This window comes from Schistocerca cancellata, chromosome 2 (assembly GCF_023864275.1).
Source record: "Schistocerca cancellata isolate TAMUIC-IGC-003103 chromosome 2, iqSchCanc2.1, whole genome shotgun sequence".
Taxonomy (NCBI): domain Eukaryota; kingdom Metazoa; phylum Arthropoda; class Insecta; order Orthoptera; family Acrididae; genus Schistocerca; species Schistocerca cancellata.
The window spans coordinates 1,057,600,628-1,058,146,442 of NC_064627.1; the positions used below are offsets into that span (position 1 = coordinate 1,057,600,628).

Consider the following 545,815-nt stretch of genomic DNA (forward strand, 5'->3'; position numbering starts at 1 on the left):
ATGGTATTCCAATGGGAAAAATGGTGAAATAAATTTTATTTGATTGCAGTTTGCTTTGCCAGCTGTACCGAACTGCCCGTGGTTTTTAGGCTGTTTCATAAAACTAAAGTTAATATGAAATTATAGTGCACAAATTAAGTACACTTTATTTTATCATTTAAACAATGTCATAATCCATTCAATATAAAATAAGCCTAAATAATGTAAAGGATATTCAAACAATAGAAAGTGGAGGATCGAATAACAACAGTATTATGAAAAGAGTAGATTTTTTACCCACCGTATAGATGAACCGCCCAGTTGCAGACAACCTCAACAACGAGACTGCTATACACGTAAGCTTTTGGCCAAAACACCTTCTTCCAAAGTAGAAAAAACACACACACAGAATCACTGTAACTGCAGACTGTAACTGCACGTGATGGGAGAAGCAATCTGGCATCTGCAATGGGGTAAGGAGGCAGCATAGAGTGGGGAAGTAAGGATAGCAGGTTAGGGGAGAGGGAAGGTGTAGTGCTGCTTGTGTGGCATGCAGAGACATGGTGGGAACAAGGTAGGGCTGCTAGGTGAAGTAGTGAGCTTGGGGTAGGTGGGAAGGAGAGGTGCAGAGAAGCTGGAACATACTAGTGGGTGCATTGGTGGAATAGAAGGCTGTGTAGGTGGAGCAAGAAAGGGGATAGTTAGTTGGTGCCAAGGCCTGCCGAAGGTTGAGGGTGGGTGGGGGTTATAGGGACATACAATATATGAGGGCTGTTCAATAAAGAATGATCGTAATTTTTTCATGGTCATAATTTCTTGCACTAAAATTTAATCTTATGATATTCTGTTTGCTTAATGTGCAACAAACACACTGTTGTAATTTCAGTGTTGGGACTCCTGGTTCCCACCTGTGAGAGGCAGGCAAGGTCAGACATGTTCAGTATTGCCTACCGCTGCAATGGAGGTAACACACAAGGTACAATATGTGGCTTTGAAATTCTACTTTTATCTCAACAAATCTTCAGCTGAGGCCTATACAATGTTACAGGAGGCCTATGGAGAGTCTGTTCTTCCCTACAGCACAGCTCGAAGATGGTTTGAAATGTTTAAAGAGGGAAGACAATCAATTCCAAAGGAAGATGGACCCGGTGCTCTAGTTACTGCTCTTGCGGAAAAAAACGTCAACACTGCGAGAGAGGATCAACAAATTACCTAAGATCACTTTCTGAAATACTGAACATTTCATTGGGTGCCACCCACATGTTTGTGATAGAAAAATTACACAACACGTGTTTGTGCGTGATGGGTTCCAAGACTGTTGACTCCCGAACGAAAGGACATTCGCGTGCAGGTCTGCATGCAGTTAAAGTTGATTTTAGAGGAAGATCCAGAGTTTCTTTCAAATGTAATCACTGCTGATGAAATTTAGCTACATCATTTTGATCCTGAGAGCAAAAGCAAAGCTCAGTGTGGATATTTCCTTCATCACCAATCCCGAAAAAAGCAAAAGTGGTTGCTTCTGCTGGGAAAGTTATGGTCATCTCATTCTTTGATATTTGTGGATGGTTTATCAGCATGTTGTACCTGCACACACAAAAATCAGTAACTGCACAATACTACAGGGATGTCCTGAAAACATTACAAGTCCATATCAGGTGCAAAAGACAACATTTCCATGAAGCAGGCTGGGTGCTGCACCACAATAATGTGCAGCCACTTATTGGCAATGTTGTTGCCGAATATCTTGCAAAAATCAACATGAAGTGCATCCCTCACCCTCCCTGTAGTCCAGATTTAGCCCCATGTGACTTATTTCTATTCCCTAACATGAAGAAATGCCTTCGTGGGAGGCATTATCAATCAGCCTTCGTGGGAGGCATTATCAATCATCAGAAGCAGTGGTGAAGGCTGTGGAGGCAATTTTGAAGGACCTCTCAAAAAATGGTTTCCAGCATGTATTTGAAGACCAGCAGAAATGCTGGAGCAAGTGCATTGCATTCATGGGAGACTACTTTCAGAAGGACCATCAATAATTATGAGAATGAGTAAAGGTATGTTTAAAAAAATATCATCCTTAATTGAACAGCCTTCGTATATTACAGGGAGACTTCCCACCTGTGCAACACAGAAAAACTGACATTGGTAGGAAGGATCTAGATGGTGCAGGCTATGAAGTAGTCATTGAAGTGAAACACATTGTGTTGAGCAGCATGTTCAGCAACTGGGTGGTCCAGCTGTCTCTTGGCCAGTTTGTCGGTGGACATTCATTCAGATAGGACTTTGTGTTGGACTGCGTGCTCAGCATCTGAATGGTCCAGCTGTTTCTTAGCCACAGTTTGTCGGTGGCAATTCATGTGAACAGATAGCTTGTTGCTTGTCATGTCCACGTAAAAAGCAGCACTGCAGTCGCAGCTTAGTTCATTGATCACTAGACTGTTTTCAAAAATGGCCCTGCCTTGGTGGGATAGGAGACGCCTGTGACCAGACTAGAGTAGGTGGTGATGGGAGGATGTCTGAAACAGGCTTGCCTCTTGGCCTGCTGCAGTGATATGAGGCAAGGGGTTGGGAGCAGGATTTGAGTAGGGATGGACAAGGATATCATATAGCTTCAGTGGATGGCAGAATACCACTGTGGGGGAGGTCGGTAGGCTATGCTCATTTCATGGCAGGATGACAGGTACTCAAAACCCCAGTCGAGAGTGTGATTCAGTTGCTTGAGTACTGGGTGGTACCGAGTGATGAATGGAGTGCTCCTTTGTAGCCAAACAGTCGGTATGTGGGAGATGGTAGCTGTCTGGAGAGACAAGGCATGAGAGATCTGTTCCTATATGTTTTGGAGGTAATTGCAGTCTGTGATGAAGGCCTCAGTGAGACCCTTGGGATGTAAGGGATATTATCTTCTGCATTGTATATAACCTTTAATTTACTTTTTACTTTTATAACACAACAGCAACATACACTGTAGCAGCAAAGAAACTGGTATAGGCACGCGCATACAAATACAGAGATATGTAAACAGGCAAAATGTGGCACTGTGGTCAGCAACACCTATATAAGACAAGAAGTATCTGGTACAGTTGTTAGATCAGTTACTGCTGCTACAGTGGCAGGCTATCAAGATTTAAGTGAGTTTGAATGTGGTGTTATAGTTGGCGCAGGGGCGATGGGACACAGCATCTCTGAGATAGCGATGAAGTGCGGATTTTCCTGCAAGACCATTTCACAACTGCACTGTGAATTGGGCCCATCAACACTGACATTGGACTGTTGATGACTGGAAACATATTGCCTGGTCAGACGAGTCTCGTTTCAAATTGTATCAGGTGGACGGATGCATATGGGTATGGAGACAACATCATGAATCCATGGGCCCTGCATGTCAGCAGGGGCTTTTCAAGCTGGTGGAGACTCTGTAATGGTGTGGGGCGTGTGCAGTTAGAGTGATATTGAACCCGATACATCTAGATACAACAGGTGACACATACGTAAGCATCCTGTCTGATCACCTGCATCCACTCATGTCCACAGTGCATTCCGACGGACTTGGGCAATTCCAGTAGGACAATGAGACACCCCACATGCCCAGAATTGCTACAAACTGGCTCCAGGAACACTCTTCTGAGTTTAAACACTTCCGCTGGCCACCAAACTCTCCAGACATGAACATTATTGAGCATATCTGGGATGCCTTGCAACGTGCTGTTCAAATTTAGGACAGCCCTGCAGGATTCCTAGCATCAATTCCCTCCAGCACTACTTCAGACATTAGTCAAGTCCATGCCATGTCAATTGCAGCACTTCTGCGTGCTCGCAGGGGCCCTAAACGATATTGGGCAGGTGTATATTACCAATGTATTATAATTGATGAAAAATATTCACTTCTGTTGACACAATAATGCATTTCAGTAGAGATGAATAAAATTAGCAAAGCACTGGATTTGGGAAGAGGAGCAGGTTGTTGCCTGCAACACATGATGTGCAAGTCAAGCATGCATGTTGCAACCTGTTTAAAACAGTAGTAGTAACGTTTTACACAGAATGCAATCAGTTTCGTTACAGTCTGAGGACTCCAGCATGAAACATCCCTCTACTGCATTACTAAGTTTGTAAAATGGTATGTTGAAAAAGTATTGCTTTTTTTATTACTCTTCATAATTAATATGTTAATATAATTAATCTAACACATTTTACGTTTTTATATCTCATATGATTCTCATCTTTTTTGAGCTCGTGGTTTATCATTCAGTGACTTCTTGAGAAGTTTGCAAGCTGTGGCTGAAAATGGTCAAAATTCTGTTGCAACCCCTTCAAAAGAAATTTACACTCGGTGAGTTAGGATTGTAGAAATGTTAACAACAATAGAGGTAGCACATATACAGATGCAAAAGAACAAATGAAATTAATATAATACTAGGGCAGAATACATGAAACAGGACAGATCATGGTCATGTCGAAATAACATGGACATACAAGAGCAAGGAGAAGAAAGGTTAGGAAAGTCAAAGATATCACTTGTCCATGTCAGCTACTGTAGGCAGCGGTTAGCAGTTTCTCTGTGGAGGATTGTCCTGAGGCAGCAGGTAGCCAAGCTTTTATTGCTCTAATGTAGTAGATTCCCCATTTAGGAGAATTTTTTTAGTATGCTCAACACGTTGCCAGAACTGGATAATGTCCAGAGTGCAGTGGTTGTACTGGCACTCTAATTGCATCTGTTTGTAACATCACATGGGAACACGTATGCAAGTCTTTGTGAACAAAAATGGTGTCAGTGTGTTGATATGCCATAACTGAACAGTACTTATAAATCCATTATTTCACTTGTTGAAGAAGGAATGACTGTTCCTGTTGAGAAAGCTCTTGATGTTGCATCGTAAACTCCAGTGGAAGTTGCACTAGATCACCGTTAACAAATTTTGACAAAAAGGTGTCAATTTCCAGAGTCTGAGTGGTACAAATGACAGTTCCAATATACAAAAAGTAGTATGGTGCAATAACGCTGCTTCAAGAGTTCTATTCCACTGCTGTACCATCCCATTACTTGCAGGGTGGTAGGCAGTAGTATAGGGATGCTGGAAATTGAACAACTTGACAAATTTGTGGTACACAGTTGATTCCAACTGCTTTGCGCATTTGTTGGTCAACCTTTTCTGACAGACCAAGTTTGTTCTAATGCCAAAACAGCAGTCTTTTCTCACAGATATCTGTTGGCAATCATTCTAATTGTGCAGGTTGCTTCGCGATGTGCGAGGCCATGTATTGAATCTCACACCTCTCTTCGAAAACTAGTAGGCACATACTGACAAGGTAATTTTCTGGAGATGTCACACCACAAGAGAGTTGTTTTAGTATCTTGGAAGGGAAGTTTTTTTTTAGTTTCAAAACTTTTTTCTCAGCTTTTGTGAGATCCCGTAGTTGAATATCTGTGGTTTGTGCTATAAGCTTAAACTGCTGATAATTCCCACATTTTATAATACATTTATCTTCTTCTTAACTGCAGCCAGTTTGTCAGTTGGCAGTTGGCGAGCCTTATAAGTGATGGGAGTGCCAGGTGTAATTTGAATATTGTAACGTGTGTTGTGCATGACAACATTAGTAGATGACAGCTGTCCATTAAGAGGTGCAGCAGGTGTTGCGCAGGCCATCAATCTAATCTGAGGTCGACACTCCTTTTGCAGTTTTTGAAGTCCTGATTGAGCAGCACCTAAGTCATTTGTGGCCAAACACAGTTTAATAACAGCACTTCATTTTCTGCAAAACGTTTTGTATTTTCCCCTCATATGCAAGTTAATTTCTCTATGGTGTCACAACATCTATGCAAGATAATCAAATGTGTATTCAGAGGTGTGAGAAAATGCATCAAGTGAGGCCATCTCAGTTGTCTTACCATGATAGGTAGAATGTGCATCAGAAGGTTCATTTATGCTGAACTACATCTTCCACTTAGAGGCACAAATTTTAGCAGCCCTGACTAGAAATCTTCCAACACTTTCATACCCAGTTTAAATTTGTAACTAACACAAATGTATTTCGACACCATATTGATGCAGAAAGTCAGCACCCAAAATAGGTGAAGTAACTTCTGATGATATAAAAGCCCACTTTACAGATGGTTTGAAATGCAGATCAAAGACTTCTGTCTATTCTCCTTAGTTACAGTTTGAGGAGCTATTAGCTACTGTATGTCTGTCAATATGATAACTTTGGACCTGAATTTAATTAGGTAATTAGAATTATATTAATACCTTCAGCTTCTGATGGGCATTGATGTATACCAATGGGGACAGGTGAAAATGTGTGCCCCGACCGGGACTCGAACCCGGGATCTCCTGCTTACATGGCAGACACTCTGTCAATCTGAGCCACCGAGGGCACAGAGGATAGTACGACTGCAGGGACTATTTCATGCATGTCTCCCGCGAGACCCACATTCTCACCTTGTATGTCCACACACCCCAACACACTCATTACTTGTTGCAGGCATTCTTACCAACTCCGGTAAGAGTTCGGGGAATACGTGTTCATCTGCACAGAAGAAGGAGGTCATGGACGGTGTTGCCAGAACTATATACTTATATGGATATGGTGTCTGTTCTTTCGGACATGTCCGAAAGAACAGACACCATATCCATATAAATTAATTAGGTAAGGACACGGTATGTGAATGTCCATAACATATAACCGTTGTGATCCACGTTACACACCCAAAATATTCTCATGTACTGGTAATTCACTGGCGCTCACATTTCCAATGCATGGCTTGGTGGCAGGTCTATTGTGCGAAGCATTAAGGGATATTTTTGTTGGAAAACAGTGACAGCTATGTAAATATCTTTTTGTCGAAGTTCCAATGCTTACTGCAAAAACTTCAAAAAGAAACCAAGAAAAGAGTCATAATAACTGTTGATTTCAACATAGATTTAGCCAGTGAAGCCAACAATTCAAAAAAATTCATTGACATGATTCAAATATTGTGTTTCAGTGCTAATTTCACTGATTTTACTTGAGTAAACAAAATGTCAGCAACATGTATAGATAATATTTTAACTAATTATAACAAGGTAAATAAGTTTTATGTAGATTAGGACTTTCCAGTCATTGTGCTCCATTTATGGAGTTACCAAAAACAATAGAACCTTGCTGGAAGAAAATCTACACCAAAAGCCAGGTCAGCAAAGAAAATAAGAACTTATTCCATCACAGATTTAATAAGTTCGAGTAGGATATAGATCATAGTACATCATGTTCTGAAAATTTTGCTGCTTTCTTGGAAAACTTCCTACACATTTTAAGGAAACTTTTGCCCCTTACTATACACAAAAAAAGTAGGAAATATAGTAAAGTGGATTACTGAAGGAATAAAAATCTCTAGTGCAAGAAAAGGCAACCACATAGTGAACTAAAACATAAGTCTTGATTTTATTACCTATGTAAAAAATTACAAAAATATTTTTAAAAAGTTGTAAAGGCAGCAAAAGAAATGGCAAATAATAGTTTTTTTTTTTTTTTGATAGTGAAAACAAATTGAAGGCATTATGGTCAGTGGTCAAAGCTAAAACAGGTGCCACAGCTAGAGGCCATAATATTCCTGAAATCAAGATAGAGGACAAAACTACTGTAACTCCTGTTCAAATTTCTGAATTAGGTATTGAATTCTATATAAACATAAACAAACAAATCAAAGATCAATGTGGGAAATTACCCAGATAAGGCAAATTTCTTTAACAGTGAGCAATTTGAAGGTGAACTTTTCAGTACATTTACCAAAATTACTGTGAAAGATGCAGAAAATGTGATAGTATCACTAAAACATCAGCAGGATGGAATGGGATACCAATAAAAGTGTGAAAAACAGTCTCTAAAATAACTGCACAGCCACTGTCTACAGTGATTAACCAGTTCCTTCAAAAAGGTTATTTTCCATACACACTTAAGTACACAGTAGTTAAGCCACTATTCAAGAAAGGACAAAAGAACATATGAGAAACTGTCATCCAATCCCTCTTCTTCCATCACTATCAAAAAACTTTGAAAAGATAGTCACCATACAAATTCAAGATATTGTAGAAAAATTTAAAATAACCACAAAAAATCAGTAAGATTTTCAAAAACTCAAAACCACAGTATTTGCTATAAATCATTTTGTAGATAAAATTAGCTCCATTCTAGACAATTCACTGCATGCCACAGGAATTGTTTGTCACCTTGAAAGGTCTTTGATAGTGTGAACCACTTCTTGCTACACCGTAAACTGGAAGAGTATGGAATTAAGGGCACTGTATTAGAATGGTTAAAATCCTACCTAACCAACTGAAGACAAAGAGTGGTTATGTCACCAAAGAGAAGAACTTACTGTTCAAAGTGGAAAAACCATTTCACAAGGAGTACCCCAAGGTTTTGTCTTAGGTCCCATCCTGTTTCTGTTTTACATAAATGATCTATCATTTAATAATGAGTGTCGCCAAGTTTTATTTACAAATGACACATCTGTAATCATTGAAAGTAACAGTACTGACCAAATTCCCCAAACTGTATGAAATACTTTAGAAAAATTAGATACCTGATTTGATTTAAATAGGTTAAAATTAAATATGGAACAAACTCATTTAATGCAGTTTAAAACAAAAGAAGCAAAATTAAATGATGTTCAATCAGTCACAGAAACCAGGATTTACAGGGAGTTAGCTATGTGAAATTCCTAGGAATTCAATTGGATAAAAATCTATCATGGAGCTCATATATACGGTACCTTGCAAATAAATTAAATACCCTTTGGAATGAGGATATTGTACAATGTACCAGCATGGACATAAGAAAAGAAGTATACCACAGCAACTTTGAGTGAGTAATAAGATTTTGGGGTAACTCAAACCACATGTGTCAAATATTGAAACTTCAGAAATATGCACAATGTAGGGCAAAGAAAATCATGTTGCCCACACCTAAAACATTTTTAAGTGTACTGATTATCTTTGTACACATTAAACCTAATTTATTTGTAGCAAGTCATTCTCAACATGATTACAAAACCAGAAATGAAAATAATTTTATGCTGGCCATCCACCATTTAAAACTTTATGCTCCAACTCTACTGTATACGGGTATGAAAATTTTAACAAAGTGAAAGGAACAGAATTGCTCAGCATAATTTTAGAAACACTGAAAAAAAAAAGAAAACCCTTACGTGAGAAACTAATGCAGAAATGTTACTATTCAGTAAAAGATTTTATTTTATTTATACCTATGGCTCACATGCAATTTAAAATTACAGGTACATAACATTAGTAATACTATATATAACAGGAATGTGAAAATCCAAAACTACCTATAAAACTAACTAAATGTTAATATAATAGAGGGAAACATTCCATGTGGGAAAAATATATATAAAAAATTAAGATGCTTTAACTTACTAAATGAGAAAGCACTGGTATGTTGATAGACACAATAAAATAAAAAACACACACACAAATATTCAAGCTTTCGCAAATGTGCAGATGGATGTGTGTGTGCGCGAGTGAATACCTGTCCTTTTTTCCCCCTAAGGTAAGTCTTTCCGCTCCCGGAATTGGAATGACTCCTTACCCTCTTCCTTAAAACCCACATCCTTTCATCTTTCCCTCTCCTTCCCTTTTTCCTGATGAAGCAACCATGGGTTGCGAAAGCTTGAATATTTGTGTGTGTGTGTTTTTTATTTTATTGTGTCTATAAACATACCAGCGCTTTCTCGTTTGGTAAGTTAAAGCATCTTTGTTTTTTATATATAACTAAATACTAATATCTAGGTTCTTAATCCATATAAGAGCTGCATCATCAGCTTTCATGAGGTCACTCCATTTCCCCTGGTAGGAACACAAGGGGCATTAATTCTAATGTGCTTGATTGTCTGGTTCGGAGACCCACAATCACAAACTGGAGACTCTGTAGCACTCTATTTGTAAGGAGAGTCTGCGCATTGTCCATGCCCAGTGCGAGCTCTGTTCAGTTTTACCCACAGTTTCCTGTCGAGTTCCGTGCCAGCAGTATCACAGTTATAGCTACTAAACAACACGCTCTTCAGGATTTTCGGTAAGTTGACAGCTCTGGTCCTACTACAGGTTTCTCAGCCTGGTATTACTGACATCTAGCTATTCTGCTTGCTGTATTTGTGGGTTTCTTGAATGGAGTCTATTTCATCATAAACTTGGTACGTCTTCCTGTAGAGGTTACATCCAGGTTCTCCTGCAGCTTGCATTTTTTCGTAATCAAGGCCTCACTTCTGCAGATTGCAGGTGGGTGGACATTTTTCGGCAGAGGAAGCCAATAAGTTGGTATTGGTCAGATTACCACATAGTGTGGTTCAAATGGAAGTCAGTCAAGGTGGTGTGGCAACTGTTTAGCTACACCGGGGCACAATACTCGGCTGCGAGAAGATCAGTGCTGTGGATGATGTGCACAAGGTGTATGCTGAAGCTCCCCATGTCATTCCACACAATTTTTGAATAATATTGTTACAATTCTTAACTTGGCAGCAGCATTTTAAAAATATTTTCTATATGAAAGGGTGTGGTCAAGGGCGACACCAAAGAACGTAGGTTACTTGTTATGGCAAAGTGTGTTTCCGTTAAGTTTCATGAGCTCCATGTTTGCTTGCCGTATGGAATGTACATACTTCAGTTTTACTTGTGCTGGGTTTAAGTCACCACTTTCTAAAACAGGTGGGCATAATGGCTAGATCTTTTGTGAGAATTCTCTCTGCTCGTCCAAGATCCTTGGTTCTACAAGCAAGACCAATATTGTCCGCATAGCAAAATTTTGTTGTCATGGTATTGGGGAGATGGGAGATATATAAGGTTGAATAACAGGGGGGTTAAGACAGAGCCCTGTTATAGAACATTACTTAAATTGCTCTCCTTGCTCACATTTTCTCCCAAGTAAACATGGAAATACCTATGGTATGCATGAGAAGTTACACTTTTTCAGGATCGGATTGTTTTTAGTGATTGTATATCATCCCTTCTCTCCAGATGGTGTCATATGCCACAGTTAGGCCTACAAACGTGACAGATGTCTTCATGTTTCCTTGGGAAACATGAGACTAGAAATCTACTCTGTAGGAATCAGCATGGGTTTCGAAAAAGACGGTCATGTGAAACCCAGCTCGCGCTATTCGTCCACGACACTCAGAGGGCCATAGACACGGGTTCACAGGTAGATGCCATGTTTCTTGACTTCCGTAAGGCGTTCGATACAGTTCCCCACAGTCGTTTATTGAACAAAGTAAGAGCATATGGACTATCAGACCAATTGTGTGATTGGATTGAGGAGTTCCTAGATAACAGGACGCAGCATGTTATTCTCAATGGAGAGAAGTCTTCCGAAGTAAGAGTAATTTCAGGTGTGCCGCAGGGGAGTGTCATAGGACCGTTGCTATTCACAATATACATAAATGACCTGGTGGATGACATCGGAAGTTCACTGAGGCTTTTTGCAGATGATGCTGTGGTGTATCGAGAGGTTGTAACAATGGAAAATTGTACTGAAATGCAGGAGGATCTGCAGCGAATTGACGCATGGTGCAGGGAATGGCAACTGAATCTCAATCTAGACAAGTGTAATGTGCTGCGAATACACAGAAAGATAGATCCTTTATCATTTAGCTACAAAATAGCAGGTCAGCAACTGGAAGCAGTTAATACCATAACTTATCTGGGAGTACGCATTAGGAGTGATTTAAAATGGAATGATCATATAATGTTGATTGTCGGTAAAGCAGATGCCAGACTGAGATTCATTGGAAGAATCCTAAGGAAATGCAATCCGAAAACAAAGGAAGTAGGTTACAGTACGCTTGTTTGCCCACTGCTTGAATACTGCTCAGCAGTGTGGGATCCGTACCAGATAGGGTTGATAGAAGATATAGAGAAGATCCAACGGAGAGCAGCACGCTTCATTACAGGATCATTTAGTAATCGCGAAAGCGTTACGGAGATGATAGATAAACTCCAGTGGAAGACTCTGCAGGAGAGACGCTCAGTAGCTCGGTACGGGCTTTTGTCAAAGTTTCGAGAACATACCTTCACCGAAGAGTCAAGCAGTATATTGCTCCCTCCTACGTATATCTCGCGAAGAGACCATGAGGATAAAATCAGAGAGATTAGAGCCCACACAGAGGCATACCGACAATCCTTCTTTCCACGAACAATACGAGACTGGAATAGAAGGGAGAACCGATAGAGGTACTGAAGGTACCCTCCGCCACACACCGTCAGGTGGCTTGCGGAGTATGGATGTAGATGTAGATGGAACCAGCCTGTATGAAAATTGTTAGGGCCAGTACGTCATCGCAGCAACTTCTCTGTGGCCTGAAACCCGCTTGCTCAGTTGGGATATGCTCCATAATGAAGCCACTAATTGTGTTACAGATGAGCCTCTCCAGGAAATTATAAGTACAGCTCAAAAGAGAAATTGGTCTGAAACTTCGAGGGTTGTCAGCTGGTTTACCTGGTTTCAAAAGTGCTAATTAGGCAGTGATCCACTGTCTAGGATGAAGCAGACCAGCCATTTCTTCCTACTATTACCCATGTTTATCAGAAATTACGGGTGCATATTATCCATACCAGGTGCTCTACTATGTTTAGTTTGTTTCAAGGTCTCATCCAATTCAGTCAGTGTAAATGGTGAAGAGAAATTGGATTCCTTTGGGTACTGAGCTTTTGAAGAGGTGAGTTCTTGTTTTATTTTGGAAGTATGTTGTTTATCACAGGATGATCTAGATATTTCAAATGTATGGTTAGCGATTTGGTTACCTGAAAAGTCAGGTTTGCCCACGTCTGTTGGAGGCCCCACCAAGCTTTCAGAGAAGACTCCATTCCTTTCTACTTCAATGTCTAAAGTTTATATTTTCTACCATCTCTCACCAACATACTCTTCTAGCAGCATCAAGAGTTTGGAGGAGGTCGTCTGCAATATTGCTGCCACCAGATTCGTTGTACTGTTCATAAAGTTGTTCACGATGTTCATTCCAGCCTGGTACATATGCCTTTCTGTACCCACAGTAAGAACAGCCCCAACGAATTGAGAGTAGTTCCTAGGTTCTGGCGGAATAAAGCAGTTGTATTTATCTGGTGGTCAGCAAAACTCCCCCAGTCAGCCCTGCTGAAATTCCATCTGGGTTGCGGTACAGTTCTCACTATTGGGACAGAACGTCTCATATTGAGGATTACTGGCCTGTGCTGCCTCTATGGGAAATTAGGTATGACTTATCTGGATATAGGCAGCCAGACCAGATATTGGATTTACTGGCTACAAACATGCAGACAACTCAAAATCAGTAGAATAATTCATAAATGACAACCTGAAAATTTGAGCAGGAGAGAGCAAGTACTTAGGACTGTCAATTTTCAAAAGTTACTTACTTTCTAAGAGAAATGTATTAATTGTGTAATTAATTAATTATCCAGTACTGTATATTATATTAATGATATTATAAGAAAAATTGTAAACCAGTTTTTGTGTTTTGATGAGTCTCATGTACATTGTATGTCACAAGATTATAACCTTCTATTCTGTTCTGTTGTGTGTCACTGTAGTCGGCAGTTTGTTGAGTGTTGGCAGGTAAGCACTTTTTCTTTTTCCTGAAACTGTTTGCACCTACACCGAGTATTTGTCATCTTCTGGGTAAATGTAAATGTTAATGCATTTTTGGCCTGAGGGAGGTGCTGCCATCTGGTAATGGTCGACGAAGTTGCTGTTGTGAAGCCATTACAGGCTTGTAACACCAGTTCCATCTTGTCATATTGAAAACTCTCTCCATTTTATTTGCAGTGTCCAGCTGTGAAGACAAGTCACACCTAACATTGGAAATCACACCACCTTTTACAGGAAATGGCAATTGCTAAACCAAACTTGATGCGAGGTTGTATTAGATACTTCGGATTCAGTAATGAGAGTTTGTAGGCGACACCAAAATTCTGAGGGTAATTTATCAATGATCACTTCACTGTTCAGTACCTGCATTGGTCGTGTGATATGCACACTCAACGCTGACAGTGTTGTATAATATCATTATCTAAAAGCTTTTGAGCGATTTCTGTAACGTGACTTAACGGAGAGTTTTAACTGAACTGTGTTGTTAAGTAGTCAGTCATCACCTAAACAGTGGTAATATCACAAAACCAGGAACATTATGTTCCATAGCTCGCAATGTCACAGTTTTATACAGGGTGCTACAAAAAGGTACAGCCAAACTTTCAGGAAACATTCCTCACACACAAAGAAAGAAAATATGTTATGTGGACATGTGTCCGGAAACGCTTACTTTCCATGTTAGAGCTCATTTTATTGCTTCTCTTCCAATCACATTAATCATGGAATGGAAACACACAGCAACAGAACGTACCACAGTGACTTCAAACACTTTGTTACAGGAAATGTTCAAAATGTACTCTGTTAGCGAGGATACATGCATCCACCCTCCGTCCCATGGAATCCCTGATGCGCTGATGCAGCCCTAGAGAATGGCGTATTGTATCACAGCCGTCCACAATACGAGCACGAAGAGTCTCTACATTTGGTACCGGAGTTGCGTAGACAAGAGCTTTCAAATGCCCCATAAATGAAAGTCATGAGGGTTGAGGTCAGGAGAGCGTGGAGGCCATGGAATTGGTCTGCCTCTACCCATCCATCGGTCACCGAATCTGTTGTTGAGAAGCATATGAACACTTCGACTGAAATGTGCAGGGGCTCCATCATGCATGAACCACATGTTGTGTCGTACTTGCAACGGCACATGTTCTAGCAGCACAGGTAGAGTATCCCGTATGAAATCATGCTAATGTGCTCCATTGAGCGTAGGTGGAAGAACATGGGGCCCAATCAAGACATCACCAACAATGCCTGCCCAAACGTTCACAGAAAATCTGTGTTGACGACGTGATTGCACAATTGCGTGCGGATTCTCGTCAGCCCACACATGTTGATTGTGAAAATTTACAATTTGATCACGTTGGAATGAAGCCTCATCCGTAAAGAGAACATTTGCACTGAAATGAGGATTGACACATTGTTGGTTGAACCATTCGCAGAAGTGTACCCGTGGAGGCCAATCAGCTGCTGATAGTGCCTGCACACGCTGTACATGGTACGGAAACAACTGGCTCTCCCGTAGCATTCTCCATACATTGACGTGGTCAACGTTACCTTGTACAGCAGCAACTTCTCTGACGCTGACATTAGGGTTATCGTCAACTGCACAAAGAATTGCCTTGTCCATTGCAGGTGTCCTCGTTGTTCTAGGTCTTCCCCAGTCGCGAGTCATAGGCTGAAATGTTCCGTGTTCCCTAAGACACCGATCAATTGCTGCGAACGTCTTCCTGTCGGGACACCTTCGTTCTGGAAATCTGTCTCGATACAAACGTACCGCGCCATGGCTATTGCCCCTTGCTAATCCATACATCAAATGGGCATCTGCCAACTCCGCATTTGTAAACATTGCACTGACTGCAAAACCACTTTCGTGATGAACACAAACCTGTTGATGCTACATACTGATGTGCTTGATGCTAGTACTGTAGAGCAATGAGTCGCATGTCAACACAAGCACCGAAGTCAACATTACCTTCCTTCAATTGCGCCAACTGGAGGTGAATCAAGGAAGTACAGTACATACTGACGAAACTAAAATGAGCTCTAACATGGAAATTAAGCGTTTCTGGACACATGTCCACATAACATCTTTTCTTTATTTGTGTGTGAGGAATGTTTCCTGAAAGTTTGGCTGTACCTTTTTGTAACACCTTGTATAACTGTTGCAGTTCGACAAAGTCATGTTACAGATTAAAAGACTTGTGGAACTCAAATCAGTATACATAGCCATTAGTACTTGGTTACAAGACATTTCGCCTTAACTATAGCTGCACAGAGTGATGGCATGGAGTCAATGAAGGCAGCCAAACGATGCAGGAGGATTTGCTGCCATTCTTTAATGAAATACTGCAGTAACTGGTCACAGCTGGAGAATTTTTGTTGCCTTAGACTTCGGTCGAGTGTCTTCTGCCTCCCACAGGTGTTCAATCAGATTGCGATCTGGGATTTGGCAAGGCCATGTAAGCATCCTTACTTGCATCCTTCTCAAAAAGTCTGCAATATGAACAGAAGAGTGCGTGCTTAGGATCATTGTCGTGCAGAAATTCCCTGTTTTGTCCCATTTTCTTTTTGGCATGTGTCAATATGTGCACTTTCAAGATTTCACAATACTTGAAATGATCCATAACGACTTCAGTAGGCACCAGACGGCCAACACCTAAATGAGAGAAGCATTCTCGCGCCACAAAATTCCAACCACCATGGTTAAAGCAGTTGTATTTATCTAGTGGTCAGCAAAACTCCCCCAGTCAGCCCTGCTGAAATTCCATCTGGGTTGCAATGTGTGCAATGTCCTGTCACAGAATAATCGGTGCAATATTCCTGGATGGCACGGTGACTACCAAACTATCCAAAAGTGACCCTGATTTCAACAAGATGATGTTAATGCAGGACTAAGCTCAACCCCATCAAAGCAGGAGAGTGTTTGATGTTGTGGAGGAGCACTTTAGGGACCGCATTCTCACTCTGGAGTACGCATATGCCACTGGCATGGCCCTCGATTAGTCGCCAGATTCTCCAGATCTGAACACATCGACTCCTTTTTGTGGGGCTACATTGAAGCCACGGTGTACAGCAATAACCCTAAAACCATTGCTGCACTGAAAACAGCCATTCCGTAGGTCATCGACAGCATTTATGTTCAGAGTCTTCGGCGGGTTTTGCAAAATTTCGCTATTCGTCTGCACCACATCATCGCCCATGGTGACGGGCATATTGAACATGTCATAATTCTTGAATAAAGTGTGTGCAAGCCATAGTTTTTAACTAATTTACTTCCCCTCCCTCCCTATATAGTTAAATAATTATCATCTAGTATGTTGGAGAGGACAGTTACCTCCTGTGGTGAGAGAAGAGAGTATGTGCAAATAAGCAGAATGGTTTTTAAAGGATCAATCTTTACATGTCTCATTTATTTTGTATATTCCTCATAATACTAAAATATTCATTGTAGAACAATTGTATAATACTTCATATATCACTTCATTTGTATATGCTTATGTTCAAAGTTCTACTACCTGCATTGAAGTTTGTACTTACCACCTGTTGCCTGTCTGTCTCGTGGATTGCCTGGAAGAGTTTTTTTTCCATCCTGTGGGTGTACAGTACTTTTAGGGGGAGTAGTAAAACGTAATGGATTAGCTTAGACAGCGAATTAAATGGTTTGATACCACAACTCTTAGTTCAATTAGGTCATGTAATCACCCAGATTCCAATTTACATATATAATTATAGCATAAATAAAATGTCGGTACCAGTAATCCCTACCTTGTGAATGTTATGTAATGTACAGGGTTATTACAAATGATTGAAGCGATTTCATAGATCTACAATAACTTTATTATTTGAGATATTTTCACAATGCTTTGCACACATATACAAAAACTCAAAAAGTTTTTTTTAGGGATTCACAAATGTTCGATATGTGCCCCCTTTAGTGATTCGGCAGACATCAAGCCGATAATAAAGTTCCTCCCACACTCGGCGCAGCATGTCCCCATCAATGAGTTCGAAAGCATCGTTGATGCGAGCTCGCAGTTCTGGTACGTTTCTTGGTAGAGGAGGTTTAAACACTGAATCTTTCACATAACCCCACAGAAAGAAATCGCATGGGGTTAAGTCAGGAGAGCGTGGAGGCCATGAGATGAATTGCTGATCATGATCTCCACCACGATCGATCCATCGGTTTTCCAATCTCCTGTTTAAGAAATGCCGAACATCATGATGGAAGTGCGGTGGAGCACCATCCTGTTGAAAGATGATGTCGGCGCTGTCGGTCTCCAGTTGTGGCATGAGCCAATTTTCCAGCATGTCCAGATACACGTGTCCTGTAACGTTTTTTTCGCAGAAGATAAAGGGGCCGTAAACTTTAAACCGTGAGATTGCACAAAACACGTTAACTTTTGGTGAATTGCGAATTTGCTGCACGAATGCGTGAGGATTCTCTACCGCCCAGATTCACACATTGTGTCTCTTCACTTCACCATTAAGAAAAAATGTTGCTTCATCACTGAAAACAAGTTTCGCACTGAACGCATCCTCTTCCATGAGCTGTTGCAACTGCGCCGAAAATTCAAAGCGTTAGCCTTTGTCATCGGGTGTCAGGGCTTGTAGCAATTGTAAACGGTAAGGCTTCTGCTTTAGCCTTTTCCGTAAGATTTTCCAAAGTGTCGGCTGGGCCGACCCGTTGATTTCCCCTTACAGAGGCATCCAGAAGCTTTAAACTGCGCATACCATCGCCGAATGGAGTTAGCAGTTGGTGGATCTTTGTTGAACTTCGTCCTGAAGTGTCGTTGCACTGTTATGACTGACTGATGTGAGTGCATTTCTAGCACGACCATACGCTTTCTCGGCTCCTGTCGCCATTTTGTCTCACTGCGCTCTCGAGCGCTCTGGCAGCAGAAACCTGAAGTGCGGCTTCAGCCGAACAAAACTTTATGAGTTTTTCTACGTATCTGTAGTGTGTCGTGACCATATGTCAATGAATGGAGCTACAGTGAATTTATGAAATCGCTTCAATCATTTGTAATAGTCCTGTATATGACCTTGAAACAGTCTATAGAACTCTTAATTGGTAGGAACATCTGGCACATTCAATTTTAATCAGCAGATCATGAAATTGTGTTTTTATGAATTGGGGGGGGGGACCTTCATCACCAGTAATAATGCGGCTCAACAATTCTGGATTGATTTCCGTTTGCTCTAACAGATCGGTTGCCACATTTTTCCGTGTTTCTCGCTGTTGTGGTGTGAGATTTTTGGGGACCATTTTTTGCACAAATCTTTCTCATACAAAGATCTTCAGTTATTAAGATGAACTGTTTCTCGACTGATTGCAGAAGAACTGAACATCATTTTCACGGATAATCTTCGATCAGATTGTACGAGTTCATGCACCCTGGCCAAGACGACATCCGTCCACGAGGTTGATGGTCGTTGACTGTGGTCTTCATCTTCAATATTCATTCTGCCTACACTAAACATTTTATGCCAAAGAAAAACATAACCAACTCTCCAAAAGCCTTCTGAAGCTTACCGTAAGTTGTCATCGGTCGTGTTTTCACCCAATTTAACGCAAAAAGTAATGGCATACCGTTGCGCAATATTATGCGGTTCCATTTCCGTGACTAGACACACAAATACATGTTAACTTATTACAGCACAACTCACAACTGAGACTAGAAGCAGCTTATAGACAAAGGTCGAAGATTGTGCCTATGCAAGCCTGCAGGGTTGCTACATCTTGCAAAGAAAATCAATATCATGTAAACCACATCACTGCTGAAACATAACTCACCCAGAATTAGTAAATTCTAACCTACCAGCTTTACTAACAAATATGTTGTTTCCAAAAGCCAACAATATTCATACGCAAATCTTTATATAAGTCATCTCACCCCCAAAATTCTACAGTCCTGGAGCAAGCTAGCACACAAGGAACAACTATGTAATTAGTCTGCAGCCATCATTGATATGAGCAATATCTTCAGAATTGTAGTATATTTTATAGGTTTCTTTGAGTCATACTTGGAGTAACTTTCATTCCACTTGAATCTTTGTATCAATAACATGGACATTTGTGCATTGTTGTCATGGATCTGGAAACTTAAAGAGTTAACGGGCTGTGTAAGCTACAACTATTGTGGTGATATTCTTTTGTCAGACTTCATATGTGAAGTGCACTGTAATTACCTTGTCCCTATCTTACTGCTTTGTGGGGTCTATCTGTGATATAAACTTTTATGTGAGATCTGAGACTAGTCATCATGTTTATATTAGAGGCAATAAACATAAAAAACATTCAAATATATTTAAAGCTGTGAGGGGTATGTTATTGAAGGATTCACTATAAAACCAGCTTTCAGCAATACGATGATCTTCCACCAATGATACACCTAGAGCAAACTAGAATTTGCAGGTAGGCAACCTTCACACGGCATTGTCACATACTGATGTATTCAAAACATTTTGCAAAGGTAAACCACAGAATAATTGTGACCTTTCAGGCTTTTCCGACAGATTTGTTGCACTCAGGTTGGCCACTGGATAACAGCGTGGATTTCCTGCAATATTTCATTGCTACAGCTGTTCAACATCTTCAATTAGTGGTAATTGCTGTTGAGACAAGACTGATAACAGGACAGGAGCAGGAAATATTCACAGTTGGATGAAAATGGCACTTTTAGTCTCATGCCAGGAGCTGAAGTTACATCTGCCATGAATGCGCAGTGGGCAATGACTGCGCTGTCAGACGCTCCTGTGGTTAAAAGCTGAACTAAATCTCTGAAATGTGCTGTGACTGGTCATGAACTGGAAGTTCACTTCCCACTGCAATGACCTCCTTGCTGTATTTTGGCAGCATGTCTTCAACAATAGAAAGAATCCTCAAGAGACATGAAATCATATGTAAGATGCCAATCCAGGAAACCTTATATAGGGCAGACATGTTGAACGTCCAAGAATGTTTTGTCTAACACTGCTGTCATATACACCTGGGCCAACCTGATAAATCAGCAGTAGCAGAGTACTGCCTGAACACACAGCATTGCACATTTTACGAGAAGACTGAAGTTTTATCCTCAGCGTCATCACCCTGGGTCTGTGTTTTCAAGGAGGTCATACATATCTGTATAGTGAATAATCTTATTAACAGGGATGCAGGTCTTCAATTAAGCATAATCTGGCACCAAATTGAAACAGGAGAAACAAGAATGTCCAATTCATGACTGGACACAACACACTGTAGAAAATAAATTCAGCTTTTAACCACTGGAGCATGCAGCAGCACAGTCACTGCCCACTACACACGTGCGCAAGTCCTCTCTTAGTGCCCCCTGCCAGGCGCCAGAGAGTACTGGTTTCATCCAACTGTGAGTGCCTCCATGCACATGCATATTTCTTGCTTCTGCATAGATAAATTTTGACACCGCCATAATCAGTCCCATTCTGCAGCAGTAATAAGACTAACTACCACCACCTGAAGATATCTAAAAGTTGTATTTACAAAATATTATGGAAACTGTACAATATTATCCAGTGGCAAACTCAAGACATATATTTACAAAAAAATAATTCTAGAAACTCATTTCGGTTTTCTACAGACAGGTTTGCCAAGTGATAACTATAAGAAACAGACACAGGGAAAAAGAATGGGAATAAATTATTATTGTTTAAATATTCATGTAGTACACATTTCATCTGTTTATTTGCATTACAGCACAAATGGCACTACAGCTTACTGTACAATGCACACTGCAGCATACACCATCTTGATGCTTCTTACATTGAGTCAAACCTTGGGAATAATGAGTCACTGATAGTTTCATGTTTACACATTCCACTGCGAGTAAATGTATCCAAATATATACAGAATAGAATCACAGCTTTTCATTTATCTAATGACAAAGACATAATATCCAAAGGCAGCAGCACTTCCTCGATATTTCTTCAAAAGAAATGAACACACAAACTATTGATTTTTTTTAATATCAATGGATATGGGTAAAATTTCATACTGTCTGCAGATAGTAAAACATATTACATATCTTTTTCACTTAGATGTCACTCAATGGCCACATGCTAAACCAAGCACACTGCATTAAATGACAGCTCTTAACTGTAAAAAATCCAATTCAAAATCTTACAGCTACCTGTACAAAATGTAAAGACAAAAACGAGATAAATTTAAATTATGAACAAACAGTTTTTACAGTTGTTGCTCTGATTTACATCAGTGCTCAGTGCTCAAAGAAGCTTTAATGGTCTCTGGAAGTAATTGCATGACAGCCTTTCCTGTATGGATACCAGTGACCACGATATCTAAGCATCAGGTCCAAATTTCTTTCTCGGATTTCATGGAACAAATCTTCAATATCTCTCTCATTTAGTCCAGTCCACATCTGGAGTTCACCTAGGAACCTGAGTTCTGGGCAGGAGTTTATCATCAACTGAACAGCATTGACAGTGAAGCTACACTCTGAATTCATGAGAAACACGCGCAATTTTTCTGGGACAGAATTATCTGCTAATGCCTGTGCAATTACCATGTCATCAAACACATCTGGTGTATCCCCAACAGCATCTTCTTCTAATGTCAGCTTCGATGAATAACAAAATATAAAAGTATCATATTATTTACAGAATCAATAACTTAGTTTTAATAAAAGGAGGAAGTATTTACTTAATATAAAAAAACTACATTAAAACAACTTCTATGTAATATGTTCTGAATTGCATAATTAAGTAAGCAAGTGAAATGCAAATACCTTGAAGAATAAAGAAGATGGTGTGAGGACTAAACTGAATGTTGATATAAACATTCTATGTGAAAAAAATTATGCCAAACTTTTGAGACTAAATTGTCCTTTTTGTTAAATTACAAAGTACAAGTGTGTATGTGTGGTGAACTCAGCAAATGATAATTCTCAGAAACCACAGGATACAGGCATATCTGACAGATGCCAGTGCACCAGATTTTGATAAGAGACATACCATTTAACAGGTCTAGAAAACAGTAAGAATGATGAGCAAATTAAAAGTAAGGTCATATGAAACTGCAAAATAAAAATATGTTTTTTTAAAAAAGTTCTTTTACTGTCTGAAGGCAGAGATGTAAACTGAAGTCATCATTAAGAAATTTGAGCTGTTACTAAACAATTGGCCTTAAGAATACTCCTTAAATTCTCGTGACCTGCAATCTTTCAAACAATGAAGGAAGTTAATGTTCTGCTGAAACTACGGAAAGACCCCTGACTATAGGCATCTGTCTCAGTTTTGACAATTTTTAGGATCCTTTTAAGAGAGAGATGCAACATTCTCAACTTACAGTAGGCATTCAGAAATGGTAACTGCTGTACGCTACTGTTTTCCAACTTGCTTATTTTAGGTGGAAATGAGTAAAATACACTCCTGGAAATTGAAATAAGAACACCGTGAATTCATTGTCCCAGGAAGGGGAAACTTTATTGACACATTCCTGGGGTCAGATACATCACATGATCACACTGACAGAACCACAGGCACATAGACACAGGCAACAGCGCATGCACAATGTCGGCACTAGTACAGTGTATACCCACCTTTCGCAGCAATGCAGGTTGCTATTCTCCCATGGAGACGATCGTAGAGATGCTGGATGTAGTCCTGTGGAACGGCTTGCCATGCCATTTCCACCTGGCGCCTCAGTTGGACCAGCGTTCGTGCTGGACGTGCAGACCGCGTGAGACGACGCTTCATCCAGTCCCAAACATGCTCAATGGGGGACAGATCCGGAGATCGTGCTGGCCAGGGTAGTTGACTTACACCTTCTAGAGCACGTTGGGTGGCACGGGATACATGCGGACGTGCATTGTCCTGTTGGAACAGCAAGTTCCCTCGCCGGTCTAGGAATGGTAGAACGATGGGTTCGATGACGGTTTGGATGTACCGTGCACTATTCAGTGTCCCCTCGACGATCACCAGTGGTGTACGGCCAGTGTAGGAGATCGCTCCCCACACCATGATGCCGGGTGTTGGCCCTGTGTGCCTCGGTCGTATGCAGTCCTGATTGTGGCGCTCACCTGCACGGCACCAAACACGCATACGACCATCATTGGCACCAAGGCAGAAGCGACTCTCATCGCTGAAGACGACACGTCTCCATTCGTCCCTCCATTCACGCCTGTCGCGACACCACTGGAGGCGGGCTGCACGATGTTGGGGCGTGAGCGGAAGACGGCCTAACGGTGTGCGGGACCGTAGCCCAGCTTCATGGAGACGGTTGCGAATGGTCCTCGCCGATACCCCAGGAGCAACAGTGTCCCTAATTTGCTGGGAAGTGGCGGTGCGGTCCCCTACGGCACTGCGTAGGATCCTACGGTCTTGGCGTGCATCCGTGCGTCGCTGCGGTCCGGTCCCAGCTCGACGGGCACGTGCACCTTCCGCCGACCACTGGCGACAACATCGATGTACTGTGGAGACCTCACGCCCCACGTGTTGAGCAATTCGGCGGTACGTCCACCCGGCCTCCCGCATGTGCACTATACGCCCTCGCTCAAAGTCCGTCAACTGCACATACGGTTCACGTCCACGCTGTCGCGGCATGCTACCAGTGTTAAAGACTGCGATGGAGCTCCGTATGCCACGGCAAACTGGCTGACACTGACGGTGGCGGTGCACAAATGCTGCACAGCTAGCGCCATTCGACGGCCAACACCGCGGTTCCTGGTGTGTCCGCTGTGCCGTGCGTGTGATCATTGCTTGTACAGCCCTCTCGCAGTGTCCGGAGCAAGTATGGTGGGTCTGACACACCGGTGTCAATGTGTTCTTTTTTCCATTTCCAGGAGTGTATTTAAGAATGAGTGGGGAAGAAGATAATGCAGGACAATTTTTCCAAGGTAAGCAAATAAGAGGAAACTACATGCTTTAGAAATAAATACAGTACGAGTCAAAAAGGACTTAATAAATTTCGATATCCTTCCAAATTTGTAGAGATAACTTACAGAATCAGTAGATGCATCATTTTGTAGCAGACAACCCCAAGTTTGATTCATATAATGCATCAGTATCCAATTCCACCACCAAGAGTGCCAGCATAGAGCATAGCTAAAATGGTACTTTCACTGGTGCAGAGTGTCCTCACTGTGTGTTTTGTATTGGATATGCTTGAAAACTTTTTAATTTTACAGATCGATGAAGAGGACTGAGATGGGATGGTTTATTACTAGCAAGATGTGGTGCACCACCTCATTTCCTCACAGAGGTTCGAAGTTTCTTCTACAACCACTTCCCAGTTTGTGGATTGGTCATGAAGGGCAAATCACGTGGCCATGTCGCTCCCCAGACTTGACATCACTGTATTTATTTCTCTGGGGTGTCATTAAGACTGTGTGTATGTTCCTCCCCTACCAACAATTTAGTCAACCTGAAAAAATTGAAACTATGTTGCCTTTGCACGAGTTATGCCAGATTTGCTGCAAAGAGTGTGGGAAGAAATTTATTACTGGTGGAATGTTTGTTGCATCGCAAATGGTAGTCACATTGAACCAAAATGACGCTTGGTGCTTTTATGTGAAACTTTAGATTGTTTGCTGCAAAATAGCACATCTACCAATTCTGTAAGTTATCTCAATAAATTCCTATATCATTCCAAATTTGTAAAGTCCTTTTTGACTCGCCCTGTACAGAAAGTCACAAGAGCTTATGTCCTCAAGTTTCCATGTAACAAATCTTAACATACAACTGAACATAGCCAGCTCCTAAAAATTATACTAATGCAAAGAAACTAGGAATTACCATAGTATAACACAGTTCACATTAAAATCTACATCAGTGTATGTCCATGAACAAAAGAGCAGGCACTTCTAGCACAAATATTCACCAATAATTTCACAGATACTCTAAAATCAAAGAAAGCTTATCCAAATGAATGAAATTAAAATTCCTTGTGAAAGTGAGGCAGAAAATGTAATGCTAATGAATATTTAGATACTAATAATCAGAGAACGGCATTTTTCAAACAAATATGACTGTCAGATACAGTACATATGAAGACAAAATGTAGACATTATAAATGTGTTTTACATAACTATGCACCATCTGCAAACCGCCTTACAGTGTGCAACGAAATAGGAAACATAGCAAGATGAGTAACTAAGGTTTTTTTTTCATTTTATATCTAATTCAGATGCATAGTAAAATGTAATACCTATAGGAAAATTTCAAATTGTTATTTAAGCAAAATGTAATTTAAATTTATAGTTCAATTATCTATATTTATTTTGCTGATCATAGCAATGCAACTAGTTTTACTAGTCGCCTGTTCAATGAAAAGTTATTTTAACTACAATTACAACAATGTCATCTAACAGGAAAACGTTTTGAGCTAATGGGCAGCATTAGAAATATTCACATCATTCAGTCGGAAGCAGACATTCTCTTTCCAAGAATGTATTTTAAATTATTTGAAACTAATTAACTTCTCAATAACTGGAACTGAAACTGAAAGTTCAGACACTCATAATTTTGACTTCTTATTTTGTCCCAATGCTTACAAGATTCAGAACTTTAACGCTGTACTTTTGTTGCTATATTTTTCTGTATCAGGTGATACCTCTTACTAATTAATCCATTAATTAAGTGTGAATTATTTAGAATCATAAAAGATTGATTTCAAGAAGGATGCTGTACTCTTGAAGTTGGGGATTTCAGACTATCGAAGCATAACAATGTTCCATACACTCCTACTGTATGATCTACCAACCTTAAACATTTTTCATAAACCAGATAATAGTAAAATCTTACAGCCCATACAAAATAACAAAAATCTATCCTAGCTGATTTTCAAAACATGTAGTAATTTCGAAATCGCATAACATTCTCACACCTATCTTTAGAAGTAGCCGGCCCTCCTCCAAAGTAGTCAGTCTGTGACCTGCAAGTAACTTGGCAACGTCCCTATGCCAAATCATGTTAGAACAAGCAACAGCTATGTGTCAGTCTAGTCTGAGACTGGTTGGCACAGTCTAGTCTGTGACTGGTTGGCATTCAGATAACATAAGTATGTCTATTATAGTGAAAGTCCTGTCTGTGGGAGCTACCAAACACACAAGCTTTCATGTGAAAATCTGTGCTCTGACATCATATGTGTAATATCTAGGTATCATACCTGTAACCTCAAAGTGTTACGGTTCGAGTGCAATTATTTATTGGACAGTGTCATTAACTTCTGTGACTGTACAGCTATTATATCGTGCACACTTTTAATTGCATATTTCAGTCACTGTATATTATGCTACGGTGAAACTTAACAAATATTGTGACTGAGTAGCAGTTGAATTAGTTCTTGTCCAGATAAGATTACAGAGGAAGAGATATGTGACACTTTACCTGCATTAACGAATCTGTAAAACTGGAACACTTCACCAACAGCACTATAGTGCAAATGAAGCGGGAGGAGCCACTTTTAAATTAAGCTATTGTGTGGTCTACATTGTTTGGCACTATCCTTTACTGAATCAGTTTCCAGCATATTTCACAATATCAGAACATAATAAATAATGATAAAAACAATTTGTTATTAAATAGGAACCTTGAGCTCACATAAATATTTTGAACGAATGACATTCCAATATGTCACAGATATGCCCGCTTGAGGTGCTGGTGCATTGGTGTATGGTTTAGGTGCATCATGTAATAGGGGCTTTAATGATAAGTATGACACTACTTTAATCTCACATGATATATGATGAGAGATACATAAATTGGTAAATGCCATATAACTGGTGTCAGTTATTAGTTAAACAATGAAAGGCGCAAGGTTTTTCTTGTAACTGCAAGAGTAGTTATTTTCTGATCTGTCTATTCTCTCCACCCCCATCACCAATCTACAATATATAATGCACTTAGCTTTCTGCTCATATTAACACTCACATGACGTTTCGTCAGTAATCTCATCTTGTATATTATCCTATCTTCCACCTTTTAGCTCACAATTTATTTGAAAACTGTGCAGTTCCAAACAATCAGTCTTTCCTTCTCATCCTTTCCAGAAAGTCTCCTCTGATCTGTAGCTCTGGGCAAGTCTTCCATAACTCTCCCCATTTCCTAAATCTCATCAGTCTTATCCTTTCATCCCTCCTACTTCACCTTCAAACTTTCTGCCAGAAGAAGGCACTAGCTCTAGGAGCTTGCCCATTTCCATAATTTTCAAACTTATTTTCTCCTGCTACCACTGGGTGAGCAGTTTTTTATCTATCCAATTACAAATATTGAATATAATAGAGGAAAACATTCCACGTGGTAAAAATACATCTAAAAACAAAGATGATGTGACTTACCAAACGAAAGCGCTGGCAGGTTGATAGATAAACAAACAAACACAAACATAGACACAAAATTCAAGCTTTCGCAACCAACAGTTGCTTCATCAGGAAAGAGGGAAGGAGCAGGAAAGACGAAAGGATGTGAGTTGTAAGGGAGAGGGTAAGGAGTCATTCCAATTCCGGGAGTGGAAAGACTTACCTTAGGGGGACAAAGGACAGGTATCCATCTGCACATACACAGACACAAGCAGACACTGCGAAAGCTTGAATTTTGTGTGTATGTTTGTGTATCTATCAACCTGCCAGCGCTTTCGTTTGGTAAGTCACATCATCTTTGTTTTTAGATATACAATTACAAATATTTATTTATATATATTACCTCAAGTGCTGTCAAATTTTTGGCGTGAACAAGCAATGATCTTAGTGTAGCTGTTGATCCAATGCGAACGCGGCACGTTTTCAATTCGGGAAGCATACTGCCAAACCGCCCAAACCAGTCACCTTCTAACTTTGCTCCTAATTCTTCCAAAGCTGGACAATTTTCAGCAAGCATAACAAGACTAATTGGATGATTCTGGAAAAGAAAATAGACATATGCGCTATAAATTGCAGATCTTGAAAAGCATGAAATAAAATTTGAAAACTAATCAAACAGTATACTGAAGTGTATTATTTTATTTGTTTTACACGGAAGATACATGAAATAAAAACTTAACAAACGCTTAAACATAACTGCCATGCCTTCACAAATTTAAATTGCCACAACACCAGAAATTTATGCCAGATCTAGAAAAACAGTGGGATCTGTACACAATACCTGATCATACTCATTCGTGCAGTGTGGTGCAGAAAAGAGTGAGGTCTTCAGGAACAAAAAACTTTGATCATTCACCCAGTGAATGAAGAATTTAATGGATAATAAAATAACATCTTGCTCAGCTTTTTAAACATGAGGAAGGTCACTACTTGCTGGATTCTGTGACAGCTCACATCCATTCAAAGAACTCACCACATGTAGCAGCTGTGTCTGGCACCTCCAGATGACTTTTAGACGTCTGATCACCACTGACCAGTGCTGGCTCTATCGCTATGATCACGAGACAATGGAGCAGAGCAAGCAATGGAATCATGTGGCTCTACTACTGCTGAAAAATGAGAAAACCCAACTGCTTTGGGGCAAGGTGATGCTAATGATTTTTTGGGACATGGTGCTGGCAGATTATGCTCAAAAGGGGTAATATGTCCTGAAACCACACTACCAGCACCTCCTGATGGAGTTATGAGAGGCTGCCAATACGAAATGTGGGAATCTGTCGAAGGGAGTATTTTTCCCCCACATACCGCTTCAGCATCTTCTACACATGACACAGTCACAGCTGCAACTTCTTTGGGCTATAAAATTATATCTCATCCACTTGTGTTTTGCAAATGTGGCAGGTAGTGACTTCGTCCTCTTTTCTCGGATGAAGAAACCATTGAGTGGCAAGCATTTCCAGAATGAGGACGAGGCGATTTTTGAGGAGTAACATTTCATGAACAACCAAAATGCACATTTCTACTTCTGAGGTCTCATCACATAAATCCACCATTTGGACAAATGTCTTGCATTAATGGATGAATATGTAGAGAAGGATTTACACTAGCAGCTTGTTCTTTTCAAGGTGGTAACTTAGATTTATACATGTGAACCAAGGGCGGCCATACAACAGTTTGGAGGGGGGAGGCTTGATGTGGGAGTATGGAATATTTTTAATGTTTTAGAAGAAGAATGGCGACATGTAAGTGCCACTGTGGGTGCAGAAATCTCGTTTGTGTTGTCACTTTTTCCCAGCTTCTTGTTGGAGGACAAAGACTATGATTTGTTAATGGAACAGTTAGATGAGTACTTCTGTGGTGTCAGTCGCACATCTTTAATTCACTCTAGCCCTCTCTCATTGTCGGCATCGGCCCTTTTGGCACCAGCCCTGTCAGTCAGGCCTGTCAGAACCGATCCTCCTATTGGCATCTCTTCTGTTGGGGCCAGCCCTGTTGGTGCTGGCCCTGTTAGCAATGGCCCCAGTATCTTTGCCCCACCTTCCTTCGACTACATTGGCCCTTTTGTCAGTCACAGTGTCGCCAGCCCTGTTCTGTCCCGCCCTCCTGTGGTCACCACGCCTGTCTGCGATGATGTCAATCCAGTCTTCAGTCTGACTGCTGCCGGCCTTGCCCCGGCCGGCTGCCCTGACGTTGTCTGCCCTGTGGATGCCGACGTCAGCTGTCTTGTCAGTAAGTTCATTGCCGGCCCTGCTGCAGCTTATCCTCTCACCCTCCCTAATGCAGTTGTAGCCATCCCTGGACCTGGTCCAGTCATTCCCGATGGCGCTGCTGCAACTGCCTGCACATCTGCTCCAGTTGTTGTTGCCGGCCCCGCCACCGATCTCACTTTCCCGGCTGGTGCCACCAATCCTGGTGTGCGCTCTTCTGGGCCCTCAGTTGTCAGAAGTTTTACTCCAAACCCTGCTATTGCCTGGCCCTTCTCCATCACTGCCTGTGACAGAGGCCAGTCACTATTCCCCCATGTGGCCACGGCATGCTTGTTTTGTTGGGATCAAATTTTTGGTCATTTTGTGGCTTGTTTCCGTATATTTATGGGCTTGTTGCTAAGTTATTATGCAATGTTTGTCTTTTTCTGTTCTTGGGTAGCAGATGTCACAAGTCCTACACCTTATGTTCAGCAGTCTTGTTGACTGTATCTTTCATTCTTGTTCACATGTTCATGTCATGTCTGGAGTTCTTTTTCCTTTATAATGTTTTGGTTCTGTTCAATGCTTGTGGACAGCAAGGTTGTGTTAAAATCGTTAGCCACATATTGGTCATTTCTCTGGCACTTTTCAACACTGGCTGACTGTAGTGTTGTTTTGTTACAGTCGTTCCGACAGTCAGCACTCCCTAGTGTGCAGTGCTTCTTTGAGTGGTTACACAATCTCTTTTTAAAGGGAGAGGGATGTGGTGTATCCATGGATAGATATGGCCCCTGCCTCACCTATAAGATTGTTAGTAAATAGACAAGGCAAGACTGTGTGTAAAGTTGAGAACTAGCAGCTGTCACAGTGTCCGGGGGTGCCAGCTTTGCCACTACATGGCGTGTGAGTCACAGCACACAGTGCTGCAATCGGTGTGCACTATTTTATGTCTGTCTGATCACGGTCTTACGTGATACCGCGCCGTACCCTTCCACATCTGGCTATGTGGGTCTACACGCAGAGGAGGCCAGACATGTCCCAGACTCCGACGAATCAAGAACCACTGCAAGTCTCTGCAGCGGATCCTGCCTGCTGTGACTGCTGCCACTCCTGCCACCTCACTGTGCTATCTTTGCTGGACTTCCAACAGCCACTCACAAGGCACTGCTTTTGTCACGGATACCAGTGGCTGCCTACGAGCTCCTTGTCTTGTAGGACCGTGCCGAACTCTCTTCCCTGCTTCTCAAGAGCAGTTATCAAGTTGTGAGGATATTCTCTCTCAGCAGTGCACTTTGTTTCATCACTCCTCAGCAGATTACAGAATGCTAACACACTTTCACGACACAACTGTTCATTACAGTAACTAAACAAACACCTATGGAAGAAGGACGAGTCAACAAAGGTTGGGTCTGCGATGATAGTGGGGAGAAATGATATATTAGAAAATGTGTCCTAATCGCAAGAGTTCAGGAAAAGTGGAACAGGGTGGAAGGGAAGAAGTGGTCCTTATTTTGCAGCAAGCACTCAGGGTGGACGGCTCACACTGTTTCAGTTTCATGGTGGCTATTACTACATTTATTCTATCATTTTACATTATGCTTACATACACCTAGCCTAATCTAATTAGACTTAACAGGTCTGTCATAATTTACATTGTAACTAATATAATCAGTATTATGTTGGTTGCTGTTGCACCAACAATATGTCAAAATATGTATTATATTAATCTTCAAGACTTTTTATAGCTTTTATATAAATTGTTAATCAATAATACAACCAAAATATGATAAACACACATAAGGAATATGACCTGAAGAAAATATTTACTACTTCTGAGAAATAAAATATTACGTGTAAGCAACCAAATTAACTCCTTATACAGAACATGAAAAAAATATACCTGATCTACTAGCACCAGTTTTTTAAGTGTGCTGCCTGCCTGCACAAGATATTCTTCCAAAGAATAAGAAAAGTCCACAAAGTCAAAATCGACTGTGAGTGATGTCAGATTTTTGAATGCTGTCAGGCTGCACAGCCAGGACCCCCTTGTATACAGGCTGCTGAGCTGAGGCACTGAGCGGCAGAGCAAGGCGGCCTTCTCTGGGGGCATGCTGGTATCCCACAGGTCTGTCAGGGACAAGACGAGGGTTCGCTCCAATGCTAGGTTCACTATTGCGTCACCCACATTCCTGAAACGTAACCAACCAATTAAGTGAACTACATAGCTACATAAAAAATAATTTTTACACATTAGCTGGAAAACAATTCTGTCTCATAATTTTACAGCTTTCTCAAGTGAATTTTTCTTCAAGATGTTATTATCTCAACAGAACATTTTGCTGGTGTGTATGGTGATTCTTCAATCACAGAATTAATTCTTTGCAGAGTTCATAGGATAATATTACTGACATTAGTTACTACTATAGAAATACATAAAACTGTTGCATCTCTGGATTTTATATGAACTAAGTCATCCGTATGCAATGCCCACATAAACAACCAACTTCTCTCACCATCTTCATCTTCAGTAGTCTCCTCTCATTATCTCTCTACTTTTTTGATGCTCTTGTCTTTCCCTTACACTTCACTTTATCATTTGTGAATTTATGTGGGTATTAGTTTATTGGTTTGCCCACAGCTGCTTCGCACACTTCCCAGTCATCCTTCTAACATGCTTTCACCTACCACTTTGCTTTCTGTTCCTCTCTATTATAGTAGTCTTCTCCTATTACAACAACGGAAAGAACTAACTTACCAAATCTTCATTTTTTCCCCTCCTACTAAATTGCCAGAATCAGTTACTTATAACAATGGCTACCCAAGAGTTTCAAATCGAGCTTAATCTGAACTGTCCATTTGGAACCTTAAATTTGAAGAAATAAATGCCTGTATTCAATATATATGTTATCAATAGTTACTTCATCTGTAATTGAACAAATGATTTATTATGCAGGGTACAACAACTGACATACGAAATCTTTGCAAGAAATTGTAATAAAATAATTCTTGAAACACCTAGGATACCTTAATGCCTCTTTAAGTCCACCTGCTGATGATTTTCGTGTTGCCTATGACTTTCATGCCAACACACTATTTAAAACTTGGAACACGCATATAGTAACTGCAGCTATCAGCAATATTCAACACATTCACTTTGTCACAGGAAAATATGCTGTTATCATTGTCATTCTGATCACCATCCTTCTCTCAGTCACTTTCTTCGTGCAGAGTACCTACCTCAGCCATGAATTTTTTTAAAGACAGTGTTATGGTTTCACCTCAGCTGTTGTTCCATTACCAAGTATTTATTGCATTTTGAATGACTGGCCAATTTTGGCCCCACAGGCCATTCTTGAATACTATCTACAAAAGAACAGATCACAAATATAGATCATTTATGTTTGGCTTACTTTGCCTAAAAATTCGTACTTCCAGGTACCAACAACACGCTGAAACATATCTGACTATAAGCAATGGACACAGTAGTACCAGAAGTGAGAGCATACCTGTGCACATTTATACAAAATTACGCTTAAAATATACTGTATTTTGTACCATTTGTTATAAATTTTCTTTTTGGAAATAAAGGTTCAATTTGTTTCCCACATTTTCATTAATCTTTTTCTTAATGTCAGTTGCCATTTTCTGGAAAGTCAAAGCGTTTGTACAGTCACACAAATTTTGTCCTGCATACTCTGGTATCAGATATACACATTTTACTGTCTCTCTTCCAGTGGTAAAAGGGACCTCTGTCATATCACCTTCACTGTATATTTACCAAACACACTTGTTCCCTACAATCAAATCGGTTAGCTGCTCAAATCCTGGTTCAGGGTCACTGCTGTTAAACCATTCATGGATATTTTCATCATCATGTTTTCAGAACCAAAAATTTGTATTCTCGATGAAAATGCAGGGCTATTACAAATGATTGAAGCGATTTCATAAATTCACTGTAGCTCCATTCATTGACCTATGGTCACGACACACTACAGATACGTAGAAAAATTCATAAAAGTTTTGTTCAGCTGAAGCCGCACTTCAGGTTTCTGCCGGCAGAGCGCTCGAGAGCGCAGTGAGACAAAATGGCAACAGGAGCCGAGAAAGCGTATGTCGTGCTTGAAATGCACTCACAGTCAGTCAGTCATAACAGTGCAACGACACTTCAGGACGAAGTTCAACAAAGATCCACCAACTGCTAACTCCATTCGGCGATGGTATGCACAGTTTAAAGCTTCTGGATGCCTCTGTAAGGGGAAATCAACGGGTCGGCCTGCAGTGAGCGAAGAAACGGTTGAACGCGTGCGGGCAAGTTTCACGCATAGCACGCAGAAAATTGGCTCATGCCACAACTGGAGACCGACAGTGCCGACTTCATCTTCCAACAGGATGGTGCTCCACCGCACTTCCATCATGATGTTCGGCATTTCTTAAACAGGAGATTGGAAAACTGATGGATCGGTCGTGGTGGAGATCATGATCAGCAATTCATGTCATGGCCTCCACGCTCTCCCGACTTAACCCCATGCGATTTCTTTCTGTGGGGTTATGTGAAAGATTCAGTGTTTAAACCTCCTCTACCAAGAAACGTGCCAGAACTGCGAGCTCGCATCAACGATGCTTTCGAACTCATTGATGGGGACATGCTGCGCCGAGTGTGGGAGGAACTTTATTATCGGCTTGATGTCTGCCGAATCACTAAAAGGGCACATATCGAACATTTGTGAATGCCTAAAAAACTTTGAGTTTTTGTATGTGTGTGCAAAGCATTTTGAAAATATCTCAAATAATAAAGTTATTGTAGAGCTGTGAAATCACTTCAATCATTTGTAATAACCCTGTATTCATTCTAATTATTAAAAGAATACTTCACACTTTTGTTTTCAAAATTGGCTCAACTATGAACAAATAATTCGCAAACCAGATAATCTGTACCAGGATAATGAACAGTTTACTGTAGTGCTCAATTTGTTTAGCAACTACACGAATGCACATGACTATTTATAATTTCAATATATTCGATCTGCTCAATAGCTACGGGACTTGGTAGTATTATAGTTAATTAAGACTCACACAGATAAAAATTAAAATCATCATATCCAGCATCCTAACCATCATACTGCCACTCTCGGCAACATTTAAACATAGTCAATAGCAGGAAGTATCTAAAAAGTTAATTTGTCATCACTTACTATTTTCGATATACCAAGAATTAAGATATCTGAGCAAGACTGTTGATACTGGATACACATTTACCTGTAATAAATAAAACCACCCAATGATTTGAGGTTTGGAATGAACAAGACAAGCATGATAACCCCAACTTCTGAAGTATTTGTATCCTGTATGCGAACTTCATGCAAAGTTCTGCAACACATATTTAGCTCCGATGGCTGGATACGGAAGAAAACATCCACATACGTTTCATTCCCATCAGCGTAGCCATCAGATATGTCACTATATAGTTCTGGTTCCTGGAAACCATCACATACTGGTGTTACGTTACTACCTACAGAAATGAGAATGTGAGCATAAAAAACATTTCTGTTCATTTCATGTACCTTAAAACAGAGCTGCCTTATGCCACCATCATCGACGAGCCAGGAGGACGTAGCATCGAGATAATTGAGAGTTGGGCAGTTACGGCCCAGCAATCTGAGAATCTCATTGTCACACACTGATCTAAGTATGAGCGTGTGCAAATTCTGAGCCAAACCATTGCGAAGTACTCGATGGAATGACTTATTTGCAGCAGAAACTGTTTCCAAGTCACCCCCCTGCCGAGGGTCCAGGCGTACCTGGAATATAGAAGTCTCATTGTTTACATTCTGTGCAAGACATGACAGGGACAGTTTTCTGTGTTACGTCTTTAGTGTTATTCATGATTATAACCCGAAACACTAAAGTTTTTCTTCAATGATGTAAATAATTTAGAAGTACAGATAACAATACACGAAATAGTAGAGGTGCCGAGTTGTCAACAAGTACACAAACAGGACTGAAAACTTTCCAGCATTCAAATGTGCATTCACCCACTCCAATCCACTCTTCTATATCATTTTGCATTGCATAAACTCATCAACGTTGGTGCCTGTATGTCATGTTCCAATCCCACCACCTGCTACCTCTCTCTTCCGCATTCTTGTATCGTGCATCTTCCAATGCTACCTGACACAACCCCTCAAGCCAGTGAAGCTGCATAAATGCAGTCCTGACACTGGGTATTCAATTACCGTATTCAACTGGCACAATGTAGCTGTGTGTGTGTGTGTGTGTGTGTGTGTGTGTGTGTGTGTGTGTGTGTGTGTAAAAAGGAAAAAGGAGGGGGGGGGGGTGAACTTTAGCTTGAAAAGGAAGTGATTGAAGGCTAGCAAGTTTTCAGTCTCTCTCTCTCTCTCTCTCTCTCTCTCTCTCTCTCTCTCTCTCTCTCTTTTTCATTTTTCTTCCAAGTACTATGTGTCTACTATTTGGTGAATAGTTACTTTTGCTCCTAAATTATTTACAGTCTGCAACGAACTTTCCATGACCATATTTTTATTTCAGTGATGAGCATCAGTACTAGGTATGTGATGACAAATTGCAATACCTTGTGTCAATAAAGATTTACATTTTAAATCAAAATTAAATAAGAAGAGCTCTGCAGTATGAATGTGAGCAGACTCAAGGAAATAGGAAGAAATGCTATACAGTGATTGAACTATTTCCACTTTTAAACAGGAACTTGAAGAAGAGCCATCATTTTAAATATTAGTAAGTATAAGGAAACATGTCAGGTCCTCTTTGACAATGTTCTGATACAATAATCTTAATTCCGATTTGCACAGCGATGAAATTTGTATGGCATATTTTGCACTCTTACTTGCGCCACGCTTAAGACAGTTTTCTAATGATTTCTCTGCTATTTATATCACCCTGTCATAAAATGCTAAATATAATATTTTTGCATCAGCTTTACTGGTCACTCTCCATTTAGTCCTTTAATTTTTTCATCTCTCAAAGGCTGTGGCCATTATTTTCAAAGGAAAATTTTATTTGTGGGACCATAGAAATTCCATAGCTATGGTGTTTTTATAGTAACACAAACATACATCTTGATGATCACAGACCCTGAAAATCATGCACTGAGCTTACAATGTTCCTCCATAGATGGCAGTTCTGCACACTTTGGATCCAGTTCTCATGGACACCCAACTGCTGAAGGACCTTCTGCAGTTCACCTTCCCATTGTTTTCTTGGTTCTCCAATTGGACGGGTACTGTCAAAATTATTCGGAGCTTCTCTGGATACTTCTATCATTTCAGTCTTCTCCGCATTAGTCCACAGTCCAATTTTACTGTCATTCTTTCCTAAGTTCCCAACAGTTTCCGATATTTCTTTCTTTGACTCTGTTGTGGCTAGAAAGTTGTCTGAATACCTCAATAACATTGTTCTTCCATTTAATATCATGCCTTTGCTTTCTATTTTCATCTCCCCAAGTAGTTTCTCCAAGACCATATTAAAAAGCAATGGTGAAATGACATAACCTTGTCTTACACCTGTTCTGATGCTGAATTGCTTGGACAGCTCCCCTAGTGTTTCACCAAGGCTTTTGTCTCCCCTGTACATACCTTCACCAAGTTAATTAACTTCCTTGGTATGCCAAGCGTCCTCTGGATGATTTACATACTTAATCTGTGTATATATTCATAAGCCTTTGAGAAATCTACAAACGTTACCAGACACTAATGGCTGAATTCCCAGCACTTCACCTACATTTGTCTGGTGGTGGCCCACAACTGAGCTTATTTACATTTCAGTTGGCTTATTCTTCCTTAATGTGCTGTTTGTGGTACAGGTAGAAGCTGCAGAATAGTGCTACACAGAAAACTTAGAATATTGTCTGTTTGTATAACAAATATATGCTAACACAGTTAAAAAAATTCAGAACAGAAAGTACTAACTGCAATTCTATATCAACACAATGGTATATTGACTAACCTTTACTGTCAACTCATGTAGGCCTGTTGCCCCACACTGATCTAAGCGAGTAAAAAGACCAGCACACTGCTCTGCCCTTAACCACGCATGATCATCACCTCTCGAATGATCGAGTCGTCTCGTAGTATGATCCAAAAATACACTCAGTAAGTCCATAAGAGTGTAAGCATCATTTCTGCATCAAAAAAGAAACAAAGAAAAATCTTAGCATAAAATGCATAATTTATGTTGAATGGACCTTAACTCATTTTAAGAATTTATGGTTGCAAACTCTTCTGCATTTGCTTCCTCTGGCTTTTCACACTTCAAACATGAACAATGAATTATTACAAGATTCTCTTTAACTGTTGATTTGTTACACGTGAGACTTCTTTGTTTTTTCTTTTTTTGTGCCTTCGTGCAAAACTTTTTACTGTTTGCTCAAATGCCTTTTTTCAGTATTTTCTCTTTTGGCCTATCTCAATATAATCTTCATTTTCTGAGATGCTGAACTTTATGTTTAATTTTTTTCATATTCTTAAATAAAGTCTCATAATTTACACTTCAATCCATCAGTTTAATACACTGGAAAGGATCAGTTTGGATTTTGGAGAAATATGGGAACACATGAGGTAATATGAACTCTACGATGGGTCATTCCATGTCAAATCATCCAGAAATTTTAGCAAATGACACCCATCGTCAAGCAAAACCTTGAAATTTTGGGTAGTGGAAGTTTACCTAGATGTATTCACATTTCCAAAATGTAAATGTTGCAAATCAATTACTTTTTCACTTATGATAAAAAGAAGTTGTATAGATTCAGGAATTCAGGCTTTCATAGACGAGCTCCTGTACAATTTAAAATTGCAATAGTTCCTACAGTTTTTGCAGTGGAAGCTTGATTTTTTTTTAAGTTAAAGAGGGAGGTTTATATTTTTATAGTCATGCTTCTTGTAGTGAATATCCACCATCTACATTTCAGTAAAAATTGTAAATAATTTCTTTTAAACAAAATCCATGCGTGGATATTATAATTTTTTTTAAGGTATTGCCCCCTCATAGATACCTTTGAAAAATTTACTATATTATTAGAAATATTCCATTATGTCACACAAAAAGAGTAAGTTTGTACAAATAATGGGAAGTGTGAATAACAATGTTACTGTAAAAGAATTGCTGAAGTTTCTAATTCATGACTACCATGTCACCACTAAATTGCTGAAGTTGGCTACACTGGATTTCCCTAGGAACAAATCATATCTGAGATCACTGTTTTATTGCCACTATGTGTATTGCATCATCCAGTTGCTTTGTTTTGAGTCATGTGTTCAATGAGCATGCAGTTCTGAGCTCTTGTACCGAGTTGTACCCCGAGTCAATTATTAGTTAAAAATTCAATTGTTGCAGTTTTTAACTATTCATTCCAAAACAAAATTAAGTCCCCTAATATTACACTAATAATGTGAAATACTTTTGTAATGAAACAATGGGATGAGAATGATTTTTCCATTATTCAATTACTTTTTAGGTTACACCAATCATCTTTCAAATTATTTATGACAAATATTGGTTTTAAGACGGAAGCAGTATGGAAAGTACAAGTAGGCAGTGTTTTCTTGGAAAGTATCTGCAAGATATATGTGATAATGCCCTGACTTGTGTGAATGAACTGACCAGTGAAGAACAAGAACTTTTATTATGGCGAAGCAATAGTCATCCATACTGTGATTTAAGTGTTTCGTGTGTGTGTGTGTGTGTGTGTGTGTGTGTGTTTTAAAGACACGTACCTGCGCAGATTCTCTCTGCATAAGAAAATTTGCCAAGATCCCTTCAGGCACCATAAATGATCTGTTTCATCTGGATTGCATGAAATTAGTTTAGAAAAGGCAAAGACCTTCAAAATGAGAGGCTTTAGTGTTATTCCTGGGGAGAAAATGTGCCCAACCTGTATCAAACTTATTAATGAAAAACACGCAAGTGACGACTCATCACCAGACTATATAAATGACAGTAAAAATCTGTGCTCAATACCAGCTTAACTAGCTTAGGAGTATCTCTTCAAAGCTGCATTCAGTTGCTTGACATAGTCTGTATGCAGCGCTCAAACGAAAATTGAATCAGCAGCTGGGGCTCTGAAAACTAAAATTTCATATACATATCAAGTTAAGCTGGCTGTTGATGCAAGCACTATCCCTGACAGAGATTTAACAGAACTGGAAGAAAAGGCAAAACATCATGATGAACTCATGGACAAAATCAAACAGAAAATTGAATATGCAAATAATCACGAAAAAATTCAGTTACTTACTCTTGTGCCGCCAACTTGGTCTCGACAGAAAGTCAGTTCCAAATTTCAGGTTTCTAAATATTTGGTATGATGAGCAAGAGCTCCTTAAACGGAGAACGGTATTTTATCAATAGCTGATCAGAAAAGAGGAAAGACATTGCCACATGATACAGAGCAAAAAGCAAAGAGTTTTTATTTAGATGACGAAAACACAAGACAAACGACTGGGAAAAAAGAAAGTGAGCACGAGCAAAAATACCTATGAACAAAAGCATCTTGTTTAAAGCAATTTAACTGAACTGTATTCTCTCTATAAAAAAAGTATCCTGAAGACAAAGTAGGATTCTCGAAATTTGCTTCTCTTCGACCAAAAGAGTGTATACTTGCAGGATCATCAGGAACACATACCGTGTGTGTGAGCATTTACAACCAAAACGTTAAACCGCTTCTACATTCTGTTTCTATTAAAGAAACATACCACTAAAATAATAACTTGTGATATAAATAACCTAGCCTGTATGCTTCGTCTGTGTGAAAAATGCCCCACCAGTTCATTGCTTCAAACCCACTTAGAAAATGAAATAGAAGATATGATCCTGATGAGATGGTTCAGTAAAGTCAATGGGTATCAACTGACAGAATGACTTTCAGTGTTCAAATCACTTCTCCATCAGAATTCTGTGACACCCTAATTAAGAAAATTGAAAAACTTACTCCACACTCATTTCTCAATCACAATCTGATTATCTGAAAATGAAGAAGGAAACACTTGATGAAGGATCAGTGTTAATTTTAATGGATTTCAGTGAAAAATCTCAATTTACTTGTTCAGGATAAAGTACAGGGGTACCATTGGAACAATGGCAGCTGCACCCATATATATTACAAAAAGGACAAACAGTTGCTTGTAAGAAGTATTTGTATTGTTTCTGATGATCTAGAAGATGATGTTGCCTTGGTGTACCAGACTCAGAAGACTGTATTGAATTTTTTAAAGTGTGAATTTCCAGAAATTCATCTTGCTTATGTTGAATATTTCACTGATGGTTGTGCTGCACAATAGACAAATAGTAAGAATTTCAGAAATCTCTGCTACCATGAACACGACTTCAATATAAAGTGCAGCTGGTCCTTTTTTTTGCTACCAGCCATGGCAAATCTCCCCATGATGCTATTAGTGGCACTGTTAAAAGACTTGTCACAAAACAAGTTTGCAAAAAGTTTACTTACAGCTTCACAGGTATTTGAATTCTGTGGCGAGAACCTGCAGGACATTTCAGTTCTCTCTGTCTCAGAAGATGAAATGGTACAATTCAGACATTATATTTCTCAGTGCTTAACAAGTGCAAAAACAATTCCTGGAACACAATCTATGCATCACACTGTACCAATATCACCAATCAAGATTGGAGCAAAAAAGCTGAGCTGTGATATGGATTTTAGTACCGTGCACTATTTCTCAGATGCACTTCTGCCAATAATGCCAGAAAGCACTGTGCAGCCCAACTGCTATGTTGCATGTACAAATGACTCTTTTTGGGAATTGTTGACAAGGTGAATTGTGAAGATGTTACAGTAAGGTTCATGCATCCTCACAGGTCATCCCGTCCTTCTATTGGACTGACAATGATGTTTCTTTCTCTCATATTATGTGTGAAGTTGATATCACCACAGCAATAGGCTGTACTTATTCTCTGAGCAAAGAGTCCTCAAAGTTGGTGGAAGAAAAGTGGTTCTTATACAAAAAAATATTATCTAAGCATTAAAGTGTCTAGTCACGTGTGTAGTTCCGAATCAACTTGAATGCAGATTGCAGCACCAGCATTTTGTGCAATGCTGACAATATTGACTTTTGACAAAATGCTTAAATATTATAAACAAAACGCTATGTATTTTTACATTGAGTTAATTTGGTTATGGCAGAAGTAAGAAATGTTCACAAGTCATGTAAAGTACAAGTTGCCCTATATTTTATAAGTTGTAATTTTGTTTCATATATTGCAATTTTTGTTCAATTTGAATATTGTTATGTGTACTTATGTTGTTAATGTCTCTTGGGTAGTAATAGTATTTCTCTCCAGTGCCATTCATTTCTCAAAACTGATTTTTTGTGTGATGTAACTTTATTATTTGTAGATCACTTTCTAATTTTTCAGTGTTTTCCAGAGGGGGGCCAATTGTCCAAAATATTTTTTCTAATTTAACTATAAAATTAAATAAAATTTAATTGGGCAATTCTAACATTTTTTTTTCAGAAACTACATGTCCAAAAGGATATTCTGGGAAAAAACTGTCAGCATACCACTTCTTGTTTAAAAACTGCAGCCAATTTTCAAATTTTTACAGTTTGCTTTGAAATAACGCATTGCATCAAACTTTCAGCAATTGTATATTAAGCAATAAAAATTGGCAAAAGTTCACAATATTAGATACAAAATCAGTACACAAAATATCAGTTCACAACTACATAATGGGTGGCATGGCCTGGATGACTTGACAAGGAATGACCCCGACTTACAAGTAGATTCAAGAATGGCAGACCTACACTTACAGCATTTGCACATTTACAATGTTGATTGGAACACACTTTTAGGAATCCTGAAGTTATAAAGGATAAAATATAGGAAATAAAGTGTTATCTACAACTTGTACAGATACCAGACTGCAGTTCTAAGAGCTAAAGGACACGGAAGGGAGGCAGTAGTTGAGAATGGAATGAGGCAGGATTGTAGGCAATTGCCTGTTTTACTCAATCCATGCATTGAGCAAACAGTACGGGAAGCCCAGGAGAAATGTGGCATGGGAATTAAAGTTCTGGAAGGAAAAAAAAAATGAAGTTTTCTAGTTGGGGGATCATATGAATGGATTGGAGAGAATACTGAGAAGAAGTTATAACATAAACATTAACAAAAGTAACACAAAATAGGTAATGGAATTTAGTTAAATCAAACCAAATTGAGTGATTCACAAGGGATTAGATCAGGAAATTAAATGCTAAAAGTAGCAGACGAGCTTTGCTGTTTTGGCAGCAGAATAACTGTCGATGGCAGTAGTAAATCAGACTGGCAATACCAAGAGACACTTTTAGGAAGTCTTTCCCGAACTTAAGTCTTGTACAGAAGTGAAACACTTACAATAAACATTACAGATGAGAAGATATAAGAAGTTACTATATCCCCCCTCGAAACTACTCACTAAGCAGCAGCAGCAGCAGCAGAACACACACATAAAAGGTTATAATTAGGCAAGCTTTCGGAGCCAGTGGATCCTTCTTGAGGTAGAATGGTTGGTTGGTTTGTTTAAGGGGACCACACCAAGGTTCAGGTCGAAAAAAAATCTGATTTTCGGTTTTCATCATATTTCGATAGATTAAGGTTTTATTTAAGTACTCTGAAAATGACTTTGCTGAAAGAAATTTTTTCGAGTATTTAAAGAGCATTTTACTACCACATGTGTTTATGTGCCACACCTACTTTTCTGCATACATTTTATATCTTTATATCCCCTACGTTGCAAGTTATGTTTCTTTTTTTCTCTCTCCCGAGTGTGTTGGCTACCCTTGGAATGCAACGGTAGATATTCTTTTGTTTCTGCTGTTTGTAAACAACACACTTTCAAACAGCGTTAGTTTTGTTCAAGTGTGATTGCGAGTAGTTGTTATACTTATGTTTGCAGTGCTTGTTTACATGTGTGTTGCTGTGTTTATTGGAGATGAACAAACGTAAACACATTTTCAAGAAACGACAATTTAGAGGAAACAAGTTTAGAAAGCTTTCTGTACAAGAGGTTATGTCACCTGGCAATGATGTTTCTAATTGTAATTCTTCAACAAGTGCATCATCAAAGAAGCTCTCACTATTTCAAGATAGTTACAATGAATCTACTGTAATTGACAAGGGGTGCAGTAACATTATTAAAAATTAGAGAATATTATCAGATTTAATTTCTAAATTTGTACAATGTAGACAGTGTGGCGAGTCACAGAGTGTGAAAATTTGTGAGAGTGCCAGTGGGAGAAAAGGCCTAGCAATTGCTTTACATTTAATGTGCACTAAATTCTCAGCTGTGATTTCATTTATGAGTTCTTCAAAACCAGATGCAAGTGGCCCTTTTGAAATCAACACTAGATTAGTTTATGCCTTACGATCCATTGGCAAGGGCATGGCTGCAGGGAGAACATTTTGTTCAGTGATGAACTTACATCAACCACCGAATAAATTTGAAAAACTGACTGCAATATTAGAGAAAGCTGTATGTGAGGTCAGTGAGGAAAGCATGACACTGGCTGCTAGGGAAGCAGTGGAAGAAAATGATGAATGTTCGGATATTGCAGTTGCATTTGATGGAATTTGGCAGAAAAGAGGACATACTTCTCTGAATGGAGTAGTGACTGCCATGAGTATAGACACTGGTAAAGGGTTAGACGTGGAGATAATGTCTAAATATTGCAAATGTTGTAAAGTCAATGAACATAAAGAACACAACTGTGTGGCTAATTTTAGAGGAACAAGTGGTGGTATGGAAGTTCATGGAGTACAACAAATATTTCATTGCTCTGTAGAAACAAGAGGCGTACAGTACACCAAATATTTGGGCGATGGTGAAGGCATACAACAATGGGGTGAACTCTAAGCCATATGGAGATGCCATTACTAGCAAAATAGAATGTGTAGGCTATGTTCAAAAACATTTGGGAACAAGGCTGAGAAAATTTAACTGTTGATATGAGAGGAAAAAAAATTAGAAGATGGAAAATTGTTGACCGGACAGGGTCGGTTAACTAAAACTGAAATATAAAACTTGCAGGTATACTATGGGCACGCAATTAGGAGAAAAAGAAAATCTGGAGGCAATGAAGAGAGATGTTTGGGCCATATTCTTCCATAAATCCTCTACTGATGATACGCCATGTCATGGATTGTGTCCATCAGGAGAAAATTCGTGGTGCAAATACAATAGGCCTCATCAGGCAACTGGAGAATCTTATTCTCACCGGCATTCTCTTCCTTCTGCTGTTATTACAGCAATTAAATCTATTTTCAGAGTCTTGGCTCATCCTGACCTTCTAAGGAAATGTCTGCATGGACAGACACAGAACCCAAATGAATGTTTCAGCAGCAATATTTGGAACCGCCTTCCTCAAACTATATATGTAGGCATGCACACAATGAAACTAGGAGTTCATGATGCTGTTATTACCTTCAATTGTGGTAATACTGGAAAGTGTTGGAAACTGAAAAAGCTGGGAATTAATCCTGGTGAAAATATGACCACTGGGGTGCAACATTGGGATAAAATGAGGATAGCCGATGCATCTACTATCGCCATGAAAGCAAGACAAACATATAGGAAAGTGAAAAAGAAGCTGGAAGACCTGCTAGAGGCCAAAGAAGGGCCATCATATGCAGCAGGACAATTTTAACAGGGTGTATACGAGGACAAGGAAAAAAAAAATTCCCGGATTTCCCGGTTAAAAATACACTTTCTCCTGGGTGGAAACATAGTTCTTCCCTGTTAATTGACAGTATATTTTCTCTCGGAACTGTATAACTTAATCAATCCTTTGAATGGTTATGGTTTTATACATGGGCGTAGAATTTCCCAGCGCTTTAGAAAACGAAACACCTGTTGGAAAGATGTTTGATGTGCAGTAACATGTATGCTGGATATTTTCATATTATGAAAGTATAAATTCGAATTCCACCAAACACCGCATGTTATTTTCCGAAGCATTGAAATCGAGATGGCGCTGTTAAGTAGCGCGAACACATGAACAGGAAAAGTTAATGGTTTAAATTAATATATATAATGTTACTACAAGAAAAACAAAGCTTTCACATATAATGCTGGTCTTTTATGCACATATTACATTTTAAGATATAGCACACAAATGTGCCAGTAAATTTTTTTTTAATAACGACATAAAAGTGTGATCTTCTGGGCTATAAATTCTTCTAAGTGACCCATCATCAAAGAGCTGATTTTTAAGTGAGTCCCAGATTCCCAGTGAAGTAGGCATCGACCTGTTATTAAGCTTTTCAATGTGGTTTCAGGATGTAAATTTCCTTGGGTACCAGTACTTTGTTATCTCATGTCTGGCTCTTTGTTATGGCATAATGCCATACGTGCTAGAAGATGAAAACGTACACTTTAAATGCACCGAACAGTTGAAACTAGCCAATAGTTCGAAATTAAACCCTTTGTTTCAAAAATATTGACTGCCTCAGCAGAAAAGATTAATAAAAGAAAATTTCTTCAGCAAACCGATAAAAATAACTTTATTGTTCTGCATGGAAATTAATGCTTGACTGTCAGAAAGGTGGAAATAAAATAAAATCTGAAACTAATAACGTATTTTAGCCTTCCATAATTATGTGAATATATTTTAATTCACATGATAGCTCCCGGCCAAAGAAATCAATTTTGTTTTCATTTGAAGTGAGTACAGTAGACAAACAGGAAACAGCAAAATCACTAAATGTAAACACGGGTCACATGGAAAGTACCGGCTTCCCTATTATAACTCAGATGGCTCTGCACATCAGATCCGTATCTACGATATTTCCGAACCGGGGCAATAGTAGATAGTGGCGTCCCTCAAGCGTTTGAGATAGGACGTCAAAAAAAAAAATCGAATTTTCAAAAATACATTCATTTTGTAGCGCACATCTTTCTGAAGACTCTTATACATAAAACATACATGTCCGAGGAATTGTAAGACATGTTATCTGATCTTAAGTGTGCCAAAGTGCAGCGCCACACCTCTTCACACAGCATTCTTCTATCGCACATCACTGTATTTCAGTCTGTGGAATTGAAACGTGTATAGTTTGTACTGGATGCCATCAAACTATATTCAGGACAGCGGAAATTAAAATGTCCTATGGTGCGCCTCCTGCTTCCAGTCCGCCGGTTTGACACCCTGCCCCTCTTTTTCCTTTTCTTTTTCTTTTTTTTTTTTTTTTTTTTTAACTCTTCAGAAAATTTGCACTCTTTATTCCCTATTAGCTAACAACTTGCTGTTTTGTGTGACAAAATTAAGTATAGGATACATAAAGCCAGTAAAGAGAAGAGACAAGCAAGACAGTACACATTTCTTCAATCCTTAGCTCCTAGAATTTTTTTCTCTCTAATCTTGCTACAGCTTTACATGACGTGCTTTCCTTTCTGCGAAAGGATCTGTTACCTCATCAAAGTTCGTAAAACGTTTTACTACTTGAAAAATCGAAATGTCGTCGTCTAATACTGAAAAAGCTGTAATCACAAATAGGCCCAAGACTGGTGTGGTTTCTCGACCTGATTACCTATATTTTGTCACTGTCTGCGAGATAAAACAAAATAGGCCTTTATAATACTGCAGCAATTGTAACACGCGCCAAATAAACGAGACTATTTTGGCAGAAATGGTCATTTTTATAACACGGTAGAATATAATTCATGAAGTACCAATATCAAATGCCTATTAGGCCTACTTCATGCAAAAAGCTTTACGTTAGGAAATAGTTTTACACTTCATTCATACGCTTTTTTATAGAAATTTGGAAGCGTCTTATTCTTCCATAATTTGTGTGATGTCTCCGTTTCTTCTCCTTCCTCGTTCTAACAAACAATGTTGTCATCACTAATTCTGTATCTATTCCTGCAAATGTCAAAGGTTATTCGCTGGTTAACTTCACTAACACTGCCAGAATCACCAGTTTAGTTATCCCACGATTATTCTCCGGTTAGGCATTCTTACGTGTTCGTACAACGCGTTTTCCGCACTATTTCCAGAATAGACCTAAAAACGGCTGCTAGCCGGAGACTGTACAACTGGCCCTTGCGAGTATAGCGATCTGGCAAAAAATTTTCTGTCAAAATTTCATTTTCTTGGATACACCGAGAAGATAATACGTAATCTTTCTTACCTGTTATTCCTGTTAGTCGTTTATTCGCACACTGGTAGTCTGAATCTATGAATTTCGCTGGTAATCGTAACAACACTCACCATTCGCAAACCCTATCCACATAATCACACAGTGGTTGGCTTTCTTTCGTTCGGCTATACTCTGCTCAGCTCGTATAGCCCCCTTTGTCTGCAGGAAAGTTTATTTCTAGATATGATGAGGATTCCACTGACACAGGCATCACGTACACTATGCACGCATTCACAAATCAACTTATGATTCATTCAGAAATCAACTTAGAACGTGTTCAACAATGTTCAAAAACAACAGGGACACGTTTCATAGTCAAACGAATAATCGATAGACCAACGTGCGCTGGACGCTTTGTGAAATTTCTATGAATTTGTCCCCCACCCCCCGCACTCCTAGATTCAGGGCTGCTGCCCTATCTGGTAGCTTGAGCGCGCATTTTTTTTTTTTTCCTCTCTGTGACTGCTTACACAGCCAACAGCCACGCTTTTGTAGCCAGAAGCAGAAGAAGATACTACTCAACTGTGTATGCGCATGATTCCGCTTGTAACTGCTAAAACAAATCTAATGTTACAGTTGTGAAGTCATGCTCATCGGACGCAATTTGTTGTTACGAAGCATTGCATGCTCTTCCTAAAGCCTTTGACACATTTTGCTGTTGGCAGACGCTTGTATGAGCACTGTGTTTTGTTGCTGTATATGGCGCATTTCCTTTGCAATTTAAGTTTTATTTTAGTTATTTCTCTCTTTCACAGTTATGGCTGCAGTATTATTCTGGAGTAGCAGGAAGTATTGGTTCTTAGCAGTCAAAATTACAAAAATTTAACTGAGAACAAAAACAATGAAAAATTCCCGGAATTCAAAAAAATTTCCGGGTTTTTCCCGGTTTCCTCCCTGATGAAAAAATTCCCGGGTTTTTCCTGAATCTCCCGGGTCGTAGACACCCTGTTTAATTAACTGCAAAAAACAAATTTCAAAATTTTTTTCTTTAAAGTCAATTTCCCTAAACTAAAATTTTCAGTACATATGCCCCATTATATCAGAAACTATCGTAGATAAATGAATGAAATTTTCAGAGACTGCATAACATAAAAAGCCACCTCTGGTACTACATTCATTAATATTCCCCTACTAGGAAGTTCACAAAAAATATTTTCTGCAGAAAAAACTTAATACTTTTTGTTAATAAATTTAAAAAAGTATTTCTTAAAAACTATAAAATGGATAAAGTAGATTTTAGTACAGTTGACTATTAGCATCATGTAACATACAGTAAAAATATTGAGGTCCTCCATCAAATAGTTTTTCAGAAATGGGTCAAATACTTGCCTAAATTAACATGGGTTAGATAGGCCGGGTGTGGTCCCCTTAAAAGAGGGGGTAAGGGACCAAACTGCTTGGTCATTGGTTCCTTGTTCTGAATAAAACAATGCCACAAGCGGGAGAATAAAACAAACGGGAACACAAAACGGAAAGAAAGGAAAGACCACAAGAATGAAGGAAAGGTAACAAACACTAAACGGAACAAAAGAGGACAAGAAAACAACAGAGATGCATGAAACAGAGGAGAGTAAAACAAGAAAGCAGATAACAGTGGCTGGCTGACCACGAGAATAAAAAGGAGAAGCCAGCCACTCTGCAACACATTAAAACCTCAAGCCTAAAAACAGTAGGGTGGAAGACATACAGGGTCAAAGGACATGCGCTAAAACTTAGATCAAATGATAAAACCCATCCTCACGAATAAAATGTAAAACTGAAGCTGCTGTTGAGGCATTGTCACCCGACACCGAAGGTAGGGTGCTGGGAAGCTTTAAACTTTGCCGCAGAGCGTCTCAAAGTAAGCAGTCCAGCAAGAGGTGGATGACTGTCATTTGTGAGCCACAGTGACACTGAGGTGGGTCCTCGCGATGGAGGAGGTAACCACGCGTTAACCACGTACTGCAAATGTGGAGCCAGCACAGGACAACTGATTCCCTGCGAGGGGCCAGCATGGAAGACTTCCACACATTCGTAGTCTCCTTAATGACTCACATTTTGTTGTGTTTACTGTTATGCCTTTCTGTCCCCCAAAGCCAAAAAACCCTGTGGCATAAGACAGAATGCAAGTCAGTTTCAGAGAAGTCGATCTCCATAAGCGGTTTCAGTGGTTTCCGCGTAGCCTATTTGGCCAGCCTGTCGGCAAGTTCATTGCCTGGGATTCTGACGTGGACTGGGGTCCAAACAAACACCACCAAATGACTGGACCATTCCAGAGCATAGATGGACTCCTGGATGGTCCCTACAAAAGGATGACTAGGGGAGCACTGGTCAGCAGCTTGTAGTCTACCCAAAGAGTTAGTACACAGAAGAAACGACTACCCAGGACATGAAAGGATGTGCTCAAAAGCACGAGATATAGCCACCAGCTCTGCAATGAATACACTGCAGCCATCGGGCAAGGAATACTGTTCAATGTGTCCTCCATGGACACATGCGAAGCCAACGTGACCATCAGCCATTGAGCTGTCAGTGTAAACCACTACATGGTCTCTGTACATGTCAAGAATCGACAAGAAGTGGCACTGGAGAGCCGCGAGTTAGCTCAGTCCTTAGGGCTATGCGAAAGGTCCAGAAGAATCTGCGGCCTAGGTGTACACCATGCAGGTGTACGTGAATGGACTTCAAGGAGAGGTGGTAATGGGAAGGACTCCTGTTCAGACAGAAGGGACCGGACACGAACCGCAGTCATAAGCCCTGACCTGGGCCAACAATGCGGGAGATGTACCGCTGTGTTTGGGAAAAGGAGATGGTAATTCAGATGCGCAGGAGAACTATAAACGTGCATGCCTAACCTTCAATGGAGGGACCCCAGCATCTACCAGGACACTGGTCACTAGACTCGTCCTAAAAGTTCCCGTCGCTAGTTGAATGCCACAGTGGTGCACTGGGTCAAGTAAACGCAACGCTGAAGGCACCATCAAAACATTAACCACACTCCCATAGTCAAGGTGGGACTCAACAAAGGCTCTCTAGAGCTGCAGCAGCGTAGAGCGATCTGCACCCCAGTTGGTGTTGCTCAGGCAGCAGAGGGCATTGTGGTGCTGTCGGCACTTCCACTTACGCTAACGAAGGTGTGTAAGCCAAGTCAATCGGGCATTGAAAACCAGTCCTAAGAATGGATACGTCTCCACTACAGTGAGTGGATCATCATTAAGGTAAAGTTCTGGTTCCGGATGAATGATACGACACTGACAGAAGTGCATAACACATGACATTGCGGCCGAAAACTGGAAACCGCAGGCTAGAGCCCATGGCTGTGCCTTGTGGATGGCTCCCTGTAGGTGCCGCTCAGCAACACCAGTACTGATGGAGCAGTACGAAATGCAGAAGTTGTCTGCATATGGAGAAGGTGTGACGGATGGCCATACAGACCATTAATGGCCACTAAACATAGAGATACACTCAATAAAGAGCCCTGCGGGACCCCATTCTCCTGGATATTGGGGGGGGGGGGGGGGGGGGGTGTGAACTATGGAGGCACCACCTTGGACATGGAAAGTACGAAGCGACAGGAAATTTTGGATAAAAATCGGGAGTGGTCCTCGGAGACCCCACTCGTATAATGTGGCAAGGATGTGATGTCGCCAGGTGGTGTCATATGCTTTTTGTAAATCAAAAAAGATGGCAGCAAGGCTGTTCAGATAGCAGACTCTGAAGACACAAGATTATCTTTGGTAGAGCGACACTGGGGGAAACCACCCAGGCATGGAGCCAGTAAGCCACGTGGTTCCAGGACAAAACCTAACAGCCGAAACACTATACGTTCTAGCAGCTTACAAAGACTGTAAGTGAGGGTGATGGGCCAATATCTATCCACATCAAGTGGGCTTTTGCCAGGTTTGACCACTGGTATGATGGTGCTCTTCCGTAATTGCGATGGAAAGATGCCATCACACCAGATCCAGATGAAGATGATGAGGAGGAGATATCGCTTGTAGTCAGATGAGTGATGTGTAAGCAACTGACTGTAGATCCGATCTGGCCCAAGAGCTGTGTAGGAGCAATGTGCAAGGGCATTGAAGAGATCCCATTCTGTCAATGGGGCTTTATAGGGTTCACAGTGGCATGTAGTGAACAAGAGCACTTACCCTTCCATCCGCCGTTTGAGAATGCGAAAGGCTGGGGGTAATTCTCCGATGCAGAGGCTCGAACATAGTGCTCAGCAATCTTATTTGTGTCTGTAGATAACATGCCATCGATGCCAGGGACACCTGTTGTGGTCTGGTACCCAAAACCACGTCTGATCTTCATCCAGACATGGGAAGGTGACATATGGCACCCAATGGTCGAGACATACCTCTCCCAACACTCCTGCTTCCACCTTTTGATAAGCTGGTGAATGCAGGCATGGAGCCGTTTAAAGGCTATAAGGTGCTCTAGGGAAGGGTCCTGCTTATGTCGCTATAGGGCTCACCGACATTCTTCAATTGCCTCAGTGACCTCCAGCGATCACCAAGGTACTGACTTTTGCCAGGGGCACCCCAAAGAACAAGGGATCGCATTTTCCGCCTCAGAAATGATTGTTGTTGTTACCTCCTCATCCACAACATTGATGGCACCAAGTGGGAGAGATTCAATGGTGACAGCAGAGGTGAAGGCTTCCCAGTCTGCCTTGTTTGAAGCCTATCTGGGTAGGTGTCTGTGGGTATGACGCCGTGGAGTGACAGGAAGATGGGGAAGGGGTCTCTATCACACAGGTCATCATGTGCCCTCCAGTAGATAGATGGGCGAAGTCCTGGGCTGCAAATGGATAAATCAATGGCCGAGTAACTACCACGAGCTACACTGAAATGTGTGGGAGCCCCAGTATTTAAGAGGCATAAGTCGAACTGAGGCTGTAAAGTTTTGACATCTCTGCCTCGGGCAGTAAGCACAGTGCCACCCCACAAGGGGTTATGAGCATTAAAATCTCCCAAAAGTATGAAAGGTTTAGGGAGCTGAGCAAACAGAGCAGCTAATGTGTTCAGGGGTACTGTGCCATCTGGAGGAAGATATACGTTGCAGACAGTTATTTCCTGCATTGTGCGTATCTTGACAGTCACAGCTTCAAGTGGGGTTTGAAGGGGCACAGGCTCACTACATACCGAGTTCAGGACATAGATGCAAACTTCACTTGACACACCATTATATTCGCTACGGTTCTTGTAATATCCCCTGTCGCTGCGAAGGGCAGGGATCCGCATTTCCAGGAACCAGGTCTCCTGGAGGGCAAAGCAGAAAGCAGGTGTAAAGCTTAACAACTGCCGTAGATCACCCAGGTGGTGGAAAAAACCGCCGCGATTCCACTGGAGGATAATGTGATCGTGAGGCTGGAAAGGCATGGAACATTCAGTGAGGCAGTTTACGCCTCAGAATCACCTGCCGCCAGCAACTTATGTTCAAAGCAGTCTATATCCATTGTGTCTGAGGTTCTGATGAAATCTAGGTCCTCTGCAGGCGCCAGAATCTCCACCCCACCCTCAGACGCAGAGCTTGTAGGTAACAGTGGTATGGGTGCCACTGCAATTCCCCTGATCTTGGGGGGGTCTTCTTTTTGGGTTTCTCGCGCTGCTCCTTGGTTTCTCTGGCTGGGAGGGCTTCACTGATTCAGTCTCAGGGACTGAGGTTTATTGTGAAGCCCTACAACCAGCTGCTTTTGGGCGCTTCAGCCACTGGTGGGTGTCATCTTTCCCACTAGCAGAAACCTAGAAACCTGGGAAGGGAGTGACCCAAGGGACCCCTTTCTAGCGAGAGGAGCCGAAGAAGACTTACACTTCTCCAGCTGATAAGTGGGGACTGGTGTCCCCGATGATTGGGGTGGGGGTAGGGGGAAGGTGGTGCGAGAACAACCGGGAGGGAAGTGCCTCCTACCATCAAGGGGGCAGGTGCAGTCTTCTGGCTCTGAGAGCCGACTTGAATTTGTGGAACTGATGCGGCTACAACCATTCTCGTAGCGGTAGTGTAAGAGGAGGTCATAACCACAGGATGGATGCGCTCAAATTTCCTCTTAGCTTCAGTGTAGGTCAGTCGGTCCAGGGTCTTATATTCCACGATTTTCCTTTCTTGCTATAAAGTGGCGAGTAAGGGGAATGATGTTCTCTGCAGTTGACACAGATGGGAGGCGGGACACATGGAGTATTGGGATGCAAAGGATGTCTACAATCTTAATATGTGACGCTGGATGTACAGTGGGATGACATATGGCTGAACTTCCAGCACTTTAAGTACCACATCAGGGAAGGGATATATGGCTTGACATCACAGCAGTAGACCATCACCTCTACCTTCTTGGGCAATGTGTCACCCTCCAAGGCCAAGATGAAGGCACTGGTAGCAACCCGATTATCCCTCGGACCCCTATGGATGCGCCAGACGAAATGAACACCTCAGCAGTACATTGGTGCGCAGCTCGTTGTCAGACTGCAAAAGAAGGTCCTTGTGGAATATAATATCCTGGACCATATTTAATCTCTTATGCGGTGTGATGGCAACGGAAACATCCCCTAACATGTCACAAGTGACTAATGCCCATGGCTGGGCACAGGATGCCGTTTTTATCAAGACTGACCCTGACCAAATTTTTGACAAGCCGCCTACCTCCCCAAACTTATCCTCTAAATGCTCAACAAAAAACTAAGGCTTCATTCAAACAAAGGAGTCCCTATCAGTTCTCTTACATACGAGGTACCGGAGTGAATAAGGTTCGCTGCCATCCTTAGTCTGGCATTCCTCCCATGGTGTGGCCATGGAGGGGAATTGTTTAGGGTCGAACTTCCTTGCCTTATACTGAGACTTTGAATGCTTAGAGACTGCTGGTGTGTGATTATCAGCAAGTGATGACCTGGTACACTTCATCACACGTTATCTGCCCTGATGCCACCGACTCCGACAGGGGATCTCCCCACGGGCGCCACCCAGCCACAGCAAAGGCCACCTGGCAGGATGGTCATTGCCGTGAGTTCTGATGGCCCAGAGTGACGGGCATCTACTCCTTGGCATACGTGGGGAGTTAACGGCGCAGGCATCAGTGGAGTGATCTCTGTGTGGTCAGGGGGCAACAACCAACAGGGTCATGGCGGCCCCACCACAACAGACTGCCTACCGTGCTAGATATCAGGTGCAACCAAGCAAACATGTCCATTATCATCGTCAGCACAGAAAGCAATACTGCTCAGTGGATGGAGGAAAATGCACCCAGGAGGGTGACCTCATTCAACAGCTGGAGAATGAATGGAAGGGCAGTTCCACGTTAACATAGGATGCGAGAGGTCTCAGTGCATGATGCACCATGTAAGGCGCCATTCCCCAATTGGCTCGCTCTTTGGGAAAATTTGGAAAAATTGAGGTCAAACTCGGCAGGACCATCACATAAAGGCCGAAAAATGTGTGAAACTCCTTTTAGTCACCTCTTACAACAGGCAGGAATACCTCGGACCTATTCTAACCCCCGGACCTGCAGGGGGAGTAGAACATTTGAAGGGGAAGGATGAGAGGTGAAGGAAAAGGACTGGAGAGCTCTAGGAAAATGGTTAGATTTCAGAAAAGGCCCGCAGAACTGCACGTCAGGGGAGACTTAGCAGATAGGATAAGAAGGAAAGACTGGTTGTTGGTGACTGCACTCTTACATGATGTTTCAGCAGTAATCTCTGTCTTGAATATTACACTGTCTTCGAACCTTTAAGCTCTCCGGTTTTCAAATCTTGTCCAGTAAGTCTCCCTGACCCACAGTACTGGGTGACTTTTCCGAAACCTACCCCCTTTTCCTAGACATCATCAGTCCTTTTCCTTCACCGCTATTCCTTCCCCTTCAACCCTTCTGCTGAAGGAGTCAGTGGCTCCGAAAGATTGCATAATTATAACCTTTTTTTTAGGTGTGTGTTCTCCCGCCACTTGGCGAGTAGCTTTTTTTCCTTTATCTATCCAATTACGTTACATTGTCAAAAATTGATTGTTTTCGTTGTTCTAGAAAGATGTAAGAACTTTTTCAAGAAACTAAAGATCTAAGACCCTATCATGTATCCATGTTTATGAAAGTATGCATTTTCTCATAGCACACTAGGAAAGTGAGTGTGAGAGTGAGAGAGAGAGAGAGAGAGAGAGAGAGAGAGAGAGATGATTTTCATAGAAAAATACACACAAAAGCCATGTATCAAAAAAGTGCTTTAATCTGTCAAAAATCCTGTTTACTGAACTATCAAAGAATATGACAAGAATATTAGAAGTCCACATACAATATTTAAAAAAGAACTAAAAAAAATGCTAACTAGCAAGAGATTTTATAGTGTCACAGAATACCTTTGAAAAAGAAAGAAAAACTGTATTCTCAAAGATATAATAAAAATTATTTTATTAATGTAATTAGCATATTCCGATGGCTGTTGTATGTGTGGTTTCATGTTGCACATAAAATATAAAATATTTTATTAGACAATGGAAAATCCAGGATGGAATGTAACAATATAACGAAAAGGATAACTAACCATACAGCAGAGATGATCACTCAGCGTCTCCGCTATATGGCGAGTAGCAACTACCCTTTCCAAAATATTTTATCAGGCAACATAAAATTTAAAAAGCACCTCCGCTATATGGTGAGTGGCAATTACCTTTTCCAAAATATTTTATTAGGCAACATAAAATAAAAAAAAAAACTTTTACCATGTACAACTGTCTATGTAATAACGTACAACAAGTCCTGTATCGTATATGATGAGATACAAAGATGCTAAATAAACTGAATTGAATATATGTCCCAGCTAAATATGTTTCCTCTTTCTGATTGCTTCCAGTAACTTTCTTTTTTTCCCTAATTTCTTCATTCTAAAGTTTGTCAGTCCACTTCACCTTAAGCATTCTTCTCCCTAGCCACATTTCAAAACTTAACTGACCATGGATCACTGCTGTATAACACTGCACTTCAGACATAGCATTTAGCAAATATTTTTGTCAGTTCGACTGGAGTTCTTCTAGATGTTAGTAACTTTTCCAGTGCTTCAAATTCTCTTTCCCACAGATATCTTACTCCTCATTTCTTCTGTATGAGTTTTGTTTCATGACACTAAATGTCCCAAGAATAGAAAGGATTTTACTTGTTCTACCACTTTTCCACCTAAGAATACATTAACTGGTGCTACCTTCTTACTTATTTTCATCACTTTTATCCTTTCTATATTTATCTTCACTCCTTGCCACATTATTCAACATCTGCTGTAGCTCTTCTGATTCTGCCAGCACTACTTGATCATCTGCGTATTTTTTTTAGTCTTTATTCCGTTTCTTCCACCACAATTCCTCTTGCATCCTCTATGCTATAGGTTGTCTGAGGATGATTTAAGGAAGAGTGATAGAAATGAACAAGGAAGCGCATATTTGCTTAATTGACTGGGAGAAACAATTTGATAGAGACAACTAGAGTATGAGGGCTATCCAGAAAGTAAAATGTTTTGAAATAAAAAATTAACAATATGGATGGCCAAATTTTATTCAATACTATCTGTGTAGAAATCTGCTGCCTGCGATCGTAGCCACTGGTTTATATGGGCCTTCAATTAGGCATCAGTATCAAAGCGTTATCTGGCAAGCCATGCCTTCACTGACAGGAAGAGGTGGCAGTAGCTCATGTATGGCTGTGTGTGTGTGTGTTTGAGGTGGCAGTAGCTCATGTATGGCTGTGTGTGTGTGTGTGTGTGTGTGTGTGTGTGTGTGTGTGTGTGTGTTTTGTGGAAAAACCTTTTACACTAAGTTGACCTCAATGGTTGTTTTGTGTCATCCACCTTAACATTACAAGTAATCAATTATTGAAAATATAATGTAAATGGATAGATACAAAAATCTACACACCACGCGACAGCAGGAGAACACACATACAGAAGGGTTTAACTTTTAAAAGCTTCCAAAGTCAGTGGCTCTTTATCTATCCATTTAAATTACCTTTGCAAGTGTTTGACAGTACCTTTCGAAGTTAACTGCTGTGTCGCATTTAAGGAAATCAACAAGAATCACACCCTTAGAGTAAAAAACACAGTAACCATTATTTTTGCTGACAGCATCTGCAAACACTTCCTTGGTTTCTTTGGAGAACGTGTGTGTCCCTGTTTCACAAACTGTGTTTCTGTTCCACAATTGACATGCTTCAACCAAGTCTCATCCCAGTTACGATATGATGGATAACTTTGTTCTCGTAGGATTTTTCTCATTATCTTCAAGGAAGATCAGTGCTTCAGCCAGTCTCTGTTTATTGTGGTCTTCCATTGTGATTTTGGGAACCTATCTAGCACAAAAAATGTAACCAGGCTTTTCCACCAAAATTTTAAGCACCAAACTCCATGAAAATTGTGGAAAATGTTGCAAAAATTCCATAATCAAGAAATCAAGAGCTTTTGTGACTTCGTCATTGATCTGCCAGGCATTTAAATGTGATTTGCAGACATCCATGTAGATGTGGGTCTTCATCATCAGTTTGCCAGTCACAAGGGTAGGCCGACCACTGCGGCACTCATTGTGAACACTGGTACGGCCTCTTTTAAGGTCAATGCACTACTGCCTCACTCAGCTTCCACTCATTATTCCTTTTCTGTACCAATCTCAAAGTTCATGATAAACTGTACATAGTTTGCAGTTTTTCCACCAACAAAAACCTGATCGCAGAACACACCTTAGAAGTGGCTGGATTTTCTATTGCAATAGATACTAAAACATTACAGAAAGCAAAGCAGCAGACACACGCACCACACGCTACCACCACTGGATGTGTACTGTGTGTAGCAACGTTGCAGTACCAAGAGGGCGGCTTTAGCCCCACCCACCACCACGACAGACCTAAACGCCTGCTACTTTCTGAATAGGCCTAGTTTACTGTTGAGAATTTTAGAAGATCTCAGCATAGACTAGAAAGACGGGTTATTAAAAGAGACGTGCACAAAGCAAAAAGAGCCAGAGTAGGGAATGAGGAGGTGGAAGTGATGAGCATTGGAAGGGATGTATGGCAAGGATGTTCACTGTCACCAAATCAGTTCAACATATATGGCTGTTGGCACTTGGCAGAAGGGGTCTCCTTATCCCTGGATTCCACTGATCATACAGGGCAAGTCAAAAATGACTTTACAACTTTGGAATGATATAGGAATTTATTGAGATAATGTACAGAATCATGAGATGTGCCATTTTGTAGCAAAAAGCCTCAAGTTTGAATCATATAGTGCTTCTGTAGTCCTTCCCCATTCCACCATCAGTAGTGCCACTACTGAGCACAGTTAAAATGGCTACTTTCACTTGTGCAGAGTGTGCCCGCTGTGTGTTTTGGTTTCACGAAATGAAATCTGCAAGAACTATTCAGCGTACTGAGACGAGTTGTTCACTGTGACATAATAAATCACCAGGTCATCCAAATGTTGTTGATTATGTCTAATACATTAGGGAGAGCTTTGCCCGCACTTCACAAAAATCAATGCGATGTACGTCTTGTGAGACTGGCATTCCACAAAAGACTGTTTGGCATTTGCTGTGTAGATGTTTACACTTGAAACTGTACAAATTTACAATGGTGCAGCACATCAGTGATGCAGATAAAGTTGTTCAAGAGGAATTCTGTTTGGAAATGTCGCATTGGATAGAGAACAACGAGACATTCCCGAACACAATAATCTTCACTGATAAGCCAACATTTCATATCAGTGCTATGGTGAACACCCACAACTGCAGAATGTGGGGCAGTGAAAATCCACATGCAACTCTGGAACATACATGACAGGCTCAAAGTTAATGTATTTTGTGCCTTTAGCAAACTGAAAGTGTACAGCCCTTTCTTCTTCTCACTGGTATGTGTATCAGGAGCATTTGAAAACTTTTTAATTCCACAGACCAATGAAGATGACCAAGATGGATGGTTTACTATCAGCAGGATGGCGCACCACCTCATTTCCTCACAAAAGTTTGAGGTTTCCTCCCCACTTCCCAAATCAGTTGACTGGTTGTGAAGGACCAATCGCATGGCCACCTCACTCCTCAGACTTGATGCCACTGGATTTCTTTCTATGGGGTTTCATTAAAGACTGTGTGTAAGTTTCTCCCCAACCAAAAAGGGTAACCGACCTGAATAACTGAGTCTACATTGCTGTTGCACAAATTAAACTCTATTTGCTGCAAGAGTGTGGGAAGAAACTTATTACCGCTGGGAAGTGTGTCACATTACAAGTAGTAGTCACATCAAACAAAAATGACACTTGACTTGAGGTTGTTTGCTACAAAATGACACATCTACTAATTCTGTAAGTTATCTCAATAAATGTCTATATCATTCCAAAGCTGTAAACCACTTTTTGACTCACCTTGTATTTTTTTTTTTACTTCTAAAACAAACCATATTTGTAATATTGTTTCTAATTTTCTTGTTAACAATAAAGTCTACATATCAATTTCCAGCTGGCTCTGTTTCACTGAAGTAAAGCAGATAAGCTAATTATAATCCTAAATTATCTCCATCCCCCCTCCCTCCAGCCCCATGAACCAGACAGACTTTGCCATGCCATTGTTGGAGAGGCTTGCGTGCCTCAAGTGATACAGATAGCCGTACGATTGGTGCAACAACAAAAGAGGGGTATCTGTTGACAGGCCAGACAAACTTGTGGCTCCTGAAGAGGGGCAGCAGCCCTTAACATAAGTTGCAGGGGCAACAGTCGGATGACAATGATCTGACCTTGTAACATCAACCAAAACGGCCTTGTTATATTGATACTTTCAACAGCTGAAAGCAAGGGGAAACTACAGCCATAATTTTTCACCAAGGACATGTAATGGTTCAAATGCCTCTGAGCACTATGGGACTTAACTTCTAAGGTCATCAGTCACCTAGAACTTAGAACTACTTAAACCTAACTAACCTAAGGATATCACACACATCCATGCCTGAGGCAGGATTCGAACCTGTGGTCGCGCGGTTCCAGATTGTAGCGCCTAGAACTGCTCGGCCACCAATGGCATGAAGCTCTACTGTATGGTTAAATGATGATGGTATCCTCTTGGAGGAAATATTCCGGAGGTAAAATAGTCCCCCCATTTGAATCTCTGGGCAGTGCCTACTCCGGAGGATGTCGTCATTGGGAGAAACAAAACCGGCATTCTAGGGATCAGAGCATGGAATGCTAGATGCCTTAATAGATAGATTAGAAAATTTAGGAAGGGTAATGGGTAGTATTATGTTAGATATAGTGAGAATTAGTGAAGTTCTGTGCCAGGAGGAACAAGACTTCTGGTCAGGTGCACACAGGGTCATAAAGACAAAATCAAATAGTTGTAATCCAGGAGTAGATTTAATACTTAATAGGAAAATAGGACTATGGGTAAGCTACTATGAACAGCATAGCAAACACATTAGCTTAGCCAAGGCATACACAAAGCCCACACCCACCACAGTAGTACTAGTTTATATGCCAACTAGCTCCACAGATGATGAAGAGATTAAAGAAATGTATAATGAGATAAAAGAAATTATTCAGATACTTTAGGAAGGTGAAAATTTGATAGTGATAGAGGACTGGAATTTGATAACAGGAAAGGGATGAATAGGAAAAAATAGCAGAATAATATGGACTGAGGGAAAGGAATGAAAGAGGATGAGGAGACAGATTTCGGAACCAGATTTTAAATTGTAAGACATTTCTAGGGGCAGACGCACACTCTGACCACAATTTATTGGTGTAGATTAAAACTGAAGAAATTGTAAAAAGGCAGATAATTAAGGAGATGGGACCTAGATAAATGGGAAGAACTTGAGGTTGTTCAGAATTTGAGGGCATTACATAATGATTAAGTATGACAGGGGAAAGAAACACAGTAAAAGACAAATGGACAGCTCTGAGACATGAAATAGTAAAGACAGCAGTGGACCAAACACATAAAAAGCCAATGCCTCATAGAAATCCTTTGATGACACAATAGATATTGAATTTAATTGATGAAAGGAGAAAACATAAAAATGCAGCAAGCTAAAGGGAATACAGATGTCTAAAAATGAGATTGATAGTAAGTGCAAAATGGCTAAGCAGGAATGGTTAAAGGACAGATATAAGGATGTAGAAGCATATTATAACTAGGGTAAATATAGATACTGCTACTGAAAAATTAAAGAGATTTTTGGAAAAAAGAGGAGCAGCTGTATGAATACCAAGAGCAAAGATGGAAAATCAATCCTAAGCAACGAAGGGAAAGCTGAAAGGCGGAAGGAATATGTAGAGGGTCTACAGAAGGGAATGAACTTGAAGGCAATATAATAGAACTGGAAGAGGACATAGATGAAGAAGAGATGGGAGACATGATACCGCATGAAGAATTTGATACAGCAGTGAAAGATCTAGGTTGAAACAAGGCCCCAGGAGTAGACGCCATCCTGTCAGAACTGCTGACAGCCTTGGGAGAGCTCACCATTACAAACCATCTGATGTGCAAGATGGACGAGACAGGCAGAATATCCTCAGACTTAAAAAAAGAATGTAATAATTCTAATTCCAAAGGAAGCAGGTATTGACAAGAGAGAACATTACTGAACTATCAATTTCATATGTTATGGCTGCAAAATACTAACACACATTCTTTACAGAAGAAGAATGAAAAAACTGGGAGATGCCAACATCAGAGATCTGTTTGGATTCTGGAAAACTGTTAGAACACCTGAGGCAGTACTGACCATACAACTTATCTTAGAAGATAGGTTAAGGAAAGGCAAACCTACATTTATAGCATTTTTAGACTTAGAGAAGAATTTTGACAATGCTGACTGGAGTGTACTCTTTGAAATTCTAAAGATAACAGGGGTAAAATGCAGGGAGTGAAAGGCTATTTACAACTTGTACAGAAACTAGACACCAATTATAATAGTTGAGGTGTAATGTTACAATATGTAGCAGAGCAATTTGACCATCTCTATGTGGTAAGAGGGGAGGCGTTGATATTGTAAGGCTCAACGCTAACAAGCACAGGGCTCCACGCACACCACAGCAGGTCCGGCTAGGTGACGGGTATGGGCAAGTCCAGTTACAAAAACTAGCAGCATCCAGAAGCTGGGAATTTGGACAGCTTTTGCTTGCATGGCTTTTGTGTAGACAGTGTTCGAAGCGGAGTGTCAGACAAGCTGAAATTTGGCTTATTACAGTTCTTCAAGACTCTATAATAATTAACAGTCACGTATTAAAGCAAATCTGAATACATCTGCAATCTCGGAAAAATGATGCACATCCAATGGCACAGTAATATTGAGATATCTTTAAAACCACAGAAGTTAATATTTCACAGGAAATAAACATTTTCACAATGAACCTCTGATTTAACAACGTTTAAATGCTTTATGTGATTTCAGCAAACAATGTCTCAGATGATAGCATTTCACGATAGTGATCATTCCTAAAAGCCACTCATCTGTATGTATCTTATATCTTGTGACTATTATTATATCTTTCTTATTACACAAATGTTTGTCAAAACATTGTATTCTCCACAGTGACACAGCAAATGAACACAGCATGAATATCTCTTATTTTATCATACTTCTGTATTTATTTAATGAACAGTTGACTATTTTGCCAGTAACTTTATTTAAATATCAATTACAATTGACAATACAAAATCATGGTAGTTTAAGAAGTGTTAGCTGACAACACTTTTGTAAAAGAGTGACAAATGATGCTTCTAACAAGCAGGCCTAAACAACTGTTGAAACCATATGTAACGACAATCTGTTGTCATTTACCTTGAGTGCACGTGTGGAAGAATACTGGCTGCTTTATTTATGGACAAACCATTATTTATATTTATTGTGAATGGTCTGAGTGTAATTGAATGTTTATAGCATTTCTTTATTTAGATGTTGCTGTAATATATTTTAGTCCAGGGAGTGGCCAACCTCAGTCAAATGATGTCTGTATATTGTAAGAATATTTTGTGTGTGTGTGTGTGTGTGTGGGGGGGGGGGGGGGGGATGTCCTTCAGCCAGTGGAGCTCATGCATGGCACCATGTGGGCGGAGGAGTATTGTACACTGGTTGCAGACCATGTAGACCCATTTGTGACGATCATGTTTCCCGATGGCAGTGGCATTTTTCAACAATATAGTTCACCATGTCACAAGGCCAGGAATGTGATGGAATGGTTCGAGGAGCACATTGGGATTTTCAATTGATGGGCTGCCCCCCTGCCACCTCACCAGATCTAACCCAATCGAACACATCTGAGATGTGATTGAACATGGTGCCAGAGCTCACGTGTGTGTGTGTGTGTGTGTGTGTGTGTGTGTGTGTGTGTGTGTGTGTGTGTGTGTGTGTGTGTGTGTGTGTGGGCGTGCGTGCTTGTCATGTCAGCTCCTTCCAGCGACCTACCAATGCCTCATTGCTTCCATGCTACAATGCATCACCGCTATTATCCATGCCAAAGGTGGGCATATTGGCTTTTAGGTAGGTGGTCATAACGTTCTGGCTGATCAATGTAAATGACACAGCCGATAGGGTAGCCAATAACATAAGAACATGTATTTCAGTGAGAATTTTAACATTAGACTGTAACAAAATGTAATGCATATGATTTCTGACATAGAACTCACAGACCAAAATTTTATCTTATGAAGGTAGTCAAACAGTCAATGAAGTCAACCATTTGAAATTTAAGAATTGAAAATTGAAGGTAGATGGAATGCTTTCTTGGAAGTATGACAATCAAGATGTTGCACATGAACTTAATGCTGCTATCTTCACTATAAAAATAATCTCCACTGTCCCTGGCTTGGGAACACAAAGTCTCATTTGCTTACTTTCACTCTACTGTCTTGGGGCAACTCCTTACATTCGCAAAGAATACTTTTAGCATAGAAATGGGCAGCCACAATGATATGTGATGTCACTTCTTGAACTTTCTGTAGGGCATTGTTTATGTGTGTCTGAAATCTCGCTCTGCTGTCGCTGTACATATATTCCATCATGGGGATTTTTTTTTCTTGACAATATTTACTCATTCAGAAGAAAATGCAACATTCATTCAGTGAACACTGTGAAAATGGTACACAACTTTACAAAAAGGTGTGCTAATCAGCAGGTTTTTTTCCATTACTTTTTGTTTATAGATCTTCTAATTGGCATTCTGTAAACTATGTATCCACTCACTCTATGACCAAAACTGACCTGCATGGTCCCATGGAACCTGACAAATAAACAAACGTATAAACATATGAAGGAGCAGAGGTTCTTTAAGTGAAGTGAAGGCAGTCCACCTAAGGAAGTAAACTCCGATTACAGATCTGGCAGGAGCAGACGTTTAAGGGGCAGGCCCCATTCTGCTCTAGTGTACTAGAGAGCCTACAGCCCACACATCCAAAATATTAAACACGAAAAGAAGTATCACATGCTCTGGCAGGGCAAATGGATAGTTAGCATTGGGAGTTTGAATATATGGCTAATACCAGGAAGAGATATGAACCAAGTAATAGAATTTGAGAGTCACGACTGGCTATTTTGATACTGACAGTGGCAAAAAGAAGAGACAGAATGTTGAAACAACAATATATTTCCATATACTCGCGCATAAGGTAGTCGATGACAAGCAGGTGCCACGGGCGTATGCAGTGCTAATGGTGCATAAGAAGTTTAGAGAGGATTGAAGAACGACAGTTCCATACATACAGAATTCAGTTGTCTACATCTGCAGCTACAGTCAACTCTGCAACCCACCATGAAGTGCTTGACATAGTGTACATCCCACTGTACCAGTTATCAGGGTTTTTCTTGATTCATTCACATTTCGAGTGTGAGAACAACTATTGCTGGAATGGATCTGTGGGCACTGTAATTAGTCTAACTGACTTCATAATCACTACAGGGGTGATACACACGAGATTGTAGTATCTTCCTAAATTCCTCACTTAAAACTGGTTCTTCCAACGTATTACGTAGGTTTTCTTCAAATAGTTTATACCTGTCTTCAAGAGCCTGCCAGTTCATTTTTTTTTCCAACACCTCTGTGACACTCTCACACAGGTGAAATAAATCTGTGACCACTTGGGCTACCCTTTCTTGTATATGTTCAGTATACCTCATAGGCACGTTTGGTACAATTCCCAGCATGCAATCAATGAATCCAAGTCTGACACATATTTTACGTAAGGTTGGGCCTATGTATTTGTTCCATTTCATATCCCTACAGTTACCAATTGTTATATCCAGGTATCAGTAGGAGTTGACTGATTCCAGCTCTGACTCACTGATATTGCAGTCACAAGATACTACATTTTTCCAGTACACAATTTTCTCTTCCTGAACATTTAAAATAAGTTTCCAATCTTTGCACCATTTTGAAATCTGGTTAAGATCTGAATGAATATTTGTGCAGCTTTTTCAGGCTGTACTTCACCATAGGTAACTGCATCATCTACTATAAGTTGCAGTCAAATGGAAGATAGAAAAAAGTAAGTAAACTGTTTATTATTTCAAAAGTAATCGCCGCCACTGTTAATACATTTATCCAACTGTGAGGCAAGACAGTCAATGCCTTCATGGAAAAACATTTGCGCCCGCATCTCGTGGTCGTGCGGTAGCGTTCTCGCTTCCCACGCCCGGGTTCCCGGGTTCGTTTCCCGGCAGGGTCAGGGATTTTCTCTGCCTCGTGTTGGCTGGGTGTTGTGTGCTGTCCTTAGGTTAGTTAGGTTTAAGTAGTTCTAAGTTCTAGGGGACTGATGACCACAGCAGTTAAGTCCCATAGTGCTCAGAGCCATTTGAACCATTTGAACCAAAAACATTTGCATCTGCCTGCAGAACTGTATTGTACACAGATGTGCACCTCTTCATCTGAAGCAATTCACAGACCACACATTGCCAAGATTGTTTTAACTATTCTGTAGGGATTTCACTGGGAAGCCCTTACACATCCTCTATAACAGTCCCAATCTCTCCCTAAGTGATTTCCATATTTCTGGAGCCCTGAAGAAAGACAGTCATGACTATCAATTTGTTTCATACAAAGAGCCGAACACCTGGGTGCAATCGTGGTTCCACAGACAACTACAAACATTTTTCCAAGGAGGCAATTCCGTTTGAAATAATGAAATAATAAACAGTTTACGGCATAATCCATGTCACTTCAGGCAGTGGGGTTACCTCTATAGTCTCTGATGTTATTTAATTTAGCATACGTTAAAATTCAGGAGTAAGTAAGAAACATGTAATTTTTTTTTTTGTTTTCGCCAAAAAAATTCCTGCCCCAAGATACAGGCCTCGAAAGATGACACTGCGAACACCATTTTGAAGATGCAAATCTTGGAAATTTTTTTAAAAATGTTGTATTTCTGTAACAGTTCTACATATTTTGTCAGTTTTTTTTGGAAAGATAATTGCTTTATGATTACAATGGCGTCCTCCGTTTGGACATATCTGTCAAAGTTCTTTTGCTGTAGCCTTTTGAATTTTTTTTATAATTTACAGAAAAAATGTTTTTTTCAAAAATTCCAATCTAGAAAAGTTAGATTTTTTTCTGTTGATTAGTACCATGAAGCACTACATTCTCTGTAAAGGAGAGCTTCCACTTTTAAGTTGAACAGGTTTTAATTTAATTTTTTTTTCCTCTCTTTCTAGTGTAATGTATGTCTTCACTGGAGTTGTTTCTTACTAATTTCTTTGTAACAATGTATATTTCTATTGTCTTTGTTTCAGTTTCTTGTTAGTTTCTTTATCGTGGTTGTTCATTGCAGGTTTCTGTATTGAAGTTGTTCAGTGCTAATTTGTTTACTGAAGAGGATTCCAAGAAATCTGAGACCATCCAGTGAGTTCTGGGTTTTTGTGAGGAATTTGCCAATTGACACAGTTGCCAGGTGTTCTGCGAAAAGGACTGTTTGAAATGTCTTCTGACCGGGGCCACAGGAGAGTGAAGTGTGTGCTGACTGTTTGCATATCCATAAGAGAGTGTTATACAAGACAAATAAGAGAACAGACTTTGTTCAGGTTGGGAATAAGTGTCCTAATTTGAAGAGTCTGTTTCAAAGTGAAGATGTTTCCACTGACGACATTCTGTGTTCTAAATGTTTTGACAGAATAACAACGAAAGTATCCGAACAAGATGAAGCCTCCCATGGTACAGATAGTGAAGTCAAGCCGTAAGCTCTATGCATCAAGAAAGTGCACAGAAATTACTAAAGCTATGGATCAATACACTACAGCAAAACTGACCACACTCTTCAAAGCAGAAATTCCAACTTCAGAAGAAAATGAACCAAAGCACTCTTGCACCTCTTGTCAGGAATTTTTCACAAATATCAATTCAGCTGTTAAATACTGTGCATCCTACAATGAAAAGGTGCAAGTTTTAATTATTATTCCACAGACATTTTCTAAGAAAACAATTTTGAACAACATTCCATCAGTATCAAAGTACATGGTAGACAAATCAAGAAATGTGAGGTCTGTAAAAGAGTCTCTGGAAGACCAGATACCTACTAAGGTCATCCTGTAGAAGCACCTCAACTTCAAATAGTGCAGTCATTTTATCTGGAAGATAAATGGGACTGTTCTCACCAGATTGCCAACAAAACAAGACACTAAAACTGTAACAGTTGAAGGTTAAAAAGTTGTCAAAGTGAAGAGGAACATGACTCTCGGTATTAAAGAAACTTTTGCAATTTATAAGAGCAACTCTACAACTTCACATACTGAAATATCAAAATTTTATGCACTATGACAACATATGGGGGTATTTCCACACCTACCTAGAGATGTCTGTTTATGTACGTACTGCACAAATTTTGAACTTTGTGTGGTAAATTTGAAGAACTTACTGAAGCACATGACATACAACACCTTGGTTGGATGTGTGAAATCATTAGTAGTCTGTGTCGTAAAGTGAGAGACTTTTTTGTTTCAAGAATGTGGTGACTGCCCTGGAAAGGGAGGACTGTCTTTACAGACACATGGCCTGGAAGATGTAGCAGATAACTCCGCAGAAATTACATATGCAACACGGGACGAAAATAAACTAATTAAGAAAACGGTTGCCTTTGCCAGTTTCATTGCTGAACTTTATCAACGGTCAGTGAAAGCAGTAACACACCAGCACCTGAAGAAACAACAACATACTGCGATGTAAAAGTGTGTACAGACTGAAGAACTATGTTTAGCGCTTCACTGTGATTTTGCTGACAACTGGTCTGTTATTCTCCCACAAGAAGTGACCAGGTTTAATTTTTACAGGAGTGACATATTTTGAAAACAAGACCACAAGTGTTGCAGTTATAAGTGATGACACAGGACACGACTCGGCACGTGCTTCGCTAGCAATGTGCAAAATGCTTCAACTGCAAACAGGGGTAGAGAAAATCATTATTTCTGATGGTGCTCTTAATCATTTTAAAAATCGTTACCAGCTATTTGAATCGAGTAAGTTGCTTGTGCCAACTGACTGGGTATACAGTGCTACTGGTCATGAGAAGGGGCCTTATGGTGGTGTAGGAGGCCTGCTGAAGCACCATGCTACAAAACACAACCTTTACAGACCATATAAAGCTGCAATTCAGTGCTGAGTATTTTATGAGAGTCATGAAACCTTATACATCCACAGCCCTCAGTCTTTTGTCCAAAGAGGAAATCTAAGAATTCTGTGGGCAGAAAAAGAAGAATGGTCCAAACAAACTACTCCTGTGAAAGGAATTCGACACATTTTTGGACTCAAAGTATGGGTGAACTCCTTTTTTTCAGAGGTGGAGTAGGTTGGGTAGTAAGAAAATAGCGCAATCTTGCTGACTGTGACAGGTCATGCAAGGATGGGTTAAATTAGAAGTGGGTATCAAGCAAGTGGGTACCATATCAAGCCATATGTTCGTCATGAGAGATCAGTCCATGACAGTGCTGCAGCACGGTGGCTGCAGTTTAGGCTGTAAGAGCCCCCTGTCGCGCTGGGTCGGTGGTGATTTGGTGCGAGGGAAGGCTCCTGGTGGGCGAGCATCGAAGCCAAGCACTCAGAGATGTGTGGTTGCATAGTGGCCCCACTCCTCACTTGTTGGCTGTGCTGACAGGCTCAGTGAGGGCCGCAGTTGAGTCTTCGCTGTGTTGCGGACGATGTACCCCATGCCCTTGAGTGTCATGATCACTCTGGTAGCCCACTCGTTGGAGCAGAGCTGTCCGGAACCATTGGGCTTTGGTGTTCTAGTGGTGGCACCCATGTTCTTCTTCGGTGTGTCCGTCACACTGTGTTTTTCCACCGGCTGCTCCATGAAGGGAGCAGCGGCAGGTGTCTTCTCTTCACCTGTGGCATCCGCACAGATGTCGTGCACCATCTGTGAGCACAATTGCCGCAGTTGGCTGCATGCCTCCTCCGTCTCTGCAAACAAGGTAGCCTTAAAAGCTGCCCTATCTGCGTACATGGTGGCTTTGAAGGCCACAATTGCCTCTTCCGCCGCGACACTGGCGTGGTATTCCGGCCGCTTGTTGGCAGTGGGAACTATCTTCTCGCCTTTAGGTTGAGTTTTCATTCGGCGGTGCTTGCGGTGTTGTAGTCATGTTTTCTCGGTTTGCACTTTGTCTCCAGCGCAGCCGTCACTGGCAAATGCTGGGCAGCAATGCCAGTTTGCCATATGTGACCCACTCCAGCGAGCCGAAGTTGGTGCCTCTTCTTGTCGTCTGTGACAGGTGCACGTGATGTGTGCACCGGCGCGCTTTACGCACCACAACGAGTTACGGCAGTATTTAGCCACATGCCCTTCAGCTTGGCACCTGAAGCACTGAGGCTTAGGGTTCATGCCAACGGGGAGAGCTATGGCAGTTACAGGAAAGCCTAGGAGCTTCCTTATCCCAAAGATGTCACTGCCATATGTCGCAGTTCCCACTACAATGATGTATAGTGGCCTCTTCTTATTTGTCCAGTTGTGCAGCTTAGTGGTTGCACCCCGGAATCTGGCATGTAACAGCCCCTCTTGGACTGTCTTCTCATCGTAGATCCAAGGCAGTCCCCTGATCAGAGCCTTGGATTGCTTCTCGTGCTGTTTCAGTGCAGCCTTCTTCTCCACAGTAGGTGGATCAACAATGTGGGCGGCCACAGCGCTGTTCAGTGTGTGGTGGTCAGCCACGCTCGCTGCCTGCAGCTGGACAATGGCGTCTGAGTCAAGGGACTATACGCCTACTTCTTCCCAGCAGGAGTTGGCTATGGTATCATACATTTCTGCCCATGACCCTCTACTGCACTGGATGTACAGAGGGGGACAGGTGCGCGATGTTCGTCGTGCTTCAGTTCCACATTCCCGGTGGATTGTGGTGTCGAAAGCTGCTTCTCTGTGTCTGACTTCTTCTTCTCCTTCTTCTTCTGCTTGTTTCTGCCCATTCTGTGGCACTAGAACATGACAATTTTGCTGTGTCATAATGATGACGCACGACAATTTGCTTAGCATCATACCACAGTCAGAGCATGGCTTCACAGCTTTTCTTCTAGCCCAGTACAGCTTTTCTTCTAGCCCAGTACAGGTAGCGCACTGCACCAGTGATGCGCACGCCTCCGCTGCTTGAGCGCCTATGGTGGTGATGAGATGAAGTTTTATAAATTGAGACCTTTAAGTCTTTGGACCTTTCACATACATTTTGGAACCATTTAAAATGCTTGAAAAAAAATGAGTCTCTTACTCATCTTTCGAAACTAAAATTATGTTAAATAAGGATAGGACTTGATTTTTATGAGCCTGTTATGTGATGATAAAGTAGGTTTTACCTATGGCAAAAATTTCAATTGTTTATAAAAACTGTTCAACCTAAAAGTGGAAGCTCTCTTTTTCACGGAATGTATAACTATATAGTACTAATCAACAGAAAAGAAAAAAAATGTGGATTGTCATTTTTGAAGGGAAAAAAAAGAAATAAAGAAAGAAAAATTCCATACATTGTACAAAAATTTCAGAATGTTATAGTAAAAGAACTTTGACAGATAAGTCAAAATGGAGGATTTCTTTGCAATCATAAAGCAATATCTTTCAAATAAAAAATCCAACAAATATCTAGAACTGTTCCAAATATACAGCATTTCACTTTTTTTTTTTTTCAAAATTCACATCTTCAAAATGGTATGTGCAATGTCATCTTTGGAGGGCTGTATCTCTGAGAAGATTTTTTTTTTTTTTGTAGAAAACAAAAATACACATTCCTTACTTAGTCCTTCATTTTAACATATTCTAAATTCAATAACATCTCAGACTGTTAAGGTAAGATTTTTTCCTAGGCTGCCCGAATTGATATGGACTATGCCTTACATACATTTTCCTCTATCTGTCTTATTTTCATTTGACTGACCCTTATATTAATATTGTCTGCAAAGTCATTAATATACAACATAAATAGCAATAGTTTCAACATACTTCACTGTGGCACATGCCTGAAGTTACTCCTACTTCTGTCAATGACTCTCCATCCAAGATAATAAGCTGTGTCCTAACCACCAAGAAACCTTCAGCCAGTCACAAATTCTCTTTGATACCTCACTTGATTGACTTTCAAACAAGAAGCACACAAGTGTGATATTGAGCTGAAAGCTCGTGAGACAAAGAACTGAGTTTTAGAACCAATGTGTTGTATTACTGTATGTGGTAGCAAGTGTCAGATAAAAAGAACATACGGACAAGTTTGATAAAGTCCAGACTGTAGAGCAGCTGCTGTTACTCGAGAAGCTTTAATGTTAGATAAGTGGGGAGAAGATAAGCAGTACACAGATTTGGTGGTCATTCTCATACAAAATGCTGTACAGAAATTATAGCAGAGCTTGTGTATGGCCTGAAAGCTTTCCCAGGTGGACCTGCCTGCAACAGGACTGGAGTAGGATGTGTTGGGTGGTGTACTGGAGATGTCTCTCACCTGGGTCTTCAACAGGGGTATGACAGATGTGCCACATCTCTAAATCCTGCCATTTTTGTTTCCTATTTCCTATTGATCCCTTTTTCCTTGACAAATGAACTATTTTGAAGTTCTGGGAATGAAACTCAGAGTCTATTTCCTTTTCTGTGCATCTGTCAATGATTTTCCAGCTGTTATTATGTCTGTCATTGGTAAATTAAAACTTCACTTTGTCATAATAAAAAAAGGACTTTTGACATAACAAGAAGAGGCCTCAAAACACCCTTTTGTTACCTTCAATTGAACCAGTTTTCTTGTCGCTCCCCCACCACTTCAAGATATGGAAACTCTGGCAGTGAAGTTTGGAATTTAACTATCTTTAGGGTTTCTCTCTTCAGGAATCATCAAATGTATAAAACTTTACATCTGATCTTCCACTACTGAACAGTTGTTTCTATATCAACAATTTGTGACTGTGTATGGTACTTTAAGATGGTTACTGATATGCTCCTGATTATGCAAACAGAAGGAGCAAACAGTGGTATAATTTATTTTCATACCTATAATCACAAGAGTATCCTACACAGTAATCACTCACCAATAACACATGGCATATTACCTGTTTACATCCAACAATTGTGGTGCATTAAGTGTTAAATTTACAAGTAGCACAAGACACTGACATTCATGTGTTAAACTCACCTGCAATGCATGGTTGCAAGCTGGACAAGGTGCTCCCTTATCCCTGTGTGTAAACTTGAAAGCACAAGCTTTCTGAGCACATCAACACAGTCTGACGATCTGTGTACTGCATCCAATACTACATCAAAAAATGCTCCAAGGGTCAGCGAGTACAGAGACTGCACTGGCCGAAATGGTGGCATGATGGATGTTCAATCTACAAAAACTGGCACAGACATGAACACATATGAGGAAATTACAAGTTTTACTCCTTGATTTAATTGCTTTTTGTTGTTAATTGAAATGAACCTAATTTTACATGCAGGCTTCCCATGTTACAATACAGAAACATTACTCCTCAGGTAACTCTTTACAATCATGAGTGTGTCATCAAAATAATTATTTCATACCTAAAGTTACCTCATTATTAAGTGTGTGTGTTTTTAAATTTTCTTAACTGATTCTAAAATGAAAACGATGGTTGCTGAACAGTCTTAACATGCTAAGACATTACTGGGACAGTTACTTACAAAGTTATTACTGTTCAATTTCAGTGTTTTTCTGCTTTAGACTGCCATATTCACGTACATGAACTGATGGTAACCACTTAATGTGTGTCAGGTCAATTAGTGTTGCTTCTTTCACAACAAAACTAATTAATCTTATTTTATCAAATTTGACATTAAATTATGCCTCTTATGTTATATTCCCTTGGTTCATATCTCGTAACACTAATCTTAATGAGAAATTGTGACAAGTACAATACAATCAATTGACTTTCTCAGTTTGACCCCATTGTTATGTCAGAGGTAGAGACTGTGTGGATATTTAACAGAATTTTGACAGAACAAGTTTCGAATTTTTCTGTGAGCATTAAATGTGTGAATATTTCTGAACGTGGGCCTTACACAAATGAGGAAACATTTGTAAGTTCATACGCAAAGTAAGCATCCAATGGGCTGACAGAAAATGTTTTTCCATCTTATGTGTACAATAAAATAATTTTGCATTCCAATTATCAGAATGTTCTGCAGATTTTGTTTTCTAGTCAAGTTACTCCTCAGGTGTCGTGCAGTAAGCTGCATCTGCCAAGAGAAATAATGCCATTCCCAACAACCGCTGCCACAGCGAAATAGACCAAGGGGATAACAAAACATTTAGGCAGCAGCATCTACAAGAAGATTGTTTAACACAATCTTCTCACTATATCCTCGTGTGACAATAATGTGTAGCATGTAGTTGCAGGATCAGCAAATATCACTAGAACTGTCACTGAGTATGAAACTCCTTGACAGATCAAAACTGTGTGCTGGTAAGAGACTCTAACATGGGACCTTTGCCTTTCGCAGCAAGTGGTCTACCATCTGAACTACCCAAGGACGACTCATGAACCGTCCTCACAGCTTTAATTCCACCAATACCTTGTCTCATACCTTCCAAACTTCACATAAGCTCTCCTAAAGACCTTGCAGAACTAGTGCTCCTGGAAGAAAGGATATTTTGCCTAGATACGGCTTAGTCACAGCCTGACAGAATTAAAGCTGTGAAGATGTGTCTTGACTCATGCTTGGGTAGCTCAGATGGTAGAGCAGTTACCCGCAAAAGGTGAAAGGTCCCGAGTTTGAGTCGCAGTCCGGCACACAGTTTTAATCTACCAGGAAGTTTTATATCAATGCACATTATGCTACAGAGTGAAAATTCATTCTGGAAACATCCTGGCAGCAGCTAAGCCATGTCTCCACAATCTCCTTTCTTCCAGGAGTGCAAGTTCTGCAAGGTCTGCAAGAGAGCTTCTGTGAAGTCTGGAAGCTAGGAGACAAGGTACTGGCAGAGTTAAAGCAGTGAGGAAGGTTCACAAGTCACACTTAGGTAGCTCAGATGGTAGAGCACTTGCCCACGAAAGGCAAAGGTCCCGAGTTAGAGTCTGTGTCTGACACATAGTTGTAATCTGCCAGGAAGTTTCATATCAGTGCACATTCTGCTGCAGACTCAAAATTCATTATGTCACTGAGGATTTTCGATATAATCCAAACAGATCTGTTTACTGTGGAAACTCTTACGTGTTGAGAATAGTATATTTGATAAAGTATGAATTACCCAATTACCTAGATTTCATGGTTGTAGATCTTGATGCCCTGCATGATAAATGGCAATGATCACTAAAAACAAGCTTGTATTCTTATGGCACATATACAACTGTTTTTCTACGACAGATATCAATATGATCAGGTAACATGGTGAATATTTAGCATAACTCAGGAACCAACAGCAATTTTAAAAGTAGCTGTTTTTCTGCTAATTTTACTATGCAGAAATTAACTTACATACAGTTTAATGATGATTAATTACTTGTGGAGTTTGTAATAGCTGCTTCAGCAATCTAAGGAACAACAACCAGTACACTTAACTCATAAAATGCAGGTTCTCATTGTTTCTGTTATTGTTGATATTCATTTTATGTGCATAAGGTCATGGTCCAAGGCATAATTCTCTGTCTGATATTTCATCACCCAAAGACAGAGATGTCAGCATAGGATTTAACAACTCACAAAGTAGTTAATAGTCTCAAACAAACTCAACAAGCCATGCAACGGTTGGATCACGGTGTCACCCGACTGCTGCATAAGATCGCAGAGTTGCGCCTGGCATATGTTATGGAGCCAGTAATGGGGAAGAGTTGGTGCTGATTGTTTTATTCAGCACTAAAGCCACAACTTGTCTAATCTCAGTACTTCTTCTTTTCTGTTGAAATTGTTTTTGTGCTTTTGAATTTTTATGACCTTTCTGTACATTCTAGCAGAGTAATGATTAGAACTTGCTCTCGATGATGGCATCATGAAGTGAAGCTCTGCTAGCTAAGCTTTTTTTATGACTACAACTACTTTCCGAGTCATTTAAGCCTCTGATGATGTCTCCAGCATTGGTAGATGAAACATTAGGCAGAGAATAATGCACTGACTATGGCCTTACGCACATAAAACAAATATCAGCAATAAAGCAAGAACATTTAGCTACAAAACCTAAAATGGTAGAAAAAATAAATTTTAAAAACAATGGTGATAAGCATTATTATTGTATGAGAGTTGGACCTAGCTGCTTATGGCAATTTCTGTACTCTCAACACAATTTTTTTGTATCACATTGAAAAAAAGAAATAATCCACAAAAATATATATCTTATTGTAAAACTATATCAACACTTACCTACTTTTTCCTTTTGTTTTTAAATTTCACTTCAACTACTGAGGAAAGAGCCATTCGCTAAGTACACTGATCCAATATTTACTTCTGCATCTACAGGTGACCATTCTTTATTTGTCATTTGCTGTGTAATGTTTGGTTTTAACTATAACCTGTAAACATTTAGGTGAAATGTAAAACAATGATACATGCATAAGCTTCAGATACGTAACACTAGCTACAAGGAAAATCAAATTACAATTAAGTTTGGATATATTTATTTTCAAGTTTATCAAGGAGCAGCAAGGTGGGATTATATGTGTCATAAAATTTCTGGATCTCTGAATAAGAGGTTTCATCATATCATAGAAGAGAAGAAAGCTTGCTATAAAAGCCACATCAGGATTTTCACCAATGACCTCTTTATTAACCTCTATTCACTTTCCTAATTACCTTTTCTTTCCTCCAATAATTTCTTAAATCCTAATTGTTAAATAAAAAGCTATGCTTGTACTCATTCATTCATAATCTGCTGCACATCTTGAGTCATTTAAGAATACAACAACCTTTATGGTTAGACAAGAGTTTGAACCCTGCTATTCCTTCTCACATAAGGGTCCAGTACCTTAACCACTGCACCACCTGACACATTATTTCTTTGTAGAGTAGGAGGTGATTAACAGGAAAAGCACACATCAATGTTAGAGACTAACACAATTTTAAAAATCTTGGGTTGTTCTGTAGACAGATTAGAGACTGGGAAGAGCAACCACAAACTTGGTCAACCGCCTGCACATCATTTCCTAAAGAAGGCTGATTACTCAGACAGCAGAAAGCGATTAGAAAAAAGGGCATTCAGTCAGGAAATAGCGAACCGTCAAAGGTTGATGACAATGTGTACGTAGTGGTAGGGGGATCACCACCTATCAAATGACAATGGCTAAAATGTCACTGCCCAATATGCAATCTAGCTAAAATAATATAGTGGCCAGAGGGGGTCGGCCAAGTTGCTGAGAGAGGTTTAATTCCCCAGAGCTTGTTCCCATGAAGAGAAGGCTAGTGGTGGTGATGAAATGACACGCCTGCTGACAGACGGCAACATGAAGATCACTGGAAGGAAGGGAAGAGCTAGTGGGCCGAAGCAGGAGGACTGCAGCCTTGGCAGCATCGTCAGCAGCCTCGTTTCCCGTCAGACTAATGTAACCAGGAACCCACATAAGCAAGTACAAGCAAGTGGAAGCTTTTTGGACCCACTGCACTAAGGGGTGGACTGTGTACAGCACACAAAAGTTCGGAGGGGCACCCAGAGAATCGGAGCATATGACACAATTAAAAAACCTGTGTTGCCAGATATAATGCATGGGCTGATAGAGAACGAAGAGCTATGCTGCAAATACTGAGCAGTGTTCTGGTAGTCGATACTGAATATGGTCATTGCTAATGATGAAGGCACACACAACACTACAGTCAGTCTTAGATCTGTGTACACGAAGGCACTATTGCCAAGTTATGTGTGAAGGTCGAGAAACTTACACTGATAGATCTAATCTGGAGTAGTTTCCTTAAGAAGCGAATGAAGTCCACGACAAATGCAGGCTGCCAGGAAGCCAAGGTGGTGAAGGCTTCACACACATCGGTAATGTAGCAGGTAGCATGAAGTTAAGTTGCCGGAGCAATAGCCGAAAGCAAACTCCAAGAGGTAACAGAGAAGAAGGACGCACCGCATACTGGCGGTCAAGGGCGTCATCAAAGGAGGCGGCATAGGATGGGTGGCTGGGCATGGCAGACAAATGGCACATGTATCTGCTGAGGAGAACATCATGATGGTATGACAGCAGTAATTCGGGAGCTTCTGTAGAGAGGCTCTTAACAAGGCTAGTGTAAAAGACACCAGTGGCCAAATGCATTCCGCGATGGTGGATTGTATTAAGATGGTGTAAGATGGACAGAAGTGCAGCTGCATAAATGAAACACACATAATCTAGTTTCCAATGTACAAGGGATTGGTACAAATGGACAAGAGTGGTCTCATCCGATCCACCAGAAAGTGCCGCCTACGACACTTAGGACACTGAGGGACCAATATATAGTGGATGGCCAGGTAAGTCATGTGGGAGGACCAAAACGTTTTCTATCAAGCATGAGCTCCAGGAATTTTGTAGTTTCAGCAAATGGAAGAGGTCCAAGATCTAAAGACGGTGGAAGAAAGCCATTGTGCCACCAGAAATTCATACAAATGGTTTTGCCAGTGGAAAAGCGAAAGCCACTGTTGATGCTCCATGAGTAAAGACGATTGAGCCATCACTGCAGACACCACTCAAGGAGTACAGTCCATCGAGATGGTTGGATAGTTTAAAAGAGGGGGGGAGGGACCAAAAAGCTAGGTCATCAGACCCTCGTTCCAATTAAAATATTTCCATAAGGGTGGGAGTAAAATAATAGAGACATACAAAACACAGCTGGAAGAAAGGAGAAAACCACAAGAATGACAGAAGGGCAAGAAATACTAAAATGGACAAAATCGGACACGAAAATCACAGTGAGACGCAAGAAACATGTAGAAGAGATCAAAACAAGAGAGCAGATTACCATGGCTGGCTGACCAAGAGAATAAAAAGGAGAAGCCAGCCACTCTGCAACACATTAAAACCTCAACCCTAAAAGTGGTAGGGTGGAAGACACACAGGGTCAGAGGACATGCACTAAAACTTAGATCAAATGATAAAACCCTCCCTCACGAATAAAATGTAAAACTAAAGCTGCTGTTGAGGCATTGTCACCCAACACCGAAGATAGGGTGCTGGGAAGCTTAAAACTCTGCCGCAGAGCGTCTAAAAGTAGGCAGTCCAGCAAGAGGTGGACGAACGTAATTTGTGAGCCACAGCGACACTGAGGTGGGTCCTCGTGATGGAGGAGGTAACCACGCGTTAGCCATGTATGGCCAATGTGGAGCCGGCAGAGGACAACTGAATCCCTGTGAGAGGACCACATGGAAGACTTCCACACATTCATAGCCTCCTTAATGACGCGCAGTTTGTTGTGTGTACTGTTATGCCATTCTGTCTCCCAAAGCCAAAAAACCCTGCAGTATAAGACAGAAAGCAGGTCAGTTTCAGAGATGCCCATCCCCAGAAGCAGTTTCCGCATAGCTTGTTTGGCCAGCCTGTCAGCAAGTTCATTGCCTGGGATTCCGACGTGGCCTGGGGTCCACACAAACACCACTGAATGACGGGATCATACCAGAGCATAGATGGACTCCTGAATGGATGCTACCAAAGGATGGCAAGAGTAGTACTGGTCAGTAGCTTGTAGGCTGCTCAAGGGGTCAGTACACAGGAGAAATGACTCACCAGGACACGAGTGATGTGCTCAAGAGCATGAGGTATGGCTGCTAGATCTGCAGTGAAAACACTGCTGCCATCTGCCAAGGAGTGCTGTTCAATATGTCCTCCATGAACATACGCAAAGCCTACATGACCATCAGCCATCGAGTCATTGCTGTAAACCACTTCATGGCCATGGTACCTGTTGAGAATTGAGAGGAAGTGATAGCGGAGAGTCACAGGGTTAACGGAGACGTTAGGGCCATGCGAAAGGTCCAGAAGAAACTGCGGCCTAGGTGTACACCATGCAGCTGTACGCGAATGGACCTCGAGGAGAGGTGGTAATGGGAAGGACTCCTGTTCAGACAGAAGGAACTGGACGTGAACCGCAATCATAAGCCCTGACCTGGGCCACCGATGCGGGAGATGAACTGCCGTGGTTGGGAAAAGGGGATGGTAATTCAGATGTGCAGGAGAACTATGAACACGTGCAATGTAACTGGTGAGCAGTTGTGCATGCCTAACCTTCAATAGAGGGACTCGAGCCTCCACCAGGACACTGGTCACCGGATTCACTCTAAAAGCTTCCGACGCTAGGCAAACGCCACAGTGGTGCACTGGGTCGAGTAACGCAACACTGAGGGCGCCGCTGAACCTTAAACCAGACTCCCATAGTCAAGGTGGGATTGAACAAGGGCTCTGCAGAGCTGCAGCAGCGTAGAGCGATTTGCACCCCAGTTGGTGTTGCTCAGGCCGCAGAGGGCATTGAGGTTCTGCCAGCACTTCTGCTTAAGTTGATGAATGTGAGGTAGCCAAGTCAATTGGGTGTCAAAAACCAGACCTCCACTACAGTGAGTGGGTATCATTAAGGTAAAGTTCTGGTTCCAGATGAATGGTACGACGCCGACAGAAATGCACGACACATGACTGAGGCTGAAAACTGGAAGCCGTGGGCTAGAACCCATGACTGCGCCTTGTGAATGGCTCCCTCTAGGCGCCGCTCATTAACACTAGTACTGGAGGAGCAGTACAAATCATCCGCATACAGGGAAGGTGAGACCGTCGGCCCTACAGCTGCTGCTAGACTGTTAATAGCCACTAAAAATAGACACACACTATACGGAGCCTTGTTGAACGCCATTCTCCTGAATAAGGGGGGGGGAGGGGGGGGTCTGAGGGCAAGCTGTGGGAGGCACCGACTTGGACTTTGAGAGTACGGAGCGACAGGAAGTTTTAGATAAAAATCGGGTGCGGACCCTGAAGACCCCACTCATACTATGTGGCAGGGATATGATGTTACCAGGTTGTGTCATATGCTTTACAGAAGTCAAAAAAGAAGGCAACCAGATGTTGGTGTGTGGAAAAGGCTGTTTGGATGGCAGACTCGAGGGACACAAGATTATAAGTCATACAGCGTCCGCCGCGGAAGCCACCCTTACACGGAGGCAGCAGGCCACATGACTCCAGAACCCAACCCAACCGCTGAAACATCATATGTTCCAGCAGCTTATGTCACTTGTAGTCAGACGTCAACGAGAGATGTTTAATCATCTGACTGTGGATCCGAGCCTGCCCAGGAGCTGTGTTGGGCCACTGTGCAAGGGCGCTAAGGAGCTCCCACTCTGTGACTGGAGCGTTACAAGGTTCACTGTGGTGTGTAGTGAACGAGAGGACTTTCCATTCCATCTGCTGTTTGAGGGTGCAAAAGGCTGGGGGATGGTTCTCCGACACAGAGACACAAGCATAGTGCTCAGCAAAGTGCTTGGCAATCGCGTTTGCTTGGATAGATAACATGCCATTGATGTTAATGCCACAGACACCTGTTGGGGTCTGGTACTCAAAAAGATGTCTGATCTTCGTCCAGACTTGGGAAGGGGACGTATGGCACCCAATGGTCGACACATACCTCTCCCAACACTCCTGTTTCCATTGTTTTATAAACTGGCAAATGCGGGCACAGAGCCACTTACAGGCTATGAGGTGCTCCAGGGAAGGGTCCTGCTTATGTCACTGTAGAGCCCGCCGACGCTCTTCAATTGCCTCAGCGACTTCCAGCAACAGTCAAGAGACTGTCTTTCACCGGGGGGCACCCCAAAGAACAAGGGATCACGTTTTCTGCCGCAGAAATGATTGTTGTAGTGACCTGCCCAACAACAACATTGATGGCACCATGTGGGGGAGATTCAGCGGTGACAGCAGAAGTGAAAGCTCCCCAGTCTGTCTTGTTTAAAGCTCATCTGGGTAGGCGTCCGTGGGAATGATGTCAGGGAAGTGACAGGAAGATGGGGAAGTGGTCACTACCACACAGGTCATCACGTGCTCTCCAGTGGATAGATGAGAGATGGCCAGGACTTCAAACTGAGATATCAATGGCCGAATGTGTGCCATGTGCCACACTTTTATGTTGGGGGCACCTGTATCTATAAGGCAGAGATCGAGTTGTGACAGTAAATTTTCGACCTCCCTACCTCGGCCAGTAGGCTTGGCGCCAACCCACAAGGGGTTATGTGCATTAAAATCTCTCAAAAGCAGGGAAGTTTTAGGGAGTTGATCAATCAATGCAGCCAATACGTTCAGGGGTACTGAACCATCTGGAGGAAGATATATGTTGCAGACAGTTATTTCCTCCGTCATCCTTATCCTGACAGCCACAGTTTCAAGAGGGGTTTGAAGGAGCACTGGTTCATTACAAACTGAGTTCAGGACATAGAAGCAAACTCCACCTGACACTCCATTACAGCTGCAGAGGGCAGGGGTCCACACTGCCAGGTACCAAGTTTCCTGGAGGGCGATGCAGAAAGCAGGTGTAAAGCTTAACAACTGCTGTAGCTCAGCCAGGTGGTGGAAAAAAACCACCATAATTCCACTAGAGGATTACGTGATCGTGAGACTGGGAATGCATGAAACACTTAATGAGGCAGTCAATGCCTCAGGATCACCTGCTGCCAGCAGATGAGTACCTGTGCAATCAAGATTCACTGTGTCTGAGGGTCCAGCGAGATCTAGGTGCCACAATCTCCACCTCATCCTCAGACACAGAGCATGTGGCGTGTGTGCCACCGCAGTGCCTTGGTTCTTGGGGGTCTTTCTCTTTTTAGGTTTCTCTCACTGCTCCTTGGGTTTGTCCAGCTGGGAGGGCTTCACTGATTCAGTCTCCGGGACTGAGGAGGACCGCGAAGCCCTACGACCAGTTACCTGGGGTTGCTTCAGCTCCTGGCAGGTGTCAGCTTTGCCACTGGTAGGGACCTGGGAAGGGAGTGACCCAAGGGATCTCTTCCTGGCGAGAGGAGCGAAGAAAACTTATGCTTCTCTGACTGAGAAGTGGGGACTGATGTTCCTGATGGTTTTGGGGGGGGGGGGGGGGGGTGCTCCTGAAGTAGGCTGTGCAGGAACAATAGGAACGGAAGTGCCCCCCCCCCCCCCATCAAGGGGGCAGGTGGACTCTGATGGCTCTGAGAGCCAACTGTACCCAGCTGAATGGAAAATCGTAGAACTGTTGTCATAGCGGTGGCATAGGTTGATGCCATATGCACAGGATGTAGCCTCTCATATTTTCTCTTAACCTCAGTGTAGGTCAATCAGTCAAGGGTCTTGTATTCCATTATTTTTCTTTCTTTCTGAAGAATCTTGCTGTATGGCGAGCAAGGTGAATGGTGCTCTCTGCAGTTGACACAGATGGGAGGCAGGGCACAGGGAGTATTGGGATGTGAAGGACGTCCACAATCCCGACAGATGATGCTGGAAGCAGGAAGACATAGGGCCAAACTTCCAGCACCACATAGGGAATGGGATATATGGCTTTACATTGGACGTGCCAGACGAAACGGATAACTCGCCGTTCTAAACTGGCACGCAGCTCATCGTCAGACTGCAAAAGAAGGTCCCTGTGAAATAAGATACTCTGGACCATATTTAAGCTCTTATGGGGCACGATGGAAACAGATACATCCTCCAGCTTGTCACAGGCGAGTAGTGCCCGTGACTGGGCAGAGGATGCTGTTTTGATCAAGACCAACCCTGACCGCATTTTGGACAAGCCCTCCACCTCCCCAAACTTTTCCTCTAAATGCTGCACAAAAACCGAGGTTTCATTGACAAGAAAGATTTCCCCATCAACTCTTGTACATACAAGGTACCGGGATGAATAAGCTTTGCTGCCATTATTAGCCCAGTGTTCTTCCCATAGTTTGACCAGGAGGGGGGGGGGGGGATGATTTGGGGTCATATTTCTTAGCACTGAAGTTAGACCTTGATCGCTTAGAGACTGTTGGTGTTTAACCACCAGCAAGAGATGACGGACTACGCTTCACAGCGTGTCATCCACTCTGATACCACTCACTTCGACATGGAGCCCTCCCCACGGGTACCACTCAGCCACAGCAAAAGTCACCTGGCAGGATGGCCATTGCTGGGAGTCCTGATGTCCCAGGGTCATGGACATCTCCTCCTTGGCAGACGTGGGGAATTAATGGCGCAGGCATCAGCTCTGCAATCCCTGTGTGGTCAGGGGGCTACAACCAACATGGTACATGGCGGCTGCACCACAATGGACTGGCTACCGTGCTGGGTATCAGGCGCAAATAAGCTAAGAAGCCCATTATTGTCAACAGCGTAGAAAGCGATACTGCACAGAGGATGGAGGAAAATGCACCCAGAAGGGTGACCTCACCCAACAACTGGAGAATGAGCGGAAGTGCAGATCCATGTTGACGAAGGAGGCGGGAGATCTCTCTATGCACCATGTAAGGCACCCTCCCCCAATTGGCTCGCTCTTTGGGAAAATTTTGAAAAATGGAGGTCAATCCCTACAGGGGACCATCACATAAAGGCTGAAACATGAGAGACTCCTTTTAGTCACCTCTTAGAACAGACAGGAATACCTCAGGCCTATTCTAACCCCCAGACCTGCAGGGGAACAAGTCCATCGAGAACTGCAATAGATTGCAAAGTCATCGATGAAACAAGTGCCGAGCCAAAGATGCCTGGCATGAAACAGGTCATTAATAGGGTTAATGGTGACAGCAAAGAGGACGATGCTCAGGACAGAGCCCTGAGGCACCGCGGTTTCCTGGATAAAGGTGTCCAACAAAGCCAAACACATACGTACCTTGAAAATACTGTCTTTTAAAAAATTCCTGGAGGAAACGGGACAGGTGGCCTTGGAAACCCCACTCGTATAGAGTACGAAGGACACCAGTCCTCCATCTGTACCGTAGGCTTTCTCCAAATCAAAAAACATGGCCACTGTCTGATACTTCTGCAGAAAACTGTTCATACATAGGTTTACAAAGTGACGAGATGGCCAACTGCAGAACGGCATGCTATAAATTCACATTGTGCAGTGGTTAGTAGACTGTGAGATTCGAGTCACCATAACAACTGGTCGTTGGTTGGTTGGTTGTTTGAGGTTTAAGGGACCAAACAGCAAGGTCATCAGTCCCTTGTTTCAAATAGGCTCTATTCCGCTAATGGGACTTCGCAGTAAAGTCAGAAAAATGAAACGGAAAAAGGTAAAAACATAAAAGGGCAGTCATGTTGTCATTGGTAAAAAACAAAATGAGGGAAATCGGCAAGACAACAAACCCAACACTATGCTGAAGCAGCATAGGCAAGACCACCTGTGACGTAAAAGGTACAACTGCTAGAATGTAGAAATGGGAATAGAAAGACTAACCAAGCCTAAAAAAAAAAAAAAAAAAAAAAAAAAAAAAAAAAAAAAAAAAAAAAAAAAAAAAAAAAACGGGGGGGGGGGGGGGTTAAAACAGAGTAAAACGGGAAGCAAATAGGGTTTCGGTCAGGGAGGGGAATCAGGAATCTCCGAACACTGCTTACAGTGGGAGACACCCAAACACTCACCACCCTGCCCCAACACCAGAGAGAGATTAAAAACCTTAAAACTGAGAATAAAAACCACTTTCCCGGAGGAAACCAAGAACCAGAGAGACCATCCGGGAATCGTCAGCCAACCTATACTTAGCACGCAGGGCCAAAAGAAGGGGGCATTCAACCAAAATGTGGGCTACTGACTGGAAGGGTCTACAACCACATAGTGGGGGTGGCTCATCACGCAAAAGAAAACCATGGGTCAGCCTGGTATGGCCAATGCGGAGACGACACAGTGTGGTCGAGTCCTTAAGGGAGAGGCGAAAGGAAGAACGCCACGGGCCTGGTGTCACCTTAATTGCACGAAGTTTATTAGACAGGGGAGTAGCCTCCCAAGAAGTGGCCCATGACTGTGCAAAGTGGGATTAGATGTGAAGCCGTAAATCCGCTGCAGGAGGGGTTACAGAAAACGGGGGGTAAGTGACTGCTCCCCCAGCCAAACGATCAGCGAGCTCATTACCCGGGATACCCACATGGCCAGGGACCCAAAGGAAGTGAATGGAACAAGCAGCGCGGTGAATATCAGCGAGATGGTCATGGATGGCACAGACCAAGGGATGGCGCGAAAAACACCGGTCAATAGCAAGAAGGCCACTCATCGAGTCCGTACATAACAAAACGCGGTTGTGTTGGGACTGTTTAATAAAGGTAAGGGCCTGGGAAATTGCCATCAATTCCGCAGTAAACACCCCACATGTAGGTGGCAGCAGATGATTTTCCGTTCCGACAGAGGACGTGAAGGCATACCCCACATGATCAGCAGATTTAGAGCCATCAGTGTAGAAAACAACAGCATCCCGAAACTCCCATAAAATTTGGCGGAAAAAGGAACGGAACACCACCGGGGGGTGGAATCTTTCGGACCTCGCCAGAGATCCATCCGAAGTCGAGGCCGAGGAACTAACCAAGGAGGGGTAGAGGGGAGGGAGCGAGGAAGACAGGACAAAGAAGGAAGCTGAAAATCACGGCAAAGAGACGCAAGGTGCAGCCCAACTGGTAGACCCACCCGAGGGTGGGAGTCGGGTGGGCGACGTCCATGGTCTGGGAACAGGATAGAATAGGAAGGATGAGTGGGAGAGGAATGGATACTGAGTGCATAAGACACCAGAAGCTGGGACCGCCGAACAGAAAGGGGGGGGGGATCCCAGCTTCAACCAGGAGACTATCAACAGGGCTAATAGGGAAGGCACCGGTGGCCAAACGGATACCACGATGGTGGACGGGATCCAGCACGTGCAGTGTGGAAGGAGCAGCTGAACCATAAACTTGACAACCATAGTCCAAGCGAGACAGAACTAGAGCACGATAAAGACGGAGGAGGAGGGAACGGTCCGCACCCCAAGAGGAGTGGGCAAGGAAACGAAGGACATTGAGTTTACGGAAACATCCTACCTTCAGGAGTCTGATATGGGGCAGCCAAGTGAGCTTGTTGTCGAAAAGAAGACCCAAGAAACGAAACTGTGGGACCACAGGCAATCTTTGTGCAGCGAGATAGAGCTCTGGATCAGGGTGGATTGTAGTATGGTGACAGAAGTGGACCACTCGCGATTTTAAAGGAGAGAATTGAAACCCGTGTGAGAGGGTCCATGCAGAGGCACGCCGTTCTGCAAATGCCATCGAGGAGGAACTAACCCAAATGCAGAAATCATCTACATACAGGGCAGGGGTGACCAAGGGACCGACAGAGGCCACAAGTCCATCGATAGCAATGAGGAAAAGGAGGACACTCAAGTCAGAAACCTGTGGGATGCCCGTCTCCTGGGTCCGTGGAGAACTAAAAGCAGTACCAACTCGGACTCTGAATGACCGATGGATCAGGAACTGGCGGATAAAAATCGGCAGTGGGCCCCGAAGACCCCACTGATGAAGGGTAAGTAAGATGTGATGGCGCCAGGCCGTGTCATAGGCCTTGCGAAGGTCAAAAAACACTGCAACCAAATGGCAGCGCTGGGAAAAAGCCTGCCGGACCGCGGATTCCAAGCGGAGTAAATGATCGATTGGAGACCGTCCCTCTCGAAAGCCACACTGGTAAGGGGACAATAGATCCCGAGATTCGAGGACCCAATTGAGCCGACGGGCTACCATCCGTTCAAGTAACGTACAAACAACATTGGTCAAACTAATTGGCCGATAGCTGTCAACAGATAGGGGGTTCTTACCAGGCCGATTATTCACATTGATGTATCGAATGTATGAGTCTGGTGACATACTATCTGACTTTTGGAAAAATATCATCCACGCAATTCTGAAGACTGCAAGAGCAAGAATTATCACACAATCAGCTTAACAGCTCATGCAACCAATCTGTACATCAAAGAAGCAGTCATGGAAATAAAAAAGATTCAGGACTGGAATTAAAATTCAGGGTGAAAAGGTATCAATGATATGATTTGCTGATAACATTGCTATCCTGAGTGAAAGTGAAGAAGAATTACATGATCTGATAAATTGAATGAAAAGTCTGAGTACAGAATATGCACTGAGAGTAAATCGAAGAAAGATGAAAGTAATGGGAAGTAGCAGAAATGAGGATTGATGGTCAAGAAGTAGATGAAGTAAAGGAATTCTATTACCTAGGCAGCAAAATAACCAATGACGGGCGGAGCAAGAAGGACATCAAAAGCAGACTAACACGGCCAAAAAACGATTTTCTGGCCAAGAGAAGTCTGCTAGTGTCCAACATAGATCTTAATTCGAGGAGGAAATTTCTCAGAATGTACGTTTGGAGCACAGCTTTGTGTAGTAGTGAATCATGGACTTTGGGAAAACCAAAACAGAAGAGAATTGAAGCATTTGAGATGTGGTGTTACAGACAAATGTTGAAAATTAGATGGACTGATATAAGGTAAGGAATGAGGAGGCTCTGCGTGGAATCTGAAAGGACAGGAATATGTGGGAAACACTGAAAAGGAGAAGCGTCAGGATGATAGGACATCTGTTAAGACATCATGGAATGACTTCCATGGTACTAGAGGGAGCTGCAGAGGGCAAAAAATGTAGAGGAAGACAAACACTGAATTACATCCAGCAAATAATTGAGGACATAGGTTGCAAGTACTGCTCCTGAGATGAAGAGGAGTTTATGGCGGGTCATATCAAACCAGTAAGAAGACCGACAAGTAAATAAATAAATAAATAAATAAATAAATAAAAGTTAAAGTTATAAAGTTGACGAATTACAAATCATTCTTTCTGAATGCAAAAAATTACAGTTATTTATGTCAGTGAACATTGGTTCACAGATAATGATTTAAAATTATTAATATAATTGAAAATTTGAAGCAGACAAGAGCAATCACAAGGAGGCTCTCAAATACTTACGCATTCTGATACAAAATATAAAATAAGAATGATTTTTATTATGTGAATGAAGCTTATGTATTTGAAAGCTGTTGTGTCAAGCTAAGGGACTTAAATGTCATAGTAGCTTATATTTACAGAGTACCCCAGAAAGCTACAATTGACACTTTTCTAGTCAAATTCCAGTGCCTGCTTGAGAACCTCAATGAAAAAGAAAAGAAAAGTGTGTAATAGCTGCTGACATCAATATTTATCTCATAGTTGAAAGCAGTGATGTGTCAAAATTCATTGACATAATGAAAAACTTTGGCTCCAAAGAAAACTTCATGCAAGCCCCACTACAGTAAATACACAGTTGGCAATCAGTATTGATAATATGTTAACAAATAATGTGTTTGTAGGTGTTTATACATTTTGTTTGGTTTAATATGGTGAGTAGCAACTTTCTTTCACATAATATTGTTACATTCTAACCACTCTGCATTATTCACTGTACTGCCAAAACTTAACAGGGAAATTACATCTAAAAAAAGTCATACAAAAAATGAACTTGTATTAAAATGATTCAACTATATTTAGTAATAAGTTAAGAGAGACTGAATGGCCTTTCAACAACTGTAATTCATGTAGCAGTAACTTTGACAAATTTTTAAATAGTGTTCTTGAAATGTTTAATGAAACTTCTCCACTTATAACCATATGCACGCAGACAGCTGCCACCACCCTTCAGAGAGGAACGGGGTACTTAAAACTCTAGTACATAGGGCGCGCACTATCTCTGACGCAGAGAGTCTAACCCAGGAATTTGAACACCTGAGAACTGTATTTCGAAAAAATGGGTACTCAGAGTGGCAGATTCAACGTGCTCTCTGCCCAACCACTGCAGCACAACCTGTTGAGATGGATGAAGTCACAAGGGAGGAGGTAGGCACTGCATTTATTCCATACACAGGCGCACTCTCAGGGAAAAATCGCCCGCATTCTGAAGAAACACCAGGTCGGAACTGTGTTTTGTCCTCAAAAAAAAAAAAAAAAAAACTCGTGCACTGGTGGAGAGCGCCAAAGATGACCTCGGTTTGAGGAAGGCTGGCGTGTACCAGATTCCGTGTCAATGTGGCAAGTCGTATATTGGTCAGACGATGCGTACCGTCGAGGATCGATGCCGTGAACACCAGAGGCACACTCGACTGATGTATCCGAGCAAGTCGGCGGTCGCTGAACATTGTTTGTCGGAAAATCATGCCATGGAGTATGACCGCACAAGGATTCTGGTACAGACGTCGAGATACTGGGACAGCGTTGTTAGAGAGGCCATCGAAATTCGCACCAATGACGACCTCATAAACCGTGACTGTGGCTATAATCTTAGCAAGGCTTGGGAACCAGCGATTGGGTTAATCAAGAGTAAATCGAGCAAACGTACAGTTGTGATGACCACGGCGGACAGAGCCATCACTCCGATGTCATCTCAGACGCCGTCGCAATCTGTTCCACCGTGCGACCGTGGCGCAGACGGCGGAGGGAGCGCGCCGCGGGCAGAGGGTATTTAAATCTGCCGCCGCCGCGACCGAACCCAGTTCCCTCTGAGCAGCCATAGCGTACGGATCTCCGTGCCGGTTCACAGGAGCTCAGTCCGTCAGTTCACCTGATGATGGCGACATGTATGATCGCCGAAATATTGTGCCCGTTGGACACTATAGACCGGCAGCAAACCCGTGGATATTTTGAATATCATATGCAACAAAATTACTAGTAAATGTAAATAAATAACCATAGCATAAAAGTTTCCAATGCCATGAAGAGGCAACTCCACAAGGAATTGAGATACACTAAAAACAGGCATTTTACTGTGTATGTTAGACATTGTACACCTACATTTCAAAAAAAAAAGTGTGAATGCATCTGACAAATGATAAACAATAAGTTCATTTTACAACCAAAAAAGTAAGACAAGTCAGTGTGGCGCACAGTCAAACCAGAGTTAGGTTTAAGAGTTGGTAGTCATATATAGGATTAAAGTAAATGATAACATTACTGTAAACCCAGCTCAAATATCTGAGTATCAGAGTAAAGTACAACCCTCCAGACTCCACCAAGAAGCTGATTATTTCACAGTTTTTTTTAAGTCTCAATAATGGATGTGGAAAATGTTATATTCTCATAAAAAACACTGTTGGGTGTGATGTGCTACTCACTAAATAGCATCACATAATAGCATCTCCACTACATTTTGAAGTGTATCAAAAACAGACCTCTGTTCAAAAAAGGGCCAAGGGAAGACATGGGAAGCTGTTGAAGGTGTCAGAGATTGTAGCTGCAAACCAGATCCAAAATTTTACTATACAAAATTATAGCAAGTATCCAGTCTGGATGTAGCGAATAACTTTAGTGAAAAGATATGCAAAACATTTGGTCAGACAAATGTTGTAGATATCTCCTGTGGTCTTACAAAAGTCTCTGATGTAGTAAACCCTGCCTTGCTTCTCTAAAAATTCATTAAATATTGGATTAAGGGCAATGCTCTGAAATGGCTTTCTATTTTACAAAGGGCAGCTATTACTTTCAAGTGTAGTGAATTATTATTCTAAATGAAATACAATATCACAAGGTGTGTGTCAATGCTCCTTTTTGGGGGCAATTACGTTCCTATTCTATGTAAATGACTTATCTGTAAGTTTAAATTTTCCTTCAGTTCTCTTTTCAGATGATACAGAAAAAATTCTATGCTCTATCACGAGACCATTAGATACCGAGGAAAACTGGTTCCAGTTAAATGGGTTGAAATTTCAAAACCAAACATTCAAAATGTGTGGAATGTAAAATACAACACAACAATCAATTTATGGAAAAAGTTGAGACATTCAAATTCCTTGGAGTAAATGTGGATAAGCACTTAAGGTGGAATACACATATTGATATCCTATCAAATATAGTAAGTAACCAAATTCCTCTGATATGAGGACAGGAAAAATAGCATATATTATAGTTATGAATATAATAGAGGGAAACATTCCACGTGGGAAAAATATATCTAAAAACAAAGATGATGTGACTTACCAAACGAAAGCGCTGGCACGTCGATAGACACACAAACAAACACAAACATACACACAAAATTCTAGCTTTCGCAACCAACGGTTGCTTCGTCAGGAAAGAGGGAAGGAGAGGGAAAGATGAAAGGATGTGGGTTTTAAGGGAGAGGGTAAGGAGTCATTCCAATCCCATGAGCGGAAAGACTTACCTTAGGGGGAAAAAAGGACGGGTATACACTCGCGCGCACACACACACACACACACACACACACACACACACACACACACACTTATCCATCCACACGTATACAGACACAAGCACACATATACAGAGCCTTTTTTCCCCCCCTAAGGTAAGTCTTTCCGCTCCCGGGATTGGAATGACTCCTTACCCTCTCCCTTAAAACCCACATCCTTTCGTCTTTCCCTCTCCTTCCCTCTTTCATGACGAAGCATCCGTTGGTTGCGAAAGCTAGAATTTTGTGTGTATGTTTGTGTGTCTATCGACGTGCCAGCGCTTTCGTTTGGTAAGTCACATCATCTTTGTTTTTAGATATATATTATAGTTATTTTGAAGCTATCATTAGGTATGGTGTAATTGCTGGGAAGTTTAAATAGTGTATCTTGAATACTGAAACAGCAGAAGAAGTTATCAGATACATGTGTGCTGCACAACAAAAAGGCCCATTATTTTGGAAGCTACAAATCCTAACTGTTCCCTTGATATACATTTACGAAATTGTAATCTTTTGACAGAGCAGACAAAAATTATTTGAGGATAATCATTTTTAACACACACACACACACACACACACACACACACACACACACACACACACACACAAAAAGGACAAACAATTATGCCACCCACACACCAACAGATACGTACAAGACTCCACCGTCTATAGGGATGAAATATATGCAGTATTTCCATCTTGTTCCTGTGGCGGATTTCAAGACTAATTTGTTCTATACAATACATGAAGTCATGTGTATTATATATGGCCAACATTTTCCCATCCGAATTCTGCGTTAGGTGACCAATGGGTAAGACTTAGTATTTATGTGTGGTAGATATGGCCCACGATTGTAACTTCTAAGATCGCTGCGAAACAACCAGATTATAATAGGGGTAGCATAAAAGAAGTTTTCTATTATTAAAAAAAAAGACAACAAACGGGCTTAGGTAGTCCAAATGAAGAAAGGACACAATCACTAATTTTCATCCCCTTCGTACAAACAATACACATTACACAGAGGTTAGTGTTACTCTGTACTACAAGTTCAACATTGATTACCAGGCAATGACCATTAGGACGATTAAGGGTCTTGCCCAAAATTACATTACTCTTGCCAAGGGGGAGCAATCTATAGAGGCTGATCAAGTCTATGAAAAAAGGGCTAAGAAAACACTTTAAAAACCCATAGGTCATGATATGAATAAGACAGCTTTCTGAACTGATGGCACCAATGTGAGCAAAGCTGAGCTGTTTCGACAACATGATCGATCTCATCTTGGCAGTATTGTACAGCAAGCCAATGCAGAACTGGAGATGGCGCTGACTACTGTTGACTAGATGCACATTGCCATGGTGCTGACAGGTACTATTTCAAGATGGTGCTGAACTAGACATGATCTGCACCTCAACAGTATTGACAAAGGGAGATCGGTGGACTTAATTAGTGACTATATAGTAGGCGAGTATGGGACCACACATGGTCAAGTGCCAGTTGTCATGGGTAGGAGGACTAGGTCTTTTTTATGACAAATTGTGACAACAGGCTCTACTCCCTTAAAAGTATCCCAAACCAGTTTAGAGATTTCTTCACCATATACACCAGAGTACACATACCTCACAGGAATTTGTTCAGAATTACCTGTTTTTTATACAAAATATGCAGTCCATTAAAAGTAAAGTACAACAGCTTTAAGTAGAATTAGCAGAAGTACAGTCTCAAACAGCATGGTGGTATGCATTACAGAGCACTGATGTAGAGATAATGAAATACAGCATATGATGCTATCACCACACAAATCTGTTACTGCTGCACCTTAAAGCTAGAGAAGATCTCTCTCTCTCTCTCTCTCTCTCTCTCTCTCTCTCTCTCTCTCTCTCTCTCTCTCTCTCTTCTCTCCCCCCCCCCCCCCCCTGCTCTGCTCTGCTTGTCTGTCTCACATAGTGATAATGTTTAACTTTCTTTGTCAAATTAACTGAAGTCCTGCAAAGAGTCTCAGTCCCCAAAACTAACATAATATTTTGTGTAAATATTATGTGCAAACATTAACATAGGTGTTGTCATTGAAATTAGTAATAACTTTCTAACATTCTGATCACTCTTGGTGTGACACAAATGATAAACACAGCTACTACACCATCCAAAGGTTCAGCACGAGTCTTACCAAGTACATATTTGCAGACATTGGCAAGAGAAATTGTAAAGCACTGATAAAAGATCTTGGCCTTTCTTATCATTACTGTCAGATAACAAAGATGGAGATCAGCTTTGTAAAACCCTCAAAAGAACAGACCTACGTAAGGATCTTTTTGAAATTAAAATTACATAATTTTTCCTAGGGCACTGGTAAATCAAATCTGGGATGAAGTGTATTTGGAAAACAGTGTGTATGCCAAGATCTCTAAATCCTGCATGTTGTTTAAATTAAGTTTTGAGGAGACATTTCCAAAAGAAGCCACTTCCACAACAGCAGCTAAAGAAACCAAATTGTTAACTGTGGGTACATACTAGGAAGTTCTCCCACATGCTAAAAATTTCTCAGTTATTTTCAAAAGCACTACACTGATCTACAGTTCTTACATCATCATCACAGGTATAAAAAAATGTGCAGGAGGGAAATATTTGCTGGAAAAAAACACCATTCAATGACAAAATAATACATAAAGAAACAAAAGCAATGTAGTGTGAGATGTCATAAAACAAGAAACTGGGAAAAGCACACAAGTATAACACACAGATCAAAGATGGAAAGATGGGGGTAGAATACAAGAAAATCCTCAGGAATTGGCAAATTTTGCAAATGAATATTTTAAAGGAAGGTATAAGATGAACATCAACAAAAGCAAAATAAGGATAATGGAATGTAGTCGAATTAAATCGGGTGATGCTGCGGGAATTAGATTAGGAAATGAGACGCTTAAAGTAGTAAACGAGTTTTGCTATTTGGGGAGCAAAATATCTGATGATGGTTCAAGTAGAGAGGATATAAAACGGAGACTGGCAATGGCAAGGAAGGCATTTCTGAGGAGGAGAAATTTGTTAACATCGAGTATTGATTTAAGTGTCAGGAAGTCGTTTCTGAAAGTATTTGTATGGAGTGTAGCCATGTGTGGAAGTGAAACATGGACGATAAATAGTTTAGACAAAAAGACAATAGAAGCTTTCAAAATGTAGTGCTACAGAAAAATGCTGAAGATCAGATGGATAGATCACGTAGCTAATGAGGATGTATTGAATAAATTGGAGAGAAGAGAAATTTGTGGCACAACTTGACTAGATGAAGGGATCGGTTGGTAGGGCACATCCTGAGGCATCACGGGATCACCAATTTAGTATTGGAGGGCACCGTGGAGGGTAAAAATCGTAGAGGGAGACCAAGAGATGAATACACTAAGCAGATTCAGAAGGATGTAGGCTGCAGTAGGTACTAGGAGATGAAGAAGCTTGCGCAGGATAGAGTAGCATGGAGAGCTGCATCAAACCAGTCTCAGGACTTAAGACCACAACAACAACATCATGAAGAAGTTGCAACAGAATTTTCCTAAAATATATGTAGCACCTGTAGTGGCTTACACAGCACGTAAAATAATATTCCAAACAACATAGTTCGAAGTCAGGAAGACAAAACAGAAATTAAAAAGCAAGAAGTCAGGGGGTGCAGGTGAGATGATGATGATGATGGTACTTGGTTTGTGGGGAACTCAACTGGGTGGCTATCGGCACCCGTACAAGTTTCCAATCTTTGCACTGTCCACTCTCGCCCCTTTCCCGAATGACAATGAAATTATAAGGATAACACAAACACCCAATCCCCAGGTGGAGAAAATCCTCAACCGGGCTGGGAATCAAACCTGGAACCCCCTGATTGAGAGGCAACAATGGTAGCCACTAGACCATGAGCCGCAAACAGGTGTAGGTGAGATCTTAATTCCTGTTCTGAAGGTGTGCATAGAGAGCATATAGTAAATGAGCACTTTAATTCAGGTAACTGCTACAAACTGATGTGTTGAAAAAGCTACAGAGAATTGTGTACCTGTGATTGCAGTACAAAAGGTACCTCAAGTACCATCCTCTTCTGTGGATGCTATCTCCTCTGCAGGAAGTATGGGATCTGTCTTTACTTGTCCACTTGACTGCGTGTGGTGTGTCAACGGTAGACCTAGGTGTACTGTACAGGGTAGATGGGGACCAGGGAGGACATAGGGTGTCATACCAATCACCCTAACCAACAAGTTCGAGGTGCTGTCTTTCACTGAAACTGAAACTTAGCCAGTACGACTCATGTAACATATTTTGGGGATATTTGTTTTGTCCTGCGTCAAGAGCAGGCAAACACAAAAGAGTAGGGTCTACTACTCATCGGAAATTCACAAGTACATTGAATAATGGTACCCCTTAGTGAAATTGTGACAAAGGGAGGGAAGGAACACCAGGTGCTCACAATGTGTATGCCTGGGTGCCTCTTTCAACATTTTGAAGAGGGTATTTTGGAAGCCACTGAGGGAACAGAGTGCAACAAATTTCAGATTGTGGCACACACTGGAACACAGGGTGCCTGTTGCCTTGTCTCAGTGGTCATACTTGGGTCATTTCAGTGACTGGCAAAGAAGGTTGAGAAAACCAGCCTTGCGCATTGTGTTTCAACAATGCCCACAACTAGCAGCATTGTCCCCAGAGTTGATCATCATCGCCTGATTCCAAACCAAGTAGAAGGACTGAACCAGGGTCTCTCTCTCTCTCTCTCTCTCTCTCTCTCTCTCTCTCTCTCTCTCTCTCTCTCTCTCTCTCTCTCTCTCTCTCTCTCTCTTTGGATTGAACACAATTCTATGTACAGAAAGCTGAAATAGCAGCAAGATTTTTGGAAAAAAATTGATTGTATATCTAAATGATAGGCTAATGGGAAACAGAGGTAGTACATCTGTCACAGTAAGCAAGAAACTCAAATCCACCGAGACAGACACTGAAGTTGCATGTGACACTGTTTGGGCAAGTCTCAGTATCAGGAGCAAGCATAAAATGGTAATTGGATTCTGTCGCCCAGCAGATTCATCTCCTGATTTAACCAAAAACACCATATAAATCCTCAGTTCACTTGTATCCAAGTTTCCCAATCATATAGTAATCATCAGTGGAAACATTAATCACCCAACAATTACCTGGCAAATTACAGCTTTGTTGGTGGTGGGCATGACAACACATCCTGTGAAGCTTTACTAAATGCCTTCTCTGAAAACTTCCTACAACAAATAGTTCAGAACCCCACTTATAATGAAAATATATATGATCTAATGGCAACAAATAGACCTAACGCCTTTAGTCTGTCCACATCAATACTGGTATCAGTGACCACAATGTGGTTGTGGCAACACTGGTTACCAAAGTGCAGAGGACAACCAAAACAAGTAGAAAGGTGTACACATTCAGTAAAGTAGACAAAAAAAAGTAGTAGCGACATATCTGAATGAGGAGCTTGATACTTTTAACGAGGGGGAGGATCATGTAGAACAGTTGACCATGCATTGGATAGATGCGTACCCAGTAGAACAGTTCATAATGGGAGGGATCCTCTGTAGTATACAGTCACTGTAAAGAAGTTCTAAAGAAAGGTAGACTACTGCATAATAGGTGTAAAACAAAGCATAGTGCTATAAATGGAGAGATGCTGAATGAAGTGTGTTTGGCAATCAAAAGAGCAATGCCCGAAGGCTTCAATGACTACAAAAGCAGAATTTTGTCAAATGATCTTTCACAAAATCAAAATAAAATCTGGCTGTATGTGAAGGCTGTTAGTGGCACTAAAATTAGTGTCCAGTCACCTAGGAACGAGACTGGAACTGAATTTGAGGGTAGCAAAACAAAAGCTGAACTGCTGAACTCTGTTTTCAAATGTCCCTGTACAACGAAAAACCAAGAGAATTGTCCAAACTTAATCTTCATACCCCTGAAAAGGTGAATAAAATAAGTGTTAAGTGTCATTAGTGTTGAGAAACAGCTGAAATCATTAAAACTGAACAAAGCTCCAGGGTCTGATAGAATCCCTGTCAGATTATACATTGAATTTGCAAATTTGCAGTTGATAATCTACTGTAGGTCCCTCAAACAAAAAAACCATACCCAGTAGTTCGAAGAAAGCACAGGTCACACCCATTAACAAGAATAGTAATATAAGTGATCTAGAAAACTACAGTCCAGTACCCCTGACATCGATTTGTTCTAGAACCTTTGAACGTATTCTGAAATCAAATGTAATAAGGTGTTTATAATTTGGTTCATAGCTGTTTTCCAGCAGCTGCAGAACATTTCAACAAAGCTGATGATTGATTTTTTTCCCCCTTTGTTGACAATGAAGTATCTCTAACAGAGTTACCTCCTTCAGGCCGACCAGCATTGATTCCAGAAACATCAATCTTGCGAAGTCCAACTCACACTTTTCTCAAATGACATACTGAAAGCTTCGAATCGGGGCAGTCAGGTAGATGCAGTATTTCATCATTTGCAAAAAATATTTGGCTCAATACAACATCTATACTTATTGTCAAAAGCACAATAACATGGTGTATCCAGCGAAATTTGACTGGCTGGAGGATTTTTTTGCGTAGGGAGGATGTGGCAGGTTATCTTGGATAGAAAGTCATCATCAGATGTAGAAGCAACTTCAGGTACGCCCCAGGCAATTGCGTTGGGAGCCTTATTGTTCATGTTGTATATTAATGACCTCGTGGACAATATTAATAGTAACCTCAGACTTTTTCCAGATGATACAGTTATCTATAATGAAGTACTGTCCAAAAGAAGCTGCATAAATATTCGGTCAGGTCATGATAAGGTTTCAAAGTGGTGGAAATACTGGCAACTAGCTTTAAATGTTCAGAAATGTAAAATTGTGCAGTTCACAAAATGAGAAAAAATATATTTTATGATTATAATCTCCATGAGTCACAGCTGGTATAGGCCAACTCATACAAATACCTGTGTGCAATATCTTGTAGGGATATGAAATGGAACAGTCATACAGGCTCAGACACGAGTAAAGCAGGCAGCAGACTTCAGTTTATCGGTACAATTCTGGGGAAATGCAATCCCTTTCTGGAGGAGATTGCAACCCATTCTAGAATACTGCTGAAGTATGTGGCACCCTTACCAAAAAGGACTAATACAAGATATTGAATGTATAAAGAGAAGTGCAGCATGAATGTCACAGATTTGTTTGACACGTGAGAGCGTCACAGTGATGCTGATCCCTATGTATCACTCGTACAGAGATCATGAGGACAGAATTAATTACAGCAGGCACAGAGACATTTAAACAATCATTCTTACTGCACTACATACATGAATGGAATGGGAAAACGGGCTAATAACTGGTGCACTGGAATGTACCCTTTGCCATGAACTTCATAGTGGTTTGCAAAGCACAGATGTAGATTTAGATGTCCAAGACTTTTGACATTGTTGACCATACAACACTACTAAACAATCTAGGAGCACCAGGTGCAAGAGGAATGAATGGTTTCACTCTTACAATGTGCAGAAAGTCGATAGTTCACACATCTGTTGTTGATAAATTTTCAGTAAAACAACTGTTAGACAACCAACATATAAACACATTTGTTCTTCAGGGTAATGTATTGAGTACAATTCTGTTCTTAGCATACATCAATGACTTTCCAGACAGTAGTATTATGAAGGAATTAGATTGCTACTCGCCACATAGCAGAGGCATGGAGTCACAGACGGGCACAAGAATAACTTTGTGTACACAGTTTCAGGGTCTGCCTTGTTTCTTGTGGCAAAAAGACCAAGAAAATGTACCTCTACACAATTTTTGAACTAGCTTAACGATTGCCTCCATTTATTGGGTAGTACCATCATTTTTATCCTTATTATTAAGTACAAAACATATTCTTTGTTATTGTCAAAGTATTTATTACATTCTTGTGCTGCAACCTACAACACTTTTAGTTTCTTCTAAGCTGTGAGAAACAATCTATCCATTTCATAATATTGTTGTTATCCAACCCTTGAATTCCCTGGCAGTATAACACAAGGACAGAAAGTTCTCTTTGCTGACCACAGCAACATCATAACAGCTGATGAAACACACCCATTACAGAATGGAAACTGAACCCTCAAGGACGTTTACAATTAGACAGTACACCTTATTCAGAATAAGTTGACGATTCACACAGTGGCTGCCATCAGGAATGCCAGGACACATGCTTTGCCCCTGTGTAGGACTGTTGGGGGAGGGGAGGGCAGCTGTAAGAAGAAGGCAGCATTGGCCGCTTCACACAGTGTTGGCACCATGATCCTCAACTAAGTTTACACCAATACTTCACATCTAGTTGTAGTTTCATATTGGCTGCACTCGGACACAGATGGATACCTTTCAACTAATGCCAGTTTTTTCCGCTTCTGGCAGCACCAGTAAAAATCATCAGCTTATAGGTGATACACTGTATGTAATAAACTGCCATTGAACATAAATAAAATGAATAGTATGCACAAAGACTGAAAACAATTATGGCCCTTTAACCTTTGCAGTAACAATGTGGGGGCCAAGATCTTCTGAAAATTGTGTACTTTTGTCATGTGCTTCATATTTTAAAATTTTGAAGAAAAATAAAGTTCACTGTTTTTTATTCCAGGTTCCATAATTTTTCAGTAAAATTTAAGTCTTAGCGGCACATGTGACTTTTTGCAAACATTTGTCATATTCATATTTTTAGGTTAAGGGCCCTTCTTACAAATCTAGATATCTTAAAAAACTGTATTGTGAATAAAAATCAATGACAATGAATGAAATTTGTACTTTTTTAAAAAAATTTTGTGGTGATTAAGATGTACCCCTCCCTTACACGTTATGGAACATATATTGGTATGCTAAGATTGTGCTAAAAAGTATTTTCAGGTTTTCCATCAGTTCTTATTTAAAGAGTAAGCAGTTCTTAAAAGTTAACAATCATTAACAAAATTTGATTTTTTAAAATATTTGTGGCGGGCACAAAGTACTTCCTCCCCCCTCCCTCCCCCCAAACCCCTTGGTATTGCATGTTACAGAAAATGCATTGGTATTGCTTCAGTTAAGCATACACATCAAACTATAGATGATTTTTAGGGGTGAATATTGACTGCCAAGTAACATGGAATGTACACAAAAAGACGTTGGCAAAAAGAATGTCATCTGCATGTTTTACTTTTGGGGTTCTCATTTGTTTATGACAGCAAATGTCTTGTGGTGACACACTTACTCTCATGTATACTCAATTCTTTGTCATGGGATTCTTTCGTGGGAATTGAAAACACAAAACTTGAATACCATTTTTAAACTGCAGAAAAGGGCAGTAAGAATAATAACTACAAGTAGTCGTCGGAACGACTAAAAATTGTTTAAAAAACTGAGAATTCTTACTGAGTCAAGTACCAGTCTGTTGTGGGTATCATGGTATCAAATCAGGGAAAATATTACTAATATTCCTACTTACGGGTATATCCTACAGAGATCTTAGTAGTGGCAGATTTTGAGGAGTGTGTACAAGAGCATATATGCATGTAGTGTCTTGCAGAATATGAATGTAACAGCAAAAATGTTACCCATCATGCTACATCTGATTTACAACTTTATCTGTGTTAACATGAAGAACTGTTTCTGTATGAATTCATCATTTTACTTATTCTCTATTTATATGGTTATTAGCTACTCTACAATTACTCCTAACTCCGTGTACATAACTTCAGATCAGTCCTGTACTGTTTCTTGTGACAGACAAATCAAGAAAATGTAAATCTATATATTTTTTTAAACTAGCTTAATTACTGCCTCCATTTATTACCTAGTATTCTCATTTTTATTTTTATGGTTATGTAGAAAAAATTAACATTTCCTTTATTATTCAAAAATATTTATTATGTAATGGCATTCAGAAGAAAATGTCCAGTCAGATCAAAAACTCTTTGAATAATTCAGTTTTAGAACTAGTCTCTCAAATCTTATTCAACCTGTGCTGTAAGATCCAATTTTGATTTGATATTGAAAATAATAATTACAAATGCCAAGCTGTCTGTGTCACCATTAACAGAACAATGGGCCATAAACGGAGGCCATCATGAAATTCTATGAAGTGATGGCTGTTCCTGTGTTATCCTATGGAAGCAAAAGCTGTGTTAACACAAAAAATTTCAAACAGCACAGATGATGTACCTAAGGCAAGTCTGCAGGAAAAGAAACACAATTACAAGATATCAGAACAGAATTAAATATTTTCAACAGGAATGAAAAATTGAAAAGTATCCTGAAGATTGCAGACACCACCTCGTGAGAATGTCAGGTCACATATCTCCCCAAAAGAATCTGAATTATAAGCCATATGAGAAGAGAGAGACTGGAAGACCTACGGAATAAAATAGGAATGATTTTCTTTTTTTGGGCATGGCTCAGGCCACAGACTAATGCCTGAAAAGAAGACGACTTATAGTTTGCATAAATATTATTTCAAATGTTGCACAGGTAACGTTGCTCCACTGTGAATTATGTAATATCTAACTGCCCTTTCGAAATTCACTATGTGTCTTCAGAAACCTCATTTAACAATATTTTGAAACCTTCCATTTTGACTGAGGTTGTTGAGCATAATGCAGCCACAAGGGAAAAACATATAATGTGATGCTTCTGTTAGACATTCATCATGCCTCACCGCACAGCATTGCACTCTCGATGTTTTTGAAAAAAAATTAACAAACGTAATTTCTACTTTCAACATACAAATTCTGTTTCAGATAAAAAGAATTAACATTGTTATGTTCTTCATTCGAATACTTGGTGGGTTGCAGTATTAAGTCATAACATTAAGACTCAGGGAAGGGTTAGTAAAAAAACTAAGCAAACAACATTATTATTAAACGGAGTCACTGACATTTGTTCGTTTCTGTGATATTAAGACTATATCAAGCGTTATTTCCAAAACTTTTTTGGGCGCTGTTGACCTTGCTGTTTAGTATCCAAAGTTATATCAGACCAAGAAATTTACTTTAAATATAGAAATGAATGAAATGGGAATAACAGGCTTGAAATACTATACGATGTATAATTATCTAAAATGTAATTACAGTAACTACTATCTTTATTCGTGATTCGCAACAAGTAAAGCTACGTAAGTGACACATACTCTACGAATATCTGGAGGAGGCAATTTCTGCTATCAATCAATGCTTTCAACACTTATTTAAAAAGCGCCGCGTACTTACGATATTATATATTGTTGGTCGCAGAACGGTTTCGAGCTTGCAAACAGAATTCTATTCTTAATATCTAATCAAGATCGAATAAGTCACCTATATTGTTTACACACTCGTCAAGCTTTATTCAGCAATATTTACTTCCGTAAATTCCGTATCTCGACCGCATGCCTTGATTCCATAGCGGACACAAGCCGTGATTGAGTCGTCGCGTACCTTTAAATCTACTAGGCGGCACAAACGCAGTACACTTTTGCGCAATTGTGATCGGATGGAAAAAAATTACACAGATTTCTTTATAATTTTATCTGAAGAGTTCATATTTACACGACTGACTTCTTCCCGACAATGCCAAATTTCTTTAACTTCAGGAAAGAAAATTTTATGTTGAATGTTTTCGTTGTGTCGTTGGTACTGGGGGCGTTTTATTAAAAGCGAAAAATAAATTTTCTACTAGCATCAGAAGATCAGTGCCATTTACGAACGCTAGGACTCGACTGAACATGCAAAAATCCGTTCATGCGTCTGTTGAGTTTCAGTAGAAAATTTGCAGGGTTTCAGATGTTTTTTATAAATCGAATGTTGACAGTCTGCATCTATGATAGCTTTGAGGCATCAAAGAACACGACTGTAGGGAACCACGGTTTAGAAAAGGTGAGCAAAGTTAGTGTTGTATTCTGTAAACCTGCCGTACTTTAAAGAAACAGCATCACAGAAATCGATGGCTGAAACTGAGTGCGAGGAGTTACTTTCTCGTTAAACAAGAAGCGATGATATATCAAGTGACACAGCTGATAGAATGAAGTAGTACACTCCAGTAGTAATTGACTTTCCTATCAGAACCTGGAAGGTGTTTTATCAAGTTCTAAGCAAAATTATTAAGAATATTCGTACAAACAAACAGTCTGGAAAGTCGTATGGCAACTCATGCAGTCGAATTAAAGCTCCTGTATTACCGGTGACTCGCGCAGTCGTGTTTACACAGTGCTGCGAAACTTACGTCAAAGTGAAATGGTTTTTCCCAGAACATTCGTGTAGAAGATTAGTGCATAAATCTGTAGTTCTGGGGGATGGCTGGCAGAATATTGTCGTGCGAGTAAGTTAAAAATTTGTGTCAGCGCTTAATCGTTCTTATTTTACGTACTAACTCTTTGGACTGATCATTGCTAAGTCGCCATTTTGTACGTAGCCGGGCACAAGAAATAGAGTATTTAGGAAGAATTATGACGGTTGGAGTGTTTGCATAGACGTGAAATACAGGAAACTCGTAGACCTAAAATATTTTGAGCGCTGAGCGTGTGACTGTTCCTGTTTCCTGCTAAAAGAACATCGGACGTCCGTGCTTCGTATTTGCCATATTTGAAGTCTATTGAAAGACAGCAAGGTCTCAGCAGACTGAAAACTGTTTCCAGGAGCAATATTCAAGCCCTTCTTTCGGATCTATGCATCAGAATAACCACTTCACAATAAATGAGTAAACTAATCCTGCCATTACATGTCGGATATAGAGAGCGCTCTTAAGGCGTTGGACTTTGTTGGTATTCTGAAGATATTTCCTCGAGAATAACATGTGTGCAGTGATCTGTGTGATATCGTCATGCCCAGTATTGACATTCATGTAGTGTTTTCAGTTCTGTGAAAAAGCCAAAGACATCAAAACATTGAGGAATGAGACATCGAAGTGGGGGTCATGATTAGATGTCAGTGCATTTTGTGCCTTTATGTTGGATATTTTCCAATGTTGTTGACGTCAGAATATAATGGCATTTATTATGACTAATCGCCTCTCAACATACACGTCAATCGTAAATAAAAAAGCTAAAACAAAATTTGCTCATTTTGTATTTTGACAATTAAGGCATTAGTACACAGACAGTTAATTTTGTTTGTATTTCAGGTAATGTAGATAGGAAATATCAAGACTTATGTACATACGTTAGTTTTTATAAATTCATGCCGTCAACCCTAAGGACTGAAAAACAATAGCCAAAATGACTATAGCCACTAGAGGACAGGGTGTTGCAGTAGATCCACCAGATGGTCAACTCACCACTCATGGCTCAGTAAGTACTGATTACGCTTATTGCTTCCTTTTTTCCCCTTGAGAAAATTGCATTCGCATCGATAGTTGCATATTGCCATTCGTTAATCTAAATGAAATTACACAATTTCGATACCTTATGACACTTGTGTAGTCTTTTAATGTAGCTCTAAAAATATTCAGTTTCAGCGGTTTTGGATACCAGGTGAATTTAGAGTGAAACATAAGAAAACTGCCAACAACAGTCAAATCAATTACTAAAGGTGCCCTTGTGCAACATCTTTTCCTCCTTTGCAGGCCTAATGCTATATTTAAAGTGAAATTTTATTCTAGTGGAATCATACTTAATTTTGTTAAAACTTCGATGCACTGAAGTATTTTTTTTTTTTCGAATATAAATATATTTATGTATTTGACTTAGTAATATGCATATCAGCAAAACAATTTCCATTTCATTTACTGCTTCAGCCAATCATGTTAGCATCTTCTACACTTAGTGTATTTAAGACTGTCTTCCTTTTCCCCTCAAAACACAACAGATTCTAAGTTTGACTGATTGATAAGGAAGGTATTCAGATAGAGACTGCTTGGCCGTACATTTACCTTCGAAGGTTGCAATTTGTTACAGATATGATAAACATCTTAAAGAGTACAAAACTCCCATGTTGGGGCACAGATTCGATTTTTGTAGATTAGGACTTATGGTCTTTTTTGCATTGAAGATGCTATCTGTGATTCTGTCACTGTGTTGTGCATGAAGATTAGTACAGCCCCACCAATCTCAGCATTTTAATACCTTCAGAAGGGGACCTTACATTTTATATGAAAGACCACGATGTTATATTGTTGCAATGTCAGTGATAGTGTATAATTTTATAAAATCACAGCCACCAACATGCAAAATCTTTGTTCATCGTTGTTGTTTATGGCAACAACTCTGTGCTGCATTCTAGGCTATATGGCAATTTGGTGCAATAAATATTGTGTAGTGGACCCCCATCCATGCAATTATCTTAGTTTAAGTACATTACATGTACATGAAATAAATCAGAATATATTTTGATAATTTGTCCATTATCTAATATCTTCCCGTTTTATACAGAAAATATGTTAAAAATGGCAAAGTGCATTTACAAATGGCTGGACCGAAACTACAACCTGTATTTGTCCTTCACTTTCATCATCTTCACCAACACTCAAATTGTCACATTTCAACCTAATGTAGTCCTTGACCTGCACTAGGCATTTGTCACCACAGCCAAGATTTCAATTTTCTAGGAGGGGGTTGTAGTATTGTGTATTGTGGTCTAGCCACTGGGAGCATTGGAAATAGTAATTAAGAAAAATAGTCTAATAAAAATTTATGAAATAAAAACATTGTTACATCTCGAGTCTAGCAGTTTATTTGCATGACACAGTGTGCAGATACCTATGCACTTGATGAGGAGAGGACAGGTGGTTGGCCGTTTTAACAGGGATCACAACTAACAAAACAATGGAAGTATTGTGCTCAACATTTTAACTCACTAGGATGTTCTTTTGTGCGCTTCGATGCAGTGGACACACAATAACTGAAATATGTGACTAAGCGCATGTAGTAATAGTGATGAAAGGAACTATTACATAATGTAAGTAGCACGTCAGATTGTACACCTCTGAAATGGGGCTGAAACACCAATACTTACAATATACTTAGCTTCAAAGATATTATGAGTCTCTGGAATTCTGCAGTGAATATATTCACATGGAGATAGGATACAACAGCCTCAATTTGTGAAGCAGATCTTAAGCATAACCATTGGCAACAGAAAGGGAGGTTGTAGTTCTGCAGAAATGTTTCCAAATGATCTGAAATTAGTAGTGGGGAATCTTTTTGTTAATGACAGTATTTGCTTTGTCAGCTTAACATATGGAAAAACCATAAGTTATGTATAAAGCTAATTGTCATGGGTAAGGAAATTATATCTGATAAGGAGAAACCAATTTCCTGAATTAATTTGGTTTGTAAATAGTGTTAAAAAGAAATAAAGTAAACGTGTTATATAAAGCAAGGTAGCATAATTGTGTTGGTTGGCGGAAGAGGTCATCCAGTCATTCACCTGTATAACTTTATTTTTTGTATTGTGCATAATTGATTAATTTATTGGACTTGGGGGTGTGATGTAATGTGGTGTTTTCCTCATCTGCTTGTTATGATAGGCTTGTTAATGAGAATAATAGGATAAAAAAGAATCTTAAGCAAGAAGCAACAGTGGATGCATACACAAAGTTGATATTGTTAAAACTGGTAGCAGAAAAAGTGTAGTGGAAGAGAAAAGTGGCAGTTCAGAACTCGATTCTCTACAAGAAATGGAATAACACACAGTAAAAGCAGGAGTAAGTGAATTGAAACTGATTAATGTGCTTGTAAGCAATTGTGCCATTGTAAGAGATATTGTCAGTACATACATAATTATACAGGTGGTTAATGTTATCAATATTATTACTTTGATATTGCCTGTATTGTACTTGGCATATAATTAGTTTTATTATGCAGATTGCATAATACATATTAGGTTGTTCCGACTTACAGTTGGGTCATTCCATACCAACTATTATAGGAAAAATTTGCTGGGCGAAATCCCTGATATTTAATAGACCCAAAAACATTTTCAATTTTTTTTTATTGTTTACGATTTAGAACCAGTGGTCATATTTGTTTCAGGCTTAAAGAGATTTTTTTTTTTAACAAGCATCAGTGTTTTTTTAAAATTATTCAGTAATGGGTTGCCCCAGATCTTTCAAATAAGAAGCATTTATTTCAGCAGACACTGGACCATAAATTAAAACCACGATCACCTCTCTGAATGTGTTTCTTGATATATTTTTAATAGCTCAAAGGTATTGACAGAAAAAAAACATTAATTTTTAAACTGTATTTTTCCAAAGAAGGAGTAATTTCTCCATGTTAGTATTTTTTGTGATGTTACACTACACAGTGTAGTCACTTTTTCTAGAGTATTGATGGTGATAAGCTTAAACTTAACAAAAAAGAAAAGTTAAACAGATTTTTGAATTTGTTATTCTTCAGCCCTGCAGTATCTGTGTTAGGGGACCAGGTAAAAATATGAAAATTGCATGCTTAATAGACCTTTATGTTATCAAATTTAGGATAAATTTCAACTTTGCCATTAAATGGCAAGTTACACAAAAAAAAAAAATACAAATATGAGTCAAAAATACATTTATCTCGCCTAAGGATTGAAGTATAGCAGTTATATAATTTAAACACATGAAATTAAAGTAATGAATGAATGATTGATTGTTGAAACAGTCCTCTGCAGAAAGTTTCTGCAAGCTGGCAGATAGCATCTGAAAGGCTATACAGGATCATAGACAAGCCTGTATAACTCTGTGTTGTCTTCCCACTTTCACCAACATATTTTCAGTCACACTCAGGTAACAATGAGCACTTGAAGTGTGGAGTCTCGGTGGCCTATCAGTGTTCTTATTAACAAAGCTTGCCGTAGGAGCGTGTGGAGTGTTTCCTGAAGACAATATTTTAATTGAAGATTACTGTGAAGAAGAAAAAGTCTTGTTTTACTTAAGAGTTGGCTCAGGGGCTAACTAAATGTGCATGTATCATGACATTAAATACTTAAGAAATTTCATCACCTTTTTGGTCAGTCTTGCTTGAACCCTTTTAAGAGACATAAGAAGCCTATAACAAAAGGGGTGGGAGAAATAACGTTTGATCATTATTTTAAAAATGAAAGTTCTTTTATCAGTATAATACTAGAGAAGTCATTCTGTCCAACATGTTATTCTAAGATATTTGTCATTAACAAAGAATGGGATCATGACATTTAACGTAAAGCGTTTTGTGACTCATCAGAAACGTTAAAACAGTGGATTTAGCTTGTGAAATCCTAGGTGTATGGCCTGCTAGAAACAGTAAAAAAAAAACTAACCGAAGAAAAAAATACCTTTTGCATTGAATGCAAATGTGGAATAAGTTGCAGCTACTGTCAAAAAGAATTTGGAAGTTTCATTTCAAAACAAAAGTTGTGCTAAACCATAAGGAAGTTGTAAAAATTCTTCAATTGAGTGTGATGATTTGATAGAAAAGCTAAAGATTAAGTGTGGAATTTCAGACAAAGAGGATAAAGTTAATATTCAGTTTACTGCCAAATTCTTAGGAGTCGAGCCAAAAATGGTGATGAATGTAATGTATCAGAATGTTTGGTTAAATTAACAAGGCAGTTAGTAAATAAGCAATACAGAAGAAAAATGCATCTAATTTCATAGATGAAAACGTGATCAAGAAGGTTATTAGGTTTTATGAAGATGACAATAACAGCCGTGTGATGCCTGGGAAAAAAGATTGTTTGTCTGAAAGTAAATGGTACTATGGTTCAGGGACAAAAAAGGTTAATGTTGTGTAGTTTGAATAAACTTTTGACTTAATTTGAAAAAGAAAATCCTGACATTAAAATTGGATGGTCGAAATTTAGTGAGTTGAGACTGAAATTGTGTGTTGTTGCCGGGGCATTTGGCACCCATAATGTTTGTTTGTTTGTGTTTGTTTGTTTGTATCATCAGGACGTAAGTTGATGATAGACGTGGGCAATCTTACTTGACTATAAAGACCTTTTGGAAGTTCTGGTTTGCAATATTGACAGTTACAGTTGTATGATCACGGGAAAATGTTAAGACTGTCCAGGCAAACAAGCTTTACTTGACATGTTTGAAGACCGCGAAGATGATGATTTGATGCCTGACAATATAGAATACAAACAATGGGTGACACAAGACAGATAGGAACTGGTGGCAATTACAAAGCCATAAGAAGAGTTTTTTGAAGTGTTGGTAGCTAACCTTGAAAACTTGAAAATGCATCATTTTATTGCCAAAGCACAGGGTAAATTTCTGAAAGACAAAAAGAAAACCTTGGTGATTGATGAATGCGCAGTACTTACCGAATTTTCTGAAAACTACTATTTTGTTGTTAAAGATGAAGTAAAAGGGCACCATTGGGTAAACAAACAGACCACAGTTAATCCATTTGTATTCTATTATAAAAATCAATGTATACTAGTATGTCACAGATTGTGTGTGATAAGTGACTACCTTGAACACAATGGTACAGTGGTGCACACTTTTCAACTGCAATTAACAAACTATATAAAACAGCACCACCCTTCCATAAACAAACTGATCTACTTCTCTGGTGGTTCTGCAAGATAATATAAGTGAGCTGTCACAAAAGCTAGTCTGCAGCAGACCCACTTCAAGAAATGTTTATAAATTCTATAAACAATAGGTAAAAGGGATTGTCTATGTTTTTGTAAAATGTGAGAAAATAAAAGAACTCTACACCAAAGTCTTGGAAGAAAAATTCACCACTTGTCTGAAGATTAAAGGCCTTTTCATTGTTTTATACCTTTGTCACACAACTTACTCAAGTGTAAGTTCAAGTCCCCTGATAGTGTACTTCATCAGTGTGGAAAACTTATACCACTGACTCTTCAAAATGACACAGTGGCTTCTGTTAATGGTGAACAGTGGTGGATTGATGACACTGGTAATATTGATTGTCAAAACAAAGCTGTGTTGTTACTCTTTATCACCCACTAGGACCAAGGACTTTGTTTTAAAAAAGTTTAAAAATGTGTTGAAGCTGTCTGTCCTGGAATTTACAGCTGTGCCTGGGTGTACTTTTAACTTAACGCCCAAACTGACCGATGAAATTTCTCTGTTGTTGAATGAACAATGTAGTAAAAACAAATCACATTATAACAAGATAATGTAATTAGTTGGCTCATTAAAAAAAAAGTGATCATAGATAAGTTTAAGTCTTGTGACAGATACACTTTATCTATTAGTCCAGATATTGCAGATATTAAGAAATGTATTTTTGACTCATATTTGTAATTTTTTTCCCGTAACTTTCCATTGAATGTTAAAGTTGAAATTTATACTGAAGTTTGATATCATGAAGATCTGTTAAGTGTGCAATTGTCAGATTTTTATCTTGTCCCCTAAAAAAGATATTGCAGGCTAAACAAGGGAAAAAATTGAAAAGTTTGTTTTTTAAAATAGTGTCTTTTTTTTAAGTGTAAGCTTCGCACCATTGGTACTGTAAGAAAAGTAACTACAGTGTGTAGTGTTATAGCACAAAAAATATTAAGGGGGAGAAATTACTCCTTTGGAAAAATACTGTTCAAAATTTGAGTTTTTTTACATTTGTGACCAATAACTTTGAGCTGTTAGAAATATATTAAGGAATACATTCAGCTTGTTGATCACGGTTTTAATTTCTGGTCCAGTGTGAGCTGAACTAAATGCTTCTTATTTGAAAGGTCCCATTACTGAATAATTTAAAAAAACCGCAGATGCTTGTAAGTGCAAAGGAATGGTTGGGACCTGAAACTAAAATGGCCACTGTTTCTAAATGAAAACCAGTAAAAAAAATTTTAAAAATATTTTTGAATCTACCAAACATGGGAGAATTCCCCAGTGGATGGATTATGGATTGACTCAGTTGGTTTGTTCAGTTGTAATTATATTAAAAGATAGGATTTCTCATTAGGCCCTTTCAGTAATTCATAGTGTAGAAAGTTTTTTCTTTTGACCCTGTTTCAACCGCAATTACAAATTTATTTTCGTTCACTTTTCATGTAATATGATGTATTGCTTCTCCTGCTGACACATGCTCAGTCTGCGGATTGCGCCCGAGGGCACATGCTGGCAAAGTCTTGGCTGTTCCTCTGCTGGCTCTCAAAGTTGGGGTGCTCAGAACATGACTGTACCAAGGTGCTGACACAGATGTCCAACTTCTGGGAGTGTGCATTAAAGAAACTTCAGAGATTCGAGAAAGGGAACTGCCATTCAGTTGTGAAAGCGGTTACATGCATAGTAAATTCTCGGAAGAAGCACTTAGTCTGACTAAAAAGAGAAAAGAGCGTTCCAACAACAGGCTAACTTTGAGGGAAGGTGAGACGATAACAGAGACACTACCAGCACAAAATGTTGCTGGGGTGGACTGTGGGTAGAGTGGTGTCAGTGGGAGGAGGGCGGAGGAGGTGATGCATGTGCAACTGTGCCAGTGTGAGAAGAGATTAAAAATCTGCACCAACTCCTAGGCTATCTGTTCATAACCATGTCTAATGTTGACAGCATGGTTGTTTGCCAGAATATTGTGCTCGTTGGACAGCAAGATCCAGCCACTCCCAATAAACTAGTTACTCATGAAGTATGATGGGAGAAATTAGTCACAGGAAATTATTTATTGTGAAAAATTTAAAAAGGTGCATCATATCACCAGCAGAATTTTTGGAAGAAGAGACCTTCATAACTCATCACTAAAGCTGCCAAAATTTATAGTGTGCAGCCACAAAAGCAGATCACAAAATTTTTAATCAAAACAGTTATTGTGTTTACTGAGCAACTCTTCCAGTTCTTTAATTATAGTGAAAAAAGAGTACAATGGTATATATAGCACAGAAGATAATTGTTTATGGTGCTTAGGAATGAATCCTTAATTCTTAGAACCCAAGATATTTACTTAGCTAAATACAGTCCCGTCCTGTGTGCACTTTATTTGGTGGTGGCTGTTTTCATCGTTAAATTGCTTGTTTGGAAATATTCATAACATTGCTAATGGTCAGTCAGCCATCATAAATTTTAGTCTAAAGTAATACATTAAAGATAACTTATAACTTGGAACAACTCAAGAAATTTAATTTCGCCTAGAAATTACACTTTTTAATGTAGGATGTACACGTGAAACATTAGAGATATTTGTATACTGAATTCATAACATCTATGATCAGAATGTTATAGCGTCTTGGTGTCCTTTAGTGTAATTCTGATGTGTGCCTTGTTTGTGAGTTTGACTACAGTGTGCACTGGAGTTTTGTGTTTTGCAATAAGGATGGGAAAGGAACTCAAGTGACTTGAACACTTGAAATTAAACACTTGAAAGTGGTAGTCAGTACAAAGGACCAGGGAGTATAGTCCTGTTGGAGAGTTAAGACTCAGTTTATCAGAGAGCATGCTTTTTAAAATGCTTCATATGACTGGCTAAATTTAGATGACCATTAAATCAACACACAGGGAAGGAAAAATCGCAGTCTAAAGTCCCAGGTGAGAATTAAATAATCCAAGCAGCAAAGGTAACAACTCACCATAAAGGTGATTCATTGATAGGCTCATAAACAAGATGAATAATGATGGTAGCTTTTGGACAAATCCTTGTTCAGAACTGTGGAAGTGAGATACATGCACATGCACGCTACATTGTCCTGGCTGATTTCATGGGAAAAAATTGTGGTTAGCGAAAGGATTGAGGTGAAAGTTCCTTTGAAGAACAAAATACTATTGACTACTTAACACAACTGAAAAAAGGTAAATGAAATAAAAATTGGAAACTCTGAACATTTTGAGGGCCAAGAGGCGGAACAGGAAACAGGAGGAGAGTAGTGAACATTTGAAGTGGATGTGAAGGTGAGAAAAATCGAAAGAAGAAGGGATTGCAGAGGAATTAATATAAGCTTGTAGGATTGTTATTAATGTCATTTGTTGAATAAAAAACACTGTATACAGATTTTAAATTAGTGTAGTCAGCAGAGCCAGTCTTAAATGCTCTACATTGTGTTTGGAGATGATCATCTGTTACTTGGACCAAGTTCAATAGCTTTCTGTTTTCACTTGTTGTTGAAAACAAAGTGATTTCTCAGAAATGGTTTTATTGCCTTCAACAACCCCGCATTTGTTAGTTTAGGTTGAATAAGCTGGATTGCCGTGTTCATCTGCTCCTCCTCCACAGTATGTCTCTTCCACATTTGTTTACCCACTTTCTCACTCCAGGTGCACTTCCCTCATCTTCAATGACTTACCCTTATCCTTACCTCTTACCTTCCCAGCCTATCCCCCTCCTCACCAAGGAACTAACAGTTGTGAAATCTAGTGTAATGACATGTTCTTTTGGTTTTGTGAGTGTGTTGGCAGCACTATTTGTTTTTTTCTCTCTGAAAAGAAAGTAAAGGCCTGCAGTTCTGCCTCATAATTTAATATTTTTCTGCATTGAATTTTTCATTTGTTAAAACTCTCATATATTTTAAGATTCTGATTTTATATTAGAAGCAACTGTACCTGTCTAGGTGGCTCCATGCTAAACTTCTTCCTCAATTTCAACCCTGCAAAGTATGTGTGAATAGCATATTTAAGACTATATATCTAGGAGAATGACGATGGAAAGTGGACTGATAAAGCACCAAATGGAACTAAATAAAATTGACAGCTTTTTACAAAATAATAAAGTATTTTCATTGAGTGTGAGAGTCCTAAATCACTTCTGAATTGCAAATGATCATGGACTAATGAGCTGCAGAGTATAAATACACATTGCATAAAATCTTCAGAGTGTTCAGACTACATCAAATCAGAGTTAAAACTTGAGCTTTCAATGATTAGCCCAATCTTCTTCTTAAGGAGATCACTGTCTTGTGGGAGCAAAATCTGCTTCTGTTATAGTGGCATTCAAGCTTGTCATCGGTCACTTGATATCACTTGGAAGTACACATTCCTTTGACAGTGACATCACATGGAGAGCAGGAATCACATGTAAAAATACAGAAAATCAGTAATGTGGCGTATGGCCACTTCTCCCTCCTGAGGGACAAAAGGGGAGCAGAGACCACTCCCTTCATCTATATCTCCTTTAGAGTTATGGTTGTGGATCATCTTTCTTTGAGATCACTCCATCTCAATTGCTCACCTCGTGTCATATAAATAGCACTCACCGGGTAGAAAGTCGTAAGAAAATTTGTTTAATCATAGATACCTGTACCAGACAAATAATGTACAGAAAGTTCTGGTTGAGAATAATGAATTATTTAGGAATAAAGGAGACAACTCACCTAAAGGCAGAAGTACTGCGTCCAAAATAACCTGTAGTCCCTGCAGAAATCCTTAGGCGCTTCCCAGAACCTCTCCCCTCAATCCATCTCCCCACTCACTCCAACAACAGCCCGCATATCCACCTTCTACTTGCTCTCCAAAATCCACAAATCTAACAATCCTGATTGCCACATTGTGGCTTGTTACAGTGTCCCCCCCAACCTGAAAGATCTCTGCCATTGTTGACCAACAACTACAGCCAGTTGCCCAAAACGTAGCCTCCCACATTAGTTACCAACCATCCTCCCCCCCCCCCCCCCACAACTCTTTTGTGGATACTTGCGTGGTAAGCAAGGGACCTCGAGCTCGTGCAGCTCTTTCCTTTCCAGGCTGCATGCCTTTCCTTTCCACATCCCTCCCTGTCCCCGATCCCACCTCCCCTTCCCCTTTCCCTTCTCCCTCTCTTTGGGAGTATGTTTTGTGCCTACATCTGGAGACAGACGCTTGTGAACAAATGAAATGTCTTCTCTTCTTTTATCTCTACAATGTAAAGTATCTGTCCTTACTTTGTCCTTGTCTTTCCTTGATTCTTCTCTTTACCTTCTTCTCTGCTGCGTGTCTGAAGGCTGACCCATGCGTAGCCGGTGATGGGGTAATGCATAATTCCCTGCCCTGGGGAGATAAGGAGGACCTGTATGTACCCCTGGTAAAGGCCAGGCCCCGGAAGGGGTGATTATCTGAGCTGGTACCTTCCGAACATTCTGATTGGCTCCTCCGTCTGTTTCCTGGAAGGAGTGACCTGAAGTGTGGACAATCATCTAAGGCAGGAGAGCCCTTAGAGAGGGCCCCCGCTAGCAAGCAGCACACCATCGGAGACGCTGGTAATCGTGGGGGATAGTTTCGCAATGGTTTCTCCTACTTCTACAACTTCTGCCCACAAGAGAGGGCTAAATGAGTGTCAGCCACAGAAAATTCTTCCATCAGTGCCAAAGTTCGTAGTTGTTTCTCGGTCTGACGAAGGTCAAGACTTCTCAACAGTAAACCCTTTCATTATTCAGAAAGGTGTTGAAGCAATTGCAGGTCCTATAGTCTTGTTCCTGGTTACGAAATGGCATTGTGTTATTAGAAACAGACAGTGCCCTCCAGGCACAAAAATTGGTTCGAACTACACTGCTACACACCTTCCCTGTCTGGGTGGAAGCACACCGTACTTTAAACCCATCACAAGTTGTGGGGGATATTAGATAATTTCAGTTCGCCCTTACCTCCCAAACCGTACGTGTTGCTGTCAGTGTCAGAGATTTAATCGTACCAGCCAGTCATGTTCCAATATGGCCAAATGAGTTACCTGTGGCAGGGATGCCCATGAGGGTGATTGGTCACCCCCATCCCCTCATTGCATCAACTGTATGGGCAACCATGCTGCTTCCTCTAGAGATTGCCCTATTTTTAGAGATGAACGAATTAGTCAGGAAATCTGAGTGAAGGAAAAGGTGCCCACCGTTGCTGCTCATATAGCATTGTCCTTGCCTCTCCTTGACCTACTAACTAGCCACGCAGACTAGTGATATCACCTTTAGCGCCACGGTCGTCAGATCAGCCATCCCAGAGATCGCCTGTTCAACCTCCCCACTGTCATCTGCTCACTCTAAGGCTCAACCTTCATTGACTCCTGCTAAATCACGGGCCCCAAAATCGGATGCCCAGACTTCCAAAAAAGAGCCTACTCGTGTAGAGTTTCCATACCCAGACTTCACAACCCTCAACCTCCTTCGTGTCAATGTCCTGCTTCCGAGAAGGCTCATAAGAACAACAGTTCCTCTCCTTCTCCACCACGGCGTGTCTCCTTCTACAGCGCCACCCTTGGCCGTCTTCCATGTCGCCAAGACACATTACTAGTGTCCCATCACCCAGTCAATCACTGGCGGCAGGAGCTGTCCCCGAACAACCTATGGATCAGGATCTTCTGCCTCTGGCTGAATGCCATTCCACGCCGTTGGCCACTGGCTTTCAGCGGTCGCTGAGTTGACACCAACCATGGTGAGATTTTTCCTTTATTCGTCTATCCTGTGTCAGTTATCAATTGGAATATCTGCGGAATACACTCCAATCAGGATGAACTGTTGATCCTCTTACTATCATACTCCCCGGTCATCTTCTGTTTCCAGGAAACAAAGCTACATCCCCATGATTGCTTTGTCTTCCCACATTTCCAATCAGTCCCGTTTGATCTCCCTTCTCTTGCTGTTCCAGTGCACGAGGGACGTATGATTCTTCTCCATGATACTATCCATTACCACCCAATCCATTTACACTGTTCCTTCCAATCTGACACCATACGTCTTTCCCTTACTGGATCCACCTTCTCTCTTTGTACCATATAAATTCTATCGTCCACACCACTGGCAAGAGCCGATCTCATTCATCTCTTTGGTCAGCTCCCACCCCTTTATTTGCTGGTTGGGGACTTCAATGCCCACCACCCATTTTGGGATCCCTGCGTCTTTGTCCATGAGGCTCCCTATTGATTGACCTCGTCCACCAAGCGGATCTTGTTTGCCTCAAGAATCTACATTTTTGTCTGCATCCATGTCAACCTACTCTGATTTGGACCTTTTGGTCGGTACTGTTCAGCTAGTTCAGAGCTTTGAGTAGTTCGCTCTTATTGATACACACTCGATTGACCATTTTCCATGTGTCCTTCGATTACAGCCACAACTGCCATCTATGTGTCCTAGGCACTGGAAGTTTTCCCAAGCCAATTCGACACTTTTCTCCTCTCTGGCAACATTTGATGACATGACTGTCAATTTCCTAGCATTGACGATCAGGTCACTCATGTTATGAAAGTTATTCTTACAGCCGCGGAATGTTCAATACATTGTTCCTCCCCCCCTGCAGGTTTGGGGGTTAGAATAGGTCCGAGGTAAAAAGCAGTCTCTCTTTTGGCACTGTAAGTTCAGGTCCCATTTTATGGTTTGGCCTGCCACTTTACAAATTCTACAGAAGTGTGGGCCATATGAGAAAGGACGCCTTATGTGGTGCATGAGTTAACCATAGTGCCCTTAGATTCGGTCTCCTGAACATCTTGTCATGGCTTTGCATCTCCACCTGCAATTCATCTATTTGGGTGAGGACACTTTCCAGGGTACATCACCTTCTTCTGGCGCCTCCTGTCCTCTTTCGCCCCCATTACAATATTGGATTTCTCTGCACCCAGTATCCAGCACGGTAGCCAGTCCATTTTGGTGGGGTTGTCATGTACCCATTTGGTGGTAGCCCCCTGACAACACAGGCATCGCACCGCTGATGCCTGAGCTGCAGATCCCCACGTATGCCAAGGAGTAGATGCCTGCCTTCCTGGGGTATCAGGACTCCCAGCAATGGCCGTCATGCTAGTTGGTCTTTGCTGTGGCTGGGTGGTGCCCGTGGGGAGAGCCCCTGATAGGAGTGGGTGGCATCAGGGTGGATGACCTGCAATGAAGCGGACTAAGTCATCTCTTGCGGTGACCGTACGACACCAGCAGTCTCTATGAAGGGCAAGATCAAATACAATGCTAACAGGTATGACCCCAAATTGTTTCCCTCCGCAGGGGAGGAACATAAGGCTACAGGAAGAAGAGAGCCATATGGGCCTCGCTATTTAGTCTGTAGCAGAATGGACGGGGACTCCTTTCTACCTATGAACCCTCAGTATTTTGTTGAACATCTTGAGGATAAGTTAGGGGAAGTGACAGCACTGTCCAACATGAGAAGCGGTGCAGTCTTGATTCAGACAGCATCCCCAGCCCAATCCCGGGTTTTACTCACTTGTGACCAGCTGGGTGATATTCCTGTTTCTGTCGCTCCCCATAAAAGCCTCAACATGATCCAGGGCATTATTTTCCATCGCGACCTCCTCTTGCAGTTTGCCTATGAGCTCCATGCCAATCTAGAAAGGCAGGTTGTTCATTTCATCCGGCATGTTTATAGGGGACCCAAAGACAACAGGGTTGCTACCTGTGCCTTCATCTTGGCCTTTGAGGGTGATTCATTGCCTGAAAAGGTCAAGGTGATGGTTTACCACTGTGATGTTAAACCATATGTCCCTCCCTGTATGTGGTGCTTCAAGTGCTGGAAACTTGGGCACATGTCTTCCCGCTACACTTCCAGTGTCACATGTCGAGACTGCGGACAATCACTGCATGCAGATACTCCATGTGCGCCTCCACCCACTTGTATCAACTGTGGGAAGCAGCACTCAACCTGCTCCCCAGACTGCACAGTACTCCAAAAGGAGTGGAAAATCATGGAGTACAACACACTGGACTGATTGACTCACCAAGATGCTAAACATAAATTTTAAGTGGTACACCCCGTTCGGTGGACATCCACTGGATGTCCACAAATGCTGCAGCTACATTGCCATCGCCATCACAAGTGCCAGTCGTACCACGAACAGTGGGCCCTCCGGGCCTCCAGAATACATCAGCCTCCTTGGTGGTAGGAAAATCTCCATCCGTTGCTCCCAAAGTACCTACTTCGGGAGCAAGCCACCCCCCCCCCCCTCCTCCCCAAACGCAGGACAGGAGACATTGGTCCATTGGTCCCTTCCCCTCAACTGGAGAAGCAACAGCCTCCTCAGGTTCCTCTCATGTGGAAGGAGTCCCTTGGGACCCTCTCTCCCAAGATCTCCACTAATGCCACAGCGGACGCTCACCAGTGGCTAAAGGAGCTAAAATCTGCTGGACGAAGAGCTTTACGATCTTCCCCTGTGCCTGAAACTACTTCGGAGAAGTCCTCCCAGCGAGCCCCTAAAGAGAAGCGAGAAGGCAAGCAAACAAAGAAGTCTGCTAAGAAAATGGACCCTCCGGTGGTCCTAACATCACCACTCCCTACCAATTCTGCACCTGCAGATGAGGTGGAGATGTCGGCGTCCCCTGAGGACTTGGATCTCACTGATGCCTCATCCACAATAGGGATGGATACAAATACTCAGTTGGTGGCAGCAGGTGGCCCTGAGGCGTAACCTGCTTCTTTGCATACTTCATGCCTTCCCAACCTCAGGATAACGTCATCCTCCAGTGGAAATGCTGCGGTTTTTTTCCTCCACCTACCTGAGCTATGGCAACTGTTAAGCTTTACACCTGCTTTCTGCATTGCCCTCTTGGAAACCTGGTTCCCGGCAATGTGGACCCCTGCCCTCTGTGGCTGTAGGGGATATTAAAAGAACCGTAGTGACTACAATACAGTGTCAGGTGGAGTTTGTGTTTTGGTCCTGAACTCAGTATGCAGCGAACCTGTGCCCCTTCAAACGCCTCTTGAAGCTATGGCTGTCAGGATAAGGACAACACAGGAAATAACTGTGTGCGACGTATATCTTCCTCGAGATGGTGCAGTATCCCTGAACGCGTTGGCTGCACTGATTCATTAACTCCCTAAACCTTTCCTCCTTTTGGGAGATTTTAATGCCCATAACCCCTCGTGGGGTGTCACTGTGCTTGCTGTCCGAGGTAGAGATGTCGAGACTTTCCTGTTTAAGCTCGATCTCTTTTTTCTTAAATACTGGGGCCCCCACACATTTCAGTGTGGCTCATGGCACTTTCTCAGCCATGGATTTATCCCACTATAGCACAAGACATCTCCCATCTGTCAACTGGAGAGCCCACGATGACTTGGTGTGGTAGTGACCACTTTCCTATCTTCCTGTCCTCCCCCAGCACTATTCTCCTGAACGTCTACCAAGATGAGCTTTAAACAAGACACACTGGGAAGCTTTCATCTCTGCTGTCACCGTTGAATCTCCCCCACATGGTACAATAGATGTGGTAGTTGAGCGGGTCACTAGAACAATAGTTTCTGCGGCGGAAAACACGATCCCGTGTTCTTTAGGGTCGGTGAAAGTTGGTACCTTGGTGGTCGCAGGAAATCGCTGAGGCCTTTAAAGAGCGGCAGCGAGCTCTACAGCAACACAAGCGGCACTCTTCCCTAGAGCACTTAATAGCTTTTAAACAGCTCTGTGCCCGTGTTCGCTAGCTTATAAAAAGACGGAAACAGGAATGTTGGGAGGGGTACGTCTTGACCATTGGGTGCCATAAGTCACCTTCCCAAGTCTGGATGGAAATCAGATGTGCTTGCAAGTACCAGACCTCGACAGGCGTCACTGGCATTCCCATCAGTGGCGTGCTATCTACTGACGCAAACGCAGTTGCCGAGCACTTTGCCGAGTACTATGCTCGAGTCTCCATATCTTAGAAGTATCCCCCAGCATTTCGTACCCTTAAACGGCAGAAGGAAAGGAAAGCCCTCTCGTTCACCAAATGTCACAGTGAACCCTATAATGCTCCATTTACAGAGTGGGAGCTCCTCAGTGTCCTTGCACATTGCTCTGACACAGCTTCTGGGCTAGGTCGGGTCCACAGACATGTGATCAAACATCTCTTGTCCGGCCACAAGCGACATTGCCTAGTCATCTTCAAACGGATTTGGTGTGAAGGCGTCCTCCCATAACAATGGCTAGAGAGCACCATCATTCCAGTGCTCAAATCCGGCAAATACATGCTTGATGTGGATAGCTATCTTCCCATCAGCATCACCAACGTTCTTTGTAAGCTGTTAGAATGTATGGCAAGTCGACAGTTGTGTTTTGGTCCTGGAGTCATGGCCTACTGGCTTCATCCCAGGGCAGTTTCTGCCAGGGTCGCTCTACCACTGATAATCTAGTTTCCCTCAAGTCTGCCATCCGAACAGCCTTTTCCAGACGCCAACACCTGGTTGCTGTCATTTTTTATTTACAAAATGCTTAAGACATGACGTGGCGACATCCTATCCTTGCCACATTATATGAGTGGGGTCTCTGGGGGCCCACTCCAGATGTTTAACCAAATTTCCTAACGCTTCGTATTTTCCGTGTCCAAGTTGGTGCCTCCCATAGTTCCCCCCCCCCCCCCCCCACCCCCACCCCCACCCCCCACCCATATCCAGGAGAATGAAGTTCCGCAGGGTTCTGTATTGAGTTTATCTTTACTTTAGTGGCCATTAAGGGTGTAGCAGCAACTGTCGGGCCGTCCGTCTCACCTTCTCTGTGTGCAGACATCTGCATTTCGTGCTGCTCCTCCAGTACTGGTGTTGCTGAGCAGCGCCTACAGGGAGCCAACTACAAGGCGCAGTCATGAGCTCTTGCCCACAGCTTCCAGTTTTCAGCCGCGAGGTCGTGTGTCATGCACTTCTTTCAGTGTCATACCGTTCATCTGGAAACAGAACTTTACCTTAATGACGATCCACTCATTGTAGTGGAGACGTATCAATTCTTAGGACTGGTTTTCGACACCTGATTGACATGTCTTCCTCATCTTCATCAGCTGAAGCAGGATTGTTGACAGCACCTCAATGCCCTCCACTTCCTGAGCAACACCAACTGGGGTGCAGATCGCTCTACGCTGCTGCAGCTCTACAGAGCCCTTGTTCAATCCTGTCTTGACTATGGGAGTCTGTTTTACAGTTCGGTGGTACCCTCTGCGTTGCATTTACTCAATCCAGTGTACCACTGTGGCGTTCGACTGGCAACAGGAGGTTTTCGGATGAGTCCTGTGACCAGCCTGTTGGTGGAGGCCGGAGTCCCTCCATTGAAGGTTAGACATGTTCAACTGCTCGCCAGTTACATTGCACACATTCGTAATTCTCCTGAGCATCCGTATTATCACTTCCTTTTTCCACCCACGGCGGTTCATCTCCCGCATCGGCGTCCCAGGTCAGGGCAGGGCAGGGCAGGTGAGGGAGGTTTCTGTCATACCATCTAAGGGTGGGCATTTCACCTTCGCGTATGGTCCCTTCTGTCTGAACAGGAATCCTTCCCATTACCATCTCTCCTCGAGGTCAATTCACGTACACCTGCATGGTGTACACCTAGGCCGCAGATTCTTCTGGACCTTTCGCATGGCCCTAAGGTCTCCGTTAACCCTGTGACTCTCCGCTATCACTTCCTCTCGATTCTTGACATGTACCGGGACCATGTAGTGGTTTACACCAACGGCTCTATGGCTGATGGTCACATTGGCTTTTCGTATGCTCATGGAGGACATACTGAACAGCACTCCTTGCCAGATGGCAGCAGTGTTTTCACTTGCAGAGCTGGCAGCCGTTTCTCATGCTCTTGAGTGCATCTGCACATGCCCTGGCAAGTCGTTTCTCCTGTGTACTGACTCCTTGAGCAGCCTGCAAGCTATTGACCAGTGCTACCCCCGCCATCCTTTGGTAGCGACCATCCATGAGTCCGTCTGTGCCCTGGAATGGTCCAGTCGTTCCGTGGTGTCTGTTTGGACCCCAGGCCATGTCGAAATCCCAGGAAATGAACTTGCCGCAGGCTGTTCAAACAGGCTACACGGAAACCGCTTCTGGAGATGGGCATACCCGTAACTGACCTGCGATCATTATTTCGCCACAAGGTTTTTTTACCTTTGGGAGGTGGAATGGCATTATCTCAGTACACACAACAAACTGCGTGCCAGTAAGGACACTACGACTGTGTGGAAGTCCTCCATGGGGGCCTCTCACAGGGACTCTGTGATTCTCTGCCGGCTCCACATTGGCCATATGTGGCTAACACATGGCTACCTCCTCTGTCGCAAAGACCCACATAGGTGTCACTGTGGCTCACATATGACTGTCGTCCATATCTTGCTGGACTGCGCACTTTTAGCCCCTCTGTGGCAGACTTTTAACCTTCCCAGCACCCTACCTTCAGTGTTGGGTGATAGTGCCTCAATAGCAGATTTAGATGTACATTTTATTTGTGAGGAAGGTTTCTGTCATACCATCTTAGGGTGGGCATTTCACCTTCTCTCAAAGGCCACCACGCACACTCGATTTTAGCTCTGTCGCACTTTCTCTGCATTTGTCTGCCTTGGTGGTCGTCTCTTCCCTACATGTGTTCATCTCGCCTTGTCTTTTTGGGGTGGACATTTTAATGTGTGGCAGAGTGCCTGGCTCATCTTTTATTATTGTGATCAGCCAGACCAGACCATCTCCTCTATGGTTTTAATACCTTCTTCTACTTTTCCTTGTGGTGTATGTTTTCCCCATATTTTGTTCATTCCATTCTTTTTCTTTTTAAGTGTGGTGTTGGGTATTTTTTTACCTTGAGCCTTGCTTGCGTCAGAAAAAAGGGACTGATGTAGTTTGGTTTCTTTGCACCACCAACCAACCAACCTACCTCGTACCTCTCCTTTGCTCTGGCACCCCGTAGTTCCTTGGTGGCACAAGGCACGCCAGGACACAATACGCGAGCAGAGATGTGCTCTTCGCGTTTACCGCCATCATCATATGTTGGCCAACTGTATCCACTATAAGCAGTTACGTGCGCAATGCAGTTGCATCGTACGCCATAGCAAGAAGGCAAGTTGGAATTTCTTTGCCAGCTTATTTAATATCTTCACTCCCTCATCAGTTGTTTGGAGTTGAATCTGACGGATATCCGGCACATCCAGTTTTTCCTTGGCTTCCGGGCTAACTGTCGTGCAGGACTCCTTAATGGACCCAGTCACAATCTTGAACTCATTGGATTGACACTTTGCTGAGATTTCGAGCTCTTCTATTTACCCACCTGAGATTTCGAGCTCTTCTATTTACCCACCAGCCTTTCTCCCAAAGAAACCGGTAGCGGAAGAGCGACCTCTTGCTTTTTCCTATCAAATCGCGAAAACTATAATGCTGATTTTCCTTGTGGGAGCTCAGTTATGCACTCTTCTCCTCTTGCTTCGGGACCGGATAGTATTCACTTCCAAATGTTGCTGCATCCATCATACTCTAGTCTGTGCTATCTCCTTCGCCTTTATAATCAACTTTGAGTTGACAGTATCGTTCCCAGAAGATGGCGGGAAGCTATTGTCATTCCTGTTCCGAAACCTGGGGAGGACTAACATCTCCCCTCCAGCTATCACCCAATCTCTCTCGCAAGTAGTGTTTGTAAGGTTTTGGAGTGTATGGTAAATTGTTGTTTAGGCTAGTGGCTGGAGTCCCAAAACATTTTACAACTGCCCAATGCAGTTTCCGAAGGCATTGTTCTGCATTTGACCATCTTGTTACTCTCTCCACGTACATCATGAACAATTTTCTCAGAATATGCCAAACGTTGGCCATATTTTTTGATCTGGAGAGGGCATATGTTACCTGTTTGAGGACAGGCATCTTCTACACCCTGTTCTCTTGGGGCTTTCGAGGCCCGTTACCCCATTTCATCTGCAAATTTATGACAGAGCACACATTTAAGGTGTGGGTGAACACTAGCCTATCCCGTACTTTCTCCCAAGAAATTGGGGTTCCCCAGGGCTGTTTGCCATCGCCGTATATCCAATTATGGATTGTCTCCTTCCCGATGCCTTGGGCTCCCTCTTTGTAGCTGATTTTGCTGTCTATTACAGCAACGGACTAGCCTTCTTGAACGACATCTTCAAGGATGTCTCGATGGCCTCCACTCGTGGAGCATTGAAACCGGCTTCAGATTTTCTCCCAGTAAGACGATCTGTGTGAACTTTTGGCATCATACATAGTTTTATCCGCCTTCCCTACATCTAGGCCCTGTTGACCTTCGATTCTTGGACATTGCCGAATTCTTGGGACTTATGTTTGACAGGAAACTGTGATGGTCTTCCCATGTTTCGTATCTTTCGGCTCACTGTCTGTGATTCCTCAACACCCCTGCGGGTCTGGGTGTAAGAATAGGCCTGATGTATTCCTGCCTGTCATAAGCGGCGACTAAAAGGACTCTCTCACGTTTCGGCCTTTACGTGATGGTCCCCTGTAGGGTTTTACCTCCATTCTTCAAAATTTTTCTGAACTGCGAGCCAATTGTGGAAGGGTGCCTTATATAGTGCATCGTGTCCATCGTGCCTTGAGATCTGTAGCGTGCTTTCTCGTCGTCGCATTGCAGTCCCGCTCATTCTCCACGTCTTGTGTGAGAACACCTTCCTGGGCGCGTTTTCCACCGTGCACTATGCAGTGTCACTTTCTGCGCTGACAATGACCATGGAATTTTTTTGCACCTGATATCCAGCACAGTAGCCAGTCCGTTTTGGTGGGGCCGCCATGTACCCTGTTCGTTGTAGCCCCCTGACAACACAGGGATCACTCTGCTGAAGCCTGCGCTGTTAACTCCTCATGTATGCCAAGGAGTAGACGCCTGTAACCCTGCGGCATTGGGACTCCCAGCAATTGCAGGTGGCTTTTGCTGCAGCTGGGTGGCACCTGTGGGGAGTGCCCCTGGTCAGAGTGGGTGGCATCAGGGCAGATGACACACAATGAGGCGTACCACATCATTACTTGCTGATGATCAAACACCAGCAGTCCCGTAAGCGTTCAAAGTCTCGGTACAATGCAAGGAAGTAAAACTCTACATCATTCCCCTCCCTGGCCACACCATGGTAGGAACGCCAGGCTAAGGATGGCAGTGAACCTTATTCACCCCGGTACCTCATATGTACGAGAACTAATGGGGACTCCTTTGTTTCAATGGAGCCACAGTGTTTTGTAAACCATTTAGAGGACAAGTTTGGTGGATGTTTCCGGTATCATCACGCCCCTTAAGAGCTTAAATATGGTCCAGGGTATTATATGCCACAAGGACCTTCTTTTGCAGTCTGACAACGAGCTGCGCCCCAACTTAGAGCGATGAGGCGTTCATTTTGTCCGTCACGCCTTTCGGGTTCAGATGGATAATAAAGTTGCCACTAGTACCTTCACTTGGCCTTCAAGGGTGACACATTACCTGAGAAGGTCAAGGTGATGGCCTACTGCTGTGGTGTGAAGCCATATATCCCTCCGCCTATGCGGTGCTTTAAGTGCTGGAAGCTCGGCCGTATGTCTTCCCGCTGTACTTCCTGTGTCACATATCGAGATTGTGGACGCCCTTCACATCCCAATACTCCATATGCCATGCCTCCCATGTAAACTGTGGAGATCATCATTCCCCTTGCTGACCAGCCTGCAGGATTTTACAGCGCGAAAGGAAAATCATGGAATACAAGACCCTGGACTGACTGACCTACACTGAGGCTAAAACGAAATTTGAGCATCTACATCATGTGGCTATGAGAACAGTTGTAGCCCCCATCCATTCTGCAAATTTTGGTCGGCTCTCTGAGCCGGAAGACTACACCTGCCCCCATAATGGGGGGGGGGGGGGGGACTCCCCTCCCTGTTGCTCCCACACCACCTACCTTGGGAGCACCCCCACCCCCTCCCAATCATCGTGGACACCAGTTCCCACTTCTCAGCCAGAGAAGCGTAAGTCTTCTTCGGAACCACTCGCTAGGAAGGGCTCCCTTGGGTCACTTCACCGGCCGCTGTGGCCGAGCAGTTCTAGGCACTTCAGTCTGGAACCACACTGCTGTTATGGTCACAGGTTCGAATCCCGCCTCGGACGTGTGTGTGATGTCCTTAGGTTAGTTAGGTTTAAGTAGTTGTAAGTCTAGGGGACTGATGACCTCAGATGTTAAGTACCATAGTGCTTAGAGCCATGTGAAACATTTTGAACCTTGGGTCACTCCCTTCCCAGGTTTCTGCTAGTGGGAAAGATGACTCCCGCCAGTGGGTGAAGTGCCCAAAAGTAGCTGGTCGTAGGGCTTCACGATCATCCTCAGTTCCAGAGACTGAATCATTTAATGCCTCTCAGCAAGAGAAATCCAAAAAGAAGACCCCCAAGACCAAGGGACTTGCAGTGGCAGTCACACCACCGCTATCTACAAGCTTTGCTTCTGAGGATGAGGTGGAGATTGACAGTGGCCCATCTTCTGGTGCACTGTCCCACTTGACTACCCAGCGATGGAATCGTGGGTTACCAGACTCGTTGCTGCTAATTTTATCTGAGAACGCCTCATTGGCTGATTTAGTTTTACGTTTTATTCATGAGGGTGGGTTTTATCATTTGATGTAAGTTTTAGAGCATGTGCTTTGTCCTTCTGTGTCCACCCTAGTGTGTTGCAGAGTGGCTGGCTTCTTCTTTTTATTCTCATGGTCAGACAGTCGTTGTCATCTGCTTTGTTGTTTTACTCTCTTCATCCCATTTTTTGCATTTACACGTTTTTTGCCTTTCATCATTCTTGTGATTTTTCCTCTCGTTTCATTTTGTGTTGTCAGTCTCGTTTCTTTTATCCTCACACTTGTGGCATTTTTTTATTCGGAACAAGGGACTGATGACCTCGTAGTTTGGTCCTTACCCCTCTTTTAATCCAACCGACCTCTGTATTCTAAGTGATACCTCCTGGGCAACAGCTGCCCTTCTGAGTCATTATGCTAGTCACCTGTCTTCTATGCCTGCTCATCTGATCATGTCTTTTTTCTTCTTCAATGCCTCCTTGGATTTAGGGTATGCAGGCAGCCCTTCCTCTCTACTACCATTGGGAGTCTGCTTCCATCAACTGCTACATTCACTTTCCTTCCAGTTCCCTAAAACTTTCTTGACAAATGGGGGTACGATGCCACCTTGGCTTCGCCCCCAGACCTTTCCCAAGGATAGTAACCCCCCCTCCCTCCCCCCATAGTTTATCGTTGGGCATTTGCTGCTCTATGCGCACAGATGGAGGATGCCACATTTATTTACACTGACGGCTCCTTTGGTGTCGGGAGTGCCTATATTATTGACGACACCCCTATTTGATTTCGGCTTCCCAACCAGTGTTCCGTATTTACTGCGGAGCTTTATGCTGTTCTCCACGCTGTCCCATACATCCGTTGCCATCAGCAGATACAGTATATTATATGTTTGGATTTGCCCAGCTCTCTTCTCAACCTCCTAGCTCTTCATCCCATCTACTTTCTGGTCCACCATATTCAGGACTGGATTTACAAGCTCCACTTGGGGCATCTCTGTGGCATTCCTCTGGATCCCAGGGCATTCTGGTATACGTGGAAATGAGGCAGCCGATATAGTGCCAAAGGCTGCTGTCTCTTCCTCATCATGCTGTTTGCATGGTTCCCTGTTTCGATCTACAGAGTGTTTTATGCCGTCGTGTTGTTCTTTTATGGCACACACAGTGGTCTGCACTTCAGGATAATAAATTATGGGACATAAAAACTTTTCCGTCTGTTTGGACCTCTTCCTCCCAGCCTCGTCGTCGGGAGGAGGTAATTTTAACTAGACCTCGGATTGGGAATTGTCTTTTTAGCCATCGACATCTTTTAAATGGCAATCCTCCCACACTTTGTCCCCACTGCTCTCAATTGTGGACAGCAAGACACCTTTCACTTCAGTGCCCCTATTTTAATCTGCTACACGCCTTTTTACAGCTGTCGCCTGATAAATCTTCCCATTTAGCAGATGACGCGCTCAGCCAATCGCGTCTTTGAGTTTATAAGTGTTAGTGAGATGACATCAGTCAGTTGAAGCTCTCTTCTGTTTTTAGTTTCCCTCCTCCTTGAGTTTCACTCCATTGCTGCTGATTTAAATTTCTAATTTATGTTTTTACCCATACCTAAGCCACAGAATGGGTGCTTATGACCATAGCTGTTTTGTGCCCTAAAACCATTATCTAAAAAAAGAAAAACAAGAAGAAGAACCCAACCACTTCCTGCACAGGCTCTCCAAAATCTCCACACCTGTACCTCTCGAGTCCCTACTTGTAACTGTAGACGTAACCTCCTTATACATCAACATCCCTTATGCCCATGGCCTTGCTGCGATTGAACCATGACCTCTCCCAACGCCCTGTAGTTCCAAACCTACCACTTCATTCCTTGTACACCTAGCCAACTACATCCTAACCCCCACCCAGTATGCTGAAGGCCAAAAAAGGTCTTCGCAGACAGGTAATAATCCCCCCCCCCTTCCCCGACCTTATACACAAACAGATCACCCATGCAATATCCCCCCCCCTGCCCTCCCACCACACACACACACACACACACACACACACACACACACACACTCATCCCAAGAACCAACCACAAAGAAGTGCCCCCCTTGTCACCCAATACCACCCAGGACTCGAATGACTGAACCACATCTTTCATCAGGGCATTGATTATCTATCATCATGCCCTGAAATGTGGGACATCATACCCAAGATACTTCCATCCCATCCCAAAGTGGTGTTCAACTGTCCACCCAACCTCCACAACATGCTAGTCCATCCCTAAGCCACTCCCACCGCCAATCCCCTGCAACAGGGTTCATACCCTTGCGGAGACCTGCCACATCCACCCACCTAGCACCATCTACTCCAGTCACATCACAGGCTTATCCTATCCCATCAGGGGCTGGGCCACCTGTGAAAGCAGCCATGATATATACCAGCTCTGCTGCAACCATTGCACAGTGTTTTACATTGTTATGACAACCAACCAGCTGTCAACCAGAAAGAATGGCCACCGTCAAACTGTTGCCAAAAACGAGGTGAACCACCCATTGGCACAACACGCAGCAGAGCACAACAAACAAGATTTAAATGGCTGCTTCACAACCTGTGTCATCTAGATCCTACCCTCCAGCAGCAGCAGCAGCAGCAGCAGCACCTTTTCTGAGCTGTGCAGGTGGAAGCTATCCTTACAACACATCCTTCGCTTCCGTATCTCCCTGGCCTAAACCTAAGGTAAATATGTCAGTTGTGTGCTGCCATCTCATTCCCTAGTCTGTGAAACCAAGTGCTCAGCAATCTGCTACCAGCCCCCTCTTAACAGCACCCCTAGCTAGCCCACAGATGGCTCCCCACTTTTCCATGAGCTGCTATAGGCTCCCCCCAACCCCCTCTCTGCCTCCCGCCACCCACTTCACTCCATCCCACACCCCACCCCACACTGCACCCACACCTCACCCAGTACACTCATTGTTGGCCAAGAAATAGCTTGCAGTCGAATGAGCCTAATGTAGAGAGATAGGTGTGTGTGTGTGGGGGGGGGGGGGGGGGGGCACATGTTCCTTCTATAGCTTGAAAAAGGAATTCCATCCCAAAAGCTAGCAAAGTAAAGCTCTGTATCTTTTGTGTGTGTGTATCTGTCGAAGATGCAGCGCTTCTGCGTTTAGGTATCCCAGACTAAATTAAACCTAAAGTTCAGCATTATTCTTCTTTGGGTCTAAGAACCATGCACCAATTTCAATGCTTCTTCCTTTCTTCTCCTTCCAGTATTCTTTCATCTTCTGTGTATCCTTTCTCTCTCTTCGGGGTATTTTGGCTCTGTCTTCTCCCTTCTGCCTTGGAATCCTTCCATTTTTAACACTTTCTTCTTCAAACTCTCTTTCTGTTGTTTCTTTCCAAATCTTTCCTAACTTCTTGAATTCATGTTACTGTTGACTTCTAGATCCAAAGATATTTAAAAAGCTGTCTGGTTAACCTCTTGCTGTTCATTCTGTTTACATGTCCAAAAACAAAACAAAAGTAGCAGTCGCCTCTTCTGTTGCATTTCGGTTATGTTTTCTGTGTTGCAATATACTTCATTACTTTTTAATTTCCATACTTCTGTATTTTTTAGCAGACATAGTATTTTTCGTATGATTTTTCTTTCTAGAAGTTTAAAGTTTGTGTAGTTTTTAATTCAGTACTAAACATTCACTTGCATAAAGACATTCTGGTATACTACAGTGTTGTAGTGTTGTATTTTCAAATTTTTAGACAGAGACCTTTTGTTGTAAATGCTGTATACATTTTATAGACTCTTTCCTCTACAGCAAATTTTTTGAAGCCATTTTCTTGTTTCATTTCTCCCAAATATTTAAATTTATTAGCACTGTTCATCTGTCCAGTACCTGTTACTAGGATTTCTGTTGCTTATTTTAATGTTTGTTGGCTATTTCTTCTAAGGGATTGATTTGTATTCCTGCATTTTTTAGGCTTTCTGAAAGAATGGCGAAATCGTCCACAAATGCTAGACAGTGAATTTCAGTACATTTGTTGTTAGTCCCCCGTCTTATTGGTGATAGCTTATGTTCTTTTTCTTTCCATTCTCTTACCATTTTCTCTAGGACACAGTTGAAGACAAGTGGAAACAGTCACCCACCATGCCTTACAACTGTTTTTATTTTGAATGTCTCAGATATTTCACCTCGAAACCATTCTTTTGATATGGTGTCTGTGAGCGTTTCGCGAAATTGTTTACTAGTTTAGATTTAATGCCAAATGCTTGTCAGATCACTTTATCTAGTATTTCCCTATCAACCGCATCAAATGCCAAAGCATCATCTAATGGTTTACATAGCCATTTTACATTCTTATATAAAAGGTTAAATTTATATAAAAAATATATAGTATAAAACAAATATAATAAACTGAGACAAAAAAAGATGCTCTACTAAGCAATTATCCAAATGGGACAGAAATGGGTAGAGGTGATATATGTGCACAGACAAACAAATCAGAATAGCTGGATTAATTATTCAAGAGAAAGAGCTTTGAAATTGAGCAAGTCAGCAATGTGTTGGTCTACCTCTGGCAAGCAGTTGATTGGCATTGATTGATAGTTGTTGGACATCCTCCAGAGGGGTATTGTGCCAATTTTGTCCAGTTGGTGCATTAATTGTCAAAATCCCTAAACTGTTGGAGGACCTTAACTGTAATGCTCCAAACTTTCTCAAATGGGGAGAGATGTGTTTACTTTGCTGACCAAGGTAAAGTTTGGTGAGCACGAAGACAAGAAGTAGGAACTCTTGCCATCTGTGAGGGCATTCATTATCTTGCTGAAATGTAAGCCCAGTATCATCGAAGTACCGCTGTGCTGTAAGGGTGCTGCGGATGACAACCAAAGGGGTCCTGCTGTGAAAGAAATGGTTCCCCAGATCAACATTCCTTGTTGTTGGGCAGTATGGTGGGCCACAGTCAGGTTGATATCTCACTGCCATCCTGGGCACCTCCAGACATGTCTTTGTTCTGGAATTTTATTGACTGGAGTAGAATTGTTTTTAATAATGAGTCCCACTTCAAACGGACCCCCGATAACTAGCAAAGACAAGTCTGAAGATGATGCAGGGAGCATTGATTTTGTCAGACAAAGGAGCACATTGGCTTCAGAAATGGATATGGTACAGTAGACTGTTTGCAAGTCATGATGAAATTATAGAACACAGCAATGAGTATGAATTACCACTTTGTGTGGTACTCAAATTTTGAGAAAGTATTTGTCTCTGAAAACTGAGAGCCACTCAGTGATCAGGGGAGAGAAGCTTGTTGAAAATGGAAAATGGCAAGCAGAGACAGAGAAAACAAATATGCAGGGAACAGACTGGTGTGGACATGGTCATGTCTCTTGGAATCAAAGGTCTGCCTCGGTACAGCTATGACATTAGGAAACTTGGATGTATACAGGTGAAGACCATAGAGGCTGGAGTAGATCTCGAGGCAGCAGTGGATGTCTTGCGGCTGGTGGTTGTCCACATATGACTGGCCATAAGATAAGAATCTCGGGCACTATATGGTGTGTTTTGAGGTCTCTCTCCATACACACACAGAGTTTATGGGAGAGTGATACATGTGCACATCTGTGTGAATTTTATGTCTTTCATGTAGACATTTTCTAAGAAAAAACATTTAGGGGTTGCAGAATATTTTAAAATTCTGTGCGGAATAATGACTATTGGAATTTTCTAAGGGGGCCGTTATATGTAATGTCTACAGTGAAGATTTTTAGTCATTTCTAAGAGACTTAGATGTGAGATAGCATAGCAGAGCCTGATTTTCCTGAATCAGTTGTCTTTATGTTAAAAATGTTACGGCCTTTCTTAACTTCCATGTTCTACTTCTGCTTCGTAAGGTAGTATGTCACCAGCCACTGGAGGCTTGGTGAACCAAATAATTGATGCAAGGAGTAATCACTGTGGAGACCTAATGGCTCTCAGTCTGGACAGTACAGGAGTTGGTTGTGTGTAGTTATGATTTGAACAATGTCACTTGTACGAAATGTGGTTTGGTAACTGATATTACTGTTTGTGTGCTTATATAATGGAGTTTGACAGTTAATTTGGATAAAGTTGCTACTGTGTGTTTTTCTCGTTATAATGTCTTGGAATAACCTTCTTCTTTAATCATAGACAGAATGATGATGAAATTATTAAGAGTAAATCCTTCCCTCCCTGTGTGTGTGTGTGTGTGTGTGTGTGTGTGTGTGTGTGTGTGTGTGTGTGTGTGTGGAAAGATCTTAATGAATTTAAATTGTTGCAGCAGCCACAGATTGTTCCTCCTGTCAGCATGGGTACTATGCAGTTGTCTCCTGAAACTGGTGTGGTGGGAAGCAATGACTCTTTGCCATTAGAGCAGCAACAGCCTCCACCACTTCCATCACCTCAGCAAATCTTACCGCAGCATCAAATACAGCTCCCTGCGGAACTAATAGCTTCTGAAGATGGAAGCATTCCAGAGCCTGATTTTCCTCATGCTAAGCTGGCAATGCTTGAAGAAAAGATATCCAGCCCACGTTGGGTAGTTCCTGTGTTGCCTGAACAAGAATTGGAGGTGCTATTGAATGCATCAATAGATCTGTGCAGAAAAGGTGAGTTACTAGACTTAAAAGCAAAGCTTCACATTCAAAGTACAGCTATAAAATGAATGAATATAGTTGTTTTGCTGCTGAATTTTTGCTGTGACATTTGTGGGGAATTGTGAGCCAGAAGAAAATGGTGGTCTTGTTTCAGTAAATTTGGTGATAACTGCTGCATACATACAAGGAAGGTGGGATAGAACAATTACAGGATTTAAACAATTTGAGGCGTAAGAATTTACAGCTTATAGTATGAATTTGTAAACATGTTGTGTGAACTGGAAGCCTATAATTAATTTTTAATGGGGTTAATCATATCTTTGACAAGGAATTTTAACAGTAATATAACCAGACATGTTTAGTAGTGCTTACAGGCACTCGTAACAGCATGTTGATTCAGGAACCTAGTATTTCCAAACATAAGTGCACACATACCATTTATCACCTGTAGTGAAGCTACAAAATAGCAGAACATTGTTATGGAGACTGCTGCCTTGGTTGTAAATAATGTACTCTGTACATACTCCTCACAATCTCAATGTCGGTCTTTCACAGAGAAGTTGACTCAGCTGGGATGTAACAATTTGCATGCAGGATTTGTTGCACATCCACATATAATTTTATATCATTTCTGTTAAAGGTAAGCGTCATTGAGCAGTATTGCTCAGATATGTAGCTTTGGGTCTTGCTGCTCACTGGACCTAAAGGTAATAAATAAAAATTGTAAATACCACAGTTTAAGGAGTGACTCAGGTTTCCATTGTGAAACGTATGATGAAAAGCTGGCAATTGCTGTGCTGATTGTTAGTATTCATCTTTTGTGTGCCTTTCTGTAATGTTAGTTTCAGCCACTCCAACACCTTCTCTGTTGCTACAAAGGCTTTGGTCACTTCTAATCTTGATCACACTTGTGTAGGATGCAACATCATTGGTACGTGTTCCAACAGTGCGGGGCTGTGCCACTAACAATTGTGCGTGTCTGCAGAAGCATCCCACTGCAATATTCTATTCTTGAAAATACAAATATGAACAGAAATTTGACTTTGTTTTCTGTATATAGTGGTTTGGGTATCACTCACCTTCATCTACTTTCAGCCATGTGTGAAACATACCATTTAATAAGGTGCCTTCTTTATTGACGTCTCTATTCAACAGAAACCTAAGTGTCATTGATGGCTAGATAATTTTTCTGAAAAGAATGCAGGTCACAGGTTGATTTCTCATTCATACACTGTGATTTGCAGTTTGCCATTAAAATATAATACCTCTTAAAAATACTGATAAAAAATGGTGAATAAGATTAGTCGCAGATTGACATTTGAAGGTCACTGAATCCTTATTGGAAGAGAATAAAGTGATATTCGTACAAACTGAAGCTTGATTCAGATTAAATGATACCTGTGATATGTAATAATTCTTGCTTGTAATGCTATAAGGGATGTACAACTGATTTTGTCTGTGTGTATTACAGTATCAACAAAAATTTTGATACTATTTTTCTTCTGCAGGTTTAGATGTACATAGTGAAGCATGCCAGCGGTTTTTCCGTGAAGGTTTGACTGTCTCTTTCACAAAGATATTGACAGATGAGGCAGTAAATAGTTGGAAGTTCAATATTCATCATTGTATTTATCAGAACTGTGAACGTTTGGTGGAACTGTGTGTTGTAAAACTCTCACAGGACTGGTTTCCATTACTGGATCTTCTGGCGATGGTATTTAACCCAAACAATAAGTAAGTATAAATGTCAATCTTTGGTTTATCACCCATCGTTAAATAATCTATTTGTGTTAGCCATAGGAGTTTTTCATACAGCTGATGAGAAGGAAAAGGTCAGAAATATTTCTGTGTTGGAAAAGTTTTGCAGTTTAAGTTGTCATTAAAAGATATGTGTCTCTCCACTTCCCCAGCTCCTCCGTATTCACCCGTTTCCTTCGTGGCAACTTTTTTCCCACCTCACAAGTTTAGCACGATATTCTTATCCATTTCCCACTGACCCCCTCAGGGTTGCTGAAACTAGAGTATTTCCTGTCCCCATTTTCAGCACAATAACCTGGTTTTCACATTCTGGTGTCCAATTTGCCATCAGTAGTCAGACTGTCAGACCCAGCCAAATCAGACTAAACTCTACCAATCATTTACCTTCCCTACTACTGTGCTTCCGTGCTTGTTCCATTTTGTATTGATTTGCAGTGTTATGTTTAGATATTTAATTGTCGTAGCTGTGTCAACCAGCACACTACCCATGCAGTATTTGAACAGTAAAAGTTTTTTTTTTTTCCCACTCGTCTGATTGACACATTCCCATACTCCACAGAATCGTCAGCAAACAGCCTCAGATGGCTGCTCAACCTGCCCATCAGATCGTTCGTGTATGTAGAGAATAAGAGCAGTCCTATCACACTTCCCTTGGGTATTCTTGACAATATCCTTGTCTCTGACGAACAATCGCGATAGAGGATAACTTATTGGGTTCTATTACTTAGTGTCATCAGGCCACTTTAATATATGAGAACACAGTCGTTACACTTGAACCTTCGTTAACAATCTGTTATGGGTTACCATGTCAAACGCGTTCCAGAAATCTAGCAATATGGAATTTGCCTCAGGGTTGTAAGATGATATGTGATAAAAGGATAAGCTGAGTTTTGCACAAGTGATGCTTTTTAATTCGTGCTGATATGTGGACAGAAGCTTTTCTGTTTCAGAATATGTTCTAGAATTCTGCAGCAAATAGATTTTAGGGGTATCAGTCCAGTTGCTTCGGACTTCGCACTGACAGAGATTCACGATAAATGTGAGCTAAGGAAGGGCCCAATGCTGTAGAGTGCTCCCTGTAAAACCAAATTGGGAATTTATCTTTTCCTGGCATCTTAACCCTAGGACGCCCAAGCCTTTTTTTCTAACTTGGATGCCTAAGGGGGGGGGGGGGTTTCGGAGAGCCCACAGGTATTAAATAAGTTTACTGACGAAAAATTACAACTATCAAAATGGTTTATGTATTTTAACTAAGGCATCGGTTTATAAATGTTGTTAATTGTTATAAATATTGGATTGAGTGAATAAAAATTGACATATTACAAAACAAAATACAGATGTGTTCATATACAATAGACTACTCTTGAGTCCGCAACTTCAAGGCAAGAGACACACTTCACAATTTTTTCTGAATGTGTGTTACACACATGTTTATGACACTGTCCACAATACTGTTTTGGTTTACTTAGATTGTTGTACTTCTGCTTCTTTGTTTTAGCTTCTCTTACACAAATATGTTGTACCCATAAGTTTATTTATGTTTTCTTTCAAAGCAGGAATTTTCTATAAAATATATTGACACTAACGTTTCATAAAATAGCCAACAAACAATAACTCAAAGGGAATATGTAGTATGAAAGTTACTTGGGCAAAAGCAGGGGAAATCAAAAATTGTGGGTTCAACAACCCCCCCCCCCCCCCCCCTAGGCATCCTAGGGTTAATTGTTTTCAACTCTTGCAGTTGGTTCTCTATGCCAGGGGAGCCTATATGTCATCCACACAGGAGTCTGTGCAATGGTCAAATGATGGTATGCTTGTGCTATCCTCTTTTGTGAAAAATTTTTTAAACCTGAAATTTAAAACTTCTGCTTTCCGTTTGCTGCCTTCTATTGTCTCACCAGACTGATCAGTGAGTGACTAGATAGAAACCTTATACTTGCTTAGTGATTTTACGTAGGAACAGAATTTTGTCAGGTTTCGGCAAGATCTTTTGTTAAGGCACGAAGGTGGAAGTAGTTGTATGCTTTGCACATTGGTCTTTTTACAGATGTGTCAATTTCTACCAGTATTTGCCTGTTTCCTTTGGTGCATTCTTTTTTTAACTGAGAGTGCAACAGTTTCTGCTTTCTCAGCATTTTCTAAATTTTGTTATTAAACCACAGTGGTCCTTTTTCACCCTTAATCCACTTACTTGGCTCATACTTCAGCAGAGTGTGATTTACAGTCAGTCGAAACATTGCTCATAATTCCTCTGTCATATTGGAACTAAATGAGGTCTTTTCATTGTCAAAGTGGGATGCTAGCAACTCCTTATCCACTGTTTCTATCAAAACTACTCTCCTAGCACTCTTATTGGATTTATTGACTTCAGGAACATTTGTCACTATAAAAGCATCGACAGACACTGTCGATAAGGTCAGGCCTGTTCAGGCGTCTACAAGGTCTAAAATATTTCCACTGTGTGCAGGTTGTGTAACTAGTAGTTCAAGGCAGCCTTCAGAAAATATGTTCAAAAGTAGTGTGTGTCAGTACCAGCTGCAGTGAATCCATAAATGTCCCAGTCTATATTCGGCAGGTTAAAATCGCCTTCAAGTAATACTGCACGATCTGGATACTTCCACATTTTCACTTTCTTTGAATGATTCTATAAATGTTATGGTGGAATTGGGGGGGGCGGGGGAGTGTAAAAAGTTCAACAATTAACTTGAGTTCAGAGACATGCTACTCGTGTCCAGATAACTTCAGTCAGACTCAATTTTGACCTCAATATACCAATATTTTTGTCAACAGCAATGAACACACTACCTCCTATAGCATCTAATCTGTCTTTTCAATATACATTCTTTGACTCGCTAAATATTTCGGACCTTTCTACTTTGGGTTTGAACCTGTTCTCTGTTCTGATAATAATTTGAGTGCAACAACTTTCCTGGAGGGCAGTAAATTCATGAACTTACTTATGAGCCCTTTGACAACTTACTGTTAAAATTTTGACAGTTGAGATGTCTTTACTTTCTGTGCGGTCTGACTTTGCCCCCTGTTCATTGGCAAGCATTCATCAGAGGACATCCTCCATTGTGTAGTGCACCCCTGACCTATCAAGAGGAATCCTACAATTCTCCACCCCATAACACAGGTCCAGAAATCTGTAGCCAAGACTGTCACAGAACTGATGGAGTGTTTGGTTGAGACCCTTCACTCCGCTCCAAATCAAGTGACCTCAATCAACTCTGGTAATGGTGCTGTAGATTCTGAACTCTGCTTGGGCCCCATGAGCAGGGATAACAGTCTTCGTCACTTACCCCTGTCACCCATCCAAACTGAGGATGACCTCAGGACCCAAGCGACATTCGTCATTGGTTGATGTGAGCCACAATTTGCAGACAACTGCAGGCAGGGCCTGCTCCTCATGTTGGATGATGCCCCTCGAGCTGAGATACGTTGCATTTCTTTCCAGTTGTGGACACTTCATTTCCGTAAGGGGCTCCAAATGCACCAACATTGGAGCTTCTGATAACTAGTGAACTCATATATCTGTGTGCCTGGTGGTACTCTACTCTCTAATGAAAGAGCAGCCACCAGTCCATGGTTGAGGCCAGCTGGTGAGTCTCCGTGGCTCCCCCACTCCCCCACCTTGAACGACACGAGTGAATTACAAACCCACGGTGGTGAGAATGGATCCTCCCCATGTCAGATACACTGCAAGATGCCTCTGTGGCACATCCCATGGACAAAACAGGTGAAACCCAAGGCGCCAATATTAAGCACCAAATTCTCTGCCACCACTACACCCTGAGGCAACAGCCTGAAAATGGCTGACTGCAGCCAAAAGCATCTTCAGCCGCTCACCAACTGTGACCAGCTCCTCCTGCATCTGCAAACAGCAGGCACACGTCTTATTCATCCTAATATTATTAACTGAAGAATTGACTGCAAACTCTCACAGGGAAAGCTAACTATGTAATTTTATACGTGAACTGTCTCGTCAAGGCATCACTATAGAAAAGCAAACGTGACATGACAAGAACAAAGTGTGCCTTGTGCTTGTGCTGTCCAGTGCTGAGGCACCTACTACCACTGAACAGTTTCCAGTAGCTCGTTTATATAAATGGGGCAGGGAGTTTGGAGGGGTATTGTACTTTTCAGCCCCGGAAAATACACAGTGATTATTTCTGGAAAAATTGATTTGTGCCAGAACTTAGATATTGCTTCTTGCAGACATGAAGTTATTTGAGCACGTCCCCGAGCAACAACACAGACATTCAGTGTCAAGTTTTTCCTTTTAATATTTTTGTGCAAAGAAACAATTTTTTTCCTTTCCAGAATACAATCACTGGGTGAGTGGATATGACAAGGGACAGTGTCTTATCCTGCTACAGTCGATATTCTACAGTTAAATTAAGTCAAGGAACCAAAGTAAATTGTTTTGGTAAATGTGGGGGGTTAATGTTTTTGGATAGTATAGCTGTTGATGTAGAGTTGCCAAATCATTACATTCGCTGTAGCTGGTCTATCCTCTGTGGCAACCTATGACAGTTGATTGAGAGTTGTGTCGCCAACTTATCCACAGCAGTTCACTCTAGTGGGTGCAATTTTTCGTCAAATTTAAGTAGTCTGGAAGCTCTCATGACAGTGAGAACTGTAAAATCTAGTGACTGTACAGTGTTGAAGGTGGAGAAACCTACAATTTGCTCAGTTTTCAGTATTTGTCTTCATCTTGAATTACTTATATGCAGCATAGATGTGCCCTATTTCCCCTACTATGACAAGGGCTTTTTTTCCCCAAATTCGTTCTCTGAAAAATAAAAAGTTACCTTATATTAGCAGATTAAACCTTGATTGTTAAGGCAAATGTTTGAGTCGTGTAATAGCTTAATTAAGGGGTCATCTTACATTCACAGATGAACATGTGGTAGTTGAGATTATGCCACAGTTTATTTTGACAATTGCAGAACAACAGTAGGGGGCTTGGTAGCAATTTGGCCACGCACTAGCATGAACAAGAAGAAGTGTTTGGACAGGGATTGGAGAGCAATTTATTGTCATGCTACCAGCTATGGGAATGCATCCTTTGTCTGTTGCATCTACTTTGCTTAAAATTATTTTTCCCCGAAACAAAATATAATAAGAATTGAACTGGCACTACAAATGGACAGGTACTAAAGAATAGTATAAATTTCTACACTAAAGAAATTAATTTTATAAGAGGCAGTCAGGTGAAAACTGGACATCCACCACAATGGAATAGTGGAATGGTTCCATGCGAAACTAATCACCAAGCTTGTTAAGACATTTATTCCACTGGGAGATAAGACTGTAGAGTCCTGTTGGATAGAACACAGTCGGCCACTGATAGATCCACACATGTACTCACTCTTGCACTTCCTCGTTAGACTGAAACTGATGTCCATGTACGTCTTTCTTTAGGTCACCAAAGACAAGAAAATCGCACAGTGAAACATCCGGACTTACGGAGGAGTCAGTTTTCCAACAAAATCATTGAAGCGTGATCATCGAACTGTTGGCAGTGTGACGTGTGGACATTATCGTGCACAGCATGCTTCCGCTGCTTGGCGAGTTCTTGGAGCATGGAACCACAATCAGTGCATAGTGCTATGAAGACACTTTGCAGAAAGTGCTACTTGCAATAAAGTAAAATCAGCAGGAATACTGTCAGATGGAATCATCCTGTTGTATAATGGTACCTGCCCCCACACTACCAATTGGACAAACGTGTGCTTCAGTTATTTTATTGGGAAACACTGCAAAATTCTCCGTACAGCCCAGGTCTTTCAGTGTATGATTTCACATATTTTAACAACCTGAAGAATGGTGTATGGACATCAGTTTGTCAGGCGAGGAAGTGCAATAGCGGATGATATTGTAGATCCATCAGCACCAACCACGTTCTACATAACAGGAATTGATCGTCTCATCTCCCAGAGGGATAAATGTCTTAACACGTTTGGTGATTAATTTTTGAATGGCACCATTCCATGCTCCCATTGTGGCAGGTGTTTGGTTTTCATTTGGCTGCTCCTCATACCATAAATACATTCCCACAGAACACTCGAAAAGCAAAACAACAAATGAGACAAGAAATTCAGCTACAGTACTAAGATCGCTTTTGGTCCACAGCACTGTTGACGTTAAAACCTGGCAACAACTCATGAACCAAGTTAATCTGAATTGTTTGGTTTTCTGCTGTGTCAGCACTAGGGAGCCAAGAAGATAATATTTGTTCTTATTCAGTTTTATTGTCAGTGCTGTAAGAACAGTAAATTCTAGTGATCAGTAATGGATGCAAAACCCAGCTGTGATCTCTTGAGAAATACGTATGTAAAAGTTCACGCTCCGTAAGTGGTTCACACACACACACACACACACACACACACACACACACACACAAAATACTAATTTTATGTTAATGGTGATTCATGGACCACATGCCACAAACAATTGTTCAGCAGGAAGAAACTTTGATGTCACAGAAGCAAATGTTCATATGTGACACTAGACAAAGAATAAATGAAAGAATACCTGTTCTACTCACCTAATTTTCAGGGAACCAAAGCAGAAAAAGATTTAATTGGAGAAGCAGGTCATTCATATATAACACAAGAGTAACACAATGAAGGCATTGCGATTAAAGTTATCTGAATGTACGTGCTGGTGATGGAGGGATGTTCCAACTGTATATGGTGGGAAGTTCAAAGCAAGTACAGTCTGGTATATGTGGGTGTTGGAGAGAGAGACTTATCTCTACTCACATAAAAAGGGGAAATGTTATTAGGAAACATCTCAAAGTTCTTGACCAATACTCTAATAAACATTCAATCAGGCATAGGGTATATATTTTTTAAACAACGTTGCACTGTTTTTTTTGTTAAAACTGGCTGTGAGAAAGAAAATGCTTTTCTGTGGTGTAAAAATGTGTGGCTTCATTTTCTTCCTCGTAGTTGGTTGTAACAGAAAACCTGAATATTAGAGAAGTTGTGTTTATGGCATGTCGGCGTATAATTAGAATACTGCTCTTCAATCTGAATTGTCTGAAACAAACTTTGTAATGCTACCTGTTCCCAAATTAAAACTATACAAAATAATGTCATTGAAACTACTATCCTCACAGGTTCAGCAGCTGGAGTGGTCATTCTCATTCCCTGTATACCAATGATCCCAACCAATTTACCCATTGATTTTAAATGACTTCAGTTCCCAAGCAAGGTTTCGTTTACAATAACAGTAAACCAGGCACGAAGTGAGACATTCAAACGTATTACAGTTGATTTACAATAAGTGTTTTTCACATGGTCTCTTGTATGTTGACCTTTCAAAAACTTTATAGTTCAGAAAAAAACGGTTCATATTTTTACCACATAGTATTAAACAAAACCTATGTATTCAGAGGTTTCATAATTTTATTCTGCATACAAAATTTAAAAAGTATTTAAAACAATAAAAACAAAAAAAAACAAAGCATTCTTTTGACTCCTATTCTGTATGGTTCATATAATTTATAGTTCCATAACTTCAAAGTAGGCAAAGCGGTAATGAAGAATTGAAATTTGTGTCCTATTGCATTTCTTGTGGGTACCCCAGATTAGGACATACACTGATTAAAAAAATAAAAAAATTGTAACACCATGAGGAAGTAGTGCGATACATATTAAAGTTGGTAGGTGTGTTTCTATATCTGAAAGAACGCGTCTATTCAAATTTCATGGCAGTTGCTTAAGAGTGGCACTACTATGAGGATGTGAATCAGGTTTGCTTTATATACATGCTGTACTTTGGGAGTGGATGTGGTGAGTTAATGTTACTCAAGAATTCCTATAAGACGACAAAGGTGCGAGATTGATCAGGGTCTTGCAATAGAACTACAAGAAACTGGATTTTTCTTCTACAGTATTGCAGAAAGACTTGGTATGAATGTAGCCACAGTACAGGACTGCTGGCAGCAGCGGTCTCGAGAATGAATGGTCGCAAGAAGACTGGGTTCTGGATGGTGACGTGGCACTACTGAGAGGAAAGACTATAATGTTCGGCGTATGGCTTGACTTGTCATACTGCATCTGCAGCAGCAATTTGAGTGGCAGTTAGCACCACAGTGACATAATGAACTGTCACAAATCAGTTACTTCAGGGACAGCTCTGAGCCATATGCCCTGTAGTGTGTATTCCACTAACCCCAAACCAGGGCCATTTGTGACTTTGGTGGTGTCAAGTGAGAGCTCATTGAAGGGCAGGCTGGAGGTCTGTTGTGTTTTGTGACAAAAACTGGTTCTGCCTCGGTGCCAGTGGTGACCGTGTGTTGGTTAGGAGTAGACCAGTTGAGTGTCTGCAACCCACCTGTCTGTGTGCTAGGCACATTGGATCTACACGTGGAATTATGGTCTTGGGTGCAATTTAGTATGAAAAGCAGCAGCATTCTTCTGTTTATCCATGCACCCTAACTGCAGGATAGTGCTTGCCCACATACTGCTGTTGTAACCCAACATGCTTTACAGTGTGTCAACATGTTGCCTTGGCCGGCTTGATCACCAGATCTGTCTCCAGTGGAGCACATACGGGACATGGTTAGACAACTCCAGCATCATCCACATCCAATATTAACCCTGCACTGACCAAGTGCAACAGGCATTGAACTCCATTCCACTTACTGACAGCCATCACCTGTATAACACACAATGCATGCACATTTGCATGCTTGCATTCAACATTCTGGTAGTTGTATATATTATTAATGTACCAGCATTTCTTATTTGCAGTGCTTACATTAACCCATGACATTGTGGTGTTAATCATTTAAATATGTTACCTAGACAAATGTATTCCTGAAATTTCATTACTAGACTTTTATTATTTTTTATTTTATTTTAAAATTTCACGTCCCACCTCCACTCACCCCACTCCCTCAACAGTGTATATTCAGTTTCAGTACATATTTAGCAATTGCGAAGCATTGTTGGGTTGACTGGTGTTGTGACAAAGAACAACACTAGCTCATATACTTCCTGTGGCGTTTGATGAAAAACTACAGTGGCTGTTGAGCCAGATGCAGTGGTTGTGTGTGTGTGTGTGTGTGTGTGTGTGTGTGTGTGTGTGTGTGTGTGTGTGTGTGCACGCGTTTTGTCTGTTAGAGTAGAAGGCCATCTGCCCAAAAGCATGTGTGTTTAGTGCCTTTTTGTTGCGCCTGTCTCTGGCTCGACATCTCTGCTGTATGGTGAGTAGCAATCTATCCTTTTCATCATATTGATAAATCTTTCAGTTTATTTCATTTCTAGTTTGGTTTACTTGAACAAGGAGATACTGCTCAAAATGCAATGTGTATGTTATTCTGTTTCTGCTTATCAGCTTGCAGCCATGTTTGTATCATCACTTCCACTCGCCATAGAAGCTGGGGATTTCTTTGTCCTTAGCCATATTGCATCACGTGTCTCACCTTCCTCCCTACTCTTGCATGCAGTTCATTTCTGTTGTGGAGGGAAGGTGATACTACACTGCCTGAAGTAAGAGCAACAAGGAGTTACCATCTACATCAGTATTTTGCAGAATTTAAGGATAATTTTAGTTTTGATGGATGCAGCCTGTTCTGCCAACCATGATGGAAAGCAGTGAAGGTTGTGAAGTGATTTCAAATTACACAGCATATGGTGGGCGAGGAAACACTGCTGCAATTTCGTGCCTGATTAAAAAAAACAACCTCTAGATAGTGAGTCATTTCCAGGTTCTTCCGTAGGACCTGATAAGTTTTCAGTTTACTGTGAAGATTGATGCAGGGAATTTGTCACCCATCATACCTCTGTCTGAGGTAAATAATCCAGTGTTACGGAGGTTTCTCTCTAAACATTCAAATCTAGACACTCGTGAAGTGTCAGCCTTGAGGAAAAATAAGTATCTCCCAAATTTTCTGTGTATGAAAATGAGAAAATCTGGATTATGTTAGACAAAACTTCAGACTCTACTGGCAGTAAGTTGGAATGTCATTTTCATTGAAGTGATTTTGAGGGAATGTTTTCTTCTAACAAGGCAAAAAATTAGTACTGCAAACCAAGTGATGGTTGTCAGACGATTTAATGAAGCAATGCAGATTTTTTGCCTAGGTGTTGAGAGATTTGACGATGTTTTACTGATAGTAACAGATACTACACCATATATGGAGGAGGCAGGGGCAGGTCATGTTAGTTATCCTAAAATGATCCATGTTACACGCATTGCACTTGGTTTACACAGAATATGTGAAGAAATTAGAGTAGTACTTCCTAAAGTGGATTAATTGATTTTTAATGGAAAAGAGAGTTTATTGAAGCGGACGAGAATTCCTATATTAAAAATCCCAATATACAACTGCCACCCCACCCCCAGTAATAATGCAGTGGGCAACTTGGCTCTCTGCAGTCCAGTATTGTGCAATCAGTTTGGATGTTTTTCTGCAGTACTTAATGTACTGGACAAAGATATACAACTTAAGTTGAAATCCTTCAGGAAGTGTTAAGAGATAGTGTTAAAAATGACTTGACCAGTATATCTGCTAACTTGTTTCCTTAGCAGCACAATTGAGAAACTTGAAAAGGGAAGAATCCTGCAAAAACATTTAAACTTGTTCAGAATTCCAAAATAAGTTTTAGTGGATCTACAGCCCAAAAACTACAAAATAAATCCTGACATGTGTTTGAAAACAGAAGTTGGTTTCAAACTGTGTGAAAAATTTCAAATGTGTAAGATGGCTTTCAAGAAGAGGATATATATAAGTGTGAGCAATTTTTCCAGTATATGGCAGTGTTTTGGGATGATTGTCAGTCATTTGTGATGGACAACTCGAGGGTGAATCTCATTGTGTATTTCATTTGTTCAGCAGTAATTAAATATTTATACACTCCTGGAAATGGAAAAAAGAACACATTGACACCGGTGTGTCAGACCCACCATACTTGCTCCGGACACTGCGAGAGGGCTGTACAAGCAATGATCACACGCACGGCACAGCGGACACACCAGGAACCGCGGTGTTGGCCGTCGAATGGCGCTAGCTGCGCAGCATTTGTGCACCGCCGCCGTCAGTGTCAGCCAGTTTGCCATGGCATACGGAGCTCCATCGCAGTCTTTAACACTGGTAGCATGCCGCGACAGCGTGGACGTGAACCGTATGTGCAGTTGACGGACTTTGAGCGAGGGCGTATAGTGGGCATGCGGGAGGCCGGGTGGACGTACCGCCGAATTGCCCACCACGTGGGGCGTGAGGTCTCAACAGTACATCGATGTTGTCGCCAGTGGTCGGCGGAAGGTGCACGTGCCCGTCGACCTGGGACCGGACCGCAGCGACGCACGGATGCACGCCAAGACCGTAGGATCCTACGCAGTGCCGTAGGGGACCGCACCGCCACTTCCCAGCAAATTAGGGACACTGTTGCTCCTGGGGTATCGGCGAGGACCATTCGCAACCGTCTCCATGAAGCTGGGCTACGGTCCCGCACACCGTTAGGCCGTCTTCCGCTCACGCCCCAACATCGTGCAGCCCACCTCCAGTGGTGTCGCGACAGGCGTGAATGGAGGGACGAATGGAGACGTGTCGTCTTCAGCGATGAGAGTCGCTTCTGCCTTGGTGCCAATGATGGTCGTATGCGTGTTTGGCGCCGTGCAGGTGAGCGCCACAATCAGGACTGCATACGACCGAGGCACACAGGGCCAACACCCGGCCTCATGGTGTGGGGAGCGATCTCCTACACTGGCCGTACACCACTGGTGATCGTCGAGGGGACACTGAATAGTGCACGGTACATCCAAACCGTCATCGAACCCATCGTTCTACCATTCCTAGACCGGCAAGGGAACTTGCTGTTCCAACAGGACAATGCACGTCCGCATGTATCCCGTGCCACCCAACGTGCTCTAGAAGGTGTAAGTCAACTACCCTGGCCAGCAAGATCTCCGGATCTGTCCCCCATTGAGCATGTTTGGGACTGGATGAAGCGTCGTCTCACGCGGTCTGCACGTCCAGCACGAACACTGGTCCAACTGAGGCGCCAGGTGGAAATGGCATGGCAAGCCGTTCCACAGGACTACATCCAGCATCTCTACGATCGTCTCCATGGGAGAATAGCAGCCTGCATTGCTGCGAAAGGTGGATATACACTGTACTAGTGCCGACATTGTGCATGCTCTGTTGCCTGTGTCTATGTGCCTGTGGTTCTGTCAGTGTGATCATGTGATGTATCTGACCCCAGGAATGTGTCAATAAAGTTTCCCCTTCCTGGGACAATGAATTCACGGTGTTCTTATTTCAATTTCCAGGAGTGTACTTTCTTGACATATATTTAAAGTACAGTGAGTGTGCTTGCGATTATTCGTGTGCAGATTTTCTGGTTTACTGTTTATTTGTGCATGAAAAATAAAGAAAAAAAAATAGGATGTGTGTCTCACATGGCAGCTTGGGTTGGCAGTCACTTCGGAGCAGCAATGGCTGCTAAGCTGGACCAGATGTGGAGGACAGCTGCGCCAAGCCGCGCCGTAGTGTGTGCAGACATTGGCAGCTGCCGCTACTACCTGTCCAGTAGACATCATTTCAAATACATGTTTTAAAATATCTGAATTGTTCTTGTGTCTTCTCCTCCACACCGCCCTAAATAATCAGGAGGAGTATACCGTATGATTAAAACATAAAAAGATATTTCCTGATTTTAAGGACCTAAATATATGAGCTCTACTGGTGATACGATTATTACTAGCATTACTATTAAAGAAATATAGAGGGTACAAACTACTGGCTTAGATACAAACCAAGAAATAGCTTATAAAGATGAGAACCTGTGTAAATTATTTATCATTTTATTAGTCTACCAAAACGTGCACAGTCAATAAATACAATTAAGTTGACGACTTGTAGTGTTAACTTTTCTGTGTAGATCTTCAGATACTTTGTTAGTAAAGCAGTTTATGAGGTTGATTAATCAGAATGTGTTAAATGAAACCTTTACAAAATAAGGGTCATCTTATATTCATTGTTTTCTTATAGTTGAGTAAATGTGGTATTAGCAATCCTATAAGCTCTGCTGCTGACAGAGGCTGATGGAAGGAAGAATTTCCTTAACTCCAATTTTGTTACTGCACTCAGTGATTTGACAAATGACCCACCAAAGGAAATGTTTCATAACATTCATAACACCCTACTCCTGGTACAAAATTGGGGAATTTCTAGAATTTGGCTAGGTACCAGGACACTGTGCAGCCCACACAAATCAGTAAACTGATTAGCGAATGAAGCAGCTCACTGTCCAAAAGCTGTCACCCTGTTGTTCAGTCGGATCGTCTTGTCACTGAGAAGAGACATGGGGAGCACAGTGCTCACAAGGAAGTGCGTGACTTCCACATACATAGAACCACACAGAAGTATGCTTATAACATAAATTGCCCACAGTGGTTCACATGCACAATGCAGCTGTTATCTGCTAGTGCCATTTGACAGTGGCATGTTGTGCGGTGCTAACAAATATAGTTGTGCAAATAGTATAGTTACACTAAGAGTCTCTTCAGCTGTGTTCAGTTGCAAATTACAGCGTAAAGAGTGTACATTTATATTGTGAGGCAAATTAATCTCATGAACCTTGTCTGAATGTTGAGGTAAAGTTGCAACACGCTGCATATCACAAGTAAAGTTACACAGTTCTCATTTTCATTGGTCTTCACTCTGTACACAATCATCATTTTCATCATCAGACTTTGATCTGTGCTGTACAGTCAACTTTCTGCACTGAAGAACGTATTTACCCGATTATGAGACAACCCCCTAGAGGAGCTTCTGGAAAAAACTTTTTTTTAACATATTCTGACTAATGAAAATTACAAGCTGCTGTACTAACATAAAGTATCTGCCTAAACAGTTAACATTAAACCTATTCTAAATGTATGCCATTTATTGATTGTATTTTATTAATACAAGGAGAAACAATATAAATGAAAAGAAATGGTTTACATTAATTTCTGCACTATTTCCTTTTGTACATTTTCACTTACTAACCCTGTCATATGTGGTATCACTATTTTTAATCATCATCCTAATAGTACAACTTGAAATTTATATCTTCATTGTTACTATCATTCGATTGTTTCTTCTGAATACGTTGAGATTTCTGAGGCTGTGGTTACTGTGGAACCTGAGAACACAGCGGTTTTATTTGAATATGTATCGGATTTTGCTTTGAACTGACACGAGAATATTATTGTGTCTCTTGCTTCCAAGCGTACTGTCTGCCTGCAGTTCTCTTGTTGGCTGCATAGAACCAATAGCAGACACAACCCCTTTTGTTCCCATTATACATCACGAGCATCGACAACATTGCAGCACAAAACACACAAGCATGCCACTAGCATGTCTCCTGATGAAATGAATACTATTGTTGAGTATTTGTCCAATTTTAAAGTCAGTTCAATTCCAACTACAAATGGATTCAGGCAGACCACAGTTTAAATGTAGTAGATCTTTCTAAAAAGCTGAAGTACCTGGCTTAGGCTCCCACAATTGGCAACATGACGTAATTTGCTGCCCACTTGCTACTCTGTTCCTTGCATTCATAATTCTCAGCCCAGCTTGTATCACTGTTTCCCTCTCCAACCCTTCTGTAGTGCTGTTCTTGAGCAACTGTGAAACATGGACTGCAGTATCTTCTAGGATCCAAGTCATGTGTAACGACGACTAATACATAAATAAATGATTGCAGTCATGACTCGGTCAAATTCTCGAACTTTCACTTGGCGTGCAATCTGGTGACTTCTGTTTGTACGATCTCCTCGATGGGTCTTGACGCTGTAATTTATTCTCATGGCAACAGTTAGTCAATTTAATGATTTATTTCATTTGTTAGACATTTCATTCTGGATTAATTTTCCTTCTTGTTTTATCTGAGTTGATTAAAAACTAGTAACGTTTTTAGCTGGTGTTCTAATACATGAACCGTGGTCGAATTTATCACTTGCAGCCTATTTAATTAATCATTGCAGTCTCTCACAATCAAGTAAAATATTGATCTGGGTTCAGAACTGAGTAAGTTTTATGGAGGACACATTTACGATTTTGAATGTTACATTTACTTAAAAAGCAGCATTAATGTTTGTACATTCTTAAAAGGCAGCATTAATGTTTGTACACGGTATCCATACATGTATGAGAACTTTTGTTTCAGACCTGGTCAAATATGACAAGAGTATGTAAGCTGATAGAATTTAGTGCTACTTTCTCATGTTTTTCAGAAAATTGTCAAATTTTAAGCAGAGCAGTAGATTGTTGTAGTTTCTAGTTCATTGTTTACTGCATATCCTTTGCACTAGGGCTGTGCGAGTTAAATGTTGCTTGATTGTTTGACCAACGTTGATAACTGTGTGGAGCGCTATGATGTATTGGGAAATCTTGAGGCTGTTTGCCCAGTTCTGCCCTTCCGAATTCTTCAAAATAAATCTGCATGTGACCTCAGTAGCCAAAGCAAAATCTGTAAATGTAAAACGGCCTCTATGTACTATATAAACAATATAAAAATATTAATTTCAGTAGCAGTAGCTTAATCTCTGAATATAAGATGACCATGTATTTTTCGAATGACAAATTTGGGAAAAAATCTTGTCTTATAATTGGGTAAACCCAGTACATACCAATGGCTGAATGTGCTTCACAAAGGGAGATTATGACACTGACATACAAATAACATTGTTCGGAAATGTAGTTAGTGTGGCATTTGATATCGAACAACTTGAATACAGAAATGATGGAAGTGAAAAAATGCATTCAGTCAGCTGTACGTTTTGTTCTGTTCCACTTCGCTTTGACTGCTTCATTGAAATCCCACACATGCACTTTAAAGGCTGGAGAGCTGTGTAACATTATCAGGTCAGTTCCTGTTATAAAAGGTTCTACCGTAGACTTTGAACAGATCATTTATGTGCCTCATGATAATATGCGCAGTTTTTCGTGTGAGTAGTGTGTCCCACTATTATTGGGTTGCGAGAGTTTTACTCTAAGCCCAGTTTCATGCAGGTGTGTTTATTCAAGGTTACACACTTCCTTTATCAGCGTAATAAAAATTTGTTCATGAAATGTTTGACTTGTCACTCTATGACATGTCAAGTGTAATCTCAGAATAGTTTTGCATAGTGCCACAGTGCACAGCATTCTGCCATTTGCTGCTTGTTTGCTATGCTGTTCGTCTAACATAACATCAGTCAGACATGAGACTAATCTGCTGTAAAGCTCACTTGGAGTACTTCTTTCATATTTAATGGAGTGTGTGTTATTTGTGACCCATTATTATTTGAGTAAACAATTGGTAATAGGTCACATGAAACAGTGACTACAGTTACTGAGGTCCCTAAATGTTCACAGGAAACTAGTAGTTGGAGATATTGATGCCTGACAGAGATTGACCAAAAGAATCCTGAGAAAATGTGATTCATTTGTGAGGGAGGTGACTTCCAGTGGCTTTTTTGGTAGATTCTTGATCATTGACAGCCTTTTTGCACACTATTTCTGAGTGGAACAACAAAAGATTAAAATCATATTGGCACCCAAAGATGCCCTATCATAGTGTAAGGAGTCATGAATAAAGCAGAAATTGTCACTTTTATCAATTTCACCAACATATCCCACAGTATTTTCGGTGGTGTGCAGAACACCACATTTAAAGGCAGAAACAGAACAACAGAGAAAAAAGTGGTAGTCTTTGTAAGGAATTTAGTTACTTCAGCTGCCCGTGTGTGTGTGTGTGTGTGTGTGTGTGTGTGTGTGTGGCAAAAAATTGCCAATGCTGTAAATTAACTGGGCTTTATTTGAACATTATGACCCTTAGTATTTTATTGAATGTCTCTTAGAGAAGAATATTATGCATTTTTGTAATAATTTTACAGAGATGTCTTCAATGAATATTTATCAACAAAAATCATCTGTTCTTGCAAATAAAATTTAATTGCATAGATAAAAAATCTACTCGCGCAGCAGCAGCAGGAAAACACACAGATAAAGTATTTTAAGTTCGCAAGCTTTCGGAGCCAGTGGCTCTTCCTGGCAGAGGCGTGAAGGGAAGGCAAGAGCAGTGAAGGAAGACTGATGAGGTTTAGGAAAATATATATAGTTTGAAAAAATTCACCGAGAACATGGATCAGGGGAGTCTCACCTCCGGATGGTATGAGAAGGAAAGACTGACTATTGGGGGCTGCACTGGATGAAATTTGAAAAACTGAGAGCTTAAAGTGTGAAGATAGGATAATATGTAAGACAGATATTACTAACAAAACATCATGCACAAGTTACTAAGAGAGGGAAGCAAAGTGCATTGTACATGATAGTGGAGGTGAAGGGGGGGGGGGGGGGGTAGACAGGTCAGAAAATGAAAGATATAGAAAACTGAAAGGGAGTGAAGAAAGGAATAGTTGCTGTGAAGAAATGCTGAGATCGAAGAAATTAAAGTAAATTAAGGTGGGTTGTGAAAATCAAGGATGTGTTGTAGTGTCAGTTCCCAACTGCAAAGTTCTGGGAAACTGGTGTCTGGAGGAAGAATTCAGATGGCACAAATGATGAAACAGGCACAGAGGTCGTGACGGCCATGTTTTAGAGCATGCTCTGCAACAAGATATTGTGTGGTGCCATTATACACCCCCTGCCTATGCCCATTCATCCTAATTAATGGCTGGTGGTAGTCATGCTGATGTAAAAGGTGGAACAGTTTTTACGTAATTGCTGGTATATGACATGTCAATTCTCTGGTGGCTCTCCCTTTGATATTATGTGTTTTGCCAGTTACAGGGCTAATACAGATGGTGGTAGGAGGGTGCATAGGACAAGTATTTTAGTGGGGATGATCACAGGGGTAGGAGCCGTAGGGGAGGGAGATGGTGCAGAAGCAGCATAGGGTCTGACAAGCATATTGCAGAGATCGTCATGACAGTGAAAAGCTAATCTGGGTGTGGGTGGGCAAAATGTTGGCCAGAATGGACCTCATTTCAGGGCATGATTTTAGGAAGTCATAGTCTTGTTGAAGTAGATGATTAATACATTCAAAACCAGGATAATACATGACTGGCAAGGCAGTATGGGAGGGAACGTTTGACATGCAAAAAGTGGCAACTGTTGAAAGATAAGAAAAATTGCTTGTTAGTAGGTTTAATTTGAACAGAAGTGTCAGTCCGATCTTCGGTGAGTATGAAAGCAACAGCAAGGAAAAGTGGCTTGAGATTTGGAATAGGACAGTGTGAAATTTAGCTGAGATGATGTATTTAGAGATTTCAGAATTTTAACAGGTCATCCTCACCATGAGTCCATATGGCAAAGATGTCGGTAATGTATATAAACCAAACCAGAGACTGAAGGTTTATGGATCCCAGGGAAGCCTGCTCCAAGTGACTCACGAAAAGTTTGATGTAGGAAGGAGCCATCTGGGTTCCCATGGCTGTGCCCCCTATCTGTTTGTATGTCTGCCTGTCAAAGGTAAAGTAGTTGTTTGTAACTACAAAATTGATTAAAGTGAGGAGGATGGGTATGTTAAGCTTGGAATCAGGTGGGTGCTGACTGAGGAAAGGTTTAGCAGCGGACTGATCATGTATGTGGGGGTGTTGACAGAGATGGAGGTGGCATGGATCATGTACGTTGGGGGGAAGGGGGGTGTTGGCATAGAGGGAGGTGGCATTGTTGGTGATGAGCAAGATGATTTGATGATTGGTGGGAGTTCGGCAGGTGCACAATTCAGCCGGTTTAGGAAGTTTTTGGTGTCATTAATATAAAAGAGAAGTCTTTGTACTACATTTTATAGCTGATGATCAACCAAAGCAGACATATGTTCGATGGGTGGTTTGAAACCAGCAGCTATGGGATGGCCTGGGGTTTGTGGTTCTTAGGAAGAAAGTAAAAGGTATGGGTGTGTGGATTGGATGGGGTAAAAAGTTTTGTGGAGTCAGGTATTAGTCCTTGTGAGAGGCCTGAGGTTTTAGAGAGAGACTGCAGGTCAATTTGAATCAGGGATGGGACCTTTATGGCATATGCAGTACGTAGAGGTGTCAGAGAGCTGGTGTATACTTTCACTTTCATACTCCTGTCAGTCAGGTACCACAGTAGTACATTTTTTTGTGGGCTGGGAAGATAATGATGGAATCGTCATTTTTTTGGGAATAAAGTGCTTGGAATTCTGCAAAGGACAGATTACAGTTTTGTTGTAGGGATGTGTATAAGGATTGTGAAGCAGTGCTGGAGAGGATGAATTTTCAGAAGACTTGTATGTGATGATTTTGAGGTAGTGGTGGTGATAAAGTTGAGATCGTGGTCGGAACTCTTCAAGCCAGGGTTCAATGTCAGGTTTGCAATTGGAGTGGTTACAGGATTGTTCACCTCAGTCAATATTATAGTTACCAACAACTGCTTTACCTTTGAGGGGTTGACATACAAAGAGATCAGGGGCACAGCCGTGGAGTGCCAGATGGCTCCTTCGTACGCCAACTTTTTCATGGGTTGCTTGGAGGGGGCTTTCCTGGGGTCCATAAGCCTTCAGACTCTGGTTTGGTTTAGATACATTGATGACATCTTTACCATATGGACTCATGGTGAGGCTGACCTGTTAAAATTCTTCGAATCTCTAAACCCATTCTCCCAATTGACTTTCACATGGTCTTCTTAAGAATCCTATGCCACTTTCCTTGGAAATGATCTCCTCCTTACCAAAGGGCATCTACACACTTCTGTTTACATTAAACCTACTAACAAACAACAGTAATTAAATTTCAACCGTTGTCATCTTTTCCATGTCAGATGTTCTCTCCCATACAGCCTTGGCATTCACAGCAAACGTATTTGTTCAGATGCAGACTCTCTACAATTAACCACCACCATTCTCACCTCAGCCTTCACTGGCTGTAATTACCCACAAGCCTAGTCCAAAAGCAGATTTCCTGTGCCATCCAATATTAACCTGGTCTTGAATGTATTAATCAGCTGCTTTGATGAGGATATGACTTCCGAAAATCATGCAATGAAATGAGGAGGCTCATTCTGTCTGAGATTTTGCCCACCACACCCAGAATAGTGTAACATTACGAGTCAAGATAGCTGTAACGGAAATTGAATAGCGTAAAGTTATCATTAAAAACGCACGCCGCGCGATTTGTGACGATTTGGTTGGTCATAATAGTAGTAACATGCTTTTGAATACAATTAAAATATAACGGCGATACCTGTTTAGTGTTATTGGAAACAATGTGTAGTAAATTAATGAGTAAGATAGCCGATCCTATAAGAAGAGGTGAAATTGGGCATATTAAGGTGTTTTGCTTTATGTCGACTACGCCCATGATACGGCGTCTTTTTTTCCGTTTACTCTTAGGAAAAAAAAAAAACGAGTAATGAAGTGCTAATTGTGCATTGTGAAAAATATAGGGGCGAATTTTAAATAGCTACAGTGTATAATCAGACTAACAAATGGACATTCAGTTACGCGAAATAGCGGACAGCGAAGTGTGGTCATTAAATTGAGTACACCTACAGGGTGGTCAATTCCGGGATAAGTCTATTCGCATCTCACGAGGGACGCGGTATTGACAGTTTTTTTTCTTATTATATCACGGAGAGCGGGCTTCAATTTATAAAAAGGAGAAAAGCTGTATCATTATTATTGACTGTTGGTGTTAAGCAACCAAAACTGTTCATCAAAGGGTTTCGGTGAATGAGTGGTGAATGCGAAATGAAACTGTGAACGAAGTTATATTAAATAAAGCGGAAGAGACAAGACAGTTTGGTCGTATCTGTTATTATTCCATCAACCGTAACATTTCTTCTCGTTGTACGAAGCCTTTATAGACGATCGTTATGACAATTTGCTTTGAAGGGATCTCGTTACGAGTTAAGTTTTGGGGACCTGATCAACAGGGGATAGTTCGTAGATCTTAACTACTGCTGCTATTCTGGAATCAGGTGCTACCGTGACCGTTGTGTGTTGTCAATGGCTTAAGGTTATCATATCTCATGCTCTAAGATCGACACGCCTTTCCTCTTGGTATAACGGTGTCTCACGGTAACAAAGACAACGCCGACGGCAAATGAAGATACGGTAGAATAGTTTTTCATCACCCCCTTCCGATCTCAACACTATACTTGTCAGACCCTATGGCTCCTACCCGTGTGGCTGTCCCTGCTGTAACACTTGCTCTATGCACCTTCCTACGACCACCTGTATCATCCCTGTAACTGGTAAAACATACAATTAAAGGGAGAGCCACCTGTGAAATGAAATGTCACTTCGTATACCAGCTATTATGTAAATACTGTTCGGCCTTTTACAGTTATCACTTAGGATGAATAAGAGTAGACATAAGAGTGTATAATGCCAACACACACTATCCTGTTGCAGAGTATGCTCTAAAACATGACAGTCACAACATCTGTGCTTGTTTCATCACATGTGCCATCTGGATTCTTCCTCCAGACGTCAGTTTCTCGTAACTTTGTAGGTGAGAACTGGTGCTACAATATGTCCTTGGTTCTCCCCAGCCATCTGGCCTTAATTTAATTTAATTTCTTTGGTTGCAGCAGTTCTTCACTCCCTTTTAGCTTTCTAAAACTTTCAATTTCTGCAATGTGTATTACCCGTCCACCCTCCTCTCTATCACATACATTACACTTAGATTTCCACTCTTATTAATGTGTGCACAGTGTTTTGTTAGTAATATCTATCTTCCAACCTCAAGCTCTCTGATTTTCAGATCTCATCCAGTACAGTAGCCAACAATAAGTCTTTCCTTCTCATCCCGTTCAGCGAGTCTTGCCTGACTCGGGGCTCTGGGCAGCTTTTCCGAACTACGAAAAGCAGCTTTTCCGAACTACGAAAAGCAGCTTTTCCGAACTACGAAAAGCAGCTTTTCCGAACTACGAAAAGCAGCTTTTCCGAACTACGAAAAGCAGCTTTTCCGAACTACGAAAAGCAGCTTTTCCGAACTACGAAAAGCAGCTTTTCCGAACTACGAAAAGCAGCTTTTCCGAACTACGAAAAGCAGCTTTTCCGAACTACGAAAAGCAGCTTTTCCGAACTACGAAAAGCAGCTTTTCCGAACTACGAAAAGCAGCTTTTCCGAACTACGAAAAGCAGCTTTTCCGAACTACGAAAAGCAGCTTTTCCGAACTACGAAAAGCAGCTTTTCCGAACTACGAAAAGCAGCTTTTCCGAACTACGAAAAGCAGCTTTTCCGAACTACCCTTTTCGTAAACCTCGTCCTTCCCCTTCCCGCTCGCCCTTCCCCTTCCCGCTCGCCCTTCCCCTTCCCGCTCGCCCTTCCCCTTCCCGCTCGCCCTTCCCCTTCCCGCTCGCCCTTCCCCTTCCCGCTCGCCCTTCCCCTTCCCGCTCGCCCTTCCCCTTCCCGCTCGCCCTTCCCCTTCCCGCTCGCCCTTCCCCTTCCCGCTCGCCCTTCCCCTTCCCCTTCCCGCTCGCCCTTCCCCTTCCCCTTCCCCTTCCCCTTCCCGCTCGCCCTTCCCCTTCCCCTTCCCGCTCGCCCTTCCCCTTCCCCTTCCCGCTCGCCCTTCCCCTTCCCCTTCCCCTTCCCCTTCCCGCTCGCCCTTCCCCTTCCCCTTCCCGCTCGCCCTTCCCCTTCCCCTTCCCGCTCGCCCTTCCCCTTCCCCTTCCCCTTCCCGCTCGCCCTTCCCCTTCCCCTTCCCCTTCCCCTTCCCGCTCGCCCTTCTGCCAGAAGAAAGAGCCACTGGCTCTGAAAGCTAGCAGACTTAAATACCATTATATTTGTGTTCACCTGGTAGGTGAGTATAGTTTTTATCTGTCTAATCACATTCAATGAATATTTGTAATTTGTGTGTCCAATACTCAAGTTTCCATGTCATTAATATTGTATCTCCTCAACTTGTTTACAGGTTTCACGCCTTTAACAGTTCTCGACAGTCAGAAACTGTGCCTCCAGGCTCTAACATTCCAGAGGAGGAATTATTTGCCCGTCCACCTCCGGATTCTCGGGCATGTCGAGGATGGCTTGTTGATCTTATTAACAGGTATAGCTAGCTGCTTTCAAAAATATATCATGTTCATGCATTTATTTTATAATGAATTTAAACATATGGCTATAATTAACATGAGATTGTTTCATGGTATGCAACATTTGTCCTCCATGGTGCAGTGACTAACCTAACAGTCAATATAAATGAAGTAATGCGACATGTAAATAGGTGGGATGAGCTGAAAGTGTTTTATTAGATGACTGACACTCAGTTACCACAATTGGCCACAACTATTAAGTACCTCCATGTATATGTGTGGGATGATTTAAGTTGGAATCGTGGCATTGGTCTATTTAAGTAAATGTCAGACTGAGATTCATGGTAGTATCCTAAGAAAGTGTAGTTCATCCTCAAACAAGTTCACTTACTGAACACTTGTTGAATAAATTCTGGGGTGTTGTTCATTGATCTGGGACCCCCACCAGTATGATTTAGAGAAATAGATAAAGCATGCAGTCATTCTTTGAATCTTCTCTATCGCACATTTGTTTAGTTGGAGTGAGAATATCACAGAAATATTCAACAAACGTGGTGACAAGGGCTGGGGTGGAATCTTACTGAACTTACTGTGAAGTGCAGTCACGAGAATAAGCTAAAATAACGAGGGTTGGTAGTTGCTGTGGAGGTGATCAAATAAAGCGTTTCCAGAATTTTCAGAAATGCCTTCATGAAAAGTGTAAGGCCCACATTCTGTAGGAAAAGAAAAGGCAATCAGCGCCATTAATCATGAGAGACGTGAGACACAGTGAATGGATAAGTATCAATGGACTAACAGCCCGGAGTCAAATTAAAGGTTCTTCCTAAAGTGCGCATGGCCAATAGTGTGTGAAAATAGGTTTGTGAATTTGAAAAAAAAAAAAAATTAAATAATATAAAATGAGATATATTTAGATTATCGGATATGAATTGGGAGGGAGGAAAGGGGAGCGGAACCAGACAGAATAGATTTTAAATTTGTCTATGATGATAAATGGATATGGCCAGGACTTATAACCAGACAAATGGATGATGACTGTCAGGGAAGTACATTAGTACATTAGTACATTCTAAGAGATAAAGAAAGATGAAGAGAATGACCTAATGGAAGGTGGATCATAGTGTCAGAAAATATGCAGGAGCATCATGAATGCGTATAATTGAAGACTATTATGCAAGGTGGCAGTGCATGGAGGATGACGACAAGAGAAACGTAGAAGCTGCTGTATATTTTTAGCTGCTAACATTTCATAAAGCATTTAAGGAATTAAAGCATCTATATAATTCATTCTAGTAATGCGAATAGGAAGCAGAAGGCCGAGAGACTATATAAAACAGTGTCCTCCCAAAAACAATAATAATTGCTATTTGTTTCCACTCAGTAGGCAAAATGTATGAAAGAACACTCATACTATGTGAACATAGTGATTTTAGCTACGACAGACTGTTTTAAAGCTAAGATGTGGCCCATGTGCCTATTAAGGGGACAGCACCCCAATTGTATGTGATACAGGCATTTTGTTGTGGACTGCTTTGACAGTTACCAAGTCTACTTGAACATGATTTTAATCATATGATTCTTTACAGAGTCATTTGTATTCCTTCTATGACTCTTACAATGGAAACTCCAGGGCGGAGTATCAGAAACATAAGGAAAAGATCGATTGTGACTTACCGTAAAGATGACATATCAAGTTAGGTGCCTTTAAGACACACTAGCTTTTGACCACAGCCCCTTCATCAGAAAAAGGAACACACACACACACACACACACACACACACACACACACACACACACACACACACGGTATGTGACAGCTCGACCTGACTTTGTGTGGTCCGAGATGCCAGAGGTAATGGTTTTTGTGTGTGTGTGTGTGTGTGTGTGTGTGTGTGTGTGTGTGTGTGTGTGTGTGTGTGTGCACGCGCGCGCTTCACTTTTTCTGATGAAGGCCTTGGCCGAAAGCTAATGTGTAAGTGCCTTTTAATCATACCTGTCTACAACTTAATGTGTCTTCTTTATGGTGCAATCTTATCTTTCTGTGTATTCCCTTATTCAGTTTACAGAATAGTTAGTGTATGAGGTTGTCATTGGGAATACCTCTTCAATTTACAACTTTTATATAACAAAAATGGGCTATCTTCTGTGATGTTTCTTATTTCTGATCCCCAACCACCACTTCCTTATGTGTATTTCCATACAATTGTGAATATTGTGTGAATATTTTAAACATGAACAGTTCTTTACATACTTCTCAATTTCAGGTTTGGCAACTTAGGTGGTTTCCAGATCCTTTTGGAGAGGTTCCAGAGTGGAAAGAACCTAACTGTAACTGTTATATATGCATTAATTCGACCATTTGGGCTCTGTTATGAATTTCTGACTGTCCATACAATCACAAAATATCTTATGCCAATAGTAGTAAGTATGAGGTTTTAATATTGAACTGCTAAGACAGTATTAAATTATTGATTGTATAAAAAAACTGCAAAGCATGTTTATGCCAATATTTTTGTGTACTATTGCATTTTCTTTAAAAAAAAATAAAATAAAATCTGCTAGTTGTTAGGAATCTTAGCTTTGTGGTCGTGTAATGTTAGTGTTAAGTGTATGAAATGAAGTCTAGAGCTCGATGCAGTTCCAGTCAACTGGGAAAGTAGACTGTACTTCCTTCAGGTTTTCATCATTACTAATGTTGGTCTCTTGAAAAACACTGTGGTTAAGAAAGATATGGTTGATGTAACAGCGTTTGGGTGTGCTGTTTTGTGAAAAAAAATTGTAAAGTTAACAGGTTAGTGATTTAGTTACAATTAACAAAACTTAGCCTTACATAGTGTTTGGGAGCAGTTTGCACTGCACAGTTTAGGAGAAAATGTCCTAATCTAGCAAGAGGAAGTAGTCAGCAGCAACCAAAGAACTTTGCCTTAAATTCAGGTAGTAATTTAATGGGATCTAAATAAGAAAATATACTGTAGCTATAAAAGGTAAGTTAAAACATTTCTGTGTCAGTCTTTTTACTTTCTCGCAGAATGCATTTTGAGGGCTTACACCATCTTCAGGTGGTTTAGTGGATTAAATTACATTTTTGTTTGCTGGAGGTAGCCAGTTGTCTGTTTTGAGTTCATTTTCAATACAACTCAGTTACAAATAGCACTTGTTAACACTCCAGCCAAGAGCAACATGCATGTGTGCATTCCACTCTTTCCATGCAATTCTGTAGGGCTTGCTGTAACTGCCCCAGATATAATTTCCGGGTTGTTTGTTCATCAGAAGTCCCTATTTTCCCACTGAATCTTTCTCTGTTGCTCTGTACCATCAATATTCGTGTTTCACGCATTCTCAAGTCTCCCCCAGATTCTTGCACATATACCTTCTTGTGCCAGCAGTTTTATAAACACTTTTACGAGCTTGTGTATGAAAACTTCCTTCAAGATATACCATACTCTGAAAAATAATGAAGCTACTCACAGTACGTTCCAGCAGAGCGAATCATGAGGGTCGGCATAAATAAATGTTTTCATCTTTAGGTATCATATAAACAAAAAACAACATAAACACTCCATAGATTGTACAGATGTAGAAATATTGTGCCTTGGACCTGAAAGAGCATTCACTACTAGCTTGCATTGGGAAACAAAGATACAGATATTGAATTTATAAGTGCAGTATGTAAAATAAAGGAAAGGTGGTCACTTACCATTAGCTGACTGGCATGTGACACAATGAAACATGAAATAGAAAATGGTATTTACACTAACTTTTGAGCTCTTTCTTAAGTAAAAGGTCACATGCACGAGAGCACGCACATCTATCTTAACTCGTGTCTGTGTGTACTTTTACCATAGAAAGAATGAGAGCTCAAAAGCTAGTGTAAATACTCTTCTCTGTAGAGTGTTTATATGTGCCACATATCAGTCAGCTACAGGCGAGTGGCTGCCTTTTCTGTATTTTACGTATTATTCCTTCTAGGAATTTCTTCCAGTCTCGTTAAGCATACAAGTGTTTAACTCTTTGCAACTTTTTTGCATAAGGAACATCCTTAATGCAAAAAATTAAAATATGGAACATGAAAAAACTTACAAACCTATATTTCAGCATATGTATATGTTAATGTTTTGGTTTGGTGATATGGGAGCTGTTTTATGATTTAAGTAATTGAAAAATATATAGTAGCAAAAGTTGCTGCGGATTGTGTAGAATATTTGAGAAGATTCTAAAAAGTTCCTTGCCACAGTCTCAGTTTTGTCATTGTTTATTTCTGCCTAAGTTTATTGTTGAGAGTAAAAACTAAAAAACAGGCTAAGTGAAGCTTCAAAACCAAATTCAGAGTACATTTAGATAAAACACAACTACAAATTTGCCATAGCTATTCATATTAACACAGGGCATGCTGTTGACAACATTCATGATCATGAAAGGATAGATCACCATTCACCATAAAAATGACACATCGAGTTGCAGACAGGCGTAATGAAATTACTATTAGACATTAACCTTTTGGTCAAAGCCTTCTTCAGAAAAGAAAGGAAAACACAAATATTGACACAAGCAGGTACACCTCTCGCACACATCACCGCCATCTCTGGATGCTCTGGCCAGATTCCAGATTTCTGTTGAATGAAAGCAGCTAGCAGGAATGGGGAGGGATAGCAGAGTATGGGCGAGAGGAGAGAAGATCACTGTCTGGTGGACCAAGCAGGGACTACGCAAGAAAAGGCTTCCAGGGACAGCATCTGGAGGCTGTGGGGAGGGGGGAGGTCAGGGGGCGGAGGTGGAAAAGGAGAGGAGCAGAGAGGGGAAAAGACCGGTGAGTGCATTGGCAGAGAGTGGTACACAATGAGAGTGAGGGGACATGAATTGGGAAGAGGTGATAGGACAGAGAGGGTGGAAACTGTTGGGTGGAGTACATAAGGACACTAGGTTCCCTTAGGTTAAGGCCACAATAATTTCTGGAATGGAGAATGTTTTGTAAGGATAACTCCTATCTTTGTAGTTCAGAAAAGCTGGTGGTGGAGAGCACGATCCAAATGGCCCTGATTGCGAAGCAGCCATTAAAATCGAGCAAGTTCCATTCATCTGCATTTCGTGCAACAGGGTGGTCCACTTTGTTCTTGCCACAGTTTGGTGGTGGCCATTAATCCTGGTGGACAGTTGGTTGGTAGTCGTACAAATGTAAAAAGCTGTGCAATGATTGGACCAGATCTGGTATATGGCATGGCTGCTTTCATTGGTGGTCCAGCCTCAGATGGGTTAGAATAGTCCTGTGAAAGGAAAGGAATGGAATGGGAAGTGCTTGGTGTGTTGATTTGGCATTTCTTGTACCTGGGTGTTCCACAGGGGTATGGTCCCTGTTGCAAATGTTTAGGGGTGGAGTGACTTAGGAATGGACTAAAGTGTTCCGCAGGTTGGTGTGAGATGGAACACTGCTTTAGGAGGAGTGGGACAGGATGTGGCTCTGTTTGTATTCTTTGGGGTGTTATTGGGTGATGAAGGGGTGCTCATTTGTGGCTGGTTCTTGGGGGTGGAGGGAGGATTTATGATTTGTGTGGCAGATATGGCATGGGAAATCTGTTTGCAGACTAGGTCTGGGGGATAGTACCTGTTTGTAAAGGTCTTTGTGATATCTTCAGTGTACTGGGCGAGGGGGTTCTAGTTGCTGCAGATATGCCATTCTTGGGTGCTCGGTCTGTAAGGGAGGGACTTTGTAGCATGGAACAGATGATTGCTGTTGAAATGAAGTTACTGTTAGTTATTGATGGATTTAATGTGGACAGAGGTGTGGATTGAGCCATAAGGTAGATGACATATTGGATTGGGGACGGTCAGCTAAAGTGGAGGGGAGAGAAGGTGTTGAGATTATGAAGGAATGAGTATTGGTCTTGATATCATGAAGGTATCTTCAGTGAACCGAAAACAGACTAAGAGTTTGGTGTTTCAGGAGGCTAGGAAGGTCTCCTCTAATGGTCCACAGACTGGTTGGCATAGGATAGTGCCATGTGGATGCTCAAGGCTGTGTCACAGATTTTTTTTTTTTTTTTTTTTTTTTTTTTATATACATTCGTTTCAAAGGAGATTTAGTTTCGTGTTAGGATAAAATTAGTAAGGTGTATGAGGAGTGAGGTAGTGGGTTTAGAGTCTGAAGGATATTGGGAAAGGTAATGTTGTTGTATAGGGAAGTGGTGTCAACAGTGGGTAGGGATTCAGGAGGTAATTGGATGGTGATGGTGGAGAGTTGGTGAAGGAAGTGGTGGGTACCCGTGATGTGGGTGGCTAGATTTGGGACAGTTGATTGGAGGTGTTGGTGAATAAGGACGGAAATACTTTCATTGGGGGCACGATAACCAGCTGCAGTGGGGTGTCCATGTTTGTTGGGTCTGTGGAGTATGTAGAAGGTTGGGGTACAAAGTGTCATAGGGGTGAAGAGGGAAATGGTTCCAGGGAAGAGGTTCTGAGAAGGACCTAAGACTTTAAGCAGTAATTGGATGTTATATTGAACTTCTGGGATGGGATCACTCTGGCATAGTTTATAGAGAGATTAGTAAGATAATTGGCAGAAGCCTTCCGCCTGGTGGTATCTGCAATTTGTAGCAGCATTGGTGAAACCTTTGTCTGCAGGTAGGATTATTAGGGCCGGATCTGTTTTGAGGCTGTGTATGGCTGTCCTTTTTTGTGCTGAAAGGTTGGTGTTCTTGAAAGTGACAAGGGTGTGGTCAAGTGGGATTGGGGGGAGGGGGAGATAATAGTTGGATGGTAGTATGAATTGGTAGAGGCAGGTTTCAGTGTTCAAATTAGATTTGTTGGAGGAATTGGTGGTAAAGAAGTGTTTCCATGACAGGGAATGGGAGGAGGCAGCTGGGGCTTTGACAAGTGCAACATTGCTAAATTTGGGTGCAGGGCTAAAGGTTAGAGATTTGAATAGGACAAACTTCTGTGGGGCTGAGATTTTTGGTGGACTGTTTAACACTAGTGTTACAGAAATGTTTCGGCTCTGGATTTGTTGGCATTTTGGAAGATGTGACAACTTGAAAAGGTCAGTTAGGTAGGCTCTAGAGTTATGAGGGGTTGACGATGAGGAACACTGTGGGTTGGGATCGAGGTTGGACAGTGGTGCTCCGAGGTAGCAGTAGGGTGTCAACAGGTTAGATAATTTATGGAGGTGGTGTGTGGAATGCTCTTCCAGATGATTGAGAGCAAGCATTTTGATTGCAGAGACGTGACATATGTAGCAGGAGTTGCACAGTGGCCGTATTTTGCAGAGGATGCAGAGTTGGTGCATCAATGGCTGTGCCCTGGAGATTTGTTTTTGCAGTACTGGGTTTGTGAGAGTCAGTGAGTGGTGGACTCTGAAACAGTGTAGATCATATTGAAAGGAGGGATGGGATCCGTGGAAAGTGTGGCCATCTAGAAACAGTGTGTCTGCTATGACTACAGCTACCTTGCCTATTATGCTGAAGGCCTACACAGACAGGCACTGCAGTCGACCACCACAACATCCTAGTCCATCCCTGTGCCACTGCCAGTCCCATCCCCTAGCCACAAGGATCATATACCTGGAAGACCCAGGTGAAAGGTGTGCCCAATTCACCCATGCAGCAGTTCCTGTCCCAGTCCTGTCTCAGGCTTACCCCACACCATCAGAGATCAGGCCCTCCACAAATGTAACCAAGTCATGTATCACCTCTGCTGCAATCATTGCACAGCTTTTTAGATTGGTATGACTACCAAACAGCTGTCTACCAAACAGCTGTCTACCAGAATGAATGGCCACCGCCAAACTGCAGCCACGAGCAAAGTGGACCACCCTGTTGCACAATATGTAGCTAAACATAACATGCATGGCTTTAATAGGTGGTTTACAATGTGGACCATCTGGATCTTGCTCTCCACCACCACCACCACCAGCAGCTTTTCTGCTCTGACCCTGATTGTGCACTGCTATCTGCCAACGCACACACCGGTCTTTTCCCCTCTGTGTTCCTCTCCTTTTCCACTTCTCCCCCTCCCCCCCTTCCTCCCGCAAGCTCCCCAGTCCCCCAACTCACAGCCTCCCAGTGCTGCTCCTAACAGCCTTTTGTTCCTGCCTTCTAGTCGTTGCTTGCTCCATAGACAGTGCTCGTATTTCCCCCCACTCTTACTCTTATATCCCTCCCCCTTCTCTGACCCATTCCTGATTGCTGCTTTTGTTCAACATAGTAGTTGCTGTCTGACCAGAGCAGCTGGAGGTAGTGGCTGTGTGTGCATGAGGTGTACCTGTTCGTGTGAATTTTTGTGTTTCCTTTCTTTTCTGAAGAAGGCTTTGGCCAAAAGCATAGTGTGCAGCAGTCTTTTTGTTGTACCTTACGGCAGTTCAATGTGTTGTCTTTACAGTGAGTAGCAATCTGTCGTCTCATAATTGTTGATTTTCCAACCAGGAGTTTCCATTGTTTGAGATTGACAACATAGATTCTAATCTAATAGTTCTTCACTAACTAACCACAGTTCATAAACTGTATTGCTATGAAGAACTTGAAATTTTTGTTCCTGACAGAAAACATGGGTGGAACACACTCAGTGACAAAGCTGAGACAGTGGCAATGAACTTGAAGCTTCTCAAGCATACTAGGTGATGCACCGTAACTTTTGCTGCTATCTGTTTTTGAGTGATTTTAATCATAAAATGGCTCCAAAATCACCAAAGCAAAAATTAATAAATATGCTGACATAATAGTTTGAGTTTGTCTATTGACAGTTTTTGTAATTTATAATTTCAGTGCCCAGTTAAAATAGCAAATGGCAAAATTAGACCTTATTTGTAGTGAAATGAAGTACAATTATGGCTACATCCGGCAAACAGAAATATGATGCAATTAACTGAGCCACCTGAATAAGAATTTACACTTCAAACATTGTGTGGAAGAAAATAAAAATTCTGACGCAGATAATTGTTTTAACTTGAAGGGAGACATTTTCTCAGCCAAGATCTCATTTGTAAAACCTTTATTTATAGTGATTGGTTTTTGTAAAGCAGAATTACCACCATCTGGTCTGTGAATAGTGCACATTAACTTCTGATAGATAGCATACAAATACAACATATAAAAGTGAGTTGTTATTAAACACATTTCAGTAAAGTTTAATATGAGTGCCCAGTTAGAGCTACAATTGTACTCCATATCTTAATTAGCCATATAATTAACATTAGACGCATTAGGATGTGGAAGTTAAAACCAGTTTTTACTGTTTGGTTCACCAAGTGCATCCACCTCATATTACAAGTCACAGAGTACACCACTGATACAGGAGCACCACTAAACCGAAGGGCAACTAAAGTTACTAGAAAACATGTTGACACTGAGTGCCACTAGACGTTGCTTGTGTATTCGTGTCATTATCAGTTGCATATATAAATATACAGTCTTAATACAAGAAGTCAAAAAAGACAACGTATCACAAGAACTGCAGCTTGAGTCATATTTCAAAATTCTATCTCTGTACATCACATACAAGATGTAGTAACTACTCAGTATAATTTATTGACAATACACTTCCACAGTTTACATCCCTTGGTAAGGGTTAAAACAAATGTCCAATTAGAGCTATAAGTGTACTCTATATCTTCTTTAGCCAGGTAGATTGACATGCGAATGCATCTTACATCAAATGTCCAGCTACTTAAGAAATGAAGTACATTTATATCTATAATTCAACAATGGAATATCCAGGATGGAATGTAAAAATACTATTGAAAGGTAAGTTGCTACTCACCATATAGCAGAGATCCTGAGTCGCAGATGGGCACAACGAAAAGACTGTCGTAATTAAAGCTTTCTGCTTTACCAAGAATGGTCATTCTAAAGATTTTACAGATGTGATATTGGCTGAGAAATTATCTTCCTTGAAGTTGAATATTTACAGATTGCTCCTTATTACTCAGGATGAACAGGTTAAATGATATTTTAATTTCTTTTATTGCCTGAAAGTCAGTTTTCTAACCAAAGTCAACTGTTCACAAACACAGAATGCGTAGAAGGTGCAACAGGTCTGCTAAAGAGACTGCCTACACTGTGTGTCTGTCCTCTTCTGGAGTTGTGTGTGATCCTTACCAGATAGGGTTTATGGAGAACACTGAAAAAGACCAGAAGAGGACAGGTCATTTTGTGTTATATTGAAATAGGGGAGAGAGTATCGTGGATATTATATGCAAATTGGGGTGGTAATCGCTAAAATGAGGGCATTTTTCATTTCAATGAGATTTTTTCCATCACATCTTAATCACCTACCTTCTCCTCTGAATGCGAAAATATTTTGTTGGCACCAGCCTACCTAAGGAGAATGATCACTGTAGAAACACAGAAATGTTTAAATGTACATTTTTTTCCCTGCTCGCTTTTAGGTCGGTAGAGAGGTAATCTGAAGGTAGTTTGATGAATCCTCCAACAAGCAGATAACTGTGAATTGCATGTGGGTTGTATCAGCTATTTAACTCAACAAAATAATTTTATCCCTCAAATCTCTGAAAAGGTATGTTCCAATGTTGTTTTCTTGTCCATTTAGTAACACAGAGCAGAAATGGGTCTTTTAATCTTTTTTAATCAAAAATGTTTTGATAATTAACATGGTTGGCCACACAGATAATCCAATAAAGTTACGTAATTGACTGAAACAGCAAAAAATAAAGATGTCGCTGACAGAAAGGGGGTGGGGGGGCGATTGCCTTATGTTCTCTTCCCTCTTGCCTTCTTGATAGTTGTTATCACAGACTGGAATTCTTTAGAAAAATATTTACTTGTAAAATCATAAGATTATAACACAGTTTTTGCATTGCTACAAAGTATGAATGACTAAGAAATGTTCAGTTGGGAACAAGCAACATGATTTATGATGGGTTTGATTGACCTGCTGGAGAGCATTACAATAACTGTGATGAAACTCCAGTGGAAGACAGTACAAGTAAGATCAGAGCAAAGAGTTACTTGTAAAATTCAGTGAGCTAGCCCGTACAAAGAATTCTAAGAACTTGTTATCCCTCCCACACCTCTTCTCTATCTTCGTGTTTGTCATGCAAGGACCACAGTGATGATTGTCAAATTATGGCACACAAAGAAGCATTTGGACAGTTGTTTCTTGAGCACAATATCAGGAAAGAGGAGGAGGAGGAAATGAGCAATATTAGTAATACCTCACTTCCATTGTGTTTGCTCAGATAGTTTGTAATGCTTAAATGTAAATAGAAGTGTTTTAGATAGTGCCAAACAAAGCTGATTAACATGCAAGTTGAAATAAAATTGATCAATTTAATACCTGATTAATGAGAAACTATATAATAATTTGCTTTCTTTCGTCACCACCGTGATTGGTAGGTTGTTCTAAATTTTGTAAAGTGCTTGACAAGTTCTGTTATCAGCACACTACTATTTATGTCTTTTGTGTATGACTACTTACTTTGTTTAGTTTTGTCACAGATTCTTACTATCATCTTGTTCCTTGCGGAATGATCTTCTGAATGTGGAACTTTAACCAAATGCCATGAATTATTGTTGTGGCTATAGAGGGGCAGTGAGGTTTTAAGTTGGAGAATTATGTGGCAGAACATATGCTGTGTAGTAACATGGAATTAAAAAGGCAATGTTAGCCTTCATTTTGTGTTCCAAAATTAGATCATCATTCAGTAAGCCCTTCACCAAAAATATCAGTAATGAAAAAATTGCATGTTCTAATGAAAGCTAATTACTTTACATTCCTTTAGGAAATGATTCCTGGGATTCTAGATAATCTGACAGATGATGAACTGAAGAAAGAAGCAAAGAATGAATCAAAAAATGATGCAATATCTGCTATCATAAAGGCAGCAAAATGTTTGGTATCTCGTGTTCCTAACCAGGAAGAGATGATAAAGAACCTCGAAATATTCAGACTGAAGATGATACTCAGGTGAGATATTCATGGCCATCTTGTAAGTAGTAGTGTACATTTTCAAAGTGAGTATGTGTTGGTTGGTGGTTTGTTGGGATTTTTGAGTTTTCCAAGCATCAGCTTTAGATGTCCTTCCTTCCTTCCTTCCATATTTTTTAACAGCCCCAGCTGCTTAGAGAAAACAGTGAGCAGTGGGATAAGCATGAAGACAATCCTCTTGGAAAATCTTGTGACATGGAATAAGTTTCTCTTGGAAAAAAGTGTTGCCAGATTTTCTTTTTTGTGCTAAGCAAGATCTTTTTTTAGTAAAGTGTCTCATTTTCCAGTAATTTTGAGAAGCTTTCACTCTCATTATGTTTTATGAAACTTCCTAGCAGATTGAGTGAGTGTGTGTGTGTGTGTGTGTGTGTGTGTGTGTGTGTGTGTGTGTGTGTGTGTGTGTGTGTGTGTTGGGGGGGGGGGGGGGGTTGAGACTCAAACCTGGGACCACGTTCTGAATTACCTCAAAGAAAAAGATTTATTAACATAGATGGCAAGTGTTCAGAAAATATCATTCTTGTGAAACACCACTGGCCCTTTATTCACACAACGTAATGAGTGCTATCGACTTTTGAATTCCATATGCCTGGATTTTCAACTGACTTTAGACTCCATTCCTCACAAGCAGCTTCTAATAAAATTGTGTGCCCATGGAGTAAGTTATACCATTGGATTTGGGATTTCTTGTCAGCTAGGACACAGTTCACAGTAATTGATAGAAAGTCATTAAGTGAAACAGAAGTGATACCTGGTATTCTCCAAGGAAGTGTTAATGGTCTCTTCTGTTCTTAATCAATATAAATCATTTAGTAGATGAACTGAGCAGCCATCTTAGCTTGTTTGCAGATAATGTTGTCGTTAGCCATCTGGTAGACTTGTCAGAAGATCAAAACGCAGTACCAAATAATTAAAATAATTACCCAGGATATCTTCAAGGTTCGAAAAGTGGTAATGGGCCCTGAGTAATAAAACTCATGAGGCCCACCACATGAGTAATAAAAGAAATCCATTAAATTTCATCTGCATGATACATGATATAAATTTGTATCAATGAAAATAACCACTTTTTGAAAACATGCAATTGGATAAATAAAAAAATCTAATCACCAAGCAACAGCAGGAGAGCACATACATAAAAAGTTATTGACATTTGCAAGCTTTTGGAGCCAGTGACATCTTCAGGCAGAGGGGTTGAAGGAAAAGGAAGAGGACTGTTGAGGTTTAGGACATGGAGAGAGAGTTCAGAGAAGTATCCCAGAATCCCGTGTCAGGGGAGATGTACCAGTTGGGATGATAAGGAGACTGATTATTGGGGACTGCACCAGGATTTGAAAATGTGAGAGTTTAAAGGTGGAAGATGGGTAATATGCAAGACAGAGATCAGTATGACTTACTAAGAACAAAAAGATAAAGTGTATTGTATGTGGTAGAGGTGGAGGGGGAATTGAAGGTCAGGAAATAAAAGACTGGAGGGAACACAGAGAAGAATAGTAACCATGAAGAAACGCAGAGATCGAAGAAATTACCGTAAATTAAGGTCACGTGAGTAGCCAGAACCAAGGACATGTAATGCCATTTCTCACCTATGGAGTTTTGAGAAATTGGTGTCTCAGGGAAGAGTTCAAGTGTACAAGTGATGAAACAGTCACAGGGGTCATGACTGTCATGTAGAGCATGCTCTGCAACAGGATATTGTGTTTTGCCAGTATACACACTCTGCCTATGCCCATTCATTCTAACTGATAATTTGGTGGTTGTCACACTAATGTAAAAGGGCAAACAATGTTTGCTTAGCAGCTGGTATACGACATTGTTTCACTGGTGGCTGTCCCTTTGATAGCATATGTTGCGCCAGTTACAGGGCTGATATAGGTGATGGTAGGAGGGTGCATAGGGTAAGTCTTAGAGCGGGGATAGCCATAGGGTAGGGAGATTTCAGGAAAAATTGCTTTTGATCAAGGCAGAGGTGAGAATGGTAGAGTATTGCTGTGGAGGGTCTGCATCTGAACAAACATGTTTGCCATGAATGCCAAGGCTGTATGAGAGGGAACATTTGATGTGGAGAGGATGGCAGCTGTCGGCATGTAAGTACTATAGTTTGTTAGTAGGTTCAGTGTGAACAGAAGGATGTAGCTGACCCTCGGTGAGAATGAGGTCAATATCAAGGGAACTGGTATGGGATTTGGAGTAGGACCATAGTTGTTGTTAAACATAAAGTTGATGAAGGTGAGTGGGAAGGATGTCATGGGTTTGGAATCAGGTGAGTGCTGATTAAGGAAATGTTCAGCAACAGACAGACCACATGCATGGGGGTGTTTTAAATGTTTAGATTTGTCTAAATACCTAGGGATTAGAATTGATGAACAATTTAAATTGGAACCATCACACAGAAAATTTGTGGGTAAGTTGAATCCGAGGCCGCATTTTGTTGGGAGATCACATGGAGGGTACAACAAAGCTACTAAAGGACTGCTGACACTGTGCTTGATCATCCTTTTCTGGAGTACTACTACATGGTAGGAGATCCATACCAGATAGCATTGACATAAGACATCAAAAAGTTCCAACAATGGCTGCTCATTTTGTATAATTGAGAGAGAGAGGAGTATGTTCACGCATAGAATATGCAAAGCTGGGGTGTTAGTCATTAAAACATGCACACTTTTTGGGTTTTGGTGAGATCTTTTCACAAAATTTCAATTGCCACCTTTCTCCCCGAATGTGAAAATGTGGAAAAGTTATCATCACACTACAATAGGAGAAATTGGAACTCGCAAGGAAAGATTTAAGTGTTCATTTTTCCCACATGCTCCTGAAGAATGGAATGATGGAGACACAAGTTTGAATTGCAGAGTAATGTTGTAGATGTGAATGTAGATGGAGGTGTAGATGTCAGGAAGTTTAAAAACAGTGCATTCTCCATTGCAGAGTAAAGGTTTCATTCCAGATGATTTGTTTTTTGTTTCAGTATTTCAATTATTATACTAAGCTTTAGTAGCTTTTTCAGCACATGCGTTAGAAAACCAATTTTTAATTTCCTATACTTTATCTTTTAACAGTGTACATATGGTGCTCTACAATTTGTTAGGAACAAGAGTTAATTTGTTTGTAATCCGTAATTCATCTTAGTCTTCATTGATCAAGTGTTTTTAATTCCTTGTGACAGTTAGAGCAGAATATACATAATTATTTATATAACATAACAGTACTTAAGAGGAGATGGTACTGAGCAGCAGACAGGCGAAAGTCATTGTCCAACGTGTGTGTGCACGCGCACATTAAGCTGTTCCTGCTTCACTGCTAACTACACGATACTCGCCACATCTTTTTATATTCGCAGGTCCACTTCACCATCGACATTTAGCTGCTCTGTCGTGGCCCCCTTAATGTCAGGAATGGTGTCAAAATGTTTTCCTTTAAGCATGTTTTTAATGTTTGGGAAGAGCAAGAAGTTGCACGGTACAAAATCTGATAGGCAAATGTTTGCACAGGAACACTTTTTCCAGCAAAAAAACACGCGAATCAAAAGTGATGTGGGACACGGAATGTTGTCATGATGAAGAAGGAAGCCATTGGCCCAGGTTTCTGGTCTCTTTCTTCATATGAAGAAACAAACAGTCTTGGTTGCAGGGATGTATTTATTATTTATTTACCAATGATGTGTTTTCGCCTGATTCGGGCATCTTCATATTGGCAGAATATTAGGTGATGGTAGGTATGTGAGATAACAAGCATACAGAACATCCCAGCAAATAACTGCCCTCATCAAATATTTATGGTATCCTCGTCGAGACATGTGACGTAGTGTAATGAATGCAAAATGGGATCAGGCCTACATAGATGTGTCATTATGAAAACATATTGGAGATGTAGTTGCTCACATCTGGGCTATTCACACAATACCAGCTATGCGTGTTCTATAGTTTGACCTGGGTGTGTATGACCCCAGTTGTTTTTGCACCCTAAAACCAAACAAAACAAAACCAGGCTATGCACAAGTGCCAGGTTTGTGTTGGCCAGGGAATGTCTGATACTGAAAAGGTGAAGCTCATTGTGAAAGGAGGAAGAGGGTGGGATCCAGAGAAAGGACATAGTATGTTTAGGCCGTTGGGGGGTTCCGCAGGATGTGGGCTCTGATTCTGGATAGGGAAAGGCATACTTTACCAAACTATTGCAGAAAGATGGAGCAGGGGTCCATTATGGTAAGGATGGCATAGGGGTAGTGATGGGGAGCTCGTGAATGAGTCGTTCAAATGAACGCTTCACTACTGTGAAGTGTGAACTAACCACTCAATTTCAATGAACTGGTACTTCAAACTCTTCACAGATAGCACATTCCACACTTTTTTCTAGTTCACTCACTCTCTTCCCCTCTCCCTCACCCACGTCACTCCTCCTCCCTTCATTTCAGTCCTCCCTGTGCTGCCTGTCGACGAATCGCGCTGTGTTTGTGGGGAACGATAGGTTTAGGAGGGGTGGGGGAGGTGAGGGGTGAGGAGAAGGCAGCGTCAGCTGCTACCTGCAGTGCTGACATTATTACCCGTGACTATTTGTGCAGTTAAACTTCGCATCTACGGGTAGCCTACCGTTGGCAGCGCTTGAAGACAAATGAATATTAAAGATAGAAACGAGGAGGCTATCTGTGTGAGCACGCACAGCCAACATTAAAATAAAAGGTTTGTTAATAACACTGAAAGAGATATTTTACCCGAAATCGTACCAATGACTACAGGTGACAGTTTACGTTTTGAATCTAGTGGGTTATTATTGTCAACAAAAATAAAATCTACAGGAAAACTTCTGAATAATTACTTAACGTAGGTATATAGACTTTGTGACAGTGTTAAACATACTCATTCTATTTTGGATTAAATTTTAAAAGGAACATAAAATTGGACTTCATTTCGTTGGTAGCCCTATTTTTCAGTCCACGAATACAACAAATAATGTTTCATTTGGCAGATAGACTTTTTTGGACGCTTCACGAGAAAATGTTGAGCAAGATTAAATGTAGTACCTTCTTTATATGTGACAACCTTCTCTGTTTATCTTTCCTTTGTCCCCTTCGACCATGCTCTATTTAAGATAACTCAGACGCTGTAAGAGCTAAAACGTTGCTTGCACGTTACTGCATAGCTCCGCCATCTGTTGGTAAAATTGTGAAATATTACGAAGCTTTATTGTACGAGCGAGGCGAAGCGAGCGTAGCAGCGCCTGAGCGACGAACTGGGCAACTTCGCCAGGCTTCCGTACTACACGAATGAACTACTTCATTTGAACGCTTCACGGCAAAGAGTGAAATGAATGAATGAAGTAGTTCACGGGAATGAAAAAGTTCAATCCATCTCTACATAGGGGAAGTGGGTATGATGAAATAGGCAAACAAAGGTGTCACAATTGTAAGAGGAGTGTGGTAACAGAAAAGGGGCTTACCAATACATAAAGACATGCAAAAACATGCACAAATCTGCAAAAAATGTGTGAAACTATGTAAAACTACACACAAATATGTTAAAAACGAACAGAAACATGTTGGAAAAGGAATGAATGACATATACAAGTTGCATGTGTTGGGACGAGGGAAGAGGGGGGGAAAGAGGATTGGTAGATACCAAATGCATGTGGCACAGCTCGTCATGGAAAATAGAGGGCAAAATACGTGAGGGTGAAGTACAAAATAGGATAAGTAGGAATAAATATAATTATCGATGGGAATAATTTGGGGCATCAGATGCAGCAGCAACAATCTGCATGGACTATGCACATATTGCATATCCTCACACACACACACACACACACACACACACACACACACACACACACACACACACACACACACTCCTAATCCTCCCTCCACCCCCAAAAAACAGCTGCAGAGGAATTCCTCAGAAACATGAAAAAAGCATTCACTTAGAAGAGTACCCAAAAAGCTAGAAAACAGGTTGTTTAGAAATATTTTAATATTTATTGAAATTAATACACACACATTAATCTGTCAGAAGTCATTGCATCTGTTCTTTAGTCCCTTTCTTCGTCAGATATAGCTGATATATATGTGTTGTAGATTTGGAGGCGGAACGGTGTATTTCTAATTCATCCGTGTGTATTGAACAATGAACTTGACTTCTAAATGTGGAAATAGTCTAGTCATTGCGTCAATAACAATGTGATCTGAGAAATATTAACTTGAAGTTGACCAAAATCCTGTACAAACTGGTCACAAGAGAACTTCTCTGGTTTGATACCTTATAATAATGTGACTGGAAGGATCTTGTGCAGGCGAATAAATGCCCCTGAAAGTAAAATTTGTGAAGTTGTGGGAGGATATCATGTGTCTGAAACTTGAATACTGAAGCCTGTTGACTAAAACAGGATTTGGTTATTGGTGGTGGAATGATTTTTCTAGTTTCCATGGAGATGTCAACTAGTGTTGTACAGAGTAGGCAACAAGTGAAGATATCATAGAGTAATTACTCAGGCAAGCACTGCATCTACCAATCTTCAGGAATTGTGTGAGAACTACATTCATTGAAGTATGAGATAAATCTAATGTTTCCCAAATGAAGCTGAGTAGGGAGAGTATAATTTCCTAGGATCTCAATGTGAGGTAGTGCAGCTTTGTGCACTTGGCTTTCTTGTGACAAGGTGGAGTGGCACATGTTACAGACAGTACCAAATTCCACTACCATATGAAGAAGAGGCAATTGCATATACTGTTGCTGCTTTCAACAAAGCCATTGACATTGAGGAGTATTAAATTGTGACAGGTGAATATTGTCGTCTCCATTATCTTGCTATTTCTCCCTCTAAATAGTTTGGAGACTTTGATTTCTCATTACTTTTAGCACTGGCCTTATTTCTGCAGAGCTGAAAACAATTTGGGAGGAAGTAAAACACACACTTTAAAATGCCTCATAATCCAATAGTTTGCATTAAAGGCATGACAGTCATGTATTTGCTCCACAGTATGCTTGTTTAGGGCATTTGTCCTTAAAGGCTACATTATGGTATTGACCATTTTGTGTGTCCCTCGTCCCAATCTTATGCATTGGGGACATTGAATCTGTGACTAATTAAAATAGTGGATGGTTTGGTGAGATGGTTTATACTGACACTGTTGATTTATGAGTAACTCTGCAGTTTCAACCCAAACCATCCACTGCTTGGAGATTGTGTATGTGGCCATCTTCCTTTTTTAACTACTGGCATTACTTTAGTATTCCTATCTGCTGGATCACTTTGTAAATTGATAGATCATTCATCAGAAACATTTAGCTCTATTTGTAAAGTGCACTGTGGTAATGCTCTAAACAATAAATGCATAATATTTTATTTCTTATTTTTTTATTTTTAGGTCATTATAGACTTAAATATAGTTTTGCTCAAGAGTGATGTATTCAGATAGCACTTTAATTAAGAATGAAACGTTTTGCATATAATGTACACAGTATAGCTTAATCACTGAGCATGAGCATGTTTTGTAATAAAAGAAAAATGCATCCTGATGAAGCAATTTATGTATTTTTAGTGCACTGAAGCTGAGAAAAACACTGAAACAATAAAAATTGAATTTGTATAAAGTGTTTCTAACTAAAATTAATCAAGCCTGAAGAAGTCTGAACAGGTAACTTTTGCCACCAAAACCCAATAACGTGAAAGTGAAAGCTTAGAATATCAAAAAATTGTGGTAATCATTTTTAATACTTTTCAGGTAATGTGGTTTTTGTCTGAAGAAAAGATAAAAGTGCAAAAGTAGATGATGATGATGATGATGATGATGATGATGATGATATTACATTTCTTTTCTCCAGGTTGCTTCAGATCTCCTCATTCAATGGAAAGATGAATGCTCTTAATGAGGTTAACAAAGTAATAGCTAGTGTAACTTACTACCCTCATCGTCACACTGGCTTAGAAGAGGAAGAGTGGTTGACAGCGGAGAGAATGGCAGTAAGATCTACATATTTTTAATTGCTTTTCTAGTGTTGTTAAGTAATATGTGGTTCTATGTTGCTCCTGAGTAGTCATTGTGACTTTAAGGCCCTTTTGTATGGAGCTTCACTCCATCCCCCGCCCCCCCCCCCCCCCCCACTCCCCACCCTTCCAGCACTGTTCACACAGTATTATTTCAAATTTAATTTTTTACTTTATTTATGAGTTGCATATAACATACAGCAGAACACAGAGCTTTATTACTTCTTATCTTCCATTGAACATCTTTACAAAAAAAAAAAAAAAATGGTTCAAATGGCTCTGAGCACTGTGGGATTTAACTTCTGAGGTCATCAGTCCCCTAGAACTTAGAACTACTTAAACCTAACTAACCTAAGGACATCACACACATCCATGCCCCAGGCAGGATTCGAACCTGCGACCGTAGCGCCGCGAGGTTTTAATAAGGACCTGTCTTTCCTTTCTTACTCCCATTAATAGGGACCTGAAAAATTCACATTTGTGAATGTTGTTGTGAATTCTGCCTCAAAATGCTAAAATGGAAATTTAGGTAATAAATATTATTTTGTTCTGAATTGTACCCAGAGGTACTATTTTTGTCAGAGATCATTTAGAATAGCTTTATTTTCTGCAAATAAATATAAGAAATAATTTTCAGTTAATAATATTGTAATCTAGCGAAGCTCAGTTTGGGAAAAGAATGTATGTAAACATATATTGGCAAAACTAACAGCACACCTATATATGAACTCAGTTGCTATTCACTCGCAGTCTGGTACCACATTGACTTTAAGCCGTAATTTTTTAATTATATACAAATTATAAATTAAATTGTATTTTAAAGTATTTAAATACCTCAAACATTTCCAACCTCAGCAACCAGTTGTGCAGTAGCCATTACCAAATGCATTGTGCATTCTGTTGTGTTTGACTTTGTGCATAGCTTATTGATTCATTTCTTACTTTAATTGTGGTAGGAAAGTTCTGATAAAATGTAAATACTTCAGGAGTAATGGAGACCACTCACCAAAAAGCAGAAATCTTGAGTCATCGATAAGGATACAAAAAGAATAAAACTTGCTAACTTTTGGAGTACATGCTGTCTCCAACAGGGCACATGTGCACGCACTGCACTAACCCCTTCCTTCACTAACTGTTCAACATCTCAACCCTTTACCTCCTGGATTCCATCTGATCACTGTTGATGCCAAATCCCTGATGCCCGTGATCTTGTTGCTATTGAATACTGCATCTCCCAACATCCTTCAGCCTCCAAATCCACTTCTTCATTCCTCATATTCCTTACTAAGTATATCCTGATGCGCAACTATTTCTCTGTTGAGGAAAAGGTATATAAACAAATAAAAGGTATATAAACAAATCAGCAGGGTGACCTGCATGGCACCCTTCTATACCAAAGATTTTATGGGCCATCTAAAGGAAACCATTGTAGCCTCTCAAAATACCTCATCTGGTTCAGGTTCATGATACCATCATGGTGTGGACACGGGGCCAAGTTACCCTAAACTCATTCCTTCACAACATTAAAGCATTCTCTTCCAGTCACTTCAGCTGGTCCTCCTCAACCTTCCTGGATGTATGGCTCCAGCCACACCTCTGTCCGTATCAAACTCACCAGCCACCTTGCAGCCACCTGCATTTCGACAGCTGTCATACTTTCCACACCAAAAAATCCCTTCCATACAGCCTGGCCACTCACCTGCAGTGATGAGAACCCCCTTGCCCTGATATGCTGAAGATCTCAAGAGCACCTTCACTGACTGGGACTACCCCCCCCCCCCCCCCCCCCTCTCCCCGCAAACCTACCGTATGTACTCGAATCTAAGCCGCACTTTTTTTCCAGTTTTTGTAATCCAAAAAACCGCCTGCGGCTTAGACTTGAGTGCAAAGTAACCGGAAGTTCTGTAAAATGTTGGTAGGTGCCGCCACAATTAACTTCTGCCGTTGAATATATGTAGCGCTACAGAGGCGTGCTTTGCAGGCACAAAGATAAATAATGGCGCCAAAACCTCTGCGTCAGTAAATAAATTAAGGTGGAAGACGAGATTTTTTCTCCGCCCCGAGTTTCGACCACTGCATTTTCATACATTATCCAACGAAGTAAATACAAATTCCATATTGTTCATCTTCGAATGTAGCAGCCTTTCAATGTACAACGAAAATGCGACTGGCGGGACTGTTTGGGATGTTTGTCAATATGGCCAACTCTACGTTCTGAATTTTTTCCTACTTATGACAAGAGATTGTTACTAATAGGAACTTTTATGAATTGTGAATCATGTGCAGTATTCTCTTCACTATCAGAATAATACGAATATAAACATTTTGCCATGTATTCTTTCGTGTTTGCTGCTATCTCATTTAAATCCTGTCGGCCTAATAAACTACGAAAGTAGAGTGAGACAACAGCAAACACGGAAGAATATACATATCATGCCATGTTTATATTCGTATTATTCTTACGCCGAATAGTGATACAGTCAGAAATGAAGCACGACAACTGACTAGATTTTTAAATCTAAGATGACTCTAATTTCTGTGCAGAATGTAATGTACTAAAGAGGCGTCTGCAAAGATTTTCAAACAAAGAAGAATTTTCGCTAAACTCTCCTTCAGAACATCTTCTATCACACGCAGTCTATTATTTGGTTCTTGTTGATTATTATCAAAGAAAGCAGCAGTGTAAGTAACAACAAATAGCCACAGAGACAATATTCCTCTGGAAGACTCAGGTGCAAGACCTGCCCAACCCACCGACACAGCACTTTCTACTACAGTCCTGTCACAGGCCATTTATTAAAGCAGCCAATGCATATACAAACTGTGATATAACCACTGCACAGCTTGTTAAGTCAGTATCATAACCATCCAGCTGTCCATCAGAATTAATGGCCAAGAACAAAGTTGACCACCTGATGGCACAACATGCAGCTGTGCACAACATGCTAGATATCAATGGCTGCTTCACAACCTGGACCATCTGGATCCTTCCCTCCATCACTAACTTTCTCGAACTACACAGATGGGAGTAATTCTTGCAAAACATCCTCTGCTCCCATAACTTTTCTGGCCTCAGTCTCCATTAACCCACTTCTCCATACCTTCCACCCAACAGTTGCCCCCTTCTTCTGTCCTATCATCCCCTTCCAGTTCACAACATTTAAATCATGTGCCACTTCACCTGGCTCTCACACATGTGCTTACATGCATATCCCATGCACCGGCCACCCCCACCCCTTTTCCTGTGTTCCCATGCAGCAAACTGGCTGCCTCCCTTTAAGCTGCTAGGGCTACTCACTCCCACCAAACCCTCTTCCTGCCTACCCCCCCCCCCCCCTTCCTCACCATCCCCAAACATAACCTCAATCCCACCCTAGCCCACTCACTGAATTGAAACCCTGGCATTGTGCGCCCAGCTTTCACTGTGAAAGGGTACAGGTGTGTGTGTGTGTGTGTGTGTGTGTGTGTGTGTGTGTGTGCACGCTAGATGGAGAAAGACACTGCTCTGAAATCTAGAAAGTTTTTTGTGTCCCTGTCGATGACTCAATGCTTCTGCTTTTCAGGCAGCGGTCTCTTTTACTCCTAAAGTATTTACATTAATTCTTGCTTTGAAATGTGTGAAGAGAACCAAAAGGAACCAATACATATCTGAGAACTCATCATAGTGCAGAATACAGGGAACTTTTTTTAGCAGTCTTCTCTTGTACTCGTGCTCTTATATGCAGTTGAAGTTAAAAAAAAAAAACACACACACAAATTACAGTTGAAGGCAGTGCATATTTGATGCTTGTTAGTAAGCGTTTGCACTGCAATTGTGCCAATTTCACCATCAAAATTGTGGAGTGCATCAATAAATAATTGGGTAAAAAATTTCTTCCATTTCAGTTCCTTATAGAAATTCTGAAAGAATTGTTTCTTTCAAAGTACTTTGAATAGGCAAATAAACTGGTACACCTGCCTAATATTGTATAGGGCCCTTGCGAGCATGCAGAAGTGCTGCAACACGATGTGGCATAGCTTCGACTAATGTTGAAAGTAGTGCTGGAGGGAACTGAGCTGCAGAACTGTCCATAAATCCATAAGAATACAAGGGGGTGGAGGCAAGACATCCCAGATATGCTCAATTATGTTCATGTCCTGGGGAGTTTGGTGGCCAGCAGAAGTGCTTAAATTCGGAAGAGTATTCCTGGAGCCACTCTGTAGCAATTCTAGAGGTGTGGAGTGTCGCATTGTCCTGCTGGAATTTCCCAAGTCCGTCGGAATGCATGATGGACATGAATGGATGCAGATGGTCAGAAAGGATGCTTACATACATGTCACCTGTCAGTCATATCTAGACGTATCAGGGGTCCCATATCATGTCAGCTCACACAACTCACACCATTACAGAGTCTCCACCAGCTTGAACAGTTCCCTGCTGACATGTAGGGTTCATCCCCCCAGGGGGTCCCCAACTCTTTCGTGGATACGTGCGTAGCGAGCACGGGACACTGAGCTAATGTGGCCTTCCTTCCTTTCCGGGCTGCATACTTTCCCTTTCCGCATCCTTCCCCATCCCCCATCTTCGCCCCCCCCCCCTCCCCCACCACTTCCTCCGCCTCTTTCCTTCCCTTTCTCCCCCTCTGGGAGTATGTTTTGTGCCTACATCCGGAGACGGACGCTCGAAACTGTAACAAATTCTTTGCTTTCTCCACTTACAAGTCTTCGTCCTTCTTTTATCCTTCTCTTTCCCTTACCTCTTCTCTTTGCCCTTTTCTTCGCTGCGGCGTTTGAGACCTCTCTTCTTTCCTTTCCCTTTGTTTTTTCCCTTTCTCTTTTTTCCTCCCTGTGCGTGTCTGAAGGCCGACCCACGCATTTCCATGCGTAGCCAGTGACGGGGTAACGCGTAATTCCCCGCCCCGGGTAGACAGGTAGGACACGTACGTACCCCCTGGTAACGACCAGGCCCAGGGAGGGGTGATTACCCGAGCTGATACCTTCCGAAAGTGCCGATTGGTCCCTCCGTCCATTTCTCGGGAGGTGTGACTTGAGGTGTGAACAATCACCTAAGGTGGGAGTGCCCTCAGAGAGGGGCCCCACAAGGAAGGAGCATGCCATCGGTGACGCCGGTAATCATGGGGGATACGAGGTGCATTCAAGTTCTAAGGCCTCCGATTTTTTTTCTCCGGACTGGAAAGAGATAGAAACATGCGCATTGTTTTAAAATGAGGCCGCGTTCATTGTCAATACGTCCCAGAGATGGCAGCACCGTACGGCAGATGGAATTTTACCGCCAGTGGCGAGAATGAGAACTGTTTTAAATACTTAAAATGGCGACGTTTTCTTTACTTGAACAGCGTGCAATCATTCGTTTTCTGAATTTGCGTGGTGTGAAACCAATTGAAATTCATCGACAGTTGAAGGAGACATGTGGTGATGGAGTTATGGATGTGTCGAAAGTGCGTTCATGGGTGCGACAGTTTAATGAAGGCAGAACATCGTGTCACAACAAACCGAAACAACCTTGGGCTCGCACAATTCGGTCTGACGACATGATCGAGAAAGTGGAGAGAATTGTGTTGGGGGATCGCCGAAAGACTGTTTAACAGATCGCCTACAGAGTTGGCATTTCTGTTGGTTCTGTGCACACAATCGTGCATGACGACCTGAAAATGCGAACAGTGTCATCCAGGTGGGTGCCACGAATGCTGACGGACGACCACATGGCTGCCCGTGTGGCATGTTGCCAAGCAATGTTGACGCGCGACGACAGCATGAATGGGACTTTCTTATCGTCGGTTGTGACAATGGATGAGACGTGGATGCCATTTTTCAATCCAGAAACAAAGCGCCAGTCAGCTCAATGGAAGCACACAGATTCACCGCCACCAAAAAAATTTTGGGTAACTGCCAGTGCTGAAAAAATGATGTCCATGTTCTGGGACAGCGAGGGCGTAATCCTTACCCATTGCGTTCCAGAGGGCACTATGGTAACAGGTGCATCCTACGGATATGTTTCGAAGAACAAATTCCTTCCTGCACTGCAACAAAAATGTCCGGGAAGAGCTGCACGTGTGCTGTTTCACCAAGACAACGCACCCGCGCATCGAGCTAACGTTACGCAACAGTTTCTTCGTGATAACAACTTTGAAGTGATTCCTCACGCTCCCTACTCACCTGACCTGGCTCCTAGTGACTTTTGGCTTTTTCCAACAATGAAAGATACTCTCTGTGGCCGCACATTCACCAGCCGTGCTGCTATTGCCTCAGCGATTTTCCAGTGGGCAAAACAGACTCCTAAAGAAGCCTTCGCCGCTGCCATGGAATCATGGTGTCAGCGTTGTGAGAAATGTGTACGTCTGCAGGGCGATTACGTCGAGAAGTAACGCCAGTTTCATCAATTTCGGGTGAGTAGTTAATTAGAAAAAAAAAAACGGAGGCCTTAGAACTTGAATGCACCTCGTACTTTCACAATGGTTTCCTCTTCTTCTACTATGTCTGCTAACAAGCGTAAGTTCAATGAGCCTCAGCCACAGACAGTCCTTCCATCGTTGCCACATTTCCTTGTTGTTTCTCGGTCTGACGAAGGTCACGACTTCTCCACGGTCAACCCTTTCATTATTCAGAAAGGTGTCGACGCAATTGCAGGTCCTGTAAAGTCTTGTTCCAGATTACGAAATGGCACCTTGTTGTTAGAAACAGTCAGTGCCCTCCAGGCACAAAAACTGCTGCGTTCTTCACTGCTACACACCTTCCCTGTCCGGGTGGAACCACACCGCACTTTAAATTCATCACGTGGGGTCGTTTATACACGCTCCCTCGACGGATTGTCCGACGAGGAAATTCAACACTACCTGTCTGACCAGGGCGTAACGGCTGTTCGTAGAGTCATGAAAAAGGTTGACACGAACATCATTCCAACCTGTACTGTCTTCTTGATATTTGACAAAGTTCAACTCCCATCGAAAATCAAAGTGGGCTATGAGATAATTTCCGTTCGCCCTTACATCCCAAACCCTACGCATTGCTATCAGTGTCAGCGGTTCAATCACACCAGCCAGTCCTGTTCCAATCCAGCCAACTGTGTAATGTGAGGCAAGGGTGCCCATGAGGGTGCTTGTCCACCTCCATCCCCTCGTTGCATCAACTGTATGGGTGACTACGCTGCTTCCTCTTGAGATTGCCCCATTTTTAAAGACGAAAAGCTCATTCAGGAAATCAGAGTGAAGGAAAAGGTGTCGACCTTTGCTGCTCGAAAATTATTCGCCAGTCGAAAGCCCACCGTGCCTCAGACAGGAAAATACAGCACTGTCCTTGCCTCTCCTTGGCCAACAAAGGAGGTGGCCACGCAGACTTGTGATCTCACCTTTAGTGCCACGGTCATCCGATCGGCCAGCGCAAAGATCACCCGTTCAACCTCCCCACTTTCGCCTGCTCTCTCTATGGCTCACCCTTCATCGGGTTCTGCTAAATCTCAAGCCCAAAAGTCAGACACCAAGACTTCGAAAAAAGAGCATACTCGTGAAGATTTTTTACGTACCCCAACTTCACAACCATCGGTTCCTCCTTCATCTAAACATCATGTTTCCAAGAAGGCTAATAAGAAACCCAGTTCCTCTCCTTCTCCACCAAGGCGTGTCTCATCTACAGCACCACCTGGCAGTAATCGCCCTCGGCCGTCTTCTGTGTCGCCAAGGCGCACTGCTGGCGGCCGCTCAACCGGCCGATCGCTGGTGGCAGGAGCTGTTCCTGAACAACCTATGGACCAGGATATTCTGCCTTCGGCTGAATGCCATTCCATGCTGTCGGTTGCAAGGTCTGAGCAGTTGTTGAGTTGTCAGCAACCTTGGTCACATTCGTCCATTTTCTGTTCACCCTATGTCCATTATCCACTGGAATATCCAAGGCATTCGAGCCAGTCGGGATGCATTGTCGATCCTCTTACGATCCTACTCGCCGGTCATCTTCTGTCTCAGGAAAAAAAGCTGAGTCCCCATGACCGATTTGTTCTCCCCCATTTTCAGTCTGCCCGATTTGATCTCCCCTCTGTTGAAGGCACTCCAGCACATGGAGGACTTATGATTCTTCTCCGTGATACTCTCCATTATCACCCAATCCTCTTAAACACTTCCTTCCAAGCTGTCGCTGTCCGTCTTTCCCTTTCTGGATACACCTTTTCTCTTTGTACTGTATACATTCCATCGTCCACACCAATGGCACAAGCTGATCTCCTTCATCTTCTTGGTCAGCTTCCACCCCCCTATTTGCTGGTTGGGGACTTCAATGCCCACCACCCACTTTGGGGATCTCCACATCCTTGTCCGCGTGGCTCACTATTGCTAGACGTCTTCCACCAAGCGCATCTAGTTTGCCTCAACACTGGGGACCCTACATTTTTGTCTGCCTCCACGACAAATTTATCTCATTTGGACCTTACGGTCGGTACTGTTCAGCTAGCTCAGCGCTTCTAATGGTTCGCCCTTGATGATACATACTCGAGTGACCACTTTCCATGTGTCCTTAGACTGCAGCCTCAACTGCCATATATGCACCCACGACGCTGGAAGTTTGCCCAAGTCGATTGGACACTTTTTTCGTCTCTAGCGACATTCGATGACCGTCACTTTCCTAGCGTCGACGATGAGGTCACACATATTACAGACGTTATTCTTACAGCTATGGAACGTTCAATACCACGCACCTCCGAATTGCCCCGGCGCCCCCCAGTTCCTTTGTGGAATGAGGCATGCCGTGACGCGATACGTGAGCGGTGACATGCTCCTTGCGTTTTCCGCCACCATCCTACTTTGGCCAACTGTATCCACTATAAGCGGTTCCATGCGCGATGCCGTCGTGTCATCCGCGATAGCAAGAAGGCAAGCTGGAAATTCTTTACTAGCTCATTTAACACCTTCACTCCCTCCTCGGAAGTTTGGAGTCGGATTCGACGGTTATCTGGCGCGCCTAGTTTCTCCCCCGTCTCTGGGCTCACTGTCGCGCATGATATGTTAGTGGACCCCGTCGCAATTTCTAACTCATTGGGTCAACACTTTGCTGAGATTTCGAGCTCTTCAAATTACCCGCCAGCGTTTCTCCCGAATAAATGTGCAGCTGAAGTGCAACCTCTTGCTTTCTCCTCTCAAAATCGCAAAAGCTATAATACTGTTTTCTCAATGCGGGAACTCCAACATGCACTCTCTTCTTCTCGCTCCTCTGCCCCAGGACCGGATGGTATCCACATCCAAATGTTGCTGCATTTATCAACCCATAGTCTGCGTTACCTCCTTCACCTTTATAATCGAATTTGGACCGACAGTACTTTTCCCAGACGATGGCGGGAAGCTATCGTCGTTCCTGTTGCGAAACCTGGAAAGGACAAACATCTCCCCTCTAGCTATCGCCCCATTTCTCTCACGAGTAGTGTATGTAAGGTTTTGGAGCATATGGTGAATTGCCGTTTAGCTTGGTGGCTGGAGTCACGCAGTCTTTTAACACCTGCCCAATGCTGTTTTCGAAAGCATCGTTCTGGAGTTGACCATCTTGTTGCTCTCTCCACTTATATCATGAACAATTTTCTCCGGAAACGCCAAACAGTAACAATATTTTTTGATCTGGAGAGAGCATATGATACCTGTTGGAGGACAGGCATCCTCCGCACACTGTTCTCTTGGGACTTTTGCAGTCGGTTGCCCCTTTTTCTTCGCGAATTGATGGCAGAGCGCACATTTAGAGTGCGGGTGAACACTACTCTCTCCCGTGCTTTCTCCCAAGAAAACGGGGTACCCCAGGGCTCCGTGCTGAGTGTTGTACTGTTTGCCATTGCCATAAATCCAATTATGGACTGTCTCCTTCCCAATGTCTCAGGCTCCCTCTTTGTGGACGATTTTGCGATCTACTACAGCTCTCAATGGACCAGCCTTCTTGAACGACGTCTTCAAGGATGTCTCGATCGCCTCCACTCTTGGAGCATCGAAACCGGCTTCTGCTTTTCTCCCAGTAAGATCATTTGTGTTAATTTTTGGCGTCGTAAGGAGTTTCTTCCACCCTCCTTACATCTAGGACCTGTCAACCTTCCGTTTTTGGACGTCGCTAAATTCTTGCGTCTTATGTTTAACAGAAAACTGTGCTGGTCCTCCCACGTTTCCTATCTTTCGGCTCGTTGTCTGCGATCCCTCAACACCCTCTGTGTCCTGAATGGTACCTCCTGGGGAGCTGACCGAGTGGTCCTTCTCCGCCTCTATCACGCCTTAGTGCACTCGAAATTGGACTATGGAAGCATAGTTTACTCCTCTGCTCGGCCGTCTATTCTTCGGCGTCTCGACTCTATCCACCACCATGGATTACGTTTAGTGTCTGGAGCTTTTTACACCAGTCCTGTGGAAAGCCTTTATGCTGAGACTGCTGAACCTCCGCTGTCCAATCGGCGAGCAGTCCTTCTGAGTCGTTATGCTAGCCATCTGTCTTCCATCCCTGCTAATCCGGCCCATGACATTTTTTTCGACGCCTCCTTGGATGTAGGGTATGCAGGCCGCCCTTCCTCCCTACTACCACCGGGAGTCCGCTTCCGTCAACTGCTCCATTCTCTTTCCTTCCGCTTTCCTAAAACCTTCTTGGCTCCGTCCCCGGATCTGTCTGCTCCGTGACCTTTGTCAATTTCCCAAGGATGGTAATCCTTCACTTGTTTATCATCGGGCATTTGCTGCTCTATGTGCACAAATGAAGGAAGCCACATTTATTTACACTGGTGGCTCGAAAACATCGTTAGGTGTAGGGAGTGCCTATATTGTAGGCGACACCCCAAATCGATTTCGGCTTCCCGACCAGTGTTCGGTTTATACTGCGGAGCTTTACGCTGTTCTCCAGGCTGTCCAATACATCCGCCGCCATCAGTGGATACAGTATGTTATCTTTTCAGATTCTCTCAGCTCTCTCCTCAGTCTCAAAGCTCTCTACCCTGTCCACCCTCTGGTCCACCGGATTGAGGACTGCCTGCACTTGCTCCACTTGGGGGGCATCTCGGTGGCTCCCAGGAAATGAGGCGGCCGATATAGCGGCCAAGGCTGCAGTCTCTCTTCTTCGGCTAGCTAATCGATCGATTCCCTTCGCCGATCTACGGAGTGTTTTATGTTGTCATGTTGTTCTTTTATGGCACGCACATTGGTCGACACTTCCCTATAATAAATTGCAGGACGTGAAAGCTCTTCCCTGTGCTTGGACCTCTTCCTCCGGAACGCGTCGTCGGGAGGAGGTAATTTTAACTAGACTCCGGATAGGGCACTGTCTTTTTAGCCATCGACATCTTTTAAGCGGCGATCCTCCCCCATTCTGTCCCCACTGCTCTCAGCTGTGGACGGTAAGACACCTGTTAATTGAGTGCCCCTACTTTACTCCGTTACGCGTCCGTCTACAGCTGTCGCCTGAAATATCGTCCATTTTAGCAGATGACACACACTCGGCCGATCGCGTTCTCGAGTTTATTCGTGCCAGTGAGATGACGTCAGTCATTTGAAGCTCTTTTTGGGGACAACCAACCCCTTTCTGTAGTGGATTTTTAAGCTTTCCTTCTGCTTTTAGTTTCTCCAATAAATTTGAGTTTCCTTCCCATTGCTGCTGGTTTCCATTTTCGTTTTTCACCATTTCCGAAGTCACAGACCGGGTGCTAATGACCATAGCAGTTTTGCGCCCCAAAACCAAAACAAACAAACAAACAAAAAAGATGTAGGGTCCATGGACTCATGAGGTTGTCTCCATACCCGTACACATCCATCTGCACGATACAATGTGAAACAAGACTCGTCCAGACAAGGAACATATTTTCAATCAACAACAGTCCAATGTCGGTGTTGACGGGCACAAGCGAGGGGTACAGCGGTGCGTCCTGCAGTCGTTAAGGGTACACGAGTGGGCCTTCAGCTCCAAAAAAAGCCCATATCGATGGTGTTTCGTTGAATGGTTTGCATGCTGACACTTGTTGCTGGCCCAGCTTTGAAATCTGCTGCAATTTGTGGAAGGATTGCACTTCTGTCACATTGAACAATTCTCTTGAGTTGTCCATGGTCCCGTCCTTGCAGGATCTTTTTGCGGCCACAGCGATGTCGGAGATTTAATGTTTTACTCGATTCCTGATATTCATGGTACACTCATGAAATGGTCGTATGGGAAAACGACCCTGAAAATTGTGGATTTGATGCTAATAATGATAGTTTATAGGGGCTGTCAGCTTTTTCGTACTGCCACCCTTGCCACTTGCCCCAAGTACCGTATTGACCCAATTATAAGATGAGGTTTCCTCCCAAATTTGTAATTTGAATAATATGAAGTTGTCTTATATTTGAAGATTAAGCTACTGCTGCTGAGATCAACATTTTGACATTGTTTAAGAGATTAATATAGTGTCATCTTACGTTTCAAGAAGTAGCGTTGGCTATTGAGGTTTTACAAATTTATTTTGAGGAATTCCAAAGCTTAGAGCCTATCAAACAATACTTGCATGTGAATAGGCTCGAGATTTCTCAATATGCCAAAGCACTCGATATAATATCGATCTTGCACAATCACTTGACGATGTGGTACTAGTGGAAGAGATGGATAAGTGACAAACTATGAACTAGCCTCTACAACAGTATAAAGCTCTGCTTAAAAACAGACAATTTTGTGAAACACAGGATGAAATAGTATTAAATTCTATTAACGTGAGCAAACTTTCGTTGTATTTGAACTGGTTTTCAGTAAAAGTTCCCATACATGTTCTGGTGTGGTATACATACATTTAAGACTATTTTAGGTAAAGGTAACATTCAAAGGCTAAAATTTTGTTTTTCATCATTCGGAACTCAAGTCAGTATTTCATTTGGTTATGAGACCCTAATGATTTCCTGAGTGTGTTCCTAATGGAAGATTTGGTCACTGTTTTCATATTAGAATTCCGAGGAAAAACATTTCCAGCTTTTAATGAGCTTTAGACCAAGATAGTGACATTCAGATGAAAGGAGAAAGAAAATTAATCTAGAATTAAATGTCTAACATACGAAATAAATCGCATTAAACTGAAATCAGTTGTCATCACAAGAATAAATTACAGTGGAAAGACCCATTGTGAAGATAATATCAACCGATGTCACTAGATTGAGGGACGAGTGAAAGTTCAAGAATTGAACTGAATCAACATTGCGATGTTTTTTTTTTTTTATGTACTAGTAATTGTTGTTATATATGACATGCATCCTAGAAGATATTACTGTTTGTGTTCCTATGTTGCTCAAGCACAGCACTGCAGATGTTGGAGGAGAACAGTGACACCAGGGGAGTGTTGATTTTGTTGTGCTGTCAACCATGAGAACCTATACTTCATACTTTGGCTTTTTATGGATTTCTACCATGTTTAGACTACAATTTGCGTGAATCCATCTGCAGTACAGTCGAACTGTCTTTAGAACTAGTCAAATATTCATTTCCTGCAGAAGATGCTAAAAGTCTAGATTGGGGCCAGTGGTGTACTTAAGCATTTCGTGCATTAATGTTGTCGATGCTCACTGCTAGATAGGATGAGAAAAATAAAGGATGTGCCATCTTACGGTTCTACACAGCCAGTGCAAGAGCAGCAAGCAGATGATATGTATGGAAGAAAGAGACATTGCAACATTCTCACGTCAGTATAGAAACGCATTTCCGCAATGTATTCAGGAAAAGAAGGAAAAAAAGAAAAGAAAGCAGCTGTGATCTCAGGTCCCAGTGTATTCACAACCTCAGAAATCTCAATATATTCAGAAGAAACAGCCAAATATTTTCAGTATATCCATTGTGGACAACGAACTGCGACTGTGATTTAAACTGGCATTTATTTGGTAATAAATATGCAATCAGTCCTTTTTTTATGATTTATTCAACCATGACCACCAAGTGTAGCTACATATTGTGTTTATTTGTGTACGTAGTGTAATAATGCATGTTATAAGAAGCAGTCTGATGTGAATACCACAAGGCAGTGCACTGTAAGTACCTAAAACATAAAGAAACTTTCGGATTCGTAAATGTTTCGTCGCCAATTACCAGATTTCCATAATTTCTGCCAGCTACACCAGCACTGCATCTAGCTACACTTGGTCCACAAGATCATGTTTCGATAACACCTCCATCTGAAGATGAGCGTGCAGTGGGTCAAAAACATGTTCATGGGTGAATTTATTACCAAATAAATGCCATCCGAATATTTGCGACAGTGAAGATATGTTTCATAGCTGTCCTAGTAGGATGATGATTAAAAATTGTGAGAGGTACCACGTTCAACAGGTTATATAAGCGAAAAGGCTGATGAAAATAAAAATTAATATAAAGAATTTCTTTCTGTTTATTTTACTTCTCCGTGTATTATCAAAATGTAGACAATATTGTGAAAAGGACTGTTGCTACTCACCATATAGCGCAGATGCGTGTCGCAGATAGGCACAACAAAAAGACTGTCACGGAGATAGCTTTCGACCAGTAAGGCCATTGTCAGAATAAACTGCAAACACACTCATACACACTTACGCAAATGCAACTCACACACACGAGTACTGTCTCTGGCAACTGGACTACAGTGCAAGCAGCAGCAGCAGCGGTGCATGATGGGAGTGGTGACTGGTTGGAGGTAAAAAGGAGGCTGAGGTGGAAAGGGGGAGAGATAATAGGGTAGGCGTGGCGGGCAGTGACGTGCTGTTGGAAAGCACAGAGGGACGAGCTGGAAAGAGGGTGGGGCAACTATGTGCAGTCAGAAGGTTAGAGGGAGCGGGGGAGGGAGGGGGGGGGGGGATTGCTGAAAAGGAGAGAAAGATAACGGCTGTTGCAATGGAGGCATGAGGGCTGTATAGTGCTGGAATGGGAACAGGGAGGGGGCTGGATGGGAGAGGTCAATGGCTAAAGGAGGTTGAGGCCAGGAGGGTTAGTGGAACATAGGCTATATTACAGGAAAAGTTCCCACCTGCGCAATTCAGAAAAGCTGGTGTTGTTGGGAAGGGTCCATATGGCACAGTCTGTGAAGCAGTCATTGAAATGAAGGATGTCATATTTGGCAGCGTGCTCAGCAACAGAGTGGTCCACTTGTTTCTTGGCCACAGTTTGTCAGTGGCCATTCATGCGGACAGACAGCTTGTTGGTTGTCATGCCCGCATAGAATGCAGCGCAGTGGCTGCAGCTTAGCTTGTAGATCACAGGACTGGTTTCACAGGTAGCTCTGCCTTTGATGGTATAGGTGATGTTTGTGATCAGACTGAAGTAGGTGGCAGTGGTGGTGGGAGGTTGTATGGGACAGGTCTTGCATCTAGGTCTATTACAGGTGTATGAGCCATGGGGTAAGGGGTTGGGAGCAAGGATTGTGTACGGATGGACCGAGTATATTGTGTAGGTTCAGTGGATGGCGGAATACCACTGTGAGAGGAGTGGGAAGGAAAGTGGCCAGGATATTCCTCATTTCAGGGCACCATGAGAGGTAGTCAGCCCTGGTGGTGAATGTAATTCAGTTGCTCCGGTCCTGGGTGGTACTGAGTTGGAAGGGGAGTGCTGCTCTGTGGCCGGACAGTGGGCCTTTTTGAGGTGGTGGGAGATTGGAATGATAAGGCATGGGAGATTTGTTTATGTACAAGGTTGTAGCAGATCAGTCACGTTACAAGAAACCGGACAGAACCACTTTGAAATTCACCTGTTGAGCAATCAGCAGCTACACTCACGTGTTGCTGATGATGCGGTAATGCTACCGAGCTGCGCGTCTTCGATTTGGCCGACCAGTAGGGAGGTTTGGAAGCGATCAAGTGGGGGTGGAACCGCGGCCAGCCGTTCGGAGCAGACATGCCGTCCGGTCTCTTCTGCTGGCAGCTTCCGATCTGACCAGCCGATTCATTTTCGGCAGCTTCTCAGGCCTGCCTTTGCCTTTTATGGCATTAAACATCCATGCACTGAAAATATGTTTGATTTTTCACCTCAATGGGTGCCTACTGCTTTCCCCTCCTGGGCAATCCTGACATGTTAACAACATTATTGCAGAATTATATATCACGTGTTATCCATTATTTCTATTAGAAGTAATACTCGCATAAGAAAAACATCTACTAGAAATCTGATGATGGATGCAATCATTCTAATCCATACAAAGGATGTGCCCCTCACATATTAAAAAAAAAAAAAAAAAAAAAAAAAAAAAAAAAAAAAATTCACTTCCGTGTAGGATTCGAACTGCGATCTATTGTAAGAGTTTTGCTGACACTACACCATGCCACAAAGGTGCGGTGCGATGACGTCTTCACTGCTCTGGATATACACTGACCTAACTGCTATGACCTTTTCCAGCAGCTCATATTTACACGACCCCCAAATAGATTGTTGTTGCTTCCCATATTATTAGCCCTAAATAACTTCATTATTTTCATCACAACTTGTTTGCAAAACATTTCACCCACTTGCATTTTGACAATTATTTTTCAAAGTTAATGGAACATTTCATCTCATAATTCTATGTATTTGATTTTGCAATTATACTGTATGCTTTAATATATATTTCACTTCAATATGCAAATTTGTTAAACAAATTAAGAAATCAAACCAAGAGGTTAGTACCGAGAAGTGCCCACCTAAAAGCATATACTCAGAAGTGGCAAATTTTTTATCATAACTGTCATTTAATACATAAATTCTTGTTGCTCCGTGGACAAAATAATGCAGATGAAGATTTAAGCAAAAGGAGAAATTACAAAGAAAACAAAATTCACGTAAAATTAATACTAGAGATAATGAACACAGTAACATGGACAAAAATATAAAATGAAAGACTGGAAGGAATAAAGTAGAAGTTAATACATAAAGATAATTAAATTAACATGAAAAAGATTCCAAATAACAAAAGAATGATAAGAAGACAGAATGAGAGCATATGAAAAAGTTAATATAAAGATTAAAATGATGTGGCAAAGGAGTAGGAAATAAAAAGTTAAATTTAAACCAATTAATTGAATAATAGTAACAATCAAAATCAGTTCAATAAAGGTTTAAAAATAAAAAATTTAAATATCTTGGTTTGATTGGAACCCACAATCTTTTGCATATAATGTTCTGAGTTATTTCTATTTATTTGACAGAAACTTAAAATCCCAAGTATACTTGGGCAATTTAAGAACAAACCTATGAAATAATAAAAACTTGCTTGTATCCGCTTCAGCACTGATAGATAAGTGTTTGGCTGCCAAAGAGCATCCAGTCCGACACTTGTAACCTGCCTGTCGTATTTGGTTGAGGTTGTTTCCACTAGACATCATCTTTACTGTATGCAGTTTTGGATAATCGACGACAAAATGCACACTTTCAGCCTATCATGTATTGTTGTTTAGGCAGTGCTTTTAAAAAATTATGGCTATAGTGAACTGGAGTAACGCATCGAATTTAGCACCTAGTAAAGAAAAGAAGTATGTGATGTTACTTTATTAGAGACAGAAAATAATGAAAGTTTTTCAGTTGACTGGCAAGTGCTCGCCAGTGATATGAAATAAAAACTTCCACTGTGCTGTGCACAGCCCCTCAAAGATATCTATTCACAGAAAATCATTGTGAAATACATGGTGTGACTTCATAGTGACACAGAAACTAAAAAAATCTTAAGATTTCAGGATATTTGGGTTGCTCTGTTGCACGAGTTGACTTGAGTTTTATTAATAGTGATCTTCAAAAATTTGTAACTCTTCATTTTGAGCTTTAAAAGCTATCTTTATCTTTATTTGTCTATATGTAATGTCATTCAGTTTTTGGAACATAACTTGGGGAAAAAATCAGTATGTTAGGGATTAACGCATACACTATGCAGCCATATTGGGTCACACCATCAGCTTTGCTGTATTAATACAAAGTGTTGGTAAATGTCATTAATATGACATTGCGTCAGTGGTAGGAGTATAAATATTGGTGTTATCAGTTTTCTGGCACAAAGCGAGAACTGAAAACCGAGAAATGACATTGGTTCTTGTGAACAATGAAGACTTGTCATAATGGAGAACTTAGCAGTTGTCGGTTCTCTGTTTGCCTGTCACAACATTATGGGGTTCTGGTATGACTCCGATGACACCAGAAGGGATTAGCAGTCCCTTTGATGGTGTCTCCACTCTTTACAAGATAAAGATGTGGGCTGGCTGTACTGCAAGAGAGAAGCTGGGCTTGTTTCCCAGCTCCACTCCTTCCCTGTGGGCAGTTGAAGTTTTAGTTAGTTTGCACTCGTAAGCAACATTGTAATTTCCACACTCTAGTGACAAGAAAACTAAAACCACCACACTGAGTGTCTTCCTGTAAAGTGCGAAAAGTTATTTAAAATTTTTACTTCTACTCTTAAATGCCTTGTTCGTTCTACTTGTAGTTTTGTCAGGTATAGGTCACATGACTGTGAATGCTTACAAAACTGCTTATATGCTGCAGATCTGAAATTGGTATTGTGCTATTTATGTCATCATCGAACTGTATCGGAAAAGTAAGATAAAGCTGAGAAACATCTTGACTCATTCAGGCTACTTCTCAACAGAAACAGTCATTTGTTGAAAGCTTAAGTAGAACCAAAAGAAGAAGACAAAGAAAGATCATTTTGAAAAAAACTGATGGAGGTTTTTGTAAAAGCAAAAATTCCATTCAAAAAGCTCATATTATAGAGAAAAATCAGTATTTTCTTATCGGCTGGGCCCCCTGTGTAAAATAAATCATAATGACATTTTATAATGAATTATTCCTAGCAAGCTGCAAATAGTTTAATTAGTAATCCTTCTTCCTTACAAGTTTGTTTTGGCTATAGTGTCTTTCTCAAGTAAACTTGTGGATGTTACAGGTGGTAAGTCTACCTAAGTTTTTAAAATTTGAACATAAAGATCAGTTTACATATATAACATAATTAGAGAAGGAAAGTTGCTACTCAGCATATAGTGGAGATGCTGAGTCTCATATAGGTACAAGGAAAAGACTGTCACAATTAGAGCTTTCGGCCATTAAGGCCTTTGTCAAAAACACACACACACAAACGCAACTCGCGCACGTGACTGCAGTCTCAGGCAACTGAAACCACATTGTGAGCAGCAGCACCAGTGCATGATGGGAGAAGACAGGGTGTGGCTGTGAAATGACAGCTGTGTAGTGCTGGAATGGGAACAGGGAGGGGCTGGATGGGTAAGGACAGTGACTAACGAAGGTTGAGGCCAGGAGGGTTACGGGAACATAGGATGTATTGCAGGGAAAGTTCCCACCTGCGCAATTCATAAAAGCTGGTGTTGGTGGGAAGGATCCATATGGCACAGGCTGTGAAGCAGTCATTGAAATAAAGGATATCATGTGTGTCAGCATGTTCAGCAATAGGGTGGTCCACTTGTTTCTTGGCCACAGTTTGTCGGTGTCATTCATATGGACAGACAGCTTGTTATTTGCCGTGCCTACATAGAATGCAGCATAGTGGTTGCAGCTTAGCTTGTAAATCACATGACTGGTTTCACGGGTAGCCCTGCCTTTGATGGGATAGATCATGTTAGTGATTGGACTGGAGTAGGTGGTGGTAGGAGGATGTATGCGACAGGTCTTGCATCTAAGTCTATTACAGGGCTATGAGCCATGAGGTAAGGGATTGGGAGCAGGAGTTGTGTAAGGATGGATGAGTATATCGTGTAGGTTTGGTGGACAGCGGAATACCAGTGTAGGAGGTGTGGGTAGGATAGTGGACAGGACATTTATCATTTCAGGGCACAACAAGAGGTAATCGAAACGCTGGCAGAGAATGTAATTCAGTTGCTCCTGTCCTGTGTAATGGTCGCCTGGTCGTAGATATTGCTAATTGCTATAATCGCACTATTTCACTCCCATATACGGAGCATGTTAGCACTTGATGTTAGGTTGGTGCCATTAAAATGCATTGTGTTGTAGTAATCGCTGCTTCTTGCTGGATCGCTGCTGTCTCTCGATGCTGATGCTGGCTCTACATCTGGTTGTCTAGGGTTAAAAACATGAGGTCCCATGTTTTTTATGTGCTTTTGATGATAAAGAACGAGCGAAACCAACAAATATGTAAACTTCAAATATTTATTATTCTGGTGGCCATCTTAATTCCACTGTCCACCAAAGACCATGACTCAACACAAAGTAGTACTTCCGTTACATGTTCTTTGCATTGTTTATCCACCTCAAACAATAACACACAAACACACTTTACCAAAGTGACATTCCGACTGCCTTCCGACCCTTCTGGCAGCTTGTATTTATAACATTGTCAAAGAACTACTACAAAGAGATATAGTTTATAAGTCACATGTACATCTGTTATCATAATTTGTGCAGAAAAGTTATTAATTTGCATCGAGTGACATAATTTAACATGTTATTAAAATGACAGACAGATTTGTTGACTTGACAGAATAATTCTTTGTTACAAAAAAGCCGTTTTTTAGAAGTTTGTCAATTGACTTCTCTAATTTGCATAAATAAGTAAATAACATGAATTATTAAGAATTACATTGGTTTTCGTCTAAAATAGGATTGATTTCGTGAATACTGAGTGAAAACGCTCCTAGTGAACAAATAGGTTTCACTGGGTGATTTTTATTTAAGGAGATCCAAAATACCTAAGTTGGCCACTATTTTTCGTACTTCATATTAATTATTTAAGATGAACTTAGTGTTTTTACATGATGACATTTGCTGTATCAGTGATCAAGTGATATAAACTTTTGTGTGGGTCAGTTACTCAGTATAATTTAATGGGTTGACTGTTTATGGAGACATGTTATGCAATCATTGTTAACATACACAATACCTTTGCTATAATCATAAATACTCGTTAAACTGGTTGAATTTGGAGGGTATCGCATACTTCGGTAAAGTAAAGCCTTTAATATGTTCCGTTACAATACCTCCCTCGGGTAATATCATTTACAGAATGTTAATGATATTAGCCGACTAGGACAAATGTGTCAAATGGTCAAAATTTTGAAAAGTACTACTTTAATAATTTTTTTTTGGTTTACTCTGCATAATGTGTATGCATGCAATGACCGTTACAACGTTTCAAAATGACTTTTTCCTGCAAATATTTTAGTTGTGTTGTTTCAAATGCACTTTGTGTTATGGCTCTCAGTATGACAGCATAATAAAAATATTTAGTAATATATGAAAGAATAAAAAATATGTTAATCTTTGCTCCCAGTGAGCCACATGGAAAATGATCAAAAACAGACACAAATATATCACATGCGATTTTAAGATATATAAAAAATATATGTAAATTATTTCAAAGTCAGTTCTCATTGAGTCCCAGATTAATCAAGATAATAGAAGGAACATAAATATATTACATAGATGGACAGGTCATATGTCCATAGAAAAATATTGCAACTGTCTGCTCTTTTTGAGCCACATAAAAGAAATGAAAACAAAGAACATAATTATAAGTATGGACATGATATATAAACACAAACATTAGAGAAGTCACATGTATGAATATAATATGCATTTGAAAAAAAAAAGAAAAGTTTTTTAAATATTGTCTCCCATTGAGACGCATAGTCAAGACAGTACAAGAACATATTAATACTAAAATTGGACACTTAAATTGGTCACAACATAACACAAACATCAAACTTGGTGAACATCTGATTAGCTGTAGAAAATTGTACACAAATATTATGCCTAAGAACACAATAGTAACAAAATGATGGGTCTTGCACAACAATTTTTTCATTGTCTTTTATTTGGTGCAAGTATGTCCCATATTCAACAATACAAAAGGAAAGTAATAAATGTTTGTCACCTTCTTGCCCGTTGCAAGTAAAGAAGATGTCTCAAAATTTAATATTCAATAGTGACAATATAAATATAAAAACATTCTCTCAGAGATCTGGAACTTTTCCAGGGTCTGTAGGATGAGTGGTAGTTGCTATTTGACACACCCAGTAAAATCTTTGCTGATAACATGCTTTATGGAAAATGAGTAAGTAACTGTATTCAAACAGGGAAATGTGCTTAATCATGTTTATATGGTTTCAATTCAGTGATGTTTCTTAATCCAAATAACCTTCTTGATCTGGGAAAGATAAGTCTATACGCATTAGGATGTGGGCTTTCTTTTATTTCAAATGGACAAATGTCAATGTTTACTATAACATATGGACAACCTAGCTCAACATCTTTGTCTATTTCAGTATATTCAAACAATAGATCATTTTCAATTTCTTTAGTTCCTAAGTCTAATGTCTCTTACCTACACTTAGACACACCCCTCTCTGTTTGCAAAGCATTGAGAATTAAACATAAACCTTTGTTTTCATCTGTTCCTTTTAACACTGTGTTGTCACTTAACAACCTACTGTTTTCACCCCCTTTTTTATAAAGTCCACTACGGATTCTTGTCCACCATGTAGGATACAAGGTTGTACTTACCTTTGCTAATTCTTTCCAAAAGGCATCTTTGTTTATACCGTTTCCATAGTTGTTCCACAAAACTTCTAAAAACTTTTCCCCTTTATCTTGAAAACACACATTTACATTCCATCCCTTTATATTTTCTTTAATATTATTATTATTACCATTCTCATAGATTAGTGTTTCATAGTTCCCAATAGGCAATAGCTTGTCCTCAGATACACATCCCTAGTCTGCATTTCACTTACATTAACCTCATTATTACCCATGTTTGTCACATCACTTACCTTTACCTCATCATCACTTTTCAATTCTACAAATACTTTTATTTCTTCCTCCACACTCTCATCAATAACATCACTTGATTTAGGATCATTATTTAAATGTCCCTCTATTCCTTCTTCCTCCTCCTCCACAACAACCCCATCTTCAGTTTCCCCCCTATGTATCTGAATCTCAGCAATTGAGTCTTTGGCTCCATTAAACACTTCGTCATCCCCCTTCTTATCAAATAAACCCCCCAAAATAGATTCTATTTGTGGTGTGTCTGACTTGTTATTAACACCAGTATCTTTTTCAGCCCAACTATGGAACTCTGCAATACCTTCAACTTCTGCACTTTCACTAACCACCTGTGCTTGAACACTGTTTTCATTAACTGTATCACTTTTAATCATAGTATCCCAAAACCTTTTATTAAATTCTAATTTATTCATTCTAACAACATCAGTATTTTCATGGTACTTACTCTTTACATTGTATCCTCTCCTTTTCCAGTTTCGGTTATGTGTTGTCCTATCATAATATTGTCTAGCCCCAAAACTACGGACATCTAGTGGGACTGTCCACCGTTTCCCGGCTGGTTCCCTCGGTCTGTCCGTTTGTAGTTGTCGTTTTGTTCACTAGTTTCAGCAAGCCCCCTTCTATCTTGTTCTCTTCCCCAATACCTATTTCTATCATTCCTGTTATCTCTCCTCCGTCCTCCCTCCTGTGTATTGTTTCTGAAATCATTTTCATATCTCCTATCTCCCCTATTTGGAGCATTATTTCCAGAATTTTCAAAGTCTCTCCTCCCATAATAATCTCTATTTACATTCCTGTTCCACCACCCATACTGGTTGTTGCCAGAGCCAAAACTTTGGTTATTTTCTCTTTCCAAGGCCCTATCTAATCTATCTACAAATTTCAGGAACTCTTGCATTGAATCGTCTGGTCCATGGACCAATTCCCACTGCAGTCTCTCTGGTAACCTTCTTTTTAAAACATCAATTTGTGTCATAATATCAAAAGAGTTATTCAAGTGAGCAAGTTTTTTCAATTGATCTCTGCAAAATTTTTGCATTCCCCCCTACTTTCCCTCTATACACTGGTCCATTTAGAAATTCTGGCTTGTATGGATTGCGACCAAAATTTGCAAATAAACTTAGCTTCAAACTCTTCAAAAGTATTCCAAGAATCATTATTCTCATTTGCCCAGAATAGGGCCTCCCCTTCTAGAAGCCGTTTTACTAACTTAATTTTTATGTTATCTGACATTCCTACAACAAACATATCCTTACATTGGTGAATAAAGTCAATAGGGTGCAGATTTTCACCAGGAAAGCATTTCACTTGGATGTGCCCATAGATTGTATTTTGATTGTAAAACATTTGTTTTGACATCAATGCATCTTCCAATTGTGTATATTTAGTGTGTATATTTTCTACTTTTGTATCTACATTAGTGGTATACAGGTTGTATTCATGTTTAAGGTTTTCTGATGTTTTGTCTATTCTCTGATCTAATCTTTCAACTTCAGTATCTACTCTGTTGTAGATGACAGCAATGCTGTCTGTGTTAGCTTGTATGTTTTCATTTAAACTTTCAACTTTAACTTGAAATTCTTTTCTGAAGTGTATCAACTGTTCTCTAGTGTTCTTACTGAAGGTAGTTTTAATTTCCTCACACTTCTCATTGAGATGAGTACTTAATAGATCAAAATCCAAACTTAACTTATCCAGTCTATCTGTGTTTTCTTTAAGTTTCAAACTTACTTGTTCACTTGATTGTTTAAAATCCAAACGTACTTGGTCACTGGATTGTTTAAGTTGCGAGCTTATTTGAGTTGCAAACCCTGCTAGCCACTCTGTTAAGTTTAATTGTTCACCATCCCCTGGTTCAATTTTTACATTTCCTACGATCTCATCACTCTCAGGTAGAGACATGTTAACTATTAATTATTCTAAATGACAACAACAACAAAATACCTTGCTTTATGCTATGATGTCGTGATCGGTGTTCTTGTTGGCTTTCTTCACTTCTATTCGGTTTTATCGAAGCTGAAGTCTTGATTGATGAATTCCATTGACATAATCCAGATGTTAATCTTCCGAGCGATGTGATGATGGTTTTTGGTAGTCGCACAAACACAATTTATTTAATTTTGACATATTTTCACTGTTGCCACACTGCACAAATAAACTTTTTTGGAATGCTAAGCACTTACGAAATTTATCACTGCACTATTATCATCGATGCACTTAAAGATCCCGGACGAGCCCCCACTTTTGTAATGGTCGCCTGGTCATAGATATAGCTAATTGCTATAATCGCACTATTTCACTCCCATTTACGGAGCTTGTTAGTACTTGATGATAGGTTGGCGCCATTAAAATGCATTGTGTTGTAGTAATCGCTGCTACTTGCTGGATCGCTGCTGTCTCTCGATGCTGATGCTGGCTCTACATCTGGTTGTCTAGGGTTAAAAACATGAGGTCCCATGTTTTTTATGTGCTTTTGATGATAAAGAACGAGCGAAACCAACAAATATGTAAACTTCAAATATTTATTATTCTGGTGGCCATCTTAATTCCACTGTCCACCAAAGACCATGACTCAACACAAAGTAGTACTTCCGTTACATGTTCTTTGCATTGTTTATCCACCTCAAACAATAACACACAAACACACTTTACCAAAGTGACATTCCGACTGCCTTCCGACCCTTCTGGCAGCTTGTATTTATAACATTGTCAAAGAACTACTACAAAGAGATATAGTTTATAAGTCACATGTACATCTGTTATCATAATTTGTGCAGAAAAGTTATTAATTTGCATCGAGTGACATAATTTAACATGTTATTAAAATGACAGACAGATTTGTTGACTTGACAGAATAATTCTTTGTTACAAAAAAGCCGTTTTTTAGAAGTTTGTCAATTGACTTCTCTAATTTGCATAAATAAGTAAATAACATGAATTATTAAGAATTACATTGGTTTTCATCTAAAATAGGATTGATTTCGTGAATACTGAGTGAAAACGCTCCTAGTGAACAAATAGGTTTCACTGGGTGATTTTTATTTAAGGAGATCCAAAATACCTAAGTTGGCCACTATTTTTCGTACTTCATATTAATTATTTAAGATGAACTTAGTGTTTTTACATGATGACATTTGCTGTATCAGTGATCAAGTGATATAAACTTTTGTGTGGGTCAGTTACTCAGTATAATTTAATGGGTTGACTGTTTATGGAGACATGTTATGCAATCATTGTTAACATACACAATACCTTTGCTATAATCATAAATACTCGTTAAACTGGTTGAATTTGGAGGGTATCGCATACTTCGGAAAAGTAAAGCCTTTAATATGTTCCGTTAACACCTGGGTGGTAATAAGTTAGGAGGGGAATGCTCCTTTGTGGTCGGACTGTGGGACGTTTTGAGGTTTTGGGAGATTGGAATGATAACGCACAGGAGATTTGGCTTTTGTACAAGGTTGGGAGGATAATTACGGTCAGTAAAGGCTTCAGTGAGACCCTTGGTATATTCCAAGGGGGATTGCTTGTCACTGCGGATACAATAACCATGGCTGGCTAGGCTGTATCGAAGGGAATTCTTAGTATGGAATTGGTGGCAGCTGTTGAAGTAGAGTTATTGCTGGTGGCTAGTAGGTTTGACATGAACGGAGGTACTGATGATGTAGTCATCTTTTTGAGGTGAAGGTAGACTTCTAGGAAGCTGGATTGTTGGGCTGAATAGGACCAGGTGAAGCAAATGGAGGAATGTGGATAGTGTGTCCTCACCTTCTATCCATATAGCAAAGATGTCATCAGTAAATCTGAACCAGGTGAGGGGTTTAGTATTCTGGGTTTTTAGGAAGAATTCTTCTAGATGGCCCTTGAATAGGTTGGCATTGGATGGTGCTATGCGGGTGCCCACAGCCGTACTCCGTATTTGTTTGTAGGTAATGCCTTCAGAAAAGAAGTAATTGTGGGTGAGGATATAATTGGTCATGGCGACTAGGAAGGAGGTTGTTGGTTTGGAATCCATAGGGTGTTGAGAAAGGTGGTATTAAATTGCAGTAAGGTCATGGGTATTAGGAATGTTAGTGTACAGGGAAGTGGCATCGATAGTTAAAAGCAGGGCACCTGTGGTAAAGGGACAGGAACTGTGGAGTTGGTGGAGGAAACGGTTGGTACCTTTTATATAGGAGGGTATGTTCCGGGGAATAGGTTGATAGTGTTGGTCTGTGAGAGCCAAGATTCTCTCACTGGGGGGCACAGTAACTGGCCACAATGGGGTGTCCTGGGTGGTTATGTCTATGGACTTCAGGAAGCATGTTGAAGGTAGGGGTGTGGGGATTGGCAGGGGTAAGTAGAGATGGACTCTGGGAAGAGGTTCTGGGATGGGCGTAAGGATTTGAGTAGTGACTGGAGATCCTGCTGGATTACTGGAATGGAGCCACTATGGCAAGGATTGTAGGTGAAAGTATCTGACAGCTGGCAGAGTCGTTCCGCCAGGTAATGCTTGTGGTTGAAAACAATAGTGGTGGAGGCTTTGTCCGCAGGTAAAATTGTAAGGTCGGGATCAGTTTTTAGATGGTGACTGCAGTTCTTTCTGCTGATGTAAGGTTGGTTTGCATGTTGAGGGATTTGGGGAATGATGGTGAGGCAAGGTTCAAGGTTAAGAAATTCTGGAAAGTTAACAGAAGGTGGTTTGGGGGCAGTAGTGGTGGATCACGGTTGGATGGAGGAGTGAACTGGTGTAGGCTAGTTCAGTATTGGTCTTTGGTTGAGTCTGATTGGTAGGGTTGGTGATGGAAGAACTCAGCCAGCTGTCAGATACGTCCACCTACAAACCTTGCCATGGTGGCTCTATTCCAGTAATCCTGCAGGATCTCCAGTCACTACTCAAATCCTTAGGCCCATCTCGGAACCTCTCCCCGGAGTCATCCATTTCTACTCACCCCTACCACTCCCCATACTCCTACCTTGAGTTCATCAGTTTTTAAACTATTATGATAATTTGTCGGACTCAGGTGATGCAACATGCAAGTGACATTGGCATCGGAGACTGATACCTGCTTTCTTTCCTTTGCTGCAGTTACCTGTGTACCTTGTTCCCAAGTCGCATAGGAATTGTAACAAACACTGTTGTGCTATAGTTTTCATTAATTTTTAATTATCATGGTCAAAAACTTTGCCAGCTCATACTTCACCCTGACTTGCAATGTTTTATGTTAAATGTCTGTTACACCTTTAAGTACACTGATCATATTGAAAATTACAATACCATTAAATATTCTTTATTAACATTTGAAATGTATCCCACATTGTTCAGTAGTGATACAAGAAATTATTAAAGTGTAGAGCATAGAAACAACATTGCAAAACCAAAAACAGTATATACTGATACTGCAGTGGTGCAATAAATTTTCTTAGCTGCTCTGATGAATTCTTACCATTAATTACAATAGGAAACAACAGCATGAGTTGTAAAATGCAGAAGAGACAAAAGAACAATTTGTCTGTGCTACAGGGGTTGATAATATGCTGTGCCAAAAATGCTACTTACTATACAGTTGTGTGTTGTTATTAGTGACTTAGAGACAAATGATATTTTTGGTGATAAGTGTGTCGACAATATTTTAAATTGTTAAAAATCAGTGCCCACTTTACAAAATAATGTATTTGTCAAAAGTCAATTTACTTGATGTAACTCCTGAAATTCCCCTGTCCCATTTCTTCTTGCAATTATGTCTGGGTGTGCAGCCATATCCTGTCAACATTCTGCACGATATTTTGACCAAGAGACATCCGGCCATCTTCAGAGCCCAGTTGCATTCACAGTATGTATAGAAAATCTGGCACATGCGAAAAGTGCTGGTGTCTCTTGGCACATGCGGACGTCGATGACCTGTGGGACAGACGGTGATGACGTATGGGACAGCTGAGTTGTGCATGCTGCCTTCAGTGGTGGAAGTGAGAGATGATCTGATCGTTAATTGTCAAATGACCGCATCAACTCCACTGTGACTGGCTAATTTTAATGATAGGATTCCAGTTTTTATCTAGTGGAAAGCCGTTGTCACGATTTATAGGATTTATCGGCGAGACTGATTTCCGCTGATTCTTTGATAACTATGTCGCAGAAATTGGAAACTGATGTTGAGTGTCCCATGGAAATACAGTGTTCTGCTACTGCTGATTTTTAACAGTTGCCGAAGATGGGTTTATCTTTCATGTTCTGTACAATGCTCCTGGGCAGTTAGTGTTGTCTGGTGTTTATATACAGCAACACACTCGCAGGGAATTTTGAAAATGCACACTTTCTTCAGTTGTAAGTCTTCTTTAATGAAGCCAACCAGAGCCAAGCCCTTCACTGGTGGACGGGAGATGACCTTGATGGAAGGAAACAGTTGATTTATGATCAGTGTCTTTACTGCATTGCTTCTTATTTTAATAGTTGTTCATAGCCTAACGAGAAGCAATGCACTGAGGACATTGATAACTGTAAATGTGTCTTCTAAAATAGGCAGAGTTCTTAGGAAAAATAAAATCAAGGTCATCTTATTTCCAGTAGCAAAAAGGTTGGCTCTGGTCGGATCTGTTCAAGACAACTTAAGTAAAGAGCGGGCATTTACAAAATTCCATGAGAGTGTGGTGCTGAGTATATATAGCCAGATGACTCAAATTGTTCAGGAGTGTTGTACAGAAAAGAAAGATACACCTGTCTTTGGCAACCATTTAAGATCACAGAACACTGTATTTCCATGGGACATTCTATGGAATAAAATAGAACAAAATTTTAGCTCCCGTTTCCAGATTTTGGGATTTGGTAATCAAATAATCAGTGGAAACCAGTCTTGCTGATAATCTTATAAATTGTGACAATGGCTTTCAACTGGATAAAAATTGGAATCCTATAAATTAAATTATCCAGTCACATAATTGACAGTGTAATTTGATACTTAATGATTAGATCATTTCTCCCTTCCACCACTGAGGGCAGCACACACAACTCAACTGACCTACACATGTAATCACCCGACACATGTGCCGAAAGACACCAGCACTTTTCGCATGCGCAAGATTCAGCATAAATACCGTTGAATGCACCTGGACTCTTCAACAGTTGCCTACTAACGTGAAGATGGCCAGACACATCAGGGCCAAAATATTATGGCAGAATGTAGGTGGCCCCTGGCGTACAGGAAAGTTATTGAAGACCAATGTACTCATTCATGGGTAATGAAGTTTTCTTATCAAGCTTATACATTGTGTTTCACCAGAAAATTTGGATAAGTGTCTATGAAATATCATTCCAAGTTACAGCCATTTTTGTTTGCTGGATAGCTGTAACCTATGTATCCATACCACAAGCTATCGCCATCCATTAAAAAATCTTTACCGAGGATTTTTATTGATATAGCTCTTACACTATTAGACAAGGAGTGTGTTGCCAAGGAGGTTAGACACTGAGAAGAAATTTCTAAGGAATCTGTATCTGGCTAAACAAATTGCGCTAGTATTGTAATCAAAGTCCACAATGGTTTTTGCAGTGATTGACACAGAAACTGAAAAGAAAAAATAAGTCTTCTGTAATGTACAAACACCATAATTTGGACATGTGCCTCTGTTTGCATCTGAGATGTATTAATTTTTGGCAATTTTTACTGTTGGCACATCGGTACAGTGTTAAACAGTTACATAGTTTGATTCTGTAAGTTTATTCACTTACTTGCTATACCCTTCCCGAATGTGCTTAAGTTTAATTATTTGTATAATTATAAAATTGACCTTTCTGGTAAAGCCTGAATTGGTCTTAGCCAACAATGTTCTCTGTTGGGGGTAACCCAGTATCCTAGAAGTGTAACAGTGGTTGGAAATATAACAGTGGATCGATGAATAATGGGTAGCTACTCAAATTCATCTTGGATAAAAACCAACAGTCCTGTGTATATTGTTTCTCATTTATCTATTCCTATAACCATACCACTTTCTGGTCCCAGTTCACTGTCTTTTGTATCTCTGTTTCTCATTAATCTGTAATTTATCTCTCATCCCTTTTCTGAAACTTGATTTTTTTTTTCAACTGTGCTTCTCCTACTTTAATGACCTTAAGTTTAGAGTGAGATCCAAATTGTCGACAGTCTGTGATGAATAATGAATTTGGCAGAACACAACATTAAGACGAAGCTCTTACGTGGTTGATACCCTGAAGAGATTTTGCAAGTGAATTTTTTTTGCGAAAGTCCCACATTCACCTTCAAGAAAATGTTTTATTTGCATTATTATTTATTTTTTGCATAAAGGCACTTAATGGTTTCAAATTGGTTTGGTTTGTTACAGAAATGGATAAAAGAAAATAAAGTTCTGCAAATTGTCCTGAGGGACTCACTCCATCAACCACAGTATGTTGAGAAATTAGAAAAAATTTTAAGGTTTGTTATCAAAGAGAGAGCATTAACTTTAGAAGATCTCGACAATGTGTGGGCTGCACAAGCTGGGAAACATGAGGCTATAGTTAAAAACGTTCATGATCTCCTTGCCAAGTTAGCATGGGACTTTTCTCCGGAGCAACTGGATCACCTTTTTGTCTGTTTCCAGGTAAGTATTGTGGAGACAAATTATCCTCATGTGAAATATATAGACTCATAATACTGAACTATATTTTTTAGGTTGAGTGTATATTATAGTTAGATTACTCACCATTACATAAATTTTCTAGTCTAGCTGGACGAATGCTAACAAGAAGCAGCGAGAGAAACTGCTGGAGTTAATTCGGCGTCTTGCTGAAGATGATAAGGATGGTGTTATGGCACATAAGGTAATTAGCTAGCTATGTGTCTATTTAAAGTTATTTTAAAGAGGTCATTTTTGTCATTATGACTAGTCGTGAAGTATTGAATATATAAACATCATATAAGCTATATTTTTTGGAGAGAAACTAACTTCCTGTCAGTCTCCTCAATTAATTAAAATTTTTTATTCTTGCTAGTGCTGTAATAAAACTTACAATTGTTTGAATCTAGTGTCGCTCATTGCATTTGTTTGTCATGCTTCAACTGCCACTCACTGTACCATGCAGAAATTCATAAATGTCATATCTTCCACAACATCACAGCATTTCATGTAGGCTAAACCAAAGAAAATGCTACACTAGAGAACAACGTAAGTGTTATGGTATTTGTGCTTTAATGGTGTACTTTCGACTGTTCAGAACCATTGTTGGTTCCATATTTCTGCATGATGTTTAGATGGCCAGCCCACTATTCTTATTCAGTTGCTGTAAGCTGTTTTATATGTAGTAGATGCTTGGACTAACACTATGCTGTACATACTTCAATGAATCCATCACATAACTATGCTGTTACAGATACCTGTTGCGCATAGTGCAGTCTCTGAAAATTCTTACATCCTAGACTGTTAATAGCAATTCGTCTACACTGCTATGTCTTTGCTAAATGACACATATGGCAATAAAAAAATAGTTATTAAATATAACTAAGGAAGCAGAAAAGGAATGAGGATGGTGTCGACCACTTGTACCATTGGGAATTGACCAGTATTCAGTCTGTGTGGACTGGGAAAATTTGAATTGGGGCAACTTTCAGCTCCTATGGAAGCTCCTTTATAGTGTCTGCCTGCTTAGCTGGGTGGTAACATGCTTGCCTCCCAAGCACTGGGCCCAGGTTCGATTCCCGGCCAGATTGGAGATTTTCTCCACTCATGGACTGGGTATTGTGTTGTCCTCATCATCGGCCACAAGTTGCCCATAGTGGCGCCGACTGAACTAAGACTTGAACTTGGTGGCCGAACCCAAATGGGACCTCTCGGCCAACAATGCCACATGATCATTTCATTTATTTATTTATTTTTTCATTACATTTTTCTTTTGTAGTGACACTGCAGAACACCACACTTTTTAAATCATTACCGTATTTACTCGAATCTAAGCCGCACTCGAATCTAAGCCGCACCTGAAAAATGAGACTCGAAATAAAGGAAAAAAAATTTCCCAAATCTAAGCCGCACCTGTAATTTTAGACTCTAAATTCAAGGGGGGAGAATAGTTTTAGGCCGCACCTCCAAATCGAAACAAAGTTGGTCCATTGTAATATGAGACACAATTTAGTTCGAATGAATGACGATACAGCTACAGTAGTTTGGTTCGAGTCGTAAGCATAGCAGTTAAGCTTTACCAGGTAGCCATTGCTATGCGTCAGGCGCTCCGTCCGTATTTATTCGGGTACCCTTCCTTTTTCACGTGCTTCGTCTGGTTTGAATCGATTGCTTAGTTTGCTTCGATCTGATAATTGCCGTTTTCTTTGTTATAGGTGTTTACGTCACTCGTAAGCTGAAAATGCATTACTGTACTGTGTCATGCATTGTTAGTTGCATTCTGATAGTGCGTGTTTACGACCTGTCACGGCTCGCGGCATGGCTTGCTTTTGTGCGCGCTACCGCCGTTTAAAAAAAAAAGAGGAATCGTCTCATTAGCAAAACAATGGCAAGAGACTGCTATTTGTTGTTACTTACACTGCTGCTTTCTTTGATAATGATCAACAAGAACCAAATAATAGACTGCATATGATAGAACATGTTCTGAACGAGAGTTAGGTGAAAATTTTTCTCCGTTTGAAAATCTTCGCGGCCGCTTCTTTAGTACATCAAATTCTGCACAGAAATTAGTCGTCTTAGGTTTAAAAATCTAGTCAGTTGCCGTGCTTCATTTCTGACTGTATCACTATTAGGCAAAGAATAATACGAATATAAACATGACACGATACGTATATTCTGCCGCGTTTGCTGTTGTCTCACTCTAGTTTCGTAGTTTATTAGGCAGACAGGATTTAAATGAGATAGCAGCAAACATGAAAAATACGTGGCACAATGTTTATATTCGTATTCTTATGGTGAAGAATATCACTGCATGTGATTTACATTTCATCAGGTTCCTATTAGCAACCATCTCTTCTCACAGAAAGGAAAAAATTGAGAACGTGGAGTTGGCCATATTGACAAACATCCCAAACAGTCTTACCAGTCGGATTTTCGTAGAACATTGAAATTCTGCTACATTCGAAGATGAGCAATACGGAATTTGTATTTACTTCGTTGGACAATGTATGAAAATGCAGTGGTCGAAACTCGGGGCAGAGAAAAAAAGCTCGGCTTGCCCCCCCCCCCCCCCCTCCCCCCCCCTCCTTCTGGCGCAGAGGTTTTGGCGCCAGTATTTATCTTTGTGCCTACAAAGCTTGCCTTTGTAGCGCTACATATATTCGACGGCAGAAGTTAGTTGTGGCGGCACCTACCAACATTTTTCAGAACCTCCGCTTGCTTTGCACTCGATTCTAAGCCGCAGCCGGTTTTTTGGATTACAAAAAGCGAAAAAAAAGTGCGGCTTAGATTCGAGTAAATACGGTAGTTATGCTGCCCACATGATTTGCTCCTGCATTTGCACCTTTCCAAGAAAATGCTTATTGTAAGTGATTAATCTCATATTTGAATAGACAAATATTATTAGAAGGACCTTACCATGTGAAATGATGATGACCAGAAGCAGTATTTTAATCATTGTGTGCTATTCTTTTTTTTTTCCAGGTGCTCACACTGTTTTGGAATTTGGCACATTCTGACGATGTGCCAACAGAAATTATGGACCAAGCACTGACAGCTCATGTTAAAATTTTAGATTATAGTTGTTCACAAGAGAGAGATGCACAGAAAACGGTGTGGCTGGACAAATGTGTTGAAGAGCTGAAAACAGGGGACAAGTGGGCATTGCCTGCATTGAAGCAGATAAGAGAAATTTGCTGTCTGTATGAACCATCACCAAATATGAATCACAGTCAGCGTGGCCATCACATGTACTATCGGTAAGTGCTTACTTTGTCGTTCAAAAGCCTTCTATTGAACTGGCTGTGTTCCCTGACTCATGTCTCTGAACTTTCCATCTGTGGTTCTAGATTTGTGAATTTTTGGGCTTATTAATGTCAGTTTTAAATTATTTATTCCCATCTGCCTCTGAATATTTAAAACAATTTGCAATATCTGAGATACGTGTGGGAGATGTGTTTCGAAGTTTTACTTCTCCGAGAAAGTAGTATTTTGGGATTTTGAGAGCAATCTTTGATATAACACATTCATTGATTACAGTGTATCCCACTAGAATTTCCTTCCCGCTCTCCCCTCCCCTCCCCTCCCCTTTCTGCTACATATTCCCTATCTAAGTAAAGAATCCTATGATGGTAGGCATAAAACATAATCCAAAATTGTACTAAATGCTTTAATTGAAAATTATTTTGAGCAATTAGTTCAGAAGCGTGTGTGTAAAATTCAAATGGTTGCAATTAACATACTGCACATAGTGCAAATAGTGTCTCATGACAGATGAGGCAGTTAGTGACTACAAGGTCCTTGTAGTGAAAATGAATACCATAACATCCAAATCCACTAAAAGTAAACGTAAAGTATCTCTCTCTAAAAAAGAAGATCAAATTTCACTTAATGCATTTCTAAAAAGACACTATTTCTTCTATACTAATTATGTAAGTGTCGTGCCGGTCAGATATGGCTCAAATTCAAAGAAACAGTGTTGATAACTATCGAGAGTTTTCTATCAAGTAAATTGAGATACTGAACAGATCCCTCATGGTACACAAAACAGGTCATGACATTATTGCAGAAGCAATGAAAAAAGTATGCCAGATTGACAAGTACACCAAATCTCAAAGGTTGCTGACATTTACAGATGCTCAAAACTTAGTTTGGACTCCAGTCTGAGATGCTTCCAATAGTTTTCACAACAAACGCTGTCTCGAAATATGGCAGAAAATAGAGAGAGATTCTGGTCATATGTAAAGAAAATGGCAAGACACAGTGTAATACCTTCACCGAGGCTTAACTGGCAATGACTCCTTGATAGGCTGTTGACCAGTGCTACCCTCAACACCCATTGGTTATGATTATTCAGGATCTCCTCAATGACCTCCACCATGCTGGATGAACGGTCATCTTGCGATCCCAGGGAATGAACATGCTGACTGGTTGGCCAAGGTGGCTACCAGGATGCTGACTTTGGGGTTGGGGGTTCCAGAATTGGACCTTCAGTTGAATCTACACCGACAGTTGTTGGAGTCTTGGAATGCGGTTTGGTGTGCCCTAGTTTCTCTGAATAAACTGCAAACCATAAAGGAGACCACAGAATGTGGCAGTCCTCCCATCGTGCTTCTCATAAAGAATCTGCTACCTTCAGTCAGCTTCGCATTGGCCACACTTGGCTTCTTAAAACAGGAGGCTTTGGATTCATGTTCACTAACCATTTCAAGCTTCACAAGAACCAGCATCTGATCTGCCCGATCATAAATAGCATAGGGAGTGCCCACCACAAGTTAGCTAGACATTTACAAAGTAAACTCAAGGAATTTTTTTTTACTTTTGATAGTAATTTTTCCTTTAAGGGTAGACAAGATCTGATTAGTAAAATGAAAGTGGTCAAACGCACTCCTAGTACTAGATTGTAATTCTGTGATGATACAAGCCTGTACATGAACATCCCAATTGACGTGACACTTGAAATAATTGGAAAGAACTTATTACTGTATAAAAATTTATCTGAGAGGCAAATTACAGAACTGATAAGTTTTTTAAAGGTAATGCTCAAGTACAGTTATTTTGCTTTTAACCGTAAATTGTATGTTCAATCCTTTGGCCTTGCGATGGCTAATCTCTTAGCTGGCATCATCACTGACATTTTCATTAACTCCCTTGAAGATGGCTTTTTCAAGACAGTCAGAATTAGTGAGTAAAATACAGTTTTATGCACGGTATGTAGACGACCTAATTTTTGCATTTGATGGAACTGATCAAGAATTAGATTTGTTATTTAACACCTTTAACGGCTTCCACAAGAAGATTAAATTCACAAAAGAAATTCAAAATGAGAATGGTGACCTAAATTTCCTTGATCTGAAATTACACATACAGAATGGCAGTGTCAGTTTCAATGTTCATAGTAAGACAATATACTCTGATAATATTCCATCACGTTCTTCCCACCCTCAGGCTCGTAAAGTTGCATTTTTCCACTCAGCAGTAAATTGTGCTTTAACAACATCTCTTTTTCCATACAATTTTCAGAAAGAAAGTAATTTAAGACTATTGCTAGCAATAATGGTTAAAAACAAGACTTAGTTGACCAAATACTTAGCAAAAAAGGGCAAATAAAAAAATTTCAACACTAGGTGACAAACTGAAGAGTAATGATGAGGGAAATGGCAAGTCTGTTTCGATAACATTTCTAGGTAATGTGTCCTACAGGATTAGCCGTCTTCTGATTAGAAAATATGGCTGTAAAGTTACTTTCCCTATGAACAGTAGTGTGAAGAAAAATTCAGTACATACATTAAAAATTGAATAAGATTCTTGTCACTAATTCAGGTGTCTATAAAATTGTCTGTAAAGATTGCCCTAGATATTATAAAGGGCAGATGGATAGAGCTATAGCAAGATATAAGGAGCACCCGTTGTGCAAGAAAGAGGGATATGTGCATAATTCTTCATTTGACGAACACTTACTTATTTCAGGCCCTTCTCCAAGGAAATTAGAAGAAACCATAGCTTTACTTAAGGAAATAAAAGGCTGGAATTAAATTTATTAGAACAACTTGAAATTCATAAACATCTTGCTAAGCGAGACAGTAAAATTTTGAACTATCAGTTGCAGCTCACTGCTCATGGTCACGTAATACCTATATACAATCTGACAATATCAAGGAACATGCTGTTTTCCTCAAAATATATTTTTCTACTATTGAGCTCCTGACATTTCATATCACTGGGTTCCATTTTTTGTGGCCTTATCAACACACGGTGATACAGTTTATATACCAAAAAATGGTATTGGTGGTATTGGTACAGTTTAATAGAAGATTCTATATTTAAAAAGAAAGATGATGAGACTTACCAAACAAAAGCGCTGGCAGGTCGATAGACACACAAACAAACACAAACATACACACACACTTCTAGCTTTCGCAACCAACGGTTGCCTCGTCAGGAAAGAGGGAAGGAGAAGGAAAGACAAAAGGATGTGGGTTTTAAGGGAGAGGGTAAGGAGTCATTCCAATCCCGGGAGCGGAAAGACTTACCTTAGGGGGAAAAAAGGACAGGTATACACTCGCACACAGACACATATCCATCCGCATATACACAGACACAAGCAGACATTTTCATTTTGAAAATGTCTGCTTGTGTCTGTGTATATGCGGATGGATATGTGTCTGTGTGCGAGTGTATACCTGTCCTTTTTTCCCCCTAAGGTAAGTCTTTCCGCTCCCGGGATTGGAATGACTCCTTACCCTCTCTCTTCAAACCCATATCCTTTTGTCTTTCCTTCTCCTTCCCTCTTTCCTGACGAGGCAACCGTTGGTTGCGAAAGCTAGAATTTTGTGTGTATGTTTGTGTTTGTTTGTGTGTCTATCGACCTGCCAGCGCTTTTGTTTGGTAAGTCTCATCATCTTTCTTTTTAAATATATTTTTCCCACGTGGAATGTTTCCCTCTATTATATTCATATCATTAATAGAAGATTCTGTTTTTATGTTGTGATGTAACTTTTTGTTGTGATATAACATTTTATTTTGTGATGCAACTTTATCCCTTCATTATGTCCTTCACCTTTTTGGTAACAGAAGTAAACTTTGTCATCTGTTATCTTCTGCACACTAAAGCTACGCGCAGTATCACTGTGCCACATAAATGTACTACAGATTTTATATTTAATGTAAGCTTTTAAAATTGTAGCATTTGTTAGAGGCCTTCTACAAGAAATCGCCATATTCCCTTAATGTAAAATTATGCTATTTAATACCAGCAAGACACAGTGCTTACACGCATGTGTATAGCACCCACTGCTTTCCCATTTTTCTTATCGCTTAAGTTTCCATAGTGCTAATCAGAAGTTTTTTCCTATAGTGAGGCTGTTTTAGCTTGCACTTCTTTCCCTATTGCATTTGTAACAGTGATCTTTTGGAAACAAAACTCTTATCTTCTGCACCCTGAATTTATTTACAATATTACTCTGTCAGCAAATGTATTAATAATTTTATACAGAATGTACACCTGTAATTTTTTTATATTTTTAATAGCCTTGTACAGGAATTTTCATACTTAATTCATTATAAACACAACCAAGGCACGGTTCTTACGCTCGTGTATTTAGCACCCTGTGTAGCCTAATTTTGTTGGTTGCCTCAGTCTGTATATTCGTAGCAGTTGGCCTTAGTCACTGACATAAGATATGTGGAACATACACAAATATTTTATCGTGTGAAACCTATTGCATCATGCGCTGTAATAAGTGACTATGTTTATTTCTCAAATATTTTTCTAGTAAAAAAAAATATTTTGTAACTGTTCTGTACATTTTTAGTGCCAGTACTTCTGAAGAAGATACTTTTACAAATATCAAAACCATGGTCAAGGGATAATAAACCTTTATTTGCAACTGATGGCTGATTTTTCAATCTATTTTGGACTACACAGTTGCTGTTTCGCAGCCATGTTTAAGATTACGAAATAATCTTCCAATATTATCTGTGCAGCGGTATTGAAAATGTATTTTTTATTAAAACACATAATTTTTGTGGAAATATTTAAGAAAGCTCCGTGTTATGCTACAGGTAAAATCATTCAGGTGAAGATATAAGTGATAGAAGGGATTATAATAAAAATGAAATTCCAGCAAAAGGAAGAACAGAAATAAGGAAGGCAATAAATGCACAAAAATTTAAGATGACAAAACAGAAGAAAGTAAATCGAAGTTAATACGTAATAGTAATTAAAATTATGTGAACAAAGATTCCAAGTGGAAAAGAGATAGAAAAATAAATTGAGTAAATGAAACAGATATGATGACTAGTATGATGTGACAAAGGAATAAAAACAAAAAAGAAAGCATGTAAACCAATTAACTGAATAAAAGTAGAGACCAATGTTATTTTGATAAAGATTTAAAAGTAAAAAAATTTCAAAGCATCTGATGATTTAAACCCACAGGCTTTTGCGCGTGAGAACTATACATTAACCATTATACCACACAACCAGACTGATGAATGTTTTTATTTTTTTTACAGATGTAGGCATCACATGACATTCAGAAATATTTTTTTGTCAATTACTTACAAATGAGGACCAACAATGGTGAATGACTGCAGGATTTGGTCTCTTGGATCTTAACTTAAATCACTTTATAAATGGTTTCAGAAAGTCAATCCCACCACTTGGGACTACTCCTTGGTAGAAGAGCAGTTGAATGAAACAGATAGTGTCTTGAAAGAGGTTGTAATATAAACATTAACCAGTGAAGGTAATGGAATGCAATTGAATTAAATCAGGTGATGCTAAGGAAATAACATTAGGATTGAGACACTAAAAGTAGCAGATGAATTTTTCCGTCTCAGAAACAAAATAACTGCCGATATTCGAAGTAGAGAGGATATAAAATGCAGAGTGGTAACAGTAAGAAAAACATTTTTGATAAAGTGACAGTAATTAACATTGAATAAAAATCTAAATTTAGGAAGTCTTACTTTACATATATTTTACACAACAGGCCTATTTCAGTTTACTGCCGTTATCAAGTGATGTCTAGTTGGATATGATGACCATACTGCATCTATAATAAATGTTTTCTGTTATTTCTTGGTGAGCATAATACTTTTTATTGTTTTGAAACATTTGTCTGATATTTTGACAGTTCTTTACTATGAGGCTATTGTAGGAGGCTCAGAAACATATAATATCGTAGTAAAGAACTTTCAAACTTCAACTGTCAAATATTTGACAAAAAAGTATATTTTTACATTTTGTAACAACAAAAAGTATTGTACTTACCAAAAGAAGATAGAAAAAAAAATTACTATGGGTGCAGTATGGTCATCACTTCCAGGTAGACGTCGCTTGATAATTGCAGTAGGCTGATGCAGTCATGTCATGTAAAATATTAAAAATGTGTTACCTTATTGCAGCTAGTTTTGGAGCATTCATTTTCATTATGTTTCCTACTGAAGTAGGAAGACTTTTCCGAATTTGTTTGTTTAGAATGTAACCTCATTTAGAAGTGAAACAAGAGTGATAAACGAGAAGCAAAATGAAGCTTTTGAAATTTAATGTTACAGAAGGTTAGATGAGCAGGCTGAATAACTAATTGGGAGATAATCAGTTGGATTAGGGGAAAAGAGTCATGGCACTTCAGTAAAAGAACAACTCAGTTGATAGGACACTTCCTGAAACATCAGGGAATTTTCTGTTTGATAAGGGAGGGAAGTGGGGGATGGGGAGGGGGTTGTAATAGAGGGAGACAAAGGCTCAGATACACCAAACAAGTTCAGGTAGATGAGGCTTGCTATAGTTATGAAGAGCTGATTAGGCTTTCACAGGGTGGACTAGCATTAAGAACTGCCTCGAACCAGTCTTTGAATTGAAGACCACACATCAAGGTGAACAAATTGCTGTCTGTGATAGACCAGCAAGTCCCTGTATAGTTTTCATTCACATAACAGTGGGACATATACACTGAAGAGCCAAAGAAACTGACACCGTGAATCTTGCAGGGCTGCCCAAGTAACAGTACATGAGGACGGAGAACTCGTCTGAACTGCACATTGCGAGGCATCCCAGATGTGCTCAATAATATTCATGTTTGGGGAGTTTGGTGCCCAGTGGAGGTGTTTAAATTCAGAAGGATGTTCCTGGAGCCACTCTGTAGCAATACTGGATGTTTGGGGTGTCGCATTGTTGTGCTGGAATTGCCAAAATCCGTCAGAATACACAACGGACATGAACGGATGCAGGTGATCAGACAGGATGCTCATACGTGTCACCTGTCAGTTGTATCTAGACATATTAGGGGTCCCATATCACTCCAACCGCACACACCCCACACTATTACATAGCCTCCAACAGCTTGTACAGTCCCCTGCTGACATGCAGGGTCCGTAGATTCATGAGATTATCTCCATACCCATACATGTTCATCTGCTTGATACAATTTGAAATGAGACTCTTCTGACCAGGCAACATGTTTCCAGTCATCAACAGCCCATTGTCGGTGGTGGTGGTTGTGGTGGTGGTGGGCACAGGCTACAGGTAAAGCTTTTTGTTGTGCAGTCATCAACGGCCCATGAGTGGGCCTTCAGCTTCGGAAGCCCATATTGATGATGATCCCTTGAATAGTTTGCACATTGACACTTGTTAATGGCCCAGCATTGAAATCTTCATCTATTTGTGGAAGGTTTGCACTTCTGTCATGTTGAGCGATTCTCTTCAGTCTTCATTGGTTCCGTTCTTGCAGGATCTTTCCAGCCGCAGCGTTGTTGGAGATTTGATGTTTTACTAGGTTCCTGATATTCACGGTACACTTGTGAAATGGTCATACAGGAAAATCGTCACTTCATCACTATGTCGAAGATGCTGTTGTCCCATCGGTTATGTGCCGACTAGAACACACAGGTGTTGGTGACTGCAGCACCATATTCTGCCTTTTTACATATCTCTGTGTATGAATACTCATGCCTATACCATTTCTTTGATGCTTCAATGCACATGGGTCTCCTTTTCTTTCAGCGTACGCATCGCTTGCATAAGGGTATCACCACTGTTCTTAACTGCACTTTGTTGGCAGTGTAGGGGGTGGGCATACTTAACCAACACACGAGCGATACCTTCTTTCATTATAGATCACCAATGTATACCTTTTAATTCATAAGTGCAGCTAAGCTCTTCCCTTTCATAAAGCATTTGGCGGTGGTGAATTGTATAGCTAATGCATCACATGCAAAATAATTATTTCTGTATTAAATGTTTACTTGCTTCTTCTCGAAGCATAAATTGCTAATTGTTGTCGTCGTCCTCCTCCTCCTCCTCCTCCTCCTCCTCCTCCTCCTCCATCCCCCATACACCCACCTTTATCGCACCATAAACAAACATGTCTGTTATGTACAACTGACTAAGATTTTAGTTAATTCCAATCTCTTCTGGCTCCTACTTTCTGAATGTTGTACATATTTTGGTTCCACAGGCAAGAAGTTATAGAGAGACTACAAAGTCAACATAGTCTGGTAATTTTGGTTACAAACAGCTTAACGACATACATGGAGAAGATAAGAAATACTGTTAAAGGTAAGAAGACAAGTGATACATGAATCTTAAATCAGAAGTTATACTTGATTTTTTTAGATAGCATTCTCAATTCTTTACCTTTTGTCATTTTCTACTTCCACAGAGAACCCAGATATTGATCCAAATAATTATTATCCAGACGGGAGATATAACCACAATCAGCAGGTGCAAGAGCGATTAAATTTCCTTCGGTTTTTGTTAAAGGTACGTGTGTACATCTTTATGTAGTATTGTATTGTGAACTATCAATAAAGTAAATGGAAGTCCAGATTTGTCATTTCACTATGCGTACTTTTATATATCAAATCAGAGAGAGAGAGAGAGAGAGAGAGAGAGAGAGAGAGAGTGTGGTGTGTGTGTGTGTGTGTGTGTGTGTGTGTGTGTGTGTGTGTGTGTGTGCGCGCGCGCTTGCGCGTGTGCGTTATTTCTTTATTTAAAAATAATACCTATGCCACACCAGCAAGGGCAATTTCATTTGGGATCTGTGGAAGGTACATTAGCATAAATTCATTTTTTGTAAATATTTACTGTGTGTTCCTGTTTTCTGCTATGTTCTAAATCCCAGAATATCTCCCCACTATGGATCAATTGGAATGAAAAGTGCACCTGGTCTTCTTTTCTTCTTTTGGTGTTCAACCCTGAGGTTGGTTTGCAGCAGAGCGCCATTCCTCTCTTCTGTCTGCCTTCCTCTTCATTTCCACGTAAGTGTTACATCCAGTGTAATTCATGATCTGTTGCGTGTATGATATCCTTGGTCGCCGCTGCTGATTCCTTCCCTCAATAGCTCCTTCTGCTATTGTTGCAGTGATGTTGTGTCGTAGGATGTGCCCTAGAAGTTTGTCTCTTCTTGTTTGGATGTGCCTCCACAGAGATTTGGTTTCCTGTACTCTTCTAAGCACCTCTTCATTTGTTACTTTGTCTCTCCAGCTGATCTTCATCATCCTTCTATAGCACCACATCTCCAGGGCTTCTAGCCATCTTCTCTCTTCTCTTCCAATTGTGCAAGTTTCACATCCGTATAGGGCCACACTCCAAACGAATAAGTTTCCTTATTTTCAGACTGATGTTGCTGGTGAGTAAGTTCCTTCTCCGATTAAATGCAATTTTGGCCTTTTGTATTCTGGTCGCAATTTCTTTCCGGCTTCTACCATCTCTTGTGATTTTGCTTCCCAGGTAAGTAAATTCCTCTACCACTTCCAGCTCCTCTCTTCCAATTTTTATTCTCAGAGGTTCATATTCTGCTCCTGTACTGCATATCATCACTTTAGTCTTTTTCTTGTTTATTCTCATTCCATACTGATTGCGTAGAATTTTTTTCCATTGTTTTGAGGATTTCCTCTAGATCTTCTTTTGTCTCTGTGACTATAGCAATATCATCTGCATAACGTAGCATGTCTATCTTCTGCCAATTAATTTTGATCCCCACCTCAGTAGTTTCTCGAACTTGGTCTATGGCTTCCTGGATGTAAGCATTGAATATAAGAGGAGAGAGAGCATATCCTTGCCTTAACCCTTTTCTAATATTTGCTTCTTGTTCATGGTGACAGTTCTAATCACTGACACCTCATTCTTATAGAAACTGAGTATCACACGGATGTCTTTGTACTTCATTCCACTTTTCCTCAGCACTCTGATCATCTCTTGCCAGATAACATTATCAAATGCCTTTTCCATGTCTACAAAGGCAATATAAGTAGGTTTATTTTTCTGTAATTGCTTTTCGATAATGAGTCTCAGTGCCACAATCGCCTCTCTTGTTCCCAATCCCCTCCTGAAACCAAACTGATCTTCACTCAGCATATCCTCCACTTTCCCCTCAATTCTCTTCAGAACTATTTTTATGAGAATTTTTGATGCATGTGATACTAGGCTTAGAGTTCAGTCTGTTAGCATTTTGTAGCTGCTGCCTTCTTTGGTATAGGAACAATGATACATTTCTGGAAGTCTGTCAGTATCTCTCCTGTGTCATAGACGGACCTAATAAGTTAAAGCAGCATCATTTTCATGCTGTCACCAGCATTCTTTATTAGTTCTGCAGGGATGTTATCAATACCCGTTGTTTGGTTGTCCCGTAGTTCTTTTAGAGCTCTGTCAAATTATTCTTGCAGAATGTCACCTCCCTTGTCATCTTCGTCTACTTGCTCTTCTCTTCCTATTACCTCCTCCGAAAGAGGTGTTCCGGCATACAACTTCTCTATGTATTCTTTCCATCTCTTCACCAAACAGCATTTTCTCCTCTTTATTTTCTATTGTGCCAGAGAGTGTTGTTTTACGTTTGTTAAAAAATTTATTTGTTGTTCTGTAGGCTAAATCAGTTCTTCTGTTTTCCGTATTTTATTCCACATCCCTGCACATTTCCTCAAGAAAATTTTCTTTTTGCTTTCATAGCTTCTCTATTGACTAAATTCCTTAGTCTTCTGTATTCAGCTTTTCCTTGTTCACCAGTTGCGTTTTTGAATAATCTACTGTTTTCTATAAGCTCAATAATGTCTGCTGTAATCCATTTCCTCTTGTTTTTGGGTTCAGTTCTTCCAACTATCTTTTTTGCTGCTTTGTATATGTTGTTGTTGTTGTTGTTGTTGTCTTCAATTGTGAGACTAGTTTGATGCAGCTCTCCATGCTACTCTATCCTGTGCAAGCTTCATCATCTCCCAGTACCTACTGCAACCTACATCCTTCTGAATCTACTTAGTGTATTCATCTCTTGGTCTCCCTCTACGATTTTTACCCTCCACGCTGCCCCCCAATGCTAAATTTGTGATCCTTTGATGCCTCAGAACATGTCCTACCAACTGGTCCCTTCATCTTGTCAAGTTGTGCCACAAACTCCTCTTCTCCCCAATCCTATTCAATACTTCCTCATTAGTTATGTGATCTACCCATCTAATCTTCAGCATTCTTCTGTAGCACCACATTTCGAAAGCCTCGATTCTCTTCTTGTCCAAACTATTTATCGTCCATGTTTCACTTCCATACATGGCTACACTCCACACAAATACTTTCAGAAACGACTTCCTGACACTTAAATCTATACTTGATGTTAACAAATTTCTCTTCTTCAGAAACACTTTCCTTGTCATTGCCAGTCTACATTTTATATCCTCTCTACTTCGACCATCATCAGTTATTTTGCTTCCCAGATAGCAAAACTCACTACTTTAAGTGTCTCATTTCCTAATCTAATACCCTCAGCATTGCCCGATTTAATTCGACTACATTCCATTATCCTCATTTTGCTTTTGTTGATGTTCATCTTATACACTTCTTTCAAGACACTGTCCCTTCCATTCAACTGCTCTTCCAAGTCCTTTGCTGTCTCTGACAGAATTACAATGTCATCGGCGAACCTCAAAGTTTTTATTTCTTCTCCATGGACTTTAATACCTACTCCGAATTTTTCTTTTGTTTTCTGTACTGCTTGCTCAATATACAGATTGGATAACATCGGGGACAGGCTACAACCCTGTCTCACTCTCCTCCCAACCGCTGCTTCCCTTTCATGCCCCTCAACTCTTATAACTGCCATCTGGTTTCTGTACAAATTGTAAATAGCCTTTCGCTCCCTGTATTTTACCCCTGCCACCTTTAGAATTTGAAAGAGAGTACTCCAGTCAACATTGTCAAAAGCTTTCTCTAAGTCTACAAATGCTAGAAATGTAGGTTTGCCTTTCCTTAATCTATTTTCTAAGATAAGTCGTAGGGTCAGTATTGCTTCACGTGTTCCAACATTTCTGCAGAATCCAAACTGATCTTCGCCGAGGTCGGCTTCTACCAGCTTTTCGATTCGTATGTAAAGAATTCGCGTTAGTATTTTGCAGCTGTGACTTATTAAACTGACAGTTCGGTAAGTTTCACATCTGTCAGCACCTGCTTTCTTTGGGATTGGAATTATTATATTCTTCTTGAAGTCTGAGGCTGTTTCACTTGTCTCATACATCTTGCTCACCAGATGGTAGAGTTTTGTCAGGGCTGGCTCTCCCAAGGCCGTCAGTAGTTCCAATGGAATGTTGTCTACTCCCGGGGCCTTGTTTCGACTCAGGTCTTTCAGTGTTCTGTCAAACTCTTCACGCAGTATCGTATCTCCCATTTCATCTTCATCTACATCCTCTTCCATTTCCATAATATTGTCCTCAAGTACCGTATTTACTCGAATCTAAGCCACACCTGAAAAATGAGACTCGAAATCAAGGAAAAAGAAAATTCCCGAATCAAAGCCGCACGTGAAATTTGAGACTCGAAATTCAAAGGGAGAGAAAAGTTTTAGGCCGCACCTCCAAATCAACAAAGTTGGTCCATTGTAATATGATACACTATTTAGGTCGAATGAATGACGATACAGCTACAGTAGTTTGGTTCAAGTGGTAAGCCAAGCAGTTAAGCTTTACCAGGTAGCCATTGCTATGCATCAGGCGCTCCGTCCGTATTTATTCAGGTACCTATCCTTTTTCACGTGCTTCGTCTGGTTTGAATTGATTGCTTATTTTTCTTTGATCTAATAAGTGCCGTTCTCTTTGTTATAGGTGTTTACATCACTCTAAGCTGAAAATGCGTTACTGTATGTGTCGTGCATTGTTTGTCGCTTTCTGATAGTGCGTGTTTACGACCTGTCGCCGCTCATGGCATGGCTAGCTTTTGTGCGCACTACCGCCACTTACAAAAAAAAGAGGTATTGTCTCATTAGCAAAAAAATTGAAAGAGACTGCTATTTGTTGTTATTTACACTGCTGCTTTATTTGATAATGATCAGCAAGAACCAAATAATAGACTGGGTATGATAGAAGATGTTCTGAACAAGAGCTTAGCGAAAATTTTTCTCCATTTGAAAATCTTTGCAGACGCCTCTTTAGTACATTACATTTTGCACAGAAATTAGAGTCATCTTAGATTTAAAAATCTAGTCAATTGCCGTGCTACATTTCTGACTGTATCACTATTAGGCATAAGAATAATATGAATGTAAACATGACATGATATGTATATTCTTCCGCGTTTGCTATTGTCTCACTCTACTTTCGTAGTTTATTAGGCAGACAGGATTTAAATTATATAGCAGCAAACACGAAAGAATACAAGGCAAAATGTTTATATTCATATTATTCTTATGGTGAAGAGAATACTGCATGTGATTCACAATTCATAAAAGTTCCTATTAGCAACCATCTCTTCTTACAGGTAGGAAAAAGTTCAGAACGTAGTGTTCGCCATATTGACAAACATCCCAAACAGTCTCGCCAGTCGGTTTTTCGTAGTACATTGAAATGCTGCTACATTCGAAGATGAACAATACCGAATTTGTATTTACTTCCTTGGATAATGTATGAAAATGCAGTGGTCGAAAGCAGGGGCGGAGAAAAAAAAGCTCGTCTTCCACCTTTTTTTTTTTTTTTTTTTTTACTGACTCAGAGGTTTCGGTGCCAGTATTTATCTTCGTGCCTGCAAAGCATGCCTGTGCAGCACTACATATATTAGACGGCAGAAGTTAGTTGTGGTGGCACCTACCAACATTTTCCAGAACTTCCGCTTACTTTGCACTTGATTCTAAGCCGCAGGCGGTTTTTTGGATTACAAAAACTGGAAAAAAGTGCAGCTTAGATTCGAGTAAATACGGTACATCGCTCTTGTATAGACCCTCTATATACTCCTTGGACCTTTCTGCTTTCCTTTCTTTGCTTAGAACTGGGTTTCCATCTGAGCTCTTGATATTCATACAGAGTGGTAGGCAGTATCGATCTTACCCCTAGCGAGGTAACCCTCTACATCCTTACATTTGTCCTCTAGCCATCCCTGCTTAGCCATTTTGCACTTCCTGTCGATCTCATTTTTGAGACGTTTGTATTCCTTTTTGCCTGCTTCATTTACTGCATTTTTATATTTTCTCCTTTCATCAATTAAATTCAATATATCTTCTGTTAGCCAAGGATTTCTACTAGCCCTCGTCTTTTTACCTACTTGATCCTCTGGTGCCTTCACTACTTCATCCCTCAAAGCTACCCATTCTTCTTCTACTGTATTTCTTTCCCCATTCCTGTCAATTGTTCCCTTATGCTCTCCCTGAAACTCTGTACAACCTCTGGTTTAGTCAGTTTATCCAGGTCCCATCTCCTTAAATTCCCACCTTTTTGCAGTTTCTTCAGTTTTAATCTACAGTTCATAACCAATAGATTGTGGTCAGTGCCCACATCTGCACCTGTAAATGTCTTAAAATTTAAAACCTGGTTCCTAAATCTCTGTCTTACCATTATATAATCTATCTGATACCTATTAGTATCTCCAGGGTTCTTCCATGTATACAGCCTTCTTTTATGATTCTTGAACCAAGTGTTAGCTATGATTAAGTTATGCTCTGTGCAAAATTCTACCAGGCGGCTTCCTCTTTCATTTCTCTCCCCCAATCCATATTCACCCACTATGTTTCCTTCTCTCCCTTTTCCTAATCTCGAATTCCAGTCACCCATGAGTATTAAATTTTCGTCTCCCTTCACTACCTGAATAATTTCTTTTATCTCATCATACATTCCATCAATTTCTTCGTCATCTGCAGAGTTAGTTGGCATATAAACTTGTACTCCTATAGTAGGCGTGGGCTTCGTGTCTATCTTGGCCACAATAATGCGTTCACTATGCTGTTAGTAGTAGCTTACCCGCACTCCTATTTTTTTATTCATTATTAAACCGACTCCTGCATTACCCCTATTTGATTTTGTATTTATAACCCTGTATTTGCCTGACCAGAAGTCTTGTTCCTCCTGCCAGCAAACTTCACTAATTCCCACTATATCTAACTTTAACCTATCCATTTCCCTTTTTAAATTTTCTAACCTACCTGCCCGATTAAGGGATCTGACATTCCACTTTCCGATCCGTAGAATGCCAGTTTTCATTCTCCTGATAACGACGTCCTCTTGAGTAGTCCCCGCCCAGAGATCCGAATGGGGGACTATTTTACCTCAGGAATATTTTACCCAAGAGGACGCCATCATCATTTAACCATACAGTGAAGCTGCATGACCTCGGGGAAAAATTAGGGCTGTAGTTTCCCCTTGCTTTCAGCCGTTCGCAGTACCAGCACAGCAAGGCCGTTTTGGTTAGTGTTGCAAGGCCAGATCAGTCAATCATCCAGACTGTTGCCCCTGCAACTACTGAAAAGGCTGCTGCTCCTCTTCAGGAACCACACGGTTGTCTGGCCTCTCAATAGATACCCCTCCGTTGTGGTTGCACCTACGGTACGGCCATCTGTATCGCTGAGGCACGCAAGCCTCCCCTTCAACAGCAAGGTCCATGGTTCATGGGGGCTTTGTATATACCAGATTTAATTTGATCCCAGTCTTCATTTACTCTACCATGTTGAAAATTCTTAACTAGGTTGTCTGTTTCGTGAGCATAGCGCTTTGCCAGTCCCTCAGTTTTCAGTTTTTCTAGTTCCCATTTAAGTTTTACTGGCTTCTTCTTCAAACGTTTGAATCTCAGTGAACTTTTCATCAGGACCAGGTTATGATCACTGCCTATGTCTGCAGATGGATAGCTCCTGCAATCTTTTATCTGGTTCCTAAAATGTGATTTCACTAGAATGTAATCAATCTGTTGTCTCCTCAGGTCTCCAGGGGCTTTCCATGTGTGTCTTCTTCGTTTTGTGATGTTGGAAAAGTGTGTCTGCAACAACTAATTGGTTCCTCAAACAGAACTCGATAATTTCTTCTTCCAAGTCCATATTTGCCAACAATTCCTTCCTCCGGTTCTTCACCCACAATTGTGTTCCAGTCCCCCATCGCAGTCAGGTTTTCATCTCCCTTAACATTTCTCATCGCATTACTGATTTCTTCGTATATTTCGTTAATGACTGCATCTTCTTCTTTGGATGTTGGCGTGTATGTTTGTATTATAATGGTATAATCTAGAAATAAGTCACACAGGTAATGTTGTGGGGGAAGCAAACTAAAGACTGTGATTTATTGTCAGAACATGTAGAAAATGCAACAGGGCTACCAGAGAAACTATTTATACTATGCTTGTCAACCCTTTTGTGGAGTACTGCCATGCAGTTTGGGATCCACATCAGGTAGGATTAGTAGAGGGCAGTGAGGAATGTAAAAGAGGGGAGCTTGTTTGCATTATCACGAAATGAGGGAGTGTGTGTAATGGGTATGATATGTGAATTGGGCTGGCAATCATTAAAAAAAAAGGAAGGGGTTTTTCATTGTGGCAGCATCTTGTCATGAAATTTCAATCACCAACTTTCACCTCAGAATATGAAAATATTTTGTTGGCATCCACCTATGTAGTGAGAAGTGACCATTACAACAAAATGAGAGAAACCAGATTGCACAGAAAGATTTAAGTGTTCATTTTTCCTATGCGTTGTTGGAGAGTGGTACGATAGAAAAATAGCTTGAAAGTGATTAGATAAACCCTCTGCCAGACACTTACCTGTGGATTGCAGAGTAATGATACGTGTAGTTTTGAACATGAGCATTTATTTTCAAACCATTGCCTGCATCACTAATATTTGACTGTGATGTAATTCCAGTGGAACATTGAAAAAATTTGTTCCTACACCAACGGAATTGTGTTCCAGTCAAATATTAGAGATGCAGGGAACATTCGAAAATGAACACAACCCATTGGAAATAGTCATCATTAAAAATTTTTTGTAATTTTGATTGATGAGAACTAATACTCTTACAAGGAACTTTACTTTAGCCCAATATTGCAGAATAATACTGCAACAATAAAACGGAAACAAGAAGAAACACCACAATAAAACTTCAGATGCAAAGAAATTGCAACATTTACAACAACAAAACATAGTGCACACACAAACGTCTGCCAATAGCAAAATCTGTCAAAAGCTTTAGCGCGAAGACTATGCAATACTTTGTAACAAGAAACTGCTTTCGATGAACATGAGGTCACAACTGTACTTGAAGTGTGGCTATTAGCTGTATAAGCAGTACCAGCAAGCAACCAGACGCCACCGGGAAAAATTTTTCTTGCGCGCACAAGCTGCCAGATATGCGCGTGCACAGAGCAACCTAAGTTGTGAAGGGGGTTGGTAGTCTTCACATACGTTTCGTGATTTTTCTATTTACGTTTGCAACTTTCAAATCAAATGAAAACAAAACGGATTGCTGTGGGTGGGAGCTATCAAGTGAATTAAGATACAGTTACATAATTATGGAAGACTAAAATATGCTATAAGTTTCATTTTTCTGCTTTTATTTTATTTCTACATTATTAGCAGTCAAAATAGAAATGCAAAGAAAGGCATATGAGCAGAGCAGACACTAAGCACAGGCTTCTCATGTCATTGTAGCTGTGCATGAGCAGTAATGTCAGTTTTCTGGTGCTCTTTGGCAAATGCTCAAACGAATCTTAACAGTTTAGGGGAAAATATTGTGAGTGGGTGTGAGAAGTATTACTTTAAATTTCCTCTTACACATGATGAATTAAGTTTCGTGTGTGAATGTGAACACAAGCAAAAAAACACCAATATTATTTATGAAATATAGTTTCTCTTGCAGCTGTACTGTGTGTGTATTAATTTAAAAACATTTTTTCCCTATTTGTGCAATTGCACTACTTAAGTGATGTTGCTGTTGGCTGATTACATCACGTGTCCTATGTTCTGAATATTTGCCATCATCGGTTGGTGAGATCATGTGACGTGAGGTCTGACTGCTTGACTAATGTGGATTACTATCTCAATTTCAGTGCTTCGGAAACTAACGTGTTGTGTTTGATGGTTATGCAGTGTACATTTTTGTGCACATTAAATATCTTTCCAAATGCATTGTTTTATTTGCTGAGTTTTGTTTCCTAATGTGCTGGGAAGTTCTATGCTGGTGTATAAAACTTTTACCATTAAAAGGATTGATAAGTTTTATAGTTCAAAGGCAAAGTATACTGTCACTTAACATGGAAGATGCATATTTTCATGTGGGAAAAAGTGTATTTTCAACTGGAAAATAGTGTATTTTCAACTGGAAAATTCAAGAAAAATCTGGAATCGCCCCGCCCCACCCCGTATACACCCTGAGTAAGCAGTCCATGTGGGTTTCTTGCCACAAAAGGGGAGAACTGAGGATAATTTCAATTATTTTTAGTGGCCTGTGCCTACGTAGATAGTGTTGTGGAATTTATTTATAGGATGGCCAGTTGTGGCTGTGTGCAGACCAGGCGAAACAGATATGGAAGTGCCTTGCGGAGGAAGCTGTCTTTCCGTCTGACAGGGAAGCATGTTTCAAGTGGTTTTCAAAACTCATGGGAGAAGAGCCTGATCTTGATCCTGCAATCAATAAAGAGTTCTTTGAACATAACATATTGCAGCTGGATCCATCACTGTTAACAGAAAGTGGCATGAAGTAAGTAACTCTAATATTTATTTGTAGATAAAATCAGACAATGGAAAATCTGTGATTCCTGAGGCAACTATAATTATTCATTAACTAACTTTCAGATGTTTTGAGCGATTTTTTAAGGCTGTAAACTCCAAAGAGGGGAAATTGAAAACCAAGAGGAGAGCTTTCTTAATGGATGACGTAGACTTAATAGGAATTGAGTATTTGTGGCGGGTAAGAAATAACAAGAATATTGTTTGACTTCACTATATGCTTATGAAATGTATTTCTCTAAGTTTAGAAAAAGTTAATGACTCATTAGTGAACTGATTTGTTGGTGTTTCATAATGATTGTAATTTCTAGGTTGTGACGAATAGTGCAGATGAGATAGCAAATAGAGCTATTGAACTATTGAAAGAAGTGAACACGAACTTGGGGCCACGATTACAAGGTTCACTTGTAGATTTCCATGAAACATATATTTCAGAGTGCCTCGATCGGCTTAAAGCTCATTATGATACAGTTTCTATTTTATTGAGGGATGATGTTGGCTGTAGTAATAATGAAAATGTTCTACAGAATGTGGGAAACAGATTCAGTGAATTTAGTGTAGATGAGGTGAAAAAAGACGAAATGCTAGATGAAGCGATGGTCATGCGATTGAGGGGAGAAGCAGTAAAAATGTGTCGTGTGATGAAGGTGCTCCAGGAATACATAGGAGAATGTGATGGCGACTTCTCTGTGGAAAGGAAGATTCTTCCCCTTCACAGGTAAATACCATTCAATCTTTTTCACCTGCTTAAGTATCTAAAGTTTACTGCTTGGTGTGTGTGGTACTGGTGTTAGCGTCTTTATTGTGTATTCCATTAATGAGTGCTTCAAGGGGAAAATGTCAAAGTTCTGTAACATTCCATCTTATCTTTTCCATGTAGTTGTTACAAAGTACGGGTGCTGGACTGGGAGAAATGTGTTGGCGTTTATCTGCTAATAAATATACAGCCAGTCACTTTTTTACAATTTATTCAACCATGAACATGTTTTTGAGGCACTGCAGGCTAATCTTCAGATGAAGGTGTTACAGGAACATTATATTGTGGACCAAGTGTAGCTAGATGCAGTGCTGGTGAGTGCACTGCCTTGTGGTATTCACATGACATTGCTTCATATAACATGCATTATTAAGCTATGTACACAAATAAACACATTATGTAGCTACACTTACTTTTACACTGGCTCAAAGGATGTAAACCACCTATACCAGCCTTATAACTGGCAGAACATGCTATAAAAGGGAGAGCCACGAATGAAATGACATGTCATTTACCAGCTGCTATGTAAAAACTGTTCCGCATTTTACATCAGCATGACTACCACCACGTCATCAATTAGGATGAATGGTCATAGGCAGAGGGTGTATCTGGCAACACACAGCATCTTGTTACAGCACATGCTCTACAAAATGACAGTCAAGATCTTGGTGCACATTTTACCACACGTGCCACATAGATTCTTCCCCCAGACATGAGTTTCTCAGAACTCCACAGGTGGGAACTGGCACTACAACATGTCCTAGGTTCTCGCCACCCACCTGACTTTAATTTACATTAATTATCTTCTTTAGTTTCTCGGTCTCAGCACTTCTTCTCAGTAACTATTCCTTTCTTCATTCCCTTTTAGCTTTCTGTATCTTTTATTTTTTTAACTGTCTTTTTTTTTCTCTGCACCCACCTCTACCACATAGAATACACTTCATTTTCTGATCTTATTAACTTATGCATGATGTCTTGTCAGTAATCTCTGTCTTGCTTATTATCCTGTCTTACAACTTAAAGCTCTCAGGTCTTCGTATCTCATTTTGTGGAGTCCCCAACAACCAGTCTTTCCTTCTCATCCCATCTGGTACATCTTCCCTGACACTGGGTTACTTTCCTGATCCCTTCCCATTACCTAAATCTCACCATTCTTTCATCCTTCCTCCTAACCCTTCAACCCTTCTGCCAGGAGGAAGAGCCACTGGTTCCAGAAGCTTGCACTTCTCTTTAATCTTTATATGTGTGTTCTCTTGCTGCCACTGAGTAGATTTTTTTTTTTATCTCTCCAGTGATAGTATTCAGTTAGATTTTATTCATTTAATTTTGTATACAGATTCTATCTCACTTTGATGTGCTCGGTTTATTCTAAGGCACTGAACCAGTGAAACTAAATCTGAAGGCATAGCACTGGTAACGAAGTAGGAATCAATTTGGTGTTTTACTTTTTACTGTGATTTCTTGGATGTTGGTTAGTTTTTTTCTGGAAGTAACTGCCAAATCTTGAATTTTCTCTCTCATATTTTTAATCTCACAATTTATAACTAATGTCATAAATTGTTAATAAATGTATTTCAGCTTTGGGAACCTCATCTACTCTAGCACTACTTGTAGCACTATTTCCCACCTGCAGAGTTTTGAGGAACTGATGGCCAGGGGAAGAATCCAGACGGCATGTGTGGTGAAACAGATGCCGAGGTCATGATTGTCATGTTGTAGAGCGTGCTCTGCAACAGGATAGTGCATGTCACCAGTATACACACTTTGCCTGCGCCCATTCATCGTAATTGATTATTTGATGGTAGTGATGCCGATGTAAAAGGTGGAAAAGTGTTTACATAACAGCTGATATGACATGTCATTTCGCAGGTGGCTCTCCCCTTTGGTAGTATGTGTTTCTACTTTCGGGGCTGCTGTAGGTGGTGATAGGAGGTCGCATAGGGTGAGTCTTATAGCGGGGACAGTCACAGGGGTAAGAGCCATAGGGTAGGGAGATCAGTGCAGAAGCAGCATATTGCCTGACAAGAATACTGCGAAGATTGGAAGAGTGATGAAAAACTATTCTGGCTTTGGTTGGCAAAATCTGATGGAATGGGCCTCATTTCAGGGCATAATTTTTGGAAATCATATCCTTGTCAAAGCAACTGATAAATTCATTAAAGACAAGGATACTACTGAGTGGCCCAGGAAATCTGCTTTTGAACTAGGCTGGTTGGGTAATTACTTGAAGTGAAGGCTGAGGTGAGAATGGTGATGTATTGCTGTGAAGAGTCTACAGCCAAACAAATAAGTTTGCCTCGGATGCCAATGCTGTACGGGAGGGAACGTTTGACATGGAAAGGGTGGCTGCTGTCAAAATCAAAGTTCTGTTGTTTGTTAGTAGGTTTAATGTGGATGAAAGTGTGTAGCTGGCCTTCAGTGAGGACGAGATCAAGATTGGAAAAAGTGGCATGGGATGCGGAATAGAACCATGTGAAATTGAATTGGGAGAATGTATTCAGAGATTCCAGGAATTTTAACAAGTCAGCCTCACCATGAGTTTCATATGCTAAAAATGTCATCAATATATCTAAACTGAACAAGGGCTGAAGACTTAAAGATCCAGGAAAGCCTCCTCCAAGTGACCCAGAAAGAAATTGTGTTATTAAAAATGTCACAATTTTGTCAGTCAGAGTATGAAAATATGGGCTGATTCGATATATACATAAGAGACAAATAATAAAGGGAAATATCAGATTAGATGCCATTAAGAAGAATAAGAAATGAAGCAATATAAGAAACCATGAACAGTAGGTGGTTGATGCTTGACCATATGCACAACAAAGAATTTTAACATGACATGTGGCTAACTGCTTATGCTGTAAACAACCTGTCAGAATTAGTGCTAGTAGGACTCACGCTCTGAGGGATACATAGAAACTTAATTATATCTATTATAGAAACTTAACTATGTATACAGATGAAGATGATGATAATAATAGTAATAATAATAATAATAATAATAATTGTTTCATGTGGTGCAATGGCCTGGTGCAAGACACTAAGAGGGCTTGGGTGCCCCTAACCTTCCCCAGTTAATCAACTGGGGAAAGGGAACCTACAGCTAAATGTAGAACTTGAAACCTGTTTTATTTCTGGCAACTCCTCACATTGTTGAGTCTTTGATGAGAAAGTATGAGAGTATCAAAATAGAAGACACGTATGGCCATATCTTTTGATTGCAGTGACTTAGAAGCTTAAATTTTTCACACTGCCAAGGAACTGTAGACCATAATACGTGACTTAAATTTCAACCTGATTCCTATACTCATCACTGAGAAAAGGGAGTCTTTAACAGTCGGGCATACAGAATGACAGAGGATCCTGCAGGGATTCCATTTTTATCGATTGATGTACGGAATCCTAAAAATAGTCTAATATGCAACACTGAAGGAATCACAGTTCAGTGTCACTATCAAGCTATTCAGCAGCATTGATTATCCTAATCAGCTGCCCAAAAGAAGACACATATGGTGTTTTAAAAAGTGCAGATTATATTTTTATGTGTTTAAATGAATTTACTGTCATTTAATTTATTTTAAAGAATTGTATGTGAAGCTGGTTTCGTAACATTTAAACATTGTTTAATAAGTTTCATTACTGCTAGTTTGGTAATACTCTTGTTTCTTCCTTTAAAATGCTCAGTGATCTTCCCAAGCAATTTGCAGCCAGTTTACATTTTTCCATGCAAACATTACTTGAATTTCAGTGTGTCTCTAACTTTTGGGTTCATAGTTCAGACTGTCATGCTACCTACATATTTTACTTTCCAGCTCTTTGTAAAACGCGTGAGTCTTTCTTAAATTTCTTCCAGTTTCAAGGAAGAATCGGTGAGTTTGGAAGCTAAAATTATCCTCAAAACTATTTGACTTGAGGGCTTCATTGCTTTGCATATTATACCTGTAATTTCTGTGTTGTCTGTGCAAGACCATCATTGGTGATTTGGAAGTGATGCTTTCCTTCATGGCATCAGAAGTGATTGTAGTTGAAGTGGTACTTACAAGTTGGTCAAATTATTAATTATTCCCCTTAAATGCACACTTATTTCAGGTTTAAATTTTTCCAGGGCATGCAGAGGAAAGCACTTGTCGTTACTTGTACGGTTTTCAAATCCGGGTCGGCCAGTGGATGATATTGACATTTTCACACATAGTAATGATACCTTAGCATCCTTGCGAAGGCAGATTTTGCGGCGGATCAAAGCAAGTGGAACTAATGTCAAGTTGGACCTATTCATTAATGGAGAACTGCTTGATCCTGCTGATGACAGGAAACTTTTGTCACAGATACCACTCCGCGATAAAATGGTAAGTGCTTGGAATATTGGATCATAGTGAACTTTTTATTCCTTTATTAACAGATGTACTGAAGTTAAAAAATTTTCAGTGAACAATATTAAATCATTTATACAAGTATTGTAGGATATACACCATCCTTTTTGACTTTAATTACAGTCTTCTGTAGACAGTACACTGTTCCTTCAGTGGTCACTGTAACACTGTGGTTTTTCTTACAAATCTGTTTGCCAAGATTGTAAACAGTTCTCGTGTTCTAAATTACTACCATTAAACAGTATTGAATCCTGTTATTAATCATGGTTTTTTTTTGCCTAAGTTATTCCTAATGTTCTTCGACCCACAGGTGTTCAATTTTAGTACACTGCACGTCATTGACACAGAATATATGTTACAGGGTGTAAACACCCCAGGACAACAGGGAAAATCTGGGAAAAAGCTGGGAATTTTTTAGAATTCTAGGAATTTTTCGTTGTTTCAGTTTTCAGTTAAATTTTTGTAGTTTCGACTGGTACGAACTGACACTCTGATGAAGAATTTTATTGTATCCAGCCATTGCAGAACAATACTGTGGCCATAAAACATAAACAAGACAAAAAATCACAATAACACTTAAAAGAGAGAGAAAAAAATGAAATAAAACTCCAGTTGCGAAGGAAATGCGACACTTACAACAAGTGCAATACACACACAGGCATCTGCCAACAGCGAAATGCGTCAAAAGCGCTAGGACGAAGACTATGAAATTCTTCATAACAAACTGCTTCTGATGAGTGTGATGTCACAGCTGTTAACATTGGGTTTATTCTAACAGTTGCCAGTTGGCTGATGGGCATGTGCAGTTGAGTCACGTATAAGCAGTACCTGCTTCTGCTACTTGCAGTGTGGCTGTTGCTGTATCAGCAGTAGCAACAAGCAGCCAGATGCTACCCGGAAAAATTTTTCTGGTGCGCCCAAGCTGCCAAATTCGCACATGTGCAGAGCAGTCCAAATTGTAGTAGGTGGGGAAAGTAATTTCCACGTGACCAGTTTTTACTTTTAAACAATGGAACCATATAGTGGAGATGCTGAGTCGCGATAGGCACAACAAAAAGATTCACACAATTATATATAGAGATAGATATATTTTTTTCCACGTTGAATGTTTATACACACACCGGGGGCGGTTACAAGGGTAGGAGCCAGAGGGTAGGAAAGGTGGTTTGGGGATTTCATGGGGATGAACTAAGAGGTTACGAAGGTTAGGTGGACGGCGGAAAGACACTCTAGGTGGAGTGGGGAGGGTTTCATGAAGGATGGATCTCATTTCAGGGCAGGATTTGAGGAAGTCGTATCCCTGCTGGAGAGCCACATTCAGAATCTGATCCAGTCCCGGAAAGTATCCTGTCACAAGTGGGGCACTTTTGGGGTTCTTCTGTGGGAGGTTCCGAGGTTTGAGGAGATAAGGAAGTGGCTCTGGTTATTTGCTTCTGTACCAGGTCGGGAGGGTAGTGTAATGGTTCAAGGATTCCGGACTGGAGCAGATTCGTTTGCCACTAAGGCCTAGGATGTAGGGAAGGGACCGTTTGATGTGGAATGGTTGGCAGCTGTCATAATGGAGGTACTGTTGTTTGTTGGTGGGTTTGATGTGGACGGACGTGTGATGCTGGCCATTGGACAGGTGGAGGTCATCGTCAAGGAAAGTGGCATGGGATTTAGAGTAGGACCAGGTGAATCTGATGGAACCAAAGGAGTTGAGGTTGGAGAGGAAATTCTGGAGTTCTTCTTCACTGAGTGTCCAGATCATGAAAATGTCATCAATAAATTTGTACCAAACTTTGGGTTGGCAGGCCTGGGTAACCAAGAAGGCTTCCTCTAAGCGACCCATGAATAGGTTGGCGTACGAGGGGGCCATCCTGGTACCCATGGCTGTTCCCTTTAATTGTTGGTGTGTCTGGCCTTCGAAAGTGAAGAAGATGTGGGTCAGGATGAAGCTGGCTAAGGTAATGAGGAAAGAGGTTTTAGGTAGGGTGACGGGGGATCGGCGTGAAAGGAAGTGCTCCATCACAGCGAGGCCCTGGACATGCGGAATATTTGTGTATAAGGAAGTGGCATCAATGGTTACAAGGATGGTTTCCGGGGATAACAGACTGGGTAGGGATTCCAGGCGTTCGAGAAAGTGGTTGGTGTCTTTGATGAAGGATGGGAGACTGCATGTAATGGGTTGAAGGTGTTGATCTACGTAGGCAGAGATGCGTTCTGTGGGGGCTTGGTAACCAGCTGCAATGGGTTCCGTGTAACTTGAGCTGGCCTTAAGAAAATTAAAATTTTAGATAAAACTAGAGTAAAAATATGTTTTCATACATTGTCCACATGTACATTCGTTGCTCTTTCAAATGTGTTACAGTTTGAAATTTCTTTCCATTTTCAATTCAGGGAAAACTGTCCCACTTAAGGTTTTTGTTCATAATGCACAGAAAAAAAACCTTTGTCTCAGACTGCTAATGCATTTCTGTTACAGATGGGCAGGTACCATTAGGTTTTGAGAAGTATATATGCCCTTTCTTTGTGGACCCTTCAGTGATTGGGACCGCCTTACAATCAGTTGTACATTGCATACCATCCTTATTGTTACCCCTGTTGTGCCTACTCAGCATCAGTGGTCATTAGAATACAGTATGCCTAAGTAACAATGCAATACACATTTTACAATATTGGCTTACCATTGCTGTATGTACTGTAGTTGATTGTGTAGTAACATCCATACTGTAGTGTGCCCACCTGTGCCATGTTAATTTTAAAGTGTTGTATGTATGTGCATTGTACTGTGCTGTGTTTGTGTAACTGTGTGTGTCTTAAAGTTTTAATTCATACATTCAATGAGTGGTAGGAGTAAGAGAAAATTTGTGCCACTGAATGTGACACTGGAGATTTTAAAAGACTAGACGAAGGAGAAACGTAAAAACTGCTGCATGGAGTCGGTGAAGTGACAGTTGGAGATTTGCATAGAAATGGAAACAAAATTGCCAAGTTTTCACCAAACACATACTCTATTTCTCCGTTTGAACGGAAGTCGGTGAAGAAATTTGAATATGAAAAAAGGAGTGAAGCTGTGTTCGTTTGGCAGGAAGTATAATTTCAGGGCCTATTCTGCAAGAAAAAGCTGTATTTTTTAGAAATGTGTTAACCAAAGGTGAGGACAATTATGCTTAATCTGTGGAGCATGTAACTGACAGCTTCTCTCTCTCTCTCTCTCTCTCTCTCTCTCTCTCTCACTGGGTTTTTATGGGTTTTCTGTGAACACAGAATGACTGTTGTTTATTTTTCTTTGTGGTATATATAGCTAGGAAGTTTTTGTACTGCTTGTTCTTTCTCTGAAGTAAGCTGCATTTGAAATGTGTTTATCTCTGTTTAGAGTAATTTAATACTGTTCAACAGTAGTAATTTAAAAAAGGAGTTCTGTCTACAGTCTTGACAAACAAATTTGCAAGGAAACGCACTTTATTTTATTTCAGTGACTGCTGACAATGCTTTAAAATAAAGCAAAATGTGTATGGTCCAATCAAGACTTCCTAGAGCAGACATTGAGTCGCAGACAGGCATGGTAAAAATGAAGGCTAGACATATTTCAGCATTAGGGCGAAGTCCTACATCAGAAGTGAAAAAACACACATTCACATAATGCCTCACACAGGCATGGCCACTTGCTTTAGGCAGTGAAGTCCGGCTGCAGCTCACGTGAGCAGCACTCTAGTGTGGTTGGTTAGTGGTGGTAAGAAAGAGGTGCGGAGTTGGGATGCTGTGATTTGGGAGGAGACAAGTAGAGAAGAGGCATGTTGCCAGAATATGTGATGTGTGTAGTTGCGTGAGAGCAACAAAGGGGATAGGCAAATGGAGAACAGGTGCTAGTGAAGTTTGAGGCCCAGGGAGGTTATGGGGATAAAGGCTATGTCATAGGGCGAGTTCCTAGATGCGTAATTCAGAAAAGCTGGTGTTGATGGAAAGAATCCAGATAGCATAGGCTGTGAAGCAGTTATTAAAGTAAAGCACGTAGTTGAGTGGCATATTCAGCAACTGGGTCATGCAACTGTCTGTTGGCCACAGTTGGTGGTGGCCATTCATGGGGACAGAGAACTTACGTGTCACGCCCACTTAGAATGCAGCACAGTGGTTGCAGTTAAGTTTTTAGATTGTATGGCTGCTTTCACAGATGACCCCGCTTTTGATTGAGTAGAATTGCAGACAGAACTGGAGTAGTTGATAGCGGGAGGATATACAGGACAGGTTTTGTATCTGGATCTGTTGCCAGGATGTGAGCCATGAGGTGAGTGGTAAGGAGCAGTGGTGGAGTAGGGATGGACAAGGGTATTGCATAATTTCAGTGTGCAGCAAAATACTACTGTTGTCATGGTGGAGAGGATATATCTCATTTCAGGGCAAGAATAGATAGTCAAAACCATGGCAGAGAATGTGATTCAGTTGCTACAGTCCTGTATGGTACCGAGACATGAGAGGAGTGCCTGTTTTGAGGGATTGTGGGTAAATGGTGGATGGTAGGTCACTGGAGAGGCATGGCATAGGAGATCTGTTTCTGGACAAGGTTGGGTGGGTTATTTCAGATTGTGAGGGCCTCAGTTCGAGAGGTAATGGTAGTCACTACAGAATCATTGACTAAGTGGTAGGGCTGTGTGGAAGGAACTTCTTGATGTGGAATGGGTGGCAGCTGATGAAGCAAAAGGATTATTGGTGGTTGATAGGTTTGATGTGGAAAGATGTACTGATGTAACAATCCTTGTGGTATTCAACCTCGTAGAAGGTGACTTGTTGGGCTGAAGAGGGGCAGATGAAGTAAAAGGGAGAGAAGGTTCTGGAGGAACGTGGATACGGTGTTCTCATCCTTGGGGTGCAGATCATGAAGATGTCATCATTGAATATGAACCAGGTGAGGGGTTAGAGATTCTGGGTTGTTAAGGAGGATTCCTCTAGATGGCTTGCGAATAAGTAGTATAGTATGGTGCATTGTGGGTGCCCATTGCTTTACCGTGAATTTGTTTGTAGGTGATGCCTTCAAAGGAGAAGTGATAATGTGTAAGGATATAGTTCGTTATGGTAACCAGGAAGGAAGTTATAGGTCTTGAGGCCATCGGGCATTGGGAAAGGTAGTGTTAAAATAGCAGCAACGCCGTGGACATTAGGGATATTAGTGTGATGAGCAGGGAACCATATGGTAAAGGAACAGTAATGGTGGAGAAATTCAGTGAAGAAATGATTGGTGTCTTTTTGATAGGAGGATATGTTACAGATAATAGGCTGGAAGTGTTGGTTCACAGGAGCAGAGATTCTCTGTGTGGGGTTTGTGAAGGGCTGGAGATCCTGCTGAATTTCTGAAATGGGAGTCACTGTGGCAGGGGTTATATGTGTGTGTATCTGGCAGCTGGTGTAGTCCCTCCACCAAGTAATCGCTGCGATTCATAACCACAATAGTGAAATCTTTATCAGCAGGTAGGATCACAAGGTCCTGATCAATTTTTAGGTGGTGAATTGGAGGTTTTTCTTTTTTTTTTCTGAAACTGTGAGGTTAGTTTCATGTTGAGGGATTTGCAGAATGATGGTGCACTGAAATTTGAGGTTAAGAAGTTCTGGAGAGTCAACAGGAGGTAATTTGCGAGCCGTGGGGTCGATCATGATTGATTGGGGGAGTAAACTGAAACCTGTCACACCATGACATGCTTTGAAGATAGTTTGAAGAAAGGGTGACAATTGTAGCTTAGAAAAAGGTTTTTTTAATGTTCAGTGACATTGTAATTCTGTCAAAGATGGAGAAAGGACTTGGAAGATCTTATAATAGCATCTAATACAGAGGTTCCCAATTTTCTGGAGGGTAAAAATGACGGCCACAAAGCTAAATTGTTTTTAAAGATCATTGCTGATATACCTATTTTGTAAAACAGTAATACCAATTACATAAGTTACTAATAATTACATTTTTATTTCAAATACTAGATTTAACGCATGACAAAATTTGGTGGTCACAGCTTGTGAAACAAATGTATGAAAAAATCTTCCATACACTACAGACATATTTCAGTTTTCATTCCATCCATCTGTGACAGTAAAATTGTGACACATATACGTACATCACATAAGCAGTGGTGCAGAGGAAGCACACTTTGTAATAATTGTGTGCGTGCAATGTGGATAGTTAGCTTCCTTTTCTAAGAGGAGTTTGTAGGTAGCACTCGTGATACACTGGAAGTTGCTTCATTATGCTATAGTTAAAGATTGTTAAAATGACCACTACCAATCAACATGCTGATTCTATAGTCCGTGGCTTAATAAAACATCTATAAACACTAAATGTCATTTACCATTCATCAGTTTTAAAAGTAAGTCTTTGAAGAAGATTCTTTCCCATTCTGAAGGTTAGTTGGTGCTTGAATTGGACACATTCTGAGATATCAAGGGATCTTTTGGTAATTGAGGAAAGGGAGGGGCAGGTGTTAAAATTATAGAGGAAAATAAAGGCTTGAATATACAAATCAGGTTAAAGTAGATGTAGGATGCAGTAGCTGTGCAGAGATTATGAGGTTTGCACAGGATACACTAGCTTGTAGAGCAGCATCAATTACATCCTGTTACACATTTGCATAATAGAAAAATCAACTATGATGCCTGTAAGCTAAGAAAAAATGAGTCGGCAATTTAAATGCAAAATACAAGAATCTGTGAACTTCATTTTTTAAAAAGACTGGTGCATGCATTGAATAAATCTTTTTGTGTCTTCGCATTTGTTTGTCCCATGATTGGGGATCACTGCTGTTTATCTAGTAGGTGGTACCAAGTGCTCTTGGCATTGAACTGTACAGAAGTCAGTAATATTTTTCTACAATCTGTGTTGTACCCTTGCTGTTTCAGCTTCTGTCAGCAAAATTATGTCAGGTAAATTCCAATATGCCAAGTTCACCAGACAGCAGCTCTGATAGTTCAACAAGCTCTCCACAGCATCCATATGATGGGCCAAATCTGGAAGCAGAGAACATTCTTCCAGGTGTTGTAAGTAAAAAAAGTTACTCCAGTTTTTTATTCTTTTGTGTGTGTCTCAATCTTGATTCCTCGTGAAACAGTGTACTCATTTATTGTAACATTTATGGTATTCAAACAGATGTAATAAATTGGGGTTATTTTACCTTGATTTTGAGATTTAGGAATTATGTAATTGAAAATTTGCCCATTTTGTAGCTTGTAATTTATTTATTTGTGTTTTCTTTTTAGCTTATGTCGCAGCGGCCACATTGCGCACAGTTCTTCTTCCAGTTAGCTGATTTGGGTTGCCGTCTGCAGTATCCGCCATTGCGTGATGGAGCCAGAACTCTCTTAAAATTAATACCACCTGATGTATATACAGAGGAATGCTTGCAAGCACTTTTCCAGAGCCATGCTCATGGAGAAACGTCATGTCCATCAGCTACTGTTGACAACATGTTCTTTGCATCTTCACCATCACAAGTCTTGTATAATCTAGAGGTAAGTGAATGTTGATCATTTAATTATGTGTATATCAATCCTGTATTGAATCCAGTTTATTTCTATAAATTTTGCATCTGTTAATTGCCAACACTAAACAGCTCATACATATTAAATAATCATGATAACATAATGTGCTTTATGTTAATAACAACTATTGTTTTTATATATATATATATATATATATATATATATATATATATATATATATATATATATATATATATATATATAGTTATAATAGAAGGAAACATTCCACGTAGGAAAAATATACCTAAAAACAAAGATGATGTGACTTACCAAATGAAAGTGCTGGCAGGTCGACAGCCACACAAACACACACACAAAATTCAAGCTTTCGCAACAAACTGTTGCCTCATCAGGAAAGAGGGAAGGAGAGGGAAAGACGAAAGGATGTGGGTTTTAAGGGAGAGGGTAAGGAGTCATTCCAGTCCCGGGAGCGGAAAGACTTACCTTAGGGGGAAAAAAGGACGGGTATACACTCTCGCGCGTGCGAGAGTGTATACACATATATCCATCCACACATATACAGACACAAGCAGACATATATAATATTTGGTCTTTAAATATGTCTGCTTGTGTCTGTATATGTGTGGAAAGTGATTCAGTGCATGGGACTTAACATGAAACCAGGACAAAAGTTATGTTCAAGGTGTGATACACTGCTAAAAAATGAAGAATATTCTGATAATTCACATGGCAGTGACAAAGAGTATCAGCCACCTACAACCACAGCGGATGAGCAATTAAATACTTCAGTGACTGCTCTTGGTTTGTCTCCTATGAAGACACACAAAGTTGGGAAAAAAGACAGGCCCGGCTATGGTAGAAGAAAACTACAAGAAGCTCAAATGGAATTAAAACACAAAATAGCTGACACACTAATGGTGGAAGAGGAAGAACAATCTGCTCCAAAGGATGAGAAATCGTGCCAGAAATGCTCTGATTTGGACAGAATTGTGCATGAATTGAAAGAAAAATGTGCCTTATCCACATGCCAGAAGTAGCCATTCTTACCCTTGCAACTTCCAGCTGGTCTATTGACTACACTGCAAAGGAATTCAATGTTTCTACATATATGGTAAAAAAGGTAGGAAAATAAAAGCAACCCCAGGAGTGCTTCCACTACTTCAGCAGGCTCAGGGTAAGCAATTGAGTTCAGAAATAAAGGTGCTAGTGTCGGAGTTTTATGAAAATAATGACTACAGCTGAATAATGCCTGGAAAAAAATACTATGTAATGGTGAAAATGGGAAATGTATGTGTACAGATGCAGAGAAGACTGTTGCTGTGCAACATATCGGAACTATATGTAGAATTCAAGGAAATGTATCCCAATACCAAAGTAGGTTTATCATCATTTTTCAATCTTCGTCTAAAATGGGTTGTGCCTGTAAGAGCAAGGGGCACACACAATGTTTGTGTATGTGAGACCCATCAAAATGCTAAGCTGGTGTTTGCTGCTATAAAGGATTCTGGTTTGGATTACAAAGGTGCAATGAAGCTGCTAGTGTGTTACATCAGTTCCTACCAGTTCATGATACACAGGTGTGAAAAGTGTCCTGGTAAGGCAAATCTTGCAGAACACATGAATAACAAACTGTATGGTGAACTCCTTATGGATGACAATGAACTTGTTTCTTATAAACAATGGACACACATGGATCGCACAAGTCTTGAAATAAAGCAAATTACAGTGGAAGATTTTGTTGAAATGTGTTGTCAAAAAACGGACAAACTGACCACACACAGCTTCACAGCAACATCACAATCAGCTTATCTCCAGTTTTTTAAGGATAATTTGAAACAAGATGAAATTGTGCATTTATAGTTCAAGATGCCATCCAAGGATATCATTGGGACAACAGTCAAACAACTCTCCAGCCATTTGCGATTTACTATAGAGGTGAATCAGGTGATGTGTCTGTCATGAACCTGTGCGTTTTTAGTGATTGGTTAATTCATGATGCCATTGCCATGCCCACATTCTCACTGTCATGGCATATGTGAAAAACAAGCTGCCTCACATACATTTTGCGAAATACTTCAGTGATGGGGCAGCTAGTCAGTACAAAAACTGGAAAAATCTCAAAAATTTATGCATACATTACCATGATTTTCATATTCACGCAGAATGGAATTTTTTCGCAACAAGTCATGGTAAAAATGTATGTGATGGTATTGGTGCTACCATTAAGCTCATGGCATCATGAGCTAGTCTGCAGCACCCTACAGAATGTCACATTCTAACACCTCTTCAGTTATTTACCTGGGTACAGAAAAATATCTCTGGCATACAATCATTCTTTGCTTTGAAAGATGATGTGAAATCAGTCGAAGAGTTGCTAAAAAGGACCGTTGTAAAAGAAGGCAACTAGCTTCTCGACTTACCTGACAACTACAAAGACATTTGAATCAAAATATGTTGAAATATTTGCACTTCCTATTTCTTTGTTAGTAACAGTAACCATGTCATGTAATACAGTGAAACCCTGCTTTTACACTTTTCAAGGACTTTAAAAAATGGTGTGAAAATGTGGGAAATAACTTTTTGGGTGGTAAAAGTAATGTATAGTATCCCACCTTGCATTTTCATAGTTTGTGTGTGATGTATGTACATAACAAGCATCAAAATATGTGTTAGAGACTTTTTGATTATCCAGTAAAAGTTGTCTGAATTTTGTACTATGTTTAGCTGCTGACATAACTAGCGCTGGAAATTGTGTGGGAAGTATAATCATTTCATAAATAATAATCCATGATTTTGGAAATCATTTCATTCATTATTTAAATAATGAAAGACTGCATTAGTTACATATTTTCTCATGCTTAGCACAACACAAAGCCGGCCGCTGTGGCCGAGCGGTTCTAGGTGCTTCAGTCTGGAACCACGTGACCGCTACGGTCGCAGGTTCGAATCCTGCCTCGGGCATGGATGTGTGTGTTGGCCTTAGGTTAGTTAGGTTTAAGTAGTTCTAAGTTCTAGGGGACTGATGACCTCAGATGTTAAGTCCCATAGTGCTCAGTGCCATTTGAAGCACGACACTTTTCGAGACTTTATTCTCATTGCCGAGCACTAATCTTTAGACACAAGTGTCTTGTGTGGTGTTTGCATATGTGCTGTTCTACATCACTCACATTGTTTGTGTGTGAAACATCACAAAAAAATACTTACATAAATATTTGCACTTGACGAGGAGAATAAATTCTTGAAACGTGCGCATGTGTGTTCGTGGTGTCATGATGATCACGAAGTTATGCATGTGCATTAGAGACAGTGAGTGTTGTGATTGGTCATAACTCGAATGAACCTAATTACTTCCATCAGCTATCATGCAGAGTAGTGTTTGCCAGGGGCAGGAGAAAAAGCGTGAATCGTTCCAACTTTTGCTGATTCAGATCTGTTGAGTATAGCACTCTTGTGTCAAGAAACAGTGAACGTTGTTTCATAAACTGTAAAAGTGAGAAAATTATAGATATGTTAACGTAAAATTGGGTGCAAATTAGAATTGTGAACGTATGAAATTTGAATGGAGTGATAAAAATGTCATAAACAGCTGGAAGATGTTGTTGTATTGTAAGACATATTGTGTCAAGTAAAATAACATGATACGTGATGTCATTCCTCCAGGAACAAATCCATCCCCAGAAATTTTATCACTCCAGAAAAACCTTTTTTTAGCTGTTACATGTATGTTCTTCAGCCATACAGTGATATACAGTGTATTGTTTACTATTCATGCCAAATCTTCTGGATTTGGTACCCAGGAGCAGGGACTTTAGCCTATAAATTGCTAGATGTAGGTGTGCCAACATTTTTCAGCCAAGAGAATTCAGTGTGCTGGGAAAGTAGGAATAACTCGTAAAATAAAATGCGAATATGTCAAGATGTTCTGATAGAAATGTCTTCGAAGCTGCCGGATAAGTTGAAAAGCTAATTCTGTTCTTTTACAATCCCAGCTCTGCCCAGGATCTATTCTCTTTTTTAATGCTATAATAGACCTTTTTTCGTTCCGGTTCCTAACTTTTATTCTAACTAATATTGACTTTAGAGCATCATAGCTTGGCAACCAATATAGATTTTTGTTGACTCTGGTGATGACTGATCCGGTATAGGTTTTTTATTGTCTTTTGATCCATGTTGCATATGTCATGGCAGTGGTTAAAGCTTTCACAAAACAACACGATGGCCATTAATAACTTGTATTTGTCTACCTTCTTACAAAAGTTAAACCAGTGTGCTCAAGTTTGAAACATATAAATGGCGTCTGGGAAGGAAAACAAAAAAGAACCTCCTCTCAAAAAATGTGTGTTTGCACTAACATTTAAAACTGAATGAAGCCAGATTTTTTGAGAGAGAGTTTTAAATTCTATTGTTAGAACGCGATTTTGTTTGTTCTATTCCATTTAAACTGTTATAAAATTCATTTAAGAATGAATTTTACATGCTACATTTAGCTTGACTTTAAACCATTGTATCTTGACAACAGATAAAGATTATTGGATTTAAAAAAAAAAAAAAGCCGTGCCACACTTCAAAAACCTCCCATAAAAACTTGTTTCTTGCATATAAAATTGAAGCAGTGTACATACAAATGATGCTGTTAGTGGAGCATTAGTTTTATCCCCTTAAAATCTTTTGCAAAAGGAGTTGATAGATTCATACAATTTGCCTGGGCAACAGCCCTGGTTCTTTGTCCAAACCTAGCAGTATAATGTAACACAGCTACAGTAAGACAGATGTTCAGATTTCTATACAAATGGCTGCTGGTCAGGTCTAAACCAAAAACTTTTTACCTCGTGTTCTTAGCTCAAATAGGAACTGAGCACCAACACCTCCCCCAAACTGCAGTTCTGCATGTGGCCTTTTCAGACACGTTTGTTACAGCACTCCCGCACTGTAACAATGTATTAGAATGCATGAGGAGAATAACAACAGGTAGCTCAGCTGCTTCACAGCTTAGTAAAGATGTAAAATAAAATTTTTCTGAAAAAGGTGATTGTCTAATGACAATGCCATCAAAGTAGGTTACAATAGTTGTCATTTTATTGCAATTTGGGTTGTATTATAAGTAAAAATGTAATAATCTGTCACATACTGATAACCTGAATTGGAATTCAGACATTATAGATTGTAAGCTTCAAACTTCTGCAACTTTTCCATTGAGGATAGTAATATCAGACTTCGGCATTGAATATGTCAAACAGCTGACTTAATTACCCTGCTTTCATTTGCTGATTTGTTACGGCATCATTTCTTTGACAACTCTTCTTACACGAAGAAACTGTGCAGATGTATGTGGTAAGGATAAGTACTTTTGCTACTGTATGAAGTAACACTCATCAGTACAGTAAGAGGAGGATGAATTCTTTACACTAATCATCAATCATTCATAATGTGGCACAGAAATGTGAGATATTCAGCCCCAAAAATCTTCGAAAACTTGGCCATTGAAGCTAAAAATAAAAGTCTAATGGATAGTAAAGTTAACTTCAAACACAAATGGAAATACTTATATTTGCTTCACAACTCCTCTCTGTTCAGTGGTGTTTTTTATCATAATTCTGGATGTAAGTGTGGGTGCATCTGAATGCAGTTAAGTGTTAATCACTGTGCGTGAATAAGAATTACAGCCATCAGAGATTTTCTGTGAAAGACTATTGTGTAAATGATCAGTATGTTGTCATACTTCTTGCTATCAAAGAGCATTAGTCTACACTAACTCATTCTACGTCACAGAAAGATCTGTGGAACAACCAAACAACTAACTGTCTTAGTGAAATAGCTTGCGGGAATGCTGTCCAATTAGGTCACCAGAAAGCACCAATAGGTGGACAGTTAATCCTTTCTGTCATCTTCATCTACATATGAGGGCTGTTAAAAAAACTATCCAAGCTTATTTTTTATTGTTGAAACCAACAGTGGTATTAGGGAGTGTGTGCACACTATCTTTGTAGGAATACATACAACATTCAACAAGTGTTTGGCGGACAAAACAATAGGTACCATACATATGAAGAATTGGTACAATCGCTTCAGAGATGGATGCTCATCAATGAAGGGTGAAGCACATTCAGGCAGGCCCTCAATATATGCAGATGAGGTTTTCATTTATCACATAAGGACCGGAGTGATGCAGGATGGACAAATCATGATCAGAGAACTCACAGGCGAGGTTAAAATTAGTATTGCATCCATTCAATCCATTTTTAATGGAACATTTGGAACTCGGGAGACTCTCAACAAAAGTTGCTAACAACTGGACAGAAGCAGCTTTGCTCAGAGATCACTCAGGACATGCTGGATACCATGAACAGTATTCCCAAATTTCTTAACACAATAATCACTGGTGATGAGTCCTGGGTGCAACCCAGAAACAAAGTTCCAGTCATCTTAATGGAAGCATCTATAATCCAGAAGACCCGAGAAAGGAAGGTAGGGCTAGAGCAATGTGAAAGTCATGCTGACAGTTTTTTTTCCTTGCCTGCAGTGGTAAGGATCCATTAAGAATGTGGCCCAGAAAGTACTGATGTCAATAAGGAGTACTACCAAGAGTTTCTGTGTCGTATTTGTGAAACAGTGAGACATGAACAACTGCACTTGTGGACAGCAGGCAACTGGCACCTTGACCACGATAACACACCTGCTCATTGTTTTAAATTAATTTTAGAGTTTTTTTGGCCAAGGACAACACAGCTATGTTTTGTCAGCTTTTCTATTCCTGTGATCTAGCACTGAATGACTTCTGGCTTTTTCCAAAACTGAGAAAGACTCTGAAATGGACCAGGTTTGAGAACAGGGAAGTCATTATGCAGAATTTGATGTAGCATCTGTGCACCATACCAAGAGAAGCTTTCCACCGATGCTTCCAGCCACGGCTGGGATATGTAAAAGGTGAAGGAGATTACTTTGAAAGAAACTACTTTGAAAGAGACTTGTGTGAAACAGTTTTGTCTGAATGAAGATTGATTTTATAAATAAAAGTTAGGTACTTTTTGAACAGCCCTCATATATACTCTGTAAGCCACCATATGGTGCATGGTGGAGGGTAATGTATACCAATACTAGTAATTTCCTTTTTGTTTCACTCACAAACAGAGAGAGGAAAAATACTGTCTGCATGTCTCCTTGTGAGCCCTAATTTCTCGTAGCGTTGTGGTCTTTACATGAAATGTATATTGGTGGAAGTAGTTGATCTGCAGTCAGCTTCAAAAACTGGTTATCTGTGTAAGAGAATGACAGTAAAAATTTGTTGCGGACTGGAACCCAAACGCACATTCGTGCTTTGTGAGTGATTGCCTATACTGCTTTGATAGCCTGTGTGCAACTCAGAGCCAGACCAAAACTTCCATATGTCATCATTACTGCATCACACCCTGTACTCCTACACACATTATGTAATTCCTGTACAGAGGAGGACATTTTAATTGAAGTTGCTGCCTGATATTGGCAGATAAATAACATATTCTAGTGCCTAATGAAAAGAATGTTCTTTTTTCAGGTATTCTCATTTGAGTGCATGAAGCATCTCAGTAATACTTCTGTGTTGATCAGATCTACCGGTAACAAATCTAGCAGCACACCTCTGAATTACTTCGATGTGTCCCTCCAGTTCGACCTGGTAGCGGGCCCAAACACTTGAGCAGTACTCAAGAATTGGTCGCACCATATGCCGCCTTGTTTATGGATAAGCTACACTTTCCCAAAATTCACCCAATAAAACGGAGTCTAGCATTCTCCTTCCCTACTAGAACATTGTGGTATCTTTCCTTTAGTCAGAATCACAGTGTCAGAGCAAGAGGTACTGTCATTTGTTGCGCAATGCATTATACTCAAGATTGTCACAACAGAAGGTTGTTGTTGTTGTTGTGGTCTTCAGTCCTGAGACTGGTTTGATGCAGCTCTCCATGCTACTCTATCCTGTGCAAGCTTCTTCATCTCCCAGTACCTACTGCAGCCTACATCCTTCTGAATCTGCTTAGTGTATTCATCTCTTGGTCTCCCTCTACGATTTTTACCCTCCACACTGCCCTCCAATACTAAATTGGTGATCGCTCGATGTCTCAGAACATGTTCTACCAACCGATCCCTTCTTCTAGTCAAGTTGTGCCACGAGCTCCTCTTCTCCCCAATTCTATTCAATACCTCCTCATTAGTTATGTGATCTACCCATCTAATCTTCAGCATTCTTCTGTAGCACCACATTTTGAAAGCTTCTATTCTCTTCTTGTCTAAACTATTTATCGTCCAAATTTCACTTCCATACATGGCTACACTCCACACAAATACTTTCAGAAACGACTTCCTGATACTTCAATCTACACTCAATGTTAACAAATTTTTCTTCTTCAGAAACTCTTTCCTTGCCATTGCCAGTCTACATTTTATATCCTCTCTACTTCGACCATAATCAGTTATTTTGCTCCCCAAATAGTAAAACTCCTTTACTACTTTAAGTGGCTCATTTCCTAATTTAATTCCCTCAGCATCACCCAACTTAATTCGGCTACATTCCATTATCCTCGTTTTGCTTTTGTTGATGTTCATTTTATATCCTCCTTTCAAGACATTATCCATTCCGGACCACAGAGGAAGCGCCTGCAGCCGTTGGTGGAGGAGGAAGGCCATAGGCATAAATACTGGACCAGGTCCACTCGAGGAGCAGTCTCAGGTCGCACCTGATGAAGGTCTCGAGCTACGTGACCGAAATATCGTGCAAGTACGACGCTGATATCCGGCAGAACACCCGACAACCCAAGATGTCACTCCTGTAGTTGATAGTATAATTGGTATAATGTCAACTTTATCCTGATGCTACATGTCCTTGACTTCCTCAGCCAGTTGGATGTAGTTTTCAATTTTTTCTCCTGTTTTCTTTTGTATATTTGATGTATTGGGTATGGATATTTCGATTAGTTGTGTTAATTTCTTCTTTTTATTGGTGAGTATGATGTCAGGTTTGTTATGTGGTGGTGTTTGATCTGTTATAATGGTTCTGTTCCAGAATAATTTGTATTCATCATTCTCCAGTACATTTCGTGGTGCATACTTGTATGTGGGAACGTGTTGTTTTATAAGTTTATGTTGTAAGGCAAGCTGTTGATGTATTATTTTTGCTACATTGTCATGTCTTCTGGGGTATTCTGTATTTGCTAGTATTGTACATCCACTTGTGATGTGATCTACTGTTTCTATTTGTTGTTTGCAAAGTCTGCATTTATCTGTTGTGGTATTGGGATCTTTAATAATATGCTTGCTGTAATATCTGGTGTTTATTGTTTGATCCTGTATTGCAATCATGAATCCTTCCGTCTCACTGTATATATTGCCTTTTCTTAGTCATGTGTTGGATGCGTCTTGATCGATGTGTGGCTGTGTTAGATGATACGGGTGCTTGCCATGTAGTGTTTTCTTTTTCCAATTTACTTTCTTCATGTCTGTTGATGATATGTGATCTAAAGGGTTGTAGGAGTGGTTATGAAATTGCAGTGGTGTAGCCGATGTATTTATATGAGTGATTGCTTTGTGTATTTTGCTAGTTTCTGCTCGTTCTAGAAAGAATTTTCTTAAATTGTCTACCTGTCCATAATGTAGGTTTTTTATGTCTATGAATCCCCTTCCTCCTTCCTTTCTGCTTAATGTGAATCTTTCTGTTGCTGAATGTATGTGATGTATTCTATATTTGTGGCATTGTGATCGTGTAAGTGTATTGAGTGCTTCTAGGTCTGTGTCACTCCATTTCACTACTCCAAATGAGTAGGTCAATATTGGTATAGCATAAGTATTTACAGCTTTTGTCTTGTTTCTTGCTGTCAATTCTGTTTTCAGTATTTTTGTTGGTCTTTGTCTATATTTTTCTTTTAGTTCTTCTTTAATATTTGTATTATCTATTCCTATTTTTTGTCTGTATCCTAGATATTTATAGGCATCTGTTTTTTCCATCGCTTCTATGGAGTCACTGTGGTTATTCAATATGTAATCTTCTTGTTTAGTGTGTTTTCCCTTGACTATGCTATTTTTCTTACATTTGTCTGTTCCAAAAGCCATATTTATATCATTGCTGAATACTTCTGTTATCTTTAGTAATTGGTTGAGTTGTTGATTGTTTGCTGCCAGTAGTTTTAGATCATCCATGTATAGCAAATGTGTGATTTTGTGTGGGTATGTTCCAGTAATATTATATCTGTAATTTGTATTATTTAGCATGTTGGATAGTGGGTTCAGAGCAAGACAGAACCAGAAAGGACTTAATGAGTCTCCTTGGTATATTCCATGCTGAATCTGTATTGGTTGTGATCTGATATTATTAGAGTTTGTTTGGATATTAAGTGTGGTTTTCCAGTTTTTCATAACTATGTTTAGGAACTGTATCAATTTAGGATCTACTTTGTATATTTCCAATATCTGTAGTAACCATGAGTGGGCTACACTATCAAAAGCTTTTTGGTAATCAATGTATGCGTGGTGTAGTGACCTTTGTTTAGTTTTAGCTTGATATGTCACCTCTGTATCTATTATCAGTTGCTCTTTACATCCTCGTGCTCCTTTGCAGCAGCCTTTTTGTTCTTCATTCATAATTTTGTTCTGTGTTGTATGTGTCATTAATTTCTGTGTAATGACTGAAGTTAATATTTTGTAGATTGTTGGTAGGCATGTTATGGGGCGATATTTAGCTGGGTTTGCTGTGTCTGCTTGATCTTTAGGTTTCAGATAGGTTATTCCATGTGTAAGTGTATCAGGGAATGTGTATGGGTCTGCAATGTAGCTGTTAAATAATTTATTTAGATGTGAATGTGTTGAGGTGAACTTCTTTAGCCAGAAATTTGCTATTTTATCATTTCCAGGGGCTTTCCAATTGTGCGTAGAATTAATTGCTCGGGTGACTTCATGTTGCAAAATTATCACTTCAGGCATTTGTGTTATCATCTTGTATGTGTCTGTTTCTGCTTGTATCCACCGTGCATGCCTGTTATGTTGTACCGGGTTTGACCATATGTTGCTCCAGAAGTGTTCCATGTCTGTTATGTTTGGTGGATTGTCTATTTTAATGTGTGTGTTATCTATTGTTTGGTAAAATCTCTTTTGGTTTGTGTTGAATGTTTGGTTTTGTTTCCTTCTATTTTCACTTTTTTTTTATCTTCTAAGTTGTTTGGCCAATGCTTGTAATTTCTGCTTCTTTTCATCTAATTGCTCTATTGCTTCTTGTTGTGAGATTTTACCTAACCTTTTTCGTTTTTTTTCTGACATTTCATTTCTTATAAATTGTGTTAGCTGTCCGATGTCTTTTCTCAGTTTTTCTATTCTGATCTGTAGCCTGTGTTGCCATGCTGGTTTTGTGGGTTTCTTCTGTGTGTTGGTTGGTTCTGATCTCTGCCTAGTGTGTATATTTAGTGTAGTGAGTGCTCCTACATAAAGCAGTAGTTGTAACTCTTCCATAGTTGTGTTTTCATTTACTTTGTTGTGTATGATTGTGTTGATAGTTGTCATTGTTGTTTCAACTTGTGGGTTATTTGGTGGTCTATGCAAGAATGGTCTAATGTCTGTATTTGTGTCTTTGTATTCTTTATATGTCAGCTGAAATTTTTCTTCCATATCTAACATGTGTGTCACTTCATGTTCTATTTGTGCTTGTTCTGGTGGCTGTCTTAAGATGTCGTTTTCCTCTGATTGTTTAATTGACGCGTTTTGTTCTTTGTTTGTTTTCTCTGGGATGATTGAGTCCGTTACTGTATTTTCTTCTTCTTCTGATTGCACATTATTTTGTTCTAGTATTTGTTGTACTTGTTGTTTGATGTTTTCTAATTCTGACTGGGGTATCCTGTTATTTTTGATTATTACACGGATCTGATCAGCTAGTCGTTGTTCTGTTAACAATTTTAATTCCGGGTATCTGGTAATAAATGTTGTGTATACTTGTGATCTGTATCCAGTTGTATTGGTTCCTAGGTTTGTTGCTTGGTAGTAACAGAACATGAGGTGTCGATTAACTTCATCTGACCATCTCATCCTCTGTCTTTGTTTTCCTTCTAGGGTGGTTGCAGGAAGCATATCCTGCAAAACACCTCTATTTGGATTTAAATCATTTTCCAGTTGGCTAGCAGTGTCGTTACCATTGTGGGCGGGCATAGGGTTCAAGCGTCGTCCCCGACCATGACGGCGCTTGTCCGAGGCTTCTTTAGTTCTGTCCTGAACCAAGTAATCACACTAAAAGGGGGGTTAGCCCTATTAGTGGTTTGTTCTTTTCGTCGCCTTTTACGACTGGCAGAACAGACTGGAGGCCTATTCTTTTCCCAGGCCTCCACGGGAATTATTATTATTATTATTATTATTATTATTATTATTATTATTATTTTACAATTTACCATGATATCAAGTTGACATATTCCAAGAATCACTTGTAAAGCCACAACAGGTCTAGTACAAAGGTGCAGGTGAACCTCAGGAATATGGTCTTTTTTATTTGTCACAGTATTTTCCTGTAGCACTCCAATCCAAAGTGCTGTTTCCAGATACCAGTAGCATAGCCCGCGATAGCAATTCATGAAATAATCACATGGTGCGCTATAATGATTTATAGATAGCAGTGCCAGCATGGACAATCACATGCTTAGTTTAAACTGCTATCTGAATAACAGATTTTATATGTTACACAGCTTCTTTTCTCTCACATAGAAGGTGTAGATATAGTTGTTCCATCAAGCCTCGGGGGCAGATTTCTGATGGAAAATTTTTTTTTGTCAGAAGTATTTGAGGTTTTATGGATGGCTATATAACCAACAAAAATATAACACACTAAAAATTGGAGTATATAATTTCAAATGCTTTAATGTGTTAGGTAAGCTACAAAATGCAAAGGCTTACTCTAGCTGTAGTGGTGGTCAGCAAAAAGATTTCTGGTCAGATGAATATAGCATAATATCAACAGCAGCAGAAAATTGTATAAAAACAGTAGGATTCATTATAAATCAGAAATTAATGTAGGGAGTGACTTACCATGAACAGTTCAGTTTTAATGTTGCTTTCACCACAATTGACAGCAAACCAGTATCAGCAACAATAAGTCAGCTATACATGCCAACATCACGAATCTATATAAGGATATTGAATGGGTAATTCAGTATGTAAAAGGGGATGATAATTAAAGCATGAAGATTTGGAATGTGGTATAGAGGTCGTCATGAAAATAGGTGGATCGAAGTCATCGTCTTGTGGCATTGCCAGTTACTATTAATTTCAAATATTACTAAAAATTCTGAAAAGTCATACATCTCTATTCATAGTCTAAAATACAATGAAGCACTTACCAAAAAAAATTATTGTGCCATTATGCAACAAGAAAATAGTGTATTTGGATTGAAAAAAATATATGAACATTCTCAGAGTTTATATAGGGCATTCTCAAAAATCAGGCATATTTTGAAAAAAAAAAAAAGTATCTAAAAAAACTGAAAATAATTAATTGTTATGTATTTTTATGTTAGCACACTCCGATAGTGATTCCAAAAAAGACAGTATTTTCTGAAAAAAAACTAAAAATAATATTCAGCATAGTAATGGAGGAGAGCTTAGTACTAATTGATGTCAGAACTGCCTAAAATATCAAAATACTTGGTGAGTTGGAGATTTATAATTGTCATTGAAACATAAAGTGAATCATTATTTATTGTTTGTACGATTACAATACAAATTAATCAAGATACAAATAGTCTACATCAAGCCAAAATAATATAATTTTTCAAATCATCAAATTAGTACTGTACTCAGTTATTTATGTTTTGCAGATTTAAAACTATCACGATTCCACATCATTCTACACGAGGCATACTCTTTTTCAGGGAAACCAAACATGTCCTAAAAATCTCGGGCGTTAGCCCAAGCAAGGTTGTGAGCACAGCTAACAGCTTTAAAAACTAAAAAACATTAAGCTATTATATGAAATGTTAATATAAACCACCTCAGTGAGCATATATAGGCTACATAATTCCATCAATACTTTTTAAAAAATAAATAAAATATGATCATTTTGATATTTAAAAAGTCAGTAAAATAGGAGCATTTTGATGTATGAGGCTAACCTTTTAATATTTTGAAAATTATAAGTTAGTGCCTAAACCATCTTTAAAAAGTCATTGCCTAGCTAAAAGATAAATTTTGCACTTATATGAGGACATAACTTTCCTAATTTGTTAAATAAGAGAGTTTGTATTATCATTTAATCATTAATCAACATTCTGTTACTATATTCTCACCTCTGCGAAGATAAATTTTCCTGTTGGTGAGAGTAACAGAGTTAAGAAACATTCACAAAATTAGATATTCAGCGGATTCTTTTGAGGTTAGGCTTTCTTATCTCCTTAGTGGTAATTTACAATTAACATATAATCAGTTGATAAAAACAGCAATTGTAAATGATTAAAACTTACCCAAAACAGAGTAATGGAGCTGATGACCATTAATGGTGATATTTCTTGTTGGCACTGTAATAATTTAACTCAAACTTTGCACTCACAAAAGCCACACGATAACTCTCCAAGAATAAAGACGGTTGCTTGCAGTTCCCCTTACATAAAGAAGAAAGATACTAGAGCACTGTATGAGACATTTATTGAACTAATAACTGTATCATGGGACTGGCTTTGAACAATTTCTAAAGAACTTTAAAAATGGTGGTAACTATTATTGTTAATAAATTTTCTAATTGTTAAACTGATAAAAAATTGAAACCCTTTATAATGTGTTGTACAATTTAACTTAATGTAATCCAGATAGGTGTAGGGAATGAGTAATAGAAGTGAGATCTTACACACTGTTACTCAAATTTTTCACAAAATTGAATAATTTTATTGATAAGAAGTAATTTAATATAGTTTTAAACTAAATTCAAGGTACTTGAAAAAAATCTTAAATGCATTTAAATAAAGCACATTATGACCTGGGACCCAAATATGCCCGATTTTTGTGAATGACCCATTTACGTATGTTATGCATATTTTCCAAGATGAAAACTAACCGTAATAAATGTGAAATTCTCACCTGTGTAACAAAAAATGTCAGCACTGATGAAGTTGCGTTCTGTTGGACCTTGTAGAAACTTCCCATGAGAAAATTGTTAAGAAAATTGTAAAATTAATTTATAACGCCTGAGACATCATTACTGTATCATTTCACTTTTGAATGAGATTTACGTGCAAGATACACTGCAAATGGCAGCATCAGCATGCAAGAACTTGCTGCCTCGGTCTAAAAAGACCAAAACTATTCTCTTGTCTGAAGGGATCATATTCGCAGTCCTTAGAGACTCATCATCACTGCACTTATCACCCAAAACACTGATATTCACTATACAAAAGTATCTGTAGATAATTTTGGACCACTTTTTCTCTTGTAGTTTTGCCAGTATATTTTTTCTTATGGTTTTGTGAAATCCAATTATTCTCAACATAAATCACAGGCCTGTTATCGTGTGTATGTAACAAATGTGTAGTCGCAAAAATATAGCTCTCGAAATAGCAATATCCTTTCATTCCATTGGAAATTTGCATCTGTTGTCACATTTTCTGGGCTTAAAACCAGTGTCATGTAGGAGGAGAACAATGTATGTTTCGGATCCTTCATACTCAATTTTGTATTGTAGTTAGGCAGGAACTTACGTAGCCGATGGATACTATCCTCTATTGTTGTAATCTAATACAGTTCTTTATTAAAACTGTCCACTTGAGTAAACCTAATTTCCCCTTTATATCGTTTATATGGTGAGTGGAAGACGGCACTTACACCTACAGCCTCTAAAAGAAGCCACGTTGATGTTAACACATTGCACAGTTCTGTAAGTTATGCTACATGCTTCTACCCGCAATTTTTATGCTTGAGCAAAGTAGTGTTCCTTCTAGTTTCCTCATTATGGACAAATTTTTTGAAATATTTTAAGACAGTAGAAAACAAACAAGGTAAGTAATACCTAATGCCCATTTATTCCCAGTATACATCAAGACGACATGAACTAGCAACTGTCACATGCACAGAGCATTCTCTTCAATGTCACTCATAATGAATTCAAAGAACAAAATGAAACCACACACACAGATGTAGCAAACTGTGACGACTGTCCAGCCAGTACTTTACATGGCAACACAGCAGTTTCAGAGGCAGAGTGGAGCGAGGCGGCAACCTTGAGCCATCTACTTTCATGATGGCAGCTATAGTTGAGGATAGAATAGAAGAAAGAGTTATGGGCTGTATATTAGGAATGAGAGAGGAAAACACCTGATTTCTACAGTAAACTTCATCTAGTACTATCGAATACATTGTTCAAAAATCCCAGCAGGTGCCTTATTGGTGAAGGCCTGGTTGTACAGGAAGATTCCAGTTGTATTGCACCTCCAGGGGGCTTGCCGCTCTTTGGTGGGTTTGTGCTTGGCTAAAATGGGTCCCCAGCTATTGCAGCATCTTTTCCCTTCTGTGCTGCATGTCTACCCTCTTGCTGTTCTCTTTCCCCTCCCTTGGAGAATCTGACTGGGGTGAGTTTCAGAATTTGTTCTGTGTTTTCAGTGGCTGACATCAGAACAGTCTCACCACTGTTTTTCATTCCTTTTTTCTTTCTTCGTTCACCTTCTGTCCTTACTTCACTTCGGTGTTTGAGGTTCTTCTTCTTCTTCTTAGTCTTCTTCTTCGCTTTGCACTTCTGAAGGCCAGCCCGCACGCCTGACACGTAACAGATGACTGGGTAACATATAATTCCCAGCCATGGGTTGGCAGGTAGGGTTCGCACATGTCCCCGGTACAGGCCAGGCTCAGGGAGGGGCAATTGCCAGAGCTGCTACTTTCCCAAATTTGCTGATTGATCCCCCTGTCAGATGTTCAGGAGGTGTGACATGAAGTGTGAACAGTCATACAAGGGGGTGAGGCCCCCTCTGAGGGTGGCCCCCAGTTGGAAGGAGTGCGTCATGGGGGACGCTGGGAATCATGGGGGTTTTCTCGCACTGAGCCAATCTATATATTCACAGTCAGTGTCTACCAGGTGTAAACAGAATGAAGCCCCCGACTCAGACCCTCCCAGCTACACCACGGTTCCTCTTAGTTTCACTTACTGAAGACGGTCAGTCCTTTGTGACAGTAAACGTTTCTTATTCAGAAACGTATGATGCTATTGCCAGCCCTGTGAAATCCTGCTCTCATTTATATGATGGCACTATGCTTTTGGAGACTACTTCAGATTTTCAAGCGAAACTACTGCTTCTTAACCTGTTTGTGTCGAGTTCCATAGAACTCTGAATTCCCACAGTGTTACTTACATTAGGGTGCTCGATGGCTTGACAGAGGCAGCAATCGTAACGTACCTCTGATCAGGGTGTCATTACAGTCCACTGGGTGATGAAAAAGGTAGATGCATCCTTAGTGCCAACACACACTTTTTTCTCACTTTTGATGGAGTGGTGCTTCTGTCAAAGATCAAAGCAGGCTATGAAGTTATCACAGTCTGACTGTAATTTCCGAACCCGATGTGCTGCCACCAGTGTCATCGTTTCAACCACACTCAAATGTCCTGTCGACACCCAGCCAAATGTGTAACCTGTAGTTGGGATACTCATGGGAGTGATTGTCCACCTCCTCCTCCCCTCTGTATCAACTGCAATAGTGGCCATGCTACCTCCTCTCGAGATTGTCACGTGTATCTCAAAGAGCAGGTGTCCAGGAGATCCTGGTAAAGGAAAGAGTCGTTCACAACTTATTGTCTTGTCGCAAACCCTGCGTTCTACCATCTGGCACTTATACTGTTCTTGCTGCATCTCACTCCGTGAAGGATATGGCCAGTTCATAGTCAACCCATCTCCCTGAATACCCACTTTCAGGCTGTTGCAGTTCACCTTTTCCTTTCTCACTTAACCTTTTCCCTTTGTACCATTTACATCTCTCTGTCATTTGGTGTCACCAGGACAGACATTCTCCAGCTTATTGGTCAGCTACCTCACACCTTTTTGCTGCACGGTGACTTTAATGCACACCATTTCCGATGGGGCTGTCCCAGAACCTGTCAGAAAGGCGCTCTCATGGCTGACCTCAATCAACTCAGCCTCCTCTGCCTTAACACAGGAGCACCCATGATCCTTTTGGGCTCCATGCACACCTATTTCCATTTCGACCTATCCTTCTGCACAGCCCAGCTTGCCCATCATCTCGAGTGGTCCGTTCTCACAGACACTCGAGTGACCAGTTCCCATGTGCTCTCCGTTTGCTGACTCGTACCCCACTTCTATGAACACCCAAAGGACAGCTTACTAACGCCAACTGGAAGCTTTACCCTCCCTCGTCATCTTCGATGAAAAACATTTCTGCAGCTGGTGATGACCAGGTAGAATATGTTACAAACGTTACCATTACCACTGTAGTTAGTTTCATTCCTTGCCCTTCCTCTTTACCACGCCGTGCCCCAGTCCCTTGGTGGACTGAGACATGGCACGATGCAATCCACGTGTGGAAACTTTGCGTTATTTGCTTTCATCCCATGATGGCAAAATTCATTCGTGATAAACAGTTGTGTGCACAGTGTTGTCATGTTCTTTGGTATGCCAAATAAGGTTGCTGGATTTCGTTTACTAGTTGTTTTAACAATTCTACTCCCTCTTCTGTTATATGGGCCAAACTCCACAGCTGTCTGGGACCACAACATATTCCCCAATTTCTGGTCTGACAGTAGCAGATGATGTCATAGTGGACCCTATTACTATCTCCAACAACTTGGGCTGCCATTTTGTGGAGATTACGAGCTCCTCCCCTATCACCCTGCCTTCCTGCATCAGAAACAGGTGAAGGGGGCTTGGGCGATACTGTTCTCTGTTCAGAATCTTGAATGCTGCAGTACTGCCTTTACTATGAGGGAGCTAGATCATGCTCTCACTTTATCCTGATCCTCTGCCCCATGGCCAGATGATGTTCACATTCAGATGTTGCAGCACCTTTCTCTTGTGGGCAAGCACTTTCTGCTTCATATGTACAACCGCATCTTGGCAGAGGTCGTGTTTCCCAGATGCTGGTGTGAAGCCACTGTCATACTAATACCCAAGCCTGCTAAGGACAAACACCTTCCCTCTAGCTACCGCCCCATTTCTCTCACCAGGTGATGGAACATATGATTCATGCCCAGCTGGTATGGTGGCTCGAATCTCGCAGTTTACTAACCACTGCACAGTGCAGATTTCGAGCGCACCATTATGCCATTGACCCTCTCGTCACTTTTTCCACCCATGTCATGAATGGTTTTCTGGAGAAATTCCAGACTGTGGCCATGTTTTTTGATTTGGAGAAAGCCTACTACAAGTGCTCTAAACGCAGGGCTTCCATGGCTGCCCGCTCCGTTTCCTTCAGGAATTTTTAAAAGTCCAAGTTTGCAAGGTACGTGAGGGTTCTACCTTGTCACACACCTTTATCCAGGAAAACTGTGTGCCTCAGAGTTCCACCCGAGTGTCATCCTCTGTGCTATCACCATTAACCCTGTAATGCCCTTTCTCCCGCCAGGCATCTCCGGCTCCCTTTTCATCAACGATTTTGCGTTCTATTACAGCTCTCCATGGACTTGTCTCATTAAGTGAATTCTTCAGCGATGTCTCAATCATCTTTACTCACAGAGCATTGACAGTGGCTTTCGTTTTTCCACTGACAAACAGTTTGTATGAATTTATGATGGTGCAGTTGGTTTCTTCCACCATCTTTACATCTTGGGCCTGTTGCTCTTCCATTTGTTGAAACTACAACATTTCTGCGACTTGTGCTCGATAGGAAACTTTCTTGGTCCTTCCACATGTCCTACCTAGCAACCCGCTGTACGCGGTCCCTCAAGTGTCCTTTGTGTTCTCAGTGGTACTTCTTGGAAAGAAGATTGAACCACCCTTCCTCGTTTGTACCAGTCCCTCATCCATTCGAAACTAAACTACGGTGTTTTGTTTATGCATCTGCACGTCTATCCTCCTTACGCCATCTCAATACTATCCACCATTGTGGCATCATTTTGCCACTGGCACCTTTTACATTAGGCCGGTTGAGAGTCTGTACACAGAAGCTGCCGAACTACCGCTGTCCTACCACCATGACTTTCTCCTCAGCAGATATGCGTGCTGTTTGTCTGCTGTGCTTGGCCACCCATCCTGTGCCTCCTCCTTCAATGACTCCTTTGACCACCAGTATGTCGCACGTCCCTCTTCTCTGTTTGTTGCCTCCTGCTTTTGGCTCTTGCTCTGGCAGTTTCACTTTATGCTAGCTGCCATTTACCTGTTGGGTGTGAACCCTTCACCACCTTGGCTTCGTGTGGCAGTCCTGTTCACCTTGGCCTTCATTCACTACCTAAGGACACTATTCCAGCCTTGCTCTGTCGCCATAAGTTTTGCAAGCTTTGCATGAAACTTCGTGACAGTACCTTTGCATGGAACTTTGTGACACTACCTTTCCGTACACTGAAGGCTCTTGGACTGACCGTGGTGCCGTGTGTGCCTTTGTCGTTGGCACCCATGTTTTTTGGTATTAGTTTCTGGGACATTTCTCAGTGTTTACACCAGGTCTCTTCGCCCTGTATCAGGCCACGCAGTACATCTGGTGGCCCAGGCTTTTCAATTATGTCTTCTGCTCTGACTCTCTCAGTACTCTTCAAAGTCTCTGTATGTTTCACACTGCCCATTCCTTAGTGCAACGGGTCTAGGAAAGCTGTCACTTGCTCACTCTTTATGGAGCCCATTGTGATGTTTATATGGGTTCCTGCCTGAAAGGAAACAAGGCCGCTGATGCTGCTGCATAGGCTGCAGTCCTCATACCTCAGCCCGCTAGTTCTTGCATTCCCTCTGATGAACTCTGTATGCAATCTGTCAGCAGGTGATGCTGCATTGGCATCACCACTGGTCCTCCCTTCATGGGAACAAGCTCCAGGTTATTAAGCCTCTCCAAGTGACTTGGACAACCTCCTCTCGGCTCTCCCACCATGAGGATATCATTCTAGCTAGGTCACATATTGGGCACTGTCTTTTTGACCATCACCATTTGTTAACAGGTGTTCCCCCACAACTTTGTGCCCATTGCACTCAAGCTTTCACGGTCCACCATTCCTAACAGAATGTCCTTTTTTACCCTCTTACATTCTCATTTGTGTTTGCTGTCTTAATTATCGGCCTTTTTAGCTAACGGACTGTCTACTGTACTTTTATCCATTGTAGCAATATGGCGAAGGACATTTAATTTTTAGTTCAGGACCTCCGTTTCTCAATGGCGTATTTTATACACACTTTCCACATCCCGTATTTTAGCTGTCTTCTCTTCCATCATTTGGGATTAACACGTAGTTGTTTTTACCTCCTCTCTTTGTATTCATGTTCTACAGTTCTGACATGGGCACTTATGACTAGTTGTTTTTGTGTCCTAAAACAAAATAAAACCAGTTTTATTGCATCATGTTGGACAGATTTTCAAAAATCAGACGTTGGATTATGAAGCATATCCAGTAGCAGTGGACTCAGATCACAGTTTATTAATGATAAATAGTAAACTGAAATAAATAGTAGACTGAAGTATTGGAGACTCATCCGAAAGACTCAGTGACCAAAGAAGTCGGATACTGAAGTTCTGAGGAATGATAAGATGTGTTTGATGGTATCTGAGGCTATAAATACTGCAATAGAGGATCAGTGTTTGTAGCAAGGACATCAACATTGAGTGCTGTCAGAATTCCACTGTTACGCACAGAGGAGAAAGTGATAAGTAGAAGAGCACAAGAAGGCCTGTATGAGTAGGAGAATGTGTCTGATTATGCGATTAAAGAAGAAATGTTAGGTGGTATGAAAGACATGAGGATCCAGTTTTGCAGTCAGTTAATAGCACTTTGCAGGACTTGGGATCAAATAAGGCAGAACAGATGGATAACATTCCTTTTGAATTTCTGAAATCATAGGGGGAAGTGGCAGTCAAGTGAATATTTGTGTGTGTGTGTGTGTGTGTGTGTGTGTGTAGAACAGAATCTATTAATCTGGAGATGCACCATCAGGCTTTCAGAAGAATGAAGAATGTCATCTGCCTAATCTCAAAGATAGTGAGACCAGATAACTGCGAGAACTAATATGTGATCAACTTAACAGCTCACACACCCCAAGTTTCTGACAAGAATAATTCACTGAAGAATGGAAAATGAAATTGAGGATCTGTTAGATGATAAGTGTGGTCTTCAGAAAGGTGAGGGCACAAGAGATGCAGTTCTGACATTGTGATTGGTAACAGAAGCATGACTTAAATCAAGACCCATTCATAGGCTATAATGACTTCAAAATATCCAACTGTATAAAATGGCATGAGATACCAGAAATTCTGAGAAAATAGGAGTAAGCTATAAGTGAAGAGCAATAATTCACAATATGCGCAATAATCAAGAGGGAACAGTAGAAATGTAAGACCAAGAATCAACTACTTGGATTAAAAAGGCTATATGACAGGCTTGTAGTCTTTTGGTCTACACATTAAAGAAGAAGTGATGGAAATGAAAGAAATATTCAAGAGTGGGATTAAAATTCAGGAAGGAAGGATATCAGTGATGAGATTCATTGATGACATTCCTATCATCAGCGAAAATGTAGAATAATTACAGGACTTGTGAATAGAATGAAGTCTTGAGCTAAGCATATAAATTGAGAGTAAACTACAGAAAGACTAAAGGAATGGGGAGTAGCAGCAATGAGATGAGCAATAAACTAAATATTGAAATTTGGCAGCACGAAGTAGATGAAGTTAAGGAATTCTGCTACCTTGGAAGAAAAATAACATACCATGGATGAAGCAAAGAGGACATAAAAGGCAGATTAGCACAAGCAAAGATAGCATTCCTGGCTGAAAGAAATCTACTAATATCAAACATTGGACTTAATTTGAGCAAGAAATTTCTGAGAAAGTGCAGCATTGTATGCTAATTAATGATGGACTGTGAGAAATATGGAAAAAATGAGAATTGAAGCATTTGAGATGTGGTGCTATAATAGGATGTTAAAAATTCCGTTGATTGATAAGTAAAAAGGCGGAGGCTGGGGCGGGGAGGGAGAGGGATAGTACGGTGAGAGTGGCAGACAGTGAAGTGTTGCAGTTTAGATGCAGGGCAGGAGAGAAGGTGCAGAGGGGGGAGGGGGTAAGTAGTGGAAAGGAGAGAAATTAAAAGACTGGGTGTGGCGGTGAAATGACAGCTGTGTAGTGCTGGAATGGGAACAGGGAGGGGGTTCGATGGGTGGGGACAGTGACTAAAGAAGGTTGAGGCCAGGAGGGTTACGGGAACATACGATGTATTGCAGGGAAAGCTCCCACCTGTGCAATTCAGAAAAGCTGGTGTTGGTGGGAAGGATCCAAATGGCACAGGCTGTGAAGCAGTCATTGAGATGAGGGATATCATGTTTGGCAGTGTGTTCAGCCACAGGGTGGTCCACTTGTTTTTTGGCCACAGTTCGTCGGTGGCCATTCATGCAGACAGACAGCTTGTTGGTTGTCATGCCTACATAGTGGTTGCAGCTTAGGTTGTAAATCACATGACTGGTTTCACAGGTAGCCCTGCCTTTGATGGGATAGGTGATGTTAATGACTGGTCTAGAGTAGGTGGTGGTAGGAGGATGTATGGGACAGGTCTTACATCTAGGTCTATTATAGGGGTATGAGCCATGAGGTAAGGGATTGGGAGCAGCAGTTGTCTAAGGATGGATTAGTTTATTGTGTAGGTTCGGTGGATGGCAGATTACCATGGTAGGAGGGGTGGGAAGGATAGTGTGCAGGACATTTATCATTTCAGGGTACGACAAGAGGTAATCGAAACCCTGGCAGGGAATATAATTCCGTTGCTCCTGTCCTGGGTGGTAATAAGTTATGAGGGGAATGCTCCTCTGTGGCCAGAGGCCGGACTGTGGGACTTTGGGAGATGGTGGGAGACTGTAAAGATAAGGCACGGGAGATTTGTTTTTGTACAAGGATGGGAGGATAATTACGGTCAGTGAAGGCTTCGGTGAGACCCTCGGTATATTTTGAGAGGGATTGCTCGTCACTGCAGATGCGACGACCACGGGTGGCTAGGCTGTATGGAAGGGACTTCTTGGTATGGAATGGGTGGCAGCTGTCGAAGTGGAGGTATTGCTGTTGGTCAGTAGGTTTGATATGGACGGAGGTACTGATGTAGTCATCTCTGAGGTGAAGGTCAACATCTAGGAAGGTGGCTCGTTGGGTTGAGTAGGACCAGGTGAAGCAAATGGGGGAGAAGTTGTTGAGGTTCTGGAGGAATGTGAATAAGGTGTCCTCACCTTCAATCTAGATATGCAAAGATGTCATTAGTGAATCTGAACCAGGTGAGGGGTTTAGGATTCTGGGTTTTTGGGAAGGATTCCTCTAGATGGCCCATGAATAGGTTAGCATAGGATGGTGCCATGCGGCTGCCCATAGCCGTACCGCGGATATGTTTGTAGGTAATGCCTTCAAAGGAGAAGTAATTGTGGGTGAGGATATAGTTGGTCATGGAGACTAGGAAGGAGGTTGTTGGTTTGGAATCCATAGGGTGTCTGCAAAGATAGTGTTCGATAGTAGTAAGGCCATGGGAATTAGGAATGTTAGTGTACAGGAAGATGGCATCAATAGTGACGAGCAGGGCACCGTGTGGTAAAGGGACTGGAACTATGGAGAGTTGGTCAAGGAAATGGTTGGTATCTTTTAGGTAGGAGGATAGGTTCCAGGTAATAGGTTGAAGGTGTTGGTCTACGAGAGTAGAGATTCTCACAGTGGGGGCACAGTAACCGGCCACAATGGGGCATCCTGGGTGGTTGGGTTTATGTTCTTTAGGAAGCATGTAGAAGGTGGGAGTGCGGGGAGTGGTAGGGGTAAGTAGAGATATGGACTCTGGGGAGAGGTTCTGGGATGGGCCTAAGGATTTGAGTAGTGACTGGAGATCCTGCTGGATTACTGGGATGGGATCACTGTGGCACGGTTTGTAGGTGGAAGTATGACAGCTGATGGAGTCCTTCTGCCACGTAAGCCTTGCGGTTCAAAACTGGTGGTGGAGCCTTTGTTAGCAGGTAGGATTATAAGGTCGGGATCAGTTTTTAGATGGTGGACTGCAGTTCTTTCTGCTGATGTAAGGTTAGTTTGCATGCTGAGGGATTTGGGGAATGATGTTGAGGCAAGGTTCGAGGTTAAGAAATTCTGGAAAGTTAACATGGGGTGGTTTGGAGGCAGTGGGGGTGGATCACAGTTGGATGGAGCAGTGAACTGAGTAAAGCAAGGTTCAGTATTGGTCTTTGGTCGAGTCTGATTGGTCGGGTTGGTGGCGAAAAACTGTTTTCACTGTAGGGAAGGAGAGAAGGAGAGAAGGTCTTTAACAAGTCTTGCATGATTGAATTTGGGAGTGGGGCAAAAGATGAGGCCACTGGAAAGGACTGATATTTCTGTGGCACTAAGACTTCTGGAGGAAAGGTTCATAACTGTGTTGCGAGTCTGTTTAGGTTCTGTGGGAGGGAGGTTAGGAGGGTGGGGTAAGTGTAGTAGGTCTGTGAGACAGGGTTTGTCAGCTATGAGCGGGTGTGGGGGAGGTTTGGAGGTTGTTGTAGAAGTGGTGGACAGTGGTACTCTGAGGTAGGAGTAGGAAGTGACTAGGATGGAGAGCTTTTTGAGGTGGCGTTGTGCATGTTGCTCAAGTTCCTGCAGGGCAAGAGTTTCAATGTGTGTTATGGGTTCCAGGAATTTGGGATTACATAGCAGGAGAATTTTGTGCATGGAGAGAAGGTACCGCAAGGAGGATTGGGCTTGGTTGATATGGTTTTGCAGGACTATATTGGTGAGTGCTAAGGATTGGAGAAATCTGAACAGGTGGAGGTCATTGTGGAAGGAGGGGTGGCAACCAGAGATCATTGTAATTTGATGGTAAGGCCATTAGGGGGGGATTTCATGAGCCAAGCAACAATGCAGGAACAGTATGTGGGACTGGGATCTGGCTAGGGATTAGGAAACTTTACTGTATTGATGCAAATGGAAGGAGCAAGCATCCATGGTGGTGCAAAAAATGCAAAAATTACGTAAGAAAGTTGAATTAAGTCCGAAAAATTATGCAAAAATACACCCAAATATGTGTGGAAAAGACGAAATGGATGCACGAGGGGAAGAAAAACGAGATGAAATCTGAGGAAGACGATGATAGTGGAAGGCAAAACTCACTAAAATTGGCGAGAAGTCACAAGGATTAAAGTGGAGAATAACTAATCAATAATAAATATATTACTGTGAGTAGCAGGTTTGAGGGTGGATAAGTGTAAGGGGGACAGCAGATGTGACTGGATGAGGTAGATTTAGTGGGTGCGAACAGGGATAGACCAGGGAAAGTGTGGGGGGGTAGGGAGAGGTTCGTAGTTAGAGATGTAAGATTGTGTTACACCAGAAAAGTGCGGGAGATAACAAGCAAAAATATGGGAATTGACACTGGGAGCGTGATCAGTTTGAAGGTATAGGCTTCATTATATTGGTGGGGGTAATGTGGCACCTAAGATGCTGCACCAACAATCAGCGTGGTCTTGAGGCTGTCTGTTGTGCACGGCCAAGACGGTTGATACAGTGTGGTTCATAAGTAGAACGTGCAGAGCGGTTCGTAAGGCAACAAGAGAAACACAGAAAAGAAAAGAAAGAAGGATGGACATTGAGTATAGCGGATGCAAAAGAATGTAGTTACAAAGGAAAACAGCTCAGGGTTAGGATCGAAGAAAAGCCATCGGGCAAAAACCAAACAGTGGAAAATCCAGGATGGAGTGTAACACAATACCAGAGAAGGAAAGTTGCTACTCACCATATAGCGAAGATGCCGAGTCATGATAGGCACATTAAAACGATTGACAAGCTTTCGGCCATTAAGGCCTTTGTCAGCAGTACACACACTTACACACAAGCGCTCGCACACACTCACGCAAACACAATTTGCACACACGTCTGCAGTCTCAGAGAGCTGAAACCACCACGAGCAGCAGCACCAGTGGATGATGGGAGTGGCGACTGGGTGGGGCTGGGGCGGGAAGGGGGGAGGGATAGTATGGTGGGTGTGGCGGACAGTTAAGTGTTGCAGTTTAAATGGAGGGCAGGAGAAAAGGTGCGCAGGGGGGAGGGGGTAAGTAGTGGAAAGGAGAGAAATAAAAAGAAAGTATAAGACTGTGTGTGGCGGTGAAATGATGGCTGTGTAGTGCTGGAATGGGAACAGGGAGGGGGTTCGATGGGTGAGGACAGTGACTAACAAAGGTTGAGGCCAGGAAGGTTACGGGAACATAGGATGTATTGCAGGGAAAGTTCCCACCTGTGCAATTCAGAAAAGCTGGTGTTGGTGGGAAGGATCCAAATGGCACAGGATGAGGGAATCATGTTTGGCAGTGTGTTCAGCAACAGGGTGGTCCACTTGTTTTTTGGCCACAGTTTGTTGGTGGCCGTCCATGTGGACAGACAGCTTGTTGGTTGTCATGCCTACATAGAATGCAGCACAGTGGTTGCAGCTTAGGTTGTAAATCACATGACTGGTTTCACAGGTAGCCCTGCCTTTGGTGGGATAGGTGATGTTAGTGACTGGACTGGAGTAGGTGGTGGTAGGGTTGCACAATATTTGTGCTCTTCAATGCAATAACTTATTTTTTATGATAGTTGCCTGTATCATTCATCAGAATTTGTAGGAGTAGATCTCACTCCTCTAGAGCTTTAGAGGAGTGAGCCACACACTTGCAGTTTGTGAAACAAACTCATTGTTAAATACATAAAATAATAAAGAGTCAGAAATTGCACAATAATTGCTTTTCTTTGTACTGCTGGGAATGTTTTAACACACAAATTGTACACATCTACTTTTATGATGCAGTATGTGGCCCTTGTAGGATAATATATGCAGTTCATGTAATTTGCTTTCAGCAATCAGTTATTAACACAGAATTACACGGAAGTGATACAAAGGTCATAATGCCACCATAGCAAGCTGTGCAATGATATCCTGGTGGGCATCCCCCCTGCCCGCTCCAGTATCTTGTTCTCACAATTACTATTCTGCAGATGTTGCTGGAATTACTGCTGTCATAGAGATTCTTGCAGAGAGAAGGGAAGTTCCAGACAATGAAAGTACTACTATATTGTCTAAAAATGTATAAAATTATTTTAAAATGTGGAGTTTTGTTGTCACCCATCAATGTAATTTATATGTAAAACTCTGCATTTTTATTCTGTGTGTGTTTGAAACTGTGCTTTCTGTATTCTTCAGACAGTACTTTGTAACAGTTATGACCAGTAAATTAGCAAGTCACAAATTGGATATTATTTGGCAAAAAACTAAAAATTTGCTTAAAACAGTATATGTTAATACATCTATTAATTATAGATTGAAATATCCATTTGTTGTAGGACATTCTTTCTTTATTAAGTATCAAAGAAAAGTGTAGAGTTTCAATTAAATGATTAAAACACAGCAGAATGGATCAACTGTTGCCAAAGATCTGTGTGATGTGGTCACAGGCTTTTGATAGTGGAATCCTGCAGTTTAAATACTTTAAAATGTCTTGTCAAAGTGTGATGGCTGATAGCTGATCCACCCCCCACCCCCCCATTCTTATCTCTCTCTCTCTCTCTCTCTCTCTCTCTCTTTCTCTCTCTCTCTCTCTCTCTCTCTCTCTCTCTTCCTTTTCTAAGAAAGATACAGATGTACTGCTTCTGTTTACTTCTGGCACATCACTACAAACGTGAATGAAATAGATATTAGTGTAAGTGGCATTTAGAAATGGCTAAAATCACTGTAAGACCGATTGGAATATGTATCAGATTCTGTACATAATTTACAGCTTAGTTAACTCCCATTTTAGCCATAATATACTGCAGATAATTTGAACAAAAACTGTGTTCAGAAAGCACAGGTGGCACCCGTCTGCAAGAAGGGTAGCAGAATGATCCACAAAATTACTATCCAGTATATGTTTGACATCCATCTATTGATGAATCTTAGAACATATTTTTAGCCAAAAAGTAACGAGGTATCACAAACAGAATGACCTCCATGCCATCCAGGTTCCAGAAACGATTATCACGTGAAATCCAACTTCACTTTTCTGACATACCTTTCAGAAAACTATGAATCATGAAACTTCCTGGCACATTAAAACTGTGTGCCGGATCGAGACTCGAACTCGGGACCTTTGCCTTTCGCGGGCAAGTGCTCTACCGCAGGTTCGCAGGAGAGCTTCTGTAAAGTTTGGAAGGTAGGAGACGAGGTACTGGCGGAATTAAAGCTGTGAGGACGGGGCGTGAGTCGTGCTTGGTTAGCTCAGTCGGTAGAGCACATGCCCGCGAAAGGCAAAGGTCCCGAGTTCAAGTCTCGGTCCGGCACACAGTTTTAATATGCCAGGAAGTTTCATATCAGCGCACACTCCGCTGTAGAGTGAAAATTTCATTCCAGAACTATGGATCATGGCTGTCTGGAGCAAGCAGTATTCCTTAGCTTCCAGAAATCATTTGTGTCACTATCACACCTATGATTATTAATGAAAGTACATTTAATAGGGGTATCAAACAAAACTTGTGAATGGGTTGAGGATTTCTTGGAAGAGAGGATGCAGCATATTGTGTTGGATGGAGAGTCATCGACAGACCTAGAAATACCTTCAGGTGTGGCCCAGGGAACTGTGTTGGGATCTTTGTTGTACACGTTGCATGTTAATGATGTAGCAGACAATATTAATACCAACATCAGACTTCTTGCAGAATATATATAATGAAAAATTGGCTGGAGAAAACTGCAGAAGCATTCTGTCAGATCTGGATAAGATTTTAAAGTGGTGCAGAGATTGATAATGTGGTTTAAGTGTACAGAAATGTAAAATTACCCAGTACACAAAACGAAAAAAATGTAATATCATGTAACTACAGTATCGGTGATTGACAGTAGCAATCAGTTAACTCACACAAAACACCTGGGTATAACTATTTGTGGGGATATGAAATGGAATGTTAACATATGCTGAGATGTAAGAAGTCTGTGCATCATGTCTTAGAATGTTGCTAAAGTGTGTGGGGCCATACCAGATAGGACTATGAGGGGACATTGAATGTATACAAAGAAGGGTGTACAAATAATAACGGGTTTGTTGGACTCATGGGAGAACCTCACTGAAATGTTGAAAAACCTCAATTGGTGGCTCTTGAAGATAAATGCAAATTATCCTGCGAAAGCCTACTTACATAATTTCTAGAACCATTATTAAGCAAAGAATCTTAGAGATATTTTACAGCCTCCTATCTGTTGCTCCTGCAGGAAGCCATCTCATCAATAATGGATTCAGGAATCACCATGGAAAAAAACAAAGGAAAAACAATTGTTTGCTGCAAGAATCATAACTAAAAATTTTCAGCCTCAATTTAGATTTCAAAAAGGTCTCTCCACAGAATGTACTTTCTTTCAATTCATGAAACACGTTAATAAAGAATTTAAATGACCAAATATTTCAGTCTGATATTTCAGTATTCTTGTACAGAAGATCAGACATTATGATATCATAAATCTTGCCGATAACTGGTTTTCAACATGTCTGACTTGCAAAGCATGGCATTAAGAAACTCGTGGCGTGTACACAATGAAACAGCATCTTCAGACCGGGAAATTATCACTTCAGGTGTACCACGGGAACCAGTATCGAGTCCGCTCTCGTTGTTGTTATGTACAAGTGAAGCAGAAATAATTCTCTTTGCTAACAATAAAAGTGCTATAATGGAGCCTAGTAGAGTAACTGCAACACTTGAAAATGTAAATAACATTTTCTTGAAATTTTATTCACTACTGCAAAAGGCCTGATCATACCATTAGAAATAATACACGAGGGTAAGCCAAAAAATGAAACAGAATATTCTCAATATGAAGAATTGTTTGATGCGGGTCTTCAATAAACATCTCTTTATAACTACTGCAACAAGCTACATTGTCTTCTTCATAAGAATCTGCTTACTGTATTCAAGCCTGGGTCCCCCTCTACAACTTTTTCTACCATAATTACCTCAGTTATTAAATTGAGTGTTTGTTGATGCCTCAGAATGTGTGCTGCCATCTGATCCCTTCTTTTAGTCAGATGTGCCCGAAATGCTTCCCCCAATTCAAATTGGTACATCCACATCTACCTATCTAATCTTCAGCATTCTTCTGTAGCACCACATTTCAAAAGCTTCTGGTCTCTTCTTGCCTGACTCCTTAGTTGTCCACATTCCAGTTTCATAAAAGGCTACCCTTCAAACTTCTTCAGAAAAGACTTCCTGACACTTTCTCCCAGCTTCTTCCAGTACTGTTGGATGTGACATTTGGTGAGATCTTAATAAGTTGAGGACCAGGCCCCCAAGCCATGTTTAAATTGAAACACATTTCCCCATTTATTTGGTTTTCCACTGAACTCACAATCGGCTATAAACATCAGTGTGAGACCGATGACAATTTGCAGTTGGTTGAATTCCACATGATGAGTACTTACAACAGTGCAGTTTGCACCACCTGAAAAAGACAATTCAGTTGGTCGTTGAAATCTTGTGCAATAATGGAAACAGTAGCTCTACAGTACATCCAGAAGTACATCGTTAATCTGTCGTGGAGAGAATACCTAAGCGATCACATCACTTAAATTTATATTGAATGTTACGAATTCATCTTTTTCAGAAATGCATTTCTTGTTGTTTCCTGTTCGCATTTTATATTCTCTCTAGTTCAGTCATCATAACATATTTTGCTGCCCAAAAAGTAAAACGAATACATTACTTTTAGTGTCTCATTTCATAATACAAGTCTTTTGGCATCATCTGATTTAATTCAGCTACATTCCATTAATCTTGTTTTATGTTTGTTGGTATTTATCTTGTAATCTCTCTTCACGACACTATCCATTCCATTCAGTTGCTCCCCAATGTCCTTTGCCTTCAGTTACAAAATTACAGTGCCATCAGCAAATGTAGAAATTTTTTATGTCTTCTTCCTGAATAATAGTTCCAAATTTCTCCTCAATTTCCTTTATTGCTTGCTCAGTGAATGGAGTAAATAACATTGGTGGTAGGATGCAATACTGTCTAAACCATCCTGTACTGCCTTCCCTTTCATGTTCTTCAACCAGTATTACTGCAGTCTTGGTATTCTACAAGTTGTAAATAACTGTGTGCTCCCTTTATTTTAATCAAGTTACTTTGTAAATATTTCAAAGATCATAGTCCAATCACAGAAACGTAGGTTAAGAAATCGTGCAAGTGGCAGCACATTTACAAATTTTTCACTAAAAAAATATGCATTTATTGCAGAAATGAATCCTGTAAAATTAATAAAATATTCTCAGGTATTATGCCGTGGTTGAAGGAATTTCACTTTAAAACCTGACTTTTCTCCCCATCTGTGGAAGGCTTTTTCAGTGGGGATCGTAGCTTTTTGAATGTAAGATTCGCACTCTGGCTTGCTACTGACACTGGCTCTGTAGCGAGTGAGGGTGTGAATCAGACAGTCAGCAAAGCTACAATCCTCGTTGACAATGTCCTTTGCAGATGGGGACAAAACATTGCGTTTTCAAGTGAAATTCCTTCGACTACAGAAAAATACCCCGGAGTATTTTATTAATTGTAAAAACAACTCCTTCCACCCCTAGTAATAGTCATAACTAAGTTCCATGGAACATGCAACTGACCAACTAACTAATTGGGCCTCAAGTTTGTCCTATAACCCTCCTCCCTCCTCATCCTCATGTTCAGTGTAGCACTTTCTGAGGTAGTGTACTTACTTGTTGATTCTCAGTAGTATTGAAAAGTGGAAAGCACTTTCATATAAATGCCTTTTATTAAATCAGAGCGGAGATATTAGTATGTATTGATTTCTTTTCTAGGTGATGTATGCATTACTGATGCCAGCACTGGATCCAATGTCTGAGAAAGCTTTTGAATTCCAATATAACTTCATGAGAAGTGGGGACGCTCCTGTTATCCTTGAAATGTTAACAAAAAATAATTTTCTCGCAAATGCTGATGTAGCTACAAAACGGTGAGTTTGCAAGTTGCTTCATCTGTGTGTATAAGTAAGAGTGTAGGTGGGAAGGTTACTTGTAGGAGGGAGGTATACATGAAAACCATCCAAACAAACACTAGTCTTTATTTGAATCAGTGTTACTTGAGACTATTTCAATGTTTGGACTACTTATGGAAATCAGCTATAGACCTAATTATACATTACGTTGAAGACCTCAAATTAAAAAAATGATTTCTCAGTATCAAGTTAGTTCTCACAATCATACATTATAATAGTGCCATTTTCCACCTATCTGTATTTCTTATGGTCTTATGAAACTTGTTGCTGAAGATGTCCAGCTTTCTCCAACTCTGTGTCATGGTCTTTTTATTCTTATGAAATAATGGCTATAAGAGGAATGTTGTGAATATAATGCCATTTTTATCTAAGTATCATATTTAAGGAAAAATGTTCCCATATGTTTCTGGTTGCACTTAACTTTTGTAGTGTGGCACTAACTTCCAAATGCTAGATGAGACGTCATGGTTGTTTAGATACTGGTCTCTTATTTGGGAGGACTGAGGTTCAGACCTCCACTCATATATCAAGATTTAGATTTCAATGATTTCCATAAGTCACTTCAGGCATCAGCTTGGGTGATAACTAAAATAATAACCACAGACATTTTTCTACCCTGTCCGTGACCAGTCAATCATCTTTATTGATCTTGATAACTGTGAATGTCATACTTTAACATTCCACAAACTTATTTGTCATGCCACTCAGTATACCGTGAGCCCATTTATGACTCTGTTCACTCATCAGAAGTGTTAACGTTAAAGTGAACATAAACAGTCTGACAGCAAGAAACCTTTATTTTTGTGGTTAACTGTTTCGGTCACTTACTGACCACGTTCAGACCTCATATAATGTTAGTAGGTGGTGCCAGTGAACAGAGCAGGTGTTACAAACTGCACGTTCGTGAGATGAGGTGTGAAGTATGGTCAGTAATTGATCGAAACTGGTAACCTCAAAAATTAAAGTTTCTTTCAGTCGTGACTGTTTATGTTTACTTTAAAGGACTAAGAAAAAAACCTATATTCTCCATGAGAAATGTTCTGAAAAATTAGTGTTAACTTTGTACAGTAATGAAAAGAATGTGCTAGGAGGGAGGACTACCATTTCTGCAAGAAACAGTGAACAGTATAATGAAATGGGAATGTCATAAAGTTAATTTCGTAACTTCAGCCTCATTCATGCAAACTAGAAGCATTTAGGGACCACAAGTCCTTCAGTAGAGGTCATGAATATTGACTTCTGGTTGCCATTTCAGAGAGAACTAGTACAATTCATTCAAAGGTGTCCAAATGGATTTCAGGCTGTATCTTTCACTCTGCAGAGGAATGTATGTTATTTTGAAATTTTCTGTTGGAATAAAATGGTGTGTGGGGGCTGGGACTCAAACTGAGTACCCTGCCATTTTCATATAGTATCCTGACTTCTACATTTACATCTTACCAACTGAGTTATAGAGGTGCAACTCATGAGCAAAAATGGAATGATACGAAATATGATATATCCAAATTTTAGAGCTGTGAACATGACTGTATTCAATAAACAGGAAGTTTGAATAAAAAGCTTTCTATCACTTTTTTTGTGTTTTATTAAATTACACAATGCATTTTGGACTCTGAGGGTCCATCTTTTGAATTCAGTATTTCAGGCACTGTTGGTCCATCTTCAGATCTTCTGGAGGAGGACCGACAACATCCAGAATGCATCATGTAATTTATTAAAACTTGAAAAAAGTGACTGAAGGAGTATAAACAAGAACTTCTTGTGTACAAAATATGTTACTGTTAAATTCCATGAGAGTTTAAAAGCATCAGATAGTGTGGTTCATGATGTGGTACACAGACAATGGTATGAGTAAATTCAGCCACTGTTCAGCAGTAGAAATTCACAAAATAAAGAAGCAATTGAAAATAAATTCCTGTTCCCTTCAACTACTACTGCTGAAAGTTTGACTGTCCTGAGAGACCATTTTATAAAGTGTTAGTATCTCACCCGTTATCATATTAACTCCTGCTGCTGCTGCTGCTGCTATTGCTACTGTTGGTGGTGGTGGTGGTGGTGGTGGTGGTGGTGGTGTGCTTTAGACAAGTACAGATTTTGTAAGAGCCACATGAACATTATGTACTGAGGTATGTCATTGCCACTGAATTTTTAAGTTAAGGCTTGGCAGTATTTAAAGTGTTTCAGTTCCATAAACAGCAAATGCTGAAGTCTGTCGCTCACTATTATTTTCCCTCTTTTCTTTTCCTTTTGCTAATGGTGTGTGGGAAGAATGATTGTTGGTAAGTGTGCATAAGCTAGACTTTCTCTTATTTTTCCATCCTGGTGATTTTGTGGGACAAATGTTAAGGTAATTATTCTGTGTCCAACTCCTCTCGAATTACATGAGGGCTGTCTGAGTAGATTACTGCCTGCACAGAGATTGCTGCACTACTCAAGTGGTTTTTTCCCCCTTAAGTTGGTACACATGTTAGTATGCTGTGTAAAACTGTAAGTCATTCCAGGCAGCAGTTGGCTGTTGGCATTTGTTTCAAGCGGTTGTGCCACATGTGTTGTGGAAAATGGAAAAAAGTTGTTTGGTGATTAAATTCTTTGTAAAAGATGATGTAACACAGACTGAAATTCATTTGTGGCTTGTAAATGTGTGTGGCAGTGCTTCACTTATAATTTACGCAGTGAAGAAATGGGCAGCCAAGTTTGAACATGGCTGTGAAACCATCAAAGATGATCGACATGAAGGGTGATCAAAAAGTGAAAGCCCACAGAAATCATCAACAAATTGCATGATATGATTTTGAAGATCAGTGTATAAAGGTGGGTGGAATTGCTAATGCTGTAGTGATGTCAAAGGAAAGTGTTGGTCACATCTTTCATTGAACATGAGAAAGTTTTGCGCAAGGTGGGTGCTGCAAGTGCGGATCACAAACGTATTTGCACAAGAGTGCTTGGTGCTGTTTTAAGTAAAACAGAAGTTACTTTTTGCATCAATACATGACAGTGGATGAAACATGGGTTCACCACTAAGCACCTTAATCCAAAAAGCAGACTAGGCAATGTGTAGAAGCTGGTTCCTCAGTTCCAAAGAAGACATGGATAGTGCCATTGGTGGGAAAGTGTTAGGCATGCGAAAGGAAATATTGTTGGCTGAGTGCCATGAAAAAGGTGAAACCATAACTAGAGAATACTACTCTCAACTTCTAATGAAACTTGACACAAACATTCATTCAAGATCTCGTAGCAGGTCAGTGCTTTTGAGTAAATCTCTCTTCTGCTTGCTCCACAATGTTGTGCAGTATTCCAGTGCCTAGGAGAATTTAAGATAATTTAAACTTTCAGCATGTGCCCTGTTCTGTTTAGCCATCTTCCATCACTTAACAAAATGTTACTGCAGTATGGAAATTATTGTAGGAAGATCAGTGCATATCATACCAGTAAATAGAAGAACCCTTGGGTGTGACTGCATCTGAAATTAGCATATTTCTCTTAGGCTGCATTAAAACATTGTAGTTCGGTATGCAGCCCTTTTTGACACATCAGCTAGTTTTCATATAGTGCCCTTTTGTGCAAATAGTGCATCTGTGCATGTGAATAGCACTGCTATAAGTTATGTGAACTTGTCCATTTTTATTATGTTTCCGCAAAGTTGCAACAGCCAGGGATTAACCTGTTGTTGTTAACAAGTCCCGTTTCCTTAGGAGATGAGCACTGAAATGAGAGATGCTCAATCCTCCATTCACAACCTTTTGAGAGATTGTACGTGATTGTATGCCATAAGGTACTAGAGTGCTTAACAACTACAGATGGAAATGCGACAGGTAGTTCTTCCAACAGACATTGTTCCAACACACAGCTCAATAATTTGTCAACTTTTTAGCTGCAATAAGTGTTAAAGTACCTGAGCACCCCTTGAAACTTTGTTGTGTTTCCTTGAGAACAGATTCCCTCCCCTTCCAGATCACACTCTCAAAAGTGTTTTGATGAACATTTTCCAGAGTCGAAGTGAGCTATTGAGTGTTTTGGAAAAGTTTCCTAGTACAAGTGCCTTTCTACTGTGCGGGTTTTGATAATGGGTTTTGACGAATGTGTTGTACAGAGGCTTCTATATATGCGTGATTGTCTCATGCTGTGAAATAATCTTTTACAGGTCAGCATACCTAACAGTACTGAAGATGAGCAAGCTGCTTTTGTCAGTAGTTGGCCATGTAATTGTACGTGTTAGGGATGATCCTCCACCCACTTCTGAAATGACAGACTATGTGGTACCAGAAACAAACAGCAGTACAGTAAATCTAAACAACCATAGCAATGCGAACACCATATCTCACAATCCAATGTCTGTTCTGCGGCAGGCTCTACTTAACATCCCCAATCAAAACACAGAATACATGCTGCGGAGTGTGGCAGCAAAAGTTGCACAGAGTCTGGCAAAAGAGGTAAGTCTTCTTCCTGGAGTAATTGAATTTTTAATGTCTTAAATTTAAGCTGTAAGTATATAACTGAAAAATTGGTAAAATCAAGTACACTGATTATTTCTCTTGCTGTGTAAGCATAGAACATTTTCCTACACTCTTCTGTCTAGGAAAGAAATGTTGTTTATTTACAAATGTATGTGAGAGAGAGGACAAAGTGAGTACGTAATTTGGCATGATCATGCTCATAATCATTACTGATTTCAGTGGCTGCGTGGCAGGTGATTGCTGTCGTGTGGCAAGAAGTGCACTAGCTTATACATTCGAAACCAACTCCCCTAATTGTTTGGAAGCAGAAGTATGAATTTCAGATGCTCACTACTCTAATTTCTTGTCTCTCTTTTAATTTCTGCTTATGTATGAGTTGAAATGTGAGATATTAACTGTCAGTTTTGTGAATGATCATGATAGACTCCACCATTTATTTTTGCTTCTAAAGAGACAAATCCTGTGATAATGTCCAACAAACAGTGGTCAGAAATGCAAAGGAAAACTATGTAAGGTTAAATGGTTACTGAAACAGTGGAAGTAGAAACATCAATAGGCATGCAAATTGCTCAACAATGTGAAACTCGTAAGATTTCAGAGCTGAGGCTTCCTGTTTTTAGGAGCTAAATCTGAAGCACTGAGAAGGAAAGTGTCTGCATTAATTCTAGTAGTTCCTGGTGGAATGAAAACTTTCTGAAATTCTACCTGAAGAGTTATGAAAAAGGTTTTGTAAAAGGTTAGTAATGTTAAAGCACTCAATTGGCCGTATCAAGTGATAAAAAGCCAGAACAGGCTCATAGTTTATAGTAAGATGTTAACTGGGAGTGAGATGATTGAGGGGTAGTTAACATAAGGAGAAAACAAAAATGGAGGCAAAGAAAGGAGAGGATGAGAATGATAACAACAGATACTTAAACATACTTGTTGAGTGGGGGACCCAGCTTCGAAATTCAGAATATATATATATATATATATATATATATATATATATATATATATATATATATATATATATATATATATATATATATTACCTTAGGGGGGAAAAAGGACAGGTATACACTCGCGCGCACGCACACACACACACACACACACACACACACACACACACACATATCCATCCACATATATACAGACACAAGCAGACATTTGTAAAGGCAAAGAATATATATATATCTGGAAGAAGTTGTAAATATTATGTAAATAGACTGCTGATTCATGTTACATATGCTATTTTATGTTAAAAGAAATAAGTTTATTGAATTGGACAAGTGGAAACCAAAACAATTATAGCTCGTGAGTCAATAAAATACATTTATGCATAACTAACATGTGTCTAATTTTATGTAGCTGCTATACATGAAAGGTGTTCAAAATCCTGTGATTTTTGAAAATTGCTGAACTGTGTGTGCTTCTCAATTAAAACAAACAATGGAAAAATCCAAGCTGGAATAATTACAGTATTATGAAAATGACAGATTGTCACAAACCATATAATGGAGATGTTGAGTATTATTCAGAATAATTGCGTTTGGCCAGAAGCTTACCCGTTTAGCAGTCTTTTTGTTGTACCAATTTCTGTCTCAACATCTCTATGATATGGTGAGTAGCAATCCAGCCTTGCATAATATTATCTCAACTAAAATAGTGTTCTAAAATATGCTGTTTAAAGTTGAGCCTTGGTACTTTCTACTACACTTCATAATGTGTATTCTGTACCACTCTGTTGTGTGTTTCAGATGGTGCTATCTGATGACAGTGATAGATCTCGGTTAATGTTCCTTCAGGCACTTCAATGGGACCTACCAGATATCAACACCATTCGAGCTGTTGTGCGGTTGGCATGGGCTGCAAGCAGTGGCAGCCTCCATCTACTTAATGCTTCACCAGAAGAACTGCATCAGATGCATGACAAAATGTCAACCAAAGTACCTGATACAGAAGATGTCCTAGGTAGATAAAGTTTCTTTTCTTTAGAGTCCAAGCACATGCTCATACCACACAATGAAAAGAAATGATATCAGGTTTTGTTAGATTCCTCGGAAAATCTGAAGTTCACTCCCTTTTCATGTATTGTAATGAACCCAATGCCCATTGCCAATTATTGTCTTTCTGATCTAGTTTGAAAAGGACCTCTGAATTATGTCAATGCCAGTTCCTATCAATCACAACTGGTCAGTGATAGCTCTTTTCCAGCTGCTAATTGCATTAGGCCTTTACAAAAATGGCAGGTATTTTTTGAGGACGAGATCCACAGCCTGTATAAATGGTTTCAATGACTCTAGAAGGCTGTCTATATTTTATGGTTTGCTGTTGCAATTTTGGTGTTGTGCTATTTCATTCATCTGGAAATAAACGTATGAGGAAGAATTGAGAATGTTATTTCAGAAACAGCAGAAGTTCAAACAGTAAGCTCAGACATGTACTAACATGCATATACTTAATGGTAGTTAGTACCGTTGCACAGTATGATTCAATTTATAAATCATTAGTACTGTGGCTGTTATGTCCACTTAATTTACTGTTGTTGAACAAGCCTCACAAATGTGTTTTATAAAGCCATCAATCCCAACAGCATATGCACAAAAGTATTGTTTAAAGCGAGAAAGATAATACTGAAAGTAAAACCAGTAAGCAGAAGCACTAATATAACAAACGTAATCAGTCCACTCTTGGTTTTTACTGCATACAAATTGAATATGCGTGTGGCTATAGAAAGTCACATTTTGATTAAGATAACAGCATAGTACATTATGCGTTCCAAAGCCAAGTAATGACCATGGCTTAAAAGACAGATTATTATCAAACAGCTGTCAAAAATGTGTGATCTATTTAACACAACATACCGATAAATTTAAAGCAATATTGACTGTTAATCAACCCCAACTGTTTCAAAAAAAGATGTGTACACTGGTGCTATGTTGTTTAAACATCAATAATTGAGGTTGTCTGTTGCAAAGCCGTCATTCAACTGTGTCACAATATCAGTATGTTGAAAATGTTTTACAAGTACAGTTACTATTCACAAAATTTGTTGACTACTTATATTATTTAAGGGGAGCCGGAGCTGCCTATGCTGCCCATGTTAAAATCACTAAGTTTGAGGAACATTTATGTGTAAACTACCAAATAAAAAAATTTGAATTTTTTTTACATTGGAGTGGTTTAGTATTGCTGTTATGACAGAGGGATTTTGGAGTATCTTTTCTAGTTTCCTTCCAATTATTTTTTTATTAATGACCCAAATTTTTTTTACAAATAATTGCTTTATAATTAAACTGAAATGAAACTACTGAACATATTGCCAAATGGCTGTGTTACAATGTAAGTTGACCACTAGGAGGGCTGTATAAAAATTTCTTCTCTATAGCTTGAGTGGATTTTGAGAAAATGTTCCTTATATTTGAAAAATTCTAATTTACGGGAAATGGCTATCAAAGTTTCTCAATACATTCCTGCACTATAGGATGGATTATCATGGTCTTCTTCTTCATCCTCCAAAAGCTTCCTCTTCTGTCTACTTTTCTGGCCTGTTGTTCCATCATACTTCATATGCCTTTCTCTTCTTTCTGCTCCTCTTATCCTTTCTCTGTCAATATTTCTTAGTGCTCGTACAGTGTTCACCCCAGCTGTAAGTCCTAATGCCTTCAGAACTTCACACTTCACACTGTTCCCTTGGTTGTAGGTTGCTATTGCATCATAAATGCCAAATTGCAGTGTTTTTATCCTTACAAACACCCTTTTAGGAATCACTTTCCAAATCAAATTGTTTACGCTCTCATTAGGATTCTGCGTCTTTCCGTGTAGACATTTGTGTAACAATTCTGGTTGTGCTAAGTCATGAAAAATTGGTTTTATTGCATTTATCACAGCTGCTGGCAAACCATGTTTGTGATCATAGTCCTTTTTTGCATTATATTTGCACCAGGAATCTTTTGGGCACAGGCTGTGTTGAGGGTATTCATTGGAAGAGACAGTATGAAGGAACAATGCCCACACTGCTTTTCGCATGTCACTAACATTACTAGTATTTTGCCTTCTAGCATACCCATAGTATCTCTGTAGACGTTCAATCACCTCATCAGTAAGCCTGCCTCTCCCTCCTATTGTCTTTCAATCACTGAGCTTACTTGAACCCAATGTTTGTTTGAGCCTTCGAAGCCGTGCACCCATACGCTTTTGCACATGCCTAATGCATTCCAACTTTTCAACTACAAATTCATTTCCATATGGTTTCAGTTCCTCTATAGTCTTGAAACCTTTGGAGTCATCATCCCCAAGAAGATGCTAGAAGATGTCACAGGGCTATGGCCAGCCATGTGTTGCTTAGCAGAAGAACGCACTGTTTCAGTAATTGTAGTATCGCAACTTGGTATTAGTGTTAATTTTCTTTTCCCTACGTTCTTCCTCTTCTTATATACACGGTTACTAAAACGTGGCACCATAACCAGAACAACGCTTTACGCAAGAAGTATAATACTACCAACAACAGGCGCAACACTGAACTAATTCGAAACGGTAAACAGCAAAGAGACGATGTTCTGCGCTCTTAGTGCTTCATTTGTCACAGAAAACAACGTAGCCAACCCTTGCACACTCGCTGTATGCGTAACAGGCCGAGAAAATCCGAAGCAGTTCGCCAGGAAGTCACGAGAGGGTGTTAGATGCATTCAGCGGACGCCTATTTCTTCTGCAGGCGTGGGGGAAAATGGTAATAACTCCACTTCTAGGGCGAGTAGAACAATAATTCAAAGTTTACATTAAAGAAGAATGTTCCAATTAATTTTCGGTAGGGAAAAAAAATCGTAATTGTTTTGGATTTGACCACCTCCGGCTCCCCTTAATGAGCAACATGTTCCATGGTTTGATCTCATCATCAGGCTACAGTGTCAGTACAAAAAACAAGCACACACAGATATTATAGTTCCTTTGTATAGCCTTGGTATGTGGTGTGGTCATCCCTATCCTTGTGGTGTGGTAGTGTCCTCTGATGTGTTGAGATACCACTATTTCTGTACTCTTTTGGACTCCCTAGCCATTGCTCACAGACTTCTGGAGGTAACTTGAAACACAATAACCAAAGAAATAAACAGTGCATAGTTACTCTGGTTGCCATTACCTTTATTCAGCCCACCTTGTCACCTCCTGTCCTCCATTCCTCCTCCTCCTCTCCTAAAACATGCCCAAAATATATTTTATTAGTCATTACATTTCATGGAAAAGTTGCTGATATTCATTTTTTTCTGTTTCAGTATGTAAAGAAGCGTTGGAGGTTTTGACGATAGCGCTTGTGCTGAATCCAAAGGCTTTGGAGAACTTTACAAGGGAAAGGATGTGGCATACATTTATAATTGACTTGGTGCTTTTGTGCAAAAACAGGTACACATCTTCTTGATATCAGCTGTGACACTTTGATTTTTTTTATTTTAGCACTAACTTTTAGTGCCTTTTATTTATGTTACAGTGACTGAATCAATTACATGCAAGTGTTACAGCAACAAATGTTTATGTTTCAAAAGATAAAGACACTCTAATTATATGTAAAATAGGGGAAACACAACAACTCACCTGTACTGTGCTGATGTATGATGCAGTGAGGCATGCAACAAAAAAACAGTATTCACACTAGCAGTAAAGTTCTTGCTCTTTCTGTTACAAATGTATACACATTCACATGTGCAATCACACAGACAGCCAGGCATCCACTCCCACGACACTTAAATTCCATCTTGGCCCGATGTTTATCGACCATGGCTGAATTTTCTTAAGCAGAAAATGTCAAAATAGCAATTCTTTGGTAATATATAGGGGTGGTAAATCCATATGAGCCAACAGTAAGTGTGTCAATAGCTACAAGATAGCATAAGCACGGACAAAGATTTCATACAGCCGGAAAAGAATGTAAAACCCTAAAGTTCCATTGCACTCTGCGATCTTGACAAAAATGCAGTACAGCCTGTCTTTTACATTCCCAAAATTGAAATTTTCCCCACTGTTTACATTACTTTTTGTTGTTCCATTAAAATTCCTGTCATTAATATTAATTTACACCCACTTTTGCATTAATATAATTATAAATTACTTGTTGTTTAACCTTGTTGAAATAGCATTCAGTACCAGTGTAATGGTCATAGAATTATGCTGGCATTGTGTTGGTTTTAAAGTAATAATTACAAACCTTGTTGGGTTAACATTTTTTAGCCCTGAGCTCACTGGTTTGGAATCAGTAGAAGTCATTAAAATTCGGAACAATTCATGCTGCTAGTGCTTTGTTTCCTAACAGTGAACCATTAAGCACTGTTCACATTACATTAGTGCCCCCCCCCCCCCCCCCCTGTAATATGGAAGGATGATCCTAGAAGTCGGTCTAGGGAGGAGCTAATGGGGGGGGAGGAGGGGGGAGGAATGGAATATTGCTTCAAAAGTCGAGTTGGGGTCCTCCACCGTCAAATTGGCAAAATTTGCTTTTGCTTAAAGTAATTTCTGGTAACTGTTTTGGAGTTCATGTATTAATAAATAATAAGACTCCCATTTTAAGTTAAATGATATTTATTGGTTTAGATAGTAAGCTATTTGCTACTCGTATTCTTTTGTTAAAATGTGTTTGAAATACATTGCAACCTAATTGCTACATAATGATTAAAAAAGGGCTATAGCCCCCCCCCCCCCCCCCCCTTTGCCACTGTCCCTGGTAATATGTACTGATTTTGATGGTGTTTAATTTTGAAGTTAAAAGTAAAATTTAAATTACTGTGAGATGACTGAGCAGCAACAATTTCCAAAATCATGATTGTCACACTCTTTTTGGTGGTTCTTTCAGGATATGTCTAGGTTTCATAGATATTGGTAGGTTGGGACCTGACAGTATAACTTTTTAAGTGTGTATCGAAAGGATAGGCAAATGGGAAATGGAGGTGGTGTATTTGTCACAGTAGACAAGAAACCAAAATCCACTGAAATAGAAGTTGAAGCTGCACGTGAGATTGTTTGGGCAACACTCAGTATCTGAGGTGGGCATAAAATGAAAATTGGATTCTTTTATTGCTCACCAAACTCATCTCGTAATGTAACTGAAAACTTTGGAGAAAACCTCAGTTCACTTGTACGTAAGTTACCCAATCAAACTGTAATCATCGTTGAAGACTTTAATCATCCAACCATTAATTGGGAAAATTACAGCTTCGTTAGTGGTGGGCATCCTGTGAAATATTACTAAATGCCTTCTCTGAAAACTACCCAGGGCAGATATTTAGGAACCCCACTCATGATGGAAATAGATTGGATCTAATGGCAACAAATAGACCTGACCTATGTGAGGATCTCCACATCAAAACTGGTATTAGTGGCACAATGTGGTTATGGCAGTAATTATTACCAAAGTACAAAGGATTATTAATACAAGCAGAGGGATATATATGTTCAGCAAACTAGATAAAAAATTAGTAGTGTCATATCTCAATGAGGAACTTGAAACTTTCAGCACAGTGTAGGAGCACGTAGAGGAACTGCAACTTGAGTACGCATTTGGCTATCCAGAGAGCAATACTTGGTGCCTTCAATGACTACCGTAGCAGAATGTTGTCAAGTGATCTTTCACAGACCCAAAGAAATTCTGGTCATGTGTAAAGACTGTTAGTGGCAGCAAAGTTAGTGTCCAGTCCCTAGTGAATGAGACAGGAACTGAAATTGAGGGTATCAAAACAAAAGCTGAAATGCTTAACTCCTTTTTAAACCTTCCTTTCCAAAGGAAAACCTGGGAGAATCCCAGTTTAATCCTCGTACTACTGAAAAGATGAATGAAATAAGTATTAGCATCAGTGATGTTGAGAAAACAGCTGAAATTGTTAAAATTGAACAAAGCTTTAGGGCCCAATGGAATCCCTGTCAATTGTATACTGAGTTTGTGGCCGAGTTAGCTCCCTCCTCTCACTATAATCTGTTGTAGGTCCCTTGAACAAAAAACTGTGCCCAGTTCTTGGGAAAAGGCACAGGTCACACCCGTCTACAAGAATGATAGTAGAAGTAATCCACAGAACTACCGCCCCGTACCCGTGACTTAGATTTGTTGTAGAATCTTAGAAAAATTTGGAGCTCAGACATAATTGGGCATCTCAAACAGAATGACCTCCCCAGTGTTAACCAGTGTGATTTCGAAAACATCACTCGTGCTAAACCCAACTAGCACATGTCGTACATGACATACTGAAAGCTTTCGCTCAAGGCAATCGGTTAGATGCGGTATTCCTTGATTTCCAAAAAGTATTTGACTCGGTACCAAATTACGCTTGTTGTCAAAAGTATGAACATATGAGGCGTCAAGTCAAATTTGTGACTGGATCAAGGACTTTTTGGTAGGGAGGATGTAACATGTTACCTCGGGTGGAGAGTCATTGCCAGATGTAGAAGTAACTTCGGGTGTGTGCCAGGGAAGTGTGTTGGGACCCTTGCTGTTCATGTTGTATATTAATGAACATGCAGACAATATTAATAGTAAAATCAGGCTTCATTGCAGATGCTGCAGTTATCTGTAATGAAGTACTGTTTGAGAGAAGTTACATAAATATTGTCAGTCCTTCATAAGATTTCAAAGTTCTGCAGAGATTTGCAACTTGCTTTAAATGTGCCGAAATACAAAATTTTGCACTTCTCAAAATGAAAAAAAAAAAACATAGTATCCTATGACTGTAATATCAGTGAGTCTCTATTGGTACCAGCCAACTTGTACAAATACTTGGGTGGAAGACTTCGTAGGGATATGAAATGGAATGATCACATAGGTGCAGTCATGAGTAAAGCAAGTGGGAGACCTTGATTTATTGGTAGAATACTGGGGAAGTGCAGTCAGTCTACAAAGGAGATTGCTTACAAATCACTCGACATTTCAGCAGTGGAAGACATTGACAACAGCTCACATCTAGGCCCAAAAGAAATAGCAATACTCCTGAGCAGTGTGTGGCATCATTAATAGGACAAATTGTGCAGAACAGAGTGGATGATCTGACCGAGTGTGTGTGTGTGTGTGTTTGTGTGTGTGTATCAATTCTGCAACCATGAAGGCTGCAAGATTCCTTGACTTCCACAATTATGTGGAGAGGTGCAGGATTTGCTTAATAGATCAAGAGTCCGTTACACACACAATGTTGGTATACGGGTAGAGGTGACTGTGTGGAGTGGAGAGGAGAGGAATATTATTATTAAAAAAAAAAAAAAAAAAAAAAAAAAAAAAAAAAAAAAAAAAAAAAAAAAGAGAGAGAGAAAGAAAGGGCGAGACTGAATAACTGTCATCCACAAGTCCACCAAAAATAAACACAAGATGTGTGTGTCCTCCCATGGACACAAAATAGGTCAGTTCATTGCTGCAGAAGCAACAAAAAAAGCATTCCAGATTTAAAAGCACACACATTCTTCAAAATTGATGACGTTTTACAGAGCCTTGGAACTTGGTAGATTTAAATGCAAGATGCCTTTAATAGTTTCCACAATGGCGCCCTACCTATTTGGATTTCCTGTCAGATTTTGAGATAAAGTTTACTAATTGCAAGATATAATCAATACCTTCACTGAGTGATCAAAATGGTAATGCTACCAATGATAGTGCTACCAAAGAAGTTTTGCAAAGTTTTTCCAAAGAAATTGAGTAAATATGAAGGATGATACCACATATAAATTAAAATTGATATTATGAACTGAAAGTAGTGTGCGTACCAACTGTTCCTCCCTTTTAGTACCTTTCAGCTATTTTCTAATTGATGTCATAGTGGGTGGAGGTTGGTTGATGGGCAGGGGGGAGTTGAAAGCACTTGTTGGCATTAATAATCTTTACTGTGTTTAGTGGACAGTGCTCATGTCAGGCTGGCACTGGGCAGCGGGGGTTGTGCTGTTGGACATCCTTGCATGAAGCATAGTGGTAATGAAACTACTCTGGCTGCCGGCAGTGTTGGCCGAGTTGTGGAGGCGGTAGAGATATCAGAGTGAAACCTCAGACCTATATCTGGCTGGTGGAATCTGGCACTGCCAAGCACTCAGTGGCGGAGAGGGCATCAGTTTGGCTCTTGGCCCATCAATGTTTGGGCTGGACCCCCCTGGCAGGTGGTCCTGCCTGGATGAGATGGACTGGGTAGCAGCCTCACAGAGGAAGTTGACACTATAGTGGATATTTGGATGTTGATTCGATGACCAGCCTGGTCAGGTGGCCAGTATTTATGACAAGTGGCTACCACAAATGTTATGCACATTGTATGCCGAAATGTCCCTAGGTTCATTAACCAGGTGACCGTCAGTCGGGCTGTGGTGTCTAAGCAGTTACCATTGTCCAATATATTGCCAGCATATTATGGCAAGTGGCTGCCTGCAGCGACGAGTTCCCTTGTGTTAGGCTTACACCATTACAGTGCTCATTTTTTGCTCCCTTTTTAAAATATGTTTGTGTAGACAACCTGAGATTCCATTAATTTGTGATAGACCAAGTGGTAGTCAATTGGGGCATTGCATTTAAATGATACCAGGATTGTAGTTTTCCCCTTTAGTCTGAGGATAGTTATAACTCTCCCCCCTCCCCCTCCCCCGCTACACTTCCCCCCTCCGCCCCCATCCCCTACCCCTACACTCCCCCCCTCCCCCTACCCCTCTCCCCTCACCTTCCCCCTCGTACAAGTGCAGGAGATAGTAAAAGTGCAGGTAATGATGGCCAAATAAGAGAAACAGTGTTAATATTTTTAATAGTCTTTATAAATATGAAATGGATTGTGCTTTGTTGGATGAGTGTTGCTTAACTGAAAGTTATGTGATCGCGATATACAGTTGCGTAGTTGGGAAGACTTCTTTGCATTTTCAGCATATGGAATTGTGCTTTACTACTAAGTCAGCAAAAGTGTCTTTTTGTATTGTCACCAAGTGGCAGCAGCAGAAAACACACACACACACACACACACACACAAATGTTTAACTGTGTAGAATAGCCTCAGATTTTCCTATTTTGCTAGTGTGAATTTTTATTTTTATAACTTTTTGCTCACATTTTCTGCTATACTATTTTCAGCAATATTAAAAATTAGATTGTGCCATTACACTGATTCACTTGCTATGAATTCTTTCAGATCTGTCAGATTGTCTGCTGCTGAACAGTTCTTGATGATGTCAACATGGTGCAGTGGAGGGCAACAACCGCTACAATTCTGCATCTCCCTCCTCTTTAGTGTACTTAACAATATTGTAGTTGAGAATGCTAGAAATTCACATGAATACTTTCAGCTGTTATGTCGACTGGTGAACTGTGCTTTCATATCTGGTTGTCCTGTGCCTAATGCTGAAACTTTGCTCAATAATGAGATTTCCTGGCTGAAAAAAATCAGGGTAAGATTAATTTCTATTTACATTATGAGATGCATGCTTACCAACAAATGTAGAACATTATCACAATTACAAAATTAGTTATGTTCATAAATGTCCAATTATAATTTGTGTATCACAATGAAAAATAGCTTCAGTTCACCACACAGAAATTTGAGAAAATAAATTTTGGCCAAGTTTGTATAAAGTTTCATTTGATGGAAAGCAATATATTTTAACACTTTGCACTGCTGTGTCATCCATTTATTTATGGCATTCGTAATGCAGGTAAAAGTATACTGAATATAATAGAAGGAAACATTCCACGTGGGAAAAAATATATCTAAAAACAAAGATGATTTGACTTACCAAACGAAAGCGCTGGCACGTCGATAGACACACAAACAAAAACAAACCTACACACAAAATTCTAGCTTTCGCAATCAACGGTTGCCTCGTCAGGAAAGAGGGAAGGAGAGGGAAAGACGAAAGGATTTGGGTTTTAAGGGAGAGGGTAAGGAGTCACTCCAATCCCAGTATACGGAGGTTGGGCACTGACAAGAAGCCAATTTATGTAACAAAAATATTTTGCTGTTGTCCTAGTGTGAATTTGAAATCGAGAGAAAGCAAGCACTATAGTATTGCTCATACTATAAAATATTATTTCATTGTCACTGAATAAATTACTTCAATTTCTACTGTTCAGCAGTTGTAACATTGAGATAGTGTGCAGAAGTACCATCTCTCTCAAAATAACTGGTCTCACTAATGTATATATTCTTTGCAGTGATTCCTATGTATTGAAGAAGTCAAATAGGCATTCTTGATAAAGTTAGCTATTTTTAGTTGTTAGTTAATGTCCTTTTTGCCTGTTTCCCCATGTTGCCTTTGATAGTGATCTTCTTTACATTAAGTGCACTTACCATATTTACTCGAATCTAAGCCGCACTTTTTTCCGGTTTTCGTAATCCAAAAAACTGCCTGCGGCTTAGAATCGAGTGCAAAGCTAGCGGAAGTTATGAAAAATGTTCGTACGTGCCGCCACAACTAACTTCTGCCGGCGAATACATGTAGCGCTACGCAAGCATACTTTGTAGGCACAAAGATAAATTCTGGCGCCAAAACCTCTGCGTCAGTAAATAATTTAAAAAAAAAAAAGTGGAAGACGAGATTTTTTTTCTCCGCCGCGAGTTTCGACCACTGCATTTTCATACATTATCCAACGAAGTAAATACAAATTCCGTATTGTTCATCTTCGAATGTAGCACAATTTCAGTGTACTACGAAAATCTGACTGGCAAGACTGTTTGGGATGTTTGTCAATATGGCCAACTCTACGTTCTGAATTTTTTCCTATCTGTGAGAAGAGATGGTTGCTAATAGGAACCTGATGAAATTTGAATCACATACAGTATTCTCTTCACCATAAGAATAATACGAATATAAACATTTTGCCATGTATTCTTTCGTGTTTGCTGCTATCTCATTTAAATCCTGTCTGCCTAATAAACTACGAAACTATAGTGTGAGACAACAGCAAACGTGGAAGAATATACATATCATGTCATGTTTATATTCGTATTATTCTTATGTCTAATAGTGATACAGTCAGAAATGAAGCACGGCAAGTGACTAGATTTTTAAATCTAAGATGACTGTAATTTCTGTGCAGAATTTGATGTAATAAAGAACCGGCCGCAAAGATTTTCAAACGGAGAAAAATTTTCACAAACTCTCGTTCAGAACATGTTCTATCATACGCAGTCTATTATTTGATTCTTGTTGATCATTATCAAAGAAAGCAGCAGTGTAAGTAACAACAAATAGCAGTCTCTTGCCATTGTTTCGCTAATGAGACGATTCCTCTCTCTCTCTCTCTCTCTCTCTCTCTCTATTTTTAATTGTACACGGCGGTAGCGCGCACAAAAGCAAGCCATGCCGCGAGCCGCGACTGGCCGTAAACACGCACTATCAGAATGCGACAAACAATGCATGACACAGTGCAGTAATGCATTTTCAGCTTAAGAGTGACGAAAACACCTATAACAAAGAAAACGGCATTTATCAGATCAAAGCAAAATAAGCAATCGATTCAAACCAGACGAAGCACGTGAAAAAGGAAGGGTATCCGTATAAATACGGACGGAGCGCCTGACGCATAGCAATGGCTACGTGGTAAAGCTTAACTGCTAAGCTTACAACTCGAACCAAACTACTGTAGCTGTATCGTCATTCATTCGACCTAAATTGTGTCTCATATTACAATGGACCAACTTTGTTTCGATTTGGAGATGCGGCCTAAAACTTTTCTCTCCACTTGAATTTCGAGTCTCAAATTTCAGGTGCGGCTTAGATTCGGGAAATTTTTTTTTCCTTTATTTCGAGTCTCATTTTTCAGGTGCGGCTTAGATTCGAGTGCGGCTTAGATTCGAGTAAATACGGTAGTCTCAAGTTTGTTATTAAGTCCACAACTGATGAAATTAATCTCTCAAATGGCAGTATTTTTGTTATGTCAGGTACCAAATTTTTGTTATTTGTACTCTTATTTCCTTCGACACAATCCCACCATGTGTTTTATGTTGTTAACTGATATTGGCCATCATCATAGTAATTGAAAGTATTCTCAGATGGCCACATAGTCCGCCAAAACATCACTTGGTGATCATCTTGTGCTTTCTCAATCATTCTCTTTGAAAGGTCATGGCCAATTTCCTTCCCCATCCTTGAAACAATCCCAGCTTAGGCTCTCTCTCTAATGACCTCAATGTCAATGGGATAAAGTCCGTCAACATGTGATGAAAATCATTTTTCATCTCAGTTTTTCCAAAATGAAAAAGAAAATTAATTGTTGTTCATAATTGATGCAGCACCTCTACTCCACCTAAGAAGTAAAGGCATGCAAGACAAAAGTCCACAGTTATTTACCTTAGGTCGTTAACCACAAGGTTGGTTAGTAGCACCTTTTGAGAGCTGTATAAATGGTGCAGCTGGTTGATGTATTCTTATCTTTGTCCGCCACTTGTATTTTTCCCTTCTACTGTCCTTTCAATGATACTTTTAATGGTACCATCATGTCTAAAAGATGTCTGATCCATGTAATCCTTGGATGTTCAATTACCCCAGGAGAAAAGGCTTCTCTTCCTCCACTCTGTGCAGCATTTCTTCAGTTGATATGTCTACCTAGGAAATCCTGAGCATTCTGTGGTAACACATCTCGAAGGCTGTTATTAAACATTTTTCTATTCCTCTGAGTGTCCATGTTTCACTTCCATACAGCAGTACACTTAAAACAAACATCTTTGAGGTTTTGCTTGAGTGTTTGTCAATGCTGCTGGATGTGAAAATGTGTTGTCTCTCGTTAAAAACAGATTTTTCCTGGTGGATTTGGCTTGCAATATCCTTCCTTAACTTTTTGTCTGATGTAATTTTACTACCTAGGTAGGCAAAGGATTCGATGACCTCCAGCTGCTCATTGTGAAGTGAGCATTGGGCAAAGGTGTTTTTGTCTGCTCATCACTAAGATTTTTGGTTTACCTTTATTAATTTTCATCTTGTAGGAAGATGTGAGAGTGGTTTTCACATGGACCAGCATCACTTCTAATTGTTCTGCATCTTCACTTAACACTGCGATATCATCGGCAAATCTCAGTGAGCGTATTTTCTTACCATGAATTTTAATTTGTCCTATGCCTCCTAGTTTCTCCTTAGCTTTGGCTATTGCCCTCTGATTGTATCCATTGAACAAGAAAGGAGAGAATAAACAGCACTGCTTAATAGTACCTCCTTCTTGATGATCTCCACTCCTTCATTACAGCTACCACTTCTGTATGTAGTCATTGCAGTACTCTTCCATCCTTATACTTTATGCTAGTCTCTCTCAGCATCTTAAAAAGTTGTTGCCAGTCTACCCTGCCAATTTCTTTTTCCAAATCTGTGAAGGCAATATATGTGTCTTGGCCATGAATATTGTTTCTTCTGTGCCCCCACCTCGTCTAAAGCCAAACTCGTCTTCCATGATCATTGCATCTATCATGCCTCCTATCCACCTTAGAAATATAGGGGTCATGATCTTCAAGGCGTTTTTTACCATTGAGGGTTGTATATTGTTCAGATCTGTTTGAAGATGCTTTATTTGGTATTGGCACAGTGATACATTATTTAAAAGTCCAGTGGGAGCTCCCCATTTCTGTAAATAACTTGTATGAAATGGAACAAGTTCTTTATATAGCTGTTCTCCAGTAGCCTTGCTGAATTCTGCTGGTATATCCTCAATTCCAGTGGCTTTCCCAGGTTTTAGCTGCCTGGCCACAAGGTCAAACTCTTCGTGCTAGATATAGTCTTCCTTTCCTTCTGGACCGATTTCCTCATTGTTCTCAGTTCCAGATCTTTATTATTCCCTGCACACAGTTTTCAGGGTATTGTTTCCACTTTTCTATTATGCCTTTCTGCTCATGTAATACTATTCCATCTTCATTTTGTACTCCACTGCACTTTGTGTATTTTCAAAGAACTGTTTAATTGATTTATAGGCAGATTCCAGCTTTCCTACCTTGATCATTTCATTCAGTTCTTTGCAGTGGTCCTCCTAGTATTGTTGTTCAGCCTTTTTTGACTCACAGATGATTTCATTCCTCAGTGCTCTGCATTGCCTTTGTCCTTCCTAAGTGTTGTCTTGTTTCAGGTTATGCCTTAAATTTATTTCTGTTATTATGCTTTCTGTAAGCCATTCGTTTTTATGCTTTGCCTTCTGTTTCGCTATTACTTAGTTTGCTGCTCACAGGATATTGTTTTCAAGAACTCCCATTTTTCTTAAACATTTGTGGTGGTGTTCGTAACTGTAGCAACATTAATTTGTTCCTAGTATGTTGACCTAACCAGATCATTTGTTAATTTGTTCAGATCCCAGACCTTATCTTAATGTTTTTGAATGTCAGATTGCATTTTCATGTCCCTATGTTACGCTAACTATCAATGTCTGGGCCTGGATGCTTTGATTCCAGAACCTTTGTCTAACTGGAATGAAGTCGGTCCGACATCACTTCCTGTTTCTAGGGACTTTCCATGTACACCTTCCACGTAGATGGTGTTGAAACCACTTGTTACGTATTACTAGGTAATGGTCAGTACAGATTTTACTAATCTATCTCCATGTTCATTTCTTTCTCAGAGCTCACTGAAGCTTCCATTCTTCCAGAATGATGAGGTTGTCTTGGTCTTTGACCATGTTTTCAGCACCTTTTATCTTACAGTTGGTGTCAGCATGTACAGTTGTATTATTGCTGATGTGTTATGTTTTGTGTCCAATTGTACAAGTTGTAATCCTCCATCTATTTGTTGGTAACAGTCTATGTCCGAGCTTCTTGCAAAGTACCACTACCATCCCCTTCCTCAGAGTCACTTTCCTATACAGCCCTCTGTAGTCACCACTGGAAAAGTCTGCGCCATCTGTCCATGTCATCTTGCTCACTCGTAGTATGTCTGTTCACATTCTTGTCATTTCCAGCTTGAGGGTCTCTAGCTTGCCGCATCCCAGAAATGTTTGAACATTACATGTTGCTATTTGTCTTTTCTTTGTGTTCTTCATAGTCTTTATTTTATTGGAAGCGGGGACTTTTGCAGTCCACTCCTAGAGATCTGAATGTGGGACTAAACCAGAATCTTTTACAAAAGTATGCTTCATATTCATGTCTCAAGTGAAACGAAACTGCTGTTTCGTGGAATATTCTGCTGATCTTTAACATCGTGGTTACCCCTTGCCAGCCACATCCTTTGCCATTGACTCGTAAAGAGTTCTTCTGTCTTCAGGAGGGATTTCACCTTTTGAGGGTTAAAGGGTGCCCTAGATCTCTACCAGCTCATCTGGCTGAAAGGTATCATTGGAACTTGGTGGAGTGGGGTTCCTTATCCTGGGATTACCGATTGAGGCTGTGTTACGTGGACACACTGAAACTTGCAACAAGAGTCTTCTTGCTGCTTGCTGTGTAAGAACTTAGTTCTTTCTGGAATTAATAGGGCCTCCAGGATTAATACCTGTGACGTGTCCGCCCCCGGTAGCTGAGTGATCAGCACGACAGAATGTCAATCCTGAAGGGCCCGGGTTCGATTCCCGGCTGGGTCGGACATTTTCTCCGCTCAGGGACTGGGTGTTGTGTTGTCCTAATCATTGTTTCATCCCCATCGACGCCCAAGTCACGGACGTGGCGTCAAATCGAAAGACTTGCACCCGGCGAATGGTCTACCCGATGGGAGGCCCTAGTTACACAACATTTACATTTATTTACCTGTGACATTTTGTATTTAACAGCTGTTTCAAAGTCAGTGATCCTATTACGTTGCTTTCCACATACTGCAGTCTTTGTTTTTGTATTGTTCCCATAGCAAATTAAAAATCTAGCAATTTAACTAACTTCATGAGTTATTTTGTGATACAGCTTCAATCACCATCAGTCAGTCTACATGTTGTTGTTGTTGTTGTTGTTGTTGTGGTCTTCAGTCGTAAGACTGGTTTGATGCAGCTCTCCATGCTACTCTATCCTGTGCAAGCTTCTTCATCTCCCAGTACTTACTGCAAGCTACATCCTTCTGCATCTGCTTAGCGTATTCATCTCTTGGTCTCCCTCTACGATTTTTACCCTCCACGCTGCCCTCCAATGCTAAATTTGTGATCCCTTGATGCCTCAGAACATGTCCTACCAACTGGTCCCTTCTTCTTGTCAAGTTGTGTCACAAACTCCTCTTCTCCCCTATTCTATTCATTACCTCCTCATTAGTTACGTGATCTACCCATCTAATCTTCAGCATTCTTCTGTAGCACCACATTTCAAAAGCTTCTATTCTCTTCTTGTCCAAACTATTTATCGTCCATGTTTTACTTCCATACATGGCTACACTCCATACAAATACTTTCAGAAATGACTTCCTGACACTTAAATCTATACTCGATGTTAACAAATTTCTCTTCTTCAGAAACGCTTTCCTTGCCATTGCCAGTCTACATTTTATATCCGCTCTACTTCGACCACCATCAGTTATTTTGCTCCCCAAATAGCAAAACTCCTTTACTACTTTAAGTGTCTCATTTCCTAATCTAATTCCCACAGCATCACCCGATATCATTCAACTACATTGCGTTGTCCTCGTTTTGCTTTTGTTATATATATAAAAACAAAGATGATGAGACTTACGAAACAAAAGTGCTGGCAGGTAGATAGACACACAAACATGCACACAAAATTCAAGCTTTCGCAACAAACGGTTGCTTCATCAGGAAAGAGGGAAGGAGAGGGAAAGACGAAAGGATGTGGATTTTAAGGGAGAGGGTAAGGAGTCATTCCAATCCTGGGAGCGGAAAGACTTACCTTAGGGGGAAAAAAGGACAGGTATACACACACACACACACACACACACACACACACACACACACACACACACACACACACACACAGAAAGCAGACATTTGTAAAGGCAAAGAGTTTGGGCAGAGATGTCAGTTGAGACGGAAGTAAAGAGGCAAAGATGATGTTGAAAGACAGGTGAGGTATGAGTGGCGGCAACTTAAAATTAGCGGAGGTTGAGGCCTGGCAGATAACGAGAAGAGAGGATATACTGAAGGGCAAGTTCCCATCTCCGGAGTTCTGACAGGTTGGTGTTAGTGGGAAGTATCCAGATAACCCGGACGGTGTAACACTGTGCCAAGATGTGCTGGCTGTGCACCAAGGCATGTTTAGCCACAGGGTGATTCTCATTACCAACAAACACTGTCTGCCTGTGTCCATTCATGCGAATGGACAGTTTGTTGCTGGTCATTCCCACATAGAAAGCTTCAAAGTGTAGGCAGGTCAGTTGGTAAATCACGTGGGTGCTTTCACACGTGGCTCTGCCTTTGATCGTGTACACCTTCCGGGTTACAGGACTGGCGTAGGTGGTGGTGGGAGGGTGCATGGGACAGGTTTTACACTGGGGGCGGTTACAAGGGTAGGAGCCAGAGGGTAGGGAAGGTGGTTTGGGGATTTCATAGGGATGAACTAAGAGGTTACGAAGGTTAGGTGGACGGCGAAAAGACACTCTTGGTGGAGTGGCTCTGGTTATTTGCTTCTGTACCAAGTCGGGAGGGTAGTTGCGGGACGCGAAAGCTGTTTTCAGGTTGTTGGTGTAATGGTTCAGGGATTCCGGACTGGAGCAGATTCGTTTGCCACGAAGACCTAGGCTGTAGGGAAGGGACCGTTTGATGTGGAATGGGTGGCAGCTGTCATAATGGAGGTACTGTTGCTTGTTGGTGGGTTTGATGTGGACGGACGTGTGAAGCTGGCCATTGGACAGATGGAGGTCAATGTCAAGGAAAGTGGCATGGGATTTAGAGTAGGACCAGGTGAATCTGATGGAACCAAAGGAGTTGAGGTTGGAGAGGAAATTCTGGAGTTCTTCTTCACTGAGAGTCCAGATCATGAAGATGTCATCAATAAATCTGTACCAAACTTTGGGTTTGCAGGCCTGGGTAACCAAGAAGGCTTCCTCTAAGTGACCCATGAATAGGTTGGCGTACAAGGGGGCCATTCTGGTACCTATGGCTGTTGCCTTTAATTGTTGGTAGGTCTGGCCTTCAAAAGTGAAGAAGTTGTGGGTCAGGATGAAGCTGGCAAAGGTAATGAGGAAAGAGGTTTTAGGTAGGGTGGCAGGTGATCGGCGGGAAAGGAAGTGCTCCATCGCAGCGAGGCCCTGGACGTGCGGAATATTTGTGTATAAGGAAGTGGCATCAATAGTTACAAGGATGGTTTCCGGGGGTAACAGACTGGGTAAGGATTCCAGGCGTTCGAGATAGTGGTTGGTGTCTTTGATGAAGGATGGGAGACTGCATGTAATGGGTTGATCTATGTAGGCAGAGATCCGTTCTGTGTGGGCTTGGTAACCAGCTACAATGGGGCGGCCGGGATGATTGGGTTTGTGAATTTTAGGAAGAAGGTAGGGGTGCGGGGTGTCGGTGGGGTCAGGAGGTTGATGGAGTTAGGTGAAAGGTTTTGTAGGGGGCCTAAGGTTCTGAGGATTCCTTGAAGCTCCGCCTGGACATCAGGAATGGGATTACCTTGGCAAACTTTGTATGTGGTGTTGTCTGAAAGCTGACGCAGTCCCTCAGCCACATACTCCCAACGATAAAGTACCACTGTCGTGGAACCCTTGTCCGCTGGAAGAATGACGATGAAACGGTCAGCCTTCAGAGGTTGAGGTTTGCTGGAAAGGTTGTGAAGGGTGAGTGAGTTGCCTTACCAGAGGTGGGAAACCAGGAGATTGGATAGTTTTTTAAGGTGGAGGGTGGCATGCTCTTCTAATTTGCGGTTGGCCTGTAGGAGGATGCTCTGAACAGCCGGTGTGGATGTGGGAGAGGAAAGATTGAGGACTTTTATTAAGGATAGGAGTTGACGGGTGTGTTCATTGGCTGAGTTGATGTGTAGGTGAAGGATTAGGTGGGTGAGGGCAATGGATTGTTCAGTTTGGAACTGGTATAGGGACTGATGGAAAGAAGGGTTGCAGCCAGAGATGGGAACTTTAAGTGTGAGGCCTTTGGGGATAATGCCAAATGTCAGACAAGCCTGAGAAAATAAAATATGGGAGTGTAATCTGGCTAGGGCGAAGGCATGTTTGCGGAGGGAATGTAAACATAACTTAATGGGGTCATTGTGGAGGTGTTGTGAGGGTGACATGGTATTAGAAGGTGGAAAGTTTAACATGAGGCTGAAATAAAAATGAAAATAAAAATATATGGGGAGAGATAAAGGTGAACTAGAAAGCAACTGGAGATCTGGTGTGAAAAAGGGCGAAAAAGTGTTGGTTAGAGCTGGGCTATGTTGATCCTGTGGTTAACTTGTGTAGGTAGACAGCGATGTGCATAAAGGTTAGGTGGTTGTGTTGCCGCCAAAACACGTTAAAGGGGGGAGAAATTCGGGAAAATTTCGAAAAATACACACACACACACACACACACACACACACACAAATGACTTAAATCTAGAATCTCAGCTAAAGAGATATTAGTAAATGTGTGTGTCCATATACTATACTCACAAATGTATTACTAACACATTGGCTAGATGGCAATTGTTTTGGGTTCTTCAACCGAAAGCCATTTTATCCATGACCTGATGATTCACTGTCACAGGTCTGTTGCATCCTCAAAGAATCTCAAGAAGTGAACACAAAAATCATAATTATTACAAAAGTATTACTTTTGGTAATAGTCTAGAATAGTGTAAGATAAATGGCTATTGAAATCTGTTTCTAATAACATACTCAATTCAACAGGAGAATGTAAAGGAGACTGGAGAGACATTTGTTGATGAAGCTGTCTTGGAGGGTCATCTTGGAATTGCAAAAGAATTGTTATCTTTCATGCCACCAGATAAGAAATATGAAATAGGCTCTGAAGAAAAGAAGAGTATTAACCTAATAAAGGTAGGCTGAATATTAACATTATTCCAACTCTACTCATGGCTGCCCCTGAAATAAGACACACTTCCATTTTTCACGAAGATGAGAAAACCATTCTACTTTTAAATAATGATAGTTCTAAAGTTTAAGTAATTGCCTTACATATTAGTATTTGACTTGAGAAACTTGCTATGCAAGTAACAGATGTATTTGTGACTCATGAGTGTTGTTGTCATTGTCGCTGCTGATGTTGCTGTTTCAAGTATAAAGACTGGTTTGATGCAGCTCTCTACACCAGTCTCTCTTCTGTAAGCTTTGTCGTGAGTGCATAACAACTGCATCTATGTGAACCTTACCTGTCCCTTTGCAATTTTTGTCCCCCACACATCCCTCCATTGCGAAATTAAATATTTCTTGTAATAGTATTTCCACTGTAAATAAATAAATCAAAATGCCTTTCATGTAATTTTCTTTGTGTATAGAATAACTAGATTGTGCTCATTTAAGATTAATTGTCAGTTATGAATGTTACCCATATTGCAAGTCTTTGGTGGTTTCACGATATTTTCGAAGATGCGTTACACTTTTGAGGTATATTAAGAATGACTGAGATCTTTCATTACTATTTACATTCTGTCTTTACCATCACTTATTACGTATTGTCTGTATAATTAATGTTATGTAAGATATGTGCTAAACCATTTTTAAAATAGATTGATTTTAGTCTTTTCATTAACTTTCTTAGAAAATTTATTGCATTTTCATTTTGTGGTGAAAAATACTGTTCAAGTCATTTTATTTTTTATTGTTGAATAAATACAATAAAATCCCTTCTTAACAAATGTCTGGGGACGTAAACATGTTTTTCTATAAATGGAGGCTTTCATTAGATACAAATTTGGCTGAGTTACACTGGAGTGAAGACCAGAAAATTACTGGACCATTTTTGTGTTGTACAAGTACTTGCAATAGCAAGGTGAAAACTATAATATGGCATAGCTGAAATTAAACAGGTTTTCACTTTTAAGATGCATGTAAAATTGACAATTCTTGATTTAAAGAATTCCTCCAGATAGAATATAGTTTTAGTCAACTAATGACACAGATTGAATATGACAATGAGGAACTAAGAAAGACTTCTTAAATGCCATGCTTTTTCTTTTAAGGAAAAAGGTTACTTGATACTAGTAGTCTCCTCTAGTTGTTTGCTGCTAGAATTGACTTCACTGACAAAAATAGCCTCTATCCCGTAGCCCCTTGCATAGTTGCAGAAATTTGATGCAGGCGAATCCTCTTTTTAGTTAACCTCTTAAAAACAAAGATTCCATGACTTACCAAATGGGAAAGCGCTGGTAGATAGACACAATAAAAAACACACAAACACACACACAGAATTTCAAGCTTTCGCAACCAACGGTTGTTTCGTCAGGAAAGAGGGAAGGAGAGGGAAAGACGAAAGGATGTGGGTTTTAAGGGTAAGGGTAAGGAGTCATTCCAATCCTGGGAATCCTGGGATTGGAATGACTCCTTACCCTCTCCCTTAAAACCCACAGCACATCATGGACGGTAGTTGCCGCAAGTAGAGTCCCATCCACCAGAGGGCACGCGAGAATTCGGCCGCAATCTCTGCCAGCGGAACAACAACAACAACTCAGGCAGCACGGGCCGTGCCCAGCGATTTCACATCGGGCATGCCTAGGAGACAGTTCCCGGTCTATGCTATGTGAAGTGCGACGGTAAACATGAACCGTGTTACTACAGTGTTGGTGACGAGTAGGGTCGTTCTTTCGCGTGTTGCGTCGTTGCTCCGGTTTCGCAGCTCATCCACGGCATGGAGGATTTAGTGCGGGTTTTGGTGGAGCAGCAGATGGAGCTCATGGCCACCATGAAACAAGTGCTTCTGGCGTTGCTCTCCACGCAGTCTGCTCCAGCGCCGTTCCCTCCTCCCGTATGACAAGATGGAGGAGGATTGGGATGCATATGAACATCGCCTTCGGCAGCATTTTCAGGCGTTTCATGTTGCCGATGCGGAGGTAAGTCGTGCTCTTTTCTTGTCTTGGATATCTCCCTCGCTGTATCAAGTTTTGCGGTAGCTAGCGCCGTTGGAGGAACCCTTGTCGTTGTCTTTTGACGCAATGTGTTCATTGCTGTCTTCATATTATCACCGCCGCATGCATGTTGTGGTGGCTAGGGTCGAGTTCTATCAATGCAAGAAGCAGCCCCATCAGTATTACTGGGCGTGGGCCGCTACCATGCATGGTCGTAGTCGCAAGTGTCATTTTGTCACGGAGCAGTCGCGAGAGTCGTATGCCCACGTTATGGTGCGTGACGTCATTGTTCGTTCAGCCCCTGATAGGGAGGTCCGGCAACGGGCCCTGTAGTTAGAAGACCCTTCCCTTGAGGAAGTTCTGTCCATTGCTCAATCGTATGAAGTCTCTCACGCCGCTGGTCAACAGTTGGAAGCGTGGTGCAACGTCGCGGTGTTTCAGGGCGGCGCGGCCGCGTCCACTGCGCCCAGCGTGGACGACGTGCGAGCAGTACAATCCGGCCGTTACAGCCGCTCCCACACGGCGTGTAAACAAAGTTCCAGCCACCGGCCCCTGTTACCGTCCTGTGCGTCGTGCTATATCTGTCATGATCGGTCAGAGTGCCACCAACATTGGGCCGTTTGTCGCAAATGTAATAAAAAAGGGCACATTGCTAAAGTTTGCCGCTCAGCAACGTGGTCGTTGACATTCAGGAAGTTTCATCAGGCCAGGCTCCCAACGCATCGGCACACAAACTCTTTATCGAGGTGTTGGTTCGGTCGCGCCGATTACAACTGCAAGTAGATACGGGAGCGGCAGTTTCTTTGTTGCATGCACAAACTTACTCCAACCTTGGGTCGCCCCCCTTTAGCCAGTTTACTGGCATCTACGCTGTTATGGTAAACGGTTCATTCCCCTACTGGGTCAATTCACTACCGACGTGACTTACAAATCAGTCACTCGGCCTATTACTTTTATTGTTGTCAGTGATGCGAGCTCCGCTAACCTTTTTTTGCTTGGATGCCTTTCAAGCTTTCGGTTTTCCTATCACTGACACCATACAGTTTCAGACTTTGAAGCTCACTTAACGTTGAAGGCGTTGGCTCGCCTGCGTTTTCTGCGCGCGAGGCAGATCCCCTTGGCTCTCCGCCCTCAGGTAAAGGAAGAGCTAGACCGGCTGACAGCCCTAGGGGTCATTCTTCCCATTTCTTCTAGTGAGTGGGCTTCGTCCCTCGTTATTGTCAGGAAACCCTCGGGAAAATTACGTCTTTGTGGCGATTTCAAGGCCACCATTAATTCCCAATTGGTGGTGGACACCTATCCTTTGCCTCATGCTGACGCATTGTTCTCCACCGTGGCGGGAGGCCAATATGTTTCAAAAATCGATCTTTCGGAGGCTTATCATCAGATACCACTTGATGAGGACTCCAAACGGCTGGAGGTCGTCAACACCCCGTTTGGCCTTTACCAATACCAGCGGTTGGCCTTCGGAATATCCAGTGCCCTGGCGATATTCCAGCGTTATCTTGAGCACGTCACGTCGACAATCCCTCATTGTATTAATTACCTAGATGACATCATTGTCACAGGCCGCAGCACGAAGGACACTTGCAAAACCTTCGCACCCTCTTTCTCAAATTCAGGTCCGTGGGCGTGCGTTGCAACCTGCGTAAGTCAAACGTCTTCCAACCGTCCATTGAGTATGTGGGCTACACCATCTCTCGGCACAGCGTCCAGCCACTAGGAAGTTTGGTCCAAGGTATCGTCGACCTTCCGCAGCCCGCTTCGCTGAAGGATTTACAAGCTGTTTTAGGCAAGATTGCCTATTACCACCGATTCATTCCCAGGGCTTCCACCGTAGCCTGCCCCCTGTACTGCCTTCTGCGCAAGGGTGTTCCTTTTGATTGGTCGCCTGCATGCGAGCGAGCGTTCACCTCGTTGAAGGGCCGCCTCATGTCAGCGCCTTGTTTGGCTACTTTTGACCCCCATAAGCCGTTGGTCCTGGCTACAGATGCTTCGCAGTATGGGGTGGGGGCGGTCCTGGCCCATCCCAATGCGGATGGTTCAGAGCAGCCATTGGCGTTTGCGTCTAAAACTCTTAGTCCCGCGCAGGCCCATTACTCCCAGGTGGAAAAAGAGGCTTTAGCCATTGTGTACGCTGTTACCAAGTTTCACCCTTTCTTGTATGGCACGAAGTTTCAGTTAATCACTGACCATAAGCTGTTAATATCGTTATTTGGCCCCGCCTCTCAGATTCCGGATAGGGTGGCCCACAGACTACAGTGCTGGGCCTTGTTCCTTTCTAAGTACCATTATGACATTCATTTTCGCCCTACCGGACAGCATGGGAACGCCGACGATCTTTCCCGTCTTCCGGTGGGCCAAGATCCTAAGTTCGATCGAGAGGAGATTATGTGTTTGCATTTGGATGTGGCGTCCCGCCAAGCGGTTGATGGCTTCCCGATCACTAGTTCTAGAGTCGCCAGGGAAACGGCAGCTGACCCGGTTCTCCGGCAATTAGTTCGCCTCATTCAGCAGGGGTGGTCATCCCGACCTCCAGCCCGGGCCTCTGACCCTCTTCATAATTACTTTGTTCTACGAGACTGCCTCTCCGTCTTGGAAGGAGTTCTCCTTCTGGCTACCGATGATTCAGCTCCTCGCGTGGTTGTTCCTGCAAGTTTGCGAAGGGAAGTCCTCACGTTATTACATGAGGGGCACTGGGGTGTTTTCCGTACTAAAACCTTGGCTCGCAGACATGTGTACTGGCCCAGTATTGACAGAAAAATTGAGCACTTGGTGGCCGCCTGTTCCCAGTGTGCGAGCCAACAGGTCTCTCTCAGGTCAGCGTTCTCTCCATGGCCTCCTCCAACCCAGGCATGGGAACGTGTTCACATCGATTTTGCGGGCTCATAGTCATTCATTGATGCTTATTCCCGATTCCCCTATGTGTTTCGCTGCTCCTCAACCACTTCAGAAGTTGCAATCCAGGCACTGGCAAAAATATTTTCTGTGGAGGGTTTGCCAGTCACCTTGGTCTCGGACAATGGACCTCAGTTTATTTCGCAGACCTTCCAGGATTTTTGTAGGCGCTTCAGTATTCGTCACATTTGCTCTCCCCCCTTTCATCCACAATTGAATGGGGAAGCTGAGCACATGGTGCACACATTCAAGACGCAGATGAAAAAGTATGTGCACTTATTTCCTGCGGAGGAGGCGTTGATGTTTTTCCTGATGGCATACCGGACCACACCGATGGGAGAACGCAGCCCCGCAGAGTTCCTCCACAGGCGCCAACCGAAGACTCTGCTGCACCTCCTCCAGCCTTGTCCTCACCCATCTTCACAAAACGGAGTACCCGGCTTTCCACCAGGTATGTCGGTCTGGGCACGTGGGTTTGGTCGCAATCCACGTTGGATACCGGTGGTGGTCCTGCGCCGAAATGGGTGCCGGCTCTATACCTTGCAGGCGGGGGACCGGGAGGTACGTCGTCACCAAAATCAGCTACGTCCTCATTTGGGCACCCACCCTCTGACCCCTCGGGCACCGGCTTCCCCATTGCCGGCACCCGTGTTGGTTTCTCAGGGGACGCTACTGCCCCTCCCCCGTGTGACTCTGCCACACTGCGATGGTTCTCAGCCTTGGCAGCCTCCAGTAACTCCAGCACCGGCATCGCCATCGTTAAGAGATGCCCCAGCGAGAGCAGGCCCAGTTTCTCCGGAGGCTGGTCCACCTGTGGTCGTCCCTTGCCATCATCCCCGTCACTGAGTCTTGCCCCTCCCGAGGTGGCCCAGGATCCGGAGTTAGATGGCTTGTCTCCCGTTCTGTCCCGGGCTCCTGTGGTGGGACGACGGGGGCCGCCTCGTGTGGGTCACTTCCAGCCGTATTCGAAGGTTCCGGCTCGAGGGTTAGCAGATCCCCTCGACTCCAGCCTTCCGATGGATGTGGTGGTCATTGCTCCTGCACAACGCTCCACCGTCCGACGCAGTGGATCACAGTGGCTTCACCCCCCAAAGGAGGAGGAGTGCAGTAGCCACCAGAAAGATCGCGGGAGGCGCACATCAGCACAGCACATCACGGACGGTAGTTGCCGCAAGTAGAGTCCCGTCGACCAGAGGGCACGCGAGAATTAGGCCGCGACCTCTGCCAGCGGAACAACAACAACAACAACAACAACTACTACTACAACTCGGGCAGCACTGGCCGTGCCCAGCGAGTTCACATCGGGCATGCCTAGGAGACAGTTCCTGGTCTACACTGTGTGAAGTGAAGTGCGACGGAAAACGTGAACCGTGTTACTAGAATTCCTTTCTCCAGTTCTTGTCAGTCGTTCCATAATGCTCCCCCTGGAACCCTCTACAACCTCTGGTTCTTTCAGTTTATCCAGGTCTGATCTCCTTAATTTCCTGCTGTTTTGCAGTTCCTTTAGTTTTAATCTGCAATTCATGGCCAATAAATTGTGGTCAGAGTCCACATCTGCCCCTGGAAATGTCTTAAAATTTAAAATCTGGTTCGTAAATCTCTGTCTGATCATTGTATAAACAATCTGAAATATTCCAGTGTCCCCAGGTCTCTTCCACATATTCAGTCTTCTCTCATGATTCTTAAACCAAGTGTTAGCTAGTATTAAATTATGCTCTCTGTAAAAATTCTACCACATGGTTTACTCTTTCATTCCTTTCCACCAGTCCATATTCGCCTACTATTTGTCCTTATCTTCCTTTTTCCTACTATTGAATTCCAGTCTCTTAAATTCTATTGTTGGCATATAAATTCTGTAATAATTGTAAACATTTGGAAGACGAAATGGTAGTATTCTTTAAGTATCTATTTGGCACTAGTTGGAAATATGTTAGCAAAACCAGCCCTTCATTAATTCCAAAGTAATTAAGTTTTGTCAAAAGTATTGTTTACGTAACCATATATGTTAATTTCATCCTTTAAACAAATAATTCAGCTTAACCCTAGTAGTAGAAGAAACTGATAAAATGACGCAGTTTTTCGGTGTATCCGTTAATTGAATGATTTAGTTTTAATTTTAATTTCTGTAAATTAACTTTAAATAATGTGCAGTTTCAGTACCTATTATTGTGATGATATATAAGGGCCCAAATTTTGGTCTCACATGGCTGAGTTTCAGAGGAGGAACCTGTGTTAGCTAGAACAGCAACAATGTATCAACTTAACAGTGAAACAAGTGTTACACCAATAGGCCGAGTGTAAAAATAATGACATTGTCTTTTTCCATACATACCTTTCTATTCTTCAAGAACTGTGAACTTTGTGGTTAGGTTTTTACTGCTCGTAGACGTTCAACAGCATGTTGATGTTCACCTGCTAACTATTAATGATGATTATGGAAAGTTAAACAATTGTGCACTGGCCATATTACATGTGTAAATGGGAGGTTGTGAAAAGTGAAAGTAAAAGACAGTGAAACGCAAATGAGTGTGCTCCCTGCCGCCGTTAGATGAGCAGCTGCCAGCAGAAAGTCGTATACTCCTAGCTCACTTATTTGTTATATAGTTTAATTCTTAATTTCTTTGCGTGTTTTTGGTACTTGCATTGTTTAATTCATAAATTTCGGGCGTATTATAGTATTTGAGAGCTGTAGCATTGCGTTTTAGTACCTGAATAGTGTAAAATCGCGTAGTCTCCTTCCGCCACCGAGCAGTGTGTCAGCAGTGCGCAAGTAGCAGCATTACTGCATATACTAGGCAATCTTGTATTTTAATAACCGTTTAAATTTTGTGTCGATTTGTTTGTGCTCTCTGTAGATTAGTTGAGACGTTCTTTGAACAACAGTTTTTAGCATGGATAGGGACTGCAACTGCTGTGTTTGGATGCAGTCTGAGTTGGCATCCCTTCGCTCCCAGCTTCAGGCAGTGTTGGCTTAGGTCACACAGCTTGAGGCTGTCGCCAATGGGCATCACTGTGGGGGTCCGGATGGAGGTTTGTCAGGGACGGCCAGCTCGTCCCATGCATCCCCCGATCGGGCTACGACTGTGGCTGCCCGGGATACTGCCCTCATTGAGGCTGATCCCTCACCTGTGGTAGAGTGGGAGGTCGTCTCGAGGTGTGGCAGGGGGCGAAAGACATTCCGGAGGGCTCAACGGAAGGCCTCTCCAGTTTGTCTGACGAACTGGTTTCAGGTGCTGTCTCAGGCTGATACTGATCTTCGGCCGGACATGGCTGTTTGTCCTGTTCCAGAGGTTGCCCCTCAGTCTGCAAGATCCGGGTGGTCGCAGAGGGTGGGCTTACTGGTAGTTGGGAGCTCCAACATCAGGCACGTAATGGGGCCCCTTAGGGATATGGCAGCAAGAGAGGGGAAGAAAACCAATGTGCACTCCGTGTGCATACCGGGGGGGAGTCATTCCAGATGTGGAAAAGGTCCTTCCGGATGCCGTGAAGGGTACAGGGTGCACCCATCTGCAGGTGGTCGCTCATGTCGGCACCAATTATGTGTGTCGCTATGGATAGGAGGAAATCTTCTCTGGCTTCCGGCGGCTATCTGATTTGGTGAAGACTGCCAGTCTTGCTAGCAGGATGAAAGCAGAGCTCCCCATCTGCAGCATCGTCGACAGGAATGACTGTGGACCTTTGGTACAGAGCCGAGTGGAGGGTCTGAATCAGAGGCTGAGACGGTTCTGCGACTGTGTGGGCTGCAGATTCCTCGACTTGCGCCGTAGGGTGATGAGGTTTCGGGTTCCGCTGGATAGGTCAGGAGTCCACTACACGCAGCAAGCGGCTACATGGGTAGCAGGGGTTGTGTGGCGTGGACTGGGTGGTTTTTTAGGTTAGGCGGCCTCGGGCAAGTACAGAAAGGGCAACAGCCTCGAAGGGTGCGGGGCAAAGCCAGGAAATGCGGGGACCAAGTAGCAATCGGTATTGTAATTGTAAACTGTCGAAGCTGCATTGGTAAAGTACCGGAACTTCAAGCACTGATAGAAAGCACCGAAGCAGAAATCGTTATAGGTACAGAAAGCTGGCTGAAGCCAGAGTTAAATTCTGCCGAAATTTTTACAAAGGCACAGGCGGTGTTTAGAAAGGATAGATTGCATGCGACCGGTGGTGGCGTGTTTGTCGCTGTTAGTAGTAGTTTATCCTGTAGTGAAGTAGAAGTGGATAGTTCCTGTGAATTATTATGGGTGGAGGTTACACTCAACAACCGAGCTAGGTTAATAATTGGCTCCTTTTACCGACCTCCCGACTCAGCAGCATCAGTGGCAGAACAACTGAGAGAAAATTTGGAATACATTTCACATAAATTTTCTCAGCATGTTATAGTCTTAGGCGGAGATTTCAATTTACCAGATATAGACTGGGACACTCAGATGTTTAGGACGGGTGGTAGGGACAGAGCATCGAGTGACATTATACTGAGTGCACTATCCGAAAATTATCTCGGGCAATTAAACAGAGAACCAACTCGTGGAGATAACATCTTGGACCTACTGATAACAAACAGACCCAAACTTTTCGACTCTGTAAGTGCAGGAACAGGGAATCAGTGATCATAAGGCCGTTGCAGCATCCCTGAATATGGAAGTTAATAGGAATATAAAAGAAGGGAGGAAGGTTTATCTGTTTAGCAAGAGTAATAGAAGGCAGATTTCAGACTACATAACAGATCAAAACGAAAATTTCTGTTCCGACATTGACAATGTTGAGCGTTTATGGAAAAAGTTCAAGGCAATCGTAAAATGCGTTTTAGACAGGTACGTGCCGAGTAAAACTATGAGGGACGGAAAAAAACCCACCGTGGTTCAACAACAAAGTTAGGAAACTACAGCGAAAGCAGAGAGAGCTTCACTCCAAGTTTAAACGCAGCCAAAACCTCTCAGACAAACAGAAGCTAAACGATGTCAAAGTTAGCGTAAGGAGGGCTATGCGTGAAGCGTTCAGTGAATTCGAAAGTAAAATTCTATGTACCGACTTGACAGAAAATCCTAGGAAGTTCTGGTCTTACGTTAAATCAGTAAGTGGCTCAAAACAGTATATCCAGACACTCCGGGATGATGATGGCATTGAAACAGGGGATGACACACGTAAAGCTGAAATACTAAACACCTTTTTCCAAATCTGTTTCACAGAGGAAGATCGCACTGCAGTTCCTTCTCTAAATCCTCGCTCAAACGAAAAAATGGCTGACATTGAAATAAGTGTCCAAGGAATAGAAAAGCAACTGGAATCACTCAACAGAGGAAAGTCCACTGGACCTGATGGGATACCAATTCAATTCTACACAGAGTACGCGAAAGAACTTGCCCCCCTTCTAACAGCCACGTACCGCAAGTCTCTAGAGGAGTGGAAGGTTCCAAATGATTGGAAAAGAGCACAGGTAGTCCGTCTTCAAGAAGGGTCGTCGAGCAGATGCGCAAAACTATAAACCTATATCTCTGACATCAATCTGTTGTAGAATTTTGGAACATGTTTTGTGCTCGAGTATCATGTCGTTTTCGGAAACCCAGAATCTACTCTGTAGGAATCAACATGGATTCCGGAAACAACGATCGTGTGAGACCCAACTCGCTTTATTTGTTCATGAGACCCAGAAAATATTAGATGCAGGCTCCCAGGTAGATGCGATTTTCCTTGACTTCCGGAAGGCGTTCGATACAGTTTCACACTGTCGCATGATAAACAAAGTAAGAGCCTACGGAATATCAGACCAGCTGTGTGGCTGGATTGAAGAATTTTTAGCAAACAGAACACAGCATGCTGTTATCAATGGAGAGACGTCTACAGACGTTAAGGTAACCTCTGGCGTGCCACAGGGGAGTGTTATGGGACCATTGCTTTTCACAATATATATAAATGACCTAGTAGATAGTGTCGGAAGTTCCATGCGGCTTTTCGCGGATGATGCTGTAGTATACAGAGAAGTTGCAGCATTAGAAAATTGTAGCGAAATGCAGGAAGATCTGCAGCGGATAGGCACTTGGTGCAGGGAGTGGCAACTGACCCTTAACATAGACAAATGTAATGTATTGCGAATACATAGAAAGAAGGATCCTTTATTGTATGATTATATGATAGCAGAACAAACACTGGTACCAGTTAATTCTGTAAAATATCTGGGAGTATGCGTGCGGAACGATTTGAATTGGAATGATCATGTAAAATTAATTGTTGGTAAGGCGGGTACCAGGTTGAGATTCATTGGGAGAGTCCTTAGCAAATGTAGTCCATCAACAAAGGAGGTGGCTTACAAAACACTCGTTCGACCTATACTTGAGTATTGCTCATCAGTGTGGGATCCGTACCAGATCGGGTTGACGGAAGAGAGAGAGAAGATCCAAAGAAGAGCGGTGCGTTTCGTCACAGGGTTATTTGGTAACCGTGATAACGTTACGGAGATGTTTAGCAAACTCAAGTGGCAGACTCTGCAAGAGAGGCGCTCTGCATCGTGGTGTAGCTTGCTCGCCAGCTTTCGAGAGGGTGCGTTTCTGGATGAGGTATCGAATATATTGCTTCCCCCTACTTATACCTCCAGAGGAGATCACAAATGTAAAATTAGATAGATTCGGGTGCGCACGGAGGCTTTCAGACAGTCGTTCTTCCCGCGAACCATAAGCGACTGGAACAGAAAAGGGAGGTAATGACAGTGGTATGTAAAGTACCCTCCACCACACACCGTTGGGTGGCTTGCGGGGTATAAATGTAGATGTAGATGTAGATGTAGCATCTGTCGGCTACATTATTTGCAGTAGTCAGTGTTGGAATTCACAACCCATTTTTCAGCCAGTGTAGCAGCGCGGTATGTCGACACTGAGGACATCAAATGAAGAGATAGACAAAGCAGGCGGAACATCTACAGTGTGGGCTTTGAATCTGTATTGGCTTCAATAATGCATTCCCTTTGCTGGTCATAGTAGCTTATCTGTGTTCATATTTTTTATTTATTATTAAACCTACTCCTGCAGTACCCCTATTTGATTTTGTATTCATAACTCTCTATTCACCTGACCAGAAGTCCTGTTCCTCCTGCCACCTAACTTCACTAACTCCCACTATATATAACTTTAACCTATCCATTTCCCTTTTTAAATTTTCTAACCTTCCTGCCCCATTAAGAGATCTGACATTCCACACTCCCATCCATAGAATATCAGATTTGTTTCTCCTGATGATGACATCCTCCTGAATAGTCCCCACCCTGAGATATAAATGAGGGACTATTTTACCTTCAGAATATTTTACCCAAGAAGACACCATCATTTAACCATACAGTGGAGCTGCATGCCCTCAGGAAAAATTACGGCTGTAGTTTCTCCTTGCTTTCAGCTGTTCTGTGTCAGCACAGCAAGGCTGTTTTGGTTAATATTACAAAGCCAGATCAGTCAATCATCCAGGCTATTGCTCTGTAACTATTGAAAAGGCTGCTGCCCCTCTTCAGGAACCACCTTCAGCAAGGTCCATGGTTCATGGCAGTTCAGTGTCAGCACAGCAAGGCTTTTTTGGTTAATGTTATAAAGCCAGATCATCAATCATCCAGTCTATTGCCCTGTAACTATTGAAAAGGCTGCTGCCCCTCTTCAGGAAACACCTTCAGCAAGGTCCATGGTTCATGGCGGTTTCATGGTTAATAATGTTAACATGTACAATATGTTATCAGAGTGGATATCAGAATTGAACTAAAACAAACTAGCAGCTACTGCTGTGAAATTTGATCTATCCATTTTTTTAATATATAGTCGTGTTTTGTGATTCGCTACGTCACTTACTCAGAGAGGCCCTATCAGCAGTCCATGACATGCTCTGATGTAAAGATGCCTGCTGACAAAACTCCAGCTGCCGCACGCCATCCAAGGGGTACTCGAACAAACTGATAAAACAACACAAAAAAAATATTTGTACTGACACATATCATCACATCAAAAAATGTAAACCTACACTTTATTTAAAACATACTCTTTAACATAATGTTAAGAAATGACCCATTGATTCATTTATATATGTCAGCAAAGGTCCAGTCTGTACAAACTATGTTGGAACTCATTGGAGTGGCCAGTGGGAGCTACCATCTCTCCTATCAGCCAGTGCCCCGGTGCCACTTAGTTCATGCAGACAGTACAAAAAACTTCCCATCTTCAACATAAGAGGGGAAAAAATCCCGAATTTAATCATGCAAAAATTCTGTATCCTCACAAATTGTGGCATTTCTCTTTTCAGTGGGAAACAGAACTGAAACCTCATCTCTCTGCAAAGTGTGGAGTTCTATTCTCTCTGCTCTACTGATACTTACCTTTGAGGGCTTGACTGTTGCTGATTGCTAATATGTGATTTGTAGCAAGCCTTACCTTATCGGCACTGTCCTAAGTGAGATTCCATACTACCTGTTCCTCTCCACAAATGGTAAAGGCAGTCTGCACACTGTTGAGTCACACCATTCATAGCAGTGACAAAAGTGTGTAGCTTGTAAAGCATTCATTTTCATTACTGCTTCTCTCTCTCTCAAGACAGGAAAACAAACTTTGCAGAACATTAACACTAAACATTGCTTTCATTAAGTTGTCACGCTCTGGTGCTGGTGACTTGTGATATTCACGGGAAAATCATAATATTAATATTCCTGAAAAGCAAAATTGTCTATATAATTTTCAAGAGACCCTTCCCCAAATGCAGAAAAGCATTTAGCTTTGGCATAAAAAATGGTCTTGGCATTTTTCAAACCATATTACTTTGCTATGCTGGAGAGTTTGTTGTGAAAAATTTTAGACACAGCAAGCTTTCTTTGTATACTGGTCATAATAATGGAATGCTGTTGTGTGTACAGAAATTTACACTTAAGAAGTGAACTGAATAAGTGAATGGATTTTTTTAAACATCAATAGGCTTGCTTTTTTCCTTTAATTCATATTGTGCTTGTTGTGCAGTGCTTTGTGAAATAATTACCATCTTGAAGTGTACTTCAAATTACATTACGTCTAGTTAAATGTGACTCTTCCTCTGTATGAGCTGCTACATAATTCTAAAAACTTCACTGTAATACATATATGTGAAAATTAATCATTACTAACAATTATTGTCCTAATTTTACTACACAATGTCTTTATAGCATGAAGCATTCTGTGTAACTGTTTAAAAAAAAATCAAAATCTTTGGCAATCAAAACAAAAAAAATCACTTTTCTGATGCTGACCAGGAAGTTATTGTTGTCCATCAAGAACAATATTGCTCTTAACATACTACCCTGAGGAACTGTTCTAAAAAATATTGTAAATTTTACTAAAATTAGCATTTTCTACATCTAATTTAAAGAAAATACTTAAAGCAGATCACTTTACCACTTTTTCTATCCTCTCTTTTGTGAGCTAATTTCGCCCATTTATTTACAAAAATAAGAGTTATGTTCATTCAGATACTGAGCTGTATGTACTCTGTTTGCTTTCTTACAGGAACTGGTTGAAGATTTTGTTTTTCCAGCATCACATTTAATGCTTCACCTGCAGAAGACAGGGGAGCTGTGTGCAGACCAGGCAATACCTGTATGTTCAACACCACTGACAACAAATGCAGCCTTTGATTTGCTTGTGGCTCTTTGCATAGCTTGTGTTCCAAACATGAAGTTACTTGTGGAGATGCTCACAGAAATGTTCTACTCGGGTAAGTCAAGTCAGTATTATTTTGTATTTGATCTTGCACAAAAAGAGAGAGAGAGAGAGAGAGAGAGAGAGAGAGAGAGAGAGAGAAGGCATTTTGTGTTTGCTTTAAGGAGTTTTGATAAATATAATCAGTTTCCGCTGCTCGTAGTCTAGCGGTAGCGTTCTCGCTTCCCGAGCACAGGGTCCCGGGTTCGATTCCCGGCGGGGTCAGGGATTTTCCCTGCCTCGAGATGACTGGGTGTTATTGTTGTCGTCTTCATCATCATCATTCATCCCCCATTACGATCGGAGGAAGGCAATGGTAAACCACCTCCACCAAGACCTTGCCTAGTACGGCGGTGCGGGTCTCCCGCATTGTTCCCCTACGCTCTGTCAAGGAGTATGGGACTTCATCATCATCATCATCAATCAGTTTAAAGTAATGAGAGTTTACCTTGATTTTATTCTCTATCTGGAAATGTCATATTTTGCTGATAGCTATAGTTATGTAACTACTTGAAAGAGTGTCTTTAAATTCATTCTTCCAAGTGTTGAAACAATTAATTATGTGTGTAGTCATACTTCAGCATGTTTTTAAATGCAGCTAAACATAATTGCTAACTTAAGAGTTGTATGAATTACTGACTCCCATCATACGAATAGCAGGGAGAGAAGTTTTATATTCGTTAAGTAGCATCATATCTGCAGTTCATCCAACATGATACTTCAGAGTGTAGGAAGAATTGCCACATAAAGCGAAGGTGGCTATGATTATTCGTAAATTGATGACATCTGTTTGTATACCTGTTGTAGTGTGTTTCACAGACATTTGATCATTGCTGAGAATGAATTTTGGAACAGTATACTGGAGAGGTATAAGTAAGAGTTGAACAAGTCACCATAAGCAGAGAAGAGTTAAAGGACTAGTAGAAACTAACTTGGGGAGAATCAGTTTGATTCCTCAGAAGTATTGGAACATGTTAAACAATACTGTCTCTACAACTCATCTTAGAAGATACGTTGGGAAAAGGGTAACACACATTTATGACATTTGTAGAGGTAGAAAAAGTTTCTGATTATGCTGATAGGAATAAACTCTTTGAAATTCTGAAGTTATCAACAATAAAATACATGGAGTTGTACAGAAACCAGACTGCAGTTCTAAGAGTCAACAGACACGAAAGGGAGGGAGTATTGGAGAAGGGTATGGGATTTTTTCTATACTTTGAGCAAGCATTAAAGGAAGCCAAGGAGAGATATATCTTTGACGTTTGCAGATGACATTGTAATTCTGGCAGACAGAAGACGACTTTGAAGATCAGGGCACGGAATATCTAGTGTCTTGAAAAGAGCTTATAAGACCAATATCAACAAAAATAAAATGAAGATAATGGAATGTAGGTGAACAAAATTGGACGATGCTAAGGGCATTAGATTTGGAGATGTGATGCTGCAATTATCGGGTAAGGTTTGTTATGTGGGCAGAGGCTCAACTGAGTCTACAACCCTACTAAATGGTTCTTAATCAAATGATTCAACAGCAATGGCAGTTGGAGCAGTAAACTGAAGTACAGTGAAGAAAAAGTGAAGTAGATTTCATTTATTAGGAAGGCTGTGGCCATTGTTTCCTGCAATGAGTGTTACTGATTGCCTTGCAAAGGCAAACAAGATGGGAAAAAATGTAGGTATATGTGTGGATTGTAGGGGGGGGGGGGGGGGGGGGGGCAGGAGGGAAGTCACATCTCATCAGGACAAAGATGGTTCACAAATAATAAAAAACTGAAGGATTTGGAATATGAATTGTTGGAACAGCCAACCTGTTAACTAGATGTTGCACATGTGGACTTTATCATATTCCACAATCTAGGATAATTCATGCTAGAAAATGATGAATGAATGGAAGTATTATAGCAGCTCTTGGCAAATGTTTCATAGACATTCCAAATTCACCCTTTAGACATAGAAGCTACACAGTGAAAAACACTGAAGTGTGTGACCTAAAAAAGGCCTTTGTATATAAAAAAAAGAAAGTATTGCTACTTGAAAACATTTTTTCCCTTTCAAGCCACAAGATCTTCTCATTAACCTTGTAATTTAGCAGTTTGGACTGTCTAATGCTTTACTGAAGTTGCATTGTATCCTCAAAATAGTCCGTAGCCCACTAGGTGTTGCTTATTGTCACTTAGTCATCTTACTTTCAGTCTGATTCATTCAGTCCTGTCATCCTACTTAGTCAGTTGAACTTGCACTTGAGTAGCTACAGTAAAAGCTTCCGAAACTTTTAATTTGTGTTGTTGTTTTTGTTGTTATTATTATTATTATTATTATTATTATTATTATATGAAATTGGGATACCTTTCTCACATAATGTTAATGGTTTCTTACAAAATTGAGTCTAAATATTAGTAACTGATTGCCTTCTCCATCTGGATCAATGGATCAACCAAGTCAGTGCCCATGCTGATGATGTCAAGAGGACATAGCTTGTTACCCTTCCGTTCTTCATATTATTTCTCCTACTCCAATCAGGCCCCCTCCCCTATTGTAAGCCATTTGCAAACTTTTAATCTTTCCTGTTATTCTCCAGAGAGCTTCTGCTTTTGTGGAATTTGGTGTGTGTTTTGTGCATTCTTGCAACACCTCAAAAGTCAGTTTCCATTACGTTTACTTATGTTCTTATAATTTTATGTTATACTACTGGTAATCGGTATGATGAGGATGGTATTGGTATTTTATGAAAATTACTGTAACATTGTCATCTCTTACTTTACCTGTATGGTATGCATATAACCTTAGAACACCCTCACCCTCACCCTCCAGTTACATGAGGATGACCTTTTTTAATGTTAATGCATATAGTTTCTTAACTGTATGAATTGTTATAAAGTCTTTCAGGCGAATATTCCAGAGATGTATTATACTTGGAAACAATTTTATTTAGTCTGGGTTGACCAAAGTAAATATCCACAATGTGGAACATCTGCTGTGCACTCCCCTTCACCTGCCACTTCCTGGTAGCATAGTGGAAGCATTTGTTAAATTTGACATTGATGTCATGAACACCACACTTTGCAGTTGAATAGTTAACATTACCTTTGACAATCTACAATGATAACCACTCATTCAAGAGGATAATTGGTTGATTGTCATGCCCATGTATTATTTTGCACAGAAACTTCAACAGAATTTGTAGGCAATACCATTGTTCTCACAGGCTGCAGTATATATCAGTCATAGGATTGGTGTAGAAAGTAATCAATAGGTGTAGGCCTTATGCTATATGAGTGGACTTCAAAAAGCCAATTATGCATGTTGTCCCTCTGTAAGATCATTGCGCGACAAGAGCAGTGCATTGCGAGTGGGAGGAGAGTACATGTTCTGCGTTCCCTACAGGCATGGTTCTCCTGTGGTGCTGTTAAAAGTTGAAATGGTGCAGCAACTGGAAACATACTCCAAATTTCATGTACACAGGAGAACATCATTCTTTTGAGCAAAACGTCCAAATTGCGAACAGATTCCGTGTGAAATTCTGGTGGCGAATGGACTAAATGCAATGTTGTGTCCAGTCTTAGTGAAATGGTGACAACAATTTGGCCAAGGTCACACGACGACGTTGGTGATGCTGATCAGAAAGGAAGGTCATCGACATCAACCACACGGCAATGTCCAGAAAATCAAGGAATGGACCCTTGGCAGTGGCAGATTTTCAGGGGATGAGCCCTGTTCACATGGCAGTTCTCAAATGTCCTCGTGACCAAGGAGAAGATTTCTATCTTCAAGGAATTGAACAGTTGGTAGAATGTTCAGACAGTTGTTTACAGAGAGTTGGTTACCTTCTTGAAAAATAGTGTCATGTAGCTATGTCAGCTTGAAGTGCACTGCAACAGTAAATAAGTTACTTGACCTACCATAATAATGTCAAACTTACTTTTTGAAGTCCCCCTTGTACCTTCAAAACTGATTACTGTGGTTAGGAATATAGTGGTAATGAAGATGGACAAGGAATTTAAAACAGTAAATGACTGGTAATGATTTTCACTTCATTGTGTGATGGTAAGTGTTCAAAGACAAGACAGAGAACATTATAGTGCTGTTAAAAAGCCCTGGATGGGGCTGTGTGTTATGGGAATTCATCATAGTGATTTACCATCAGTGGTGCAGGAAATATGTGGCTAATAGAATGGCATGATATAGGAAATTGTCTTCTGACTAGTTTGTGAACACATCACATATCAGTGAAGACTGGGCAGTATCTTCCCTGCAGTTTTGCATTTGGGCTGTATTTTGCTGTATGTCTGACATCTAAAGGGACCCAAGGCATTGGAAGGGGAAAAAAGGTAAGGGTTGTCTGAGTGGCTTTAGCACTTTTAAAACAAATAACTATGGAGCCATCCATGTAATGAAAAAACCTTTGGGAAAATATGATGGTATGAGAATACATGATGTTTCCTTTGCTTCTGTCATGTTTGTTTATTTTGTAATGTCTTCATTACAGTTTACTGTAATCAACTTCATCTTCATCAGTCTGTGCTGCTGCTGCTTATTTATTTGTATTTTTGTTGTGGGACAGGTATATTTTTCCAGTGGGCCTGGATGTTAAAAACTGGAGTGAATGTATTCCAAAATTATGAAACCTACTTTATAACATGTTTATTTCCAGAGCGTGATGAACCGTTAGTGGAATGGGATTACCTTCCTCCCGTTGGACCAAGGCCACCAAAGGGGTTTGTGGGTCTCAAAAATGCTGGTGCTACCTGCTACATGAACTCTGTATTACAACAGCTTTATATGGTACAGAGTATCCGTGTAGGGATTTTGGCATCAGAAGGTGCAGCCATTGACCTGAATGAAGACTTCAGTGGAGAAGAGAGGCTGGAAGGCGAGGTAGAAAAGCAGCTTACCTGATTATTTAGAAATTCTGTTTTCATTGGTCTTTACCATATGGTTACAGACTAGTTATCTTGAATTTTTTTTTCACATCAGGGGACCTTAGAGCCAGCTGAAAATGATTGTAATGATGAAAAATGTGGCATTGAAGAATCTCGTAAGGAGTACAATATTGGCATTTTGAAACAGGTCCAAGCAATCTTTGGACACTTAGCTTATAGTAAGCTGCAATATTATGTGCCACGTGGCCTGTGGAAACATTTCAAGTAAGCCCTAAATTTAATTTTTATAGCATATTGGTTTCTACCTATGATACTGTAAGCAATGAGATGTTAGGAAGCATCATTTATATTAGATTTAACATACTTTTGTTAATTTTCTGAGTCCATATTCAGGCTCTAATTTTTTTTCCGCGGTAATCTTGGACAAGAATTTTCATATAAAAAAGTTTCTAGCACATGATGTATAGATTGGCCATGCTAGGAGTTTGAGCAATAGAATAGGCTGTGAACTTAGGGGTAATATGAAGGAGACATAATTGACACTAAAGTGGTTTATTGGAAAAGGGTACATAGGATCTCCACAGTCAGTCTGCCACATGCTGAGGAGTGTGGCCCTATATGGATGTGGAACTTGGGCAATGGGAAGGGAAGAGAGAAGACGGCTAGAGGCCTTTGAGATGTGGTGCTATATAAGGGTGGTGAAGATCAGCTGGAGAGACAAAGTAACAAATGAAGAGGTGCTTAGAAGAGTACAGGAAACCAGATCTCTGTGGAGGCACATCCAAACAAGAAGAGACAAACTTGTAGAGCACATCCTACGACACAACATCACTGGAACTATAGCAGAAGGAGCTATTGAGGGAAGGAATCAGCGGGGGTGACCAAGGATATCATACATGCAACAGATCATGAATGATATTGGATGCAACACATACGTGGAAATGAAAAGGAAGGCAGACAGAAGAGAGGAATGGCACTCTACTGCAATACTAACAGAAGAAGAAGAAATGCCGAGGCCAGTAACAAAGCAAGCAGCCTCCCAGGAACATCATAGGTAAAGACTCGCCTGACCTAACTGGCCGTCTTGGGAGGACTGCACCTACAGCGCTGAAACCGTAGTACCAACATTGACAGTATGGTGCTTGGACCCTCACATCACTGCCCCAGCCCCGGTGGAGGGATCAAACTTATCAAGGCTGTTACTATACTTCAGAATAATTATATATTATTATGTTGGTATTAGTATTATGTATCAGTAACAATTGTGTCAAACAATGGAAAACCTAGGATGGAATAATGACAATATTATGAAAATGATAGTTGCTACTCACTAGACAGCGGAGATGCCGAGTCACAGATAGGCACAACAAAAAGACTGTGAAACAAACCTGTCATCCAAACAAGCCTTCATCAGAATAGACAATGGACAAAACACACACACACACACACACACACTTAGTTGCTGCCTGCAAAGGCCAGACTGATGACAGCTTTATTTGATGGTCTGTTGTTGTGCCTATCTGCGACTCAGCATCTCCGCTATATGGTGAGTTGTAATAATTATATACAGTAAAACCATGCTTTTTCACTTTTCAAGGAACTTAAAAAAAAATTGTGTAAAACGCAGAAAAATGTGAAATGAGGGAAATAATGTTTTAAGCTGTAAAAGTTACGTATAGGATACCCCTTGCACTTCATGTATTGTGTGTGTACATAACAGGCATCAAAAGACTTGTCAGGGCCTTTTTTATTATCTAATAAAGGTTTATTATATAATAAAAACTGCTGATGTAACTTTAATTTATAACTATCTGGAAAGTGGAAACATTTGGCTTAATTTCAGACATTATAATCGATGTTTTTGGAAAGCCTGCAGCTGTCATTCATTATTTAAATAATGAAATACTGCACTAGTTTTCATGCTTAGCACGACGCATTTTGAGAATTTTTTCAATTTTTTCTCGTTGTCAAGTGCAAATATGTAAATAAGTATTTTGTAGGAATATAATAGAGGAAACATTCCACGTGGGAAAAATATATCTAAAAACAAAGATGATTTGACTTACCAAACGAAAGTGCTGGCATGTTGATAGACACATAAACAAACATACACACACAATTCAAGCTTTCGCAACCAACGGGTGCTTCTTCAGGAAAGAGGGAAGGAGAGGTAAAGACGAATGGATGTGGGTTTTAAGGGAGAGGGTAAGGAGTCATTCCAATCCCGGGAGCGGAAAGACTTACCTTAGGGGGAAAAAAGGACAGGTATAAACGCGTGCGTGCGCGCGCGCGCGCGCGCGCGCACGCGCGCACACGCGCGCACACACACACACACACACACACACACACACACACACACAATCTTCTTCTTCTTCTTCTTCTTCTTCTTCTTTTTTTCCTGGAACAGATAAATGCATCAACTTGAAATTTGTCATGTATTAGGGTCTACAGTCCCCTGACAATGTAAAAAAAATAAACAATATATATATATATATATATATATATATATATATATATATATGGAAACATTCCACGTGGAAAAAATATATCTAAAAAGAAAGATGAGACTTACCAAACAAAATCACTGGAAGGTCGATAGACACACAAACATACACACAAAATTCAAGCTTTCGCAACAAACGGTTGCTTCGTCAGGAAAGAGGGAAGGAGAGGGAAAGACGAAAGGATGTGGGTTTTAAGGGAGAGGGTAAGGAGTCATTCCAATCCCGGGAGCAGAAAGACTTACCTTAGGGGGAAAAAAAGGACAGGTATACACTCGCGCGCGCACACACACACATACATATCCATGTGGGAATGACCAGCAACAAACTGTCCATTCGCATGAATGGACACAGGCAGACAGTGTTTGTTGGTAATGAGGATCACCCTGTGGCTAAACATGCCTTGGTGCACGGCCAGCACATCTTGGCGCAGTGTTACACCGTCCGGGTTATCTGGATACTTCCCACTAACACCAGCCTATCCGAACTCCGGAGATGGGAACTTGCCCTTCAGCATATCCTCTCTTCTCGCTATCCGCCAGGCCTCAATCTCCTCTAATTTCAATTTGCCGCCGCTCATACCTCACCTGTCTTTCAACATCATCTTTGCCTCTGTACTTCCGCCTCTACTGACATCTCTGCCCAAACTCTTTGCCTTTACAAATGTCTGCTTGTGTCTGTGTATATGCGGATGGATATGTGTGTGTGTGCGAGTGTATACCTGTCCTTTTTTCCCCCTAAGGTAAGTCTTTCCGCTCCCGGGATTGGAATGACTCTTTACCCTCTCCCTTAAAACCCACATCCTTTCGTCTTTACCTCTCCTTCCCTCTTTCCTGAAGAAGCAACCGTTGGTTGCGAAAGCTTGAATTTTGTGTGTTTGTTTGTGTGTCTATCAACATGCCAGCACTTTAGTTTGGTAAGTCACATCATCTTTGTTTTTAGATAAGTATTTTCTATGGTGTTTGAATGTGTTATTCTGTGTCTCTTGCACTGTAATCGTCTTTTTGAGGTTATCAGGTACTGTGCCTCAACCACACACACACACACACACACACACACACACACACACACACACACACACAAACTATCACTGACATAGTTTGTTTGTGTAACATCACAAAAAGTACATCCGTAAATACTGCACGTGACAACGAGAATAAATTCTCAAAACACGTTTTGCTCAGCATGAATAAAATACGTAACCGGCACTGTTTACACTAAAAACATTTGAGCAACACAAAGTGAATGAAGGTGTCAACTAGCACTCCATGTGACCATACGCTGAAACATGCTAAATAAGGTTTGACAAAGGTGTCATGATGATCACAACAATCACGAAACTGCACTTGCGCGGTAGAGACAGTTTGGAAAAGGTTGTGATTGGTCATGGTATCTTCATACGAACGAACCTAGTTACTCCCATCAGCCACCACACCATGTAGAGCTAGGCAGCGGCGGGAGATATGACACAGATTGTTACAATTTTTACTCATTTAATCGTTCAAATCTGCTGAATAGTGTGTCCTGGTGTCAAGAAACTTAACCACTTAATATTTGTAAACACTACTGGACGGCCAACATTATGCCAGCATCATATTTTTTGCACCAACACTCTTGCATAATGTGTAAATCGCGGGAAAATTATAAATATGTTGATGCAAAATCAGGTGCAAATTAACGTTGTGGGCATAGGAAATTTGATGGGACCGATAACAAGTGTCATAAACGGTGGGAAAACGTTAATTCCTGGAACATAAAAGTGGTGTTATACTGTACTGTATGATAACTTTCAATAGATGTAGTACAAGAGTGAAGGATAAGGAGACCAGAATAACAGTTACTAAATCTCAGACTATAAGAGAGTTAATGAGCATCACATCCATGTTACTTCTGTAATTTTTGTTGCAAATTTGCTTTGTTTTCTGACTTCTGTTTTTAAAAAATCTTATTTCAGGTTGCAAGGTGAACCTGTTAATTTACGTGAACAACAAGATGCTGTAGAATTTTTCATGAGCTTGGTTGAAAGTATTGATGAAGCATTAAAGGCCCTTAATCAGGAACAAATCATGGGAAAAATTCTTGGTGGCTCATATTCTGATCAGAAAATTTGCAAAGGATGCCCACACAGGTAAGAAGTAAAACAACAACAACATTATTATTATTATTATTATTATTATTATTACTATTACTATTACTATTATTACTTCACTCATTCCTTCATGTTATTGGTATAATGACAATGGTTAAAATAACAAATTTTCACTAAATTAAGTATATACCCAAAGAATCTGATGAACCATTGGCAGATGTTAAGTATCCTGCCTTCTGCAGTTGCCAACAGAATGAAGGATGCACTGTTAGGTCATGTAGATTCTGTGCAGTCTGTTGTGGGAAAATACTGAACTCGAATACTATCACAGTGATGAAGTACTTCTGTTACTACAGGACTTTGGTCCCTGTATTTGGCACTGTCTGTGAGGAAGATGACTTCCTCAGCTTAATTGATAACTGTTATGTCAAGCCTATTACAGTGGATTGTTTTATTAGATATTATTGTATGATTCCAGTGTGCCTCAATCGGTAAAAACGGAATTGTTAAACGATCAATTTGTTGTCTGTCTGACTGTTCACAATCTTCTTCTTCTTCTTCTTCTTCTTTTTTTCCTGGAACAGATAAATGCATCAACTTGAAATTTGTCATGTATTAGGGTCTACAGTCCCCTGACAATGTAAAAAAAAATAAACAAATAAGTAAATAAATGAAGCTTCCAAGTCAGGGCAATCAAGATGTCATACATTCCATATATTAGGGTGCTTGCCCTTAACATAGAATCATGAACTTTGGCAAGAGGAAAGGTTAGACAGTAAAATTAAAGCGAAAAAAAAAATCAGAAAATTGATAGTCACATGAAAAAATTTTCCTGTTGTCATTTGTTATCTGACTTTGAACATGAAATTAAATCATTCTTGAAAGTCTTGCAATCCCTAGACTGATATCTTACTAGTATCAGCATTCATAACAGGCAAAACCGTCAAAATTCTCGTGTCCAGAACTGTCTTTGTACATAATTAAGTTAATAAGGAACACTCAGTGAGTAATCCCTACTCGCATCTGGCCAAGTGGTTCCAATTTCTGTTGGATTACTTCAGCAACCTCATCATGCCTCTTCAGATATTCCATATTTTCTGGGGTCTTGCATCCATATGTATTACGTGATATATTTCGATCCCCAAATTACCTGAAATTGTAATATATTTATGCAGGATATGCTTTCAGTATTTCATAATTGGAGTGACCTGATCATGTATCGAAGTCAGAAATCCCCAGTTTCTGCATGCAAATCTATGTGCATCAATTAATTGTTTGATGCTTGAAAATCAATGTGATCCTGGCTGATATCAATCGCAGGTTTCCATTGCAGTTCTTTTCTAAGCCAGCAAATGTCTTGTTTTAATGCAGATTATTTTAAACCAAATCATAATCATCTTCGTATTGACCAATTAGGATCCTGTGACAACTTCAGTTCCTCTTCTTTCTTTGTTGTTGTTTCCTATTTTTTCATTTGTTGGTCTTCCCCCATGTTATCTTTTCCTTTCTTCTGCCCATGTAGATCCCGATTTTTTACTTGTTCCCCCTTGAGAGTCATCTAAATGTAACATTTTACTCTTCAAAAGATTTCTTTTTGTCGTTTCTGATTATTTGATACCAGTAAACCCCCATTCTTTAGAGAATCAAACCACTATGTATATAACCAGTTCAAACTTCAGATTACTTTACAAATGAGTTAATGTGATGATGGTACACAAAATACCCTCTGCCACACACTGCAAGGTGGCTTGCGGAGTATTGGGTATAGGTATAGATGTTATTTTTATGGAAATACAGGATTTCAAGACCATCATCACTCTCTGATCCAGATTCTTCGAGCAACCTCATAATTTATTGTTCAGCCAAACTGTCCCCCATTTCGTGACAAACTTTTGTGATTAAGGCAGCTGTGGAACCACACTGCAATAACAAAAGTGCATGAACCGATAACACCAATAATTCATGTTTCAAGTTGTATTGCACTTCTTGGAAGCAGGTGTATCCATCTAGTGACTCTCTGAAGTACTGCAAGGAAATGAATGATGTCAAGCTGCCACTGTTTGGAAATAATGTGTGGCATTGTGAAGTAACAATCTGCAAAGCTCCACTCAAAGATTTTTAAACTACTAAAAGTTAGGAAAATAGACATATTCCCATAGTTCATATGGCCAGTGACGGGAACATGTTAACTGTTGTTACTGTAGTTTAAGGTCCTGTCAAAACATTTTCCTATTATTTTCATAATTTTCTTCTTATTTAATCCTGTTTTGCCGTTTTCATCTTTGAAAAAACTGCTTACGTGTTTCACACAATTAATGTATGTGTTTAGAAAATTGGTAAAAATTTCTAGTATTATTTTTGGTGAATTTTTCTTGTATTTCTATAAGTGGAGATTTTCAAAGGTTCTTTTGATTTTCTCAATTATTTTTAATGTTTCTTTTCCTTGCTATCCAAGTTGTTCTGTGTGTTCTTTTTATAAATGTCTTCATCTTCAGTTTTTGAGCTCGCTCTTCTAATGCTTCTTCACACTCCTCATTCCACCATGTTTTCTTTTATTCTGAACGAATCCTAATGTTTTCACTGCAGCTGTAGTAAGTTGTGCTTGGAGTTCATGCCAATCACATTCTTTAGCTGTCTTGATTTCTTCTCTAAATTTTTCTACATTTTCTGTTGTCTCTACTGAAGCTGTATTTGAATACTTCCTGCATTTTATTTTTTATTTAGATGGCGAAGGTCATATTTTAACCTTAGAGACATAATGACCTGAATCAAATTCCCCATTTATGATCATTTCAACAATTGTAATTTGCTTGCTATTCCTTTTGGATATGGCTGTGTGGTCCAGTTGAAGTTCTCAGAGTTGGATTTGGAGATACTCAGCTTCTGTCTTTTCTTGGTAGTCTGCAAAAATGCATAGAAATCGCTTTTAACCAACACATTTTACACATATTAATCATACTTTCACCATTTTGTTTCTTAAGTGTGCTTGATATTCATCTAGCTCATGGAATCCCTCCAAATGGCCTTACTATCAAGTTACCCGTCTCCGGCTGCCACTCTACCTTTCACAATGAACTCCATGTGTTCAGATTCCGCCAATCCTTAGCCCTCACAAACATTGTCCTACAAAACCATATCAATCAGGCCTAAACCTCCTTGCAGTACCCGCTCTCCATCCGTATAATTCTCCTGCTATGCAACCCGTAACACATCTCCTGCATCCCACAACACACATTGAAACTCTTGCCCTCCAGAAACTAGAGCGACATCCACAATGCCACCTCAAAAAACTCTCCAACCTGCTCACTTCTTATATCTGCCTTCTACTACTACTGTCCACCACCTCTACAAGAAGATCCAAACCTCCCCCACGTCCCCTCAAAGCTGACAAACCCTGTCTCACCGACCTACTACATTTACCCCACCCTCTGAATCTCTATCCCACTATCACACAGACTCATGAACTGGAACAGACCCGAAGCACAGTCATGAGCCTTTCCTCCAAAAGCCTTAGCTCCGCAGAAGTAACAGTCCTTTCCAAAGGCCTCGTCTTTTGCCCCACTCCCAAATTCAGTCATGCAGGTCTTGTTAAAGACCTTCTCTTCTTCCCCCAGACCCTACAGTGGAAACACTTTTTTGTTGTCAACCCTACCAATCAGACTCGGCCAGAGACCAACGTTAAACCGTGCCCAACTCAGTTCACTCCTCCATCTAACCACGATCCACCCCCACTTTCCTCAAATCACCCCCTGTTAACTTTCCAGAATTTCTTAACCTCGAACCTTGCCTCACCATAATTCCCCACATCCCTCAACATGCAAACTAACCTTACATCTGCAGAGAGATCCACAATCCACCACCTAAAAACTTATCCCGACCTTTTAATTCCACCTAGTGACAAAGGCTCCACCACTGTTGTTTTGAACCGCAAGGATTACCTGGCAAAAGGACTCCACCAGCTGTCAGATTCAACCATTTGCAAACCCTGCAACAGTAACCCCATTCCAGTAATCTAGCAGGATTTCCAGTCATTACTCCAGAAATACAGCAGGGTCTAAAGTCTCTCCTCAAACCCTTAAACCCATCCCAGAACCTCTCCCTGGAGTCCATCTCTCTCCAACCTTCTACATGCCCCATTGTGGTCAGTTACTGTGCCCCCACTGAGAGAATCTCTGCTCTCATAGACCAACATCGTCAGCCTATTCCCTGCAACCTACCCTCCTATATAAAAGATACCAACAATTTCCTCCACCGACTCTTCACAGTTACTGTTCCTTTACTACACTGTGCCCTGCTCATCACTATTGATGCCATCTCCCTTGCCAGATGTTAGCATCTCTAATGCCCATGGCCTTACTTCTATTGAATACTGCCTTTCCCAACGCCCGACAGATTCCAAACCAACCACCTCCTTCCAAGTCGCCATGACCAGCTATATCCTCACCCACAATTACTTCTCCTTTGAATGCATTAACTACAAACAAATCCGGGGTATGGCTATAGCACCCACATGGCACCATCCTATGCTAACCTATTCATGGGCCATCTAGAGGAATCCTTCCTAAATACCCAGAATCCCAAACCCCTCACCTGGTTCAGACTCTTCGACAACATCTTCATGATCAGAATCAAGGGTGAGAACACCATAACCTCAACACCTTCTCCCTCTCCCCCATTCTCTTCACCTGGTCCCATCCAACCCACCAAGCCATCTTCCTCGATGTTGACCTCCACCTCAAAAATGGCTATATCAGTACCTCTGTCCATATCAAACCTACCAACCACTTCGACAGCTACCACCCATTCCATACCAAGAAGTCAGTTCCATACAGCCTAGCCACCCATGGCAGTCGCATCTTTACTGACGAGCAGTCCTTCTTGAAATATATCAAGGGTCTCAGTGATGCCTTTACAGATCGTAATTACCCTCCCAACCTTGCACGAAAACAGATCTCCCGTGACTTGTCTCTTTAGTCACTCAACACCTCCCGAATTCCCACCATCCGGCCACAGAGGAGCATTCCCCTCGTGACTCAGTACCACCCAGCACTGGAGCAACTGAATTACATTCTCCGCCAGGGCTATGGCTACCTCTCTTCATGCCCTGAAATAAATATCATACCCTCTATCCTTCCCACCACTAGTGGTATTCCACTACCCACCAGACATACATATCATTTTCATCTATCCCTACACAACACCTGCTCTGAACCCTGTGCCAGGCTGATATTCCTGTAATAGACCTTGATGCAAGGCCTGTCCCATACATCCTCTCATCACTACCTACTCCAGTAAAACCAGTCGTGTGATGTACAAGCTAAGCTACAACCACTGTGCCACAGTGTATGTGGACATAACAACCAATAAGCTGTCTGTCTACCCTTTAATGATCACTGACAAACTGTGATCAAGAAACAACAGGACCACCCTGTTGCTGAACACGCCGCCCAACACAATGTCCTTCATTTTAATGACTGCTTCACAGCCGGTACCATCTGAATCCTTCCCACCACCATCAGGTATTCTGAATTGCACATTTGGGAACTTTCCCGGCAATACGTCCTACATTCCCATAACCCTCCTGGCCTCAAATTTAATCAATCATTGTTCTTACCCACATATCCCTTTCCCTGTTCCCATTCCGGCACCACACAGCCCTCAAGCTGTTCCCTCCACCAACACACCTAGTCTTTTTTACTTCTCTCCTTTTCTACTAACCCCCCCCCCCCCCCCCAATCCTGCCGTTCATCTAACCTCCCAGCTGCACCTAGATGCCTTACTCTCTACCTCATCCCTGCACACTCCCACTCCCACTTTACAGCCCCCAGCCCTACCCTGCATCACCCCCACTCCCTTCTCCAGCTTCCTCCTTACCTCCACCCGGTTGCCTCTCCCGTAATGCATTGCTGCTCACAGTCTGGTTCCAGCTGCCAGAGACTGTGGTCTTGTGTGTGTGTGTGTGTGTTTGTGTGTGTGTGTGTGTGTGGGGGGGGGGGGGGGGATGACTAAGGACTTGTTAGCCAGAAGCTAATTTTCAGACATCCAGACATCTCTGCTACTTGGTGAGTAGCAACTATCCTTTTCGTCATATTGCTGGATATTCATCTAGTTTACACTTGTATTTCTTTTCCTCCCAAATTGTACATTGAAGACCCTGAGAAGCATTTTAATATTTTTAGAGTTTTCATATTCTAAAAGATTCTGAAATTTATTTACACTCTGCAGATTTTTCCTGTTGTCTTCATTTGTAGATACATTGAAATTTATAAGGGTATAGCATTTATTCCTGAACTTACTTTTAACACAGATTTTTCTGATTTTGATGTAAAATCTTTGTACCACCTAGAATTTTTTTTGTTTACTTAAAATACTGTTACAAACATTGGCATGTTTTCTGTGATTCTTACTGCTGGTTTGTAATGGTACCACTGACAACCTTGAAAGGGCAATCAATGCTAATGTTATACCTCTGCGAGGAATTTTTGAAAGTCATGACCATGAGATAACCTAATTGAAACATAATTGAAACGGAACAATCTAACTGGGATTCGGTTCCGAAACTATTCAACAGAGTATGAACAATGGTAAGCTCATTAAACGCGCTCGCACGTGCACACACACACACACACACACACACACACACACACACACACACACACACACACACACCTCTTTCTTTATCTCTGCTCATACTACGACACAGTAAACTAACCTTGCAGATAAATGTGCAGCTGACAAACAAACAGCCATTGAGATAGTAAACAGTAACATATGCCTGTCAACAACACATACCTTAAATGAAATAGGTGTTACAGTTCATAAAACCAGTTACCAACACACATGAAACTGGTAGCAGTACTGAACAGGGAAAAGCTTGAAATGATTCTGAATTTAAATCAATGGGTCTGCTAATGATCATCATCAAATAACTTCATTGCTTACTACTCTATGCCTGTGCATTAACTAAATTGCATTAGAATAGATAACATTTGCTATAGTTCTCTCCTAAACTCTGTTTGAAGCAACTAAATTGAATGACAATCTAATTACCCTGGCTTTGAAGGAGCCTTTGCATTGCTTCTTTAACTAACTAGGCTGGTACATGAGGACCCTTAAACTTTCATGGTTTGAGGAACGAAGCTCATTAACAAAACTACACCAGTCTGTATGAGAAATGGTAAGTATTCTTATCATTAATTATCTGTTAAGTAAAGCACAACAAACTATAAACCTTTAAATATCAAGTGTGCTTTCGTAAGCAGTCTTTTAACATACTCGAGAAAATGATTGGCTGTACAAATGACAACACACATTAAATTCAAGTTCAACCACTTACTCATAATAAATTAGAACACTCGGAATTTAGAGTTTTTAGCAACACAATTGTTATTTATTATAAAATCGACCAAATTTCACAAATACCTGGTCCATTTACAGAGTGCCAAATATAAACAATTTAGTGGAGGGCTGGTGGTACTGGTGACGTAATTTGCAGTGGCTGTTAACCAGGCGGCGATGCAATCATAGCAATACTGCTGGCCTCGTCCTGTTACATAGTTTCTCGGCATCGAAATTATGTTCATAGGGCCAAAAACCGTGTCATGATAATGGTATCAGCAAATGCAGATCTGAGCCCCATAAATACTGTCCTTAAGTTCTTCTGGCCTCAAAACTCCAGGAATATGAGCCGCAGAGATCCATTACAGCTAGTGAGGTGTTAACCACAGCACTGCTCAGCCCAGACTCCTTACCAGTCACAAAGGATGAGTTGTGCCAAACCACACCTTTTCCACTCTGCCAGGCTACTTCCATAGCTGCGGGGCTTCGCCACATCTTTTACATTTAACACTAGGTTCCCTAACTATGGACCAAGTCATTTACAGAATATTATATAACAATCATTTCAGTAGTTATTTAAATTCGCAAGCATAACTTAATCATCATCTTTCAAAAGTTCACATAACTAATATGCATACAAAGTCAAAGAATTTCCATGACAGATAAAACATTATACATAAACAATACTACAAATTGACATAGAAATATCAATACAGATACAAAACAGGTCAAAAATAGATTTTACAGGTTCCCCATTATAAATTCTGTTAATGTTATGTATCAACTACATTCGCATCTAAGAATCTTGTTGTCGTCATCATCCTTATACTGTAGTTTAGTAGATAGCTTATTAGTTAATAGCCAAGGAAATCGGGCAAAAGTAGTGGGTAGGGGGAACAGGCAGGAGTATCTTGTTAGCTTTGTTTTTCATTCCACATTTGCCGAAATTTTTTTTATTTTATTTATTTATTTATTTATTTATTTTTATTTGTGGAGACTTTTTCTTGACACCTGCTTCTATTTTATTTTTATTAACAGTAACAAGCTTCTGATTCAAATACCACAATATCCTTTCACAAGCCTGCCCTTGGCTTTGCTAAGCTAAAGTCTTCAGTCCTCCTTACTTCTGGCGGTGTTCTGAAAAGCCTCCATGTAAAAGTTCTCATCTCTGAGTGCAACCAATTGTTCCACCAGTTTCTTCTTAAAACTCCAAACAGATTACTTTTAGCCTTTAGACCCTATATCCTTGTCCTATAAATTGCCTCTAGCAACCAAGACTCACTATAGCTCCAACATCTTTTTGAAATCCCCTTGCTTTCAGCTGCTAGGTTTGCGAGCAAATTTGAAATCGATCACCTTAAAACCGTATGTGGCCTTGAACAGAATGCTGTACTCCACCTGAGGAAACTACACTGTGTGATCAAAAGTATCCGGACACCTGGCTGAAAATGACTTAAAAGTTTGTGGCGCCCTCCATCGGTAATGCTGGAATTCAATATGGTGTTGATGACAGCTTCCACTCTCACAGGCATACGTTCAATCAGGTGCTGGAAGGTTTTTTGGGGAACAGCAGTCCAGTGTTGTACTGAGGAGAGGTATCGATGCCAGTCGGTGAGGCCTGGCATGAAGTTGGCGTTCCAAAACATCCCACAGGTGTTCTATAGGATTCAGGTCAGGACTCTGTGCAGGCCAGTCCATTACAGTGATGTTATTGTTATGTAACCACTCCACCACATTCCGTGCCCTATGAACAGGTGCTCCATTGTGTTGAAAGATGCAATCGCCATCCCCGAATTGCTCTTCAACAATAGCAAGCAAGAAGGAACTTAAAACAGCAATGTAGGCCTGTGCTGTGATAGTGCCACACAAAACAACAAGGGGTGCAAGCCGCCTCCATGAAAAACACAACCACACCACTATCGACTCCGAATTTTACTGTTGGCACTACACACACTGGTAGATACGTTCACTGGGCATTTGCCATGCCCACACCCTGCTATTGGATCGCCACATTATGTACAGTGATTAGTCACTCCAAACAATGTTTTTCCACTGTTCAATTGTCCAATGTTTACGCTCCTTATGCCAAGCGAGGCGTAGTTTGGCATTTACTGGCGTGATGTGTGGCTTATGAGCAGCCACTCGACCATGAAATCAAAGTTTTCTCACCTCCCATCTAACTGTCATAGCATTTGCAGTGGATTCTGATGCTGTTTGCAATTCCTGTGTGATTGTCTGGCTAGAAGTCGGCCTATTACACATTACGACCCTCTTCAACTGTCGGCAGTCTCTGTCAGTCAGCAGATGAGGTTGGCATGTACGCTTTTGTGCTGTACGTGTCCATTCACGTTTCCAATTTTTTATTTTTTTTTAAATTTTATTTTACTTTTTATTTTTATTTTTTTTTTTAATTTTATTTTACTTTTACTTTTATTTTTTATTTTTTTACTATCACATTGGAAACAGTGGACCTAGGAGTGTAGAGATCTCGTGTACAGATGTATGACACAAGTGACACCTAAGCACTTGACTACATTCGAAGTCAGTGAGTTCCGTTTAGTGTCGCTTTCTGATTTCTCACGATGTGGTCACTACTGACTACTGAGGTCACTTATATGGAGTCCGTGGCAGAACAATGCAGATAATATGAAAAACATATGTTTTTTTGGGGTGTCTGGCTACTTTTGATCATGTAGTGTATGTACTATGTTGAGTGCTGTGTGATTTTGAACAAAGGTTTTAGTGGTTAGGAACTGAGGGCTGGGATTTTAGCAACTAATGAGGTGAGATGAATATCATTTATTGAAGAATTCATTTGCAACAGTAGCGTTGGAGGCGACAGTGGAGATTCTGCCGTGGCTGTGAGACCACCAGCTTAGGAGCGACATCAGGTACCACCAATCTTCTCCCACACCCATCCCCCCACCCCTTTCCCCTACCTGTCATTAGCTATGGAAACCTTCCTGTAACCGAGAATATTATAGGAACCAGTGCCCACTTAAAATGTTATCACTCTTCAAATATGACATACAACCCAACAAGAGTAGAGGCTTTGTATCAAAGTTATTTTGAAAACATTTTTACTTTTAAAGTTCCATAAATGCAATAGTAACTAATTTTTATGGCCTTTTAAAAGCGAACTCTCTAAAATTGACACATCTCATTTAACAGAGAATGTAAACTGGCTCCAAATTATACCATTACTTGAATGGCAAACTTAAATCATGTCATAAGAAAAACTCAATTGAAATGAGCAATTTCAACATTTGACTTCTTTTCGGAGGGCTTCTACCTTAAAATACTCAAAACTACTAAATTCCAGTTGCGTTAAATTTGTTCTCATAGATTAAAACTATGTCACCTCCACAAATTACACTACATTTAACAGACCATAATAATTTGTACCAAGTTTTAACAGCTAATGAACCTCTAGTTACCAATCAGAATAATGGAGCACAGAACCCAATGCACCAGCTCGATGGTACAGTGTTACGTACAACACTTTCTACATGCAAAAACATCAGCCCAGCTCGTTATTTCGTGTAGCAGAACTTAACTACCATAATGCGCCTTGAGATAGGTATATTTTGAAATAGGCTAGCTTAACAGCACTAGGTTTGCCTAGCTACAACTTATGCTAGATAAGCATCAGTAAACTAGACTAAAGGAGCATGGTGCACCACATCTAATTTATAATTAGGTGGCAGCTGTATTGGACACACACAGATTTCATACACTCGTACTTCAGATTAGACACATACTGGTAACCAATATTAACCATGGCGAGTGAGTCTTATTACAAATTACCAAATCGTCAGTTCTTTGCTCACACTGAATGTTACAGGCTACCAATATACTTCCTGGTCTATTTCACGAGGACATGTAAGACATGGAGGCACTCCCAGCAATAGAATAATCATCCCTTTTTTTCTCGCACGTGGTGCCATAAAAACAAGACTGAACGAGAATCGCCAATGTAATCTTCCTCTATCGTTACATATGCATCACTCTGTAGTTGTATCCTGTGACTGGAATTTAAAACATCAACTGCAGCATACAGCAGTGAACATAGAGAGGAAGAGAATTAATGACCCAAGGTGTGCTGTTAACCTCAAGCCAAAAACACAGAATTACAGCGATACCTTGCAACAACGATGCAACAACTTACATGGGGCCCACTTCTGTGCTGGCACATGGGATCAGACACAGACAACATTGACCTAATTTTGTGCCTGTTGATGATACACGTAACTCACCACACAAAGTCTATATTTAGTTCGAAGTGTGTGTGGTCTATCAGCCTCCACAGGATTCCAGTCCTGGTTGCTCCACACACAGCAGCAACGTGTTTCACTATATTTTCTGCAACCAATAGTTGCCAAAACAGCAAAGCCACGGAGCTCACAGTAACAGCAACATTGAACAGTATCCAAACTGCACACCACTCACAGTTTCATTGATCAGAATGAGTCTACAGGAAACTACCACAAATTATGGTGGTGGTCCCAAATTAAAATGACAGCAGACCCAAGGTACAGCAGGATATCAGTCAACTCTACATAAATCAGTGGTCTCCATTCAACAACCTGGTATCTGCATTTTGTGTCAACGACCCTGTACACTGCTGTAATACTCTCACATCAGACTGTGTAATTCAAACAAATCGTGTGGAAAACATAGTTTCCATGGACACCAACCATTAACACTTTGACATGTTATGCCTCAGCTGCACCACAATACTTCCATTATGAACAGGAAGGTCTCATTAGTACTAAGTCATTGGTCCGATAGAGGATGCTCCCTTGAGAGCCTAGAAACTAATTTTCGAACAGTGCTCCCCAAGTGTGGCAGCCACCATGCAGACGTAAGACTTCAAATCATCAGGATGCTGGACATCCACCACAATTTGATATATTTTTCATAGGTCATAATTACACACACACACACACACACACACACACACACACACACACACACACAGTTTCGCCACATACGCACACACGTCTAGTGGAGGTTGGGGGGAAGGAGATCTGGTTGGTGAACTTGGGCATGACAGCCCATTTGGGTATTTTTGAATTTAACAATTTCCTGGATTGAATTTTCCTTTTTATAAAAATTAGTCTTTGTACCAGGTGGTTGTGGTTGTGGTTGTGGTCTTCAGTCCTGAGACTCGTTTGATGCAGCTCTCCATGCTACTATATCCTGTGCAGCCTTCATCATCTCCCAGCACTTACTGCAACCTACATCCTTCTGAATCTGCTTAGTGTATTCATCTCTTGGTCTCCCTCTACGATTTTTACCCTCCCCTCTGCCCTCCAATACTAAATTGGTGACCGAGCGAGGTGGCGCAGTGGTTAGCACACTGGACTCACATTCGGAATGACGACAGTTCAATCCCGCGTCCGGCCATCCGGATTTAGGTTTTCCGTGATTTCCCTAAATCACTCCAGGCAAATGCCGGGATGGTTCCTCTGAAAGGGCACGGCCAACTTCCGTCCCCATCCTTCCCTAATCCGATGAGACCGACGACCACGGTGTCTGGTCTCCTTCCCCAGACCAACCAACCAACCAACTAAATTGGTGATCCCTTGATGCCTCAGAACATGTCCTACCAGCCGGTCCCATCTTGTCAAGTTGTGCCACAAACTCCTCTTCTCTCCAATTCTATTCAATACCTCCTCCCCCCCATGAACCATGGACCTTGCCATTTGTGGGGAGGCTTGTGTGCCTCAGCGATATAGATGGCCGTACCATCGGTGCAACCACAACGGAGGGGTATCTGTTGAGAGGCCAGACAAACGTGTGGTTCCTGAAGAGGGGCAGCAGCCTTTTCAGTAGTTGCAGGGGCAACAGTCTGGATGATTGACTGATCTGACCTTGTAACAATAACCAAAACGGCCTTGCTGTGCTGGTACTGCGAACGGCTGAAGGCAAGGGGAAACTACAGCCGTAATTTTTCCCGAGGGCATGCAGCTTTACTGTATGGTTAAATGATGATGGCGTCCTCTGGGGTAAAATATTCCGGAGGTAAAATAGTCCCCCATTCGGATCTCCGGGCGGGGACTATTCAAGAGGACGTTGTTATTAGGAGAAAGAAAACTGGTGTTCTACAGATCGGGGCATGGAATGTCAGATCCCTTAATCGAGCAGGAAGGTTAGAAAATTTAAAAAGGGAAATGGATAGGTTAAAGTTAGATATAGTGGGAATTAGTGAATTTCGGTAGCAGGAGGAACAAGACTTCTGGTCAGGAGAATACAGGGTTATAAACACAAAATCAATTAAGGGTAATGCAGGAGTAGGTTTAATAATGAATAAAAAAAATAGGAGTGCGGGTAAGCTACTACAAACAGCATAGTGAACGCATTACTGTGGCCAAGATAGATACGAAGCCCATGCCTACCACAGTAGTACAAGTTTATATGCCAACTAGCTCTGCAGATGATGATGAAATTGATGAAATGTATGATGAGATAAAAGAAATTACTCAGATAGTGATGGGAGACGAAAATTTAATAGTCATGGGTGACTGGAATTCGAGTGTAAGAAAAGGGAGAGAAGGAAACATAGTGGGTGAATTTGGATTGGGGGTAAGAAATGAAAGAGGAAGCCGTCTGGTAGAATTTTGCACAGAGCATAACTTAATCATAGCTTTGGTTTAAGAATCATAAAAGAAGGTTGTATACATGGAAGAAGGCTGGAGATACTGACAGATTTCGGATAGATTATATAATGGTAAGACAGAGATTTAGGAACCAGGTTTTAAATTGTAAGACATTTCAAGGGGCAGATGTGGACTCTGACCACAATCTATTGTTTATGAACTGTAGATTAAAACTGAAGAAACCGCAAAAAGTTGGAAATTTAAGGAGATGGGAACTGGATAAACTGACTAAACCAGAAGTTGTACAGAGTTTTAGGGAGAGCATAAGTGAACAAATGGCAGGAATGCGGGAAAGAAATACAAAAGAAAAGAATGGGTAGCTTTGAGGGATGAAGTAGTGAAGGCAGCAGAGGATCAAGTAGGTAAAAAGACGAGGGCTAGTAGAAATCCTTGGGTAACAGAAGATATATTGAATTTAATTGATGAAAGGAGAAAATATAAAAATGCAGTAAATGAAGCAGGCAAAAAGGAATACACACGTCTCAAAAATGAGATCAACAGGAAGTGCAAAATGGCTAAACAGGCATGGCTAGAGGACAAATGTAAGGATGTAGAGGCTTATCTCACTAGGGGTAAGATAGATACTGCCTACAGGAAAATTAAAGAGACCTTTGGAGAAAAGAGAACCACTTGTATAAATATCAAGAGCTCAGACGGAAACCCTGTTCTAACCAAAGAAGGGAAAACAGAAAGGTGGAAGGAGTATATAGAGGGTCTATACAAGGGCGATGTACTTGAGGACTATATTATGAAAATGGAAGAGGATGTAGGTGAAGATGAAATGGGAGATACGATAATGTGTGAAGAGCTTGACAGAGCACTGAAAGACCTGAGTCGAAACAAGACCTCAGGGGTAGACAACATTCCATTAGAACTACTGACAGCCTTGGGAGAGTCAGTCCTGACAAAACTCTACCATCTGGTGAGCAAGATCTAGGAGACAGGCGAAATACCCTCAGACTTCAAGAAGAATATAATAATTCCAATCCCAAAGAAAGCAGGTGTTGACAGATGTGAAAATTACCGAACTATCAGTTTAATAAGTCACAGTGCAAAATACTAATGCGAATTCTTCACAGACGAATGGAAAAACTGGTAGAAGCCGACCTCGGGGAAGATCTGTTTGGATTCCGTAGAAATATTGGAACACGTGAGGCGATACTGACCTTACGACTTATCTTAGAAGAAAGATTAAGGAAAGGCAAACCTACGATTCAAGCATTTGTAGACTTTGAGAAAGCTTTTGACAATGTTGACTGGAATACTCTCTTTCAAATTCTAAAGGTGACAGGGGTAAAATACTGCATTTTTATATTTTCTCCTTTCATCAATTAAATTCAATATATCTTCTGTTGCCCAAGGATTTCTACTAGCCCTCGTCTTTTTACCTACTTGATCCTCTGCTGCCTTCACTACTTCATCCCTCAACGCTACCCATTCTTCTTCTACTGTATTTCTTTCCCCCATTCCTGCCATTTGTTCCCTTATGCTCTCCCTGAAACTCTGTACAACCTCTGGTTTAGTCAGTTTATCCAGTTCCCATCTCCTTAAATTTCCACCTTTTTGCAGTTTCTTCAGTTTTAATCTACAGTTCATAAACAATAGATTGTGGTCAGAGTCCACATCTGCCCCTTGAAATGTCTTACAATTTAAAACCTGGTTCCTAAATCTCTGTCTTACCATTATATAATCTATCTGAAATCTGTCAGTATCTCCAGGCTTCTTCCATGTATACAACCTTCTTTTGTGATTCTTGAACCAAGTGTTAGCTATGATTAAGTTGTGCTCTGTGCAAAATTCTACCAGGCGGCTTCCTCTTTCATGTGGCTGTGTATGAACAATAAACTGAAGTCATGTGTGCAACAAAAGCGTTGACGTTGTCTTCTTTCCAAAGAGCTCCTGCCATCTAGCAACATCATGTGGAACTAATTTCTTTAAAGATGATAGTCAAATTTTTTGAAAAATGCAATGCACATGTTTATGCAATAACATCATTACCCATTTAATGCTCTTGTTGCACCCAGGTACTCATTTGTTATTCAAAGAATTTATTTCAACTTTGAATTGTGCTGCAGCTAAACTGCTGATGTTTAGTGTGATATGTAGGCATTTTCTTTATTCTTTCCCTGTGTTGGACAAAACTAACATACTGATATACTCACTTTCTTTCTTTCAGGTATTCTAAAGAGGAGCCATTTAGTGTTATAAGTGTGGACATCAGAAATCACAGTAATCTCCTTGACTCATTGGAGCAGTATGTGAAAGGTGAACTTCTTGAGGGAGCTGATGCATACCACTGTGAAAAGTGTAACAAAAAAGTGAGTTTCAATCTAATACTTTCATCTTTCTTTCTAAGTCTAGTTTCTGAAAAGTAAATATTAACAAAATATCTGTACATACACATATAACATCTGGAACCTCTATTGTGAATGCTGGCATATCACTTAAGTGTGCCCAGATTTTATTACCAAAATGCAAATGCTGCTTTCTGCATAATTGTGTCTTCATTGAAACATCACTTGCTGCTTTTCTTATTATAGCTTCAGCTACACTTCATTTATTATTAAATAACTTAACTGGTAACCTGCTGCAGTTACAAATTGAAATTTATGGTACATTTTAAAGTAACTGACTAAAGCCTGCGTCTAACTGATTACAAATTGTCATCCTAAAAAAAGATGAGATATTATCAGTTGAACAACATAATAAACTTCAGATTTTCTTGTAAATATTGATGTGTGCACAATATAATATGATATAAAGGGTACGTACATTTCCACCATATTCAGAATCGTGCCATTTGATTTTACATGTTCTAGAAGACTGCATTCTTAATGAAATTCACAGTTTCAGTGACAGAGAATTAGTGTTCCTTATAGCCCACAGACATGGCTCAGTAAAACTTCATTCCATTCTTGAATTTTTTTAAAAAAGTAAATATGTATGCATGGGAAGTATTTTCTATTGAAAATTAAAATAAATGTCATTAATTAATCTTCTCATGTGAGTATCCTGTGGATGTAAAGAATTGCTGCCATATTTGAATTTTTGATTAGGATTACAATTACATTTTGAGAGCATTACTGAGAGAAAATTTGAAAATCTGAAAATGATACTGTATTTTACACAAGATTATTCATACTGAGCAAGGCTCTCTGTTTCTATAATGCAAGTTTTCAAAGAAAATCCTTAAACATTCGGCGCAGCACAATATATAAATATATACAAGTTTGCGTTATATTTTTCTTTACATATGACATCACCAAAAAAACATAAGGATGGAGTAATGTAAGACTTTGTATACTTCAATGTATACATCTTTAAAAGTTGTAATTTTTCTTTGCAGGTTGTTACAGTTAAGCGGTTATGTGTGAAGAAGTTGCCACCAATTTTAGCCATTCAGCTTAAGAGATTTGAATATGATTTTGAACGTGTTTGTGCAATTAAGTTCAATGACTACTTTGAATTCCCAAGAGATTTAGACATGGAACCATACACAGGTAAGCAATTCAAATGTACATGTGAGTTAACACTTCTGTGACATGGTAATCTCAAAATGTGACTTAATTATTTCCATGTTCAGTTGTCACATACAAATACAGCCGCATTAAGTCATCATAATAGATGGTTGTCTGTATGGTTATTCCACTTCTAAGTAGTGATTGGGAACACTGCATTTTTAACTTGCATTTACCCTGTCACAAAGTAGAAGGCATTTGGCCCATAAAAAGCGGAATAATTCACAAGAAATTTGTAGGATTTGAAAATCTGACTTTATTTATACATTTACAAAATTTATAATTTTGGAATAATTCTTGATTTGTGAATAACACAGTTGATTTGAGAAAAATTATAACGTGGTTTCACTTATCCACATTTGGTACTATTCAGCAGCAAATAAAACAAGAAGCAGAACAATATCTTACCACTGAGTTGGAAATTTCTGCTTCCCTCTAGTTCTTAACTGTGCTAAATATTTAAATTTCTTTTCCGTTAATCCATTGTTTCTCATATTCTGTCATCTCTGAACTGTAGTTCACGCATGGCTTACTGGTGTGCTATATTTGAACTGCTCCTCTCCATGACACCTCTCTCTGCATATCTCAGACATACTGTCATTTGGAACATTGACAACACAATTGGAAAAAAAGTTACTTTCTGTAGCATATGGTTACACTTGATCTCTGCCCTTGTCCTACCAATGGACAGGTCCCTCTCAACCTGCAATCTGGGGTTTGTGACCTGCCTCTCCTTTCTAACCTCCACTGACCTACCCTTTATTGATCACTAAGGGAGAAAAAACTTCGAGGTTTGCCGATGACATTGTAATTCTGTCAGAGACAGCAAAGGACCTGGAAGAGCAATTGAACGGAATGGACAGTGTCTTGAAAGGAGGATATAAGATGAACGTCAACAAAACAAAACGAGGATAAAGGAATGTAGTTAAATTAAGTTGGGTGATGCTGAGGGAATTAGATTAGGAAATGAGACACTTAAGGTAGTAGATAAGTTTTGCTATTTGGGGAGCAAAATAACTGATGATGGTCGAAGTAGAGAGGATATAAAATGTAGACTGGCAATGGCAAGGAAAGCGTTTCTGAAGAAGAGAAATTTGTTAACATCGAGTATAGATTTAAAGTGTCAGGAAGTCGTTTCTGAAAGTATTTGTATGAAGTGAAGTGAAGTGTCGGGTTGGGTTGTTTTGGGGGAGGAGACAAGACAGCTTGGTCACTGGTCTCATCGGATTAGGGAAGGATGGGGAAGTAAGTCGGCCATGCCCTTTCAAAGGAACCATCTCGGCATTTGCCTGGAGCGATTTAGGGAAATCACGGAAAACCTAGATCAGGATGGCCGGACTTGGGATTGAACCGCAGTCCTCCCGAGTGCGAGTGCAGTGTGCTAACCACTGTGCCACCTCGCTCGGTGTATGATGTGTAGCCATGTATGGAAGTGAAACATGGATGATAAATAGTTTGGACAAGAAGGGAATAGAAGCTTTTGAAATGTTGTGCTACAGAAAAATGCTGAAAATTAGATGGGTAAATCACATAACTAATGAGGGGTTATTGAATAGAATTGGAGAGAGAAGAGATTTATGGCACAACTTGACTAGAAGCAGGTATCGGTTGGTAGGACATGTTCTGAGGCATCAAGGGATCACCAATTTAGTTTTGGAGGGCAGCGTGGAGGGCAAAAATCATAGAGGGAGACCAAGAGATGAATACACTAAGCAGATTCAGAAGGATGTAGATTGCAGTTGGTACTGGAAGACGAAGAAGCTGGCACAGGATAGAGTATCATGGAGAACTGCATTAAACCAGTCTCTGGACTGAAGACCACAACAACAACAACAACAACAACAACTACAACAACAGAGAAAACAGCAGCACCAAAAGCTAGACTTGTTCTTTCTTCTTTTGTTTGTGTGTATCAACAGTACTTTAATTTTTCCTATTGAAGTACGTACTGAACAGTCATGGTGCCCTGTGATTTTATCATTTTCCCACTGAAAAATATTTCATTTTTTTTTTTTTAAGTTATTTTTGGAGGTCTGCACTTTGAAGAGCTTTCTTCAATCCAACTTATATTATTTAGGCATAATGATTAAAGTATCAAAAATCTTAGTGTTCCCTATGTATATTTGTTCCTACATGATCACTACTGATGGAATCCTTAGTTACTCTTGATGCGCTGTTTATCATTTTTGACATGCCAAAGCTGTGACTGATGATTATGATTGTGAGAGTGCTGCTGATTTCACCTATGATATTTGTGTTTGTAAATAAGGTGGTTACTGTTACTTGTAAACTGTGTATTTTTGTGTTTATAATTGTCCCCAGATAATTTTCATAGTTTGAAGAGCGAAACTTTGTCCAGAATTTATTTCCAAATGTGTACATTACCAACAGGTGATTGGCATGCAGAATAATAGATTTTCCAGTTTTTATTTTTTATACCATTCTCTTTTCAGTGCCTGATTTTTCAAAGTGTTTGTAATCAGTCACTGTTAAATTATTATATTTTAAATATTATTATTATTATTATTATTATTATTATTATTATTATTATTACTGCTCACATGCATATCCCACACTCTTAAAGGAAGCCCTGCAAAAACAGCTTTGCTTTTTCTTGTGAGGGTAATACAGTATATTGAATTTCTATAAGGTATTTAAAAATTAAATGTTTTGTAGTCATTATATTTATTTAAATATATTCTTAGTTTCAGGCCTTGCAAAATTGGAAGGTGAAATGATTGACTATGAAGAAATTTCAAAGGACTTGTGTACAAAATATCAGTTATCAGGAATTGTTGTTCACAGTGGTCAAGCCAGTGGTGGACATTACTACTCTTACATCTTGCACAAGTAGGTTTAATTTGCAATTTCTCTGTTAGGGGTTGGTTAGTTTTATGAAAAGCTTAAATCCTAATACAGGTTTAATGACTTTGTGTTGCTAGTGCTGAAAAAATAACTTAAATGTTTATAAGTGGTGATGTTTACACAAATGCAGCATGTTTAGGGTAGACATAAAAATCATAGTAATACTGGCAAGCCAGAAAGAAAATCTAAAATACTTGGTAGCAGTAATCAGTTCCATTAGGATAGAAAGCTGTTGCTTTGTGAGAAAAGCACAATACCACATATACACTGAAGAGCCAAGGAAACTGGTACATCTGCCTAATAATGTGTAGGGCCCCCACGATCATGCAGAAGTGCTGCAACATGATGTGGTATAGACCTGACTAATGTTGAAGTAGTGCTGGAGGGAACTGACTCCGTGAATCCTGCAGGGGTGCCCATAAATACATTAAGAGTACGAGGAGGTGGAGATCTCTTCCCAACAGCACGTTGCAAGGCATCCCAGATATGCTCAATAATGTTCATGTCTGGGGAGTTTGAAGGCCAGCGGAAGTGTGTAAACTTAGAGGAGTGTTACTGGAACTACCATGTAGGAATTCTGGATGTTTGGGGTGTCTTATTGTCCTGCTGGAATTGCGCAAGTCCGTTGGAATGCACACTAGACATGAATGGATGCGGGTGATCAGACAGGATGCTTGTGTGTGTCACCAGTCAGAGGTGTATCTAGACATATCAGGAGTCCCATATCACTCCAACTGTACATGTCCCACACCATTACAGAGCTTCCACCAGCTTGAACAGTCCCCTGCTGACATGAAGGGTCCGTGGATTCATGAGGTTCTCAATACCCATATCCATCCACTTGATACAATTTGAAACGAGACTTGTCCACCCAAGCAATGTGTTTCCAGTCATCAACAATCCAGTGTCAGAGAAGACGGGCCCAGGCAAGCCATAAATCTTTGTGTCATGCAGTCATCAAGAGCACATGAGTGGACCCCTCGGCTCCAAAAGCCAATATCAATGGTGTTTCATTGAATTGTTTGCACACTGACACTTGTTGATGGCCCAGCATTGAAATCTTCAGCTATTTGTGAAAGGGTTGCACTTCTATGATGTTGAACGATTCTCTTCAGTCGTCATTGGTCCCTTTGTTGCATGATCTTTTTCCGGCTGCAGCCATGTTGGATATTTGGTGTTTTACTGGATTCCTGATATTCGTGGTACTCTCGTGAAATGGTCATATGGGAAAATCCCCACTTCATCACTTCCTCGGAGATACTGTGTCCCATTGCTTGTGCGCCAACTATAGCACCACGTCCAAACTCGCTTAAATCTTGGATAACCTGCCATTTTAGCAGCAGTAACTGACCTAACAATTGGTGTTTCCAACCGCAGTGCTGTATTCTGCCTGTTTACATCTCTGTGTATTTGAATATGCATGCCTATACCACTTTCTTTGGCTCTGTATGTAGAGATTATTATAACAGCCACTCTTTGTAAAGCAGGTGTGGGCATATTTCTTTGATCCGTGCGCCTGACCCATACTTATTTAAGGTCATGGGCCACCTTGTCATGTGACATCAACACTCCTAGCCCATGAAATCAAAACTATATCATCCGTGCCATTAATGTTTGTAGGGTAAAGCACCAACAAATGTCGCCCCTTGTTGACACAACAACCAAGAAATTATGCCTTAAAATGCATTATTTTGAGAGTACATCCATTTTATGTTCACTGCATCTTCAGACGTTTACATTATTTACGGATCAGGAACATCATTTATTTTATTTTATTTATTTATTTTTTTTTTTTTTTTTTTCGTAAGACATTTTACAGTAGCTCAGTTGCAAAATTCTGCAGTCCCCTCTCCATCCATCCACCCTGCCTCCTCCTCTCCCTCTCCCCTAATTGACACCTGGATCTGGCTCATGGGCTGCCAGTTGCCCACCCTAGGTATAAAGCCAATATTTGATAACAATCCTGTCTTAAAGCACTTTACGCTGTGAACATTGTCATTTAATGTGTAGTTGTAAATTGAGGATGATTGTTTCCTCCTCCCCCTTGTTTCCTGCTGATCTTGAGGAACTTTGCAAATGTATGCACATACTACAGTATTTTAATGATCATCGTATATCAAATAAATTTCAGGCAAAATGATGGTACTTCGAAGTGGTACAAATTTGATGATGGTGAAGTGAGCGAGTGTAAAATGGATGATGATGAAGAAATGAAGACACAGTGCTTCGGTGGTGATTATATGGGAGAGGTAATTATTTTTTTGTTAGTAATAATGTTTTACTGTGGCACAGTTTCTTACTGAGACAATCTGTTTTAGGTGTTTGACCACATGTTGAAGAGAATGAGCTACAGGAGACAGAAGCGCTGGTGGAATGCCTATATGTTGTTCTACACACGTCTGGACGTGGAAGAGAACCTTCTTGTGAAGAGCTTCAATGAACTATCATTATGTAAGATTCAAATATTCAGTTATTGGTGTTTGCACACCAGGAGTTGAAAGAAATTCAATAACTTTTAATACTTCACCCAAGTGAAATAGAAGTAGTTGTGTCAAATGTAAAATAAGTTGGGAAGTTAGCACAGACTCACTATTAAACAAACTTAAGTACTGTTTTGAACAAAGGCAACAACTAACTTGCATCAGCTTGACCAATGGCACCAGCAAATACACTTGCCAAAAAACACACATTCTATTTGTGGACAGTTACCTGCCAGGTAGTTGTGAAAGAGTAAATTACAGAATGTGATAATTGAGAGAGGAAGATGTGCTGGGACCAGGAGGAGATAGGAGCAACAAGTCTTCATTGCTTCTCATTTCTCACAATACTTTTTATTCTCCCTCAACAACCATCTACCTAGGCATCCACTTGCTAATATTTGTGCCATGTGTGCTGGGGGGGTGGGAGGGGGGTGGGGGGTGGTGGGTATCTTTCTTCCTTGTTTGTTATTTCATTTATAATGGTAAGTATAGTTTTGTTGTACATTGGAAGTTTCATTTAAATTTAAAAGCAGATCTTGTGTGTTCTTTGTCATTGCTTATAATTCTGTTCCACATTTCACAAACAAGTGAGTAAATTTTTTTTGTGTGACAAATTTGTACAATTGTCAGAACTAGATCTAAAGAGTAAGTCATTCAATGAACTTGTGTTAGCTCAACAGTCAAATGTCAGACTGCAAATTCAACATCCAGGGCCAATTTCTCATGGGATTCTACATTTTTTATCTATCGCTTACCACTTCTTTCATCCCTGGCAATGAAGTGATAACATGTAACGTGCTAAGCTGCAACTGGTTCAGAGTCCACATTTAACTCTAGATCCTCCCTGTAATGGTCAAAGAAATGCAAGAGCATACCACCACTTCCAATATGATCGTGTCTAGTAAAGCACTTTGGTGTTCAAACCATCCTTCATATTGATGACAACTTTACCTGTGATTGCATTATTATTTGAACATTACAGTTCTGTGCCACAGATTGCTACATTCCTGTGTATCAGCTATGACTTGCTATGCCTTCCTTGTTGTATTTATCACACTATTGTTTTGAAATTAAATGGACAGCTGTGTTGTTGAAAACTCAGTATAATAGTGTTCATTATGTGACATGTTGCTCCACTGAGAGAGTAATTTGGATTATGTTGTTTGAGGCAGCTTCTCATAACTCAGCAGATTAAAATCAATTTTTCAAAGTGCTCTGATCTGGTATTATTTGGATTTTCTTGAAACAACTGCAGATGGCAACTTCTGTAAAGTGTACTAATGACTAGGGACTGAAAAAGTAGTGTCTATTTTTAACAAAATTAGCATCTACATTGGGCAAAATTAACATCTATTTTCAGCAAAATTCACATCTAAATTATTGTTGTTATTATTATATAATGATTCAATGTATAAATTTAAAAAAGTTGCAATGTAATTTGCATGATGTTGAAATGGACCATAAAGTGTATTTCTACTTGTGTAGGTGTTTTTGTTGTGTGTTACAAAAATGGAACAGCGGAATTCAGAGCAGTATTATGCAATCAGGTTTTGTGTTAAACATGGGAAGTCCGTGAGTGTGACCTTTGAAAAGTTGTAATACATCTGTGGGCGACATTCATTATCAAGAGCACAAGTTTTTCGCTGCCACAATTTATTTTTGGATGTCTGGGAATATGTTGAAGATAACAGTGAAGATGATGAGTAATCTGTTAAACACTTTCACTGAACATCAAATTTAAATTGAAGATTTACACAGGCAAAAGGTTTGTGACAGAATGCTGCCAAGAAACCTCACAACTGAGCAAAGGGACAATTGAAGAAAAATGTGTTCATCCTCTTGAAGGGATTGCCAATGACCACAAATGGTTCAATTGTCAATCACAAGTGATGAATCCTGGATTTTTGAGTACGATCCTGAGACAAGGCGGCAAAGTGAGGCATGACATACTAAGATGTCTCTTCGACTAAAAAAAGCTCAAATGAGAAAATGAAAGATCAAAACAATGCTGATTTGGTTTTTTGACAGTAGGAGTATCATGCATAAAGAATTTGTTTCTCCAGGTCAAACTTTCAACCAAGTGTTTTACAAAATGTCCTTGAATGCCTCAGAAGATGGTGAATCGAGTGAGACCAGATGTTCCAAAGAAGTAGATACTGCATCAAGACGGTGCCCCATGTCACACGGCCACTCCTGTCACAGAATTTTTGAACTCAAAAGGCATTCCTGTTGTCCTGCAGCACCCCTATTCACCTGATCTGAGTCCTGTCACTTTTTTCTTTTCCTGCAATTGAAAAATATCTGAAAAGGATGTCATTTTGGGACTCTGGAAAACTGTGACTGACTTGTTAAAGATCTTGCCAGTTGAAGCCCATCAGCACTGCTAGCAAGACTGGGAACAATGACTCTGCAGGTGTATAGCTACCAAAGGAAACTACTATGAAGGGGAAAATATTGTTGTTTGGAAAAAAAATTGTAGATAAAAAATCTCATTACTGTTTTCACACACCTTGTAGGAAATCACTCACCTGCAGCTCAAGAGATGGGAGAGCCATGGACTTACTTAACAAGCCAATAAATATTATTACCAACTTTCATGGTCCTGAGCATGACGTTAAACTGCGTCCAAAACTGAGTGACCACCGGTATAAGTGCTCCCCTTCTATCAAGTGCCAATGGCTTCCTTGGAGGGTAGGGCACTCTGTTGTCCTTGGGATGAGAAATCGTCCCTGAAGGTGAAAGAACCAGATTGGTCAACAGCATCAGAGTGTGGTAGGCAATGAGAAACCACCACATTAAAGAACCTATGGATTTCTCTAGTTGCACATCATGGCTGTGTTCAAAACCAAATTTTCCGGAGTTTTCAAGTCCCCCAATTGGATCCCCGGGGGTAACAGTTCTGAGCAATGCTGTCACAAAGAAGAGATTATCATTGAAAGATAGCATAAAGATAAGCACATGGAATGTGAAGACGATGGCTCAGGCTGGAAAAATCAACACTGCAATCCAAGAAATGGAAAGAATGAGCATTAAGATCATGGGCATTAGTGAAATGCAGTGTTCAGGTTCAGGTTCTTGTAACATCAATGAACACAGAATTTACTACTCGGGGACATCTAATGGACAGTATACATCTGGAGCATGATTTATAGTATCTAAAGCAATTGCAGAATGTGTCACTAATTGTGTACCTGTTTCAGAGAGAGTGATGCTACTCCAAACAAGTGCTCTACAACTGAACATTATTCAGGTCTATGCTACAACAACAGACTGTAGTGATGAAGAAGTTGCAGAATTTTATTCTCAAATCCCAGGTGTTTTGCAACAACTACCAAAGAAAGATCTTACAATTATTATGGGAGATTGTAATGCCAAAATAGGAAGGGGTTCCGAAGGCGACATATAGGTCACCATGGACTTGGTGAGAGGAATGAGAGAGGCGAACTACTTGGTGCATTTGCAGGAGAGTGGAGATTTGTAATAACTAACACATTCTTCACACTACCACCCAGAAGTCTGTACACCTGGAAATCCCCTAGAGAGTCAGATGAAAATATTACCTGGAATCAGGTTGACGATGTCTTGATAAATCAAAGATATAGAAACAGCTGTCTCTCATTGAAAACCTATCCAGGCGCTTACATAAACTTGGACAACGTTCCCCTGATTGTTGTCTTTAAAATCAGAATGAAGAGCATTCACAAGGAAAAAATCAAAAGTGTATGATATCCGCAAACTGAAAGAATCTTCCGTAAGAGAAAAATGCAGGAGTCCATCTTCATAATTAACTAAAGTCTTTGTCAGGTAACTTGTGCGCCGAAGAGAAAAGTAGAAAGATAAACTCTATAGTGGAATCAGTTAAAGAACATCATCTGAAATCCAATGTCACCAAAAAGAAGTCATGGATGACTGAAGAGATGCTTAAAATGATGGACAGGAGAAGAAAAGTGAAAAGTAGTCCTGATGAATACAAGAATATCAAGGAGATGAGGACTGATACGAGAAGCTGAGGAAAGAGAAATAAAGGACCAGTGCAATGAAATAGAGAAATTACAATTGAAGTATGATAGTTTCAATATTCATAAATAAGTCAGGGAAGTGACAGGAAATTACAGAAAAAGGACAGGAAACAGGTTGGTGAATAATGAAGGAAAATTAATAGCTGGACACAATGAGCTTAAAGAACCATGGAAAACATATGTAGAACAACTCTTTTATGACAACCAGCCAGAACTTCCTCAAATATATTGCAAAACAGGACTTAGAATTCTGCTGAAGAAGTACAAGCTGCAATAAATGGAATGAAAGATGGTAAATCACCTGGTCCTGACAATGTGAATGCCGAAATTCTCAAGCTGCTCTGTGAGGATAATTTAAAATGGTTGACTGTAATATTCAATGACATCTACAACTCTGGTAATATTCCACGGGAATGGCCTAAATCCGAATTTATTGCATTCCCAAAAAGCCCGGAGCTAAGACTTGTGATGAATACAGGACCATCAGCCTCATGAGTCACCTGCTAAAGATATTTCTGAGGGTCATTCACCAAAGAATCAACAAGATCTGTGAAGAACAAATTTCTTCTACACAGTTTGGTTTCAGAAATGCATTTGGCATGTGTGAAGCGTTATTTAGTATCCAGGTACTGTGTCAAAGGTACAGAGATGTGAATTGCAACATTTATGCCTGTTTTATTGATTATCAGAAGGCTTTTGACAGAGTAAAACACCAGAAGATAGTTGACATTTTAAGAAGCAATGGTTTGGATGATGAAGACCTACATATAATTTTGAACCTATAATGGAAACACTCAGCTCCAGTGAGGCTGGACAGAGAGAATACAGAATAAATAGACATTCTATGAGGTGTAAGGCAGGGTTATATATTATCCCCACTGATTTTCAACATCTATTCAGAACACATCTTTAAGGAAGCTCTGATGAAGTATAGATGGGAGTACTCATAAACGGAAAATATATCAACAACATCCGATATGCTGGCGACACAGTAATACTTTCTGATAGTGAGCATAGTTTGCAGTACCTTGTCGATAGACGTGCACAGAAAAGCTCTGAATATGGTCTAGATGTCAACCCTCAAGAAACAAAAACAATGATAATAAGTAAAAACAGAGTCGCTGCATCCCACATTAAGATAGGCCAAGTATGTAAATGCACATACCTTGGCACTACAATAAATGACCAGTGGGATCTTTCTGATGAGGTGAGAACTTGAATTGGAAAATCCAGGGCTAAGATGAGTAACCTTTTCAAGAATCATGGTTTAGCAATGCCAACAAAGATCATACTTCTACACTGCTACGTATTTTCCACCCTCTCCTATGGTGTTGAAACATCGACTCTGAGGCTTTTGAGACATGGCTGTACAGGAGATTTTAAGAATACCGTGGACAGCGCATATCACAAATGGCGAGGTTCTACGAAGAAAGAGAGAGAAAGAAGTACTGGCCACCATAAAAGCAATAAAGATCCAGTACCTGGAATACATCATGTGGAACAACAATAGATACCATCTCCTCCAGACCGTCCTTGTAAGAAAAATACCAGGGAAGACAAGTATTGGCCGGAGAAGAATATCCTGGCGTACGAACATCAGAATGTGGACCTCTAAAACCTCTACAGAGCTATTTAGAGCTGCAAGTGACAGGAAAAGCACTGTCAAGATTGTTGTCAACATCCGGAATGGATAGGAACCAGAAGAAGAAGACCAACTTTCAAGCTTATGCTTGCTCTCTCTGCATATATGTATTTATGTTGCAACACAATATACAGTGCATGGTGGAGAGCATTTGTATCACTATTATCAATTTTCTTTCCTATTACATTCATGTGTTGAACAAGGGGAAGAATGACTGTCTGCTTGCATCTGTATGCATCTTATTCTCTTATTTAATTCTCATGGTCCCGATGATGGATAAATATCGGAAGCAGCCTAATGGCCATGCTGTCTTCTTCGAATGCAGGCCCTCTAAATGTACCGAACAGGATTTTGCAAGAACTAGGTACAGTGCACCCTGTTAAGCTTCTCTGGGTGCTATCCAGAACCTTAACAAACTGAAGTCTTCCATTCGTCTTCCCCAACCCTGATTTTTCATGAACATAGCACTTCATTTTGCTTCTTAGTATTACTCCAAAATACTTACTGACTTAAATGTACTCAAGATGTTAATCGTTAGTATTGTAATTGGATACTAATTGTCCTTATTATAAACATTTATCTTAAATTTTAGAGGTACCACTCATTACTTCAGATGGGACTTTTAGTAAATGTCTTTCTGCAGTTTCTTAGGATCTTCCAATGACAGTACTTTCTTGTACACAATAGCATTGTCGACAAGCAATCTTGTAGCACTGTTGATCCTGGTTGATAATTTATGCACATTGTGAACATTTAAGGTCCTATTGTCTTCCCTTGGGGCGTATATATTGTTACTCTCATTTCTGTGGAACATTCGCAAACCAATACATTGTACTGGGTCCTATTAGTCAAAAACTCTTAGAGCTAGTCACCTGTTTGGGAAGATATTCTGCATGGTTATATTTATTTGGTAGTTGATGATGTGGTACAGTGTCCAAAACCTCTCAGAAATCTTGAAAGACAGTACCTACTTGTTGCTCTGCATCTATAGTTCACAAGATGACAGGTTTGAATAAAGCAAACTGTATTTTACCTGAATGGTGGTGGTGGGTTGCTTTCATGACTTCTGGTTGTCTTAGCTGCTGGTGAATCTTCAGGGTTGTATGGTTAGGGTCCTTGAAACTTTTCCATTCCAAACAGTGGAAAGATGGGACATCCAATGATCATCTGCAATAAAACATAAGTGTCATTAAAAGTCTTGTCATCGATGTCAAGAGAATTTGCATGCTGGAACATCAGGATGTCAAATTAAAATATATGAAGCAGGCTTTCAAGAAAAATTGCTAATCAAAGAAAGATGTAATTAGTTTTACAACCAAATAACAGTAAAGACTTTTAAAAACATAACAATAAACAAGTTTTTAGACCAACAAAGAAAATATGCCAAGCACTCCGATCTGTAAGGGGTTAACACCATTCTCTGTCGGTATGTGGCAGAGGGGGAGTATATTAAATGCTGTGTTTGTGTGGTAAGCCTACATTTGAACTACCAATAGAAGTGTGAATACAAGGCTGAAGGAACTTTAAAAGTCTTTGGCAGCTAGGGAAAATAGAAAAATCAGTTGTAGTGGGGCATGCCCTTCAGTTGGACCATCATTACTAAGTGAAGTTTTCTGAAACCAAAATTTTTTCGACAGTGACAAATTATTATCTACGGCTGCATAGAGAGGTCATTGAAATACATAAAACAGGAAAAAAGCAGTTGTGAAACTTGGATTTGTAGAAAATTGCTCTACAAAATCATTATGTAAGTTTTACCTTTGGCAGACACGTTCAGTTGTTGAGTTTTATTTCTGACAAGGATTCTCTGCTGATTACGTGTAAACTTCAACCATACCCTTTTTCCAAACTGTTTATGTTGCTCTCCAACATTTGGCCCATCATTCACCAAGACTCTGCAGAGTGAGCAGCAGCTCTGCACTTAATGTTAGTGACGTATACCCATTGGGGGACATTGGGAAAATTGATGCCCAGTTTATTGACAAAAACATGAAAGTTTCTCTTGTCCACCCTTGGAGCTTAATTGCACAAATTGAAGGAACATCATATGCAAACAGGAATTGCCTGGGCTCTCTTTCCAGTCCAGAGATTCTCAATAAATTTAAACTAGAAAAGTTGCTAGTTCTGTGTCATATTCAGTGTAAAATAACTGGTATTCCATCAGGGCTTGCTGCAGTGTTCGCTATAAGTAGTCTTAAGTGTTTTTCAATACCAGGGCTGCTAACATCGATATCTCTCATTTGTGGGTCTGTGAAATGGTGAAACTTTGGTATGGTGGTATTGTTCTGTGCGAATACGTTTTGAAGTGCAGAATTGAAAATTTATTTTAATGTTTGTTATCTTCAGCATTGACAAAAGTTGGATTCTCAAGAGAGTGAATGGAAAACTTGGATCTGTTCATTCACTTTACATGAAACAAGAAGTTCCTAGAATTTTCTGATAATATTTCACCAGCATTGGACTGAAAGTTACAGGTTTTACTCATGGTCCTTCTCACTGATGTGCAAGTTATTAATTTTTCTGTCAGTACCCAGCAATCACTTTTGTAGGGAAAATGCAGTAGGTTCTTTTTTTTTTTTTGGTGGGGGGGGGGGGGGGACATTATATTAATGGTACAGTTAAACCTGGATGTGTCTTCGCAGTCTTCTATAACTTTACCATGAATGTGCGTATTAAGACCAAAGTGTATCACTGTTGAGATTTAACCACAGTTGTTGAGCCATTGCTATATCTGAACTATATGTTCTAAGTCGTCCTTTAAATAAGTGTCACAGTTGAAGCACTCATAAAAAGCCATGGAGCTCACATATTATGTACAGAAATCTGGTTAAAACCTGAAATTAACAGCAGTGAGATGCTGGTAAAGTTGTTCTTTGGTAGCAGGGCTATGTGGTGTACAGGGACATGGAATTAATACTGACAAGTGCAGAGTCTAGTGGTAACAGGACAGGAGTTCTGGGAAGATGTTGGCAAAAGTATCTAATGGCTTAGGTACAGACAGCACAGAGTTATAGATGTTGCTTTACTAAGTCAGAGGATCTTTCTGTGGTATGTCATAACTGCTTGTCAATTTCTGCTCCTTATAAATAGCTCTAAATGTGTAATAATATAAAATACTTTTTATATTATATAAGCTCGAGACTGATGTAAGTAAAATCTTCCAACCTGAGTGCCCACCTCCGGACAGCCTGGCACCCACAGGAAGAGGAGGACAGGGGTGAGCAAAAAGGTGACCCACCAATCATAGCCTACACAACTACTGCTGTGGCAAAGCTCCCCTTGCAGGGGTGGCCAAATGGCTTGCACATGCCCTGACTGCAATGCGATAGAACTACTTGGTGGATAGCCTACACTGCCTGTCAGCTGACAGGCACTCATGGGCACCAGTGCCCCATGGAGCAGCATTGGAACAGCGTAATGTAACGCTCAGTGGAGTTGGGTTTGTGAAAGGTCATTTTGAATTTCAGAGATGTGATTGTAGTGATAAGGTTTGTGAGCAGAGGTGTTAGAAAGTTTGTTAGAAAGAAAGGTGATATGAGTTTTGAAGGTGAGGAATTCCTGGAAGGTTACAGAGGTGGTGAAATGCTACAGCTGGTTAAGATCCTGTTCATTATGTGGTCAGTAGCTTGTGAATCATCAAGAAATTTTACTATATGAGGCAACTAATAATCAAAAGCAGGTCTTTGAAAAATCCGGCATGGTTAAACCCAAATTGGGACGAATGCATTTGACGTGACCAAGACCCTCCAGTGAGCAGTTTTTTAGAAGATTGGTTACAGCATTTAAAGCATATTAGCTTATAAATTAACTTAATTACTAGAAAATCCTCAGTTCTGTTCAGTACCTCATCATTAGTTATTTGATGTACGCATCTAATATTCCGTGCTCTCGTAAAACTATTTAGTGTGTTCTCTTCTTGTGTGGACTGTTTATTATCCCTATTTCACTTCCATACAATGCTACACTCCAGACAAATCTTTCAGAAAAGACTTTCTATCTGCAAGATTTATATCCAGTGCTACAGATTTCTCTTTTTCAGAAATGCACATATGCATTTTATATCCTCTTTACATGGGCCACTGCTCAAATAGCAAAACTCGTGTACTACATTTAGTCTCGCATTTCCTTATATAACTGCCTCAGTATCGCCTGAGTAGATTACAAACCATTACCCTGGATTTATTTTTGTTGTTGTGCATCTTGTAACCTCATCACTGATCTTGCAAGTATATTCCATCTCTGATAGACTTAGTGTGTCATCAGCAGATATCAAAATTTTTGTTTCTTCTTCTTCTTCTTCTTCTTCTTCTTCTTCTTCTTCTTGAAACTTCATTTCCTTCCAAATTTCTCCTTGGTTTCCTCCACAGCTTGCTCAACAAACAGAGATTGTAAAACAATGGTGAGTGCTACAACCATGTCTCACTCCATTCTCAGCCATGGCTTTACATTCATGTTCTTTGACTCTTGTAACTGCAATCCGGTCTCCATACAAGTTATAGATAACTATTTGCTCCCTATATTTTTTCCATGCTACCTTCAGAATTTCAGAGAGTGTATGTCAGTCAATATTCTTAAGAGGTGTCTCTAAATCTCCAAGGTTTATCTTCCTTCATTTTATCTTCAGAGATGAGTAGAAGTATTAGTATTGCCTCACGTGTTCCTACATTTCTCCAAAACTCGAACTGGTCCTCTACGAGGTCAGCCCCCACCTGTGTTTCCATTTGTCTCTAAATAATTCATGTCAGTATTTTGCAATCGTGGCTTATTAAATTGATTGTTAGGTAATATTTACACCTGTCAGAACTTGGCTTCGTTGGGATTGGAATTATTGTCTTCTTAGAGTATGAGGGTATTTCACTTCTCTCATACCTCTTCCACACGAAGTGGTATAGTTTTGTCAATGTTGGCTCTCCCAAGGACATAACTTATTCTAAGGGAAACTCCAGGGGCCTTGTTTCGACGGAGGTCTTTCAGAGGTCTGTAAAATTTTTCTTGCAGTATCGCATCACTCGTCTCGTCTTCATCTGCTTCTGCCTCACTTTCAATAATATTGCCTTCAAGTTCATTTGTCTAGTATAGCCATTCTAAATATTCCATCTTTCAACTTTCCCCTTTTTTGCTTACTACTGACGTGTCATCTGAACTCTTGCTATTCATAAAAATGCTTCTCTTTTCTCCAAAAGTCATGTTAATTTTCAGATAGATGTCACCTATCAATCCATAGCCATGCATACTTCTACAGCTTTGCATTTCTTCTCTAGCCTTTCCTGCTTTGGTGTGTTGCACTTCTGCCAGTCTCATTTTCAGGCCTACTTAAGTCCTCACAAAACATAAACAAACAAACAAAGTGATCAGTTTAATCTTGGACTAGCATAATTGGGTGAAGCAGAAAAGGATAAAACAAATACAAGAGATGTTCAGTTGATGTATTGTGTGTGCTCATTAATCATGTTTCCTTCACAAAATTCAACACTTGTTTTGTTCTCCATTGTCCTCCTCCCCTGACAAATGAACTTATTTCCGAAGCTCAGAATCTAGCATTCCTTCCACTTCTTGTTAAGAGGCCACGTGTATGTTGCTGTTGCCCGTAATTACTAACATCCCCTTTCCTGTTTCCATAGTTTTTCATTTGCCCGTTATTATTCGGATTAATAGATTAATCTAATTCTTTGTGCTTGCTTTATTTAATATGAATGAGATTCCTATTATTGGAAAATTAAACCTTCCCTTGTATTGCTGAACTTGCCACACAGTAATTTGTATGTTGTTATCATTTCAGCAGATTCTAAACATGGTATCCTGAAAATGCCCCCAGCAATTGAAAGAAGTGTAAGGAAGCAAAACATTAAGTTCATGCATAATCGTAACCAGTTTTCAGCAGAATATTTTCAGTTTATTAGAAAATTAGTGTCTTGTAACAGTACCCCCCTAAATCGACAACATAATACAGATAAACTGGTAAGTACAGAAGTTGTTTGTCGCAGTTTATTGACATGCTTACAAAGAAAATCTAAAAAGACCATTTACGGCTCTGTTATGTTTGTAAATGTTAGTTTGCATTTTTTTAGAGCCCAGAAGGTGAAGAATTAGCCATGTTGAGCGTGCAGTTGGCATCTAGGTTTCTTTTTCACACGGGGTTCCACACAAAAAAAACTCTGCGTGGCCCAGCGTCAGAGTGGTACGAAGTTCTCTGCCACCATCTTCAGGCATCAAAGCATGTTCGTTGGTGGTTTGCACATAATGTGCTTTTCCAGCACCCTCATAGGTAAGACAGCATCAGTTGAAAGTATTAGGCTTCCTCTAAGTACATGCGCAATATACTGAATTTGTGTTGCCCTCATATGTTGACTATTTTTGTGCATTAGGCTTAGTTGCTATGTAACTGCAGCAAATATCTTTGTTGATTTACTTTTAATTTTGTGAAATTACATTACAGCTCTGTAACATTGTTTCAGGTTTTGTGAATATTTACTTAGTTGTCCAAGCACTGAAGTAAGATCAGCCTTTATGAAAATAATAGTTTTCCTGGCACACTTTTCACTTCAAGATGGCCCATGTGCCCCACCAATGCTTGACGCTCCAAGTAAGTGTGCCTAAAAATAGATAATAAAATTGTGTTAAAGTGTGCTGTGATAATGATGGTAAGAGGAGAAATTCGTGAGTTTGTAAGTGCAGTAGAAATGTGTGTTCATTTCTCACTTCACAACTCTAAAGAAGTTATAGTGCTCAGCTTTATCTGTATTACAGCTGAAAGTGGCTCGAAAAGGGATTAATTATACCATGATGAAAAATTTTTGTGTTGTAAAATCCCATAAACCAAAGTATTTTGTGTGTTCATAAATGGGCAGAAGAGGCATATTACGGTAATAAGCTTTGAAAAAGAGATGAAGAAAATTTGAGTTCAATAAGGTCATTAAAAACTGTTGAAGCTTTGACCCCAACCATGAGGTTGCTCAGGTGGGTTTTGCACTTTTCGGTGCTGCTACACTGCTGGTGGTAGGTAAAGGAATGATTGAAATCAAACAATGGAAAATCCGTGATGGAATGTAACAATATTGTGATCCCACTCACAATATAGCAGAGATGCTGAGTCACAGACAGGCGCACCAATGCAACGAAAAGACTGTCACATATAAAGCTTTTGGCCAGTAAGGCCTTCGTCAAAAATAGATGACACACACACACACACACACACACACACACACACACACACACACACACACACTGATTATTATACTGGCTTATGATTTCACACACACACAGTGATTATTATACTGGCTTATGATTTCTGAAACTTGAGTATTATGTTGTCAGAAATTATACGCAGTGGAGCGAGAGGCAGATGAATGTCGTAGGCTATGTAGGGAACAAGAAATAAGATGACTATTGGATTGGAGTAACTCTGCACCTTCCATAGATCTCATTTAGTTCTTCCCTCACCTGCATAGCAATGACAGAAGCTCCATATTTATTACTGTTATGCTCTCAGAATACTCGAGATTTCTGTTTTTTGTGAATGTGCTTGCCTTTATAATTTGGTTTTACTTGTCATTGTATTGAACAAGATTATTAATTGTTAATACCAGACTCATATTTGTGGGAGAAAATTTAAATTTTCCATCTGATCATCTTAAAATAGGCTGCCTTTTTCCCTAAATTACTCAATGTAAATGTTCAGATAATTGCTCCAATAAAACCACAGCAGATTCCTTCTTCATTGTGAGGTAGTTTCTTGTCACAGTAATGACCTGTGTGCTAACAGGAAAGTAAATTGCCTTTCTGTCCATTTTTGTGTTGTGGTGGAATCTGCTATTTACCTCTGGGATTTAGGATTTACTTGTGGGCTCTTCTACAGCTATTTTCAACAACTTATCAGTGATGATAATATTATATGTAAAATATAGTGGGGAACACAAAAGTTTTTTCAGGATAATCATATGGAAAGTTTAGACATTCTGCTCCCCAATTGGAGTCCAGTGTTGACAACTGAGCCATCCTGCTTAATAACTTAAGATAACATCAAACAAAAATAAAATTAGAAAGGCAACTACATTAATCAGAATCAGGACTCTTGACTAATTTGAGAGCACTAGAAGTTGAACTCAGAGTTCCTACTCTCCTGCAGCAGGATAAGGAAGAAAAACGAAGAAGTAAATAATAAATATGGGAAAGAGGAGTCACTCAAATCTGTGAGGGTACAGCCTATGACCTTCTCCTGAATCATACTCCACAGCGTATTACAATATTCAGAATGAAAGAATCCCTCTGTACCAGAATGTGGCTGTGTATGTTGGCCTAAGATTTCAACCATTCCTTTACATGTTGCAAGCAGTGTTGCTCTACATGTGAGCATGCACAAGAAGAAAATAATGGACCTAATTTGCATAAATCAAAATAGCAGTCTAACAAACCAAATGAATTTACTGCTTCTGTCATTCTTTAGAGTAAAATTCCGTATCATTTCTTTGTTCTTAATATCTAGCATTCTCATTTTCTCACTTTCAAACTTTGACACCCCCCCCCCCCCCCCCCCCCCCCAAAGCATGGTTGATTTGTAATGTTGGTTTGGGTTTGCAACAAAGTTGCTGGTTCCAATTTTGAGCACATTATTTTGAAGATTGAACATTGACATCCAGTGGATTTCATTCTCACCAACAAACCTACAAGAGATGCCTTGTAGCCTCTGAAACTGATGACAGCATGAGTACCCACATTCTGTATCAAAATGACATTTCATTTGTCGAACAGGCTATTAGATTAATCCTAGAACAGAAACACACATCTGACTGAAGCAGTCAACAAAATAGACTGTTGCTGTGCAATGCCAGATGTATACTCGTGAAATAAGGTACAAGATGATCTGTGTCTTGGTGCAGGCTCAAAGTACTTGGGCTATTGTAATTAAGGAATTTATCAAACTAAAATGACAGAAAGCCATACTTTGGGTGGGGTTATAGGTTCCAGGACTTTAGATTTAGTACTCAGTTTGCTGAGAGGTTTTTAATTGTCTTATCCATCAGAGCTAAAGAACACGGGGAGGTTTTACATTTCACAGAGTAGCAACGTGAGTGCAGAAAAGCAAATATGTGCCAGAGATAATTTCGGGCACCAGCAATGAAACTAGGTTCATGACATTAAATAACCCATAATTCCTCAGTCCCATTGCATTCCTGGCTGCAGTCACATGAAAGGTCATGTCAACACCACCCTCGGAAGTGAGAAAACCCTGAAACACAAACATGTGAAATTGTTGTTTGCATAATTTTTTCAAGGTGGCAAGGTAGTCAGCTGTTATGTATTTTGACTGTTGCTCTAATGGTTGTGTTCAACTGCCAGGTATACTTCTGGATCCACATGCCACACTCAGTGACCATCTCTTGCACGCTGTTCTCTTACTTCTGCATAAGGAGGTGTCTGATCATGGACGCCACCTACCACATTACTTCTCGTTATTCCACATGTATGCATCCTTAGGGATTCCAGAAAGGACTCAACTTTTGAAGGTGGGTATTGATTTACAGAGATCTATGTAACTGAAATAACTATTTTTGCAGATTTAGAGAGTTCTGGGTGGCAGAATCATAAAATAATCTCGATGTAGATTTAGGTTAAATATGTCGGTCATTTACTATTTGTCTGTACTTTTTAAATAAGTTTCCACAGGATTGTATAACCATGAAGATTTATTACATGAACATGTTTATTTATGTGTATTCAATTTGGAAACTTTACCGAACACTAAAATAATTGGCCAATGTTTTTCAAAAGTCTTAACAGTTGTGTTGTTGTATAGTGTCTTATTGATGAAGCTTATCATTGTCTACTCTTGAGGCTGCCCCTTAGTGGTCCTTGCATTGTTGGGAGCTCCATGACACATTTGTGATGTAAAGACATTTGCTGGTGAACTTGAACAACCGCACACCATCCAAAGAGTACCTCAAACAAATAATAATACAGTACTAATATATATTTTCACTGACATCATATATGTAAAAATTTGAGACCCAAGTGCATATTATGCATACCATCTAATGTAATATAAATTAACTACATGTTTCCTCACTTACAGACGACAAGAGTACAGAAAGGTCACACCTCTGACTTTTTAAGGAAAAATCCCAAATATAATTCGGCAAAAATTCTGTATAGTGACATATGCCACCCCATACAAATGAGTAAGCATGTTACTGCTAGGTGTAAAACTTTCTGGCCACTACATCACTACTTTCTCACATCTTTTGGGCAATGTACGAATCCCACGTCGAAAAAATTGTTCATCTTTTGAAGCGATCCTTGAATCAATCCAATTTGTGACTTCTTCATGAGATCGGAAGTGTTTGTCAGTCAGACCATGCGCCATTGAGGTAAACAGGCAATAGTCAGAGGGTGCGCAATGTCGAGAATATGGCGGGTGGGGTAGGACTTCCCATTTTAACGTTTCCAAGTACGTTTTGACCTCTTTTGCAACATGGTGTCGAGCATTGTCATGCTGCAAAATCACTTCATCGTGCCTCTCGCTGTATTGCGGCCGTTTGTCTCTTAATTCTCTGCTCAAATGCTTTAATTGTGTTAGATAACGAGCACCTTTGATTGTTTCACTTGGTTTTAACACCTCATAGTACAAAACACCGAGCTGGTCCCGCCAAATGCAGAGCATGATCTTGGAGCCATGAATATTCGGCTCAGCCGTCGACGTGGAAGCATGGCTGGGATATCCCCATGATTTTTTGCATTTAGGGTTGTCATAATGATGATATTTTTCATCCCTGGTCACAATGCGATGCAGAAATCCCTTCTGTTTTTGCCTCTGAAGTAACTATTCGCAAACACACAAATCCCATTAAACGTCTTTTGGTTTCAGCTCACATGGGACCCAAGTTCCTTCTTTCTGAATCATGCCCACAGCCTTGAGACATTTTGAAATGGCTTGCTGTGTCACTCCCACTAATCGCGCAAATTCTTCTTGAGTTTGACGTGAGTCTTCACTCAGCAATGTCTCCAATTCTGAATCGTCGAAAACATTGTCTCTTCCACCACTATGCCGGTCTACAACGTTAAAATTACTGTTCTTGAAGCATTGAAACCACTCGCGACACATTCTTTCACTTATAGTGTCCTTACTATATGTACTTGAGAGCATTCGATGGGACTCAGCCGCTTTTTTCCTCGTATTGAAACAAAACAGTAACACCTCCCACCAATCATGAGAATTAGGCTGGAAAACTGACATTTTCAATCAGGAACAACTTTATGATGCAGGCACAAATTGCCTAATGCTTGAATGAGGTTATGTTGACAGAGGTCCAAGCTAACTGCCTGAAGTCTGCTATCTGTTTCTTTAGACTGCTACTTACCATTTTGGCCATCTATCGGCAAATGGTGGAAGCAAAGTTGTACACCGTGTATTTCTTAAGTGATCTAATTCAAACATTAACCAGTACAACACTCAGTTTTTTTCATGGATTTGTTACATAAATAGAACATAATTCATATTTGTCTTTCTTTTTCATTAATTAATCGTCCATTTACTACTACTATTACTACTACTTCTTCTTCTTCTTCTTCTTCTTCTTCTTCTTCTTCTTCTTCTTCTTCTTCTTCTTTTCAAAGTCGAGTAACCATGTAGGCTTCCATGAAAACAGGTCTGTTAATCAAATCAGTACTGTTAACATTTGTGCAGCTGCATGAGCCGAGAATCCTATCTGCCTGGCCAACTGTCAGGGCAAATATGTTGTGCACCTCACCAGCTGACACAGCCGACAACTGCTGCAGGGTACAGCAGGGAAAATGCACTGTTGGCAAATCATAGGCTCCAGCATGCCTAGAACCACTCTTCATTAATATGCTATATAAAATCAGTATTACACTGTAAGGTCAATGTCATAGCAGTTTCTGATAACCATGAAAGAGAACATCAAAACTAACACAAACTTTACTATACATTTATCCTGAGCTGAGAATAGAGTACATTGGAAAAATGATAAAAACTTTTGTATTTGTCATTGGAAAAATTCTGTAACCCATTGTAATTTTATTAACATCAGGCAAATACATTTCAAGATATATAGTTTTATAAGTGAGTAGTTCCTAGTGAAGATGCCCAAAACTCAAAAGTTCTTACTGTAATAATAATAAATAATAATTATTGATTATTGAACTTTAAAAATAAATTGTCTCATTAAAAATAAATTGTCTCGTAGCTTGATGTAGAATTAAACAAGGAAAAGTTTCGTATAATTCAATTTGCAATAAGTTTTCTCTTTCCGTTTGTCATGTTCAGTGTGATTTAGTTTCATGGTTCCGGTTTCCCATCCTTATTTTTGATGCAGGCTTTGGAATGCCACTGGCTGAGTTCAAAAACTTAAAAAATTTTCTCTTTTTTTATTTTTATCGTTTTTACTTTTCTTTTATGAAACGTACTTACTTACTGAAACCACATAATATTTCCTTAGTGTATAATATTTTTCAAAACATGGCACCATTCAACATCACAATTTTTGCATCTTATCCATATCATTTTTCACTGTGTATTAGCAGCACATACTACACAGTCTCTCTGTGGGAAACCCCTTTTTCTCTGTTGCTCCAAGGTATCCTGGATAATGTCGTCCTCTGTTTTTCTGTTAAAAAGGAGTTTCTTGCTTTGTAGCCCAGGTGATATCAGTTTTACATGTTTGTCAATGGAATTTATCTAGCAACTTGCAGATTAGTTCTTAATGGAATTTCACCAATGGTGTTTTCTGTTTAATTTTATTTGAAAAATTACATTCACAACATACAAGTCAGTCGAATGGAAGAATACCTTGTTGTAGCTCTTCATTGTCTTTCAAGTGCACTATACAGACCTTAACGTTGTGTCTATCGTACCAACCGCACCCACTGGCTTATTTTAGCTTACAACACTAGTCGGTTTGTTTATTGTGGCTCGTTTCTTCTCATTTTCAACAAAATATGGTCCATTTATGATTTAAAGAATACAGACTTCTTTATTGTTCATCTATTTTAGAGCCAACAGTGTTCCACAGGACTTGGTCTTTCTCCTTTTTTCAGTTTTTCAGGCAACGATGGCAAATATTTCCTGTTTTTGCTTACTGTTGCAGTGGCTTTGGTACATTTCTCATGGAGCCATAGGAATAATGCATGGTTTGAATACCATTTGTCTAAATAAATCAAATTACCTTTGTTGAGGCATAGAAATAACAAACTCACAAAAATATCATGTGAATCTCCCCACCTCCAGTCAGCATTTCCGGATTTATTTCCGTCATGGGGGCACAAGTGTAGACAATATGATTTAGAATATATTTACTTTGTACATCACAAAGAATGAAGATTTTAATATCAAAACGTCTACATTACTTTGATTATACTGCTTGAATCGCAGCCTTCCTTTGAAAAGTTGTAGACTTCTATCAGTTACTAAATTTTCAAATGGGGCTATGGCTTTGTGGAATTTTCCCTTGTGTTGCTCTACATTGAGCAGTATTTTCACAAGAATGTCTTGAGATACTGCCAAATTGTCACTAAAGTGCAATAAACACAGACTTGCTGAGTCATCGAAGTTTACTCTTATACCACCAAATGTGTTTGCGAAATGATAGCATTTTGCCACAGGGTGATTATCCATCAGTCATATGTTCTTTTTCATGAGGAAGTTGTACTAACCACTTCATCTTCTTTGTCTTCTTCAGAAGAATCTTCTGAAAAAGTTCCTTGTGATGTTGAATCAGCAGTACATTCAGACTCATCAGGATCTTTGTCCTTAAAAAGGTCCCAAGTATCACTACCACCTTCGTCACGACTACTCGTGGGGATTTCCATGATTTCCTTATCTGATAGATATTTCCCAATATTTCAAAGGCGATATAGGCAAACATCGTCTCACCAAACGCAGATAAAGGCCTGGCGTAGTACATGAATTGTAAACAGGAAGGACGCAGGAGCTGGTAAAAGTTGTAACACTTTCCAACATTACCAAGAAAAGTGGATAATGATAGCACTGGCAGGAATGTTGATATACGGACTATAGCGAGTCACTGTTCTCTTGTGTTTGTTTACCTGCTCTCATGCCACTTGGACATTCTACTGGCCGTGTGTTCATGTGTGTCCTGAGCTGAGCTGTCGGGGTGTTCTACCTGTGCTGGGCATACATGTATGCCTGTAGCCAGGAAAGGATTAATGCGATAATATTTCTATATACATCTAACATCACAGTCTGGTACTTATTATGACAAGAGAGTTTGGTGAAAGAGTCATGAAAAACTGTCATTTGTTCTGGCATATACAAACAACTGTTTTTTTTTTTTTATTTATTTATTTTATTTTGCGAGAAATTTCTATTCCGTTTTACTAGCTTTGTGCAGTGCTGTGTGGATGTAAGCCTGATTGGAAATGCTAGATAACAGTATTGCAGAGTATGAATAAAAATAAAAAACTGTGCTAAAGTCACCAATACCAAAATATTAGGGTACTTTGAGTTGTAGAGTCATGTTTTGAAATGGATATTATTCCAAGAACTACTTCTGTATCTGGATAGGCTATGAAAAGTGGTTCCCCCTAAGCACAGTAACTCCATATGTGCCCTGTGAATGCCGTGGTGCACATGGTCAAGTGATGCCCCAGTACCCACGAAATTCCAAACAGAAATGCAGTGAGAGGCATATGAGCAAAGCAAACACCAAGCACAGGCTTTTTAAGTCATTGTAGCTGTGCATGCACAGTAACACCTGTTTTCTGGCACACACTTGGAACTGCTCAAATGAACCTATTTCTAACAGGTCACGGGGAAACATTGTGAAGAATGAAAGTTCCTGGCAGATTAAAACTGTGTGTCGACTGAGACTTGAACTTGGGACCTTTGCTTTTTGCGGGCAAGTGCTCTACCACTTGCCCACGAAAGCAAAGGTCCCGAGTTCGAGTCTCGGTCCGGCACACAGTTTTAATTTGCCAGGAAGTTTCATATCAGCGCACACTCCACTGCAGAGTGAAAATCTCATTCTGGAAACATTCCCCAGGCTCTGTGGCTAAGCCATGTCTCCGCAATAGCCTTTCTTTCAGGAGTGCTAGGCCTGCAAGCTTCTGTAAAGTTCGGAAGATAGGAGACAAGTTACTGGCGAAAGTAAAGCTGTGAGGATGGAGCGTGAGTCGTGCTTGGGTAGCTCAGATGGTAGAGCACTTGCCCACGAAAGACAAAGGTCCTGAGTTCAAGTCTCGGTCCGGCACACAGTTTTAATCTGCCAGTAAGTTTCATATCAGTGCACGCTCCGATGCAGGGTGAAAATCTCATTCTGGATTGTGAAGGATGGTTTGAGAAGCGTTACTTTCAAAGTAAATTTCCTTCCACAGAAGATGAATTATGTTAGGTGTGAGAATGTGTGACGATTTCTTAAATCATGGAGCATTTGACTCTCATTTAAAACTTAATATTCCAGAACCCCAGCCATTTATGTTGATATTTAAAATTTTACTGGCACATTTGTGTTTGATGTATCTTAAAGGGTAACACGTGCAAAAATGACACAATATTATTTGTGAAAGCTTGTAGCTATACTATATGTATATTATTTTGAATCGTTAACTTTTCCTGTTTGTGTGTCCGCGCTACCTAACAATGATGTAGCTATTGCCTGTCTACATCACATGTCCTATGCTCTGAATATCTGTTGTCATTGGCTGGCGAGATAATGTTACATGAGCTATGATTGGCTGACAAAGTTCATCACAATCTCGGTTTTAGTGGTTGGGAAACTAATGTGGGATTAGTATTCAAACATACACACCAAAATTCTAGCTTTCGCAACCAACGGCTGCTTCGTCAGGAAAGAGGGAAGGAGAGGGAAAGACGAAAGGATGTGGGTTTTAAGGGAGAGGGTAAGGAGTCATTCCAATCCCGGGAGCGGAAAGACTTACCTTAGGGATTTCCGCTCCCGGGATTGAAATGACTCCTTACCCTCTCCCTTAAAACCCACATCCTTTTGTCTTTCCCTTTCCTTCCCTCTTTCCTGACGAAGCAGCCATTGGTTGCGAAAGCTAGAATTTTGGTGTGTGTGTTTGTGTTTGTTTGTGTCTATCGACCTGCCAGCGCTTTCTTTTGGTAAGTCACATCACCTTTGTTTTTATATATAAAACCTTTACTGTTCAAAAGATTCATAAGTTTTAAAGCTCCAAGGGAAAATATACCACCACTTAATGTGGAAAAAGTGTACTTTCACTTCAAAAAAAGTGTATTTTTAACTGGGAAAGCCACGAAAAATTGGGGATTTTTCCACATATACACACTGTGCAATGATTCTTGTCATTATCTGTGTGTACAGCAAGCAGGTGCGTGTCATTGGGAATGCGTGCCATTCTCCCAGCCACAATGCAGTGGATCAAATTGGTCTGTGTCCACAACCGTGAAGTTCCAAAGTACCTCTGATTTTAAATTAAAAAATATTACGCATAACTGTAGTGATTACCCTCATTTTCCCATGTATACTATACTCAACAGTTTCTTCATAATACTAAATGTAATCTTAGTCATTAGTTGCTTATTTCACAGAATATACTACTTTGGATCAAAATATAAACCATGTAACTGTATATTCAACTCGTGTCTAACATATTTAAAGTATGAGTAATAATAAATATGTGGTTTATTTGTAGAACACTAGGTTTTTAACTGTGACTGCACCTGCATACACTCTTTCACCAGTGGTTCTTCCCAGTACTTGGGTATCAAATTAGTGCTGGTGATATATTGAACTCCTTCACATTTTTGTTGTATAATTTTGAACCTGTTTACTGGCGTAATGCTTTCCATTTCAATAATTGTTGATACTTCCGGCATCTGAAACTACTTGCACTGATCCATGCTGCTGTTTACCACAACTAATGAGTTATTCAATGCTGCATTAGTTCTTTCAGTTACTCTCCACCACACCATTTTTTTAAATTTTTGCTTTGGCCCGAGGTATGTAATAAGGTTTTACTACAGACAGCTGACAAGTTTGTCTAAAGCTTCTATTCATAGTTATGTGTTGTTCTACGTTGATTGGAAGTGTCTTGTTTGTACAGGGTCTTTAGAAATTAGTTACAAAAAAGGTAACCTTTAATTGTGAAAATGACAAATAACTTACAGAAACGTTTGATTCAGCACTGAATGTAGTATATCTCAAAGTTTCACTTCCCTTTATGTTTGTATTGTCACAAATGACATTCCACTGTTGAGATGGCTGAAGGCCAATAACTAAAGTTAATTCCTACCTAACACTGTTAGTTCCTGATGTTTCTACTAGGTAGCATGCGCGAATGAATTATTCAGTCAGTCATCATGGAGTCGTGTAACGTTGCAGAACTTACACGATGTTTATGCTTTCATGAATCGAAATCCACTAGTTTAGAGACAGTTCAGGACTAAATATCGCAAGCCACTACCTCAAAGACAAGCCCTTATTGGTGTAACCATTCCACCGAAACTGTCAGTGTCCCATAGAGAACTCCATGTCGAGCTTGACCTGCAGTCTCTGAAGCAGCAGCTAAAAGAGTTCAAAGCTGTAACAAGATTTATGGTCCTTTCTTGTTTGCTGATTCAACTGAGACTGGCATACCATAACTGGCCATGCTTGACCACTGTCAAATGCCTCAGATATAACAGAATATGATCACTGAATTTATTTTCCAGCAAGGAGGCATGCCACCATGTTGTTGTTGTGATGTTTTCATGCACCTCTGTACACTCTACGGACTGGACGTGGCAGAACAATTTTCTGGCCACCACCATCACCTATAAGGGTCAAATAATGTACAGAATTGTTCGATACAGCATTGAATGGGCTTTTGTGTATTGGGGCTACACTAAAGATAGTGTTTGTTCCTCCACTTCTGGGTAATGTTGACGAGCGGTGGTAGTGGATAATACAAGGAGTCGTCGTCGTCATACATCAAGACTTGCTTCATAGGATTTGGCAGGAAGCTCATTACAAACGGGACATTTATCTTATTATGAAAGGTAGCCACACTGAGCATTTGTAAGTAAAACTTGGAGATATACTGCATTCAGTGCTGTATCAAATATTTCTGTAAGCTCTTTACGTTTTTCACAATTAAAGGTTCCTTTTGTATAACTAATTCATAAACACCTAGTAGCTCGTTAGCAGTTCCTCCAAAGCTTTGCATTGATTGGTGTTGATATTATTAAGTCAGTTTATTTTCTCTGTCATCTGATTCTCCAGTTCTTTGTTGCTTGCAGCTGTCTCATTGTTGCATTCCACTTCTGTCTCTGCAAGATCATTTTGCTTGCAGTCTTTGAGTTTTAATCAACACATCCGTGACTCTTCTCTTGCTATAATCCTGTGAAAAGATATACTTTCACTCTTACCGTTTCTTATAAATTCCACATATCTCTGCCTACAATCTATTTTCATTTTGTACCTGCTCAACATGTCCATTCCCTGCATATCAAGATATAACAAAAAAATATTGCTCCATTTCAGTTTCCAAGATTGACAGTCACATATATTGATTTAGTAACCGGTTTGGTCGATGTTCAAGTGGCACTTCCTAGTCAGACTTCAGGTACTGTAATCTTAATAATATGTTGAAACAGTATAGGAGATACTTGTGATTATACTACTACTACTACTACTACTACTACTACTACTACTACTACTACTACTATCAGTAAGAGCTGTCTTCAACATTCTATCTATTGTAGTTTCTGTTAGTGGCTGAAAACTTATCACCTGCCTGCTCCTCCTCCTTCTCCTCCTCCTCGTTCTTCTTGTGTTCTTTTAACACACACTCTTCCTCATGTGTGCACTTCATTGAAATTCCTGAATTGCCCGTTGCTCGCTCTCTCTCTCTCTCTCTCTCTCTCTCTCTCTCTCTCTCCCCCCTTCCCCCCTTCCCCCTCTCCCCCCTTCCCCCTCTCCCCCCTTCCCCCTCTCCCCCCTTCACCCTCTCACCCCTTCACCCTCTCACCCCTTTGCCCTTCCCCCCCTCTCCCCCCTTGCCCCCTTCCCCCCTCTCCCCCCCTTGCCCCCTTCCCCCCCTCTCTCCCCCTCTCTCCCCCCTCTCTCCCCCCTCTCTCCCCTGTCTCCCTCCTCCCTCTCCCCCCCTCTCCCCCCCCCTCTCTCTCTCCCCCTCCTGATTCTCTTCCTCCTACTTCCAACTCTTTTCATGATGTTCCCCCTATGGTTCTTGTGCCAACTGACATCTGACATATTCCTTCATTCTTTTTTCTTTAACAGTAACGTCTGTGCCTATGCTTTCTTAATATTTAATTAATGATTTAGTTTGCTCCTCTTTAATTCCTTTCGTCTTCAGAATTTAGAGTATAGAACTTGCTTCCTTTCATTTAATATCCCTTACATCTTACTTCACCGATATTCTCTCGCCCTCTAAAGCTTTGATTTGTAATGCTCTGCCTCCCACGTGTTGTAGTGTTTAATTCAGTATCTGTCCACCTACACCCGTTCTATATTTTGCTTCAGTTGTCATAAGTAACACACACTGGCTTGCATTAACTTTCATTTCCCCACTACTAGTTTCATGTTCCTGGCACATGACATTGGTCTCATTGGAAGGGGCATCTTATGTCTGCCAGTCCTCTCCCCTTCTCACCACAGTTGACATCATTCTGTCTGTATACACTGTTATCATTCACCTTACTCCACCCATTGTTATGTTGCTGCAAATGTTTGTAAATAATTTTTTGGCATCACTATTCGGTCTTCATATCCACCTCTGCCTGTAGAATGATAGGAGTTGTGGGGTTGTTCATGTCACCTATACCAAATACACTCCTGGAAATTGAAATAAGAACACCGTGAATTCATTGTCCCAGGAAGGGGAAACTTTATTGACACATTCCTGGGGTCAGATACATCACATGATCACACTGACAGAACCACAGGCACATAGACACAGGCAACAGAGCATGCACAATGTCGGCACTAGTACAGTGTATATCCACCTTTCGCAGCAATGCAGGCTGCTATTCTCCCATGGAGACGATCGTAGAGATGCTGGATGTAGTCCTGTGGAACGGCTTGCCATGCCATTTCCACCTGGCGCCTCAGTTGGACCAGCGTTCGTGCTGGACGTGCAGACCGCGTGAGACGACGCTTCATCCAGTCCCAAACATGCTCAATGGGGGACAGATCCGGAGATCTTGCTGGCCAGGGTAGTTGACTTCCACCTTCTAGAGCACGTTGGGTGGCACGGGATACATGCGGACGTGCATTGTCCTGTTGGAACAGCAAGTTCCCTTGCCGGTCTAGGAATGGTAGAACGATGGGTTCGATGACGGTTTGGATGTACCGTGCACTATTCAGTGTCCCCTCGACGATCACCAGTGGTGTACGGCCAGTGTAGGAGATCGCTCCCCACACCATGATGCCGGGTGTTGGCCCTGTGTGCCTCGGTCGTATGCAGTCCTGATTGTGGCGCTCACCTGCACGGCGCCAAACACGCATACGACCATCATTGGCACCAAGGCAGAAGCGACTCTCATCGCTGAAGACGACACGTCTCCATTCGTCCCTCCATTCACGCCTGTCGCGACACCACTGGAGGCGGGCTGCACGATGTTGGGGCGTGAGCGGAAGACGGCCTAACGGTGTGTGGGACCGTAGCCCAGCTTCATGGAGACGGTTGCGAATGGTCCTCGCCGATACCCCAGGAGCAACAGTGTCCCTAATTTGCTGGGAAGTGGCGGTGCGGTCCCCTAAGGCACTGTGTAGGATCCTACGGTCTTGACGTGCATCCGTGTGTCGCTGCAGTCCGGTCCCAGGTCGATGGGCACGTGCACCTTCCGCCGACCACTGGCGACAACATCGATGTACTGTGGAGACCTCACGCCCCACGTATTGAGCAATTCGGCGGTACGTCCACCCGGCCTCCCGCATGCCCACTATACGCCCTCGCTCAAAGTCCGTCAACTGCACATACGGTTCACGTCCACGCTGTCGCGGCATGCTACCAGTGTTAAAGACTGCGATGGAGCTCCATATGCCACGGCAAACTGGCTGACACTGACGGCGGCGGTGCACAAATGCTGCGCAGCTAGCGCCATTCGACGGCCAACACCGCGGTTCCTGGTGTGTCCGCTGTGCCGTGCGTGTGATCATTGCTTGTACAGCCCTCTCGCAGTGTCCGGAGCAAGTATGGTGGGTCTGACACACCAGTGTCAATGTGTTCTTTTTTCCATTTCCAGGAGTGTAGTTGGCCCTGATGGCAATTTCACACGTGTGGAGACCATCACATACATGATTCTCAGTTGTCCTGTTGATTCAGGTTTTGATATTTTTCACCCTCTCTTCTCCTCCTCCTGCTCTTCAATTGTTCCCTCCTGATTGAGACCTCCTTCAGTCATTTTTGTCTGCACCCACCTCGTCCACAGCTATTACAGTTCATAGTTGTGCCATTTGTGTAATTCCTGTTTCAGATTTGCCTTCGCACTTGAATCCCTACATATACTAACGGTTCATCAGCTGTTACTTCCATGCTAACAATTTTTTATTTAATGTAAATAAGTTGTTTTCTACAGGACCAGAGCTTCCACAGATACATAAAGTTTCATACAATTACATTGAAAGAATAATGTTAACAATTTATGCAATATTTCAGTTTTCATGTTCACATACATAAAGCCATGAAACAAAAAATAGGAAATTAAAAAAGCACATACAACTTTACCATACGTTCCTGCAAAATATTAAATTGGAGAGGATGTTGTGTAATAATAGAAGAGGCTGAAAATATGCCCAACACACTTGAATTGCGTTGAGAACCTAGATCGTGCAGTTTATTTTGTTCATTTTGGTTGATAGGCTTGAAATTGCCTGCATAATTGCTTCTAAAGTTAAATTTTCTTCTATGAGAGCCGTTCTGTAAATATCTCAATAAATGTTAATGTAAAAGTCACAGAAAATAGCGTTTTAAGATATTTAAAATAATAAATAATATAGTTTTCTTTTGTTTGTCTCTTTTGGTAATGAGCTAAATTCTCTCCGTGAGTTCTTTTCAAAATTGACATTGTTTGATGAATTGACTTTTTAACTGGGTTTTCACCTAACCGTTTCAGTCTATAAAGTGACAAAATAAACTGCAATTAAGAAATCTCTCCACAGTATATCGTTTCTTAAAGGAACATAACCCAAAGGATTTTAATATAGCGGACGCTGGTGCTATGTTGTATATGAAGTGCTGCCTGTGTCTACTGGTGTCTGCAACTGATGGAAAATTATGATGGACTGTACATACATCAAAAAAGTTTTGCATCACCCCAGTTCCCAGAACTCCTGAAGATAGATGTTGACTGTGGATATTGTATCACAGACACAGTCCCTTTGACTGCAGAGATGTCACTAAACCCGCCCAAAGATGTTAACAACCATGCATGAGCAACGCCTATTAGATGGACGGGGGTCCAACAGCCGATCAGTTCCAGTCATTCCACCGGGAAGGAGGTACACGGCTCGTGTTGTCTGTAGTTCAACCATGCATGTCAGTACCACGGTTCGATCGCATCCCCATTGTTACTTTGTGCCAGGAAGGGCTCTCAACAAGGGAAGTGTCCAGTGTCTCTGAGTGAACCAAAGCGATATTGTTCGGACATGGAGGAGATGCAGACGGACAGGAACTGTCAATGACATGCCTTGCTGCTACTGCAGTGGATGACCGCTGCCTACAGATTATGGCTCAGAGGAACCCTGACTGCAATGCCACCATGTTGAATATTGCTTTTCATGCTGCCACAGGATGTCATTTTGCAACTTAAACTGTGTGAAATAGGCTGCATGATGTGCAATTTCACTCCCGACGTCCATCTTGAGGTCCATCTTTGCAACCACGACACCATGCAGTGCAGTACAGATGGGCCCAACAACATGCTAAATGCACAGCTCATGATTGGCATCAAATTCTCTTCGCTGATCAGTGTGCATGTGCCTTCAACCAGACAATCGTCAGAGAAGTGTTTGGAGGGAACCCGGTCAGGCTGAACACCTTAGATACACCGTGCAGCAAGGTGGAGGTTCCCTGCTGTCTTGGGGTGGCATAATGTGGGGCCAACGTACGCCACTGGTGGTCATGGAAGGCACCGTAACAGCTGTACAATACGTGAATGCCATCGTCTGACCGATAGTGCAACCATATTGGCAAGGCATTCGTCTTCATGGGTGACAATTTGCACCCCCATCATACACATCTTGTGAATAACTTCCTTCAGGATAATAACATCACTTGACCAGGGTGGCCAGCATGTTCTCCAGACATGAACCCTATCAAACATGCCTGGGATAGATTGAAAAGGGCTGTGTATGGACGATGTGACCCACCAACCACTCTGAGGGATCTATGCCGAATCGCCTTTGAGGAATGGGACAATCTGGACTAACAGTGCCTTGATGAACTTGTGGATAGTATGCCACAATGAATACAGGCATGCATCCATACAAGAGGGCGTGCTGCTGGGTATTAGTACAGCAATCTGGACCACTGCTTCTGAAGGTATCGCTGTATGGTGGTACAACATGGAATGTGCTGTTTTCATGAGCAATAAAAGGACGAAAACGATGTTTATGTTTATCTCTCTTCCAATTTTCTGTACAGGTTTCGGAACCGAGGTGATGCAAAACTTTTTTTGATGTGTGTATTCCCTCTTGAATGTTCCATAAATGCACATATATTAGTTTTGCAAATAGGTGTTCTAAATCATGATATTAAAGAAGGACAGTGAGAGAGAATTTAACACATCTTGTAAATAGGCATGATACTGAAATCATACTACATTTCACACAGCCCCCTAATATTCTTACCACCTCATTTGCATTTGCTGTCACTACCAGCCTTACTTTCTTCCTTGCTCTCCTAGTTTTGAAAGCAAAGTTCCTATGTGTATTGAGTGGTTGCCCTTACACTCCACCAAAGTCATTCAGTTACTGTGTCAATAAACAAACACCAAACAAGGTCAAGGACTTACCGTATTTACTCGAATCTAAGCCACACTTTTTTTCCGGTTTTTGTACTCCAAAAAACCACCTGCAGCTTAGAATCGGGTGTAAAGTAACTGGAAGTTCTGAAAAATGTTGGTAGGTGCCGCCACAACTAACTTCTGCCATCGAATATATTTACTGTTATACAGGCATGCTTTGCAGGGACAAAGATAAATACTGGCGACAAAACCTCTGCATCAGTAAATAAATTAAAAGAAAAGGTAGAAGAATGTAAACATTATGCCTTGTATTCTTTCGTGTTTGTGCTGTCTCATTTAAATCCTGTCTGCCTAGTAAACTACGAAACTAGAGTGGGACAACAGCAAACGCGGAAGAATATGCTTATCATGTCAAGTTTATATTCGTATTATTCTTATGCTGAATAGTGATACAGTCAGAAATGAAGAACAGCAACTGATTAGATTTTTAAATCTAAGATGAATCTTAATTTCTGTGCAGAATGTAATGCACTTACGAGGTGTCTGCAAAGATTTTCAAACGGAGAAAAATTTTCGCTAAACTCTCGTTCAGAACATCATCTATCATATGCAGTCTATTATTTGGTTCTTGTTGATCATTATCAGAGAAAGCAGCAGTTAAGTAACGACAAACAACATTCTCTTGCCATTGTTTCGCTTATGAGACAATTCCTCTCCAATATTTTTTTTTTAAGCGGCGGAAGCACACACAAAATGCCCCGAGCGGCGACAGGTCGTAAACACTCATTATCAGAATGCAACAACCAATGCATGACACAGTACAATAATGCATTTTCAGCTTAGAGTGACGTAAACACCTATAACAGAGAGAACGGCACTTATCAGATCAAACCATAGTAAGCAATCGATTCAAACCAGATGAAGCACCTGAAAAAGGAAGGGTACCCGTATAAATACGGACAGAGCACCTGACACATAGCAATGACTACTTGGTAAAGCTTAATAGTCAAGATTATGACTCGAACCAAACTACTGTAGTTGTATCTTCAGCCATTCAACCTAAATTGTCTCTCATGTTACAATGGACCAACTTTGTTTCGATTTGGAGGTGCGGTCTAAAACTTGTCTTTCTCCTTGAATTTCCAGTCTCAAATTTCAGGAGCGGCTTAGATTCGGGAATTTTTTTTTCCCTTGATTTCGAGTCCCATTTTTCAGGCGCGGCTTAGATTCAAGTAAACATGGTAATAGCCAGAATTTCATTAATAAGGCTTGGTTCACAGTAAAACATATGTATCCATAACATATAGTGGCAAAATAATACAAAGTTTTTGCAGACGAGAGACTTCTACTACACCACCTCATTAGTAGTGGCAGTTGTTGTAGGCTTGTTTTAACTTTCAGGAAAACAAATTCAGTATACTCGAAGAAATGATTAATTTAAATAATGTGGGACTATATAAACAGTTTAAAAATTGCTAATCTATTGTCATTAAGAAGAATGATGATGAGACAGAAGCAGTTTCCTTTATTTATTTATTTTGTATTTTTTTAAAGGGGTTGTTATACGAAGTTGTCAATTAAAGAGATACAGGTGGCAGCAGTGTTAATATTTGATGAAATAGATTGGTAGAGCAGAAGTGCTGGAAAAAAAATTATAATATCAGCATAGAGCAGCCAATGTCCAGTGGGTACTGCATAGTGTGGAAACTATTGTACATGAAAATAAAAGTGTACCTTAGGTTATCAGCTTTTGAAAATGTTTAACTGTAATAACAAAATATGCCTCTGGAAACCTGTGATCTTGATAATTTGTTAAGCAATCAAGTGGTTCCTGAGAAGTGTAAAATGCCATCCAAATTTTTCTTGCTAGAAACACCAATATCTGAGCACTTTACAGGGACAATGTTTTCAATAATCTCAGATACAATAGTCAACAGATGAGTCACCCACAAAAGTGCAACTGCTACTAGATCTCTGTAGCCAATGTAAATACATCCTGTGTGTGTGTGTGTGTGTGTGTGTGTGTGTGTGTGTACTGCTGACAAAGGTGTTAATGGCCGAAAGCTATGATTGTGTGAATCTTTCTATTGTGCCTATCGCGACTCAGCATCTCCGCTATATGGTGAGGAGCAACTTTCCTTCTCTCGTATTGTTATATTCGGAAATATCAAATACGCCAAGATTGCTTGTAAATCTTTTTATTGATTACTAGTTTCAACAGATCTCTGCTATCATAATTGAATCTTGTAACATATTAACAGAAGTTCGTGGACTTCACAAACTTGGTCACATAGTGATGATGTGTCATTTTACAATAAAAGTTCACAAAGGAACGTCAACATATCAGACATAAAATACCAAAAATATAAAATATACATGTCTTAGCAAACTCATTCACTTAACACCACAATAGCGAATTGCTTCAAACTTCTGAAGCTCATCCATCATCTGTGTGGGATCCTGTTTGTCTACACTCTTACTGTCACCAGTAACTGTAGAGCAGTTTTTCTAATTGGTTGTTCAACATTCTCAAATTCCCTTTTAACATTGTTATCTTCTGGCATTGTTTTTAGTTCACACTCTAATCTGCATTGAAATAAATCCTTTATGCTGAATTGCTTCAGGATAAAGAGCTTTTACTGTGACTGCTCCAGTTTCTCTTCACTGTTCTTGACAAGCCAGTCATCCAGTTGTTCATGGTTTTCCCGTGAACAGATGTCACTTTTGATAAAACTCGATAGTGATCAGATCCACATTTGGATACCCAGGTAGATCTGCAGTCTGAACTACCGCTTATCGTCTTTGCTTGCTAATGATGTAATCCATTAAAGATTTCTGCTGTAATGATGGTCTTTCATGCACACATGTGAATATATTTATGAGAATGTGTTTTCAGAATTCTCAAGTTCCAATAGTTAGAGTATTATACAAGATTTTCGCCAGAACTATTAATGGCATTTTCTCCATATCTTCCTACAACTGCGCCATTTAGTTGTAAACTCACTCCTGTGTTAAAGTCTCTTTCTATTATTACTTCTTGGTGGTTTTTAACTTGTTTAAATAGTGACCAATTTTTGGTAGAAGTAATCTTTGGTTTGCTGTGCCATATCATTTGGTGCCTAAACTCCTGTTATAACCATTTAAATTTCACCTAACTTGATGGTGACAGTGACAATTCTTTCATAGAAAAGAAACGTATCGTTGATGATGTAAATGTTCAGAGTTTCAGTATCAGAATGACTATCAACTCCAGACAAAAGCTGGATAACATTTCCAAATTTCTAATATTCTTATCTTTTATATTGCCCTCCCCCCACCCCAATCCACTACCACCACCACCACCAGACAAAACAGTTATGTCCACATTCAGTCAATTCGTTTCACTTCCTATTTCAGTGCATTTATTTGTCATGCTCTGAATGTTCCATGTACCAACTCTGTGCCCTTTTCCTTACCAATAACTGTCGTAATGTTTTTCCATCAGCAGCTCTGAGGCCTTACTTTAGATTCTAAAGCTTTGGGAAGGGGTGTTTTTTTTTTTTTTTTTGGGGGGGGGGGGGGGGGGGATTGAGGTGCTGACCCATTGACACAATGCAAACCTGAAGGACCAGGATTTGATATTAGGATTTACTCCCCTAGGAGAAATGGCTTCACTACATGTAAAGATACCCCACTTTTATCTATAAGACTAAAGATTGAAAATGAGACACACCCTCAGACCTTGCAGCCATACCATCAGAGTTGAAAAGCCAAGAGAGGCTGATTTGTGGGGGGAGTAGTTTTAGACAAGTTAGTGCAAGCAAGGTCAGACTTAGCTGTTCACGTAGTCCCAACAAGGGAGCCTTCTATGGCCTCTCACTTACTGACCAATCTGGCACAGGTGGCTCTTACCTGGATGACAACTCCCGCCAGCATAGAGCATAGCTCTGTGGATAATTGAGACATACAGATTACCACAGCGCAGTAAGGTGATAGTCCATGAGGAGATTTGTAATGAGGTTAATGTGTGTGCACACTTTTTTGTACGACACTGCCACATTTTGAACATGCACTCATGTCGCAGTTTGGTGATTGATCGTATTTTAACAATACATCATTTATGTATAAATGGCTCCCTTTAAGTACATTAGTGTCTGGTCTTGCATTGTATCCACATGCTTGGTATGCACTTTATATATTGACTAACTATATTGCTACTATTTGGGTGTGACTGAGCGGCATGCTTAAAACTAGATATGTGAATGAATAATGTTAACACTGTTTATCAAAATAGATGCTGATTGACTGGGAATTGGCTACTGTACGTTGTCTTACTGTTGTGAGACCAGTGACTGATAAGCTTTTGATCAGTGTGATACAGTCATTACAAGACCTTTATTTTGAAATGAGACCAATCCTATACATCCAGGAATTAAGTAGATATCTACACTGCTTCATTCTGCCTGCTCTCCTCTGCCTTGTTCTCTAATGTCAATAAATTTGGTAGAACATTCTGTGGTCCTCTATTTCACCATCTGCAATTACTTATGCATTCATTTATGAAAAATCTTCTTCATAATGTCCCTGTGCTGCTAATGAATTCCGTAGCACATTTCATTGTTTGCCAAGAACATACGACAGGCAAGAAAAATTTATTTTGATCCCACATCTTTGTTTTTGTGTAATTAGAATCATAAGTGATCCATTATCTAAATTGATCCTACAGAATAAAAGAATTGAATTGAAAATTCTCGGACATGTTGCGTTTCGTACAAAACACATCACTGTTTCACAGAATGTTTATAACATTCAGCAACAATGAGCCACAATTTAGTTTTGGTATACTTTGTTTAACCATAAGCAAGTTGTGTCTCGTTCCTGCTGCATGTTATAAACATCCCATTATAGATTAGTTGTACTTCCTGTTCTATGGACCTATAGTGGAGAGATGTTACAGGGTGTAGAACAAGTCATAAAACAAGAGTACACAATAAATATTTACAAAGCAAGAGAGATATGTTAGTGTTGCTTCCTCACATCCAAGTGAAATGACCCTCTTGGATGTGGAATAAGTCAGTAAATCTTAAATATATTTTCATTTAAATGGTATATGTAAGAGCTCCAGCTCTCCAATAACATCATTATGTGACAAAATAACATAAATGTCTTCATTTGTAAAACTTTGTTTTGTTCAAATGTGAAATATATGTAAGGAGACCCAATTTCTTAATTACTGTTCCATTTACAGTTGAATGTACCAGCAACATTCATGTTGGTAGCACTTGATGAAGGCCCCGGACCACCAATAAAATACCAATATCCCGAGCTGACAAAGTTGCATCAGGTTGTATCCCAACTTATTCGCTGCTGTGATGTTAGTAAGAAGTGCCAGTCATCACAGTCACAACAGGTATGAATGGATATCTTGTTTTATTTTTCTCTGTAGCCATCTCATAGGTGTCATGTTGACTGAGGGAATTTAATTTAATTTAAATGCCTGGTGTAGAATATTTGTTTATTGGAGCAAAAAAGAATGGTAAGTTTTTGAAAGAAAATAATTTGCAGAATAAAGTTGTGGTACTTGCAGTGCAGAAATGAATCTGTGGATCCAGCTACAATTTTGTTCCTACAATATTACTATTTGGTTATATTCGTTAGTCACTGTCTTGTTCTGATGGAGAAAAGATTGGTTTGATGTTGCTGAAATCACATTCACTTCAGTTGGTTTCTTCAGAGGAATTCCTTCACAGAGCACCGAACAAGACAGTGCTATGATAAGAGACAGGAGGACCAGGTGTTGAGTTCCTGGTCAGTTCATCCACATTTAGATTTTCTGCAGTTTCCCAAAATTGCCCAAGGGAAGTGTCAGGATGAAAACATTAGATTAATGAAGACAGTAGATTTCCTTCCACATCGATCCCCAATTTGATCTGCACTGTGGTTGCCATACAAGAATCCTTTTCAATCATGGAGTGCTCCTCTTGGATCCTACTAGGAGGACATTGAATGGTGCTGTTGGCAAACGTATGAATGCACCAAGATCAGACAGTAGGTTCTCGTATTGTCCACTGGAGAGGGAGGGAGAGAGTGACAGAGAGAGAGAGAGAGAGAGAGAGAGATAGAGAGAGAGAGAGAGAGAGAGAGAGAGAGAGAGAATAGCTTGAAGGAATGATTTGTGTTCCCTTCTATACACTAAAGGGGCACACAACCCAAAGCAGTGTGCAAGTTAAGAAAACGGCAATAAATGACGGGCCGTGCTGGAAGAGCCACACAGTCTGGTTCTAACATATTAACCCAAAAGCTGATGACTTCAGTAACATTCTAAATGAGCTAATACCTCTTAATCAAGGAGAGTCTGGACCGGCTTTGTCTGGCATCATATGGCAGCGTGAAAAAACTGCTTCAGTGGCATGCTTGGCAGCAAAGGCAAAATGGCTGGAGATACTAATAAATCACTCTGGTAGTCTTGGCTCGCACTGCACTATTTGAACTACATGCCACGCAGTATTCCAATTGCTGATCCTGGGAGGATGAACCAGGTGTCTGGCATCAGGGTTTGTACCCTGTAGTCAGTAGAATGGCCTCGACAGACACAGCTCGGGAAGGCGGCACGGAAAAAATGGAGTAGCACTCCTCTTATTAAACGGACCGTGACAGGACAATGACAATGATGAGTGTGGGGTAAGAATTCTGCAGTTCACACATACCCCAGCGAAATGCAGCTGCCGATGATGTGGACCAAATGCCAGAGATCCGCTGAGAGCACAGCCGAGGATGTTGCCTCGTCAGAGCGGAAAAGAGACTAATGATGGGTCAGCCTACCTAGTGTCCGGAAAGTGTGCAGGTACTACCAACGGTGGTGGTGACAATATTCTGTTGACTGTGGCAGGCACCTGTAGGGGTAGAGCACTATCTATGTCAGCTGGAGGCTGTGAAAAGGGTAGTGCAGTGGCAGCATCAGGGTCCCGTGTACTGGGAGGTGTGTCACTCATGTAGTTAGTTCTGGTGGACCAGAGGCAGTGTTGGCTAGTGGTGTGTCGGGGATGGTGTCGGCCAGTGGCACATCAGGACCCGAATACTCAGGAGTGGCGGGTAGTATGTATCCACTCAAAGTATGATGTGCGTGCATACTGTGAGGTTGCAGTGGATGAACATAGTGCCATTGTGGAGGTGTTGGTCACAGTTGGGCCAAGTAGCCCTGGAGGTGCTGTACGAAACCTGGAATGGTGCTGTCAGGTGGGAGTGAGGTCACTTCCAAAAAATCACCAGGAACACACGTGGCTGTCCATATACCACCTCAGCAGTCAAAGTTCCCAGGTCAGTTTTGTGTGGGATCCGCAGGCCTAGAAGTACCAGTTGTAGGGCACCAGGCCATTCAGAAGAATAACATGTGAGGATGGCTTTAAGTGTGTGGTGGAGCCGCTCCAACATGCCGGTAGCTGACAGGTGGTAGCTGGTGGTATGGTGGAAACTTGAGCCACAGGTGGCTGCCAGAGATTGGCAGAGTGGTGAGGAGAACTGGTGCCCACGATCTTTAGTGATTTCACGTGGGAAACAGAAGCGGGACACCCAGTTCTGAACGAAAGCTGCAGCCACCATTTTGGCAGAAATATCTGGGATAGGGGTGGCCTCTGGCCTCCAAGTAAATCTGTCGATAATTAAAGCTACCCAAGTACAACTCATGACCCGTCCTCGCAGCTTCAATTCCGCCAGTACCTTCTAAACCTCACAGAAAGGTCCCGAGTTCTAATCTTGGTTTGGCACACAGTTTTAATCCGCCAGGAAATTTCATATCAGCACACACTCCACAGCAGAGTGAAAATTTCATTCTGCCAATAATTGTCTGCAGATATTGATACTCATTGGAGGAGGATAGTGGGCTGACAATGTCAAGGTGAAAATGCCTGAACTGGTGTTGTGTGGGGGTAAAGGTGGCCGCAGGGACAAACCTATTGTCCAATCTTGGCACGTTGGGATGGAACACAGGACTGGGCCCAGTTGCTGTAATGTTGGGTGCCAGGCCATACAAAGCGTTGTTTCATGAGGGTGATAGAAGCGCAGGTGCCTGTGGGTGCGAGGCCGTGGATGTGGTCAAATGCCAGTTTTCAGAAGGTGGATGGAGGAAGGTGTGGGGGCGATTATTGGAGCCGTCAGGTTGTGAAGGATCCACGAGGACGTCACAACAGATCTTATGGTTGAAGCCAGGTGTGGATCTTAGCTGGCATCTGAGGCCAGAGTCGGCATTCCAAAGTGTGTGGGCCAGGTCTGGGTCGCCTTCTTGAGATGCAGCCAGGGCGTTGTAATCTAAGGGTTGGGTGATGGCACAAGAGCAGCTAAGGCAATCTGCCACTGTGTTGTCGATGCCAGCAACATGAGGGACATCAGTGATGAATTGTGTGATATACTCCTGTAGACCAAATTGTCAAGGTGAGGCCTGGTCTATGTCTTTCCTGCAAAAACGAGAGGTGAGGGCGCAGTGGTGTGTGAAGTAGCAGGCAGCTTCATGGACTGCAAACAGCTCATAGCCATATGCACCACAGCACCATTGTTTATCAGAGAGCTTGGATGAAAAGAAGGCGAGCGGTTGCCAGATGTTGTCCACGTATTGTTGTAGGGTGGTTGTAGGGTGGATCAGATAGCCGAGTGACTCTCATCTGCCACTATTGCAAGGGGTGCATGGGGTAGGGGTGGGCCAGAAGGGCCACATTGGGTAGGTCTCGTTTTGTTATTTCAAAGCTCTCAATCATGGCTGGGGTCCAAGGGCCTTGCTTGTTCCCTTTGTTTTTATCGCCACAGAGTGCTGTAGTAAGGGGCTCTTGGGTGGCAATAGCCTCCTTAAGAAGACTACGAAAAAAGTTGACCATGCCAATGAAACGCTGGAGGCCTTTGAAGCTAGTAGGGCATGGAAAGTCCACTACTGCCTATACTGTCTCAGGGAGGGGACAGGAATCATTAGCAGAGAGCTAGGTGTCCACAGAATTTGACCTTGCTGACCCTGAAAACACATTTTGCCAAATTGAGGATCACTCCACCGTTCTGTTGGCAGGAAAAAAATTTTGCATAGTTGTTTATGATGCTCAGTAGGGTCTCTGGAGTAGATGAGTATATCGTCTAGATTGGTGAAAGACCTTGATGTGACCCAGAGAGTGTTGTCCAAAAATCGCTGCCCTGTTTGTGTGACATTGCGTAGGCAAAATGTCATAAATGCACTTTCAAACAGGCCGAAAGACGGCAGATAGAAATTTGCCTGCGGAGGCGTATGTTTTCACCTGGGCCAGCCTCACTTGTGTGGGGCAGTCATCACGTAGCAGCAGGTGCCTGAGGTGTAGGCAGGCAAATCTGGTGGTAAGTGCTGCCATCTCGGAGCTCAAATGCACCAGAATCTGGTAGAGGCTGGGAGCTTGATGCCAAATGGAGGGTCATTAGTGGCAGGTGGCACGAGTGACGTCATGGCTTGGGGTTGAGTGGTAGTACCCAGGTGAATAACTGACCGGAGCCATGGGGTGGTAGCTGGCATTCCACGCTGCAGCTGCAGCAGGGAAGGAGTCGAGGCTTCTGAACAGTTTATCGGCCAAGAATGTAGCGTCACCCAACAATAAGTGGGCATGCGAGGCCAACTGCTGGATGATAACACATTGTGTGCCTATTCCAGTACTGAGGGCGCGAAGCTGGAGATGATGCATTCTTTTAGTTGACTGCAGCTGCCGGAGGGGGGATGGTTGTAAAATAACATCCCGGACTAGGACAGCAGTGGTTGGATCGAAGTGGCTGACAACAATCCCAAATTTTGTTGCTTCACTCACTATAGAGCAACCTCGTGCTGGTTGCACAGCCCCATTGGTCAGCTAAGTCAAGTGGTTTGTAATGCCGACAGTTGTGTGTGGAGTTCTGTCACCTCCAAAAGTTCTTGTAGGTGCTGGTTAGAGAGCCTGTCGGATGTGACTGCTGTAAGGGTGGGGACATATGGCTGAGACATAGCAACTTAACCATGCAGGCTGCATTTCACGGTATGCGGGAGGGTGCTACCTAGCAATATTGCGGAGAAGAAGGCAGGCGGGGCACACACGGTGTGGACTGTGCAATACAATCTCCACCGTGTCTTGTTATTGGAAGGGTTGTTCAGTACACCACACTGTTGCCCTGTGGCTTGTCCGGCTGCACATCTGTCAGCTGCAGAAGTGGCATGGTGGTGCATATGGTGTAAGAGCCGTTGGCAAAGACACACGGTGAGGGATGTGGAAGGGGAATGGTGGTGCACACGAAGGGAGGGCATGCGTGAAGGGGTCCGGGACAGGGGGTTGGTGATGCGTGCAGAGGGATGGCGTCCATGGAGGGGAAGAGAGGGCAAGGTGCAGGTGAGGGTGCAAGCAGGGCACATCTGGCTCACCTAACGGGAACTGATTTCGCAACCACGTGGGTTGTGCTAATCGGAGTAATAGAAAGGAAAAAGAAGCTTGTTTCTGTTATGAAACTCAGCACTTTGGTTTAGAAGGGGTCAGCAGTGAAGGACAATTTATGTTCCCTCCTGTACACCTAAGGGGCGCACATGCCTAAGCAGTGTGCTAGTTAACAAAATGGCAATACATGACGGGCTGTGCTGGAAGTGTCACATGGGCTGGTTCTAAAATATTAACCCAAAAGCTGACTACTACAGTAACATTCCAAACGAGCTGATACCTCTTAATCGAGGAGGGTCTATACTGGGTGGATGATGGGTGGCTTACAACCTTTGTTTGACGTCACCTGGCAATGTGGGAAAGCCACTTCAATGGCATGCTTGGCGACAAAGGGGTGCCAAAATGGCCGGCGATAGAATAGTAATAAATCAGCCTGGTAGTCCTAGTGCACAATGCGTTTCACTGCATAATTTGTACTACACTGCACGCAGTATTCCAGTTGCTTATACTGGGATGACAAATCGGGCATCAAGCTATGTACTCCTGCAGTTAGTAGAATTGCCTCAAGGAGACGCAGCTCGGGAAGGTGGCATAGAAAAAGTGTGGTAGCACTCCTCTTATTAAAAGGACTGCAACAGGATGATAAAGACAAGAGTTGGATAATAATTCTGCAGTTCACGCATACCCCGGTGAAATGCAGCTGATGACGATGCAGGCCACGTGGTGTTGCACGGACGAGCTGCCGAGAGCACAGCTGTGGATTTTGCCTCATCGGAGTGGAACAATAGACTGGTCAAGTGAAGGTTCGGTGTGCCTAGCGTACAGAAAGCGTTGCTGTCTTAAGTTCTTCCTCCGGTGGAAGTGACCAGCGAGGGTGTTGTGAGCTGATTGCCAGTCTACACAGCCCGTTGATTGCTGCTACAGATGGAGGAGAGGGAAGGAGTTGCCACAGGCTGATATGTCTAAGATAATATTTTAAACAAAATTCTAGCTTTCGCAACCAACGGCTGCTTCGTCAGGAAAGAGGGAAGGAGAGAGAAAGACGAAAGGATGTGGGTTTTAAGGGAGAGGGTAAGGAGTCATTCCAATCCCGGGAGCGGAAAGACTTACCTTTGGGGGGAAAAAGGACAGGTATACACTCGCGCGCACACACACACACACACATATCCATCCACACATATACAGACGCAAGCAGACATATACAGAGGCAAAGAGTTTGGGCCTCTGTATATGTCTGCTTGTGTCTGTATATGTGTGGATGGATGTGTGTGTGTGTGTGTGTGTGTGTGTGTGTGTGTGTGTGTGTGTGTGGATGGGTATACACTCGCTCGCGCGCGCGTATACCCATGTATACCCATCCTTTTTTCCCCCTAAGGTAAGTCTTTCCGCTCCCGGGATTGGAATGACTCCTTACCCTCTCCCTTAAAACCCAAATCCTTTCGTCTTTCCCTCTCCTTCCCTCTTTCCTGACGAAACAACCGTTGGTTGCGAAAGCTAGATTTTTGTGTGTATGTTTGTGTGTATGTTTGTGTTTGTTTGTGTGTCTATCGACCTGCCAGCGCTTTTGTTTGGTAAGTCTCATCATCTTTGTTTTTTGATATATTTTTCCTACGTGGAATGTTTCCCTCTATTATATTCGTAATATTTTATCCCTTGTAAATATATCCCAGATGAGAATGTCACATACTTCCTTGAGCAGCCCCTCATTTAAATCCAAGCTACTTGTCTTGTGTGGCTTTTAACCTACTTGTACACTGTCATCACTAGTTATAATATAATAGGGTAGATAAAAAAAACCTACTCAACAACTGGTGGCAGTAGAAAATGTATGCAAAAGTTAAGGAAATGTGAAAGCTTTCAGAGCCAGTGGCACCCTTCTGGCGGAAAGGTTGAAGCAGTTCTGAGCACTTTTCCATAACTCTGCTGATTTCCTAAACCTCACCAGTCCTTTTCCTTCATCCCTCTTCCTTCACCTTCAACTCTTCTGCCTGAACGAGAAGCCACTGGCTCAGAACACTTGCACATTTCCACAACTTTTGTGTATGTTTTCTACTGCTGCCACTCAGTGAGTAGATTTTTTTATCTATCAAATTATGTTATAGTTAGCTTTTTCTGTGTGCTTTTACAGTTTAATTCTTATGTTAGTTGTTGTGGGAATGGATAGATGGTGCACATGGTGCATGCAGATACAGGAGCAGCTGGCCACAGTTCATGAATAGCTGAAGACAGTGTTGGCTGAGATCAACCATCTGCAGGTTACTACCTCAGGGTTTAACAGCAGCAGAAGCAGTGGAGAATCTGGCATGACATGTGGGATTCTTCAGGTTTTTCTTGTTTTTGCCATGGGTTCTGCTATTGATACACCTAACAGTGTACCTGGCATGAGGATCCGCCCTCACTAGGGATGAGTGGCGGGTTGTAATGCTTCCACATCATTCAACGCAGTCTCAGTGTGGCTAACCCATAATTTCATTTTATGTAATGAGCCATCCACTTGTTGTGGTTGTGGAGCATTGAAGACAGTAACTCGTATCCTGGTGGAATGCCCTCTCCTTCTGGCTCTCCATGGGAAGAGTGGTCTCCCAAATACTTAGCCTCTAATGGTGGTGGACAATTGCAGACAATTGAATTGGTTCTCCGTTTTCTCCATGAAAGTGGTTTTTATTCTCAGATATAACATTTTACTCTACCTTCAGGGTGGAGTTAGATGGGATTGGAGAGTCTCCTGTCACTTGCTGAGGTCCTTCAACCCTGCCTCCTTCAGCATCGGCCTCTGTTATCCACCTTTTGCTCTGTTTTAAATGCTTTTAGTCGAGGTTTGTTTCTTTTCCTGTGCACCTATTTCAAGTGACTAGTGAGTGCTATTTTCCTCTTTCACACTTTGACTACAATTGATTGGGTGTGGGACAGCTGTGGGTGGGGTGGCTCCTGTTGCATTCAGAGTCCATGGGGACACCCAACCACAGCCTTAATCATTTCTTTCACATCGTATTATTATTGTGACAGTCCATCTGATATGTCACATTTTTAGTATTCTCACTTTTCCTGTTATGAATCTCCCAACTTGAAGGCATTCTGTACTCTGTAGTTGTCTTCGTCCTTATACAGATTGGGGAGGGGGGGGGGGGGGGGGATGTCTGATGTGGGTGAGGTTTCTCTCACCACAGATCTCTTGAAGACCCCTCCTCTGCTGTGACCTATGTCCAGCCCAATTCATATACTTTTACTTCTCTATAAATTATTTCTTGGCTCTAACATCGGTATTGCATTCAGTGCCTCAATTTTACCATTCCTCCATACTTTTATCACCCATTACATTTCTGGCAGACAACGCTAACTCTAGATGAGCTCTCTGACTGAGGGACTGATGAGATTGCTGTTTAGTCCTTTAAACAGCAACCAACCAACCAACCAACCAACCAACCAGCCCAGTCAAGTGACTTGCTGAATTATTGTATTTTTGTGACGTGCCTTCACCTGGTCCAACACATTCCAGCCAATTTTTCCTTCATTATGAGAGAAGGAATCTGTTGTTCACAGGGTTAAGAGCACTGAAAAGGTGGCTGTACTGAGAATGTCACCTCTTGTAGCTTTCTGGTTTGTCTTTTGTGAATGTAACAACTTCTGAACTGAGTTTCACTTCTTATACAATGGCATTATGTTTCATTTATTTAAGAATCTTTCTTACAATATCCCGATTTTGTAAGTTAAATGAAACTGCTATGAGTTAACATTATTGAATCATCATCTCCTGTGTTTAGAAAAACATATAAGGCATTCTTTGTAAGTAGAAAAAGATCTTTCATCGCATGTGTTTAAACATAATCACTGCACTGATTAAACATAATCACTGCACTGAGAATGTAAAATGATAGGCTGTGCAATGTTGTGAGGAACTGTTATTCAGGTTGTTAATAAACTCTTAAATAAGACTGCTAAGTTCTAGCCATCTTTCTGTACTGAAGTCCAGCATGAAGCTTTTATCATAATTTGCCAAAACTGCCTCATCTACAGCTATTTTCTGTTCTTCATGGGCCTTCTTGCTTTCTGCCAGCATCAGTACTAGCCTCTGTCAATGGTACCAGGCATCTGGTCTCTGATTGAAGCAACAATGTTGATCCATTATTAAAGAATACACTTGTAAGTAATGAATTTAAAAATAAAATACATTTGTTTTCTGTTTGAAAATTTCGAAATTCCCTCAGTTCTCATTCTTTCTTTTGTGCAAAGGGTTTTCTGGTGACAAAGGCACTAAAGAAAATGTACCAAAGAAAAAATAGAAGGGGTTGATAGAAAACATTTTTCTGAAACACTGGAAAAATTAGTACTCCAGACATGTGGCGATTTTTACCTGGAAAGTTTTGAAAATTTGTGTAATTGTGTTCTTTGATAAGCTGATAAATTCAAACTTCGCCATCTTGAATATTCCACAGAAATACAAGTTCGGTTTAAAAAATTCGATTTTCTTTTTTCATCATTATTTAATTGTTTGAGCAACATCATTTAAGGTGACATTCCCTGCAAATTAGATGGTAGTGCATTTGAACTATACTGTAATTTATTAAATATAGTGAGAATAGTGATTATACAATGGTGTAACTAACCTCTGAAAGTTAGATGTATGATACAGAATTCATTAAAATTGATTCTTGAGTCAGTTTTTGTAATGTACATATTTCGTTAAATGTCTGTAAACTTTCTTCTATTTTCCCATAAAGCTTATGTGCAATGATTTTATTTCATGCAGGAGGAAAATTCTTTTGACTTCTTTCATAGCTTCGCTGTGGTATCTCTTCTTTCTTGGCCACGTCACCTAGATTTTGAAATAATGAACTTTTTTTCCTCAAAGTTGCTAAATGAAAAGGACCAAACTTATTTTTTTTTTCTTTTGCAATAGTATTCTTGATATACATGTACAGTAGTACATTACAACTGAAACACTTTTTCACATCTGTGATAAATTAACTTCTACCTATTATTCGTAAAAAAGCATTTTTATAGCAGCTTCCATAGTGTTTTTGAGAAGCAGCTCAAATCATATAATATAAAGTACATAATACTTCATATGATACCATATGTCTCTTAATATGGTATAAGCTACAAAGTAATTTAATTCTTATAATAATTATTCCATGACACAGAACATTTATGATCAAAGTACTTACAACATAGTGCAAATTTAATAAAAGTAAAGTTTAAAATACTATTTGTTTTCCTTCTTTCTTGCATACTTACTGCTGATGGACCTTTTAGTGTTTGTCAAAGAGAGTCACATAATTTTAGATGTTGGCCTTCAGCAGGCACTGTACAATTGCACAAGACACTGTTGTGTGCTCCTCTCCTCCTCTGCCCCTGCCTCGTGTTGTGTGTTTTTTACAGTTTCTTCTTCTGTCAGTTCAATTGAGTATCTCTAAAATCACTAATAAATGCACTGAAAAGTATGTACACTCTCAGCCTAACATTGGGAGCTAATAATTCCTTCCTCATGGAGGAGAGAGGGATGGAACCAACAAGATTAAAAAGGAAGAGTAGGACACTAAGGTCCCAAGAGAATAAGGACACTCATGTTGTGAGGAAGAGGGGAGACAAAGATCTTAATCTTCACCTGCAAAATCCAGAATGGACTGATGATAATGTTATAAAAAGGGTGGAGTGCCCCTTACCATGTAGAGGAGATGTTGAATTGCACACATGCCAACAAAAAGAATGTGCATGGCAGCTTATCCTTTTCATAATACTGTCATTAGTCTTCATTTGTCCTCACAACAGGTGCCCCCATCATCCTGGGATCAAAGGATATCATGAGGATCAAAATTGTAGAAAACTTAGCCTTGTTTAACTTAATCTGATTGGGAGTTGAAACATGCATAGTTTTCCAATTATTAGCCAGAAAAGAAGAAAACTGTCTTTTGTATTTTTTAATGTTTCCAAGGAACTAAGCAAACTCTCAAAACTTCCCCAAAACATTCAATACAAATCACTTGCTGGTGACCTTACAAGTGGGCTACAGAGAGATCATTTTGAATTTAATATAGTTATAGTTTTTTGCCTTTCTGATAGGGTTACAGATGTCCAATGTTGCTTTTGTTATGGAGGCATTCAACCAGTATGCCCCAGAATAATCAGAGAAGCATAAATTCAATCTGTATAATAAAAACGATTTTTTATTCCAGGGTGTGCTGCCATTGCCAAATCCTTATGGTGATCCAGCTTGTCCTGATTACATCATGCCTATTCAGCCACAAGCAGCAGAGATCCTTTTTGGTAGGACAAGGTTGGTTTCTAGTTATCTTGTACATTATCTAGCCCCCTACATTACACTGATGCTGCATGTGCTGTGCAGGCAGAGGCAGAGACGGAGAATACTATGCAGTGTCACCAGAATACTATGCAGTGTCACGGAGAATACTATGCAATCCATACTGTTGGTCTAGCTCTCCGCTGGCAGCTGAACGGTGTGCAGGCACTCACATGCACCTAGCAGTATTGTTGTTTTTAAGAGTTTCACCATTCCAGTGGGTAGACAGTGCACCTAGCATAGAACATTCTACTTTACACTTTAATTTTACATTTCTGCCAGACTTTGTGAGCAATGCGTCTCACTGTTTTTGTGGGTTACAAACTGATCTTGATACTGTTTATGCAACTATACAGAAATAAAGCATTTTTCATTGTTATCCACAATCCATTTTATTGAGACAAAACTGCATCAGTGGTAGTGTTTCCTGAGTTAAGAAGTGCTTTCTTGAATTGGTCGTACGTCTGAACTATTTGACAAGTCACCATAAAATTTTTCATTTGTATGACCATGAACATATTGCTGCATGAATTAAAGCACACAGAAAGCAACTATGATATAATGGCCACAAAAGTGAATAATTTACTCCTGATTTAATAGTGGTTTTGTGGACAGTACAGTTGTCAACCACCACTTTAGCGCCATCACTGATGGCAAAGAAGGGGACGTAATCTGGAATGATTTAGAGAGCATGAGCAAAATATTTTCCAAAAGAGAAGAAGACAGCAATGAGAATGAATTTTAGTTGCAGTTTGGCTCTACAAAAATTACAAGTGACAAAATCTAGCAAAGTATACCTGTACCAACCATGTCAGGTACTCACAGAAAGAATAAATGTGGAACTAAACAAGAAAACATGATTGATCATTGTCTAATAATATTGAAATATTTCCAGATAAAAATTAAAAAAAAAAAATTACTGTGTCCTCGAAGTCTTTCGTCTTGGCAGGACTGAATAAAATATTCTTGGTTTTCAACCTGTGTCAGAATAAAATTCTCAAGCTATCGAAGGCTAGTTTTACTTCTGATGACAATGATAAATCTAACCATGGAAAGCTTGAGAATTTTAATCAAACTGACCCAGCGTGAAAGCCGAGACGATTTTACTCATAAAAAGTTTACGGTGTGTTGCTCAGTACAGTGACATTAACTTCAATTATTTTTGAATATCTGCTATGTTGATTGTATACTACTGCTTTATATATTCAAATGAACCTTATGAACTACTCATGTAAATAATGTATTTGTATCAACAGTGTAGAAAAAGAAATATTGCTACTTACTGTAAACATCAAGTTGCAGACAGGCACAATTAAGACACTTGCAATAGCTTCCGGCCACAGCCTTATCCAGTAAGAGAGACACGTACACATGCAGTTCACACGCAAGTACACACACACACACACCCCCTGCGGGTCCGGGGATTAGAATAGGCCCGCGGTATTCCTGCCTGTCGTAGGAGGCGACTAAAAGGAGTCCCTCCCCCTCACGGGGGTAGTTAGCACCTGCGTCCGGAGACGGACAGTTCCACGACCTCTATTTGCGGTCATTTTGCTTTTTCACTTCTCGTTTCTTCCTACCTTTGGTTGGTTCTTTTCTTTGCTCTTCTCCACCTCACTGTCTTCCTTACTCTTTCCCCTGCAAAATCTCCTTGCCTTCTTATTGCCTTCTTCTCCTTGCCTTCTTCTCCTTGCCTTCTTCTCCTTGCCTTCTTCTCCTTGCCTTCTTCTCCTTGCCTTCTTCTCATTGCCTTCTTCTCATTGCCTTCTTCTCCTTGCCTTCTTCTCTTTGCCTTCTTCTCCTTGCCTTCTTCTCCTTGCCTTCTCTGGTCTCCACCTCGGCGTTTGAGACAGTCTGTCCTCTCTCTCTCTCTCTCTCTCTCTCTCTCTCTCTCTCTCCCTCTCTCTCCCTCCCTCCCCCTCCCTCCCTCTCCCTCCCTCTCTCTCTCTCCTTTTTCCTCTTCTTCCTTCCTCCCTGTGCGTGCCTGAAGGCCGACCCACGCGTTCGCACGCGTAGCCGGTGACGTGGTAACGCGTAATTCCCCGCCCTGGGTAGACATGTAAGGCACGCACTTACCCCCTGGTAAAGGCCAGGCCCGGGGAGGGGTGATTGCCTGAGCTGATACCTTCTGACCATGCCGATTGGTCCCTCCGTCTGTTTCTCGGGAGGTGTGACCTGAGGTGTAAACATTCACCTAAGGCGGGAGTGCCCTCTGAGAGGGTCCCCACAAGGAAGGAGCGCGCCATCAGAGACGCTGGCAATCATGGGGGATTCCTCCGCAATGGATTTCACTCCATCTCTCTCAACTTCTGCCCAAAAACGGAAACGTGACCAGCCACCAGTGACAAAAGTACTACCGCCTGCCCCACAGTTCCTCATCGTTTCTCGATCTGAGGACGGAAAGGATTTTTCCTCTGTCATCCCTTTCGTTATCCAGAAGGGTGTAGATGCCATAGCCGGATCTGTCAAATCTTGTACCAGGTTGCGTAACGGTACCTTATTACTAGAAACTGAGAGCGCCTTTCAGGCACAAAAACTGCTTCGGGCCACACTCCTGTACACGTTCCCTGTCCGGGTGGAGGCCCACCGAACTTTGAATTCGTCTCGTGGTGTAGTCTATACTAGCTTCCTCGACAGATTGACTGACAAGGAGATTCAATCTTTCCTCGCTGAGCAGGGCGTGACTGCTGTCCATAGGGTCATGAAAAAGGTCAACAATGACCTTGTACCGACCCGGACACTTTTCTTGACCTTCGATAGTGTTAAGCTGCCATCGCGCATCAAGGCGGGCCACGAGGTTATTTCTGTTCGCCCCTATGTCCCGACACCTACGCGCTGCTACCAGTGTCAGTGTTTCAATCACACTCGACAGTCTTGTTCCAATGCGGCTAAATGTGTCACTTGTGGCAGGGATGCCCATGAGGGTGACTGTCCACCTCCGTCTCCTCGTTCTGTGAACTGTCAGGGTGACCATGCCGCATCCTCCCGCGACTGTCCTGTCTATAAGGAAGAACATTGTATCCAAGAAATTCGGGTCAAAGAGAAAGTGTCCACCTCGGCTGCTCGCAAGCATTGGCTAGGAGGAAGCCCACGCTGCTCCCAGCGGGGAAATACAGTAGTGTCCTCGCCTCTCCTCGGACTACCAGGGAGGTGGCAACCCAGACATGCGATCTGACCTTCAGCACCACGGTCGTCCGTTCGGCCAGTGCTAAGATCGCGCGGTCGACGTCTCCTCTTCCTCCCATCACCCCACAGACACCAGCCCCTTCATCAGCTTCTGCTAAGACGAAGACCCAGAAGTCAGATGCACGGGCCTTCAAGAAGGAACCATCCCGTGCAGACTTCCTACGTACCTCGCCCTCCCAGCCTTCGACCAGTACTTCCACCAAACGTCCTTCCAAGAAGGCTCATAGGCTTCCAAGAAGGCTCAACCCAGTGGTTGCCGCCCCAGGCCGTCATCCGTTTCGCCTGGCCGCACCGCTGGTAGCTGAACATCTGGCCGTTCACCGGCGGAGGAAGCTCCCCCTCCTGGCCATCCTCCCAAGATGGCCGATGAACCTATAGACCCAATGGACGATGACTGTCCGCCTACTGATAGCGGCGGCAGTGCTCACTCGAAGCCAGGCCCTCAGCGGCCTTCGAGGTGACCCCTTCTTTCATCTTCCTTTTCTTACGATGGCACTTATTCACTGGAATATTCGCAGCATTCGCTCCAACCGAGAGGACATGAAGTTGCTGCTCCGCTTGCACCGTTCGCTTGTCGTAGCCCTCCAGGAAACGAAGCTACGCCCATGCGATCAAATTGCCTTGGCACACTACACATCTGTGCATTTTGACCTACCCCCTGTGGTAGGTATCCCAGCTCTTGGAGGGGTTATGTTGCTGGTCCGGGATGATATTTACTATGATCCCATCACGTTGCACACCGGCCTGCAGGCAGTTGCCATTCGCATTACTCTCCCCACTTTTACATTTTCCATTTGTACCGTTTACACTCCACCGTCATCTGCCGTTACCAGGGCAGACGTGATGCAACTTATTGCTCAGCTACCTGCACCATTTTTGTAAACTGGAGACTTCAATGCCCACCATCCCCTTTGGGGCTCTCCAGCATCCTGCCCGAGGGGCTCCCTGTTAGCAGACCTTTCCAACCAGCTCAATCTTGTCTGCCTCAATACTGGCGCCCCTACTTTTCCTTCGGACACATCTCACACCTATTCCCATTTAGACCTCTCTATATGTACTCCCCAACTTGCACGCCGGTTTGAGTGGTATGCACTTTCTGATACATATTCGAGCGACCACTTCCCGTGTGTTATCCATCTCCTGCAGCATACCCCCTCTCCGTGCTCCTCTAGTTGGACCATCTCCAAGGCAGACTGGGGGCTCTTCTCTTCCAGGCGACCTTTCAGGATCAAACCTTCACAAGCTGCGATCGTCAGGTCGCATACCTCACGGAAGTCATTCTCGCTGCTGCTGAATATTCCATCCCTCACCCTACTTCTTCTCCACGTCGCGTACCGGTCCACTGGTGGACCGCAGCATGTAGAGACGCTTTACGTGCTCGTCGACGTGCTTTACGCACCTTTAAACGCTACCCTACAGTGGCGAATTGTATCAATTATAAACGATTACGTGCTCAGTGTTGTCGTATTATTAAAGAAAGCAAGAAAGCCAGCTGGGCTGCTTTCACAAGCACCTTCAACAGTTTTACTCCTTCTTCTGTTGTCTGGGGTAGCCTGCGCCGGCTATCTGGCACTAAGGTCCACTCACCAGTTTCTGGCTTGACGGTCGCGAATGACGTCCTTGTGGCCCCTGAGGATGTCTCCAATGCCTTCGGCCGCTTTTTCGCAGAGGTTTCGAGCTCCGCTCATTACCACCCTGCCTTCGTCCCTCACAAACAGGCAGAGGAGGCTAGGCCACCTAACTTCCGCTCCTCAAATCGTGAAAGTTATAATGCCCCATTCACCATGCGGGAACTCGAAAACGCACTTGGCCGATCACGGTCCTCCACTCCAGGGCCTGATTCTATTCATATTCAGATGCTGAAGAACCTTTCTCCTGCGGGTAAAGGTTTTCTTCTTCGTACATACAATCGCATCTGGATTGAGGGACATGTTCCCGCATGCTGGCGCGATTCTATTGTTGTCCCGATTCCTAAGCCGGGGAAGGACAAGCACTTGCCTTCCAGTTATCGACCTATCTCGCTTACCAGCTGTGTCTGTAAAGTGATGGAGCGAATGGTTAACTCTCGATTGGTTTGGCTGCTCGAGTCTCGACGCCTACTTACCAATGTACAATGTGGATTTCGTAGGTGCTGCTCTGCTGTTGACCATCTGGTTACCTTGTCGACCTTCATTATGAATAACTTCTTGCGGAAGCGCCCGACCGCGGCTGTGTTCTTTGATTTGGAGAAGGCTTACGACACCTGTTGGAGGGCGGGCATTCTCCGCACCATGCATACATGGGGCCTTCGCGGTTGCCTCCCTCCTTTTATTCGTTCCTTTTTAATGGATCGACAGTTCAGGGTACGTGTGGGTTCTGTCCTGTCAGACACCTTTCGCCAGGAGAATGGGGTGCCACAGGGCTCAGTTTTGAGCGTCGCTCTCTTCGCCATCGCGATCAATCCAATAATGGATTGCCTCCCAGCTGATGTATCAGGCTCCCTTTTCATGGACGATTTTACCATCTATTGCAGCGCGCAGTGTACACGTGTCCTGGAGCGCTGTCTTCAGCGTTCTCTTGACCGTCTTTACTCCTGGAGTGTCGCCAATGGCTTCCGTTTTTCTGCCGAGAAGACGGTCTGTATTAACTTCTGGTGCTACAAAGAGTTTCTCCCACCGTCCTTACGACTCGGTCCCGTTGCTCTCCCAATCGTGGAGACAACCAAATTTTTAGGTCTTACATTTGACAGGAAACTTAGCTGGTCTCCACATGTGTCATATTTGGCTGCCCGTTGTACCCGTTCTTTAAATGTCCTCCGTGTTCTCAGTGGTATGTCGTGGGGAGCGGATCGAACCGTCCTACTTCGTCTATATCGGTCGATCGTCCGCTCCAAGCTGGATTATGGGAGCTTCGTATACTCCTCTGCACGGCCATCCATCTTACGCCGCCTCAACTCCATACAACATCGGGGTTTACGACTTGCGATCGGAGCGTTTTATACTAGTCCCGTAGAGAGTCTTCATGCTGACGCTGGCGAATTGCCACTCACCTACCGGCGCGATATACTGCTTTGTCGGTATGCCTGTCAGCTACTGTCAATGCCCGACCACCCGTCTTATCGTTCCTTTTTTGACGACTCTCTCGACCGTCAATACGGGTTGTATGTCTCTGCCCTGCTACCCCCTGGAGTTCGCTTTCGTCGCCTCCTTCAACACCTTAATTGTTCACTCCCTGCAACCTTTCGAGTGGGCGAGAGCCACACGCCACCTTGGCTCCAGGCTCAGGTTCGCGTTCACCTTGACCTCAGCTTGCTCCCAAAAGAGGTTACCCCCGGTTCGGTCTACCACTCCCGTTTTGTGGAACTTCGTTCGAAGTTCATCAATATGACCTTCATTTATACAGATGGCTCTAAGATCAATGACGGGGTCAGGTGTTCTTTTATTGTCGGGGCACAAAGTTTCAAATACCGGCTCCATGGCCATTGTTCGGTCTTCACAGCTGAGCTCTTTGCCCTCTACCAGGCTGTTCCTTACATCTGCCGCCACCGACATTCTGCTTATGTCATCTGCTCCGATTCCCTGAGCGCCATCCAGAGCCTCAGTGATCCGTATCCGGTTCACCCTTTCGTGCACCAGATCCAACGCTCTCTTCGGCAGCTGGTGGACGTCGGTTCTCCGGTTAGCGTTATGTGGGTCCCTGGCCATGTCGGTATCCCTGGGAACGAAGCTGCAGATGCCGCGGCCAAGGCTGCGGTCCTCCAGCCTCGGACAGCTTCTTGTTGTGTCCCTTCATCAGATTGTAGCAGGGTTATTTGTCGGCGCATTTTATCGCTGTGGCATGCCGATTGGGCTGCACTTACAGACAACAAGCTTCGGGCCTTGAAACCTCTTCCCGTGGCTTGGACGTCCTCCTCACGCCCTTCTCGGCGGGAGGAGGTAGTTTTGGCCTGGTTAAGAATTGGACACTGCCGGTTCAGCCATGGCCATCTGCTGACGGCTGCGCCGGCGCCGTTCTGCCCATGTGGGCAATTGCTGACGGTCCGCCACATTTTAATGTCCTGTCCGGATTTTAACACATTGCGTCTAGATCTTAACCTGCCATGTACTTTAGATGCCATTTTAGCGGATGACCCACGAGCAGCTGCTCGTGTTCTTCGTTTTATCAATTTGACAAATCTCTCTAAGGACATTTGATGATGCTGTTTTTTAATCCTATGCCTGTCAGTCTGTCTTTTATCGTGTTTTCCCTTTTAGTTGTTGTTTTAAACTTGTGCCTCGCGGTGCATTCTTAACGTAGTCAGGGCGCTAATGACCATTGCAGTTGTGCGCCCCAAAACCACAGGGGGGGAAAAAAAAAACACACACACACACGCGCGACTGCCAACTCCAGCATCTTGCACTGGAATGTCAGATGTCTTGTAATAGTGCTTGCCTGCAACTTAACGTGTCTTCTTCACTCTAAGTAATCGTCTGTCTTTTCCTACATTGCTGATATTCCTATCTGGAGTTTCCATTGTTTTATTAGTCTTGTACTTGCTCAGTTTCGTCATAACAAGAACAAAAACAACTGATTTTGTGAAATTTGGAAAGCTATTTTCCTGTACACTCCTGAGAGTTATTTTCAATCACAAATAAACTATAAAATACATAACTTCAACAATTGATTCTTGGTACTAATAATATGCAGTGCACCCATGAAGGCAGTAATTAGTTTACTAATAACCAAGTTCATGACTGTAAAGTGGTACAATCATCTACACTGTCCAACTGTGATGAAATTGACACATGAAGATTTGTTATGAAGTATGCATGCCCATTCCTGGGGGCAAGGAGGTCAAGGCCCTCCTGTAGATCTAAGGTAAAGAAAAGTGTAGTGTAGTGAGGTGTTTCTCTTTCAAAAAAATGATTTAAAAGTCATTGTTATGCAGGTTTTTAACATAGTCATAATGGCATGTTTTGTATACCTACTTGTAGGCGCAATTAATCTTCCAAAATATTAAAAATGCTCCACACTCCCAAGTCTAACCCCCCACCATCTACAAACTATCTTATGGGCCCCAGTGTTATGAAGGGACTCCATAATGCAGTCCCTACTAATTTCCTGTTGACAATTCTGGGCCTGTAACTTTTCTGCCTGCCGTAGGCAATCTTCCCATGCAGAAATTGTGATGCTGCAAACCACTATGTGCATATGACTCAACATCAGCAGTTTAAAAATATTATTCTTCTCTAAGGTGTAATATTTCAACTTTACCCATATTGTCACAATGGGATTGTAGTGGCAGTGGTACAGTGACAATATGTTAACTTGTTACCCATGTTGTTTAGCGATCTCATCTTTTTTATTGGTAAGGTATGCAGCTTTATTGGCATTGAAAAGCAGCAGCAATTCTGCTCTTGTTTGTGGTATTTTACGTAGGATGCTATTGCTTGATAACTCAGCAATATCATCAGCTTTTGTAACATGGGATTAGGGACTGCATTGAGTGAGTAGAAACTGACATTGCCTATCACAATAATAACTTAGGTGGAGGGATGGCAACAATATTTTGTAAATCATTATTTCAACACATTGTATATCATCTCACTGTGGTAATCCTCAAGCCTCTTTGGGGTTTTAAGTTTTAAATATTAGCTTACTCTGACGAATAAATGCTGTGTCCTCTGACCCTGCAGGTACATGCATAGGCAACCACCTGTACCTACCAGAACTTAAAACACCACAAGTCCATCACCTATTATCCAACACATTGTCTTGGATTGGTTCTGGTTCGCATATGTTTCGTCTCAAATCTACTGCAGTCTTCTTGAAAGTACAGTTGGCAGCCACAATATCGCTTCTCTCTGTAAGGAGATATGATACCAAAAGCCCACAACGAGCGAGATGGTGCAATGGTTAGCACACTGGACTCACTTTCGGGAGGACAATGGTTCAAATCTGCATCAGGTCATCCTGATTTCGATTTTTCGTGATATCCCAAAATGGCTTCAGGCAAATGCCGGGATAGTTCCTGTGAAAGGGCACGGCCAGCTTCCTTCCCTATCCTTCCCTAGTCCAATGGAACTGATGACCTCACTGTTTGATCCCCCCCCAAATCAACCCTTCAATCAAAAGCCTAAGTCCTTTAATATTCTTAGCATGATAAGAGTACATCAACTGTCATTAAAATCCAAATTCTGTTTCATTTGTGAATCTACATTTTCAGTAATTGAATATCCCCTTCTCCACTATGTATACAATATTGTATGATGTTTTGATGACTTGAGATATTCATGACAAAACATGTGGAATGCCATCATGAGGAATTTGTCTACTACTTGACAATAGCCATTTGCCTTCTGCACTTGGCACAAAGGCTCTTTTTATGTGAAACATTTTGGGACATCCAGATTGTACAAGACGTGACTTCGGCTAGTTTCTAAACTGAAGCAATTAATGATTATGAAAAGGATAGATTGCTACTTGTAAGGATGACGTGTCGGCTTGCAGACAGGCACAACAAAAATACTATTACCCACTGAACTTTTGGCCAAAGCCATCTCCAGACACTCTCTCTCTCTCTCTCTCTCTCTCTCTCTCTCTCTCTCTCTGTGTGTGTGTGTGTGTGTGTGTGTGTGTGTGTGTGTGTGTGTGTGTTTAAGGCTTTGACTGAAGGCTTAGTGTATAAACAATCTTTTTGTACTGTCTCTCTGCAACTCAGCATGTCATCCTTACAATGAGTAACAATCTGTACTTTCATAATTGTTGTTCCAACCTGGACTTTCCATTGTTTGAAACAGTTAATATGTCGACATACAGATTACAGTGGGTTTCAAAGAGACAGTGATGAACTGTCATCTGTAAGTGCAATAGGAAGGAATGCTAAAATGTGGTACACTAGTGTGTCCATACTTTCACACATTTCATAATGCTCTACAGTATAAAAGTATTTTAAATTTATTAGTTTTGTTTGTCCATGCACAACTGCATAGCTGAAGATCAATCAAGGATCTGTAACACTGTGGTCTCCCTTTCCATTGAGCATTACCATGCTATTGATATACATTCATGGTCAGTTCTCAGCTCTACAATCAGCAAGGTGATATGACATTTTCCAAATTACATTAATTACTTACATTAGTCACCTATATTCACACAAAATCTGAATTTGGAGTGGTGGTCTTTCAGCCACTGTATCTGGGTAAACCACTACACAGAAGTCAAATTTAATTTAATTCTTTCTTGTTGGCAAGCTTTGTATTCAGTCCACAGTTGTTGGTGTTTGCGAACATGCTACGAATATCGTATTAAGTGTTAAATGTTCACTTGTTTCATGGAGATAAATGGTTTTTTATTTACTCATTGATAATTTTCACAGCTATATAAAAAAAGTAATTGAAGATGCAAATCTCTCGGAAGAGACAGTAAAACTACTGCAGTTTTGCTGCTGGGAGAATCCTCACTTCTCACGCATTGTTTTGAGCGAGCTGCTGTGGCAGATAGCCTACGCTTACTGCCACGAACTGAGGCATCACATGGACCTACTGTTGAGCATGCTGCTTATGGAAGACTCTTGGCAAACACACCGGATTCATAATGCACTGAAAGGTATGAATTTAATATATTGGTTAGTTCTTCTTCTTTGTTTACGTGAAGAACATCAATTGCAAAAGTGTAGTAAGTGCATGACACATTTAAACAGGTCCACAGCTAATGGTCTCGCGGTTGTGTTCTTGCTTCCCGAACACAGGGCCCTGGGTTCAGTTCCCGGCGGCAGGGTCAGGGGTTTTCACCTTCCTCAAGATGACTGGGTGTTTGTGTTATCCTCGTCATTTCATCATCATTCATAATAGTTGTGAGACTAGGCTGAGCAAAGTTTGGGAATTTGTATGGGCACTGATAACTTCACAGTTGACCAAATATCAACATTTAAGCATGCAATGTTGATGACTTTATGCCAGTCCATTTGCAGCAACAGAAACAATTTTCATCTTCTTTTTGAAATCTGGTCAATATTAGATGTTAAATGTACAGTTGACGTAAATTGTGCTTGGCTGTTCCAGCTAAGTACTTGGGCCCATTGCTCTGTTCCTCCTTATGCTCTCCTCCCGCTCTCCTCCATATATGTATGAGACACGTGAAGAGTGATCAAAGAGTAACGGGAATTTTTGTTTTTCTTAAAGAATCTTTTTTTACTCATAAGCATCAATTTTACCTCCTTCAAACATAATATGCTTGTGCCACCAGTTTTTCCAGTCTTGGAAGCACTTCTTGAACTCACTTTTTGTTATGGTGTTCTGCTTCTTCACTGATTCTGTTTTCATCTCGTCAATAGTGGCAGAACGACATCTTTTCATGATTCTCATCAGCCTTGGGAATAATAAGAAATAGCAGGGGACCATGTCCAGCAGGTACAGTGGCTAAGATAACATAACAGTTTTGTTTTTTGCCAGAAAAATCACAAACAAGCAATGAAGTGTGAGCGGGAGCATTATTGTGATGCAGTTTCACTAGTGGTTTCACCACAATTCTGGTCTTTTTCTTTGGATTGCTTCACATAAACAGTGCAAAACACCCAGGTAGTATTCCTTATTGACTGTACAACCATAAGGCAGGAACTCCTGATGCACTGTTTCATTATAATCAAAGAAAAACAGTGAGAACCACCTTAACATGTTCTTGAACTTTATTTTTTTTCCATTCTGGGCTCTTAATGCAGTTTCCAGAGTTTCCACTATGACACTGGGGTGTTGGTTTCGACGTCATATGTGTATACCAACATTTTGTCAGCTGTTATAACCTTCTTGAGATATTCTAGATCATTGTCAAATTCATCATAAAGTCCTGAGCAGTGTCTACATGACATTAGTTTTGGTCGAAATTCAAAAGTCTTGGAACAAACTTAGCTGCTACATGTTTCATGCAAAAATAAATAAAAAATAAAAAAATTTAAAAAAATATGCTTGGCTTGAGCCAAAGGCTCCACTCCGAAGGGTACTCTCACATCACCAGCAACCTCTTTGATGGTGATTCAGCAATTTCCCAGAGCCATTATCTTTACTTCTTCCACATTCCACATTGTTGTCAGTAGTAGATGTGCTTGGCGTCCAGGGTTGTTGTCATCTTCAGCATCTTCTCAACACTCTAAGAAACGTTTGTACCACTTTTGAACTCTTTGTCTTAATCATTGTAGAGTCGCCAACATTTCAACTGTGATGCTGCACTTTATTCCATATTTCAAGCAAAATTTAATGCAAATTCTTCAATCCATCTTTTTCTAAAGTAAAAATTCACCGAGCATGTAACCTTTTTGAATGCCAACAGTAAACTAAATGTTAAAAATGGCTGAAAAACGTGTATGTATGTCAGGAAACATATTTCCATTGATCCAAAGTTCTTCTGTTTACCATTCCAACGTAATTCCACTACTTTTTCATAACCCGAGTAATAGGGGTACAACCTATTTTTTTTATCTTTTTTTTTTATTTTGATCATTTAAACCAATTAGGTTTCTTAGCACATCCATGAATTGCTACAAAAAAGGAATATGGAGATATCATCAGTCTCTCTTTAATTTTTATAATGGTCATAGCCATTGAACATGCAGTAACCTATGTTTGTGACTATTGCAGAAGTTGAGAGAGACAGTGAGTTGGAAGAGAGCTAATTGTCTGCTATGATTTTTAATGTTCAGTTTCATTTATATGCTTTGAATTTTAATTTTTCTTAGCAGAAAAATTTTATATGCCACAGAATTATGAATGGCAATATATTTTCAAGGATTCCAGCACCTTCATCGAGTGATATTGTTACTTGAAATTCTGTATATATTTTGAAGAAACACTTCTTTTTTAAAAAAAAATTTTGCAGGTGTTCCAGAAGAACGAGAAGGTTTATTTGATACAATACAACGTAGTAAAAACCATTATCAGAAACGAGCATACCAGTGCATAAAGTGCATGGTTGCCCTCTTTTCCAAATGCCGTGCAGCTTTGCAAATGTTACATACAAATGGAGAATTGAAGAGGAAATGGGCACTAGCTGTTGAATGGTTGCAGGACGAACTTGAAAGGGTAAGATGTTTTAGAAACTGTATGAAATAAGAGTAGGAAAAACTCTACATTCCAGGTGGCAGTAATGGACCTAGGAATGAACAGGAGACTAAATGAACTCCATGTTTCAGAACTGCAGATTCCTTCATGGCAGGACTTCAAGGATTGAAAGGGACAAGATTTTTTAGGGTTTAACTGACATTTCATTGATATGTTGGGAGTGAAAATGGTGCAGATGTGTCTGCGGAGGGTAATGGCGCACTGTCAAGTCTTTGATAAGAACACTCCAAAAGTTTAAAAAGAGGCTTTCCATTTGAAAACACATACACTTTGGTGTACTTCGTAGAGGGTACATTGCGTATGGTATCACTTCTACCCTTTCCTATTTCAGTCACAGATCTTGAGCAGGAAGACAAGTGATTTGTAAACATCCACACAAACTTGAATTTATCAAACATTACTATTGTAGGTATTACACTAGCTGCACATGCGGGGACATATTCATCTTGACTTAGTTTGAAATGCATACTTTTAGAATTTTGGGATAAGCCTTTTAATGCATTTTCCTATAGTGTGTGTTGAACAATTATTGCAGTAAGTAACACTATCATTCAGTTTAGTTCCTTCTGTGAACTTGGCTACTAGAATATGTAAATGCTCTGAGACTTCTATGATAATATCTTTGTAGACAAATCTAGGGAAAAAAGTTATATCACAAAACCAATAGTAAATGGACTATCTGATCATGACGTGCAGCATCTTGTGTTAAATGTTGAAACTTGTCAGGATAAAAAATCTATTAAATCTGAGTGCAGGAGAACAATAAATAGGAATAATACATAAGTCAAAAATTGAGAAATTCAGGAAATTGATCAAAGACGTAAAGTGGATGGATGTTTACAATACTTCTGACTCAAGTGGAGAATACAAAGCATTCATTAATAAAGTTACCTCCTCTTTTGAAAATTGTTTTCCTCTAAAGGTAACTCAGAAGTCAAAAAATAAACCATGGATTACACAAGGATTAAAGAAATCATGTGGGACAAAGAGGAGACTGTATCTACTATCTAGGAACAGCTCTGATGTTAGAATTGTAATGCATAACAAAGAATACAGTAAAATATTGAAGCAAGTACTCCATATATTGAAGCAGCTGTATTATGATTATTACATCAGGCAACAAAATAAAAACTGTATGGGATATAGTGAAGACAGAGACAGGTGGGGCAAAATGGAAGAGGAGATACAAAATAAATGAGACTTTGGTAACAAATACATGTAGTGTTGCAAACCTCTTAAACAAGTACTTCATTTCTGTTACTGACAGCTGGGGATTATCTGGTTCAGTGAACAGTGTAATGGAGTACCTGAGACCAGTCTTTAAAAATAACTTCCGTAAAATGGAAATGACATTCATGTCTCCCGAAGAAGTAGCATCCATCATAAAATCCTTAAAATCTAAGTATTCCAGTGGGTATGATAACATATCAATGAAGTTAATCAAAGAGTGCTCACCCGAGTTGAGTTCTCTCTTAAGTTATTTGTGCAATCAGTCTCTTATCAGTGGAACATTTCCAGACTGGCTAAAATATGCTGAAGTTAATCCTCTTTACAAGAAGGGGGATAAAGAGATACCATCAAACTGTCAACCAATTTCACTTTTGCCGGCTTTCTCAAAAATATTTGAAAATGTGTTCAAGTGTCTCCTTCAGCATCTGATTGCAAATAATAAATTGTCTAAGTCCCTGTTTGGATTTCTTAAGGGTTCTGATGTAGAGAAAGCTATTTCCACTTACCGTGAGAATGTACTTAATTCATTAGATAATAAATTAGTGGCTACTGGCATTTTCTGTGACCAGTCAAAAGCCTTTGACTCTGTGAACTACAGCATTCTCTTAAGTAAATTAGAATATTATGATGTCACCAACAATGCTGCGAGATGTTTTGAGTCTTCTCTATCTAACAGGGAACAAAGGGTATCATTGCAAAATACCTGTGCAGTAAGCAGTCAGTCTTCATCTGACTGGGAATTAATTACATGTGGTATTCCTCAAGGTTCCATCTTGGATCCATTGCTTTTTCTTGTTTACATTAACAATTTCTCATCTGTTACATTGCCAGATGCTAAGTTTGTTTTGTTTGCAGATGATACAAACATTTCAATAAGTGGCAAGCCAAGTACAGATTTAGAAATAGCTGTTAATGAAAGTTTCACTAACATTAATAAGTGGTTTAAAGCTAATTCACTGTCATTAAACTTTGAGGAGACCCACTATATGCAGTTCAGAACCTGTAAGAGAATTTCTTCCAGCATATGTATAACATACGAAGACAAGCAGATCGAAGAGGGTGAAGTGTTAAATTTCGGGGATTAAAACTCGATAATAAATTCAGTTGGGTAGGACATGCCACAGAATTGCTTAAGCACCCCAGTCTGTTTTTGCAGTGAGAATGATGTCAGATGTAGGAGATATAAATATAAAAAACTTGCATACTTTGCTTACATTCATTCTGTTATGTCATATGGCATCATATTCTGGGGTAACTCATCAAACCGAGCAAAAGTTTTTAGGGTGCAGAAGCATGTTATAAGAATCATTTGTGGTGTAAATTAAAGAACAGCATGTAGAAACCTGTTTGAGGAACTTTGTTCTAACCACTCCTTCTCAGTATATTTATTCCTTAATGAAAATTTTTTGTAAGTAATACATCTCTATTTCCAACCAATAGCTCAATACATAGTATCAGTACAGGAATAAGAACAACATACATAAAGACCTAAAATCACTTGCCTTGGTCCGAAAAGGGTTCCAATATTCAGGAACACACATTTTCAATAAATTGGCAGCAACCATTAAAAACTTAGTTTCAGATAAAGCACATTTTAAACAGAGTTTGAAAGACTTTTTGATAGGCAACTCCTTCTACTCCATAGATGAATGTCTTAACAGAGACTGTTAAGCCAGCTTAAGAAAAATATCTGTTAGATTTCAGTTTTGACAGTGCTTGGTCACAACAGTCAAGATTAGGTATTTTGTGTATGATAAATTTGTTAATAGTGCATAACAGTGTTTCATTCTGTCAGTATTAATTCTGTAAATATTAGCTGCTCCAGTTTAACACATTGTATTCACCTATTTCAACAATCTCCTGACAAATGATCAGGGTAGTAAGTATTTAAATGTTTTATGCTTTTATGGTATACTTTCTGACATTTTCCACACCCATGAGAGTCATCTCATTTCTTGGGTCTATGGAACGAAAACTGAATCTAATCTGAACATTTCTTTGACGCTCTTAACAACTTACAGCTCCGTGGCTCATTATCCATACATTTTCCACATAATCTCCAGGAACAATGAGCAATACTCGATGCTCAATTACATAATGTTTTGTAAGTGGTCTTTATTGAGTCTTTTGCTACCAACCCATACATTGACTATATCTATATTGCTACCTTACACTGTATCACTCTTGAAGGATATCTTGGATACCACCATATTAAAAGTTAATGTAAATAAATGTTTGTTATGAAATTCATATTTCACGATTATACTATTTTCTGATTAAAACTAATCTTTAATTGATATTTGTGATGTGGCACTACATGGTTGCCATATCTGCTGTCATCTGGTTAAGCTTCAAGAAAAGGGAGCAGGCTGCCACCATGAGCAGAGCACGTCTTTCCTGCTGCAAATGGCAGTGTCTGACAACTGACTGTGTGTGGACACTGCTCTATTCAAACTCTGCAGATAGACTGATGTTTTGTTGTGTCACATTGGAAACAGCAAGCAGTTCACATGTGACATCACAAGCTCTGGGGAAACTAAACTACATAGCTTGTGCTGTTCACTGAATTTAAATCTGAGTATAGTGGTCTTATGTACAATTCATAAGTGAATCTTTCATATAGACATCTGTGCCCCCTAAGTAAAAGTACTAACTGAATCAGTTACCATAATGTTAGGATAAAAGTTAATTTAAGTAAAAGTTCATCAGTGTAAGACTAATGAAAGTGTTGGTAATCTCTTTGTAATCCTGTGTTTCAGCGGCCTTATCCACCAAATGCACAATATAGTTACAATAATTGGTCACCCCCTGCCCAGTCAAATGAATCCACCAATGGCTACTATTTGGAGAGGTCAAACAGTGCCAGGAAAACGTTGGAGAGAGCTTGTGAGCTTTGTCCTGAAGAGGTAATTTAACATGTGCTCAGTCATTTGTAGACACAGTTAATTTGACCATGGAAATGTCATGTATCACAATAACTACATAATAATAGATGTAATAATTGCTGTTGAGGAGGTGGAGTTCCATGCCGAGACCACTACAGTGTAATCTCAGTATTGTTCTACAGTGTGTGTGTGTGTGTGTGTGTGTGTGTGTGTGTGTGTGTGTAAAATATGTCTGCTTGTGTCTGTATATGTGTGGATGGATATGTGTGTGTGTGTGTGCGAGTGTGTACCCGTCCTTTTTTCCCCCTAAGGTAAGTCTTTCCGCTCCCGGGACTGGAATGACTCCTTACCCTCTCCCTTAAAACCCACATCCTTTCGTCTTTCCCTCTCCTTCCCTCTTTCCTGATGAGGCAACAGTTTGTTGCGAAAGCTTGAATTTTGTGTGTATGTTTGTGTTCGTTTGTGTGTCTGTCGACCTGCCAGCACTTTCATTTGGTAAGTCACATCATCTTTGTTATATATATATATATATATATATATATATATATATATATATATATATATATATATAACTTTCATTATATATATATACCTAAAAACAAAGATGATGTGACTTACCAAATGAAAGTGCTGGCAGGTCGACAGACACACAAACGAACACAAACATACACACAAAATTCAATCTTTCGCAACAAACTGTTGCCTCATCAGGAAAGAGGGAAGGAGAAGGAAAGACGAAAGGATGTGGGTTTTAAGGGAGAGGGTAAGGAGTCATTCCAGTCCCGAGAGCGGAAAGACTTACCTTAGGGGGAAAAAAGGACGGGTATACACTCGCGCACACACACACATATCCATCCACACATACACAGACACAAGCAGACATTTCTGCTGTGTCTGCTTGTGTCTGTGTATGTGTGGATGGATATGTGTGTGTGTGTGTGTGTGTGTGTGTGTGTGTGTGTGCAAGTGTATACCTGTCCTTTTTTCCCCCTAAGGTAAGTCTTTCCGCTCCCGGGATTGGAATGACTCCTTACCCTCTCCCTTAAAACCCATATCCTTTTGTCTTTCCTTCTCCTTCCCTCTTTCCTGACGAGGCAACCGTTGGTTGCGAAAGCTAGAATTTTGTGTGTATGTTTGTGTTTGTTTGTGTGTCTATCGACCTGCCAGCGCTTTTGTTTGGTAAGTCTCATCATCTTTCTTTTTATATATATATATATATATATATATATATATATATATATATATGGTTATAATAGAAGGAAACATTCCACGAAGGAAAAATATACCTAAAAACAAAGACGATGTGACTTACAAATGAAAGTGCTGGCAGGTCGACAGACACACAAACGAACACAAACATACACACAAAATTCAAGCTTTCGCAACAAACTGTTGCCTCATCAGGAAAGAGGGAAGGAGAGGGAAAGACGAAAGGATGTGGGTTTTAAGGGAGAGGGTAAGGAGTCATTCCAGTCCCGGGAGCGGAAAGACTTACCTTAAGGGGAAAAAAGGACGGGTATACACTCGCACACACACACACATATCCATCCACACATATACAGACACAAGCTGACATATTTAAAGACCAAATATGTCAGCTTGTGTCTGTATATGTGTGGATGGATATGTGTGTGTGTGCGAGTGTATACCCGTCCTTTTTTCCCCTTAAGGTAAGTCTTTCCGCTCCCGGGACTGGAATGACTCCTTACCCTCTCCCTTAAAACCCACATCCTTTCGTCTTTCCCTCTCCTTCCCTCTTTCCTGATGAGGCAACAGTTTGTTGCGAAAGCTTGAATTTTGTGTGTATGTTTGTGTTCGTTTGTGTGTCTGTCGACCTGCCAGCACTTTCATTTGGTAAGTCACATCGTCTTTGTTTTTAGGTATATATATATATATATATATATAATAGAGGGAAACATTCCACGTGGGAAAATATATTTAGAAAGAAAGATGATATTTACAAATATTTACAAATGTTTGCTTGTGTCTGTGTATGTGTGGATGGATGTGTGTGTGTGTGTGTGTGTGTGTGTGTGTGTGTGTGTGTGTGTGTGTGTGTGCGAGTGTATACCTGTCCTTTTTTCCCCCTAAGGTAAGTCTTTCCGCTCCCGGGATTGGAATGACTCCTTACCCTCTCCCTTAAAACCCATATCCTTTTGTCTTTCCTTCTCCTCCCCTCTTTCCTGACGAGGCAACCGTTGGTTGCGAAAGCTAGATTTTTGTGTGTATGTTTGTGTTTGTTTGTGTGTCTATCGACCTGCCAGCGCTTTTGTTTGCTATATATATATATAATGAGGAGGGGTGGTTGCTGCTACTGCTCCAAACATTAGTTTGATGCTGCTCTTCATGCTAGTCTACCCTGCGCAAACCTCATATCCTCCTGTTCTCTGCAAAACTATTGCAACCTACAGGATGTCCCAGAAAAATGTAGACACTCTTTTTATGACTGTAACTCTAATATTTATTGAAGTACATAAAAATTTCAAAATTCAAAATAATGTGAACAATTGTAGAAATCAGCCATTTATCAAAAGTGTGTAAATTGTTTGCCATTGTGGTTCAGACAGCTGGTAACACTTACTGAAAGTATCCATTATGTTCCCAATCATCACAATTGGTATTTTGGCTCATTTATTGTAGCTAGTCATGTGCTATAAAATTTGTTTTTACGTGTCCCCCTTGAAAAACTACATAGGCATCATATCTGGTGAGCGCAGAGGGTACTCTGTGCTACCTATTTGTCCTGTTTGTCTGTCTGGTAAGTTTTCATCAAAGTAGGCCCTTATGTCATGATGGTAGTGGGGAGATGCTCCACCTTGCTGGATTAGCATTCTCCATCACCAAACATGTCTTTCACATGTGCAATGGCATAAGCGTGTCGTGAGTCCATGTAATTTTCAGCATTCTCTATGCGCTCAAAAAAGAGAGGTCCAATCACACCAAATGCTGGTAAACAACACCCCACTGTAACTCCTGGTAACTTCACATGGTGTTCCAGTCTCACATGGGGATTCTCAGGTGCACAGTGGGTACAATTCTAATGATTAATTGAACCATTTAACTTAAGTGGCCTCATCACCCCAAACAACTTCGTATGGGAATTATTTTTCCTGTGCACCTCTTGCTCGATATCGCTCACAAAATTCAGTTCTCCACCCCTGATCGTCCTGATTCAGAGCACGGAGTAATCTAGAAACTTTGGACATGCTTCGAAATGGGATGCATACTCATTTTTGGTACTCCTGTCTCACGAGTCACATTCCACACAGACTTTGTAGGTGATTGCTGCAACCTTTTGGTGACTTCTCTATCTCTTGTGCGGATGACCGTGGTCTTCAGGATTGGTTCTTCTGGGAATTTTGGACAGCTCCTTCTTCCTCAAACGTATCACGCAGATGAGTAAGTTGGAGACGCATTGTTGCCTCTTGTTGGAACTTCATTCTGAACTGTCCTTGCACTTCATACTTGTTCTCATTCTCCCAGTAGCACGTCAGAATGAACTTTCTTTGCCCAGGGCTCAGCCTGCCTTCAGCTACTTTTCAAGCTGTCACACCAGAAAAAGGGAGGAAAAGACAGTATTCTAGTTACAGGATGCAAAAAGTGTGTATGTTTCTTTCGGGCCCCCCTGTCTATCTGCTTAAATGTACTTAGTTTCTGTCTACAATTTTTATCCTCCACATATCCCTCCAACACCAAATTAAGTATTCCTTGATGTCTGGGGATGTCTTCTATCAACTAATCCCTTCTTTTACTTAAGTAGTGCTATAAATTTTTCTCCCCACTCTGATTCAGTACCTCCACGTTAGTTATGCTATCTGCTGTGGAATCTTCTGTATTCTCCTTTACCATCACATAGCTAAACCTTATATTCTCTTCTTGTCTGAGACATTAAAAAAACCCATTTCATTACCATACCTCTCAAGACTCCAGCCCAGCCCAAAACTTAAATTTCATATTTGATTTTAAAATATCTGTCTTTCAGAAATTCTTTTCTATTGCCAGTTTGTATTTTGTATGCTCTCAGCTTTGACCATCAACAGTTATTTTGCTACTTAAATAGCAAAATTCATCTAAATCCCTCAGCATTACCTGATTCAGTGTATAGTCTGAGTAACATTGAAGATGGGCTTTAGCCTCTCTCACTCCCTTTTCAACTAATGCTTCTCTTACATGTCCTTCAACCTTTATAACTGCATTGTAGTTACTATGGGTAGTTTTAATTAAAATTCAGCTGATAGCAGAGATCCATTGCGGGCTGTAATTATCATATGGCAGTGAAACTTGGCAGATACGCTAATACTTAAATGCGGAACTGAAGGTATGACATCCACACCATCATTTGATAAGCCATAACATGAGTGAACAGTACGGCCATTGAGAAGAGCAGAGTGGCGATTCTTCTGGGAAACCTGGATTCTCAGGGAATTACTTTTTACCTGGAAAACTCAAGGAAATCTCGAAGAATCTCAAAATTCTGTATTGTTAACCTAGCATTAAAATCAAATTCTATTGAACAATGGAAAATCCAGGATGGAATGTAACAATATTAGAGAAGGAAAGTTGCTACTCACCATATAGCGGAGATGCTGAGTCGCGATAGGAACAACAAAAAGATTCACACAATTATAGCTTTCAGCCATTAAGGTCTTTGTCAACAATAGTCACACTCGCACGTGCACACACTCAAGTAAACGCAGTTTGCACACACGTCTGCAGTCTCAGGCAACTGAAACCACACTGCAAGCAGCAGCAGCAGTGCGTGATTGGAGTGATAAGTGGTGGGGTTAAGTAGGAGGCTGGGGTGGGGAGGGGGAGGGATAGTACGGCGGGGGTGGCAGACAGTCAAATGTTGCACTTTAGATGGAGCGCAGGAGAAAAGGTGGGGGGAGGAGTAGAAATAAAAACAAAATTAAAAAATTGGGTGCAGTGGTGAAATGATGGCTGTGTGTTGCTGGAATGGGAACAGGGAGGGGGCTGGATGGGAGAGGACAGTGACTAACGAAGGTTGAGGCCGGGAGGGTTATGGGAATGTAGGATGTATAGCAGGGAAAGTTCCCACCTACGCAATTCAGAAAAGCTGGTGTTGGTGGGAAAGATCCATATGGCACAGACTGTGAAGCAGTCATTGAAATGAGGGGTATCATGTTTGGCAGCATGTTCAGCAACAAGGTGGTCCACGTGTTACTTGACCAGCGTTTGTCGGTGGCCATTGATGCGGACAGACAGCTTGTTGGTTGTCATGCCTACATAGAATGCAGCACAGTGGTTGCAGCTTAGCTTGTAAATCATGACTGGTTTCACAGATAGTCCTGCCTTTGATGTGATAGGTGATGTTAGTGACCGGACTGGAGTAGGTGGTGTTAGGGTGATGTATGGGACAGATCTTGCATCTAGGTCTGTTACAGGGGTATGAGCCATGAGGTGAGGGATTGGGAGCAGGGGTTGTGTAAGGATGGATGAGTATATTGTGTAGGTTTGGTGGACAGTGGAATACCACTGTAGGTGTGGGAAGGATAGTGGGCAGGACATTTCTCATTTCAGGGCACGACTAGAGGTAATTGAAACCCTGGTGGAGAATGTAATTCAGTTGCTCCAGTCCTGGATGATACTGAGTTATAAGGGGAATGCTCGTCTGTGACCGGACTGTGGGGCTTTGGGAGGTGGTGGGAGACTGGAATGATAAGGCATGGGAGATTTGTTTTTGTATGAGGTTGGGAGGATAATAACGGTCAGTGAAGGCTTCAGTGAGACCCTCAGTATATTCCAAGAGGGACTGCTTGTCACTGAAGTTGCAACCACCATGGGTAGCTAGGCTGTAAGGAAGGGACTTCTTGGTATGGAATGGGTGGCAGCTGTCGAAGTGGAGGTATTGCTGATGGTCAGTAGGTTTGGTATGGACAGAGGTACTGATGTAGTCATCTCTGAGGTGGAGGTCAACATCTAGGAATGTGGCTTGTTGGGTTGAGTAAGACCAGGTGACGCAAAAGGGGGGGGGGGAGAGTTGTTGAGGTTCTGGAGGAATGTGGATAGGGTGTCCTCACCTTCGATCTAGATAGCAAAGATGTCATCAATGAATCTGAACAATGTGAACTAGGTGAGGGGTTTAGGAGTCTGAGTTTTTAGGAAGGATTCCTCTAGATGGCCCATGAATAGGTTGGCATAGGGTGCTGCCATGAAGGTGCTATAGCCATACCCTGGATTTGTTTGTAGTTAATGCATTTAAAGGAGAAGTAATTGTGGGTGAGGATATAGTTGGTCATGGTGACTTGGAAGGAGGTTGTTGGTTTGGAATCCATAGGGTGTTTGGAAAGGTAGTGTTCAATAGCATTAAGGCCATGGGCATTAGGAATGTTAGTGTATAGGGAGGTGGATCAATGGTGATGAGCAGGGCACTGTGTGGTAAGGGGACAGGACCTGCGCAGAATAGGTGGAGAAAATGGTTGGTATACTTTATATAGGAGGGTAGGTTCCAGGTAATAGGTTGAAGGTGTTGGTCTAAGAGAGCAGATTCTCTCAGTGGGGGAATAGTAACTGCCACAATGGGGCACCCTGGGTGGTTGGGTTTATGGACTTTAGGAAGCATGTAGAAGGTAGGACTGCAGGAACTGGTAGGGGTAAGTAGAGAGATGGACTCTGGGGAGAGGTTCTGGGATGGGCGTCCTTACGCCCATGACGAAATTCAAAAACATAGCTGAGTGTGATGTGGCACCTGGAAGAGGAAGATGTCCTATCCCAGTGGATATTATTGGTGAGGTTGCTGTTCCTGTAATTGACCATGCAGCACTTGCCCCGGTAGTATTAGTGCTTATGCAGTCTTGTGCGAACTGTCCATCCCGTGGTCAAGAGTACGGAAATTTTGCGGTCTATTTTACACTGGTACATGTAAAAGATCCAGTCAGTGCAGCAAATAATACCTCATTATCTGCAACAACATTCTGAATTTGTCCTTTGGTTTCTGGCATGGATTGAAGTTGATAACATGTGGCCGGACAATATTCAGTAAAGTGATGAGACACATTTTACACTACAGGGTGCAGTGAATACTAAGAACTGCTGAATTTAAAGTACTGTTAAACTGTGTATTGTGCATGAAGAGCCATTGCACTCACCGTATGTGACTGTGTGGTGTGGATTCACAAGCGCCTTTAGTCTTGGTGTGTTCTTCTTTGAAGAGAATACACCCAGAAGGCCTATCAGGTGTACTGTGGTGTCTGCAAGTTATTGAGACCTGGTTGTACATCATGTGATTCCTGCTTTGGAAGAGCACAACTGTTTGGAAACCATGGTTTTCATGTGACATAGGGCAGCACTTAAAGTCACTCGCCCAGTGTAAGATCTGCTAAATGCAACCTTCAACAAACGTGTTATCTCCCCAAGTTTTCCAGATACGTGGCTTGCAAAGTCACCTGATCTGATTCCAGGTGACTTTTGGCTCTGACGATGTCTAAAAGAACACGTTTACCAGGGCCATGTTCGGTCACTACCTGACATGAAGGCCAGTATAAAGAAACATATTGCTCAGATTACACTGGAACTGCTACAAGCAACTGTTGAGTGTGTTGTTTTAGGAATGCATCATCTCGTCAATGTCTCCGGCACTTAATGGAACGAACTGTGTAAGCAGCAGTTAGTAATGAAATCAATATTTGCCTTTCTCAATTTGACTTTTTGATCTCATGTCCGGTTTCTAATCCATTACATATAGAAACATTTTTGTGTGTCATCCTAGCATTCACAGCACCATATTTGCACCTGTTAGTCAAAATTATAACTTTTTTGTTCCCCCAGAGTAAATTGTTAACGCATTAGAATATCTACCAAGTTTCACTGCTGTACAATAATTACAGTCCACACTGGACCTCTATGAGTAGCTGCACCACCCACTATATTGAGTTGACCTTTCACTACCTGTGTTTTATTCCTCTTTCCTTCTGAGTTCCAGAGAGTATATTGTAGTCAACATTTTCAAAAACTTTCTCAAAGTCTACAAATGCTGTTAATATACATAGCTTCATGTAATCTTTGCACAAGACAGAATTCAGAAATGGTTGATAAATACTTGAGAAGGTAATTTATTTCTTATATCATGCAAGTAGTGTAATGTAGTGACATACAGGACACCTGCAAGTGAAAAATATTTGTTACTTTCAGATACTCGGTGAGAATGTGTACCGAGTCCCTTCTCTTGAATAAGTGCATTGACATCATAGTTACGTATATTCGCTCATAGGCTTTAACTTAACTGTTTGTATTAAATAATATACTTGGCATACACAGGGCATCTCACTATTCATGTTTCACAGCTTTGAGCACTTTTTAATCTACTCTAGTGTGAAACGCATCTTTTCTATTGAAAAAGTGCTCATAGCTGTTAAGGTATGCATTTTAGAGCCCATGTTTACTAGACGTTTTTTGTCGTTTCCCCTCTGCAACCTCTAGAAGTATGTAACATGAATTGTGAAACACCCTGTATAAGCATCTGTAGAGATCTAGGATGCCTCTTCCAAAATTCATTCATGGCAGCAGCTGCAACTGTCAAAAGTGGAAGCAAATAAATGCAGGTTGTCTATTTACTGCACATTTTAAGAATTGTGTAGCATTCAGTTAGAAGGAGATTATTGGTAAATAATACTTTGGTAACAGTGACTAACAACAGTATGATTTCCATGGTGATGGCTGTCCTGGTACAAATGTTTTTGGTATAAAGTGTTCCCTGCAGTATTCGCATAGTCGCTATTCTTTACTAAGGACACAACAGACACATTTTATTCAGTGACCATTAATAATGAAAGTAACAAATGATTTGTCAATGGTGATTGGCTGTTCAGTACCAGATACATACAGTCCAAAATGTAGTCATAGATTTTGCTACTCTTGTCAAGTGATTGTGTAAAGCTTAATTTAAAGAACTGAATATTAATTATTTGTGTTGATGGTGTTTGCATGCATTATAAATAATGTGAAGGTAATTTGTAATTAGTTTACGACTTCAATGGGTGCTGTGTTTCAGGAACAGGAGATGGAGGAAATGTCTGAAGAAGGTGATAGCCCTCAGCCTGAAGAACAGCATCAGCAACCACCTCAGAATGCACCATTTACACCTGCATATTCCATAAGTAGCCCTTTGACAAGTCAGCGGTTCATAAATAGAAGGGCACTGGGAACAAGGTATGTGTTTGGACTGTAATAGGTAACAGCATTTCTCAGAATGCTTATTTTCTATGATACTTTACTGTGAAATCTGTTGAAAAAAAGTAGTTAAAATTTTTAATGATTTTTTTTATTAACTCAAAGATGTTTATTTCTTGCCTCCCTCATAGTATACCCACTTTTGACCTCACCTCTGTCACTTCAGTGTTGAAACTCATTCTAGAGTGACCTTCAGTGCTCTGCAGAATTATGAAGAATGTCATTGGTTGTCTCGAAACTTCTTTCGGCTTAAGAGTTTTCATTCGTAAATGAGGAAAGTCACGTGGAGTAATGTGTGATGAGTGGAGGGTTCTAGGGGGAGGACAGTCATCTGATTTTTTGGCACAGACCTTTTGAAAGATGCTGGAGAATACGCAGATGTGTTGTTGTAATGACTTGTGAACTTTCGTATCAGGAGGGTCATGAGCCACTCACTCCCACCAACATTGCCAAATCCAAATTAAAAAGAAGGTACAAATCTGTTGACATTGAATCTGGACTGACACTGTTGCACGTTCTTTTTTGGAGGTCTTTTTTTTCCAACTGCTGTGACGATTGAAATTTTGTGTTAGTGTCTCTGGCCATAAATTTAACACTACAGTGCGTACTGCAAGAGAAGAGCTCTGACAGTTGACGCGGCCTTGGCGCACATGCTTTGCGCATCTATGACGGGCGATCGGATCGTGAGCTTTTGTTTACATTATCGTGGCAACACTCCAGTGTTGCTGTACTGCTGCATGACTGCTGCTGGCTCGCTGCCTGTCAGTGTCGAATACTGGCAACTGCATTGCCAGCTGTCAGAGCTCTTCTCTCGACGTACATAGTATACCGTATTTACTCGAATCTAAGCCGTACTTTTTTTCTGGCTTTTGTAATCCAAAAAACCGCCTGCGGCTTAGAATCGAGTGCAAAGTAAGCGGAAATTATGAAAAATGTTGGTAGGTACCGCCACAACTAACTTCTGCCGTCGAATATATGTAGCGCTACACAGGCATGCTTTGCAGGCGCCAAAACCTCTGCGTCAGTAAAAAAAAAAAAAAAGTGGAAGACGAGGTTTTTTCTCCGCCCCGAGTTTCGACCACTGGCACTACCTTCATACTGCAGCTTCAAGTGTGCACAGTATGAAGCAGTGAAGATACTAGCCTCTTCAAACTTTCCTGCAGTTAAATGATAGCAGGCATGCACCAAATCCATGATTTTCTGAATGTGGGTACCATCACTTGAGGTCAGAGATCTTTCCGGCCAGCTTCAGTTGATGAATAATCACTTTTGTATTGGAAGTACCATTTGTAACATCGTCCTGAGATTGACAGAAAAGTTCATGTATTTGCCACTTACAATGTATAATTTCATGTCAATTTGTTGCACCCATAAATCGGATATCAGAAAAATCTCCAGAAACACTGTACCGTGTTTAATTCAAATAACAGTAGCTCAGAAACTGACAGGAACAGTATGAAATAATGTTTGTAAGTTTGTTAAAGAATGTGCTGCCAATGGCACGTCACATCACTAGGACACTTTGTTGCTGGTTTAAAGAAATGTTATGGTGCCTTTCTTGGCAGTAGGACGTGGATGCACAGCTCCACAATAAAACTTGTAGCTGACCAGTGGAATCTTAGCCTGAAGACATCGTATGCATTTATGCGACAATTATTTTTGCGGTCTTGTATTTCGTTTTGTATTAATTCTGTACATATTGATGTCCCTCCAGTCAAGTGAAAATTCAAGAAAATGCTATATTTCAAGCTCTCATACTGCTCATCACACACTTCATTCTTAATGACTGTATATGCCTACCATCTGTAACTGTCTCACTTTTCATTGCTTTCTGTCTGTGTCAAGTTGCATGTCTCCATCTGCATATTCACTCTCACACTTCTACCAGTCCCTTTTTCACTATCTGACCAACATTTGCCTAATTTGATATGTTCATGCTGAGGCATATTCTTGCTTATTTGTTAGGAAATTTTTGTATTTAATGAAGCCATCACCGTTACTTTCATAATACCCCTTTAAATGCCTATATATTGAGTAAAGTGGCACATGGTGTGTCTCTTGAAGTGACCCTGGCAACTTCTATTTTTTGCTCTATTTTTTTAAATGTTAAAGAGAGAGAACAGCTACTCCAAAATCTTATCAATAAGCAAAAGTTGTCAGTCAGTAGGCCCCTTTCTGATAAATATTCTAATGGCAGAGGTAACAAACTAACTGTCTTAAATTTCTCCTTGTTTCCCTGTAAACTGTTATAAGATGTTATACAAGGGATCATAAACTGGAGGTACAACTATGGGATGATGCATTAGAGTCAAAACATTACACAGATCATGTTGCTCACTAACTCTAAAGATAACTCTTTACAGTTGCTGTATCAAATAGTTTTTAATGGACTGCCTGCATTAGGTGAAACGGCAGTTTTGTGAATAATTTTTGCGTTAACTAAGACCTGAAACTTGCAAACAGTGATGCTGTTCTCCCACTCCGAGAAAGCGCAGGTTGTACTATTTGCAGTTATTTTGTGACTTGCAGAGCTCTACATATCACACCGATGATTGCTACTTAATAAAGTTGCTGTATTACATACATATATACATACATTACATACATAAATACGTACGTACGTACGTACATACACATATACATACTCATTCCTGTCGTGCAAATGCTTATCAATACCATATTTTGCCTGCTGTCTTGGAAACCTGAGTGTGGTACATCATGTTATAAAATTTTAATTATTGCCCCTGAAAATAAATTAGCATAATTAATTTTTAGTTGTTTGAAGTGTTTCCATGTGTCCAACCAGATACAGTCGTCAAATACCCTCGATATTTCAGTGGATAAACGTTCCATGATTGTCAAGTGGTGCTGATACAATAATCTGCCTGCTCTCTGCTGCTAGTATGTATCCCTCGCAGTTCCAGGTGCAGTTCCGTGCATTGACAGCGCACAGCGTGTCTGGTGGTGGGGAAAGTGTTGGGTGCGTTAGGTGGTGGGAGAGGCTGCAGTATCTCTTTGGTAGCCGTGGCAGAATGATCTCGTGTCCGCTTGCACCGTTACTCCTTGGTAGAACTTAGTATTGGTTTCCAGGCCTTACTAAGTTGGTAACCAGTGTTCCTGTTGACAAGATTGTCTGTTATGCGAATGTCCAGTGGTCAGAAGACTGTGTCATTCTTGTGTTGCCTCAATTTTTTTCTCTTATTCCAGCTGTTCTCCGTCTTTGTTCCTACTACGCTTCTGTTGTTGGAAGGCCCTTTGGATTTGGTGGTTGCTGTATTCTTTCTTATGGAACACAGTCTCCAGGCATTTGAACTCCATTGATAGGTTCTGTTAGTCAGAGATCATAACTGCTCTGTGTACCAAGGTCTTAAGCACACCATTTAACTGAGGATGCTGTGTTCTGAAAGAATGGGTACAGTAGTTGCCAAATCCAAAGGGCCTTCCAACAACAGAAGCACAGTAGGGACCAAGATAAAGAACAAACAGAAAAAAGAAAAAAAGGCTGGTGTTTCTACATTTTTCAGGCAACATGTCTTCCAAAACGTGGAGACTAGTGAGGCAACATGAGCTTGGCACAGCCTTCTGACCACCGTTTACGATTCCCACCTTAATAAGAACAGTGAAAAGCGATGTTGGCCTCGAGAAAGAGGATGTATCCAGAATTCCGTGTGGCTGTGGCAAATCCTATATCTGCCAAACAATTCATACAGTAGAAAACTGATGCAAAGAACACTAACGCTTCACCCGCCTAGGCCAACCAAGCAAATCTGCCTAGCAGAATATTGCTTGAATACTGGACAGACAACAGACCACACAAAAGTACTGGTCTCCACAAATAACTACTGGGGCTGCATCTTCAAAGAGGCCACAGAAATTCGCATAACAGACAACCTCATCAAAGGCCTGGGAACCAATACTAAGCTCTATCAAGGAGCTGTGGTGCAATCAGACATAAAATCATTCTGCTATGGCCACTGAAAAGATACTGCAGCCCTCCCACCACCTACTGCAGCCTCCACTTTCCCCACCACCAGACACACCGCACGTCATCGACGCATGGAATCACACCTGGACGCATGGGGGATACATATTAGCAGCAGAGTTTGAACAGACTATCGCATCAGCACCACCTGATGATGGCAGAATGATTATTCGCCGAAATATCATGAGCATTTGATGATCATAGTTGGCGAGACACCTGAGAAACCCTCCAAATAGCATATACGCCTGGAAAACCTCAAATCACAAATTAATTTTTTGTTTGGAGAGAAAAAAAAAAGAAAAAAGAAAGGAAGTCCAGGTTGTAATATCACCAACTATGGAAAGGATAGATTGCTACTCACCATAAAGAGGACACAACAAAGATAAAAGGTCAGTCATCAGCTGCACATGAAAACCTATAATTGGTTCATCGGTTTCAAAAGTTTATAAATGTCATCTTGAGAAGTGAAATAGGCTCAAATCATGGTAAGCCAGTGTCAAAATAAAAATCAGGTGGTAGTGTCCTACAAAGGGTTGGCAAAAAGTACATATGTAAAGCAAGTCTGTTAAGACAAATGTACAAAGATTGAACCACAGAAGTAAAACAAGTTTTGTGAAACAGGCGGAAAACAATTATGCTTAAGAGCCACAACATACCTTTGCTACGGAGTCAATAAAGTAGAGTTAAATGTCTTAAAGTATATGTCACGTGCAATGAGTGGCAAACAATTAAATGCCAAATTTCACATCATATATAATATGTGCAAGGAAAGTCGGCCACCAAACTTATGACATGTAGAGCATTGGACATGCCTATACACAAAGTGGGAGTGCTAGTATACATACAAACTGTAATACATCCTGTGACAGTTGAAGCGTAAGTATGCATGAAATCTTATAAAACAATATAAAATGATTATCTAAAGACAATAAATGCTGTACCAAGCATTAAACAAATAGACGTATAAATATAACATCAGTACTATGTAAAGGGGTAAACGAAGGAAGGTAAACCATTCAGAGTTTATCATCATTTTATAGTGGTGCCATGGGCCACTGTAACAGTGGTGATACATTGAACAGTTCAGTATCCAGGAGATACGGCCAGCTGCTGGACACATGTTGGCAGGAAACAGAAGTGAGTGAGCTGCAATCAGATTTTGACAGCAAGAAGTAGACGCCACAGAGTCAGAGGCATGTGACAGGCCCCGGTGGGTGTTTAGAAGTTGGCTTGCTGTGTGGACATTTGCCTGTAACATATCTAGATTCTAAGTAAAGCTTGGTGTGTGAGAACTAATAAACCTTGTTAGGCATTCAAAAGGCAACATGTGACAGTTACACATTAAAAATAAGTAGTAGTTCTTGGTTATACCGAGAAAACATCATCAGAATATTAAAAAAAATATGTTATATAAACACCGTTAGTACATATTGGATACAAAAGATATAATAAAATTAGATTAAAATATGTGAGCAAGCCAGCTTGGACTGTGTAATCAGATACAACAAGAGTTGGGCATGAAGTAGGTCCTGTAAATCATGTAACAAAGAAGCTGTAAATTCAGAAAAAATCCGTTTTTCCATGTCAGTTCATAATTCAGCATATTCTTAGAGTTAAGGCGAGAATATTTATAAATTTCAACTTCTTCCAAAAGATTCATTTTGCACCATTTTTCAACTACATGTGAAATATCTATATTGAGTCAAGATGGCCTGGGGGTTGTATCTGATTATGCAGTCAAAGTTGGCTTGCTCACTGATTTTAAAGTAATTTTGTTGTATCTTTTTTATCCAGTATGTACTAATGGTGTTTATGTAGCATGGATTTTTTACGTTCTGACAATGTTTTCTCGATATAACTACAAACTACTATTTATTTTTAATGTGTGACTGTAACAGTTGACTTTTAAATGCCTGCCAAGGTCTATTAGTCCTCACACACCAAGCTTTACTTATCATGTAGATATGCTACAGGAAGCAGACTTCTGCACACATGCTGGAGCCCCTCACATGCCTTTGACTTGGCAGTGTCCACTTTCTACTGCCAAAGCTGGATTGCAGCTCATTCACTTGTGTTTGCTGTGAACGTGTGTCCAGCGACTGGCCTTGTCTCCAAGATACTGAACAGTTAAACGTACCACTGCTGTACCAGTGGCCCATGACGCTACCATAAAATGATGATAAAATTTGAACAGGTTACCATCCTTCATATACTGCTTTACATAATAATGATATTATTTTAAATGTCTATTTGCTTAAAACTTGGTGCAAGGTTCGTTGTCTTTTGTTAATAGTTTTATATTGTTTTATAAAGTTTAATGCATACATACGCTTAAACTGTCTTAGAATTTATTACAGTTTGTATGTACACTGTCCACTGCGCTACACGTCATGAGTTTGGTGGCTGACTTTCCTCGCACATACCATGTAGACATGAAATTTTATATTTGTTTGCCAGTCATTGCGCACATCATATACTTTCAGAGATGTCGCTCTGTAGCAAAGGTATGTTGTGACTATTGAGCGTAACTGTATTCCAGCTGCTTTACAACACTTGTTTTACTTCTGTTGTTCAATCTTTGTACATTTGTTCTAACAGATTTGCTTTACTTATGTATTTTTTGCCGATCCTTTGTAGCACACTACCATTTGATTCTTATTTTGACATTGGCTTACCAGTTATTTAAGACTATTTCGCTTCTGAAGATGACAGTTTAAACTGTTGAAACCGGTAAAGTAAACCAAGTAAAGCTTGTCTTGTGCAGCTGATGACGGACTTTTTATCTTTGTTAATATATTCTGCAGCTGCTGAACTACAACTGTGAAAAAAGTCATAAAGAGGACACATTGAGTTGGAAACAGGCACAACAAAGAGACTGTTACATGTTAAGCTTTTGGCCAAAGCCTTCATCAGAAAAGAATACCACTCACTCTTTCACACAACTGCACACACCTCACACACACATCGGCTACCGTATTTACTCGAATCTAAGCCGCACTCGAACCTAAGCCGCACCTGAAAAATAAGACTCGAAATCATGGAAAAAAAATTTTCCCGAATCTAAGCTGCACCTGAAATTTGAGACTCGAAATTAAAGGGATGAGAGAAGTTTTAGGCCGCACCTCCAAATCGAAACAAAGTTGGTCCATAGTAATATGAGACACAATTTAGGTCGAATGAATGACGATACAGCTACAGTAGTTTGGTTCGAGTTGTAAGCTTAGCAGTTAAGCTTTACCAGGTAGCCATTGCTATGCGTCAGGCGCTCCGTCCGTATTTATACGGGTACCCTTCCTTTTTCACGTGCTTCGTCTGGTTTGAATTGATTGCTTATTTTTCTTTGATCTGATAAGTGCCGTTCTCTTTGTTATAGATGTTTACATCACTGTAAGCTGAAAATGCATTACTGTTCTGTGTCATGTATTGTTTGTCGCATTCTGATAGTGCGTGTTTACGGCCTGTCGCCGTTCGCGACATGGCTTGCTTTTGTGCGCGCTACCGCCGCTTACAATAAAAAAAAAAGAGAGAGAGAGAGAGGAATCGTCTCATCAGCGAAACAATGGCAAGAGACTGCTATTTATTTTCTTTGCTGCTTTCATTGATAATGATCAGCAAGAACCAAATAATAGACTGCATATGATAGAAGATGTTCTGAACGAGAGTTTAGCAAAAATTTTTCTCCGTTTGAAAATCTTTCCAGGCGCCTCTTTCGCACATTACATTATGCACAGAAATTAGTCGTCTTAGATTTAAAAATCTAGTCAATTGCAGTGCTTCATTTCTGACTGTATCACTATTAGGCATAAGAATAATATGAATATAAACATGACATGATATGTATATTCTTCCACGTTTGCTGTTGTCTCACTCTAGTTTCGTAGTTTATTAGGCAGACAGGATTTAAATGAGATAGCAGCAAACACGAAAGAATACATGGCAAAATGTTTATATTCGTATTATTCTTATGGTGAAGAGAATACTGCATGTGATTCACAATTCATAAAAGTTCCTATTTGCAACCATCTCTTTTCACATGTAGGAAAAAAATTCAGAACGTAGAGTCTTGCCAGTCGGATTTTCGTAGTACATTGAAATGCTGCCACATTCGAAGATGAACAATACGGCATTTGTATTTACTTCGTTGGGTAATGTATGAAAATGCAATGGTCGAAACTCGAGGCGGAGAAAAAACCTCATCTTCCACCTTTTTTTTAATTTATTTACTGACGCAGAGGTTTTGGCTCTAGTATTTATCTTTCTGCCTGCAAAGCATGCCTGTGTAGCGCTACATATATTCGACGGCAGAAGTTAGTTGTGGCGGCACCTACCAACATTTTTCAGAACTTCCGCTTACTTTGCACTCGATTCTAAGCCGCAGGCGGTTTTTTGGATTACAAAAACTGGAAAAAAAGTGCAGCTTAGATTCGAGTAAATACGGTATCTCTGGCTGCTCAGACCTTCTCCCATGAAGGCTTTGGCCAAAAGCTTAATGTATAACAGTTATTTCATTGTGCCTGTCTTATTGCTTAAGTATTTCAGTGTGTCCAGAACTGCAAGCAAGCAAGCAAGCAAATAAATAAATAATTCTTCTATTCAAATGAAAATGGAGTGGCGAGGTGTTCAGTTTCCTTGCGCTTCCATCTGAAGATATCACTAATTCTGTATTTTTAATTATATGTAAAAAATTCCATTATGTTACCTCTTTGCTCTCTTTTCTTTTGTAGAATGATAACAACAAACCCTAGCAGCAGCAGTATGCAGCCACCAGTGGAACAAGTGACAAATGAGGAGACTGTTGCAAACCTCTTGCCAGAACATGACGATGGACCAGAAAATTCAACTACTGTATCAGATGAATATACACAGCCACCAGTTTTAGATAACCAGTCATCATCCTTAACCGACGCGTAATGAAGTCCCGCTACGGATATTAGGAATAAGACTTTCTGTAAAAAGAAAGTAAAAAACATTAGAGCAAGTGGAATTGCAGCACCAAATATTAATTGTGCTTTAGCCATTAAATGTCATTTTGGATCACTTGCAAATGTATATAAGTAAGTTTTTAAGTTTTACCAGTTTTGTTAAGTTTTGCATTACGGACCGGTAATTCTTTGATAATTAAATTATCCTAATCATGTGCACTGATCGTGAAGAGGGATTAAATAGACAATTTTTTTAGCTCCCTCATTTCTGTCGCTGGAAGACGGCAAATGAAATGTGTAGACATTTTTAGTGGAAATTAAGCTGCTCATACAGTTCTTATGGACAGTTATGAACAGGCTGTGACTAGTGTTTAAATATATATGAAACAAGTTTTCTTGTTACATACTAATTTTTATTGACTGCATTTGACTAATCTGGTATTGTTGACAGATGTAAGAGCTAAATGTGATCTAGAAGCCATATTTTGTAAAGAGATTGTTATATGAAAGACACATTGCACATTTTTTATTTGTTTGTTTTACTGGTGTATATTTGGCAGTTGAATCATTTTCAGTTGCTAGTTGGTTTCTTCTGAAATGGTGTGCGATTTAGAAAGTGTTGTAAACTCCACCAGTAAACTGCAGGTATTAACAATTTGTAATAGAAGTGTAAAGAAGCAAATAGATTCATGGGAAATTTGTTACCTTGTTTATTAGCTCTGGAAGTCTGTCAAAATTGTTGAGCTTTGAGCAGGACTAAGGCTAAAATGTGAATTGTAGTTATGTACACACAGATTAGAAGTCAATGTGTTTGGATCAAATTTTTGTTCTGTTTTACTGTAAGAATGTGTGCTCTGCTTGACTGCCATTTAAAAACTCATGCTTCAAGTAATGTGAATGCAGGTAAAGCCCATAGTAATCATGTTCAAAACATCTGATAAGTATCTGTAATATGTTTTAGGTTATTTGAAATTTTCCTCACATTGTTGCTTATTTTGGACCATTCGATATTGTTAAACACAGCATACCTTCTTTGTTTTGCTTTGCTGTTGTGATGTTAATATAATGTATTTCAAATTTGTATGATTAGTAGACTGACTGGAAAATATTTTTTTTTAACTGGTGGAAGCCATCTTTTGCTCTACAGTGGAAACTGAGTGGAAAAGTTATGGTACAACATGTAACTGGTGCTTAAGCAATTGAGAAGTGCACATCTGGTCTCATGTTGTCAAAGTTGCAATTTCTACTTTTATAATTGAAAAGTGACCTTCTGATGAAATTGGGAAAGTGGTACATCATTTCCATTCAGCAGTTAACGAGTTCTTTTTCGAGAAAATTTTTAGAACAGAAGTTCTCTTTATGGAGTGGTTAGATAGAAAAGGATACTTGTTTGTTAATTATGCAATATACACCCACATTGAGTGTGTCACGGAATCTGACTAACATTTAATTCTTGGTGTTCAGTTGGTAGCCCAATCATTTGCATGTATGGGGTTGAACAGTTAATAGCCACACTTGGTGATCGTTAAATAATAACTTTTGTGCCTTTAACTCAAGGAGCTCTAGTGTGTGAGGAGCCATTTCAGTTTTGCTCATATTGAAGATGACTTGTATTGTGGGATTCCATCTGTCCAGCATCAGCATTTTTTAGCTGCCATATTGTACGTTAGAGAAGTACCTGAATCCTCCTCATTTTTAAGTACAGTAGTTTGTATTCTTGTGAAACCAAAGATGATTTTTTGTTATGACTTTGTTAAAGTTAGTAATTATTTTTTATCAAACCCTTTGTGTGATTAAGAGAGAAATTTTCATTTTATGCTTTTAGTAATTTTTTGCTGTTAACCTGTTTTAATTCCTCCTCTGGTATGCTCTTACAGCTATCATGCTTTATTAAAACAAAGATGCTGTAACATCACATACGCTTGAAAGTATGTTCGCATTAGTTCGTGTAACAAGCACATTTTTGTATCTATTTGAGAACTGTTTTAGGGTGTTTGAAAGTAATATGTTGTTTGCTGTGTGCATAGTGTTTTATCTTGGTAACAAGAAAATGCAAATTGTAGGTCATGTGGTACTGGTGTAGGCTATTTCTGGTGCCCTGTCCCTTCCTTGCCTCCCATCAAACATTCTTTACATGAAAGTGTGCTTGTGTAACATTCTTTTTGGAGATGTTACTGATCCTCAATTTCTGTTTACATTAAATAGAAATTGCCTAAAACTAGCTTTATTTTAATTTTTATTGTCCTGAGAACTATAAGAAAAATCTGATAGTGATATTTCAGAAACAAAAATTCTTGGTACTTGCTCAGTCTTATGATATATATTGGAATTATTTACAACAATTGTTAAAATTTGAAAGTTTTGTCCATTTGTGTTATTCAAGTGGTTCATTTGTGTTATTACTACAGCACTGGAAAACTGGCTCACTCATTTGCATCTTCCACATTTTTCTTTTACGTTTATCTTCAGTTCACTTATTGATCCTCTGCCATTGTGGTTACCTCAGAAAGTAAATTATTGTGATTGGAGAATAGTTTTGCAGCCTACATACATGACTTTCGATGAAAAGATAATACACATAATATTAATATCTAACTAGGTGTTTTGCTGCAGTTAGTGATATTGTATTTATTGAAGGCTGATGAAATGAGACTGTCGGGGTTCATTTCCTGCATCACAGTTGCTTGAAGAAAAGTTTTACTTATGACACTGCATCTTGCTGCACACAGTATAAGAATTCTAATTAAATTCAGTTTTGGCCCTCCAATGAAGTCTGGCAGATACAGAAACCACAATTTACAAAGCACTAATTCTGATAACAGTGTCAACTGTGATGTATTTGTTGTGAGAACAGTGTCGTATAGTGCAGTTCTACTAAAAACATACGCTGTGTGTTTGTTTACTGAGTTATGAATTAAAATGCTTGTGTTCATAATCATATAAAGTTTGTTTCATTATTAGTGAAATAATATTTCTTATGCAAAGGAAATGGCTGAATTATTGACATTTGGCATTTGAGTGGAACCAAATATATCACTGAAAGCCCCTTCATTACGGAGACTGTTTGCCAGCATCATTCGTAATGTTTTACCTTTACAAGTCTGTCTTCAGGTACTTGTGTGACATGTTTTGTAGTTGCGTATAATCTTGGACTTTTTTTCCCTCTGTAGATAATCCCAGCAGGAACTTATTTTCTTTCTGTAAATGTTTTAGTCAAATTCGGCAACTATGGGTATCTGTCAAGAAAGCAAGTGACAATAAGCACTTGAATATATAAAAGCTTTGTTATTTATGCTGTACCTTCCATGTACATATGTAAATTATGTATAATGTTTGTACACGCTGCAGAGCAATTATCCATCAAAGATAGTAAATATGCATATCCTCTATACTGTTTGTTTGTAAAAAGAAAATTGTGTATATGTGTATATTGGTTGTGTACAAAGTTTTTTCTTAATATGTTCATGTACTTTTTATAAACATATATATATACACCAGTTTCACATTTAAAACAGAATGGCCTTATTAATTGGAAAATTTTTGATCACTGGGTGATAAAGCCTTTGAATAATCCTCCTTAAATAAGATTTTATGTAAACTTGTGCAGTGTTTTACCTAACCCAGTTAGGCTGTGACATTGAAAGATAATGTGCGTGAGCACCACAGTTATTGACGTAGTGTACTCTGTGATTTCCTGCCATAATGATAGATCTCAAAAGTATATAAGAAGGGAAAGCAGTAAATGTTACCCTTTGGCCTGAGGGTATATCTTTCTCGGTTCTTCATCTAAAACATCATCAACTTGTGGAAGTAATCTTTTACTGAATAATTGAAACTACGATTTAGTTAACAAGCTGAAAATACTGAACATTCCGAAGCATTGCTCCAGCCTCAGCAACTATAAGAAACAACCAGTAGGATGGATAAATGTGGCTTTCCCCTGTCAGTCCTTCACCCTGCACCTTATGCCACTGTGCTTTTCGTATTTTTTTGGGTTGGGAGGGAGGCAGTAAACTGTTTAGTTGGGAGCATTGTTTCTGCCAGTTGTTATGTATGCACCTTTTTATTGGAAAAGATCTGTCAAACTAAAACTGTTACTTCATTGTTTATCTACAGCTGTACCAAATAGTAGGGGTTTAACATTGGGTTTGCGTGCCCTAAAATAATATTCAGAAAACCTGTATCATGATGTTACACACTCAAAAGTAATAAGGTAGCTTGTATAGATAAGTGTAACAGGCATGAAAAGTAGTCATAACAATGGCAAAAATGAAATGGGAGCATTGCACTTGTTTATTGAAAGTAATTCCACATTAAATTACTGTGCTCCTAGTGATGAATGATGATTGTTTTCCACATAACTTTAGCCACAGAGAATTTATTCTGTGATGTGAACCAGATGTATGAATGATATTTCTATGCTAGAGTATGATGATTATTTACTCTGTTATATATTTATTTAATATTTATTTATTTATTTATTTTCATTTTTGCCTCATTGGTCAGTTTTTTTTTTGAACGTAGTATAAGCCTTCCTCAGCTCTTGTATATTAATTCCAAATATTTTGTTTGAATGTAGCATCCATGGTAATGTAACCCAAAGTTCTGAGAAAGTATAAAGCTTTTAAGCTGTAATCTGTTACTCAAGAAACTTTACCAAGTAGAATACAGTAACGAAAATTTTTTGTCAGTGATAAGGGATGAAAATATTGAAGCTATAATCATCTGTTATTCTCAGAAGCAGTTGTGCTGCAATGCCACTTCAGTCTTAAAGAGACTGTGTTAGGGCCTTGGACTTACTGCTGGTTATGGTTGAGTTAAAAAGAAAGATGATGAGACTTACCAAACAAAAGCACTGGCAGGTCGATAGACACACAAACATACACACAAAATTCTAGCTTTCGCAACCAACGGTTGCCTCATCAGGAAAGAGGGAAGGAGAGGGAAAGACAAAAGGATATGGGTTTTAAGGGAGAGGGTAAGGAGTCATTCCAATCCCGGGAGCGGAAAGACTTACCTTAGGGGGAAAAAAGGACAGCGCACACACACACACACACACACACATCCATCCGCTGTGTATATGCGGATGGATATGTGTGTGTCTGCTTGTGTCTGTGTATACTGTATATGCGGATGGATATGTGTGTTTGTGCGAGTGTATACCTGTCCTTTTTTCCCCCTAAGGTAAGTCTTTCCGCTCCCGGGATTGGAATGACTCCTTACCCTCTCTCTTAAAACCCAAATCCTTTTGTCTTTCCCTCTCCTTCCCTCTTTCCTGACGAGGCAACCGTTGGTTGCGAAAACTAGAATTTTGTGCGTATGTTTGTGTTTGTTTGTGTGTCTATCGACCTGCCAGCACTTTTGTTTGGTAAGTCTCATCATCTTTCTTTTTAGATATATTTTTCCCACGTGGAATGTTTCCCTCTGTTATATATATTCACTTGACACCCCACCCTCCCCTCCCCTTTGCATTTGCAAATAGTTCATTAACATCATATTGTAAACTAGATGACTGACCAAGTGTGGCAGAGTAGCACAGACATATGCCTGACCAAAAAAGGAAAATTAAGTTTTAAAAAGTAAATTGCACTCTTAATGCCCTGGAGTAATTTTGGATTCTCAATAAACTCATCATTCCTTTGCCATGTATTAGAATAAACAGGAAGCAAGTTGTGTGAGGCACAATTTAGCTATATAAACTAAAGGGCTTAAAAATTGGAATACTCTGCTGGCAACCAGCCAATATGTGCAGCTTGTAATATGGTAACCAAAAGTATGAGAAATGTTCTGGAAATAGCAGTTCATTTAATATCTATGTACAGATGAGCAAGAGAAGTGGTTATCTGCAGCCATAACACCTTAACAAACAATTGTTTGTGAAAAATAAGAGGGATAGATTAGGTATAAAGAAGCAAGGTATAACTTGAGGAAAGGCTGCATTGCAAAGATATGAAACTGCCGAGGAAGGAGGTGATGAGACTGGCTTAATGTGATAATGAAAATGAAAAATGAGGTGCTAGCGTGAAGTATCATCAGGTTATGTCCAGCTCTTATTGGTTCAGCTTTGTGAGTCCCACAGTTGGTAAAACTTTGTGTAACACAGCCAAAAATGTGCTATTTATTTGAATTTCCAAGTTTGTTATTTCATTGAGAACAGGCCTAAGACTAACAGTACCAAATTTCCGTCTTCTGCATGTTGGGTGTGGTTGCCAGTGAAAGATATCCGGACACCCCTCCTCTCTCCCTCTCCCTCTCCCTCTCCCTCTCCCTCTCCCTCTCCCTCTCCCTCTCCCTCTCCCTCTCCCTCTCCCTCTCCCTCTCCCTCCCCTCTCCCTCTCCCTCTCCCCCTCTCCTCCTTCCCTCCCTCTACACCTCCCTCCCCTTCCTCTCTCCAATTGCAAATGACGCTAGTTTTGTCTGAAATGACCACAATGCTGCTTGGTCTTCAACCTACATATCTTTCTTCAGTTAGCTGAGTTTTCCTTAATTATGTATGGCATATATTTTGCAACCTTGTAAGACAAAATGGGGATCCTAGATCTTAGTAAGCCACTCCTTACCTTGTTCAGTTGGATGTTTGGATCAACTGAAATAAATAAATGAATATTATTCCTGCTCATAAATTGATGCATTATTTCATGTATTTTCTATTTCTTCTTGTTGTACGGTCAATTTTGTTTACGTTTTCATTTAGGCATCAGTTGTTTCCTGCACAAAAATTTTGCACCTTTTAGGTTCAAATTCTAGCTCTTGTAGCTGTGAAAAGTGTGTTTCTTTATCTTTATTGGCTATCAAGAATAGTAAATATTATGTTACAAAACTACATCCACAAAAATGCTCTTTTTGTGTCTGTTTAGTTTACCAGTGACTAGACAGAGACCTGTAGTGTCATTTGTGAACATAAAGGCAGCCTATTTTCCATTACTGGAACAAAAAAAAAGTTTTTTGGGTGAAAATCATGCCAGAATAAATGTAATTTATGTCCAGCATAGCCCTACATGATGATTCAGTTGTAATGTAATAATTTTACGAAGTGATATTACTGACATCTGAACTTCTAAAACAATGTGTGTTTCAAATATCTGTAACAAATTCAATGTAAATTCCACTTATTTGAAAATGTTTATTTTTTAGTTTACTGTGTGTACAGCTCCTCTCATTTTGTGGCATCTGTTTGACAATATGTACAAACAGTGCACTATTTTGCAATGTGATGAATCTTCTGAATTGGAATGCCTTTCTGAAAGAGAAAGACATGTTTTATATTCTATCAAGAATTGAATTTTCTTTCATAACTTACGTTCCTCTAAAAGCCCAAAATTTTATACATATTCTTCCCTTTACAGTCACAAGAAGTTGTGGTCTTATGGTGGAGGCTAATGAGAATAATACCAAAAAAGGAATGAGAATGCTGAGTCCTTTGAGTCCTCAGCATTGCTGGTAGAGGTTCCTTGACAATAGATTCATTTCATGTTGTCCCATCCACACTCTGTATGTGTTGATTAGTTCCTTTTTTGACTCGTCCCTTATGTAGAAACTAAATCTTCTTGCAGAAAAGTAACAATCCTACTAATTGTGTCTTCATTACCGACTTTTGACAAGAGAAATAGCTTCTGTATTTGGCAAATTAATGGTAATCAATTAATTAATATTTACACATGATCATAGGTCTCATCAACTCACAAATTTATTCCTTTCGTTTAAGAAAATGCTAGTTTCTAGCAGCATATGTAGTGCACCTGTTTCTTGACTATGGTAATTTTATGTTGATTGAAAACATGAATGTATGGAAATTTGCTATAGAACCTTGATTTTTGACAAATGATCTTGCTGAACCTGAAACAACTTCTGTGTTTCAATTTTGCATGCCTCATTATTTTTCTACTTAAATTTTATGTGATTCAGCTCTGTCTTGTCCTGCATATTTATTTCTGTGCATAAGACAAAGTTGCAAAGTGCAGTAAAGTTTAAAACGTTTTAGTTGCAGTCATTCTTATACAAGAATATTTTACTGCTGGAATTAGTAAAAAGTGTTTATCAAATGGATACATTGATGCTGATCAATTTTACCATTGCTATGAAACACAGTAGCTTTACTAAATGCAGTAAGTTTATTGTATTTTATAGAATTTTTAAAAGTTTTTAACAGTGAGAAATTACTAAGTGATTTCTGAATAATGTATTTATATTAAATAATCAATGATTATCACCTGTGAGGAGCAGAAAATAGTTCTCATTGTCATATTGGCAAATATGAGAAGTTCCATTTTTTTTTTCCTCGTGCTTATAGAGAGCTTTGGTATATGATCGTATTGTATAGTGTTTGTAATGAAAAATCTTGCTGTATATAGACAATCTCTTTCGTGATCACCTTGAGCCATATTTTCAAAACTACAAGATTTTGTGAAGAATTTGTTGATATTGGTTTTCTTCAGATGTTTCTACTTTTTATTATACCTGCAGAAACGTGGCTACATGTATTTACGATGTTTCCTAAAACAGAGAGAGAATATGTAAAAGGGAAATATTGATCGTATATGTTTATCCTTCGTAAGGATTTAAAAAATTACTGAACTTTGAATGAAACAGCATGTATATAAACACTTGTGCTAATTATGTGATACAGAGCATGTAAAATAGACATCTCAATTAAACTTTTGTTTTAAATTTGTTTGTTTATATTGCTCTCCTTTTTGAAGTATAATCTTCACAAATGTAGGAACCCAGAACTTTGGCATTTGAGAATGGATGCAGCTTTATGCATGGTGTCCCACATTAAGTGCAGAAATGCTGGGAAAACATTTTGAAGTTCTGTAAATGCAAATAATATCCTATAAACATATAGCTTGAAAATAATTAAACAGAGGTTTCATGTTTTGTGGGCTCACAAACATGTGCAAATACATCAATTGTTGTGGGTTGACTTTGCGAATTATTTAATCATATCCTCCTCTGTATTAAAATGTAGGTTATTTCCGAGTAACAGTAATTTGTCATATCTGCAGCATAAAGAGGTATGTTATTAGGAGAGGTTAACATTAATTTTCATGTTGGTGTAATATGTCCTGTAGAAATGTAGTATGTGACTTCACCTTAAATAATGATGAGATGGGTGGGAATTATTGGCAATCACCTCATGGGACTGGTTACCCCTCCACAATGCCTAACAGACCTCTCAGAGGCTGCTTTGAGTGGCAGACAAGCCAGTGAAAAAGACTGCCAGATATCTTTCAGCTATGACCACTGTTGTCTCCATGCCTTAGTGTCCGGAAACAACAGTGGCCATGTGTGAATGGGTTTTGCTTGTGTGAGAATTTTGACTTCTCTGTGTGTGTGATAAAGGACTTAGTGCAGTTGCTGAATGATATTTAGCAGTTCATTTGCAGTGTGCCAATCTGGCACGGAGCACCTTGTCTGTGTGTCGTCATTTTCCTATTATTATTATTCCATCCTGGATTTTTCAATGTAGTAACAACACTTTATACCATCAAAGGCACGTCTTCCAGCAGGGCCACCTGCAGGAAGTGCAGACATGCCTCATCTGTTAGGTGTTGTGGAATGGTAACCGGTCCCTTGAGGTGATAACTAATAACTCCCACCCATCTCATCGTGTTCTGCAGCCTTCCATTAACCATTCTGCACACACCTGTTGCATTCCTAAAACACTTCATCCCACATGAGCAGCAATTTCTCGGATGGATGCATCACATCCTCTCATGGCGACAATGCGCTCTCTGTCAAACTCACTGATTTGATGGTACCGTTCGCTCATACGTATGTGGGTCATAGCTTATAGCGACAAGAGCCACAGGCACATTTTACCGGTAGGTGGTGGTGCACTGCGATATCAATGTTGACCTTGAATTCGCGGGCCAACATGGTTCAAATGCTAATCATTTCTGTGGGACATATTAATGTACATGTCCTGTGAGTATGAACATCCTGTCTCTAGTTGTTCAAGGTGATCTGTTTTTTTTTTTCTGAACATGAGTTGTTTAATGTTAACATACTTCCCTTTTTTTCTTGAAATTGACAGTATGCATTTGATATTGTCTTTTACCTCTTTTTCAAGACTCTATCTATTCTCTTCAGGTGAAATTCCAAGATCTTTGTCATCTCTGTGAGAATTACAGTCTCATCGTCACTCCTCAGAGTTTTTATTTTCCACTTTTGGTGTATTAATTTTGTTTGTTCACAACTAGTTTCAGCCTTCTAAGAAATTCTCATGTGATTCTGTGGTTCTGTACAAAATAAAATACATCACCTCCATGAATAGAAATGTATACATTTATATCTAAAAAGAAAGATGATGAGACTTACCAAACAAAAGCGCAGGCAGGTCGATAGATACACAAAATTCTAGCTTTCGCAACCAACGGTTGTTTCGTCAGGAAAGAGGGAAGGATAGGGAAAGACGAAAGGATTTGGCTTTTAAGGGAGAGGGTAAGGAGTCATTCCAATTCCGGGAGCGGAAAGGCTTACCTTAGGGGGAAAAAAGGACAGGTATACACTCGCGCGTGCCCCCCCCCCCCCCCCCCCCCACACACACACACACACACACACACACACACACACACACACACACACACAAAAGCATGCTGCTTGTGCCTGTGTGTGTGTGTGTGTGTGTGTGTGTGTGTGTGTGTGTGTGTGTGTGTGTGTGTGTGTGTGTGTGTGTGGGCACGCGCGAGTGTATACCTGTCCTTTTTTCCCCCTAAGGTAAGTCTTTCCGCTCCCGGGATTGGAATGACTCCTTACCCTCTCCCTTAAAACCCAAATCCTTTCGTCTTTCCCTCTCCTTCCCTCTTTCCTGACGAGGCAACCGTTGGTTGCGAAAGCTAGAATTTTGTGTGTATGTTTGTGTTTGTTTGTGTGTCTATCGACCTGCCAGCGCTTTTGTTTGGTAAGTCTTTTTAGATATATTTTTCCCACGTGGAATGTTTCCCTCTATTATATTTATATCAATGTATACATTTATCTACAGTAGAAAACTGTGCCCTGCATATTGAAGTGTCAGCATCTTTAAGTTCGTGTTTTTCTCTCTGAACTTTTATTGCTTCTTGCAAATTTCTCTTCAGATTTCTTTATTGATTGATGGGGTATAGGCTACAACCCTGTCCTCCTCAATTACTGCCTTCCTTTCCATTTTTATACTTGCAGTCTTGTAACTGTACAATTTGTAGATATATTTTTCTCCATGTATTTTATTCCTAGGAACATCATGATTTCAGTTGTCAAAGCATATCTAAATCTGCAAACACTATAAATGTATGTTTGCTCTTATTCGATCTATGGTATAAGTTGCAGGTTCAGTATTGCTTCGTCTTCCTAAATTTCTACAGAACTCAAATGGATCTCCCCTTTTGTCAGCTTCTGTTAGTCATTCAGTTATTCTGTAGATAACATAGTTTATTAATGTGCAACCTTGACTTACCAAACTGACAGTTCTCTAATATTCGCACGTGTCATCACAGATTCATTGAAACTGGAATTATTACATTGTCCTTGAAGTCTGAGGGTATTTCACCTCTCTCGCATATTGCATGCCAGCTGAAATTTTGTCATGCCTGGCCCTCCCAAGGTTTTCATCTATTCTGAGGAAACAGTGTCTGCTTCAGGTATCTTGTCTGAAATTAGGTCTTTCAGTGTTTTACCAAATTCTTCTCACAGTAGCATGTCTTCCATCTCACCTTCATCTGCTTCCTCCTCTTTTTATGTGAAATTGTTTTATTGCTAATAAAGGATTTAAGCATCAGGTTGTACACATAGAAGAGATCTGAAGACAGTAGAATATTTCAAACTGATTACATATCATTTCTGTCTTACATATTCCTTCTACCTTTCAGCACTGACTTCTTTAGTATTGGCTTACCATCTGATATCATTATGGTCATACAGCTGCTCCTCTTTTTCTCCTAAAGGTCTCTTTAATTTACCTATAGATGGCATCTATCTTTCCCCTAGGACTTCTATTGGGCCTTATCTTATTGCCTGTTTGATCCTCTGCTGCTTTGATTATTTCCTCTCTCAAAGCAACCCATTCATCTTCTACTGTATTTCGTTTTTGTATTTCAGACAATCAGTGCCTAGTGCTCCCTTTGAAATTCTCAACCACCTCTTGTTGTTTTCACATATCCTTATTTTTTCCAATTTCTTCTGTTTGTCAGCATTCAATAACTAATAAATTGTGGTCAGTGACTACATCTGGTCAAGGAAGTCTTTTGTAATGTCAACCCAAATTTCTAAATCTATAATTTTGTGTTATATAATCAGTTTGAAACATTACCCTGTCTTCAGGTATGTCCTATGTGTAAAACCTTCTTTTATTATTCATAATTCAAGTGTTAGCAATGATCAGATTATGTTCTGTGCAAATTCCAGCAGACAGCTTCTCCTTTAATTCCTTTCCTCCAGTCCATGTTTCACTATTCTTCTTCCTCTTCCTTTTCCTACTACAAATTCCAGCCCCCATCACAATTAAATCATCTGTTTTAACATACTGAACAATGGCTTTGGTCTTGTTATACACTTTCTAAGTCTCTTGATACTCTGTGACCAAATAGGCATACAAACTTGTATTGTGTTTTATTGGCAGAACACTTAGAAGGAACAAGAAATGTACTAAGAGAATGCCAACACTATACATATCCATACTCTTCCGGAGTATGGGAGCCTTACCAGAAAGGATTGACAGAGAACATTGGAAAAAAAGTTCAGAAAAGAACAGCTTGTTTTGTGTTATTGTGAAAGAAAGGGGGGAGGGGAGAGAGAGAGAGAGAGAGAGAGAGAGAGAGAGAGAGAGAGAATACCACAGATATGATAATTGAGTAGAGGTGGCAGTCATTAAAACAAATGTGTTTTTCGTCATAACGAGATCATTTTGTGAAATTTCAATTGGCAACTTCCTACACATTGTGTTGCACCTATTGTTAAGCTGTCTATTGTTAAGACATGCAAGCCACCTGGGTGCACAATGGTGTCATGGTTCAGGGGGAATTACTAAACACATAATGACAAATAAGAATTTACGCCTAGTATAGCAAACTCGGCCTATAACTGACAACATTTGAATGTGTTCTTAGATGTGTCAAATTCATCTCAAACAGCTAACTATCAGATTTTACAAAATACAGCTTGCAGGTGTCATTTATTACAGTATGCACTAATGTTTGTGTGTCATTTTACATCAAATATTTAATTTTGAAACAATGGAAAAATCCAGGATGGAATTAAAACAATCTGGAAACGATAGGTTGCTACTAACTACATGAAGGACACATTGAGTCCGAGACAGGCAAATGAAAAAGGTTGGATATGTTGGTATGTCTGCAGAAACAGCATCCGCTCACCCAGGTCCACTTTTTAACAGCAGCTGTTTCTCTAAATTTTAATTGCCAAAACCAAAGCAAGCTGTCTGCATCCATGCTAACGATGATTCGGTTGAGGGCATCAGTAGTAACTCCCCTCATGGCTCCCACATGAGCGGTATGGTTTCCTGATGTATTCCTGTGTATGCCTGACTGGACGTTGAAATGGTCCACGTGGCACTTTGCCAGACCTCCACCCAACTTTCTCTCTTTCTTTCTTCCTTCCTTCTTCTTCCCTTTTTTTGCGGGGGGGGGGGGGGGGGGGTGTAGGAGGAAACACCAGAAAGATGGCACTGCTGAAATTATGCTCATTATACGTCTCACCACTAGCTTTTGTCTGAAACTTAGCATGAAAAGGTATCTTGGAGTGCTTTAGTGTTTTTCATTTCTGCATGTCTGTATGACTAACTGCACATGGGAGACAATCAGCTAATATATGAAAGGCTTAATGATTTCAAGAATAGCTAATCCCTCTCTCTCAATACTGTGCAATGTGAGTGTATCATACAACATAGCAACTTTGCGGTATTTGGGAGGAGACAAGTGGACCATTTAAACATATTATCGGGTATCCTCAGGGTCACATACGGAAGCCCAACTGGCCGCACACAAGCCATGAGGGGCTTCACTATCAACACTCTCGACCGAGTGGTCACCTCCATGAATGCAGGCAGTGTGCTATCTGTTTGGCACTTCAGAGACTAAAAGAACAAAGCTGCTGTCAAAAGTTGACCTGGTGAGTGACAACCCTTTGTGCCGCAGCAGTAGTATATCTAACTTTCTTTTGAATTGTGCCTGTCTACAGCTCCTCTATGGGGTGTCAGTTTATGAATGTTTAATTTTGTATGAATGGTGCTTTTTTTAAGATTATGTACTTGGAAGCAAAAGGAATCTGGTCTGCTGTTCGGTATTTCCATCCCTCAGTTTTTGTCATGTTGCCAGCTGCTCATTTGTTTGGTTGAAACAATTAGTGAATGTTCAATAATTTGAATTAAGTAGGCAAGGAAACCAATTTTTGCATACTTTTGCTGCAGGTGGGGTTTATATATCTTTGGATAACTGACATACAACTAAGTCTTCCAAATCTTGAAAATTTGTCCATTCTTAGCATAACCCCTTGTCCACATGAAGTTTGGAAAAAAAAAATTGTGTTGTGTACTTCTGTTATACTTTATCCATTTCAGTTTATATTATAACTCTATATGTGATTTTACAGTTTATTTAAAAAAAGTCAGTGGGAATCCAATGGCTCCATCTGCTTGGCTTTTCTTTCACATGAGCAATTTATATAAAATTCCAGCCTGTTTCCAAGGCTTAAAGCAGAGACTTTTAGCTAGAACTTATTCTTTCCCAAGAGATGTGTTACTAACTCAACTCCTTAACCCCCAACATACCTATTCAAATTTCAAACATCTCCTTTTCTGCCAATAAACTGTCAATTTATTTATGTGAAACAAATCTTGTATATATTTTATCAGATGAAAACTGCAAAGAGCTACATCAGAATGATCTATTAATCATGACTACTTATGATTAATACTTCATTTTGAGACAGCTGTTGCAGTTTTCATCAGTTGAAATGTATTACCACAGCTGTGTTTTGCCCTCATACCAAGTGACTTGTAAATCTTGAATGTCTCAAAAGACACTGTTATTCTTTTTCTCAATTCTTGGTTGGAAGTGTTTAAGGTTTAATTTGTATCAACTGCATAAAGCACAAATTTTCCTGCTTGAATATGCCCTTCATGTGTGTAAGGAGTGGGACAGGTTGCCCACAAGCTACCCTAAGGCACTCATACACTGAGGTGACAGGAGTCATGGGATAGCGATATGCACATATACAATGGCCGTATCATTGCTTGCACGAGGTACATAAGGGCATTGGAATGGCGGAACTGTCATTTGTGCTCAGGTGATTGATGTGAAATGGTTTCTTACTTGATTATGGCTGTCCAATGGGAATTAACAGGACTTTGAATGTGGAATGTTAGGTTGAACTAGACACATGGGACATTACAGTTCAGAAATCGTTAGGGGATTCAGTATTCCCAGATCCTTAATGTCAAGAATGTGCCAAGAATACCATATTTCAGGCATTACCTCTCACCTCTGGTAATGCAGTAGCTGATGTCCTTCATTTAATGACCAAGAACAGTGACATTTGTGTAGACATGTCACTTCTAACAGACAAGCAGCGATGCATGAAATAACTGCAGAAATCAATGTGGTATGTATAGTGTAGGAACCATTAGAATAGTGTAGTGAAATTTGGTATTAATGGGCTGTGGCAGCAGATGACCAATGCAAGTGCTTTTGCTGTCAGCAAGACATCGCCTACAGCACCTCTCCTGGGCTTGTGACCATATTGACTGAACCCTAGATGGCTGGAAAACTGTGCTTGGTCAGATTAGCCTTGATATTTGGTAAGAGTTGATGGTAGGGTTTCCGTGTGTCACAGACCCCACGAAGCCATGAACCGAAGTTGTCAACAAGGCACTATGCAAGCTAGTGGTGGATCTGTAATGTGAATTCAACTGAACCAGTCATTGACTGGAAATTGTTATGTTTGGCTACTTGAAGACTATTTGCAGCCATTCATGGACTTTGCTCCCAAACAACAATGGAACTTTATGGATGACAACACACTATGTCACAATTGTCCGAACAATTTGAGCGAATGATTTGGCCATCCCAATCACCTGACATGAATCCCATCGAACATTTACAGGACTTGTTCAAGAGGTCAGTAAGTTCATGCACGAGATCCTGGACCAGCAACACTTTCACAATTATAGACGACTAGAGAGGCAGCACAACTCAGTATTTCTGCAGGGGACTTCCAACGGTTTGTTGACTCCATGCTATGTCAAGTTTCTGCACTACACTAGGAAAAAGGAGGTCCAACACAGTGTGAGGAGGTATCCCATGACATTTGTCACCTCAGCGTGTAATGAGTTTAATTTCCATGTACAAAATGTTCCATGGGATTTATAACAAGTCTTGAGAGATGAGTACAGACTGGCCTCTGTTTGTCAACCATTGACTTAAACCAACCAATCATTAACTGTCTCCCTGCACCTATGCACTGTATTTGGTAAAATTTGAGGGTCATTTGTTTCAAAAGCTATTGATGGAGCTAGGAACACATCTTTATGCTGCCATTGGTACTGAGTGCATTTCAGTGTCAAAATTCTTGCACTTCCGTGAGGCAGGGAAGTGGGGAGAGGGGGGATGAGCAAATATAAATAATACCCAGTTCCATCTCAATTACCTGTAGCACTACTGGTTTTTTCAGGTAGACTCCATCTCTTCACACAACTGCATAAGTTGTTAAAAGTAATGTTTGGACATTTCACTACTTCATAGCTGGAAGCAGAGAGATTGGACAATTAAGTCCTCTTGCATGACCAACCAGACTGTCTAGTTTAATCCATAGTGAATACTGCTACTTTCTTAGATGAATGATTGAATTTGGATTCCAACATGGCAAAAAGCCACTACTGCTGTCACTGAAACTGTTAACCAGGTGTTAACTGCATTTGGATGAAGGAATCTAGTATCAGTTGTACTTTGCAGTCTCAGCAAAGCCTTCGACTATATACCATTTAACACCCTGGTTGCAAAACTGGTGTATTATTGCATATGCAACCCATCTTTGGATGCAAATCAAGTAATATCTAAACACCAGAAGGCAGTTTGTATCAGTCAAAAACAGATGCTCTTCTTTGAAGCAAGTTTGGAATGGAGTGCCACAGGGCTTGATCCTAGGTCTATTTCTGTTCATCGTTGAAGTTAATGATCAATGATCTGCATAACCATCTAGGAATGGATACCATAGTGTATTATGCATATGACACAGCACTGGTCAGTCCTGCAATGACATGGTAGAACGGCATCTGGCAACACAGGAAAAATTAGAACTAACAATAAATTCATTTTCTTCCAGTGAACTCCTATGCAATCCTGATAAAACACAGGAACTAATACTCAGTCTGACTACAGCTGCGGAAATAAATCAGTAAAGATTTTAGACTTTCACATTGATTCGAAATTAAACTGAGAGCTACAAGGTGGGGCAGAAGACTCTCTGATTTTATGGATGAACTGTAAAAAAACCAACAATGATAATTAAAAGAAATCTTAATTTCTGAAAACTACATTCAATGCCATGTGATTTTCATTAGGTGTTGAAAATTGTATCATCCAGGTGACGACCGTGGCGAGCGATGCACTTGCTGTTCAAAAAAGTTTTTAAAAATTCTTCTCGGCATATATAGCATTGTTCCAGCAATGACATCTGTAATTGCCCTCTTAAGAGCTTGCAGAGCCCTTTGTCAAACTTCGTGAATCCCTGCTTTGAGTTATTCCCTGCCAGGAAACTGTTCTTGCAGAAGTTGGCATGAATGACTGGCAGTATGAGCCATGGCACCATCGTATTGAAACCAAAAGGCTTCTGTGTCATATTCCTCACCATAGTCTTCCATTTTGGGGAGTAAAAATTTCTCCAGCATCTCACAATAGTGTACAGAGATCACAGTAACAGTTGCACCTGGAAATTTGGAAAAAGTAACACCCAATAATACCCATGCAGGACACAGTGCACCATACTGTCACTTTGGGCCTGTGCAGATGTATTTGGTGAAGTTCACGAGGGTTTTCAGTCGCCCAGTAACGAAAATTTCTTATTTACTGAGTCAGATAGGTGAAAATGTGCTTCATTAGTAGACCACAGAATAGTATCGGGTTGCGCAGAGGCTAAGATTGCATTGCAAGCATCTGTACATTTCACTAAGCCTTCTGTACTAAGTTCTTGAACAACCATCAGCTTGTAGGGGTGTAAGTGGAAGTCAGAGTGTAAAATTCACCTTACTGTTCTGGACGATATTCCAAGAGCAGCAGCACATTTCCACGCAGAGCACGATGGAGACTGTTCAATGGGCGGTGTCCCCACACTTTGAAGTTGGTCAGCTGGTTTTCTTGGGAGTGTACAGCCTAACAACCTATCATTAATATTCCATTTCCCAATGGTTTTAGCATCAGGAAACTACAATTCAACCCAAACCACCTATGAACAGCCCTCTGCATCGCCACCACGCTGTCATTGTTTTTAAAGAACATTTCTACGACAAAGCCTCAATGCTCACCAGGCCACAGCTTGGTGACTACTGAAAGTTGCATCGTTTCCCCACCTAATGCCACTCCACTACTGCATTTGCACACTTTTCAGTGGTTGTTTTGAAACTAGGGAGTCCATTCTGCTCCACCTTGTACATATTAGCCATGTCTGCAAGAGAATAGGAAGAATAAGCTATCTGATGTAGAAAATGACAGATGCCGTCACTGGTGAGTAACTGAAGTTTGCATATTTTGGCCCATTTCTATTGCATATATGCTACAACATTCTGCTATGGGAGTGTTCCAGCTATGTCAGTGAAATTCTGAAAATTCAAAAAAAAAAGTAAGCAGAACAGGGTGTCTACAACCCGGGACAACCGGGAGATCCGGGAAAAACCCGGGATTTTTTTCATCCGGGAAAAACCCGGGATATTTTTAGAATTGCGGGAATTTTTCATTGTTTTAGTTTTCAGTTAAATTTTTGTAATTTTGACTAGTAAGAACCGACACACTAACAAAGGATATTACTGTATCCCGCTACTGCAGAATAATACTTCAACAGTAAAACATAAACGAGAGAAAAAAAACGAAAATAACTTAAATTGCAAAGGAAATGCGCCATATACAACGACGACACAAGTGCTCATGCAAGCGTCTGCCGATTGAAAATGTGTCAAAGGCTTTAGGAAGACTATGCAGTGCTTCATAACAACAAATTGCCGCCAATTAGCGTGAAGTCGCAACTGTTTACATTCGATTTGTTTTAGCAGTTAACGCGCGGGCTCATGCGCATGCGCAGTAGAGTCACGTTTGAGTAGTAGATTCTCCCGCTTCTGTCAACAGGAATGTGGCTGTTGGCTGTGTAAGCAGTCGCAGCAAGCAGCTAGATACTTCCGGGAAATGGAGCGCCTAATTCATATTCTTGAGGGAAAAAAAACTTGTTTCACAAAGCACCTAGCCTCCAGCGCACGTTTGCCTATCAATTAGTCATATGATTCTGAAACGCTCCTCTGTTGGTTTTTGAACACATTTTAAGTTGATTTCTGAATGAATCATAAGCTGACTTTTGAATGCATGCATAGTGTACGTGATGTGTCTGTCAGGAGAATCCTCGTCGCATCTAGAAATAAACTTTCCACAGACAAAAGGGGACGGGGCTATACGAGCTGAGTGGAGTAAAGCCGAATGGATGAATGGCAATCGCTGTCTGATTATGTGGCTGATTGGGTGTACGAATGATCAGCGTTGTTATAATTACTAGCGAAATCCATAGAGTCATACTATCAGAATGGAAATAAACGACTGACAGGAATAACAGATGAGAAAGATTATGTGCGCTACAAGATGAACATATTTTGAAAATTCGATTTTTTTTTTAGTATTGACCCGGTTCGCAAATGTCGTAGATCCGGGGCTGATGCGCAGAGCAATCTGAGCCACGTGACCCGTGTTTACGTTCAGTGATTTTGCTGTTTCCCCTTCGTTTACTCTCACGTCAAATGAAAACAAAACGGGTATCCGTGGCCGGGAGCTATCAAGTGAATTAAAACACATTCACATAATTACTAAAGGCTGAAATATGTCATTAGTTTCAGATTTTATTTTATTTCCACCTTTCTGACAGTCAAGCATTAATCGCCTTGCGGAACAATGAAGTTATTTTTGTCTGTTTGCTAAAGAAATTTGACTTTTGTTAATCTTTTCCGCAGAGGCAGTCAATGTATTTGAAACGAAATGTTTAATTCCACAGTACTGGGTAGTTTCAACTGTTCGCTGCATTTCAAGTGCACTTTTTCATTTTCTAGCACGTATGGCATTATGCCATAATAAAGAACCAAACTTGATATAATACAGTACTGGTGCTCCAAGAAAATTTACATTCTGAAAACCACACTTATAACTGAAAACCACACTTATAAGCTTAATATCAGGTCGGGGTCTATGGTACTCCATTGGGAATCTGGACATACGAGTGTGCCTTTAAGTATGCACTTTAAATGTGCACATTTTAATATGGTTCACCAAATTCCGATGCTCTTGCAGTATCATCTTTCATTGATGATCTTTTACACGTACGTATATACGGGCTTCGTACGTCATGATAGCTACCCAAGCGCGGTGTCGCCTGTTACCTGAGCTCTGTGGCAACTGCTGAAACGAACCTATTTGTAACAGGTCGCGGGAAAATATTACGATTGGTGGTATGAAAAGCGTTACTTTCAAAGTAAATATCCTTTTACGTAAGTTGAACTACGTACAAGAATGGACCGTGAATTTATTAAATCACAAAGCGTTTGACTCTCATTTAAAAATCTGGTGTCTGATGACGAGCCATTTAGAAGCATTTCGAACCCTCGAACTCTGAAGATCAGACATTTATGTCATTATTAAAAATTTTACAGGCACATTTGTATGATATCTCTTAAAGTGCAACACGCGCAACAAAGATAAACAGTATATGCGAAAGCTTAGCTTCTCTTGCAGCTTGAGACCAATATTTTATGTGAAAGCTTTGCTTTTCCTGTAACAACACTATGTATATTATTTAAACTATTAACTTTCCCTGTTTGGCGCGCTACTTAACACTGATGCTATTGGCTGACTACATCACATGTTCTATGCTCTGAATATCCTCTGTCATCGGCTGGCGAGATCACGTGACATGAGTTACGAACGGCTTACAAAAGCGCATCGAAATCTCGGCTTCAATGGTTCGGAAAGTAACATGTGGTGTTTGGTGGATTTCCAATGTATGTTTTCGTAATACGAAAATACGCAGCGTACATGTTGCTGCACATCAAAGATATTTCCAAAACGTGTCTTTTTCTCTGAGTTTCGTTTTCTAAAGTGCCGGGAAATTGTAAGCTCGTGTACAAAACCATAACCATTCAAAGGAGTGATAGGGGAAAATATACTGTCATCCGGGAGAAAGTGTGTTTTTAACCGGGAAATCCGGGAATTTTTTTTCCTTGTCCACGTAGACACCCTGCAGAATAATGAGCAAAGTTACATCTAAAGAACACTGTTGTCCCTTCTTTATCAAGCTCCAGATATTAACTGCTGTTAATCTATACGTATACTCGGCATTGCTTTATGTCAGAAGCAATATAAATGAATTCAACACCAGAAAGATTATAAGACCTCGATAATACCAGGGGCACAGTGAATCTGGATATACCAAGAGACAGAAGCACAAAGACTGCAAACTCACTCAAAATAAAATGCTTAACACTTTTTAATAAACTTCCAATACCTGCTCTGACATTGCCCTATACTATTTTCAGAAATAAAATGTGTGATTGGTTACTCAGATACCCATTTTACATTAAAGCCAAGATATTTGAAATAAACATGATTGACAGTAGTACTTACGAATGTTTCTAAAACATGTGGAACTAAACTGTAAAAACTTAAGTGTAAAAATTGTTATTGTATGTTTAATTTTCAGACCTATTTTGTTGTAAGTGGTCAGTGGTGACTGTACTGAACACGCCTTAAATGTTAAGCAACTGTTTACATGAATATTTCCTTGTCGTAACCCTGTGGCACCTCATACTGCAAGCAAAGGGCTCATTTCAGTACTACCAAAGGCTTCTTGTATTTTGAGTCACAATTAATTACGTCTTTTGAGATAAACTAATGTTTAGATAGGCACAACAAAAACCTGCCACTGTATAAGCTTTTGGCCACTAAGGCCTTTGTCGAAAATAGACAACACACGCAGACACAACTCGCACACACATACTGCAGCCTCTGGCAGCTGAAGCCACACTGTGAGCAACAACAGCAGTGCATGATGAGAGTGGCAACTGGATGGGTGTGAGGAGGAGGCTAGGATGAGGAGGGGGAGGAATAGCAGGGTAGGGTGGGGGACAGTGAAGTGGTGCTGGGGTAAGCACATGGACGAGGTGGAGAGAGGGTAAGGCAGCTAGCTGCAGTTGCAGTTGGGCGGTAAGGAGGGGGGGAGGGGGAGGGGCGGAAAAAGAGAGAAATAAAAAGACTGGCTATGTTGGTGGAATGATGGCTGTGTAGTCCTGAAATGGGGCAGGGAAGGGGCTGTATAAGTGAGAAAAAGACTAACCAATGTTGGGGCCAGGAGAGTTCCCACCTGTGCTGTTCAGAAAGGCTGGTATTTGTGGGAAGGATCCATATGGCACAGGCTGTGAAGCAGTTGTTGAAATTAAGGATATCATGTAGGGCAGCGTGCTCAGCAGCTGGGTGGTCCAGTTGTTTCTTGGCCACATTTTGTCTGTGGCCATTCTTGCAGACAGACAGCTTGTTGGTTGTCATGCCCACATAGAATGCAGGACAGTGGCTGCAGCTTAGCTTGTAGACCATATGACCTGCTTCACAGGTAGCCCTGCCTTTGATGGGATAGGTGATGTTTGTGGCCAGATTGGAGTAGTTTTTTGTGACAGGATGTATGGGACAGGTCTTGCATCTAGGTCTATTACAGGGATATGAGCCATGAGGTAAGGGGCTGGGAGGAGGGGTTGTGTAGGGATGGACGAGTATATTGTGTTGGTTCAGTGGACGGGGTAATACCACTGTGGCAGGGGTGGGAGTGATAGTGGGCAGGACATATTCATTTCAGGGCATGATGAGAGGTAGTCAGAACCCTGGTGGAGAATGCAATTCAGTGGCTCCAGTCCTGGGCTGTACTGAGTTATGAGGAGAATGCTCCTCTATGGCCGGACAGTGAGACTTAGGGAGATCGTGGGGGAAGATAAGGCGCGGGAGATTTGTTTTTTGTACAAGGCTGGGAGGATAATTATGATCTGTGAAGGCCTCGATGAGCCCCATGGTATATTTTGAGAGGGACTGCTCGTCACTGCAGATGCGATGACCACAGGTGGCTAGGCTGTATGGAAGGGAGTTCTTGGTATGGAATTGGTGGCAGCTGTCGAAGTGGAGGTATTGTACATGTTAGTAGGTTTTATGTGGACAGAGGTACTGATGTAGCAATCTTTGAGGTGGAGGTCAACATGTAGGAAAGTTTCATTATTTTCATCATGGCAGCAACAACAGCAACAGTTATGAAATTGTCTCGAAGGAAAAACAGCCCACATTTGCGCTAAATTATGTTTATTTTAAACCTTGACCATGGTTTCTGCTATAATAATATAGCCTTCTTCAGAAGTCCTAAAAGTGATCAAAATAACATCTAGACCAGTGATACAATCTACACATAAACTTCAAAATTAGGTAAGGGATAACATATTACATACATACACATTAATAAATGGAAAATGTCTTAGCCCAGTGGCTGTGTAAGACCAATAATGAACTTCAATAGACATAAGCCTGTTTCTAACATAAGTAAAATTACATATGTCAATGTATTTTCTCTGCCACTACCACTGTTATACGGGCGCGCGGTAGTCAAATATGCTTGTGGTGCTCACCTCAGTGAGATACGTCGCACCGTTTATCAGGCAACTAGTTGTATGACAACAAATTAATAACAAGCCTACATGTGCAAATGATGGACCATGTCCTATTAATACGAATGTCCAACAGATGAAATATTGTTGCATAAGATCAATAGAGTGGTAGAAAATTAACAATTTCATATAACAAAGTTTGTCATATCACTATTTTATGCGTGATTCAGAAACGAGACTCTCATGTGCAGATATAACTTCAGCTCGCATTATACGTTCTGATAGCTAGAAGGCTAATTCTACCAGCCGACCATAGTCATTGTACATAGCCACACTACCAATGATTGACATTATTTCTACCACTAGTGCATGAGTGCGGTAACATGGTACAAGATGACAAAGGGCACATTAACATATCTGTCTCAACATAAACCATTGATAACATAAAAGCAGCTCATGACTCTTTATGACAAATTCCTACTAAAACATTAGTTTATCTCAAAAATAATCATACAATCATATGGCACAATCGACTAACTACTAGTGCCTATCTGATACGCTAGTTGGCATTCCATTCCATACCAAGAAGTCCCTTCCATACAGCCTAGCCACCTGTGGTCGTCACATCTGCAGTGACGAGTAGCCCCTCTCAAAATGTACTGTTGGGCTTCACAGATCGTAATCATCCTCCCAGCCTTGTACAAAAACAAATCTCCCGTGCCTTATCTTTCGCCACAACCTCCCAAAGTCTCGCTGTCCAGCTACAGAGGAGCATTCTCCTCATAACTCAGTACAGCCCACGGCTGAAGCCACTGAATTGCATTCTCCACCAGGATTCTGACTACCTCCCGTCATTCCCTGAAATGAATATGTCCTGCCCACTATCCTTCTCACCCCTCCCACAGTGGTATTACCCCGTCCAGTGAACCAACACAATATACTCGTCCATCCCTACACAACCCTTCCTCCCAGCCCCTTACCTTATGGCTCGTATCCCTGTAATAGACCCAGATGCAAGACCTGTCTCGTACATCCTGTCACCACCAACTACTCCAATCCAGTCATAAACATCACCTATCCCATCAAAGGCAGGGCTACCTGTGAAACCAGTCATGTGGTCTACAAGATAAGCTGCAACTACTGTGTTGCATTCTATGTAGGCATGACAGCCAACAAGCTGTCTGTCTGCATGAATGGGCACAGACAAATTATGGCCAAGAAACAACTCGACAACCCTGTTGCTGAGCATACTGCCCAACTCAGCATCATTCGTTTCAATGACTGCTTCATAGCCTGTGCCATATGGATCCTTCCCACCATTACAAGCTTTTCTGAACTGTGCAGGTGGGAACTCTCCTTGCAGTATATCCTATGTTCCCGTAACCCTTCTGGCCTCAACCTTTGTTGGTCATTTTTCTCGCCCATCCCGCCTCTTCCCTGTTACCATTCCAGCAGTACATAGCCATAATTCCATCAACACATCCTGGTTTTTTTTTTTTTATATACTTCTCTCCTTTTCTGCTCCCCCCCCCCTCTCCCCTGCCCTCTATCTATCCTCCCAACTGCACCTGGCTGCACTACCATTCCTCCATCCTGTCCTTGCATACTCCCCAGCAGCACTTCACTGTCCCCCTCCACTATCCTGCTATAGCTCCCCCTCCCCACCCTAGCCTCTTCCTTACCCCCACCCAGTTGCATTCCGATCATGCACTGTTGTTGTTGCTCGCAGTGTGGCTTCAGCTGATAGTTTTCGCACTTACTGCACCTTCTCATGTATGAGTGGTTAACCCGACCAGTGCTAGGTGATGCACTGAAGGATTGTATTGTTGAGCAGTCGCCCACTTAAGGTAGATGAAGGCTGTGCAAAACAGAGTCAACACTATTGTGGTGCCTGTAGTTGTGATGCTTATGGTCTCGATCGTGTGCTCCTCCTCCTCCTCCTCCTCCTCCTCCTCCTCCTCCTCCTCTTCACCCCATCTTGTCCCAATACTGCTGAACCTGTGAAAGCATTTGCTCCAGTGAAATGGCCCTCTTTGCATGACTGAGTCAGTTGGAAAAGGATTAGATTGAGATACAACATTTCTTTCAGATAGGTCAGATTTTCCACTGGAAGGATCACTAGCAACTTCTCTGGCCAGTACAATTTGTAATGGGACATCATCCTGTAGCATTACTTCTCCTCATCAGTAGTTGTCGATACCAAAATTATTTTTCGGATTTTGGTCAGGTCATTATTATCTCAGCTGCTTTTCTGAAAACTTTCATATAATTTTATACACAGTATGTTGTATTTCAAGCTAAAATATATGAAAAGGAATTAGTTTATTTTGCAAACATTTGAAATTAAGAATTATTTGGTACACTTAAAATGTCTACTATTAATTACACAATCTAATACTGTTTACTATCTTAATTTCTGGATTCATTTATGAAATAATAATCGAAATTAATAGAAATTCATTTGTCAAGAAAAATTGTTATTTCCGGTGAGTGAGACAGTAGTAAGCATGCCTCTGAGCGATCGGACATATTTTTGTATTTTGTGCGAACAATGTAATTTCGACTGTGCTAATGTGAAAAATCAAAAGACTGTATGATATACTAAAATGTGGCAAAGTATATTAACGTAACAACAAAAATTCTGCAACAACAATCTTCAAATTTATTTTGGTCAGTTCAACCATGAAGACCTAAAATGTGAGATTTTCAACTTCAAGAATCAGACCCCTAGACAAGAAGAACTGGAGAACTCTATTTGAGTAGATAAGTAAACTAGAAAATTTTTTGTAATCTTCACTCCTCTCAAATCCTCATCAAATACTAATGAGGACAATAGCTGCAAGAAGGAAGGAGGTGGTGGACTACAAACTGCAGCTGCGTAATGTTTAACTTGGCTTCCCCTGTAACAGAAGCTGACAGGTGAAACATTTGCCCAGTTATGTCACATTCTGTTCCATTAGTAATTATTCCACTCTCATGCAAATCCAAACATTCAGCTGTCCCGAGCTTACCTTGTTCGCAGCAGTTTGCTACTACAATTTCGATACCATTTACAAAAAACACCCAGTGCAAACCCACTTGCTGAAAATAGGAGCACGGCTCCACTACATCATGTGGACAAACCTGACCTTCTGCTTTATATAAATACAACTGTATCTTGTATGTGCCAGTATCCTTATATACCATCTGGCTTGTGCAGATAGAAACCCTCTCCCTCTGACAATTTCGTTACTGACCTCACTGAGTGGCTACCATAATCTTCTGCAGTCAGTAGTATCTCCTGTGTTTTTCTTTGGACAAATTTCGCCAAAGTTGCCCACTTTAATGAGTATGCATGTGTGGTGTAACATCTGAATCTGACTTGCCCATTGCTGATCAAAAACTGTATGCCATACAGTAACACAGTGGTGGATTCGACTTATGTGGTTCAGTTACCAGGTCCACTTCCAGTGCCAGTTCCTTCTGCACATTCTGTAGGCCAACCAAAAACTGATGTCATTAAGAGAACTGGGCTCAGGTGCCAATGGGCCACATCTAGAACTGCTTCTTGCAGCTCCTCTAGTACTTTCCAAGGATACTAAGGGCTATTGGCCAAAGATTGCAACAATCTTGGTACTGCCATCCTCCTATCCAAAGAATCCATGCAGACCTGTACAGCTTCCAGGTCCCAATTCACTGCTGTCTTTACCAATTGCATTATCTTCATCACTAGCCTTTGCAATACCCTTGTGTTTTTCAATACACCTTGTTCCAAACTGGTTAACTGTGTACTGCGTGTATCAGCCTTGGATCCATCTTAACCCCTTCACTGCTAATAACATACCCAAAATTGCTAACTTCTTCTTATATGTCATCCAGGTACACAATGCACTAGTGAGGTTTCAGTCCCCTCAGCACTCTGCAGCACCCCGTCCAGCAAAAGCTAAAACGTGGGACATTTTTCAAGCCAAACAGCATTCTACAATATTGAAAATGGCTCAGGGAACTGAGACAGCTGTTTCCAGACAGTCCTTCAGGTATACTTCTGTCTAATAGTACCCACTCTTAAGATCTAAGGTAGAGAAGTACTCTCACTGTTTAAGTAATATTTGGGGTCGGATATGCAATGGTGGTAGTTTTTCTGTTAAGATGTCTGTAGTCTCAACAGAATCTATATCTTCAGATCCCATCCGGTGAATTTTTCAGTACAACTATGACGGCTGCACTCTGTGGACTAGTGCTTTCCTCTACTATCCATTCTGTGGTTAGCTAAAGAGTTCCTCTAATGCTGGTTACATATAGTGCAGTATACGGTAAGGTCTATATTACACAGACATATCAGCTCCTGTAGTGATACAGTGTTGTGTTACAGGCATTGTTAGTAAAGGCCCTAGAGGAAAAAACAAATCCTCAAAGTCAAACAATAATTTCTCAATTTCCAGTCTATCAGCACTCCGAAGTTGCTGTAACATTCTACGCAATGCAGTTTTATTGGCAATTTGCACACTACCCTGGTGCATGCTGACAGTCGTATCATCCAAGACATCAAATTGGCTACCAACATTCCGTTGGTAAGCTGTACTCCATCAGCACCAAAATTATCTAAATTCACGAGCTGTCCTTTTCTGTCCAGTTCCTCCCATACATGTACTAAGCTTGTCTTTACAAAGTAACATGATGTGTCTAATGTACCAATTTCTACCAGCAGTTCTAGCAAACACAATGCATTAATAGGCCATTCCACTCCCAGACCACCTTCCCAGTGCCATGGGGCACAATAACATGCAAATTAATCCTCATTGTTGTTGACTGGAGTTTAAATGGTTCACTCCTTAAGACTGACATACCTTGCATTCATACTACACTGGTGACCTTCTACACTAGTCATAAAGTTTCCCCCTAAGATCAGTTTTGGCATGCTGTGTTGTCAGGAAGTCCAATCCCAAGATCACGCAGTAACCAACACTTACTCGGGGCTTGACTTCTACACACTGCCTAAAACACTACACTACCCCTCCCACGTGAAAATTTATCATTTCTGAACTCAAAGGTTCCACATATCTGTCTGCAACACCATGTCAATTGTAATGTGGAGAGTTTAATCTTCTCCGACCCATGAGGTTTATACTTGCACCGACACTAAGTGCCCCTATGTCCAATAAAAACTTGCGCTTTCTATCTTCCACTATTCTCACTTTACTACTTTCTCCCTCTGCATTCATATTAACTGCATAGAGATTTATCAGGAAATCCACACGGTGATCTTGGGGTTCACTTTTGCATGTTTAGCACCTGTCTCCTTGACCCCTGTTTCCACTTACCATTCCTACAATCACACTAATGGTGTCCAATAACCCCACATGTATTATGCTGAGGTTGGTGACACTGCTTCTGCACATCCCATTCTTCCACATCCAAAACACCTCACATTATCAGAGAATACTCCTCTCTTATCCTGTACTCCTGTTACTGCATCAATTTCTTCAAACTCTGTGGCCAACCCCACTACAGAGCATAAAACCATTGGGGTACTCAATCTCCCTCATCTAGATATATCAGTCAGCAATCCCCTCACAAATGTGCCAGTGCTGCCTGTTCCATTTCATGAAGTATGACTCTATTTGCTTCATCACTTACCCTAACTCATGAGTCTGCACATTCACTTTCTGTACTCTGTCTCCAAAATTCTCTACTAACTCATTATGCTTCTTTGACATACTACTTAATTGCTTGCGAAAAGATCATGTGCTGTTTCACTTCTTATATCACAGTGGTGTTTTTTTTTGTTTTGTTTTTTTTTTTTGTTTTTTTTTTTTGCACCTCTTAATCCTCTCTACATCTGACATACATCTTGGCTTTCCCTACCAACCATAACTTTCTCACCTGTAATAACTAATCCTGTGACCTCCCTCCTCCTACATCCCCAATATTAGCTGTTAACTGCACGTCATCCAAAAAGGACATCATATCATCAATCAACATTACAGAAAAGGGTGTGATCAAACTTTCTGTGGCTGCAAGCTCATTACGTAAGTCTGGATTATCCACTTTCAACTGTGCCATTTCATTAGCCAGTGCTTGAACTGCCTCCATACTAGTGACACCCTGTGCCCTGTGCATGCTGCAGTTATGAATCTGTGCTGCGTGGAGGTCGACTGCACTGGCACCAGTTGCCAGATGAGGTTCACAAGGACTTCTGATACTACTCTGTAGCAACCTGGTGGTGAATGTGGCCACTATGGTGCAGAGGTGGTGGAGTGGCAGGGGTGTTGCAGAGGCAGAATTTCTGGTCAGGGGTGGCTAGGAAAACACTGCTGCAAGAAATAACATATTTTATTTTTCTCAAATTACAATGTTTGAGTGATGTGGCACTCCTGGTTATACCCTCTACAGATGCGTGGACCACAGGAAATGTCCAAATGCGGCAGTGGTGTGATGGCCTATTGATGTCTGTGTCCAGTTTTACCAGTTTGTGTACCTCACTCAGTAATGCGTGCCCGAGTTAGGAGTCAGCACTGTGTGGCTCCCAGTGAGCAGTGCCAGCAGTGTGTGCATCTGCTGAATTTTCATAGGCGGCCACAGCTACAGGGTTAGGAGCTTGGCCTGGTGTGGAGGGACGAAGGCAACACTGCCCTGGCTGCCAACTGTTGCCCACTGATGCAAAAGTTCTGTGCTACTTTCGCCCCTGAATGATGACTCACCATTGTTATCTAAGTCCATGTTGGTGGATTTAGAATCTTGAGCTGATCTGGTGGAGCTGGCTGGCCCATAGCATGCAGGTAACTGACATGGATCTCCGGTGAGTAAAAAAGAAATACATGATGTGCAATTACAGTGTTTTAAAGTGTCCTCCTCAGAAACTGAAAGAAACATTAGATAAAACTTCCATAATGACCATCTGTACAGACAATGTTAACATTTATATATATAAATGTTGATGCCAATGGGTTTGAAAGTGGTGAAGATCAGCTTTTACCTGGGCTGTTTGTCATATTTCAATTCCTGTGAGTTAATTGTGGTCCACACAACAAGACATATATTGTTTCCATGTAGCCTGGATTCAACGATCAGACGTGATTTTGTGTTCCACCAAGCTGTGACTTTTGTAGTACACTAGTAATTCTTCCTTCACAGTTTCACAGAGAAATAGTATTAGGAGTGACCTGGACAAAACAGGAGCAGGAACTGGGCACACAAATGTGGGGTTTGTTGATGTCTTTCAGTGTCATGATTGGCCCTGGGTAAACACTGCTGTAAGGCATGTTAACACTGAACTGAACAGGGTGCTCCAAACACTGCAAAATCTCACATGAGTGGTGTTCCAGTTGATGTTATTGGTAGGTGGGGATACACTACACATGCCCTGCACCTAAATAGAAAGGGGAAAGATAAGTTAGCTTCTCTATTAGCAGATACTGTAAAGGGGGGGGGGGGGCACAGTCACACAAGGGATGATCTCTGTGGTTAATGGGACCAGTCAGAGAGGTTTTTTAGGTTAAAGCCAAAGTCAAGACAGACAATAATCAAGGAAAATAGAATAAAAGAAGCTTCATGGACAGTAAGTAGGGATAAAGCTAAGGGTGTATCAATTTACTTCATCAAAATATCAGTGGAATAAAAAATAAAGTAGATCAGCTGTTACTGTGTTTAGATGATCTCAAAAATAAGAATGAGCCGGATATACTTTGCCTGTCTGAACACCATGTAAATTTTGGGATGGAAAGTGTCAACATAAATGGGTGTAATTTACCGTCTTACACTTGCAGATCTAGCAAGGATAAAGGAGGAGTTGCCATTTACACAAAACAAGGGTATAAGTACAAAACAGTAGAAGTAAGCAAAGTTTGCGTCGATCAGCACTTTGAATTTTGTGCATGTGAACTACAGCTAGATCATGTAGTGTTGATATTAGGAGCAGTGTACAGGTCCCATTTAGGATATTGGGAGCTATTCATTAAAAAGTTTGACTCCATATTATGCTGTTTGCCAGACAAAAAGAAGAAGTTATTAATGTGTGGTGATTTCAATGTAAACTTTCTAAGCAATTCTGATAGGAAAAGTGAACTAGAAGTGTTATTAATGACATATAACTTAGAATCAGTGATCAGTTTTCCTACATGTATAGCTCAAGACAGTAGCAATCTGATATATAATGTATTTGTGCAGCAAGAGGATATAAAACTAACTCATGCTTTCCCCATGATAAATGGATTATCAGACCATGATGCACTACTGATTAACTTACAAAACTTAGCAGGGTGTAAATTTCAGAAACCATTAAGTAAAAGTGTAAGACTGGTCAGCCCAGTATCTATAGAGCCACTTCAGAGGAAGTTTAAGAAATGTTAATTGGGGAGATGTATATAATGAGCCAAATGCCAGTGATAAATGCTTCTTGATAAATTTACATCCCTTTTTGAACAGTGTTGTCCCAAAAAAACTACTAAATGTAACACCAAATAGTTTTCAAAGAAATCTTGGATTACTAAAGGTATTAAAGTCTCTTCAGAAAGGAAAAGAACATTGTATGAGGCAGCAAGAATTAGTAAAGACTCGGAAGTAATCTTACAGTATAAAAATTATTGTTACATACTGAGAAAAGTTGTCAGAAAATCAAAAAATATGTATATCAGAGATGAAACTAACGACTCGGGCAATAAAATCAAATCAGTGTGGAATGTTGTTAGAAGAGAGACAAGAAAAGTAACTACAGGAGTAGATAGTATTACTATTAAAGAGAATGAGACTGAGGGAGAAGTTCGGGTCGGTTACACCAAATAACATTCCTATTTTGCAGTAGTTCATTTATTCACCTCTTTACACAAGCAAGGCTTACAAAGAACTGACATGGCGGAACTGCACAAAGATAATCTTAGCTTAGTTCAAAGACGATACTCAGATCGATGCTGGTGTCGACCTCATTGGTGTCACAAGACCATCTTAACCAACAGCACACAAGTAGCTAATGCATTTAACAACCATTTCTTAAGTGTAGCTGAAAAAATTGGTGAGAATAGTTCAAAAGAAAAGGCCATGCAGTACATGTAAGAGTCAGTTTCGAGAAATCCTAGTCACATTAATTTTCATCTAACAACCTCATGTGAAATAAGGAAAATCATTAAATCTTTGAAAAATAAATGTTGTGTTGAAGTAGATGACATCTCTAACAAGGTATTAAAACAATGTGGAGCAGTTACAGCTGGTGTTCTGGGTCACACCTGTAATTCATCACTAACTCAAGATTTTTTCCCCGGAAAGGTTAAAATATGCCATTGTCAAGCCTCTCTACCAAAAGGGGGCACCACAGATGTCAATAACTAGCAGTCAGTATCCTTGCTCACAGCATTTTCAAAAACTGTAGAGAAAGTAATGTACTCAAGAGTGGTTAACCATCTCAGCAGTAATGGAATACTTAGTAAATCACAGTTTGGATTTTAAAAATGCTGTTCCACTGAGAAAGCAATATACAGTTTCATTGTCCTTATAATAGAGTCTTTAAATAGTAAAATGTCACCAATAGGAATTTTCTGTGACTTATCCAAAGCATTTGATTGTGTGAACTGTGACATTATGTTACAGAAATTACAATTCTATGGTATAAATGGAATAGCATATAAGTGGTTTAAGTCATATCTGCAGAACAGGAAGCAAAAAGTTTCTTTATATGGTGTAGGTGATTTAAGAAAGTTTCCGACTTCATCTAACTGGGATGAAATTACATTAGGTGTTCCACAGAGTTCGATCATGGGTCCCCTTCTGTTCTATATATATTTGAATGACTTCCCTTCTTATCTGAAACAAGAAGCTAAACAGACACTGTTCGCTGTAATATAAGCATCACTATTAATCTAGTAAAAGAAACTCCAATAGGAAATGATACAAATAATGTCTTTGGAAAAGTTATTTATTGGTTTTCTGCGAATGGGCTTGCTCTGAACTTTGAAAAAACATAGTACATTCAGTTTTCTACTGCAAGGAGTACAGTTCCTTCAATAAATACAACACATCAACAGAAATCAGTAGTCAGGGTGGAGCATACTAAGTTTTTGGGTGTACATATAGATGAGAATCTTAATTGGAAAACTCATATTTTGGATCCTCTAAAGCAACGAGGTTCAGCACCTTTTGCAATCAGAATAATTGCTAATTTTGAGGATATAGAAATTAGCAAGCTAACATACTTTGCATACTTTCACTTGCTGATGTCATATGGAATAATATTTTGGGGTAACTCAACATTTAGGCAAAAAGTATTCACTGCTCAAAAGAAAGTGGTTAGAGTAATGTGTGCGGCTCATAGTCGCACATCTTGTAGTCATCTCTTTAAAAGGTTAAGAATTCTTACAACAGCCTCACAGTACATTTACTAAGTAATGAAACTTTTTCTCAACACCATGGACCAGTTTAAAAAGAGCAGTGACATTGATGATTATAATACCATAACAACGAAAGACTTACACTATCCTTTACTTAACCTATCTCTGGCACAGAAAGGGGTAAAATATGCTGCTGTAAAACTTTTTGATAAATTACCACATGAAATAAAATGTCTGATAGACAGCAGTAACAGTTTTAAAAATAAATTGAAATCATATCTCCTTGACAACTCCTTCTATACCATAGATGAATTCTTGAATAGGAATAAATAAATATATAGGTATAATATATGTATTTTGTGCTGTTTATGGGCATGGGGTAGGTTACAAAAATTTTAAGCTTAAAAAACCTACATTCATGTGTTCATTCCTTATGCACTTGACATGTTCCACATCATAACGGTTACTGTGAGATTGATGAATGGAACATACAACTAACTAACTAAACAAAAACTTTTAACAACCTTGGCAGTTACATTTTCCACATAAGCATTTTTACAACAGTGCACTGTTATGTCTGCTCTCTCAACATCTTATCACATATAGAAGAAGCTGCTTAAAAAATAACTTAATGTGTGTAAGTGTTATAGCATAATGGAGATTATTGGCAAAACAAAAGGAAAAAAAAAACTTACTGTCTTCTTTTGTTATATTTAGGTAAATTACATCTACCCTCAGACTTAAAGAAGAATACAATAATTCCAATCCCAAAGAAAGCAGGTGTTGACAGATGTGAAAATTATCGAACTGTCAGTTTAATAAGCCACGGCTGCAAAATACTAACACAAATTCATTACAGATGAATGGAAAAACTGGTAGAAGCCGACCTCGGGGAAGATCAGTTTGGATTCCGTAGAAATTTTGGAACATGTGAGGCAATACTGACCCTACGACTTATCTTAAAAAATAGCTTAAGGAAAGGCAAACCTACGTTTCTAACATTTGTAGACTTAGAGAAATCTTTTGACAATATTGACTGGAATACTCTCTTTCAAATTCTGAAGGTGGCAGGAGTAAAATACAGGGAGCGAAAGGCTATTTATAATTTGTACAGAAACCAGATGGCAGTTATAAGAGTCGAGGGGCATGAAAGGGAAGCAGTGGTTGGGAAGGGAGTGAGACAGGGTTGTAGCCTCTCCCCAATGTTATTCAATCTGTATATTGAGCAAGCAGTAAAGGAAACAAAACAAAAATTCGGAACTGGAATTAAAATCCATGGAGAAGAAATAAAAACTTTGAGGTTCACCGATGACATTGTAATTCTGTCAGAGACAGCAAAGGACCTGGAAGAGCAGCTGAATGGAATGGACAGTGTCTTGAAAGGAAGATATAAGATGAACATCAACAAAAGCAAAATGAGGATAATGGAATGTAGTTGAATTAAATTGGGTGATGCTGAGGGAATTAGATTAGGAAATGAGACGCTTAAAGTAGTAAACAAGTTTTGGTATTTCGAGAGCAAAATAACTGATTATGGTTGAAGTGTAGCCATGTATGGAAGTGAAACGTGGACGATAAATAGTTTAGGCAAATGTGATGCTACAGAAAAATGCTGAAGATTAGATGGGTAGATCACATAACTAATGAGGAGATATTGAACAGAATTGGAGAGAAGAGAAATTTGTGGCACAACTTGACTAGAAGAAGGGATCGGTTGGTAGGGCATATTCTGAGGCATCAAGGGATCACCAATTTAGTATTGGAGAGCAGCATGGAGGGTAAAAATCATAGAGGGAGACCAAGAGATGAATACACTAAACAGCTTCAGAAGGATGTAGGTTGCAGTAGGTACTGGGAGATGAAGAAGCTTGCACAGGATAGAGTAGCATGGAGAGCTGCATCAAACTAGTCTCTGCACTGAAGACCACAACAACAACAACAAAAACAACAACAACAACATCTGCCCTCACTGGATACTGCCATTAATCACTTCAGTTCCATTGATTACAGATGTAGTATATATAATATAACATTTTGTACGTGAAAGTCACATGTAATACGAAATCTTATTGAGCATGTAACATGGTCCGAGAATTTCACCTTTTATTGCTCAACCAGAGGATGAGGAATGGTTGTTAGGATTTTAATTTTTATATATTTTTTGAATGGACGTGGGTTAGCCCTTATTGATGTCTAAAATTTAAATCTTCATTACTTCACAAATTATAATTTCTACAATTCGTAGCTACATATATTTATTTTGTGTTTCCTATCATATTTATGAATGGGTAATTATATAAAGTGTTGTCCTTTTCTCTTATTTAGACTTTGTTATAGCTAATTTAGTTTCCATTTTTCATTTATGAAGTCTTTATCACTTTTCGTGCGCATCGGAGTTATATTGTTTGTGGGAAGTGGAGCTGTATTGTTAGATTTTCCTTTTGGTTAAGCGTTATTGTTTGGGTCCATATAGCCAAAACTTCATTAGTAGGTTTGCCACATGATTACAAACAGTTTTCTGAAACAATAGTTTCGCCCCCACCCCCCCTTACTAATGGCTGTAGTCCCGATACCATTCAGTGCACATTTCATCGTACTCACCCTGCGGAATGTATCATTGAAGTCTACACTCCATAATTTGAATGTTTTAACACATTTTTAAAACAAATACTGCAAATGCACCTCATAAGTCATGCCACAGTTTCTTCTGGAGGCATAGGAATCATTCCACATTTTCCATGCACCTTTACACCACTTTCACATACAAACCCATTAAAATACAATTATTGATACATGTTTATTCTAAAATACATTCTAATATATACACTTTTGCATCACAAACATTTATAAACCAACATTTTTAAAGGAGGAAATGGCTTTCCATGTGTTAGTCTTGTTTATATTGTAATGTTTTAAGAATAAAAAGAAAACTGAGCATTTATTTAGTGTAATTCCAAGTTCTTTCCTATTTCAGGCAAACGGACACATATTATTTGGTCAGTTCTCTACTGCACGTCACAATCTTCATCCTATTTCAAGCAAATGGACACATATTATTTGGTCAGTTCTCTACTGAACATCACAATCTTCATCAGAATTCTATCACATTTAAGCCTGTAACTACATATGACAGCGACTAATGGAAGATTGCTACAGTACCTACTTAGAAGCTGCGATAGAGTTGCATGTGTCAGAGTGCACAGTTCAGTATTGAGTTTAATTACACTACTAAGAAAAAATATTTTGTAAAAATACAAAGAGAAAAATAATACAGTGTAACTTAGTCTTGCATTACTCTACAGTCTACTATGTACATATTTACATAAATAAACACAGTGAGGATCAACATTGTGCCTACATTCTGTTTTCTCAGGGTTGTTTCTATTTAGAAAATGATATGATTTAAATCATCTGAATTTTACTGTTCCTGTTGTGTATGTGCAAATGTTCATTCATATTTGTTTATGTTGATGCAAGTAAATATTTCTCTTGAGGCAGCTTTTTCTTCATTATTAGCAATGTAAGAAAAGATATATTGCTACTTACTTACTTTTCAGACAGGCACAACTAAAAGACACTTACTCATAGACTTGTGGCCACAGTCTTTGTCAGGAAAAGTGAAAGAAACACACACCATTAATTCACAAAAGCAAATACACCTTACACTCACATAACCACCAACTCTAGCAGCTCGGACCAGAATGCAACTGTCACATGAAATGGAAGCATCAGTCTGCAGCAGGCAGGGAAAGGAAAGGGACAGCACTGTACAGATGCGGGAGTGAAAAATGCTACCTGGCAGAATGTGCAGGGACTAGACTGCCAACAGATACAGTGTCAGGAGGTTGTGGGGCAGGGAAGTAGAGAAAACGGAGTGAAAAAGAGAGGAGTGGGGAATGGTGGGCATGTGTGTTGCCAGAGAGTGACAGACAAGGAGGGTCGGAGACAAGAATGGGGAGAAGGTGATAACAGAAGGGGTGGAAACTGTCAGATGGAGGGTGTTGGGACAGTATGTTACCATAAGTTGAGACCAGGATAATTACAGGAGCAGAGAATGTGTTGTAAGACTAACTCCCATCTGTGCACTTCAGAAAAGTTAGTAGTGGAGGGAGGATCCAGATGGCTTGGGTACAGAATCATCTGTTGAAATCAAACATGTTATCTTCATCTGCATGTTGTGTCACAGGGTTGCTTTACTCTTGGCCACACTTTGGCAGTGGATGTTTATCCTGGTGGATAGCTGGTTGGTAGTCATATCAATATAAAGCTGTCGAATGATTGCAGCTGAGATGGTTTATGTCATGGCTACTTTCTCAGGCGACTCAGTATCTGATGGAGTGGGATACATCTGTGACAGAACTGGAACAGAAAGTGCTGAGTGGATGGATTGGGTAGGTCTTGTACCCAGGTCTTCCAGGGGAATATGATCCTTGTGGCAAGAGGTTGAGTTTGGGAATGGCGTAGGATGGACTAGGATGTCGTGGAGGTTGGGTGGGTTATGGAACACCACTTTGGGAGGGGTGGGAAGGATTTTTGGTTGGATGTCCCTCATTTTAGTTCATGATGATAGGTCATCAAAGCCCTGGCAAAGGATGTGATTCAGTTGTTCCAAATCTTGGGTGGTATTGAGTGACAAAGGGCCCCCTTGTGTCTGGTTCTTGGGGGTGGTGGGAGGATGGAGGGTGAGGGGAAATGGCTCATGAGATCAGTTTGTGGACTAGGTCTGCAGGATAGTGCTTGTCTGTAAAGGCCTTGGTGAGACCCTCGATATACTGGGCAAGGGACTTCTTGTCTCTGCAGATACGCTCTACCCAGTTGGCCAGGCTCTATGGGAGGAAGGTTTTAGTGTGAAAGGGATGACAGCTGTCAAAATGCAGGCACTGTTGGTGGTCGGTGGGTATAATGTGTACAGAGGTGTGGATAGAGCCATCGGAGAGGAGGAAGTCAGCATCAAGGAAGGCAGCCTGCTGGGTTGAGGAGGACCAAGTGAAGCAGATGGGAGAGAAGGTGCTGAGGTTGTGAAGGAAAGAAAGTAGGTTATCTTGGCCCTGAGTTTAGATCATAGAGAGATCACCTGTGAATCTGAACCAGACCAGGAGTTTGCCATTTTGAGAGGATAGGAAGGTCTCCTCCTATCCAAAGGCCCTGTCTGCCCTGGTAGCTGAATGGTTAGCGCAACAGAATGTCAATCCTAAGGGCGTGGGTTCAAAAAAATGGCTCTGAGCACTATGGGACTTAACATCTGAGGTCATCAGTCCCCTAGACTTAGAACTACTTAAACCTAACTAACCTAAGGACATCACACATATCCATGCCCAAGGCAGGATTCAAACCTGCAACCGCAGCAGCAGCATGGTTCCGGACTGAAGCGCCTAGAACCACTCTGCCACAGCGGTCAGCAGTTTGGGTTCAATTCCCGGCTGGGTCAGAGATTTTCTCTGCTGAGGGACTTGGTGTTGTGTTGTCCTAATCATCATCATTTCATCCCCATCGATGCGCAAGTTGCCAAAGTGGCATAAACTCGAAAGACTTACACCTGGCAAACAGTCTACCCGACGGGAGGCCCTAGTCACATGACATTTACATTTTACCTATAGCCCTACACCCAATTTTAACCATGTTGGACTTGTCAAAGACCTGCTCCTGTTCTCCCAATCCCTGTGATGGAAACTACTTTGCTGCCAGTCCCTCCAACCAAAGCCTACCTAATTCTAACATTTGAACCCTGCCTCTCCCAGTTCGTACTACCATCCAACCAATACTCTCATACATAACCACCTGCTGGTTATCTTCCAGGATTTCCTAACATCCAACTTGGCCTCACCATCCTTCCCCAGGTCCCTTCGTCAGAACACCAACCTTAGCCATACACAACTTCATACCAAATACTGTCCTAATCATCCTATGTCCAGACAAAGGTTTCACCACTATTGTTTTGAGTCACAGTGACTACCTGGTAGAAGGTCTCTGCCAATTACTTGGCTCCTAACCTGTAAACTCTACCAGAGTGATCCCATCACAGGAGTCCAAAACAACCTCCAATCCCTGCTTAAAGTCTCAGGCCCTTCCCTGACCCTCTCCTCTATCCATTTCTCTCCTCACCACTATAACACCCACACACCTACCTTCTACATGCTCTCCAAAACCCACAAACCCAACAATCCTGGACACTCCACTGTGGCTGGTTATTGTGCACCTGCTGAAGAAATTTCAGCCATCAATTACCAACACCTCCCACCAATTGCCCATAATCTAGCCTCCCATGTTAAAGATACCCACCACTTCCTTCACCAACTCTCAACCATCCCCACCCTTTTACATCCTGGATCAATATTCGTCACTACCGACACCACCTCCCTATTCACCAGCATCCCTCATTCACATGGTCTTACTGCTATTGAACACTACCTTTCCCGACTTCCTCCAGACTCCAAACCCACTAACTCATTCCTCATACACTTTACTAACTTTATCCTAGCTCACAGCATCTTCTCCTTTGAAGGTAAGATACGCAAACAAATCTGCAGCACAGCCATGGGCACTTACATGGCATCCTCCTATGCCAACCTGTTCATGGCCCATCTAGAGGAGATCTTCCTGGCCTCTCAAAATGGCAAACCTCTGATCTGGTTCAGGTTCATTGGTGATATCTTCATGATCTGGACGCATGGCCAAGACAACGTATCCTTCCTTCACAACCTCAACACTTTCTCTCCCATCTGCTTTGCCTGATCCTCCTCAACTCAGTGTGCCTCCTTCCTTGACATTCATCTCCTCATCTCTGATGGCTCCAACTGCACATCTGTTCACTTTATACCCACCAACCACCAACAGTATCTGCATTTTGACAGTTGTCATCCCTTTCATACCAAAACATTCCTTCCATACATACTGGCTACCCAAGGATAGCATATCTGCAGTGACTAGAAGCCCCTTGCCAAGTATGCTAAGGGTCTCACCAAGGCCTTCACAGACAGGCACTATCCCCCAGACCTAGTCCACAAACAAATCTCCCATGCCATTTCACCTCACACCCTCACCTCAGACTGGATCAACTGAACCACATCCTTCACCAAAGCTTTGAAACTGTAACGTTCCCTGGCAAACTCACGCTATTAATGAACAAGAGTTTATTTGTACCATATACGCCGCTCTGAGCAAGTTGTATATACCGTAATTATTGAACAAAAAATATTATTGAATTTTGTGTAAAAGACATTTGTTATTATCGTAATATTTTTTGTAGTAATATTCTCTATGTATTTAGGATAGTAATTTTTCTATATTTGTTATGTGATTGTGAAATGTGTCAGTATCTGCGATAACAGAGATGTGAAAGTTAGCCAGAGGAGAATAATATTGTCAAATTACAAAGAAATGTTAATAGTCAGCAGTAGTATAAAAGAAATATGTACAGCTTATTCATTGGTCTTCTCTGTGTAGAGCTGAATGCGAGAGGAAGCTGTGTCGAAGTGATTTATGAATGGGTAGACTTCTTTTGTCAGTGTCTAGATTTAGCCGCCATTAGAGGAGGCATTACAAATTAATGTGAGTTGAATTATTGTTGGATCTAAATATATCAGAATTTATCAAAAGTGTGTATTATTAATGTAAATTAGCTTGCCCAGGTCATCTATAAAATTACTTTAAAGAATTTTCAGCATTTTTAGCGGTGTTGCTGGGCTGTGCCATGACCGATCGATTTGCAGCGGCGGCACATTTAAAAAATTGTTCCACTAAAGGAAAAATCAACCAAACCCATAAATCGGGAACAGATAGATAAAAATTAACAGTGAATTAAGAAAATGTTCTTCTTTTACAGTGATCCTGAGACTGGTGAATTTTTAAACTAATTATACGTTTGTGCATTCGTAGGCGGAAGTTAATGTTAGTTAACATTGAAATTTAACAATTTTGGTTCTTTCAAATAAGTTAAATGTATAGTGAAGTAGGTTGATCAGTGATAATTAAATGTCGGCTTGGCAATAATTAACCATTTTCTGCTAATAGAGATAATCTTGTGTTCCATAGTTAACGCCGGGATAAAATTCAGTAAATATTTAACAGAAAAAACCCACTGCATTTAGAAAATGTGTGCCAAGGCCAAATTATGTAAAGGATTTAATTCTCAACTAAATATTGTTAATCAGTTAATATGAGTTCACGCAATTTTTAAATGTACGTAATTCTTTTGAAAGTGAATTTTTTATTACCACACGTAAATAAGAGAGAGGTTCTACAACAAAGTTCGTACTTACAGAAGAAAGTTAAAGAAAGGCAAATTAAGTAACTAAAAGCAATAATAATTAATAATTATTCTTTAACGAAAATAGTAATAGCAATTTCGTTAAAAACCTATCATCATGACCTGAAATGAGGGACATCCTACCTGAAATCCTTCTCACCCCTCCTAAAGTAGTGTTCCACCACCCACCCAACCTCTGCAACATTCTAGTCCCTTCCTGCACCACTTCCAATCCCAACCCCTTGCCACAACGATCCTATCCCTGTGGAATATCCAGGTGTAACACCTGCCCAACCAGTCCACCCAACAGTCCTGTCACTGACATATCCTACCCCATCAGAGGCTGGGCTGTCTGTGAAAGCAGTCATGTCATATACCAGCTCAGCTGCAGTCATTCCACAGCCTTTTGTATTGGTATGACTACTAAACAGCTGTCCACCATTCTGATTAGCCACCACCAAATTATGTCCAAGAGCAAAGTAGACCACACTGTGGCACAACATGCAGATGAACGTAAGACGCTTGTTTTCAGTGACTGCTTCAGTATCTGACCCATCTGGATCCTATCTTCGCCACCAGTTTTTCTTAACTGTGCAGATAGGTGTTATCCTTACAATGCATTCTCCACTCCAGTAATTATCCTGGTCTCAACCTACAGTAACATCCTGTCACCTCACACTCCACCCAACAATTTCCAGCCCCTCTATTGTATCATCTCCTCCCCATTCTCATCTCCCACCCCTTTGTTTGCCACCCTCTGCCAACACACCTGCCCACCTTCCCAACTTCTCTCCTTTTTTGCTCTGTTTTCTCCACCTCCCTATCAACAGCCTTCTGACACCACTCCTGGTGGCATTCTAATCCCTTCACTGCACATTCCACCAGACAGCACTCCTCTCTTGCCCCATCCATACAATGCGGTCCCTTCCCCTTCCCCAACAACTCCATTCTGCGCCTTCCATTTCACATAACAGCTGCGGTCTGGTCCAAGCTGCCAGAGTTGGTGGTCATGGGTGTGTGAGGTGTGCTTGCTTGTCTGAATGAATGGTGTTTGTTTCACTTTGTTTTTCTAGCAAAGGCTGAAGCCAAAAGCCCATGTAAGTGTTCTTTAACTGTGCTGGTCTGCAATTTAACATACACCTTTACAGTAAGTAGCAATCTATCTTTTCCTTCATTGTTGATGTACCAACCTTGAGTAACCATTGTTTGATTTTACGTTAATTGTTCTTATCAATACAGATATTTACAGAGTTACACCACTGCTTATTTGGCAAATTGTCTGAAAGCAGATCTTTAATTTGCTTCATACAAATTGTATGTTTGACTATCCTATGTTGATATTTTTGTATACTGACACTGTATAACGTTTTAACTTACATAATGCAAGAAACAGCACAAGACAAGAATGTATCTTATGTAATTCCTATGCCTTTTGTAGGTAATTACTGTATTGTAGGGCATTATATAAATGTGCAAATGATTGCATCTGTATTGGGGGGATGGGGGGGGGGGGGGGGGGGAGGGGCAGACAGGCTGTTTGTTAGAGTTCATTTTCAACCCTGAATAGTGAAATGAATGTTATCAAGTGATTTGTATCTGCGTATATCATTTCTTATGTCATTTGTTTTTCACTTTCTCATTATGATTATTGTTGCTATAGCATACGTAGTAATTAATACTCACAAACACTTTACTACTCTACTTTGCATTCCTTTTCAAACAAATTTGCACATTCACACACAACTACATTTCTTGTCAGTGGGACCCACCCCTAGCACTGTACTTATACCTATTTACCTCAAATAATTGGGACATGCACATGCATCATTCTCTCATATCCTTTATCCCTACGTAAAGTGTTTAAATGCTTAGCTACCTGATGGGTAACCAGTGTAACACGCATTCTTCACTCATTCTTTCAGTAAAGTAGTTACGACATGATACTTCTCATTTCTCAAAAAATATTACTCTTTTGTCTTATGGAGTCCACCAGTACTAAAACTATACTTATTCCATTAAAACTTATATTTAGTGAGTTTGCACATTGGTCTTCGTGTTGTAGCTAATATTGTGAATTCAGTTCAGTTCAATTTATTAGTGTCCTTCTAGTACATCATCAAAATGACATAAGACTTGTCAATAAACATTACAATTTAAAATACATGTACATGAAAATTTATAATTGAATTTACTTGTCACTTAGACATTACAAAAAAAATTTAATAGAACTATAAGAACATTAACATAAAAATATACAAGTAGGATAACTACATACAAAAAAAAATAAATAAAAATAAAAATAAAAAAGCTAGTGATTCGCATCAAAGATTATTTTAAAAGATTATTTATTTTGTAGTTAAACACACATTGTACTTAGTAACTGTAGTTAGTCCTTTAAGTATTTACATATTATTTATATACTTCCCCTTTTCTTTCCTCCATGTTTTATCTTATTTTTAATCTTAAAATTAATATTTACATTGGTACTTATTTCTCTTTCTCTTGGCATATTAACCACTTTTCTTGGCCTTTGAGTGCTGTGTCTCACCAGCTATTAATAATAATGTTTTGAAAAGTTGCTACTCACCATATTGTGGAGATGCTGAGTCGCAGATAGGCACAACGAAAAGGTGTGTGTGTGTGTGTGTGTGTCATCTATTTTTGACAAAGGCCCTGTTGGCCAAAAGCTTATTTATGACAGTCTTTATGTTGTGGCTATCTGCAACTCAGCATCTCCACTATATGGTGAGTAGCAACTTTCTTTTCATAATATTGTTACTGTCTGTCCTGGATTTTCCATTGATTTCAGCTATTAATAATAGCACCATAAATCTTGTCAAGTCCTTGTGGGAGTACAATCCATGTATTTTCCAGTGTTAGCATACCACAGTTGTAACATCTCTGGTGTGAAATGTTGATTTTGACACACAGTCCAAAATATTCTAATTGCCATTTACAATTAGAGTCTTATGCTTGGTTGATTTAGGGTGTGTGCACACAAGAGTACTTCCTGGCTTACTTGGAAGGTAAACACATGTTCTAACTTTTTTCCATACACTTTCTTCCTAATTTCAGCTTCTTCACTGAGAGTTACCAATGCTTGTCTGATTTTTCTTTCTAATGATAATTCATCATGAGGAATGTGTGGAATGGTTTTACCCACTCATCAGTTTCAGACTTGTGGAATGTTAGTTCTGTTGGAGTAAATCCAGTGGAAGTATGTGGTGAATTATTAATAATTTGTTGGAAGGGAGTCAAATATACTAGCCATGTAGTTTGTTTATTTGGGATGTACGTTCCAATAAATTTATTGAATTCTTTAAATAATGACAGAATTATGAAAAGGATACACTGCTACTTCCCATGTAGTGGAAATGCTGAGTTCCAGATAGGCACAACCAAAAGACTGTTAAACAAGCAAGCTTTTGGCCAAAATGGCCTTCATCAGAATTAGAGAATTAGACAACATACACACAAACATTAATGCAAAAGCAACTCACACACACAAGACAACAGTCTCTGGCTGGCTGGCTGGTGTGTGTGGGGGCGGGGTAGGATTTTCTATTGTTTGAATTCTTTAAATACATATTCCACTAGGCTGGGTACTGGATGGAATCTTGAAATCAAAATATGTTTAATTTGCTGCTCCTTTACAAAATTTCTCCACTTATTACTCATAAAATTTGACATATTTTCTGTCACAGTCACTACTGGTTTACTGATTCTGGGTAAATAATCACTCATAATATGTCTAATAACAGGAGCTGAGATCACTGTTTTTTACAACATACATAGGAGGTACTTAGAAAAAACATCATATGGTGCAATTACATACTTTACCCCAACCCTGGCCTGTAGATATGGACCAGCTGCAATAACTGGTGCTAACTCTAGGGGTTTTGAAGGGATAGTTGGATGTACTTCTATTAAAACAGGATTGGTTTGAATATTTTGCTTTCTGGAACATGACACATCTTCTTATTACCTGTTGTACTTTGTGGCAAACATCAGGAAAATAGCAATGTTGCTAGTACACTTTGCTACTCTATAATTGCCCCAGGTGTTGTGAGTATAAATAATGAAATTATCTACGTACACCTCTGGTAAACATACATACCATCTGGATGATTCAGGTGTGCGACGATGAAAGAGTACATCTTGATGTAGTGTGTAGTATTGCCCTAAATCATCTTTTTCATTTTCTTGAAGTCTCTGTGTGACCTTCTAGCTGCACAGATCTTCTTCTAATTGTCACATGTTGTGACATATTTTTAAGTGTTATGGATCGTATATGCCATCATGCATCAATAAAATATGGAAGTTGGAAGTCTGTTCTGTAAGTTCAGAAAATTCATTCAAACCTTGTCGGAGATGTGAAAGTGTGTCTGCTATCATGTTCTGTTTTTCCTTTGTATATACAATCTTAAAACTAAATTCTTGTTGGAAGACAACACCTTGCTACTCATTTGTGCAATAGTTTGCACGTTAAGAGAAAAGATAGGTCTTGGTGGTCACAAAATACTTTCAAGTATTTCCCCTGTAGGTAACATTGGAATTTTATGAACACCTAAACCACTGCCAATGCTTCAAGCTTGGTCACTGAATATGATCTCTCCTATTCTGTACTGCCTTGACTTACAAAAGTAATTACACATACCATTGGTTTCCCTTTGACTTCTCTGATCTGAAACAGGTGGCCCCACACCTTGTGCTGAAACATATGTACTTTATCAGAATTCCTTACTCTTGTCCAGGTGGCACAATAAATTATCATTTACTAAAGCTTCCTTAATAGCATCAAAATTCTCCTAACATTGTTTTGTCCATAAGCACGCATTGCCATTTTTAATAAATTTCACAATGTGTCACTGCTCAGTAGATGACTCAGCACAAATTTGCTAAAAAAATGATTTTAACCCAGAAATGCCTTCAGTTGTGTTCAGTTTTGAGGTGCTGAAGAGAATTTTGAGTTAACTGTGGTCCACCTAAAATGTCCTATATTGTTTCTGTGTAGCCTGGCTTCAGCAATCGGATGTGATTTTGCATTCTGCTATGCTGAGACTTTTGTGCACCATTAATTCTTCCTTCGACTGCTACTTCACAGGTATTATGTTTCATGGTTGTCATTACTCTGTACAATTTACAAAAAGATAATGAAGTTTATCACCAAAACAAAAGGGAAAAGTAGACTCTTACTTCTTGTGTTATATTTAGTTGCATTACAGACCAAATGTCATGGAGGGTGCTGAAAGACTGCACAAAACTGTGCTAGAATCAGAGATATTTATGGTAATTAGTAGCACACTTGTTTGTCATTGCAAAGCACTTCTGAGATATTCCCATGAGTGCCCAGCTGAACCCAGCCACCTAGCAGTGCACAAACTGGCTTGCTTGTGAAATACATGTATCAGTACCTCTGTGCCCACCTGCTTGCCTCACATATGGCTGCCATGGTGTTTTCTCAAATTAAGAATGCCCAAACTTTAATGACAGCATTACATTATGGGTGAGTGAGCAATTGTGAAAATATCACAAGATAATCAAGGAGAACCTGTCACACTGTCAGCCTTCCATAGGTTGTTTGTAAGTTTAGCTGATGCCACAAATCTTGATGGTCAACGTGATCACCTTAGTGACTTCCTGGGTAGTTGTGACTGTGTATTTGAGTTTATTGATCCCACTTTGCATTATTTACTGTTAAAATCTGTAAAGGTGAAAATCATAGGCATACCAAGGGAAAAATATTATTTATGGATAGGACTATTACCTGATGAGATGTCAGTGCAATACTCATTGACAATTATCAAAGTGGGTGGATAATTGATTATTACTGCTTGCAAAAGGTTTACTAGTCAGCAGGAAGATCAGAAAATACAGTATAATGGGATTACAGGGTGGATCAATTGCACTACCAATTCAGGAAAGCTACTCAAAGAATTCTACACACTTCTGATTTATAGCAAAGTAATGCATTAATCGGGAAGCCATATCAGGCTTTTTGTACAGGGATTATATGATGAGCACATAAAAACTGTGTTTATGGTGATTAGAGGGGATATCAGCTCATCTGAGATGCATCTATAGAAGAAAATGCCACTGTGTCCATCAAAGAGAGCCCAGTTCAAAAGAGTAACTTCTAGCCTTCACCTAAACTACATAGCAGCATACAGTATCATGATAAATTTAGTAATAAATACATTAAATATTATAATTGTGGAATATTGGAGCATATGTCTAGGGACTGTAACAATGCATTAGCAGTGTGCACAGTGAAGCAAATCCAAGAACAGGGATTAAAGGCACTGTTGTGTAAGGGGAACAGAGCCACACCATGTGTTGTACCACTTAAGTATTCAACATGGAACTTGCCAGGCCATTCTGCACTTTGCACTGTGTCCTGAGACTTTGTATGCTTTAAATGTAATCAGAGGGGACTCTATGCCTGAAAGTGTCAGGAGAGCCCAGCCCCTGGATAGCTTTCAGACAACACCAGCCACAGTAAAACTAATTCACGCACAATGAAGCAGCTATGTTGCATCACATATGTTATCATTGACACAGTACACTGCATGAATAAGAATGAGAACATAAGAGTAAATTGTGCCCAAGCAAAGTTATTGCTTGACAGTGGTGCATAATTGAATTGATAAGTAAACATAGTTTAAGTGAATGTCAGACCGATGTACAACAGAGTATAAAGATATGCGGTACTGGCAATATTGTGGCAGATACTGAAGGCACAAAAGAATTAGAAATACAGATAGGAAAAGATTTCTGAGTGAAGCATATGTTGCAAGTAGTGGGTAATTATGTAGATATTTCACTCACAGGATTGATCCATTGAGGCTTAATGCAAAAACACAGTCATAGTGGAATATGCAAAGTCAAAGATATGCATCTGTGGGAAGTGGATCACACTCTGCACAGAGTAAATAAAAACACTACATGGTGGTACACAGGAGGCAGTTAGAGATGCAAAATCAAATACAAGACAGACATGCATGGATGTTGTAAAGACAAATGCAGTCAGTGTCACAAAGCTGAAAAATAATTGCACACAGATGGTGGGAGCTTATTCACATGAGAGAGATTTACAAACCTGGAAGGGGGCTGTTCAACAGCGAACACGATTTCAACACGCTGAACAGTAAAATCTAAAGTGGCCAGTGACACAAGACAGTGTATGACAAGGTCAGATGCGGTAACCTTCAGGGTGACAACAGCTGATGCCACTGGGCAAGAGAAACTTATTTTCCACTGCGGCTTAGATGTTAGAGTATCATGCAATAACAGACACCAGTCCGACAGAAATAAAGTCAAACACGGTTGGAGCAAGCTGAAAAAAGTTAAAAACGGTCTAATAGGAACCTGTGCAGGGGTGGCTGAATCCGTGAGGCAAAAGAAGTAAGAATTGGAAGTTTCTGACACCATGAGAAGATATTGTACTGAAGTCAAAAGTCCACAAAACAGGAGTTATAAACACAAATATGCCATAATAGAAATAGGGTCATGAGAAGAAAACGTTTGCTGAGGGAACATAGCAATTAGGCAGGTAACAGAAGTCATCGTACCCAGAAAAGAGATACAGCTGGGTGTATATGAACCAGACGCATTGGTGTGAGCAGAAAACCTAAAGCGTATCATAAGTATATTAAACATAGCGGAAAATGCGGCCAGTATTCAACAAGAGATGCTGAAAGCAGGAGAGGTGCCCCTGAGAGAAAAGGAGGTCATGGAAGTCTGATAGCATAACAAGTAAGTATAGGCTAAGAGAAAATCTTAGAGTAGACCATCTCAACAGTGAGTACAGGTCAGAATACAGGAGATGGAAAAAGCATATAATGATTAGTTCCATGTAGATGGAGATCAGTTAACATATACATATGTAGTAAAGCTCCAAATAAGGTTGCTACCCATGGTTGAATTCATTATAATCAATAAGTGACTGAACCGTACTGAGCACATGTAGAAAAAGGAATTGCAGAGAGAACTAGACAAAATGTTGAAGTAAAATATAATAATGCTGAGCAAAAATGCCTGTTTTTTCCCTCATTATGATTTCAAAAAAGACTAATGCAAGCAGAAATCACAAATAGTGAATGTTAGTTGATTATCAAAACTTAAATGCAGTCTATCCATTACCAAGAATCAATGAAATTTTGGACAGGTTTGGCAAGACAAAATATTTTTTGACCCTCAATCTGGCTAAAGGACCCTACCAAGTGCTAGTAAGTGAAAGGCACATGTATAAGATAACATGTAACATGTAGCATGGAGTATGGACATTATGCTTACCACTGCATGCCAATGGGGTTGAAAATGGCACCTAGCAGTTTTCAGAAATTAATTAATTCAACTTTAAAAGGTGTCCACTTATTTAGATGATATTGTAGATTTTGGACCATCTCTGGAAGAGCACAATAGCAGGCTAGAAGAAGTATTCAAAAGACTGAGGAAACACGAGTTAAATTTGCATGTTGACAAATGCGAAATTATGTTGAAAGAGTTGATGTTTCTAAGTCATCAATTAACCAATGCTGGGTTGAAGCCAAAATCCTGTAAAGTCACTGCAATAGAGAACTATCTGCAACCCAAGACCATGATGCAGTTAAAAGCATATCTCACACTAGTCATGCATTACAGACATGTTGTAATGCTTCAAGAATTCCCACATAAATTCTAGAATCACTTGGCCTTCTACCATCTCAAACAAACAATATTTTAAACATAAGTGGGAGAGAGCCTATCTACTGTAAGTCGCCTGTCTGTGTGTGCAGGTCCTAAGTGTGTAATAAGAAGACCATAGACATGGCAGACAAACATCACCAACAAGTGTTTGCCAGTCGTGCCATGGAAGACGTAGTGAAAGAACAAGGAGTGTTTATGTATTCTGTGCTGTTTTATAACTTTGACTATTGTAGTGTAAAATAAAGAACAGTTGAAATACTGTTAATTATTGTTCGTTTTGGACTTGGAGAGAATAAGACATGTGTTCAGATTCAGAATGAGAATGGACTTGGGTTTTAAGCCTACCCTTTCTTATGTGTAAATGAACTCTGTTTTTAACCTTTGGATATGCAAAGAGGCTTACTTGATAGTGTTTGTTTATGTGCAGAATGAGTTTTGTAAAAGTTTGATGTTCAAATATATGTCGTGAAGTGAAGCAAAAGAAACTGCGTACGTCTGCTTATTTTTATAAGTAAAAAGAGTCCTGTGTTAAAGAAGTGGGATTTTGCGCTCATACTTCACCACTTTAAGTCATCCAAAGCGTTAAAATGTTATCAATAATTTTAATAGAGTAGCAAAACCATTGTGTGATCTAAGAAAAGTGTAGCATACAACTGGGGTGAAATGTGGGAACAAGCATTCATGCAGCTAAAGGAAAAGCTAATAATGCTACCAGCATTGCTACAGCCAGCCTTTAGTAAAAAAGATTTTATAACAACTGATGCTGATGAAAATGCAACAGGAGCTGTGCTCATCCAAGGTAAGCTAAGTAAATACACTCCTGGAAATGGAAAAAAGAACACATTGACACCGGTGTGTCAGACCCACCATACTTGCTCCGGACACTGCGAGAGGGCTGTACAAGCAATGATCACACGCACGGCACAGCGGACACACCAGGAACCGCGGTGTTGGCTGTCGAATGGCGCTAGCTGCGCAGCATTTGTGACCGCCGCCGTCAGTGTCAGCCAGTTTGCCGTGGCATACGGAGCTCCATCGCAGTCTTTAACACTGGTAGCATGTCGCGACAGCGTGGACGTGAACCGTATGTGCAGTTGACGGACTTTGAGCAAGGGCGTATAGTGGGCATGCGGGAGGCCGGGTGGACGTACCGCCGAATTGCTCAACACGTGGGGCGTGAGGTCTCCACAGTACATCGATGTTGTCGCCAGTGGTCGGCGGAAGGTGCACGTGCCCGTCGACCTGGGACCGGACCGCAGCGACGCACGGATGCACGCCAAGACTGTAGGATCCTACGCAGTGCCGTAGGGGACCGCACCGCCACTTCCCAGCAAATTAGGGACACTGTTGCTCCTGGGGTATCGGCGAGGACCATTCGCAACCGTCTCCATGAAGCTGGGCTACGGTCCCACACACCGTTAGGCCATCTTCCGCTCACGCCCCAACATCGTGCAGCCCGCCTCCAGTGGTGTCGCGACAGGCGTGAATGGAGGGACGAATGGAGACGTGTCGTCTTCAGCGATGAGAGTCGCTTCTGCCTTGGTGCCAATGATGGTCGTATGCGTGTTTGGAGCCGTGCAGGTGAGCGCCACAATCAGGACTGCATACGACCGAGGCACACAGGGCCAACACCCGGCATCATGGTGTGGGGAGCGATCTCCTACACTGGCCGTACACCACTGGTGATCGTCGAGGGGACACTGAGTAGTGCACAGTACATCCAAACCGTCATCGAACCCATCGTTCTACCATTCCTAGACCGGCAAGGGAACTTGCTGTTCCAACAGGACAATGCACGTCCGCATGTATCCCGTGCCACCCAACATGCTCTAGAAGGTGTAAGTCAACTACCCTGGCCAGCAAGATCTCCGGATCTGTCCCCCATTGAGCATGTTTGGGACTGGATGAAGCGTCGTCTCACGCGGTCTGCACGTCCAGCACGAACGCTGGTCCAACTGAGGCGCCAGGTGGAAATGGCATGGCAAGCCGTTCCACAGGACTACATCCAGCATCTCTACGATCGTCTCCATGGGAGAATAGCAGCCTGCATTGCTGCGAAAGGTGGATATACACTGTACTAGTGCCGACATTGTGCATGCTCTGTTGCCTGTGTCTATGTGCCTGTGGTTCTGTCAGTGTGATCATGTGATGTATCTGACCCCAGGAATGTGTCAATAAAGTTTCCCCTTCCTGGGACAATGAATTCACGGTGTTCTTATTTCAGTTTCCAGGAGTGTATTTACTGGTAGCCTATATTTCTAGGACTTCAAGTAAGAAGGAAAAGCTAATAATGCTACCAGCATTGCTACAGCCAGCCTTTAGTAAAAAAGATTTTATAGCAACTGATGCTGATGAAAATGCAACAGGAGCTGTGCTCATCCAAGGTTAGCTAAGTAAATATTTACTGGTAGCCTATACTTCTAGGACTTCAAGTTAGTGTGAACAAAGGCACAGCACTATAGAATGAGAAATGATAGCTATAATGTGTCCAGCCCACCATCTAGATCAATGAAATTTTGGCTGAAATTAGGGGAGGGTCACTAGAACATTTTGTACAAAGAGGACAAAAAAAATCAAGTAGTGGATGCTTTGTACATAATACAAGAAGTACAACAGGTAAATAATGGAAGAGTCAGTCAAAGAAACCTGTGAGGCATGTATGCAGATGCTAGATGAAAAAGAATCAGCACAGGAGCTAACCAAGAAAGAGAAAGAAAGTATTCTGAAAGAGTTTCACAACTCACCGATAGGAGGCCGTCAAGGAATAGGCCATATCTAAGAGAAAAGATACGAAAGTTGATATTGAAGATTATATATGACATTGCAAAAGTTGTCAGAAAAATAAAATCACCCAAGAGACAAATGCTTTTAGAGCTTATATAATCGTTTTTGAACCGCTAAGTTCACGAATTATGGAAACAGGTGTTTGTTAACATGCCAAGATACACAGAAATTTTATAGCAATGGAAATAATAGAGGGACAGGACACTGACGTGCATGTACTGGTAGGGAAAGTAATACAAAAATTTGGTGTGCTCTCAGTACTGTTGAGTGATATGGATAGCAATTTCATTGGAGTGACAGTGAAATATGTTTGCTAGCTGCTACGAGTAGATAAAATAGAGAGTACAGTCTGTCAGCCACAAGCAAGTGGAGGTTTGAAGCAAACTAACAGAGACTGTGTAGCATTACATGAATATAACACAAACCAACTGGGACACCTGGATTTCACATGCCATATTGGTGTACAACATCAAAACAATTGGCACAACTGGGCACACACCATTCAAACTGTTCTTCAGATGACTGTGTAATATACCAGGGATACTATAAAAGGATCCAGCAAACATAATGTACAACTGTGATGATGAGACCTTAGAACTGAAACACCAAATGTAGTACACATACCAATGGGTGAGAGAGAAAAATATAAAGTGCAAGGATAAATATAAAGAGAAATGTGATAGAAGGCAACACCCAGTAGATTTCAGACCCGGGGATAGACCATTATTATACAATGAAAGTACATGCAAAGGAAGATTGTGTAAATTACACAGCCAATGGAGAGATCCATACCCAGTAATAGAGGTAAACAGTCCTGATGTAGTGATAAGTACCAAAGGAAGGCGTTGCATGGAATTATATAAAAATCACCTTAAGAGGCTTTTTTAATTACAGAGAAAGATGGCAAAGATAATGTGCATCCTGGTGGTGGTGGTGATGGTATGGCTAAAACAGGTTACTGCTCTGGCGAGACATCACATTAAACAATTTGTACAGTTTAAGTCACCACCTGTTCTTTATTATGATCATGTAGGACAAACTAACCCACCATTAACATAATTAAAGCAAAGTGAGACAGACACTACAGTGATCCATAGGCCAAACAGAGCAATCCCAACAAAAAATTCATCAACTAGCCAGACATGAGGATAGAATCAAATGAGGAATATTGAATTTCGTAGTTGAAGTCAGTAAAGAGCTGCTTGTGACACTAGAAAAGGAGGATCCCTCATATTTCAAAGCCAAAATAGATTGAAGAACAACAACGTACATTGTTAAAATTAAACAACAAATAAGTAACAACTGTGAAAACGACCCTTTCCAGCTTAAACCAGATGGCTAGCTTGATAGAAATGAGAAAGTGATCATGCAGATCATGAAGAAGGTATGGCAGTATATAACAGAAGTTGATAATACACTGAGGGGAAGAAAAGAGAAAAAGAAGAAGAAAGCACCATGGAGGAATTATCTGAGTGGGATAGAAATCAGTAGATGTGATGTACATGTACAGACAAGAAATGATTACAGTTTCAGAAAAAATTGATGGCTTATTAAAGAGAAAGAGCTTCATGAACTGAGCAATGCAATGATGTGTTGGTCCATGTCTGGCCCTTATGCAATCAGTTATTTGGCTTTACATTGATTGATAGAGTTGTTGAATGTCCTCCTGAGGGATATCATGCCAAATTCTATCCAGTTGCTGTGTTAGACCATCAAAATCTTGAGCTGGTTGGAGGGCCTTTCCATAATGCTCCAAATGTTCTTGAATATCATCAACATTACATTGTGCTATAAAGGTGCCATGGATGACAACCAGTAGGGTCCTGCTATGAAAAGAAACTGCACCCCACACCACCACTCTTGGTTGTCAGGCTATATGTCACGTGACAGTCAGGATGGTATACCACTATTGTTCAAGGCATCTTTAGACACATCTTTGGCCTGTAATCTCATTGACTGGAGTAGAATTGTCTTCAGTGATTAGTCTTGCTTTGAATTGAGCTCCAATGACCAGTGAAGATATGTCTGGAGGTGTCCCGGCCAGTGGTGAGCTACTAACCTGACTGTTGCCCACCATAAGGCTCATCAGCCAGGAGTGATGGTCTAGGGTGCCATTTCTTTTCATAGAAGGACCACTTTGGTTATCATCAAGAGCACTCTTACAGCACAGCGATATGTAAAGGATATTCTATGTCCCCTGCCGTTGCGTCTCATGGCAAGCTGTCCTGGCTAAAATTTCAGCAAGACAATGATGCTCACACAGGGTGAAAATTTCTACTGCTTGCCTTGATGCTTTCCAAACCCTACCTTGGCCAACAAGTTCACCAGAACTCCCCCAAATTGAGGATGTTTGGAGCATTATGGGCAGTGTCCTTCAACCAGCTCAGGATTTTGATGATCTAATGCATCAAATGGACAGAATTTGGCATGACATCCCTCAACAGGACATCCAACAATAATATCAATAAACACCAAACTGAATAACTGCTTGCAAAAGTGCCAGAGGTGGATCAACAAGTTATTTGTCACTCAATTGTGAAGCTCTTTCTCTCGAATAAATCATTCAACTTTTCTGAAATTGTAATCATTTGTTTGTCTGCTCATGTACATCACATCTGCCAGTTTCCATCCAATTTGGATAATTCCTTTGTGGTGTACTGCTCTTTTGTCTTAGAGTGTAATATTGATAGGAGAATAATAAGGTCCATCATACTAATCACAATTAAGAAGAACTAGTAGAGACTTTGATTTGTTAATCACAGCAATTGTAAATGCTCAGAAGAGAATCCTTGAACTTCACATAATCAATCCAGTGCAAATTGTAAATTACCTAGAGCTGAGTAAGAATGACCTAAAAGACAAAAGATTTCCTATTGCACTGATGGAAGACAGTGGTTACTAGTTGTTCAAATTAATTGATTTAGGTTTGTTTATAGCAGGTAATATCTATTCCATTAGTTTACAGTGAGACAGTGTACAATATATGGTCCTAACACATAGAAACAGGTTCTAGGAATCAGCTGTTTACATACATTACTCCAGGGAAGGACATATTAATGATAGAAAATGCTAAAAGGCAGTATGCTACACTAAATAATGACCAATTATATTGCAAAAGGATAGCCGTAAAAAGAGGATTAGTTAGTTACATGTTCCATAGATCATTTGAATGATTATTTTATTGAAATGATGTGGGAAAAGTCAGTTGAGATTAGTGTTAATGAACACATTATTATTTTTGATCCTATTCATGCAACTACACTTTTTTATTTTTATTTATTTATTTGCTGGCTACCAGTTTGTAATTATAAATTCATCAATGAAATAGGAATTGTCCAGGAGAAATTATTTTAAGCTAGATTTAAAACTTATTTAGCTACCTGTCAGGCATTTGATGTTAAAGGAAAAATGATCAAAAAATTTTATTCATTTTTTTCCCTCTAGTGTTGTAGGTACAGATATCACTGTTCTTCTCAAATTGTGATGGATTATTTATGACAAATTTCATTAATGAATATATACATTGTGATGGAACAGTTAAAATGTCTAGCTCCTTGAAGAGCTACCTACATGATGTCCATGGGTCAACACTATAAATCATTCTTCCTGCTTTTATTCCTTAAGACATTGCAATTTATTCCTTAAGACATTGTTGAGTGGAAATATGAAATATGTGTCAAGAGGTTGATACATTTTGGTTTCAACATTAGTAATTGTGTGAAGAGCAAAAGTAGCTGAAGTTAATAGTTTGAGCCCAGTAATATGCTTCTTTCAGTTCAAGTTTTCATCGATATGTACACCAAGAATTTGGAGAATTCTACTCTATTTACTGACTCCTGCTCATGTGCTACATCAGTTGTTAGTATGACTCTACTTCTTGTACAGAGCTGAATGTAGCATATTTTCAAAGTTTAGGGAGAGTCGCTTTTCAGAGAACCATTTAATAACTCTCTGGAAAAACATTTACCAACTCTTCTGTTGCTTTCTCTCTAATGGAATTTATTACAACATTAGTATAATCTACAAAAAGTTCCAATTCTGCTTGTTGAATGTTAAGTGGAAGGTCATTCACATATATAAGGAAGAGAGCTCAATCCAGAATTGAACCCTGTGGGGCTTCCTTTGTGATTTTTTTCCTCCTGTCACTAGTTTTGTGTCATCATTGCCACTGTAGAATCTTGTACCATGGGAAGCAAGAAGAGGATGTTATTTAATGGCTGGTATCCTCTTTCTCATACATCTTGATCACCAGATGGTAGAGTTTTGTCAGGACTGGCCCTCCCAAGGGTGCAGTAGTTCTAATGGAATGTTGTCTACTCCCGGTGCCATGTTCCAACTTAGGTCTTTCAGTTCTCTGTCAAACTCTTCACACAGTATCATATCTCCCATTTCATCTTCATCTACATCCTCTTCCATTTCCATAATATTGGCCTCAAGTACATCACCCTTGTATAGACCCTCTATATACTCCTTCCACCTTTCTGTTTTCCCTTCTTTGCTTAGAACTGGTTTCCATCTGAGCTCTTGATATTCATACAAGTGGTTCTCTTTTCTCCAAAGGTCTCTTTAATTTTCCTGTAGGCAGTATCTATCTTACCCCTAATGAGATAAGCCTCTACATCCTTACATTTGTGCTCTAACTGTCCCTGCTTAGCTATTTTGCACTTCCTGTTGATCTCATTTTTGAGACGTTTGTATTCCTTTTTGCCTGCTTCATTTACTGCATTTTTACATTTTCTCCATTCATCAATGAAATTCAATATTTATTCTGTTACTCAAGGATTTGTATTAGCCCTCATCTTTTTACCTACTCGATCCTGTGCTGCCTTCACTATTTCATCCCTCAAAGCTACCCATTCTTCTTCTACTGTATTTCTTTTCCCCATTCCTGTCAATCGTTCCCTTATGCTCGCCCTGAAACTCTGTACAACCTCTGGTTCTTTCAGTTTATCCAGGTCCCATCTCCTTAAATTCCCAGCTTTTTGCAGTTTCTTCAGTTTTAATCTACATTTCATAACCAATATATTGTGGTCAGAGTCCACATCTGCCCCTGGAATTGCCTTACAATTTAAAACCTGGTTCCTAAATCTCTGTCTTACCATTATATAATCTATCTGAAACCTTCTAGTATCTCCAGGCTTCTTCCATGTATACAACCTTCTTTCATGATTCTTGAACCAAGTGTTAGCTATGATTAAGTTATGCTCTGTGCAAAATTCTACCAGGCGGCTTCCTCTTTCGTTTCTTACCCACAATCCATATTACCTTCTATGTTTCCTTCTCTCCCTTTTACTACTATTGAATTCCAGTCACCCATGACTATTAAATTTTCGTCTCCCTGATAGTTTCCAAAGAAGAGAAATCTGTTAACATCGAGTATAGATTTAAGTGTCAGGAAGTCGTTTCTGAAAGTATTTGTATGGAGTGTAGCCATGTATGGAAGTGAAACATGGATGATAAATAGTTTGGACAAGAAGAGAATAGAAGCTTTCAAAATGTGGTGCTACAGAATGCCGAAGATTAGATGGGTAGATCACATAACTAATGAGGAGGTATTGAATAGAATTGGGGAGAAGAGGAGTTTGTGGCACAACTTGACTAGAAGAAAGGATCGTTTAGTAGGACATGTTCTGAGGCATCAAGTTATCACCAATTTAGTATTGGAGGGCAGCATGGAGGGTAAAAATCGTAGAGGGAGACCAAGAGATGAATACACTAAGCAGATTCAGAAGGATGTAGGTTGCAGTAGGTACTGGGAGACGAAGAAGCTTGCACAGGATAGAGTAGCATGGAGAGCTCCATCAAACCAGTCTCAGGACTGAAGACCACAACAACAATATCCTCTTTCTATAACACAACTGCACACACATATTAACAGGGTTCTTAATTTGTAAGAACAAGAAGCTACTTATATTTAAGCAAGTTATTGTGGTGCAAGCTCTTCTGTAATAGTCCATATTAGCCTCACTGCTGGTGAAGTATAAGTTCTGCTATGAACACTCCACTCTTGAAGCTGGTGACATGAACTGACAGACCCAACTAGAATAGTAACTGAACTGACTGCAACTGTGACCGACTCTGTCTGCAACTGGGATGACTGTCTTTGACTGACTGGGTGACTGCCTGGAACTGTGACTGGGCCCTCCAGTCCGTGGCAGTGATCAAAATACTGGAAGTCAAGAAGGCATTGGAGGCACATTGCTTATGAGTCTGTCTTTGACCTCTGTCCTAATAGACACACCTGATTCAGCACCTATTATCGATCTCCTTGCAACCTCTTTGCCGACCGGTGTGCTGGCGACAGCTTATGCCAGCACATTCCTCCTCTCCGAAATGCTGCACTGTTGTCATTTAGTGGGGCTGCAAATGACAACGGGGATGGGGGCTGGGTGCTGGATGTAGAGATGAGTTGGGGTATGTAGCTGTGGAGGATGGCATACTCCCAACTGTACCCTGCCATTTGGCTTGTGAGGCAACAGGAACATCCTCTGGAAAATTGCTGCCAGGGCACATGTCCAGGCCTGAGGGCATGTACTGGTGTGATGACGGTGACAGCAGTGCCTATGGTGGGTCCTCCAGGTCCATTGGGTCTGCAAGAGGGAATGGCAGGAGCAAGGGGAGATCGTCCATCCACTCCTCCTGGGTGCCCTGGTGGCACGAGTGGGCAGCTACGAAACCCGCGCGGTCCCTTGAGGCCATGAATGATGAATATGGAGAACAAAAAGCAGCAGAATCATGGAGCAAATGAAAAGCATGAACTTGGTTCTGGTGGCAGCACTGCAAACCATCAGGATCTGCAATCAAATACACTCTTGGAAATGGAAAAAAGAACACATTGACACCGGTGTGTCAGACCCACCATACTTGCTCCGGACACTGCGAGAGGGCTGTACAAGCAATGATCACATGCACGGCACAGCGGACACACCAGGAACCGCGGTGTTGGCCGTCGAATGGCGCTAGCTGTGCAGCATTTGTGCACCGCCGCCGTCAGTGTCAGCCAGTTTGCCGTGGCATACGGAGCTCCATCGCAGTCTTTAACACTGGTAGCATGCCGCGACAGCGTGGACGTGAACCGTATGTGCAGTTGACGGACTTTGAGCGAGGGCGTATAGTGGGCATGTGGGAGGCCGGGTGGACGTACCGCCGAATTGCTCAACACGTGGGGCGTGAGGTCTCCACAGTACATCGATGTTGTCGCCAGTGGTCGGCGGAAGGTGCACGTGCCCGTCGACCTGGGACCGGACCGCAGCAACGCACGGATGCACGCCAAGACTGTAGGATCCTACGCAGTGCCGTAGGGGACCGCACCGCCACTTCCCAGCAAATTAGGGACACTGTTGCTCCTGGGGTATCGGCGAGGACCATTCGCAACCGTCTCCATGAAGCTGGGCTACGGTCCCGCACACCGTTAGGCCGTCTTCCGCTCACGCCCCAACATCGTGCAGCCCACCTCCAGTGGTGTCGTGACAGGCGTGAATGGAGGGACGAATGGAGACATGTCGTCTTCAGCGATGAGAGTCGCTTCTGCCTTGGTGCCAATGATGGTCGTATGCGTGTTTGGCGCCGTGCAGGTGAGCGCCACAATCAGGACTGCATACGACCGAGGCACACAGGGCCAACACCCAGCATCATGGTGTGGGGAGCGATCTCCTACACTGGCCGTACACCACTGGTGATCGTCGAGGGGACACTGAATAGTGCACGGTACATCCAAACCGTCATCGAACCCATCGTTCTACCATTCCTAGATCGGCAAGGGAACTTGCTGTTCCAACAGGACAATGCACGTCCGCATGTATCCCGTGCCACCCAACATGCTCTAGAAGGTGTAAGTCAACTACCCTGGCCAGCAAGATCTCCGGATCTGTCCCCCATTGAGCATGGTTGGGACTGGATGAAGCGTCGTCTCACGTGGTTTGCACGTCCAGCACGAACGCTGGTCCAACTGAGGCGGCAGATGGAAATGGCCTGGCAAGCCGTTCCACAGGACTACAACCAGCATCTCTACGATCGTCTCCATGGGAGAATAGCAGCCTGCATTGCTGCAAAAGGTGGATATACACTGTACTAGTGCCGACATTGTGCATGCTCTGTTGCCTGTGTCTATGTGCCTGTGGTTCTGTCAGTGTGATCATGTGATGTATCTGACCCCAGGAATGTGTCAATAAAGTTTCCCCTTCCTGGGACAATGAATTCACAGTGTTCTTATTTCAATTTCCAGGAGTGTACATAGAAGAGCCAATGCGTTCTTGGATCACACCTCTTTCACAGCACTCATGGTTGCCATAAACTCTGAAAAGAACAAGATTGCACAGCAGAAAGTGATACTTGCCAACCATTGGCAGCGCTGGTTGCTGTGTTGGGTGTTGCAAGTGTAGCAGCGTCCGATGGTGGCAGCCACGCAGAAGTTCCACCAGTGATGGTCCGTCTCATGGGTGAGAGCAATAGGAGGCGAGAAAGAGTTGCAGCGCATGTTCCCCTTGTGTGGGTGTTGTAAAGCTTGGCCATCTGTTGCTTGAAAGTGTGTACAAAGCATTCTGCTTCTTCATTGGACTGGGGGTGAAATGGAGCACTTGTTAGATGACGAACGCCATTTCGTTCACAAAACTGTTCAAAATCATGTGAAGTAAACTGTGGTCCATTGTCCAACACAAGTACTCCTGGCAAACCTTCTACACAAAATATGGAGGACAACACTTCAGTGGTACCTACATGACATGGTACAGTACAACACTGTCATGTCATCTGTTCAATGTGGGCATCTATGCCCTGTCAACTACAGTGCCATCATTCTAACTGCTTAGTGCAAACAATTCCCCAATGTCCTTGGTGGAGCAATCAAGACACAGCATTTTGCAACACTTTGAGAATAAGCATACACAATTGTCCACTTTCATTTTGAACTAGACTCACACCCTGTTGAACTGAAAGGTTATGTCATGCAAAATATTGGCACACAACTGAGTTCTGGATACCGTTCTATGAATGTGCAAATATAATGCAACAAAATCTTGAGTCTGGGTCTGCTTCCATGGCCAGTGCAACTTTTCTGTAGTGCAACAGAAAAGATTCCAGCAATTCAGAGTCCTGTGCATCGATTTGGCAACAAGATGTGGCAGATGCATCAAAATAAGAGTCTGGACCAATCGGAAGATGAGATAGGGTGTCTGCATTCCCATGCTTTGCTGTAGGTCTGTACAGAATTTCATACTGATACTGCAAAAGCAACAAAGCCCAACATTGCAATTTTGAGCAGTGTGAGTAGATTTGACAGATGAGATAAGGACTGCAAAGGCATGTGATCTGTCACTAAATAGAACTTGTGACTATACAAATAGTGATGGAATTTTGTCACACCATACACCATAGCAAGAGCTTCTTTTTCAGTTTGAGAATAATTGCACTGAGTTTGCGTTAACAACTTTGAAGCAAAAGCAATGGGTCTCTCTTTTGCACAAATTCTATGCAAAAGCACAGCACCGATTTCCTAAGAAGTATCGACTTGCAAAACTATGAGCTTAACAGGGTCAAAATGCACTAAACGTCTGTCACTGAGCAAGGCATTTTTGAGTTTCTGAAATGCTTCTTGACAGTCTTTAGTTCACACAAAAGGTACGTTTTTGCAATGCAAGTGATGCAATGGAGCTGCGATCTGAGCAGCATTTGGTATGAACTGAATGTAGTACATCATTTTGCCTAGTACTGATTGCAGATCAGACACAATGTGAGGAACAGACAGGCCACAGACGGCAAGCAAATGTGATTGGAGGAGGTGCACAATCTGACTGTTTATCACATGACCTAAGTACTGTAGTTCAGTTTGAAAAAAGTCACGCTTTCCAAGATAACACTTGATTCCTGCTTCTGACAACATTCAAAAAAGAGTACACAAATTGACAGTCTGTTCCTCTGGTGTACTACCTGAGACAACAATATCATCAAGGTAGTTTGAACAAGATGGCACTTTTGCAGTCAGCTGTTCCAAGTAGTGTTGAAAAATGGCAGGTGTGGAAGCATTGCCAAAGGGCAAATGCAAATACTTGAACAGTCGTAAGTGTGTGCTTAGAACAGACACTTTCTGTGATTCTTCATCCAATGGAATTTGCAAGTAGGCATCATGCAAATCTACCTCAGAAAAGTTACATCCTGCATCAAGCCTGTCCATGAGTTCCTCAGGGCGAGGTAACGGATAAGTGTCAACTACTGTCTGTGGGTTGACTGTAGACTTGAAGTCAACACAAGTGTGAATGCAGCCAGAAGGCTGAGGCAACAAAATGAGAGGACTTGTCCACTGACTAGCTTGATTGGGAGCAATTATGCCATTATCTTGCGATTCACTGGCTACTTTGTCTCTTAAAGCAACTGGAACATGGTGGGCCTGGAAAAACTTACGCTGTGCGTCTTCCTTTAATGTAACATGTGCTACAAAATTATTTACTTTTCCCATTACTTCTGAAAATAGTTCAGGAAATTATTTAAGCAAGCTAGCAACATTGCCTTTTGGTGCAAAAGCCAATATGGAAAGTACTTTCTCGTGGATGCTAAGTCCAAACAAACCGCTGTTTCTTGATTTCAACACAGTAAAATTTACTGTCCTAGTGTGAGATTTGTGAGTGGCAGGCAAACTACTCCATCCAAGTGCTGGAATTTCATGTCTGTTGTAAGCAGTGAGATGCTTGCTAGATTTAGACAGATGTGGTGAACCTAATTGTTCATATGTGGTACATTTAAGTAAAGTTACTGAGGCACCTGCATCTAACTGAAAGTTCGCACAACAGTCAGCAATTTGTAATGAGACAAACAGTTTGTTACAATGTTGTTGCACAGCACTAGGACAAGAATGAGGCACAACCTTAATCTTATTTTTGTCAGAACCTGTTGCAGGTTTAGAAAACACAATGTTCACTGCATGAGCACAAGCCTGATTTTTCTTGGAGTGGGAAAAATTGGTGGTTTTGTGCTGTTGCAAACAAACTGCTTGGACATAGCCTTTTTTTCCACACATGTAAGATGTGGCATTGTGTGATGAGCAGTCCTATCTTTTATGGTGAAATAAATATCTAGAGCAAGACTTCATTAAGTTCACAGGCCTGTTTACAAGTCTATGTGGCTGTCTGCACAGCTGTGTACGTGCTCATTGTTGTTGCTGCTTGGGTCAGTCTTGAGCAAGGGGTGACTCAACCCGACAAATCAGGGCCTGGTAAAATTTATCAGCCACTGTGGCACCTGAATCATATTGCTCTAAGATTTCCAATACCTGAGGAAGTTATGGATCAGAGTACTTTAAGATCTGTTCCTATATTCTACTATTGGGTACTTTGAATGTTACTGCATCCTTAATCATTCAATCTCTGTAAAAGTTGTTACAACTAAACTTAAATTTACACCTTCTAGTCTTGCCTGTTAATTCTGTGTACCTCTGACAGTATGTCTGTTACAGCTTTTTCTCCAAGTGACAGAATTGATATCTGGCTACAGCTGCTTTGACTTGCTGGTCAAGCGGGGTGGCGCAGTGGTTAGACACTGAACTCGCATTCGGGAGGACGACGGTTCAATCCCGAGTCCGGCCATCCTGATTTAGGTTTTCCGTGATTTCCCTAAATCACTCCAGGCAAATGCCGGGATGGTTCCTCTGAAAGGGCACGGCCACCTTCCTTCCCTATCCTTCCCTAATCCGATGAGACCGATGACCATGCTGTCTGGTCTCCTTCCCCAAACCAACCAACTTGCTGGTCATAGTACTTGATTAATGCAGTGATTACTTGGTCACAGCTGAGACTGTCATGAGATGTGGTTGGAAATAGTATCTATATTAACCTGAAGACTGGGGACCCTACAATCAAAAGAAAGTATTGTGGCTTTACAGTATCTTGAACTTGATGAACTTCACAATGCGCTAGGAACTGTGTTAGGTATTCAAGCCATTCCTCTTCTGTCTTGTTAATTTGCCAGAACACTGGTATGCTGGTCAGAGGCACTTGTTGGGCTGGCCTGTTGGTTGGTTGGTTGGTTGGTTGGTTGTGCGGCCGATGCGGCTTGTTCAGCCAGAAGTTGTCGTACTGTCATCAGCGAGGTAGCAATTTGTTGGTTCTGAAACTAAAAAATTTGTGTGAGATCCATCACACTGGCCATCTGTAGCTGAGATGCAGGGGCAGGGGGTGAAGGGGGCAGCATAGGTGTGGTTTGCACAAATATGTTATAGCAAAAAAGGAAGCAAAGCCTCTGAAGAGAGAAATTTGATTAGTTCTGCAGCTCCCCTCCTGGAATACATGCAAGAACACAACAAGAAACTAGCAAAATGATCATCCCTGCAAGTAAAAAAACACAAGAGAAGCAAGCAAAATCTTCTTCTGTACTGAATTATCCTCGTTACCACTTTTCATCATCGTTGCCTCTGTAGAAACTTGTACTGTGTGAACCAACAAGAGGATGCTGTTTGGTGGCCAATATCCCCTTTCTATAACACAATTGCACACATGTATTAACAGGGTTATTCATAAGAACAAGCAGCTACTTATTTTTAAGCAAGTTGTTGTGGTATAAGCTCTTCCGTAATAGTCCACGTTAGCCTCCCTGCTGGTGAAGAATAAGTCCCGCTATAAACGCTACACTCTTGCAACCGGTGAGGAGAACTGACAGAAGCCAACTAAAATAGTAACTGATATGACTGTGACTGACTCTGTCTGCGACTGGGCTGACTGTCTATGACTGACTGGGTGACTGCCTGGAACTGTGACTGGGCCCTCTGGTCTGCGGCAGTGATCTAAATACTGGTGATCAAAAGGGTGTTGGTGGTGCATTGCTCACAAGTCTGTCTTTGGCCTCTCTTCTGATAGGCACACTTGATTCAGCACCTATTATTGATCTTCTTGCAACCTCTTTGCCAACCGGTAAGGAGTAAGCTTCCACCAGTACAACTAAAATTTCCTGTCTTTCTGACACTGTCTAAATTATTCAGCACAACCTGTTGAATTCTGTTTGTTAAGTATGATTCACACCAGCTGCCAATTAAGCCAACATTCCCATAAAACTTGAGTTTTTCTACAACGGTAACACAATCTACACAATCAAACACCTTGAAAAGATCAAAAAACATACCAACTGGTGACACATTACTATTTAAGGCTTGTACTATTAGATGAGAGCATATACAAATATCATTCTCAGTCAAGCAACCAAGCAACCCTTCTGGAATCCAAAGTTTGATACAGTAATTAAATTGCTCTCACTAAGGTGTGGGACTGCTCTCAAGTACATTACTTTTTTGAATATTCTGGGAAAAGATGTCAGTAAGGAAATTAGACAGTAATTGTCTTGTCACCTTTCTTATCATGAGGTTTAACAGTTGCATATTTTAACCTGTCTGGAAAAATTCCCTGTGCCAGTGATGCATTGCATATATCAATAAGGACATTAATTATTGAGCTGGAACAACTTTTCAGACTTCTGTTTGAAATTCCATCAACTCCAAATGAGCTTTTGTTTTTTGGAATTTTTATAATTGCATTAATTTTGGTGAAGGATGTTTATGCTGCTTCTATTGCTTAAAGTTTTGTGGAATGACATTTTTAGTATATTCTTTTGCTTCTTCAGCTGAACCATTTAATCCTATATTTGCTGATATCTTTAGAAAGTGATTGTTAAAAGCACTTGCAACAAGTGAAATATCAATCACAACATTGTCATTTCATTTAATTGTTATGAAATCTTGTACATGGAATGGCTGTCCTGTCTCCTGTTTGACAATATAGTTTTAATCTTACATTCTTCATTATTTATTTCTGTCAGGATATGCATACATCTGGACAATTTAATGACTTTCCTTAAAATACTACAGTAGTACTACAGTAGTTTTTGTACCAGGCAAGTAATATCAGATCTTGACTTACTCTGGCCTTTACATAAATTTCCCTCTTCCTCTTACATGAGATTTTAATTTCCTTAGTCATCCACGGCTTACTTCAATATTTTTTTCTGTATCTTCTGGTTAATTTTTTAGGGAAGCAACTTTCAAAGATTGACACAAATTTACTTTGGAATAAATTGAACCTGACATTATCATCCCTCTCTCTACATATACCTCCTCCGACATCACCCCTTTTAACTTATTCTTAAAATGTTGTATCCTGTTCTCACTAATAAGCTTCACTGCTTTGTATGAAACTGCCTGAAGGTTGTAAGGTGCCATACTGTTTACTTATATTAGCTGTGCATCATGATCAGATTGCCTGTAGGGGATATGGTGCTCAGGATAATAGTTACTACTAACAGTTTGTACGATTGCATACAAATATCTTTTATTGTCCTATGAGGTAAAAAGCATTTTGCCACAAACATTGATCAGAGGGAACTAACTGCAGGTCCAGAGAGGTTAGTGAGCTACCTCAGGGCAGTGATATTGTTCCAGGCAACTCCACAGAGTTATGTCCCCACAGAGCACCCCCTCCCCCCCCCCCACCCCACCCCCCCCACCACACCCCACCCCACCCCTCCCATCCACAGTGTGGAGTACATGGAAGAATGCTGTGTGCACCAGTGGGATGTCAGTGTGGTGGAGGCAATAATCACTGAAATGCTGTGCAGTGCATGGCCAAAGTGTGAAGTGGGAGTAGCCACAAGAGGCTGAGGAGAGGCGTACTGGTGTAGGCAGTATGATGGCAGTATGATGGCAACCACGTAAAGCATTGTTCGCCAGTGGTGTTCTTCCCGCACAGCAGCCCAGTCAGAGCCAAGAGTGTATCAGCAGCACATGGGAGATGACACCTGTAAAAATCCATGACTTTGAGGAAACATTGTAGTTGTTGATAGTCCAAGGGAGAGGGAGGAATCAGATTTTTTTCTTTTCTCCAGCATAGGGTGTATCCCCAAAATGTCAACCAAATGTCTAACAAAGGTGACACACGATTGCCATATTGGGCATTTATCGTTATTAATTGTGATGCTGTGTGCCATTAACTTGTCTAGCATGATGCATAAATGAATTTCACATTCATCAGAAGACTGCAAGGAAATTGTCATCTAAGTAAACAGCAGAAGGACATGTTAAATAGGATGACGTCAATAAACCTCTGCCGTGTCTGGGCCACGATTTTTAACCCATACATCATAAACAAAAACTCTAACAGATTGAATGGTTTGATTATTGCAGTTTTTGGTAGATCCTCTTCAGCCATAGGAATCTGTAAATATGCCCTCTTTCAGTTAACAACAATGAATACAGCGACAGCAGCAAGTTCGTTTGGGAAGTCTTGTAAGTTCGGTAGAGAGTAACTGTCTATTATAGTCTGGGTGTTGAGGTACCAATAACTGCCACACAATCATCAAGTATTATCCTTTTTGAGGACGAGCTTGATAGGAGAAGCCCAGGCACTGTTGGGTGGCCAAACAGTACCAGCACACAGGAGTTTGTCTACAGTGTTTTTTGCCTGTTTGACTTTGTGGGTGGGGCAGAGACAGCAGACTGGTGGGCTGGAGGTGGTGTTGATGTGATGATCTGTCCTGCCACATCCAGCTGGGCTGGTGTAGAATGGGGGCCAAGGGTGTAGCGATAAGTGTCATTGTAACACCACAGGCAACAGACAACCTGGTCATGAAGGCACTGTGAATAACACTGGATGTGCTCGGGTGAGGACAGTTAGGTAATGGCACTTGACTGACCTGTTTTGAGGCTGACATAAGGTCTTCATTGTCGAGCAGTGAGTGTAGATGTTGCAGAATGGACAGTTGCTGTTAAACCATATGAAGCTCGCTAGATGTCACGGTGACGCATGAGTGGAGAACGTCGTTGGTTGCTCGCATATCTGAGTTGGAAAGCCAGATGGAGTGTGTGGCAGATGTCATGTAGAGTTCATCTAGAAGTGTTTGACATTTCAAGATGAGATCCAGAGGCATCTCTGTTTGTGAAGTAGGAGACGGAGGTGTACCATTGGCAGGAAGGGAGTGGCTGATCCTGCTGCTAATTGGCCAGTGGCCATCATGATGCAGGAACAGGGTGTGGTACGCATCTGTCAGTAAACAGTATTGCCTGAGGAAGTCGGCTCCTAAGATGTGTTCCACCATTTCAGCCACCACAAATGTCCAGGGCATAGGTGCATAGTTGCTGAGATCGAGAGTGATGGAGGCGGTGTCAGCCACTGGTACAACGACGTCATTAGCTGTGCACAATTGCATGGGTGAAGGTGAGAGTGTAGCAGGAGTGGGAGATGGTGGAATCATGCTGATATCAGCTCCAGTGTTGACTAGGAGGTAATAATTCAGTTGTGCATCATAAACAAAGAAGTGAGAGTGATCTGGTTGTGAATGAGACCTACAGATGCTATAATGAAGTGGTGATTTGTGGCGGCTTGAAAAGGACCAGTGACCTAGTGACCAGCATTAGTTTGGGTACGAGCAACACTGTCTGCAACATTGCACATAGGAGCCCAAGGAGGTGCAGAACCAGTGGAGGTGGTGCACGCGGGCAGGCATAGTGCCCGATCGACTTGCATTATTGTGGCTGGCAGGCCCGGATCAGTGACTGGGCAGAGGTGCACTGGTGATAGTCTGCACTGTTTGTTGCCAAGAAGACCACATGGAGCAGTAGTGGGTGCCGGCTTGGCAAGGTTCAGCAAGTCCCGATAGATGTAAGGCGGCCAGCGTCTGCATGGTAGGAGGTGTGCAGTTGTGGCCGGGAGTGTAGGTGGGATGTCGGCTATGCTCTGCCAGAGTTGCATGTTGTCAATGATATAGGTGTGAACACTGTCAGCTATGGCATGGTCACAATGATAAATCAATGAGAAGTGCTGTGCAAGTACTAGCATTCTATCAGCCAAGCGTAGTTTGAAACCTAGTGGAGCATTCTCATATGCAAGCATCATCATTTGAATGCTCTCTGGCAGTTTAATAGCCACAGAGTCCACAAGGCAAGATTCAGGAGTGGGCTCATATCAATTTGTGGGTGAAGCTTGTGCCACACTGCAGAAGGCACTCTGTGACTCAGTGAGGTTTCACTTATCACTAAATTAAGTCATTGCTCTGGCAAGTGGGATAGGTTTTGAAGCAGAAGTGCCTTGACACTCTCATACTTATTTGTTTGTGTGTGCACATCAAGCAGAAAGACACTAATGAGATCAACATTATCACCGAGGTGGTTGAGAAGTACTGACAATTTGGCATTGTCCTCAGTGACACCTATGGACTGCATTATGCAGTCAATAAGCATGAACCACAGTGTGGGTGAGTCCATGTTCAGTGGAGGGAGTTTCAGCAGAGGACATGCTGAATGGTAAGGGGCCATGGTTATGTGAGCCTGGGACCATCATGTTGTGGGTGTTGCCAGGTGCGATAGATGTGGGAGTGGCACATCATAAAGCGGTGAAGAGATATGTGGTATGGTAGACACAGCAGGTGCGGAATCATCGGGACAAAGAGTGTCATGATGAGATGAAGGTATGCACAGTGAGTACATGGTATGCTCACAAGGTAATGAATCTGGTAAGGCAGTTGTGCTGAATCTGGGCGTTACACAGGCATGGAGGAGTTGCAGTGTGGACACATCGTGCTTAACAGTGGTGGCTGCAGTGCATGCGGGGCAGATGGCAGAGATGTGATATCACTCAGGTGATGTGGTGGTGGTCGCAATGTGGATGACACACGTGAATGTTGCATGATGACATAGTCCATGTCAGGTAGTTCACTTTTATGTCCAGGAAGATCACTCTAACCCCTGTTATTTTGTCCTGGAGGCAGTAAATTGATGGAAATAGTTTGAGGAATGTTTAGCAGGGGCATTGTTGACCAGCTATTGCAGCACTCTGGTGGATGTCCATCTAGTTTTGCAAAACACTGGGAACATTAATGCACTCATATACACTGGCACTAAGGGGTGTCCTTGGGAATAAGTGTTATTGTCTCCCATGTGGAAGCTCAGAGCACTGTCTGTACTGATGACTGCAGCAGCAGGAAGCCATTGCTATCCCAGAATCACATTTCTTGTTGTAGCAGAATTGCTAGGCAAATAGCATCATTAAAGTGCTGTCATTGATAAGGTCACACTGAGATTTCAACACATATTATTGACCAGTTTGGTGTGAAGTGGTGTGAGTCTGGCACGGTGATGTGTGAACAATGAAAGCATTGTCAGCGGTTCACTACACACTGCTGAACTGGACACCTCACCCAGATTTTGGCGAAACTGGAAACTGAGGCATAGAAAGTTCATGGAATTCTTGGGCTTAGATGAAGAGATGAGACTGATATCCCTCGGAACAGGAAATTGTTACCCTTCAGCATTGAAAGACAACAGACCGGCATGGGAGATTTTACATTTTAAATGTGTCATGGTTAAAATTTTGGGGCCACTACTGTATGATACTCAGGAAAGTATTTACATATAATAACAACTATTAAGTCATGTGGTTCCATACAAATATATTTTATCGTTCTACAAGGTACAAAGCATGTTGTCACAAATATTGATCAGTGTGAACTAACTGTAGGTCCAGAGAGGTTAGTTGAACTACCTTACCATACGGTAAGTCTCCCCTGACCCACAGTTCTGGGTGACTTTCCCAAAATCTAGTCCTTTTCCTAGATCTCTCCAGTCTTTTCCCTTTACCCTTCTTCCTTCCCCTTTAACCCTTCTGCCTGAAGAAGGAGCCACTGGCTCCAAAAGCTTGTCAATCACAACAGTCTTTTATGTGTGTCTTCTGCCACCGCTTGGTGAGTAGATTTTTTATATATCCAATTAAATAACAATATCCTGCTTCTTCTTCTTCTCTTCTTCTTCTTCTTCTTCTTCTTCTTCTTCTTCTTCTTCTTTTTTTGTATACACACAGACCCACATTCTATTGGCCATGTCTTGCATATTCCATTGTCATGAGTGGCCTAATATTTTTGTTTTCCATTTTTTTATACTTAAAAATATTCTCATCAAGCAAGTATGTGTAACGGCTGCCTACCTCTATGAACAAACTTAAATGTAGGGCATCCAAAACTATTTATACTATCTCCTTCCAAGCAGTAGTAAAAGTAAAGAGAAGGGGATGATGATGATGATGCTGATGATAAATCCAAATGACATTGTTTCATACTCATCGAGTTTTAGCTTATACATGCTACCCTTCACATTTTTGAGCAGAACTTACAAAAACACAAGGAAGGAAGAAGGTATGTTAAACATGAATACGGGTAACTGTACACACAACAAACTGTTTCCATAAATGTCTATACATACATATATTTCAGCACAAAGAAAGTTATGTGTGTACACTGTACAAGGTACAAAGGCTGACTGGAACATTAACATGGTGGCTCGTCAGAGCAGTTAAAGTTCAAAGATCTAACTTTATGTGGTCAATGTGACCTATCGACACCACACAGACCCTGCCCCCCCCCCCCCCCCCCTCCACAGTACGGAGTACGGCCTGCCTGAGGGGAGGTCATGTGGGCATCAGAGTGGGTAGTGCGAGGTGGCAGGCGCATGACTGGAAGCTCCATCTCAGTCAGGGCAGTGTGTGAATGCGCGGTGACAGGCTGCAGATCCACATTGTAATCAGACAGCACAGGGGTGGGTGATGCATCAGCTCGCCCGGGAGTAGATGTGTGGGGAGGGGTGTGGTTTGTGAGTGTGCCTGCCCCTAATGCAGATCAAGCCATCCGAGGAGATGAACATATGAGCTCTTGATGGATCGCACTCTCGGGGAAGGGACAGGCTATGCATTATCTTGACATCTAGTTCCTCGTTGAGTGTTGAGTCTACAGTGTATGTAAGGAGCACAAGTACATGGTCGTTGAAAGTGACAATCGACATGTCATTGATGTGGTTAGGTGGTACATTGCAGTGCAAGTTGAAAGTCGGGAAGCAAGTCTCTCCAGAAGATGAAACGTCATCAAAACCTGTGCATGGAGTTGATGACGACATGCTTGGAAACCCGTGAACTGCGGAGATGAATCATCAGAAGGAGAAGACCGTACCATGGGGTGAGATAACTCATTATCATGCTCAGCAATGGGAAATTCATCTGGATGGTCCGACTGGGATGGCAGAGGGGCGTCGGAGTCCACGAAGGCAGGCTTGAGCCTGTGTAGCGAAATGGTCTGTAGGCGATCTTTAATCATAATGTTGAACGTTATCTTGCCCCTACAGAGTACTTCAAAGGGGCCGAGGTATGGGCATTGCAGGGGCTGTCTAATGAAATTGTCCCTGAGCATAATGTGGGAGCATGTGTTGAGTGTGGTTGACACGTAAGTGTCTGGTGGGGAATGACTGACAGGTGGGTGTAGCCGTGCATGTCTAAAGTGGGTGTGCATTCTACTAATAAAGTCTGGGGAGGTGGGGAAATCCTCGGGTGCTTGAGGCAAGATAAGTTCCCCACTTAGAACTGGGTTCTCACTGAAAACGTATTTGGAGATGGTTCCCTGTAAGTCAGGTGTAAAGGTCAAACGGAGACCGAGTAACACCCAAGGAAGTGCCTCAGACCAGAGGCAGTCATGGCACCTGAGTGCTGTTTTAAGGGTGTGGTGTCATTGTTCCACTAAAATATTGCTTTACAGGTGGTAGGTGGTTGTATGAATTTTTTTGATACCAGAAAAGTTACATAGAATCTTGAAAAGTGCAGACTCGAATTGTTGACCCTGGTCAGTCGTGATAGTGGATGGGCAATCGAACCTAGTGATCCATGATGAGACAAATCCCTTGGCCACAGTTTCTGCTGTGATGTAGGATAAAGGAACAGCTTCCACCCAACGAGACATGTGGTCAATTGTGGAGAGGATATATCTGTAACCCTCTGACAGAGGCAGAGGGCTGATAAGGTCGGTATGTACATGATGAAAATATCCTTGCGCAATGTCAAACTTGCCAAGGGGGGTAGAGGTGTGGTGTCCAATTTTGTTGTGTTGGCAGGAAATGAAGCTGCGTGCACAGGTTTGACAGTCCTGCTTAACATTTTTCCAAACAAAATGCTCTGTGACGAGGCATGTGGTGGTGTAGACGCCAAGGTGGTCGACGTTATGCAAGACGTCAAAGGCCTGTCGGCACAATATGGGAGGGAGCAACGGCTGCAGAGTGCCAGTAGAAGAGTCACACCACACTTCATCTGAAACGCCGGAGAACTTGGCTTTGGTAAACACAAGTGATGCCTGAGGATCCGTGAGGAGAGCTTGAGATTCCTCATCAGAGGCCTGGAGAGCGGCGAGGTTGGATAAATCGACGATGCATGAGACAGTATTGATCCGCGAAAAGAAATCAGCGGGGATGTTTTCCATGTCTTTGATGTAGCATATGTCCATAGTAAATTGAGAGACCAGGTTGAAGTGGCAGAAACGCCGAGGGGGTAGGTCCTCGGGAGGGTTGCAAAAGGCATCCTCCAGTGGTTTGTGGTCAGTAAGGATAAAGAAAGAACAGCCCTCGATGTCAGGGCGAAAGTGTTTGACGGCTTTGTAGACCACCAGAAGTTCTCTATCAAAAGTGAAATACTTCTTCTGTGTGGTAGACAGTTTTTAAGAAAAGAAATGGAGGGGTGAAACCTTGTCGCCTTTGCTTTGCTGTAATACTGCCCCGACCGCGATGTTGCTGGCATCCATAGTGATGTCGCTGGCATCCATAGTGATGAACAACTCGGCAGACAGATTGGGGTGGGCGAGTACAATGGAGTGAGCTAACGCTGCCTTTAGAGCCCTGAAGGCCTCTACCATAAGTTCAGTCCAATGGACTGACTTAATGCCCGAAGTCTGTTTGCCGGACAGCGAGTCCATCAGTGGGGCCTGCATGGCAGCCGCATAAGGAAGATGTCAGCGGTAGTAATTTATAGTACCCAGGAAATGTCAGAGTTCTTTGTATGTAGCCAGGGGTGGCAATGACGTGACAGCCTGCACGCAGGATTTGGGGGCTGTATTCCGTCTGCGGAGATGGTGTAACCCTAATATGTCACAGAATACTGGCGCAATTGGAATTTATCTTTGTTGACCTTGACACCGTTGGAGTTCAAGGTCTGGAGAACCTGGAATAAATGATATTCATGGTCCTCAGTCAACTTGCTGAAAATGAGGATGTCATCCAGGTATGCAAAGCAGAACTCGAACTGTCATAAGACTGAGTCAATGAAACGTTGCCATGCTTGTGCCACATTCTTTAAGCCGAATGGCATGCAGTTGTATTGGAACAAAAACAAAGCGGTGTCTTTGGAATGTCTTTCGGCGCTACAGGAATCTCGTTTTAGGCACGTTTACACTCAATCACACTGAAGATTGTGGAGCCCGATAACATATGTGTGAAATCATTTACGTTCGGCCCTAGGTAATTGTCCATGACGGTATGAGCGTTTAAGCCTCTGTAATCACCACACATTCGAAAAGAACCATCAAGTTTGGTGACGAGGTGAATCGGTGAAGGCCAATTGCTGCCCAGTGGCTGTAGAATGCCTGCCTCCAGAAGTTTGTTAATTTGCTGCCGGGCCGAGTGCAACTTAATGGGGTTGAGGCATCTAACCTTGTGCCTAATAGGAGGGCTGGCACTGGTAATTATCTTGTGTGTCATTCCGTCAGTGATGGAGGGGACTGCGAACTGCACATGAGGCTGAGTAACATCCCGATGTGATGTTTTGGGATGATTGGGGTGCGATGAGGTGTAACCATTAGCGTGAGTGGGAAAAGGCAGCATGAAAGTCACATGCCTATTACGCGAGTGCAGCATGCGCTTGTTTGGAGAGGTTGGCTGCACACGCAGCACAGAGCGGATCGGCCCGCGCAGCGACTGTCTGTAGTTAGCTTTGCCTTGAGTAACCGGCGCAGGCGAGAGAGGTGTTGGTGTCGCACAGGGAATGGCGATGGCCGCCGAATCACGTGGTTGGCGTGCGAGAGAGGGGGAATGTTTACCAACATGCGGGGCGGCTGCCTGCATCGTGGGCATGTTCGCATCACGCATGCGACTGTCATTAGAAGCACTGTTTGAAACACATGGCACAACACATAGTTAGCATGTGGTAGGTGCAGAGATCACTGAATGCGAATCGTCACACGCAATGAATGTTTTTGAACTAACCTGATGAGTGTCCATGCTGGTGTCTACTGATGTAGGTCGATCAGGTGAAGGAACTGTGGATTGCAGTTGCAGCAGTGAGGTACGAGCCACAGTGATCTCGTCAAAAGTGTGAGCAATGCATTGTTTCAACTCGTTGTTTTGCTGACAGAGTTGTGCCACTGCGTTGTACTCTGATGGTAGATTAGTGATGCAGGTCACAATTTTGTCTCCTAGGGTGGAGCACTTGTGAACCAAATCACATATTGCGATGGAAATGGAATGACGAGCATAAGTGTTTGAGCACGGTATCTGAGTGTGAGAAGGGTGGTGTAGCACTGAACCTCGGACTACATTCGGGGAGAGTTTGTAATGGGACAAGAAATCCACACCAAGAATCAGTTCATCAACATCAGAGATGTAAAAAGTCCACAGGAAATGTAGAGAAGGATATAGATGCACCACAACTTTAGCAGAGCCAACAGTTTGTAATGTTGATGCATTGGCAGCGAGTAGAAGTGACTTCATCAGTGAAAAAATGGGAGGAGCCAACGATGTAGGTATGATGGACACGTCAGCACCTGTGTCGACTAGGAAAACAAGCTGCAATGAAATGTCAGTCACGTATAAACAACCGTTCGGCCCGAGGACGAGTGGACAGAGTGCAATGTTTGAGGACGCCTGTGAAGTTCCCCGCAGAACTTGGCATCTTTTAGATCCTGCGGTCGGCGTTTGGGTGCTGGCAAGGTAATCTGCACTTCTTAGCCTCATCCCTGAAAATCTTGTGGTACCAACAGTACAGATGAGCTGGATGTGGCGGTGGTGGTGATTGTGACAGCGGAGGAGGTTTGTCCTCGTTGATGTGTTCCAGAGTGTAAACCAGGATGTGTGGTGCATGTTGTTTTTGTCACAGTAGTGCATACAGCTGATCTGCGATGCGAAGGCAAGAGCCGATAGACTCGAAGGAGTGCAGTAGCAGGTGTATCTGTAGGTCGGTAGGTAACTTGGCAGACCATACCACCCACAGGGTAATGTCCGGCATTGTGTGTTCACTCACAAGTAGCCGAAGGCGGCACCAGAGTTGTGACAGAGCGCGGTCCCCCAGGTGTTCCTCGAACAGGATCTTGATTATTAATTCCTGTGGCGAGCAGGCAAGTTGGTCCAATATTGTCTTCTTGGCAAACTTGTATTTTGGAGGCGGCGATGGCGAAAGGAGGAGGTCACAAATTAAATCTGAGTGGTCATGGAGGTGTGTGACGGGACATAGAAATTTAGAGTTGTCGTCGGTCACCTGATGTTATTTGAAAAGGTGCTCCACAAGTGCAAACCATGAAATGGGATTGTCTTCATACAAAGGAGGTAGCTTCGGCAGATGGCTGAGGGGGGGAGGGGGGGGGGCAGGGTGGCTTTGGCGTATCTTGGAAGGCTTGCTTTCCCGTAGTAGGATAGGCTGTCCTGTAACCTGGCACTACTGGTGTGGGCGTGTTACTAACAAACACGTCCCAAACAACGGCTGGTTGCAATGACCCTGATGAGTCACGGAAGCATGACGCAGCAGGCACGGTCGCTACCATGGGAACGAACAGATGAGCGGTGCATGAGGTAGGTCCGTGAACTGGACCAGAGGTTAAAGGCACAGTACTTAAATGGCCCACCTCGGAAAAGACATGGAAGGCAGGCATGGCAGACGCAGACGGAACTGCGGAAGGAGCGAGTGGCTGTATGGTCGGAATCTGCTCCCCCCCTCCCCCCGTGAGTAAGGGGGGGTAGGGTGGGGGTAGTTTGGTACTTGGTGTGGCAACAGCGAGAATTTTCTGCCCACATCAGAAACACACCCCATGTGATAGGACCATAAATTACTGGTGAAACCTGCTGGCTGTCACATTGTCGTGGTACAATGTTCCTGGATGGCGAAGCACCTTCAGGTGTACTCAGACCCATGTGGTTGAGAAATTGGGCGACAGATCTGGTAGTTGAGCCTGGCGAATTTGATGTATAAAAATGTCCGTTATTAAATCGTGAGGAAGGCAAAATGAGCATAGCTTGATAGCAGTTGACCAAGTGTGTGTTTTGCACAAATGGTGGTGTTGCACACGGCACTACTGTAACCAACATTGAGGCATGTAGAGGATCAAAGCATGTGTGCAAATTTGGGCCCCTTTGAACACTACATGAGTGATCGATCATTACACAAATCTGGAAATCATCCACTTCAGCTTTCACATGTTGATGTGCACAGTCTGGTGACACGAAACCTGAGTCCACTGTTTGAGGTAATGGCATTACACTTGGCCATTGTAGAGCTGCAAAGTTTGAGGTTAAATTAATTGGAGATCGCGAATCACTGTCCCCCGTTAGTGGCAAAACAACCATTGGCAGGGGATTGGAGTAGCCTGGTAGCAGTAGCTGAGCCTCCAAAACCTCATATAAAACATTGGGTGAGACAGCCATGGTGTTGAATGTAAAACCTGTTGATTCCACGTAGAAACTTTGGGGTCACCAACATGGGAAACAGGAATACGGTTAACTGTATACACAACAAACTGTTCCCATAAATGTCTATGCATACGTATATTTCAGCACAAAGAAAGATACACTTGTTCACTGTACAAGGTACAAAGGCTGAGTGGAACATTAACATGGCAGCTCGTCAGAGCAGTTAGAGTTCAAAGATCATGCTTTACACGGTCGATGTGACCTATCGACGCCACAAAGGCTTTGCTACACCAGGTGCAGCAGTTGAATGACAGTGACATGCATTGTCAGTTCTTCCACAGCTTCATGAGAAAAGCTAACCTTGTTGAAAGTGTTGCAAACCTGCTGTTAATTATCAGCTTTAACACAAACCAAGTTTACATGTTCAACACAATATCATTAAAATTTTATGTGAGAACTGAATAGGTTCATGTATTTTAATCAAGACTGCTCTCTCATGCAATTCTCTCATTTATTTGCATATTGTGTGATTTTGAATTCTAGATATGAAATTATATGTAAGGAAAAAGACCTACAAATTCAGAATGTGAACGTTAATCTGAGTCCACAGACCTTGAGTATGACATCTTCTTCACTCACAGGGCTGGCTCAGAAATTGATTTTATGTAAATCTTCTCCCCCCCCTCCCACTCCTCCTCCCCTCCCAAACCTATAGTGTTGAACTAAAAGCCAAAGTGGGTTCTTCAGAGAAATAAAAAGAATTGACATTTGTATGTGAATAAAGTCTCAAGCTTTGTCATACACAACCTATGACCACCATTGCTGGTTTGCACTGCTGAGAGGATGATGCTAGTCAAACAACAAAAAGACCAGGCTGCAGTATCAGAAATATCATGAAACAGATAGGTTGCCACTCACCGTAAGATGACACATTGAGGTGCAGATAGGCACAATGACAAGACTGTTAGGCACTGATTTTTCTTCAGAAAATAAACACACACATATGCACACAAGCATTCACACCTCAAGCACACATGAATATTATCACTGGTCACTCTGCCCAAAATGCAACTATCCCATAGAACAGAAGTGTCAATCAGCATTGGAGTAGGAAACAGGGAGGGATAGCAGGCTACAGGGGGTGAGAGAGGGGGAACTCTTAAGTGATGGCCGAACAAGGCTGCCAGGTGTAGCACTGTGAGTCTGTGGGGTTGGGAAGGAGATGGGGGGGGGGGGTCATTGAGCAAAAAAGGTGAGGAGCAGAGAAGGGAAAGGTCTGGTGGGTGAGTTAGTAGACAGCAACACACAATGAGGGAAAGTGGATGTGAATCAGGAGGAGGTGATCGAACAGTGGGTGCAGGGTGTGGGGACAGTGGGTTACTGTAGGATGAGGCTGGGATAATTTCAGAGACAGAGAATTTGTTGCAGGAACAACTCCCATCTGCACATTTCAGAAAATCTGATGGTGGGGGAAGGATACAGATGTTGTTGTTGTGGTCTTCAGTCCTGAGACTGGTTTGATGCAGCTCTCCATGCTACTCTATCCTGTGCAAGCTTCTTCATCTCCCAGTATCTATGGCAGCCTACATCCTTCTGAATCTGCTTAGTGTATTCATCTCTTGGTCTCCCTCTACGATTTTTACCCTCCACGCTGCCCTCCAATACTAAATTGGTGAGCCCTCGATGTCTCAGAACATGTTGTACCAACCAATCCCTTCTTCTAGTCAAGTTGTGCCACAAACTCCTCTTCTCCCCAATTCTATTCAATACCTCCTCATTAGTTATGTGATCTACCCATCTAATCTTCAGCATTCTTCTGTAGCACCACATTTCGAAAGCTTCTATTCTCTTCTTGTCTAAACTATTTATCATCCATGTTTCACTTCCATACATGGCTACACTCCACACAAATACTTTCAGAAACGACTTCCTGACACTTAAATCTACACTTGATGTTAACAAATTTTTCTTCTTCAGAAACCCTTTCCTTGCCATTGCCAGTCTACATTTTATATCCTCTCTACTTTGACCATCATCAGTTATTTTGCTCCCCAAATAGCAAAACTCCTTTACTACTTTAAGTGGCTCATTTCCTAATCTAATTCCCTCAGCATAACCCGACTTAATTCGGCTACATTCCATTATCCTGGTTTTGCTTTTGTTGATGTTCATCTTATATCCTCCTTTCAAGACATTATCCATTCCGTTCAACTGCTCTTCCAAGTCCTTTGCTGTCTCTGACAGAATTACAATGTCATAGGTGAACCTCAAAGTTTTTATTTCTTCTCCATGGATTTTAATTCCTACTCCAAACTTTTCTTTTGTTTCCTTTATTGCTTGCTCAATGTACAGATTGAATAACATCGGGGATTGGCTACAACCCTGTCTTACTCCCTTCCCAACCACTGCTTCCCTTTCATACCCCTCGACTCTTATAACTGCCATCTGCTTTCTGTACAAATTGTAAATAGCCTTTCGCTCCCTGTATTTTACCCCTGCCACCTTCAGAATATGAAAGAGAGTATTCCAGTCAACATTGTGAAAAGCTTTCTTTGAGTCTACAAATGCTAGAAATGTAGGTTTGCCCTTCCTTAATCTAGCTTCTAAGATGAGTTGTAGGGTCAGTATTGCCTCACGTGTTCCAACATTTCTACAGAATCCAAACTGATCTTCCCCGAGGTCGGCTTCTACGAGTTTTTCCATTCGTCTGTAATGAATTCGCGTTAGTATTTTGCAGCTGTGACTTATTAAACTGATAGTTCAGTAATTTTCACATCTGTCAACACCTGCTTTCTTTGGGATTGGAATTATTATATTCTTCTTGAAGTCTGAGGGTATTTCGCCTGTCTTATACATCTTGCTCACCAGATGGTAGAGTTTTGTCAGGACTGGCTCTCCCAAGGCCGTCAGTAGTTCTAATGGAATGTTGTCTACTCGGGGGGCCTTGTTTCGACTCAGGTCTTTCAGTGCTCTGTCAAACTCTTCACGCAGTATCGTATCTCCCATTTCATCTTCATCTACATCCTCTTCCATTTCCATAATATTGTCCTCAAGTACATTGCCCTTGTATAGACCCTCTATATACTCCTTCCACCTTTCTGCTTTCCCTTCTTTGCTTAGAACTGGGTTTCCATCTGAGCTCTTGATATTCATACAAGTCGTTCTCTTTTCTGCAAAGGTCTCTTTAATTTTCCTGTAGGCAGTATCTATCTTACCCCTAGTGAGATAAGCCTCTACATCCTTACATTTGTCCTCTAGCCATCCCTGCTTAGCCATTTTGCACTTCCTGTCGATCTCATTTTTGAAACGTTTGTATTCCTTTTTGCCTGCTTCATTTACTGCATTTTTATATTTTATCCTTTCATCAATTAAATTCAATATATCTTCTGTTACCCAGGCATTTCTACTAGCCCTCGTCTTTTTACCTACTTGTTCCTCTGCTGCCTTCACTACTTCATCCCTCAAAGCTACCCATTCTTCTTCTACTGTATTTCTTTCCCCCATTCCTGTCAACTGTTCCCTTATGCTGTCCCTGAAACTCTGTACAACCTCTGATTTAGTCAGTTTATCCAGGTGCCATCACAGTTTGGTGATGGCCGTTCATCCTGGTGGACAGCTGGTTGGTAATCATATGAATGTGACACAGCTGCTTTCATAGGTGGCTCAGCCTCTTAAGGGGTAGGATGATCTTGTGACAGGACTGGAATATATGGTGGTGGATGGGTGGATTTGGCAGGTCTTACGCCTTGGTTTCCCAGGCAAGGTTTCCTTGTGGCAAAGGGTTGGGAGTGGAGTGACATAGGCATGAAACAGAATGTTGTGAATTGCTGGGTGGGAGATGGAGCACCACTTTAGGGAGGGTGTGAAGGATCTTGTGTTGGATTCCCTCATTTCAGGGCATGATGATAGCTAATCAAAGCCCTGATATAGAATGAGGTTTAGTTCTTACTGTCTGGGGAGGTAGTGGGAGAAGTGATGAGAGAGAAGGTGTTGAGATTGTGAAGGAGTGAAGATAGGGTGTCTTGGCCTTGAGTCCAGATCATGTAGATATCATCGAAGAACCTGAACCCTACCAGGTGTTTGGGGTTTAGGGAGGCTAAGAAGGTCCCACAAACAGGTTGGCATAAGTAGGTGAAATATGTGTGCCCATAGCTGTGGTGTAGAGTTGTTTGTATACCTTTCCTTCAGAGAAGAAGTAGCTGTGTGTTAGTAAAATGTATGAGGAAAGAGGTAATGAACTTAGTGTTTGAAGGATGTTGGGAAAGGTAATATTCCTTAGTTCAAAAATGGCTCTGAGCACTATGGGACTTAACATCTGAGGTCATCAGTCCCCTAGAACTTAGAACTACTTAAACCTAACTAACCTAAGGAGACATCACACACATCCATGCCCGAGGAAGGATTCGAACCTGTGACCGTAGCTGTTGCGCGGTGCCAGACTGAAGTGCCTAGAACTGCTCGGCGACACTGGCCGGCTATTCCTTAGTGGCAAGACCACTGGAGTGAGGGATGTTTGTGGGTAGTTAAGTGGCGTTAACGGTGACAAATAGGGAACCAGGAGGTAAAGGGGTGAGGATGGTGGAGAGTCGGTGAAGGAAGTGTTTGACATCTTAGACATCGGGCATCTGATTGGAGGCATTGGTTAATGAGGGCTGAAATTCTTTCAGTGGAGGTACAATAACCAGCTACAATGGGGTGACCAGGATTGGTGGGATTTTGGATTTGAAGGGGAGCATGTGTAGAAGGCATGTGTAGTGGTGGTGGGGGGGGGGGGGGGGGGTTAGATGTGAGGTGGGAAATGGATTCAAGGGAGAGGTTCTGGGAAGGGTTTAAGGCTTTACACGGGGATTGGAAGTTATGTTTGACTTTTGGGATAGGATCACTCTGCCAGAGTTTATAAATGGAGGATTCAGATAATTTGTAGAGGCCTTATGCCAGGTAGTCACTGCAGTACGTAACAACAGTGGTGGATCTTTTGTCTGCTGGTAGGTTGATTAGGTCAGGATTTGTTTTGAGACTGTGTATGGCTGTTTCTTTCTGGAAAATTTGGTGTTCTTAGGACAGGACTTGGAGAAGGATGGTGATTCCAAGTTGGAGGTAAGGAATTCCTGAAACATGATAAGGGGTTTTCTAGGTGGGATGGTGATATGAACTGGGAGAGACAGGGTGCAGTGTGGGGATTAGGTTTGCTTTGGTTGCAGGGATTGATGGCAAAGAAGGTTTTTTTCCATTGTAGAGATCAAGAGGAGGAGAGTAGGTCTTTAAAAGTCCAATATTGTTAAATTTTGGTGCAGAGCTGAAGGTGAGGCCTCTGGATAGAACTGAAACAATTGTGGGGCTGATGATTTTGGTGGAAAGGTTAACAACCATGTACCAGCATTGTTTCTTCTCAGATTTAGTGCAGTGTTGGCAGGGTGTTTTGGGGGGATGTGGCAAGTTGAAAAGGTCATCTAGGCAGGGTAAGGGTTCTTAGGGGTTGACGCAGAGGAACACTGTGAGTAGGATATGATGCCCAATACAGCAGTGGGGTGTCAGCAGGTTGGATAACTTATGCAGTTGGTGTCTGGAATGCTCTTTCAGCAAGGGATTCAATTTCAGAGATGTGATGTACAAGGTCTGTTCAAAAAATTCCAGAAGATTTGTAATTTCTTGCCAATGGTGTGTTGGAGCAAAATGCAGTTGGCATCCCTGCATTCGCCTGTGTTTAAAGTGTAACTGCTGGAAGTTTCAGTTTTATATGTCTGTTTGTTATTGTTCAGTACTGTATTTAGTAGAACATTGTGTTGCACAGTTGGCAAATTTTGAGATGGCAGAGTTAGAGGAGCAATGTGTCTGCATTAATGTTTGCATGAAACACAAGAAAACCAATACAGATATACACCAAATGACACAGAAAGCCTGTGATAATGAGTGCTTAAGCCATAATTCATATTACAAATGATTCACAAGGTTTAAAAATGGCCACACAGCAGTTAACAATGACCCTCGTTCAGGTCACCCTTCGAGATCTACCAATGATGCTCATGTCAGGAACATCAACGAAATTGTGCATGCCAATCAAAGACTGACTGTCTGAGAGATTGCAGAAGAATGTAATGTTTCAATTGGATCATGTTATGAAATCCCAACACAGCATCTTAGAATGCATTGTGTTGCCACCAAGTTTGTCCCATGGCTCATGAGTCAAGACAAGAAAGACCTTTGCCTCACAGTCTGTGAAGAGCTTTTGGAATGTGTAAATGAGAGTGAGATGCTTCTTAAGAGAATCGTAATTGGTGATGAGAAGTGGGTCTATGGTTATGATGTTGACACCAAAGTTCAATCTTCACATGCCTGCAAGAAAATGTGAGAACAAAATGGTCTGAAATGTGGCAAGACAATTCATGGTTCTTGCATCATGGTAAAGCACCTGCACATTCATCCCTGTTGGTGCATGACTATTGCACAAAAAGTGAAATCAATATGGTGCCTCATCCCCCGTACTCTCCAGATTTGGCCCCTGTGGACTTTCTTCATATAAATATGTACAGACATGCAAAAATATGCACAAATGTGTACAAATATGTAAAATTATGCACACATGAAAGACACAGAAACAAATACATGAAAAATGTGCATGAATCTGTGAACAACGTTAATTCTGATAACAGTTATAACATGAATGAGTACCCTGCCTAGCACAGTTTTTATAGACTCACAATGTAATTTATATTATGGTATAATAATAGTGTATAATTCACGTTTTATCATCTGACAATAATGGTTTTATATTTTGCCTAACATGATGCTATGAACCTGGTGATGATCAGCTGATCGAACCTGGTCATGCAACTAAAGAATTTTACCAGCAGCTCAAGGCGATAATATAACAATTTTCAATGCATGAGAATTGTGGGGTATCAGGGTATCATGTTCTGAAAATATACAAAAGATGCTTGTAAAAAAAAGGGGGGAAAGGGGGTGCATTTTCTTTTTATAAATGAAAAGCAAAAATATGAATTTATTTTACAAAGCAGCAACAAAAGAATCAATTAGCATTTTCTCGATATGCTTTGAAGACCCTGTCATTTTGGAAAGCTATTGATTTAGGTATTGCAGACAATGAGACGGACTCAGTGGCTCAGATAAGATGTTAAACATACAACATGCATCTGCTCCAAATGGTCATGACATACATAGCACCTCATCTTCTGCACGTGCAGTGCCTGCTCCCCCACCCCCCACCCCACCCCAGCCTTTTTCAAACAGCTAAATTTTTGTGACAACAAAAAATATTTCACTCACAGCAATTTAAGCTATCCTCTCAGATTTCTGCCAAACCACACACTTGGAAATTGCCACATATCTGGAAATAAACAGCCAAATATTTGTTTCATTCTTCATTTTCTAATGCCATGGAAATGTAAATAACATTGAATACTGCAGAACATAATTGTATTATTTTGTAAAATCAAGAAACTGTGCACCAGTTGCTAACAACACATTCTTTTATTGTGTATATGACTGGTTTTGGAACACTTAAAAGTTCCATCATAAATTCCAAAAAAACTGTGCAGTTTCCCTGTTTGTGTTCACCACAATGCATCATGGGGGAATGGTTTATATGGAATTTATTTTACGCCAAATGATGGCACTTTAAGTGTTCCAAAACCAGTCATGTACACAATAAAAGATTGTGGATTAAGTAACTGTTGTGCAGTTTCTTCATTTTTCGAAATGGACTTATACAGTTACAGCTTCCCCATGAGAACCCTTGCATTATGTACAAAAGAAAATCCCAGAATGTGTTAACAATGCTAAGGTGAAAAATGAGAAAATATATTAGCACATAGCAGACTGTGAACTTACTTACTTACTTTCTTTGGAAGTGTAATCCATCACATTATCCATTATGCTATGCCACAGTTGTATGATTTCCATCTTTTGTCTTGGGTATCATACTCTCTCTTGAAAGCTAATGTTGTCGATGCATCATTAACTGACATTTAATGATAAGGGTTGATGTGTTTTTGATAAATCTTCAATGCGTCGTTACTTTGAGACAGCATACTGCAAGTTATAATACAAAACAGATAAATATGCCAAAATAAATATGACATATGCCTCATTGAGTCACTTCCGTTTGGAGCAGATGCATGTTGTAGGTTTAACATCTTCAGTGGCTCAGTTGTTAGATGCCAGACTACAGATTCAAAATTCATGTGTTCAATCCCCTGACATCCTTGAATTTTTACCTGTCACTTATTACTTCTTTAACTGCTGGCAATATTTCTTATTGTGAAAAATGCCAAGTTGCTCCATGGTTTGGACTCTACATTAAATGATCAGTCCTACTCATGGATGGTAAGCCTTTTCAAAGGTCAAAGGAAGCAATGGCATGCCGCCTCCAACAAGACCATTTCTAATAAAACACTGTGGTCTTTGATTGTGGACAGCGTTGCTTTACTTAGGCAATGACTACAGTGGGCCCTCAAAAGAACTAGTTCTGCAGATTAAGGAGGATTGAGAAAAGAAATATATAATTTGTCTATATGTTAAATAATTCATTAGACAATCTGAGAGGCAGTTTTAAGAACTCTGAGAAACTTGAGTGTCACATGCCCATATGAACATGTTATTATCTACAAACTGGCACAATAAGTTAAAGCCTAGCTTTAGTACCAACAATGTGTGTTTTTCCAGCAGTGTTTGTAGCTGTTGAACATGCTGTCTTGCTCTTTCTGTTGCTAGCCACCTTGTAAATAAGTTGTGTATTGGTCATGTAGAACCTCCTGATTCTTAATTCATTAAAACATTGTTGTTTGAATAAATCAAAGAGTGTTCTATTTACTTTTATTTGGTCCAGTAAATCATTTGTTTGCAGATATGATATCGGAGCTGATTCTCATTCTCATATACCATCTGCAAAGACCTCTCATTGTGACTAATATTACGTCCTGAATCATTGGTGTAACATGAGCAGCAATAGTCCTGTTTCACTCTCCTGGGATACACCAATTAGTTTTATGATCCATGGATCACTTGCACAATAAATTGTAATGTGGAATGAATCATTTTATGTTCACAAATGTGCAAATATGGCTACAAGCTGAACATTTTTAAAAACACAAATGTGAGTTAGTAATTCCTACCTACCACCTTTTACACCTTTCATTAATGGAAATTCTTCTATGGACTAGAAGGTGTTGTCAAGAAGAAACGGTTTCAGTTTGTTTTCATATTTTACTTTGATGCCTGTCAGATATTTTATATCAATGGCTAAGTGATTGAAAATGTTGGAGGCAGCATTGTGCGTAAATGACCTACCACTTGCTATTGATGTTCATTCAGTCTTATTTGCTGATGATACATCAGTTCTAATTGAAAATGAGGTATCTGAAAATATTCCAGAAAAAGCCAAAAATACTTTAGAAAAACTTGAATCTTGGTTCTATCAAAATGGACTAAAACTAAATGTAACTAAAACCAAAATGATGCAATTTGAAGCTAAATCAGTAGAAAGGAGTGAAATAAAGATAACTTGCAATGATCAGGATATCACAGAAGCAAACCACGTGAAGTTCTTAGGCCTAAATCTTGACAAAAATTTAAATTGGAAGGTACACATAGATTACTTAGTAAATAAACTGAACAACTTAGCATTTGCAATGTGTATTTTGTCAGGTGCCACAAACATGGATACAAGAAAGATAGTTTATCACTGCTACTTTGAGTCAGTTATTCGTTATGGCATAATCTTCTGGGGAAATTCAGCAAATGTCACTAGGCTCCTAGTATTACAAAAGAAAGTAATTAGAAACATGTGTGTTGCAAAAAAACGGGAATCCTGTCGACCACTGTTAAAAAATTTAAAAGTACTATCTATCCCCTCACTTTACATATATGAGATGGTGGTGTTCCTATATAGAAATCAACATACACTAGACAATTTCCGTTTTGACCACAACTACAGCACTCGCCACAGAGATAACTTCAAACTTCCAACACATCGTTTAAAACTTTATGCCCAAATGCCAGAGTATATGGGGTTAAAAATTTTCAATAAAATAAAAGGCAGTAATATATTTAAAATGGAGTTTGGTTCACTGAAAAGATTGCTCTTTACTCTCCTGGTGGAAAAGTGTTATTATTCTGTTGATGAATTCATTGAGGACAGCTTCACAATCTGAACACAGGGATTGTAATACATTTATTATTTTATGTACATGTGTAGCTGTAACTTAGAAATGTAAAATATAATGTAAACTTTTGTATTTCTCTTAAAAAAGTGAAAAAAAGTTTCTTTTGTGAACCTTGACATGTCTCCTGTACATCAAATTAAATGATTTGAAAATTGTATGTAATGAGATGAATAAACCACATAACATAACACATAACATCCCTTTTTGTGCTAAGGACAACATTAATGCGGAATAATGAATATCATTTTTCCTTCTGATATTGTAATTTTGTACATTAATTTTCCTTTTGAATTGCAGTGGACTATTTATAACAAACTGTGAAATGCTAGTCAGAATGCCCAATTCCTTAACTGGATGTCTACAAGATGATCGTGGGTGAGCACCACATATTACCCTTAGAGCGTATTTTTGAACAATTAAGACTTTCTTTGTCAAAGACAAGTTACCCCAGAACATTATCTCTTACAATATTACTGAAAGAAAATATATCAGCTTACTGATGTGCTTTCTCCAGTTTAATATCTCATCAATATGGACACCAAAAAATTTTGAAGTTTCAGCCATATTTATAATTGTCTCACCATGTGTTATGCTTATCATTGGTGTAGTACCTCTAGATGTGCAGAACTGTGACGTATTTTTAATATTGAGAATGAGAGCATTCACAGAAAACCAGTTAATGACTTTGTTAAGAACATTGTTTACCATTTCTTCTTTTGCTGTATGTATGCTTGGATTGATTACAATACTAATTTTATTTGCAAAAATAACTAATTCTGCTTGATGTATACTACACAGAGGATTGCTTACATACACGAGGAACAATAGCAGACAAAGATAGAGCCTTGGGGAAAGCTAAACGTGATTTCTTCAGTCCGAGAAATCTGCCCTGATTATATCAGTTGAATTTCTGCATCTTTTGGTTAGGTATGACACTATACTTTGGTTGGTTATACCATCAATTCCATAAAACCTCAGTTTATCTAGGAGGGTATTGTGGTTCACACAGTCAACTGCCTTAGATAGGTCACAGAAAATACTAACTATGCTATTTTGTTATTTAATGCTTGTAAAATTTTGTGAGTGAATGTGTTAATGGCATTCTCAGTAGAGCAACTCTTCAGAAATCCTAACTGTGATTTACTAAGGATACTATTGTTGCTCAGGCAGGATATTATTCTGGAATATGTCAGCTTCTTAAAAACTTTGGAAATTGATGTCAGTAATGAAACACGTTGTCAGTTATTGGTATCTGTCGTATCACCTTTCTTGTAGCAGGGTCTAGGGAGGTCTAATAATGGCATGGTGTGCAGTCCTAAAGCACCAACTGCACACTGACCAGCGCCTTCCTTGTTTGTGTTGGTGCTGACCTGCGCAGTACCTAACAACATCTAGCAACAAGGATTCTAGAGCCAACGCTGCCCTTGCTCTACGCTGCTCCATCACTGTGCATCACTAATATTTCTCTCTTTTCTTTCAGAGGTGCTTTGCTACTAATTGTGTATTTCAGTTGTTTATATAACTTTGGTGCAGTGCTCGTCTCACTAAAATGGCCACTAACCTGCCTCCTACACCACCTGCACCTATGCCACCAGTTACTGCTGGCTTTGATCTAATTAAGTTTATTCAGTTTCAGAACCACTAAATGCTGCAGTTGATGATGGCAGTCCAGCAGCTCATTGATGCACAAGCTGCTGCTGCATCAACTCCATCACAACAGCCAACCACATCTAAAGCACTGCCTTCATGCATTCCACTATTCCGAGCGTTCAATGAACAACAAGAGGAATGGAATGAGTACGACACTCAGTTTAATACTTATTGTGCTACACATGAAGTGCAAGGTACTGTGGAACTTCCTGATTTCTTGTCGATGGCCAGCACAGGAGTTTACTGCCCCTTTCAGACATTATTCCCAACTAGTAGGCCAGAGTTGCTACTTTTTGAAGATTTAATTTCTGCCCTCACTAAGTATTATGAGGATTAGGTACAGGTTTCTGCAGCTCATTACAAGTTCTTTCAATTGCAGAAAAACCCACAACAGGCGTACTGTCTGTGGGTCACTGAACTTCTGGGTTTGACATGACAGCATCATTTTCAATGTCGCTATGGACAGTGCTATAGTGATGCAACAATTTGTGATGCAGTTATGTACAATGTGCCAGACAGTTGGATTTGTGAACAAATTCTCAAACATTCTGATTCTATTTTGAAACAAGTGATACAAATTATTGAACACCAGGATTCGTGTGTTAGTGCCATGGAAAATTTTAAGGTAGCTCCCATTTGCAGTGTAATGCAAAGTGACAAACAGGTATTTCAGTTAGACACTGGCATTTTTGTTACATTGTATAATCATGCCACTTGTGAACAGTTGGGCTCACCACAGTTGACAAAATCTTATACACAACTTACTGCCTATAGTAGTCAGAACATTCTTGTGCTTGGTACCTCAAGTTTGGCTGCCACATTCCAGTCTCACACCAGAACAGTGACATTTGCAATTCTTTGTTCGCGAGACTGTGAAAATATTTTTGGATTAGATACATTTGATTTGTTTGGTCTACCTATTTAGGACAATGTACTTTCTGTTTCTGCTTTCAGCCCACAAGACAGTGTTACTCAATTGATTGCAGAGTTTCCTAACTTATTTTCTGAAGGACTTGGAAGAGTAAATAATTTTGTGGTACATGTTACAGTGAAGGACAATGCGGAATCTAAGTTCTTTCTGGTGCATCCCATCCCTCATGCACTTAGAGGCAAGACAATGGTGTTATTGCTCCTATCCAGGCTATTCAATGTGCTTCTCCCTTTGTAATCTTAGCAAAGACTTCTGGAAGACTTCATCTTTGTGATGACTTTAAATCTGCTGTGAATCCACAAACAATAATTGAAACTTATCTGTTGCCTTGCCCTGGGGAATTAATTGACATGCTTGGTGCAGACTGCTATTTTTCAGAAATTGACTTACTTGATGCATATTTGCAAATTCCACTACATGAGGAGTGTCAGAAAGTGTTTGTGGTCTACACACATTTAGAGTCATTCAAATTTTTGTGCTTACCCTTTGGCAGCACTTCTGCACCTGCCATATTCCAATGCTATTTAGAACAGCTTACAGCAAAAGTTGCATTCTGTTAAAATTATTTGAATGATATTGTGGTGTCAGGACGTACATTCAAGAAACATATCAGTAACCCTTGTATGCTTTTTCAAGTGCTTTCAGCTGCAGATTTGAAGTGTCGCCTGGGTAAATGTGCATTTTTTCAGACTGAAATTCAGTATGTTCATGTTCTTAATAGCCATGGTGTTCATCCCCTTCACTCACATTTGCTGGCCATCTGAGACCTTTCTGCCCCATGGAACATGATGGAATTGCAGTCAGTTCTTGGAAAGTTGACATATTGTATCCAGTTTATACACAAAGCAGTCTAGGTCATAGCTCCATTGCATCATTTGTGCCAGAAAAATATGCCTTTTTTCTAAAAAAAAAGGTCTCTTTAAGTGACAGACGCCTTGTTCATTTTGACCCTGCTAAGCCTGTGGCTTTGGTAGTGGATGCTTCTTTGTACAGAATTGGAGATGCACTCTTACATAAAAATGCTTTACAGGACAGGCTGTTTGCTTTTGTTTCCAAGTTATTGACCAGGACTCAATGTAACTATTCTCAAATTTAGAAGGAAGCATTGACTATTATCTATGGTGTGACAAAGTTCACCATTATCTGTTTGGTCGGAAGTTTTATCTCGTGACGGACCACAAGCTAATTCAGTCTTTGTTTCATCCATCCAAACCTGTTGTGCCATGCACAACTCAGAAGTTGCAACGTCAGGCTTTGTTATTCTCCCAATATCAGTACAAAATATTGTACTGGCCCATGTCAAAGCATGCATATGCCGACACCCATTCTCACCTTCCTGTTGGTCCTGATTCTGAATTAAATGCTTCTGCCACAGCTCACAGATCAATGTGCGGTATACTGAACTTTCACAGACTTTTTCACTGCACTGTAGGAAAATTGCACACGCCACAGAAGGAGACCCTGACTTGAATCTTTTGTTGCACTACACCCATACTACTTGGCCTCATTCAGTGAAAAAATTCTTTTGTGCGCCAATATTTAACTCATTGGCATAGCCTCTCTGTCCAGTATGGTGTGATAGTATTGCAAAATGACTCTGGACAATTGTCTATGCTTTTTCCTGAAGTATTGCACAAAGAGTGTTGTGATTGTTCCATCAAGGACATTGGGGAATTGCACTCACAAAACAGTAGCGTGTCAGCACTGTACTTGGCCGGGCATGGATGCCCACATTTAACGGATGGCATCACAGTGTCGCACTTGTGCTGAGAATCTGTTGGCCCTGCCGCAAACGATTTCATCTTCGCCAAAGTCTTAGTCACTGTGGCAACACATGCATATTGACTTTGCTGGTCCCTTTTGGTACATTTGTTGGCTTATTGTTGTGAAATATTTTAACGAATATCTGTTTGCAGTGCCCATGGACTCGACTATGACAACATCGCATAGTACCATTCAGTATTTGTCACCTATTTTTTGCTTGGAAGGTTTGCCTGAGAAGTAGGTTACAGACAATGTAGCACAGTTTATGACTCAGGACTATGAACATTTTTGTACAGCCAATGGTATTACTCACCTTACTAGTGATCCGTTTCATCCTCAGTCGAACAGAGAAACTGAATGATTTGTGTGTACATTTAAGCAACAGATGTACAAACTACATGCTTCCCATACACGAGAGCAAGCACTGCTGCTCTTCATTGCAACATACTGCTTCCAGTACCACAATGGTCTGTTGTCCGCAGAGCTTCTACATGGCCATCGTCACCTCACACTGCCCAATCTGCTGCATCCACCACAGTGAACAGCGCATCCCACACTCCACAAGTATCCCCTAGTGATTCTGTTCTTTTCAGAGTTTTTGGTCACACCAGGCACTGGGAGAGAGGTACGATTCTTTGGAATTTGAGTGCTTGCATGTATTAATTAATTCAAGATCCTGCTGGGTTGCTGCACTGCCATCAGAACCAGATTCATACTTGTTGATTGCGAGATTCTTCCACATATTTTCTGTCCCCAGATTTGCATGCTACCAGGGTCTTGCGGCTGGTGCAGCCACCCTGGTGGGCTCTTCAGCACTGCCTGCAGAACTGACAGAGCTGGACCCATCGTCTTTGCCACCGCAGCAGCTCAACTTCCCAGTGCCTACTGTGTACCCAGTGCCACTGTCATCGTCATCATTGCTGCTGCCATTGTCATTGCCGCCCTCTCTGTTTTTCATTTGACTGGTTCAGAAAGATGGTGGGCGGCCTTTCAGGGGCTTTCTGGCCGACATTACCCTCGGAGTGCAGGATGGATGACGGGGGATAGCTGGGGGCTTGTCGTCGGTCCCAGCTGTGGCTCCTGGCTCCTCGTACCATCCAGTTTTCTTCCTTCCTCCCACACCTTTGTCATAAGATGGCTTCCTACACAACAATGGTGTGGCATTTTGGAGGGGAAGAATGTGCAGTTCTAAAGCATTGACTGCACACTGACCAGCACAGTGCTGCAAACAGTATCAAGAAGGTGCTGACTCACATGCCAATGGGAAGAGCTGGCAGTGCCACATCTCCAGGAAGACAGAGTTCTGTACCCCCTGTCAATGCTGATTTAGCCAGCTGCCCACTGCTGGTCGCCCCAGGTCGGTCGCAGGCTTTGAGGGCATCAGTACTAAGTAATACGAAGATATTACTTAGCCTGGATTCTGCAAGTAGTAATAGAGAGTAAAGTACTTGTATGTAGGAGGCACAGGAAGCACAGGAATCAAGTTACAGATCTCTTCTTTTTAGAAATAAAGTCTTCTATTAATTGGAGTGTGTTTTGTACAGACGATTTTGGATTCCTGCCCCTGGCCATCACAACTGCTCTGCTTCCTTGTTTGTGCTGGTGCTGACTCCCATAGTAAGCAACACAACACATGGCATATTTCAATCTTTAAGGGAAAATGCCTTGAGTTGGTGATGCATTACATATTTCAAATAAGATGAGTATTATTATATGGGGACAAATATTTAGTACTCTGTTGGAAGTGCCATAAAATCCACAGGAGCTTTTATTTTCGAAAGAATATATAATTTTCTTATTCCAGAGGGAGAAGTTGGTGATATATTCATATACTGGTTTTATGACATTTGCTTTTTCGAGACATTGCTGTAATTTTTCTCTTGAACTATTTGTCCCTATATTTTTTATTATATTTAAGAAATGAATATTAAACTTTTTTTCATAATGTGGGGCCAGTCATGATATATTTCTTTACAGTCAGTATTGCCATTTGACTGTTTTTTATTTGCAGTGTTACATTTACACGATCATGATTTCTGCTTTACAATGCCAGTATCAAGTGTTTTAATGTTATACAGTGCCTAAGATGGCATACTGTCATATTTAAAATAGTATTGCATCTGTGTGTGTATTTTAAATACGACAGTATGCCATCTTAGGCTCTGTATAACACTAAAACACTTGATAATGGCATTGTAAAGCCGAAATCATGATCGTGTAAATGTAACACTGCAAATAAAAAACATTCAAATGGCGGTACTGACTTTAAAGAAAGGATTATTAAAAACATTCGCTACTGGTGACTCATTGTTTATAGCCCTTCAATTTAATTCAATAATTGTGTTGTCCTGTTCTTTAGCTGGTTTTCCTGTCTCTTGTTTACATTCCTTATAGCCTTAAACCAGTTTGCAGAATTACTGATTTCTGACATGTAATTTGCAAGTTCCCTGAATTTTTAATTCCTTTTCATTTCTTTTGTGAAAGAACATTTTATTTAATGAAAATCATTACATGCACAACCATGACTATGTATACATTAGCACATAACAACTACAGATTAAAAGTAACAACAAGGAGTAAAAAGAATGCTGTTGATATCAATTTAAACATCCCAACACATGCCCTTAAATTGACACTGACACATGATATGAAGTTCAAGTGTACAAGTACTCCTCCACTTATTTCACAAGCCCACATTTTCTTACATGTTTCATGTCTTGCATTACTTAGAGGTTGTGTAAAAGCATTGGCTAACGTATCTTCATAAGACAGATGTTCAACATTAATTACATATGACTCAACTTGCCTCCTTATAAGGTGATAGTTTTTATCTACATGGTTGGATCTAGAATTTCTCACTAGATTTTTGGCCAACTGAATGGCTCCTTTATTATCACAATATACTTTAGGTGATTTGTGTCACTGGGTGGATCTACCTCAGGCATAATTTGTCTTAACCACAGTAAATCTTGAACATATGATGCTGAAGCCGTAATTTCTCCTTCCCAAGTAGAAATTGCAGTAGTTTTTTGTTTTAGACTAGATCACTAAATTAAAGAGTTTTGCATTTTTATATATGAAGTAGTTACAGAGTATCTGCCTTTGATTTTATTTACCAAATCTACTTCATAGAAGGCCTTTATTTATTTAACACCATCTCTAGAAAATTCTAGCTTAGTTACAGCCCACGGTTCCAGTGGACCTTTCTACAGGAGTGATTATATCTGCTACAGAGATTCACAGCAAAACATATGTCATGTCTGGAGGTTTGGGATGGATACAGATGACTTCCAGTTGCCTTGTGAAAAGGTACGTTGATTTCAGCTGATTCAGCTGCCTCTTAGTCCAAACCAATTTCAAGCAATGTTGACCACTCATTCCAAATTTCTCCAGAATTTTTCTTGCATAGGATTCCTTGCAGATCCAAATCTTTCCTTTTTCATGATTTCATGTTATCTGCATACCTAGACTCTGGCTCACTTGTCCTAGCTCTTTTATCTCAAAAAATCTCTTGGAGCTTGTTTGACATTATTCAAAACACTTCTGTCATTTGAAGGTAATAGGATATCATCAACATGTAAAGCTATGACTAGTTCGGTGCCATTACTATTGAAAATATATACATGGATCAGTGTTTGATCTGGTCAGTTTCAGTTTTATTAACACCACATCAATTTTTTGGTTCCAGTTCCAAGCAGTGTGTTTGAGTCTATACACAGTTTTCTTCAGCCTCCATACTGTTCAGAAGCAGCAAAATTTTCTGGTGGAATGACATAAACTTCTTCATTTAGCTCACTGTAGAGATAATTGGTTGTGATGTTCACATGATCAACCTCCAGGTCATCTCGAGCTGCCATAGACAAGAGATTTCTAATGGATGCATGCTTGATGACTGGTGTGAGGGTTTCTGACAATTAATGGCTTGCGCTCAGTAGCACCCTTTTACCACTAGGCTTGCCTCAAATGAGACGTCCGCGTCCCCTGCATAGCTGTACTTCTCTGAATGTATCATTATGAACTAGAGATTAAAATTATTTCTTCATTGCTTTTTTCCATTCTTCCTTGCTTATCCCTTCCAAGGCCTCTTTGACATCACTGTCTCCATTTGGAAGTCCTTCCTGTGAGTTGAAAGTAAAATTGTCAGGCCATTTCTTGGGTTTTTGTTCTCTGCTTGACCTCTGAGGTGTAATCTCTTTTACAACTACAGAATCTGTGTTTTGAGTTTCATGTTCCTTGTCTTGAGCTTCAGTTTCCCATAGATCATTGTCATAACTATAAAATGGTTCACTATCAGTGTCTGCTGATTTAATTTATTCTTCAGTGTATGAAGTAACTGATGATCTTAGGTTCTTTTGTCTTTGAAGTCAGAAAATTCTCATCCTCCAGGAAATTAACATCCCTGCTGACAGTTATCTGGTAAGCTTCCCTGTCAATGAACTGATAGCCTTTTGTTGCCTGGTACTATTCTAGGAATGTCCACTCTTGTGACTTCTTATTCCACCTCATGTGATGTGATTTCAGAATGTGAATCATTGCATTGCAGTCAAAAATTCTCCGATGTGATAAAGGCTTTCTCCTATACCAAAATTCATGTGGTGTTTTATTCCCAAGTGTGGTGGAAAGAGAATGAAATGATGGGTAGGCAGCTGTAGGCACAGCTTCAGCCCAGAATTCCTTTGATTGAGATGGCATGGAACATTGTGATATGGGCTTTTTCAATCAATGTTTGACTAGCCGTTTCAGAAACATCATTTTGCTGTAAACTGGTGAATGATACCTTCAGAATTCAGAAATCTTTCCAGTTTATTGTTGGTATATTGCTTTCCATAGTCGTACTGCAACTTCTTGATACTTCTGCCTGTCTGTTTCTCCACGATGACTTTGAAGTTTTTAAATATCTGACTGACCTCAGATATTTGTCTTCAATAAATAGATAAACTTGTATCTTGAAAAATCATCAGTAAATAGGAGAAAATAAAGATTTCCACTAATAGACGCTGTCTCTATTGATACACATGAATCAGGATGCTCTAAGTCAAAGATGTTTCTACTAGTTTTGAATGGATGATGTGGCTGTTTCCCTATGATATACAACACATAGAGATCTTTGATCACAATATCCTCATTTAATCCTATTGAAACCTTTGCCAATGTTAGCAGACATCTGAGATTCATATCACTAAACATGCGATGCCATAGGAATCCACTACCCATTGTGTGGTAGCATTGTTCCAGTTCACTTTTATTCAAACAGTAGACATCATTCTTAGTTCACCTTCTGCATTGTAGATTAATCCACCTTTTTTGTTTAATGTCACTTTATGCCCTTTCAGCAATGTAGGAAAAGACAGATTGCTGCTTACTGTAAAGAAGACATGTCAAGTTGCAGATAGGCACAACTAAAAGACACTCACATGCGGCTTTTGGCCACATGCAACCTCATTTGGGATGCAAGCAGCAATCTGAAGGGGGTAGGGAAGGGGAAGGGGCAGGGGCAGTAGAGTTCAGGTGGGGAGAGAGACAGACGCTGTCTGGTGGAGTGTGCAGGGACTAGACTGCCAACAGGCACAGTTTCAGGAGGTTGTAGGGCAGGGAGCTGGGGAAAAAAGGAGCAAAAAAGGAGAGAAGCAGGGAAAGACAGAGGGCTGCAAATAAACAGGGTGGGAGATGAGAATGGGTAGGAGATGAGAGGACAGAGGGGGTAGAAACTGATTGGTGGAGGGTGTGGGGAGAGTATGTTACCCTAGAGGTCACTCTCAATCCCAACCCTTTGCCACAAGGATCACATCCCTGTGGAATGCCCAGGTGCAAAACCTGACCAATCCAACCACCCAGCTCTTCCTATTCCAGTCCTGTCACAGGTTTTTCCTACACCACCAGGGGCCAGACCACCTGTAAAAGCAGCCATGACATTTACCAGCTCTTCTGCAATCATTGCACAGCTTTTTATATTTGATGACTACCAGCCAGCTGTCCATCAGGATGAATCGCCACTGCCAAATTGTTGCTAAGATCAAAATAGACAACCCTGTGGCAGAACTTGCAGCTGAACATAACACACTTGTTTTCAATGACTGATTCTGTTATAACCTTTAATTCACTAATCAATTGCGTGGATATACAAACGTAGAAACAATAGTGGGTTTCATACTACCAACTCCGTATCTGTCACTCAACTGCCGTGCCGTGACATGCGGCCGGCGCCGTTCATAGCCAGGTGGCGCTCCCGCGCTCAGCCGAGCTGCGGAGCGCCTCTATCGCCGTGTTTGCGTACTGACGTAGCGGCACTTTTAAATCTCGTGGCACTGTCACAACACTTTTCCCCCCTTGAAAAAAAAAAGACACTCACTTCCTTGGAGACACGGACAGTGCGGAGACATCCATGGCCTCTTGGGAGACCCCGAGAAGATCCCGCTGAGAAACACGAGAATATGGTCAAAAATGTCCAGGACGGAAGCTTGTGCGTGGAACGTGCCTCCTGGACGAGATGATGGGTGAAAACTCCGGAGCAGCATCCATAGGTGTCGTGGACCTGGGGGTGTGCTGCAGCGAGATGGGTCCCCGAGAAGGTGGCGTCGCGACTGGGGCCGGTTCCGGCGTACTCGGAAACGGCAGCGACGTTGGCTGCAGCGACACGCACGGGAGACCGGCAGCAGCGACAGGACTGGCTTCTCAGACTGGTGGAGGCAAAAGAATGGGCGGTGGCACCGGTGTGGCCACCACTCGTGGGCGCATCTGGTCATAATGACGAACAACCATGCCGTCGTCCGTACGTATTTCACAAAGCCGGCGGCCGTGAAGAGCCTTGACCACCCCTGGAATCCATTTAGGGCGAGATCCATACCCTCGTGCCCACACGTCGGTGCCCACCGAGTATTTTCCCGCACTAGGGGACACAGTACTAGGCCTGACAGGGTGAAGCAGGTGCAGTAGAGTGCGCGGTTGGCGGCCATGCAAGAGTTCAGCAGGGCTGCGATCACCTAGAGGCGTGAAGCGATAAGAACTCAGAAATTGCAACAGAGCGTCATCGGTAGAAAAATCAGTAAGGAATTTTTTCATCTGGCTTTTGAAAGTGCGGACAAGGCGCTCGACCTCCCCATTCGATTGGGGATGGAAAGGCGGTGCTGTAACATGATGAATCCCTTGTCCAGTACAAAAATCACGGAAGGCCTGCGAAGAGAACTGAGGGCCGTTGTCCATGACAATCGTGGAGGGAAGACCTTCTAGCGCAAAGATTTTGGACAAAGCCAACGTCGTCGCCGCAGTGGTGGGCGACGGACATCGAACCACAAACAGAAACTTCGAGAAGGCATCAATCAACAGTAGCCAATAAGTGCCGAGGAAGGGGCCGGCAAAGTCAGCATGCACCCGTTCCCATGGCTGCGCCGGATCAGGCCACGGAGAGGGCATTGTACGGGGTGCAGCCAGTTGTTGAGCACACTGACCACACGCAGCGACCATGTGGGAGATGTCCGAATCGATACCGGGCCAATAAACATGCCTGCGGGCTGACCCGGACGGAAGGTGGCAAGACAAGGCGCCGACTGCAAATGAGCCTTCAGGTGAACAAAAGCCTGCTCACACTCGTTGGACCAACAGAAAGGAACGTTTTTGCATAACAGCTGATGCAGAGGATGAGCCACCGCCACCGCGGATGGAATGAATTTGTGATAATAAGCAATCTTGCCTAGAAACGCCTGAAGTTCTTTGACCGTAGACGGCCGGGGGAGAGCGGTGATGGCCGCAATGTGCTGACGTAGAGGACGTATACCTTCACGGGACAAGTGGAAACCAAGATACACAATGGAGGGTTGGAAGAACTGTGACTTGTCCAGATTGCACTTCAACCCAGCCGAATGCAGAACCCGAAATAATGAACGCAAATTGTGAAGGTGCTCCTCAGTGGAGGCCCCCGTGACAACAATGTCATCCAGGTAGTTGATGCAGCCAGGAACGGAAGCCGTAAGCTGTTCCAAAAACCGCTGAAAAATGGCCGGCGCGCTAGCGACACCAAATGGTAACCGCTGGTACTGATACAACCCACAAGGAGTGTTGATGACAAGAAATTCCTTGGAAGACGCATCCAACGGCAACTGATGGTACGCCTCCGATAAGTCAAGTTTGGAAAAGAACTGGCCCCCAGCGAGCTTGGTAAATAACTCCTCAGGACGAGGAAGAGGATAAGTGTCAATGAGGCTCTGAGTGTTGACAGTGGCTTTAAAATCGCCACACAATCGCAGACTCCCGTTGGGTTTAGAAACCACCACGATTGGCGATGCCCATTCGCTGGAGGTAACAGGAAGGAGAACCCCTGAAGCTGTTAACCTGTCTATCTCAGCCTTGACAGGTGCACGCAACGCCATCGGAATAGGGCGTGCCCGGAAAAACTTAGGGCGAGCTGTAGGTTTAAGAGTAATGTGGGCTTCAAAATCCTTGGCACGACCCAGACCAGCAGAGAACATGGACGAGAATTCAGAACACAATCCATCCAGCTGTTGATATGGAATATCCTCAGATATGAGGTGCACAGCTGGAAAGCATCATAACCGAACAGATTTTCAGTGCCCGCATGATCCACCACATAAAACGTGAGGGGCCAAACAACAGACTTGTAGGCAGTGGAAGCATCAAACTGGCCAACGATAGGAATTTTCTGTTTATTATAAGTTCTCAGATTTCACGTAACTGGAGACAAGGGAGGGGATCCCACCTCCAAATACGTGCGAGAATTAATGAGAGTTACTGCAGAGCCAGTGTCCACTTGCATGCGAATGTCTTTATCCAGAACACGAACAGTAACAAACAACTTATTTGTTTGAGAAAGGACACAATTAACATCCATGTCCGATGCCTCGTCCTCGTCGACAGGAACTTTAGGGGATTGACACACAGAAGCAATGTGGCCTTTTTTCCTACATGAATTACGCGTGGCCCAACGTTTTGGACACGCGGCCCTGTCATGCTGTACGAAACAACGTGGACAAGAAGGAAGGGCGGAACGAACCTGTTTCTGTGGTTGCTGTTTTTGCTGCGAGCGTTGCAGCCCAACGCGACATTGTTTACGTGAGTGAACCGCCGCCACATCTTCGTTCTCCTGGGAAAGAGGCAAATTGTCCGTGTCGAAAGTTGACTGTACAGCGCCTACATCACACCACACGTGTATTTGCGCGCCAGCAGCGTGAGACACTTCAAAAGGATTGAGCGATGCTTAGAACTTCCGACAACGATGAGTTTGGCAGTTGTAGGGCACGTTGCTGAACTTCTTTATCAGGGGCAAGCCGTAGAATAGCATCCCTAACCATTGAGTCAGCATAAGACTCATGATGAGTGTTCGTGACAAACTGACATTTCCGACTCAGACCGTGTAGTTCCGCCGCCCAAGCCCGGTAAGATTGATGGGGCTGTTTACGACACCGGTAGAACGCCACGCGGGCGGCAACGACGTGGGTGTTTTTTCGGTAATAGTTAGACAATAAGTCACACATTTCTTGGAAGGACAGAGAGGCAGGTTCCCGCAGAGGGGCTAACTGAGATAGCAGCTGATAGATCCGTGGGGAAATCCAAGATAGAAATAACGACTTACACATCGGAGCGTCGACAACGCTGAAAGCCAAGAAGTGTTGCCGCAAACACTTCTCATAATCCTCCCAGTCTTCAGCGGCCTCGTCGTATGGAGGGAACGGAGGCGGAGAGGAGGACGACAGATGATGAGTAAGCGACGTCGACAACGCCTGAATAGCAGCCGTCAGCTGTGTTTGTTGTTCAATGAGCGCTTGCAGAAGCTCTTCCATGTCTGCCCAGACACGAACGCACAATACTCCAATGCTGGAAAAAAATATCCGACCTCGTCGCCAAAAAGTGTTATAACCTTTACTTCACTAATCAATTGCGTGGATATACAAACGTAGAAACAATAGTGGGTTTCATACTACCAACTCCCTATCTGTCACTCAACTGCCGTGCCGTGACATGCGGCCGGCGCCGTTCGTAGCCAGGTGGCGCTCCCGCGCTCAGCCGAGCTGCGGAGCGCCTCTATCGCCGTGTTTGCATACTGACGTAGCAGCACTTTTAAGTCTCGTGGCACTGTCACAACAGCATCACTTCCTGAGCCACCTGGATCCTTACCTCCACCACCAGATTTGCTGAACTGCGCAGGTACTCCTGTAATTGTTCCAGCCACAACCTACAGTAATGTACTGTCCCCACACCCCCCATCCAACAGTTACCACCCCCCTTATCCTATCGACTCCACCCCATTCTCATCTATAACAGTGTTTATCTGCAACCCTCTGCCAACGCAACTGCTCGTCTTTCCTTGCTCCTCTCCTTTTTTGTTCCTTTTTTCCCCACCTCCCTGCCCCACAACCTCCTGATGCCTGTTGGCAATCTAGTCCCTGCACACTCCACCAGACAGCATTCATCTCTCTCCCCACCCGTACACTACTACCCCTTCCCCTTCCCCACTCCCTACAGATTTCTGTTTGCATCCCATGTGATGTTGCATTCTGGCCCAAGATGCTGGAGTTGGCGGTCGTGTATGTGTGAGGTGTGCTTGCTTGTGTGAGTGTGCGAATGGTGTGTGTGTGTGTGTCTTTTACTGACAAAGGCTGTGGCCAAAACCTATATGTGAGTGTCTTTTAATTGTGCCTGTCTGCAACTTGTGTGTCTTCTTTATGGTAAGTAGCAATCTGCCTTTTCCTATATTGCTGATATTCCTACCTGGAGTTTCCATTGTTTGACTTTTTGTCCTTTACTATTTTACTAACTGAGAGCAGATTCACGGCTCAGTTTGAGATGTGAATGATGTCAGACACTTCTCCTTACACTGTGTTATCGCCGGCCTCTGTGGCCGAGTTGCTATAGGCACTTCAGTCTGGAACCGCGCCGCTGCTGTGGTCGCAGGTTCGAATCCTGCCTCAGACATGGATGTGTGTGATGTCCTTAGGTTAGTTAGGTTTAAGTAGTTCTAAGTCTAGGGGACTGATGACCTCAGATGTTAAGTCCCATAGTGCTTAGAGCCATTTAACCCATTTTTAACACTGTGTTATCACCAGTGTAGAAGGTCAACACTTCCAGAAGTCTTTGCCACTCTACCATCACCTCCCACACTGATCACTGAGCTATTACGTGGCTTGGTTCATCATTAGTGATGTGAGATGAGGCACAAAAATCTAGATACAGGGTGTATACGTGGACAAGGAAAAAAATTCAAGGATTTTTCTGGGATTTCCCAGTTAAAAATACACTTCCTCCCGGATGAAAATACACTTTTTCTGTCTTAAGTGACAATATACTCTTCCTTGGCACTGTAAAACTCATCAGTCCTATGGTTTTACATGCGGGAGTAGAATTTCCTGGCACTTTAGAAAACGAAACTCAGAGGGGGGAAAACATGTTTTGAAAGACCTTTGATGTGCAGCAACATGTACGCTGCATATTTTCGTATTATGAAGGTATAAATTTGAATTCCACCAAACACTGCATGTTACTTTCCGAAACATTGAAATCGAGATTGTGATGCGCTTTTGTAAGGCACTCATGGCTCCTGTCATGTGATCTCGCCAGCTGATGGCAGCATAAGGCACATGATGTAGTGAGCCAATAGCAAGATCACTCTTAAGTAGTGTGAACACACAAATAAGAAAAGTTAATGGTTTAAATTAATATACACAGCATTCACATATAAGATTGGTCTCTAAGATTAATAAGCTGGAAGAGAAGCTAAGCTTCCACATATAATGTTGATCTTTTCTGTGCGTGTTACACTTTAAGATACATCACACAAATGTGCTAGTAAAATGACGTAAATGTCTGATCTTTTGGGCTCAAAATTCTTCTAAATGGTCGTTCTCAAAGAGTTGATTTTTAAATGAGACTCCGGTCACAGGTTCAAATCCTGCTTCGGGCATGGATGTGTGTGATGTCCTTAGGTTAGTTAGGTTTGAGTAGTTCTAAGTTCTAGGGGACTGATGACCTCAGAAGTTAAGTCCCATAGTGCTTAGAGCCATTTGAACCATTTTAAATGAGAGTCAAACACTTTGTGATTTAAGAAATTCATCGTACATTCTCGCACATAAAAGGAAATCTGCTTTGAATATAACTCTTTTCAAACCACCATTCGCAATATTTTCCCACGACCTTTTAGAAATAGTTTCGTTTCAGCAGTTGGAAGAGAGTGCCAGATAACAGGTGTCACCGCGCTTGCGCAGCTACGATGACGCAGGAAGCCCATATGTTCATACGTGTAAAACATTACAAGATCTTACATATGGCATAAAAGAAACAAGGCATCAGGTGTTACTTCAAGAGCGTCGGAATTTTGTGAACCATACTAAAACGCATAATTCGGCTTAAAATGCACATTCGTATGTAAATTTTCTTGGAGTACCAGTACTGTATTATCTCATGTTTGGTTCTTTATTATAGCATAATGCCATACGTGCACTTGAAATGCAGCGAACAGTTGAAACTAGCCAATAGTGTGAAATTAAACACTTCGTTTCAAATCAGTTGAAAAGAAGCAGAAAAGATTATCTTTAAGCCAAATCTCTTTACCAAACTGGCAAAAATAACTTCATTGTTCTGTCAGAAAGGTGGAAATAAAATCTGAAACTAATAACATATTTTAGCCTTCCATAATTATGCAAACATATTTTAATTCATTTGACAGATCCCGCCCACAAAAATCCGTTTTGTTATCATTCAACGTGAGAGCAATAAACGAAGAGGAAACAGTAAAATCACTAAACATAAATGCCGGTCATGTGGACGCTCCCCACCTCAACTCACGACTGCTCTGTGCATCAGACCCAGATTTACTAAATTTCCTACCGAGGCAATTTTAAGCAGTGGCGCCCAGCCACACTTCTGTAACCAGAAGCGGGAGAAGGTACTACTCATATGCGACTCAACTGTGCATGCTCAAGAGCCCGCCTGCCATAGCTCAAACGAATCTAATTTAATCAGTTGTCGTATCACGCTCATCGGAGGCAGTTTGTTGTTATAAAGCATTGTGGAGTCTTTCTAAAGCCTTTGACACACTTTGCTGTTGGCAGACGCCTGTATGAGCACTGTTTTGTTGTTGTATACGGTGCATTTCCTTTGCAACTTAAGTTTTATTTTCGTTTTCTTTTTTCTCTCGTTCATGTTTTGTTGCTGCAGTACTATTCTGCAGTAGCGGGATACAGTAATATCCTTTGTTAGAGTATTGGTTCTCGCCAGTCAAAATCACAAAAACTGAAAGCTAAAACAATGAAAAATTCCCAGAATTCTAAACAATTCCTGGGTTTTTCCCAGTTTTCTCCCGCATGAAAAAAACCCCGGGTTTTTCCCGGATCTCCCGGTTGTCCCGGGTCGTATACACCCTGAGATATCACATCTCCTTTTCTTGAAACTATTTAATATCTGCTGAAAGAAAGACTTTCTTGTGTTCTGTTTACATTTCCTTAATCACTATTTCTTGATGAGCTTCCTCCTTTTTTGCCCTTGCTAAAACAATACGTAGCAATTTGAGTGGGTTTGTTGCATTTGTGCCATTTAGTGATGCATTTTCTATGATTTTGTTTATTTAGACATAATGTCGAATCTTCATTTTCATTTCTGTCTTAAGGTCTGATATCCTGTAGTAGTTTTACTTGAATAGAATCTCTGGTGATACGTGTGACACTGTTTTCAAGTGCCTTAATAATATGTTAATAATGATCAGGTAATCCAACCCAAAGAAAAGTTCCTATCCACTCTTCACTCATTGGGAACTTAATGTGATTTAACTTAAATGTGGTCATTCTGAGCCAAACACAACAGTCATCTACCAACTTGATTTATGTTATTTGGTCATGATTAATATTCTGAGCAAGCATAGTCTACTTGTAATTCCAGAGTCTTAAAATATTTTTTCCAGGGCCCTCCAAGCTATGCTGCAGTATTTGTTTCCCTTATATGGGAATAATTTGTCTTGTCCATGAAAAGTATGATCTGGGAATGTGCTTTTCCATCTCTTTTCTTCTTTAGCGGTACCACTGTTTAGGGTAGGGAAAGTTAGTTTTGTGCAATATTCAGAGCATAAGTTACAGCCAGGTGCGGGCCAGATTGCAGTAAGTTATGCATACCAGCAGTTGCGAAGGCAAATAGAGGCCACAGGGGTGTAGAACTGCCCGAGAGGGCGCACACAGCAGGTTCCATGGCGCATGTCACAGGCAGAAGTGGGCCACTGGCCAACCTAAGTGTTATGCATACGTGATGTGAAGCAGCATGCTTGACAAAACAGAGGCGCATAGCCAAGTATAAATAGGTGTCATTTTCTAACGAGATTCATTCAAGTGTGGCAGCTCTCCTGGACGGTGGGGCGTGTCACACCACTGGGCTACACACAGCAACAGATGGGGCGACAGTGTCCCAGTCCACAGCAGGTTGTCGGTTCGACTCTGAGGCCGACACGTGGTCTGCAGCCAGCCAGGGTGGGCCACTCTTCGGCTCATTACCGCAGGCAGTCGTCTTGGCTCCTGACACACGCCGGAGATTTCTGAGGCGAGGGCCGCAGATTCTGACTCCAGATTGCGGGTGGTCGTTGCCGCCACGTTCTCAGCTACGCCAGCGAGGAAGAAGCAGCAGCGGGGCCAGCCTATGGTTCCCGGCGGAGCAGTGCGGAGTCAATGGGGATGGTGACCGCTAAGTCGGCTGCTGGTGCAGCCATCCTGACATCATCGGAACTTAGCAGGCCGGCCAAGGCCGGCATGACACAGCGCTGCATTGCACAAGCTGCTGAGGAGCTTCCTTACCATTGCGGGCCCTGTGACACAGACCGAGGTGAACGGAGCACTGCAGTGGAAGCAAGTAAATCATTTGGAAAGTTCTTGCCAAGTTTTAATACGGCACCAACTGGCACCCACCCACAACATTTGGTATCTTCCCGCTACATTTGGTCATTCTGATATATTCGGTGGCAGAAGTCACCACAACACTTCCAAGAATAACCCAGTTTGTCAGGTCCAAAGGAGCGTTCACTATAACATCCCACAGTTTGTCATGGACTAAATATGCCTTCAGGGAAAATTTCTATGGCAAATGATTTTCTCATCCGATCAACTTTTCAGGCACTGGGAGTCTACATAAGGCTATATCACTCATTTTTAGGCTTGAATGTATAACATAAATGGCAGTCTGCATGCGCAGATGATCAACTGATGAAAACAAAAATGCAATCAGTGCACACGTAACATATGAACCAACTCCAGATTTTTGCAAATGGCTCTTATTTCTAATATTTATAAAGCATTGCTTTCACACTTGGTCCTCTGCCCGTAACCTTTTGTTGAGTAGAGTAACAATAAGAACAAAGGGTAAACAGAAAGCTGTCACTATCAATTAATATATCCCAACACTTTCATAAGATACTTTACACCTTTTGTGATCTAATGGCTGTTTAATGTCCTTAATGTTGTTTAGTCAGTCACAAGCCTGGTTAGATATTCCATAAGAAGATATTTTCTACACATGGGAAATAAATGGTGTTCTCCATGTGGGAGCTGAATTTTATAACAGACTTCTCAAAAACATAAAAGCATTTACTGAGGTTGAAACCTTTGGAAAATTTTTTAAAATCATATTTACAATGTCACTGCCTTTACTCATTTGAAGAATGTTTAATTTTATGAAGTATTCTGTATAAGTATTTGATGTATGAAGTGTAACAATGGAAAATCCAAGATAGCATGTAACAATATGAAAAGAATAGTTGCTACTCACAATATAGCGGAGATTCTGAGTCGCAGAGAGGCACAACAAAAAGACTGTCAGAAACTGTGCTTTTAGCCAGCAAGACCTTTGTCAAACACACACATACACACACACACACACACACACACACACACACACAACTCTCTCTCTCTCTCTCTCTCTCTCTCTCTCTCCACACAAATGCAACTCACACACACATGCCCACAGTTTGGCTGCTGAGGCCAGACTCACTGCATTTGCCCAAAAATATATGTGTGTGTGTGTGTGTGTGTGTGTGTTTTATTTTTTTTTCGTTTGTCTATTTTTGATGAAAGCCTTGTTGTCTGAAAGCTTGCTTTCAGACAGTCATTTTGTTGTGCCTACCTGTGACTCAACATCCCCACTATATGGTGAGTGGCAACTATCCTTTTCATAATATTGATGTATAAAGTGTGTTACTATAACCTTATATAAGTTTACATACAAATCCCTTTCAGTTGTATACTTATAAACTGACTTGTCCAACATCTTATGAATAACCTGCTTTTGTAGACAACAGGGCCAATAAAAAAAATATTCAATACTGAACTGACGTTAAATCCAACTACTTAAGTCACTTTCAATGTGGTTTCATGAGCTATCATCCCACCACTAATAACGTGACCTAGCTGAAGCTAACTATACAGTAAGTTTCCCTGTACACCCATAGTACAGGGTGTTTATAAAAGAATATCAGGGTTTTAATGTTTTATAATATTTATTACATTAAACTTACAGTTATAAATGATATGTCAAATGAAAGAGCAACTCAAACAGTTGTGTTTGGCACCAGTGCTCATGCACAGGCCACAATGTTTCCGCTGCAATCTGCTGAATTGATTGAACTTCAATGTACCCAAATGTTGGACAGACTACAAGGGGCCCAATGACGGGGCTTGCTTTGCATGGCATCCTTGTTCACCCGACCTAACGCCATGCGATTTTTTTCCTTTGGGGCTTCATCAAGGATCGTGTGTACATTCCTCTGCTACCAGCAGACCTCCCTGAATTAAGAAACTGGATTGAAGCAGCTGTTGCTACAATCACTGAAGACATACTTATCAACATTTGGGAAGAACACGGCTATAGAATTGACGTGTGCCATGTGACAAATGGTGCTCACATTAACTGTTTGAGTTGCTCTTTCATTTGACATATCATTTGTAGCTGTAAGTTTAATATAATGAATATTCTAAAGCGTTAAAACCCCGATATTCATTTATAAACACCTTGTATTTTGCAACTTCATGATGGCATACAAAACAGTATGTATACAGATCATAATGAGGTGTCTTTGCTAAATTTTGCCCATCTTCCAGTACTAAAAATGGAGTGTACAGATTGCAATTGACGTGCATGGGGTTGGAAAACCGGATAGGGTACATCACTTTTAGATTTTTCACAGAGGGAAGTGTACATGTTCATTTCTATTGTTCATTGTTAAGTTTTAATGCGACAATCTTGCGAATGAAGGGTACCATACAGAGTGTGAGATGTTTGGTAGAGTTCTGTGCCTCATGAATTCAATCTCTTAGTTGTTAACCCTGTTAGATTTAAAAGGAAGGCACTCTCAATTCCATCCTTAACATTAACGATTTTCACGCCACATACACTGTCAATAAAATTTTTCAGTGCATGTGACTGCATTGTCAATGTACAAAATTCTTTAACGTTTTGGCCAAAGTTGCAAATGGGATTCCCCTGGGTATTTTGATTACTGTAAGCAAAATACCACAGGGAAGGCCATTTGCAACACTGGCCAAAACATCAGAGAATTTTATATACTGACAATGTTGTCGAGGAACCTGAAAAATTTTATAGACAATGAGAACAACTGTGGAAGCCTACACTTACCAGAGCTGAGGGCCTTGCACCACATGCACAGTTCATCAAAGGTGCAGTCTGGTTGAGATTTTCTCACAGATAGCACAGCTTATGGCTGTTCTGGTGGACAAATTTCTCATAGGTGAATGTATAAGGTGCATGGTCTGGTCAGTGAGGTCTACAAATTTGAACTATAAAGAGCATGTCAGGGGAATATCAAGGAGATTAATCAGAGTCTATCAGCTGCCATCCAGCCAATTCTTTCTCTGCAATGAGTTCAACTGTAAGCTCTTGAACAACTTCATAGAGAATGTGTCACATTTCTCCCTGATACAGCTAGTAGTTTCTGTATCATCTATTAATTATTTCATTAGTGTGTAACAGATTTTTCAGTTCTTCACCTTTTTAAAAAAATTCTGTTATCTATAATTTTAGAACTTTTCCAATTACACATCTGGACATGCCTTATGAAGATGATACAGTTTTACCTTGTCCTACAACACTTCCATCATCCTCTTCAAAAAATGCGCTCTCAGTTACCGCACAGACTTCACGTTTAGAAACCATTGTACATTTAGAGTAATTCCCCATATATGAAGTCTATCTGTCCTGTCCCACTGA

The 545,815-nt window shown here is 40.8% G+C and overlaps 2 protein-coding genes across 9 annotated transcripts; one reads left to right on the forward strand and one right to left on the reverse strand.

The window, feature by feature from the left end:
• Positions 1-21,282: 21,282 nt before the first annotated feature.
• Positions 21,283-105,098, reverse strand: LOC126163054 (uncharacterized). Of its 8 annotated transcripts, none has more exons than XM_049919951.1 (9): positions 104,998-105,098; positions 77,012-77,160; positions 73,830-74,034; positions 38,099-38,273; positions 35,683-35,919; positions 35,378-35,595; positions 32,022-32,310; positions 28,279-28,473; positions 21,283-22,196 (listed from the first exon to the last, which is right to left on the reverse strand). In XM_049919951.1, the coding sequence occupies exons 3-9, from the start codon at positions 74,009-74,011 to the stop codon at positions 21,855-21,857; spliced, it is 1,638 nt and encodes a 545-aa protein (XP_049775908.1). In that variant the 5' UTR covers positions 74,012-74,034; positions 77,012-77,160; positions 104,998-105,098; the 3' UTR covers positions 21,283-21,854. The 8 variants fall into 8 exon arrangements, with proteins under 8 accessions (XP_049775908.1, XP_049775910.1, XP_049775909.1 ...); XM_049919953.1 differs by lacking the exon at positions 104,998-105,098 and adding an exon at positions 104,692-104,708; XM_049919952.1 differs by lacking the exon at positions 104,998-105,098 and adding an exon at positions 104,325-104,566.
• A 63-nt stretch (positions 105,099-105,161) lies between these two features.
• On the forward strand, positions 105,162-436,666 carry LOC126163053 (probable ubiquitin carboxyl-terminal hydrolase FAF-X). The gene is made up of 45 exons (XM_049919945.1): positions 105,162-105,802; positions 105,895-106,060; positions 135,036-135,363; positions 136,860-137,085; positions 159,983-160,117; positions 162,365-162,521; positions 171,826-172,010; positions 179,843-179,981; positions 210,999-211,256; positions 211,378-211,476; positions 214,254-214,528; positions 222,731-222,831; positions 222,935-223,035; positions 232,975-233,189; positions 233,285-233,399; positions 233,530-233,936; positions 238,081-238,321; positions 245,204-245,341; positions 245,561-245,812; positions 278,713-278,867; positions 283,051-283,339; positions 285,103-285,316; positions 288,616-288,742; positions 294,460-294,715; positions 304,984-305,133; positions 319,535-319,742; positions 324,381-324,604; positions 324,704-324,873; positions 329,065-329,238; positions 345,376-345,517; positions 346,546-346,699; positions 349,423-349,567; positions 351,714-351,831; positions 351,901-352,033; positions 363,503-363,681; positions 363,792-363,988; positions 364,179-364,306; positions 367,060-367,226; positions 386,868-387,029; positions 398,190-398,290; positions 408,837-409,066; positions 411,329-411,531; positions 415,560-415,706; positions 424,696-424,853; positions 433,581-436,666. The coding sequence occupies exons 2-45, from the start codon at positions 105,989-105,991 to the stop codon at positions 433,765-433,767; spliced, it is 7,962 nt and encodes a 2,653-aa protein (XP_049775902.1). The 5' UTR covers positions 105,162-105,802; positions 105,895-105,988; the 3' UTR covers positions 433,768-436,666.
• The last annotated feature ends 109,149 nt before the right edge of the window (positions 436,667-545,815 follow it).

What these genes read in the sequence shown, in the direction of transcription:
- LOC126163054 (XM_049919951.1), bottom strand. Translation starts at nt 74,011, where the DNA reads ATGCCACCATTTCGGCCAGTGCAGTCTCTGTACTCGCTGACCCTTGGA. An exon ending in GGTGGTTTTATTTATTACAG is followed by an intron (nt 32,311 to 35,377) that starts GTAAATGTGTAT and finishes GTTACGTTTCAG; the next exon opens with GAATGTGGGTGACGCAATAG. An exon ending in AACTGGTGCTAGTAGATCAG is followed by an intron (nt 28,474 to 32,021) that starts GTATATTTTTTT and finishes TTTCTTTTCCAG; the next exon opens with AATCATCCAATTAGTCTTGT.
- LOC126163053 (XM_049919945.1), top strand. Translation starts at nt 105,989, where the DNA reads ATGACTATAGCCACTAGAGGACAGGGTGTTGCAGTAGATCCACCAGAT. An exon ending in ACCTTTTTGTCTGTTTCCAG is followed by an intron (nt 211,257 to 211,377) that starts GTAAGTATTGTG and finishes TAAATTTTCTAG; the next exon opens with TCTAGCTGGACGAATGCTAA. An exon ending in TCCTTCGGTTTTTGTTAAAG is followed by an intron (nt 223,036 to 232,974) that starts GTACGTGTGTAC and finishes ATTTATTTATAG; the next exon opens with GATGGCCAGTTGTGGCTGTG.